This window comes from Pleurodeles waltl, chromosome 5 (assembly GCF_031143425.1).
Source record: "Pleurodeles waltl isolate 20211129_DDA chromosome 5, aPleWal1.hap1.20221129, whole genome shotgun sequence".
Lineage (NCBI taxonomy): Eukaryota > Metazoa > Chordata > Amphibia > Caudata > Salamandridae > Pleurodeles > Pleurodeles waltl.
The window spans coordinates 1,202,797,264-1,203,373,979 of record NC_090444.1 but is presented as its reverse complement, the minus strand read 5'-3'; the positions used below and the strand labels follow the sequence as shown (position 1 = coordinate 1,203,373,979).

At 44.6% G+C, this 576,716-nt stretch overlaps 2 protein-coding genes across 3 annotated transcripts; one reads left to right on the top strand and one right to left on the bottom strand.

Annotated features, from left to right (window-relative positions):
- Positions 1–183,616: 183,616 nt before the first annotated feature.
- ZBTB24 (zinc finger and BTB domain containing 24) lies at positions 183,617–254,447 on the bottom strand. Of its 2 annotated transcripts, none has more exons than XM_069235467.1 (7): positions 254,260–254,447; positions 251,950–252,931; positions 249,014–249,181; positions 246,257–246,340; positions 206,372–206,455; positions 190,689–190,770; positions 183,617–184,542 (listed from the first exon to the last, which is right to left on the bottom strand). In XM_069235467.1, the coding sequence occupies exons 2-7, from the start codon at positions 252,899–252,901 to the stop codon at positions 183,702–183,704; spliced, it is 2,211 nt and encodes a 736-aa protein (XP_069091568.1). In that variant the 5' UTR covers positions 252,902–252,931; positions 254,260–254,447; the 3' UTR covers positions 183,617–183,701. The 2 variants fall into 2 exon arrangements, with proteins under 2 accessions (XP_069091568.1, XP_069091569.1); XM_069235468.1 differs by lacking the exon at positions 254,260–254,447 and adding an exon at positions 253,939–254,135.
- Positions 254,448–254,585: 138 nt separating this feature from the next.
- PPIL6 (peptidylprolyl isomerase like 6) lies at positions 254,586–468,043 on the top strand. Its single transcript, XM_069235469.1, has 8 exons — positions 254,586–254,868; positions 294,630–294,725; positions 311,899–312,087; positions 325,447–325,509; positions 325,691–325,838; positions 344,053–344,109; positions 441,560–441,695; positions 467,890–468,043. The coding sequence occupies exons 1-8, from the start codon at positions 254,755–254,757 to the stop codon at positions 467,999–468,001; spliced, it is 915 nt and encodes a 304-aa protein (XP_069091570.1). The 5' UTR covers positions 254,586–254,754; the 3' UTR covers positions 468,002–468,043.
- The last annotated feature ends 108,673 nt before the right edge of the window (positions 468,044–576,716 follow it).

Here is a 576,716-nt window from a genome sequence, read left to right as displayed (position 1 = left end):
TGCATGGGGATGGTGCTTGTGTGAGTGCCTGTGAGATGAAATGTGGTGCTTGTGTTTGCCTGAGCCACTTTTGTGTGCTGATTTGGGTGAATGCTGGTCTGAGGGTGTGCTTGGAATAGGCTGGGGTTGAGGGGATTGGGACTGGGTAGAGGAAGTTGGAGGGGGGGGAGGCTGGAGACAAGGACAATGGCTGCCATCAGTGCAGAGGCCAGAGCCTGAAATGCTCTCTGTTGGGCCGCCACACCAGAGTGAATGCCCTCCAGGTATGCATTTGTTTTCTGCAAATGCCTCTCGACACCCTGGATGGCATTCAGAATGGTTGACTGCCCAACAGTGAGGGATCTCAGGAGGTCAATAGCCTCCTCACTGAGGGCAGCAGGGCTGACTGGGGCAGGGCCTGAGGAGGCTGGGGTGAAGGAAATGCCCACCCTCCTGGGTGAGCGGGCCCAGGAAACACACTGAGGGGCTGCTGGGAGGGCGGTGCTGGGGGGTGGCGGCTGTACCTGTTGTTGGGGTGGGCACAGAGGTGTCCGCCACCGCCAGGAAGCTTCCATCGGAGGAGGAGTCACTGTCTGTGGTGTCCCCTCCTGTCCCCGTCGTGATGCTCCCCTCGCCCTCCGTCCCACTGGTGCCCTCACTGTCGGTGGATTCGGCCTCATGGCCCATCGGGAGTGCAGCGTGCAGCTCCCTCCGTCATCGGTGCCTCTGCTCCTCTGCCAGATGATGCTAATGCACACAAGGACAGGGTGACAAAACAAAAACGAGGGGGCGAGACAGAGGATACACTTGATTAATGCCAGCAACACCACTACCGTTGGCGTACACAACACACAGGGAGTAGCCCTATGCACTAGGCTATGCACTACCAGTTACTAAGATAGTCACCAGCCCATGGGGTACAATGGCTAACTCCATTAGCTGCACACCTGAAACCCACAGGACCATGCCCAGTAGTAGATGCCCACTAACACTATTGGGGTTGGAGTGCTTCAGAGCCTGCCCAACAAGGGACCTACCCTGCCATGTTTGCCCTGGCCTAGGGGCACTCACAGCCCACATCCTCCACCCAGGTAAACCTTAACGCACGCACAGTCATGATTCTGAATCTGTACTCACCCCCTTGGGCTGCTGTGGTGCTTTCAAAGCCCCATTCATATCCGGATAGGCCACCGCCAGGATGCGAAACATCAGGGGGGTCAGGGTACGACGGGCACCCCTTCCTTGTTGGGAGGCCAGTCCCAGCTGGGCCTCCGCCATCTTCCTTGCCCAGCAGCGCAGGTCCTCCCACTGTTTGCAGCAGTGGGTGCTCCGTCTGTCAAAGACCCCCAAGGTCTGCACCTCCTTGGTGATGGCACGCCAAATACCCTTTTTCTGATGTGTGCTGACCTGCATGGAAAAGACAGCAGAAAAGGAAATTAGCTAACTGTCCAGACCGTCACACTCATGGCCTACCAGATCACTCCAATCCCCTGACGCACATACATTGACCACCATACATGCAGCACACTGGCCAGGACGCCTCAGCCCCCCCTACATGTGGCTTACACACATAGCAATCCATACATTCATGGCCCACACATCACACTCACAGTGTACTCACCTGTTTGTCTGGAGGACCATAGAGTAACGTGTGCTGGGGTAGGACACCATCCACCAGTTTCTCCAACTCCTCCGCAGTGAGGGCAGGGGCCCTTTCCCCAGACACATGAGCCATTGTCGCTTCCAGACACAGGTCACAGCAGCACTTGCAGTGTAGGTCCTCTCCTGTTGAAGGTCAGGTAGCAAGTGAGTGAATAGCTAGAAAATGGCGGTCACATCTGCGGCAGTGCGTACTGTCACCGCCAGAGTACATCGCCATTGGCTCCTGGAACCCATAGGGCCCAATGATAACCAATGTGAAGTTGCGCTGGCAGTCACCGACCGCCTACCGCAACGGCGCACAACACCAGCGGAATTATTTCCAATTGTCCCTCCACACAGGTCAGGCAGCCGCCATTTCAGGGGGGCACAGGCCATGGCACCTAACTGCGTCACAGCAGACACTGGCACAGCAACTGAATCTCGGATTCACATACAGGTTCTGTAAAGGAAAAGATGCGTCATTATTTCAATTGATGTGTGAATATGACCCTCTGCTCACCGTTTTCCTCCATAGGCTTCAATCGCTGAGGATGAATATGAAATGGCGACATCCTCCTGTGTACAGACCCCTGGTGGACCTTGCGACAATGGAGGACAGACACATTATACTAACATACAGACTTGATCGGGCCACAATCCAAGAACTGTGTGCCCAATTGGAGCCAGACCTGATGTCAGCTATCTGCCAGCCCACAGGTATCCCCCCTCTAGTGCAGGTCCTGTCAGTGCTCCATTTCCTGGCAAGTGGTTCCTTCCAAACAACAGTGGCCATGGGACCAGGGATGTCTCAGCCAATGTTCTCTAACGTGTTGACCAGAGTGTTGTCTGCCCTGCTGAAACAAATGCGCAGCTACATCGTATTCCCCTAGATGGAGGATTTGGCCTCAGTGAAAGCTGACTTTTATGCCCTGGAACATATCCCCAACATCATTGGTGCCATTGATAGTACACATGTGGCATTTGTCGTCGTCCCCAGAGAAATGAACAAGTGTTCAGGAATAGAAAAAGCTATCACTTTATTAATATGGAGATGGTGTGTTTTGTGGACCAGTACATCTCCCATGTGAATGCCAAATATCCTGGCTCTGTGCATGACACCTTCATCTGAGGAATAGCAGCATCCCTTATGTGATGGGCCAACTCCAGAGGCACCGGGTGTGGCTAACAGGTGACCCCAAGGTCCCCACCCTGTATAAGTTGGTGTCTGGGTATGGGGTTGTCCCTAAGGGTTAGTGTGTGTCTAACAGGTATCCCTCGATATTTGCAGGTGACTCTGGTTACCCCAACCTCTCATGGCTACTGACCCCAGTGAGGAATGCCAGGACAAGAGCAGAAGAACGTTACAATGAGGCACATGGGCGAACATGGAGGATAACTGAAAGAACCTTCGGCCTCCTGAAGGCCAGATTCCGGTGCCTCCGTCTGACAGGTGGATCCCTGTACTACTCACCCAAGAAGGTGTGCCAGATCATCGTTGCATGTTGCATGTTGCATGTTGCATGTTGCACAACCTGGCCTTGAGATGCCAGGTGCCTTTCCTGCCGGAGGATGAGCCTGGAGATGGTCTTGTGGCAGCGGTGGAGCCTGTGGGCAATGAGGAATAGGAGGCATAGGAAGAAGATGTGGACAACAGATGTAATATAATACAGTAGTACTTCCAGTGAGACACAGGTAAGACACTGTAACTTCTCTTTACATTTCAGTTTTCTGTTGGACATTGTACATGGCAGCCTGATTTCCCTATGTCTATGGCCACTTCCTGTAACCTTTGGCATCTCTATTTTCAGATCTCTGTGCCCCACTCTGGCTCCTGGTATGTTTCCTGCTGCCCACTAAAGGTCATACCAATGTATATATTATTGTACATATGACTTAAATGTTTTCAGACTGTTGTACTAATACATATTTCAATAATTTGACAGACTCAAGATTTGTATTTGTTCCAAGGGTGTTTATTTAAGTGCTCATACATAGAGGGGGATGTGCAATGGGCTGGGGTCATGGCGGAGGAATGTCCAGTTAGAGTCCAATCTCTTGGTATAACAGGTGCATTGTCCAATGGGGCATAGGAAGGAGAGTAATGGCAGCTCAAGGTGGACAGGGTGACAAAGTGGGACAGAAGGGTGACAATCAGGAGAGTACTATTTCCTGGTGGGGGTCTTGGCAATGTTCTCTGGCTTCTGCCTGGATCGCAGGGACCGTTTGTGGGGTGGTTCTTCTTCTGCCAGGGGTGGGGTGCCGTGGCCTGTTGGTCCTGTGGCAGGACCTCCTGTCCACTAGCACCGGCAGATGAGGAGGGCTCTTCTTCGGTGTGGCTAGTGTCAGAGGCCCGTTGTTGTGCCACTGCCTCCCTCATGGTGTTGCCCATGTCAGCCAGCACCCCTGCAATGGTGGCCAGGATGGTGTAGATGTTTTTGAGGTCCTCCCTGATCCCCAGGTACTGTCCCTCATAAAGCCGCTGGGTCTCCTGCAACTTGTACAGTATTTGGCCCAGGGTCGCCTGGGAATGGTGGCATGCTCCCAGGATGTTTGTGAGTGCCTCGTGGAGAGTGGGTTCCCTGGGCCTGTCCTCCCCCTGTCGCACAGCAGTCCTCCCAGCTTCCCTGTTGTTGTGTGCCTCTGTCCTCTGAACCGTGAGCCCACTGCCACTGACCCCAGGTTCCTGATCGTCCTGTGTTTGTGGGGTTGCCTGGGGTCCCTGTAGTGGTGGACACACTGCTGATTGACATGTTCAGGGCCCGCTGGGTGGGTGCTGTGCTGGTGTTTCCTGAGGGGGAGGCTCTGTGGTGGGTTGGGACTGTGGCAGGGTAACCGACTGTCCAGAGGTCCCTGATGGGCCAGGTTGGTCATCGTGACCCAGGCGTGTAGAGCTGCTGTCATCACTGTGGGCCACCTCTGGGGGGAGGGACTGTATGTTGCTGGCAAATCCTCTCCGGTGACGTTGAGTAGGGGTCCTGTGGGGATGAAAATGCAGTGTTATTGTATCTGTGTGTGCCATCTTGTGCATGGGTGTGTTTCCCTGTATGGTTGGGATTGCCCTGTCAGCTTTGTCTCGTGTGCGTGGTGATTTTGTGGGCTAGGTGATTCTCTCTAATGGGCATGCTGTGGTGATGGGTGTCCATGCAGGTCTGTGATGGTGGTTCATGGATTGGTGTTACATGCAGGGCTTGGTTTTGGAATGGGTGGGTTGTGATAGTGGGGTATATTTGAGGTGGTGGAGTGATGGGGGTGAGGGTAGGGGTAGGAGTTTGTGATGGCATGCAGGTAGAGTGGGGGATAAGGTTGTAAAGATTTGACTTACCAGAGTCCAGTCCTCCTGCTACTCCTCCAAGGCCCTCAGGATTCATTATTGCCAAGACTTGCTCCTCCCATGTTGTTAGTTGTGGGGGAGGAGGTGGGGTTCCACCGCCAGTCCTCTGTACAGCTACCTTGTGTCTTGAAACCATGGAACGCACCTTCTCCCGTAGCTCATTCCACCTCTTCCTAATGTCATCCCTTGTTCTGGGGTGCTGTCCCACGGCGTTGACCCTGTCCACGATTCTCTGCCATAGGTTCATCTTCCTTTCAATGGATGTCTGCTGCACCTGTGAACCGAATAGCTGTGGCTCTACCTGGATGATTTCCTCTACCATGACCCTTACCTTCTCCTGGGGTGTCTTTGGGGTGCCATGGATGTGGTGTGAGTGATATGTGTGAGGAGATGTGTGGGGTGATGTGTTGTGGTGTGTGCTGTGAGGTGCGTGGATGGTGTATGGGTGATGGTGTTCTGTGGCTCAAATTGAATGGGTGCTCCTGGCTTGTGTCTCTCTGTGTTGGCAATCTTTTTTTTTTGGTGAAAGGGATGTGGGTAATGTGTGTGTGTGTTTTATATTGGTGTGAGTATGTGGGTGTGGTGTGTGTATGTGTGTCAGGTGTGTGTTTTTTGAATTGTCCAATGTGGTGGTGTTTTGTAAGTGTGTGTGTGTGTATTTTGAGTGCGGCGGTGTGTATCGCCAATGGTTTACTGCAGTTGAAGGACCGCCACAGTGATTCGTGGGTCCTGATACTGTGGGCGTATTCCTGTTGGTGTAATGGTGTGGCGTTTGGTACCGCCAATTTATCACTGACCTTTGGTCTGGCGGACTTGTGTGGGTGTCTGTAGAGTGGCGGATTTCTCAGTGTGGGTCATAATACCCGTAGCAGAATACCGCTGCGGTCACGGTATGTTGGCGGCCGTCAGCACAGCGGTAGGCAGCATATACCACCAGGGTTGTAATGAGGGCCTTTGTGTCGTATTGGTACAACCGCATTCGTCTTCCTAATTCTGTGTTTGTACTCTTTTAATAAAGCCACATTGTTTATAAACACATCCTGATGTTTCTGCAGTATTGTTTCTACTTCCCTAATTTCAACAAATACCTGTTTCCCATGTCCTGATTTTAATGGTTCTTTGACAGTATATTGTGGAGTTCACCCCTAGATTGCAGTACCTATATCTCTCCTCTATAATGCCTATCTTTAAAGACTAAGCTTACTTGCTCAAACCTTCAGTTTTATGGTGTCTCCATTCTATCCTTTTAAGCATATTTTGCTCATTTTTCTCTCCCTAGTAACCTATGTAGGCCATCTTTCTGGCATAAGCCTTCTGTTATCATAATGTATAGTGGGTCTGAGTCTGCACTAAGTTCATCCTCCTTTTCATCTACAGCTAATACATGCTTTGGTCTTTTTAAGGGTTTACTCTGTACTTCCTCATTGAGTCACGTTTTTCTATAAACAATATTATCTTCGAGATTTTTGTTATGCACTCATATTCTTCATCCTCTTTTGAATGAGTCACAGTGTTATGCATTCTATCCATCTTTTTACCCATTTTGGCAACATGCCCCTTCTCTAAAATCTGTTAGATCTATTGTCCGAAGTTGGGCATTATCTGCTAAAAGCCAAATGCTAAGTGCTGCAAAATCCAGAAGAGTCTTTGTTTTTACTTTTCATTTTCTCTTCCTTTCTCTAGCAGGTTGTCCATACTTCTCTTCCTACTCACTTTTTCATCTATTTCAATTTTCTTCCCCACAACATTCAACACAAGTTATTTGTTGTTCTCTCATACACTGGATTTATCTTGTAATTTAGCATTGGTGATAGCTGTTGTAAAGTTGGATTTTGTTTAAAACAGTTTCTGTTGCATCTTCCTGGCCCTCCAGGGTACCACTAAATGGTCCTCTTATTAATGGTACCATTCCAGAATTAAATCTCAGACTGAGATTCATTCTTTTGAAGCTGCTAGAAGTGAGCTACACTAAATTGATTGCTATTATTATTTTAGATGTGGAAAAGGTTGGGATTTATCTGCCCTGCCGCCTCCCCTTCATCCATTGGTCTGTTGTTGTGACATTCTCATTTTGCTTCCATCCACTAAAGCATATAGCATGGTGCGATGGGTCAGCCTAGTTAATGTCATTATGAGTGATTTTTGCTCTTTTACACAGTGCACAGCCACACACAGGGAGTTCTCTTTAGTCACAGTGTTGCTTGATGTGATTGTAGGGCACAATTGAAGTGAGCACAGGGCACATTCCAGCTTTAACAGTTCCTGCCTCCTTCCAATGCTGTTGTGACTTCCTTTTGAAATGGACAGCTATTTCACAGCCTCCCATATTATATTCCTGGACTTGGATTCACCAATGGCTCTTTAATAAACTTTGCCCAGGAAAAATTTGTTTAATTTGCAGCGCACTTGTATCAGTTGTATTTAAGTATAGGTTGAATCTGATTTGGGTTTTAGTATCCAATATTTTATATTGTGAGCCCTCTTTCCTACCTTCTTTCTATCTTTTGTCATCCTTTCCTTTTTACTTTCTTTGTTTTTGTCTTTCTTTTAACCTTTCCTCTTTCGTTCCTTCTTTCTTTCCTTTTTGCCATCTTTTTTATTTGTTTCTTCTTTTTTTGCCTTTTTAGCTCATTCATTTTTTTTGTCTTTCTTTTATATTTTCTTTTTTTCTTTTTCTGTTTGCCTTCCTTCCCTCATTCATTTTTTCCTTCTCTCTTTCCTTTGCTTCTTTTTTCATTCCTTCTTTCTTTTTCTGCTTTCTTTCTCTTTTCCTTCTTTCATTCTTTTTTCTTTTGAGCCTACTTGAATTTCTTCTTTCCTTCTCTTCTTTTTTTCCTATTTTCTTTTTTTGCATTTTCTCCTTATTTCTTTCCTTCTTTCATTCCTTTCTTTTTGCTGTCATTTCTTAATTCTTTCTTTCCTTTATCTTTTCCACCTTTATTTCTTGCCTTCATTCTTTCCTTCACTTCTTTCTTTCCTTCTTTTTTGCCTTTTTTCTTTATTACTGTTTTACCATCTTTCTTAAAATCTTTCTTTCTTTCTTTCTTTCTTTCTTTCTTTCTTTCTTTCTTTCTTTCTTTCTTTCTTTCTTTCTTCCTTTCTTTCCTTCTTTCCTGCTTTATTCTGGTTTGCTTTCCTTCCATTTGTGCCTCCCTCACTTCCTTCCCTTTTGTCTGCCATCCTACCATTTTCCCCTTTCTTACTCTCTTCCCTTCTTTCTTGACTTCTTTCTCAAAGACAGCACTAGCAGCCAATGCCAGACCAATGTTAAGCCTGGGTTAGCCAAGACCATTTGATTTTCCTAAACGTATGTGTAACATAGCTACTTATAGAGAACTTCAGTCAGACTACATCCATTAGTCTCTAATTGTGTCATTTACACCGAGCCTAGCATGCACCAAGGAGCAATGTTAGCCAACTTCAGCCATTGACTGACTTCTCCATGAGATACGGCATGCTGCCTTTCACAAGAAGCAAATCCACACACAAGTTAGTTCCATTCAGTGTGGGTGTACCATGGAAATGTGTGCTTTTTTGAGACCAGAAAAACACTTTTGCCTTTAGCCATTATTTTGTTTAAATTTAATCAGGGCCCAGGAGATTCCTGAACAATAAACGTTTGCAAAAAAATAGGAATAGCCAAAATGTTTGATGTCAAAACCAGGCTTATTGGCTTTACCAACACTTATTTGTTTGCAGACTCGTCTCGTATTACACATCTTAGAACCAAGCCAGACCCCTGGCTCGGCTCTAGGTTGAACTGCCCAGCTTACCAGGGCCAGCCAGGCCTTTTATTCCACCAGGCTATTCTCCATTGGGCTGGAGCCCTTAGGGGTTTGTTTTGAAAGCCCTGTGCCGCACATGGCACCTCTGCCACATTCCTCAGATGCCCCAGGTTCATTTCAGCAAGCATGTAGGGGCTTCAAGTGAGAGAAAATGAGATGGAGGGTCGGTGAAGGAAGAGAGAAAATGACCAGAGAGGGAGAAGAGAGCTAGGAAAGGAAAGGGAATGAATGAATGGAAATAGAGAGAGGGTGCAAGAGAGATGGTGCAAGGTATTCTGATTTGCTGGAATTATCAGCTCTTGCTAAGTTTAGTGAGTATTTTGACCTTCGGAAAAATAATTATTATGAAGCCAACACTTTGAAACACCATTAAAAATCCTACTTAATTTAAATGAATATGCATCTCGAGCAAGACATATAGGGGTTCATTACAACCTCAGCGGTCTTTTAAGAAGACCGCCGAGGGACCGCCGTGCGGAAGACTGCCAGTAGTGGCGGTTTGGCGCTCGGCGTATTATGACCGTTGGGTGCCCTCAGTCGTTTTTTCCGACGGAGAGCCGCCAACAGCCATACTTGCGGGCGGCAGAGAAGTGGAGGTTGCTCCACCTCCACCGCCACGCCAACCGAACACCGCCGAACTAATCACATCCTGTGATTCGACGCGGCGGTGTTCTGTTGGCGGTGTGGTGTTGGCGGAGCAGCCCCCATGGCTCCTGTCCCCTCCCAGAGGATCGAAGGAACAGGTAAGTCGATCGTCCGTTAGGGGAGGGGGGTGGGGGGGTGTTGTGTGTTGTGTGGGTACATGGGGGTGTGCGTCTGTGTGTGTAGGGTGGGTGTGTGAGTGCGTGTATGCTTGCGGGGGTGTTGCGTGTTTCGGAAATGTGTGCGTGTCTGTCTGTATGTATGTCTGTATGGATGTGTACATGAATGTGTGAATGTGGGTGTACGTGTCTGTAAAAAAAAAAACTTTGTACTTGTATAGTGCACTACTCACCCGTTAGGGTCTCAAGGTGCTATACGCATACCGCTGTGGAACCCCTCCTGGCTTTTCCCTGTGAAGTGCCCACTCCTGGGCAACCTCCAAGGTGAAGCCAGGCATCCCAGCACTGTTGGGGCCGTTGTGGAGATTAAGCAAGCTACTGCCCAGAGTTACAGAGTGGGACCCATGAATTAGATTAGGCACCAATGCGAGAATTATCCGGTCTGAGGAAATTGAGCCCAAGACCTGCAGAGGTGGTAATTGAACCCTGGTCCCAGGCCAGATTTCTGCATCAGGGTCTGCAGCTCTAACCATTGAGCCACACTTCTCCAGTCTGTCTGAGTGTGTGTGTGAATGTTGGCATGTATGTCGGTGTGTGTGCGTGTATGTGTGTTGGTGGTGCCTGCGTGCGTGTCGGGTGTGTATGTGTAAGGTAATGTCGGGTGTCGGGGTGGGGAGGGGGGCCCTGCCACCTTTGGGGGGTGGCAGGGGTTGTGGGGGGTGTAGGGGAGGGAGACGGGTGGGGGTGGAGGGTGGGGGAGACCCCTATCAGTGCCAGGGAAGGAATTCCCTGGCACTGATAGTGCTTACCGCCATGGATTTCATGGCAGTTCCTACCGCTGGAAATCCACAGCAGTAAGCCGGGTCACAATACCGGCGGCGGTATTGTCACGGCCGCCGGGCTGGAGACCCAGGTCTCCAGCCCAGCGGTCGTCTCCGCCCTGGCAGGCGGAACGGGGAAGCGGCAGATGACCATGGCGGTAACCGCCATGGTCATAATACAAAAAAAAAGACCGCCAGCCTGTTGGCGGTCTTACCGCCGCTTTAACACCGTTCGCCAGGGTTGTCATGACATCCATAATATGTTATCAAGTCATTAAGAAATGCAAATTACACAGCTAAGTGAGGAATTACAAGAAATAAGTCAACTATAGGAAGTTAACAAAAATGAAATAGCATTGACCTGGAGTTATTTTAGCACTTTGTCTGGGCACATTCATTTTAGCTCTAGGCCTGAGGCCTGTGCCCTTTCATCTAGTTGCATTTCATTTTATTCTTATTATTATTTTACCAAAGCTTCACTTTCATTATTCTTACCAGTTGCCCTTCCATGCAGAATTTGTCTTTACTTCTTTTGCACCACAATTCATCTTGCACTCAACCCCAGGCCATACACAATAGTTACCAGGTATTGCTGGTCTAAAGAGTACAATGTTTACCCTATACATAGAAAATCTTGTATTGTCACGTCAGGGCAGTTACTAGAACAACAATATGTTTTATCATAAAACAACGTGCTTCCCACACCATTTCAGAGGGGACATTCCAGTCAGCCTGCCATCTTATGCTGCACCTTGTTGTCACAGTTTCTGCTGAAATTCTGTGTCTTCTCTCCATGCTCTTGGGATGGTTGCCAGCAATCCAATAGACCTCTTGTTTATCTACTGCACAAGTATGGGGTTTAGGTTTCCTTGCAGATACCAGACGGGCAGATTAGGACTAACACTGCTATTGCTCTCATGTAGATTTTTAGTGGTGCATGTCGGGATTTTAGATTCACTATTGTGACAGAATGCTGCAACTATTTATCTATTTCACCTTCTTCATCACTGCAGGAAAAGTGTTGTGTTTTATTTTTTTAATAATCGCAATTCATGCCTCTTTACATAAAATGCAATTGCTTCAATAAAATATATTTAACCAAACCGTCCATCTGCTTGTCTTGTGCATGTGTGACACTTGCGTAACTGAGAGAAAGGGGTAAGATCTGTTTCACATGCTTACCTGAGAAATGTTAGTGTCATGCATCAGACTACGACAAATCACCTTTACTCTTATGTTTTGGTGAGGTGATGCTGCAGCCTGAAGCCAGCAGTCTTGTCCCCATCCTGTAATATGGCATCACCAAAGTTGGTTAGGCACTAACTTTACAGATCTCCCAAGTATTTCTGTCTCATTAAGTGCTAAAGGCATCCTAATTACCTTACATATGAATGCGAAGCCCTGTGATATATTATTGAACTTAATAAAAACCATACCATAAATGTACTACTGATTTATTATCCTCTGGGTCCAAGAGCACCCTTTAGTGAGACCTTTATCCATTCTTGTAAAATAAAATCATATTTCCAGATTATGTTGTCCTTGGGGACTTTAACTTTCAGTTAGAAAATAGGTCAGATGCAGATACAGAATCACTCATGGATACTATGGGAAATCTAGCTCTTGCACAGCTGGTGGAAATATCAATGCATTAAGCCAGTCATCTGCTCGGTGGAATCTTTTCAGACAATCCTGCTTACATCCAGGAGAATCACTTCCACTAACCTGGTCAGACCATAGAGCAGTCATGTTTGAACTCAGAATTCAAGTTATCTCCTCAAAATCTGAGGTGGTCTCTTCTATTAAAACCCACCACTCCTGGCACAAATTAGATGCAAACATATTTGAAAATACCTTAATGAACTCTCTGCTCCTGGCCCGTCAAGATCCCAAGTCTGCCACAGTTAGCTACCATAAATGGATAAATACTGCCTTAGACCAGTTGGTGCCAGAAAAGCCTTATAAGATTCACAGAACCACCCCATCAAAACCTTGGTTCTCAGACAGTCTCGGTACGTTGAAACAAATATGCCGTAAACAAGAAGGCAAGTAGAGAACAAATTATGAGGACTCTGAAACAGATATTTACAAAATTACTATCAACAATTACAAGGCTCTCATATATAAAACTAAGGTTGAATAATAAACTCAGAAGATTAAAACCTCTAACAACTCTTCTAAAGAATTGTTCTCCACAGTAAAAGAATTAGCTAACCTTCCAAAGAAAAAGATCTCCTCTACCAGCCAAGATTTCTGCAATTCTCTTGCAGACTTTTTTCAAGCAAAATTCAAAGTGGTGTATGATACCTTTATGGTTAACAACCAGCAGTCGCAAGGCCCCTTCTCTACTCCCTGTGCCTCCAGTTTGGGGGACACACTTAGTATAAGATCTAGGCATCAGGATAATTCTTAGGTACTATCTTCTTTCTCTCATTTTACTGCAAACGCAGGTTCAGAAAGTACTCACCACCATCAAATCAGGTTCCCCGCTAGATCCTTGTCCAGCTAAAATTGTACATCAGGTCCCAGAAGTGATATCTCTAAATCTCAGTACAATCTATATTCAGGTAGTTAGTGGGAGCCTTTTTCCCATGGAATGGAAAAAAGTGTAAATATTAGCGCTATTAAAAAAATAAAATCTTGAGGTAGCAGATCCCAGTAATTACAGACCCAGCTTACGTCTGCCTTTCCCAGCAGAAATTGTAGGAAAACACATCAATCAAGAGCTCACTACATTTATGAAGGAGAACTGATCCGACTCAGTTCAGATTTAGAAGTGAGCATAGCATAGAACTGGCCTTATTGCAGCTACAGAAGAGATCAGAAGGGCAACGAACAAGGGAGGAAATGCCACACTCATTTTCTTAGTTCTCCTTGTGGTTTTTGTGATACTGTAAACCATAAAATACTGATAGAACGTTTTTTCTCCATCGGCATTAGAGGTAAAGCACTGACATTTTAAGATCTTTTTTACAGCAGCGACACAATTCATTGCTCTTGATTAATTTACATCATACCCTTTTTTCTTTACCATATGGAGTACAGTAGGGATCCTCCCTGATTCCTACACTTAATAATCTTTAAGTTACCCCACTGGCCTTCTTCATAAAATTGTGTTGCTTCTCAATAGTGTTGTATGCTGACAACACACAGATTCTTTTTTCTTTGACTGGCAGACCTGATGACACCATTGACAGTTTCCATGATTGTATGGTCCACATTAGCAATTGGATGACAACAACTGCATGAAGTTAAACTCTTGGAAGGCTGTAGTAATACTGATGGGTAAAGATACATCCCTTTGGTCCCCCAGTTGGTGGCCTCAGAGTCTTGGACCACTTCCTACCCCTGTGGTCAAAGCCAAGAATTTAGGAGTGCACTTTGATGATAAATTGCTTTTTCGGAAATCAGGTCAAAGCAATATCTTCAACCTCCTTCTTATTCTGAAGTTTTGAGAAAGGTATCTCTCTTTATTCCTCAGCACCTGAAAAAGACTCTAGTGCCAGCACTTGTACTGGCCAAAATCGATTACAGTAGTGCTCTTTTTTATCACAATTCAAAAACAAATTCTCCATAAACTTCAGATGGTTCAAAGAGCAGCAGCCCAGTTGGTTGCAAGAGTTCTCAAACATCTGTCAGCCCAACAAGCACTGATCCAACTTCATAGGCTCCTGGGGAAGAAGTGTATTGATTTTACAGCATTCTGTACGCATTCAGAGCATTGCATTGTACAGGGCCAGATTACATTGAACGTTGTTTTTCATGGTAGCTTTCCGAACTACTTTTGTCATCATCCTTTGCAAAAACTGTGTCATTCCCAGGTATCAGAGCCACAACTGGGCGGCCAATGTTTTTCTGTCTGTACGGCCCTGCTTTTGGAATTCTCTTCTGGGTTTAAAAATATGACAGAGCTTCTTCCTTTCAGGAAAGCTCTTAAAGCATGGCTTTTTAGCCCATCATAACATGCCCCAGGCCTCACTAACTTCACTGATAAGCAGCATCTAGGCACCTGCTGGCCAGTAGTGCACATTATAAATATTTTATTAATTTCATTATATGAAACATCTGTGGTATTATAGAATATCCTCCTCAGATAGATAGGTATACCTATTTGATGCTGTAGGTTGTTCAAGCTTGAACATTAAAAAAGGATTTCCCCAAACTGGTGTTTCTATATCTGAACTGACCATTTTTTAAATATGGCGGCCCCTCAATGGGTAGCAATTGTAGTAAACATGAAGCTTCCCCTTGCACCACATTTAAAGAATCAAGGCCTCATGGATGAGGAAGAAGTTACAGGTCAAGGCTCACGAAGCGTATAGAACTGAAATATTCTATTCTTGAATCACCTTTCCAGCAGCAGATGGGAACATACATACATTTGCCCACTACACTCCACAAAATGCACCCGCAGCATACAGACCATATGCATATGTAGAAATAGCACTATCTTATCAAGAACACCAAAATTGGCTTGATGGGGCCCTACCACATGTTGCACAAAATGTTAGACTAGGTCTTTTAAGTAATGACGGCCGTACATGGCCAGAATTAGCTACTTATACACCACAGCCTAATACAGGTACCATGGCAGTGGCAGAAGTACGCCACGTATACACTAACTTAGTAGTAGTAGTTAACCAGAATCTTCAAGAGCGTCTGGATGTGGCAGCAATTAATGACTTTTTAGAAGTAGAAACTGCGGGCAGGCGTGTCTCCCCTCCTGAAAGGATTTACAGTTTACAAAGTGAAAGTACAAATAGAGGGAGACATAGAGTGCACAATAATAGTAATATTTTGGGGAAGATTAACACTGAGTTACGATATCCTTTTGGCAGAAAAAGATTGACCACAAGAATTTGTCCACAATCTCTCACGAGGGGAAGATGTTATTTTGGCATCTTTCTTGGCTCTCGTTCCAGACATACTAAAAGAAGCTTACGCCGTAGATTGGGCATTGGCACAGGCTCCGGTGCTGTATCGCAACCAACGTATGATGGGATAAAGATTACCTCTACCATCTAATACCAATTAGATCAACACCACAGGTTAAATTACAATACCCCTTTAAACATGAGGCTAAAAAAACAGTGAGAGAAATACTCATACAACTTGAGAACCAGGGTGTAATACAACCCTATGTATCACAATTGAACAACCTTTTGTTCCCTGTAGCTAAGCCAGACCATTCCTTATAGAATAGTCTTAGATTACAAACACCTTAACAGTCACACACGTACATTTGCTATACAAAAATGCACACAGCACACGACCTATTAACAATCTAGTGCACAAAAAACACAAAACAACCTTTGATATTTCTGATTTTTTTCTGCCAAAATCTAGCACCTGAAAGTCGGGATGTAAGCAGCCTCATTGCGCTTGACTCTCAAAGAATGTTTTCCAACTCCAAAAGGGGTACAAGCACAATCTTGGCTTTTTCTCAGCATGAAATTGATCTCAGGGCGTTGTCCTATGTAGATGTTATCTACTTACAGATGACGACCTCAGAACACCTAAAACACGTGGACCACATTGTTGTGGGATTTGCTGAATTAGGCTATAAATTTAATTCCAAGAAAAGAATAATTGCTTTTCTCAGTGTCCTGTTTTTGGGATCGGAGTTATCAGATGAAGCAAAGAGCCTGGCATCCCACTTTCTGGAAAAGTGCACACAATTACAACCACCAAATATTATCAAAAAGCTGCCATCATTATAGGGCTTTTTCAATTTTAGCCAAACATACATTCCAGTTTATGCACAATGAATAAAAGTATTTTATGACTTAATACGTTCAGATTTTTCAGGCATACATTGGACACCTGAATATAAATACTGTACGTTCTCAGAGTATTTTTTCAGGACATGCTTGAATCAAAATACTCACACACATGTTCAAACAAATTTGGTCATCAGAGTAATTACTGGTTTACTTCTGTAACATTTAATGAAGGTGATACCGTTCCAATAGCATACAAATCACATATGTATTCCAATGCTGAACTTTGCTCCCACTGAAAAAACTCTGGCTGCTGTTCAGCTGGCAGTCACAAAAGAGAGACCTCTGGCCCAGGGGAAGCACTTTATTGTCATGACCACAATAACAGCTTTAAAGGCTTTTCCAATCGCACAAGCATTACACCCGAATTGGATCCAGTGGATAAGGCCTCTGATACCATTGACATTGATTATGTTTTCGATCGAAAACTTCAGTCCCAAGAATTCCTTCAATAGGAATATGAATACCCAATACCTACAAACATCTTGCCTCTTGATCATTGGGTCAGAATTGGGCTTCGTAATAGCCCAAATAAAATGGCAGTCGCGGGACTGCACCATCTTCCAAATTCCTGGGGGGGCATACCTCCCCAGGGTCAGTTCGTCCCCAAGCCCCATTCTGCACAGCAAGAACTTTCCCAGCAATTCTCTGAAATGTCCCTATAAATAGCAGCCACAGTCATCAAATTGCTTTAACTTCAGCTCACTTCGTGTCTGCAGGCCTTGCACTTGGCCACATAGATATTACCAAGTTTTAAACCATAAAACCATGCCACAATAAACACAGTAAATGGTGGGATTGACCCTTTTGTTGAATGACTACTTTTTCTCTGTGTTCCTCTGGGACTAAAACAAGGATAAAGGAAATGTTACGCTTTTGCTAACATAAACAAAACCATGGATTCCCCATTTGTGATACTTCCCACAAAACATATTCTTCCTGATGTAGACCAGGTGAATCTTGTAATGCAGTACAAAATGACATATAAGGGCCTGAATATCATGCATTTTCCTCTGATTTCAGCGCAAAAGAATGGGCTTGTCAATTGTTGCTGGGGTGCAAACTAGAGTCCCCAGCAGAATCTCATAGATTTCAATTTAACCTTGCCTTGCCATAGTCTCAGAGACACTGATAAACCGTTTCATGATTGTTAGAAACAGGGTCTTGGTTGGCAGTCAGGTTGCCCTCTGTCCAAGCAAGAACCCTCACTCTAGTCAGGGTAAAGGAGAAACACACCAGGTTATCCACCGTTCACCCCCCTTGGTAGCTTGGCACGAGCAGAAAGGCTTAACCCAGAGACAATGTGTAAAGAATTTCTACCAATACATAGAGTAATACAGTGAAAGACACAAAAAAATGGCTGAACATCAGGTTAGAAAAATAGTCCATATTTATCTGAATGAAACAAGACCAAAACGACAAAAATCCAACCTACACACAGGCAAAGTAATGAATTTTTAACCCCTTGGCTGCCAGGCCTTTTCCGCTCAGGTGGCAGGCCTTTTTTGGCTATTTGGAGCAGTTTGCGCTTAGGCCCTCCTTACGTTTTGTCCACATAAGCTACCCATGCCAAATTTGTGTCTTTTTTTTCAAACATCCTAGGGATTCTAGAGGTACCCAGACTTTGTGGTTCCCCTGGAGGAGACCAAGAAATTAGCCAAAATACTTCGAAAATGTTGTTTTTTTTAAAAAAAAAGGGCTGCAGAAGAAGTCTTGTGGTTTTTTTCCCCTGAAAATGGCATCAACAAAGCATTTGTGGTGCTAAAATCACCATCTTCCCAGCTTTTAGGAACAAGTGGACTTGAATCAGAAAACTGATTTTCCGACACAATTTTGGCATTTTACTGGGGCATACCCCATTTTTACTATATTGTGCTTTTAGCCTCCTTACAGTTAGTGACAGAAATGGGTGTGAAATCAATGCTGGATCCCCGAAACCAAAACATTTCTAAAAAGTAGACAACATTTTAAATTCAGCAAGGGGTCATTTGTGTAGATCTTACAAGGTTTTCCTACAGAAAATAACAGCTGAAATAAAAAAATATTGAAATTGAGGTAAAAAAACAGCCATTTTTCTCCACCTTTTACTCTGTAACTTTTTCCTGCGATGTCAGATTTTTGAAAGCAATATACTGTTACATCTGCAGGACGCTTCTGGTTGTGGGGATATACAGGGCTTGTAGGTTCATTGTTAGAAATGGGGTCTTTGGTTGACAGTCAGGTTACCCCCTGTTCAAGCAAGGACCCTCACTCTAGTCAGGGTAAAAGAGAATCACCCTCAGCTAACCCCTGCTTACCCCCTTGGTAGCTTGGCAGAGCAGTAGGCTTAACTTCAGAGCGCTAGGTGTAAAGTAATTGTACCAACACACACAGTAACTTAATGAAAACACTACAAAATGAAAACACCGGTTTAGAAAATAGGAAATATTTATCTAAACAAAACAAGACCAAAACTACAAAAATCCGACATACACAAGTCAAGTTATGAATTTTTAAAGATTAACCTAAAAAATAGCGCTTAGAAACAAAAATACTTCAATGAGTTGTTAACACGGCGTCGTGACGGAGTCGTTCCCAACAAGCCGACACCAGCGGCGCCGGACACGGAGTCGTGTAGACCCCCAAGTACAGTACCTTTGGTGAAGAGTGAAAACAAGCCGAGGCGCGAAGTCAGGAATCGCGGCGTCTGTGCGAAACATTGAATCCGTGCACTTCAAGCGGCGTCGGTCACGACGTGGTGCGGCGACTTCCACGGAGTCGTGGACTTCAGCGGGGCTACTGCGGCATCTGGCCTGCGAAGAGCGTCGCGTTCCAGCGAAGGTCACGGCGTCAGGTGCAGGCGGCGTTACCGGATTCAGCAGCGGCGTCGGTCCGAAGTCGTCCGAAGTCGATTTCCTTGGATTCCACCAGCTTTCCTTTCAAGGTCCCAGGGACTGGATAGGGCACCACTTGTCAGAGCAGGAGTCTCTCCAGAGACTCCAGGTGCTGGCAGAGAGAAGTCTTTGCTGTCCCTGAGACTTCAAACAACAGGAGGCAAGCTCTAGATCAAGCCCTTGGAGATTTCTCCACAAGATAGAAGGCACACAAAGTCCAGTCTTTGCCCTCTTACTCTGGCAGAAGCAGCACTGCAGGAAAGCTCCACAAAGCACAGTCACAGGCAGGGCAGCACTTCTTCCTCAGCTATCAGCTCTTCTCCAGGCAGAGGTTCCTCTTGGTTCCAGAAGTGTTTCTAAAGTCTGTAGATTTGGGTGCCCTTCTTCTACCCATTTTAGTCTTTGAAGTCACCTTTCTTCAAAGGGGACTCACACCTACTTGTGAAATCCTGCCTTGCCCAGGCAAGTCATCAGACACACAGCAGGGGGTTGGAGCCGGCATTGTCAGAGGCAGGCACAGTCCTTTCAGATGAGAGTGACCACTCCACCCCTCCCTCCTAGCAGAGATGGCTAATCAGGAAATGCAGGTTACACCCCAGCCCCCTTTGTGTCACTGTCTGGTGTGAGGTGAAAAACAACCCAACTGTCAAACTGACCCAGACAGGGAATCCACAAACACGGCAGAGTCACAGAATGGTTTAAGCAAGAAAATGCTCACTTTCTAAAAGTGGCATTTTCAAACGCACAATCTTAAAATCAACTTTACTAGAAGATATATTTTTAAATTGTGAGTTCAGGGACCCCAAACTCCACATGTCCATCTACTCTCTAGGGGAATCTACACTTTAATCATATTTAAAGGTAGCCCCCATGTTATCCTATGAGAGAGACAGGCCTTGCAACAGTGAAAAACGAAGTTGGCAGTATTTCACTGTCAGGACATATAAACACATTACTATATGTCCTACCTTATCCATACACTGCACCCTGCCTTGGGGCTACCTAGGGCCTACCTTAGGGGTGCCTTACATGTAAGAAAAGGGAAGGTTTAGGCCTGGCAAGTGGGTACACTTGCCAAGTCGAATTTACAGAGTAAAAATACACACACAGACACTGCAGTGGCAGGTGTGAGACATGATTACAGGGTTACTTGTGTGGGTGGCACAACCAGTGCTGCAGGCCTACTAGTAACATTTGATTTACAGGCCCTGGGCACCTCTAGTGCACTTTACTAGGGACTTAACAGTAAAACAAATATGCCAATCATGGAGAATCAATTACGTACACATTTTAAACAGGAGCACTTGCACTTTAGCACTGGTTAGCAGTAGTAAAGTGCTCAGAGTAACAAAAACAATAAAATCAGAGTCCAGCACCCATCAACAACCTGGGGAACAGAGGCAAAAAATTAAGGGAGACCACGCCAAGGATGAAAAGTCTAACATTCATCAAGAACCCTAGGTCCCTAAAGCCAATAAATGAGCTGCACCTTGCACTTGGTTTTCATTGTATACCGGGTATACAGCAATTCATTTGCTGAAATATAAAGAGTGAAAAATAGGTATCAAGGAAACCTTTGTATTTCCAAAATGGGCCAAGATAAGGTCTTGAGAAGCAGTGGTTATTTGCACATCTCTGAATTCCGGGGGGGGCATACTAGCATGTGAATTAAAGGGCATTTCTCAAATAGATGTCTTTTTTACACACTGTCTTACATGTGGAAGGAAAAAATGTAGAGCAAGACAAGAGGACAGTAACACTTGTTTTGCTATTCTGTTTCCCCAAGGCTCCCAATAAAAATGGCACCTCACTTGCATGGGTAGGCCTAATGCCCCTGACAGGAATCGCAACATGGACACATCACATTTTTACATTGAAAACTGACATGTTTTTTAGAAAGTGACTAGCTGTGGATCAACCTCAGCCGGCATCTAGGAAAATCTACCAAACCTGTGCATTTTTTAAAACTAGACACCTAGGGGAATCCAGAATGGGGTGCCTTGTGGGGCTCTCACCAGGTTCTGTTACCCAGAATCCTTTGCAAACCTCAAAATTTGGCCAAAAAAATACTTTTTCCTCACATTTTGGTGACAGAAAGTTCTGGATTCTGAGAGGAGCCACAAATTTCCTTCCACCCAGCATTCTCCCAAGTCTCCCGATAAAAATGATACCTCACTTGTGAGGCTAGGCCTAGTGCCCGCAAAAGGAAATGCTCCAAAACACTACCTGGACAAATCAAAATTATCAAATACAAAACTACCTGTTTTTGTGGGGGAATGAGGGCACCTGCGTTTTTGGTCCTGGGCTCAGCAGCCATATACGGAATCCTACCAAACCCAAACATTTCTGAAAACTAGACACCCAAAGGAGTACAGGGAGGTGTGACTTGTGTGGATCCCCCAGTATTTTTTTACCCAGAATTCTCAGCAAATCTCAAATTCAGCAAACAAAAACACATTTTCCCACATTTCTGTGTGGGATCACCGCACCGGGACTACCACCCAATGTTCCCCTCTGTCTCCCGATAAAAATGATACTTCACTTGTGTAGGTGGGCCAAGTGCCTGTGACATGGAAGAGCTAAAAACATGTCGAAATTGAGGGGGAACCAAAGCGGATCTAAAAGGGCAGTTTGAAAAAAAACCATTTAGGCTGACAAGTGGGGCAGAATTGTTTTCAGCATAGATGCAATAATGCTGAGTGGTAGGAATTTTGTGGATTCCTGCAGATTCCAGAAGGGTCCATCACAAAAATGTGGGAAAAGTGTGTGATTTCCAACAAAATTGAAGGTTTACAAGGCATTGTGGGTAAGAAAATGGTGCAGGGTGCATGTGAAGCACACCACCCTGGACTCACGCAGATGTTTAGTTTTCAGATGTTTCTAGGTCTTGTGGATTTTTCTACATGATAGCATCTCAAAATCCAAAAACTGCAGCTGTCACCATTCCAAGTGTGACGATTTTGAGAGTTTGCAAAGCTTTCATGGCCCAAATGTAAAACCAAAACCCCAAATAATCAAAAGTCCTCTTGCTTGCCATGGGATAACATGTTTTATTGTGCAGGGGAGAGCTGAAAGACTGTTACCCCTTTCAGTTGGGGTGGGGGCATAACCATGCCCATACTGGTTGGTAGGTAGCCACCAGCCCACTATTTTTGTTTTTATTCCCTGGCATCTCACCCACCCCAGGGAGTGGATTTGGGGTAATTGCCCCATCTTCCCACCGGTGGGCAGAAAAACTCTGTCCCCATTTATTTATTTATTTATATGGCCTTACCCCCACCCTCTTTTTTTTAAAAACAGTTCTTCCCTGTTGTCTGGTGGGGTTTCTGCCCCCCTGCGGGGCAGGTGAGCCTTACAAAAAAAGGCCAATCTGCCCCAATGGGGGGCAGAAATGGCCTAAAATAAATGTGCCCCCCAGGGAAGCGACCCTTGCCTAAGGGGTTGCTCCCCATGTGTGAAATTGGCGCAAAACAAAAATCCCTGGTGTCTAGTGGTTTCTGCCCCCCCTTGGGGGCATATTGTCCTAATAAAAAAAGTTGCGTCGATCTTTTCCCCGCACGGCGCTCTGTGCATGGATTTCACCCTCTTAGGCTGCCAGCTTCTCCTTTCAGGGTCCCAGGAACTGGATGGGCACCACAGGGCAGAGTAGGAGTCTCTCCAGAGACTCCAGGTGTTGGCAGAGAGAAGTGTTTGCTGTCCCTGAGACTTCAAACAACAGGAGGCATGTTCTAAATCAAGCCCTTGGAGGTTTCTTCTCAAGATGGAAGGCACACAAAGACCAGTCTTTTCCCTCTTACTCTGGCAGAAGCAGCAACTGCAGGATAGCTCCACAAAGCACAGTCACAGGCAGGGCAGCTCTTTTTCCTCAGGTCTTCTCCAGGCAGAGATTCCTCTTGGTTTCCAGAAGTGTTCTAAAATCTGTGGTTTTGGGTGTCATTCTTATACCCAGTTTCTCCTTTGAAGGAGGCCTACTTCAAAGCAAAGTCTTGCTTGTATGTGAAATCCTGCCTTGCCCAGGCCAGGCCCCAGACACTCACCAGAGGGTAGAAGACTGCATTGTGTGAGGACAGGCACAGCCCTTTCAGGTGTAAGTGACCACTCTTCCCCTCCCTCCTAGCACAGATGGCTCATCGGGATATGCAGGCTACACCCCAGCTGCCTTTGTGTCACTGTCTAGTGTGAGGTGCAACCAGCCCAACTGTCAAACTGACCCAGACAGGGAATCCACAAACAGGCAGAGTCACAGAAATGGTATAAGCAAGAAAATGCTCACTTTCTAAAAGTGTCATTTTCAAACACACAATCTTAAAATCAGGTTTTCTAAAACTTTATTAAAAGATGTATTTTTAAATTGTGAACTCAGAGACCCCAAACTCCACATGTCCATCCGCTCCCAAAGGGAATCTACACTTTAATCAGATTTAAAGGTAGCCTCATGTTAACCTATGAGAGGGACATGCCTTGCAACAGCGAAAAACGAATTTAGCAATATTTCACTGTCAGGACATATAAAACACATTACTATATGTCCTACCTTAACCATACACTGCACCCTGCCCTTGGGGCTACCTTGGTGCTGCAAGCCCACTAATAGCATTTTGTTTACAGGTCCCAGGCCCCTCTAGTGCACTTTACTCTGGACTTACTTGTAAATCAAATATACCAATCATGGAAAAGCCAACTACACATACAATTTTACATTGCACTTTAGCACTGGTCAGCAGTGATAAAGTGCCCAGAGTAACAAAAACTGCAAAAACAGAGTTGAGCATATAGCAACAATCTGGGAAGTAGAGGCAAAAGGTTAGGGGAGACCACGCCAAGGATGCCGGGTCTAACACTGATGTCCAACATATTTGTCCATTCCTACACTCTCACTGCTTATTCTTTTTCAATTGCTTCTCAGCACACTTCAACTGAACCCAAATCAGTAATCATAATTTGCTTTCGCTTGTACACACTTGTACGGTAAGGAAGGCAGGGATGTTCTAAATACAGTTTGAAGATCATACTCCCTAAGAAGTTCTCTTTCAGTATCTCTTGGTACTTATACCCCCTTGGGACAGTCTTTATATTTTCTTTTGTTTACACAGAGTCTACTGTCAATGTTGTCACTTTGCTGTCTGCATGGTCTCAGTGCCTCCTCAATTGCCACCTCTCTCAGGACCATATATACACAACCTTCTCCCAGTGCCTCATCTACAAGGTAGTCAGTAGTGCCTGGGCCCACTAATTCCCTATCCGCTTTATTAACTTTTCATCCAGTGTATTTCAAAGTATGCTTTCAAAGAATATTTCCCTGGTTATGCTAACAATAAATTACAAAGAGCACAGGTCCAGATAAACTCTTCCCTTTCATAAACCAGGTACGTACAGTTTACACACCAACTTGTACGAATGGAAATGTAATTACAGTGCAATTTGTGTACTAATGGGTTGCATTCCAATTGCAGGAGGTGTCAAAATCATCAGACTAATGCATAATAATTAGGCAGGTCACAAGTTGTGACTCCCTGTGATTTGCTACAAATGCAGTGATGGAGGCCCTCTGTCCTGCATTTTCTTTCCCATACAGTATATATGTATATATTATTTATTTTTTCATTTATTTTTTGTTTGTTTATCCTTTCTTTTTTTATTTTTTTAAAGCAGTACATGTACACTAAAGTGACAGGTGCTACTTATAAAAAATGTTTTCCATTTGGAACAGTGGTGGGAGCAGTCAGTGGTGCTTAGGACCAATGTCTGCTCCCCCTCTGAAGCCGCAATCAAAGTAAAAAATAGGTCAGCTTCTCCTTTGTGAATCTGTTATCACCCAAACCTGAGCGTTAGCAGCTGATCAATGATTTGTAACCAAAACTGTGGTCACAAATCATTGACATATACCTTCCTGAATCACATATAGAAGGGAATGCAGTCATTTCCTGGCCCATACAGCACTGCAATTCAGAAAGAGTCATACTAGAATATAAGAACTGACAACTTAACTAGAGGCGATTCAACTGTGAAATCCTGATGCAGGGTTCCTGCTTTACCTAGGTCCTACAAATCACCTCAGCACTTTTAAATGCTTGCCGCTGGCATCTGGTGTGGCCTTTATTTCACACTTTAGAGTCCTTGCTAGACAAATACTGCCATTCAGCCTTTTAAAGGGCGATTAAATGACTACCATTAAACTGGGTAATGGAGACATCTGTTACATTCTGCGAGTCCAAATGACAAAAATTATGGTGTAAGCCCTACATGAAAATAAAAATATTGTCATTGCATCTGACAGTAACGTTGCAGTTTCAAGTGTGGGGTCAATAGAGCTCTACTCATTATCATTTATTCTTGGTGCAGATTCATTACTATGACTAAGGTCCTTTACTCAATAAAGTATATGTGCCATGCAGATGCATGACATTGAAAACAAACGTAGCAATTGGTAATCACCAATGAATCTGAACATAGGTACACATTTTTCAGGTTGCCTTTGTGTCCCATTTTCATAAATTTTCCAGAGTTCAAAAAAGAAGGAAACAAAAGAATCTCGAAATCATTTATCTTGTGAGACTACAGCACTTCATGAAATAGGCCGTCATTACGATGCTGGATGTTTTAAGACAGCCAGGGTCGCGGTGGTGGTTGGACTGCCGCCAATGTGGCAGTTTTCCTCCGTAGGACAGACTGACGGTGCTGTGGGTCCTAATCCGCCAGGGCAGCTCTTCAAGTAGAGCTGCCCTGGGGCTTACAACTCCCCTCTCTGCCATCGGTTTCATGGGGGAGCACCGTCATGAAACGGCTTGTGGAGGCAGGGGTAGGGGGGCCCCAGGGGGTCTCCCGCACTGCCCATGCACTTGGCATGGGCAGTGCAGGGGAACCCACTGGCCAGCCCCGTCACAAAGTTCACTGTCTGCTGCGCAGACAGTGAACATTGAGACAGGTGCTGGTGCACCCTACTCACTACAGCATTGCCGCCAGCTCTATTATGAGACCCGCGGGAAGGCGGCCGCACTGGCGAAAACCTGCCCTTCAAGACTTCGGCGAACGGGCTTTTCCATCTACCAAAGTCATAATGACCCCCATAGTGCCTTACAACTGAGGTTGAAAATGTTGCTTTTTTATTGAACATTTTCATTCCGCATACTTTCATAGCAGAAACCACATGGGTGACCATTAAAGAAAAAATTAAGGTCTGGGAGATTATGTCCTACTTTAATTTACTGATAAGGTCCCAAACTCCTTCATGCTCGTGTGGTAGCTATCTGGCATGGAGTTGATCAAGTTCACGGTTCATTCAGACACCTCCACACATTATTTGTCCTGTTCCCCCATCACAGGACATTGCACTTCCCGGGTGGCAAAGGCTATGTAAACATCCTACACCATACCGTCTCATCTGCTACGTGCTCAGAATAGTCACCACCACTACAGCACCACCATGTCGCAGCAGGTGCTGACAGCACGCAAATAACAAGCATTGGCAAAGACAATGGGTTTCGGCTGCGTGAGATCTATTGGCTTTGTTAATGTTGTTTTTCTACATATTGCATAGCAGCACTGGCTGCTGTGCTACATAGCTTAAAGTTCTTAATATTGATGAAAACAATGTCAATGTACACCATGATATGTGTATGCATAACAACAAACTCATTTCAGTTGTTGATTCCACCTGCTGTGACCTCCTCATCAACCCTGAGTCAGAATTGCGTGGTCAGGCAAGCCCTGCAACCTTGACCTGAAGCAACTGGTTGACAGATCACAGGTGAGGTGACATGTAGCCTGTAGACAAACGCGCAAACAGGAAAAACCCTGATCAATCCCTCAGAAAGGCAGTGACACTATAATGGTTTTAGGAGATTAGCCCCCAATAAAACACATTGGGCTGGAGGGGTCCAAGTTCCGAAAACAACATAAAAGTTAAATGCCACATGAAGTTAGGAACACTCAGACAATCAGAATACAACATGCTCACACAACATGCAGTGATCACACGCTCCTCATGCCAGATGTCTGAACATTTCGACCATGCAGGGTTGACACCCACCTGCCCACTTTATCAGCTGGTAACATTTATGACTCTGTGACTAGGTGTAGCTTCACGAAGTGTATAAAATGGCGCTCAGAACACCTGGCCTTTGAGACAGTCATCAGAACCCAACTCTGTACTGGTACCCAGGCCACTGAGTTTAATTAAACCATGCATTTAATTAAACTAACTGTTCCTGTTTTGCCAAACACCTCTTGTCTTTCATTTCTTTATGATAAATCAATAGTCGAACAACAAGGTAAAAAAACAAAAGCACTAGGATGTGGCCAGTTTTGATTGCATCATAGAACTTTTTCTATTTTACTTTAAGTCCATGTTGGAGAGCAGCTGGCACCAATGTGCAACATTTTAGAAAAAACTGTCAAAGCCAATAGATCTAGCTTAGGTAAAACCTATTGGCTTTGCCAATGTTTGTTGAGAATGAAATCACAAGGTGTCATGCAGTTTCCTATTTGTTCTTTCCCTGTGGAGTAGTGGTTTGGTAAGAATGTGTGTCTTAACTTCTATATTGATAGAATAACGATCGCACGAAATAACTAAAATATATTTTGATGAAAACTATTTAAGAATATAGTGCTAACCACCAGTTGCAATTATTAAACAGGTAAGATAGCTTTGCAAGTTGAGCTCTTTTTGTTGAGTTACGGCTCTAAATAGGAAATAAAAAGTTGAAATTCTGGAATTTTACTAGGTTGAGTTGGTCATTTCACTACCTGTTATTTACAGCATTATCCACCCTTCCATGCTTGATAACGTGCTACATAAACCCTGATTTGTAATTGTATTTATATAGTGCTTACTTCACTGCACGAAGGCTGTGTCTGGAGAGGATCCAGGAAAGAAATTTGAAATGTGAATGTAGTGCAATTTACCCTTCCTTAACAACTAATAACTGCATTTTCAATTAACAGAAAGATCAAAACAAAGGGAGCTGGAAATATAGTTACCCCTTTACATGTCCCAAGAAACAGCTAATGCTCTGCTCAATGAGCTGTTTTTCACCAGGTCCCATTGCAGGGGCTTTGGGAAATACTGCAATTGTGCTGCAGTTCAGTAAGTTATATTTATGACAGAGAGTATGAATGGTCCAGCTAGTATGTAGCAATGAAAGTAGGTACAAGTTTTAAAGAACATCACTGGCCTCCACACATTTTAACCATCTCCACTTCTTTCATTTTTATAATCTATCTATCTATCTATCTATCTATCTATCTATCTATCTATCTATCTATCTATCTATCTATCTATCTATCTATCTATATTTACTGCTAAAAAAAGGTTACCGGACGTTATAGTTATGAATTAGCATTTAAAAAAACCTTTAAAAATCACTGAAAAAACAAAGGTTACTGGGACTTTATAGTTAGGAAATAGAATTTAAAAAAACTTAAAAGTCATTGCAAAAACCAAAGGTTACATGACATAATGGGTAGCTAGAGATTTTAACATCACAAAACCATAGAAATTCAGCAAATATAGCTACTTCACCGAACTATAACGTATGCCCCATAAAGCACTGCTTATTACCTCACATATTACATCACTCATGACATGGTCAGTGACATCACTGATGACATCTCAAATGATGCCATGCACAATTTTTTCATCAGTAATTTTACTGCAAATGTTACAGTGTTATTATGAAAGATATCAAGAGTGATGTACTGTCTGGGGTAATTAGCAGTGCACGGCGAGGGCACGAGTAATAGTTACTTTAGGGAATGAGTTATAGTTACTTTAAATAACCATAACAATAACAGCTAAGTTTCTATGGTTTTGGGCGTGTAAATTCTGAACCTAACTATAAAACCCCTGTAAACTTTGCTGTTTTAGTGAATTTCTAAGATTTCTCAAATTCCATTTTCTAACTATAATGACCCTGTAACCATTGCATTTTTTTCAGTGAATTTCTAGTTTTTTTGTAACTCTAAGTAAAATGCCCATCGGAATGCACATGGGAGGTGTTGGACACAGGGTATGGCCTGGCTTTGGGCTGCCCCATCCAAGCTTGCTACTCCTGCCCTCCCCTCCTCCTTGCCATCCATTGTCCAAGTTCATGCCCCTGCTCCATTATCACTGCCCTGTGTGGCTGTTGTTCAGGCCACTGCCGTTTCCGCCTGCCCTAAACAGTTAGGGGGTTATTACAACTTTGGAGGAGGTGTTAATCCGTCCCAAAAGTGACGGTAAAGTGACGGATATACCACCAGCCGTATTACGAGTCCATTATATCCTATGGAACTCGTAATACGGCTGGTGGTATATCCGTCACATTTGGGACGGATTAACACCTCCTCCAAAGTTGTAATAACCCCCTTAGTTTGCTGTCCCAACCACTTCCTCCATACCCTCTGTTATCTGAGTCCATGCACCAGTTCCCTCCCTCCTGCCCTCCATGGTCCGATGTGCTGCCACTGCTCTCCATTTAGCTCGATGTCCCTGCCCACTTCTCTTGCCCTCGGTTGCCCAATTAAATGCCCCATCATTGCCCTCCTGCTGAGCCTCTATGCTTAGCTTGATGCCCCTACCCTCCTTCCCCTGCCCTTCAATGTCTGTGTGCTTGCCCCGTCTCCCTCCTTTTTGGTCACCATGTTCCATGGACCTGCCACTGCCCCTCCAATCTACTCTGAGTGTTCTGTTTAGCTGCCACTGTAGGAGGCTTGCCTGGTTTGTAGTGAGAACCTATGGTACTTACACCTTATATCAGGTTCAGTTATCCCTTATTAATGAAATGGAGGCAGTGTCTAGAAGTCAGGCTCTCTGGGGGTAGCTGTAGCTAAGCAGCCACAGCTTATCTAGGAGACATGCAAAGCTCATGCAATCTACTGTAGTCACACATGAAAGAAAATACTCAGTGTAACACATATAAATGTACTTTGGTGTCACAAATGCCAAAAATACCATAGAGACTATACTCCCTTAAGAGGTAAGTAATACACAAATTATATACACTGGTATACAAAAAGACAGGTGTAAAACTGTTAGAAAACAGTGCAAATAGTGAAAATCAAAATCGTTAGAAATGGGCCTGGGTGAACACAAACCATATACTAAGAAAGTGGAATGTGAATGTCGGTTTCCCACCTAGGCAAGTGTAGTGTGTAGAGGGGCGCTGTGAGTATTAGAAAACACCAAAGTTAAGTAATATAACCCATCCCAGAGCCCAGGAAAGCAGGAGTAAATCACAGTAACTTTCCCAGAACACACCAGAACACGAGAAGGAAGATTATGCAAGAACCAGAAGAGACTGCAAGATACCAACAGTGGATTCCTGGACTGGAAGACCTGTGGAAGAAGGGGACCAAGTCCAAGAAGTACAGAAGAGTCCAGGGAGAACAGGAGGCCCTGCTAACCAGGATGAAGGTGCAAAAGAAGAACCACAGGTGAAGAACAACAGTGAGTACTGCACCCAAAAAGATGGATGCGGGTTCCTGGTTGGTGCAGATGACGTCCCACGCCGGATGGAGGATTGCAGACTGGTTTGCATCGCTGGATTCTGCCAACACGTCTTGCTACACACAAAGCTCACAGGTAGCAGAAAACGGCGCTGCCCGTGACCAGGAGGGACCTGGTGGACTCTACCCAGGAGGGGAAATCAAAGGGGGCTCTCAGCAACTCATAGAGCCCTCAAAAAACAAGGCAGCATGAACAGGAGTCCCATAGCACGGGGACATAGAAGGTGCAAGAGGAGGCCCACAGAGCACTACAACAAAGGATCCCACGCCACCGGAGAACCACTCAGGAATCTGTGCATCGCAGGATAGAGTGCTGGAGGCCGTGCTGCATGGTGCACGAAAAACTTCATGGAAGGATTCCAACAAGCCTTGGCAACAGCAAAACATGCAGTGCATGAGGGTATTGTCTTGTGTGGGGAGGCAAGCTCTTACCTCCACCAAAGTTGGACAGTAGGACGTCAGGACCATCTGGACCACTTCAGTCCACCACCCGTGATGCTGGATCCACACTGGTCATCAGGAGAGGGGACCACGCTGCCAGTCGTCGATGCAGAGAGGTGCCTCTGAAGCAGGGAAGTGACTCCTTCACTCAAGGGAGATTCCTTCGTTCTTCTGGTGCAGGCTGAAGAAAAACTGTCCTCTGAGGATGCCCGACCGGGAAACAGTTGCAGTTGCTGGCAGGAGCTGAAGATATAGGCCCTCATTATAACTTTGGCGGTAAGTACCGCCTACCACCGCGGCGACGGCCGCCCAAAGACCGTTGCTGCGGCTAACATCCGTCGGCCATTATATGACCACAGACAGATTCCCGCCACAAGAAGGGCAGGAATCTGGATGTGGCCATGCTGGCAGACGGTATTAAGGTGTCGCTGCTACCATCAGCAGTGCCTCGCCAGTAGACCGCCGCCAGACGTATTATGAAAAATAATACAGCCTAGCGTTGTTCTGCTGGTGGGCGATGCTTGTGGTAGTAGCGCCCCATCCCGGCCCGTCCCCTGCCGGAAGACCCCCTGGATCCAGGAAAGTCGGGTTTCTAAAATGGGAGCGGGATGGGGGGTGTTGTGTGTGTGTGGGGGTGTGTGAATGAATGAGTGATTGTGTGCGTGCATGCAAATGAGTATGTCTTGTTGCTTGCGTGTTTGTGTGCATGTGTGAGAATGCATAAATGAAAGGAAATGTGAGTACGTGTCTGCGTGTAGGTTTGGATGTGTGTACGGATGTGTGCGTGAATGAATGTATGCATGTGTGTATGAATGCGTGTATGCCTGTGTGAGTGAGTGTGTGAATGTGTGGTGTGTGCCTGCAAGTGTGCGTGTATGGGGGGAAGGATTGGAAGGGGGAGGAGCGTGGATAGAGGGGGGTGGGGTTTGTCTGGGGAGTATTAGGGGGTGGGTGGGTGGGCTTCCTACCATTGACAGGGAAGGGATTCCCTGTCACTGGTAGGGCCTACCACCATGGTTTTCGTGGCATTACGAATGCCATGAAAACCATGGCGGTAGGCAGGGTCATAATTCTGCCGGCCGGACAGTAGCAGCCGCCAGGTTGGAGACTGTCTCTCCAGCCCAGCGGCTGCTACCGCCATGGCGGTCAGTGTGGTACATTGGCAGGTTGGCTTCAGCCAAACCGCCAATGTCATAATGTGGCGGTATGTACCGCCAGCCTGTTGCCGGTACTACTGCCACATTTCCACCCACCGCCGGGGTCATAATGACCCCCATAATGTTGCAGAAATCATCTTTGCTTTTTTGTTGCAGATTGTAGAGTTCCTGGAGGGTCCACATGCAATTTCTTAGGTGAGAAGGAGAAGTAAAGGATGCAAAGGATTCCTGCTGGAGTCTTGCAATCTGAATTTGAAGAACCATCAAAGAGAGAGACCCTAAATAGCCCCGAAAGGGGGATTGGTCAGCTGAAAAGGTAAGCACCTATCAGGGGAGGGCTCTGATGTCATCTTCTGACACTGGCCACTCAGATGCTCCTGGAGTTCCCTGCCAACTCGGAATCCAAGATGGCAAACCCAGGGACCCTCTGGAAGAGCTCTGAGCACCACCCCTGGGGTGGTGGTGGACAGGGGAGTGGTCACTCCCCTTTCCTTTGTCCAATTTCGCACCAGAGCGGTGTAGAATGGATTATGCAAGGAAGGCACCAAATGTGCCCTTCAAAGCATTTACAGTGGCTTGGGGAGGCTACCCCTCCCAAGCCTGTAACACCTATTTCCAAATGGAGAGAGTAGTACGCCCCTCTCTCTCAAAGGAAATCCTTTGTTCTGCCTTTCTAGGCTTGAGCTGCTCAAGCAACAGGAGGGCATAAACCTGTCTGAGAGGTGGAAGCAGCTGGGGCTGCCTGGAAATCCTCAGAAGGCTGGAATGGCAATACTGGGGGTCCTCTAAGGAGCTCCCAGAGTGCATGGAATCATACAACCAATGCTTTCAAAAGCATTGGGGTATGATTCCAACATGTTTGATACCAATCATGCCTATGTTCGGTGTTATCATTATGTAGCTGGACATAGGTTGTGACATATGTCCAGTACACGCGGAAAATGGCATCCCTACACTCATGAAGTCTGGGAAAATGGTCCTAGAGGTCGTGGGGGCACCTCTGCTAGTGCAGGGGTGCCCTGCAGGGGTGCCCTCACACACAGGTACTCTGCACCCAGCCCTCAGGGCTGGAGAGCTTGCTCTAAGGGTGACCTATAAGTGACCTGGTGCAGTGTAAATGGCAGTGAAAGGGTGCATGCCACTTTTCACGCAGGCTGCAATGGCAGTCCTGCAGAAGCCTTTGCATGGGCTCCCTATAGGTGGCAAAAGATATGCTCCAGCCCATAATGATCCCTTGGAACACCAATGCCCCGGATACCTAATTACCATATACTAAGGATTTATAAGGGAGCGCCAGTATGCCAATTTTGAGTGAAATATTGAATTAAAAGTATGCAATAACCATACTTTAAGGGAGAGAGCATAACTACTGGGGTCCTGATTAGCAGGATCCCAGTAGACACTGTCAAACACACTGACAAAAAGGCCAAAAGTGGGGGTAACCAAGCTAGAAGAGGCTACTTTCCTACAGCCTGGCTGTAGGAAAGTAGCCTCTTCTAGCTTGGTTACCCCCACTTTTGCCTTTTCCCAACTGCATAGCATGGTCAGATGACTGCCACCGGTCCCTGCCACCTCCACTCTGCCTGCCGAGTTCCATGCCCCTATCTCCTCCCTCCTATTCTCCACAGCCCATTTTGCTGCCACTCCCGTCTGCCTTCCATGCTCTGTTGTACTGCAATTGCTCCTCCTGCCTACCCACATGGTCTGTTGTGAAGCCACCTCCCCTGCCTTCTCTTGCCTGTCTCTAAGCCCTTCCCATGCCTTTTGTCCTTCATGGTCGTTTGTCCATTCCCCTGCCCTCTCCCATTTGCCCACCATAGCCATTGTGCTGCCACTAACCCTAGGCTTGCCATGCATGGCTTTCTGAGCTGCCGCAGCCCCTCCCACCTGCCCTGTGTGGTCAGCTTGCTTATAGTCTCACAGTTGCACTCCATGGTGTGTTGTGCTTCCAGTGTCCATCCTGCCTGCTCTCCATGGTCAGCTTGCTGCTCCAGCCCTTCCTCCTTGCCCCCTGCTCTGTTGTTCATGTGCAGGTCACTGCCCCCTCCCTCCTGCCATGTCTGTTCAGTTGTTGTGCCCCTGCCTCCTTCCTTCTGCCCTTCATGGTCTGTTATGCTGCAACTGTCCCTCCTGTGTGCTTAGTATGGTCAGTTTGCTGCCCTTGCCTCTTTCCCCTCTGCTTTCTGTTGTCCATGTGCATAGCCATGTCCCCTCCCTATTGCTTACCATGGTCCACCGTGGTGCAGTGCTATCTCATTTGCCAAGTGTGATGTATTGTGCTGCTGCAACGCCTGACACTGGCCCTGTAAGATCAGTTTGGTTCCCCGGCCCATCTCCCTTCTGCCCTCTGTTATCAAAGTCCATTTCCCTACCCCATCCCTCCTGCCCTCAGTGATCCAATGTACCAGACATGTCAGCATATTGAACTTGGTAAGAGGGAGATTTAAAAAAAACCTGGGGAACTGATTTTCCCAATTGACTTACATTAAAAAAGAGGATATTAGGCAGGAGACAGATAAAATAAAGCAAGTTTGGGCTTAAAAACATTAGTAGTCTCCCACCTCAATCTGGTCTGTTAGCATGTATGGTTGTATTGCCATTGACTCTTCCTTCTGCCTTCAATGGTTTGTTATATTGCCACAGCCTCTCTTGCCTGTCCTGCATGGTTGGTTTGTTGCCCCTGCTCCCCTTTCCCCTGCCCTCCATGGAGAACACTCTGGGAGGCTGCAGTAAAACACAAGGGAATCAACTGACAGGCTGCTCATGATGGAAGTACAAGTTTTACTGAGAATTTCAGACTCCATTTTCATGTGGCTGAGAAAGATAATGTGAATTTACGAAAAATATGCCCTCATTTTAGCTTCTGGAGCACTTTCCTTACCCTCTATGGGAAAATCATGATAAAACGGTTTTCTCTCAAACATGATTCATGAAATCCCAGCAGAAGGCTTTTTCACAGGTTAAAATCACCTTAGCAAAAAATGGTTTATATTGTAACTAAAATCTGTTATCGCCCTTTACAGGTTTTCCTTTTTATGACTCTCAAAACCTGCCATTCACTGCAATTCATTTTAAGGTGGTGCTATCATGTATATTGGTCCCAAAATGGCTGCCATCACTTTCTGGTTGAAGTGCTGACAGTCAATCAGATCTCACCATGAGATATTATCTTAGGCATCACCCATATATACACATTTGAATTTCCTTTAACATCTTGAAAACTACTGAATGGAGTTACACCAAATAACAAAAACTGTGCTTTCTGGACCAAGCACTAGCTTCCTGCCAAATTTGGTGTAAATCCCCTTCAGTGGTTCGGGTTGCAGTCATGTCTAAAACCTCTATGGAAATTGACATGGGAAACACACTTTTTTTATTCCCCTTTTTCTCTGCCCTCGCTTGACGGATCACCCCGAAACTGACTATGTACAACAAGACCCAATAAGACACTTCTTTTGGAACATTTCATGAAGATTTGCCAAACGTCACCAATGATATAGCTAACACAAAAAAATACTTTTCCTATGGAAACTAGATCTTATCTTACTGGTGACTGCCAATAGGATATCAATATATGTGCTTGTGAGTGTGTCTGTGTGTGTATATATATATATATATCTATATATATCTATATAGATATATATATATATATATATATAAATAGTTGCAATGCTGTCAAAGAAAGCAGCACGATCTGCAACTGGTGCTAGTGTGGGGGTCTGACCATTAACCCAGTTTTCACTCCGATACAGAGGGACCCTGCACTCCAAAAACGTCTGTTTTTTTAACAGTCTGTATTACTCTAGACACACGTACTGACGTGTTTCGTCCAAACTGGTCTTTGTCACGGTTAGTGACTCACTCATCAGGTTCTGTTTAACTAGTACACACTCATGTTGCCCATAATGAGGCATTATAGGATAGGTAGTTCCACATAAAAAGTGATAAAATGAAAATGTAAAGTTAAAATAATATAGCAAACTTTCTTGTGTGTGCTACAGGTTCATGTGTTTATCTCATCTCAAAGTGATACATATGTTAATTTTAATCCACAGTTTGCTTTTGTAATATCCATCTGATATAATGCATGCTATGATATTGGCAAATGTGCTGTATACTGATGACGACATACTTTACCCCCATATCACAGTGCACTCACGCTAACATCTGTGACACTATAAATCAACAGTATGGGTAGACGATTGACATTTATAACCAATATCATAGCATGTCCCCTCACTGTAATTGCCTCTTGGAGATTAATTTCAGTTTATCGTATTGTATTAGATGGATATTACTTAAGCAAACTGCTAAATTAAACTGCAGCGCCTCGTCATTCCACTATGTCAGAACAACTCTAATTAAGCATCACTAATGCATTTTAGTGCGGTGATGCAGACACCGGATGTGTGGTGTTAGGCAGGACTGTATTTGAATAGCAGATTATTTGCACATATAAAGGGCATCTAATTTTTTTATGCTTTCTGCTTTCTGGATCGTGGAGGTACAATGCAAACACGGATGCAACCAATGCAGTCAAATACATTTGGAAATAGGGTTAGTACCGAAAATCCTGCCTTTTCTTGATTCAAATATGCAGTTGTTTTAGTAAATTGATGCCCTGGACCGGTGATGCATTGAGACCAATCTATGCAGCTGCCAAGTGTTGTCAACACAAAAAGTCACAAAGTAGCACCCAATGGCAAAGAATGTTCCCAAAAATGGTCTCGTTACAATGGGAGCATGCGCTCCCAAGTAGTAATCTCTCATTGTACATTAGACCCCGAAAAGTACTTCAACAGAGACGGCAGTGCCTCATGATGGACATCGTCACATTCAAGCTTTTGGAAGAAAGTTGGTTGTGGTATTTCAGCCGTGTCAACACTTCCAGCATAAGAGCTTAAAGAGATTAAAGTAACAACCAAGGGCAACTTCATCTTGATCCGATCAAGTATATCAAAGATTCGTTCCTCATCCATCATATAAGACTTTATCACTTTTTTTGGTACTCTTGTATAAAAAAGCGACGCCAGCAAGCAATAAATTTAGTATTTTCTTCTCGCGACGGAAGACGTATTTCTACATGCACTGGCTTTATGGTCTGAATTTCGAATTTTCTCATTGATAAAACATGCTGCCATGGTGTCACTTTGATCTTCACTCCTGTCATGTTGTTCATACCCTAGCAACATCTTCTTACCAAAAGCAGGCAAACAGCTCTTAACTTAAGTAGTGCTAGCGAGGGGGTTTTAATAAAAATTATTAATGAGTGTTCTTGTATTCTGAGTAATGGATTTGTGTAAGAAAATATAATAACGGAGAAAATAATGCATGCATTTGAAAATGTGATTATGATGAGTGCCCAACAATGTTCACGAAGTGTACTTATTAATAGTCTAATGCTGTGAAATGTGGAGCATATGTTTAACTAATGTAGTGATATGTCAAATAAAAAGTATTTTATGGGTTAGATTTATTACATGTAGGCCTTAACTTAGGGAAGGTCTTGGCCTAGTCGCCAGGCCTCATGTCAAGCTGTATTTCTTAGAGAGTTAAATTCTGATTTTCCATTGTATTGTGTGAATGTGCTCATAGCTGAGAAAGTTTTCTCTTGAGAACTGACTGCTAGAAGATGCTGTTCTTGCTAAATGTAACATTGTGTGCGTAATGTGTGTAAGACTAACTTTCTCAGGAAGAGAACAATGGAGACACTGACTGGAGTAGATGCTGCAACAATATTGTTACCTGAGGAGCCAGAGGATGAGAACATTGCAGGAAAAAAGAATCAGCGACATGTGAACGGAGTTGTGGTAGAATTCATAGATTTGGAGTTTCCGTTTTATTGGACAAAGTGTGACCATGCGATCCTTTGACCAATAGGGATTTGGGAAATAGTTTTAGGGAATTTAACTTAGCGGGACTGCACTGAGAGGAGACCAGAATTTGCCATTTGCCAGAAGCCCATTCTTGCCCACTTTCCGTCTTGACAAGAGACGTGCTTAATTTATTGCTTAAAGACTATGGTCCTCATTACAACCCTGGCGGTCAAAGACCGCCAGGGCTGTTTCGATGGAAGCACCACCAACAGGCTGGTGGTGCTTCCCATGGGATTACGACCGCAGCGGAAGCACCGCGGTCGCACCGCCGGGACCCGCGGTCGCACCGCCGGGACCCACGGTTTCCCGCCACATTGGTCCCGGCGGTTGTAATCCCCCAGGGCAGCGCTGGTTGCAGCGCTGCCCAGGGGATTACAAGTCCCCCTCCCACCAGCCTTTTCATGGCAGTATGAACTGCCAATAAAAGGCTGGCGGAAAGGGGAGTCGCTTGTGGCATGGGCAGTGCAGGGGCCCCCTGCCATGGCCCCATGGAGCTTTTCACTGTCTGCATAGCAGACAGTGAAAAGCGCAACGGGTGCAACTGCACCCGTCGCACCGCCGCAACGCCGGCGGCTCCATTTGGAGCCGGCTCCCGTGTTGCAGCGAGATCCCCGATGGGCCGGCGGGCGGAAACTAGGTCTCCACCCGCCAGCAGGGATCCCCAAATGGCCACCGTGGGAGTGCGCTCGTCCGCCAAAGTTGAAATGAGGGCCTTTGTGTTTTCTGAACTTTGATGCTGAATCCTGATGCCTTGGTGATCGACTGATGTACTGATGATGAAGACTATCTTGTCTTTCCAATCCAATTGAGGAGAGGTATTATTTGTACCCATGTGTCTGTTATGCATATTTGCTTTATCTTTCTAGGTACCAACCACACCGTTTTGCGAGAGCCATAGTTAGATGTTTTTCCAAATTTGTGTTACTAAATTGCTTTGCATGGAGCCCAACATGCTGATGCTAATCTGGTGTTAGCTAAGGATCCTCACTAATGGAAATCTGCTTATAAGGAATGATGCTTGATACATTTCTTTGTTGATTATAGATGTATGTGATATTGATTGTGCAATTGTTCTTGTTATTAATTTGCACTGTAACCTCAGAATGTGTAATAGTTTAAGCTTTGATTAGATTACGTTATTAAAAGGTGTGGTTATTTATGACTGAAAGGTCATGGTGTGTGACAATTACTGATTCTATTGATTATTAATGTCATTGACTATTGATGATTATACATATATAGTGTACGGATTATTGATTTTTGATCTGCATGTACTGGAGCTATGGTGGGATCATCTTAATTGCGAGTCTGAAAGTTAATCGACCTATTCACCTCCCCTTGTAAGTTTACTTATTAAGGTCAGGCACGCTAACGGTAGCATTGCCTTCTTCCTTACCTTAAATGGTTATAATACTGCTTTTATCTATAAATGTCTTGCATTTTTTAAGGTTGCAGTGTGCAGTGGGAAATGAGAAAAGGAATGATAAAGACAAACAAAAACACAAAAAGCACATATTTTCTAGGAAAAGCTCAAAACAGGACATCAGCTATCATGTGCCAAGTATGGGTAGGACTCTCAATGACTTTTCACGAGCCTTCATGTTCTTTTATATAGTACAGAGATTTTGTAAGCATGGAAAAGCTAAGGCAGGCAGAGAATTATAGGATGTTTGTCAATGATACAAGACACACCAGAATATGTAAATAACAATAAGGAAAATATTACACATATGGGAGATTTGTCCAAGTTACAGTAACCTATGTAGTCAAAAGGCAGAAAGAATTCGCCACCTCAAGTTTGAGGGTGGCTAGCCCTCGGAAGGTCCTGGAGATTGCTTCTGGAGGCTGCTGAATAAAATCTGAAACATATACACTAAACAAAAAGCACCCAAGGAAACTCAGACAGAGGGATTGAAGTGTCAGTGGCCGTCATGGAAATGTGAGAACAGAAAAACGTGCATTTACAGCACAAACATAAGGTCTAAGAGAGCTTGGGGCAACAACTCCTTCTCCAGTAAGGCTGCCCATCTTTGGAATGCCCTTCCCTTGGAGCTCCGTTATGAATCCTCGGAGCGACTCTTTAGGAAAAAGCTTAAAACTATTCTTTTTCCGTAAATAACTTTTGTTCCCTTACCTGCACGTGATCTTCGTTGCTTTTAGCGCTGGGATGCCCTTGGGTAACTATGCGCTCTATAAATTCTAAAAACTAAAAACTAAGGGCTTCACAAGAACTATTTATTTATTAGGAAAAACTCTAATGGTGGCCACGAGTGATTGGGGAACTAAACAGCTGGCCTCCCAAGCCTCAACACTGAAGTCTTTTTCAGTGACAGCTTGAAGATTTGTGGGTGCCCGATGTAGATATATATGTAGGGCCATCTAAGGCTGTGCCTAGTGCATGGGACCCTGAGAGGTCTTCCCCACGACATGGGCAGTATCGGTGCCTCCCCCAGTGGCAGCGCACCTTTGGGGGGCATTTCTTTTTGGATGTTGGCCCCCAATTACCTGTGGGACGGACACCTTGAGGGAGGCTGTCCCCGGACCAAGCAGAAAACTGCAGTAATCTTAGGAGAAGCATTGGAGCTCCTTCGTTGGAGGGGGTGGACTGTGCTACCCGCATAAACCCTCTGGATGATCAATGTGTTTCTTTCATTTAGGTGGGTGATAATGCTGACTAACCATGGGGAATGGGGAGCATTCATAAAGATAGTTTGAGAATTCATGACAATGTGTTTCCAATGACGTGTGCCAAGGGGGAGAGTTAAATATTTGTATACAGTATCAGTCAAATTTTAAATAGGCTCGCATGATTTGACATGGGGTTATATATGTACATCTGAGATATTAAATCAGATGTGGTACACCTGTGCTTTCAATAGTCAGGGAGGTGTTCGATATCTTTCAAACGTTTTCATTTAATTTTAATAGAGAGCAGATGTTCTCATGAGTGGGACTGTTAGCTCTCCACAGCATGGCTATCAGCATCTTTGATAATCAAATTGGTTTAACTTGTGGGAGAGTTTCATTACTATGTGCATTTTTCTTTGTGCCTGACATATGCCATTGGGGACTGTGTTTTATTATGGGGCCGTGATCTTTATGCCTATGTATTTATGCTGACATGACCATTTTTGGTGATCTTTCACTTTATGTGCATTCATGATGTGGTTTTGGCAGTTCTGATTATGTGTTTACTATAACGTGCATTTTTGGTAGCAATGATGACCTGACTACTGTCTGTTTTGCAGAATAACCAGTAACCTCTATGTTTTCCTGACTACTGCTTATTGCTTATTGTTACAGTGTACCAGTAACTGTGTGATGTTCTGACAACTGCTTGTGTAGCAGGGTATTTCTGACATGTTGTCTTTGATCTAATGATGTTTTGTGCAATACAGTTTAATTTTATATAACTTGGTGTTGTGTTTCCTTTATGGTCTATTTATTGTGTCACATGTGTTGTGTGTGTTGTGCAAACGCTTTACACATTGCCTCTGGGACTGCTCATGCAAGCTACCAAGGGGGTGAGCATGGGTTATCTTGGGTGTGTAACTCCCTCACTCTGACTAGAGTGGGTGGGTTCTGCCTGGCTTAGGTGCCTGCCCTAACCAACCAGGAACCCCATTTCTAACAGGGCGCTCTTAGATTGAAAAATAAAACTTTACATTTATTTCCCCTTCTAGCTTGTTTAAGTCATCATAATGCTAAACAATGTTGACTTACATGGCGAACTCCCGTTGGACAACCAAAAACCTTTTACCCGACAATCCAAAATCTCCCCATGTGGATTGGTTTTGTGCCCGCCTCTAAAAGCAGGTTGTGCTCAGCTTCAACTATTTGAATTGACAAAAAATAGAAAAGGCACTAACTGTTTGTAGTTCTTATAGAGTTATTCACTCCCCTCAATATAGTATCAAGAAAGTGTTCCTGATATGAAAAAATATCCTTTATTTGCAAAACATATTCCAGGACATACAACAAATTTCAGCCAACATGTTTCGCTCATATCAAAAAGAGCTTTTTCAAGGCTTAAAACAGCAATAAATGTACACAGCATTAAGTTTCTGAAAGAATATGAACTACATTACAATGTAACGTAATATAATTTTACCATCAAAACTTAGTTGAGATATCAAATGTACATGTGAAATGTGTCCCTATTCAGGAAACAGAAATGAGTGAATCACAGCTAGCAAAGAAATTCAATACTCAATTTCTAGTCGCGAAAGATACTTGCCATCATAATTGGAAAAATTCATTACACAGAAGAAAAAATGACAACCAATGTGTCATTACACACATGCAATCCAATCCACACAAGAATTGGAAAACGCAAATGCAGATCCAACATTACAACTTAAGAAATAATATCTAGGTCCATGTGTTACTTGAGAGGTCACATATGATGAATCATATAATGTAAAAATATTCTGTAATTTGATCCATTTATAGGGTAAGCCATTTAGAACTTTTACTGTAAACAGTCTTACAAAAAACAATTATACTGTATACACATACAAAAGCTCTTAATCTACTCATAGGTCTTGGTTCTCTAATAACATCTCAGAGTTATGATCATATCCAACAACAAAGCTTGAGTTTGACAATTAACAGTCCAATTAGTGTTTCAAGATAACTGTTCATCTGTAGAATGAATAATCAAGACCTGAACAAAAGCAAACATGACTTAAAATAATTAATTTGAATAATTATTTACATAATTTGATTCTATTAGGACAAGCTACTACCTCACAATCCAATATCTACCACCATATTTAGAACATATATGTCTCTCAGTGTTGTGGTCAAAATAATACAACCATAATAAAGTCTCAATAATGTCTTGCTCCTTCGATAAGACCTTAATTATTCAAGGCACAAATGTGTCATATCCGATTGTATTTGTCACAAATCAAAAACTGTCACAATCTTTGATAACCATAAACATAGTCGCATCAAAACCTAACAGTCCCATTCATGAGAAAATCTTCTCTCTCCTGAATGCAAACATTTTAAAGATATCGACCTCATTCACTAGTAAGAGCACAGGTGTACCGCATCTGATTGCATATCTCACATATCCATATATAACCACATGTTAAATTATGCAAGCCTGTTTAAAATTTGACTGTTACTCTATACAAATATTTTAACTTCCTCCTATCAGGCAGCCTCATTGTTAAACACCCACATTCAAGGGTGCATCTCAATATCTTTAATTAGCTATCAATGAGACCCCACTAACTCTTGTATCCTTTAAATTGGGTCTCAATTCCATGTCAACCACCGTCTTGGATAGGGCAAACTAAGCTTTATCATCTTTATATGACCACTGGACAATCTCACAGGTGAGAATTTCCTTCCTCAGTCTTAGATACACTGTTAGGCTGTTCTACCACAAGTTAAACCTCTTTGATTATCAAAGATGCTGATAGCCATGCTGGAGAGCTAAAAATGAGAGTAACTTACCCGCTAACTTTAGTGACATCCTCAAGATGTGCCCTGGTACAAAACGAGAATTCTATCACTCCTTTGTTTAAATCATATCACACCACCATGTCCAGCACATCACAGATGTATTGTCTAGTTCCACTTAGCAAACAACCCAGAAGCATGAGAAAGGTCTATATACTATTGTCGATCTCGTGGGATATATTATTTACTTCAATGTTATCAATATTAAATGTAAATGTGTATGTACCTTGTATTTCCGTTATGGTAACTTTAGAAGTGTGAGTGCTTCTATAGTGTTGGTTTAGTCTTTATATTCAAATGGTGAAAATTACATTTTAGTTTAACATCTCTAATAAATTTAAACAAATCAATGTGATTGCTAGTGCATGTTAGAGTAAGGACTTAACCTATCCCCTACTGGCATGTGTGTGCTGCAATTAATCATAATTCATAGTTTTCATTGTATGCTATTGATCACATTTGAACATGACCAAGAGGTGGACATTATGGGCCTAATTCTAACTTTGGAGGACGGTGTTAAACCGTCCCAAAAGTGGCGGATATACCACCTACCGTATTACGAGTTCCATAGGATATAATGGACTCGTAATACGGTAGGTGGTATATCCGCCACTTTTGGGACGGTTTAACACCGTCCTCCAAAGTTAGAATCAGGCCCTATGTCTCCGTCTCTGGTAGGCAGAAGCCAAATGAATATGCGCTTTAAGAGCAGTAAATCACAGAATGAATAGAGAAAAAGAAATGCATCATTTTTTTGCAAGATTAGGATGCCTGACTTAAAAAAAAAAAGTGTATTTAAAATTTGGTTTGGATGTACTTTAATAAAGTGATACAGAAATGGAACTTTGTGAAAGGGTGCCGATAGCTTGTGGGTGGTTCCTTTTGTAGGCCCTAGTGTATATTGTAAGTTTTATGAAACGTAGGTAATGATTTGGAGATTATGGTGACATACCTGCTGAAAACCCAAGAAAACTGTGCCTATTTTTGTCTTTCACTAAGGTTTTAAATTAGTAATAAACTCAGAGATTGTTTTTTTGTTCATTCTGAAAAAATTTGCATAAGATGTTTTATACTCTGACTCAATATGGTATTAGCCTTATTAGATTGAGGTCATACACCTCAAAATGATGATTGTAGTGTACTGGCATCGCTGCCTTTCTGTACTTTTGTGACTACTATGATTAGAACTAGTGATTCACCCATATCAGACCTCTGAACATTATGCTTGGTTCAGATGAATTACATCATTTTTTTTAATTAGATGTCAAATTAGCCAAGTTGGAGTAAGGTGACACATTTCAAGATATGAAAACAGTAGATTAGCCTGACAAACAGAGCATACCTCATGATAGTTTAGTATATAAGCATGAGGAGGGGTTTTCTCACCAGTGGGATTGCTCTTTTGTCACATAATAATGATTTGATATACTCTAGTTTTGACATATCCAAGATGGTGGTTGACTTGGAATTGAATCCCATGTAAATAGGTACAAAAGCTAGTGGGTTCCTGTTGTTGATAAGTTATAGCTATTGAGCTGCACCCTTGACTGTGGGTGTTTAACAGCAAGGCTGCCTGATAGGTGAACGTTGAAATATTGGTATACAATATGAGTGAAATTTTAAACAGACTTACCCGATTCAACATGTGGTGCTAGATGACTTACCCAATTATGTTACAGAATGTTTTTGACATTTTATGACTTATCCTTTGTTACCTAATAATTAACACATTAACCTAGATATTACTTTTTTATAAATATGTTTGATCTGCATTTGCTTTTTCTGTTTCTTGTTTAGATTGCATTTGTATATTGATACATTGGTTGTCATTTTTCCTCCCTTTGCAATAAATTATTCTGATTGTGATGACACGTACATTACAACTACATTGTATCTTAATCTACTAGAAATGTACTGTTAAATTTCATTGCTAGCTACAGTTCACTCATTTGTATTTCTTAAATTGGGACTTTTAGAAATTGGGCTTCTGGTTGGCAGATATATGCACCCTGTCGAAGCAGGAACCACAATCTGAGTCAGGGTAAGGCACAACAAAACTTAAATTAACTTGTGCTGAGCCCCTGGTAGGTAGGCACAGAGCAGTCAGCCTTAACTTGAAAAGTAATGTGTTAAGTATTTGTGCAGCACTTCAAACAGTAAAACAGTGAAACAGCACAAAAAAATATACCACACCTGGGTAAAAAATACAGCTTAATTTAATGAGCAAAATAAGGCGAAAATAACAAGAATCCAATAAGTAGTATTCAATATATGAATTATCAAAGAATAAACATAATTGTAGCGCTTAGAAGCATAAAGCATCACCCAGGCTATCTGGTTGTGCTAGACTGGGTCAAATCTGAAAAGTCAGGGTGACTGCGATGGAGCGTGGGTCAGATACAGGGACCAGCCTTGGCCCGTTGAAACAGTACCATGGTTCAAAGTTGCATCAATGTCACGAACAAGATGCAAGGAGCAAAGGAGGTGATGCTCTGGCACCAATTCCAAACATGTGGGTGATGCATCAGCTCCAAGCCGCACAAAGTTGAAGATGTGTCAAAATGGAGGCAATGTGTTACTCAGTCAGCAATGCGGTGTTCCCGATCCTTGTAGCAGCAGCGATGCTCCAGCATCGTTGCGATGCGGTGTCCTCTGTTCTTGCACCGCAGCACTGCGTTCTGTCAATAAAAATTCACCAGTTCCAAGAGGTGCAACGCGTTGATGTGTGAATTTTAGACCGGAGCAGCATTTTATAACAACTTCCAAGGGTCCAGGACTGGATTGGCACCACTTGGCAGGGCAAGATTCTCAAATGGAAGACGCCATGTGATGTAGGTGATGAGTTGGAAGTCTTTTGTGTTCATGAGACTTCAGAAGAACATGAAACAAGCCAGCAAGCCCTTCCAGTCATTTTGGCTATATGTTGGAGAGATTAATGTCCAGTCCTTCTCACTACCTGCAAGGAGGGCAACAGGTCATCACAACAGAGCAGGAGTCGAGCAGAGTCTATCAGACAGTCCTTTCAGCAGCACAGCAGTCCTTGTTCCTGGAAGACTATCCACAGGTCCTGAGTTGGTGGTGTCTGAGGTCAAGTACATATACCCAGTTGTCCCTTGGAAGTTGGGGAGACTTCAAAGAGAGGCTTTTGAAGTACACAGAGTCCCTGCCCTTCCTGCCCTGGCTCTCGACTCATTACAGGGGGTGTGCAGCCCTTTATGTGGAGACAGGACACCGCCTATTCAGGTATAAGAGTCAGCCACTCCTTCAAATCCTGCCCAGGATGGCCCATCAGGCTGTGAATGGCCCATCCGTCACACCTAAGCTCCCTTTGTGTATTGCTGTCTAGAGGGAATGCACAATCTCAGCTGTCACCCCACCTCCGACGTGTATTCAGAGACAGGCAGTAGGCACCAAATGGCTAAAGTAAGAAAATGCCAACTTTCTAAAAGTGGCATTTTCAGAATTACAATTTAAAATCCAACTTGACCATAAGTTGTGATTTTAAATTGTGATTCTAGAGACAATAAAGTTGGGGGTCCCATCTCTTCCCAATTGAAAATTACACTTATAAATTGTATAAACTGTAACAAGGCAATCCTATGGGAGAGACAGGCCTTACAGTAGTGAAAATCTTTTTTTAAAAATTTCAAGATACACTTTATTATGGTTTTACATGAGTAAAGAACAACAAAAGTACAATACAAGTAAGGCTATATGAGAAAACACAAATGTATTGTGGGAGTAACATAGCTATCAGTTCAAAACAATACCATAGGTAGGGATGAGTAGATTAGCATTTGTGATTTGGGGGTTGAGTATCTGTATATGGAGTGAAGAGTGAATGTTGGTTAAATATGATATCTGTATGGAGATGTCACTGAACTGACTGGTAGGAGACCATCTGAAATTAGGTTACCCCTGATGATCGTGTGAGCATAGGAGGAAGGCAAGAATGGAATATGTAGAAGATAGGACAGGTGGTAGGAGAGAGAAGGTAAGAGACATGGGGAAGGTAAGAGGAGGGGTGATTGAGTAATGGAGTAAGGGAAGGGGGCGGATATGGAAGGGAAGCGTCGGAGGTAGCAGAGACTATGGATGTGTATTGTAAATAAAGTTGTCTAATTTGGACCAGATTCTGTCTTTTTTTTTTTTGTCTTTAGGTATGTATTGCATCCATTCACACCATGTGTAAGGGATGAGTTAGGAAAAACCTTCCATTCAGAGAGAATGACTTTGAGACCAGTTAATACAAGGATTTTCCAAAGCCAGTGGTCTTCTTCATTTAGTTTGTGGTGCAAGTCAGGGGGGGTGGGGATAATGAGGGAATTAGAGGCCAGGCTAGGTGCCCATGTTAGTTTTAAATTCAAGATATAGTAGTACCGATTTCAACCGAAAGTGAAAAACTAATTTAAGAGTTTTTCACTACTAGAGCATGTAAAACTTAAAAATACATGTCCTACTTTTTAAACACCTGGGCTATCTAGGGCCTATCATTTGGGTGACTTATATGTATTAAAAACGAAGGTTTGGGCCTGCCAAGAGGGTCATCTTGCAAGGTTGACATGGGAGTTTGAAACTGCACACACAGGTTCTGCAATGGCAGGCCTGAGAGATGTTGAAGGGTTACTTAAGTGGGTGGCACAATCAGTGCTGCAGGCCCCCTAATAGCATTTAGTTTACAGGCCCTGGGCAGAGGTAGTGCAATTTATTAGGGACTTAGAAGTAAATTAAATATGCCAATTGTGGATAAATCAGTGTTACCATGTTTTAAACAATGACCACATGCACTTTAGCACTGGCTAGCAGTGGCAAGGTGCCCTGAGTCCTAAGCCAGCAAAACTGAGGTCAGCAAAACAGGAAGTGTGAAGGCAAAAAAGTTAGGGGAAAATCATGCCAGGGATGCCAGGTCTAACAGGGACACATTTGATATGTGCATTGGATACCTCAACAAAGTTGTGATTTTGATGTCATATTGTGGTAAGTTGTAAATTTGTTTATTTAATGTTTTTACAGCAATTTAATGTTGTATACACTTCATGTTGTTTTCAGCTTTAAAGAAGCTCTTCTTTGTAACAGCAATACATGTTGGCTGAAGTTTGATGTATGTCCTGGAATATGAATTGTAAATACAGAATATTTTTGCAAATGGAAGTTCATATTGGGAACACTTTCTTGATACTATACCAAGAAGATTGAATAGCACTATAAGAACTGTGTAACAATTAGTCAGTCCCTCCCCTTTTTTTGTCAAATGTCTAGTTATATGTTACACCTTCAGAAATGGAGGACTGAGAAAAGCTCAAGCTGTCTGGTGTCCACCAGCCAAATGGTACCAAAGGAAAGCTTGAACAAACATTGATCAGTTTGACTGTGGATGTATATTGTTTCACTTGCAACAACATTTTAAGCAGAGTTAATGGACTAAACAGATTGTTACTCCCATTGTAGTAAAACGTGTTAAGGGTTACTTGCTAGACGTTAAGATGATTAGTGCGAAATAATAAAATAAGACATATGCACATAGCACTTGAAATTGTAGCTTTAGTTGTCAGATACTTGTATTCAGAAATATATTCGCCTTCATTTCTTGAATTCTTGCTACAAACAGTGAAAATCAAAGTGCTGCTCTGAGGGTTTTCACCATTCAGTTGGTTAAAACCTGGCAAATTCATCCTAATGTATCTTTCCCTGTCTTGTCCATAATCCCTCTTCTCTTTATAAGTGTGCACTGCTCTAGCTAGACAGTTACCTGTGACATTGAGAAGAGAAATGGAATGGGGCAAGATACAGGAAAAGGACAGAGGCCTGAAAAGAACAGAACATTTGAAAAGTGTATTGTGAATGGAGCTCCTATAGTGTGCTCAAATTATAATTTTCAAGAATCTTTACTGGAAGAGTTGGTGCAGTCATGATAATTCTATGAGCAATTGTTTAAGAAATGTTTCAATGGTGTAATACATCTCCGGAGTGCAGTTGATGAGGGAGTAAGAGGAAGATTTCTCTTAGTTCAAGAAATGGGTTGGTACTAAAGATTTAGAAAATGACATTGTTGTTTCTGATTTGACAACGTAACCCTAACCAAGATCATACCATGCTGAATTTGCAGAATCTATTAACAGCTTGTGTGATTTATCTATAAAATCTTTTATTTTCTGTCTTTTGCTGGAGATTTGCTTTTATTTTATTCCTGGTAGGCGAATGAACATGCTCCTCTTTTGCTTTTAAACCTGCTATTGGGGTGCTGTCAGTACTCTATGAGCTGACACTTAAAATTTACTTAGGTTCTGCCTAACTAGGGATTATTACGTTTTGCAGTTGTCTGTACTTCTGTATTGGGCCCTCGTGGCATTTCATGTATTTTTCTTTATACACATTTTTATTATTCTGTAACAAATTCCTGTTTTGCCTTATTTTTTAATATCAAACTCAGTCCTTTATGCTTCCATTATTTTATTCTGTTTAACTCTGCTAAATTGTGTTTTCCTCATGAAGAATGTAGTCTCTAACAGCTAGATCAGTGAGAGACACTGGAGCTGTATCATTTTGGTAAAAGTCTGGGTGATTAAATATTGGAGTTCTGGTGAATATTGAGGCTTAGCTCCCACAAAGTTGGTAACAGAGGATGGTTAGCTTTATAGTACCACCTCTTTAAGCCGCCCCCCAAAAAAATATTTTTGGAAGAGCTTTGGTCTTAGGTGCCTAGAAAGGAGGAGAAAGGAGTGTTGGGGTTTTGTCTACTTCCCTGTTCTGGAATCTCCTTCAGGGTGACAAGTTGTATTGCTGCGCAGTCCTGAATGAATGCATGAGTTTGTGTTTTTTGTGATGATGGATTTCTGTTTTTGTGGTAAGCTGTTTTGTTATGTGATGATGGTTGTGGCTTCAATTGGTGAGTTTATTAGTATTTTGATGTTGTTTTATTTGTATTTGTGGACCCATATGATATTGCTTCGCTCATGGGGGAGAATTGTGTTGGTTAACAGATTTTTCTGAAAATCCAAGATCTCAAGATAGTATTATCTTGTCTGTATGGTGTTTTGTAGAGTAAGGTACCACTTACACATCTGTGGGGACTTTATTAACAGGTTTTCTTTTTTCAGGTTTGAGGGACTTATTTTGGTTACTGTGCTTTCCCTGAGTGCATCGGGTGTAGTAGATTAGCCTGGGGTAGAATTCTGCTGGCTAGAAGTTTGACTAGAGAAACTTAATAGTATTGTTTCCTTTGTTCATACGAAATCGAGTTTCTACTTTTGGAAGTGTTTCGACTATAAAATACTGATTTATTTTCCTTTCTAGGGTACACAGATAAGGGGTTTATTAATTTCTGAAAGTTTATTGTGGTTCTGTAGTTATATTCCTGTTCACATGGAAACCAGACTCTGATTGGCTGTTCAGCCAGGAAGCTGCACTGGGATTGGTCTGATGTCACCACTAGCTGTACTCTGATTAGTTATTTGTCAGTATAGCTGCACTGTGATAGGTTGACCTTTGACAGAACTTGCCCTCTTATTGGCTGTTGCTGGCAAAGTTCGTTTTGGTGTTATTTTGATTTTTCTGGTTCTTTTGAACCTAAACCTAAGAAAGAAGATAGGCCTACTGTAGAGTGGTTCAGATGCTGCCAAAATAAGGCATGCCAGTGTTTGAAAAGATGCAAGAGGTTTGGTGTCATCCATGTGTTTGGATTCCTGAATGAAATAAATATATAGCTGATGAGAAATTACAATTCCCTATAGAGAGCACCTTTCATTTTGAGAAATTAGACTTTCAGAAACAGACCATGTACAATATGCATCCAATGCCTAGAACTACACAGTGCGAAGGACTTAATAAATGGGATCATATGGCAACGGAGAAAGAGAGGGAGAAGAAGGATAATTCTATTAAGAAATCCTTCTGGAGTTGGTTAGAAGTCAGACTTAATGAGGAGGAGAAAGCATGGAGAATGAACAAAATGGAAACTGTTAAAACATTTCCCCCTGTAGTCACAGAACGAAAATAGATCTAAATGGATAAATCAAAAGAGAACAAGGCGAATGAGGAATCAGATGTGAAGGTGACAAATTCTTTAGTGAGTTACTGATTTTAAGGCCTCCCCTGCACACAGACAGATCAGCAGAACAGACCCAGACTACTGTAGGGATTAGTGAAATGACAGAAACTGCAGCAGTCCAAGTTCCTACTGGAGCAGTAAGAAGTATAGAGTCGGACGTTCCAACTAAAATAACAATGCCTGGTACAATTGGTAGAGAGCACAATGCAGAGATAGTGGAGATAGAGCAATCTCCAAAGAAGGTCTGCATTGGAATCTTTAAAATAGAATTTGGAGAGATGCTTTAGGATAATGTGGGTTTGAAAAAACTACTGACATATAATGCTGATGAGATGAGATACTTAATTAAAGAAGCAGCTAGGTGTGCTAGTAAAGCACATGACACATTAGAAGAATTGGCTGATGATTTTGATGATGACATAAGTACAAATAAGAATATTAAACCAAATTACAAATTGGATTTAACATATTATGAAATCAGGGAGATGGATCTTATTACATTGAGAGCTGATATTAAAGAGTTGATTGAGAAAACACAAGATTGGGGTGTGCAAAAGAAATAAAGAGACAGATGATCAATGTGAACAGGAATTAAGAAAAAGAAGAAGCACAGTGAGACAAAAGTAGGAAAAAGTTTAGAAATTGATTCAGAAGTTAGAATAAGTTCAATAGCTGGGTTTCCTTTAAGAGAAGTGCATGGAGGAAATTTGATGCATACCCTCTGGACCTGGCACATATGCATGATGAGGTTCATAAATTGACACACCGTTCTTCAATGCTGAGGACAGAGTTGAGTTAATTGATTGAAAGTGTTGCCCTGGAGATTTGTGGTTTTGTGGTATTGTGGCTGACTCAGCAACCACCTAGACAGAAACCTAACTCTGCATCATCAAGAGATGTGACAGAAAAACACTAGGCACTAATGGAGAATTTGAAGAAACAAATTCCAGAAAGGGATATGAGCCAGAGAAATATGTTGTTGGAGGTTTCATTTCTGCTTTTATGAATGGGCAGAGATTAGCAATCACATTCACCAAAGCGAACTGTGTTGGGCGACAAAGGGTATTGATGAGATTTAGAGATTGGCTAAACAGTAGTGATTATCTTGGAAAGAAACAGAAAAGACCTGGAAAAGAAATTGAGGATTGCTGTGAGAAAACAATTTGAAAAGGGGCAGTTGGTTTTGAATACGGATTTTGTGAGAAATGGAATGAACAGGATAAAACAAATAGCACAAGTATACAAGTCAAATGGCATGGTTGGAAATGTTGAAATTTTGAAAAGGACTATGGCCTGTTAATATTGTGGGCAAATCAGGTATTGAAAAAGAGACTGTAGACAGCATCCAAACGGAATTCAGGATAATGTTCAACAACATCAACAGTTGCAGAGAAATGCTGTAATGCCAATAATGCAGAGCATGGGAGAGAACATGCAGAGTCAGAATTTTTTTCAAATGGCAGTACCTTTAGTTCTGGTAATGGAGCAAAACATGAGAAATAAAATGCCATATAAAGCTGGTTACAAACAGAATGCCATGATGACCACTGATGAGATGGAAGCCACCAGTTCCCAAGGATGGTGTCTGGGGGAGGACGAGGATTGCTTACTTGGAGCAGTCGTGGAGGTAGATTAAAGTGGCCCACATATTGACAGAGAAGTCAATGGCCACCCTGTTAAATTTCTGATTGATACAGACTCTACCAGTTCTACAGTTCATTCTGTGGACGTTCCGAACCTACCCATCTCTGGAAGAAGACAGTTTATTCTATCTGATTGAAGCCCAGTGGACTTCAATGGAAGGGATCTTTTTTGCAAGATTAATTTTGTTATTTATTGCACACCAGATGATGTTGCAGTAAAAATACAAGATGAGGATTCACTTTCAAAACTCAGTGCAGATGACTCCATATTTGAGGTGCACCCAGTTTTGACAAAAGCTTCAGATTTCGCAAGAATCACACTGGCATATCTTGTTAAAATACGTTATATGAGAAGACGCATATGAGGGGGGCATAAGAGGCAGAGGAAATAGAGAGGAGTGTGCATTGTTATGGGTACTTAAAACACAATATTGGTCAAACAAACCAACATTTTTAAAGCCTTCAAAGCATAGACGAGAGGGAGTGTGTGTATTTTTGTCAGTGTGAGCATGTAAAACTCCTAGGTGAAATCCAATTGTTACCTCTACCCAAATATTTACTACAGAATCTGTTTTTAGAGGGTGTAACTCCCCTAACGCCCCCACCTCCCAGAAGCTACGACGCTGCCAAGAACAAGACAGTACAGATTAACTAAAGAAGCTGAAGAGGGAATAAAACCAGTGACTGAGAAAATGATTGAGCAATCCTTCAAGAGGTCCTTGGCAGTCCATGCAATATTAAGAAACCGAGTGATAAATTGAGATTTGTATAAGAACTCCAAGAGTTAAATAAAATTGTGATTCCTTGCGGTCCTGAATCCATGAGTAATACTGCTCCAAATTCCAGCAGAGGCAGAATAGTATACAGTCATCGACTTCTGCCAATCATTCTTTTCAAAACATTCCATGAGGACTCACCATTCCTCTTTGTAATTCAATTCTTGAATAACGTTTTTGTGTGGTGCAGAATTCAACAAGGGTATACACAGTCCTTCGATTTTCTCTCTGAATCCTATCGATTCAGTAAGCTTGAGATTCCCATGCCGTTCAGTCCTAATGCACTACACTGATAATCTTTTGTTGGAACCCAAAATGAAAAGGTATTGAAAACCTAATACCCTGATATTCTTTAAACATTTGATGGAAAATTGGCATAAAGTTACCCCAACAAAAATGCAATATTGTGAGAAGGAAGTTACCTATCTCAGAGACCATATTGAAAGGTGTGTGCAAAACATTTCAAAAGAACGCTTTTTAATTATTCTGAAATTGAATCCCCCAACCACGCAAAGGGAGGTGCAGATCTTTCTGGAAATTGTTCCTACTGTCACCAGTGGATTTCAAGTTTTTTCAAGATTGCAAAGCCGTTAGTAAGGCAGACATGTAATAATGTTCACCAGTCTGTACTATTTGATGATGAGTGCCTTAGATCATTTAAGCTACTAAAAGAGAGTGTGTGTCATGCCCATGCACTCAGGATGCCTGCCTACAATATGATTTTCTATTTGTTTTATCATGAAATAGATGGATGTGTACTTTCAATACTTGCCCACAAACATGGAGGGCTCCTGTGTCCAATAGCTTATCTTTCAGAAGTGCTGGATCCAGTTGGTATAGGTTGTCTTCCAGGATGTCTAAAAATCAGTTGCAGCAGTTTGTCTGCAATAGAGCAAAGTGAAGAAACTGTGATGGGCCATACTATAATTGTCTATGTTGCACACTGTGCGAAAAGGACTCTTTTGACATGGTTAGCCCCCACGTTTTGCCTGGTATGTGATTTATCCTAGAAGTTTAGTGCAAGGGCACCTGCTAACCAGGTTCCCTGTGTCAGAGCTCTTTCCCTAAACTGTTGTGATGCATAGGCACAATTGGAGACCCTTTTAGCTGCCCCCATAAGTCACTAGTAAATTGTACCTAGGTACAGGAGGTACTAAGGGTAGGCCCCTGAGGGCAGCATCACTGATTGTGCCACCCTCTAGGGCCATACATTCAGGTGCACCCAGCATTGCCTTTGCAGGCTGAGGGCCTCATTGTGACTTTGGCCGCCTTTTGAGAAGACCACAGTTGAAGCGAGCACCAAAAGACCGCCAGTGTTGGTGATCCAAAGACCACCGCATTACTTGTCACCTATGGATTTCCACCAATAAACAGGCAGAAATCCGACACTGTTGGCCTTACAGACGGCGGATGAGAGGCGGTTCCTCCGGTAGCAATGCCACGACGGAAGGACTACACCCGACATATTACGAGTAGTAATATGGCACAGTGGTCCTTGCATGGCGGTGCGGTATTGGCGGTGGAACCGCCAACATCCATCCCCTCCCGGATGACCACCTCAACGTGGGTTGCTGTGTTGCCCAGACAGGTAGGTGGACTAACCAGAAGGGTGTGTGTGTGTTTATGTGTTTGTTTATGTGTGTGTGCATGTGTTGGAATGGGTATGGGTGTGCGTGTGTGTGTGTGTGTGACCTTATGCATGTCTGGTGGTGGGGGTGTGAATGTATACAGAGGATGGGGGTGAGTGTGCAGGAATGCGGAGAGTGGTGGTGCGGGTGTGAGTGAGTGGGGTGCATGTCTGTTTGTGTGTGAGCAAGTAGGTGTGCATGTCTGCACGCGAGTGAGTGGGGGTGCATGTCTGTTTCTGTGCGAGCAAGTGGGTGTGCATGTCTGTGTGCGAGCGAATGAGGGGTGTGTCTGTGTGTAAGCAAGTGAGGGTGCGTGTCTGTGTGAGTGAGTGGGGGTGCATTCTGTTTGTGTGCGAGCAAGTGGGGTGTGTGTCTGTGTGTGAATGAGTGGGGGTGCGTGTCTGTCTGTGTGCAAGCGAGTGGGGTGCAAGTCTGATTGTATGCGAGCGAGTGGGAGAGTGTGTCTGTGTGCAAGTGAGTGGGGGTGTCTGTATGTATGCATGTGGTTGGGTGGTGGTGTCTATATGTTTGCATGCAGTTAGGTGGGGTATCTATGTATGTGTGCGGTTAGGTGTGGGTGTTTGGGTGTATGCGTGCGGTCGGGTGAGGATGTTGGTAAGGAAGTGTGTGGGCGAGTAGGGTGTGTGTCTGCAAGGGTGTGGGCGAGTGGCAGTGGGTATCTGCACGTGTGTGGGTGAGCAGGGGTGTGTGTCTGCAAGTGTGTGAGTGAGTGGGGGGTGCCTCCTAGTGTGTGGGTGAGTGGGGGGTTTCTCCAAGTGTGTGGGCGAATGGGGGTGTGTGTCTGCAAGTGTGAGGGGGAGCAGGGGGGTGACTCCAAGTGTTTGGGAGAGTGGGGGGTGTCTGCAAGTGTGCAGACATGGGGGATGCGTGTGCCAGGAATGGGGATTCATGTCACCGGTTGGTTACCACCAGGGTTCTCGCCGGCGGGGTGACCACCGTGAAAAGCCTGGTGGTTTGTTGCCTCGTAATATGGCCGGCGGTCTAAGGCATGCCACCGGCCCGGAGGAGCTCACCACTGGGCGCGCTGGTCCAACCGCACCGGTGGGACTGGCAGCATTGTGGCAGTTTGGCTTCGGCCAAACCACCGCAAAACTCATAATGCTGCGGTCTTTACCGCCGGGACTGTGGCAGTAACACCACCACCGTGAGTGTGGCAGTCTTAAGACCACTGCACTCGTAATGAGGGCCTGAGTGTTATGGCGCACTGCCTGTGTGCCCTGTCCACTATACACTGCATGCACTATGGTTAAGACACCCCTCTGGTAGGCTTTCCAGCCCTAGGGCAGGGTGCACTATACTGCAGGTGAAGGCATTGCTGCATGAGCAATATGCCCCCACTGTGTCCTTGCCAAGCCTGGGACATAGTGAGTAAACAGAGCAGCCATTTTAATACATGTGCTGGACACTGGTCAATTTGAGTTTCACAGCTATATGATGGCCACAACTCAGATTGATAAATCCAAACTGGTACCAGTATTGGATTTATTACCAAAATGTACCCAGAAGTCACCTTGGAGTTGCCCCCTGCAAAAGCTAACTACCCTGGTGTGGTTGCTGGCCTGTCACATCCAGCCTGCCACCTCCAGACACAAATCTGCACTCCTGGAGTGAGGGCCTCTGCTCTCTGGGATGTAGACTAAAGCCCTTCATAGGTAGAAGTGCTAACACCCCCTCCCTCAGGAATGTGCACTGCCCTGTTGGTGAGCTTCAAAGAGCTTACCGCATTTGAAACTCGACCTCCGGGCCTGCTGCTAGCAGCAGATGGCGGATCCCATTGTTAAGCCCCCCTTTTGGTGGGAGCAATGGTGGAAAACTCAAACAAAGAACAGGAGGAGTGGCCCTACCTAACATGCACCACCCCTAAGGTGTTGCTTGTGAGGGGGACTCTTCATTTCATTTTCCTCCATCTTGGATGGAAGGAAAATAGCCAATCAAGTGTTGGGAAGTGACCTCTGCCCACTGGCCACTACCAGGTTTCCTCTACAACACCCACTAAGTACAGTATTTAGTGGTCATCCCTAGACCAAGAAATCTGATTTGATGGACAGCGGAAGACCAGCAACAAGAAGATCCAAAGGCACGAGAACTGTGGACCTGCTGCACAATGAAAATGCGCCAAACCCTGCCTGCTGCACGGACCCAACAATCACTGCTGAGGAGCTGCTGGACAACTGGAAAATCTCGAAAGAACACCCGAAGACTTCTAGGCTTTGCAGATCACCAGAGAACTACCTCCAAAGTTGAGGTACCACTCTAGATCTGTATGGAACCAACAAGACAGTGAGGTCCACTTCACTAACTGGGCGTTAACTCTGGAACCAGACTCGGTAGCCAGACTAAACTCACACCAACAGCCATGAGGACAAACCCTGCAAGTGTGCTACGTTTGGTGCACTGCACCTTTGGTATTGGTCACCTAACTTCGGACACCAAGAAAACAGCTCTCCCATGAGTGTAAAAAGACCAGGAGGAAGCCCCAGTCAATGGATTTCAGAAACAACCTGGACCTCCCACCAGAGTGCCCCCATTGTCCTGCAAAGGACCCTTGAAACCGACCTACCTCCTGCTTCTGAGGGCATTCCTGCGCACAACTCCTGGATCACCGATTCACGCTGCACCGGCCCGCCCTGCGCCCTGCACCAAAGAACTTGGTAAACCGACTGTATGTTTTTATATGCATTTTTAAAAGTTATCCTCTATTGATTCCTATGGTGCGTAATTACGCACAAAAGGACTATTTTTATTAAACTTAAAAATTTCTTATCTCTTAAAGTACTTAACCAATTTTGATGATCTTGGTTTTAAAACGTACATAACAATATGCAGTATTTTTTATAAATTGGTTGAGTTATTCCTTTGATTGTGTGATTTAAAGAATTGATGCTGTGAGTACAACAAATGATTTGCACTTCTCCAAGATTGGCCTAACTGCTTGACCAAGCTACCACAATAAATTTAGCACTATAGGTGGTCTAATTTTTACCCCTGTAAACCAACATGTGGTTGTCTGGACCCCCTACACAGTGTGCCTACCTTTGCACACTACACAGAGAACCAGCCTCCTATACACAAACTGCTGTAATCCTTTTAGCAAGAATATAAATACAGTCAATTCTAAACAGAAGTCTCACTCGTTAGAAACAGGTAATACTTGGAGTAGAAAACATTTTCATTTGAATATGTAATATCCTGAACCCAGCAACACTGTTTCAAATTTCAGACAAATGTGAAGGCATCGAAAATAATGTTAATGATTGCATTGAGGTGACCAAATTTTGTACAAAACCAAGACCAGACAGTAAGGAAGCCCCATCAGAGGAATAAGATTTGACACAGTTTGTTGATGGTTCCTGACTGAGGGATCCATATGGAGGACTGAGAGCTGCTCATACAATATATTCTGTTTCAGAAACATTGGAGGCACCCTCCTTTTGAAATGTGGCTTCAGTACAAGTGGTGGAATCAATTGCTCTAACGAGAGCTCGTTGCTTGTCAAATAATTTGAATGTGACTATCTACATGGATAACAAGTATGTTTTGGTGTTGTGCAAGACTTTGGTCAACTCTGGTCACGACACTTCAGGTGGTCCAATAGAAGAAACATGTATATATTGGATTTGTTTGATGCAATTAAAAAAAACAAAAGAAGTTGCAGTTGTAAAGTGTCAAGCCCATAAGTCTGGCAAGGATTTGGTTACAGTAAGAAACAATTATACTGACCTACTGGAAAGGTATTGTGCCTTGCAGGAAGAGACAGTCATTCAGGAAAATGATAAGAAGAATTTTGCAAATGTTAATGTTACACAGAGTCTAAATGAAAACTGTTTCTTTATGGATTTATTGCAGAGTTCTTTGACTGAATGGAGAGATCTACAGGATGATGTACCCGGTGAAGAATAAATAAAATTGATTGAAATGGGTTACAAAAAGAATTATCAGGATCTGCATGTAAATAAAGATCAAAAAACTATTTTACCTAATTAGATGTTGTAGGCCATGTTTAAATATTTGCATAATCAAACTCATGCTGGGAGAGACAGCCTAATTAGGCTATTTAAAAGGTATTAAGAAAATACAGGATTTTGACATATTGCTGAAGATGTATATCATGGGTGTTTAGCTTGCCACATAAACACTCAAAGTAAAAATTGTTAAGAATCAATTTGGCAAATCGGAGGACCCATTTACAAGAATGCAAGCAGATGTTATTGAGATGCCATTTTGCAGTGGCCTTAAGTATATCTTGGTAGTGGTGTGTTTGTTGTCTAAATGGGTTGAGGTAGGAGAGCAGATAGCCTTACAGTAGGCAAATTGCTGTTGAGGGAGTTGATACCATCATATGGCTTTTGAGACACCATGGAACTCACTTAAAAAATGAAGTGCTGTAGATAAATAGTACAGCTTTTGTGATGAAGCAGATTCCACTGCAGTTATTGACCACAATCCTTTTGCATGGTGGAGAGAACAAGGGCCACCCTCAAGAACAAACTGGAAAAAGTCTGTGCCTCAACAGGTCTGAAATAGTCTGATGTGCTTCCCCTGGTGTTGATGAATATCGAAAGTAGTGCAAACAGGAAGACAGGTTTATCTCCCTCATGAAATGATCATGGGTAGAGTAATGGGACTTGTAAATTTATCTTCTCTTGCATTTGTTTCAATAACTGATTGTATTGTTCTGGATTTTTGCAAAGGCCTGTCTTATGTGGTAAAATCAATCTCTCGCCAAGTGGATACAGTCACAGAGGACTACCAAGATATTCGCTGCCATGGTCTGAATGCAGGGGACTAGATTTTTATCTCTAGACATGACCGCAAGAGGTGCTTAGATGTACATTCAAGTGGTCCTTACCAAGTTATAATGGCCACCAATAGTGCAGTTAAGTATGTCGGTGTGTCTCAGTGGATTGACACTGCTCACTTGAAGAGAGTTAGAGTAGTTGAAACTGTAGAAGAAGCAGAAGCTAATAATCAAGATGCACGGTCGCTGCTGAACAAATTAATAGTTTAAGTGGCAGTCCAGGCCAAGTTTGCAGGGTCTATCAAAAGTGGGGTGAAGAAATGTTTCTAACTGGTGAAGATCAAGTTAAAAGTCAAGTTGAAAATCCAAAACAAAATATGAAGCAGCAGTTTCAAATAAGTGAGAGCTCAGATGCAGTGCTTGAAACTCCATACGTCCAGTTACGAAGAGGTCACAGTGAAGGGCTGTTGTCATGTAAAAGAGCAAAGCATGGGAAACAGCAGGGTACAGCAAGAAACAGTGTGCTCTGATAAAAATGATAAGCTTGACAATTTCAAACTGAAAATCAGAGTTGGAAAGACCCCTTTTGGAAGAAGAAAATTTGCTGTATGAAGAACAAAAAGAGATAGAACAAAATGCAGGATCAAGTGAGAGCCAAAGTTTTGAGAGAAAATGAGAAATAAAGGCTGAAGAAATTCCCAGTAAGAGAATTTGCAAGCTGAAATAATGCGAGCCTGAGTCAGAGACAAGAAAGCAGTCAGCCTGGGAGATTGTCAGTCAGAAGGAGAGTCCATAATTGAAAGTATTGATTACCAGAGTAGGTGTATTTGACAATAATATCAGAGGATGACACAGATGAAGAGGATGACTTTCCACTGAACAGGTGTTATAGCTACTATGAGAATGACCATGATCTAGAGTTTGACACAGAGGAAAAACCACCATGAGCATGAAACAAAACCTTTGAAAAAACACTGAAATAATGTATTTTGACAATGATCAAGATAGTGGAATGCTTTCCAAAATGTAAAAGGGCTGAAAAGAGATAACACGCAGGGTCAATCTAATTAAAAGATTTGGTGGAACAATTTTTGGAGTTTTCATATAACAATAAATATGTGTAGTGCCTAACTGTGTCACTGAGGCTCTGCTAATCAGAACCTCAGTGCTTATGCTCGCTCTGCTTTTAAATGTGTCACTGTAGGCCAGTGACCCCATTTACCAATTGCAATTGGCACACTGGACCCTCCCCCCTTATAAGTCCCTAGTATATGGTACCTAGGTACCCAGGGCATTGGGGTTCAAGGAGATCCATATGGGCTGCAGCATTTCTTTTGCCACCCATAAGGAGCTCAGACCAACCTTTACACAGGACTGCCATGGCAGCCTGTGTGAAATAGTGCACACACTATTTCACAGACATTTTCACTGCACTTAAGTAATTTATAAGTCACCTATATGCCTAAGCCTTCACTTCCTGAGGGTTAGGTGCAAAGTTTCTAAGTGTGAAGGCACCCTTGCACTAGCAAAGGTGCCCCCACATAGTTCAGGGCCATTTCCATGGACTTTGTGAGTGCGGGGACACCATTACACATGTGCACTACATATAGGTCAATACCTATGTGTAGCTTCACAATGGTAACTCCGAATATAGCCATGTAACATGTCAAATCTGGTATTGGTAAGCCAATTCCATGCATCCTGGGGGCTCCACCATGGACCCCCAATACTGCCAAACCAGCTCTCTGAGGCTTGCACTGCAGCTACAGCTGCTGCCACCTCACAGACAGGGTTCTGCCCCCCTGGGATCTGGGCAGCCCAGTCCCAGGAAGGTCAACCAAAGTATTTCCTCTGAGAGCAGGGTGTTACACTCTCTCCCTTTGGATATAGGTGTTACAGGCTGGGGAGGGGTAGCCTCCCCAGCTTCTGGAAATGCTTTGAAGCGGACAGGTGGTGCCCTCCTTACATAACCCAGTCTACACCAGCTCAGGGACCCCTTTCCCCCTGCTCTGGCAGGAAACTGGGCAAAGGAAAGGGGAGTGACCACTCCCCTGTCCATCACCACCCCAGGGATGGAGCCCAGAGCCATTTTGTTTTGCAAGGTGTGGGGGCACTCTGGAGGGCTCTCAGGTGACATCAGAGACCGCTCCTGATAGGTCCATACCTGATAAGGGAGCCAATCCCCCTCTCAGGGCTATTTAGGGTGTCTCCTGTGGGTTCTTTTCAGATTCTGCTCGCATGTTTCCTTCAGGAATCCTCTGAAACAACTTCATACTCTTCTGACCTCGGATCAACCGCAGCCTGCTCCAAGAAACGCTGTAACTGCAACAAAGTGTCTACAAGAGACACTTTTCTTCAGCAACCTCAGCTCCAAGTCAGCAACTGCAACAGTTTCCATGGTGTGCATGCTCTGGAAACTCCCTGTCTTCATCCCTGCACCAGAAGGACCGAATAAATCTCCTGTAGAGTGCCGGAGTCACTCCCCTGCTCCAAGCAGGCACCTTCCAAGGCGACGACCGGTACCCTGGGACTCCTCCTACGGTGACAAGCATGCTCCTAAGGACACAGAGGGTGGACATCATTGACATAGACTGTCCTAAGGTCCTGCTGATGCAATTTGGAGGAGGTAAGACCTTGCCTTCCCCGAGAATGATGGTACCGCTGTGTATTGTGTCTTCTTCGCCTCATGGGGCCTCTGTGCACTCTTTGCAAACTTCCTTCATGCACAGCCTGGCCCAGGTCCACAGCACTCCACCCTGTGATGATAAACTCTCTGAGTTGTTCTCCGGCAGCATGGGACCTTCTTTTGTTGTGCTGCATCAACTGCGTTTTGCACCTCCTTTGAACCCAGATCCTGCAGCTTCTGGGGGCACTAGCTGGCATCCCGAGGGCTCTCTGAAGTGCTGAGAGACCCCTATTCCACCTCACATAGAGTTGAGGCCCCCAGGTCCCTCCTGAGTCCATCCAGTGCCATTTTGAGGAAAAACACACTTTTGTTGTAGCCAAGGCTTGTTGGTGCCTTCCAACACGACATCTCATCTGCAATGATCTTGATGTCGTGGGACATCTTTTGCATCATGCAGGAACCCACTGGCATCTTCCTAGGGTGCATTTCTGCAGTCTTCTACTAACCAGCACTCTTCTTTTGCACCCTCTTCTGGGTTGGCAGAGGCTCCTGTCCTTCATAGAACTTCTTTTGACTTCTGGTCTTGGTCCCCTTCCTTTGCAGGTCTCCAGGTCCAATATTCCAGCAGTTGTTCTTTGCAGACTTGGTTGGCTGCTGCAAAATCCCCAAAACGAGGTGTAGTGTGTCCTATGGAAACTTCCAGTACTTTACTCCTGCTTTTCTGGGCTCTGGGTTGGGGTAATTTACTTACCTTTACTGTATTCTTACTCTCCCAGCAATTCTGCACACACTACACTTGTCTAGGGGGGAATTTGTGATTCACATTCCACTTTTTTAGTGTATGGTTTGTGTTGCCCCTAGACCTGTTTTCTCCCATTGCATTTTATAGGATGTGCTTCTGTTTGCATTGTTCTATGACTATTTACTTGTCTAATTTTGGTGTCTAGTGTGTATATTGTGTATAATACTTATCTCCAGAAGGAGTATTGTCTCTAAGATATTTTTGGTGCTGTGTTACCCAAATAAATACCTTTATTTTTGGTAACACTGAGTATTGTCTTTACTTGTGCATAAGTAGTATGTAACTATAAGTGGTATTGCATGAGCTTTGCATGTCTCCTAGTTCAGCCTAAGCTGCTCTTTTATAGCTACCTCTATCAGCCTAAGCTGCTAGAACGCTACTACATTCACTAACAAGGGATAACTGGACCTGGTGTAAGGTGTAAGTACCCAAGGTACCCACTACAAACCAGGACAGCTTCCTACAGCAAATCAGAAGTAAAACTAATATGGATGCTGCTTATTTGTGTTTGAGAGCACTATTATTAAGGAATATAATGGGAGAGGTATGAAAGTGAGAGATATAAAAGTGGTATTAACTTTGGAAGACCATGAAACCTATTTAGAAGAGATCAGGGAAGAAGAAGAATTTAGGTGTTCGGGTTTACATCCAAGATTGAGGATGGAGCGAGAAAGGAAAGATGAAATGTGCATGTTAAGGCATAGGCCTATGGAAGGAGGTGAGGCAGAATTTGTGAGAGCATATGTGAAAAAGGCACTCATTATGACCCTGGAGGTAGTCTGACTGCCAGGGCCACGGTGGCAGTTTTACCGCCGACAAACTGGTGGTGAAGACTGCCACATTATGAGTGTGGCCACATTCCTGCCTGTACCACCAGGTCCAATGAAGACCATCAGCAGTATTAGGAGCCTGTTTTCCACCAGGGTTTCTGCGGTGGTAGCACCACCACGGAAATCTTGGCGGAAAGGCTACCAGTGACAGGAAATTTATTTCCCGTCACCGGCAGACGACTCCCCCCCTGCAAGCCCAATACCCCCACCCCCTCTATACCAGAACTCCCCACCCACCTTCTAGTGCAGCACCGCCCAACCCCCACCCCCTCCTAGTACAGCGCCCCACCCCCCTCCTAGTACAGCACCCCACCCCCTTCCTAGTACAGCACCCCCACTCCTGCATGTATGCTCACACACACCCCGCATACACTCATACACCAACACTGACATACATGCATTCACTCACAAGCATCCATACACACATACACTCACAAGCATCCATACACGCATACAATCACAAGCATCCGTACACGCATACACTCACAAGCATCCATACACATATACACTCACAAGCATTCATACACACATTCACCTCAACATTCATACATACACTCACCTCAACATTCATACACTCATTCACTTCAACATTCATACACGCATTCAACCATGCATGCACACATACATTCACACATGCATACACACACCCATACGAACATGCATACAAACACGCATACACACTGACATTCACACACGCAGACAACACCTACTCACACACGCAAACACAACACTCCCCACCCTCCCACCCCTCTCCCCTGCCGGACACCCGACTTACTTTTTTTATAAATCTATACCAGGCCACCCTGAAATCAAATTGAAGAGATCAATCAAAACTACGAATCTAGAAGCATTAGAAGCGGGCGTTATTTGTAAGAAAGAATTTGATTTTTTGACTCCAGTCCATACTAGAATCCCGATTATCTATGGTATACCTAAGATTCACAAGGACGCCAGTAATCCACCTATGCGTCCGATTGTATCCACCATAGGCTCGGCCATTGAGCCATTGTCAAAGTACGTTGATACCTTTCTGAAACCAATGGTAGCCCTTTTACCATCTTACATCAGAGACACAGGCCACTTCATTTCTAAGATCGAGGGCCTGCAATATAGACCTGATGGGGAATATCTGGTGACCATGGACCTTGAGTCTTTATATACGAATATACCCCAGCAAGAAGCCATTGATGTTGTAGCACTATATCTAAACAGACGGGGAGATGATCCAGCATTGAGTTTCATTCTGAAATGTTTGGAAACTGTACTATTTAATAACCACTTTGATTTTAATGGCAAAATGTATCACCAAATCAAAGGAGTCAGTATGGGTGCTGCCTGTGCACCTAGTGTGGCGAACCTATATGTGGGAGCATTCGAGGACAAGTTCATTTACAACGAAATGGCCCCTTTCTATGAGAATGTGCAGGCCTGGAGTAGATTTATTGATGATGTTTTCTTCATTTGGAAAGGCAGTGAAGACCAACTACTAGAATTTTACAGTTGGCTCAATCTGTGTGACAGCAACCTCAGATTTACGATTAAATATGACCATCATTTGGTTGAATTCCTGGATGTGTATATCAAACACTATCAAGGGCACTTGCTTATGACCCTATACACTAAACCCACGGCTAGGAATACGCTGCTTCACTTTGATAGTTTCCATCCCCGTAACCAGAAGCAGTCTATTCCTTTTTCACAATTCCTGAGACTCAGGAGAAATTGCACCAGCATGGCAGACTTTTTGAAACATGCCGCAGATCTTATGTGCAAATTTGAGCAGAGAGGTTATCCGATTAGAACCATCAAAGATTCCTTAAAAAGAGCCAAGTTTTACAACCGTGAGACCCTGTTTTCAAAACAACGATGCAAGACCAGTGACCGGCTAGCCTGTGTGATTCACCATTCTACCCTGAATAATCAAATCAGGGGTATTATTAACAAAGAATGGCACATTTTGAATTCCAATACTGAAGCGGATAAACTTGAAAAACCATTGTTCGCTTTCAGTAGGAACAAAAACCTACGGAACCATTTGGTGAAATCAGCTACCAATTTTGTATCTACTTTTGGCCAAAAGTCACTAACAGGATCTAATCCAGTTACGGGCAATTACAAATGTGGCCAATGCCACGCCTGTGACTCAGCCATTGTTGCCAAAGAGTTTACATTCAATGACAAGACTATCCCATTTATGGACATGACTAATTGTAGATCTAAAAATGTAATTTACTTGATTATTTGCCCCTGCAACCTGGGATATATAGGTGAGACCTCCAGGGAATTTAGAACTAGGCTATCGGAACATAAATCTGCGATTAGAACACAAAAGATCAACGCCCCCCTAGTTGCTCATTGGTTATCTTTAAACCACAAGGAGGTAGATATCAGGTGGATTATTCTTGAGAAAGTACTGACAAGAAACAATGTGGACCCTGAAAAACAAAGGAAAAAGAAAGAAGTGTTTTGGATTTTTTCTTTAAACACATATGAGAATGGCCTGAACGAAGATCTCCCTTGGAGCAATGCCATCTGAGTACTTATGTACAGGATTGCCTGAGGGGTCAATAATTTTCCAGGTGCCTACCACAGGGTTGCTTTGTGCTCTCCTGTGGTAGCCCTTTATCTTACTTTGAAGTGAATTCTTCACTTTATACGATAAAACCGTTTTCGGTTCCTTATAAAACCTTATGTTATCGATTTGTATTATATACACGATACGTATTGTATTTTACTAACCCATTTTGTGCCTACCCTTGGGACATTGAGTACCCTGTACTTTGACGTTCCAAGATGGCGCCCACTGTTTTGGGCGTGCTGGTAAGTGATATCTACTCTTTGGTTTGATTTAGAATTGGCCATTATTTTTTATTATTTTTTATTTTTGGTTATTTCCTTTTGCCACTACTATATGGCTATGACTCTACAGTTTGATTGTACCTCTTATTCTCTGTAGATTTTGGCATATTTCATGCTGGTTTGACGGTTCTAAGATGGCGCATGTTTGACCATTTCCTTAGATTACCCCTACGGGCCTGTTTCTATGTTCATCGCATCACCTGTGGTGATTTGGTTTAAATAGGAGGCAGCTGGGGAAGTACGGGTTATTGCTCCTCGAGAGATCATCGTGCTGGTCATATGTCCTGGATCCTGCTGATACTGGTAGGCTAGCTTTGCTGAACCTTTGTGGATTGAATTATTTTATACCGTCTGGATTGTGTCATTTCTATCTGGCTCATGACTCCCCCCTGTTCCCTTGCAGTTAGCAAGTTGTTCCCTACCAGTTTGGTATCCTTGTGGGTTTCCCCTGTGGATTACGTTTTTTAAACCATGTGAACTTGTAGGTAAGTCTGTAGTTAGCGATTGTACATATGAGCAGATTTTTTCTTTTCTATCCTGTGGACTTTCCTGCCCTGTGCAAGCTAATGATTTCATTATGTTTGCTTTTAGAGTGAGAAAGCATAGCTTCATTTAGCTATATCCATGTGTTAGTCCTTCATTTTGGACTACAAATTTGAAGTTGGAGAGTGTTTAATCCAGCCTGTAAGGGATATCTAAGTTCTTTTATATCTAAGGTATTTTATCTTATTTTAATATAAACAAACTAGTCTATTACTATTCTTGACTAGATTCTCTCGGTGGTAATCCAACACTTTTATGCTATAGGTGATTCTATTTCTGCACTTTATCTAGTATTTTGCTGGACACTAATGGTGCTTTCCTTGGATCTTTAGATTTATTTACCTTTATTAAGCATTGGTTTTATAGACTTTGATCTTGGGCACTTTATCGGTGTTTTTTCTTAATTAAGTCACTTGAGTTGGTCTGGTTGCAAATCTGACATGATTCGAGCCTTCCCCCTATGCAAAGAATTGTAATGAATAATTTTGATGTTTCTTTGATAGGCAGGTTACAAGATGTACATATGGCAATTATACTGAATCATAAAGTCCTGATGAAGGTGTATTTATATTTTTCTTCACTCACCGAAACGCGCGTCGGCTTGTAAATTGGCATGTCTTGAACATTGGCATGAAGTGTTTGAAATTGGCAAATTTGAAGCCCTGACCAGGATTGGCTACCATCAGGCCTGTAACACGAGAATTTGAATCAGGAAATTATAACCTAGAATTGGCTGTTATGTTGAATTTTATACAATCCAAACTACAACGCATAATTGTAGCATCAAAGCAGTAACTTTATTGTGCTGTTTAAATATCCTCTCATGTATGAGGCGGTTGTAATTTTGTATGTATACTATTTTGTGATTTTGTTGGTTCTGTGTTATTTGTTTATTTTTGCGTATTTACTGTTATGTTATTTATGTTTTCATATATGTATGTTTCATTTAGGGTAGGGGGTTGTATTATATATTTTTTTGGTTGATTCTATGTTGATTGTATTATGTGCGAACTGAATGTTTAATTAGCTATAATAAATATCTAAATTGAAATATATTGTATGTTGTATATTTGAATTTAAGATTTCCATTCCTATGTTTGCTATGTTAATGGAGAGTAAACTACGTTATACTCATAGTATTGCTTCCCTGTGTGTTACTCTCTGTATCTAGCTCAGGGACCCTGTTTAGATACGAGGATTTGCTTACTTACAGCTCTGCTGTCAGGGTTTGCTCGTTTGATTACTTTATTTATCTTGGGTCTTTCTGTGCACCAGACTTTCTTTCTTTTTTTCTTTTGGGATTATATTGTTTTTGGGCCAATTTTTTGTTTTATTTTATATTCTTTTCTCTCTTTTAATAAGTTCTTTAGAGTTAGTTTAATCTGTTTTCTTTGATGGAGAGTATTAAAACCTTTGGGTTCACCGAGGAGGATTTTTCAAGAATAGTGGGCACCAGTACCAATTCGAGTTCAGAGTCCTTATTTTCCAACAGCCTGAACAATGACTGGCTTAATTTACTCAATTTAAAAAAGAAAGCCCGCAGGACTGAAGCACACGCTGAATTTCTTTTAGAATATCTTAAGGCTGGTACTATCCCAAACGGCCTAAGAATAAGAAACATTCCAGGCCTCTTTGTTGAGATCAAACAATTCCTCGAAAAGTGGTCGCTTATTTCTAATAGATGCTCTCGTGATCACATGCTGTTGATTGTAGAAACAGCCAGAGTAGTAGCTTCTTCTCTGTTTTCTGAGATTCAGGAACTTGAAAGCAAGCTCAGGCAGTCAGTATCTGTGGAGGAAGCCAAAAGAAAGCTAGAGGAGATAAATACGGATTTGGAATCATTTAATATATATTTGATAAAGAGGAAATCAGACAAATTGAAAAAAGATATCAGGTATTTCACCCGGGAGAGGACATATCCTTATCTTGCTGACCAGTACTACAAACAATCCTCCATACCACAGGAAAGACAGGAGTGGGTTCCTAAGAAAGTGGTGACGTTTTCCGATACTTCTGAATCTGAAGGGGAGGGTAGTTCATATCAATTCGATGAATATGGCAATAGACTGAATCATTCGGAACAGTACCAACAGAATCCCCGTTTTTTAGGTCACCGCAGATTCAATCACAGATCAAGATTCAGACAAAATCAGGGAAATCGTCCCCCGAACTCAGAACAATCTCACCACACATTACAAACAAGACGCAATCAGTATTGGAGGGACTGAAGGAGATTCCGATCTTTAATCTGAGTCAAATTACCTTGGATGACCATTGCATCAGCTTGTTATCGAAAGGCTTGTCCTTTGTACCGAATTCAGACATAAATAAATTTGAATTGATGAGAAACCTTCAGGCATTCTTCAGACGAGTGAGACTAAAAAGGTTTTTTTCATTGTCTCCCCCTACTACCACTGTTAGCAGATCAGGACTCAAATTGCCATCTACGTTTACTCCCCCGTTAGAAGCTTTGGGTCCTGAAATAGCTATATTTGAGAGGACAGTGACTAGTAAAATTAAGAAAATGCTTCTACATGCCCCAAGATCCAGGTACAATCTTAGCAAAGATGAAAGCATGGCCCTAAAAAGTCTTAAAAATACCAGGACTATCACTGTTAAACCATGTGATAAAGGGGGTGGTATAGCTATTCTAGACACCAATTTGTATATGGACAATATGGAAAACATGTTGCAGTGTCCGGTTTTTTATAAATCTATACCAGGCCACCCTGAAATCAAATTGAAGAGATCAATCAAAACTACGAATCTAGAAGCATTAGAAGCGGGCGTTATTTGTAAGAAAGAATTTGATTTTTTGACTCCAGTCCATACTAGAATCCCGATTATCTATGGTCTACCTAAGATTCACAAGGACGCCAGTAATCCACCTATGCGTCCGATTGTATCCACCATAGGCTCGGCCATTGAGCCATTGTCAAAGTACGTTGATACCTTTCTGAAACCAATGGTAGCCCTTTGACCATCTTACATCAGAGACACAGGCCACTTCATTTCTAAGATCGAGGGCCTGCAATATAGACCTGATGGGGAATATCTGGTGACCATGGACCTTGAGTCTTTATATACGAATATACCCCAGCAAGAAGCCATTGATGTTGTAGCACTATATCTAAACAGACGGGGAGATGATCCAGCATTGAGTTTCATTCTGAAATGTTTGGAAACTGTACTATTTAATAACTACTTTGATTTTAATGGCAAAATGTATCACCAAATCAAAGGAGTCAGTATGGGTGCTGCCTGTGCACCTAGTGTGGCGAACCTATATGTGGGAGCATTCGAGGACAAGTTCATTTACAACGAAATGGCCCCTTTCTATGAGAATGTGCAGGCCTGGAGTAGATTTATTGATGATGTTTTCTTCATTTGGAAAGGCAGTGAAGACCAACTACTAGAATTTTACAGTTGGCTCAATCTGTGTGACAGCAACCTCAGATTTACGATTAAATACGACCATCATTTGGTTGAATTCCTGAATGTGTATATCAAACACTATCAAGGGCACTTGCTTATGACCCTATACACTAAACCCACGGCTAGGAATACGTTGCTTCACTTTGATAGTTTCCATCCCCGTAACCAGAAGCAGTCTATTCCTTTTTCACAATTCCTGAGACTCAGGAGAAATTGCACCAGCATGGCAGACTTTTTGAAACATGCCGCAGATCTTACGTGCAAATTTGAGCAGAGAGGTTATCCGATTAGAACCATCAAAGATTCCTTAAAAAGAGCCAAGTTTTACAACCGTGAGGCCCTGTTTTCAAAACAACGATGCAAGACCAGTGACCGGCTAGCCTGTGTGATTCACCATTCTACCATGAATAATCAAATCAGGGGTATTATTAACAAAGAATGGCACATTTTGAATTCCAATACTGAAGCGGATAAACTTGAAAAAACATTGTTCGCTTTCAGGAGGAACAAAAACCTACGGAACCATTTGGTGAAATCAGCTACCAATTTTGTATCTACTTTTGGCCAAAAGTCACTAACAGGATCTAATCCAGTTACGGGCAATTACAAATGTGGCCAATGCCACGCCTGTGACTCAGCCATTGTTGCCAAAGAGTTTACATTCAATGACAAGACTATCCCATTTATGGACATGACTAATTGTAGATCTAAAAATGTAATTTACTTGATTATTTGCCCCTGCAACCTGGGATATATAGGTGAGACCTCCAGGGAATTTAGAACTAGGCTCTCGGAACATAAATCTACGATTAGGACACAAAAGATCAACGCCCCCCTATTTGCTCATTGGTTATCTTTAAACCACAAGGAGGTAGATATCAGGTGGATTATTCTTGAGAAAGTACTGACAAGAAACGATGTGGACCCTGAAAAACAAAGGAAAAAGAAAGAAGTGTTTTGGATTTTTTCTTTAAACACATATGAGAATGGCCTGAACGAAGATCTCCCTTGGAGCAATGCCATCTGAGTACTTATGTACAGGATTGCCTGAGGGGTCAATAATTTTCCAGGTGCCTACCACAGGGTTGCTTTGTGCTCTCCTGTGGTAGCCCTTTATCTTACTTTGAAGTGAATTCTTCACTTTATACGATAAAACCGTTTTCGGTTCATTCTTATAAAACCTTATGTTATCGATTTGTATTATATACACGATACGTATTGTATTTTACTAACCCATTTTGTGCCTACCCTTGGGACATTGAGTACCCTGTACTTTGACATTCCAAGATGGCGCCCACTGTTTTGGGCGTGCTGGTAAGTGATATCTACTCTTTGGTTTGATTTAGAATTGGCCATTATTTTTTATTATTTTTTATTTTTGGTTATTTCCTTTTGCCACTACTATATGGCTATGACTCTACAGTTTGATTGTACCTCTTATTCTCTGTAGATTTTGACATATTTCATGCTGGTTTGACGGTTCTAAGATGGCGCATGTTTGACCATTTCCTTAGATGACCCCTACGGGCCTGTTTCTATGTTCATCGCATCACCTGTGGTGATTTGGTTTAAATAGGAGGCAGCTGGGGAAGTACGGGTTATTGCTCCTCGAGAGATCATCGTGCTGGTCATATGTCCTGGATCCTGCTGATACTGGTAGGCTAGCTTTGCTGAACCTTTGTGGATTGAATTATTTTATACCGTCTGGATTGTGTCATTTCTATCTGGCTCATGACTCCCCCCTGTTCCCTTGCAGTTAGCAAGTTGTTCCCTACCAGTTTGGTATCCTTGTGGGTTTCCCCTGTGGATTACGTTTTTTAAACCATGTGAACTTGTAGGTAAGTCTGTAGTTAGCGATTGTACATATGAGCAGATTTTTTCTTTTCTATCCTGTGGACTTTCCTGCCCTGTGCAAGCTAATGATTTCATTATGTTTGCTTTTAGAGTGAGAAAGCATAGCTTCATTTAGCTATATCCATGTGTTAGTCCTTCATTTTGGACTACAAATTTGAAGTTGGAGAGTGTTTAATCCAGCCTGTAAGGGATATCTAATTTCTTTCATATCTAAGGTATTTTATCTTATTTTAATATAAACAAACTAGTCTATTACTATTCTTGACTAGATTCTCTCGGTGGTAATCCAACACTTTTATGCTATAGGTGATTCTATTTCTGCACTTTATCTAGTATTTTGCTGGACACTAATGGTGCTTTCCTTGGATCTTTAGATTTATTTACCTTTATTAAGCATTGGTTTTATAGACTTTGATCTTGGGCACTTTATCGGTGTTTTTTCTTAATTAAGTCACTTGAGTTGGTCTGGTTGCAAATCTGACATGATTCGAGCCTTCCCCCTATGCAAAGAATTGTAATGAATAATTTTGATGTTTCTTTGATAGGCAGGTTACAAGATGTACATATGCCAATTATACTGAATCATAAAGTCCTGATGAAGGTGTATTTATATTTTTCTTCACTCACCGAAACGCGCGTCGGCTTGTAAATTGGCATGTCTTGAACATTGGCATGAAGTGTTTGAAATTGGCAAATTTGAAGCCCTGACCAGGATTGGCTACCATCAGGCCTGTAACACGAGAATTTGAATCAGGAAATTATAACCTAGAATTGGCTGTTATGTTGAATTTTATACAATCCAAACTACAACGCATAATTGTAGCATCAAAGCAGTAACTTTATTGTGCTGTTTAAATATCCTCTCATGTATGAGGCGGTTGTAATTTTGTATGTATACTATTTTGTGATTTTGTTGGTTCTGTGTTATTTGTTTATTTTTGCGTATTTACTGTTATGTTATTTATGTTTTCATATATGTATTTTTCATTTAGGGTAGGGGGTTGTATTATATATTTTTTTGGTTGATTCTATGTTGATTATATTATGTGCGAACTGAATGTTTAATTAGCTATAATAAATATCTAAATTGAAATATATTGTATGTTGTATATTTGAATTTAAGATTTCCATTCCTATGTTTGCTATGTTAATGGAGAGTAAACTACGTTATACTCATGGACACCCGACTTACCTCATCAGGGCACCGTCAGGCTGTATTACAGGTCGTAATACGGCTGGAGGAGTCATTTGGCGAGGCAGGGATGTTGGTGGAACCACCCATGTGACTCCGAACCCCAGCTCGACTACTGGAGGATTTCCATCCAAAATGTGGCGGGAATCCTTCAGTACTCATGATATGGTGGGTGGAAGACCACTAGTGATCTTCTGGCACCTGCGGCTTTGGCAGTCTTTGCAGAAGACTGCCAAAGTCATAATGAGGGCCAAAGTCTTTAACATTACTGGAGAATTTTTAACAGGAAAAATAACCTACGAGGAAATTGTTATGTTTGTGGAAAGACTGTTTATTTTAATTTTCCAAAGAATTGGGTACGTTTGAGCTAGTTAGCTTTTTTTCCTGGAATCTATCATTTGGAAGAATTGAATGAGGAAAACATTTTGAGAAGAACAAAGAAAATGTTTGGGCGAGTGGTTTTGGCTATATTGGGGGCTATTATTCCTCTTATGGGAATATCCATGAATGATGTAAAGATTACATATTTGTCTAGAGTTGTGGATAGACTTGCCGTGGATACAGCAGGGTCTTTTAAGCTGGTAAATATATAGATGTTGGTAATTAGAGCAAGGATATTGCAGAACTACCTCACCTTAGACATTATTTTGGTGAAAGAGGAAGTGGTCTATAAGGTAACTGGGCAAAGAAGTGATGTCCCTGATTACAGTAGAGTGACTAACTCATACATTACTCTCATAACTAACCTGATGAATGAAGTTAGGTCATTAGAAGAACCAGGTGTCTGGGCTACTGAAGGGCCCTGGATAAAAAAAGATATGGAGTAGTTTGGGGAGGAAGAGTAGGTGAGTGGCTAAGTAGATTTGTAATGGAGTTCTGCAAGCTGGTCAAACACCAACAATATTCATGTTCATTTATGCAATCTATTTGTTGTTTTTATTAATACTAATAAAGTGTACAATTAAATGACATGATAAAAAGAAAGGAGAGGAACAAGGTGATGCAAAACCTAGAAAAGGAGAAGATTAGATGTTAGACCTTTCAGCCTTACAGTGGTCTTCCCCCAAATGTTTGGCCTTTACCCTCCACTTTTTGCTGAAATTTGCTTTTTGGCTCTAGGACTCTGTGCACTTTTTCATTGCTATCCAGTGCTGCTAAAGTGATTGTGCTGTTTCCCTTGAACATGGTAAAATTGCCTTACACCTGATTGACATATATAATTTACTTAGAAGTCCCTTGTAGAGTTGAATACCATATACCCAGGTCCTATAAATTAAATTCCATTATTGGGCCTGCACAACTGATTGTGCCACCCACTTAAGCAGCCCTTGAAAGCATGTCTTAGGTCTGCCATTGCAGCCTGATTGCAGTTTTAAACTGCTGGTTCAATGTGGCAATTTAACCCTCTTGCCGCCAAGCCTTAAACCCCACTTTTATTGCATATATGTTGCCTTTAAAATAGGTCCTAAGTACCCCATTGTGCAGGGAGTATTGTAATTAAATGGTTGGAAATGTACTTTTACATTTTGCATGTCCTGTAGCAAAAAACTCCTAAATTAGGTTTTCACAACTGTGAGGTCTACCTCTTCCACGGGAGAACATTGGTTACCGTATTACATTTAATATGTGCTAACTTTTGATTGGGAAAATGTGAATATTTCATGTTTGGTTAGTGAGAATTATATTTAAAAAATCCTCTTTAATGGTAAAGTTGGATTTTTTGTTACAATTTTGAAAATGCCTCTTTTAGAAAGTTAACATTTTCCTGCCCTAACCATTTGGATCCTGCAGCCTGTTCCTCTGTCACATGACTGGGTGCAGTTGGCAGTTAGACTTTTTTTGCCCACTGTCCTGTCTGGAGCCTGCCTTGAACCCTCAGAGGCCTGTCCCGGTGCATGAACCCTCTTTCTGGTAACTCCAAGGGATAGTTGGCTGTCCTCCTGATCAGACCCTCCAATTATCTTGAATCCGCACCTGGAACCAGACTCAGTGAGTCCTAACTGCCAAGTGGTATCTCTCCAGTCCTAGACCCACGTTACTGGTGCCAAAGGTGCCCAGGTAGCCAAAAACTGAGGGAAGATCAGGATCACCTGCTCGTCTATTCACCATATGTGCATCACTCCGACTACCTTCTGCTTGGTAGCAGCGTATCTTGTTCAAAGGTCCTTTGTCAAACATGTATCAGGCATCATGGAACTCACATTGGATACAGCCTCCAGCCTCACCCCACAGGAGATTTTCCACTTCCAAAAAAGAAATTAAGGGCCTGATTATGACATTAGTGGTTGGACCAGTCAACTGCCAATGCTGCGGGAAGGATGCCATTGTCATAACAATGGTACCCCCCCTCCTCCCTATTACCCACCGGGCTGGCCAGTGGGAACACTGTAATAGAGCGTTCATGCCAGTCAGTCCAGCAGAAACAGTGCTATGGTATAGGATTCGGCTCCCATAAGGGAGCGGAGTCCTATACTGTAGCACAGAGGTGGCCGACCAGCAGCCTCAGAATGTGCACTGTCTGCTATGCAGACAGTACGCATTCCAATGGTGCTGGGCATGGGGGTCCCTACACTGCCCATGTTGCTATGAAAAGGCTAGTGGAAAGTGGGGTTGTAATCAGCCAGGTGACGCTGAATTCAGCGCCATCATGGCTGGTTACATGCTTGACCGCCTAATCCTGGTGGGACAGCAGTCTTTAGGCTGGTCTGTCCGCCAAAGTTGTAATTGGGCGGTCAGACCGCCTGGAGTGCAGCTATCCGACTGTCAATGCAAGTGTGGTGGTTCTCAGACTGCCACACTAGTAATGAGGCCCTAAGTCCAAATGAAGAAATACTCACTGCTACTTCATCCAGCAGCTCCCTGATGATGATGCCTCCTCCTCCTCAGAAACCACCTGCAGCCTTGCCCATTTGAACCTTACCATCTCAGAACACCTATTCCTGAAATTTCTTTGAAGTCCGAAGGTAAGCACCTAATGGGCCAAATCCACTACTTGTATCTGACTCGTGCTCCATCGCTGCCAGACATATTTTTTGTCTTTGACCCACTCTCAAACGACTAGATGTCTGCATCTCCCACTTTGATCTTTTAAGTGTTAGTTTTTACCTTAAACTGTAAAATTTAATATCTCTGTTTCTACTGATTGGAGTTTGTTGTTTTGTTGTCAAATTATACATTAGAATGTACTCTATTTGTCTAAATTGGTGTGGGATATTTTGTTGCTTTCACTTTGTTGCTCTTTGTGTGCTGCATAAATACTTTAACACCCCAAATAACTTACGCAAGTGGACTATTTTGGAACTGGATGAATATCGAGATCAGGCATTTGAACATATGAGATTACTGAAGGAGGATGTTCTGAGAACTTAAAAGCTGAAGTCTTAAAACACTAATTCGACCTTAATACAATTATCAATTAAGGTTTTAGGAATTTAAATAATCAGAGGGGTGAACTGCTCTAGTGTTTTCAAAGGTGTGCAAAATGTGTGAATATTGTGTGAAAAATGAATGATAGTGTTTTAAATCATGCACAATGTCGCAACCAATGAGCTGATGAAGTTGCACTTGGAACAAGTTACCTTGGTCACTTAGAATTGTAAATAATGCTACGGATACTTATGCCACATTTTCATGTGATATGACATTATTTTTTTAAAATGGAAGCTGTTTCTGGTGTTCCGCTAAACTTGCTCCTGCTCATCAACCTCCCAATCAGTGCCCCACTTCAAAGTCATCTCTCCCCATATATCCACAGAGCAACAAGTGAATGATGTAAATGTATGAGAGATATACACCGTTGCTTGAAACATGTCTTCTTCATAGAGCTTGAATTGTGCTTAAAGTTTCATTTTCAAGGATTTCCACTGGAAGAGATAGTGTAGTTATGCTACTTCTATGAACCATTGCTTAAGAAATGTTTCATTTGTGCAGTACATCTCTGGAGTGCAGTTGAAGAGGGTGCAAGCAGATTTCCCTCACCTTAAGAAATGGATTAGTACTAAAGACTTAGAAAAGAATGTTGTTATTTCTTATTTGCCAATGTGACCCCAACCATGATCACACCGTGCTGAACTTGTAGAACTCAAAACTCCTTTACACTTCCAATATTATTTTCTGTTTAACTCTGCTAAATTTAGTTTTCCTGATGAGGAGTGTAGTTTCTAACAACTACATCAGTGAGAAACACTGGAGCCAATTTTTTTTATACAAATAGGTGTGATCAAATATTGGGGTTCCGGTGATTATTGGAGTTCAGCTTCCACAATAGCACTTAAAAACCGGATAGCAAGAAATAGCCTTCACTTCAAACCTGGAAAACCTCAGGTCTTGAGCTAGGCATTGTGTCAGCTCTGGTGTCCATCTGAATGCTTCATATGTTTCGATACAAGTTGGAAACAGTAAAGAAAATCCACAAAGATTGTTTACGGCCTATCTAAGAATGATCACGATTTGACTTTGGAAAATAGCCAGACATGACCTTGTACTGGTACACAGATCATAAGTGTACGTTTTATCATTTGGAAGTCACTATATGGGTTGTTCCTTGAATATCTTGCAAAATGCTTTAACTTTGCTGGACCTCAAAGAGCCTTGAACTTTGCATCTGAACGAAAATTGATTTACCATTGATAGCAACATTCAAAGGTTGGTCTCAAGCACATCTTGGTGACTAGAATTATGATGTGGAACTAGTGTTCAGGTTTGAGCTGTTCCATTTCCCATTTTCATGGTTTCAGAGATGAACTGAAAGGGTACTGTCTAAAGCAAAATTATCAACTGGAAAACGGAAGTAAAGAACTATATACAGTATTTTTGCACTGTATGTGTAAACTGTTTTCTGTGATTCATTCACACATTAGGGCCTATTTACAAACAGTATTTTGGAGTGTGTTTAGTAGTACTACAATACTATTACTAATCTACTACAAAAAGCTATTCATATACCAGTGTGCAAAGTACTAAGCCTCCGTCTCTCCTATCTTTTATGAGTGGGGATCTCCACCCTGACTACATAAGTATATGTTTTGTAGAAAATGCTGGAGGGACATAGAGAGATGGCTTAAAAAATTAAACCACTTAATGCTAAAAGGGTAGGGTTAATTTAGAAGTAAGGCTGGGTGAAGGAAGGGTTAACGAGGTCTTAGGTAGGGACATGATCCCACCCACAAATGAATGAGCACATTGCTATTCAGAAACTGCCTTCTACAGTTACTAAAGTCAAAAAGGACCCAAAACAGTTGTAAATGTACTCAGGACTGGAATATGCCCAGAATCACACATGGCCAGCCACTGGTACTGCAACATCCTCCCAAAGACAATAACGGAGGTAAGAACTTAAAATAAAACCCCATAGAAACTAATGTTAAAATAAATTCAACTACTTAAATAGTTGAAATACATTTTATTTATTGCTAAAAACAAATCTACAAATAAAACACAATTATTCATGTTAAAATTATATTGACCATTTTTAAATATCAAAATGTAAACATCAATACTTATTAAAATAATTAAATGACTGTTAAATAATTTAAAACATTACTTTTAAAAAAATTAAATAAATAATAACAAACATTTGTTTTAGTTTAAGTGGATTTTTTTACATTTAAACTTCAGAAATAAAAAAAAAGAAAATTAATATATTCAAAACAACATTTTTTTTAAAAATTAGGTTATTAATGCTGTAAAACTTAATATATTCTTCTACATTTATTAGAAATACATACAATGAATTAACATTACTTTTTAGCTTACAAATATTTTATCTAATTTTTAGAGTGGTTACATTAAAGCCATATTTTACATGTTTACTCACTCCACCCTTTATTTCATGGGGTGAGGAAAGTAAGCTTACACTTTTAAGTAACTGTACTCTTGGAAACGGTGAAAGATCAAAAGTAGTAAACTTATTAAAGAATATAGGCATACACTTACATGTGTAGATTTGCTTGTGTGTAAATTTACCTTTGTGATTAGGCTCCTTAGACTCTAGTTTCCACATATAAATTGTCCAAAGAAATAAACTAAACTAAGTAAAATTACATGAGCAGAGGAGAACCCACCAGCATGAGCACTGATAAGCAATTTAGAGGATTAGTATCTGTGGCCTTATGCTAATACTGCTTCCCAGGACCCGGATGCAGAACCAGTAGGGACCTATCACCTGCCACAATCTTGAATTAGGAAACCTTTCAGTGAGATGACCTTAAAACCAGTATTGTGAAAATCAACTTGGAATGCATAGAGCACAGAGGTAGGGAAGGTGAGGCAATGTGATGCAAGCCAGCCTCCAAGCAACAATTGTGAGAAGGCCTCCTTATCCTTGTTGGGAGGTGGTTTAGTAGTAGGGGTAGGTAGATACCTACCAATAGTAATAAGACTACAATCACAATATAAGTTTCAGTCAAAGTCTCAATAAATGATTTCCTTGCTCACCCCTTTGTAGCTGTAGGCGAGCAGGCAGGCTCAACTTAGGATACAGGTACGTAAAGCATTCAAAAACACCAACACATTAAATAAGTAAGACACAACACACAATAAAAATCCAACACGAATTTATAAAAATAGGAAATATTGTTGTGAATACAATATCACCACAACAACAAAAATCCAATGTAGGGAACCTGAGGTATGATTTTGTTTAAATTAAAAGTATAAGTAGCGTTTAGAAGCAAATAGTGTTCAAACGGTTAAAAAAGGTTGCGTTGAACCGAGACAAAGCCAAGAGTTCAGGCCACCGACAATGTAACACTTTTGCACTCACTTCTAGAAAAGTTTCTTGGTGCAGGGCAGTGGTCCACAGCTCCAGTCAAGGGTTCGGAAGCTCTAGTTTGCCCCTGGAGGTCTGGGACTACAACTTCCACAAGGTACCTGGTCAATCCAAGTAAAATCCAGGTGAAGCTTGTCATCTGGAGTTGTCCTCATTACTGATGTTGCAGGTAGCCCTTCCAACATGTTTCTACCTGTTTCTGATAAGGGAGTCCACTCCTTATCCTTTAAGACAGCTAAAGTCCTTTTGTTGTGAAGCCTTGCACGTGCAGCCGGTGCAGTTCTTATGAGTGCAGTTGTAACTTGTGCAGTCCAAGGGTCCAGCAGGACAGTCCACCTTCTCCAGTTGTTTCTTTTGGGTCTTTGGAGGGTCCACAAACAACACTCCAAGGTTCCAGAATCTCTGACCTGCTCCTTGGGGTGATGGGACTACAATTCCCATAATGTACCTGGCCAAATCCTTCAAAGTCCATTGAACGGTGTCCACTTTGGCTCTTCTGGTAGGAGTTGATGCAGGTGACTCTTGGTAGCTCCTTTATACCTGTTTCTCATAGGGAGTCCACTTCTGAAAACTTTGAAAGCCAGGCAAAGTACTCTTTTGTGAAGCTTAAAGTGTGCAGCAGGTGCAGTCCCTCTTGGTGCAGACCAGGGCTTCAGTAGGGCAGTCCTTGTAGTTTCAAGACAGAGATCTGAGTTTTTGGGCAGTTCTCCCATATGTATCCATGCTTCTGGGGTGACAAGCGGGGGGGCACCCCTGAACATTGGGGTACAGGGTGCCACACTCAGGTATGACCACTTCCTCAACAGTGTGGCATATTTCTGTCCCAGAAAGCACTTGTTTGCCATAATCTAAAATGAAGAAAATCTCTCCTGGAGTTTAAAGTCTGGCTATCCCAATGCATAGGTGTGGGTAACTTTCCCTAATATTCTCCTTCCAACCCCTCTCTTAATCTAAATACTGTGGCTCCCATCTGCCTGCTTGTGCACAAAACGGGGAAGGTCTAGTTTCTGTCCCAATGATCTTTCCCTCTTTTAAAGACCAGTTTGGCCATCCAGCCCCCTTCCTGCCCTGGCATCTGCTGCTGCAGTTCTCCACCCACCAAAGGGTTCCTTTGTCTCAGCCCAAGCCACTTCACACCTCAACAAGGCAACAACAAGGCAACCTGCCCAGCAGGTCAAAGGCTGACCAATCAGGGAAGGCTACTACAGGGCTGATATTAGGTAACTTTAGGAAACAGTTCTAAAACTCCTTCCCTATAATAGTTATATAACCTTGGCAAGTTGTTGGAATTATTCTATTAATATGACTTCTTGAATGGAATTTTTAGCTCACTCGTATCAAAAGTAAGACTTTATTAAAGTTAAATAAAACCTTTCCATGTTAGCAGATGGAGCTAATGCACTACAACAGGGAAAACAAAATTGGCAATTTGTCCCACATCAGGGCATATGAAACATATTTTATAATGTCCCTGATTATAGTTATAAGGCAACCTACCCCTGGGGCACCTAGGGGGGCTCAGGGGTGACATTTGTAAAGATAAGGTAGTTTAAGACTTTGGAAGTGCCTTGAATTCCAAAGTTCAATTTGAATATACTTTGAATTAAAAAGCAGCCTGCAAAGTAGTCTGACTTTTAAAATGAAAGCAGGCCACACAGCAGGACAAACTTAAATGTATTAAATCTGCTGTGCCTCTAAACCCACATACCCTAACATATATTAGGGACTTGTAGGTAGTTTGAGAGTACCAATTGTAATTACACCTAATTACTATGTACTGTTAATGAGAGCACATGTCAGCGGTCTGGCTAGCAGAACCCAGGGCACAATCAGAGTTAGAAAAACATCATCTAGCAGTCAAATGGGGGCAAAAAGTAGGAAGACACTGCAAAAAAGTCCTGGTTTCTCACAACCCTTTAATGCCAGTCCTACACACAACCTGCTTAAATGACAACAGTCTAGTGAGTTCCAGAGGGATGGTAAACAATAGGACTCCAATTACCAGGTAAAACCTGATACTAACATAACTAAAATCAATGAATTATAGCGCACTATGCCATGCTGCTGTCTTTCAGGGATCATGGTGACCTAACATGACATTTTGTTGCTGCTGCACATAACCATATATACAATTACGTATGTGTGTGTAAGGTCAAGAGCCTTAGAGTACCATCTTTAACTCCCACTAGACATGTGCAGTCTGTAGTGCTTCATAGGTTTATCAATTGAATAGTATTGAGTTAGATAAAAACATTTGTTTCACAGTGCTACAAAAAACGGTACCATCTTTAACTCCCACTAGACATGTGCAGTCTGTAGAAGTGGCGGCTGACAGCTTTAAGAGGAAGGGAGGTGGACGGGAAGCACACACACACACTCATTCTTTCACACACACACGCACACACATCCATTAACAACACTCATAACATTCAAACATGCATGCACGCACCAAACATTCATTTTAAAAGATCACACACATGCTTGCATGCACATCCATTAATTACACTCATAACATTCAAACGTGCATGCACGCAGGCACCAAACATTAATTTTAAAAGATCCCACACACACACACACTTACTTTCCGCCTCGGAGGTCCCAGGAGGGTTGGGACTGCTGCCTTACCTCATTGGCTGACATTAGGTCAGCCATTGAGGGAAGGCAGCAGTCCCAGCCTCGTCACAGAGTGGGATGGGGTCAAGGATGACCTTTGTTCAGCCTGACAGACACTCTTCATGAGGGGCGCCCCCCTGCCCCAAAGGATGGGCCTTGTCTGGTCTGTGGTGCTTCATAGGTTTATCAATTGAATAGTATTGAGTTAGATAAAAACATTTGTTTCACAGCGCTACAAAAAACTGCAATAGCAAAGGCAATATACAAAGCATTTTATCACACAACAAAGCAAATTATCAGAATTAATTTTAGTGACAAAAAACATCGTTGATGATCAGTGGCCTGGGTTGTGGAAATCGCATTGAACCCAGTCTGTCACTGCTTTTTCATAATATTCTTTAAGCAGTGGTTACTGAAATGCTAGCCAGTGTACTCTACATTTTGCATGCAGTGATTGTCTTTGTGTAGCAAAAAACACATCAGACAGGACACTTAGGGAGGCAGCTTACTGCTGGCCAGAATAAACCCTATTTAGGAATAACCTGTGGCTGTTAATGGAAGAACAGTTTGCCCAACCCTGGCATTATCATTGGCTGCGCTGCAGGTACAGGGAATCCCAAATTGTTCGCCCTTATGGGGTTTTGTGGCTGAAAACTTTCATGATGTAATTGAAATAAATGGCTAGGCTTTGGATCTTTACTGACTAAAGGTTTTATTGATTTCTGTGTAGATAATGATCAAGAACTTCCAAGCTAAGTGCTTTTCTGAAATGGACTCTTTCGCACAGCTGTGGTGGGGAACACGGAGATATATAGTAAAAAATGAGGACAAAACAAAAAGCCCACGTCGGAGTCAGTTACCATTAGTTTCCAGCCTCTGATGTGCATTCCTTGTAGAGAAATAGACCATGCTAAATTGTCCATAAAAGATTGTACATAGCATTGGAAATTGTTGATATCACAAAAACGCATCTAGGGTACTAAAACTGGCACATAATAAAGCATCCATAATTTGAATGCACAAAATTGATATTGATGTGTCATAAGAAATAAGTTTTAGGTTGAAAACAAATCATCACTCACTGCAGTTCGTCATGAAAACATTATTTTCAATCCATCCTCTCAGCATGACCAATTTTGAATAGTTTATCCCTTAAAAATACCTAAAAATTACCTAAAACAGACATTATTTTTCATATAAAGATTGTAACTACATTTCGCATGTGTATTGATTGCATTCAAGCTCCCCGTTTCCAGAGACTTTATCGTCAAGCTGCTGTAACTGCAAGGAGACTCAGGGGGTCATTCCGACCCTGGCGGTCAAAGACCGCCAGGGCCGCGAATGATGGAAGCACCGCCAACAGGCTGGCGGTGTTCCCAGCCCATTCTGACCGCGGCGGTAAAGCCGCGGTCAGAAAACCGGGTCCGGCGGTTTCCCGCCGGATTTCCCACCGGATTTCCCCCGGCTGGGCGAATCCGCCAGGGCAGCGCTGCAAGCAGCGCTGCCCAGGGGATTCTGACCCTCTTCCCGACAGCCTGTTTCTGCCGGTTTACACCGCCAGGAAGAGGCTGGCGGGAACGGGTGTCGTGGGGCCCCCTAACAGGGCCCCAGCCTGCTTTTCACTGTCTGCTTAGCAGACAGTGAAAAGCGCGACGGGTGCAACTGCACCCGTCGCACACCTGCAACACCGCCGGCTCCATTCGGAGCCAGCTTCAGTGTTGCAGGCCCCCTTCCCACTGGGCCGGCGGGCGCTAACATTGTTAGCGCCCGCTGGCCCAGCGGGAAGGTCGGAATGGCCCCAGCGGTCTTCTGACCGCGGAGCGGCCAAATGGCGGTTCCCGCCAGGCGGGCGGCAACCGCCGCCCGCCGGGGTCAGATTGACCCCCTCAGTCTTAAGACCTGACGGTAAAGACCGCCGCATCATAAGTAGGCCGGTTTGGCCGTAGCCAAACCGCCACAACGCCACCAGGCCCACCAGTGCGGTTGCACCGATGCGGCCAGAGGTGAGCTCCACCGGGCTGGCGGCAGGCCTCAGACTGCCGGTCGTATTAGGAGGCAGCATACCGCCAAGCTTTTCGCTGTGGTTGCCCCTCCACAAAAAGCCTGGCTGTAACGCACCCGGCAACATAAATCCCAATTCCTGTCACCAGCACAACCCCCCAACATGTTTACATACATGCACGCACACCCTCACCCGTCCACACACTTCCAAATACCCCACCACCCAACCACACACATCCATACTAACATCCCCACCCCCCTCACACTGAAACACACGCACCCCCACTCACACATACGCACCCCCTCTGTATTCATGCACACTCCCCTCCATGCACGCATACATTCACACCCCCCTCATCCGCACATTTCCATACAAACACCCCCTCATACACACACTTTCATACAAACACCCCCACTCGACCACACACACACACACAGTCACTCGCATGCATACACACAGGCACCCCTATTGACTCGCATGCATACACACAGACACCCCCACTCACTCCCAGACTTGCATACATGCCCCCCCCACTCACATGCATCCCAATACACACACACCTACTCACTGGCACCCCGACGCACCCTCTCCCCTCTGCATATATGCAGACACACACACCCTCCACGCACACATACATACACACACGCACTCGCACATACCCATCCCGCTACACATACATGCACATACCACACACATGCACCCAACACCCCCCCTTTCGGACAGTCCACTTACCTGTTTCGGCAAGGTGGTTATCCAGGAGGGGATGGGTACTGGCGTCTGCCACTGCCAGCACTGCACCACCGTACAGGACACCGCAGCGCCGTATTACGCATCGTTAGATGATGGGCGGAGTCCTGTTGCCGTGGCAGTGCTGGCAGTGGAACCACCTCTCTTTCTATGTCGGCCAGGCTGACGGGGTTGGATTTCTGCCCGCAAATGGGTGGAAATCCAAAGCAACTCCAAATATGGCAGTCTTCAGACTACCAACACTGGCAGTCTGTTGGCGACAACGGCTTCGGCGGTCTTGCAAAAAGACCGCCGAAGTCGTAATGGGGGCCTCAGTGTTCACCATAAACATAGCACATTATGGAAAGTGCATTGAAGCTACATAGCTGTTCAAAGCGAATTCAACTGTGTTTGTGTATGTATAATTTGAATAGCGCCAGCCTATCCGAGAGACAGCGGGGAGCTGTAAGGTATATACTAAACAGAAGAGCGGTAGGGGCTGTCCTAAAGGACAGAGGGTCGTTCCAGATCCTGAGTGCTTGGATTACAGTTTGCTTGTGGGAGACAGTCTTTTAATGGCAGACTTATAAAATAAGGATCTTGTTTGATAACTATTTCACCTTGCTTAAGACGGTGTATACACTTGCTTCTAAACATGTGTAAGTATTGTCCAATGCCTCACAAATAAAGTGGGCAAAATATGTTACGTTAGTTCAGTACAATCAGGGCCACTGGAATTATGCGATTTTGCGGTGTTTCCTGCATAATTATGGATTTGCTACATAATCCATTAGCTGCTGCATAATTTGCAGATTTTACCAAAAAAATGTTTTGACCTCCAACAGATCGAAAATTAATAAAAACGCGGCGACTCTTGTTGGTGTGCAGTGGAAGGCACATTGCAAAAGCCAACTGGTCATCTTTCAATTGCTTTCAGCAGAATTTGAGTGTTACAATGTTACTAACGATGTGTATCCTTTGCACAGGGTTAAAATGCGTGAAAGGACAAAATAATGCAGAGATGCTGTCACAAAATGTGCCTTATTACGCCTCAATAGTTTGCTTTTCTTGTCACATAATTTATTCTACCCTGCCACATAATCTGGTCTTTCTCTGTCGCATAATTTCAGGGCCCCTGAGTATAATCATCACTCAGGACAACATGGCAACCATAGTGTGTAATGCCGTTGCACACTGCATGATCTTTCATGGCGAACATCTTGACCTTGTCAGGGCTAAGATTATAATGATTATGCTGCCTTGTGACTTGGCTTTGTAAGCATAGGTATTATGGTGGCACTCACGGAAGTCGAATGGGTCACCCAGACCATAGACCTTTCCTCAAGAGTTACTAAAATATCATTACCAGGACAAAGATGCATGGCTTTCTGCCTCGACTTGGATAGCAGAGCAGTCTGACAACCAGCAGTATTTGCCAGATGAGATCGTGGCCAGAAAATGTAAAAAAAATAGGGACCAACTTTTAAATCAGTTAATGTCCAGTCTTCCGTTTCCATACCCTGGCAAGGGGGTGAAGGAGATACGCAAAAATCCTAAAAAGGAATCATGCCAAATAATATAAAAATATAGTTAGCGCAAATCCTTTTTCTATTTAAATATTTACTTTCTAGTTTCAGAATTTAGGATTGACAACACCTACAATTTGGATCCAAATATTCCTTCTTTTGCCTGGACGAACCAGAATGTAATTTACTGTGCCTATAAAATTCCTGCATTTTAATTCTCAACCAATACACACTCCATTACTTATTCTTATGCAAAAAATTGTACTCGACAAAAAATAAACACAAAAAAGCAATCTTTACAAAAAGGATTTAAAAATAGCTCCTTTGTAACTCAATATATATGTCCTTGAAACAAACACGGTAATAGAAAACAGGATTGATAAGCACTTCAGTTCAGCGCTCAGGAAATAGCTGTTCTCCCTGAACACTACTTCACTTCATCATGATGGAAAACAACGTCACACAGAAGAGAAGAATAACCTTGGTAAGAAATAATGAATGTAGTTAGAGTGAAATGGTTTCTGCTTCCACTCAGCTGAGGAATTTAGAGGTGGAGAAGCCAAACAGAAGCAACTATTGCTGTCAGAACCCCTTTTGGAGGGCCATGGGCACGCAGCAGCTAGTGGGCCCAACTGCGGTAGTTGAGGCATTTTAATCCTGATGTCCCGGGGCTTGACCTACTGTGGATTCTGAGCTACTGGGCCAAGTACTGCTTCTGCATTTGACTCTCAGAAGTAGCTGTGGAGAATAGTCAAAGGCTCCCTCTGGGACAAAGTGTAGATAACGGTGAGTGAACATGACTCATAACTCAAAGTGCACACAGTACTATTATTAAATCAATGTCCGGTCAAATTTTTACTTTTATACGAAAAAGTTGTGTTTTATTTCTAACTGTACACATTCAAAAGAATAATAACATTCTAAAACAATAACACAATCCTCTTGAATTCGGGGCTCTGGTGTTTGTGAGGCAAAATTCCTGTCCCACCCTTTTCCTTGAAACATGGTTGGGGTTATTCCCCATTCTCTGGTTGCCACTTCCAGGGAATGCTTACTATTAGGCCATACTCAAAAGTTCCTCTTTACTCTTTAAGAATTAGTCAAACGTTTCTATGGTGCCACAGAACCTTCAGCAGCAAGTCTCCCAAGGCTCCACAGGCCCATTTCAAGTATGAAAGCTTTCAGTGATGCAGCAACTGCTCTCTCTGTGGGCACTCACAACTTCTGCTCCTGTTCGGAGAAGTCGGCTGCTCGCAGTACATGCAGGAGCACCCAGCAGGTGCAGGCTCAATCCCTCGAGCAGTGCTGCTACTTTTCCCACAGATCAGAGCTGCTCCCAATCTGGAAAGCTGAGGTAAGTCAAACTTCCACACACAGGGGGATTCAAATTTTCAGCTCCTGATAAGAGCCCAGTGAGGGTGCGACCTCTCCTGCGGTGTATGTCACAGTCCTCGGGGGATCCGTCAGCGGCAAGTCTGCATGGGCAGGCTTGACCCGCTGGCACAGGCAAAATGTTTGTTAGAAATTGTGTCTCTAGTTGGCAGAGGTTCGCACTCTGTCCATGTAGCGACCCCAATCATAGTCAGGGCAAGTAAGATACACACTAAGGCCCAGATTTACAAAAAAGTGGCTAAGCGCATCAACAAAATTTGAGGGGCCGCTCTGCACCACTTTTGAAATGCAGGATGTGCAGTGTTTACAAACATACATCGCAACCCTGTGCAGCTCTTAATTTAGCTTCCTGCGCCAAGGCAGGCATCCTTGCACCATAGTACAAGTGTTTGTATTGAGGGGATAGGTTGTTTATGTGCAGGAAGGTGCACCTTCCTGCACATAAACAATCTAAATGGTGATTCGGCACATCTATGTGTGCTGCAGAATGCAGCACACATAGAAGTACCAAATCGTCATTTTTTACGATTGTTTATGTGCAGGAAAGGAAACCTTCCTGAACATAAACAATCATTCATTGCTTTTGCTATTTCTATGTATGCTGCAGAATGCAGCACACATAGAAAAAGTGAAATCAAGGAGGAATAAAATAATTCCTCTGTGTTGCGCTATGCTAACGCCACCTCTGGGTGGCATTAGTTTTTGATGCTGCCACAGATTTACAGTTTCTCATAAATCTAGGGTAGCGTCAAAAGCAATGGGTGCTGCGTGGAACGCCCACAGCAACACCCATTGCACACTCTTTGTCGCAGAAAACTGCGTCTGAGGGGCCTATATTTACAAGAAGGTATTAAGCCACAAAAACTATCTTAACGCCTCCTTGTCAATATGGTGTAGTGAATAGCACCACCGGAGCGTCACTAAAAGTGACGCTCCGGTGGCGCTAGGGCTCTGAAAATCTGGTCCTTAAAGTTTACTTGTGCTCACCCTCTGGTAGCTTGACACAGAACAGTCAGCCTAAACTAAAGGGGCAATGTGTAAAGACCTACAGAGGAAACACTGATACCTACTGTAGAGGGGACCCTTTCTCTACTGACGCTCGCCCCACAGGCAGCTCTGGGCTGTCCAGCAACTCCAGATGCATATCCTCCTCACCATTCACAAAATCGCCCTCATTGGCTCACACAGCTAATTCCCTGGCTGCCAGCCAGGCCCTCAGCCTCTTTTGCAGCTCCTCCTTTTTAGTAAGGCTTTTAAAGACCACTTGAAATTTCTGAAGAAACATTTGAGCTGAGACACCATGTAGGTTTTCAATTTCTCCTGCTCAAACTCCACTCCTACAGTTGCAGCTGTTAGCTCTCCAGATGGAGACATTGGTATTACAAAAACTCAAAAAGTTTCCAAAAAGAAAAATAACGTATATTGTTATGTAATGATCCGAGATCTGGACGTAGTGTACACCAATTACTGCATGCAACGCATAAATACAGTCCTATCCCTACACTGGCACCAATGAAAGAAATTGGGTCTCTAGTTGGCAGAGGTTTACACTGCCAAGTAGGGACACCAGTCCTAATCAGGCAAGTAAGATACATGCTCAAATTTCACCTGTGGCTCACCCTCTGGTAGGTTGGCCCAGAGCAGTCAGGCCAAACTAAAGAGGCAATGTGTAATGTATTTGTGCACACACACAATAACATAGTGAAAACGCCACAAAAGGACTCCAGTTTAGAAAAACAGCCAATATTTATCTGAGTCAAACATAAATCCAACATACACCAGTCAAGTTATGAATTATGAAAGTTTCAATCAAAATGTAGTGTTTAGAAGTCAAAAGCTCTCACTCAGGGTGAAGTAAGTAGCCACGCTGAAATGCTTTGCTAGAAGTCGGTTTATTAAGCAGGTGCACGTCTTAAAAGGGTGGGCAAGGAGTGGCAACTGCCAGTTCACTCCCAACCCCAGCATTCCATTCCTCAATTGCTACATTCTATCTGGACATTCCTTATCCTACCACTAGTCGTCCCCTTTTTCAACAAAGAATAAACATTAATAAAACATTAAAATTACAGCTATCACCCCAAACATTTTTTTCTTTTTTTTTTATTATTTTACTTTACATAACCTTAATGAATATGAATAGATACAGTACTAGCTATATACACAGTATCAAGACTCACATTATACTTATTCTACATAATCACGCAGCCATGCTGGTTTATATCTCTTCCTTAAAGACTTTTTACAACCCGAGTCATTAATCTCGTTTTTTTTTATTGTACATTAAATCCCATTCATATTTTTATTTTCTTGAGTGACACCCAAATTGTGTTGTACAGCTAATCTTTCTTTGTTCCACCACTTACCATCGTCCAATTTAACCACACATTTGTTCACACACACCACCTTTTTCGGGGATGAAAATTTAGAATTTCCTTTGACTATAATTCCTGGTAATCTGACTCATACCCAATCACCTTCCTTATCATTTCAGTATTTCCCTTCCTTCCCTGATACATATTTCTTTTGAGCAGTTTTTCGTCTTTCCACCACTTTTTTTCTCTTCTCTTCAGACACAACCAAGTCATTCATCCAAGCACGAACCAGTTTGTTTACTGCCTCCCTTCCTCTGAGCAACGCAAATGGAGACACTCCCGTCACAACATTGGGAGTGGTGCGTAAAGCCCAAAGCAATTCTCCCACCTCTTTTTTCCAGTCCAACTTATTCACCAGTGATAACTGAATGTTATCTTTTATCACACGGTTATACCTCTCCTCCAGGCCATTGCTCCTGGGATGATATAGAGAGGTGTTAACATGTTCCACACCCCATTTACACATATTTTTTAATTCCCTAGAGGTGAATTGCACACCATTGTTGGTGACTATTTGACAAGGAATCCCTTCTCTCATGAATGTCACGTAGGAATACTATTACTGCATTGGTGTCAGCTGTTTTAAAAAACTTTACCTCAGGCCAATGAGAATAATAATCCACTAATACAATACCAAACTTAAAGCTATTGTTAAGCATATTCATTGTTCCAATAATGTCCAAACCTAATTTACGCCATGGTTTATCTGGTACAGGAACTGCTTCAACAGGACTGGGTATAGTTACTTGTGACTTATCATTTAATGCAAAAGACACACATTCTCTAACCCAATGCTCAATGTCCCTGTCCATGTCATGTGCCAACTTCATCACCTTACCACGCATGACTTGAGGTACGACCAGTAAATTTGCTCGTCTCAGAACATCCTCAACTAAACTCAACTCCCGAAAAATCTCCTTCTAGACCTTTACTTCATCATCCACCTTAGTTTTGGGCCATCCAACATTCAACCGTCCGCTCAACAGTTGTAGAACTTTATCCTTTAGCACCGCTTCTTTGCATTCCTCCTCCATCACATACTCCTTCTCATCTATCATTGTACAAGCCATGACAGAAAGATCATCATCCACTTCTTCCACATCCGATTCCATCGGTTGATGAGATAAACAATCGGCAAAAATGTTTTTAGCACCTGGAATATATTCTATAGGAAATTGAAATTCTTGCAACTTATAATGCCACTTAGCAATCCTAAGAGTTGCCTTAGAAGCTCCCTTGGTTGACAATAGATTCAATAAAGGTTTGTGATCCATCCGCAACACAAATTCAGTACCCCATAAATATTTTCTGAAATAATTCACACCCCACCAACATGCCAAAGCTTTCCATTCAATAACTGAATATGTTGACTTAGCCCATCTCAATGCACAAGATGCAAAAGCAACCTCTTCTTCTCTACCATTCCTGGATTGCATCAATACAGCTCCTAAGCCAAACTGACTGGCATCAGTCACCACAATACTCTGATCTTTCATATCAAATGGTTTCAGAGGAACAGCTTCTGCAACATCTTGTTTCATCATATTAAACTCATTTTCACAGTCCTTTGTCCAATCAAACTTGACACCACTTTTCAACAACAATCGCATCTCCTTAGTTCGTTCAGCAGATTTTGGAATGAAACGTTCATAGAATTCCAACAGGCCAAAAAAAGACTTCAACTGAGGAGAAGGAAACTCTTTTATAGCTTTAACTAGACTCTCTTTTGGTTCTACTCCCCTCTCTGAGAATTTGTGCCCTAAATTTTCCACACTTTTCACTCCAAAAGGACATTTACCTGCCTCTAATATCACTCCCTTTTCCTTCAAAACCATCAATACCTTAAGTAAGGTCTCATCATGTTCTTTACTATCAGATCCCCACACTAAAATATCATCCTGAAAACACCTTACTGTACCAATTCCTTTAAACAGCACTTCCATTATCCTTTGAAATACCGATGAGGCTGACGCCAAACCAAATGGCATGTGTTTGAACCTATAAGCCCCATTAGGAGTGATGAAGGATTTCAAATAACGCAAATCTTTGTGCAGCACCACTTGATGGTACGCTGAAGACAAGTTAAGAGTTGTAAAACTTTTGCTCCTTTTAAAGTGGATAGCATCTCCATGATATTAGGCAAGGGATGTCTATCCACCCAAATTCTCTCTTTGAGATCCCTTAAGTCTATGCACAACCTCAACTTTCCACTAGATTTCCTGGCCAGAACCACACAGAACTCTCTATGGGTTTGATGATATTTTCATCACACAACCTCTGTAACTCATTAACTAATTCTTCCCTAATTGCTATTGGAACATATCTAGGTTTGTGAACAACAGGTTCCACTCCTACTTTCAACTGAATACTATGAGAAAAACCCTTTGATTTTGCCTAGAGTGTTAGTAAATACCTCTGGAAATTTCTCACCCCAAGGACCGTGAACCACTGACACAGAACTAACTACGTCCTTACATAGTAAAACTTGTTTTGGACTGTTGGGATCTAAAATGATTTCCAACTTCCGTTAATCCAACCACCCCAATAAATTTCCTCCATTGAGTGCCACATACACTGTTGACATTGTTTGATTTCCTTTGAAATCCAAAGTTGCCTCAAACTCACCTATAACATCTATAGATTCGCCCCATAAGCTATCGGCTTCACTTTAGATTCCTTTAATTCCCCTTTTTGTGTTTTGCTCCATCCATCAGCACTGATTAATGTAAACAAAGACCCAGAGTCAGCCATCATGTCATACATAACCCCATTGATCGCATTAGAACACAAGGGTTTCTTGACAGGTTTTTCCGTCACCATAGCAACACTTCCTTTTCTCTTAATACAGACCATATCCTGTTTTTCTTGTACTACAAATACTATACCATCTTCATCTGAGTCACTTAAGCATTCACTAGTAACTTCCTCTACGGCATTCACTGATTTGTTATTGTTGATCTTTAGCCCAATTCCCTTTCATACTTTGATAAAATTACCCTTTTTCCTACATTTGTTGCAGAATTTGTCTAGAGCCGGACACCATTGAGAATTCCCTAAATGCCTTTTACTACTCCAGCGATAGCACTCCATAGATTTATGTTTTATTCTTAATAGAAGGTGTTGCTTTTATCAATCTATTTGCTGATGTTCTGCATCTGAACACTATATGCCTCCAATTTAATACTCATCTGCTCCATGAATTTAGTCATTGATTCAATGATGCTAGCAATTTCTATCACCTTCTCCAAAGTGAGATCGTCTATTGTCAAGAGTTTTTCCTACATTTTCTTATTGTTAGATTTTTCAACCACTTGACCACGTATTATCTCATCTTCGAATATCTTAAAATCACACATTGAAGCCAACTCCCTTAAATCACCCACAAAGCTTCCTATTGACTCATCCGGCATTTGTTATCTCTTATCAAACTTATGGCGATGCATTTTTTTTCTTAAAATGCGCATCCAAATCTTTCATAGCTGACTCATATTCATCTAATTCATCATCCTCGCCAGTAACCAAAATTTGAGGCAAGTGTTTTAATATCTTTCTCCCTTCCATGCCTAATGAATGCCTCAATAATGCACATTTCTTTTTTGTGTAAATACTTCTCTCTCAATAGCATCTAAATATTTCCCAAAACCTTCTTTCCATTGATCCCACTCAATGGGGGGTAAACCAGGAGAAGCTAAAACTGGAACAGGAGGCATGATTGACTGATGCATTATTCCAAATACAGAAATCAAACTCACAGAAAATAATATTATATTTTGTCTAATGGTCGGCGTAACAATAGAAGTAGAAGTTCACTGTTGAAGCAGAGACACATGCAAGAGAAGACGCCGGAATACAAAACCTCAGTTGAAAGAAAGAAATGCATCTGACTTTTGTTGAGATTGGTGTGCGAATCACCGTTGAAAACAAGTAGCGATTCGCAGACAACAGTGCTGAATATAAAGAACACATCATTATATTCTTTTGCACCACGTAAATAAAAAAGAATCCTAATGAGTTGCGACACTTGAGGCAGGCACGATGCTGAAGCGGTGAAGTAGTGATGAACTTAGTGTCACCGATTGCCAGGACAACCATGCATAAAATGCGTTTGTTAGTGCGCATTGCTGGAGCGGAACGTAGCACCAACACAACAGCATGATGAACTCAGCGTCATCCGTTGCCAGGACAACAGTGCGTAGAACGCCTTCGTCAGCGCACAAGAAAGTCGCTCACGTCACGCACAAGACCAGTCTAACCGAAAGGTGTCCCACGCTGGTTGTCGAACGATGATTGCGCTTTTTAAAAGTAAATTCAGCAGAAATGAAATAAGGTGAAAAACTTGCCAAAACAAACTTGCTCCTTTAGGATCCAGTGACCGGAAACATTCCAGTGCAACGCAATGCCGCTCCTAAATCAACACCTCAAGGCAGTGTTCTTTGGAACAGAGGCGCGCCAAGAAGAAAAGTGCTCCACCTGTGACAGCTTGAGGGTTCTCCACTCGTCGCCAAATTGAAGTAAGTAGCCACGCTGAAATGGTTTGCTAGAAGTCGGTTTATTAAGCAGGTACGCGTCTTAACAGGGTGGGCACAGAGCGGCAACTGCCAATTCACTCCCAACCCCAGCATTCCATTCCACAACCTTCTACATTCTTTCTAGACATTCCTTATCCTACCACTAATCTTTATACAACACAGGGCTATTTGATCGCGCTAGACCAGAGCAAATCCAAAAGTTCAGTCCAACCACGATGGAGTGAAGGCCAGGTACAGGAGTCACTCAGACCCGCTGACAGTACCTTGGTTGTGTCGATACGCGGTGATGATGCATTAATTCAAGGAGGGGATGCGTCGCACTTGCAGGCAATGCATCATTTCCTAATCGGTCAACGTCATTGATGCATCAATGTCCAGAAGTGATGAGTACTGGTTCTGATACATTGGTGCTGCATGGTGTAGGAGGCTGGCCTGGCTTATAGTGGGTACCTGATGGTACTTACACATTGTGCCAGGTCCAGTTATCCCTTATTAGTAGATTAGTAGTGTTCTAGCAGCTTAGGCTGGTAGAGGTAGCTATAGCAGAGCAGCTTAGGCTGAACTAGGAGACATGCAAAGGTCCTATTATACCACTTACATCACATAGCACTATATCATAAGAATCACAATACTCAGAGTTACTAAAAATAAAGGTACTTTATTTTAGTGACAATGTGCCAAAACTATCTCAGAGGATATACTCTCTTAGGAGGTAAGTAAAATACACAAAATATACACACAAACCAAAATCAGGTAAGTAAACAGTTAGAAATGTAGTGCAAACGCTGTAGAATACAATAGGATTCAATAGGCTTAGGGGCAACACAAACCATACACTAAGAAAGTGGAATGCAAACAACTTAGGGACCCCAGGCCTAGTGTAGTGTGTAGAGGGTCGCTGAGAGTGTAAGAAAACACTAAGGGTGTCCAAGATACCCCACCCCAAGACCCTGAAAAGTAGGAGTAAAGTTACCCTACTTCCCCAGAAACACACTAAAGTTGTGATAGGAGATTCTGCGAAGACCACAACTGACTGCAAAGCACTGAAGACGGATTCCTGGACCTGAGGACCTGCAAAGGAAGGGGACCAAGTCCAAGAGTCACAAAGGTATCCGGGGGTCAGGAGCCCACTAAACCCCAGATGAAGGTGCAAAATGGCTGCCTCCGGGTGGAAGAAGCTGAAGATTCTGCAACAACGGAAGATGCCTGGAACTTCTCCTTTGTACAGAAGATGTAGCACGGTGTGCCGGAGGACACAGAGTTGTTTCCATGCAGAAAGACCAAAACAAGCCTTGCTAGCCACAAGGGTCGCAGTTGAAGAAAATAGGTGCTGCCCGGGCCCAGGAAGGACCAGGAGGTCGCCACTTGGAGGAGGAGACAGAGTGGGCACTCAACAATACAGAGAGCCCATGCAGAGCAGACAGCATCCGCAGAAGAACTTGAACACGGGTTCAAGAAAACTGAGCACAGCAGGTGTCTCAACACTACAAAGGAGGGTCCCACGAAGCCGGTGGTCAACTCACCGAGTTGAGCAATGGAGGACGGAGTGCTGGGGATCTGGGCTGTGCTGTGCATGAAGGGTTCCTTGGAAAAGTGGACAGAAGCCCTATCAGCTGCAATTCACACAGTAAACAGGATTACTGTCTGGAGTGGGAAGGCAAGGACTTACCTCCACCAAATTTGGACAGATAAACCACTGGACTGTCGGGGTCACTTGGATCCAGCTCCTGTGTTCCAGGGATCACGCTTGTCACGATGAGAGGGGACCCAGAGGACCGGTGAAGCAGAAGTTTGGTGCCTGCGTTAGCAGGGGGAAGATTCCGTCGACCCACAGATTTCTTCATGGCTTTCAGTGCAGGGTGAAGGCAGACAGCCCCCAGAGCATGCACCACCAGGAATTAGTCGAGAAAGCCAGCAGTATTAGGCGCTACAATGTCACTGGTAGTCTTCTTGATACTTTGTTGCAGTTTTGCAGGCGTCCTGGAGCAGTCAACAGTCGATCCTTGGCAGAAGTGGAAGAGGGAGATGCAGAGGAAATCTGGTGAGCTCTTGCATTCGTATCTGAAGAGAAGCCCGCAGGAGAGACCCTATATAGCCCTCAGAGGAGGATTGGCCACCTAGTCAGGCAAGCACCTATCAGGAGGGGTCTCTGACGTCACCTGCTGGCACTGGCCACTCATAGACCTCCATTGTGCCCTCACACCTCTGGATTCAAGATGGCATAGGTCGAAGACAGACTGGAGGAGCTCTGGGCACCACCCCTGGGGTGGTGATGGACAGGGGAGTGGTCACTCCCCTTTCCTTTGTCCAGTTTTGCACCAGAGCAGGGGCTGGGGGATCCCTGAACCGGTGTAGACTGGCTTATGCAAGAAGGGCACCATCTGTGCCCTTCAAAGCATTTCCAGAGGCTGGGGGAGGCTACTCCTCCCCAGCCCTTAACACCTCTTTCCAAAGGGAGAGGGTGTAACACCCTCTCTCAGAGGAAATTCTTTGTTCTGCCTTCCTGGGACTGGCCTGCCCAGACCCCAGGAGGGCAGAAGCCTGTGTGTGGGTTGTCAGCAGCGGTAGCTGCAGTGAAAACCCCAGAGAGCTGCTTTGGCAATACCTGGGGTCCATGCTGGAGCCCCAGGGATGCATGGGATTGGCACCCCAATACCAGATTTGCCATGGGGGGACAATTCCATGATCTTAGAAATGTTACATGGCCATATTCGGAGGTACCATTGTGAAGCTACAATAGGTATTGACCTATATGTAGTGCACACGTATAATGGTGTCCCCGCACTCACAAAGTCCAGGGAAATTGCCCTGAACTTTGTGGGGGCACCTTGGCTAGTGCCAGGGTGCCCTCACACTTAGTAACTTTGCACCTAACCTTCACCAAGTGAGGGTTAGACAAATAGGTGACTTATAAGTTACTTAAGTGCAGTGTGAAATGGCTGTGAAATAACGTGGATGTTATTTCACTCAGGCTGCAGTGGCAGTCCTGTGTAAGAAGTGTCTGAGCTCCCTACGGATGGCAAAAGAAATGCTGCAGCCCATAGGGATCTCCTGGAACCCCATTACCCTGGGTACCTAGGTACCATATACTAGGGAATTATAAGGGTGTTCCAGTGTGCCAATTAGAATTGGTAACAATGGTCACTAGCATGCAGCGACAATTTTAAAAGCAGAGAGAGCATAAGCACTGAGGTTCAGTGACACAGTTAGGCACCACACAGGGAACACATTCAGGCCACAAACTATGAGCACTGGGGTCCTGGCTACCAGAATCCCCATGAAACAGGCAAAAACAAACTGACACACAAGTAAAAATGGGGGTAACATGCCAGGCAAGATGGTACTTTCCTACACATGGGCGTAGCCAGGGCTGCGTTATAAGTTGGGGTTGTTGCGTTGCGCAGTCAGCAAGTAGTGTTCACGGCTTCAGTGCAGGCAGCGGCAAAGCAGCGTTTCTGCAGCATGATGTTTCAGTTCCAAGTGACGCGCTTGTGTCATTGCATCAATTCTTGTGTTGCAGCACCACACTCACCTCCAAGGGCCCAGGACTGGAGCTAGCACCACTTGGCAGAGTAAGACTCACATCATAGGAGCCCAGGTTCTGGTAGCAAGATGCAGGTGAAAGCTTTGCTAGTCCTAAAACTTAGGAAACAGAAGGCAAGCTCAATGGGGACCATGGAGAAACTTTGAATTGCAGGATGTAAAGAGTCCTCTCACTCCCAGGCAAGAATCAGCAGTCAGCAGGCCAGCACAGCACAGCAATAGCAAGTTCCTCCTGACAGCACTGCAGTCCTTTTTCCTGATAGAATGTCCTCAGTCCAGAAGTAATCTGAGTATATGGTGGTAGAGACCCAGGACTTATACCCAAAAAGTCCTTTGATGTGGGAGTAACTTCAAAAAAGTTCTCTGAAGTGCATAAGGTTCCCTTTCAACCCAACTCTGGCTCCAGACCACCAGTAGGTGATAATCAGCCCATATTTGTGACTGACTGGAGAGAATGCACAAATGTAGCTGTCACCTACACCCAGACGTGTATTGAGAGACAGACTAAGGCACAGAATGGTTAAAGTAAGACATTTCCAACTTTCTAAAAGTGGTATTTTCAGAAATGCAATTTAAAAAACACCTTCTCCATAAGATGTTTTTTAAAATTGTGAGTCCAGAGACATGAACCTCCATATTTCTATCTTTTCCCAATTGGAAATTACACTCAAAATATGTTTTAAGACAACTCCAATGCTAGCCTATGGGAGAGATAGTCTTTGCAATAGTGAAAAATTAATTTAAGAGTTTTTCACTATCTGGACATCTTACACTTAAAAGTAAATGTCCAACTTTTCAAATACACTGTACCCTGCCCTTGGGGCTAACTAGGGCCTACCTAAGAGGTGACTTACATATAATAAAATGGAAGCTTAGTGCCTAGCAAGTGGGTACACTTGCCAGGTCGTAATGACAGTTTAAACTGCGCAGAAATGCTCTACAGTGGCAGGCATGGGGCATGTTTGAAAGGCTACAGTAGTGGTTGGCACAATCAGTGCTATAGGCCCACTAGCAGCATTTGATTTACATGCGCTGTGCACACAGAGTGCACTTCATGAAGGACTTTCTAGTAAATCAAATATGCTAATCATGAAGCCAATGTTACCATGTTTTAGACAAATAACTCATGCGCTTTAGCACTGGTCAGCCGTGAAAAAATGCACAGAGTCTTAAAGCCAGCAAAAATGAAGTTCAGTCCATAGTCAAAATAAGAGGTCAGAAAGCAAAAAGTCAGGGGAAACCATGCCAAAAGGTGCCAGGTCTAACACTCTTCTTTTTGGACAACAACCAAAGTTCTGGCAATGTTGGTACAGGTGGATCCTTTTGGCATACAGGGCTGCTGCAGTACTTCTAGCCCAGGATCAGACTCCTCTGGTGCGACCACCCACACCACAATGGCTCCTTCTGGCATACACGGGGTCGCCTATTAAGGTGGACAGAAATCTGAATGCTCTGACAACAATAAATTCAACTGTGGCCCTCTCAGGTATATGGGGTCCATTCAACAAGGCAGCAGGGCTCCCCACTGTGCCTCACTCACCTCAGTACTCTTCTCTCCCTCACAGGGCACACCGGTCTTGGCAAGCAGGCAGACGCTGGTGGTCCAAGGCAAGTGGTCCTAGTTTCACTGGGTGATATCCTCTTACACACACCTTTGGCCAGAGGCCTGTTCACAGGCAGATATCTTGCAGAGATTTCTCTTCTCACACAGCATGTCTGGCTGCTTGGCAGATGACAAATCTTTGGGGTCCTAACCGCCCCTCCTTATACTCCTTTTTCAGATATTAAATATAATTTAAGGTCTGAGCCTTTGAAGTTTTATGTTAGACTCTGCTTCTTTAGAGGCATGCACTTTTCTTTCTTTCCTTTCCTCTTGAAGGGCTGTCTGTCACAGCACAAAAGATTGAGGCTGATTGTCCCAAAACACAGGTTATAGGAGTAATTAGAGTTCACACCTGGATGTCAGCCACAATGATACATTCATCAAAGGGTTAATGCTGGGTTCCCATCCCTATTTTTTATAATCCTCTTATCAGCCCCATCTCCTACCTGACATATGCCCATTTCCATTCCTTGTGATCCATCAGTAAATCGAAGAGCAGCCATTTTAAGTGTAAAGGGGGAGTCTATTTCTATCTTCCTCCAGTGTGTGTATCATCCACCTCATGGTTTGTAAATGCATGCATGTATGAGTGTGAGTAGTCAACATTATTACTGCATCAAGGTGGTAAAATGTACCCTCTGTCTCAAGAAATTGAGATAGGAGTAGTCGCGATGAAAGCTCAATGACCCAGATGTGCAGAGAGTAGGGCTGAAAAATGTTGACCAGTGGATTGTGGGTTATAAAATACCCTTATTTTTCATTGTTTTTATTTTTGCAAATGGTACTCTCAATAAAGAATAGTGTAAAGAAACCAGCAGGCCATTTTAAGCATTGTGTACTGATTATCTTAAAACATAAGTGTTCCATTCACAAACTGGGTCAATCCTGCCCATTCACAGTGGGCATAGTGGGTGAGGATCTGATGATGAAGTGTGTCACTGGTGGTACCTGTGATTGAGGATCCTATAAAATAATATAAGAGATTTCTAGGACCTTCCAGTATCCACTCTTTTGGGGGTAGAGAAGGCAGCAGAAGTCAGTAGCACCTTCTAAGTGTGGTTGGATCCATATAGGGAAGCTGAAGGTAGGCTTAGGAAGTTCTTTCTCCCTCCTTTAGAGGGTATAGACCTGATTGGTACGTTTCCCTGGAGGGTGGAAGAATTTTAAAATTCACCTGTCAAACTGGATCAAGTCAGGAAACAATGGCACATTTTTCCATCTTCTTCTGAGGTAAAGTTTAACCGAGCCCACCAACGATACAGAGTTTCTGCCTCTGGGTCTCTTGCCCAAATAGTGGATTGACAATATTTGGCTAAACACGACTAAATATATATTATCAAACTTTGTGACTCCTTCTCCTAAAATACATTTAAAATAAAAGTTATTACTGCATATTCCCCCACAATATCACTAACCAGCGGCACAAGACAGGGATGTCCATTGTCCCCTCTCCTTTTCACCCTAACATTGGAACCACTTGTTCAACATATTATCAACAATCAAAACAATTTGAGTATCCGGGCTGGGTGGAGGACATGTAAATTAACATTATTCGCAGACGATGTACTTTGCTTCCTTAATGAGACCAAATCAAGAATAGTGGCCTTAAGGAAGAACTAGATCGCTTAGCTGAAATCTCCAAAATGTAAAATAAATAATTCTAAGTCACAATTAGAAGGAGTTGCAGATCCACTCGAGGGCAGTATGGCCCTCCTTCACTTCCACTATCTCGGGTGGTCTGCTGGCCCCATAAAAATACTTAGGTTTGTTACTTGCCTCCAGGGCCGAATTGGCCTTCCGGGCATCAGGCATTTCCCCAGAAGGCAGGAACAGTGGGGTGCTGCGCTTGTTACTGGGGGGCGGTTTTTTAGCAGGGCAGCAGTTTGAAAAGCACTGCAGAGTTCCTTGTATATCCAACAGTCTTCAGCCAACAGCAAAAGTGCCAAGATAACTCTGGTGATTAATATACCTGCTGGAGAGGGATAAGAGTTTTCTCTAATGGCAGTCCTACAGAACAAAGCCATGATGCACACTCATTTAAACTTAAATTAAAGATCTTTTACATTTTGTATGTTTCTGGTCACCAAAGAAACTAGGTTTCATAATGCAAACAATATTTACCTTGAACTACTTATTTTTTTTAAACACACAAATGTAGAACAATGTCTCTTAAATGAAACAATTAAGAGGCTAAAGTCCAACTTTTTTAAACAAACTTGTGGGGACTGAAACACCTGTAGCATTTAACAAACTATTATATTACTAATCCACGCCTAAAGATTTTTGTCTAGGCAACTGCTACTGGAGGCACATTAGAAAAAAGTAAAGGTCCTTCAGATCTGCTTCATAATTACAGCTTTCAAGCCAAAACTTTAAAAAATAAGCATTTGCAATGCAACGGGTCTCGCATTACGGCGAGTTAGAGCTATTAGCATTGTAAACTACTAACCTGACTTTTCTTGCCACATTAAATGAAAAGGAGAAAATGAGTGAGATCGCACTGTGTAAAACACATCACGATCGTGCTGCGAAATAAAGAGAAAAAGTAGTCCAGAAACCATATGGAAAACGTGGAGCCTCGTATGTTTCCAGTAGTTTACCGGTGCTCTCGAAGCTGCTGAGGTGCACATGAAAAAATAACAGATAGTAATACAGAAGCAATTCTGCATTCCACATTGTGCTGCTGCTTTGAAAACATGAATAACTCAAAGCATTTCAGATGAATTTTCCCACTTCCAATTATGTTCTGTGACGAGCTGGGAAAGACGAACCATCATTGATTGCTAATCTGTGAAGCAAAGGCTGCAGCCTGACACGCCCAAGGTGCAGTTAGTCAGTGAGGGGAGGACACAAATGCAGGATGAGTGGCACTATATGCTTGCTGGTAAGAAAAACATTTCTAGCATTCACGTCAAGAATTTTTCAATTCTATTAAGGACACGGAGGCGAGGATTATTCTTCTCTGTCTATGCTTTAATTTTTTAGCAGCCAATCAAAATAAAGTTCACAATCAACAACACAACCCATGCCCATGTACATATAACATGACAAACCATATAGCCCTAGCCCTATATAACTCCCATGAGACATGAATCCTCTTCTTTCTTTGCTTAAGTCCACCTAACAGATAAACAGTCTCAAGAAACCCTGTAGCAACAGGATAAACTGCAAACCAAACTGGAACTCCAACGGGAGTGCAGAAGATCCAAGCCAGGGTGAAGGACCCAGCAGGACTACGACGAGGGACAGAAATCCCAGAAGACAGTAGAAACAGAACATGCCAGAGACACACCTAGAAAGATTCGGGCTCACTTATCTTCATTTCTTAAAAAGAAAGAATAATCCTGTCAGCAAACGTTGTTCCAAAAAAAAAAAAATTCAAAACCTCAACCTGACTTCATCAGGGACGGCAAAGTAGGAACAGTCAATTCAACAATATCAAGAGAAAAAACATCACATATGAGACAATGCATAAATCAACTTTCAAAAGACATACAGTATGGTGGGATAATCCTCACCTCTGTGTCCTTAAGAATTGAAAAATTCTTGACACGAATACTAAATATTTTTTTATTCTATGTCAGAACCAGAGGCTTCGATTATGCTAGTTTAAAGCTGATCAATCACCACAGAAGCGATATCCAGAATAGTAAAAATACTTAAATGTGGATTTGGACGACCAATCAGCCGCCTTTAAAATGTCTTCAAGACAAGAACCCAAAGAAAAAGCATTAGACGCCATGGCGCACCTCGCAGAATGAGCCCCAAACTTAGAAGTATCAATATCTGCCTCACCCAGCAGCCAATGCATCCATCTGGCAAATGTGGCTCAAGTGATTGGGTGAAAAGGTTTCTGCAAAGAAATTAACTGGCCACCCATGTCAGTACGAAATTCAGTAGTACTCATCTCATACTCTTTTAAACTCATAGTTGGGAGTTATCTGGGAAACTAGGCTAAGGCAAATATGGCAAAGGACGCCCCATTAGGATCAGGAGAAAAAACTCTACCTGACAAATCCAAGGCCTTGACGTCAGAAACTTGCTTACAAGATATCAGACAGAAAAGCATTGTAAGCTTAGCAGAAAGCTGCTTCCTAGAAAGATATTTTATTTCAGTCCAGGAGTCCAAGAAACGTAAGACAAGATTTATATCCCACAGGGAAGACTAACACGAAAGAGGGGGATTGGAAAACCTAATCCCCCGTAACAGTTTGCACACAATAGGGAGTTTGCCCACAAGTTTGCCTTCAATAGGCAAATGACCTGCAGAAATGGCTGACCTGTAATTGTTCATAGACCTATAGGCCATTACCGAGGCAGCCAATGAAGACCAAAATTTTTGAATTAAAGATCAATCTGCTGAAGATGGATCATTGCCCTGTTCACTGCACCAATTACACCACCACTTCGAAGCGGAAGAGTACCGCTTGTGTGTGCTTGATGACCAGTCCTGGGCTATGAAGCCAATAGATTTGCACGAACGTCCTGGGGGAGACCATGAGTCCCTGAAATTCTCCATGCCACCAGGGAAAGGTTGTGTGAACCAGAGGATGAGGAATATCCAAGGGGTCCAGAAGAAGAATCCATCGGTGCGGGAGAAGGACAGGAGGGGAGGAACTTATTTCCAGAACCACAGGAAACTAAGCCTGAGCCCTCCAGATGGGAGTCACTAGGACCAGCTCTGCTCTCTGACGGCGAGATTGAGCCAGGACCCTGGGGATCGTCATGAACAGGATAAATGCATATCTCAGGAATGGAGACCAATCCTGTAGAAAAGCATTGGTCGCCAACACCTCTGGATCTGGATGCCAGCTGAAAAACTGTTTCAGCTGACGGCTGAGCCAAGAGGTTAAGAGATCCATCGAGAAGGGGCCTCAAAGGCGTTGGAGGGAATGGAAGACTTTCAGGGGAAGCCTCCAATCGCTGAAGTCTCAAAGGTGGCGTGACTGTCAATCCGCCACTGAGTTGTTCCGACCTGGGAGAGATTCTGCCACCACAGATATCCGATGATGGAGGCAAAAATGCCAGAAGTCCTTGGCAATCTCCGCAAATGAGGTGAGATTTCGTCCTGCCCAATCTGTTAACATACTGCACCGCTGAGATGTTGTCCATCCGAAGGAGGATGCAACAGTTCAACTTCTCTGGGGAAAGGCTGCGGATCACAAAAGAGTCCATCAAGAGTTCCAAGCAATTGATATGCAGGTCCATCTCCACTCTAGACCAGTGGTCCCCTGTGGATATCGGGCGGCATTGGGCTCACCCATCCCAGCGGCTGGCATCAAACTCGATTACGATCTCTGTAGACGAGCCAAAGATCACTCTGCCATTCCAGGCATCCATGTGTGCTAGCCACCAGTGGATTTTTGCCTTGGCCTCGGAGGATAAGGGAATGAGGGCAGAGTAAATGAGACCCTTCTGAAGGTGAGAGTTCTTTAACGCTGAAGGGCCCGATAATGAACGGGACCTGGGAAAACATCCTGAATCGAAGACGAAAGGAGGCCCACCATACTGGCTAATAATCTCAAAGATACCATCTGCTTGGACAACATCAATTTCAGTTCTCTCTTTATGTTTCATAGTTTGAGAGGGGGAAGAAGCTATGGGCTAGAACAGAATCCACCTGAAATGCCAGAAATTTAATTAGCTGGGAAGGAATCTGAATGGACTTCTGACTGTTGATCATGGAGCCCTAAAGTCCTAAAGAAGAGAAATTGCACACTCCAGGTAAGTCAGGATTAGAAAGGGTTCATTGGGCCATGATCATGATATCGTCCAGATAGATTATCAGACGAATGCCCCAATGCTGCTATCGAATGCACCACTTTTGTGAATCCCTAAGGGGCCGAAGATAGGCCGAAGGGAAGAACCTTGTACTCGTTGCAGCAGCTCTGCCACAGGAATTGCAGGAACCTCCAATGAGGAGGAAAAACAAGAATGGTCAGGTAAGCATCTTTTAAATCTATGCGGACCATCCAATCTTTTTCCCGTAAGATATCCCTTAACAAGTGGATGCCCTTTATCTTGAAATGGCGATAAGTAATCCAGCCATTGAAATCCTTTAGATTCAGAACCAAACGGGACCCACCTCCCTTCTTTTCCACAAGGAAGATGGGAATGAAGAAACTGCGAGGGTGAGGAGGAGCTTCCACTATGGCCCCTTTGTAAAGAAGATCTGAAACTTCAGAGAAGATGAACTCCTGATCTTGTAGGGAAAAATACATCTCTGGAGGAAAAACACTCTGCACTGGAGAATCTTAAACTTCCAACTTGAAACCCTGAATCGCTTCCAGGACCCAGGAGTCCTGAGTAATCTTTTGCCAATTGTGAAGCAACAATGGTGTCCTGCCCCCCAAAACCATATCTGAAATGGAAATTATCCTCACCTGTAGAACCGGCATCCTGATTGAAGGCTTGGGACCCTGTGGATTTCCCTTTTCAGGATTGGTTGCGACCCACTCGGGCCGAGAGGAGTAGAAGGTGGAGGAGGAATCCTGGTAACACCCTCTGGATTGATAATAGTAGCGTCTGGGACAGAGCTTAATTGGTAAATAAAAAAAAGCCAGTGCTCAAAGCCTTCCTCTTAAACATGTGGCTGCTGCAGTTAAATGTGCAAGCACTGAATACTGAGGCAGCGTAAACCTGAAGCCATCTCGGGCCTCTTTTATCCATTTACAGCCACTCCCTGCCCCTTGAGCTCACTCTTACAGGTTTCTGCTTTTCCCTGTGTGATGCTTTTTCATTTTTCTCTTCCTCTGTCTTTCCCATATGTGTCTTTTGCTCGCAGTAAATGCTTGAGGCAGAAAAATAAGTGCCAGCCCTCAACAATAAGTGCCGGTGCCCTGCACCGGAAACCATAAGACAAATTAAGCACTGCTCTGGGAGGACGTTGGTAGCAGCTGCAGCTGAAGGCTCGCCATCTAAAGCGTCTGGCCCTGGTAAAAATGGGGCAAAGAACCTTTTTAATGGAACCCTGTGCCTTATCCAGGTTCTCATTAGTGGCACCAAATTTCGACAATTCCTTGAGAAAAGGAGTTCAGAAGAGTAACCCTTGAGCCCAGGGTCCAGACTCTGAAGAAGCCAAGTCTGTTAATTTTGGGTCCATTTTAATCAGAATGTAACGACGCCTTTCGCTAGAAATGGCACAGTTGGTGTTCCCCAGAAAGCATAAAGTCCGTTGAGCCCATCCCACTAGGACTTCAGAGTACCAGATTCCTTGACCTGAAAGCACAACTCCAGAATTTTTGTGAGAGGGCCCGACACATCCAAGAGCTTGTCTTGACAACCACGCCAAGCACAGTCAATGCCCTTCTTAGGGTCTATAGAAAATTTCTTCAGATAAATCACCAGGGTGGGGTCTATCTCGGGGGTCTCGGTGACCTTGGAAGAGAAATCAGGTCTGGATCACATCGATTTCAGCCGGGGTCGAACATCTTTGTCACAACTATGACGTATGTGAGCTTGCACATATTCCGCCACTTCTGATAGAGGGGTCCAGGAGGACGACCTAGGATGTATAATATCCTACGCCTCAAAAGTGAGGAATTTTAGAGGTTGCAAGGCTGACTGAGAGTGGCATGATTTCATTTTCCACTTACAGGGGGGATCAGTTTCCTTCTCAGGGCTCTGGGAGGACCTGGCTTAGCAGTTTGGGCTGGACTGTTCCCATGAAGAACAGGGACAAGACTGATTTGCATATGGCTGGGTCCATATTGGGGTGGCATGGTGATCAGAAAAATGATGGATTGAACCCAGATCTTTGTGACTGGGGGTGAATATTTGTATTGTACAGCATTCCGTCCATCATCTGTTCTTTTTGTATTTGTTGCCCCAAGTGGGAAGGGTACGCCCAGACGTGGGTCCCGTGCTCACTGCGCCACTGGGTTCAAGCTAGCATAGCTGATGAAGGGTGATACCCTGAAACCGGTCCTAGGATGCATGTTTCTGGCCCAGGGAAGGCCTGGATTGGCAGTTCGGGCTGGACTATTCCCATTAGGAACAGGGTCAAGACTGATTTGCATATGGCTGGGTCCAAACTGGGGTGGTGTGGTGAGCAAAAAAACAATGGATTAAACCCAGATGTTTGTGACTGGGGTTGAATGTTTGCATTGTTCAGCATTCTGTTCAACAGCTGTACTGTATAAAAACAATAGAATATATCCTACCAGATTCCTCAGAGTAATTTCACTAATGTCTTTCTAACTCTATTACGAGGTAAGCTTTTTCATAAGGCTTGACATCACTAAGTACCATATAATAATATCCCTGATATCACAGTAACTCCTTCCCAGAGATACCCATACTGAGGACATTGATAACTGCAGAGTGGGAGCTGCTAGCAGAAATAACAGGGATCACAATTGGATTCTGAGGGTTCCCTTACAAATGAGGATTTATCAAGAGAATCAGTGATTCAGTTCCCAATGTTTTTCTCAAAAGTTCACCATTAGGCTACACCTACTTTCACCAGGCAGGGTCTGAATGAGCATCAGGAAGTAGTAAGTTTGTAGTTTTTAGTTTGTAGGTTCAGGGAAGGCTAGCGTTATGGGGTATTACGAAGGTTGTAGGGTTCAGGGAAATGTAGCATTAAGGGGTGATAGGGGATTTTTAAGGTTTGCATAGAGTATTGTTAAGGGATAGTAGGGAGATTTTAGGGTTCATGAAGGGCAGCATTCAGAGATAGCTTCTTATGGTGCAAGACAGGGTTGCATTACAGGGTAGAAATGTTTTTTTGGTGCCATGATTGATAACGTTAAGGGCCTGTAAGGGTCTTTAGGTTCAGGGAAGGGTAGTGTTAAGAGGTAGTAAGAGGTTTCTAGGGTTCCAATATGAATAATTCAAAATTAAGGTATATTAAACAGAAAGAATAATTAAATTTAATATATAAGATATAACATTTGAAGTAAATTCAATATATTGGCGGTCATTATGAACACGGCGGGAAACACCACCGACCGCCGTGGCGGCGGTGAACAGAATCCCACCGTTGGCGGTGAATGGAAACTCACCATATAATGAACGAATATTCCAACCCCGCCAAAAATCACCAGACCACCACTCCCCGCCATGATCCTGTTGGCGGGAATCCCAGACCTCCCCACCCCGCCACCGCCAAGCACACCCACATCCCGCCCTCCAAATAACGATGCACAAATCACCTTGGCGGACAGTGGAGGCCGGACGACCATTGGCGGCTGCGACCGCCACGGGCGGCAAGTGGACTCAGCAGCAAGAAGTGCACACATTGGTTAGGCGTATGACCCACACACCTGACACACATCCAGAACCCTATAAAACACCCCCAGACACACCCCAAAATCCTTTGCAACAAAACCAGGACAAGAAGACGGAGAGCACCAGAGGCAGACCTCGAACACCAGCATACAGGAGACGCACACCGACCCACAGCAGAGCACCCTCACCTCGTTCCCAGCCCTGACACCAATCACCACACTCACTAAGTCACCCCCCAAACATCCACGCTTCACTGAAAGGGAGTTAAGGACCATGGTGGACGAGATCTTGAAGATGGAGCCACAAATATTCGGGGCCGAGGTGCAGCACACACCCATCGCAAGGAAGATGGAGCTATGGCAGACCATTGTGAACAGGGTCAATGCAGTGGTACACCATCCACGCACCAGGGACGACATCTGGAAGAGATGGAATGACCTGCGGGGGAAGGTCAGGGGCATGGCACCACATCGCAGTGCAGAAGACGGGGAGGACCGCCACCAACACCACCAGAATACACAGACTGGGAGAAAAAGGTACTTGCCATCCTGCACCCTAAGGGACTCACTGGAGGAATGGACTCAGGTAAGTCATTAACATATACCCCATATACACCATACCTGTAATGCATGCACCACCCCACCCCACCCATACCCACCAGGACCAACACCCCACCGAGGCATCAGCCACTAAATCCACCCCCCCTGCATGACCACAAACCCACTAACAGGCCCACATCCCTCCCCCTGTGCAAAGTCACTACCCTTGCACGTACCCACAATGGAACGACATCCACCACCACAATGAAACCCACATTGGCGCTAAATGCAATGTCAACCTCACAAAGGCACCCTGGAAGGCCACTGAAAGTAACACCAGCACAAAATAGCCCAGTCCTGTTCACCTCAAACGATCATGCAGCTGTAACAGACATGTTTATGTCCCCCAACAGGCACCACCACCCATGCACCCCTAACAGACAGGACAAGGAGTGCCAGTGCCCCCCAGGGCGACAGAGGCACCTCAAAGGACACTGGTAAAGGATCCCCGGACACGGATGAGCAGGCAGGCCCCTCACACAGTCCTGGACTCTCACCATGCAGCAGCCCCACCAAGGAAACGACTGTCACCCCTACCACCCAGTCAAGACCAGCAGCCCAGGGCAGGCGTCACCACACCAGTGTATCCAGGCCACATACTGGTGGAACACAGGTACAGAGGCCACAGTCTCCCACTCCCAACATGCAGGAAGGTGAGGGCCCCAGTACAAGTGGTACTGCCAGACCTGTGCAGGGGACACATGCACAGGGGGCTAAGGCAAGTGCAAGGGTGGCAATGGGCCGGAGGAGGCCACAGGATGGATGCAGCAGCCCAGGACGTGATATCAGAGGTATTGGGGGCCTACCAGCATACCCATGACAGGTTGGCACAGATTGTGTCCACTTTGGAGCATAGTCAGAGGATGCAGCAGGAACACCACCAACAGGCCATGGAAAGAACACAACACCACAATGGCCACCATAGCAGGAGCACTGCTGCAGCTGGTCCAAAACCAGTCTGACACCCACACAGGACAAGAGGCCCCCACAACAGCACCGGATAACCAGCATCAGATTACACCATCAGCAGAAACTTCCCAGGAACTACCCTCACAGGAAACCCAAGGGCCTACCATGTCATCCCCTGAAGATCAACAGCAGGCGCCCAAACGTTCAATCAGGCCAAGATATGGCACTGGAAACCCAGCTAAGAACAAGGCCCCCTTCAAAATGTAACTCAGCAACAATATGCACTGCAACCATCCCACCCAATCACCAACCACACGTTGCTAAGAGGCAATATGAACTACTGTAAGACAAGATGGACCCATCAATACTACCAACAAGGCTGCCACCATGTTGGTCTTGAGGACACCCCCCTTATGACTTGCCATCACTTTAAATAGCACTATTCACTCACTTCAACCAATAAAACACATATCACACCTGTAACACTGTCCCCTTTCTGAAACTGTGAAAAAAGTGAAGTATGGATGCAACTGGCAGCAAACTACTTTATAGTCAAATCTGTGCATGAAGGGAGTCCTGTGTGCCTAAATGGTGGCAATGAGGAAAAGTACATAATTTCAATCTGCCCTATGCAGAAGTGGGCCATGTATCGCCTAGCATTACCAACACCCCCTATATGACTGAGCATACTGACAGAATTTGTCACAAACCCCAATGTCAGGCCCAAGTCCCACACATTTACTGGAAGTAGAGTTGTATCAGTTGGTTCCTGGAACTGACATCTTCCCCTTCCTCATCATCACCATCACTCTCCTCACCTCTCTGAGGTAGCTGATCAGGACCTACAGCACCCTCCACCTCCAAGAGGGGGAATAGAATGTCTCACTGCCACGTTGTGAAGCATGCAGCATGCCACCACTATTCTACACACCTTATCAGGCCCATAGGCCAGGGAACCCCCAGAGATATGTAGACAACGAAATCTAGCCTTCAGGAGACCTATAGTTCGCTCTATCACCCTCTTAGTACGTCCATGGACTCACTGTAATTTCTCTATGCATCCGTCCTGGCCAGAATCACCTAGAAAATGGTGCAATACAGAGTCGTCATTGTTATGCCCCTTAGTCAGACAGACTGGTTCTCTGCAATGTGTCAGTTAGTGATAGGCACACTTACCTATGATCCACCCTCTGTCCTCTTGGAGTTGTTCCATCTTCTGTAGCACACTACTGTTCCTCAACACAAAGGAATCATGGACTGAACCTGGGAACATGGCATTCACATGTGAGATGTAGTGGTCTGCAGTACATACCAATTGGATGTTCATGGAGTGAAAGTTCTTTCTATTTCTGTACACCTGTTCACTCACTCTTGGGAGTATGATCGGTATGTGGGTGCCATCGATGGCACCTATAACATGGGGTATGTTGATAAAGGCATAGAATTCTGACTTGATGGCAGGGAGGTCAGTACTTTGGGGAAACCTCACATAGGACTACAGATGTCGTACAAATGCATTCAGAAATCTTGTCAGTATCATGCTGTATATTGGCTGTGAAAATCCTGCACCCATGCCCACGGTCACTTGAAATGAGCCCGTGGCCAGGAAATGGAGTGCAGAGAGCACCTGAACTTCAGTTGGGATGGCATGCTGATTATGATTTCCCAGAGTTAGTGCAGGATCCAGTAAAGCACAAAGTTCCTGAATTGTTTCACATGTGAGTCTGTAAGTGATTATGATGTGATACTCCACCATGGTCCTCATATCCACAAGTGGTCTGTACACCGATGGTGCCCTTCCTCGCCACAAGGGTCGGTACCTACGAGGGGTTTAAAAAAGGTGTGATGAAGACACATACATAGGCACACTTGTCATCATTTATGCCTTGCATTGTTCATTGTAGTGTCTCTACATTAACTGCTACCTGACAGATATACATGTACATCACAAAAAGGAACAGAGTATTTCATGTGTGCTACAATACTGAATGGACAGAGGCCTAGGTGCTTCATGTGGCTAGTAGGGCCTGCATTGTGAGAAGAGGCAAAATGTCTGCCCACTGTAATTCTGCCCTTTCGTTGTGGAAGTGACCTCATACCGCTAGCAGGTGACGTCACAGCGTAAGGCGGTGTTTACCGCCGTTCGCACCCTCATTGGTTAACATGGATGCAAATGGAGAATCTTGGCGTATCATAATCGCCGCTGGCGGTGACGGTGCACACCGCCGCGGAACATACGTTTGCGTTCGTCATCGTTTATTCCCTTGACTCCGTGATGTCGTGCGGACATGTACTCCACTGTGTGTACTGCTGTGGCCTGCCTCTGGCTATGGATGTGCCTCGTGTTGCAGGGGAAAGGGCCCCGGCCTTTACCCAGGAGGAACAGGAGAAGCTAGTGGACGGGGTCCTGCCCCTGTATGTAAAACTGTACGAACGGCCAGAGGTACAGGTGAGTCTCGGTTTGGGGGGCACTGTGTGTGTGTAATGGATGGTGTTGATTGGACATATGTGTGCCCCTCTGTGCCTGCATGGGCCATGGTGCATGGCATGCTGCGTGCGTATGTCCTGTATGTCTGACAGTACTGTCCGTCCCATAGTGGACGATTAGCCAGCTGTTCCTACCGTGCAAGTGCCTGACCTCTGTGTTCCATTTCTGTGTCGCCCTTTTAGGTCAGCGCCCACCAGAATAGGGCACTTTGGCATTCCATCGCCAAGGAGGTGCGGACATTGGGGGTCTACAACCGGCAGAGCACCCACTGTAGAAAGAGTGGGGAGGACCTGCGGCGCTGGGCGCGTAAGATCAGTGAAGCCCAGCTGGGGAAGTCCTCCCAACATAGAAGGGGTGCCCGTCGGGCACTGACCCCCCATCATGTGACAGATCCTGGCGGTGGCGTACCCAGACCTGGATGGGCGCTTGAAGGCTGCACAGCAGTCACAAGGGGGTGAGTACTCATTTCACATACTTCAGCCTGGAAGGATGTCTGGGTGTGCATTAGGGTTCATGCTGCTTAGAGGCAGGGACTGTGACTGGTGTCCATCAACTTAATGGTCCCCAAAGGGTGTAGGGGTGTCTTTGTCAGGTCTCCCATATGTCGCATCCTTAGATATTCCAGGGGATGGGTGTAGAGCAGTACTCTGGTCAGGAGCATGGCCATGGGCATAGTGTACAGTGCTGCCTGTTGGGCGTGTCTTCTGGGTGGGTGTATTTCTGGCCATTATGTACCTCCATTCAGCTATTTACAAGTGTCCCTCCTGTTTTGTCTCCCCATCCCTGTTCCCTTGTGTTGGTTTGGTACAGCATCAACATCTGGTGAGGGATCTGAGGCACCAGCAAGTGGGGAGGCAGCGGCCCACGGATACTCGGAGGCAGAGACAACCGACGCGGGGAGAGGAGTTCCACGAGGGAGGCAATTACCACAGGAGGTAGTGACTCCAAGACCTCTTCCGATGGGGGCTCCCAGGCGGTGGCGGACCCTAGTTCACACACCACTACCGTGACATCTTCCGCCCCCCTTCATTCCTTCACCGCCCTCCCTTCTGCTACACACCGAGTTGCCCGTGCCCGCCCACCCAGAAAGGTGGGCATCTCCTTCGCCCCATGCACCTCCTCCCCTGCCCCAGTCAGCCCTGATGCTCTCACAGAGGAGGCTATTGACCTCCTGAGAACCATCTCTGTAGGGCAGACAACCATCGTCAATGCCATCCAGGGGCTAGCATCAGAGGTACAGCAGACAAATGCCTATCTGGATGGCATTCACGGTGCTGTGTCTGCCCTACAGAGATCTTTTCAGGCTCTGGCCTCCTCTCGGACGGCAGGCAGTTTCCCTGGCCATTGAGCCCCCCCCACAACCTCCTCTACCCCTTCTAGCACCCCACTCCCTTCACTCGTCCAAGGCACACATTCAGACATGCAGTCAAGCACATCAACACACAAGAATCACACTTCTAAACACAAGCACCACACCTCCCACCACAAGCATTCACACAGCCAACAGACACATGCACACGCACTAACATCCACTTCCCCCAGTGTGCCCACCTCTTCTGCCTCCCTGTCTGTCCCCTCTTCATCCACACCCTCATGCACTGCACCTTCAGTCACTGTTTCTGCTGCTCTTCCTTCACTCACCACAATAGCAGACATCCATACATGCACCCCATACACCACACCTGCACTCACCACCACTACTGTAGTTGACACATGCAGCACACTCACCAGACTTGCAGACTCCCACACAACATACATCCACACTAGCTGTCTTTCTTCTCCCACTGTGTCCACCCCCCTCCTCCCAAAACACACAAACGCACCAATACACCCACCCATCAGGCATCCACCACACCACAGCATACTGTCCAGTCACCTGCACCTACTACACGCACCCCTACACCACATACAACCACACCCTCTGCCTCCACTCCCACGCCCTCATCCACGACCACCCCAATTGCTCTGAAGAAACTTTTCCTCTCACGTGCTGACCTCTTCCAACCCACTGGTCCACCCCGTCATGTCCCCAAACGTGCTCACCTCCTTGCCCTTTCCACTCATTCCACATCACTGCCCACCCCTGTTCATCCTTTACATTCCTGTGCCCCTTCCCCAGATAAAAAAAAGGCCCGGACTGAGCCGAGTCCATCTAGCTCCACTGATCTAAACAGCCCCCACCCTCTTCAAAGGACAAACCGACCCGCCCTCCACCTTCCAAACGAAAGTCGAAGGCCCACCCCCGTCGCAAATCCCCACCCGCACCACCTCCTGCCCCCATTCCGTGAGGTGCCTGGATGCCCATATGTTGCCCCATTAGGTGGAGTACCATGCACTTGTAGGAGTCAGGTTGGGTCCGTTGTGGCCCATGGCAATTGGGCCATTGAATCTGTTTGGACTGTTTGGCTCTGTGAGCTTCACATTCAAGTTTATGTGATGCCTGTGTTTCGGCGGCATGCCGTTGAACCCTGGTCTTTTGTTTCATTGTTCATGGGTGTGGAGCATTTGTATGTACTATGGTCAAGTTGGATTAGCCCTGTGTCGGGTAAGTAACTCTTACTGTGGGGTGTATGACGTGTGCTGCTGTGAAGGGTTGGGGGGTGTAGCATGGTGGGTGGGTATGTGACTGTGCTCTTTCTTCCCTCATTCAGTAGGTTGCAGTACTTACTGTCATCGTCTTCTTCAGCGGTCTCGGTCGTGGAGGTATATGGCAAGGAGCATGGCTGGCATGATCTGCAGCTCTCTATCCATGTCTGCTTCGGCACATTGTGTGGGCCTCCGGTGAGTGTTTCCTTATATTTGGTTCATTTCTGGCTGGGTTTGCGTGGTTCTGTCCTGCCCCAGGACTGGCGGTGGACTGGTGGTTCATTATTCGATGGGCGGGTTAGGCCTTTCCGCTGGCCTGTGGGCATACTCTGCCGTCGTCGGCGGCACTCCTCTACTGGCGGTGGGTGGTTTGTGGGATGCCTGTGTTTCATTTGGTTCATTATTTGGCAGTGCGGCCCGCTCCTCTGTTGGCAGTTCTACCACCACCACCGGTGGCATGGAACAGACCGCCATGTTCATAATGAGGGCCATTATTTTAGGCCTGGCATCCATGGTGTGGTTTTGACTTCAGACCTCCTCTTTTTGCTGACTTTGCACTTTACCACTGATAACCAGTAATAAAGTACTTGTGCTCTTTCTCTAAAACATGGTAACATTGGTATATACCCAGCTGGCATATTTAGGTTACTTATAAGGCCCTAGTAAAGTGCACTATATGTGCCCAGGGTCTGTAAACTAAATGCTACTAGTGGGCCTGCAGCACTGATTGTGCCATCCATTCAAGTAGCCCTTTAAACATGTCTGAGGCCTGCCATTGCAGAGCCCATGTGTACAGCTTTTGAACTGCCATTTCCACTAGGCAAAAAACTCTTTTGCCAGGCTCAAACCTTCCTTTCTAATACATATAAGGTACCTCTCGGGTAGGTCCTGAACAGCCCAGAGGGAAGGGTGCAATGTTTACAAAAAGGACATGTACTTTTTAGTTTCACATGTCCTGGTGTTGAAAAACTCTTACATTTGTTTCTCATCACTGCAAGGCATATCTCTCCCGTATGTTAACATTGGGAGTGCCTTATTACAACTAAGAAGCACAATTTCCACATAGAAAGTGATAACCCCTTCAAGGTTGGTTTCTCTGGAATAACAATTTTAAATCCTAACATGTGGTGAAGTTGGATTTTACATTGTAATTTTGAAAATCCCACTTTTAGAAAGTTGGCATTTTCTAGCCTTAGCCATTTGGTGTCTGCAGCCTGTCTCTGGTCACTTGACTGCGTGTAGTTGACAGTTGGGCTGTGTGTATTCCTCCTGGACAGCCACACAAAATGGGAGCTTAGGTGTGAGTTGACAGCCTATCCTGGGCAGGATTGGAGGGAGTGGCTGGACATAAACTCACATACACCTGAATAGTCTGTGTCCTGTTCTCACACAAAGGGCTGCATACCTCATGTAGTTAGTAGGGTAGGGTCCAGGGTAGGAATATCAGGACATATGTGCACTTCAAAGGCATGTCTTTGAAGTCTCTCCTACATCACAGGCACCACTGGGTATAACAACTGGACCTGAGACACAACCACTTCAGTACGCTTATGGACCTGGGAATAATCTGCCAGGAAGAATGACTGCTGTGCTACTGAAGGACTGCCACTCTTGTGGACTGCACTCTGCTGGACTTCTGCTTTGCTGCCCTGACCTGACCTGCTGCCTGCTACTCTCTTGCATGGGAGTGAGAAGGACTGGACCTGCATCCCTCCAGCCCAGAACCAACAGTGACTCCAAGGGCCAGCTGGATGGACTATTAATCTGAAGTCTCAGGGACACAAAAACTTCCAACTACCCTGTTTCTGCAACTGGACTCTGCCATCTGTGAGTCTACCCTGCCAAGTGGTTCCACCCCAGTTCTGGACCCTTGGAAGTAGGCCTAAGGTGCTTACAAGCGAAACTGATGTATCTTTTCTGCTGAGTGGTGCATACCCCAGCAGAACTGGCACATCTTCTCAGCTGAGCGCCCATCCTCAAGCAGAACCAAAGCATTGCCGATGCTGCGGGGATGAGACCCAGCGCAGCAGACTCGCATTGCTGCCGCACCCCGCATCTTGGGTTCGACACATCACCTTCGGAAACGCCACTGTGCAATGCTTGCCCAGAGCAGGTCCTCACATCCCTCGTTGATGGCAGACTCAACAATGATGCCAAAGCTCTGCATCACAGCTTCACTGCTCATCAGAACCGACACATCGCCTCAGCTGCACAACACATTCCAGACACTGGCCTTTGTATCGCAAGCCCTATCTACAGGACCCTTAACACTATGCAACAGGACCTCGCACTGCTGCCTCATCGCATCTCAGAACCAACGCACTGCATTGTCTGCACGACGCATCTTGGACTTGAATCCATGAAACGTTCCACAACCAGGATTTAAGGTACTTTGCTCAGCGTGCCTAACTGGGTCACTGTAGCCGGCCCACATTCCATCATGGTCGGAGTGAACTTTTGGCTTTGTCCTGATCGGGTGCAACCAGATATCCCCGGTTGGTGATGTTTGCTTTTAGGCGCTGCACTATAGTTTATGCTTTAAAAATTCATAACTCAAGTTTTACTGATTGAATTTTTGTTGTTTTGGTTTTGTTTTATTAATTAAATGATATTCTATTTTTCTAACCTGGTGTGGGATCCTTTTTGTGTGGTGTTTTTTACTGTGTTACTGTTTGAAATGTTGCACAAATACTTTACACATTACGTTCAAGTTATGCCTGACTGCTCTGAGCCGAGCTACCGGAGGGTGAGCACAGGTTAACTTGGGGTTTGCTTGTGCCTTACCTTGGCAAACATTGTGATTGCTGCTTGACCAGGGTTTACACCCCAGTCAACCAACATCCCAATTTCTCATATTGGTGATCAGCGATGAGAGCAAGATTTGCCTTAGTGCAGTGCCATGCAGTGATTTGATGTACACTACCATCCCATTTCTAAGATCAATTCAAATTTTAAATTAATCCTGATTGGCCTTTTTGCTTTTTCCAAATTAATTCTTCCTCTACCTGACTGTTTGTGTCTGTGACCTCACCTGCAAAGATTGAATTTGAACTTGTCAACCTGGTTAGCTACACTGTGTCTCAGCTCAAGGAGTTTTGCCAGGACAAGGGGCAGTTCCCCAAAAGGAGCCCCAAGAAGGTGGAGATCCAAAAAGCTTTGAGAGCATGGGAAGAGGCCCATCAAATGCCAATCACAACAAATGACCAGGAGGATGAGGAGGGTGAGGAAGGACCTCAGCAGGACCCACAGAAGGGTCTTAGACACGACCTATTGAGGAGGGGGGTAATATGCTCCTAGGATTTGAGATCACTTCACTTCAAGGGAGTGGTGTGTCCTCCTAAACCTGTCCTCAGAGGAGCTGGCGGTGTGGAAGGCAGAGAGGCAGCACACGTTAGAGATGGCTCAATAATGGAGGAAAAGAGGCTGGTAATGGAGGAAGAATAGGAGAAGGCTAGGGCTGAGAGACTTCAAGGAAAATAAGTTTGCCATAGAGGAGAGGAAACTGGTGATGGCTCATGAACTGAGTCTTAAGAGCTGGACCTCAAGGCCAGGTAGGCAGAGTCCAGCAATGAGGGTGGCAGCATTTTCTCTGGGCCCTGTGGAGACAAGAGGGTCAATATTCCTAAAGGTCTGGTTCCTGACTGTGTTGTGGGAGACAACATGGACAAGTGGTTTGAAGCTTATGATATTGCCTTACAGATGCACAAGATCTGTAAGGAGGAGGGGGGAAATTGGGGTGCTAGTCTGTAGAGGCATATCCCTAGCGAGAGGAGGGACACCCTACTGGCCCTAGAGAAGGAGGGCTGAAGGAAGTGTCTCCGTTATGAAGGAAGCCTTTGTCAGGAAGTATGGTCTGATCCCGGAAACGCACAGACAGAAGTTCAGGGATAATCAGAAGCTAGCCCACAGACCTGGGTGGATTGTGCGGATTCCTTTTGCAAGGCACTGGTTGGGTGAAGGCCAGTAAAGTAAAAGATTATTAGGGGCTGTACAGTTTGATTTCAAAAGAGCACATGTTCAGTCTTTGTTTTGCAGCTCTGCACTAACACTTGATTGACAGTAAGATCTCTGACCCCAGGGAGCTTGTAAAGGACGCAGACCAGTAGGTCAGCATTAGGCTCCATAAGAACCTATCTGGTGGGGGGGAATCACCACAAGGGTTGACAGGGTTCCCATCAGAAGAAAGTGGGGACATACAAACAAGGAGTTCTCAAAAGGGCCCCTAACTAGTTCTGAGTCAGGACTTCCATCCTCCAACTAAGAAGAGATGGTTCCCTGACAGTAAGTCTTCAGGGAAGGCAACCTCCAAGTGTTTTCGAGTGTCAACAGGAAGGGCGTTTCGTGTAGGATACCAAGTGTCTCATACAGGCACAGCTCCCCACCGGTGGGGAGTCACTGGGACGAGCTAGTTAAGCACTTGGGGAGGAGATTGTCCTAGGTAGTGTGGGGGACAGAGTGGAGGTTACCCTATTGTCTCTGAGTGACAGATGGTGCAGAGAACTCAGAATGCCTAGTAACTCTAGGAACTAAAGGCAATAGGTCACCATCAATGGGCAGAGAGTAAAGACTCTGAGAGACACTGGACCCAGCATGACAACCACCAGATGTCATCTGGTGACCACACAGCAGGTACCCTAATGTATTCTACCAATATGTTGCAGCTAACAACGAGAGTCACTATCAAGTGTCTCTGGTTCCCTTTGAGTGGGAGGGGGACTCTCAGGTTCCTGTAGCTGTGAATCCCTCCATGCCTGTGGATTGTCTGTTTGGCAATGACCCGGAGCACACCATCTGGAAGGAGATGGAACCCAGGTCCCACTTGAAGTTGCCTGAGTGGGTGTGCCTGGCCTCATGTTCCATGGCAGTCCAAGAGGGTAATCAGGAGGACCTGGAACCTGGAAGACTGACCCAGGTGGCTGTCAAAAAGACAAAGGGAAAGGGGTGCGCAAAACCTGCTCCTGAAACTACCACAGTCTGGGAAAAGGCTGACCCTGAGGGGGACACTCTGGAGCATACAAGGAGGAATGTTGCCAAACTGGGGAACCTACCGGAGCTGTACAACTGGCAGAAGGAAAGGTGTCCTATCAGGGAGGAGTTCTGCAAGGTGCAGAGGGAATGTCCTACTCTTGTGGGCCTATGACAGCATGCCAAGGCCCAAGAAGCTGGTGGCACCTCTGGTGATCACCTGATTTACTGGGAGGTTGGTCTCCTGTATAGTGAGACTAAGGTTCCTGATCTGGGCACAACCCATTTTTGTGGTCCCCCAGTGCTACATCGCATTCCTACTGGGACTGCCTCATTATGTGCATCTGGCAGGTAATTTGGGGCAGAGCAAGACCTTTGACAGGCTTATAACCCCCTTTTACTGGCCTCAAATGGGGAAGGCCTCAGATGCGTTCCGCAGGTCCTGCCCTACCTGCCAGGTCAGTGGCAAGTCAAGGGGGCAACGCAAGACTCTCCTGAAACCTTTTTTCTCATTGGCACCCCCTTTGAAAGGGTGGGCATCAACATCAGTGGGCTTCTGGACCCCAAGATATCCATGAGCAACAAGTTCATCCTGTTCTTGGTGGACCATGCAACTTAGTACCCACATGCTATCCCTCTGAGGACAGTGACTGCCCCTGCAGTGGCCAAGGCACTAATGAGGATCTTTACCCATGTCGGGTTCCCAAGGAGGTGGTTTCCCACCAGGGTACCAACTCCATGCCAGGTATGAACACCATGTGGATGGAGTAAGGGGTTGTAGGAGGCTGGCCTGGCTTACAGTGGGTACCTGATGGTACATTCACCTTGTACCAGGTCCATTTATCCCTTATTAGTAGATTAGTAGTGTTCTAGCAGTTTAGGCTGATAGAGGTAGCTATAGCAGAGCAGCTTAAGCTGAACTAGGAGACATGCAATTTTCCTTCTATACCACTTATATCATATAGCACTATATCATAAGAATCACAGTACTCAGAGTTACTAAAAATAAAGGTACTTTATTTTAGTGACAATGTGCCAAAATATCTCAGAGGATATACTCCCTTGGGAGGTAATTAAAATACACAAAATATACACACAAACCAAAATCAGGTAAGTAAACAGTTAGAAAAGTAGTGAAAACACTGTAGAATACAATAGGATGCAATAGATCTAGGGGCAACACAAACTATATACTAAGAAAGTGGAATGCGAACCACTTAGGGACCCCTGGCCTAGTGTAGTATGTGGAGGGTCGCTAGGAGTGTAAGAAAACACTAAGGGTGTCCAAGATACCCCACCCCAAGACCCTGAAAAGTAGGAGTAAAGTTACCCTACTTCCCCAGAAACAGACTAAAGTTGTAATAGGAGATTCTGCAAAGACCACAACTGAATGCCAAGCACTGAAGACGGATTCCTGGACCTGAGGACCTGCAAAGGAAGGGGACCAAGTCCAAGAGTCACAAAGTTATCCGGGGGGCAGGAGCCCACTAAACCCCGGATGAAAGTGCAAAATGGCTACCTCCAGGTGGAAGAAGCTAAATATTCTGCAACAATGGAAGATGACAGGAGCTTCTCGTTTGCACAGAAGATGTCCCACAGCATGCTGGCAGGCAGCACCCACAGAAGTACTTGAACACAGGTTCAAGAAAACTGAGCAAAGCGGTCATCTCAACACTACAAAAGAGGGTCCCACGAAGCCGGTGGCCAACTCAGCGAGTTGAGCAATGCAGGACGGAGTGGTGGGGACCTGGGCTGTGCTGTACACAAAGGATTCCTTGCAAAAGTGCACAGAAGCCCTAGCAGCTGCAGTTCACGCAGTACACAGGATTACTGTCTGGCGTGGGGAGGCAAGGACTTACCTCCACCAAATTTAGACAGATGGACCACTGGACTGTTAGGGTCACTTCGATCCAGCTACTGTGTTCCAGGGACCATGCTCGTCACGATGAGAGGGGACCCAGAGGACCGGTGAAGCAGAAGTTTGGAGCCTGCATCAGCAGGGGGAAGATTCAATTGACCCACAGGAGATTTCTTCTTGGCTTCCAGTGCAGGGTGAAACAGTCGAGAAAGCCGGCAGGATTACGCGCTACAAAGTCGTAGGTAGTCTTCTTGCTGCTTTGCTGCAGTTTTGCAGGCGTCCTGGAGCAGTCAGCGGTTGATCCTTGGCAGAAGCCAAACAGGGAGATGCAGAGGATCTCTGGTGACCTCTTGCATTCATTATCTGAAGAGAAGACCACAGGAGAGACTCTAAATAGCCCTCAGAGGAGGATTGGCCACCTAGTCAGGTAAGCACTTATCAGGATGGGTCTCTGACGTCACCTGCTGGCACTGGCCACTCAGAGGCCTCCATTGTGCCCTCACACCTCTGTATTCAAGATGGCAGAGGTCTCGGACACACTGGAGGAGCTCTGGGCACCACCCCTGGGGTGGTGATGGACAGGGGAGTGGTCACTTACCTTTCCTTTGTCCAGTTTCGCACCAGAGCAGGGGCTGGGGGATCCCTGAACCAGTGTAGATTGGCTTATGCAAGGAGGGCACCATCTGCGCCCTTCAAAGCATTTCCAGAGGCTGGGTGAGGCTACTCCTCCCCAGCCCTTAACGCCTAGTTCCAAAGGGAGAGGGTGTAACACCCTCTCTCAGAGGAAATCCTTTGCTCTGCCTTCCTGGGACTGGGCTGGCCAGACCCCAGGAGGGCAAAAGCCTGTCTGTGGGTTGGCAGCAGCGGTAGCTGCAGTGAAAACCCCAGAGAGCTGCTTTGGCAGTACCCGGGGTCCATGCTGGAGCCCCGGGGATGCATGGGATTGGCACCCCAATACCAGATTTGCCATTGGGGGACAATTCCATGATCTTAGACATGTTACATGGCCATATTCGGAGTTACCATTGTGAAGCTACATATAGGTATTGACCTATATGTAGTGCACGCGTGTAATGGTGTCCCCGCACTCACAAAGTCGGGGGAAATTGCCCTGAACTATGTGGGGGCACCTTGGCTAGTGCCAGGGTGCCCTCACACTTAGTAATTTTGCACCTAACCTTCACCAAGTGAGGGTTAGACAAATAGGTGACTTATAAGTCACTTAAGTGCAGTGTAAAATGGCTGCGAAATAACGTGGACGTTAAAGAAATGCTGCAGCCCATAGGAATCTCCTGGAACACCAATACCCTGGGTACCTAGGTAACATATACTAGGGAATTATAAGGGTGTTCCAGTGTGCCAAATTAGAATTGGTAAAAATGGTCACTAGCCTGCAGTGACCATTTTAAAGGCAGAGAGAGCATAAGCACTGAGGTTTTGGTTAGCAGAGCCTTAGTGACACAGTTACGCACTACACAGGGATACACATACAGGCCACAAACTATGAGCACTGGGGTCCTGGCTAGCATGGTCCCAGTGCGACGTATAAAACACACTGACAAATAGGGTTTTCACTATGAGCACTGGGGTCCTGGCTAGTAGGATCCCAGTGAGACAGTAAAAACACCCTGGCATATACTCACAAACAGACCAAAAGGGGGGGTAACAATGCTAGAAAGAGGCTACCTTCCTACAGGGGTAACTTACAAATTCGCCACTCCTTACTACCCTCAAACTAACAGGTTTGTTGAATGTTTAAATTTGACCCTCAAAGGCAAGATAATGGGGCAGTCAATGCCCATGTGACAGAAGTGAGACGTCATCCAGCCATGCCTTTTATTTGCCTACAGGAAGGTACCACAGAAGGCAGTTGGCTTCAGCCCCATTAAACCTCTGTACATGCACTCTGTAGGAGCATCTCTCAGTCTGGTGAAGGAGGGCTGGGAGCAAGTTTCCAGGAAGGCCCCCAGGATGTTGTAAGCTACACCCCTGACTCCGTAGGCAGAAAAGGCCCTTCTGGAAGCTAGCAGAAGAAAATCTAGAAGCCAGACAGGAGGATATGAAATGACGATATGACCAGAATGCCTCCCTGATCAAAAAGTGTGGGTGATGGAGCCTGTGGAGCCCAAGGCCCTGCAAGACTGGTGGTATGGTCCTTATTCACAAGAATGATGTCATCTAACTGGTGGATCTCAAGACTTCAAGGAACCCCTTGAGGATCCTATATGTCAATCGCCTTAAGCCTCACTTTGAAATGTCTGAGTTGACAATTCTCCTACTCACAGGTGATGGTGTGGAAAATAAGAGTGACCCTCTCCCCGACCTCCTTTCTGCCAAGGAGCAGAATGGGTCAGTGGAGGGTGTCAGTCTCTCCACTACACTGAACCTAGATCAACAGAGAGACAGCCACCAGTTTTTGTGGCAGTTCCTTTCTTTATTCTCCCTTACCCCAGGACTCACTATGTGGTGTACCAAAGATATTGGAATTTTGTCAAGGGGTATGGCAACATGTTGCATCCTTGATAGAGCTGACTTCCAAGAAGCAGGTACATCAGGTGATCTGGACAGAGGCATGACAGAAAGCTTTTGACACCCTGAAGGAGGCTATGTGTACAGCACATGTGCTCAAGGCCCCTGGCTTCTCCGATGAATTAATTGTGCAGACAGACACCTTAGTACACGGCATAGGGGCTGTGCTCGCATAGTTAAATGAAGTGGACCTGGATCAACCTGTAGCCTTCATCAGTAGGAGGTTACAGAGGTGAGTGCAATAGAAAGGGAAGCCTTTGCTGTGATCTGGAGACTGCAGAAAGTGAGACTATACCTGTTTGATCCTCACCTCTGTGTTCAGATAGACTACAGACCCCTTAGATGGTTAATGCAGCTGAGGGTGAGCATGCCAATCTGTTGAAGTGGTCCATCTCCCTACAGGGATTTTTAAGGTTCAGGATAGGGTAGTCTTAAGGGGTAGGAAGGAATTTTTAGTGTTCGTGAAGGGTAGCATCAAGGGCTAAAAAGGGGTTCTTATGGTGCAAGGAAGGGTTGGATTGAGGTGGTAGTAATGTTTTTTATGGTTCCATGATGATTAATGTTAAGGGCCTGTAAGAGTCTTTAGAGTTCAGACGAGAAGCGCTAAGAGGTAGTAAGGGGTTTTTAGGATTCAGGTAAGAGTATTTCAAAATTACAGTATATTAAGTTAATAGAATAATGTTAAATATATAAGATCTAACATTTGAAGTAAAATAAATATATTATATTAGACCTGGCATCCTTGATGTAGCTGTCCCTAACGTTTTTGCTTTCAGACCTCCGGTTTTTGTTGACTTTGTTTTAGATGACCTTAGGATGCTGCACACTTTACCCGGTCCCTAGTAACATGCAGTACATGTGCCAGAGCCTATATATTAAATGCTACTAGTGGGCCTGCAGCACTGATTATACCACCCACTTTAGCAGACCTTCAAACATGTCTCAGGCCTGCCATTGAAGAGCATGTGTGTACATCTTTTCAACTGCCATTTCGACCTCATGAAGTCAACCTTCTCCCAGGTCACAACCTTCCTTTTTAACACATATTGTACCCCTAAGGCAGGCACTAGACAGCCCAGAGGGCAGGTTGCAATTTTAGATTAGTTTCACATGTCTTGGTGGAGAAACACTCTTAAATTGGTTTCTCACCACTGCAAGGCCTATCTCTCCCACAGGTTAAGATTAGGATTGCCTTATTACACTTTATAAGCATAATTTCCAAATGGGAAGAGATAACCCCTTTAGGTTTAGTATGTCTATAATCATAGTTTAAAATCCTAACTTGTGGTTAGATTTTAAATTGCAATTCTGAAAATCCCACTTTTAGAAAGTTGGCATTTTCTTGTCTTAGCCATTTGGTGCCTGGAGCCTGCTTCTGGTCACATTGCTGGGTGTAGTTGCCAGTTGGTCTTTGTGTTTTCCTTCTAGACAGCCACACACAATGGGACCTTCGATGTGACGTGGTGGGCCATCCTGGGAAGGATGAGAGGGAGGAGCCCTGCCAACCTCCCCAAATGGAGCCACACCCTGCTGTGAGTCTGTGAGTGGGTGTGTTAGTGGCTCTATGGGTGTGTGAATATGTGTCTGTCTGGCTATGTGGGTCGATGAGCAGGTGTGTTATTGGTTTTGTAGGTCTGTGAGTGGGTGTAGGAGTGTGTGAGTGGGTGTGTGAGTGGTTTTGTGGTTGTGTGACTGGGTGTGTGAGTATGCGACTGGGGTGAGGGTGGGGTACAAGGCTGTGCGAGTATGTCCATGGGTGTGTGAGTGGTAGTGTGGGGGGGCTTGAGAGAGTGTGTAAGTGGGTCTGTAAGTGTGTGTATTTTTTTCTATTGGGTTGGATATGTCACAGATTCACACAGGTCCCATGCTGAGCACAGCAATCGATACGCGGATCCACACTCATGGAAAAAAATAGTTTGGGGGTAATTTCTTGCCCATCGTGGGTCCCTCAGTGACCTCTATATAACACACCCTTGGGATGAGGGTTCCTCCACCCTGACCCCTTCACTCACCGCAGACTTTCATTTTGAGTTCCTGGGACCGTATTCCGAATGGCGGCCACAACTTTATTGTCAAGTTGTTACCAGACAGTCACTGCATTGCTGTTGGTGTGTGGATCTGTGATTGTTCGCGTCACTAGATATCTATTATTTTTTTCTTTAATAACTCCAATACTACTGAATGGATGTACATCTAATTACAAAACGTACTCTTTCTGGACCAAATTTGGTATAATTCTGTTCAGCGGTTCGGGCTGTAGTCGTGTTCAAAATCTCTATGGGAAATTGTATGAGGAAAACGCTTTGTGTGACCCCATTCGCCCAACTGGACAGATCACCCCAACACTTTCCACACAGCAGCTGAGGTGAGTGGCAAATTAGTTCAGAAAACTCTGTAAAGATTCGTCAAACAGCAACAAAGTTATTAGCAAAACAAAAAATGCCTTTTCTATGGAAACAAGGTCCTAACTATAACTACCTACTAGTGACAGCCAGTAAGAAATAAATATATATATATATATATATATATATATATATATATATATATATTCTACTGGCTATACATGTCCTACTGGCAGGACATAGATATATATATTTATTACTGGTGGTCGCCAGTAGGTAGTTATAGTTAGGACCATGTTTCCATAGAAAAAGGATTTTTTGACTTGCCTATATCTTTGTCACCGTTTGACGAATCTTCAGGAAATTTTCCAAAAAAAAGTGTTGCAGTGATTCTTGTTGCACACAAAAAGTTTTGGGGGGATTCATCAAAAGAACCGAGAAAAAGGAGCCTAAAAAACATTGCGTTTCCCATGTTATTTCCCATAGGATTCTTTAGACACATCTATGGCCCGAGCCCCCGGACAGAATTACACCAAATTTGCAAAAAGCTAGCTGTCAGCACGCAGATTACACTTTCGTTTATTTGGAGTAAATCTGTTCAAAAGTTTTTGAGAAATTTAGGGAAATTCAAATGTGTATATCTCTGGCCGCAAAGTATTCGCAAACAAAGACAAGCTTGTGCAGGGAAATGCACAGCTCTGAATTGGCTGCCAGCATTTCAAACCAGGAAGTGCTGGTAGTCATCTTGGGACTCGGCTGAGCCAATCTCTTTCAGATTTGTGGGAACCCACTGGGCTCTAGACTGAGGCCTAAGTCTGGCAGTGTTGTCCTTCAAATACTGCTCCTCATACAGATTAGTCTGCTCAACAATCTCTTCCAAAAATACATTGTCCATACACAACTGAAAGAAATTGACAGGCAAAAGGTTTTCTGTACTGACTCTACACCCTGGGAGACCAGTAAATGAAGGTAACTGTGGCTGCTCCATGTTTGGGGCAATCCAGGTGTCAGATCTTCCAATGGGAAACCCTTCAGCCCCAGGCTACTGCACTCTTGGCACATCAATGTCCTCCTCTAAAATAGGCCCTTCATCCGCACTGAGAGAGGCTTCCTCATCAGAAGAATCCTCTCGGACAGAAAACTCACTGCCAGAATCTCTCACTTCCTCCTCTGCCTCAGATGCAGAGTCAGTCTCATAATCATGGTCAGAAGATGACTCAAAAAGCATGCCAACAGCCTGCTGAGCGGTCACTCTGCGGTTAGCCATGATCCTTTCTAAGACGTGTAACTTTACAAATGCGCCAACAACCAGCACTGTCTATAATAAGTTATAAACAAAGTGTGGCTTTATCAAAAGAGTTATATACTCAAAAACTATACTAGCCACTTGCCTGAAAAAGCTAGACTCACCAGCAACTACTCTGCACAGACACAGCAATCACCGACGATATCCCACAAAAAAAATAAAAAAGCAAATTAGACATAAGACAACACAAATATTGTGCACAGATCTAAGGACAATTTCACACACAATCCTGCATTGAGTGCACCACCTACAAACATGTCATTCATGCATGTCAACAATACTCCTTTGGAGTAAATTGCTTTTACTTACCTAAAACATGCCACTACACAAACCGCAGGTCAACTACTGCCAAAACAGCAAGGATCCACAGGAAAGGAAGTAAAAGCTTTGAACTAGAACAAAAAGGAGAAATAAACTGTTATAATCACAAATATAAATACTTTGCCAGTTAACAAACACCCCGCCACCAAGCATTTCCAAATTTTCCCTGGTGCCTAAGTGGATTCTGCCCCCCTTTGGGGCAGATGGGCCTACAAAAAATAGGCCGAACTGTCCCCCAAGAGGGGCAGAAATGGCCATCAGTCATGTGCCCCCTTTGAGGGGGCGACCCTTGCCAAAGGGGACGCCCCTTACACAAAACATACACATACATACACAAGATCCCTGGTGCTATGTGGATTCTGCCCCCTTAGGTGGCAGATAGCCCTAAAAAAATAGGCCGATCTGCAACCAAGGGGGGCAGAAATGGCCAACACAATTGTCCCCCTTTGGGGGGCGACCCTTGCCCAAGGGGTGCCCCCAACACACAAAACACACACACACTCCCTGGCACAATCCCTGGGGCCTAGTGGGTTTTGACCCCCCGGGGGCAAGATCGGCCAAAAACATGGCCGCTCTAGTCCCGGGGGCCGAAACTTATAAAAACATATTGCCCCCAAGGCAGTGACCCTTGCCTAAGGGGTTGCTGCCCTAAAACATTATAAAACATATATATCCCTGGTGTCTAGTGGTTTTCGACCCCCCTCCCCCCCAGGGGCAGATTGGCTGAAAAAACGGCCGATCGGGCAAAACATGGATATGCATATGCCCCCAGGGGAGCAACCCTTGCCCAAGGGGTCGCTCCCCAAAATAAGCCCAAAACAATCCCTGGTGTCTAGTGGGTAGATTCCTGCTTCACGATCGCGGGCCACTCAAAACAGGCACAGGGGAAAAGGAAAAACTCTTTCCTTTCCCCCATGTCTGATTTTCCCCCTCCAAACCCCCACCCAGGAGAAGGACTTACCTGTTCGACGTCGTCTCTCCTAACGCGCTGGAAGCAAATGGCTTCCAGCGCATCCCCGGCAGCATTTGATTACATTGGAGTGCTGTGAGCAAGCTGACATCATCAGATTGCCGCAGCGGGGGTCAGGAGGTGGAAGGGGAAGCGATTCCCCTTCCATGCCCGATGAGGGGTTATGGGTGGGAGGCCCACAGGGGAGTGCTAGCGCTCTCCCCCGGGCCAGGTGCAGGACAAGCTTGTCTCGTCCCCGGCACACGGGAACCGTGTGCAAGGACGAGACCAGCTCACCCCAGGCACCCGAGGGATTAAGCTACGCCTTGGGGATGAGAGAGGAATTAAGGATTCAGCGCAAAACTGGCGTGTCAGAAAATAGCAGCAGAAAAGAAGCTTGGGGTGATGTACATTAAAGCGAGGCGATTAGGTTAAAACTATTGTTGTTTTGTGGTTTCATCATGTTATTTACAAAGACTGTTTACCTTCGAGTTGACTCAGTCATCTGTGTCCTTTGCTTTCATCCCGAGCAATCGCATGTGTTCAAAAGCACCAGTGCTGTCTCATATCTTTGCCGCATAGCAAGTGTTCAGTATCACACATTAGCAACCACTTCACACATACGTACATACTCAATTTAGGGTCATGCTACTTGACCTGGATAGCGGCCATCTTGGATTAGGTATTACTCTAAAAATAGCAAAATGAACAACATGCTTTATGCTGTTTTCTTTTCCCTGCTTTGCAGCCTATTACTGGATTTTGAAACAGTGACCGGCACCCCATTTAAAAACAATTTAACCTGTTTCATGCCTGTTTCTACATTACATTACGATGACAGGCACACAGTTTTTAAAGAAAAAGTAACTTAACCAGTTTCCTGCCTGTTTCCACATTGTATTACGCGAAAAGCACACCCTTACAGCTTTCAACCTAGCAAGGAACAATAATACCCCCAACTATACTAATGTAGAAACAGAACTTTGTGTTGTGCCTCTGTAGTTAATAATAACGTTTAAATCCCAATAGGCGGATTTCAGGTATTTTTTTCGAATACCAGTGTTGGCTAACCTGTACTTAGGCTAACTAAATAGTACATTACAAGATTGTGTATTGATAGTTTAATTATAAATAATTACATTGAAATTTAATTTAAGAAAATATGGAAATAAATTCTAACAATTCAAGCTCAAGTTCTGGCAGTTCACTAGATGTTGGAATAACTTTAAATAAACCTAGGGAATTTCTTGTGAATCCTGGAGAACACAGTGTAACATGGCAGGAATGGAAAGAGTATTTTGTGAATTATATTGCTACTTTGGAGGACAATAGTGGTGTACTATCTCCCAAAAGGAAAAATAGGATTTCATTACATTTTCTGGGTCCAGAAGGTCTTAGAGTGTACAACCATATACAAAAACCTGAAAGAGGTGGTGATTCTGATGTGTTTAAAAATGCCATTTTAGATCATGATTACTCACCGATGCTATGTGTTGCTGTATCAAGATGCACATTTTTATTTAACATGAATAAGAAGACAATGAAATTGTTGAAAACTATGGGCCTAATAGGAGTCTGGCGGATGGGAAAGCCCGTCCGCCAAACTCCCGACAGGGTGGCCGCTGCCTGTGTGGCAACCACTGCGCCGGAGTTATTAAGAGTTTCCCGCTAGGTCAGCAGGCAGAAACTTCAGTTTCCGCCCACCGGCCTAGTGGGAAACAGGCTACAGCATTGTCTCCAGTTCGTAAACAAGCCAGCGGCGATGCTTTAGCCAGCAGCCTTGCACCCTTGCAATGTTCTTTGTCTGCAAAGCATTGCGAGGGTGCTGGGCAGGGTGGCCCCTGCACTGCCTATGCCAAGTGCATGGGTAGTGCAGGGGGCTTCCGTAGCCTCCTGCACCTTTTCTCTGCCAGCCTTTTCATGGTGGTATTACCACCATGAAAAGGCTGGCAGAGAACAAGGTCGTAATCTGCAGGGCAGTGCTGCATGCAGCACTGCCCCGGCGGATTACAACCTCCCCCACCGCCAAGGCCAGTGGGATCATGGATCCGTGCAGTGCTGGAGGTCTGACTGCCAGGGATTTAATGTGGCGGTCAGAATGCCGCAACATCGGCTGTCCTGACCGCCATTGCAAGTTTGGCGGTCTGAAGACTGACACACTCAAATGAGGCGATATGTCTCTGTTCTGAAGAATTTAACAATAAAGTGCAGATTTGGAAACCTACATGATAAATTGATAAGAGATCAGATAGTAATGTGTGCGAGGAACAAAGATATTCAAGAAAGATTGCGGATCGAAGGAGGATCTAGCCTCAAGGAGATAACAGCATTAATTGAAAAGGCTGAACTTTCAGAGAGATGTTCTAAAGCTATGACTCTATCCTCTTTTATACCAGTTAACAAAGTTACTGGAAAAAAAGAGGAAATTTGAGTTCTGCAAAAAATACTTATTTGCATCCTAAATACAAGAAAGTACCAAACAAAGAGAGAAATAACCAAGGCTATACATCTGGATGTATATGTTATTGCTTTGACAGTACCACACATATGGCCACATTTGATAAATGCCCAGCAAAAACAGCAAAATGTCTAGAATGTAACATTATGGGAGATGTTGCACGAGCATGCAGAAAAAAGGATAAAAGGAAGACTCGAGTAGCTTGCCTTACAGAAAGTGGTTCAGATTCTTCAGAAAGAGAATCTAATGATATTTGGGTAAAATTGGTTTTAATATTAGTAGTAAGCAAATAAATACTGTGTTAAATGTGAAGGGTGAGATTTGCAAAAAACCTAAGTGTATAATTATGTTTGGAGGGATTCCTTTACAGGTAGCAGCTGATCTTCATTCACTATTATTGCTCACTCTGTATGGGAGGAAAATTTTGCAGGAATCATAGGCCCACATTTAGAACTTACTGATGTAAATCCAGAAAGTTTCACAGGAGAAAAAATTGCCATGTTTGGATTTGGACTGCTCGTATTTTATTTCAAAGGCAGACAAGCCTCATGTAAATTATATGTAGTAGTTGATGGTCCATCTGTATTAGGGTGAAAAGATCAAAGAGCGTTAAATATGTTGGACCCTAATAGTCTAGAACAGATGTTGGTTGCTTGTGAAGCAGAAGAAACAGAAAAATGGGTTATCAGGGAGTTTCCTGAAGTGTCCAATGGAACTATTGGAAAACTCAAAGGATTTACACATAAAATCAAAGTAAAATGAACTGCTGTCCCAAAAATTCACAAAGTATGTAAACTTCCTTTCAGAGTCAGAGATGAGGTAAACACTGAACGGAAAAACTGCAAGATGCTAACATCATAGAGCCAGTGGAAGCATCTGAATGGATTTTGTCAGTGGTAGTTGCTAGACGAGTCAATGGAAAAATTCGACCATGTGTTGATCTTAGATATCTTAATGACAATATCCTGGTAGATCAATGCCCACTACCCAGTGTTGATGAAATGCTTTCTTTAACAAAAAATGCTAAATGGTTCTCCAACATAGACCTCTTGGGCTCATATCACAAAATATCTCTGAATCCCCCTAATAGAAGGTTGACAGCCATCCGCACGTTTTTTTTTGGTTGTTTTCAATTCCATTGCATGCCATTTGGATTAGCCTCAGCGGCTGCTGTTTTCCCAAGGTTGATGACGGAATTATTTGGTGATATGCGGGGGTCATGTTCTTTCAGGATGATATACTAGTAATTAGTAGCCAAAAAAATAATCATAATGACCGATTGAGAGAAGTAATTAATATTTTGTCAAAAAGGGAAATAGCTGAAATTTCAAATTGCAAATCTGCAGAAAGAATGGTTACATACTTGGGTCATCAAGTCAGTTCTACAGGTATTTAACCTAAGGAGAGTTTAGTAAAAGCCATAATTAATACACCCTCTCCTAACTCCAAGGATGATCTAAGATCATTCTTAGATTTGGCTGAATTTTATGCAAACTTCATTTTTTCAGAAAAAACACATGCAATGACAACTTTACTAAAAAACAAATCTCATTTTGTGTGGAGTGTTGAGTGTCAACAATCACTGGAGAAAATGAAACAGGATATTTGCAAGGCACCAAATTTACAAGGGTTTGATCCTGAAGCTAAAACATTAGTGACTATGGACGCCAGCAGCAAAGGTTTAGGAGTTGTTTTAACCCACATTGGTGTGAATAAGGAAATGGTAATAGCCTTTGCATCATGTTCACTCACGTCCACAGAGGAGAAATACTCAGTCATTGAACGTGAAACCATAGCCTGTGTATGGGCTTTAGAGCATTTTAGAAAGTTTATGTGGGGCTGTTAGAAATGGGGTTTTTGTTTGACAGACAGGTTACCCCCTGTTCAAGCAAGGACCCTCACTCTAGTCAGGGTGAAAGAGAATCACCCTCTGCTAACCCCTGCTTACCCCCTGTGTAGCTTGGCAGAGCAGTAGGCTTAACTTCAGAGTGCTAGGTGTAAAGTATTTGTATCAACACACACAGTAACTCAATGAAAACGCTACAAAATGGCACAACACAAGTTCAGAAAAATAGGAAATATTTATCTAAACAAAACAAGACCAAAACGGCAATAGTCCGACATACACAAGTCAAGTTATGAATTTTTAAAGATTAAACTTAAAAATAGTGCTTAGAAACACAAAATGCTTCGATGAGGTGTTAACACAGCGTTGTGATGGAGTCGTTCCCAACAGGCCGACACCAGTGGCGCCGGACACGGAGTCGCGTAGACCCCCAAGTACAGAACCTTTGGTGAAGAGTGAAAAAAAGTCGATGCGCGAAGTCGGGGATCGCGGCGTCGGTGGGAAATGTTGAATCCGCGCACTTCGAGCGGCGACGGTCACGATGTGGTGCGGCGACTTCCACGGAGTCGCGGACTTCAGCGGGGCTGCAGTGGCATCGGGCCTGTGAAGGTCGTCGCGTTCCAGCGATGATCACGGAGTCGGGTGCAGGCAGCATCACCAGATTCAGCAGCGGCGTCGGTTCAAAGTAAAGTCTCATTTGAATGTGAAATTCTGCCTTGCCCAGGCCAGCCCCAGACACTCACCAGGGGGTCGGAGACTGCATTGTGTGAGGACAGGCACAGCCCTTTCAGGTGTAAGTGACCACTCCTCCACTCCCTCCTAGCACAGATGGCTAGGAGGGAAATGCAGACTACACCCCAGCTTCTTTTGTGCCACTGTCTAGTGTGAGGTGCAACGGCCCAACTGTCAAACTGACCCAGACAGGGAATCCACAAACAGGCAGAGTAACAGAAATGGCATAAGCAAGAAAATGCTCACTTTCTAAAAGTGGCATTTTCAAACACACAATCTTAAAATCAACTTTACTAAAATATGTATTTTTAAATTGTGAGCTCAGAGACCCCAAACTCCACATGTCCATCCGCTCCCAAAGGGAATCTGCACATTAATTAGATTTAAAGGTTGCCCCCATGTTAACCTATGAGAGGGACAAGCTTTGCAACAGTAAAAAACGAATTTAGCAATATTTCACTGTCAGGACATATAAAACACATTACTATTAATGGCACATTAAGGGGTGCCTTACATTTAAGAAAAGGGAAGGTTTAGGCCTGGCAAGTGGGTACACTTTCCAATTCGAATTTACAGTTAGAAATGCACACACAGACACTGCAATGGCAAGTCTGAGACATGATTACAGAGCTACTTATGTGGGTGGCACAACCAGTGCTGCAGGCCCACTAGTAGCATTTGATTTACAGACCCTGGCACCTCTAGTGAACTTTACTAGGGACTTACTAGTAAATGAAATATGCCAATCATGGATAAACCAATCACATACAATTTACACAGAGAGCATATGCACGTTAGCACTGGTTAGCAGTGGTAAAGTGCTCAGAGTTCAAAAGCCAACAGCAACAAGTCAGAAAAAATAGTAGGCAGGATGCAAAAAGATTGGGGATGACCCTGCATAAGCAAAAAAGTCCAACAGGGGCAAAAAAATCACATTAGGATGCGACCACAAACCTTTGACAAAATTATTAACAAAGAAGGACTAGTTAAAGCTTCAGCAAGAATTACCAAATTATCTATAAAATTGCAGGATTATTTATATCATATTCCATATGTACATGGTGCGAAGATTTATACAGCAGATTGTTTTGTAGAATGGCGTTACCAATAACAGAAATTGACAGGGATTTGTGGAATTTGTTTTCTTTAGCCAATATTGCACAAACTGATAATTCTCTGAGCAGTTTTGATAAAAAAGAATGGTCTGAGGCTGAGACTAAAGATGACATTTTACAAGAAATAAAAGAGAAAATAGTGAATAGATGGGTTGATTTGGATAAGAAATTGCTTAAAGATGAACAGAGAGGTTTTTAGGAAGTCAAAGATGAATTGAGTGTAAATGATTAATTGTTCCAACGTGGAGAGAAAGGTAAATCCTCGTAAAGGGTTACGCGAAGAAATCACAAATCTGTGTCATGAAGGTCATTCTGGTATCACACGTACTAAATGCAGACTGAAAGAATGGTACTGGAGGACTAAAGTTGACATGGATATTGACATGTTTGTTAGATTATGTGTGAAATGTGAAATGGCCAAAAAAACACAAAAGACTTTCAATTCACCATTAGGCACTTTAGGATGCCCAAGACTACCTAGGGAAGAGGTAGCATTGGATATAATGGGACCAATCAATTGTCAAGAAGGTACAAGTAAAAATATATTGGTGTTGGTGGATACATTTTCGAGATGGTTTGAAGTTAGTGTAGCAGACAATGTCAATACTAAAGCAGTAATTTCATTTTTAGATGAAATATTTTTGAAGGAATGTTTTCCAGCATTTATACTTTTTGATAATGGTGTACAGTTTAAACCTTCTGGAATGAGAGAATATTTAAAAGTGTCTGGGACTGAACAAAGATTCACTGCTTTATATCGCCCTAGTGGAAATGGTATTGTGGAAAAGGAAAACAGACGCATTAAAGGAATCCTGCAACTTTCTAACAAAGGACATATTTCTTGGAAGAAAGAAATAAAGAAAATGGTACGGAAATACAGAACAACAAACCATGGTGCTGTAAGAAAGAGCCCATTTTCACTAATGAGGGGTAGGATACCAAACTCCAAGGAGAATCCAGGATGGATGAATAAAAGTGATATGGTAGAATGTGATGCCCAGGAAGTAAAAAAGTGAATACGAAATTCTCAAAGAAGAAACAAATTGTATTATGTTTGTAAACATGGTACTAAAGAAGCAAAGTTATGTGCAGGTCAATGGGTACAAGTAAAAAATGCAACGTGAAAGCAAATTCAGTGAACCTAAAAAAGTGTGAGTGTGGCATTTAAGTCAATTAGCACTAGGTAAAAGTGATCAAGGTAATGGTGAGGCGAATAAACCAAGCACTTCTAACTTTTGGTGGTTAAATTATAATGGTCCTCCATCAATAAATGAAACTAATCCTATGAGTTATCCTGATGAAAATACTGCTTATGAGGGAATGTCAAACCCATATAATGATTATGGTCTTGATAAGGAACTAATGCCCACTAACATTGGGCAGGATAAAACTGGCAGTAGAAAAGGAAAATGTAATGATACGGAAAAAAAAACGTCAAAAGGAAGAGTTGTTAGAAAACCAAAGAAATTGGAAATGTTTATTGGTAAGTGAAATTTAAAAAAGCTGTTTGCTTTTATTGTGTAGTATTTTTAAAATATACATACATATACAAAAATAGAAGGGAGAGATGTGTAGTGGTGAGTAAGTAAACCAATGGATGGAATGTGGAAATGTGTGTGAATTATATATTCCACATTCCAAGATGTAAATATGATGGGATGGAACGTTTGGGAACCTTTTGGAGAGAAGCTGCTTTGCGGTGAGGTTTAATGTTGGAAAAAAGCAGACAAACATACCATTTTGTGTGTGTGGTTATTTGCAGAAGAAAACACTACAGCCCCCTACCTTCTTTAAAAATGTAAAAGGCCCCAGGGAGGTGGTGGTCCCTGAGGCATAGGGGGGTTCCATGCGCCCCCCCAAAATAATGTTGTATTTGCTCCAGGGAAGTGGTGGTCCCTGGGTCCGTGCGCCCCCCCCCAATAATAATTTTTAAGTGTGTAGGCCTGGGGAGGTTGTGGTCCCCGGAGCCTGGGAGGATCCGCAGGGCCCCCCTGCATGATGTTAAGTTTAGCCCTTGGGCGGTGGTGGTACCTGGGCCTTTAGTAAGCCCTTGGAAGGGGGCCCCATGCTCCCCCTCCATTTTTTTATAACCCACAATGCCCCCGGGACCTGGCCCACCCAGGTACTAATATAACAACCAGGGCGGGAGACTGCCCTTATTTTTTTATTTTTTGTAATTTCAGCAAAATCCATGGATCCACAGCAGATTTTACCAAAAATGTTAAATATATATACTTTTTTGCTGTAGTAGGGTTCCAGGGGAACTCCAGAAACAAGGCTAGGGTGTTAGGGTAGTCGTACCCTGCCTCCTTTTCTTTTTTTGCAATTTCTTTGGGGCTCAGCTGAAGCTGAGTCCCACAATGGCTGCCAACACTTTGAAGTTGAAGTATTGGTAACAAATCCAAAAACAGCATGAGATCTCCAGGATACGCGGAGTCTCCTCGTCCCTAGATATCTATATTTTTAACTTTTAATAACTCTGAAACTACGGAACAGATTTACATCAAATAACGAGTAGCACAGTTTGCGCTCCAAGATCTAGCTTCTTGTCAAATTTGGTGTAATTCCGTCCAGCGGTTCAGGCTGTAGGCATGTCTAAAGACCCTACGGGAAAATGCATGGAGAAAACACATTTCAGGACACACCCTTTTTCTCTGTCCCTGCTTGTGGTATTGCTCTGAAACTTTCAAGACAGCAGCTGAACCAACTGTCATATTAGCTATGAAACTTTTGTGAATATTCGTTAGGCGGCGTCAAAGTTATTGCCAAAACAAAAAAAAAATTTCCTACGGAAACTAGGTCCTAACTACAACTACCTACTGGCGACCTCAGCATGTTATATATATATATATATATATATATATATATATATATATATATATATATATATATATATATATATATATATATATATATGTGTATATATGTGTGTGTGTATATATATATATATATATATATATATATAGAAAGAGAGAGAGCAAGAGATAGATAGATAGATAGATAGATAGATAGATAGATAGATAGATAGATAGATAGATAGATAGATAGATAGATAGATAGATAGATCTCTAATGATTGCATATTTACCTGCAAATTATAGGAAACCTAGATGTAAAAAGTAAATGTAATGTGATGTAGAGGTTGGTGAATTAACAACTGACAGGACAGTAGGCACAAATGTAGATCTTTTTGGCCCAGAAATCTTTAAACTAGGACTAAAAAAAACATTCTCTTAAGGATCGCCATGTTAAGGTTCATTTGAAGCTCTAGATGGAATGGGAAGGTGGTGGTGGCTGGGACTGCAACACAGTAGCACATTTCTCCTGACTGCTCCCCCACCTGCTCTGCTGCTGGCAGAGAAAAACAAACACAGTAATTATCTAGGAGACATATAGCATCAGAGTGGTATGTGCATGAGCTAAAGGGCAAGCAAGCTCTTTGAAAAACAGTAGCTTGACTTGATAAAGAATTCTAGCTTATGCAGCTCTATAAACAAATTATCACAGCTGCCTGGAGGGTAAGCACACTTTCTGTGGAAGTACACAGCTTTGGCAAAATCAAAAGCTGTATGTGGCATATAATGTGTCTTTCCAGCTTTTATGTCATCACTGGAACATTAAGCATTAAAAGGATCTTAAAATACTGAAGGGAGGAGCTGTCAGGTTATGGTGGCTAGGGTGCCTTAATGAATTGTACCTGAAGCAAGTACTTATCCAGCTCTTCCTTGATGCTTTCTTGTGAAGACACCACAATTTAGAGACGAGTGTGACAGGATAAGTTGGACTCAGGTGTGAGTCACTGGGCACAGGCACCTCAACGCAAATAATTCCTTTTGTGTGTGTCTATGTGATTTTGGCACTTATTGTGGGTGAGGAGTTTTGGCTGAATATGAGGAGGAGTTTCATCAACAAGGAGTGAACATCTGGGCCTAATCATAGCCAACACGAGTTAAATGCAAAATGTTTTTGTTATAAATATAAATGTTAGCAGAGTGTGCCTGGCACACGGACATTGCATGTATTCAGCGCGTGCTGGCTGCCAGGCCTGCTGAGCACCCAGTGCCCAAGCTGATTGTTTTTTATAGAGTAACTCACAAGGTCTGCTCAGTGTGCGGGGGAGAGCTGAAAGACTGTTACCCCCTTCAGCTGGGGTGGGGGCATAACCAGGCCCATACTGGTTGGTAGCCACCACCCCTCTATTTTTTTAATTCCATGCTGTCTAGTAGACTTTCTGCCCCCTGGGGTGTGGACCGAGGGTAATTGCCCCATCTGCCCACTGGTAGGCAGAACAACTTTGGCCCCATTTATTTGGGGTGGGGGTATGGCCATACTCCCACCCTCTTATTTTGAAGAAAAAAAATCCCTGGTCTCTGGTGGGATTTCTGCCCCCCTTGGGGGCAGATGGGCCTTCCAAAAATAGGGTGATATGCCCCCAAGGGGGGGCAGAAATGGCCTAAATCCAATTTGCCCCTCAGGGAAGCGACCCTTGCCTAGGGGTTTGCTCCCCATACATAAAAACATAAAGTAATTAAAAATGTATATAAATATATCCCTGGTGTCTAGAGGTTTATGCTCCCTACACATCAAAGAAAAAAAAATGATCTCTGGTGTCTAGGGGTTTTCTGCCCTCCCTGGGGGCAGAAATGGCCTAAAAAGTATTTGCCCCCCTGGGGAGCGGCCCTTACCCAAGGGGCCGCTCCCCTTATACGTAGGTATAAGATTAAAAACAAATCTCTGGTGTCTAGTGGCAGAAATGGCCTAGAAACAATTTGGCCCCCCAGGGAGCGACCCTTGCTGAAGGGGTCGCTCCCTAAACATAAAAGAAAAAAAGAAAAAACAATAAAAAAGATCCCTGGTGTCTAGGGGTTTTCTGCCCCCCTGGGGGGCATAATCATCATATAATCATTACGTCCATGGCCCTCAAGGGGTTAAAGCGGGACCAATTTCTTTAGAAACAGGAGCAAGCGCTGACGACACAAGGAATATTCGGGCACAAGAAGGATGTTTCCAGACGGGACTACACACACACTGTTGTTGTTTAAAGCTTCAACCATCTTGTGTATCTGTTCAGCTGTTGAGTTATAGTGTGTCATTGCTATATATCAGCATAATTCCAGACCGGAATATTTGTTTTTTCCTGTGGCGTGACTATTCACTTTGTTTAATGTGCATTAATGTATAATTGCCTGTAGTGAAGTACAAGCTGGAGCACAGTGTACCAGCCAACTAGTGTATCTAGCCTGGTTCATGAGCCCATATTTTGCATATTATTTTCTTAAACTATTTTGTTATTTTGGAATTACCAAGTGATTGGAGCAGTATGCAGAACATTACAGTACTTCTATTCTTTTTGACATCTATTGGGGAACCCATTCTTCAATGGAGTGTGGAAGAACGTTTTTAGCAATTATGCATGAGTCGGTGGCACAAACTTAAGTTGATAGAGAACAAATACGCTGTTGTTACATTATCTAGGTGCAGAGACTCAAGAGGTTTTGGAGAACCTACCAGAGATGTCCAGAGAAGACCCGAGAATTCTTAATGAGTATGAATTAAGAGATTCAGAGATCAATTTGTTTTACATAGTAATAGTGATAAAATTAATGAAGAGTTATGGATGAAATATGAGCCACCACTTGAGAAAGAGCTATTGGTGGTGAGGCATTGAACATATGTTGAGATGTGTGGAAGAATTGCACCCAGTGAAAAATGTGAAGCCTGCAGTGGTTACTGAGAATACAAGTAAGGTATGTGTTGTGAAGTTGGAGAATGATTTTAAGGGCTAAGTTGAACTGGAACTTAAAGAAACATGTTTTAGAAGTGGATATGTGGATTGTAGGGCCATGGAGCTAATGACAAGGTGTGCTCGGAGTTGTCACAAAAATGCAATAAGTGTGGCAACAAGAGTCATTTCAATAGGTGTTACAGAAACAAAGGGAAGAAGTTTTTGTAGACAAAAACTTCTGTATTTTGTGCATGAATCAATCTTCAAATGAAAAATGTACCTACAGCTTGCCCTTCAGAGGCTCAGCTGATTAATGATACAAATGTATGTATGAAATTTGACTTTTGTTCCCATCTCACAACATTTTCGAAGAACACATTTGATGAGTGTTTTCCAGAAGGAAATAAATTTAATGAAGATGGACATCCAGCCTGGTGAGTATGGTGGCTCTTCAATTAAGATGCTGGGTTACTCTGAGGGATGTAAGAGACACGTTTAGAATGGGGAAAGTGTATGTGTCTTGTGTTGGGAAGAACTACTAGGATAGGTTCCACAGGGCCAATTGGGAGTCAGTATGCATCCCAACAATGATTCACAGTTACTGGCGAATGAGATAGTCACTGACAGCAATACTTTTGTGAATGAGTTTACAGGTCTTTTTCAAAACAATAAATCTATAAACATAGAGGCACATGCTAGAGTAAATTGGTACATATCTTTCATTGGTAGTTTATAGTCCATATAGAAATATCTTGATCATGTGAAGATAAACATCAAAGTCCAAAGCAAGTTGACATGAAGAAAATGTGGTCTTATGATAGATAGATAAAAAACATTGCAGTTCTTCCGTGTGATTTAACCAGTCTGTAGTTTATTTGTTTCCAGCACAGATCTTGTCCGTCTGTGTGTATAGATGTTAAGCATACCACAGCCAACACATGTTTAGTCTGAGGGAATACCCCAATGACTTCCTCAGGGCTGATACAATATCAGTTTTATAGCCAACTATTAAGTTCGGAGGTTAAAGTGAACGAGCTCCAACATACTGCTCTGCATTGTATTCACTTATAAGTGTCTCAGGATCTCATAACATTTGTTATCCCCATGGGAGTGTATAAAATTCAGGAAGGTGTCCTTTGGCTTAATTTGTGCAGCTGTGGTATTTCAAAAAGCAATGATGTTGATATCAAAGGGCATTCCTAGAGTTAAGTGCTAAGAGGATCATGTTCTAATATATAGTGCAACTGCGAGGGTACATGATAAAAGGGTTGGCAGAAGCTCAGAGGATTACAAGAATCAGGCTTAACGTGGAAGGCAGAGAAGTGTATGTTTACAGCAAATTAAGTGAGGTATGTGGGCTACAAAATTTCAGGAAATTAGATACCTCCAAACAAAGAGTTAGTAGAGACAATTAAATCATTGATAGCTTGTGTCGACAAAGAGGAACTGTCACCTTTTCTAGGTATGATTGAGTATTACAGTGAATTTGTTAAGGATTTCACCAGCAAAACATACACTATGTAAAAAAATGTGGGTAAGGAGGAAGAGTCTTCAAGGGAAACTGAATGTGAAAAAGAGTTTGCTGATGTTAAGAAAGAACTTAATCATATACCATGTTTGCAAGACTTCATCCCTGAAAGAGTCACCAAAGTGGTCTGTGATGCCAGTGCAAAGGCTTTAGGGGAACTCCTGATACAATGTTGTGATGGAACAGAAAAGTGTATTTCTGTATGTCTAGAGCATTGAGAGATTCAGAGTGCAATTATTGAGGCATTGAAAGTAGCTAACTAACTGTGTATTGGGCAATCAGTAGATTCAGACACTGTGTATGGGAGATGGTGTTCACTGTACAAACAGATCACAAATTGTTGGTTGAAGTTTTTTTGTGTTTTTTTTAAGTGTTTGATGCAATTTCTGTTAGAATACATAGGTGGGCAATTAGTTTACAAGAGTATACATTTGATGTACAATATGTTCCAGGAGATTAAAATTACAGCAGATTGTTTGTCAAGGCTGGTAGACACTTGCAATACTGGTGATGGCGGTTGTTAAACATGACAGCCTTAGGGTAATCATACCCCAACTTCTGCCTCCTCCATTTTTCACACCCTTTTTATGTTGGTTTTAGGGCTCTGCGCACTTTACCACTGCTGACCAGTGCTAAAGTGCATGTGCTCTGCCCCTAAACATGGTAACATTGGTTTCGACCCAATTAGTATATTTAATTTACTTTTAAGAGCCTAATAAAGTGCACTAGAGGTGCCCCGGGCCGGTAAATTAAATGCTACTAGTGGGCCTCCAGCACTGGTTGCGCCACCCAAATAGGTATCCCCTTAACCACGTCTCAGGACTGCCATTGTGTGCAGTTTCACTGTCACTTCAACTTGGCACTAACAACTACTTGCCAAGCCTTAAACTCCCCTTTTTCTACATATAAGTCACTCCTAAGGTAGGCCCTAGGTAACCCATAAGGCAGGGTGCCATGTCAGCAAAAGGCAGGACATGTTCTACATGTAGTTTTCCACTACTGTGAGGCCTGCTCCTCTCTTAGGCCGGCATTAGAACTGCCTTTATATACTTTTACGTGGTTGATTCTTATCTGAAAGGACTAGCCCTGTCATGTTTAGTATGGCCAGAATGGTAATAGAAAATCCTGCTTACTTGTGAAGTTGGATTTAATATTACTATTTTAGAAATGCCACTTTTATAAAGTGGGCATTTTTCTGCACTTACTGCCATCTGTGCCTTACAGCTTGTCTCCAATCAACGTCTTGTCTGTGCTGGTTGACAGCTCCCCTTGTGCATTCCACCCAGACAGCCATAAACACAGGACACTCAGTCACATCTGCATTCATCTACATCCTGAATGGGTCTCCCTGGGCAGGAAGGGTGGAGGGGCTCTCTCTTACACTTCAAAGGCCAGTGGCCTGCCCTCATACAAAGGACTGATAACCCCCTACAGGGATCCTGGCAGACAGGACTGGGCTGAAAGGGGCACTTGTGAACTTCAAAACCACTCTTTGTAGTCTCCCCCACTTCAAATGTACTTTTGGGTGTATATATACTGGATCTCTGACCCCACCAAATCAGACACTTCTGGATCTACACCTGGACTCTGTCAAAGGGGCTGCCCAAAGGACTCATCTGGATTGATTTGCTGAGAAGGACTGCTACCCTGCTATTTACCCTCCTGCATGCTGGTCTCTGACGCTGCTGGAAGGACTCTGCATTCCCCACAAGGGCTCTCCAAGTGCTTGGGTTGAGCTTGCCTCCTGTTCTGAGTCTCAGGGCCACAAAGACTTCACCCCAGAGAAGAAATTCTCCATGCGCCGGAAAATCAGAGCAAAGCCTGCCTCGTGGTGGAAAAATAGCTGCATCGCCTACCAAATTGACGCAATGCCTGCTCCTTCCACCAGTGCGTCAAGGATTTTCAATGCATCGCCCCTGGGCATCAAATATCCCTGCATCGCAGTGAGGAGCCAAGGCTGCATTCCTGGAAATCGACGCATCACCTTGCAGCATGGAAAGAAACTAAGCATTGTCTGTGCCGCACCACAAAATCCGACACAGCACCTAATTTTTCAATGCATCTCCTCCTCTGCAGCCCAGTGCATTGTTGTTTTTGATGCATTCCAGGTACTGTGTGTTACAAGGATATAACCACTGATTCTTAAGGATTCAGGCTCTTTTAAACCTTTAAAAAGTGATAGCTTGACTTGTGCTTATTGGATTTTTGTTGTTTTTATCTTATGTTATTCAGATAAATATTATCTATTTTCTTAAACTGGTGTGGAGTACTTTGTGGTGTTTTCACTGTGTTAAGGTATGAGTTATTGCACAAATACTTTACATATTGCCTTCTAAGTTAAGCCTGCCTGTTCTGTGCTAAGCTACCAGACAGTGAGTACAGGATAATTCGGATTGTGTTGTGACTTACACAAACTAGGATTGTGGTCCCTTCTTGGACAAGGGTGTATACCTATGCCCACTAGAGGCCCAATTTCTAATATCGGTGAAGTGCTGGATGATGAAGTGAACCTGAGTGTGTGTGAGATCACACAAGGGGAAATACAAGAAGGCAAACAGAGGAAGGGAATAGAGAAGGATGAGGTCTTGAAATAAGTTATCGAGTAATGTTTTGCAGGAGTTTCACATGATAAAGAATTTAAGAAATGTAGTACATCCTGGTTTTTATTGAGACATAAGCTAGCAGCTGTTGATGGACTTTTGTTAAGAGGAACGAGGTTCGTACTGCCACATGGTATTTGCACTAAACGTTTGCGTCTGGCTCAACAATGCCACATAGGGATTGTTCAAACTAAAGAGAGGCTGTGTATATCTTCTAACAGATATTGGGGTGCAGTTTAGTTCTAAGGAGATGGAAGCATATCTGTGTGGATTTGGTGTTGTGCATAAGAAGTCAGCATTGTATCATTTACAATCTAATGGTGCAATTTAGAAATTAAATAAGAAGCTAAAAGAGGATATACAGTTGGCTAGAGTAAATGGAATGGATTGGAAAGCTGAGTTGTCCCGAAGGATTGTGGGCTATTGCATTTCCCCTCATTTAAAAACGGAGAAATCTCATTTTGAATTGTTCAAGGAAAGAATTCCTTGCGCTAAAGTTTGCCAGGTCGATTGGTATGGAAGAAAAGGATGTGTAAACAACTCACCTGGTGAATGGAGAGAGAAAGACTTGTTGTGCAAAGAAAAAGTAAGGAAGATTATTACAAATTGAAAAGATTGAGAATGTAGTGGTCAAGCTAGGTGATTGGGTAAGAATAAATGCATCCAATGGGTGTGCTGATTGGTCATATTTTACCAGGAATTTTTTAAAATGCCGTGAAGACAAAGGATGGCAGGATCTGGAATAACAGTAGAGTTGCAGTTATGGGACATCAATCTAAGGTGTTTGATAACAAGGAGTTAGTGTTGAGAAGGATATGGGTAAAAGGGTAGCAGTGGGGAAGATCAGATCTACTTGTCATGCATACGAGGGGAGAAAAAGCCAGCAACTTAAAAAGAAATCCATGTATTTGAAAGACTTTGTAATACACTAAGCAAGTCATTACGCCAGGGCCATGGTGGCGATCAGACCGCCACCAATGCGGCGGTCTGGCAGCCACATTATGACCGTAGCGTTTGCGCCATGATCGGACTGCCAGCACCCCCACTTTTCGGCCGCCTGACGGCCTGGTTACAATCCACCAGGGCAGTGCAGGGATTACGAGTCTCTTCTTCGCTGGAAATTACTTATGGTAGCCCCGCCATGTAAAGGCTGGAAAAGACGAGTGCAGGGGGTCCCTGCACTACCCAAGCACCGCAACATTGCCACCGGCTCAATTATGACCCGGCATCAATGTTGTGGGCTGTTTCCTGCTGGGCCAGCCCCAGGGGGAAACTCATAATGGGACCCGAGGAAGGGGACCGAACAGGCGGTAACCTGACTATGGGGGTTTGGCAGAAGGCCTTTTCCATCTGCCAAACACTTAATGACCCCCTAAATGTTTACTTAATAATATGTCATCTGTTCTTTGGCTTGTTCGCTAATGATGGATTGTTTTTATGTTTTTTGTTGAAGTATTTGTTATGTAGTAGCAGTTGTTTATTGTAACTAACCGATATGGGTCTACTCTTTCTCGCGTGCTTATATGACGGGCTCTGTGTTTCAGGTAGACTTGTATGGGAGGGGGGAACGTGGCATATAATGTGGCTCCCCTGCTACTATGTCATGACTGGACTGTTAAGCTTAGAATGCTAAAAGGAGTAGCTGTAGTACTACTGAAAGCTCTTTTTTAAATCACATCAGGAATTTTGACAGGTGTGTTCTCAAGCCAGACTCTCATTAGCGAATCATGACCCTTTGCCCTTGTCATAAGTAGGTCAAGGGACTCGCGATGGTCTATATGTGTGAATAAAAGCATGTGCTCGAATAGTTTGTCAAAATTATGAACCAAGGTAAAAGACTCCGTTGGACCTCCCCATTTATTGATCTAGGCATTGCATTTTTCAAGTCAAAATATGTCGATCCTAAAAATATGTTTGATGCAAAATGGTATTGTTAATATCCATACCATGGACCGATTTTACACCGTTCATTTGGTATTTTGTGGTGAAAATATAATAAGCATTACATGCTGGCTCAAGTGAATCCATAGGCATTCCATTTTGTAATATGAGACTTGTAGCTTCTTAGTGCCTATTTAAAAAGTATTTGCATATTAAGTGTATCAAATTTGAGAACTTGTCGGACTATGGTTCCAAATTGCACAGTTATAATTCTGCACTGCATTTAATCTTCGATGTGTACGATATCAAAAGAATAATTCTAAACAGATCATGATATCCTAGGAAAATTAGGTAACACTTCTGATAAAAAACAGGAGCGTGTATTTTAAACAGTTCCTTTTTAAGGTCCAATATGCCTTTGAAATCACACAAAAAAACAGATATAAATGACCTTCAGAAGCAGTAAGTTAGTACTTGGTGCCATCTGCTGGACAAAATAGTTAATTTAGTTCACAAACAAAAGAGCAACTTAAAGCGGCTAACAACAACCAGCGCCTTGAGACCCTCACGGGTGAATAGCCGCGCTCTAGAGATCCCTGATAGATTGATTGATTGACCAGCTAATGAATACCTGTTCCTATAAAATCTTTTGCGCCGATCTTTACATACATATGCAATCCACATAAGGGGTTAGCTAAACTAAAGGCGAAGCGAACATTTACATTGCTGCTCTGACCCAGGGCCGGCTTTAGGACTGGTGGCACCCTGTGCGACGGTTTCTTGTGGCGCCCCCCACCCCATGACCTCCTTCCTCATCGGTTTCACTCACTACCACCAGCAAATGTGCCCCTCATCTCTCCATCGCTCACCTTTTACATACATTCATGTGTTTTAAAGCACTTGTAAAGACTGGCTTTACTAATCCACTCAGCTAGCAACATAAAATATAGGGGCATATTTAAAAAGCCCCTAGAGCCATTCTAACGCTACATTAACATCATTTTGTTTACGCTAATGTGGCGTTATAAGGCCAAAAGCGTCATGCCATATTTAAAAAGTGGGGCAATGCATGCATTGCGCCACTTTGTATCCCTTTGCGCTACATTATGCCTGCACCAGGCATAATGTATGCTAAGGTGGCAGCCCCCGTTAGGGGGCCAAAAAAATGGCGCAAAGAAATTTGACAGATTTCTTTGTGTCATTTTTTGTGTCACTTTTAACGCCCGCTCAGAGCAGGCATTAAAATGAGACGTCTGTTGATTACAATGGGCCTCTGGGTGCTTTACATGATTAGCATCAACATTTTTACCGCTAATCCTGCAAAGCGCTGGACTAGCATAAAAAATCCTTACACTAGTCCCCTAACTTCCGCCATGTTGCGCCTATTTTAAATACAGCACACACATGGTGGTGTTAGGGGAACGCTAAGGGGCGCAAGAAAAGTGGTGCAGCCCTGTGTGCAGCGCCACTTTTCTAAAATATGCCCCATAGGGGCATATTTAAGAGCCCCTAGTGCCATTCTAACACAACATTAGTGTAGTTTTTTTTTAAGCTAATGTGGCTTTAGGATGCCAAAAACGCTGCACCATATTTTCAAAGTGGTGCAATGCATGCGTTTCGCCACTTTGTATCCCTTTGCACCACATTATGCCTGCGCCAGGCATAATGTATGCAAAGGGAGCATCCCCCCGTTAGGGGGGGCCAAAAAAATGGCGCAAAGAAATCAGACAGATTTCTTTGCATTATTTTTTTCTGACACTTTTAACACCTGCTCAGAGCAGACAGTAAAAGGAAGCTTCCATTGGTTAGAATGGGCCTCTGGGTGGTTTGCAGGTTAGCTTTAAAATTTTTGTGCTAATCTTGCAAAGCGCCGGACTAGCATATAAAACTCTGAAGCTAGTCCTCTAACTACCGCCATCGAGCGACTTATTTTAAATATGACGCTCACATGATGGTGTTGGGGGGGGGCGCTAAGGGGTGCAAGGAAAGTGGCGGAACACTGTGTGCAGCACCACTTTTTTAAAATATGCCCCATAGAGCAGTGCTTAATTTGTAAATAAAAAGGTGCCGGTGCCCAAAGCCCTTCTCTTAAACATGCGGCTGCTGCAATTAAATGTGTGAACAAGTAATACAGAGGCAGCATAATCCTGAAGCCATCTCGGGCCTCTTCAATCCATTTACAGGCACTCTTTGCCCCTTCAGCTCTCTCTTGTGGATTTCTGCTTTTCCCCCCATTGTGATGCTTTTTCGCATTTCTCTTCCTCGGTCTTTCCTATATGTGTCGTTTTCTCACAGTAAATGCTTGAGGCAGAAAAATAAGCGCAGGCCCTCAAAAATAAGTGTTGGTGCTCCGCTCCGGAAACAACAAGCACAAATTAAGCACTGCCATAGGGGCTTATTTAAGAGCCCGTAGTGTCAGTCTAACGCCACATTATTGTCATTTTTTTACACTAATGTGGCATTAGAATGCCAAAAACTTTGTGCCATATTTACAAAGAGGCGCAATGCATGCATTGCGCCACTTTGTAACCCTTTCCACTATATTATGCCTGCGCCAGGCATAATGTATGCAAAGGGGGCATCCCTCTGTTAGGGGGGCCAAAAAAATGACGCAAAGAAATCTGTCAGATTTCTTTGCGTCATTTTTTTCCAGCACTTTCAACGCCTTCTCAGAGCAGGCATTAAAAGGAGGCTTCCATTGGTTACAAAGGGCCTCTGGGTGCTTTGCAAGATTAGCATGAAAATTGTTGACGCTAATCCTGCAAAGCGCCGGACTAGTGTAAAAAATTCTGACGCTAGTCCCCTAACTACTGCCATGGTGCACTGTATTTTCAATATGACGCACACATGGTGACGTTAGGGGGCGGTAAGGGGTGCAAGAAAAGTGGTGCAGCATTGTATGCAACGCCACTTTTCTTAAATATGCCCCATAGTTCTGTTTTTTGCAGCACGCATATTAACCATCTATGCTACTTTATGTTGAGTCAAAGCTGCCACTAGGCAAAACTTCCATCTCTCTCTTTAGTAGGAACATTAATCACAAGAGGTATCTTGACATTTTAATGCTTTCTTTAACGCTAACCACACAACAAACTTTTCAGCAGGTGCTTTTAAATCACAAGTTTTGTAAGTAATTGCTAAAGACAGCGCCCCCCTGAGGCCAGTGCCCGGTGTGTCACACCGCTCGCACCACCCAAAAGCCAGACCTGCTCTGACCCTCTTCCTTGCCTTAGTCACTGGGAACAACCAGAGCCGGACTGAGGACCAAGCAGCCCTGGCAACTATTTCTGACGTGTGGAGGGAGGGAGGTTGGAGGGGGGGATGGGTTACCTTTGCATGCACAGTGAGGTCTTAAAACTGCGTGCAAGGGTACCACGCACAGTCTTAAGACCTCATAGGGAGATGGGTGTGCAGGCAGGAGCTTACTGCTGTTTTGGGGGCCGAGTTTGCAGCACTGCTGCAAAACGGGCCCCCAGTCACAAAACCGCCTCCCCCCCACTGCTCCAAAACCGACCTCCACCCTTCCAGCCCACAGTAAAAACACCTGATGCCCACTAAGGCCAGTCTGGCCCTGGAAACAACCATCTTGAAACAAGCATCACCAAGGCCAGACCTGCTCTGGCTTTTCTGTAGACAAACAACATACACACAAGAAACATGGGGACATATTTTTTTTAAGTTGCGCTGCACACAGTGAGCAGCTCTGAGCAGGCGTTAAAACTGCCGGAAACAAATGACGCAAAACAATCTGTCAGATTTCTTGCAACATTTTCTTTGCCCCCTCGCCCACGGGGGAATGCCACCTTTGCATACATTATGCCTGGCGCAGGCATAATGTAGCGCAAAGGGATACAAAGTGGCGCAATGCATGCATTGCACCACTTTGTGAATATGGTACAGCGTTCTTGGCCCTCGAGCTCCACATTAGCATAAAAAAAATGATGCTAATGTGGCGTTAGAATGGCGCTAGGGGCTCTTAAATATGCCCCTATATTTTATGTGGCTAGCTGAGTGGATTAGTAAAGTCAGCCTCTACAAGTGCTTTAAAACACATGAATATATGTGAAAGTAGAGCGATGGAGAGATGAGGGGCACATTTGCCAGGTTGTAGTGAGTGAGACCGAGGAGAACATGGGATGGGGGCGCCACGATAACTTGTTGCACAGGGCGCCACCAGTCCTAAAGCCGGCCCTGTTTCCTGGCACTTAGACAGTGAAGTAAGAAACAGGATTTACTCAGTGGAGAAACTCAGAGGCAAACAGGACTAAAAGCAGAATTTATTAAAGTATATAAAGCAAGGTTCTAAAAGATATCCAAACAGTCAGGAGGTCATCAATTTGATGTAATTGTAAAGGCAGAGAGTTCCACAACTGTGCAGTCTCCATTGAGAAAGAACAGCCATCATGGTCAGCAGCTATTCACGTGGGGAGCAATAAGTATGCCAGCACTAGAAGGGCATAATGGACGGGATAGTCTGTAACAACAAAATCTTGATTATAAAATGAGGACTGGACCGATTTAAAGCTCTAGGTACTATACACAAAGCCTTAAACATAATCCTCTTAGAGACGAGAAGCCAACACAGTGTACTCACCGCTTCAGAAGAAGAGCGAAGACGAGACAGAGCTTGGCAGCAGCGGTCTGAATCCAAATCATCTGTTTGATGAGATAGTCAGGAGCCTCTACCAATACAATAATCCAGACAAACATGCTACTTACCTTCAGTAAAGCCTTATCTGGTAGAGATTCTATCTTGCTGCAGATTCCTTACCTTAGAATAAACCACAGGCATCAGACTAGATTTGGACATTTTCAAGCAGTATTACTGTACGCTAGTAGGTGTTGCCGTTCAGCTCCACTTCGGTGTTACTGTCCGCGCTGGAAGCGACGTGTTCGATGCCTATATCTACACCATCCCAGCGCACTGATGTCAGTTTTGTTACAGGCCTTTCTGCATCAGAAGCATAGAGACATGAAGAACGCTGACACACTGGTGTATATTGCTCAGGCCCTGAGAAAGGTGACCCTATGAAATCAGTTTGCAAAAGGGAGGAAGGGAGGGTCAGTAAGGAATCTGCCACTAGAAAGAGGATCTATCAGATAAGGTGTTACCAAAGGTAAGTAATTTGTTAATTTGATAGAGACTTCTAACCGCATATTCTTTACCTTAGAATAGATACCCAAGCAATACCTCCCTGGAGGTGGGTGTGCAAAATAGATTACACCAACAAGTCCAGCTGGACCAAATGGGCAAATTACCCGTCATGATGGACCTGGCCATCTAGATAGTAATGTTTGGTGAACATGGGCAAGGACTCCTGACAGATTTCCAGAACAGGGGCTTCCCAAGCTAACGCAGTGTCCGCAGCCTTAGCTCTGGTAGAATGAGCATGCAGGCCCTCAAGGGGATGTTTGTTTGTCAATGTATAGCAGATATTTAGGCAGAGAACTTTTCTGCCCTCCAGGACTTGTATGTGTGCCTGTGGTTAGGGGGCCGTGAAAAGGGGCTAAGGGGAATTTCTCCTTACGGACTAGGTGGTCTCACACACTATATAGTGTCATGCTTCATCATATGACCACCTACCCCCATCCAGGTAGGATAGTACCACCTGGACGGACTCAACCTTGTCATTAAAAGAACTTCTTACCTTTTAACTTTTCTGAACTGCCTTCCCCATCCTGGCACGACATACCCTACAAAGAGTTGATCATCTACCTGGAACTCTTTTGTATGATCTAGGAAGAGTGGTAATGCTCTTTTTAGGTCAGGATGGTGAAGTCTCTTCTCTTCTTTAAAATGGTGAGGTGAAGCAAAGAAAGTAGGAGAGGTGATGTTTTGACCTACATGAAAAGGTGTCACAACCTTCGGGAGAAAGAAAACACAGGTCCTTAGAACCTGCTTGTCTGGGTAAAAGTTAGTCTACAGAGGTTGCACAAAGAGTGCCTGTAGTTCACTAAACCTCCTGGCTGATGTCATGGCCACTAGAAAAGCTGTCTTGATGGTAAGCAGGCAAAGTGGGCAGTTGTGCAGTGGCTTGAAAGGCCAGGACTAGATTGAGATACCATTGGGCATGATGAATGGCCTGAGAGGAAACGTGTTGGAGACCTTTGAAGAATCTAGTCACAACAAGTGACTTGAACAAAGAATGTTGGTCCAACCACTGCAAGAATGCTGAAATGGTGGCCAAATAACATTTAAGCTCCCAGAGCAAAGCCCTGCTGGGCCAGAGAAAGACCAAACAACACAACCTGTGATAAGTGTTCAGTAAGATGATCAGTATTCTTGGATGCACATCATGCCACAAACTTTTCCCAACAACAGGCATATACTGTCTTAGTAGAGAGAGAATTGGCTGCCAGAAAAATATTACAGACTTCAAGAGGAAGGTTGAAAGCTGTCAAGTGTCTCCACTCGATCTCCAAACATGAAAGAGAAGCATGCACAGGTTTGGGTGTAGGACCCTGTCCTGCTTCTACGACAGATGATCCTCCCAAAGAGGCAGCCTGAATGGAGGACTGATGGTCATACTTAAGAGCTCTGGATACCAGACTCTCCTTGCCCAAGAATGACTTGGGCCCAGTCCTTCCTGATCTTCTTGAGAACTGTGGGCAGGAGTTTTATTGGGGGCAAGGTGTACAGGAGACTGAAACTCCACTAGAGACGAAAAAGAGTCACTAAAAGCTCCCTTGGAAACTCCAATGTGCAAAACTGCTGACATCAGGTATTTTCACCGATGGTAAACAGATCTTCCCAAGGCTCTCCCCATTCTTGAAAGAGGCGTTCCACCACCTCAGGTTGGAGACATCATTTATGATCCACTAGGCATCGTCGGCTGAGTTTGTCTGCCCTGGCATGTAGAGAGTCCAACAGGTGTTGAACCACAAGGGAAATGCCTTGGCATTCCAGACAGTCCAGAGGAACAGGACTTGTTGTTGCAGTACCAGAGTGCAGTGGTTATATCCGTGAACACCTGTACCAGTCTTCCCTTGATGGAAAGAAGAAAGGCTCTCATTGCCCAGAACTCCAACAGGTTGACGTGAAGCCCGCAATCCACTAGAGTCCAGAGTCTCTGATCGCCACTTCTCCCAGATGGCCGCCCCCACCTTAGAGTGATGCATATGTCACTAGAGTCAGCTCTGGTTGGGGAGGGACAGGGGTCTGCCCCTGACCCAAATGCGGTTCATCAGCTACCATCAGCAGGTCTTTTGCAGTTCCCTCCAAGATCTGGACCAGGTCAGAGAAATTGCAGTGCCGACTGAAAATTCAGGTCCCACTGCAGAGCCCTCATATGCAAATGGGCATGGGTCACTAGAAGGATGCAGGAGGCCATGAGGCCCAAAAGCTTCAGAATCAGTCTCTCCAAAACACAGAATAGAGGCTGAAACATCAATACGACATCCTGAATATCCTGGTCTCGCCATTTGGGAGGACAGGCTCTAAACTGCACTGTGTCCAGAACAGTCCCAATGAAAGGGAGCATCTGAGAGGGAGTTAGGTGTGTTTTTGTCATGCTGATGTTAAACCCCAGTAAATGTAGGAGTTTCGCCATAGTCTGGACGTGGGAGATGACTGGCTGGTGCGAGCCTGCCATCAACAGCCAATCGTCGAGATAGGGGAAAACCGGAACCCCTGACCTCAAGGGGTGATGGTTAGGCCAAAGGGGAGCACCGCGAACTGAAAGTGCTCTTGGCCCACTGTAACCTGCAGGTGAAACCTGTGGGCAGGAAGGACAGGGATGTGGAGGCATGCATCCTGCAAGTCCAGTGCTACAATCCAGTCTCTAGGGTTCAGGACAGACAGGACCTGGACTAAGGTGATCATCTTTAACTTTTCCTTTTTCAGGGGGAAGTTGAGAAGGGACATGTTTAGGATAGGATAGAGGCCTCTGTTCTTTTTGGGCACCTGAAAGTAGGGGGAAGAGCAACCATGAATTACTTCTGATGCTGGCATCCTCACTCTGGCCCCTGACACTTCCTAGCAGAGCAATGACAGATGGTCCTCAGTCAGCCGGTTGTAAGTGGGTGGCATGGGTGGTGGAGTCTATAGAAAGGGGATGTATAGCCCCTCAAGACTATACCCACTTCTCTGATGTTACAGACTGCCAGTGGAGAGGTGATGGCTCATGCTGGTATAAGGGCAAACTAAAGGGGTTTGGAGACTGCAGCTGCCAGGGGTGGGTGGACTGAACCCTACCTCTGGCTGGTGGTGCCACATGGTCGGTGGGAACCAAAGACATCATCACAAAAAGGCTGGGAAGTCTGTTGGCCTTGGTGGCTGGGAGGGGAGGGACGCAGTCAGTAGCCCCTACAGTAGCCACAGAAGGGGCGATAGGCATGCTGGGGTTGTCAAGTGGCCATGGATAGACCCAAGGACCTGGCTGTAGCTCTGCTGTCCTTAGAGTGCTCCAGCACTGAGTCCCCCTTCTCACCAAAGAGGTGAAAGCCATCAAATCCCCCGATAAGTCAATCGTTCTCAGCATGGCACCTCAGTGCCACAAATGATTAAATTTCCCTGTCCAGTGAGTCGGTCGCGTCAAATCCACATATGATGGTGAACCTTGCTGCATCTCGACTGCCAGCTGTAACTTCGGAGACTATGGCTCAGGCCTCCTCCGAGACCATAGGCAGCACTTGCGCAACCAAATCCCATATGGTGTGGGTGTATTTGCCCAAAATGCATACAGTGTTTACCGACTGCAGTGCTAGGTTGGCAGAAGAGAAAATCAATTTGCCGGAGGTATCCAGCCTTTTGGATTCCCAATCAGGTGGAGTGGTGTGGAATGCACCAGGATTGATCCTTGAAGTGTAGGGTTGGACTACCAAAATCTCTGTAGAGGAGTGCTGGGTGAAGAAATGGGGGTCTCCAGGAGCTGGGCAATGGTGGCAGGCAACTGCCTTGTGCACAGGAGGCCCTGAGCAGGACTTGGACCACGCCCCAAGGTGGACATCTGTAAGGGCTTCATTGAATGGGAGTTTAAGTTCTGAAGGAGTGACTCCCGGCTGAAGCACCCCTGTCAAGACATTCATCTTGACTGCTACTGTAGGCAGCTGAAGGTCCATGAACACGGCCATACTCTGCACCACCATTACAAATGAGACACCCTCGTCCGTAGCCATAGTAGAGGGAAGAGACCAGGCCAGTGTCTAGTGAGGTTTCCAAAGCACTGGCATCAGTCAGCCATTCATACCAGTAGTCCTCTGTGTCGCTTCAGTTCATCACTTGATCCAAGGGGCCCTACTAGCACCAAGGGCTGGCCCACCAATGGAAACCAGTAGGGAGTCTCTCTTGCCCCCGTGTAGCCCAAAGATGCTCCAGAGTGCCAGGCCACCCAAATATGAGGTGCACCGTCTCATAAAACTCCTGAGTTGGGTGTGGATTGCTCCAGGAAACTCTGGGAGGGACGGAGCGGACCCTGGCACAGACACTACAGTGGAGCGAGGTCTAGCATGCCAACATTCTCACGTCAGGTCCAGTGACTTGGACCAACATGGGAAAGTCGAAGACAGCTTCAACTTTTTAGATTTCTTTAGCTTGTGGGACCGATGACTTGGTTCTTGACAATGATCATCTGGGGTGGCTCTCCCAGAGCTCCTGGTACTTTCCAAGTGACCAGAACCATGAGCGACGGTTGATGTCGGTGGTGAGCAGCTTCAGGAACCGTTCTCTCAGCGCCTCTGGATTCATGGCACAGCAGTCCTTGCTGGTCTTGGAGTCATGGTTGTGCTCCAAGCACCATAGGCAAATCCAGCCTAATGCCTGGGGATAATCCTAATGATAGAAATCTATCATATGGCTCAAAATAAGTGACTGGACCACCTACAGTTGATGTTGAGAGGACAGAAACTGTATGATTTTGTGTAGTGTCCTTAACAGAGAAAGACACATAGAAGAACGTTTGTTCACTTCAGTAGAAAGGTACAAATCTACATTTATATAAATCCCCAAGTTACATACCACTGGGGAGGCAACCAGAGCAGAATTGATAGACAGAAGCCAAACATTGGCCAGTAGAGTAAGAGGGGGACAGCCAATGGAGCAGTAAAGAATTTCCATTTTCCCCCATTGAATTTATGTGAATTCATTCCTAAGCAGCAGGAAATGTCCCTAAAACAGTTTTGAAAGGAGTCGAGCAGCAATGGACTAGATTAGTCTACTGATAAAATAATCTGTGTGTCAGTGCAGTAGTTCATGAAATTAGTTCCAAGGCTACAAATTAATTTTGACAGAGGTCTCAGATGTTAAACAAAGTAGGACTAAGAGAAGAGCCCAGAGGAACTCCCTGCCGTACTTCTCTGAACCTTAATACAAAAAGAGGGAGATGTGTTGCTTTTGTTCTGTCAGCCAAATAGGATGAAAACCACTTGAGGGCCACACTTCAAATATTAAATAATCAAAATCGATATTATGATTTAATATATCATAGGCAACGGACAAGTCTAGTAACAGAAAGGCTACAATATGGTTCTTGTCCGCTGCCATTCTAAGATCATCTAACGCGGCTACCAATACCGATTCCATGCCATGAGCTGGGCAAAAGTCAGATTAAAAAGATCATGATTTTCAAGAAAATTGGAAAGACGCTTGTTGGCATGTTTTTACAGAATTTTCACTGCATAAGGGAGAAAGGAAATAGGTTTAAAATTACTAGAAACTGAGGGGTCAGCTGAAGGTTTTTTTAAGAGAGAAACCATCATACCTTTTTCCAGCCAAACGGCAGTGTACCAATAGATAGTGAATGGTTATAAACAAATTAGGGGGGAGGGCACAAGGTGATTTGATGCTAGTTTCCAAAACCTGAGGGACACAGGATCCTAGAGTGAGCCTGAGGAACAAGAATTAGTGAGGCTACAAAACGTGTTGGCATGGAAAGCCAAGACTTGTAATCGTGTGGGATGAACTGTCCATCTCAACTCCCTGTTGAATGAGGTCAGATTATAAAACTGAATTGACAAGATTGACTGGGACGGTGAACTTCAAAACGAAATTAGCAACTATTTCCTCAAAATAAAGTGAGAGGGAGTCACAACTGTTGGAATGTAGAACTGAATTAAAAGTGCAACATGGTTTTGCTAGAGAACGGGCTTCAAAGGAAAGTTTTTTTGGGCGAGTATAATACTCTGTTCATATGCGTTTAATTCAGACTTAATTTCTAGGGGACTATCTGCAACCAGTGCTTTTCAATAGCTTTCCACTTAAGCTAAGGTAGTTTGAGGTTATCATTGTACCATGATGCAGAACGCTTTTTTTCAGGGACTAATATTCTTGGATGGAATAATAGAGTCCATAGCCTGCTTAATCCAGTTTTGAACTGCAGCATCATCCACAGAACATTCAGATGCTAAAACAGCTGCTGACACAGGCAGTAATGAGCCCTCAGTGGAGGCTGAAATATCATTGTCAACCTCAACTAGATACTTATTTGGCCAAAAAGAGGTGGTAGAGAGGGCACTCAACAAAGATCCAGGCAACAGTTCCACCCAAGGACACGCCACAATGAAGGTTTTGGTTGAAGGGGGCATGGACTGTAAATAATCAGAAATTTGAAAACTGAAAAGGATGAGAAAAGTATCAGTTCATATCTGTGGGAGTATTTTGTTGGCAGTAGAATATATGTAGAAATGTCATCCTGGGAATAATCAAATTGACCCCCATTATACAATAACAAAGAGAAAGATGACTGCAGAGTGGCGAGGTCCAAACAGTGCACCACAACACTCAAATATTCTGACTGTGAAAACCTTATAAACGACTGGGAGGAAGAGCAGTCCAGAAAAGAGGAATAGGCAGCCAAACTGTCAGCATGGCTGGCACAATGCACCACCAGTGTGCCAAGTGGCGCAGACAGGCTTGCCTTTGGCCGCACTGCTGGTCTCCAAGAAGGGCTACAAGAAGCTACAAGAGGCTTTTTCCTAGAAATACCCATTTGAGCAGTGGCAATCAGACCTGGACTGGAATTTGCTGTTGGCTTCTGACCTGACACCCCAAGAGTCTCTAAGTGTGCTTCCTTGAGTTCCTGGGGATCTTACAAGTGTGTTCCTGTGGCTGTTTGGGCACCAAAAGAAAGTTTAGAAACTTTGAAAAAAAAATCCTTCAAAGCTTCAGGAGGACCAGAGGGAAAAAGTATCTGATCGGTAGTTCCACACCATTGGATTTTAGCTTTGTCTTGGTCTAGGTTCCTAGCACCTCAAAGAAAACAACTATGTACCTTTCTTTCTGCAATAAGACTTACAAACATTTCAGTGAGAAACTTCCAAACTTCAGAGCTCCAGAAGGACCAACCTGCTTCTAGTGAACGGCCTTCAGTTACTCAGCAGTGGCTACAATTTTAGCGGCAGCCCACTCAGGGAGTATTTTTGTACTCGAAAAGTGACAAAGTCCCTTTCTGCGTTAGGACTTAAAAGAATATTTCAGTGTTGTGCTTCAGTGACAAATCCTGTTCTACATTGGAACTTGGAAACTTTTTCAAACTTTTTGACGTCTAGTCTTTCACTAGGAACTGTTGTATACAACAGGTCTCCATTGTGGTCATCCTTAAATAGTGCCTAAGTACCAATCTACTGCTCCTACAGACTATCATTGATGCTTTGAGCTTTTTGAGTTATTTTCACTCATTTCTTTAAAAATTACTGTCCATAGGTTACCCAAATTGGATTTTTGACATTTGCCCTTATTTTACTCAAAATATTTTCCCTTTGTTTTAAAATTGATTGTGGATTTTTTACACATTTTCAGTGTTTTTCTACTGCACTGCTTACCTACTTTACACATTGCCCTTGATTTAAGCCTGACTGCTTTGTGCCAGATTACAAAGGATTTGGCACAGGCTTATTTAATGTATTTTGTGTAACATATAGCAGGTAGTGTTCTTGGGCCAGATTTAGCAAAGGTTTTTCCCCATTCTGTGTCTATGGGAAAAAGTGTTCGTACATATGGCCCCTTATCTTTTGAAGTAAGCACTTGTCCACCCTAAATTATAATCAACTTTCCTACATTCAGAAATATTAATGAAATTGAACGCTAGTGAAACAGTTATAAACACGCAGGGGGAATGGCTCAGTGCCTTTTGAGGGGGGGGGGTCACGGGCATGACCCACAAAACAAGTGTAAATCAATATTAATTAGATTAATTCAGATCGATATACTACCTACAGCACTCTACAATATGCCAATGAGGTCTGCATGCAAAGGTGGCTTGGGAGAGTAAAGCATGGACATGCATTTTCTGGCAACACAAATGCAGTGCTCAATTTTGGCGACACCAGGACAGCTTCTATTTACGTCAGGTGCATGAAGTGTTTCATTTGGGCTGATGGTTGTAGGTGGGGACCATGGCACTCATTTCTGGGGACCAGCACTTATTTTTCCACAACAGACTGATTCAGAGCATGAGAGAGAAAACCACAAAAGGAGAAAAGACAGAAAAAGAGAAAGACGGAAAACAGTGACAAAGGGAGAAATCAGGAATGACAAAGAATCTGCAGGTCTGCGATGAACATACAGGGAGAGTCTAGTAGTAGATGAAAGAGGCATAAAGTGGATCAAGCCTTTGCTGTTGCTTTCAAAGGTCGAGGTGCAGATTACCAAAAGCTGCAAAGGGCTTGAAAGCAAATGTGGCCCCAGCACTTATTCTTTTACAAATTAGGCACTGGGTGCATGGCCAGAGCTGTCTGTCTGGTTTTATGTTTGGCTTGAAGATGGGCAGCATAGTGAAAAGGGGCAGTATGGGTCTCAGTTGGGCTGAGGGATGATTCTTGGGGGACTCCACAGATAAGTTTTCCATGTGTTGAATTCTAAGGTGACATGATGTCTTTCTGTGTACTTGCAGTGAGGAAGGAGCAGATTCAGTTAAGGGTTGGTCACTGGATGCGAGTCTTGTGACGTTTTCTGATAAGGGTGGAGTGGGAGAAAGTGGCGAAGGCAGCTGAGAGGTCGAGTAGGATGAGGGCCGCTGTTTCATCTCTGTTGATGTCACCCTTGTGTCGTCGATGGCTGCGATAAGGAATAGCTCGGTGCTGTGGTTGGGTCTGAAACCTGACTGGGTCGTGCCCATGTTCTAGTGTAGGTCGAGGTGGTCTACAAGTCTCTTGTCAATTGGTTTTTCCATGGCCTTGGCAGGGTTTGGTAGTAGAGAGATCGGGCAGTAGTTTCAAAGGTCGGTGGGATGTGCCAAATGTTTTTTTGGGTATGCATAGACCATTGCATTTTTTCCTGCTTTCAGGAAGGTGGTGGTGGTGATAGAGGTGTTGGACCAGTGTTCGCAGTGCTGGGCATGTCAAGGCATGGACAGGTGCAGCTAGGCTTGGTTTTGGCATGCCAGCAGCACGTTTGCTATGTATCTATGCTGCAGCTGCCATTAGTTAGGTCCTGGGGGGGTTGGAGGAGCACAGGGGACATTGGCGGAGCTTAGCTGGAGCATGGAATGAGTGGGAAGTGCACACAAAGGAGCGGGTAAGAAGCAGAGGAGGTGGGAAGTGACGTAGGAGGGTGGAGGATCACAGGAAGGGCACAAAAAGATGGTACAAATAAAACAGTACGAAATAAAAGGTAACAAGTGTCAAAACAGGAAAAAGACATAAAGAGATGGAACAAGAAGCGACCAGAGGCAGTAAGAGGCACTAAAAGTGTGACTGTGGCAGGAAGGATGGCACTAAAGGCGCAAGAGAAGAGGCAGAGAGATAAATGGATAGACAACAGGAATATGAGAGTGAGAGAGCAAGAGGTTGAGCGAGAGTGAGGCAGGTGCCTTGAGATGCAAGAACTGGGTCCCAGATGAGCCTTGAAAAAGAGGCACAAAGAGATGGTACAAATTAAACAGTACAGCACAAAAGTTAACAAGCAGCAAAACAAGAAAGAGGCATGAAGACCCAAACTAGTGCTAGCGCAGGTGTCTTTAATAAAATTTAATAATGAGTGTTTATGTATTTTGAATAACAAGTTTATGTAGAAAATAAAATAACGTAGAAAAATAATGCATGCGTTTGAAAATGTGACCTCGAAGAATGGCCACCAATGTTCACGAAATACACTAATTAATGATTAAGAATTATGAACTAATAAATATGTTTTAGCGAGTGTCTTCGCCTTTTTTGCCAGGCCTCATGCAGAAGCTTTATTCCTTATTGTTTAATAAAAATGCTGACCAAGTGAATTAAACTGTGAAATGTCTATTGTATTGTTAAATGTGCTTAACGTAAGTTTTTCGTGAGAATCGACTGCTAGGAGATGATGTTTTTGCTAATGTAACATTTTATGTGTAATGTGTGTGAGACTGACTTTCCCAGGACAAGAACAATGAAGACACTGACTAGAGTGGAAGCTGCAACAATATTTTTACCTGACAAGCCGGATGATGAGAACATCGTAAGATGGACCAATCGACTGTATGAGAACATAGAAATATTAGAATTCATAGATTTGGTATAGTAATGTTATTGGACAAAGAGTGGACATACGATTAATTAACCAATAGGGAAGCAGAGGATAGTTTAGGTGACTTTAATATAACAACGCTCATTCTGAGGAAGACAGCCATCTCAACATTCAGAGAGAAGACAGCCATTGCCCTTATTTTTCCTGACCGCATGGTTTTTATCTTCTTGTGCATCTTTACTAGAGACGTGCTTATCTTGAATGCGAAATGACTGCCCATACTTTCCTGACTGAGACCAGATTACCTTGCTGATCGACTGATGTCCTGAGGACGAAAACTGGTTCTGCTTTGCTGACCCATATCGAGGATAGGAATAATGCGAGAAAACTGTGATTATTAAGTATTTTTGCTTTTTCTTTCTAGGTACCAACTGCGCTGTTTTGTCTATGACTCTGTTGTAGTTAAATGTTTTCCAAATTTGTGTTACCAAATTGTTTTGCATGAAGCCCAACATGCTGATGCTAATCTGAGATTAGTTGAGGATTCTGATTTATGATGAAAGAGACTAATGGCTGATGGATTTCTCTGGTTAATTACATGTATTACATCTCGTTAACGCAGCTGACTCTGCTATTGATTTGCACTGTAACTTTAGAATGTGTTGTAGTTCAAGCTTTGATTAGATTGAGTTTCTTCCACCACTTTGGACAACTAGTGTTGTTTTTATATGTGTTTCGTTTGATTTTGAGATTAATATACATGACTTAAGCATTGTTAATATAGGGAAATAAACTTACTAAACTTTTATTAAAGGTGTGGTTATTCATGGCTGAAAGATCATGGTAACTATCGACTCCATTGATTATTGATGTTATTGATTAGTAATGATTGTTAATTATTTTGTATTGATTATGTACTGGAGCTATGGTAAGAACTTCTTACGAGTTGCGAGTCAAAAGGTTCATCGACCTATTCGCGTCCCCTTGTAGGTATACTTATTAAGGTCTGACGCGCTAACAGTTATGGTAGCAGACTGATGGTTAGTCTCCTTAAGAGCTTGCCATAGATGCCCGGTAAAGAGTGATGATAGCAGTTTGATGAGCTGGTCCCTTTGAGAGTCATTATTAATGAGATTTTGATTTTGTTTTTTCAATGATTATAATTGGAGAGAAAATGATGTTCCCTTAAGCCTAGAAAGGACTTTCCCAGATCCTGGGTCCTGCTAAGGGTTGTTTAAGGATGTTCCTGGTGTTCTAGTGATAGAGTGTGTGAAAAAGGTCGTGCTTGCACAGCTTATGCAAATTGCAGGGGAATTGTGAGGTTTGTGAGGGGTTTAGGTAGTTTGCATACTCCAAATGAGGTTGTAGTAGGAGTGTGAGTAGGGAAGTCGTCAAACTTCATATGTGTGTGGCGCTTTGTGTTAAAAAATTGTCCACTTGGTTGTTGATGTGCGGACCCTGCGTGGTCTAAGACTCCAGAGTATATTGAAAAGTGTATGAGACACTTGGTTATATGTTGTCATTTGTCTGGTTTATTATGTTGATCGAGCGTGGTCAGCAAGTCAGTGAGTGAGTTAAAGGGGGCGAGAGGAAATTTTGACTGAGATTTTGCGAGTCCTATGTTCACCAGGATAGACCCATTGATCAGTTGAGAGTAAAATCTGTGGGTCGAATTTTGCTTGCGAATCTGGGAGACCGAGAAAGAGGAATAGCTGTAAGTGCTGAAAGAGCCATCAGTGATAATCCGTAAGGTTTCTGAAGCGACTGTCTTACCTTTCCTGTAGTAAACCAGCAGATTTGTTTTGGTTTTTGATTAGTGCTCGCAATATTTTGCATTAGTTTTGTGTGGATTGGAGTTTAGGAAGGCGAGCCGCAAGACTTTGTCAGCTGCTGTAAGTGTGAGTGTGACGTCATTGGAGCCGTGCTGGGATAGGTCGGTTGGTGAGAAGGGTCGCGCACGGATTGGCAGCTGTCCGTGAGAGGCAATTGGTTGAGAACGTGGGGGACGTGGGGGAAAGGAATCTTGGGATTAAAAGTCACTTCCTGATTTAATTTTGAATGGACAAAAAGTAGAAAAGATGAAATTTTTCAAAGCATTGAGACGTGCCCTAAGGGGAGATACGTATGTTACAGCGAGTGTAGGCAAGCCTACACCACCAGAGAATACACCGGCTTACATTGTAATGGGAGAGAGAGGTGTGGCGGCATGTCTTTGGTTAAAGCAATGGTGCAAATTGACAAAGATGGGAGCTTAGCGTTTACTACAAATGGGACGTTAAATTTGAGAATTTTGGCTCATTTATGGATGGCGCTATATGAATCTAAGCCCCTTCTTAGACCAGCACAGTTTGAGGCATTAGCGGTTTGGAAGTTGGTAGCCAGACAGCAACGGCAATTGAAATTCAAGAGAAGGATGAGAAAGGCAGAAAAGAGTTTAGCAGAGGCTATATGGGATTGGGATCAGAAGGTGTGGAGAACAGAGACTTTGCAAGGGATTAACTTGTTTCCGGCAATTACGCAGTAATATGAGAAGGAAGGAAAGAAAGTGATTGGGAAGACGAATAGAAGTCCACCCGAAAGTAAGGGTGCTAGAAAATGACAAGTTCCTTACGCAGTTATTGAGAGATCGACCACCACCATATACAGTACATGAGAGTAGTCTGAGTACTAGTGCTGATCCGACAGCCCCAACACAGGCTAATGGGACAGTGAGTCCAGTGCAGGTCAAAGTAGTTCTAATGTAGCTACTACTCCTGTGGTGCAGACTCAGATGCAGCCGCCACAGGTACAAAAAATATATCCTGATGTCCTCATTCTAGAAACAACTTAGAACTTAGTGGTGCCCACGGAGCAGGTGATTCCGAGACCAATACTGGTTCAGACTGAGCCGACTCCCATTTTGTTGCTCCAAGTGCAGCTGCAGGTAATGCAGAGATTTATGCCAGGGACACAGTCAGACATGACTCTGATGATGAATCAGAATATGGGAGGTATTCACCCACAGAGTTTAGGTGCCAGAGCAGCCCCGGATGCTACATCGCTACCAATTACTTTTGGTCCAGCGGTACCAATATTTGCACAAAATAAACCAACTGTAAGTAAATAGGGAGCAATGACCCAGAGTTTAATGAGGGGAGGACCTAATGAAGTTTTCATGTGGTATCTCCTGTGGGACAGGCTTGACGGATCAAGATCATTGTTAAATTTTAGTCCACTTGTTGCACCTCCAGATGCTGTGACAGGACCAAATGCTAGCCAGAGTTTGAAAATATTGACACCGCAGACTCCGAATGTAGTTGCACAGCAGGTGCCACCGGCCCAAGCAAGTAACATTTCATTATAGGAACTGACAGCTCAGCAATTGACTGAACAGTTAGACAAGCTGAATACCCCACAGAATGCCCCTAAAGGAGAGGAGTATTTGAATTGTGCCAGGCTAAGCATGGAAGCGGGTGAACTAATTGAGGGAACGATGGGGGTGTATAGGTTAGAATCCTACACAGAACCAGAGTTGAGATATTTGTACCCAAAGATTACCAGAGAAGTGAGTAGGGTGCATCAGAGATTAGCAGACTTGGCAGAAAAGTGCGGCATAGAAATTGAGAAGACGAAACGTTTGAAAAGGAGCTACAAGGCAAAAGATTTTGAACATATATGAGGTCGGCCGAAATGAAGGCACACCTTAAAGAGTTACTGTAGAGTGCTCAGACCTGGGGAGCATTAGACAAATGGGAAGGCAGATGGGTAAAGAAAAGAGACAAGAGGAAAAGGGATTCTTTGGAGCTGAGTGAGAATGTACAGCAGGACAAAGATCCAGTAAAGGTTTTACCAATGAGGGAGATTCCAGGGGAAAATTTTGTTCATGTCCCTTGGAGCAGAAGTGACATTCTATCATTTACAAGTGATTATCCAAAATTGAGAGAAAAGCCAGTAGAGTGGTACCAGCAGACAGACAGGTTCATGAAACTTGTGAAGTGTTTGTGGGAAGACGAACACATTACTAGAGATAGTGAAGAGAGATAAGAATACAGGTGCACCATCTCCCGAAATAATGAATTATTACTATAAGTTGATTGAGTTCCTGAAATCAAAGAATTTCACCCAAGAACATTGATTGGCAGCGAATTGACAAGACAGCTCAGGAAGCGAGGGAGTCAATACATGCGCACTATGAGAGTTTGTTGCAGGCATTCACGCATTACAGTGGTACAGAAACAATTGAGGCAAAAGACATGCTACATTTTGTGTTCAGATTAGTGGAAGGATTGCAACCTGAAATTAGCCAAATCATTAGGAATCATTTGATTTGCTGGCAATCAAACCCAATGGATGAGGTGTTGCAGTATGCAAAATAATGTAGTGACGAGATTGAGTTGAAACAGAAAAAGTTAAAAGAGAAAGCGATGGTAATGCAGGTTAAAGAAGCTCAAACAGGATTGCCATGAAATTTTTCACAGCAGATGCCACAGCAGCAGTGTTTCATCATGTTTCAGCTACAGATGAGAGGTAGAGGTCGTGGAAGTAAAATGAATCGTGGTCCGGATTTGAATACCTTGGTGGTTCAGAATGATGTGCAAGGAATGAAAAAGCTATTGTTGTGTCACATTTGCGGAGCCGTGGGACATTGGAAACGGGAGTGTTCGATGATGGTGCAAGAAGGTGTTGTTCAGCAGAGCAATCACATCAGTTCATTTCAGAATGTGTGAGGACCGAGACTGAGGGGTCCTAATCCAAATTTTCAGAATAATCTGAATCAAGTGCAAAATTTTAAGCTCATGAAGCAGGTACAGATGCCCCATGCACAAGTGCCACGGTTGCAGCTAATGCGGCAGCAGGTTCCCATGGTACCTAGACAGCAAATGCAAATATCTCAAGCCCCCATGGAGCAGCAACAGATGATGTTTTCTCAACAAGTCACAGGACAGAGGCAAAATAGAAGTAGTAACACAGTGCATCAATTCCCATTACACAGTGAGGATGGAATAAATGGTGAATGGATGAGTGATAGTTCATATGAGGAGCCATGTGTGCTTGCGATTTCTTTAGAAGTAGTTCAGAGAGGACCCTATGTGAGAGGAAAGGTTATGGTTCACAGAGTTTCATTCTTGGTTGACACAGGAGCTACACGCTCTACAGTGAGAAGTGCAGAGGTTTCGAATTTGCCCCTTTCAGGTAGAACAGTACAGGTTGTGGGGGTAGCAAACCAGTATTTGACAAACACGATTACAAACCCAGTTCAAGTCGAGATTGGCAATTTCCAGGGATTGCATACATTTGTAGTCTGCGTTTCAAGTCCAGCATCCCTATTGGTAGGAGACCTGCGGTGTAAGACAAAATGTTTGATTACTTGCTCAAATGACGGAATTGAGATTCAGACGAATAGTGATGATGAAGAAGACCAAGCCGCAGAAATAGAGTGTGAAACTACCAATGAGGAGTACCCTTTGACTAAGTTATTCCCAATGTTCATAGTGAAAGAGCTCCATCCTGATTTGCAGGGAACGGTACAAGAGAAGGTGTGGTATTTGACAGGAAAAGAAGTAGGTCTGATTAAGGTAGTGGAGCCAGTCAAAGTTACCATAAAACTGAATACAGTTTTTCCCCAACTTCCTCAATATCACATGCCACAAAAAGTCTTGATGAAAGTGGCTCAGATAATTGCAGACGTTGTGAAGCAAGGAGTTTTGAAAGAAGTGTTGAGCAGTCCATGTAACTCACCGATAATGGGTTTGAAGAAGCCCTTTGGGAAGGTTCGGATTGTTCAGGATTTGAGAAAAATAAAATGAGTTTGTGGTCAAATGTTGCCCCGCAGTGCCAAATCCAGCTGGGATAATGTTCCAAATTCCATGTGATGCAGAGTGGTTCACGGTCATTGATTTGTCACAAGCGTTCTTTTCTGTGCCTCTACATGAGGATAGCCAATTTCTTTTTTGTTTCAAATTCCTGGATTGAGTCTATTGCTGGTGCAGAATTCCTCAAGGGTATTCAGAGTCACCTTCCATATGACTTACTGACTGCGTCCAAAACAAGGGACGAGTGCAAGTATGATACGATTGCCCTGTTGAACCATTTGGGAAAGAACGGCCATAAAGTGTCTCCACTGAAACTGCGGTACTGTCAGAAAGTAGTGAAATATTTGGATCATCAGATTGAAAAAGGGTCAAGAAAGATATCCAGAGAAAGGATTACAACGATATTGCAGATAAGTCCCCCAACGACACAGAGATGTCAGGATGTCCTTGGGGATGGTGGGCTATTGTCGCCAATCGATCCCAAATTTTTCTGTCATTTCAAGACCATTTGCAGAAGCTGACTCATAAAGAAGTCACTGATCCCATAGTGTTAGACCAGGATGAGATGAAAGCATTCACAGAGTTGAGAGAGAGTTTGTGCAGAGCTCCAGTGTTGGGTATACCTGACTACACGAAGCCTTTCACATTGTTTTGTCATGAGCGTGATGCATGTTCATTGTCTGTCTTTACACAGGTCCATGGTGGCGCACATCGCCCCATAGCATATTTTTCAGCTCCTTTGGACCCAGCTGCAGCAGCAGTACCAGGTTGTTTGCGTGCAGTTGCCACAGTTGGTCAATGTCTTTCACAGTTTGAAGGTGTGGTGATGGGATATCCTCTGACTGTAATTGTCCCTCACTCAGTTGAGATTTTACTGACAAGGATGAAAATCCAATACTTGACTGGTGCTCGGTTGACTAGATATGAAACAAGCATTTTGGGGTCGCCAAATGTAACATTAAAAAGGTGTACAGTGCTGAACCCGGCAACCTTACTACCAAGTGAAAATGCTGAAATTGAAAAAGAGGAAGATGTTGACCATGATTGTCTCGAAGTAACTGATTTGTGCACAAAACCGAGACTTGACATTAGAGATACACGATTAGAAGAAAATGACCAAATTATAATTGTTGATGGTTCTTGTCTGAGAGACAATACAGGGACACTGAGAGCAGAATATGCTGTGTGCACAATTACAGGTACCTTGGAAGCTTCTTGGCTTCGAGGAGTGTATTCTGCCCAGGTAGCAGAACTGGTAGCCCTTACTAGAGCGTCCCATGTTTCTGCTTAACTGAGAGTTACTATCTATATGGATAGCCAGAACGGATTTGGAATAGTTTATCATTTTGGTCAATTGTGGTCACAGAGAGGTTTCCTGACATCTTCTGGTTCACCAGTGAGAAATGGTCAGAGAATCAAAGAACTGTTATATGCAATTCAAATGCCTGAAAAGATTGCCGTGGTGGAATGTAGTGCACATCTGAAGTCGCAGGACAATGTGTCATTGGGAAATGGATATGTGGATCAAGTCGTAAGGTTTTGCGCATTGAGCTGTGTATCGTTCAAAGACAAGTGGGAACTGTTACCTGAAGAAGATGAAACTTGTACAAGCTATGCATTGAAAATAATTGACACTTTGGATGAATTAAAGTCGTTGCAGAATAATGTTGACAGGGAGAAACGTTCATGGAGCAAATTGAAATGTGTTCAAAGACAAGATGAAATCTGGGTTTCTGAGGAGGGTCAATTGGTTTTGCCAAATAGCCTGTTGTCTCAAATGGCCAGGTACTACTATGGTCAAGCACATATTAGGAGGGATGTAATGGTTTGTCAGTTCAAACATGATTGGTTTAACCCAAAGTTTAGACAAGTTGCTGAAGCAGTTTTCCATCGTTGTGTCATTTGCCAACAGCTAAATACACGGAAAGGGACAGTGGTCAATTTGAGCCACATTGGAAGAGCGGGAGGTCCATTCAGCAGAATTCAAACGGATTTTATTGAGATGACTGCGTGTGGAGGTTTGAGATATGTGTTGGTGATTGTATGCATCTTTAGTCACTGGATTGATGCACACCCTACATGAAGAAATGATAGTCTCACAGTAGTGAAACTAATGCTTAGGGAACTGATACCACATTTCGGGATTCCAATCTCTTTAGAATCAGATAAGGGAAGTCACTTCAATAACAAAGTAATTAAATCACTGTGTGCAGCATTGAACATTGAGCAGAAGTTGCATTGTAGTTACCGCCCTGAAGCATCAGGACTAGTGGAACAGATGAATGGTACCTTGAAGTCAGGAGTTGCAAAGATGTTTGCAGCTATGAATTTGAAATGGCCAGATGCGTTGCCTTTAGTGTTGATGTCAATGAGGAACACACCTGACAGGAAGACAGGATTGTCACCCCATGAGATACTCATGGGCAGAGCAATGAGGTTACCAGCGGTGTCAGCAAATGCACTTGTCAACATTACAGATGGTATGGTGTTGGATTAGTGCAGGGGTCTGGCTGATGTAGTCCACTCTTTTTCTCAGCAGGTGGAGGCCACCACACTGCCACTGATCCATGACCCAGGACACAACCTGAGAGCTAGGGACTGGGTTGTTATTCAAAAGCACATGAGAAAGACGTGTTTGGAGCCTTGTTGGAAGGGACCATATCAAGTGGTCTTAACAACCACTACAGCTGTGAAGTGTGCTGGAATACCGAACTGGATTCACGCAATCCACATGGAGAAAGTGGCATGTCCACTGGATCATGAAGAAGCATTGTTGAGAGTACCAACGACAGTGAGACAAGTCTCAGGGCTGGAAGGAGAGCAGAGAGGAACTGAGACCAGATCTGGGCTAGTTGAGGACGGTTCAGTCACTCCTGTGCGAGACGAGGGAGGAGACCTCCAGGAGGGTGACAGAGAGCCTATCTCAACTGAAGCATTAGGAGAACCGATCTCAACAGAAGCAACAGGAGAGCCTAGTCAGAGGAGGGCTTTCCCGGAAGCAGACGATCTTGAGAGACAAATGGAGCAATTGCCAGACCCAGAAGGGGAAGGAGTTGAGGTGGATCAAAGTCAAGGTGATCTGACTCCAGCTGAACCGATTTCCGGGTCCGTCAAGAGAAAACACCACAGAACAAGGAAAAGGTTCAAGTTCAATCTTGAAGAGAATACTGACAAAGGGTCCACTGAAAGGAGATAAGTAGCCGGAATCGCAATTGGAAAAAGGGAAAGGGGTGGTTGTCGAACAAACAAGAGAGATAGCTATCACAAGGAAAGAAGATCTAAGTGACCGAGAGCTGAATGGTGATCGAAAATTTAAAAGAAAGAGAATAGCAAGTCGAAGATACGCAAGTCCTGAATGAGCGTATGCAACTACTAACGAATGGCAGCAGGAAGTTTTGTCTTTTTGTTTTGATAGAGAAGTTCCGGGTCAGTATTTTGGCACGTGAGAAGAGCTAATGAACTGAACTGTTGAAACAATCTGAGAGAACATTTTGAGAAAGAGACTGTTGAAAGTAACAGGAAGAGACATTGATAACCTGATTTGACTTTTGAAACCTGATTTTAACAAAGCTGCTAACAGATTTTGAAAAGGGATCCTGGAAGTGAAACTGAACTGCTGAAAGAAGAGTTGTCTATTTTATATTTTTGCTGCAAGTTTTTCAAAATTTCTTATGTTCTCTGATTCTTTACAGATCATGGCTGCCTTAAATCAACAAGGTAGAAATGCTAGGCGCTGTAAATATATGAGCATTGGTTTGACAATTATGTGTGGGATATTGTTGGTGATGTTGATTGTGGGTATGTCTGTTCTAGATACGAGAGGAGCCAACCATACTTCTGCTTTTGAGATGACTACTGCACTAATGGCATTAGATAAGTTTAAGTTAGATGAAAAATATTTGCATGATTATACTAATGGGCAGGTAGAGCTTTATTCTAGTGTTTTCTATTGCTTGTTGGGTGTGTATGTTGAGACAATGGATGCGAAGAATTGTTTTGTGTGTACGCAGAGTTCTTCATCAGTCGAGGAAGGAGTGACATATCATAGCTTACCTCTAACCTATGGGATAAGTTGTAGTCTGTTACTAACAAGGTTTTATAACCAGGAGTACATTCAATACTTCTATTCAAATCATGATCTTGTGTTTTCGTTTGTTCCTATAATTAGGTATTTGAGTAAAGTAGCTAAGGATAATGACATAGTATGTTAGAGGGTTCTTTGAACCTACATTGATGTTTGCACAGCATATGCACACAGCAACAATCTGACACACTTGCTTACACCTTTAGAGAAGAGCTTTTTAGATCACACAGATGACAGGAGAAAGGAGTTAAAAGAGAAATTAGAAAAAGGCTTAGAGAAAAGGACATACAAGAATGGTTAAGCTCATAGTGCAATTAAAATGCAAGGGAAATTAGCTTTAGATGCACAACACGTAGGGGAGCTTTGAATATATACATATAGGCCTAAATCGCACACTGACACTTTATTTGTGGGTACGAGAGAATGTAGTCATGTGTTTTTGTTTCAGAGTAAATGGATCTTTATCTTGAATGGACAGGACCCTGTAATTCCAGGGATTTACTATATTTGTGGACTTAATGCTTATTGCAGTCTTCCAAGAGGATGGTATGGGAGGTGGTACTGGGGGATAGTTTTCCCAAAAATTTAGCAAATGGAGGATTTGAAAAAGTTTCTTAAGTGACTGAATTACATCATAAGAGACAGAGGAAGGAGTCCTCTTCTGCAATAGTGGGAGATATATTTGAAGCAGTGATTCCTTTAGTGAAGGTCATTCTGAATTCAATTAAGATCCAAAAGTTGTCTACTATTATGGATAACATGCTGACAAATTTTTCAGGGGCCTTACTCCTGATAGATACTGAATTAGCTGCTGATAGAGCTATGACTCTTCAAAATCGTCTTGCTTTAGACATTCTTTTAGCAAAAAATGGCGGGGTCTGTAGAATGATGAATTCTAGGCATTGTTGTTCGTATCTACCAGATAACAGTAAAGAGATGAGACTTACTTACTAATCTAACTAATGCAGGTGCTGATCTGAAAGAATTAAAAGAACCAGGTGTGTGGGAAAAGGTTGGCAAAGGGTTTCCTTCAGTGGGAATTCCTCTCAGCAACGTTTGGAATGGGGTACTGTTGAAAATATTACTGGGAATGTTAATTGTTGTGGTTTGCTTATTGGGGATATGGGGATTATGCAAATTATGTAAAAAGATTAAATTGAAAAAGTCAAAGAATAATCAGAGGAGGGAAAAAAAGAAAAAGGGAAAACTTTTACAGGGAGAATTCAAGGGGAAGACAAAAGTATGAAGAAATCGAATTGTAAAGGCTTTAGCTGAGGTGAAAGTTGTGGGAAATAGTGTGATGACACATTTAGGGGGTGATTCTGACCCCAGCGGTCACGGACCGCCGGGGCCAGGGTCGGCGGGAGCACCGCCAACAGGCTGGCGGTGCTCCGCAGGACATTCTGACCGCGGCGGTATGGCCGCGGTCAGAACAGGAAAACCGGCGGTCTCCCGCCGGTTTTCCGCTGTCCTGCAGAATCCTCCATGGCGGCGCAGCTTGCTGCGCCGCCATGGGGATTCTGACACCCCATACCGCCATCCTGTTCCTGGCGGTTCGCCCACCAGGAACAGGATGGCGGTATGGGGTGTCGTGGGGCCCCTGGGGGCCCCTGCAGTGCCCATGCCAATGACATGGGCACTGCAGGGGCCCCCGTAAGAGGGCCCCACAAAGAATTTCAGTGTCTGCTGAGCAGACACTGAAATTCGCGACGGGTGCAACTGCACCCGTCACACATCCTCCACTCCGCCGGCTCCATTCGGAGCCGGCATCCTCATGGAGGGGTGTTTCCCACTGGGCTGGCGGGCGGCCTTTTGGCGGTCGCCCGCCAGCCCAGTGGGAAACCCAGAATCACCTTCTGACCGCGGAGCGGTGTTCTGGAGGGGGAACTCTGGCGGGCGGCCTCCGCCGCCCGTCAGAGTTAGAATGACCCCCTTAGTCATCAGAGGAGAGATTGCTACCGCAGGTGTCTTTAATAAAATATATTAATGAGTGCTTATTTATTTTGAATAATGAGTGTATGTATAAAATAAAATAACGTAGAAAAATAATACATGCGTTTGAAAATGTGACCTCAAAGAATGGCCACCAATATTCACGAAATATACGAATTAATGATTAATAATTATGAAATATTAAATATGTGTTAGATTAATGCAGTAATATACTATATTAAGGGTTATGAAGTATGCTTTAGCTTATAAATTGTAGGCCTTAACTTAGCAAGTGTCTTGGCCTATTTTACCACGCATCATGCAGAAGCTATATTTCTTTGTGTTTAATAAAAATGCTGACCAAGTGAGTTAAATTGTGAAATGTCTATTGTATTGTTAAATGTGCTTAACGGAAATTCGTGAGAAATGACTGCTAGGAGATGATGTTCTTGCTAATGTAACATTTTATGTGTAATGTGTGTGAGACTGACTTTGCCAGGAAAAGAAAAATGAAGATACCGACTAGAGTGGAAGCTGCAACAATATTGTTACCTGACATGCCAGATGATGAGAACATCATTTAACGGACCAATCAACCTTATGACAACATAGAAATATTAGAATTCATAGATTTGGTATAGTAATGTTATTGGATAAAGTGTGGACATATGATTAATTGACCAATAGGGAATTAGGGGATAGTTTAGGTGACTTTAATATATCAATCCACTTTCTGAGGAAGACAGTCATTCCGACATTCAGAGAGAAGACAGCCATTGCCCTTATTTTTCCTGACCGCATGGTTTTTATCTTCTTGTGCGTCTTTACTAGAGACGTGCTTATCTTTAACGCTAACTGACTTTGCCCATACTTTCCTGAGACCTGATTACCTTGCTGATCGACTGATGTCCTGAGGACTAATACCGATTCTGCTTTGCTGACCCATATCGAGGATAGGTCTAATGCGATAAAACTGTGATTATTATGCATTTTTGCTTTTTCTTTCTAGGTACCAACAGTGCTGTTTTGTCTAGGACTCTATTGTAGTTAGATGTTTTCCAAATTTGTGTTACCAAATTGTTTTGCATGAAGCCCAACATGCTGATGCTAATCTGATATTAGTTGAGGAGTCTGACTTATGACGAAAACTAATGACTGATGGACTTCTCAGCTTAATTACATGTATTAAATCTCATTAACGCAGCTAACTCTGCTATTGATTTGCACTGTAACTTTAGAATGTGCTGTAGTTCAAGCTTTGATTAGATTGCGTTTCTTCCACCGCTTTGGACAACCAGTGTTGTTTTTATATGTGTTTCATTTGATTTTGAGATTAATCTACATGACTTTAGCATTGTTAATATAGGGAAATAAACTTACTAAACTTTTATTAAAGGTGTGGTTATTCATGGCTGAAAGGTCATGGTGCGTGGCAATTACTGACTCCATTGATTATTGATCTTATTGATTACTGATTGTTGAATATTTTGTATTGATTACTGATCATGTACTGGAGCTATGGTAAGAACTTCTTAATTGTGAATCAAAAGGTTCATCGACCTATTCGTGCCCCCATCTAAGTATACTTATTAAGGTCTGACATGCTAACACTCGACAACATTGCTCAAACTGGGCCCAAACCAGACAATATGGCCAAAACAGAAAAGAGGCACAAAGAGATGCCACAAAAGCATAAAAGGCAAAACAAGAAAGAGGGAAAGAGAGATGGTACAAGAAGAGACTGCAGGCAGTAAGAGCCACTAAAGGTGCAAAAGTGACAGGAAGGATGGCACTAACGGTGCAAGACAAGAGGCAGAAAACAAGATTAATGAGAGAGAGAGGGAGAGAGGGTAAGAGAGAGCAGGGGGTGAGAGAGAGAGAGAGGGTGAGCTAGAGCGAGTGTCTTGAGGTGCAGGAACTGGATTCAAGAAAGGCCTTGATCGGTTGGAGGACTGGTTACAGGTAAGTCTAGGGGGCTGGACCTAGACCACTGATTAACGGCTGGCCTGCACTGCGGCCACCATTAAGTAGGTCCTAGGAAGGAGGAGGAGCACAGGAGTGGCGAAAGGCGCTTAATGAGAGCACAGGAAGGAGATGGAAGTGCTTGCAAATGGGAATGTAAGGAGCGGGGGAAGAGAGAGAGGACTCAGGACTTGGGAAGGGCACAGGAAGGGCACAAGGAGAAAAAAGGGCACAAAGAGATGGTACAATTAAACAGTACAGCAGTACAAAAGGTAACAAGTAGCAAAACAGAAAAGAGGGAGAAAGGTAACAGTGGCAAAACGAGATAGAGGCACAAAGAGACAGCACAAAACAAGGCAATATAGCGCAAAAAATGCAAAACAGGATGGAGGCACAGAACGATGGCGCAAGAGACTACAGATATTAAGATGATATAAAGGTGCAAAGGAAACTGGAATGAAGGCATTAGAGGTGCGCGAGAAGAGGCAGAGCAAGATAAACAAAGAGAGAGCAGGAGTGCAGAGGTTGAGCAAGGTGGGTGCCTTGAGGTGGTACAGGAGATAGGTCCGAGAAGGGCCTTGACCGGTCGCTGGACTGGTTACAGGTATGTTCAGGAGGCTGGGCCTAGACACCTGCTTAAGAAAGCCAGAACTGGTCATGTTGCTAATGCTAGTTCGTGTAGCTGTATGCCAGTTCCAGATTGAAGGAGTGCGTTAATGAAAGAGTCCAGGCAAAACTGTCATCTTTTCTGGTTGGCTCTGAACCCCTGTTACAGTCATTGGTATGTTATGGTCTGCGGTTTTGTAGAGCACACTATCTCCAAGGAGGATATCCTGGTACTGACCAGGTGGGAATCTAGGCACACATAGGGCTTAGTGGGGCTACTCGTAATTCTTCAGCTGCTTGTTGAATGTAATAAGTGAAGAGGAGGCGCTTATGGGTAGCGGCAGGTAATTCCACACTTTAGCCGCAATGTAGGGCATTACGTGTGGAGATGCTGAAGCGAGCTCCTAGCATACTGACAATATCCTATTGCAGCTAGAAGACTTTACTAAGGGTCTGACGTTTTCGTTGGGAGTTCAGGATTGGTCTAGTGAGGTATCAGGATTGGACAAAGTTGGGGGTATTTCCAGTGGGTACATCCATGCTTCGCACACAAATTAGGCTGGCACTTGAAATAAGCAACAACCTGGACATACCTATTTACAAGACAACATAAACCCAATCTCATACAAAACTATTAAGCTAATTTAGGGCAACCTATCAAGAATGTAGATCAGTGCTCAAATTATCAATTGTGATATCTGGACGATTATGCTACCCCAGCTGTTTTACTGTTTTACAATGCTCTTTTTGAGCCTTAGAGGGATTTTTTTTAACAACCGGAAATCTTGTTAATGAGTTTAATTAAGGCAGATACACTACTTAGAGTAGTCTGTAATACGCTAAAGAGGTCTGCATGCAAAAGGGGCTTGGTACAGTAAGACTTGGAAATGCATTTTCTGGCAGCACAACTGCAGTGTCCAGAATATCGTGTAGATGGGCTGTAAGGTACAGTCACATCCCATTATACTTGAGGTCTTTTCTGACACCTCCAATATACAAATTCCCATTGGGATTGCAATTATGGACTGTTCAACCAAAGCTTGGAGAAAAGCTCTCAAAATGATTAAATCTAATCAACCATTTCATGCTAACACCAACCTGAGGGAAACACCACTTGCCACACACATTTCTGCATCTGGCAACTGCTGGTATCACAAAATCAGGGGATGTGTATGTAGATTCCAGACACACAAACGGGTAGAAGTAGCAAAAATAGCGGCCACCAACCAGATGAACACACTCAAGTACGCACAATTAAAATGAAAGGCTATCACCCGTTGGCTTAATTAGATTATTAGCACGAGGAGAGCAGAACATCCAGTACTGATATTTATGAAGCAATCAGTGCTACTAGATCACAGTCCCCCACACCTTCCCAAGCTTTTTAGACCAAGGACTTACCTCTTGACATTTCTAATGAGCAGTGGAGGTCAGCATTTATGTGGTAAGGGAGGTGTCCATCAGTATTATATCTAGAGTTACATTACATAACATTCTAGCTCTTAGTTATCTGCATCCATGGCAAGACGTACTTCAAAATGGTAGGATTTTTGTAAACAGGATGCAAAAAAAATTGTACACTTGATGTGGAATTGCCATGGGACACGGTGTTCCTTGAGCAGGGTGCGAAGTGAAATAAAAACATTACTATGCCGTTGATGGCATTAAACTCACTTCCGCCTCCACAGAAAAGTTTGCTTTTTGCTGGTAAATGTCAACACCCCCACGTCCACTGCACACACGTAGGGTTAGGGATTTGGGATATTGCAATGAAAAATAAAATCGGGAGATGTTTCAGGGGACTGACATACCACAAAACAAAAGCCATATGGCGAAATGTTTCAGGGGACTGACACAACCCAAAACAAAAATCAAAGAATGCCGGCGAGAGCTCTGGAGATACCAGAGAGAAAGGATCAGTGAGACTTTAAAAAACAGAAACTCTCTCTGTATCCCTCAAAAGGCCTTACAGCAGAGGTCTTCAAACTGGGGGGCGGGCCCCCCTGGGGGGGCCTCAAGTGATCCCAGGGGGGGCCCCAGACTCTGGCCAAAAATAAATATTATACAGATAACAGGCCTTTGTTTTAAGCAGAAGCATGTTATTGCAGTTTTAAAAAGGTAACAGTACTTAACTGCGCTGTTTAAATAGGTTTACACATATTTAAACATTGTCATTTTTATAAAATAGTTGTGAGAAATTCTGAGGGGGGGCCCAATGATTTTTATTTTACAACTGGGGGGGCGCGACATTGAAAAGTTTGGAGACCTCTGCCTTACAGGCAGAAGCGGTGATACTATTTCACATACAGATGTAAATCTAGTAGGCTTAAGGAGAACATTGTGATTAGCCGGGTATACCAGGGCTACTGCCAAAATGCTCGGAGAGTTTTCACCACTGATCACTTGATGGGCTTATTCTGAGTAAAGGAGCAAAGGTATGGTGCATTGAACTATTAGTTCTGTCTGCATTGCGACTGCGAGCTTTTAATGCTTACGGTCTGTTTCTTTATTACATCTATCATATTAAATGCAATAACATTTATTAATACATTTGAACAGTTCAAACTGTAACACACAACTTTGCTTGATCCCAAAAGGCAGAGGCCCAACACCACTCAAAAGAGACCTGTTGCCTAGATAACTCGAGGCAGCAAAAATGTTGCATAGGTTTACTGGGCAGCGGTATGTAAACTGGACAATCCCCGGGTCAGTAGACACTGGGCATGCAGGCTGGATCGGGAGTCAGACTCGGTATGTGGCCTACTAGCTAACTGGGTGCAAAGTGTTTGGCGCCTTGTATGAATAATGGCACGCATGAAACTAATTATTGACACTGCTCTGGGCCTTTCACATGGGTTATGGACTCTCACTACTAGAATTTTCCACTCATGCTTGGATTTCGCTGTTTCACATCGCTGAACAATGAGAGGGAGTGCTTGTATTCCCAGATGTTCTCCACTAAGTATCACCAGTTGACATTGTGGTTACCCTGGAGGGCATGCGCCCCTGTTCTGAAGTTGCTGAAAAGGGCTGTACCTTCTCCTTGACATTGAGAGACAATCACAGCCTGTCCGCTTTTCATAACCATTACAGTCGACTGTTATGACACATCATCCAATTGAGGCATATCCTGACTCAAGCTTGTCTTGAACCAGGGCCAAAATTAATTGGAGTAGCCTGCCAGGAGCCAATCTTTGCAGGCTGCAGGGATCCACCTCAACCTGGTGTACCAGAAGCCACTGAAGCTCTTCTTACCGTCCCCAGTGAGCAAGGACTGGAGAAGCACACAGTAATATAACATGCAGAAGCACCCCGCTGGCTATGGGATTAGGGTGCTCAAATTCCCACTCCAAGCCAATCCTTGGTATAAATAAATACAGGCATCTTACCTTGGACTGATGTGTCTGTGGTGCGGGCTTGAATGTGGCTTGTTGAGTGGGTCCCTGCCTGCCCACGTGGCCATGGGGCATGTGCAAGTGGTGCAGTACAGGGCCCAGTTGGAAACCAGAGCCAGCAGACGCTTACCATCCCTCTGTGATTGTGATACCCAATGTATGCCAGTAGTAGTTACGGAGGCATATGTGCAGCCCTGCTCGCCAGACATGGAAAAAGGCTGTTGTGGGGGCCCAACACCACACTGTCAGAGTCCAGCTGCTCAGTCAAACAGGAGAGAGGTGGCAGGAGCCACACTGCGGACAGCAAAGCCAAACCAGACCAGAGAAAGGAGCAAGAACCCTAACAACTGCCTAAGCGGCTGTAACATTGCTAGCTGGGAAGAAGAGGGACACCAACAGCAATATAGCATCAATATGTGACCATTGCAGCCCCTGTCAACAAGGTAAGCCCCTCCTAATCGTAAAACACAAACCATTGCATTAAGCTCAGCATTTGTTTCAATTTCAGGAAACAAAATATCACTAGGTGATGATTCCATATGGTCTTTTTCGGGTCCCTTTTGAGCAAAAGCTATCAAGTTCTGCCTAAAAAGCATGAATGGTGAGGTGATACATTAGTGTCGGTGCCCCTCTTTCTCCCAGCCGCTGCCTGCAGGACAGTACGATGGGAGTGACATGAAGACTGCGCAGATAGTCGCAGAAAGAAGTGAATTTCTGTGTTGCCACAGGTGAACATGTGGCTTCCCGACGCTCATTGGTCAGGCACAAAGGTAAATGAAACTTATAGACTTAAAAGGAAGGGTTCAAGAGTTTCCATCTGGAAGTCAGAATTACAAATGCATTTTACTATATTTACTAAGAATGTTAAGCCAAATGTCTCCACCGAATACACAATCTCAAAGGGTCATTACTGTTTCACACTCGCATTTTTTGCACAAGAAATACAATTGTAATCTGACTTTCTGCCATCAAACAGCTCACTTTAAAAATGGTGATATGTAAAAAAAAAAAAAAAAAACACGAATGTAAAGTGTATTCTCTTATACAAAACACGCTATCAAAAATGTACCATTTATTGCATCACTTTGATGGGGAAAAAGATTATGGCATGTAGAGGAAGCTAGCTTGGGTTTATGAAGGACCCTGAGCCAGTTTGGATCTGAAATGTCTGGTTGTGGATGTGGGGAGTATGTCCATGCTGAGAAGATGTGTTCAAAGACAAGGAGTGGTTTGATGTCTTAGACATGTTTGCATTTGGATGTCGCTCTATGCTCAGTGTAGGTGCCGCAGTATCTTGGTTCATACAAGGACGGCAGCTAGATTCCCGGGGCAAGTGGCCATGTTGGACCCCATCTGTTGACATCTCGTATTCAGTCGCTTGTCCCTGCAGGTGTGTGGTGGTCTCCTCTGACAAAGTGATGACTGGTACATGTTCATGCTGGGCTGATGCACTGGAGCTGCCCATCAAACCAATGGCCCGGATGTGTTCTGCCTGTTCTTGTGTAGGGATAAGAGGTAAGCCATGCAGCAGTGGCTGAGGGAGTAGTCCCAGATTAGCGGCCTGCTCTGCTGTCATGGTCTGCTGTCCTTCAGACGTGATAACGCTGATCCCATGGCCATGACCGGGAATGAAGTTTATGCTATGAATGCCCTCTCCGACCACAAGCTGTATCTCCTGTTCACCAGAGCTAGACAGGTGGTACTGCTGCTTCTGCAGGATATTTCTGACATCCTCTACAGTGCTGCCACTTTGCATGCTTGCTGCCACCTGCATCGAGAAATGTTTTTCTTTACTGTGATTTTTCAAGTGAGTCTTTAGGTTGTCCAGGCGGGAAAACTGCACGTTGCAGTCAGGGCAGGAGAAGGGTTTCTTGCCAGTGTGTAAGATGCAGTGTCGCCTCTTGGCACTGGAATCAGAGAAGGTCTTTCCACACGTGCTGCAAGAATACGGCTTCTCTCCTCTGGAGGGAAAAAAGAAAAAAAAGATTTCATGGTTAAACAGTCATCACATTTATGAAGTCCACTTTTTACATTTTTGTGACTATTTAACCAGGTACATTCATGATTCCAAAATATACAGGGACAGATTTACAAGAAACTGGCGCATCCGCACTGATGCACCAGTTTTCTTGCATCACCCCTGTCCAACCTAACAATACCATGGGTATGCCATATTTATAATACAACGCACCATGGCGATACCGTCCAATACCATCAAAATGTTTGACACTACTGTGGCGCTTTGCTGCACTAGTGTCAAACATTTTGACACATGTGGAGCAAAGTGCAAGGAGGCCCATAGCTTAATATGGGTGCGTCATTTTAACGCCTGCTCTGTGCAGGTGTTAAAAATGACGCCAAAAATGGTGCAGTGAAATCTTGTAGATTTCACTATGCCATTTTTTGCAAGCCTCCTAACGCCGGAATGTCACCCTCATCACATACATTATGCCTGGTGCAGGCATAATGTGGCGCAAGGGTGTGCAAAGTGACACAATGCATCAATTGCGCCACTTTGTAAATCAGGTGCGGCAAAAATGCCTTCCTGAAACCACATTAGCGTAAAAAAAAAAAGAAGCTAATGTGGTGCAAGGAGGCGCTAGAGGCTTATAAATCTGCCCCATAGAGTCTAGACTGTCCTAATGGATGTATTCTCACTCTCCTTGAGACCTTAATTCACAGAACAATCAAACATTTTATGCTTTTTTATTCTTTAGTTGCAACAGTGTTTTTTTAAAAATAATGGCTTATCACTGCCAGTGACTAAAACAACTTCATTGATCTGGTTATTGAGAAGCTGGAGTCTGTATTGTTGAGTGAGAAAGGCCCTGGTCGGTTTTCACTGTTGATATCATGTTGCACCACTATTTGAGAAGTCACAGGGCTGTGAAGGCACTTCTTGCTCATACATCCCTATAACCGTAATTCACAATGAAATTAAATGAGCTCTCTATGTGAATCAGAGACACTATCAGCAGCTGTTGTCCTTAAAAGTGACACAAAAGGATGATGTAAGGAGTGCTGAAACTGTTCAAACACTCACCCCCAGTCACAGAACTGGGTTTAATCCATTGTTCTTTTTTTCACCATGCCACCCCAGCTTGGACCCAGTCATATGCAAATCAACCTCTTGACCCTGTTCCCAATGGGAACAGTCCAGGCTGAACTGCCAAGCCAGGTCCTACCTGGATCAGAAACAAGCATCCTGGGACCGGTTTCAGGGTATCACCCTTCTTCAGCCAGGCTTCACCAGTGGCACAGGGAGCACAGGACCCACGTCTGGGCATACCCTTCCCACTTAGGGCAATTTTAGCAAAACAAAAGGCTGATAGACGGAGTGCTGAAACTTTCCAAACATTCCCTCCCTGTCACAGATCTGGGTTTAATCCATCGTCTTGTGCTCACCATGCCATACCAGTATGGACCAAGCCATATGCAAATCAGTCTTCAGCCTGTACCCCATGGGAACAATCCAGCCCGAACTGCCAAGCCAGGTCCTCCCTGGACCGGAAACAAGCATCCTGGGACCTGTTTCAGGTTAGCACTCCGTCCATCATCCTTTTGCGTTGCTAAAGTCGCTTTAAGGGGGAAGGCTGTGCCCAGACGTGGGTCCCGTGCTCATTGTGCCACCGGATTCAAGCTAGCCTGGCTTATGTAAGGTAATACTCTCAAACCGGTCACAGAATGCTTGTTTTTCGGCCCAGGGAGGACCTGGCCTGGCAGTTCGGTCTGGACTGTTCCAATGGAGAACAGGGTCAAGAATGATTTACATATGGCTGGGTCCATACTGGGGTGGCATGGTGAGCAAAAGAATGATGGATTAAACCCAGATCTGTGACTGGGAGATGAGAGTTTGAAACGTTTCAGCCCTCTGTCCATCATCCTTTAGTGTTGCTAGTCACCCTAAATGGGAAGGGTATGCCCAGACACTTGTCCCTTGCTCACTGTACCACTGGATTCAAGCTAGCCGTGTGATACCTTGAAACCAGTCCCCGGATGCTTGTTTCTGGTAGAGGGAGGACCTGGCCTGGCAGTTCGGGCTGGACTGTTCCCATGGAGAACAGGGTCAAGACTGATTTACATATGGGTTGATCCAAACTGGGGTGGCATGTGATCAAAAGAACAATGGATTAAACCCACATATGTGACTGAGGGTGAATGTTGGAAAAATTTTACCACTCCGTCCATCATCCGTTTGTGTCCTTAAAGGGATACAGAACTGGGCAAATCAGTCACTCAGCTACAGAAGTTTAGAGCAACAATTCCTTTTAAGAAACCATTGTTTTCCAAGCACGCCTGAAGGACCAACTCTGAAAGCATCAATTGTGGAGATATATGCAAGTCCAGAAAAAGAGTATGTATTTATTTTCATGTTACTAAATTAAACCCGTGTTTATAGATGGGAGGGGGGTGTGGATCTTGTGTCAAAAAGACCAAACACGAACAGAGGTATAGGTAAAGCCTGCACCAGATTGAGCATCAATATAAATGGTATAACTAGTGCCAGAGTAGAACAAAAAATAGCTTGTTTTAGCTCTTCACTCTACACTTCTGTAGTTTCTGCTTTGTCAGGGCTCAAGCCCATTATCTTCAGACCACTGCACATGTCTTAAGTGAGAGTTAACTCCCTGAGCAATCTGATTGGCATGACCTCTACAGGTTCTAGTTTCTTTGAACAGAAATATTAATACCAAGAATGAGTTGAGAGTCATACTGCGAATGAGCTGAATTGTGGCGCAAATGAGTTGAGAGTCGCATTAACACACGCTAAGCGTTCAAAAATGAAAGGAGATGGCAGCAGAAGGAGCAATGATGTCAGCCACTGGGGGCACATTACATTAAATTTTACAGTGCAGAGGTTTAATGTTTTACTTGTAGAACAATAGTACAAAGCACCACATCTGACAGCAGGAGGATTATTTTGTTTTTCTTCAACGCAACTGCTATGCCTTCCCAATTATGTCTCTTCCCTCTCGCGTCTGTACTTCACTCATGTCCATTCCCCATCATGTTCTTCATAGCTATTCTTCCTCTTGTCCCATCTCTCAGCAATCTGTTCACTGCTGGGACTCCCTCCCCCATATTATGTACGTTGAAGAAGTCTAAATGAGGTCGTTAGGGCTGCCCTTCTGTCCTACTCTCATTGATTCCTCTTGTTTCCTCTAACCAAGCAACAGATAGAAGAGAGGGACGAGTTAACAAACTACAATTCAGATTTATTAGCAGAAGTAGCGTTTTCACTGTATCTGTGCTCTGTAGCCACAGCAAAACAGACTACTGTTTGGTACACATACATTCAAGTAGTTTGCTTACTGTGGATATAAAAGTTAATGGGGTGTGGGGAGTAATAGTTACAATAAAGCCCTAATGTCGTATAGAAAGTAATGCCAAACAAAGGAAACATTATTACCATGTGTAATGACACAGATTCATAAATTAGCTCGGTATAGCCTTTATATTCCTCATCACTAGTTTATTGCTCGTTACAAAATTGACATTCATTAACCTTCATAATACTCCGTTCATACTCTGTCCAAGTCCTGTCTTCTCATTACGTAATTGCAGCTTCATTAACCTTCAAAATTCTTAGCCCATCATCTTTTCAAATCCTATTTCCAAAAGGCAAATTGCTTCTAATATAGTATGATATATCCAGTCCTTAGACAACAGGCCGGCAGCAGCACACAAGTGTTTTGTAGTTACCTCACCGCTTCTTCAGGGCTACAATAAACCTAACCACATCTATTGGGAAAAAAAATCCCTAAAGAACACTGTACAAATGTACCAGCGCTCAAGGATCACAAATCATTCAAGATAGGTACAATGCTAATCACAAGGCAAAACAATACAGCTTCCTCACGAAACAAAGCGGCAGATTTAAGAAAAGTGTCACTGTACTCAGTGCAGCGCCATATTTCTTGCTCCCCTTAGCGCCTCCATTCCGCCACCATGTGTGCACCGTATTTAAAATACGGTGCACCATGGAGCAGTGTAGGGGGCAATAGCGTCAATATTTTTGACGCTATTGATGTACTGTTCAGGGTTAGCGCATAGGGGCCCTTTGTAACCAATGGTGCACCCCTTTTTAACGCCTGCTCTGAGTAGCCGCAAACAATTACACAGTGGAATCTCTTAGATTCCACTGCACCATTTTTGTGTTACCCCTAATGGGTGAACACCCCCTTTGCCTATATTATGCATGGCGCATACATAATGTGGTGCAAAGGGTTACAAAGTGGCACAATGTATGCATTGCGCCATTTTTGTGGTCTCCCTAATGGGAGAGGACCCCCTTTGCCTAAATTATGCATGGCGCATACTTAATGTGGCACAAAGGGTTACAAAGTATATTTGTAAATATAGCGTGGTGAATTTTTAAGCCTAATCCCACACAAGTATCAAAAAAATGATGCTAATGTGGCGCTAGAGCTTCATAAATCTGGGCCTAAATGTGTTCTAGCGCTCATAGTGCAACCATAGTACCGTTAGGAAATCAAGTATTTGTTCCATGTGAAGCCCTCAGCACATATTGACGATCAGATCAAAGACACCACTTGCCAAATCGATAGCAGTTTCCAATTTCCCAACAGATAACAAAAATGTAATACAACAAGCAAAGCTACCAAAGACATCTGGTCCAGGCGAGAGTTAGAGCCAGTAAATTAAACATAAAACTGCATAATGCCCTAGGGGGGCATACTCTATCCAACAGGGCATGCAAATAGAGGGAACGTATCTATATTGCACTGGGGGGACCTGCATTCTTACACAGAGTTTCAGAAAAGAGAAAACAGCCACACTGCCATTCCCTTTACTAAAGGGCTTAGAAGACATAAACAAGCACTGACTCTCCTCTAGTCCTGCAACTCCGCCTGTCCAATTGATCTAAGTTGGAACTTGCAAAATATTTTGGTGAACTCCATATTATTTGCAAATGTAGACGATTTGGTGCGCTGCCAAATACGTTTTGTAAATCATACTCAAATACACAATGCAACCACATTGTGGCCGAGAGACTTCGAAGGCACAATTCTGTTACTTCACACGGATAATGTATTCCTTGAAAACGCTTAAAAGCCTGTTTATGCATGTTCAGTAAGTTGCTAGCTGCGGTGTGAAACAGAGTGAATGAACCACTTACTAAATGAACTGTACAAAATTCTTGCAGGTTTGGCTACACTAAGGTGCCTCGGTCATTTGTTACGTGCAACTGCCTTTTGTTAACATCCCAGGCTACACACAGAGATCATAGTGCAGATTTCTTCTATAAAGGCCAGTAATCTTCAAGCGGTGTGAACGAATCACTACTGTATGCATCTTCTTAGTCAGGCCCCAAGATACAAAACCCAAAACTTAGCACACACTAGCTTTAGGAAATATAAGCACGTTTTATCTGCCCAGTAGTAAAATACACCAAGTAGTAAGAGCATTAGATTGGGTGATGACGATGACATTGGAAGTCCAAATGGGGATAGTGGTGCAAATGAGAGAACATAACAGAATGAGACCACTGATGAAGGTATTCTCCTTTCAATCCATTGCTCATTCAGAGTTTAGACTATCCAGTCTAGCCCTCTCAGTGCAGTGCCACAGACAGGAAGTAGGTTCTGCAAGGCTTACCACACATGGTGCCCAGCAGTTCTCTGCTGTCAGGTATCTCATCAGCTGCAGCCCAGAGACAAGATTATTTGCCCGTCAACAGTACAATGAAGAAACGTTCTGTGACAGTGTGGCGTGAAAATGTGATATACATCAAATCTGAAGTGGCGGAAGTGAGATGACCCAAAGCAACCAATGACAGAAGGGGGCTGACCCAAAGTCAGGCTCTTCGTATTTGTTTGTTTTAATAACGTGAGCTCTAGCAAATAGTAAAAGCAGTCTGTACCCAGACCTAAAAAAGAACCATGTTGTTCTGAAAATTCTGATGATCTGAAGTGTGTTAGATTTTCAGCGACCTATAGGGGCATGCAAAGTGTGCACTATCAAAGGTGAGGTGTACTGGGTAAGTGACTTGAAGCTTTCGAAATGACAAGCACGCCAAGTTCCAGAGGCAGATGAATGCCAAGAATTAAAAATAAAAAACAGATCACATTATATTGTGCCATACCTGTGTATTCTAATATGAGTCTGAAGAGAACTTTTTGCTGTAAAAGATTTTCCGCATACTTCACATGTAAATGGCTTCTCTCCTAACACAAAAGAAAAAAGATTACAGTTTTTGAGGCACAATACATGCAGTGTTATTATCAAAATACGCCCTGGAAAAGACCGCCATACTATTAACGTCATCTTGTTTATCATTCATATTAAAGAAGTACACTTTTATAAACCTTATTTTGAAACTAAGAAAAATGCAAGAAAATACATGGCTAAATTGCAGATGCAGGCAATCTTGCGCCAGAGGTCTTTGTTACTAGCAACCTGACTTTGTGGTTTCTTTTCAATGTGTATTTTCTTGGACCAAATTTGGTCCGAGAAACTATGCAGACATTGCATGGAGAGGTAATTTTCTTCAGTACCTGGGAGGAGGACAGGTAAATGTGGCTGTGAGGATCTCGTGCAGTGATCAAGTTTTTCAGTTCTACCATTGATGTCTGTTTTATCAGCATGCCTACATTTGAGTCACCTTTAATGCACGTTTTACGTTCTCCAGTTTTGCCTCGATTCCTAGCGAGTTACACCTTCCAGTGTCTTTTCTGTCTTAAACAATCTTTCAATTAGTGCTTAATGGTTGCCGTTGGTAGGCACCAGCAGTCATTTTTGTGGTCCTGGGACTTATTTTTCATCAAAAGACTTTGACCCAGAGAAAGCGACAGAAAGACAGATAGGGGAGAAAGAAGAGAAAGATACGAAAACATGGACAAAGGGTACACGGCAGAACCTGCAAAGGTGAGATATAGAGAGTGGTGAAAGAAAGGAGCACGAGGTGAAATCAAATCGAAGTCTAAGTAACCTAAGTATTCTGCAAGTACTGCATCAGGCAGTGCTAGCGGTGGGCTTCCAAGAAGAAAAACTGCTCACACACATAGCTATATAGCTCAAGTAACTACATCTTGTGTCCTAAGTTACTATAACTCACAATCTCGCCAAGCACTTTTATCATTAATGATGCCATTGCAAGTGTTATTGTGATATTATCAATAATGTCATAGAACACGTCATAACTGATGTACTATGTGGGGTAATTAGCAGCCCATGGCGAGGGCGCAAGTTATTGTTACTTAAGGACATGAGTTACAGTTACTTTAGATAAGGTTTTGTTCATTTATAATTATATGTTTTAACAGAAAAGTTGCCATAATTATAATGTGCCTTTAACCTTTGCTTTTTTTCCAGTGAATTTCTAAGTTGTTTTTTTTAAATTCAAAGTAAGATTTTATTGCTATGCCTAACTATAATGTCACTTTAACCTTTGGCTTTTTCAGTGAAATTCTAGTTTTTTTTAAATGAATGTGCATGATATAATACGTAACTCCAACCCAACCTTGCCCATGGCCTTCGACTGTGCGAAGTGTGGGGTTGACAACACAACCTGGCCTGCAGCTGGGCCCTACATCCAACCCCCTGTGGACAGCTAACCTGCCGCACACAACCTTTGACCAAGTCCCCCCGTAGGCAGGGAACCCAAGGACGTGCAAAGTCTTTAACACCAAAACCTACAAATTGGGCCTATTGGCTTTATTAAGTTGTGAGTATATCAATATATAAAAAGCATATCTATCATCTTTATTAAAAAATCAGCAATATTTATAATGAAATCCATATTTCAGTAATTCACACAATGCAATGTTTATTATTAGTGATTACTATACAAATGTTTAATAAAGTTTCAATTAAAAAGGAAATCAACATGTGTGATATACTTTCTTTTAACAATGTTTTTATGATTGCTTTTGGTGGGCTGAAATATGTAAAAAAAAAAAAAAAAAAAAACACTCAGACATGCTTTTTTTCTTTTCTTTTTTAAAATAAACCCAACATGTCTCTAGGTCTTTCTTTAAACATTTTTAAGCTCACAGCATACAATTATTAAAACAACCACAAGAGGCTTTTGCACTCCAGCTGAAGATCGTACAGCACCAGCTCAGACTGGTTGAAAAACATATGTTAGGTTCTCCTGGGGTCATGGATTTAATGGCCCGGAAGATATATATATATTTTTTTTAAGTTGTTTGCGGGCTGCTGCACTTCCTGCAGCACCCCATAACATTATAAAAATGCTTGGTCAATCAATCAATCAGTAATTTCTCTAAAGCGCAACTAATCACTCGTAGGGTCTCAAGGCGCTGTTTGCGGGTGTGATGCTCAATCGAAGAGCCAGGTTTTAAGGTCCTTCCTGAACTGCTTCAGTGATGCAGTCTGTGAGTTTGAGAGGTAGCGTGTTACATGTCCAGGCTGCGAGACAGGAGAAGGATCTTCCTCCTGCTATGCTTTTTCGGATCTTGGGAACGGTTGCGAGAGTGAGCTGGGAACAGCCGGGTTTGTCTTGGGTACGTAAAAGGCGAGGCAATGGTTGAGGTATGCCAGTCCTATGTTGTGCAGTGCCTTGCAGGTGTGGATCAAGAGTTTGTATGTAATGCGCTTGTTGACTGGGAGCCAGTGAAGTTCTCTGAGGCGAGAGGATATGTGGTTGTGTCAGGGAATTTCCAGGATGAGTCTGGCTGCTGCATTCTTTGTAGTCTAGATTGCAGTTTCTTGGTGATGTCAGCATAGCGTGCATTGCCGTAGTCCAGTTTGCTAGTGACAAGTGCATGGGTGACTGTCATCCTCGTGTCGGAGGGGATCCACTTGAAGATCTTTCGAAGGAGTCGGAGGGTGTGGAACATGACGACGCTGACTTGGCGGGTCATGGATAGAGAGGAGTCCAGGATGATGCCCAGATTGTGTATGTGGTTTCTGGATCGGGGGCGTTTCCCAGTGCGGTAGGCCACCAGGAGTCGTTCCAGGCAGAAGGGGTGGGTCCGATTACAAATATCACAGTCTTCTCCGAGTTGAGTTTGAGGCAGCTGGCTTCCATCCAGGCGGCGACTGCTCATATTCCATTGTGGAAATGTCTCTTGGCCTTCACAGGGTCGTCGGACAGGGAGAGGATCAGTTAAGTATTGTCAGCATAGGAGACAATGGTTAGCCCGTGTTGTTTGATGACCTTGGCTAGCGGGCCATGTAGATGTTTAAAAGTGTCAGGCTGAGTGATGATCCTTGGGGCACTCCACAGTATGTATCCTTGGATTCTGATGTGAACCGCGGCAGTCTGACACTCTGTGTTCTTCCGGTGAGGAAGGACCTAATCCATTCCAGTGCTTCATCGCAGATCCCGGCGTCGAGTTTGGTGCAGAGAATGAAGTGACAGACAGTGTTGAATGCAGCGGAGAGGTCGAGGAGGACGAGAGCGGCTATGCCTCTGCGGACTAGTATGGCGCGTCTCGTCAGTGCCTGCTAGAACTGCAGTGTCGGTGCTGTGGTTGCTCCTGAATGCGGACTGGGGTGGGTCTAGGATTTGGTGTTTTGAGGAATTCGTTGAGTTGCTGGTTGACGGCCTTTCCTGCTACTTTGGCCGGGAAAGGGAGCAGAGAGATATGTCTGTAGATTTTCAGCTCCTTTGGGTCGGTGGTGGGTTTCTTGAGTGGCAGGTTGATCTTGGCGTGCTTCCTGAAGAGAAGGTGGCGGTCTCGAAGGAACAGTTGAAAGTTTGTCAGAGCTCACCTGCTATTGTGGAGCTGGCCAGGGTGAAGATGTGATGAGGGCACGGATCCGAGGGTGCTCCCGGGTGGATGGAGCTCATGAGTCTTTGGGTGCCCTCTTTGGTGATGGGGGTCCAGGAGTTCAGTATCTGGTGTGGTGCTGGGTCCGTGGTGGTATTTGTGGGCGGTGCGGGTGGGTTTTTAGTTCCTGAAGCATTTGTAAATGTCCTGGATATTTTGGGGGAAGAAGGTGGCGAGGTTGCCACAGGGGTCTTGGGAGGGAGGGATGGGAGGATGAGATGTCTGCCCCAGGGTTCGTGAACTCTGACGATTGCAAACAGCTCTTTGGTGTTGTGAGCACTGGTGCTGAGTCGTTCTTGAATGGCAGCTTTTTTGGGGACTCTGATGTTCAGGTAGTGCATGGTGACTGTGTTCTTGTAGGCTATGTGATTTCAGTTGATTTGCTGTTCCTTCAATTCTGTTCCAGTCGTCTGCAGGAGCGTTTGGACTCTTGTAGGTCTGTCATGAACTATTCAGGTGTTCTGCTATGTCGGTTTTCCTGAGGGGGCTACGCTGTTGGCGCATTCTGATAACCAGCGGTGTAGATTACATGCTGTTTCATTAGTGTTCACTGAGTCCGGTGGTGGGGGAGCGGTTGAGAGCTTGGTGAGATGCGCTTCTGTAACTTTGCCCCAGAGTCTGCTGGGGCAGGGGGTATAGTGGCGTGCATTATTCTTGTAAAGTGGACAGACTTGGGGTCAGTCCAATAGTGTTCAGAGGTGTGAGAGATGGTGATGCTGTTCCCTACAGAGAAGACGGGGTCAAGGATGTGTCCGGCTCTGTGGGTGGGGATGTTGACAAGTTGTTTGAGGCCGAGTGTTGCGAGGTTGTCCAAGAGGTTTGTGGTGTTGGGGTTATCGTGGATATCAAGGTGGACGTTGAGGTCGCCACGTAGGATGTAGTCAGAGAAGGCGAGCGCTTTGGGGGGCGGCGAGGTCGGCGATGGATTCGCAGAATTGAGGTCGGGATCCAGGCGGCCTATACGAGTGTGCCACGGAGGGAGGAGTTGGGGTTGGTCTGAATCTGGAAGTGTAGGCGTTTGTGGGTTGGCTGAGACTGTGACTCATTGGTGGGTGTCAGGTGGAAGGTGTATTTGTAGACTATGGCAATGCCTCCTCCAGACCGGTTGGCTCTGTCCTTGTGGATGATTTTATAGCTGTCTGGGATAGCCGTGGCAATGTCCAGGGCTGAGATGGCGCTGATCGACGTCTCCGTGAGGAAGGTGACATCCAGGAGGGTCGAGGCGAGGAGGTCCCAGATTCGTACTGCGTGCTTGATGAGGGAGCGTGTGTTGAGGAGTAAGCACTTGAGGTGGTTGCCAGTGTTTGGTTCGCGATCGTGTGGTGTTCGGTGGAGGGTATGAGAGCATGCACGGCATGAAAAAGGTCCATGAGTGTTCCTTAGGTTGGCTAGATGGCAGGCTTAGGATCTTCCCAGGTTGAGGGCACATAGTGTGTTGGAGTTGAACAGGCAGATGGAGCGAGGACCAGGGTCCATGGCGCCAGGCGTGGTCCAGGCGCTGACAGGCTTGCCTTTGGCGCACCAGCGGCACAGCAACACAGCGGCCACCATTAAGAAGGGGAGGGAGACGGAGGCCTGGTCAGCTGGGAAGGCAGGAAAGCGCTTCGCAGGGAGGGATGGGGTGGGGCCGCAAGGGCAGCAGCGGCACGGGAAAATGCAAAAGAGACAAGAAGGAAAGAAAAGCAAAATGAAATAAAAAAGACAGGAAAATAAGCAGAAGTAAAAAGCAGAGGTAAAATGAGAAGCAAAGAGAGACAGCAAGATACTTACATGCAGATGGTCACTAGGCCACCAGAGATGAGGTGCAGGAGGGAACCTGCAGGTGGAGGTGGGCCTCGAACTGAGAGTCTGACAGGCTCTCAGTTTGCTCGCAGCAGAGACAGCAACAAACAGATGGAGCTGTATAAAGGAGGGCGAATAGACGCTGACCAGGAGGTCAGAGGATTCTCCCTCTCAGTGTGCAGCGGCCGCCATTAAGAAGGGGAAGGAGGGCGGAAAGGTGCTTTGCCGGGAGGGAGGGGGCGTGGCCGCAGAGGCTGCGGCAGGGCTAGAAAACGCAGGGAGAGTGAAAGGAGAGAGAAAGAGACAAGAAGGAAAAAAGAAAAGCAAATTGAAATGAAAAAGAAAAATAAGCAGAAGTAAAAAGCAAACGTAAACGCAGGAGTAAAGCGAGATAGCAAGATACTTACACGCAGGTGGCCACTAGGGCACCAGGGATGAGGTGCAAGCAGGAGCCTGCGGGTGGAGGAGGACCTCGAATTGAGAGTCAGACAGGTTCTCAGTTCGCTCACAGCGGAGGCAGCAGCAAACAGGTGGAGCTGCACAGAGGAGGATGAACCCCTGTTTTGCGCATAGGAGCGCCAGGGGCCCCATATTTGGGTCCTCTTGGCACTAAAAAGTGCCCGTTCATCACGCTACAGGTATTAAAAAAAAAAATACACATACTGTCTCTAAATGTCTTCATATGGATTGATGTGTTAACCTGTATTCTTGATGTATTACATAGATGTCCTGCGGTTCCTTATATGGACATGATAGGATGCTATGTTTCTTTGACTTGCCAAAGGTTATTATAATGCTCTTAGTATAGGCATTTATTATATTTCCATGACAATTGCATTTCTTTAATGTCATTCGTGACTACTGCTTATGTTGCAGAATTCTGAGTACTTGTGTGTTCTAATGTGACTACTGCTTATTCTTGCAGAGTATTAGTAAACCGTGTAACATTCTGACAACTGCTAAGGTAGCAGGATATAACTAACATGTAATGTTTGGTCTCCTTATGTTTTGTGCAATACAGTTTATTTTTACATATCTCAGTGTTGTGTTTCCTTTGTGGTGTACATATTGCGTCACATGTGTTGTGTGTGTTGCACAAATGCTTCACACATTACCTCCGGGTTAGGTCTGACTGCTCAGGCCAAGCTACCAAGGGGGTGAGCAGGGGTTATCTTGGACGTGTAACTCCATTGCCCTGACTAGAGTGGGTGGGTTCTGCCTGGCTTAGGTGCATACCCTAGCCAACCAGAAACCCCATTTCTAACACTGGTTGTCAGCAGTGAGGATAGGACTTGCACTTGCACAATACCATTGTGACTCACTGTTGCGCCACAAATTGCACTAAGACCACTACATGTTCTAATTCTCTTTTTTTTTAATTATTTATTCTCTTGTTCTCTCGAACCAGCCATTTTTATTTATTACTCCTGTGTCATATACTTGCACTTTGGACTCTGGTTGTTTATGTCTGTGTTGTGCTCTCATCAAAATGGAGTCTACCTTTGACATGGATGAGTTGTGGTATTACACTCTAGAAGAGTTAAAGGTATTCTGCAGGGAGGTATACCGGTTATGTGTGAAGAATCCAATATGATGGTCCTCAAGAGAGCCATTTTTTAATTTTGAGGTGGCACACTGGATAGCAACAGTAAAGGAGGCCCAAGGGGTGGCAGTTCTGAGGGAGACCCTAAAGAGATCCATGAGAGTAGTGAGGACTCAGAGTGGGAGGGTCCCCAGTCCACACCCCAGGGGGACAGTGACCCCAGAGAGTTAGATACTGAGGGAGAAGATGACTGGCCAGGGACGCCAGTAGAGAGAGAGGACCCTCATGGATAGGGAGTCCCTTACTGGGTCCTTGACTAGCAGCAGCACCACCTCCCATTCCCTGTCGCCTGAGGAGCTCAGAAAAGGGGGAAGAGAGGGACCCGAGGTTTCAGCTAGCCAGGCTGGCTGTAGAAGAGAGACGAGCTGAGGCAGAAAAGACCTTAGTTCAGGAGAGGCTAGCAGAGGCTGAAAGGGCCTTTGCCAGGGAAAGGCTCGCTCTAGAGCGCAGTCTGACAAATTTGGACTCACCAGCACTGCAGGTGGAGTCCAGTGGTGGCAGCATTGATTGTAGTGTTAGGCACAATCCTTACCTCCCCACAGACTTGGTGCCTGGGTTCAAGAAGGGGGATGACATACGCCAGTGGCTGAGGGAGTATGAGGAAGCTCTATTTGCGCCCAGGATCCCTGAGAGGGATTGGGGAACTGTCCTAGAGAGCTAAATTCCTGAGGTGGGAAGGGATACCCTACTGGCGCCAGAAGGGAGTGACAGGCAGGAGTATCCCCTCATCAGAAAGGCCCTGATAGAAAGGTATATTCTCAACACTGAAGACTACAGGTTGAGGTTCGGAGGCAGCAGAAAGTGGTCTCACCAGTCTTGAGAGGATTTAATCGGGAATTGTTGCCAAAGTACTAGAAGGATGGGTGGAGGGTAGCACAGCAACCACTTATGAAGGGCTGTTTAATCTCAGGGTAAACCAGGCCAAGTTCTGGGCGGGGAGGGTGCAGGGTCTAGATGGGCCTGTACCATAATGCTAGTTTTGGACGGCACCCATGTGGGGCCCCAGGGCAGGAACTTAACCAACCCCGACAAGGTTCTGAACGGAGAGGGTGCAGGTCCTAGATGGTTCTGTACCCCGCCGCAGGTTCTGGATGGTACCCAGAGGGGGCCCCAGGGCAGGAAACTAGTCGCAACCAAAGATCGATCCACTGAAAGGGATCCCCTAGTGTCAAAAGGAATGGGAGGGACAACTGTAACCAGTGTCCCGGAAGCTCTGCTGACCAGCAGCACCACCCCGCAAACGGGGGGGTGCGGACGCTTCCTTTGAAGAGTTTGAGGGAGAGGGAGGACTCTCCCCTAACTCATGACCATCCCAAGGGTACAGACTCTAGTTTGGAGAACCAGGTCATGGGCAACCCCCTTGACCTGGAGGTAGGGACAGCTGTCCCCAGTCTCTCTACCGATACTTCTAGGGATATCACTCCTGGTGGGAGGGTGCACAACTCTAGAAGAAGGGGCAGGAGGAGGAAAGGCGCTTTCCTGACCCCAGCTCAGCCAGAGGGGAAGGACCCTGGGTTGGGAAACCACTTACAGAGGGTCTCCTCTGAATTGGTGGGTGAGCTGACCAGGACGATTGACACAAGTGCCCTGGCCGTTCTGGATTCTGGGGGTACCACTCCTACGCGGAGGGTGCAGAACCCTAATAGGGGCAGATGGAGGAAGGACTCTCCCCTGACCCCTATACAGGCTATGGAACCAGCCCCTAAGCTAGAAGACCAGTGGCAGGGAGTAACCCCTGAACTGGTGGGAAGGAGAGTGGAGAGAGGATGCTATGCACCTGGGGCTCCTGGCCCCCACTCAGAGAGGTTTCAGAGACCAGAGGTCCCAGGATGGCCTGGGACCTAGCTCTGGCCACAGACAACTAGAAGGCCTCCATGGGTTAGCTTAGATTGTCTGGGGAGCATGGACAGATGGATCCAACTGGGTTCAGATTGGTGTGAAACTGGATCATGCCCCTGCAGTTGCAGGCCAGGGTCCTGGTTCTATCGCCTCAAGCAGGGAAGTCCATCAAGGTATTGATTGGTCCCCCTGGCTTTAGGCTGGTAGGGGGCCATGTTGGACCTGGCCCTTTTACAGGGTAATTCCCCAAACTTTTTGCCTTTTTCTCCTTATTTTTCTGATCCTTTTTGGTTGACGTTATGACTCTGGGTACTTTAACACTGCTAATCAGTGCTAAAGTGCATGTGCTCTCCATTGTAAACTTGGCATGATTGGCTTATTCCTAATTGGCAAATTTAATCTACCTATAAGTCCCCTGTAAAGAGGCATCTCTATACCCAGGGCCTGCAAATGTAATGCTACCAGTGGGCCTGCAGCTCTGCTTGCACCACCCACTGGAGTAGCCTTTCAAACCTGTCTCAGGCCTCCTAGCGCAGGGCCCGTGTGCGCAGTTTACTGGCTAGGCCCAGAACTCCCCGTTTACTACATGTAAGTCACCCCTAAGGTAGGCCCTAGCTAGCCCTATGGGCAGGGTGTCATGTATGTAGATGGCAGGACATGTGCTTGACTCCAATCCACGGCTGGGCAGAGTGACAGTTTGGGCTTTGTGCATACTTTTCAGACAGCCTGTACACAGGGAGGGTGGAGGTATGACAGAGGTGCATCTGCATACAGAATAGTCTTTCTGCGCTGAGAGAGGGAGAGGCGGGGCGCACCTGCATTTGTAAAGGCTGTGCCCTGGCCACACACAATAGGGTCGTTTACCCCCAACTGATGTTTGGAACCTGTGCTGTAGGAGAGAGGGGACACTCCCAGCACCAGTTGGAACCTCCTCTCACGTCTCTTTGTGAAACACACTGTAAACTGAGTATAAGTACAGGGTATTTTTCCCCATAATTTAGACATTCTTGGGAATCCAGAGACACTTCTGGAACTGGACACAGAACGCTGCTGAACGGACTCACTAGGACCCACCTTGGACTGCTGCCGCTGTGCTGACCTGTGACCTGCTTGGTCACTAGGAGGAACTGCCACCATCTGCATCCCTTGTGCTGGCCAGTTGCTGGGGCCTGCTAGCCCTGTGATTCACCCCTTCTGTCTCCAGGGGCAGGGTGCCATGGCCCCTGACCCCTGCAACACACCAGGACGAGGAGTGCTGCTTGGCTACTTGTATAGCGCTGGGTGAGCGCTTTTTCTGTGCCCCTGCACTTCATAGCGCCTGATCATCGTGGAGAATTCACCGCTGAGACCCTGGGTCTTAATTACGCCTCGTGCTTTGGAAAGCTCGTTGTGCTGGAAGGAATCACTGCCACAACCCGGGACCCGTTAACGTTGTCCCTGCGCTGGAATAGCACGTTGCTGACTGCTCGTGCCAAGCTACCAAGGGGATGAGCGGGGGTATCTTGGATGTGTAACTCCCTTGCCCTGACTAGAGTGGATGGTTTCTGCCTGGCTTAGGTGCATGCCCTAGCCATCCAGAAACCCCATTTCTAACAGCACCCTTGTCTCAATAGTTATTGTCTGTATTTTAGATCCCAGGGGCTGCTTGCCTAAGAAGTAATCTAGACAGGCATAGACCTTGTGGGCAAGGGAGTTGTAGGTATAGTAGGTATAATCTCTAGTGTGCGGATGTTCTAACCACCATAGATCTCCAAAACCTGCATCTCAGCCATACCGCTACCCCCTCCGACAGAGCCCCAGGTTGTCCATACCTGTCCCAATCTATCCCAATTATTGCACATGTCCTGGTCAGGTTGAGGTCTCCTCTATTAGTACAGCCTGATATGGGGTGTCCAATGTGTCCAGCTCTGCTCTCAGTAGAAACTGCTCCAGGTTCTCGAGGCATACAAAGATGCAATGGTAGAGGACAGCCCTGTTGTTTGGACACGGAGTGCTAGTAGCCTCCCCAAAATCTCCTCCACCCTACTCCGACTCATTCCATGGAAGGAGCATGTAAAAAATATAGTTACCCTTCCTGTCCTAGTGTGGTCAGAGGAAAAGTGTTGATGCGGATAGTGAGGGAACATGAGTAGGTTTCAGTCTCAAGACAGCAGATGGAAGAGGCAAATGTCTACTTTGCTATGTCCTCAGAAGGACAGCACCGCTTCCACTTAACCGGGTTATTAGGACCCCGGACTTTGAGACGGATAACCTTTAGCTCAGGAGGGGAGGACATGTGTTTATTTGCGTTTCAGTGCTTGTCCATCCGATAGGAGACCAGCGCAGCAGTCAGGGACTGGGGAGGCTGTTGGTCCAGGAATATAGAGGAACCAAGACCAGGGAGATCAACGTGCAGCAGTGTGAGTACAATCCCAATGGAACACTGCAACAGGACATGAACTAGTAAACAAACAAATTGTCCAATGTGTACCAGTGATAACCAAGGCTGCCCTATAGCTATCTTCAGGACGGAAGGCAGGCTCATCCTTGTCTATCTGTGCCTCTTGCCTGCTCCGACTCCTCCGCCGCCCCCACTGCAAGTCGAGGGAGTGGACCTCTCAGAATGTGTGGGCTCTCCCAAGATGCACCAAGCACCACATCAGTCAGCTGGCCCCATGCCTCTTGGGGTCCCCTGAAAGGGTATCCAGGACCACCTGCCTCTCTAAGGCGATAGTCTCAGGGTCTGGGCGAAAACTAGAGGGAGATTTCCCAGCCCATTGCCATTAAGGCTGGCGGTGCACAGCAGGCGCGGAGGTCCAGGTGGGGTGTGCATTCCGATTCTTCCGAGAGGTTCAGTAGGCGCTGCGATTCTGCCACCATTTTCACTCAATGTAGGGTCTCACCCTAGCAGAAGATTAAGCAGAATGGGTGTCTCCCGCCATTTGAAATGCCTTTGTTACGAAGAATTTCTGTGATGTGGGGGGAAGTTTCTGTGCTTCTACAGGGTCAGGGCGGAGAGCCTTGGCAGAGCGCAAGCTTATCGCCTCGGTATTGGACAAGCTGGGTGTCTCTCTCTTTGCGAAATATCTGTACCTTGAGCAGTAAATCATGGACACAAGCAAGAATGTCCGGGGAGTGGGTCCCGCCTGGACCAGCGTGGTTCTCTCTTTGTATCCTGTCCAGTTGCACATGTGCCTTCCCCGGTGAGCCTAAGATATGCCAAAAGAGGGCCATCACAAAGTCCGCATTATGTGCTCCCGCCACACCTGGGTAAACTCCCCCTGATTCGAATATTGTTCCGGCGGGAGCAGTTCTCCAGGTCCTCTATCTGGGCCTGGAGGGTTAACGGCTGTACCTGTAGACTGAGCACCTCTTGGAATGGGTGCTCTAGCTCCTCACCTCTAACCATTTCTTTGTTCTTGAGCACTGACACCTGCTTGCCCACCTCTCTCAGGTCACGCTGCACTGCCTTGAGGGCCTGAGTGAGCTTGTGTTGGACAGATTGAACCCTCGCGCATGGAAGCAAAGAGCGTTCCCATAAGTGATCTTGTTAGCGGGTCCTCGCCCTCCCCGCCTTCCACTGGGGACACAGCATGTAGGGGCTGCTAGCCATAATCAGCGGCGCTTGCTGGGTGTGTGAGCATGTCTTTCAGGGTAAGATCCTTCCTCCCCCGTGTTAAGGACATTTTAGGCAGTACAGAGGTATAGGCCCAGGTCAGATTGCCCCAGCCTCGCTTCTGCCCCTCAGTCTAGTGCTCTGCAGGTGTCAGCCAGAGGTTTGACCACCCAGCTCCCTGGACTCTCCACATGTCCTGGGATTGTGAGGGACCTAGGATATGACTCCCCTTGTCTTCTCAAGATTGGCTCAAGCAGGGTCCTCTCCACCTCATCTGTCATCAAAACTCACCCAGAGGTTGCAAGTACTCACCGATCCAGCTTGCCTCTCCAGTCTGGAGCACCCGCCCAAGCAGAGTCAGTATCCTCGAGTCCTGCAGCGCTTCTCTCGAGTTCTCCGATCTGGGTCCCACTTCTCCCCTTTCTTGGGGCAGTATCCGCTGGGGTGCCACGTCACAAGCGTCCCACTCTGGGTCCAACTCACCAGCTCCTTCAGGCAATGCCCACCTGGTTTGCAACACACACCCCACCCCGAGGTCCCGACTCCCCTTGTGTGGCTCCATCAAGGAAGCTCCTCTCCATTTAGCCACCCCCATGTATGACTTTGCCACGGGGATGGTGTCAGCCACTAAAGCATCTGTCATTGCCCATCACCTCTTCTTGAACAACTGGTGACTGACGTATGCCCCTGCCCTTTTGAAAGGTTCATGCTCCGCAACACTCCCAGGGTGACACATTGTGACTCAGTCGTTTGCACCATACCGTGCCAACTAGCCCCACAGGACCCCCACTCTGGCTTCAGCACCACTGGGGGCCCACACCCAGCTTAAAAAGACTAAGGGGCCGATTTAGAGACTGGCGGATGGGGATACTCCATCACAAATGTGACAGATACCCTGTCCACTGTATTGAGATTGCATTACATCCTATGGAAATCGTAATACAGCAGACGGATATCTGTCACGTTTGTGACAGAGTAACCTGTCCACCAAACACTAAATCAGGCCCTAAATCGATGTACAGTCTGAAGAGCCTGGCAACATGTCTTACTCTGCCGCCATCTTGGCTCCACAAACTACACAATTTTACAGGACACTCCTCTGTAGAAACAGTGAATAATAAATTAGTGGCGCCTGCCGCTAATTATTTATTTATTTTTTAATTTACTATGGGTGTGCTGGTGCCCAACCGGAAAATCCAGATCCTTTTTTTTTTTTGGTGCGAACTGCGGGAAGGAGCGCTGAGGCCCCGCAGGCTCCCCTGCCAGCACTCATCACGGGTGCCGGCGAAAGCGTGTTTTTTTAATTTATTTTTAATAATATTGGGGAGAGAGTCCATCCCCAGGGCCGTTTTCTCTAAGTAGTGGAGGGGATGTTAACCCCATCCCCGAGGCCAAAACATATATTTGAAGGGAAGGGGGCACATTGCCCCACTCCCAGAACCACTGCCTACTCCAGGGACCCCATCCCCCAAGGTATCTTTTACTTTGAGGGGTGGGGGCATGCAGTTTCCCTCCCTGAGCCACTAGCGGCCCTGGGGACCCCATTCCCTGGGGCCTTACACGGGTGTCCCAGTGCCAACCCTGGCACCAACAACACACACCGCTGGGGGCCCTGCCACCCCACTGGCCTTGCTCCTGCCCGAGTAACTGGCAGAGTTTCCCTGCCTGCAAGAGCGCAGGCAGGGAAACACATGCCTGCTCTCACATGGCGGAGAATTTTTAAAGTTTCCACCAGGTGGCGGCAGACATGTCTTCCCTGCCTGTGATCCGGTGGGTTGGGGGGCTCCCCAGGGCACACTCATTAAGCCGGCCCCAGGGGTTGGTGTCCACAGGGCCATAACAGGTATCCCTACCCTTCCCCCTTATATCTATGACTAAGCATTTTTCAAGGACTCAGGCCTGAGTCCCACATCCTAAGATGGCTGGCGCCACATCGCTGAGATGTGGTAGCAGCCAATCATATTTCATTTTGAGATGTCGGCTCTGCGGATCCTTTGCGGCATGAAATATAGAACGTTTGTGAGGCTTAATTACTCAAAAACAACTGAATTAATTTACAACAAATAACAAAAGGCACACTTTCTGGACCATTACCTAGCTTTCTGCCAAATTTATAATAAAGTTGTTCAGCCATTTGAGTTGTAGCAGTGTTGTAATCTCCTATGGAGAAAGGAATGGGAAAAGACATTTTTGGACCCCCATTTTTCTTAGCCCCCGCTTGACCGATCACGCTGAAACTTTACACTTGGAGCAGAGATGGAAGGACATTTTTTTGCAAATTTTCATGAAAATTTGTCAAACAGCTCCAAAGTTAACAACTTGTAACACTCTGAGCCCAACACTAGATGGCAGGAACAGTGCACAGCATGTGTATCTGCAGCTACACATGCCACCGAACATATATATATATATATATATATATATATATATATATATATATATATATATATATATATATTATATATATAAAAATATAATAAAACAATGTTAATCATACAGTTATCTAGCTACCCTTGGTTATGAGGAGAGAGAAGTCTTGAGCACTCAGATGTGCCTAGGATTTTGCATAGTTTTGAAGGCCTTTGGGGCTTGCAAATGCCATCTTTATGCTAGGGGAGACTACTACCTCAAGGTCTTGACCACAGTGATCACGTTTCAAAGCCGGATTGGGCAGGGTGTGGTACGTTCATGACAGGATCAAATATCCTTGAGTCAAGCATGATTTTCCCACAAAGAAATCAAATATTTGTTCAACTAAGTGCAACTGTATTTCAGAATCTAGCCTGTTGATTAGTATTTGGTTTATTCATCTAGATATACTGGACAGTGACCAGTATGGTTACATTAAATTAAATTGAATATGCATCTCATGAACACTGATTCTCTACAGCAGGTTGCATTATCATTTTCACTGTATTCATATTGTAGACAATATTTCAAATGGTTTTACAGTCAAACAGCTGTTTGTACAACATTCAGCGTTAACCTCTGAACCAAGACATTCTAAAAAGGCAAAAGATAAATATAGGCCATAATAAAAAAAACAACCAACATTTATGAATGTGTGTCAATATCCCTTTAATCGTATGCTTTTTTCATTATACGTTCGCATTTCTGAGTCTAGCAATCCCTTGCTTTCTAATGAATATATATATTCATTTCACTAATAAACATTGTAATTACTTTTTTTGTGCATAGGAAAATTTTACCTGTATGAGATCTTAAATGTTTTCTAAGTTGCGCTCTGTCCATAAATTTACGGTGGCAATGTGTACATTCCGGAAGTGAATGGCCTATTTATAATTGAGAAAAATAAAGTTGTCATAATACTCCCACATACATCTTGCATGCGTGAACATTCGGTTTTGCAGAAAAACATCAACATAGGTAGGTTTATACAATGTTGCTTTTATTGTGCTTCACTTGAAGCAGTGAATAGTTCTTTATGTGCTATTATCCCTAATAGTATGAGCAGCAACAGTTGCCATTTTGGCAAATCAAATTCAAACCACAATTTTAAATACCAGACGCGTCTAAGGCACTCAGTGTATTACAGATATAGTCCCACTAGCAGAACATGGCTAAGCAATATTACTCGGGTGGACATTTCCAGGTAGTTATTGACTGGGGATGGTGTTAGAGGATTGGAAGTAATGTCCACCTACATAAGAGGGTCCCCACTCCTCCCGGGATACATCTTTGTATAATTCACCTTATCTTTGTCAGTTAATTTGTGTTTTTACACTGCTATTTAAGGGGGCAATTACACAAAGGATAACTCCTGTATTATTTTTGGCTCCTAGCTGCACCATTTTTTTTTTTTTTTAATAGCAATTGGACTATTGAAATGCTTTTGACTTCGTTTTTGGGTGACATAGCAAAGAAACATGTTAAACAAGCACAGCCACACACAAAATATTTGATATGCTATGATAAACGTACAAATACATACTATACCATGGACACGTGCTACCCCCAGGGATTATTGCACATCTATGGTCCCATGCAATTATATGCCAAAATGGCCAGAGTCCATAAGGAATGTCAATAGTCCCTGATACTTATGATAATCAATGTCCCATGCATTATTTAATAGCTGTGTCCTGAAGCACTAATGTTTTTTCAGCCAGCAGTACTTTGCCTTGATACTGTAGTCATAAGATCACTTTTAAAAACACCTACTTACACTTTTATTATTTCAATATTTAACACTTGTTTATGCATCATACTTTATTTCTCGTGTTTTCATTTACAGGCCATCTGACAATGCTCATGCATATTTCCAGATATATTCAGTCACCTCCTTATATGATGCTTTTCGCCTTTTCCATGTATAACTAAGTAAGTGTATTTAATACCACAATTATAAGCAGCAGCGGTCAGGATCAGTGTGCAAGCATTAGAAACACTGGTGGTCATTATGAACATGGCGGTAATGACCGCCACGCCAGCAGTGGCGGTCATTACCGCCAACGGCATGTCGGTCCAGACCGCCATATTCTGAACACAGTACTACCACCCACCGGGCCGACGGTAGGCACATTCGACCCGGCAGTGGAGGCCAGACCGGTGGTGGGATTATGATCCCATTTCCACCAGGGATTTCCTGGCGGGATACCCCACCTGGTAATCCCTGGCGGAAAGCATACAGGTGACAGGAATTCACATTCCTGTCACCTGTATGTGACACGCCAGCCCCCCCTTGCTACTACCACCACCCACCCCCCCAAGCCCCTAGAACCGCTCCTGCCCCCCAAACCGCAAAAAACGAGCCCCCAAACCTCCCACCCCAAATCTCCATGTATGCCTCCCAGGTCCCCGCTCACCATCCCCCAGCAACCCCACTAAATACAGGTCCCCCCAAACACCCACATCCTCATGCACCCATACACCTACATGCACACACACATTCATACACGCAGACACACATTTCCCCTTCACAAACATGCACACCCCCATGCACTCACACGCTCAAACACACACCCCTCCCACCCTTCCCTCTCAGGCAGCACTTACCTGTTCTGTTGCTCTGCTCCGGGAGGGAACGGGTTTCTTCGATGCTGCTCTGCCGGCATCGCTGCGCCTCCATACACCGCCACGCCTATAACTGCATCATTGTAAGCGTGGCGGTGTATGGACTGACGTGGCGATGAGAGTGGAGCAGCATCCACCACCGACCGCCAGCATGGCTGGCCTCACCGCCATCAATGGCAGTGAGGCTCCATGCGTCGGAATATGGTGGCATGCCTGCCGCCGCCACTGGCGGTCTTCTGTCGACCGTCAGCCTGGTCGGCGGCAGTGCATCCCAACGTGTTCATAATGAGGGCCATTGACACATCAGTCATCCAAAACTGACTTTTGTGCAGGGCTTGGGATGTGCAGTGTTACAGGTAATCAAAAATAATGCAATTAACTCACATAGCTTGATTTCTTTAGTGAAAAAACCTTATGTCAGTCCCGGTCTGTGGCACTCACTCATAACCAACTCACTTTATACTAAGATTAAGATTGTCCAGGGTGTGGTGGAAGAGCAGTTAGAAAAAAAGGTTTTTAATGTCGGACAGAGATGTGCGAGATTTGCAACTGAAATGAATCCTGTGGTGAGCACAACACTCCAGTCTTCCGAGCCTCAACGAATAATCCCAGTCTGACATTAAAAAGCCATAACTATACTTTATGCATAGTCAGAACAGCTGTTTTCAAATTAAAGCATTCTTGTTTATGTAGAAAGATATTTCTAGGTAAATATAATTCTAGGGAAAGACTAAGCCACAAACACAACAAATGAGGGCCTGTCACTTCTTGGAATTAATGTTTAGGCAATTTTAACAAACATTGGCAGAACCAGTCAGTCTTGCCTGCCAATGTCGAGTGTGTGATGTGATCAGCTTTGCCAATGATCAATCGCTATTTTAAAAGAAAAAAATGAAAGCATTGTTTACTACAGTTTTAAGATGACTGCTATGTTGTGTGATGCAACATATATTTCATCATCTCGTACACTGTCACAACTTTACAAAGCAATATGCTTAGTGTCACGCAACATGGAGGCCATTTTGAAAGTATTTATTATTATTATTATTATTAACAAGCATTTGTAAAGTGCACCATTCACTTAACAGGTATAATGGTGATAGTAAACCTCCTGAAACGCAGAAAACCTTCCTTATTCTGCGACAGACAGTACACCAGCTCAAAAGCATCTACTTAGAGAAGAGCCATGTTTTTAGGTTCTTCCTGACACTATAAAGATTTCCATTGGCTCTAAGGGAGTTGCACAGTTTATGTCATAACTTGAGCTGCCTTGACCTGAAAGGATCTACTGCCAGACCTTGCTTTTCTAAAACTTGGCACAAAGACTAGGATAGCTGACAAAGACCGTAGGAGCCTCTGAGGTCTATAATGACTAAATTGTCTTCCTAGTAGTGTCGTCCATGTTCCGTTGATGGCGTTGTAAACCACACACATTGCTTTAAAAACAATTCTTTCTCCGACTGGTAGCCAAAGAAGCTCTGTCAAGGTGCACGCAGAATAATGGAATCTCGATTTATTCATAAAATAGTTTGCAGCCATCACTTGGACCCTATCTAACCTTTGATGTAGATAATCTGGGACTCCAAGTAAAAGTGCATTGCAATAATCGATTCTGATTAGAACTTACAATGCACTACCAGTTTTCATGCTGACTAGGGTAATAGTGGAAAACTTTTTCTTAGGTTTCTCATCAGTCCTTAGCAAGTAGCAGCCCTTTTATGGCTATGGGTTTCCATGGATAGTTTCTCATTCATAAATAACTACAGAGTTCGAACTATCTGAACTGTTTTAAGATTATCAGAACTGGTCCTGGACCAAACGTTACTCAGGAGAGAATACAGCACTTTAGAAGGAGAGCAACACAAAAACTCTGTTTCACTTACAATGAATTTTAATGTGTTCCTCCTGAACCAGTTTGCCATCTCTTTTAGGCAGGTATGTAGTCTTTGAACCTGGACTGAGCTAATAATATCTAGGGACAAGATTAGCTGGATGTCGTCTGCATAATTTACAAACAAAATCCCATATGATTTCATCAGGGTCAGCAATGGGCGTAGATACACATTGAAAAGAATTAGCCTTAAGGCAGATCCTTGGGGTACCCCATGTAGAGTTTGCTTAAATTCGGAACAGAAGATAAATTGCTTGATATCTCCCCGACAGGTATGACTTAATCCAATTCAGAAAGATGCCTTCCACCCCTATCCCTCTCAGTCTGCTAAGTAATGTTTGGTGGAATCAGTATCAAATGCAGCTGACAGATCTAGTAATACCAGTACGGCAACCTCACCTCTGCCAACCATCATCCTCAGCTCATCCATTGCTAGAATTAACAATGTTTCCGTGCCATGAGTTGGTCTGGAGCCCGTTTGTTCATATTCTAGCAAATTATGATTTTCTGGATAGCTGGCTAGTTTTTTACTGACATATTTCTTCACGATCTTTACCACGTAAGTGAGCTGAGAGGCTGTGCGGTAGTTACTGTGTTCATTTACATCCGCCAGTGACTTCTTTATTAAAGGGGTAACTAAAGCTTTTTCCAGGCAGACTGTACCCTACCAGTAGACAGGGATTGATTACATATCTTTAACAGACCTGGCTATAGTTCAACCGCTCTTTCTTTCCCTAGCATTGGTGGAATTGGGTCTGGCAGGGAACCTGATGAGATTGGCATGGGCAGTGTTCTAAACTCTTCTTCTTTTAAGATTTCAATATTTTCTAGTTTACTGCTAGTCTGCTCCAGAGGCGCAATTCTGCTGGAAAGTGAAGTATTACTGGTAGGCTTATCATCCCCCTTTGGGTAATTTACAAACGGAGGATCGTTATCGTCTTTTACATCATTTATGATTAATTCAATTATATTATTTAAAAAAAGATCACACAGGTTATTGCAGTTCTTTTTTTTTTGTCCTCATCAAAGCCCATACTTCCAGACGAGGGTCATCAACCTGTGCCCCCTCACAAAGGGAGTGGCACATATATGCTCACCTCTCCCGGTCTTATCCGCACCTATACGCCTATAAATCGACGTATGATGTTATCCAGGCCAACCAGATACATAAAGTTGACCAGCTGAGAGGAGGGCAAATAATCATTGGACCAGAGAAAGGAAAGAATTACACTGCTGAACGTTTTTCCAAATTTCCCAGCATTCGTCCCTTTTATCGGGGGAGCCAAGGGCATCCAAACGACAATAATAATTAACCGATGTCAACCATCCAGATACAGAAGGAGGAGAAAGGGAGATCCATCGAAAACATATTTGTCTCCTAGCTAATAGAATCAACAAAAACATCAAATCCCTCTGAGGTTTAGGCAGTTTAAACACTCCAGGATCTACCCCAAAGATCACTAGTGTAGGGGGTCATCTCTATGTCAGGGTTTATCATGTACTTAAGAATAGCTCCTATGCTAGACCAAAAGCCTCCGAGTCTGCTACAGTTCCAAAACATATGAATATCATTCGCATTAGACTCCCCGCAACGTGGGCAACTTTTAACTGACTTCCCCAGACCTGATAGCCTCTGAGGAGACCAATAAGCCCTATGTAAGGTAAACAAATTATTTTACTTTAGCGGGCTGGCCTAACAACAGACCAAAGCATAGAACAAGATGTTTCCCATATTTTGACCAAATCCAAGGAGGAAAGGACCTCGCCCCATCTCCTCTCCACTAAAAGAAGATCTGAGTCAGAGGCTTCCCTTAATGCCTGATACCAAACCGTGATTTCTTTATGAACCGAGACCTGAATTAATTTCTTTTCCCAGGCATTCTCCATAACCCCCTGATCCTGAAGAGTTGTAACCCAACTGGCTAACTGCAAATATTTAAACTTCGAGGACCTATGTTCAATTAATTCCTCAAACCTCTCCCAGACCACCATTTTTGAATCCTCCAAAATCTGCCCCCAACAAACCACCCCTCTTAACGAAAGTGCTAACTTATCCAGCAAGCATTCTGGGGTGCCGGGAGAATCCCACACGGTGGCCAAGGAACTATAGTACTTAATTCCTAGTGCTTGTCTAACCCGCCACCATACCCTGGCAGCGTCCTTGAGGATCTTCAGCCGAATATTTTTGAAATATTTAGGGTGACCAAACTTATATAGAAAATACCTGCCAGCCTCTAACAGTTCCTGAGTCATTCCAAATCAAAAAAACGTACATTCTGATCTATCACGTAGCAAAATCCGCACATTCTTCAGATGGAAAGCTAAATAATATTTATAGAAGTCTGGGGCTGCAATTCCACCTTTTCCCTTTGTCCTACATAGTTTCTGCCAGGCAATCCTGACCCCCTTGGATGCCAACACAAATGAACTTAAATCTCCCTGCATATTTTTAAACCAGCTTTTCATACATTCCAAAGGAATTGCATTAAACAAAAAGGTAAACTTTGGAAGGATAATCATTTTAAGAATATCTACCCTCCCGAGGAAAGAGAATGGGAGGCCCGCCCATATTCTAAGCAATCTACGAGTCTCTGTGTACGCCATATAAAAATTTGTGTTAGCTGTTTCATGGAGGGTGGCAGCAACTTGTATCCCTAAGTATCTAATTTGTTGTTTAACCAAGGGACTGTTGTAAGCAGTATTCCAACACATAATTTCTGTTTTATCCGAGTTCACCAAATAACCTGACACTTTGCCAAAGTCATTTAAACATTGTACAATTCTAGGGAAAACACGCGTCAGATCGCCAGTATAGACCATTAAGTCATCTGGATATAAAGCGACCTTTTTTGCCCAACCTTGACACTGGAATGGGGGGATCTGACTGTCAGTCCTAATTTTCGCAGCTAACGGCTCAATTTGCAAGTCAAAAAGAAGAGGGGACAGTGGACAGCCCTGACGCGTTCCTCTTCCAATTTTGAATTTCAATGACACTCTGTCATTAACCAAAATACTAGCAACCGGGGCTCTGTAGATAGCCTGGACCGCACTAATGAATCTTGAGCCCAAGTTGTACTTTTTCATAACATTCAATAGAAAATACCAGTTTACCCTATCAAATGCTTTGGCAGCATCGAAGGTAAGAATCGCCAAAGGGACCCTGCTTGAACCAGCCAAATCTACTGCACCTAACAAGTCATGAGTCAACTCATGCAATTGTCGCCCCTGATAAAGCCTTTTTGATCTTCATGAATCAACCTCCTGATTAACTCTTGAAGTCTCTTAGACAAAACATAGGTATACAGTTTATAGTCTGAGTTCAACAAGGAAATTGGTCTGTATGAACTACACAATGCCGGATCTTTCCCGGGCTTTAAGAGAAGACTTATCACTGCATCATTCCATGAATGGGCATATCTACTTCCTGTAGAAGAAGATTGAACAACTCTACCAAAATGGGGACTACCTCATCACAAAGCACACAATATAGCTCATTAGGGAGCCCATCTGGACCCGAGGCCTTCCCTTTTTTCAAGACTTGAATTGCTGTCCTGACCTCCCCAGTATCTACCCTCCTTGTCAGCTGTAGCTGTTCAACATCCGTTAACTGAGGGAGATGAAACCCCTCTAGATAACCCCTAACCAATGCTTCCGAGCAGTGCAGGTCTTCAGTGTAGAGGTCCTGAAAGAAAGCAACAAAAACCTCTTCTGTTCCGGCAGCATCTGTGCATAGTGTTCAGGTTATCTCTGATTTAATAGACATGATATAGCTTTTAGAGTGATCTTTTTTAGTTTTCCAAGCTAGAAGTTTACCGCAACCTTCCCCATATTCATAATGGGCATACCGACTGCTGTCCCAACTCCTTCTACTTTTCCCCTCCAGAAACAAAGATAAGTCTGTTTTAGCAGAATCTATTCTGGCATCCAATGTGACTAACTGGTTTCCCTCGCCTGTTTGATTAAGGCTTGCTTCCAGTAAGGATGCCACCCGAGATCCAAGTTGCTCTGAGTCTTTTCTTCTCTGTACTTGAAAGTGGCTAGACCCACCAGCCTCTCCCTAATAAATGCTTTACATGCATCCCACAAAATCTGCAAAGTAGTAGAACCATAATTAAATTCAAAAAATTCTTTTGTGTCTTTCCTGAAGCCCTCAACAACCATCTGGTCCAAAAAAAGGGTTTGATTAACTGTCCATCTATAAGGTAAAGGTTGAATTTTAAGACAAATATGCATTCTTACCGCTGCATGATCCGACAAATGAGCCAGGGCATGACCAACAAACCTCACCAAATCCCTCAAGTTGTTCTGAACAGGGAAAAAATCTATCCTAGATCAGTGGCCGTAGGTTTTATTATTGAACGTAAACCTGGGGCCCTCCCTTCCTTTCTGATGCCAAATGTCAACCAAACTCAAATCCAGCATCGCTTGTTTTATCCACATACGAGTTTTAGGAAGGTTGACCGTCAACCTAGAAGTTGACTTATCCAACTGGGGGTCTAATAAAATAATAAAATCCCCGCCCATAATAATCGGATACTTTACTTCCAACAAATGATTATACAATTCTTGGAAGGGAGCAGGATCATCCACATTAGGCCCATAATATCCTACTACCGTAAACCACACACCATTCAGTGCTGCCTCAATAATCAGCCACCTACCCTTGGAGTCTCTTATAACATTTGCCACTTTTGCATTTAAAGATTTCTTTATAACAATCGCCACACCTTTCACCCTACAAAGTTGATTTGTGCTTACACTAAAGCCCACCCAATTCAAGCGTTTAATACATTCCTTCCGCTCGCTTTGCGTTAGGTGAGTCTCTTGTAAAATAATAACTTCAGCATCTGTCCCTTTCAGATACTCAAAAATATTCCTCCTCCTCCCTTTAAACCTTAGACCATTAACATTCCAGAGACAAACTTCAAACAAACACCCTTCTTATTAGCCATTATCCAAAAGAGAAAAAATAAAAAAGGACCGGGATATGAATGAACCCAAACCCACAGCTGCTCCCTCCACAGTATTCTTGAGGACCTTCACATATTTGGTATTTACCCAGCCTACCCCTGCCCCCCGAATAGTGAAACAAAAACCACCAACCAAACATAAACAAACCCTCCATATAACCCCCCCACAGGAACCCTCCCTACACTTTTAACGGGATGAATATTACAACCCATATGAGCTCAGTATGGTTCCGGTCGACTTATATCCAAGAAAATCACACAGTTATGGTGGCCTTTTCATCTTCTCAATCAGAGACTGAACCTCGGAAGGATCCCTAATATTGTACATTGTATTATTCCACATAATTTTTAGGAATGCCGGAAATCTCATCTGCATCGTGGCGCCGAAGGATCTGAGTTCTTGCATAAACTTTCCCAGCTCCGACTGCCTGTCTACAGTCACTTTGGAAACATCTGACCGTATCCGAAAGGACCACTCTCCCATAGAAAAACTGCCTGCCTTAAGAGACTCAGACAGAATCTTCTCCTTAATGGAGTATGTACCAAAATAATAAGAATCTTCCTAGGGACCTTTCTATCAGGCTTCCTTCTGAAAGGGTCTCAATGAACTCTCTGTATATCCTCCTCCAAGTTTATATGCGCCGTCGATGGAAAAAACCTCCTAAGCAGACTTATCACGTAGCCCCTGATATCCTCGCCCTCCACACCTTCAGGGACATTCAACAATCTAATATTGTTCCTCCGCAGTTTATTCTCCAACGATTCCAGCTTTTCTTGAAACGCCTTTTCCTTACGTACAAATTGCGCAATACCCTGGGAGTTAGCAGACACCTGCGTTTCCTGCTCCGTGACCACAGTCTCAATCCTGCTGATTCTCTCTGTTAACATGTTCATTTTGGTTTCTAGAGCTACACAGGACTCCCTAATTTTTTCTTGATTATGCTCAGAGACCTCGAACTTTCCCCTGATCTCATTTGTTAATGATACCAGGAGATTCTGAACCACAGAGTCCTGTGATTGTAAGGCTGACTCTGTCTCTGGTACTATAGCTGACCGGCGGGTAGGCACATCTGCTGATTTAAATGGAACGGCCACTTTGTCACTGCCTTCTCTGTTTCTTCCAGCCTCTGGCGGGGAGGCGAGGGTAAGGGTCTGGGAGGGCAACATGTCTGAACCTCCCGAAAGATTCCTCAAAAAAGGTGCTAAGGGGGAGGTTGTCCTGCCACCCTCTAATAATTGAGCTTGCACAAGGGTAGCCTTACTTAAAATAGGGTTAAAGCCTTTGTTATTTTGTCTTTTCCGCAGTTTAATCTCCGGCTGTCCTTTTACCAAATTGTTCCCTTTTTTATTATTCGCCGTCAGTTTCCCATGGCCTCTCCTACTGCCAAGGCCACCCCCCTTGACTCCCCCCGATGGGGGGTCCAGAGGACGACCCTAAAGGAGCCTCCTCGCCCTCCCCCCTATTGTGCTGCTGCTGAAGTGATGCTGGTGGAGGGCTTCTAAAAGTTGCTCGAGCCCTCAGCTTGACCGGCGTCATGCACACACACCTCTTACCGTGAAAAGATGAAGCAGCAGAGTAAAGTCATCAAAAAAGAAATGCCCTCATCCTTTCTGCATCCAATGCCAAAATGCCAAAAAGGATTCCAATAAGCAGTCCACAAAAGCTGCAAAATAAACTGGCAGCCTCCCCTGCAGCTCTCGGTGAACACACCACATCCGCGTTTCAGAACCGCGCTCCGCGATCCTAAACTCCATCTGCTCCCCGTTTCTGTCTCCCTTCGCTACTGGCTGCGAGGAGACAAGGGGAAAGAAGAAATGACCAAGACCCAGGACTCTGCACACGGTGAAAGCTACTGCCACCCTCGCACGGCGACCGAGACCAGGTAAAATTTGTTTTATATAAGGTGGGTTGACCAGATCTTTCACTATGCCAAATATTCTATTCAATCTGTTTGCAGCTTCAGTGATGGTCCTAGTATAATAGCTTTCTCTGACTTTTCTTTTAATAGTTATTTAGTGCAGTTTTTAAAGGCACCTTATTTTTTTTTTTAATATGTCCTACACTATTGCCGTTCAAGCTTCCTACAGTTGATTCTACTTTCCTTCAAGGTTACCGTAAACCAAGGTGCTGAAGGTCTAAATTTCAAAGCTATTATTTTATCTGTGTATTTCTGATTGATTTCTGTAGATGTTCAGAGTTTTCGCTCACTGTAACTTTCTCATAACAACAGGTTGGAGTGTCAAATATCTTTCCCTGTTTCATCCTCCTTAAGTTAGCCCATGCTTTTCCTTGTAATGTTGCTGTTAGACCTGGCATCCTTGGCGTGGTCTCCCCTGTCTTTTTTGCCTCTGCTTCCCATGTTTCGACTGTGTGCTGGACTCTGTTTTTGCTGTTTTTAGTACTCTCTGCACTTTACCATTGCTGACCAGTGCTAAAGTGCAAGTGCTCCTGTGTAAAGTGTATGTGTAATTGGCTTTTCCCTGATTGGCATATTTGATTTACTAGTAAGTCCCTAGTAAAGTGCAATAGAGATGCCCAGGGCCCGTAAATAAAAAGCTACTAGTGGGCATGCAGCATTGGTTGTGCCACCCACATTTGTAGCCCAGTAAACATGGCTCAGACCTGTCATTGCAGTGTCTGTGTGTGCAGTTTTAAACTGCCAATTCGACTTGGCAGTTGTACCCACTTGCCAGGCCTAAACCTTCCCTTTTTATACATGGAAGGTACCCCTAAGGTAGGCCCTGGGTAGTGCCATGGGCAGGGTGGAGTGTATGTTAAAGGTGGGACATACACGGATGTGCTTTGCATGTCCTAACAGTGAAACACTGCCAAATGTGGTTTTCACTGCTGCAAGGCCTCTCTCTCCCACAGGTCAACATTGGGACTGCCTTTAAATATTCTTAAAGTGCAGATTCCCTTTGAGAGCAGACAGAAATACGGAGTTTGGTGTCTCTGAACTCAAAATTAAAAATACATCTTTAGTAAAGTTGTTTTTTAGATTGTTAGTTTGAAACTGCCACTTTTAGAAAGTAGGCATTTTCTTGCTTTACCCATTCTGTGACCCTGCCTGTTTGTGGACTGCCTGTCTGGGTCAGCCTGACAATTGGGCTGTTTGTGAATCTCCTCTAGACAGTCACAGAAAGGGAGCTAGGGTGAAGCCTGTATATCCGGATGAGCCATCTAAGCTAGAATTAGAGGGAGGAGTGGTCACCTATACCTGAGTGGGCTGTGCCTGCCCTCACACAATGCAGTCTCCATCCCCTGGTGTGTGTCTGGGGCCTGGCCTGGGCAAGGCAGGATCTTGTGAACAACAGAGACATCCCTTTGAAGTTTGCCTACTTCAAAGGCAGAAAGGGGTATAAGTAGTGGACCCAAAACCCAGACTTTAGATCACTTCGGGAACCAAGAGGAACCTATGGCAAGGAGAAGAGCTGAAGAGCTGAGAAGTGCTGCCCCTGCCTGTGACTGTGCTTTGTTGGGCTATCCTGCAGTTGCTCCTTCTGCCTGTGAAAGGGGACAAAGACTGGACTTTGTTGTGCATCCCTGCGTGAAGAAGAATCTCCAAGGGCTTGAACTGAGCTTGCCTCCTGTTTCGAAGTCTCAGGGCCATCAAAGACTTCCTCTGCCAGCACCTGGACTCTCTGCTGAGACTCCTGCCCTGCCAAGTGGTGTCCTATCCAGTCCCTGAGCCCTTGAAAGGTGAACGTGGCAAGAAAAGAGCTGAAATCCAGGCACAGAACGCTGTGCTGGTAAATTTTCGACGCACCATCTGCAATGTTTCTGATAAACAACATGCAACCCACTTCGTGGCTGAAACTGACGTTCCATCTGCATCACGGCTGGGAGATTGACGTAGCGCAGCTGGAGAAACGACACAACACCCACTTGTGGCTGCTGATAACGATGCAAACCCCATGCAGCGCGGTTTTCTAACACCGTACGACCGTATTTCTGAGGCATCGTCCCTGGGCGTCAAAAGTCATCGTGAACCTGCGCGGATCCGAGGTGCCCTGTCTGGAAATTGATGCATTGCTCTCTTGCGAGAGATAAAAACGACGCATTGTGACTTGCCGCACAGCCTCACGTGCGAGTAAGGAATTGACGCATCGCTGACTTTTCCGACGCGCTTGTCTGTGTGGCTTTATTTTTAACACAAACCAGGTACTTTGTGTAACAACAACGTTTCCATTGTTTTCTATGGAGTATGACTCTTATTCTTTTGAAAATTCATATCTTGACTTGTGTATGTTTGATTTTTTTTGTTTTGGTCTTGTTTGATTTAGATAAAATATAACCTATTTTTCTAAACTAGTGTGGTGTTCATTTTGTAGTGTTTTCACAGTATTACTGCATGTTGGTACAAATAATTTACACATTGCCTTTGAGATAAGCCTGACTGCTTGTGCCAAGCTACCAAGGGGGTGAGCAGGGGTTATCTTGAGGGTATAACTTCATTGCCCTGACTAGAGTGAGGGTCCCTGCTTGGACAGAGTGCAAACTGACTGCCAACCAGAGACCCCATTTCTAACAGTTGCTTTTTCTTCTTTCAGCATTTTGACCCCACCTAATTTGAAGGTCACTAGTGAGTGATCAAACAAACTATTTTCATTGTATTCTATACTTTTGACATGGCTGGGCCAGTGCTGAGGGAGCTTAAAAGCTTTTAACTTCGTTAACACTGGAACAGTCAATAGCTGCTGCTGCCAGGGATCACCAAGGCTGCTATATAGCACATGGTGTGCCACAGAGGTGTATTAGAAGGGAGGATGGGAGGGATTCAACACCATCAAAGCCACCATCAAAGCCCAGCAAGCTGTCATTGAGGACTGGGATTGAAAGTCGCAGGGGAGAGACAATGGAACCAGGGGAATTAAAATAAAGAGTGCAAGCATACTTTGAAACCACACTGGAGGGCTAAACAAGTAGTGACATAAAATAAACAAGCATTGGCAAAGCCAATAGGTCTCTCCTTGCAAGGGCTATTGGCTTTGCCAATGTGTCTTCTGTTCAGCATGGTTAAAAGTTAGTGTTGTAGAGGATAGTGGTGTGGAGTGTCGTAGAGTAGAATGGCGAAGAGTGGAGTTGAGAGTTGTAGAGTAGGGTGGCACAGAGTGTCGTGTATTGGAGTGGTATAGTGTGGAGTCACGTAGAGTGGCATACACTGAAGTGGACTGGGGTAGTGTGCACTGGCGTAGTGTTGCAGAGTATAGTGGCATAGAGTGCAGTAGCTCTGAATTCAGAAGAGTACAATGCAGTGTTGTAGAATGCAGTGACGTAGATTAGAGTGGCGCATAGTAGAGTGCAGTGGTGTAGAGTGCCGCAGAGTAGAGTGGCGCAAAGTAGACTGTTGCAGAGTAGAGTGGAGTGGCATAGCGTTGAGTGATGCTGCAGGCAGTGGTGCACAGTAGAGTCAAGTGGCATAGAGGGCAGTTGTGTAGAGTGCAGAGTAGAGTGAGTGGCATAGACTGCAGTAGTGCAGAGTGGTGCAGAGTAGAGTAGCGTAGAATGGTGCAGAGTATAGTATAGTGCTGTAGAGTGCGGTGGCATACACTGCAGTGGTGTAGAGTGGAGCAGCCTAATGTGGAGTAGTGCAGAGTAGAGTGGCCTACATTTCAGTGGCGGAGAGATCAGTGTTGCAGAGCAGAGTGTCAGAGTGCAGTGGTGTAGAGTAGAGTGGCATAGAGTACAGTGATGCAGAGTAGAGTGCAGTGGCATAGAGTGCAATGACAGAGTACAGTTGTGTAGAGTACATTAGCATAGAGTGCAGTAGTTAAGAGTAGAGTGGCGTAGAGTGCAGTGGCATTGTGTGGACTGGCACAGAGTAGAGTGCGTACAGTGCAGTTGCATAGAGTAGATTGTTTCAGAGTAGAGTGAAGTGGCGAAGAGTGGAGTGGTGAGGGGTAGAGTGCAGCTGCGTATAGTAAAGTGCTGTAGAGTGCAGAGGCATGGAGTGCAGTGGTGCAGAGTAGATTAGAGTGGTGTACAGTGGATTGGCATAGAGGACAACGGCATAGAGTTGAGTGTTACAAAGTAAAGTGCATTGGTGTACAGTGTGTTGGCACAGAATGCAGTGACTTAGAGTGCAGATTTACACCAAATTACACAAAGCACTCTTTCTGGAGCAAGATCTAGCTTTCTGTCAAATATGATGTAATTTCGTTAAGCAGTTCGGTTGCAGTCGTGTATAAAACCCCTATAGGAAACTGCATGGTTAAAATGCATTTTGGGGCTCTCCCCCACCCCCCACACTTTCTCTGCCCACTTTGGACGGATCACTCGGAAACTGTACGGACAGCAGCTGAGCTAACTGGCACACTAGTCTAGACAACTTCGTGAAGATTAGTTAAAAGATGCCAAAGTTATTAGCAAAACAAAAACGCTTTTCCTACGGAAACTAGGTCCTAACTATAACCACCTACTGACGACCTCCAGTAGGAGATATATATATTACCTAGTGGCAGTCGCCACTAGGTAGTTATATTTAGGACCTAGTATCTATATAAAAAGCTTTTTATATAGTTTTAAGCGAGTACATCATGGGAGCATCGCCCATTGGAATTGATCCAGAATTTGATTACATGACATGAATGAGATGCAGTATTTAGGTATATTGCATAAGTCAAATATTTATATATGAACAGGCGCTACGGGGGACACATGCAAATATTATGAACAAACTCATAAATTTAACATACAGCAAGTTTGGTGATTATGTCGAAAAACATGAAAATGTTCTTTAATACATGAGGGAAGAAATTTTGATGGGCACATATTATTTGGATATTACATTTTGATGACTATTAGAATTACGACCATTGACAACAAGCATTTGAGTTGGTCTATATAATATTTGGACATTGCGTGTGAATAAAATTGATGATCGTGGGCTTGTTATATTGGGGGAAGCCATAATGAAGTGGAATGTTGGCTGACTACACAGTGTATTTATTGTTTATTCCATTACATGGGTCTCAGATTATGTCCAGCGTGAACAATTAAGTAATTCAATGATAATTTTATATATAGGTGTTGTCAACCAGCCATGAGTTTGTAATAATGAATTTATACAAATTAATTCACTTATTTTCTTGCCAATCCTTGCAATATGATAATTTCCCTTATGTTTTGATTGAACTATAACGCAATAAACTCCTCTTCCAAGATGGCGACACATTTTCACTGTGGATTTTTTTACATGGGCATTGTCTTTTTTTATGTTGTGGAACTTGGGGATAAGGGTGATTGATGACAGGTTTCCTGTATGTGAGCACTGCGGTCTTATTGCCGAAATGCGTAATTGGAAATAAACTATGGTGGACACTGGCCACTGAGTGAGCATATTGTTCTGAATGGAGTTCAAGACATTGTGGATTGCACTTACTTTCATAGCTCTCATGGTATACCTATTGAAAGATCAATGTGTACAAAAGAAGCTTGGATGATGTCATCAGTGCTGTCATCAGCGATGTCATCAGTGTTGTCATTCGAGAGGTCAACAGTAATGTCATAGAACATGTCATGAGTGAGGTCATAAGCAGTGCATGGCAGGGGCGCAAGTTATAGTTAGCACTGCTGACACTTAACGATTAGTTCAAACCGTTAATGTTGTCACTGGCATACTCACCTAACTATAACATAACTTTAACCTTCGTTTTTTTTCAGTGAATTTCCATGTTTTTTTAAACACAAAGTAATATTTAATTATGATACGTAAATCCAACCCCCTGTGAGTATCGGGGACACCGATTTCAACCACGGGAATCCCATCCTCTGGGCCTGGTTTGTTTTAGGGGGAGGGGGTCAAGCGCCCCCCCTTGGGTGGATTTCGGCCCTAGTTAAACCATTCCCCTGGGCGCGGGGCTCATGTGGTCCCCTCCCTGGGTCAATTTCAGCCCCGGGGACCCCATTCCCTGATGTACCTTTTCAGGGAGGGCATGAGGCCCCCTCTCCAAGCCACTTTCAGCCCCAGAGACCCATGCTGGGGCCTGGCTTTATAAAGAAGCACAGCCCCCATCCCAAGCTGATTTCGGTCCCAGGGTCTCCTTCCCCCCAGGCCCGGTGTGCTTGTTTGGGGAGGGGGGCATGCAGCCCCTTTCCCCTCCCGCCCCTCCGGGCAGCTTTCGGTCCCAAAGACCTGATCCGCTGGGACCAGTCCAGTGAAAGGTGGGTGCCCTGGGTCACTGGGAGCTGCGGGGGGAGCCCTGTGATGCCAGGCGGCTTCCTGTATCCAGGGGGAGCTGGCACTGCTCCCACCCACAGGGAGTAGCTCCTAAGGCTGCTTCCAGTAGGCAGGAGCAATATTTAGATCTGGTTCCCTGCTCGAAACTCATCTAAAGTCCGTGTCCATCGGAGGGAGCATTTGTTCGCTCCCACTTGACCTGAGATTTGATTTGAAAATGCTGGAAAGTTGAAACCGCTTATCCTGGGGGTGGGTTTCCCCCGAGACATGGCTGCTGAGCCAGCCCCGGGGATGGGGTCTCCGGGGCAACTAATGGCTCAGGGTGGTGGGCCCCATAGCACCCTGCCCTCAAGTAATTGGCCCCGGGGGTGGGCTTCCCGGGGGCCTTTGGAAGCAGAGGAAGAGGAACTGCGCCATGGCCCTCCCATTTTCACAGATTTCACCCTAGGGTGGACCCTCTGGGGCCCCTGGAAGGTAAGCGAGGGGGGAGGCAAGCAGCTCCACCTCCCCTTTTTTAAATCAGCCCCGGGAGTAGGCTCCCCGGGGCTTAAGATAATTAAATGTGGCTGTGAGAAATGGGGTCTCTAGTTGGCAGTCGGTTTGCACCCTGTCCAAGTAGGGACCCTCACTCTAGTCAAGATAAGGGAAATACCTGCTCAGATAACCCCTGCTCACCCCCTTGGTAGCTTGGCACGAGCAGTCAGGCTTATCTCAGATGCAGTGTGTAAAGCATTAGCACATAACACACAGTAATAAGTGAAAACACTACAAAAGAACACCACACCAGTTTTAGAAAAATAGCCAATATTTATCTATATAAAAGAAGACCAAATACGATAAAAATCCAACATACAGTAATAAAAATATGAATTCTGCAAGATTTACTCAAAAATGCAGTTCCTTGAAGTCGATAGCTCCACCTGGGGCTATCACGACGTCGTGATCAGCAAAACCAACAGTTCAGGCCGGACGCGGCGTTGTGGGCCAACTAGCGTGTCGGGAAGACCCACAAACAGTAACTTGGATTTGCAGGGCGTCGTGATTTCGCGGTGAGCTCCGGAAAGCGGCGTCGCTGACGTCGCGGTGTCGGTTTCGGAATTGTCGGGCCTTGGAGGTCACATTCGTTGCGGATCGAACTCCAGGCTGATGAAGTCAGGTGCGCCGCCGTGGATGGCGGCGGGGCTGCGGTGCGAATCGGGACAATGCGACGTGCGGTGCCCACAGGTCACGTGCAGGCAGCGACTCAGTGACGCCGTCCAGCGGCGTAGGTGAGACCAGGGCTGCGGTGTGAAGCGGGGCGGTGCGACATGCGGTGTTCACAGGTTACGGTGCAGGCAGCGTCGTCGTCGTTGCTGAAGCGCTGTCGTTGGTAGGCCCAAGCCAGCGGTGCGGGACGGGACGGTGCTTCGTGACCCTCACGAGCGGTGTCCACAGGCCACTGCGCAGACAGGATGCCTGGTGACGACACAGGAGTCGATGGTGCTGGCGTCGGTAGACCGGGGCTGCGGTGCGGGACGGTGCTTTGTGTACCCCACAAGCGGTGTCCACAGGCCACGGTGCAGGCAGCGTCACTGGTGTCAGCAGGAGCAGCGGCGTCGGGGATGCCCAGGCTGCGGTGTGAGCAGGCGATGCCGGAGTGCGGGCCCACAGGTCACGGTGCGAGCAGCGGCTCAGTGAAGTCATCCAATGAAGGCGTCGGGGAGACCAGGGTCCTGGTGCGAAGCAGGGCAATGCGACTCAGTGTGGCGTCAGCAGGTCACGGTGCAGGCTAGCGGCGCCATTGGTGGCATCGCAGTGGTTTCTCCTCTTGAACAGCACAAAACACACAGTTTCCAGTGCTGCAGGTCGAGGAAACTGAAGTCTTTGGTGTCCCTGAGACTTCCAACAGGAGGCAAGCTCTACTCCAAGCCCTTGGAGAATTTTCTCAAGCAGGACACACAGCAAAGTTCACCCTTTGCTCTCTTTTCATGCAGAAGCAGCAACTGCAGGCCAGTCCAGCAAACCAACACCGCAAAGGGACAGTACTCCAACTTCAGTTCTTTAGCTCTTCTCCTGGGCAGAGGTTCCTCTTGGTTCCAGAAAGATTCTAAATGTCTGGGGTTTTGGGTCTTCTTCTTATACCCAGTTGTGCCTTTGAAGTTGGCAAACATCAAAGCAAAGTCTCAAGTGTTTGCAAGATCCTTCCTTGTCCAGGCCAGGCCCCAGACACTCACCAGAGGGTCGGAGACAGCACTGTGTGAGGGCAGGCACAGTCCTTTCAGGTGTGAGTGACCACTCCTCCCATCCCCTCCAGCACAGATGGATAATCAAGATATGCAGGCTACATCCCTGCCCCCTTTGTGTCACTGTCTAGAGGAGAGGTGTGAACAGCCGAACTGCCGAACTGACCCAGACGGGAAATCCACACACAGGCAGAGTCACAGAATGGATTAAGCAAGAAAATGCCTACTTTCTAAAAGTGGCATTTTCAAACTAACAATCGAAAAACCAACTTCACTAAAAGATGTATTTTTAAATTGTGAGCTCAGAGACCCTAAACTCCACATTTTTATCTGCTCTCAAAGGGAATCTGTGTTTTAAGGATATTTAAAGGCAGCTCCCATGTTAACCTACGAGGGGGATAGGCCTTGCACAGTGAAAACCAAATTTGGCAATATTTCACTGTTAGGACATATAAAACACACTATTATATGTCCTACCTTAAACATACACAGCACCCTGCCCCTGGGGCTACCAAGGGCCTACCTTGCCTGACATGTAGTAGAAGGGAAGGTTTAGGCCTGGCAAGTGGGTACACTTGCCAAGTCGAATTGGCAGTTTAAAACTGCAAACACAGACACTGCAGTGGCAGGTCTGAGCAATGTTTACAGGGCTACTAATGTGGGTGTCACAACCAGTGCTGCAGGCCCACTAGTAGCATTTGATTTACAGGCCCTGGGCACCTCTAGTGCACCTTACTAGGGACTTACCAGTAAATCAAATATGCCAATCATGGATAAACCAATCAACAGTACACTTTACACATAGAGCATATGCACTTTAGCACTGGTTAGCAGTGGTAAAGTGCCCAGAGTCCTAAAGCCAACAAAAACAAGTCAGACAAAATAGGAGGAAGGAGGCAAAAAGACTGGGGATGACCCAGCAAAAAGGGCCATTTCCAAGAGTGGCCCAGTGAGTTTTTTTTTTCCTTTGATCGCCCAAGAGTCTTGCGGGATGGTGGCATTTTTTGCCAATTTCTTTTGACCCCATGAGGGGTCCCTCTGGGTTCTCCCAATGGGACCTAGGGGGTCCGTATATCCCCACCCTGCCCCCTTATACTATTTATTTTTCTTAAATTCAGGACAGGGAACTAAGTCCCAGAATCCTGTAATGGCTGACAGTAAAAAACAAATTCATGTTGCTGGCATACAATCAGAGTGCTCACTCTCGTAGGAGTCTGACTCTACCAGGAGCCAGATGGCCCCAAGGACATAAAGCTCACAGGCTCAATCATAACTCTCCATTTTAAAACTGACGCTTCGGCAAGAGTCTCTCAAGACTATTGCGGGCTCAACCATCCAAATATCTACTTTTCTTCACCCTTAATTTCTCAAAAACTTCTCAACAGATCTACATCAAATCACTAAAAGCACAATCTGTGGACTAAGATCAAGGTTCCTGCCGAATCTGGTGTAATTCACAACAGCCCGTCTTAAAAAAGTCTATGGAAAATGCATGGGGATTTTGCGTTTTAGGACCCCTTTTTACTCAGCTCCCGCTTGACAGATCACCTCAAAACTTTCCATGCACAAACTAGTCAAAAGGCAGAACCTTATTAGAAGGTTTCATGGAGATTCATCAAACAATGCCAAAGATATATCCTACTGGTGTTCCCAAGTCGGTAGTTATAGTTGGGATCGAGTTTCCATAGGAAAAGTTTTTGGAATTGACTATATCTTTGGCACCATTTGACGAATCTTCACGAAAGTTTCCAAATATGTGTCCTAAAGGGTTGTGTTGTGCATGGAAAGTTTAGGGACCATCCGTCAAGCAGAGGCTGAGAAAAAGTGGGGTCAAAAAAGTGTGCTTCCCATGTTAATTCCTATAGGGTCTTCAGACACTACTACAACCAGAAATGCTGAAGGGAATCACACCAAAATTGGCAGGAAGCTAGATTGTGGTGCACAGATTGTGCTTTTTGTGATTTGGTGTAAATCTGTTCGATAGTTTTAGAGATACTAAAGGTTAAAAAAAAAATAGATCTCTAGGGATGCAGATCCTCTACTTATCCAACGGTTCCTGTGCTGATATCTGAGTGGCTGTCAACATTTCAACCAGGAACTGTTGGCAGCCATTCTGGGATTCTGCTTCAGCCGAGTCCCAAAAAAAACCCAAAAAATAACCAAAAGGGCTAGGGTAGGAATACCATATCCCCTAGCCTTGGCTGCCAGGGCTAAAAAGTATTTATTTTAAATTCTTGGTAATAACCGTAGCTGAATCTGCTGATTCTTCAGAGATTTATTGTATTTAAATGCCATCTCCTGCACTCTTAATTCATTTTCCTCAAAGGTTGTCCAGGTCCCGGGGGCATTTCTTCTTTAATAATAAAGGAGGGGGGTGCACTGAGCCCCCTCCTAGGGTTTTTAGAAGACCCTGGGACCACGATCTCCCCATCGCAAATCTGAATAATTAGGGGGGGCGTGCAGACTGTCCCAGGCCCGGAGACCACAACCTCCATGGGGGAACAAATCAACAATTGTCAGGGGGCTCCGCGCCCCCCCTCAGGGCCCCTGAGACAACCCCCTCCCTGGGGCTCAATTTAAAAAAATAAACAGGGGCGCGTGGACCTCCCCTGGGCCCACCAACTCCCCAGAGCTACATAATTACTATTGGTGGGGGGGCCTGTGCGGACACCCTGGCCCAACCCAGGGTTGGGTGAATATAGGGGGTTGGCCGCATGTCAGGGTCTGGGACCAACCCCCAAAGTGCACGGCCAAAAGCTGTGCGTGGCGGGGTTGAGTGGTTATAGGGGTTGGCTGCAGGATCTGGCGGGGCTGCAAGTTATAGTTACCTTAGGGCACAAGTTATAGTTACTTGAGTAACTAATTATAACTGCTGAATTTCTATGGTTTGCTCAAGTAAATTCAGAGCCTAACTATAACGTCCCTTTAAAATTTGTTTTTTTTTAAGTGAATATACATACATATATTGAGAGAGAGAGAGAAAGAGAGAGTATATAGATAAATAGTTGCAAACCACAGCTCACACGCCTGCCATACACCTGACTTGCACACCACAAGCAATGCTGATGAACTTAATCTTGATATAATAGATGATTTCAAAAATGATCTCAGTAGTGACATATTACCTTTTTGTTAACATTAAGAAAACACTGCTCTGCAATAATATGATCCCTTTGTGTATGTATTGTAATGTAAAAATATGGTGTTAAATTAAATTTGCATAGGTACAAGTACAACAGTAGAGAAATGTAAATCTATCTGGACTACAGTCTGAGAACAGTTAGAGTGTGCAATAACACGTTTAGATTGAAGAATGTGACTTCTGATGTTTCTGAACTTTATTTCCATAAGTGAGTTTTGAAGAAAGAAACAAATGTCAAATGTTCATTCAGTCAAAAAGTTGAAAGATGTATGGAGAAAAGAAAAGCGAGAAAATAAAGCCTTTTCTTTGATGAATTTCCAGAGTCTAGACCTACCTAGCAGCAGAACATGGACTACTCATTCAGATGTGAAGCACAATAGCTGCTTTATGTGCACCTGGACAAACCCTCTTTTCTTACTGGGTTCCATTTACAGTTACATACAAGACTGCTTTTATTTGAATGTAGTCATGAAGGCAACTAGAAGTAGGCCAGCGAGACAAAGATTTCTCTCATAGGATCTTTAGGTAGCTACTTTAGTTCCATCAAAAACCTGACATGAGGTTACAAGAGCATTACGTATAGGAAAGGCCACTGGATTTATGCGTCAGGAGGGGCCAAATTATGTGGCAGTGTTGAGTAAATTATGAGGCAAGAAATGGCAAAATATATGGCATAATGAGGCACATTTTGTAATAGTACTACTTTATTATTTTGTCATTTTAAACTTAGCAACACTCTCTGGGCATTGGTTGCCCCTCATTAGTACCAGTTTAATACCCAAATATAGCAATAAGCAACAGAAAGGTGACGAGCCCAGATTTGCAAAGAGCCTTCCACCACGCAGCAACATGTTATCGCATTTTTAGTAACTTTCCAGCCGTTTGAGCTAGAAACTATTTTTTTTTAGTAAAACTGTGCAGATTATGGATTATGTGACAAATGCGGCAAATCTATAAGTATGCGAAAATCGCCATGGTCACACAAACACATAATTCCAGTGGCTCTACATATAGGACATCGAGTGAGGAAGGGATCTGAGCACAAAACTCCTACTAGATGTCCTTTCAAGAATCAAAGACACAAACAAAGGACAACTGCTGGCATGAACTTTGACAGCTCAAGAAAGTGTCCACTACAGTGCAAGGAGAGCAACCCAGTCCATCCCAATAAGGAATATCCACTGTTGGACCAACAGCAGCAACCCGCATGTCCCTTCCATTTTGTCTAAATTTAACAACCATTTCCAGGGCTTCTCTCACCGGTCTTCCTGCAGCCAAATGTGACATCAGGAATATCACCTGTTCAGACCTAGAAAGCCCATGCGGCTGGATTCCCCATTACATAATCCAGCTAATTAACACAAAGACACTAAGAATACGTTTATGAGCTAAACAGGGCTTGCTGCATGTGGTAATTCGGTGGAGAACAGCCTAGGAAAAAGGCAAAAGTAGGGCAGCAGAATTACAGGGAGTTATGGTGTGTGCAGAGCAGGCTAAATCCATAGCTTAGCAGTTTTTCAAGTAATGTGCCCCCAAGACTGATGTACAACCTGGACCAGACGTTGAGGACATGCCCGACCTTTCCAAGGGAACAGGAATTCTCAGGGCAGCTATAGGCAAGTTATAAGATGCACTGGATGCCATGGACCAAAGAATGGTGACAAATGAAGACTCACCTGCAGGATTATAAATTGATGACAACCCTTACAGAGAAAGACTCATTTTCATGGAACTTCCAGTAAAATCACTCCAGATGGACGCTAAGACAACCGCAAGCTTTCAGTTGTGTGTGCCATCAACCATCAATCACATGAAGCCCAAGTGAAATGCTTAAAGAATTTGAAGAGGCATAATACAGGTCTTGGGTTGGTCCCCTCAAAGATGATTAGTCAAATCTGACAGAGACTACTGAAACATGTTTAAAAACAATGTGCAATTAGAACTGAACACTGGCTCATAGGGCTTTTCAAATTCAAATTTGAACGAGGAGTGTTAAAAATAATGGCATTGGAGGTAGCATCATAATAGTGACACTGAACTGTGAGAACATGAGAATCAATCCAGAGGCAAGTGGCTGTGAAGAAAGAGATTAATCACAAGGGCCACCATATCTTCATGTTCACACACCTGAATCCTAATACAACAGCTTGGCGGCAAAGCATGCTGAATTTTAGAAGGGAAACTTTGAGAAGGGAGCCCATGCCTTGATTTAATTTCCTGCTAAGCTCTGAATAATGAGAAATAAGATCTTTGTGTTTTCCTAAGTAGAGGTGGCGGATAACTACAGAACCTTCTTCATAGAGAGAAGCAAGGGATCTGAATGTCAGAGAGACGACAGAGATGATTACCCCCACTGAGTGGAGGTTAGACCCTGGGATTAGCAGTATAGTTAGACTGTTTTTAAGAATGCATCATGAGACCTAACTTTAACTGCAGCCCGTTGGGCTGGTTACTACTCTAGATGGAGTTTGTCAATGGGGCAGTAGGCCTTATTCACTACTTAGGTCGTGCCCTCAATGGGTACTGTTCTATGGTGCATTGGTGAACATTTAAATAACATTGAAAAACTTTCCATGAAATTATATGGTGAAAGCGACTTATTTTGATCTTGCTGTTAAGCATTGTTTTTCCATGTCACAATGAACAATATGTTTAAAAACAGTTATGCTTTCATACGGCTAAGTCCAAAATTGCTGCTAAGGTCCCTAGAGGCTCACATGTATAATTTGCACTATTATATTGGAATGTGCACTGGGATACTTTCCGTGCCCTTATGTCATGGTACTGATAACTATACCCTCCATGTTTTCAGCTGCAAAATGCACCCATGGTGCAATCTAATTCTTTAAGATCTGGCATCCAACTTTGTTGCCTTACAAGTCTCTGGGTTTCTGATTTCTTACTTGCACTCCTCTCTGTTTTTGTTTGATGGCATGATATATCAGGCACTACCCTATGCCACTGTAAATGTTGTTTCTTCTCAATTTAAAGCATTTGCAAGTAGGTAATGCCTATGATGTAAAGTAATTATTTATAGCAGATTTCACATCCTAAATTGTAGGATTATTAATACCTACATTGCATTTCTTAACTCCTGTAGTTATGTTAATACTATTGTATTGGGCCTGCTCATCCCGAAGAGATATCCTGGCAGGCCGATCAGGTCAGAGGAGATAATATTAAAGGAGGACAAATAAAAAAAGGTGAAGGAATTATATAATTAAAAAGGCAACATTTTGAGAAGCTTCCTTAACAGCTTTAAAACTCAAAGTTAGACGCATATTCAAAGGAAAGGCACATTACAGTCAAAACCAGCGAGGGAAGTACAGCCACAATCGCCCATCCTTGTCCGAAGCATGCGTCGCATGAAGATAATAATCTTCTTGGCTGATCTGACAGCCCTATGTGGCCTATAAAAGAATACTCTACGGAGCAAGTAATATGGTCCTGCTGCATTGACGTCTGGATGGACATAGCAGAGCAGTTTAAAAAGGCCACATTTGCGAACTGGAAACCAGTATAAGGAAATTAGAGTAGGGGAAGGAGATCTGCTAGGTCAATTGAAGATCATGCAGGCAGCCGTGTACTGGATGGGATGCAGGCATGAAAACAAATAGTCTGTCATGCCTACATACAGAACATTCCTGTAATCCTGTGCAGCTGACTTTTTTCAGCTGTACTTTACTAAATCTATCATCAATTTGCTTCTACACATATTACCCCTCCTCCTCCTACGCGCCTTGTTGTCGCCAAAATCTCAGGTATATATGGTCAAACGCATTACCACCCACCACCAATCCACACCATCTATGCCCAATCACAGCCCATGTTTACACACTATTAAGTGTCCTCAATTCATTCATGAATCAAACACTGAGACTGAATGCCAAACAAACCAGCATTCTCACAAAAAGACACTTACAAAGGCTTTCATTTATGAATGCTGACCGCTTGATTGGGCTGCAAAAACATATTTCATCACTGATTATGTTGACTCTCACTACTCTCAGTTATACTTGAATGCCATTGCTGGCCTACACGCTGACCTTACCCCCTTCTCACACACCTCTTAGCAACTGCAAAGGAGAGGGGGAGTGGTATTCTCCTCAAGTTACTCACCAACAGACTCCCCAATCCTCTTTTGAATACCACTGCACATCGGTGATTGCCCCGACCATAAACCCTAATGACCATCTACTGCTGCCCTGACATGACTGGTCACTTAATTCATGAATCGGCAATTATCCTTGACTATCTCATACTCTCCATTTCAACCATCATTCTTGGTGAGTTCAATGAAATAAGTACTCAGCAATAAACTGCAACATACATACTTTAACAACTTCTCTCTGATCAGTCACTAATCAATACAGACAGAACAATGTCTTAAACATCTTATGTGTAATCAACACGCTATCCCATCCCAAAACCGATATCAATGCATCCTTGTCTGATCAAGATTTAATACACAGCTAGTCAACATTCTTTCAGTACTACTTCCACAACACTCACATTTCCTCCCAGCATTCATGTATTAAGCATGCACTGTCCTTACTCCACTTCATCAAAAGAAATAATTTGAACATTTTAATAACAGTTTCAAACAGCCCTTTAAACACTTTGGCGGTCATTACAACCCTGGCGGACGGTGTTAAAGGTGCGGTAATACCGCAAACAGGCCGGTGGACCAAAAAAGGAAATCATGACCCTGGCGGAAACCGCCAATAAAGACAGCCACTTTAACACCCCGCCCGCCACGGCGGTACAGACAAGCAGCGCGGCGGTCACCGCCAACAGACAGGTGGAAGACAATGTACCACCCATAGTATCACAACCCGCCAATCCGCCACCTTTTCCGGGGCGGATTCACCGTGGATAAAAATACGGCGGAAACAGTCCCTGCAATGGGAAAACGCTCACCTGAACACATCCCACGAGGAAGGAGGACTCCATGGATCCGGAATTACAAATCCTACCGGCCCTTGTATTCCTACTCATCTACGAAGAGCAACGCCGGCGCCGGCGAAGACAACGGTGAGTACTGCACCTACGACATAGGGGAGGGGGGAGGCAAAAGTCAGGGGGACACACACGAAACACCCCCACCCTCACCCACTAGAACACACACACCAATGCATTCACAAACATCACAGTAACCCCCCACAACCCCCCCGGAAGAATGCAAACACAAAACAAAATCTGTTCAAACATTGTAATGTTTCAATATACATTTCTCAAATATATACAGAAATATGATAAAATCATTCAAAAGTATATACATTACGAGAAGTAGTGCAGATATGCACATATCAATGTCCGTGCACCACTAGTCCAAAAATGCATGGGCGAGGCCCACACAAGATACCTGTCCATAAACGGAGAGAACACTGCCGGGGCATCAGAGAGAAATACAACAGGCACCTCAGGGGGAAGGGAAGGGGGGGCACCTCAGCCGGATGAGTGCAAAGCCAGATCCACGACGGGGCTCCATGCCCATTGATGTATCCTGGGGAGTGCAAAGCCACAGTCTCACAAGTCTCTACAGTGGCTGGTTTGCCCACTGTTCAATCCTGGGGAGTGCAAAGCCACAGTCTCACAAGTCTCTACAGTGGGTGGTTTGCCCACTGTACCATCCTGGGGAGTGCAAAGCCACAGTCTCACAAGCCTCTACAGTGGGTGGTTTGCCCACTGTACCATCCTGGGGAGTGCAAAGCCACAGTCTCTCAAGTAGATAACAGCCGCCACTGGTTCTGGAGGGGGACTGGTGCCCAGACTGGATTAGTCTCCCCGTGACAGTTCCTGTCCTGTCACTGTCCCAGCTGCACATGGGATAACGATGCTTCATGTGGCGGTCTTTTCCTTCTTCAGCGGTGCATGCCCTGTTCAGCGGTGCTTTGCCATGACGGTCTCTGGACTGTTCAGCGGTGCTTTGCCATGGCGGTTCAGGACTGTTCAGCTGTGCTTTGCCATGGCGGTTCAGGACTGTTCAGCGGTGCTTTGCCATGGCGGTCTCTGGACTGTTCAGCGGTGCTTTGCCATGGCGGTCTCTGGACTGTTCAGCGGTGCTTTGCCATGGCGGTTCAGGACTGTTCAGCGGTGCTTTGCCATGGCGGTCTCTGGACTGTTCAGCGGTGCTTTGCCATGGCGGTTCAGGACTGTTCAGCTGTGCTTTGCCATGGCGGTCTCTGGACTGTTCAGCGGTGCTTTGCCATGGCGGTTCAGGACTGTTCAGCGGTGCTTTGCCATGGCGGTCTCTGGACTGTTCAGCGGTGCTTTGCCATGGCGGTCACTGGACTGTTCAGCGGTGCTTTGCCATGGCGGTTCAGGACTGTTCAGCGGTGCTTTGCCATGGCGGTCTCTGGACTGTTCAGCGGTGCTTTGCCATGGCGGTCTCTGGACTGTTCAGCGGTGCTTTGCCATGGCGGTTCAGGACTGTTCAGCGGTGCTTTGCCATGGCGGTCTCTGGACTGTTCAGCAGTGCTTTGCCATGGCGGTCTCTGGTCTGTTCAGTGGTGCTTTGCCATGGCGGTTCAGGACTGTTCAGAGGTGCTTAGCCATGGCGGGCTCTGGACTGGGCATTGGTGTGTGGCATGACGTTCTCTGGACTGGACATTGGTGTGTGGCATGACGTTCTCTGGACTGGACATTGGTGTGTGGCATGACGGTCCCTCATTGCCCAGCAGGGCTGTGGCTGCTGGGGCCCTCCTGGGCACTGACTCAGGCGGTGGCGGTGGTCTCCTGACCAGTGACGATACTTGGGCCCTCCTGGCCACAGACTCTGGCGGTGGTCTCCTGACCAGTGACGATACTTGGGCCCTCCTGGGCACTGACTCTGGCGGTGGCGGTGGTCTCCGGACCAGTGACGACCGTGCTGGCGGTGGCGTCCCGGCCGCCGGGAAGGATGCTGCCCTTCTCCGCCGTGATGCTCACACCAGGCTGTGCAGACTTCTTCTGGCCCTTCCCCACCTTTGGAGGAGTCACAGCTGACTCTGCTATCCCCCTGGGACCCCTGTGAGTTGTTTTGCCTCCAGGAGTCTTCACACGGTCCCGTTGGCCACTTTCCAATTTCAGAGCCTTTACAGGGGGTGGACTGGCAGTGCCTTGGCTCCGTGTCACACTGCCTGCCCTGGTGGCCGGTGCACTCCACACACCTTAAACAAGCACCACTGGTACAGGAGGCTTTTTGGCTGAGGCGCTACGACGGGACTGATGAAGTGGAGGGGGGGCAAAAAGGTCAACTTTACAGAGGGACAGTTTCGGACGAACACTGGGATGGGTAGCTGGAGGGGGTCTGGGAGTGGAGGAAGAGGAGGTGGTTGTAGGAGGTGTCACTTTAGGCATTTTGGGTGCAGGTGCAGGTACTGGAGGCTGTCGTGAGGTGGGTGGCTGTTGGGTGGGTGTGTGCCTGCATTTGTGTACTTTGGGAGGGGGCGTCACAGACACACTGGGAGAGGACACAGGGGACGTGTAAATGGGAGTGGAGGTGGTGAGTGCAGGTGAGCGGGGTGTGGTGCTGGGTGTTCTGGTGCGAGTCCTGGTGCCTGTAGATTTAGTGCATGCAGGTGAGAGAGTAGACGAGACTGGGAGGGAGGAGGGAGACGACGAGGAGGGGGACACAGTGGAGGCAGTGGATGTTGCTGTGTCTGCATGTGGGTGATGCTTGTGTGTGTACCTGTGGGTTGTGTGGTGCCTATGTTTCCCTGAGCTACTTTTGTGTGTTGAGGTGTGTGCATGCTGGTCTGATGGTGTGCTTGGGGTAGACTGGGGTACAGGAGATTGGGTCTGGGTGGAGGAGGTTGGAGGGGGAGGCTAGACACAGGGACAATGGCTGCCATCAGTACTGAAGCCAGAGATTGCAGGGTTCGCTGAAGGACAGCCTGACCAGAATGAATGCCCTCCAGGAATGCATTACTGTGTTGCAACTCCCTTTCTACACCCTGGATGGCATTCACAATGGTAGACTGCCCAACAGTGAGGGACCTGAGGAGGTCAATGGCCTCCTCACTGAGGGCAGCAGGGGTGACTGGGGCAGGGCCTGAGGTGCCTGGGGCGAAGGTGATGCCCACCCTCCTGGGTGAGCGGGCACGGGGCGAACGCTGAGGGGCTGCTCGGAGGGCGGTGCTGGTAGGGGAGGTGGCGGCTGTACCTGTAGAAGTGGGGCGCACAGATGGTACCGCCACCACAAGGGAGCCCCCATCAGCGGACAAATCCGTGTCGCAGGTTGGTGATCCGGTGGCCGACGTGAAGCTCCCCTCGCCCTCCGTCCCACTGGTGCATTCTGAGTCCGTGGTGTGGCCCTCCATGGCCATGTGGGATGCAGCTCCCTCGTGCTCCGGTGCCACTGTACCTCCGCCTGATGATGCTGATGCACAAAAGAACAGGGAGACCACAAAGGGGGGGGTGGAAACAGAAGTAAGACAGGTTGAGTGCATGGCATACCGCTACCGTTGGCGGACAATACAGACACAGCAGCCCCCTGCACTACGCCGTGCTCCTGGCCTCTACAGATGCAATTTCTGGGATCTGGCCTGCATGGCTATGGTGGACTTCTGCACACATGGATGCCACAGGGGCATGTATACCTGTATTTGGCACTCTACTGCGGTGAGGTAGAGTGCCACATGGCCTGCATTACGGAGGGGCCTAGCATACGTATTTCTGCCTGGCCTAGGTACACCCACAGGCCTCCTCCCCCACCCAGACCCCTCCACTGCGCGCAAAGTCCGCAGAATGAGAGTGTACTCACCCCCTTGTGTCTGCTGTGATGCCCTAAAGCGCCCATCCAAGTCCGGGTAGGCCACCGCCAGGATCCGGGACATCAGGGGGGGTCATGGTGCGACGGGCACCCCTCCCACGTTGGGAGGCCATCCCCAGCTGAGCCTCGGCCGTCTTCTTGCTCCAGCGGCGAATGTCCTCCCATCTTTTACGGCAGTGGGTGCCCCGTCTCTGGTGGACCCCCAGGGTCCGGACGTCCTTGGCGATGGCACGCCAAATGTCCTTCTTCTGGTGGGCGCTGACCTACATGACATGCACAAGGGAAGAAGAGAAGTCATTACCAACTGCACCGTCGATGTGAGTGTCCCCCCTCCCTACCCTAGCCATGTGGCACATTCATTCACATGCATTAATGTTCCCTGAACTCTGCCCCCTTCCCTCTTACAACCAGTCCTCTCCATCCAGGCCTAGCCCATACAACGTGCTACCTGTGTACAAACCTGTTGGTCTGGAGGACCGTAGAGTAGCATGTACTGGGGGAGTAGCGTCTACTAGTTTCTCCAACTCCTGAGCAGTGAAGGCAGGGGCCCTTTCCCCAGACGCAGCAGCCATCGTCGCTTCCAGACCGAGGTCACAGCAGCACGTGCAGTGTAGGTCCTCTCCTGTCGAAGATCAGGTATCTAGTGATTGAACAGATAGAAAATGGCGGTGACGTCCGCGGCGGTGCGTATCATCACCGGCGGCACACTTGTTCATTGGCTCCTGGGACCCATAGGGTCCAATGTTAACCAATGCAGCATTGCGCCGCGGTCTACGACCGCCTACCGCGACGGTGTGCAACGGCAACGCAGTTTCCCCACAATCCCATTGTCCCAGTTTAGAGGTCAGGTAGCCGCCATTTCAGGGGCCCACATGGCTTCATTTACTTCTGCGTCACACATAGCTAGGCCTACACTCAACACACATACAGGAAGGGTTTTGTGGTTGGTGTTGTGTTCTGTGTAACTGTGGGTACATACCTGGTAAATAGTTGACTCTGTGGTCGCAGTTGTCCTTCCTAGGCACCGTCATTTGGGACAATTGAGAAGATGGCGGAATCCTCCGGTGTACCGACCGCTGGTGGACCTGTTGACAATGGAGGAGCGACATTTAATCGTCACCTACAGGTTTGACCGTGCCACTATCCAGGAACTATGTACCCAGTTGGAGCCAGGCCTGATTTCACCAATCCGCCATCCCACTGGAAACCCCCTGACGTGCAGGTGCTGTCAGTGCTCCATTTCCTTGCAAGTGGCTCTTTTCAGACAACAGTGGCCATGGCATCAGGGATGTCCCAGCCTATGTTTTCCAACGTGTTGTCCAGAGTGTTGTCTGCCCTGCTGAAACACGTAAGGAGATACATCATTTTCCCTGAGGTGGAAGATTTGGCTACAGTGAAAGGTGACTTCTATGCCCTTTGACATATCCCCAACATCATAGGTGCTATTGATGGGACCCATGTAGCTCTGGTCCCCCCCCACAGGAGTGAACAGGTGTACAGGAACCGGAAGAGTTATCATTCCATGAATGTACAGATGGTATGTTTGGCAGACCAGTACATCTCCCAGGTAAATGCTATGTTCCCTGGCTCAGTGCATGACGCCTACATCCTGCGGAATAGCAGCATCCCTGATATGATGGGTCAACTCCAGAGGCACCGTGTGTGGCTATTAGGGGACTCTGGTTACCCCAACCTGTCCTGGCTATTGACCCCAGTGAGGAATCCCAGGACCAGGGCAGAGGAACGCTACAATGAGGCCCATGGGCGGACTAGGAGGGTGATCGAACGCACCTTCGGCCTCCTGAAGGCCAGATTCAGGTGCCTCCATATGACAGGTGGTTCCCTATTCTACTCACCGAAGAAGGTGTGCCAGATCATCATCGCCTGCTTGATGCTTCACAATCTTGCTTTGCGACGCCAGGTGCCTTTTCTGCAGGAAGATGGTCCAGATGACGGTGTTGTGGCAGCTGTGGAGCCTGTGGACAGTGATGAGGAGGAAGCTGAGGAAGAAGACAACAACAACAGGGAGTCAGTCATACAGCAATATTTCCAGTGACACACAGGTGAGAACATTTCATTTTTACCATTACATTCACTGTCACACGTCTTCCTCTATCCTGTGTGTAATTTCATAGGATTATTTGGTAACTGAGTTGTTCCTTTACATTACGGTTTCACAGGTGTGCTTACCAACGTGTGTCATCTGCATGCATCCTTCAAGGACTGTGATGTGTGACATAGGTATTTTGCCTTTACAACTAGAAACGCATTTTGACACTGTCATTGATAATACAATTTACCAAATCATAGACTGACTCAACATTGTTTTGTGGTTCAAGGGTGTTTATTGAAGTGCTCAAAATTGGAGGGGGGTTGTAAAATGGTGATGGGTGATGGTGGAGGAATGTCCATGGCAGAGTCCAGTCTATTAGTCTCACAGGTGCACTGGCCATATGGGCAAAGGAAGTGGAGCTGGGGCAGTTTAAGTATGGACAGGGTAACAAAGTGGGACAGTGGGAGGACAATCAGGGTGGTCTCATTTCCTGGCGGGGGTCTTGCCATCTTGCTCTGTCCTGTTCCTGGATCTCAGGGACCGCTTACGTGGTGGTTGTCCGTCTGCAGGGGGTGGGGTGCTGGTGTGGTGGTCTTGTGGCGGGGCATCCTGTTCACTAGCGCCGGCGGAGGTGGTGGGCAGTTCATCGTCCATGCTAGTGTCAGGGGCCCCTTGGAGTGCCACGGTGTCCCTCAAGGTCTGCTGTATGTCCTTCAGCACCCCTACGATGGTGCCCAAGGTGGAGCTGATGGTCTTGAGTTCCTCCCTGAAGCCCAAATACTGTTCCTCCTGCAGGCGCTGGGTCTCCTGAAACTTGACCAGGACCGTCGCCATTGTCTCCTGGGAGTGGTGGTATGCTCCCATGATGGAGGAGAGGGCCTTGTGGAGAGTGAGTTCCCTTGGCCTGTCCGCCCCCTGTCGCACAGCAGCCCTCCCAGTTCCCCTGTGTTCCTGTGCCTCGGTCCCCTGGACCGTGTGCCCACTACCACTGCCCCCAGGTCCCTGTTGTGGTTGGGGTGGTGGGTTATCCTGGGTTCCCTGTAGTGGTGGACACACAGCTGATTGACCTGTCCTGGGTACGAAGGTTTGGGCCCGCTGGGTGGGTGCTGTGCTGGTGTTACCAGAGGGTGGAAGGTCGGTGTTGGGCTGTGCCTGTGCGAGGGGAACCGACTGTCCCGAGGCCCACGATGGTCCGGGCTGGTCATCAGGATCCAGTAGAGCAGAGCTGCTATTGTCACTGTGGGCCTCTTCTGTGGGTGGAGTGGAGTTGTCTGGACCCTCCGGGGTGGTGACGGTCCTTCGTGATCCTGCAGGGGCATAAGAGCATGATTATTGCATGTGTGTGTGTGTCATGGTGTGCAATGGGTGGGTGAGCGTGTACCCCAGTGCAAGCATTTCTGTGTGGGGGCTTGTGTGATGATGGTTAGGGGTTGTTATGGGTATGTGCAGTGAGCATGCTTTAGTGATGGGTGTCCATGCTTAGTTGTGTCATGCAGGGCTTGGTGTTGGGATGTGTGGTTTGTGTTCTTAGTACATTAGTGAGGAGTTTGGGTGATAGGGGAGGGTGTGAGGGTGGGGGTGTGTGATAGCATGCAGGTAGGGTGGGGGATATGATAGTTACGAATTGACTTACCAGTGTCCATTCCTCCACCGACTCCTCCGAGGCCCTCTGGATGCATGATGGTCAAGACTTGCTCCTCCCATGTTGTTAGTTGTGGGGGAGGAGGTGGGGATCCGCCGCCAGTCCGCTGAACCGCGATGTTGTGCCTGGAGACCGCTGAACGCACCTTCCCCCGTAGGTCGTTCCACCTCTTCCTGATGTCCTCCCGATTTCTTGGATGCTGTCCCACAGCGTTGACCCTGTCCACGATTCTTCGCCATAGCTCCATCTTCCTGGCTATGGATGTGTGCTGCACCTGTGAGCCAAATAGCTGTGGCTCTACCCGTAGGATTTCCTCCACCATGACCCTGAGCTCCTCCTCGGAAAAGCGGGGGTGTCTTTGGCGTGACATGGGGTGGTGTGTGTGATGTGTGGGGCGGTGTGAGTGTTGATGTGTGTGGTGATGTGTAGTGGTGTGTGGTGTTTTGTGCATGGATGTTGTGTGGGTGATGGTGTTGTGTGCCTCTGTGTGGTGGGATTGTCTATTCTGTGCTGTCTCTCTGGCCTTCGTGAATAAATTGTGGTCGTAGGGGTTTGTGGGTGATGTGGGTTTGTGTTTTATATAGTGTTGGGTGTGTGGGAGTGGTGTTTGTATGTGTATCAGGTGTGTGTATTTGGAATTGTCCAATGTGGCGGTGTTTTGGAGATGTGTGTGTATTTTGAGCGCGGCGGTGTGTACCGCCAATGGAATACCACGGTTGAAAGACCGCCGCGTGGATTTGTGGGTCGTAATAGCATGGGCGTGTTTCTGTAGGCGTGGAGGTGGAGGTGGAGGTTTTGTTTTCGCCAGTTTATCACTGACCTTTGGTGTGGCGGACTTGTGTGGGTGTCTGAATTTCGGCGGGTTCCAAGATGTGGGTCATAATAGCTGTTGCGGAATTCCGCGGCGGTGTATTGGCGGTCTTCTGCACGGCGGTAAGCGTCTTTTACCGCCAATGTTGTAATGACCCCCTTTATCCCTTAGGCGCCTTTACTAACGCCACCTCATGTCCACATCCTTGGAATTCACTTTGGAAAAGCAACAAAAATGAGATGTATTATGCCTAAGTGTGCAGCAAAAACACCTCCTCAAAACTTGATGTATAGTAAGCGTTGACAACATTATTGCACAGATCTTCATCCTTCAAAGCCTTATCACTTCACCTCATTTTATCTCAGCCTGAACAACTTGCATGCATTGCTAAAAACTTATACTCTCCTCCATGCTCACTTATCAATGAGCCATGCTTATTAGCTAATCATTTTGCCATGTACTCCTCTAAAGTTATTACAATAAGAGACACCATGATTACACTACTTACTGCAACACTACCACCCGCTTACACCCCACCACAACCAACCATATTGCATATACCCTTACATTTTATTAATCACTGACTGGACCCATTGCAATTATCAAAGCCACCAAGCTATCCTGTGCAGCATCACACCCTCTGGGGTCCCTGAGCATCAAACCTTTTGCCATCACATCCAGTGGTCTTCTTTGGTCGACCTCTTTTTAACAATGTTCTTCCATCTGGCATTTACACAACTTGTAGTGGTTCTACCTCTAATTATCGCCAAATGTTTCAACTCCTCTTTTCTGCAAAATACTGCAATTATTGTTTTTTAATCTCCTCATACTCTGCCTACCATCAAACACCCTATTCAGCTTCTTTCAATCAGGTTTCCTATCCCTTCGCTACTAAGAAACATCGCTGCCCCACATCTGCATATGGATTACCAATGCCCATGACAATAACCTTACTTTCAACATTATACTTTTAAACATATCCACCTCCTTTGACACATCCTACTCTCCTTTCTTCTCTACACTCACTAAGCCTCACAGGTCTAGCACATAAATGGCTCAAATCACACCCTTCCACCATTCTTTCTCAGTCTCCTGGGACTCAAAGATATCAACACCCACCCTACATCCAGTAGGTATCCCGCAAGGATTTGAACGTGGACCCCCCTTTCCACACTCTACAGCATCTCCTTCAGTTATATTATTTGATTTGGGCTATCAAATCACCTTAATGCCATCGATATCTATGTTTTTTTCCCCTTCCTACATTTGGTCCTCATCCTTAGTGACGCAATACTGCCACCATTATGAACTGCACTAAAAGACAAGCCCTCTACTTTCCCTCCCCATCAAGATCCATCTTTCTTACTGAAACTATGCGTTTTCCCCATATCTCTCAGAAATGTGGCCTTTTGGACGGAAACGTTAGGGTCGAAATGTGGTCTTTTGGACAGAAACCTTAGGGTATGTTGTGCACGTTATTGAAAATCGAATTCTTTATTCCAACACAGCTACAACAGCATACTTTCAGTTACTCAACATGAGCAAAATAGGCCCACACATACAAATCAATAGGACCAAACACTCAACAACTTAATAGCACTCAGTAAACTGGACTACTGTCACAGCTTTCTAGCAGGCCTCCCCCATTACCCAGTCGCTAGTAAAACATTGAACAATCTAGTTCAGATACAGACACGCATTATCAGTGATTTTTCATTTGTTATCATATTTATGCTTGTCACTCTTTCTTATTCTGCTAATTCTTTGTATCTAGCGGGATGTTCTCAGTTTCTCACAGTGTATAGCATGCAGTTGCTCTGATGGTGGATTATTTACCTTTGTCTGTTGTTATGCTATATGGAAATAAAAAATTACAACACAAAAAAAAAAACAATGAACAATCTACCCAGGCATACCACTAGCTCATTTTACAATCCCCTTGATGGCTGACACTCTACGAAGAGAAAGGCCTTTTACAAGCTACGGACACGTATATTCAAAGAATTAAATGGTTTGGCCCCTGTGTGTCTGACACATTAACGTGATACACAGCCACCCAGAGTTATCGATCCACCTCACCTCATCATAGGTGTCAGGACAGTGAGGGATTAATGGGTCTTTTTTGACACAATCGAGACAGTTTACCAGTGGTGTCCTGAAACCACTGTTTAACCCAAATTGTATGATCAAGTACCCCCAAATTATTGATTACCTCAATGTAAGGTTACTATCAATGATGGTATCATTAAAACAAATAGACATACGGCGAGAAAAAAGTACCCCGTTAGTGGCAGAAAGGCATGGGCGAAATAGAGGCATATGAATGGGAAGAAGCGTTACAACTCCTCAAACAAGTAGCGATCAAAGCCAGAAATAAATTAATACAGTTAAAAATATTGCATAGAGTTTATTACACCAGAACACATTTAAATGTTAGAAGAAAGATCCATGACTCATCTTGTTTACGGCAACGTGGGCAGGAGGGAACACTATACCACACTCTATGGGAGTGCCTAAAGTTGACTAAATTCTGGGAGAAAGTGAACCAGCGCTTAGACGAGACTACTGGTATACCATTGGAGAAATTTGTGCGAGAGCACTAGTGGGAATATGGCCAGAAACGGATGCCAATTCTATCAATGAACATTGTTAAATCTAGGACTCCTATGGGCGAAAAGAGAAATAGCACGCACATGGCGAATAGCAGGAGTCCCTAGAATGGCAGACTGGGAAGGAGAAATAGAGCTAAGTTGTACTCAAGAGAAGGAGATATATAAAGGCAGAGGATGTCCCAAAAAAATTAATAAAGTATGGAAAAGATGGACCAGTACTTCTGCTGTTTGAGCATGGCAACTCTGGGGAGAGATGGGGTGAGGGAGGGTAAAATATCTTTAGTATGTTTTGCATGTTTTAATAAAATCAATAAAATACTTTTTTTTTTTTAAGTACCCTGTTGTAGCATTTCACTCTCTCTAGGTAATGCAGGAAAGCAGTCAAAGGCTTATTCGAGGAGTTGATGCAGCCATAGACACTTAGGCCCCATTTAAGAAGTAGAGGGCACATTCTGATCCCTCTGCAACCAAGAGATTGTGCAGGGATCACAATTACTAGTAATGCAAAAATTACCCCCAAGGGTGCAGTAACTCTCTCACATCACCTCATATTCAGAGCCTTATAATGCAGTTAGCAATGATACCAGTGAAAAGGGACATCACTCCTGTTACTGCGTTACTACTGACAGAAAATAACTTTATAAACCACATAAAAGGAAGACAGGCAACGTAAACCAGAAGTCTCTAGCAGGTTCCTAGCCACAGTTAGGACCCCAAACATAAATAGACCATTTAAGTAATACAGGAACAGTCAGTACTGGTGTCTAGGGCTAATGTCAATAGGTATTCACAACTTTATAGTGCAAGTATTCAAAGCTATCATTGCAAAAGTATCACGTAAACAACAGTATCACCAAAGCTCGTGTCTGCAAAGGATACAATACAAAGTGCAATAGTTGTCAATGCTATATTTCAAATGGGACTTATTAGTTTGGAGTTTCAATTGCAGAGATTTAGTTTCAGTTACTGCAGAGGAGTGTTTTGATGTACCTACCACAAACCCTTCCAGACCCTCTGAAGTGCTCACTTCCCAATCTCTACACAGAAAAAAAGAGGTGCTGTTTGTTGCCCATGAACTCAAGACATCTAACTGCAGGCTGTGCATGGATTATATATGTGTACCTGGGTGACTTGAGTGGTGACACTCCCATGGTGCTGGTATAGTGACTCATGTCAGCATGCTGGCACACTGAGTCGGCTGTCATCTAGGGAGAGGCACTAGGTTGGGAAGGGCATTCAGCCCCATCTTTTTCATAGATGATGCAGGGACATTTTTCGACACAAAAAATTGTGAGGTTCTGAAATAACAGGTTGTATACTGCACAAAACAGACACCAGTCTTCTCTAGCATGAAAATGCAGGCAAACCTACCTAAATGTTTAAAGTTTCCAGGACTTCATTTATCAGGGAGAGGCAAAGATAAGTTGGCCCAGTTACCTCATACCTGCAGTCATTTTATAGCTTTTACAACAGACCAGTTTAATCAGAAACTGTTAGCCCTGGCTAAATTGCAGAAGCATTTTAAAAGGATTACATGATCATTTGTTCTAGAGAAATGTGATTAATTCTGTGCAATATAAGCACTGCTGTTTCTAAAAAGAATTAGTAATTTGAGGTATAAAGGATTCTAAGATGGAATGCTCTTATCAGCTTGTAATTTATACCATGATCACCTTTTTGGAAAGACATCCTCTGGTCAAGTAATAAATGTTGCAGAGAACACAACATCTGTTGAAGTATGATCAGTTTCAAGTTACACCCTCATCCTTCCATAGGCAATACCTGTGTGTACTCGATAGTGACTTTTTAGCTGCCTCTTCTGGCTGAAATACTTCCCACACTGGTCACAAGTAAAGGCTTTCTGTCCTGCCAAAATAAAACAAAGCTTGATTTGAAAACAAAATTCACAATATGTAGTCCAACACAATTTAAACAAATAAATTGTTAGTTCAATGGACAAACAGTAACTAGGAAAATGTGTGGCACAAGTTCTGCACTGGCTGTTTAGCATTGCCTACCAAAAATGAGAGTGATTCAAGGATAGCTCTGTTGGGCATCCCCACTCCCCTTTTTAGGGTCGTGCTTGCGCATGCGTCTCGCATACAAGACACTGTTGTGTTCAGTAAAGCACCTGGAGCCTGCTTGACGCTCAGCATTTGTTGGTTTGCGTGGCACTCTTCTTTACAGCCTTGTAATTCGTCAAGGCACGCCTGGCATCATTTGTGTTTTTCTGTGTGGAGCAGGGATCAAGCTCTAATTGATTCTAGTTAATTAGTGCCCATCCGCTGCTCCTGGCGTGATTGAGGTCTTATTTTGTTCTAACCTCCTGTGCCCCGCTATCAGAAGGCTTGTGACTGGAAAAAAAGCGTGCCCAGCAGGACAAACAAAATTGCAAAGTTTTTTTTTTTAAAGCTAACTTTATTTTATTTTGTTAAATCATCTTTTCTCATTTTCCACTCGTTTCTTTTTTTGCTCGTGGGCGCTGTTGTCCAAAGATGACAATTAACTTGTTTTTTTTTCTATGCACTATCTGGTTAGGTTTCTCCAGCACCCAGAGTGTTGGACATAGCCATCTCTCTGTAGAGAAAGAGAAAACAGACGAGTATATCACACTGTTCCCTATGGGCTATATGCATTTGTAAGAGAAGCTTTTGAAGGAGAACAAAACTTTCAAATAACTCAGAAGATTTTTGATGTACTTATCCTGTTCTCATACCCGTCCCAATACAGTACAGACACACAACAGGTTTTATTAATGGGAATTTAGTATATCTTAACTTATTGTACAACAAGGATCAGGATTGTTATGAATATAATACAAACACTAGTAAAGGCAAACAAAACTTAATAGAATACTATAAAAATAGCAAACATTATGGTTAGTTAGCAAAATCCTATCGAAGATTCATATCCAGATCTGCTGAGCTACATAAAGCTTTACCTCATTCCTTAGTAAAGCACATGCGACTAGACGCTGGCTGATCAGCCAAAAAGTATTCCTGAGGCAGTGACGGCATGTTGACATGGGTATCTCCGTCCTTATGGTAGAGATAACGTTATGTAGTTTAATGCTTAGTTGCTGCGGTTGCTTAACAGCCATGGCTTGCTGATCCCACTTCTGTGTGAGGCGTTCATGATAACCGATTAGTAGGTGAGAACACCCATTAACTTGTTGCTGGGCATAGTTGATTAGGGCCCTGTTGCTAAGCATGGTAGCATGACCACCATCTTTAGAGAGTTTACACTATCTTTAGAGAGTTTACACAAGACCACAGCATAAACCCATTAGTGAATTGCATAGCGGTGATGCAATCATTTGTGTATGCTTTTCCGTGTAAGAACGTGCAGTTATATTTTACCACATTGTTATGACAATATGCACACACAGCATACATTGTTAGGACCTGTGGGCTTATGCCTGAAAGACCTTTAGAGAGTCACTATACCCTAAGTAGTAATGCACTATACTGCACCTTAAACATCATCAGATATGCTGTGATGGAATGAATGACATAATACATAAAGTCCCTCCCCCAAGGATTACAATGCACACCACAACTGACCTGGTAATGCTTATGTCCAAGAATGGCAATGCTGTGGGGGATTACCAGGTTACAAAAACAGTTGTACTTTTTGCTTCTGAAGTACTTCGGCTTCAGAAAAGTGTATAGAAATGTGGTAAGGGTACTTTCTGGACCTAAAAAAGCATCCAAAAGGTGTTGGCTACAGAGAAAATAAATAGAAATTCTATATTTTTCTTGACGTTTACCATACCAATATCTTCCCATGACGGGATCTTTCTCTGCACTTCAATGACCTATAGAGGCCTCCTATACATATTGATAAATTATTCAGACCGTGATTCTGTTTGGCCGCCTACAATGCTCTGAGAAGAGTGTGAAACAGCAATAGTGCTGTGTTTGCGCTGCCGGGATTTCGGAACAGTATATTTTGAGGAGCTTGTTCCTGCCCTCAGCACTACAAAGTAGCTTTGAAAATGAAAACAATGTGATACTGGATTTATTGTCATGCCGATGTGCCGATGCGCCTTAGAGCAGGTGGAGCTAAAGATTTTGCAGCTCAAGAGTCTTACCAGTCTTCCACAAACTATATATATATATGTATATATATATATGTATATATATATATATACTGGAAGATGCAGGATCACAAGAAAACAACAGCCAGCCAGGGCAAAAATCTGGATCCCAAAGGATACAAAGAGCCACAAGAAAATGTAATATCCAAGAAAGTTTGAGTCACTTCTTTCTTATATATATATATATATATATATATATATATACACACATACATACACACACATATATACATGTATATAGTTATATATTTAAATATATATATATTTTTTTTTTACATGGAACCCTTCAAGGTGCATCCTCATCACTCGATGTGTCCAAGTTAAATGCCCACCGATTTTCTGAAAACGAGGCTGAGGCTATATGGCAGGTAGAGATAGTCTATTTGTTATCAAGAGAGTAAAGCACAGTGATGTAATACTATTCACTTGGGAATGTTTACCTGCATGAAGGCTCATGTGTTCCAAAAGCGAGTGTTTTGTCGTCAAAGCTTTACTGCACACAGTACAGGTGTAGGGACGCTGCCCGGTGTGCATCCTCTCGTGAACCTGAAGGGAGTGTTTCTGCGAAAAGGCTTTACCGCACTCGATGCATTTAAAAGGGCGCTCTCCTGAAAAAGTAGGGGAAACATTTGGGTAAAACCATACAAATAGAACTTCAAAGATATTTAAATTAAACCATGCATTTGGTTGTTTCCTTCCTGACAAGAGTAATATTTGTACTAATTATGCCCATGTAGAAGGAATTTACCTTCGAGAAATTAAAACCCATCGCGATAGGTCTGTGTGGTAACAGCAGACTCATTATAAAGAAGGCAAGAACTGCTTTCAGATACAATCAACTGACTTCCATGGTCATGTTAAATTCTCGTATCAGCTCATTTATTCAGATCTCCATGCCACGTTTTAGCCAAAAGGGCCGGTAGCATCCAGACCAAAGAATGCAGGCAACAATCCAATGTTTTATGATGCACCAATTTCAATCAGTAGAGTTTAAATATCCAGTTTGTACTTTACGAAACGGAAACAAGTTCATACTTACTTTAAGCATTTATTTGCATTCTGTTCTGCTAAATTCTAAGACTTTCTTACAAGCCAGTTCTTTGCTCTCAGGGGTCGCATTCCCCACTCCTTCAGAGCTTTGTTTCCTCATATAAACCAGTTGATTGCACCATTTATTCTACTTGAAATGTAGGGTTGTGGCATAAAAGAACCGTTCATTTTTATTTAAAAAATATAGACCTTGACTAAAATCTCCTGGTCAAATATACTTAGATCCCTCTCTTAATTTCCATCTATATTTCTCCTCTTGCTTTTCTCAGTACTTCTGTGAGTCTTTCCTGTCAATTGTATGCTGGTAATTTCTATATTTCATTATCTTTCCCCTTCTGTTTTTCTTTTACTCGTATTCCTGTATTTCAGCTGCTCGAAACTGCATGACTCAAGTAAGCTCGGAGTTATTTAATCTTTTGTCATCTTGTGGTTTCTCTTCACATGCACTCATACATTCACAAGTACAGTGCAAACGAAAATTTAAAATATTTCAAGTTGCCTTCCAAAATCGCTTTGTGATTTAAAATCTAGTACGGATATGGCAACGTAGAAGACAAAGTCTGAGCTGTTAGACAGATATTAAATATATTGTTCAGTGTTTAACTGTGTCTGTACATGTTTGTTGTTCTCTCTGAAAAAAATATTATATTTAAGAAGTTAGCAAGCACATGCTTGTCCTCAAAATAAGTCTACCTTGCTTGCTATCTTCTAGCCCCCCTTCTTTTCAGAACCTAGGTATTATCTTTGTCTCTTCCCTTAGTTTCTCAACCCACATTAGTTATATTGCCCACATTTGCGGATTTCAGTTATTCAGATTACTCAATAATTATAAAATGTGGCCCTATGTTTCATTTTCTAGTGCAACATTCTTATTCTATCGTCTTGATCATTGTGCCTCTCAATTGTGCCTTCAGGCTAATCAATAGCCTAGAGTTAACCACTTGTATTTCTGTTCTCTTGCCTCGCATTGAAGGCTGCATTTTTCTGTCAGTCTTTATTTTTACCTCCTTTGTACTTCGTAGAAATGTACTTGCGGTCCGGTTCCCTCCCCTTAATCTTTGCGTGTATCTAATCATGTGTGCTTCCAGAACATTCTTTCCACTCTCCATCCCCTACACTAAATAGCGCTGCTATTCCTTCGTGCGCCGGGCCCATAGACTGTGATTTTTTCTCTCTTTCTCTATGGGCTGCCTACACCTTCTCTTCTTTTCCTTGAGTCATGTTAGTACATAATTCTGTACTTAATCATTTTGTAGGTAATTTATGAAAGCTCTTTGGCAAAAGACTTATGCAAATAAAATAGACAATACAACACATCATACTAAAACAGTTTACAATTTGAGAAAAAGTGTTTCGGGCAGAGTGCAACTGTTCTTGAGGATCTATTACTGTTGGTACAAGCCTATGACAAACGGAGGCCAGTAAGTCTGCAAGAAGTTTTAGGTCCCACCTCCAGAGAACTTTTGTAGTTGACACTTGTCGCAAGCCCTTTTGTGGAACATACTAAACAGTGCGCTTTGTGCCAGCATCTTTTTTCTTTTAGCATGTTTTTTGCATCTTTTAGCAACTAATTCCATTAGAATGCATGTGATTGCGATCTCTCCCTGGTTTCCTCCCTGAAATGCCCAACCCCTCACATGCTCCATATGTCTCCCTCCTACTACCCCACCCATAACTCGTCCATTATTTCCCCTAACCTGGCTTTTTTTCAGTATCTTGGACTATTAAATAAGAAAATAAATTACATGATGGCAGCATCAGGTTATATGTGTCCTCATACATCACGCTCGCCTACCACAGCATCATGATGCATATATGTGCATGCACATGTACAAGTCAGTCTGCTTTTTTTCATTTCGTTTTTTTTTTTAGTCAATGCTGCAAGGCTTTGGCGAAAAACACTGGCAAAGCCATAAGGTCAAAAGACCTTTTGGCTTTACCAAAGCTTGTTTTAACAATGAGATAGATTTGCTGGTATTCCATTAAATATGGTAGGACCTACTAACAGCCAAAATAAAAGACAGAAATAAACACCATCACTCAAGGGTAGACATCGACTGTCAAGCCTGGCCCATAGTTATCAACTAATCATGGGTCATGAAGGAGACTTTTAGACAGCCATCAACAATAAGCATGCTAGAATGTGTAGCTTCACTGTTGCCCACTATAGGCATTGATTTGTAAATGAATAGTGCAAATGAAGAAAAAAAATCAGGAGTGGCTGAAAGTCACACTTTTAGCATGATGAAAGTTGACATCTAAGTCATACTAAAAAAAATAGCTTAGCATGTTGTCATTACTTTACATGTCTTGCACACTGTCTCACCTGTGTGGGTCCTCTGGTGAATAGCCAAGAAGTGACTATATTTGAACACTTTGCCACAATCCTTGCACTGGGTCGCAGGTTCTTTGACCTTTTTCTTTCCTGTTGCTACTCGACGATCATCATCATCATCACACAAAAGTTTATAATCTCTAAGCTTTATGGACCTCTGTATCCTTCGCTTACTGCAGCGGCTATGACCGGTTGATTTCCAGTGGGATTCTGGACTGGAATTCTCATCTGCCACTGGTCCATAAGAAGACACAGTTAGTTTAGTGAGCTCAGTTGCCTCAACTTTTGGTCCTTCTCGCATATTTTTGTTGAAGTCCCTATTTTCTTTTGAGAACCCTTCTTCTAAGTTCAGATTCTCATGAACCACACCATCTTCTACAACGTGGGTATCACTGGCAGTTATCATTCCTAATTTTCCCTGATGAGACTGCATAAGTTTCCTCGGTCTTCCACGCTTCCGCTTAGGTAGGTCGCCAAATCCCTTGTCTCCAGCATTAGTTGAGACTGCATCCAACATACTGGTCGAGGTTTTTACGGGGCAGCAGCTGTTCTGGTTGTCTGTGAAGGCCTTCACCAAGTCATTCACCTTCAATAATTGTGCGGTTGCGACAATTTGCTCAGCTGTCTTTTCACTTGCATGGAGAATTCCGGTGTAGATGAAAGCTAGCAGTGCACCAAACGTGTCAGCCACCATACCTTCCATAACATAAATTGACTGTCCTACCTCACCCTCACTTGCAAACATCATAGAGAAGTATTCACTAGTGGCAGCGAGTACTGCCTTGTGTGCTCTGAATTGCACATTTTCCACAATTAATGTGATGTCACAAAGAAAGTCTTTTTTCCTTTGCTCCTCAAAACCAGCCAACACTGTATCTTTGTGACTACGAGAGCAAATAAAAATAAGGTTTTCGGTTACGACATCTGGAACAGTTGATGTCATTTTTTTTTTTAGGAATTCCGTTCTTTAAGCCTACAAGATCCAAGAAAACAGTTGACACATTATTTCACACTTTTACGAAATACCAGTGTTAAACAACACAAGAATTGTTTTACTTCATCATGTATTACATTTGTAAATACTGTATCTCTGGAGCTTAGAATGTGTGTACTTAGTTTATCATTTGTCGTGAATGGACAAAAACCTGGGGTCATTTAAGTCAGGGTAAAAGTGTTTCGCTTATTTCGGCTATAATGGCCTGCCCCTGTTACTCACTGGCTCTTAACTGTTGTGTGCTTGCGAGGTGATCTGCTATGTGCTTAACTCTGGGGCAGAATGGTGTTTTGCTAAAGACATCAATTTCGAAGATGGCCAACAGCAGTGGTTTAAGTGAGGCTCACCTAAGAGCTGAGAAGAGAACAAATAACCCTATACATTAGGTGACCTATTTCCTGCTGATCGGTAAGAGACCTGGACTCTTCTTTGCAGCATATGTAACTATTAGTAAGTGGAACGTCTTGCCTAATCTGAGAAAATGGTTTAATACACTCACAAGCACAGAGCAGTAGAAAACTGAAAATCTTCCAAGATGCCCTCCAAAATCACTTTGTTATTTAAAATGTTAGTAAGGGTCATACAACATAGAAGACAAAGGCGGAATTGTTAGGCAGATATGAAATATATTGTTCAATGTTTACTTCTGCCTGTCCGTTAGCTGTTATCACTGAAAAAAATCTTTTTAAGAATTTAGTAAACGCATGCTTGTCCTCAAAATGTATTCGCCCATGCTTTAAGTTACATGGGGGAAACAATTATATAGATCCTGTGTTTTTGTTGCAATACCTACCTTACATCTACAACCCAAACCTATTTGCAGAATGAAATGCCAGAGCTGGGGAAAAAAGTTGCGCTCCCATTTGACAATTATGCTCGACATGACGTCAAGGTAAATCGATTAAACCAGCACCTTGCTCGTGTAAACACAAATAATTATTGATCCCATATAAAATCAAATCTGGAACAGTGTAAAGTGCACCCACCTTCTGTCACTCCCAGCTGGCAGAAGTTAAAGTCATCTATCCCTCCCTTTGACTACTCCCTAGTGTGAGACCTAGGAAGCCGCAACAGAAAAAAACCTTAAGTGCCAAAAACAGAAAATGCACAAGAGCCATAAGGCAGAAGGCGCTTAGAATCATGTGGAGTAAAAACACATAACACGACTAAAGTAGTGGAAACTAAAGAGAGACAACCGATGAACGAGTCCGAGAATATAGAAAAGAGACTGCCATCCCTTATCGGTGGTAACAAGAAAAGATACTGTCGAAAGTGGCAGCCATCTTGGTAATTATAATTTAAAGTACCTGCACTTTTCTGCATGGGCGCGCTATTTTTAACAGGAGATTATTTGCATTTTTCACCGGGAATCAGGCACTCTCATGGTGAGTGCCTGCACTTCTATAGTTCCATTTCAACCACTGAGTACAGCATACTTAATCTGTAATATATTTCAGAGAGCACAACTAAAAGACAACGCTACTGTTTCGCTTCGAGTCTCTTTCTACTTCCTGATGTAAAATATTTCCAATTGACGTTTCCTGGTCTTTGGTTCGCTCGAAAACTCCACCCTTTCATTTTGATAGGTCAATTCGCTCACAGATTTAGAGGACTGCCACCGGCTAGAGAATTATTGGTCGTCATTGGAATTTGCTAATCACGTAATCTGATTGGAGTATTTTGGTGACGTGTTCTCGGAGCAGGAGCCACGGCGTCGGGGGTTGCTATGGTGAAGCCACGAGTTTGTTGACGCGCGTCCCTGGCAGGCACGCAGCAGACAAGTATTAGGAATCTAGTGCACAATGTATTGCGCGCGAGTATGCCCTCCTGTGCCCTCTTTCACCGAGCCATTGAACGTGCACGTGGTGGGTCTCCAACGGGAGCCTGAATTTCAGTCCGCCGTGTGCGCTGCGCAGGTAAGAGCAGGGAACGCTCAAGATGCGACTGAAGTTCCACGCCGTGAAGTTCTGTGCCTCTCCTTTGCCTTTCATCACCAATGGAGCCTGACCAAACGTCTCCCGTCTGACCAAAAATGCATTAGTGTATCAACTACTCCTCAGTAAGGCATTCCAGACTGCCTCACGTAGATGTGAAAAGAAAACGTGCTGCTCCCCTTCAACAAATGCGCGAGATAATATGTGATGGCATTTCAGCATGCCCTGCAAAATGCTGGAGGGCTGTAACACCGCTCGGACACATACAAATAATGCCGCGTTCTTGGTTAAGATAAAGGCACGGCGCTAATCTTGGAACAAACATGTTTTTTTTCCTATGTAAATTTAATGTCCTTCATTCCCAACAGTTGTACACCGGCACTCCTGAAGTTGTTAACATTCTAACTAACCCGATTCATACGAGAGGCTCAATTTTTGTATGGAAAAATGGTTTTATTTTAGGTGTCTCCCGCCTAAAACTGCCTCTGTTTCACGTATTCAGTCAATGGAGAAAATAAATCTCCTCAATGTTTTTCACTGTCCCCTTATTCCTTGTTTCCAAATGTTGGCATGATTGAAAATACCTTTCCTCGTACATTTCTGCTAGTGAGTCCTACTGCATTTATTTGGTGAAGAGTTTTAAACATATACCTCAATTATGCATAAATCCGAGTACTATCATTGTTCTTCATAAGTACTTTAACAGTAATGTGCATAGTAAAAAAGAGAGGCCATCCTCAACGCTGTTGACACCCTAAAGATCATGAATACCACTCACTCCGGAGCCCCCTCGGACCTATGCCCCCATCACATCTTCAACCAAACCGGTTCCACCATCACCCTGTACTATGCCACACCATTGACTGCTTTATCTAGTCAGGCACCTTCCCGGAAGACGGGAAACATGCAGAAATCAACCCCCCCTGCAGAAAAAACCCTCCGCCGACCTGACGGACCTCAAAAACTACAGACCCATCTTACTCCTCCCCTTCCCAGTCGAGGTCATCAAGAAGGCCATCAAAGCCCAACTCACAGAATTCATCAAGACCAACCACACCTTGGGCCCCTCCTAATCAGGCTTCAGAAGCAACTACAGCACTGCAACCACATTCCTTGCAACAATGGATGACATCTGCACTCTCCTCGAACAAGGCAAAACCTCAGTCCTCATCCTCCTGAACCTCTCCGCCACCTTCAGTACCGTCTCCCACCACACCCTCTCCACCAGATTCCACGACACCAGCATCCGCGTCAAAGCCTTTGAGTGGATCCGCTCCTTCCTTAGTGGTTGAATCCAGAAAGTCAGGCTCCCACTGTTCTCATCAAAACCGACAGAGATCAGCTGCGGAGTTCCTCAGGGCTCCTCTCTGAGCCCCACTCTCTTCAACATCTACATGTCCCCGTTTGCGAACATTGTCAGAAACCACAGACTTAACATTGTCTTCTATGCTGACAACACCCAGATGATCCTGTCCCTCAAAGACCAACCTACACCGCCAAAAGCAACTTCCACAAGGGAAAGAAGGCAGTCGCTGCCTGGATAAAGGACAGCTGCCGGAAACTCATCTCTGACAAAAATGAGGTACTCAGCCTAGACTCCACCCCCTCTGCCTGGGACGACTCCTGGTGGCCCCCAGTGCTCGCAACCACACACACACACACCCACTGACCAGGCACGCAACCTGAACATCATCCTCAACTCCCCGCTCTCAATGAACCGCCAAATCAATGTTGTCTCATCCTTTTGTTTCCTCACTCTCCCACTGGTCAGAAAGTTTTTCAAATGGATCCCCATCGAGTCCAGGAGAACAGTCACCCAGGCACTTGTCAGCAGAAAGTTGGACTACGGCAATGCACTCTGTGCTGGCATCACCCAAAAGCTCCAAAAGAAACTGCAGAGAATCCAGAACGTCTCGGCCAGGCTCATCCTGGACATCCCTCGCCGCAGCCACATCACTGCTCACCTGAGAGACCTTCACTGGTTCCGGATCAACTAAAAAATCACCTTCAAGCTCCTTAAGCATGCCTACCAGGCCCTCCACAACATCAGACCATCATACCTCAGCCACCGCCTGACCTTCTACATGCCCACCAGACACCTCCACTCCGCCCAACTGGCCCTCGCCACAACCCCCAAGATCTGCAAGAACTCAGCTGGAGAAAGATCCTTCTCTTACCTCGCTGCTCAAACCTGGAACGTTCTTCCGCTACACCTCAGGCAACCAACCTCACTACCTCAATTCAAGAAGAACCTCAAGACCTGGCTCTTCGACTGAACTGCTACTACCCCCCTTGGTGCCTCAAGACCTTTACGGGTGATTAGCCGTATTTTACAAGAACCTGATTGATTAATTAATCAATAACCCATTCCAATCACTGTAGAATTCTGGCATGTTAATTTATATAATCTTGATAGATCTAGTGGTAACACTGAAAGTCCGGTGCTCTTGAGTTCTCTGTTGTGTGTTGAGATTTTCAAATAGGCCAGTGCCACACGCCTCCTGCCTGCCCCCGATATCATGTTACTCAACAGTGAATCCAGCTTTCAAAAGAGTTTCCTGGGGTTAGGAGTGGGAGATTATTAACATAATAAAGAAGGCTCTAAAACATTTTCATCTTGAATGTGGCTATGTGGGTCTTTTACTATAAATGCAAGATTTACTTGTGTTGACCTTTGGGCCGGTGTCCTCCTAAATACGTGCATAGTGTCTGCCATTAAAGTCAAATTCTTTTTAACATCCCACAAGTAGAAAAGTATATCATCTGCTTAAAGGGACACACCCTGAACACAGTCAGCCAGCTGTATTCACCAGTCGTTTCTGGGGTACGCAGTATTGCCAGAGGTTTGATTGCCAGGATGAACAATAATGGGAATAAGGGACAGCCCTTTCTTGTACCCCCAGCCATTGCATAACTTTCGGATATGTGGCTGCCTGTTTTAGCATTAGTTGTGGGTTTGGCGTAAAAGTGGCTGATGCAGTGCAGTATTGGAAATACCAAACCAACCCCTCTGAGCATGGTGAGCATGTAATTCCACTTTAGGGTATCATCCTATACTCCCTGTTTAGGATTGACAATAGCTGGCATAAGGCCAGGATTTCGGGCTTGGGTTTGGGTTTTATTACTGAGGTAACTATTGCCATGTTTGTTGTAGTCAGGAGGGGTGCTCAAGTGGCAATGGAGACATAGGAATTCCCCCAGGAATACTTTCATAATCTCAGCACCAGGACTGGCTTCTGATTAGTACAGTGTCTTGTAATATTGTTTGAAATCAACATTAATCTCCTGTTGGGTAAGGGCTAGGCTGCTGGAGTGGTCTTTGATAGAGAGGAGTCTTTGATAGAGTGGATGGGGCATGTGAGCACTGAGATTGGATTACCTATGCTAGTAATTTACCAGCTTTTTCACCCTCTGAGTGTTTTTTTTGGCTGTATATGCAGCCAAGCCAATGCAACATAAATGTAAATCAGCTTGTTTGTCAATGGCCTTTTTAAGATGGCCTGCTATACATGATTGTCTCTCTTTCCAGCCACTGCAGAACAGACTTTTGCAAGGTCACCTGCAATTGCCTTTCGGGCTCCTGTTGTCATTCCAGTACTTAACTTCTCTCACAACTTCTTTGAATGCTTCCCGTTAAAGCATAGGCGAAGAAACAGTGCCTGTGTAATTAGTGATTGCTTTTCTAACCGATTCCATGAAAGCGTTGTCTTCTATTACATGCCAAAAGTGAAGAAAATATGTAGCAATGATCATACATAGTACTATATATAAATAGTGAACAGAAGGAAAATATATTGAATGAAAAAACTGAGCATGAAATTGACCTATCTGTGTTTCCTACCTGGCCTAGCTCTATTTGGTAGGAGCTAGAAAATAGTGTAGTGTTCATACTCATTGTTTATTTGCCTCTGTTCATGTTATACTTTGGATTTTACAATGTTTGTTGTCTAATGCTAAAATTATTTTATGGACCTGGGATTGCATTGGTTGAGGTGGGGTTCTGGAACCGAGAGATATTCAGTTACTGTCGATTCCAGGAGCTGACCAGTGCTGGTGCAGTCGTGGGTCCTGCTTTCGCAATAAACATATTTTCAAAGCAACTCCTTGACTGGAAAGAACATCTTTTTTCAATTCACCGCCAGGACTCAAGCTTTCCGCTACATTTATTAGTACCAGGAGTAGGGTAGTGGTAAGCGGCCATTCATTTGCAGAGGACCCACCGATAAGCTTTGATAAAGTTCTTCCCAGATTGCTACTGTGGTGTTTTGCTGGTATTTTGGGAGATATTATTCACAAAGGTAACGATTTCAAGTTGCAGCGCTAATTAGTCTTACCTGATTGTTTGTTTCCATTTGACTTATGGCCTGTGTTCCATTTCTGCCACGTGATTCCACTTGTGTGCTGGAGGCCATCTTCATGAGATGTGTTCTTCTGTGACGCTGCCGTGTAGGTTGTTGCACTGTCTCCACTGTCTGTCTTTGCACGCTCTCGTCATCGCCTTGCATCAGGTCACACTGCATGGTGGCCATCTTGGATCGGTTTAAGGATTCTTCTATGCTCACTACCTGAGCAACTTCTGAAGAAAAAAACTGACAACACAGAGGCAGCACCTCGGGACGTGCTGTAGCATTTGTATAAGCATAAGGGTGCAAGGTAATTTATCTATCCTTCATTATCTTCCTGTTAAGGAGTACTTGTTTACATCTGTTCATTTGTTTACCATGGCCACTAGTCAAGGAGTAGTTGAACCACCAGCATTTTTACACAGACCTGAAAAACCGAAGATTAATGGGTCTGAATTGCTGCGTATATTTGAAAATTACCACACAGCTATTGATGCCAATGGATATTCTCCTGACAGGAAGATGGCGCTATGTTAAATCATCTTGGTTTTGCCGGTCAGCATGTTTTTGGCAATTTGCCTCTCATTCTCGTACCTCTGAGTGGTAATACGCCTTGGAACAGATACATTGAGGAAAAGGAGAGAACGAGAAAACAATATTCAGATGACTCCAGTGTGTTATTAGAAAGGTTTAACTTTGCCATGTGTAAGCAAATGTGTGACGAAACTGTGGAAGAGTATGTTGCTAATTTGCAGGTGCTAGCATCCAAGTGTGAATTTGGGAGTAATGTCGATATACATATACGTGACCAATTAGTTTTCTATTGTTTTTCAAAAAAGATCGAAAAACGTGTTTTGACTTGTCATAATCCCTCCCTTGAAGAGGCTATTGACATAGAGAAAAGTATAGAGAGATCTATAATTACTTTCAAGGCTTTAGCAAATCATGGAGGACAAACCTCCTTAAACTGTGTGCTTGAGGAAGGAGTGCTATATGCAGTGGATAGTAAACAGGTGAAACAAAATAAAGGAACACAGACAAGAAGGGAGGAATAGGAGAATGTGTTACCATTATGGTTCCAAAAGTCACATTGGCAATGATTCTTCTTGTCCTGCAATTGGCAAAAGGTGCAATCGGTATCGCAAAATTGGACACTTCCAAGGGGTATGTAGAGGTGTGTTGAGTAACAAGGGCAGTGATAACAAAGTGAGAATAAGTTATGTGCACACCGAGGATACCACTGATTTGTACGAGGAAATTTTGAAATGTACCAATGGGTTCTCAAATGTCTTATTAACAGTTGAACTTCGAAATGCGAATTTAAGTAAGCCTGAAAAACATATTAAAGGGGCTATATGTGAAGTCATTATTGATGGCAAAACTATTACTGTGTTAGCAGATTCTGCTGCACAAATCACCTCATTAGCTGATCACACATTTTACAAATTATGGCCTGATTTGTTGGTGTTGAATTCTCCTGATGTCAACCCTAAAGCATTTGATGACCATGACATTGATCTATTAGGTTTCTTTTGGTCCACTTTGCAATGTTTAGGTAGATCGATGACTACTAAGATCTATGTAGCTGTCAGAAGTAGGGACATTCTAGGGTGAAGGGATCTGGCCAGACTTGGAATTATCTTGTGGCCTGGTCATGACATTCCTGTTTTGTTGGGAGATTTACCTTCTGAAAGATTGCATGAGCTTGTATCATGTGTAGGAATGACTAGCAATATTACAGATCAGATGGTCACTTTGTTTCCTGAAGTTTTTAAAGACCAAGTGGATACAGTATGAGGGTTTGAGCATAGCATTAAGGTTAAAGAAAGGTGCAACCCTGGTGGTGCACAGGTGGGACCAGTACAATTAAATGTGAGGAAGATTTAAAACATTTGTTACAGAGGTTGGAATCTGAAGGAATAATTGCTACAACAGATTCCTCAGACTAGGTCTCTCCAGTTGGTCTCACAAAAAAATACCTGGTGAATTAAGGTTATGTGTAGACTTGAGGTCGCGGAATCAAAACATACTAGTGGATTGCCATCCCCTTCCTCATATATAAGAGATGATTGCAAGTATTGGATGTTCAAGGGTTTTCTCAACCATTGATCTTCATTCTGCATATCACCAGATTCCTTTGAGTGAGGATTCTCAGAGTTTAACCACATTTGCCACTCCATTTGGGGCTTTCAAGTATTTGCGTTTGCCGTTTGGACTTGAATCCGCAGCAAGCGTCTTCCAAAAGAGGATGGATGATTTGTTTTGTGATTTGCCTCAAGTTCAGGCACTTCAGGATGACATCTTAATTTTCACTGACGTGCCTTGCCACCTACTGATAAAGATGTTTTACGCTCATTTTTGGGACTATGCAAGTACTATGCCAGGTTTGTGCCTGGTTATGTTATGACAGTACAGCCTTTGTGATCTCTTCTCAAGAAAGGTAACAAATTTGAGTGGAACAATGAAATCAATAGTGTTAAGGAACTGCTGTCAGCTCCAGCCTTACAAGCATTTCATCCATCAGGAAAACCATTAATTATGGTTGATGCCAGTCAAAAAGGTCTGGGGACAGTGTTTGGGCAGTGGGTCAATTGCCACGAGAACACTGCAGCATTTGCTTCTAGAACTCTTAGTGATGCTGAGACCAACTATAGCACCATTGAGAGAGAAGCTTTGGCGCATGTGTGGGCGGTACAAAAATGCAAAACTTACATATGGGGCACCACTTGTGATTTGTATACAGATCACAAACCTCTCGTCTTTTTGTTGAATGTTAATGGGTTAGGCAAGCCATCTGCACATTTGGTTTGTTTGCTGTCTAAATTACAGGAGTATGAATTAGTAGTTAAATATATTCAACGGGCAAGAACATTTGGGCTGATTGCCTATCCTGTATACCACTACCTTATGTTACATTGTTGGTTGTTGATTCTGAACAAAAATGTGTTGTAGCTTTGGTGGATGTGCTAGCTGCTCCCAATGGTCATATTACAGAGGATGAATGGGTAACAGCCACGGCCGGAGATGAAGTGTTATCCAAGGTGTAGACATTTTAAAGAACAAGATGGCCATCTGGGAAAAATTTAACTGGGGAACTCAGATGCTTTAGAATTGCTCACGAAGGTCATATGGGAATTTCAGCAACTTGTAAGAAATTAAGGTTGGCACATTGGTGGCCTGGTGTTGACAAACCGGTTTAAAAATGTATAGATAAATGCCTTGAGTGTATTGTCTCTGACAAACGTTGGGAAACCGTTACTAAGCCTTAATGTCCGGTTCCTTTTCCTGAGAAACCTTGGGAGAAGGTAGCCTTTGATTTCTCTGGACCATTCAGTCTTTTGCCAAGAGACAAAAAATATCTAATTGTTGCTGTAGACTATTTCTCAAAATTGATTTATTACTCTTTTGTACAATGCGTACAAATACTGACACAGTAATTTTCTTTCTTGACAGAATATTTAGGATAGAAGGGACAGTTAGTATAATTGTCACTGAAAACGGCATGCATTTTGTGTCAACACAAATGGTTGATTTCATGAATTAACATAACATTAAACATCTACAAATGACTTTGTACAGTCCCTCTTCTAATGGTTTAGTTGAGACAGCTAATCGTGTTCTGAAAGATGGAATTCAGACTGCCTTGGCAACGAACTCTGATGTATCGCAATTTTTACAAAACACAATTTGGACGTATTTGACAACTCCTCATTCTACAACTTGAGTTAGTCCTTTTAAGCTGCTTAGAGGGAGAGATCCAAGAACAAAACTTACACCAGAGTGGATGTTGGGTGTTTTAAAAGAAAGGTGCAGTTCAAAAGACGATGATGATACTTTTTCTATTAAATCTAGAGTACTAGGGACACAACCTAAACATAAAAAATATTATGATTGCAGGAGAAATGCTAAAGAAGTTGCTATCAATGTAAATGGCCAGGTGTTGATTAAAAAAACATTTAGAGTATGTAAGGGTGAGTCCACGTACTCTTTGCCTGTGAAGATTGTCAAGGCCACTAAGGCTTCTGTTCTGTTGGAAGGAAAAGGATGGTGCAATAGAGGCAGTGTTATTCCATGCTATTGACTGATGTTGGAGATACTATTGTTAGAAAATTAGGGCAAAGTAATGCAACTTGTAAAAACAGTGTTTCTTATACTAGTTTTATGGAAACAGGACAGCAAATAACGTAACCGGTGGAGACAGTGCTTCCTGTTCTTTTGAAAGTGGACTAGAACCCGTGTCCACTCGTAGTTCACGGGTCATTAATTTGCCTCTTAGACTTCGTGAATACATTTTGAATGAAGTTGTTTGTTGTATTGTTTGTTTGAAGGGAAGGAGGTGATGTAGTGTTCATACTCATTGTTTATTTGCTTCTGTTCATGTTGTACTTTGGATGTTACAATGCTTGTTGTGTAATGCTAAACTTCTCTTATGGAACTGGGATTGCATTGGTTGTAGTGGGGATATTCAGTTACTGTTGGTTCCAGGAGCTGACTGGCGCTGGTGCAGTCGTGGGTCCTGCTTTGGCAATAAACGTATTTGCTAAGCAACTCATTCGCCGTCAAGACTCCCGCTTCCCGCCACAAGAGGTTTTTTTATTTATATATAATATATATGGTTGGGGTCGTGGGTGATGGATCAGAGGTTTCAGAGGCCTGGCAGAAAGAAAGTAAGTAATCGCAACAAATGGAATGATCACACTGATGAATGAATGAAGGGGTGAGTGACTGAGTGCATGGAAGGACGAGTGAATGAAAGGACGAGTGAATGAAAGTATGGACAAGTGAGTACATAGATGAATGTATTTGTAATGGATGTGTGGGTGAGGCAATACATGGATAGCTGGGTGAATAGTTCAGCGAGTGCTTATGTTGATGAAAGAGTGACAGATGGGTAATTGCTTGGATAGGTTAATTGGTAAGATGATGAGTGGATGTATCAATGACTGGGGGCAATGGTGATAGACATTACTGCAATCCAGTTGGTGTAAGGAGCCGGCTTTCTCCGCCAATCTCTTCAACTCCATGCACTCACTCATCCATTAATCCAGCTACACAGCCACTCAAACTTTCATCCATTTATCCCTTGATCCATCCATTGCCACTTTCTCATTTTCATTCACCCACACACCGAAGGTTGCCAGTCAGTGAAGAAGTACTGTCATAAAGAAGTCAGAACGATTGGTTTTGCCGATGCTTGTTTTAATGGTTACTCCTTTTATATTGTGTTAAATGTCACCATTTTGCGGTCTCTAAATGCTGGAACTAATATGCCACGCGTCATTATTACATAATGAAATGGTGCTCATTGTGTTGACCTCAGAAACATGCAAAGCAGAGTTGGCCGTGACTTAAAGTTCACAAATATATTTACAGCAAGACCTTAATTCACTTAGACTTAGTGATCAGGGGTTTACGGTTAAGTACACTGCATACAGGGGGTACTGTTGAGCAAACCACAAGAATGAGGAATTAATTCTGTAAAATCAGTTAAAACTTTATATTGTAAGAAATGGGTTCAGGTACAGCAAGCAACATCTGTCTAGTAGGATTTACACAAATATAGAAATAACAGAAGCACAGATCTCGGCCTCTCTTATTTTTAATCTTCATACGACTGCCCTAGTTTACACCCTGGGGATGTGAGAGCCTTCCACTCCATAAATGTTAAGGCATTGTTTATAAGTGTTACAATGTGGGCATCCTAGACTGTACCCCTGTATTCTGCAGAGATCCTTTTCTCCCTTGGCTAACTACAATGTTAGAAACAAACTTGTGGTTAAACATGGTTGTCAACTGTTGTGATCTTAGGCAGACTGCAAAAAAATTGGAACTTGAAGCTTAGATAAAAATAAACTACACAATGTGGTACTCTAACTTTACCTAGGTTTCTGTCTCATTGATTTAGGCTCTCTGTGGTACCATCTCGCCAAGCTTAAACAGCAACGTTCTTCTTTATTCTTGCACTTAACATGTTTTATTTAAAAGTGCAAAGTCTGTTAGCAGTTAACGTCATGAAAGTCATAAAATCAACATTTTTTGCCCACATTCAAAAATGGTCTTGAGACCTTTCACGGCAATTTTAGCACTTGGCTTGACTGAGCACTCTGCGAGCTATTTAGAAACTGTTTAGAAGCATACTTACCCTCCCTACCTCTGCTTCTGGAGCTCATTTCCGGCTAGAATTTGCACTCTGTAGTAAGCTGTGGAGCAATAGTGTAACTCGCAGCACTTTGTCCCCGTAGGAGGAGCACAGCATCCAAATTGTTGAAGCTTTTAATATGGTTTCCTTTCTGTTGAGCAGATGGCTGCATCGCCTCTTCTTGATAATAATACTTGATGAAGACAGTACAAGATCTTAAGGTTGCAATATTTGAATAACCCAATGCCGTCATTTTGTTTCCAAACTTTCTTGTCCAAACAAGCCACTATAACCTCCAGACTACTCAAATACACATAGTTTTCAAATAACAAAATCCTCAACTTCCACTCTAGCTTCCCACAGTGCTGCTTGACCGAGAACTACTTTGGAGAGTCTGTCAAGTAATATCTGATACACCAATGGATGATGCTTCAAGATGAATTTAATATAATATCAAAACATTGTAGCTCCGCGTAACATGACGTCCATTCTCCACTCCTCACAACTGCCGTTCACCGAGATCTCTAACAATTCACAGAACCTAGTGAACGTGCAGTAGAATGAAGAGCTACACTATAAGGTTTACAATTCCACAATTACCTCATAGTGTTAACTATACAAATACTTAAATTACGATTATGTAATTAAAACATAACACATCTTCCCCCTTTTAATACTAAATGACATTCTATAACTATATACAATTTGTTTATACCTTGTTTCCACATACAAACTCTTCTAACCATTTAGGTTTTACACTCCTCCTTTTGCTGCGCACATCGTTCTGTTCTATAACTTGCATGTCCTCTACATTAGTATGTTTCTTTACACTTCCATCCACCATTTTATTCTCTGTCTGATATCCAACAACCTCTGCAGCTCCCTCTTGATTAGTTTTCTGTGATTCTTCCCCAACTCTTCAACAATATCATATTCTCCTCCCAAGATATCTTTATTCATGACACATTCATTCTTCTCTTGCACTTCAACCGCATCCTCATCAAAGACATCTTCACTTGACTCTTTTTGATCAGAAAAATGAAAGGTTATTAAACCCATTAGTGTTCTTGAGAACAGCAATTCTCTTAAGATTCCAGACCTTCCCATCACTCAACAGAACAGAATTTCGCAGCACCTTAGTGGTATAGAGAATTGGCTTTCTCTTTTTTTTTTTTTTTTTTTTTTACCTTCCATGTTTTTTCACCTTAACCCACATTCACACACCTTTACCTTATCTGATCCTCTTTTCAAGTCAAATGCTTCTTTATATCTTTGATGCCTATTAATAATTATTTTCCTGATTTCTCTGAATGGTGGATTACATTCAGAAGACTGTATCAACCATTCGGGATTACATTTAGTTCTGGGATTTCTACCCCTCATTACTTCAAAAGGAGTCATTTCTAAAGCTTCATGAATACTAGTATGATACATCCACACAGTCTTAAATAATTGGTTCTCCCAATCCTCCCATTTCATGCAAGCTATTCGTATAGCGCTCTTCAAAACTTTTTTAACCCCTTCGCTGCCAGGCCTTTTCCCCCTCCTGTGCCAGGCCTTTCTTTGCCTATTTGGAATAGTTCTCGCTTAGGCCCTCATAACTTTTTGTCCACAAAAGCTACCCACGCCAAATTTGCGTAACTTTTTTTCCAACATCCTAGGGATTCTAGAGGTACCCAGACTTTGTGGGTTCCCCTGAAGGAGGCCAAGAAATTAGCCAAAATACAGTGAAAAGTTTGTTTAAAAAAAAGAAAATGGGAATAAGGGGCTGCAGAAGAAGGCTTGTGTTTTTTATCCCTGAAAATGGCATCAACAAATGGTTTGCGGTGCTGAAATCACCAGCTTCCCAGCTTTCAGGAACAGGCAGACTTGAATCTGAAAACCCAATTTTTCAACACAATGTTGGCATTTTACTGGGACATACCCCATTTTTACGATTTTCTATGCTTTCAGCCTCCTTCCAGTCAGTGACAGAAATGGGCGTGAAACCAATGCTGGATCCCAGAAACCTAAACATTTCTAACAAGTAGACACAATTCTGAATTCAGCAAGGGGTAATGTGTGTAGATCCTACAAGGGTTTCCTACAGAAAATAACAACTGAAAAAAAAGTATTGAAATTGAGGTGAAAAAAACAGCACCTTTTCTCTACGTTTTACTCTGTAACTGTTTCCTGCAATGTCAGATTTTTTTAAAGCAATATAACGTTACGTCTGCTGGACTCTTCTGGTTGCGGAGATATATAGGGATTGTAGGTTCATCAAGAACCCTAGGTACCCAGCGCCAATAAATGAGCTGCACCCTGCAGTGGGTTTTCATTCTATACCGGGTATACAACAATTCATTTGCTGAAATATAAAGAGTGAAAAATAGCTATCAAGAAAACCTTTGTATTTCCAAAATGGGCACAAGATTAGGTGTTGAGGAGCAGTGGTTATTTGCACATCTCTGAATTCTGGGGTACCCATACTAGCATGTGAATTACAGGGCATTTCTCAAAAAAACGTCTTTTTTATACACTCTCTTCTATTTGGAAGGAAAAAATGTAGAGAAAGACAAGGGGCAATGACACTTGTTTTGCTATTCTATGTTCCCCCAAGTCTCCCGATAAAAATTATACCTCACTTGTGCCCGCGACAGGAAATGCCCCAAAACACAACGTGGACACATCCCATTTTTTGACAGAAAACAGAGGTGTTTTTTACAAAGTGCCTACCTGTAGATTTTGGCCTCTAGCTCAGCCGGCACCTAGGTAACCTACCAAACCTGTGCATTTTTTAAAACTAGAGACCTAGGGGAATCCAAGATGGGGTGACTTGTGGGGCTCTGACCAGGTTCTGTTACCCAGAATCCTTTGCAAACCTCAGAATTTGGCAAAAAAAACACGTTTTCCTCACATTTCGGTGACAAAGTTCTGGAATCTGAGAGGAGCCACAAATTTCCTTCCACCCAGCGTTCCCCCAAGTCTCCCGATAAAAATGATACCTCACTTGTGTGGGTAGGCCTAGCGCCCGCAACAGGAAATGCCCCAAAACACAACGTGGATACATCACATTTTTTCATAGAAAACAGTGCCTACCTGTGGATTTTGGCCTCTAGCTCAGCCGGCACCTGGGGAAACCTAGCAAACCAGCGCATTTTTGAAAACTAGAAACCCAGGGGAATCCAAGTTGGGGTGACTTGTGGGGCTCTGACCAGGTTCTGTTACCCAGAATCCTTTGCAAACCTCAAAATCTGGCTAAAAAAACACGTTTTCTTCACATTTCGGTGACAGAAAGTTCTGGAATCTGAGAGGAGCCACAAATTTCCTTCCACCCAGCATTCCCCCAAGTCTCCCGATAAAAATGATACCTCACTTGTGTGGGTAGGCCTAGCGCCCACAAAAGGAAATGGCCCAAAACACAACGTGGACCCATCACATTTTTTCACAGAAAACAGAGGTGTTTTTTACAAAGTGCCTACCTGTGGATTTTGGCCTCTAGCTCAGCCGGCCCCAGGGGGGGGCAGAAATGGCCTAAAATAAATATGCACCCCCAACCCCCAGGGGAGCGACCCTTGCCTACGGGGTCGCTCCCCCTGTGTGACATTGGCGCAAAAAAAAAGATCCCCGGTGCCTAGTTGTTTCTGCCTTGGGGGCAGATTGACCTAAAATCGGCTGAGTTTCCCCCAAGGGGGGGGGCAGAAATGGTCTACAATTTGCCCCGCAGGGGAGCGACCCTTGCCTAATGGGTCGCACCCCATCTATAGAAAAACCAAACAAACAAAAATAAAACACAAAAAAAAATTAGCCCTGGTGCCTCGAGGTTTCTGTCCCCCTGGGGGCAGATCGGCCTAATAACAATAGGCAGAAATGGCCTAAAATACATTTGCCCCCAACACCCCCAACCCCCCCCCCCCCCCCACCCCCCGGGAGCGACCCCTTGCGTGACATTGGTGCAAAAAAAAAAAAATCCCGGTGCCTAGTGGTTTTTGCCTTCTTGGGGGCAGATTGACCTAAAATCGGCCAATCTGCCCCCACGGGGGGGGGGGGGCAGAAATGGTCTAAATACAATTTACCCCCCAGGAGAGCGACCCTTGCCTAATGGGTCGCTCCCCATCTCTAAAAAAAAAAAAAAAAAAAAAAAAACACAAAATAAAAATTAGCCTAATAATAGGCCGATCTGCCCTCAGGGGGGGCAGAAAAGGCCTTAAAAAAATGTGCTCCCCCCCCCCCCCAGGAGCGACCCTTGCCCAAGGGGTCGCTCCCTTATGCCAATTTGACTTTCAAAAGAAATCCCCGGTGTCTAGTGGGCGTTTCAAAAGCCGGATTGCTTTACAATCCGGCTTTTGAAATGCTGAGAGAGACTTCAAAGGGAAAGAAATTCATTTCCTTCCCTTTGAAGCCTCTCCGGCCTCCTCCACGTGATCGGAAGAGAAATGCGCGCTGGAAGCTGAGGTCTCTGTAACAATCAGCGCGCGATGCACACTGACGTCATGGGGGGGTGGAAGGGGAAGGGATTCCCCTTCCATCCACGACTGGGGGGTGTGGGTGGGGGGCTCATGGAGGGAGCGCTAGAGCTCCCCCCGGTTCCCGGGTGCAGGACGAGGTGATCTCGTCCAAGGCACCCGGGAACTGGTGCCTTGGATGAGATCACCTCGTCCAAGGCACAGAGGGGGTTAAACCTTTCAATCATGCCATTTACCTTAGGATTATATAAGGACGTAGTTCTGTACTTCACTCCAATTCTCCCAAAATAATTTGTAGCCAATTTAGATAAAAATTGCACTCCATTGTCACTAATAATTTGTACCGGCAAACCTTCATCAATGATTGTCTTATCAATAAATTTCAACACTTCTCCGGAACCTATTTTATCTACAACCTTGATAACAGGTCACCTCGAGAACACATCAATCATGGCAATAACATATCTTGGAGGAGTACCTATTGATCCCATAATATCTCAGGAACCACAGGCTCACATATCATAGGCTTCAGAGTTCTCAAAGTTTTGTCCGAATTGGCACAAATAATACAATTCCTGACCATTATTTCCGTACACATATCAATGTCAGGCCACCAATACCACTTCTTCACTCTTTGTTTAGTCGTCACAATCCCACAGTGATCCTCATGACATAGATTCATTATATAGGGTCTAAGAGTGACGGGGGAACAGCTCTATCACCTCTGAAAATTGTACCTTTTGATAATTGAAAATTCATCTTTTAGCTCCTAAAAATGTTTTAGGTTTAAAGGAATTATATATTTCCTTGGCCATCCACACTCTACCCACTTAATGAGTTGTTGCAACACATTGTCCCTAGTATACTCCTGATTCCACATTTCTTTTTTTGATACTGATAATAACATCATCATGAATCAATGCAACTCGTCATGAATCAATGCAACTCGCAATTCATCCCAGTCACTTTCCCCACAGTCCTGAATGTCTGATGGCATACAAGAGAAAAAATCAGCCAAAACATGACTTTTACCTGGAACATACACTATCTTATAAATGAAGTCCTGCAAGCGCATAGACATTCTTGCGATTCTGGTTGAAGCTTTATACATAGCCTCTGGTTAACACTCAAACAAGTGGTTTGTGATCACTGCGGACAATACACATATTTCCCCACACATATGACCTAAAATGTTCCAGTGCCCAAACACACTCCAGTGTTTCTTTTTCAATTATTGAGAATTTCTCCTCAGAATGTGTCAAAGCACGGGAAGCAAATGCAATTAGGATCTGCCTTCCTTTCTCATCAGTTTGTGACAGAACACCTCCTAACCCCTTATTACTGGCATCAACCGTGACTACATTCATCATATCAGGATCAAAACAACCTAAAATTAATGCATGTATTATTGCATTCTTTAAATCCTCAAACTCTTTTTTTTTTTTTGTTGCAAAAATCTGACTACACAAATTTCTCTTTGTTTTTCAATAGTTGCCTGATGTTATATGCTCTACTTGAAAACCCTTGAAAAAATGAACTTACTTCACCCTTATTGTTAGGATGTGGAGCATTTTGAATTGCCTCTACTAACTTGGGTTCAGTTGCTACATCACAACTCAGAACGTGTCCCAAATAAGTTACAGATCTTACCCCAAATTCACACTTTGAGTGCTTAATGGTTAACCCATTTTCTTCTAAGATAGCTAGAACTTCGTCTAACACTCTGTCATGTTCTAACTTATCCTTTCCAAACAATAGGATACCATCTTGAAAGCACCTCGCCTATGAGTGATTGCCAAATAACTTGTGCAGTAACCTCTGAAAAATGGCAGTTGCAGATGTCAGACCAAAAGTCATTCTTTTATACTGAAAACAGACACAGTGAGTGATAAATGCTGTGTTTTGTTTACTCTCGTCATTTAATTTAATGTGGTGATATGCCGCTGATAAGTCTATAGTTTAAAACCACTCCACATCTGTAGGAAGTTGGCTCTGTATATACTATTTCAAAGTAAGAAATAGTGTGCACAGAGTCCAAGGGTTCCCCTTAGAGGTAAGATAGTGGCAAAAGTAGTTAATTCTAATGCTCTATTTTGTGGTAGTGTAGTCGAGCAGTAGGCTTATCAGAGGGCAGTGTTAAGCATTTGTTGTACACACACAGGCAATAAATGAGGAACACACACTCAAAGACTTACTCCAGGCCAACAGGTTTTTATATTGAAAAATATATTTTCTTAGTTTATTTTAAGAACCACAGGTTCAAGATTTACATCAAACACTTTAAATGTAAGGTACTTCACTTAGATACTTTAGGAACTTTAAATGAAAACAATATCATGTACAGTCTTTGTAAAAATGGCAATAAACTATTTTCAAAGGGGACACAGTGCAAAAATCAACAGTTCCTGGGGGAGGTAAGTAAAGGTTAGATTAGGAGGTAAGTGAAACACTTACAAGTCTCAGTACTGGGGCATAGACAGCCCACCGTTGGGGGTTTAAGGCACCCCCAAAGTTACCACACCAGCAGCTCAGGGCCGGTCAGGTGCAGAGGTCAAAGAGGTGCCCAAAACACATAGGCACCTATGGAGAACAGGGGTGCTCCGGTTCCAGTCTGCCAGCAGGTAAGTACCTGCGTCCTTGGGGGGCAGACCAGGGGAGTTTTGTAGAGCACTGGGGGGGGACACAAGTAGGCACACAAAACACACCCTCAGCGGCACAGGGGCGGCCGGGTGCAGTGTGCAAAGCAGGCATTCGGTTTCAGATGGGAAACAATGGAGGGACCCAGGGGTCACTCTAGCGGTGCAGGCAGGCACAGGGGGGGCTTCTCGGGACAGCCACCACCTGGGCTAGGCAGAGGGTCACCTGGGGGTCACTCCTGCTTTGAAGTTCGGTTCCTTCAGGTCCTGGGGGCTGCGGGTGCAGTGTTGGTTCCAGGCATCGGGTGCCTTGTTACAGGCAGTCGCGGTCAGGGGGAGCCTCTGGATTCTCTCTGCAGGCGTTGCTGTGGGGGCTTAGGGGGTCGTCTCTGGTTACTCACGGGCTCGCAGTTGCCGGGGAGTCCTCCCTGAGGTGTTGGTTTTCTGCAGGTCGAGCTGGGGGCGTCGGGTGCAGAGTGTAGAGTCTCACCCTTCCGGCGGGAAATGTGAAGCCCTTGGAAGTTGCTTCTTTGTTGCAAAGAAGTAATTGGTTTTAAACCGGGCCGCTGTTCACGGGAGTTTCTTGGTCCTGTCGTCCAGGGCAGTCCTCTGAGGCTTCAGAGGTCGCTGGTCCCTGTCGGATCCGTTGCTGGAGCAGGTTTTCGAAGTTGGAGACAGGCCGGTTGGGCTGGTGCCACAGCAGTTGTCGTCTTCCTCCTTCTCTGCAGGCTTGTAGGTCAGCAGTCCTTCTTCTTTCTTCAGGTTGCAGGAATCTAATTTCCTGGGATCTGGGGTGCCCCTAAATACAGAATTTAGAGGTGTGTTTAGGTCTGGGAGGACAGTAGCCAATGGCTACTGTCCTTGAGGGTGGCTACACCCTCTTTGTGCCTCCTCCCCGTGGGGAGGGGGGCACATCCCTAATCCTATTGGGGGAATCCTCCAAACTCAAGATGAAGGATTTCTAAAGGCAGGAGTCACCTCAGCTTAGGAGCTGTCCTGAATGGTGGGTGACTCCTCCTTGTTTTTCTCATTATCTCCTCCAGCCTTGCCGCCAAAAGTGGGGGCAGTGGCCGGAGGGGCGGGCTTCTTCACTAGCTGGGATTCCCATAGGGCGTTGTAACAAAAAGGATAAGCCTTTGAGGCTCACCGCCAGGTGTTACAATTCCTGCAGGGGGAGGTGAGAAGCACCTCCACCCAGTACAGGCTTTGTTTCTGGCCACAGTGTGACAAAGGCACTCTCCCCATGTGGCCAGCAACATGTCTGGTGTGTGGCAGGCTGGCAGAAACTGGTCAGCCTACACTAGATGTCGGGTAGGTATCCAGGGGGCATCTCTAAGATGCCCTCTGTGTGTATGTTACAATAAATTGCACACTGGCATCAGTGTGCATTTATTGTGCTGAGAAGTTTGATACCAAACTTCCCAGTTTTCAGTGTAGCCGTTATGGAACTGTGGAGTTCGTGTTTGACAAACTCCCAGACCATATACTCTTATGGCTACCCTGCACTTACAATGTCTAAGGTTTTGCTTAGACACTGTAGGGGCATAGTGCTCATGCACATATGCCCTCACCTGTGGTATAGTGCACCCTGCCTTAGGGCTGTAAGGCCTGCTAGAGGTGTGACTTACCTATGCCACAGGCCGTGTGAGGTTGGCATGGCACTCTGAGGGGAGTGCCATGTCGACTTAGTCATTTTCTCCCCACCAGCACACACAAGCTGTGAAGCAGTGTGCATGTGCTGAGTGAGGGGTCCCCAGGGTGGCATAAGACATGCTGCAGCCCTTAGAGACCTTCCCTGGCATCAGGGCCCTTGGTACCAGTTACAAAGGACTTACCTGAGTGCCAGGGTTGTGCCAGTTGTGGAGACAAAGGTACCATTTAGGGAAACACTGGTGCTGGGGCCTGGTTAGCAGGGTCCCAGCACACTTTCAAATCATTTAGCATCAGCAAAGGCAAAAAGTTAGGGGGTAACCATGCCAAGGAGGCATTTCCTTACAGCATCCTTCACCAATGTTAAAATTTCTTATATTCTAGATAAAGGAAACTTACCTATAACTATGTTGTTTAAATGGCATAAATCAATACACAACCAAATCTTTCCATTAGATCTTCTTGCCACAACAACCAGAGAAATCCATTCAAATGATTCAATAGCTTCTATTATATCTGTTTTGATTATTTTCTCCAGTTCCCTTTCCACATCTTTTCTAAGAATGATGGGAATATATCTCGTTCTATGCATTTTAGGACATGCATTATCTTTCAGAACAATACGATGCTCAAAACCCATTAACATACCAATATTTTCACAAAAAAAAATTGGCAATTTTTTAAACATCTCGTTTCCAACACCCTCTCCATCTTCAACAATCATTACTGGCTCAGATCTGTTGGGGTCTAAAATCATATGTAAATCACCTTGATCTCTCCACCCCAAAATAGATGGTCCTTTCTTAGCTACATACAATTTTCCTAAGGACTCTATCCTTTAAACTTGAATATTGGGTTCCTATATCCCAACAAATCTATTCTTTCTCCAGAAAATCCTTCTGGGCTTGTATCCAGCTCGGATAAGTTCTTTCCTAACCTTTTTTGGAATTTAGATTTCCACAGGTCTTCATATACAATTTTAAACGGTCATCCTGAATCTACATACATTTGTACTTCCACACCACCAATGGTCCTTACACATATAGGTTTTCTCTTATTTGCTTCTAAATTCTCATTAATCTTTAGTATAAATGACCTTTCCAAACTATTCACACTATAGCTATTACTCAAATCACAATCCATAACTTTTATGCCACTGAATTCTTCCTCACTAGAACGTTCGCTTTTCTCATCAATGCATTTCACCTTAAAAGTTTTCTTTTTGCTGCACGCTCTAGCAAAATGCTCAACTATCCCACATGCTGAACAGCTTTGATTGATCGCTGGGAAATTTTTACTAGATGCTAGATAAGAACTGCTATCACAACGATAACATTTGAATCCTTCTTTCTTAACGAAATACTGAGTTTTAGCGTTCCCTGTTTTATTTCTAATGACACTCTTGTTTTTTTATCTTATTCACAACTTCATCACCTAGCTCTCTGGTTTCTTTTTTTTAAAGCCTTAGCACTGCAACTTGATATTTCAGCCTTCCTTACTATAGCTAATTTATCTTTCAACTCTGCATACTTATTAACCCATAGTCTTTCCTGAATGGGAGAATCATGAGTATGCACGACTACCTGATCACGAATAAGTTGTTCTATTAAGTGATCAAACTTGCAATCTTCTGCTAATTTTCTCAGTGCCTCTACATATTCATCAGTTGTTTCTCCAGGCTCTTGTTGTCTCTGAAAAATGTATACCTTACAATTCTCATGCATACCTTAGGTGCAAAATGATTATGGAAATCTCTTAAAGCATCTTCAAAAACATTGGAGTCCCCACCCCCAATCAATGTTGTCATTCTTTCATACGTCTTCAATCCTTCAGGACCAACAGAATGTAAGAAAATCTTTTTCCTTTCTAGTTTCATATTTCCATCTTCATCAGTAGTCTCCAGGAAGTTTAAGAAATAGGCCTTCCATTCCATCCTCTTCATACATTGATTTCCACCAGCAGGCAAAAATGCTTGTGGAGGTTGGAGTGCAAAATTCTGTGTAGACATGTTGGCAAGTGTCCAATCTTCACCCTAAGGACTAGGGGCCAGATGTAGGAAGACGGCAAATTGCGACTTGCAATTTGCGAGTCCGAGCGACTCGCAAATTGCAACTCGCAATTTGCTATGCAGAACGGTGTCTCAGACACCGTCTGCGAGTCGCTATGGGGTCGCAAAGACCCACCTCATTAATGTTAATGAGGTGGGTCGCAATTTGCGCCCCCATAGCGACTATGGGCACTCACGGGGATGGAGGCCTGCTGGGAACAGCAGACCTCCATGTCCGTGACTGCTTTTAAATAAAGGAAAACTAGCTGCACTTAGAAAAAAAAAACGAAACCTTTAGTTTCTGATTTTTTCAGGGCAGGTAGTGGTCCCTTGGACCACTGCCTGCTCTGAAAAAATATTTTTGGGTCCACTCACAAAGGGGAAGGGGTCCCATGGGGACCTTTCCAGTTTGCGAGTGGGTTACCATCCACTTCAAGTGGATGGTAACTGCGACTTAGTGGAATTGCATACCACTGCGAGTCGCAAATAGGAAGGGAACACCCTTCCTATTTGCGAGTCGGAAATGCATTTTGCGAGTCGGTTCTGACTCGCAAAATGCATTTCTGCATAGCAAACACACGTTTGCGACTCGCAAACAGCGATTTTCGCCGTTTGCGACTCGCAAACTGTTTGCTACATCTGGCCCTAGTTTGCTTATAAAATTCCAATATAAATTAACGAGGAATGTTTACTTATTGAAAATCCCACACAAGTTACTCTAAGTAAATGAATGAAAATAGTTAAAATCTTGCCTGACGATCTCTGAATCCAAAATAGCAGACAAAATATGAAAACTGCTAAAGGGTTCTTTAAACTAGATTGCTGATTTTTAATCCGGACAAAACACAATTCCAAAATGCTCGTACATACGATAATGACGTGGAGGAGCAAGATGTAGATGTGCGTCTCCTCAATGTTGTGATCTGAAATCCGGACAATTGCACTTCGAAAATGGCCCCACGTATGAATGACGTGGAGCGGCTTGACGTAGACAAATGTCTTACATGATCACTGCAATGCTGCTATCCGTTCAGAATCCCCCGAAGAAGCTGTTCCAAAATACAGCCACGCGAGCTTCCCAGGTTAACACTTTAAGATTACAAAAAGCTAAATTTTAACTTCAATAAATAAATAAATACTCATCAAGAACAGTTAAGCAACCTGAATAGTAGCCGGATCTCCATACGGAACCATGAAAACAAAAAGTTTCCTTAACCACTTCGCTGCCAGGCCTTTTCCCCCTCCTGTGCCGAGCCTTTTTTTGGCTATTTGGGGCAGTTCGCGCTTAGGCCCTCATAACTTTTTGTTCACATAAACTACCCACGCCAAATTTGCATCCTTTTTTTCCAACATCCTAGGGATTCTAGAGGTACCCAGACTTTGTGGGTTCCCCAGAAGGAGGCCAAGAAATTAGCCAAAATACAGTGAAAATTTCGTTTTTTTCAAAACAATGGGAAAAAGGGGCTGCAGAAGAAGGCTTGTGTTTTTTTTCCCCTGAAAATGGCATCAACAAAGGGTTTGCGGTGCTAAAATCACCAGCTTCCCAGCTTTCAGGAACAGGCAGGCTTGAATCAGAAAACCCAATTTTTCAACACAATTTTGCCATTTTACTGGGACATACCCCATTTTTACGATTTTTTGTGCTTTCAACCTCCTTCCAGTCAGTGACAGAAATGGGCATGAAACCAATGCTGTATCCCAGAAACCGAAACATTTCTGCAAAGTAGACAAAATTCTGAATTCAGCAAGGGGTAATTTGTGTAGATCCTACAAGGGTTTCCTACAGAAAATAACAACCGAAAATAAATAAATATTGAAATTGAGGTGAAAAAATCTGCAATTTTTCTCTACGTTTTACTCTGTAACTTTTTCCTGCAATGTCAGATTTTTTAAAGCAATATACCGTTACGTCTGCTGGACTCTTCTGGTTGCGGGGATATATTGGGCTTGTAGGTTCATCAAGAACTCTAGGTACCCAGAGCCAATAAATGACCTGCACCCTGCCTTGGGTTTTCATTCTATACCGGGTATACAGCAATTCATTTGCTGAAATATAAAGAGTAAAAAATAGGTATCAAGAAAACCTTTGTATTTCCAAAATGGGGACAAGATAAGGTGTTGAGGAGCAGTGGTTATTTGCACATCTCTGAATTCCGGGGTGCCCATACTAGCATGTGAACTACAGGGCATTTCTCAAATAGACGTCTTTTTTACACACTCTCTTATATTTGGAAGGAAAAAATGTAGCGAAAGACAAGGTGCAATAACACTTGTTTTGCTATACTATGTTCCCCCAAATCTCCCGATAAAAATGATACCTCACTTGTGTGGGTAGGCCTAGCGCCCGCGACAGGAAATGCCCCAAAACACAACGTGGACACATCCCATTTTTTTTACAGAAAACAGAGGTGTTTTTTGCAAAGTGCCTACCTGTAGATTTTGGCCCCTAGCTCAGCCGGCACCTAGGGAAACCTACCAAACCAGCAAATTTTTGAAAACTAGAGACCTAGGGCAATCCAAGATAGGGTAACTTGTGGGGCTCTGACCAGGTTCTGTTACCCAGAATCCTTTGCAAACCTCAAAATTTGGCTAAAAAAATACACATTTTCCTCACATTTCGGTGACAGAAAGTTCTGGCATCAGAGAGGAGCCACAAATTTCCTTCCACCCAGCGTTCCCCCAAGTCTCCCAATAAAAATGGTACCTCACTTGTGTGGGTAGGCCTAGCGCCCACGAAAGGAAATGGCCCAAAACACAACGTGGACACATCCCATTTCTTTACAGAAAACAGAGGTGTTTTTTGCAAAGTGCCTACCTGTAGATTTTGGCCCCTAGCTCAGCCGGCACCTAGGGAAACCTACCAAACCAGCACATTTTTGAAAACTAGAGACCTAGGGCAATCCAAGATAGGGTAACTTGTGGGGCTCTGACCAGGTTCTGTTACCCAGAATCCTTTGCAAACCTCAAAATTTGGCAAAAAAAATACACATTTTCCTCACATTTCGGTGACAGAAAGTTCTGGCATCAGAGAGGAGCCACAAATTTCCTTCCACCCAGCGTTCCCCCAAGTCTCCCAATAAAAATGGTACCTCACTTGTGTGGGTAGGCCTAGCGCCCACGAAAGGAAATGGCCCAAAACACAACGTGGACACATCCCATTTCTTTACAGAAAACAGAGGTGTTTTTTGCAAAGTGCCTACCTGTAGATTTTGGCCCCTAGCTCAGCCGGCACCTAGGGAAACCTACCAAACCAGCACATTTTTGAAAACTAGAGACCTAGGGCAATCCAAGATAGGGTAACTTGTGGGGCTCTGACCAGGTTCTGTTACCCAGAATCCTTTGCAAACCTCAAAATTTGGCTAAAAAAATACACATTTTCCTCACATTTCGGTGACAGAAAGTTCTGGCATCAGAGAGGAGCCACAAATTTCCTTCCACCCAGCGTTCCCCCAAGTCTCCCAATAAAAATGGTACCTCACTTGTGTGGGTAGGCCTAGCGCCCACGAAATGAAATGGCCCAAAACACAACGTGGACACATCCCATTTCTTTACAGAAAACAGAGGTGTTTTTTGCAAAGTGCCTACCTGTAGATTTTGGCCCCTAGCTCAGCCGGCACCTAGGGGAACCTACCAAACCAGCACATTTTTGAAAACTAGAGACCTAGGGGAATCCAAGATGGGGTGACTTGTGGGGCTCTGACCATGTTCTGTTACCCAGAATCCTTTGCAAATCTCAAAATTTGGCTAAAAAAACACATTTTCCTCACATTTCGGTGACTGAAAGTTCTGGAATCTGAGAGGAGCCACAAATTTCCTTCCACCCAGCGTTCCCCCAAGTCTCCCGATAAAAATGGTACCTCACTTGTGTGGGTAGGTCTAGCGCCCACAAAAGGAAATGGCCCAAAACACAACGTGGACACATTCCATTTTTTTACTGAAAACAGAGGTGTTTTTTGCAAAGTGCCTACCTGTGGATTTTGGCCTCTAGCTCAGCCGGCCCCAGGGGGGGGCAGAAATTGCCAAAAATAAATTTGCCCCCCCCCATCTCCCCGGGGAGCGACCCTTGCCTACAAGGTCGCTCCCCTTGCGTGACGGCGCAAAAAAAAAAGATCCCTGGTGCCTAGTGGTTTCTGCCTCCCTTGGGGGCAGATTGACCTAAAATCGGCGGGGCAGAAATGATCTAAATACAATTTTCCCCTCCAGGGAACGACCCTTGCCTAAGGGGTCGCTCCCCATCTCTAAAAAAATCAAACAAACAAAACTAAAAAAATAATTATTATTTGCCCTGGCGCCTAGAGGTTTCTGCCCCCCCTGGGGGCAGATCGGCCTAATACCAATAGGCGATCTACCCCCAGGGGGGACAGAAATGGCCTAAAATAAATTACCCCCCCCTCCCCCGGGGAGCGACCCTTGCCTACAAGGTCGCTCCCCTTGCGTGACGGAGTAAAAAAAAAAGATCCCTGGTGCCTAGTGGTTTCTGTCCCCCTTTGGGGCAGATTGACCTAAAATCGGCCGATCTGCCCCCAAAGCAGGCAGAAATGGCCTAAATACAATTTGACCCTCCAGGGGAGCGATCCCTTGCCTAAGGGGTCGCTCCCCATCTGTAAAACAACAACAACAACAACAAAAAATCCCCGGTGCCTAGTGGTTTCTGACCCCTTGGGGGCAGATCGGCCTAATTAAAATAGGCTGATCTGCCCCCCTGGGGGGCAGAAATGGCCTAAAATAAATTTGCCCCCCAGGGGAACGACCCTTGCCTAAGGGAGGGGTCTCTCCCTTTACGTGAAATTCCCGAACCAAAAAAAACCTCCCTGGTGTCTAGTGGTTTCTGCCCCTCTTGGGGGTCAGAAATGGCCTAAATATAATTTGCCTCCTATGGGAGCGACCCTTGCCTAAGGGGTCGCTCCCCACACCTAAAACAAAATACAAAACAAAAAAACAAAATTATCCCTGGTGCCTAGAGGTTTCTGCCCCCAGGGGGGGCAAAAAAGGCCTTAAAAAAAAATGCCCACCCCGGGAGCGACCCTTGTCCAAGGGGTCGCTCCCTTATATCAGTTTCATTAAAAAAAAAAATATCCCTGGTGTCTAGTGGGCGTTTTGACAGCCAGATTGCTTTCAATCCGGCTGCCAAAACGCAGAGAGAGACTTCAAAGGGAAGGAAATACATTTCCTTCCCTTTGAAGCATCCCTCGGCCTCCCCCATGTGATCGGAAGAGAAATGCAAAGCATTTCTCTTCCGATCGCGCTGGAAGCTGAGCTTCCAGCGCGATGGGGGAGGCTCTGTGACAAACAGCGCGCGCTGATGTCACGGGGTGGGGGGGGGTGGAAGGGGAAGGGCTTCCCCTTCCATCCCTGCCTTTTGGGGGACGGGGGGAAGCACACAGAAGGAGCGAGAGCGCTCTCTCTGGGCTGTGTGCCGAGGACGTAATGGTTACGTCCTCGGCACAGCAGCACTGTCCCGCAGGACGTAACCATTACGTCCGCGGCACAGAACCGGATAATTTGGCATAGGTTCGAACACCGTAGCTTCCTGCAACACAACGTCCACTCTCCACTCCTCGCAACTGCTGTTCACCGAGTTCCCTAACATTTCACAGAACCTAGTGAACGTGCAGTAGAACGAAGAGCTACACTAAAAAATATACAATTCCACAAATACCTCATAGTATCAACTATATATAGTGTTAAATATACAAATACTTAAATTACAATTATGCATTTAAAACATAACAGAGTCCCTTTGATGAGCCATAAGACAAAAAATGATTTGGTTCAGATTTCTTTTTCTTCTGCGGGGGAAGTTCAGAAAACACTGGGACAACTTCCCATTAGAGTTGCCAGGTGACCGAATTTCTCGGCACCAGTAGTATTTTGATGTCCTGGCCGGTACAAATATAAGTAAAATCACATAAAGCTGATATTTTTAGCCTTCATCTATACCTACTTCAAACAACAAATGTAAATAGAAAGCGCTTTTAAATGTGTTCTAGAGCTGCATGAGTGATCTATAACTAATAATTAAAGTAAACAAAGACAGAAAAGTCAAGTTACAAATGAATACATACAATTTTGTTTACAGCCCTATTTAGTATCCCGTCAAGCAGACTCTTAGAACAACAACAAATAGCCAGTATTTTTCTCTTGGAAATGTGGCAATCCTACTTTCTATATAAGCTAGGGCACTGCCATCGGGCAGTTCTTTTCATTTGTGAGACTGCGATTTATGAAAGAAGAGTATGGCTTAGATCAACGTTCCTAGTGTTAGTTGGTGACCTCTGTGTCAAATAGAGATGTTTACTGTTAGTGCCCTCAGGCTTAATCCAACTTTAGACCCGAAACCGGGCTCCTAGTACAAAGCTGCAGTACCTTTCCAGTGTGGAGCTAAACGGAGCAATCCCAGGCTTACTAAGGAAAGTGATGTGAGGTTAGAGTCTCAGAACGCAATAAGACAAATCAATAAGTCAATAACTCAATACTTGTTGATTGAAAAAGAAAGAAATACTAAAAATGCACATGGACAATATAATATTATACATCATATTTCAGAAGCAGCAAACTACACTGGGTAGTACTTACACTCCTTAATCATTAGGAGGGAAACAACCTATGATATGCCAGAAATGTGTAAGCTCTTTCACAAATATCTGGAAAGGTACGTTGCTAGTCACTGCAGGTTCCATAGCTGGACAGTTGTCTAGTGCATTTGCACCTTCCAATGCTTTTTGTCGGACACAGCTCAATCTCACTGACACTTGGTAAATGTTGTGTGTGAGCACACAGCAGCTGTGTTCAGTGAAGTGTCAGAAAAGTATATTAGCATTACCCATTAAAACATAGTTCAGGCAAAGCAGAGGTCACCACCAGGTTGGCTTTGTGTGCTCTTCAAGCCCTGAGCCTCTGATTATCCGAACCCTGTTCCCAGAGTAATCCTGTACCTACAGAGAAATTAGGCCCTGACTCACCGATTTCCCATATCTAAGGTTTTACTTCTCCCAAATCCCTTTCTAGTAAGGGGCTTCCTTTCCCTTGAAAAAAGAATCCACCATTCCTCTCTCATGTGGTGTGGCCTACTTTGTTCATGAGTTAGCAGTTCACGCCATCTTTTTCTCTCTCATTCTCCAAATGCTCGCAATTTGCACAGCAGCATTTAAGTGATAGTGCCTCAATCATATCTACTATGCATTCCATAATGAGAATTGTGGGTTTTTTTTTTAATCTGGGAGGGGCTATCGGGAATGACAGTTCTTTACAGAGCAGGTGCTGTAGTGAGGAGAGGCAGAAAGGAACTGTATGTGATGCAGAGGAACTTGTCTGTTCCAGTGGTACTGTCCTCTGTTCACCTCCCAGTGACGCTGTTCCCTCCTGGATACATGCAGCTATCTATCTGTTTATATACTATGGCATAGAGCAGAGCATTCACCTTTCCTCTAATTTCCTGAGAATCCTGACCCTTTAAGTCCAAGCCTGGGGCTTTCCTGACCGGCTTACCACAGGATGAATAGTCAGAAGCTGGTTAGGAGTGTCACCTGCCCCCATGGGTGCTGGGTAACTTTGGGATCTCCTGTTGGATGAATCTCCTCTGAACAGAGCGTCATACCAACCTGCTGTTCTTTTGCCAGACTAGGTCGGAGAGGGGTATCCTCACAGATGGAGCTTCCTGCTGTCAGAGAAATACGAGGGCTTGGTCCCAGCAGCACTTTCTACTTGCCAGCACTGACCTGGCTGTCTTTCCTGGCATGAGGTGTCAAGGAAGCTGGGACTTTTTGTTCTTGGTTCAGTGACTGCACGTCCATGCCAGAAGGGACAGCCTCCTTTATATTGTTTTATTATTCTGAAAGTATTTTCCCTGGTGCCTCATCGGCCTCTCAGCCCCCTGTTAGATTCAGGTTAAGGGTAAAAACCCTTGTAGGGCAGGGATGTAGCTGATGCCTGCCTGGGTGTGGGAGCGTTGACCCGTGCAGGACAGAGTGTCCATTTTGAGAAAACAAAGCACCTGTGGCCTAATGACTGTTTCAGGTCTTATCAATTGTGGAGAAAAGGGTAGACACCTCTACCCCCCAGAGTTTGTCATCTCACTGAGTAGTGCATGCAGGGATTTGCATATGGAGATGTCGGCTCATCCCATGCCAGGTAGAGCCGCCGCCCCTCACTCCATTTAGGGTTATTTTTAAACAAAAAAATAAAACATCCCTGGTGCCCATAGGAGGCTGAAAAAAAGGAGAAGAAAACACGTTTGTACATCACAAGTGCCAAAATCTGAATGTTATACCCCATTTTAAAGGGCACCTATTTTTAACATGCAATCACATCTTTTAAATTCCAATCCCAGGTACGTTTATCTGCCTTCGCCCTGTTGTACTGATACTGAAGCCGATTTACTACATATGTTATGGGCATACCCTCGCTTGTCTGAGTATTGGAAAGGTGTAAAGACTATTCTGACAGACATTATAGAATTGGCCCACTGGGATACTCCGGCTCAATGCCTCCTTGGGATACGCTCTCGACCGCGCTGTCCCAAATCTCACTGCGTATTACAGACCTAGCATTATTACTAGTAAAGCATCTTATTAAAAGTTAGTGGAAAGCTCTGGCAGTGCCAAGATTGGACAGATGGGATGAGGAGGTACTAAAGTGGGGACTGGCAGAGAGGGACGTTTTTCGACGTGAAGAATACAGAGGCCTCCGTAAGAAGCCTATTTTGTTGGAATGGGTTGCACTACTGGAAAGGTTCAAAACATATTAGATAGACTCTGTTTAATAAGTCTATAACTCAAAACACATAGTTTACAGTCTACTAGAAACCTAGTGGGCTCTTCTGATCACAACTATGCCATTCCTCTATGAGTTATGCATCTGACTGAAAAGGTTGTAACGATTGCCTCTCATCACTGTATATAGCCTATGCTCCTGCCCCTCTTTTATTCGAAGATAGTATACACTGTTCCATAGATGGGTGACATGACTAAGGGGGTCATTACGAGAATTACGGTAACTTGACCGCCACGCCGGCGGTGGTCTTTTGACCGCTGCCAGGGTGGCGGTGCAGACCGCCATAAAAGAAGTGTGCTGGTTCGGCCTGTGCCAAACCACCATTTATCCGTTCCTACCTCCAGGGCGGTTGGACCCGCTGGGCCGGAGAGGAGCATCTCTGACCTGGCTGGCCACCCAATACCGCCGCAGGTATTTCAAGGCCCCCTTTCTGCAAGAGATTCTGTGGCAGTAGCACCGCCACAAAATCCCTGGTGGAAAGGCTACCAGCAACAGGAATTTGCATTCCTGTTTCCGTTAGATACTTCCCCCCCCACTCCCAGTAGTGACTCCCCCCGATCCCTATACTTCCCCCTAACCCTCCCCCTCCAAGTAGTGATCCCCCCACCCCAATCCCCATACTTAATCCCACCCCCTGCATACACACCCGCACCCACAGACACGCCCACCCTGACACACACTCACTCACACTCACAACACCCTTCCACTCACGTGCGCACGCACGCATCACCATCACCACATTTACACACAGACACGCACGCACAAGCAATCCCCTCCCACCCCCCATTCATGACACACATACACACACACCCATCCACACACTCCACCCCTCTCCCCTTGCGGAGGACACTTAGCTCATCCGATGAGGTGCTCCTCCCTGAGGGGCGGGACCTGGCTCTCCTCGCTGGCAGCGCCCCACCATCAGGACACCGCCAGACCGTATTACAGGTCGTAACACGGCTGGCGAAATCCTTTTGTTGGGATGGGGCCAGCGGTGGAACCGCAGACCACCAGCACGACTACTGCAGGATTTCCGTCCAAATTGTGGCGGAAAACCTTCGGTACTCGGGATACGGCGGTCAGAAGACCACTAGCACTGGCGGTCCCCTGGCGCCCGCGACTTCGGTGTTCTAAGGAAAAGACTGCCAAAGTCGGAATGAGCCCCTAAGTGTGCAGAGGGAGAGTGGGAATGGGTTAACGGTCTTTGTTATTTTCTTACAACAGTTTGTAAACTGTGATAATCATAATAATGGTTGATGTCATATAAAGATATATATATATATATATATATATATCCATGACATATCATTTATTGAACTATATATAGTAAATATGTAATGAAAACTGATGATGGTACGCTACATTTGAATAGAACACAAAGTTTTGGGGGGGGGGGCCCTATCTGCCCTCCTCAGAGGTGTTGAATGTGCAGCTTGTGCCTGCAGTGATGAGTGGGGCCATGGCCCAACAAGAAAAGGAGTCCGTGGTGGTCCAGAAGTGTTCCTGCGCAGGGTTCACACTCCTGGCTAGATAAGAAAGACCAGCAAGCTCATTTTAATGCACTTCTGCGAAACAACCCTTAGGTCCTACCTTCCACTCCTTGGTTCCAGTGATTTGGTATGAAAACGCTCAAACTTTGGGGCACCACTTCTAACAGGCAATAATGATCACATTTTTAAATTCTGATCCCCTTGAACCCGATCTGCCCTGCCAAGGGGTGGTTAGATGTGTGACTTGTGTCTGCAGCCGCAAGTGGGACCATGGCTCACCAAGAAAAGAAGTCCGTGGTGGTTCAGAGGTGCACAAGGTTCACCTTTCTGGCTAGATAAGAAAGCCAAGCAAGCTTGTATATAAATGTGTTCCTGAAAAACAACCCTTAATCCTGCTTTTCCCTCCCTGGTATCCGTGATTGGGATTGAAGACACTCAAGCTTTTATCTGCCTCCACTACTTGGGCCATAAAGAATCAACAAGTTTTGTTTGATATTGTAATGTCTCACGATGTGGCCTGTTCTCTGTAATTCCCCCAACAATGTTGCCCCAAAGCTTACAGTTCACTTCAAGGTGGGACTATCCTTACCGTAGCCTACTTAGTTGTATAGGACACAAATTCAAAACAAACGATTAATCCAAATTGCATAGATGGCAGAGCAAATTGTCACTGTGTTCCTGTAGATTAGGTTTCCTACTGCAGAGGTGGACAGTGACAGTTGGTTGGCCTCATGAGTAATTTCTACAATTTGCATTAATTTGCGACCATCCTGAAAATGTACAAGTGAGTAATTTAGGCACTGACACATTGATATATGCATGCTCCATAGTTAAGCTGGGACTACTAGCTATGTTCTAAGTGCCTCACTGATATTTTTTAAATGTACAATTGTCGGATACCTATTCATAAAACAATGTTGCAACATTGTAGACAGAAGCAGGTAATTTGCAACTGTAAGTTGTTGCAAAGAGAATTCAACTTTACGATACATGCAGCAGCTCACAAGAATATTTTGCACGGGGAACCAGAGAACTAAGAAGTTGTTAGAACCTATGGCTTGTGATCTGTATATTTCATAAGGTTAAATACTTTTTAAAACGTTTCCTAGCCTCCTCTTCGCGTTTGTGTTTTTACCCCTGATATAATGCTATACCTTCTTTTATAATCTCCCATAAAGCATCAAAGCCACCCACCCTAAGCTAGTTAGCCTGTTTTTTCTTTAATATTCATTCTAAATCTCCACTCGTGGTTTTAGTCTGCATTTTAACTTCAATTAAGAGCTTAACATTGTTTTATTTCTTAATTAGCATTCCTTATTTTCTTTATCAACTTTGACCATCATACTTGATTTTAGCTATTTTTTTTATTGCACAGCTCTATCACCTCTGGGTTAAGGAGCATACTTACTAAAATCGTAAATAAAATAAATTAACATTGTGACAATCTTTATTCCAAGTAGCTGTATCTTGACAGCATGTACCTGTTTATGCATTACACTTGAGCTCAAGACTTAAGCTTTTTTCTCAAGTTGCTTGGGTTTCGGAGTTTTGATGAAACCAAGCGTTGCATCCTTCACACCCAATGAGAAATAGTTGTCATAAATGAAATGCACACCATACGGTCTTCCAGAGGTTTCCTGAGAGCTATCACATTTTGTGATGTACTTGCAAATTGTGTCGCTATAATGCACTACTGAATATTATTTTCTGTAAAAGATTCTAACATGGTGTTTCCCGCTCACTGCTACAAAGCCCTTGTAGAAAACATATGGTGTAAGGATGTTTCTAAAAGAAGCGAAGAACTATTTGTTGATTTATATGAGAATTTTTCCTTTGATCGGATTTGCAGGATTTCAGTTTCGGGATGTATTCTGATATGAGTCATCATGCCTTGTTTGAACTATATTTTTTGATGTCTATAATAAAGATGAAGTCCAAAAGCTTGAAATTTGGTTCTTTATTTGAAGTACCTTATCAACAACACAGCAAAGCAGCTTCTCACCAACAGCTCTTCTCCACCCTCAGAATTCTCTACCCTTACACTCTAATCTGACATCATGTGTGACATCAGAACTCCTGCATAGAATTACCCTCACTGCTCAACCTACCACACACCTTCCCTTTTAACAAATAAAACAAACAAAACTCAAACAAAAACAAAAAGAAATATAAATAGAGAGAAGAAAAGTATAAACAATAAGAACTAAGAGTAAAGGCTAGGATGCAAACTTCAACGTTTCTTTTTCTTTGAAAGAACAACATGATTGAGATTCCATACTCTCCCATCATTTACTTTTACAGCATTCCTAAAAAGCTCCCTTACTTCAAAAGGACCTAAAAACTTGCTTCCACTTTTACACAGTGGAGGTTGTTTCACCAAAATTTCATCTCCCACTTTCACATCAATCACACTTGTGTTTTTCCTGTCAACAAAATATTCTTTTCTTTTCTGAACACATTTCCTTTCTTGTTCCTCTTTCTCCCTCTTGTCACACCAAATTACAACATCATTCTTACCCCAACACACCCACCCTGGTGCTAATAACGTATTGGCTTTCCTTCCTCTGAACAATTCAAAAGGAACTTTACCTGTAGTAGTATGGGGGGTAACCCTATACGCCTGTAAAAATATTTTAAGACCGTCCTTCCAATTCCTATTTGCTGCTACCTCTAACTGTATACACTCTTTCACACTTTTGTTAAACCTTTCAACTGTCCCATTTCCTTGAGGATGATATAAGGAACACCTCTTGTGTTTAATTCCCCTCTCCTTAAGATAATTTTCAGTTTCACGTGACACAAATTGAGGACCATTATCAGTCACAATGGCGTTCGGAAATCCTTCACGACTAAAGATCTCACTTAAGAAGTCTAATATTTTCTGAGTCTCTAAACTACCGCTGACACACAATTCAGCCCATCTGGAGAATTGATCTATCACAACCAGAATATAATTACATCCACCTTTCATATGTATGGGCCCAACAATATCAACTGCTATAACATCCCAGGGTTTCTGCGAAACTTCCCGAATCCCCATAGGTTGTACTCTGTCTTTATATATCTTATCGCTGTTGCAACAATCAATACACTGTCTGATTTTCCTCTCAATCATTATGTCCATTCCTGGCCACCAATAATTGAGGCAAATTCTCGCTTTTGTTTTACTCATTCCCTGATGCCCTTCATGTCCCAACTCCATTATTTCTTCCCTCAAACTTGCTGGAACCACTAATCTTGACCCACGCAAAAGAACACTATCTTCCACTGAAAGTTCCTCTTTTACTTTCCAAAAACTTTCCAATTCCCTCACGCTCTTAGCATTCTTGTTCCAACCCTCACTAAGACTACAACACTCACTCTGTAAAATAGAATCTTCTCCAACTGCCTTAACCCATTCATCACGTCCAGCTATACCATCAGTTACACTACATACACTTACCACATCATCCATGACCTTACCCTCACAACCTTCTGTTTCTGTACTGAGTCTTGACAAACAATCTGCTATCCTGTTAGTTGAACCCGGAACATAATGCACATCAAAAGCAAATTCTTGCAAACCAACTACCCACCTACTAATTCTGCTGGAAATAGTATCAAGACCCTTTTTCGAAAACACTTCTACGAGAGGTTTATGATCAGTGAAAATTCGAAATGACCTGCCCCACAGAATTTTTTAAAGTTTGTTGATCACCCAATGAACACTCAAAGCTTCCTTTTCTATAGTAGAGTAGTTGATCTCTGCTCCTCGTAATGTTCTAGAACAATAAACGATGGGTTCATGCACTCCCTCCTTTGTTTCTTGTAACAGGACCGCACCAAGACCTTTCATGCTAGCATCAGTCATTACAACACTGTCTTTTCTTGGATCAAAGAATTTCAAACACTCAACATTTGATAACTCTCTCTTAAGATTTTCAAATTCTTCTTTACAAGCGTCACTCCACACATATTCACACCCTTTCATAAGCAAGTTACGCATGTGTACAGTTTTAGATGCCAAATTTGGTAGAAATTTGGCATGAAATTCTATCATCCCAAGAAAGGACAAAAGTTCTTCTTTCTTTTCTGGATCTCTCAGCTTCAGTATGTTTTCCACCAGATCTTTCTTCGGATGCACACCACACAATGATATTTTGTGGCCCAAATGGTGGATCTCTGTTCTGCCAAAAGAGCATTTGTTAAGTTTCAAAGTTAGACCATGTTCTCTCAAGATAGTAAGAACTCTCCGGACTCTCACTTCATGTTCATCCTCTGTTTGACCATGTATCAATATGTCATCCTGGAAAAACTTAACTCCTGGTTCTGACCCAAACAATTTGTGCATGACACGTTGAAATACCTCTGCTGCAGATACAAGACCAAAAGGCATCTTTTTAAATCTGTAGGTACCAAAAGGAGTGATAAAAGTTGTAGAGTCTCTCGAGCCTTCATGCAATTCAACCTGATGGTACGCTGATGTCAAATCCAACTTGCTGAAAAACTTCGATCCATGCAACAACGTGACCATATCCGTTATATTTGGTAACGGAAACTGGTCACTGACCACACATTTATTCAAATTCCTCAGATCCACTCATAATCGGATTTCTCCTGACTGTTTACGAGCTACTACGATCTGAGAAACCCATTCAGATGCTTCCACAGGCTCAATAATATATTCATTGCACAACCTCTTTATTTCTTGCTCGACATCATTCTTCATTGAGATAGGAATTTGTCTCACTTTGGCCACAATTGGTATTGATCCTTTTTTTACTTTAATCCGATGAACGTAATGTTTTAAGCAACCCAGTTTATCACTGAACACTTCACTATATTCCTTTATAAATTCTGGAAGGTTGTAATCATTAGAAGTAACAGTGCAGATGCTCTGAAGACTCTTAACTAGTTCATCTTTCAACATGACAGGTGTAGACGAATTTGGATCCAAAATAACATTTAAGTCTCTTTGATGTGGCCAACTCAAAACACTATCTCCTTTTACAGGAACATAGATCTTTCCAAATATGGTGTTAGTTTTAAATGTTATTTCTGACTCAAAATACCCTCTTAAGTCAATACTCATTCCACCATAGGCACCTGGCACAACGTCAGGTTCTTTTAGTTGTATTATACGGCTAAATTGTTTATCAAAAATGTCACTTGATAACAGGGTTAACCAGGCTCCTGAGTCAAATAATACTTCACTAGATAAGCCTAGAATAGAAATGACATCCTTCGGAAACTTTTTCTTTTGAGAGGGAGCAGAGACTGACAGGATGCAATCCTCCACCATTTTGATTGACGTCTGGCTTTTAGAAGACCTACAACACTTGGCAAAGTGTCCTTTCCTGTTACATATCCTACAAGTCATATTGATGGCTTGACATTTTTTGTAAGATGCATAATGACCTATATTCCCACACCGGTAACATCTCATGTCCTTGTATTTAGACCATTGTTCTTGTTGAGTTTTGTCTTCATGTTTCTCACAATCCCCTTCTTTTTTGGGAGTCTCTTTTTTCATGGAAATTTTATTCACTGTTAAGTTTTCTCCTTTTTCTAATTCTTCTACACAAGCCAAAGTGTGTTCCACTCTTTTGGCCAATGCAACAACTTCATGGAGAGGTGAATCATCCTTGCTCCATAGTTCTTCTCTCACCTTATGACTTGAGCATCTTAACATGAACTGATGCCTGATACGCTCCTCTATGGTCACTCCAAACTTGCACATGGAAGCTAGTTTTCTCAACGCTGTTATATATTCTTCAATCGTTTCTCCTGGTTTTTGCTCCCTCATACCGAAATGGTATCTTTCTAAAATTGTACTGACTTTTGGAAGAAAATGCAAATCTAATTTCTTTAAACATAACTCAAATTCATTTAAATCAGTATCTTCATCACCAGTATCAGGAAGAGTTTAAAAAATGTCTTGACCCTCACATCCCAAACAGTGCATAAGGAGGGCTGTTTTTCTTTCGTTCGATAAATTTGTTCCACATACTATTGAATAATGAAGAAATGCTTTCTTCCATTTAGACCACTTGATAAGTGGTTCTCCTGGCACTGTTAGAAAAAAAGGTGGTGGTGAGATATTCTGCATTATAAATCTCTTTATTTATTTATTTTTATTTTGTATACACTTGTAGTCTTTATGTAAAATCAAACCTTTTGGTTCACTTTCCAAAGTAGAGTTGCTCTTGTTTTAATAATAGATCCAATACTCTTTTCTCCTGTCACAAGAGCCCGAAGAATAAGGTCTGAATTCTTTTTTTTCTTTTAATATACTTGTATGTAGTTTACAGTTATCCTCAAGTTTAATTTAAAATACTCAAATTGAACAGACAAGGTTTGTTTCAAACTTCGCTAACGCGTTGTTATTTTAATCATATGCAGTGTTACCCGCTTCAGACAGCACGAGCGTTGTTATTTTAATGATTTACGGCATTACACAAAAAGCTTCCTTAGTGCGAGTGAGTTTAAATGTCAAGAAATTGGCAATGGATTCAGCAGCGCGTACCACTTCAAAGCGCGAGGAAAATGAAAAGAACACGCTTCAGACAGCACGCGCGTAAAGCGTTGAGGTAATTAATCAATTTACACAAAATTGACAAGTCGTTTTACAAAGAAAGCTTCACTTATCCTTGAGCGTGTGTTTATTTACACATCAGAGAGTTGCAGTAAATCCAATAGCGCGTCAGGGCGCGAGATAGAATTAAACAATACACTGTAGAATGCACGCTTCAGCAGCGTTGAATTTTAAAAGAACACAGAGCAATTTGATATTGAAGGGAAAACGGGTATAATACGAATTACTTCTTTATCGCTTGTTTGTTTACACTTCAGGAAGAAGTGGTAATAAGTTCAACAGTGTCTCTAAGCACAAGTTGGATTTGAATAACACATTGTAAACTGCACGCGCTAGCAACGTTGAAACTTGAGAGTACACTTAGCAGTTTAACATAGAAGACAAGTTATAAACAATAGATACAAAAGTCAAATTCTTACACGGTGCCTCAGGAGTACGAACAAATGGTTGTCAGATAGGATTCACCAGAGTTAATTTCCAGTTTTAAATCCATTATATGAAAAAAACGAGGAAGCCATGCGAAGTAGGTGTTTCAAATATAAAACTTCTTACATCCTGGTGTTAAGGTACTTCAATCCAGATCACCTTCGTCGCCAAATGTAATAAAGTTGAAGTCCAAAAGCTTGAAAGTTGGTTCTTTATTTGAAGTACCTTATGCACAACACAGCAAAGCAGCTTCTCACCAACTGCTCTTCTCCACCCTCAGAATTCTCTACCCTTACACTCTAATCTGACATCATGTGTGACATCAGAACTCCTGCATAGAATTACCCTCACTGCTCAACCTACCACAATGTCCTCATTAATGTTTTTCGTGGTTAGCGTGTCCTTTGTTATGTATGCATCTGTTGTATTTGTTTGAATTTTCTCACTAATGAATTGTTAGTGAGACATATGGGAATTGCTTACCATTGCTTATGACAGAGTTGCGGATTCCGGGGAGGAGAGTAGGCCAAAGCCCTCTTTATGACTGGCCTGGTAATTGGTGTGATATGTGTCACTCCTGATAGAATCCGCATCTGCGTATTTGGAATTTATTGGATGCTATTAATACCAACCATTTGCAAGTTTTTGGATAATAACTTGGATTTTGGTGCTCACTGCACCCAAATGTGCATATTGTGATAAATGCCAGTAATTTTCCCCCAAGAGTTATCGGCAGGTTTGACTTGCTGATATGTATCACAAAACTCATAACTGTGAAATGTGCAGTAAACAGCAGATACACCACACATAGCAATTAACTGGGCCACTCACAATGAGGGCCCTAGCGTATTCTGTCATACACCCTAACAAGTTTGGTACCAGGAAACTCAGAAAGATTGAAATTTGTGGTCGCCTATGGGTAGAAAAATACTCTAAGATCTAATATATCTTTGGCAAAAATGGGGAATGTACATTTTCACACTATGTGCGTGCATGTCTGAGTGTATGTGGGAATATTTATAATACATTTACTTATACATCTGAATTGCATATTTGACAACAGTAGATTTAGTAGTTTATTATCGTATCATAGAATCTTATCATTGTAAAGGGCCACTTAGTACACAAAGAACAAATGTATTGTGAAAATATTTATTAAAAAATGAATACCAATTTCGTTTTTGCCATTAACACATTATATTTTTCACCTTAATCTTCTAGACGCTGAAGCTGTCTTTTCCCTCCAAATTTTTAGATCCTACTGTGACTCCATACCTGGAATTTGCTTGGAATGAGTATTTAGAAGAGAAGAAAAAGGTACATGCCCTCAAGTGCTTTGTGCCATTACTTTAAGTATTTATGTGAAAACAATCTCCTAAATTCGAGATGTCTGTTTAAATAGGTGCATTCTCTCTATGGCATGGTTTTACTTTGTACTGGCATTCACTACTAACATTCATTTGTTCTCAATCCTTGCCAAAAGTAGTGGTGGCTGCTGGTTGCAAGTATCCTATAGCAATATTAGAAAGGGGTTTTGTACTTTGCCTTTCTTTGACTAAAATAATTGTTTTTAGCATGCTATAATAAGAAAACATAAGAAAGTGGGTTATTAGTTGGGGTGGGTGTGAGTCCACCACAAGGGATAAGATCAAAAACCTTTAGGGGAAAACAGAATTTAAATAATGTAAACCTGAGCTCAACCCCCGTTAGCTATGTCACATCGTAGACAGGCTTACTTAGTATAATGTGTAAAGTATTTGAAAGTGACAAAGCAGTTAAAAAGTCAAACTACAAAACAAAAATCCTACAACCAATTTCTAAAAAATGAATGAGCAAAATGACACCGAAACGACAAGAAATCAAATAAGGGTACCGGATATCTGTTTTTTTGTGTGTTTTTTTTTTAGATATTTAAAGCAAAAAGCATCAAGGAAGAGTAAAGTACCAATCAGTGGTCCCTGTTCTTGTTTGACCAGGATGTAGGGGCGATTTCAGGCCAACCGGTGGTGGGGTGCAAGTCGCATGTACTCCGCCACGTAAGCGTAACATTTTTTAATTTTTTTATTTTAAACAAAAGAAAATCATCATCACGTGAGAAGGCAGCCCTGAGGCAAACAGTAAAATGCACTGACAGGCCAATGCCAATACCTTTATAAATAACCGCCAGGTTAGCGGTCATTTATAAATTAGATGGGCGGCCTCGCCATCATGGGGATGGAGTGATTCCCTCCGTCCCAATGGCGGACCCACGACTGCCGCTAGATAGAGTCTCTACCAGATAATGCATTACAGAAGGTAAGTAACTTGTTCTTTACCCCCGTAGGACTCTATTGATTCCTATGAAAATTGCACTGTGTCAACCTTTGAACTAGAAAAGTGTTGCTTACTTGTAAAATGCTTTACCTGTGAAAACCAAACAAAGTACATTTGATACATATGCTTGATACCTATTGACAACTGTACTTTACTGCAACAAAGTCTTTCTTGTTCTAGAAATAAAGTAACAGAATATATTTTTGCTATATAAAACAATATGGAGTTAGTCATTAAGTGTGTCCCTCATTTCTTGACTGTATGTGTACAACACATGCTTTGCACTACCCTCTGATAAGCCTAACTGCCCAACCAAAGAAAAATAGAGCATTAGTATTTCCTACTTTAGCCTCTGTTTAGCCTCTGGGGAAGTCCTGGACTCTGTGCACACTATTCCTCATTTTGCTATAGTATATACAGAGCCAGCTCCCTACATTGGTGGATCAGCGGTGGGGTCTACCACTTTGCATTTGCTGGACTACTCAGCCAATATCTGATCACAAGACTAAGTTCCAAAATTGCCTTTAGATTCAATTGATTTTTGAATTGTCAATTTTTCTAAAATTTTAAAAGTCCTGCTAGGGCTTTGGTTAACTCCTCTAGGATTTCTTTTTTAAATGGAAAACTTACCATAGTTAGGGGTAAGTAACTATAAGTAGTTTTTGTTCCTAAAAGAAATCCCCAATCTTAGTAACAAAATGAGCCGCTCAGAGGACATGGTGATGGAACTCAACCTCACCCCTTATCTCCATCTTGCGTGAGAAAGCTTAGGAATCTCTGCAGCTTCTGAAAATCAAAAATCTTCAACCCTACCAAGATTCAGCTCCAGGAGTTCTTGGCAGAGTATGCCAATGAACACCCCACTGAGGAGGAAGACCTCCCCTCAGATGGGGGAGAAGTTAGGGATCTTACCTAACTAGGGAAGACAGGGCACCAATGCCCCTGACTTTAAGGATAGTACTCACTGGATCTGGGTCTCCCACAGGGGAGTCCAGTCCTGAGAACACTGGGTGCAGCCGGAGTTAAGAGGACCTTCTTTTAACATGAATGGCCAAAAGATTAACCTTGGAGAGACAGCTCCTGGTTGTAGAAAGGGAGAGATCAGAAATGGGACTAGCAGCCAATAATGGTGGCAGCAACATAAGGCCTAGGGATGAAGAGCAATTTTATGACCCTAAAATACCCAAAGGTATCCACAATCCACAAGTATGAGGAAGATGATGACATCACTAAGTGGTTCACAGCCTTTGAGAGGGCTCGTGAAGCCAGAGGATTGGAAAAGTCTCAATGGGGAGCTCTCCTTTGGGAACTGTTTACTGGTAGGTGTAGGGATAGGCTCCTCACACTCACTGGAGCAGGTGCCGAATCCTATGACCAAATGAAGGCTACCCTGATTGAGGGATTTGGATTTACCACTGAGGAGTATAGAATTAGGTTCAGGGGGCTCACAAAACCTCAAGCCAGGCTTGGGTTGATTTTGTAGTCTATGCAGTGAAAACACTGGATGGTTAGGTAACTGGAAATTAAGTGCATGACTATGATGGGCTTTATAACTTGTTTATGAAAGAACACCTTTTAAGTAACTGCTTCAATGACAAGTTGCATCAATATCTGGTAGACCTAGGTCCAATGTCGCTGCAAGAACTGGCAAAGAAGGCAGACCATTGGGTCAGACTAGGGTGACCAAGACTTCCACTGGGGGTGACCAAAAGAAAGGGGTTACAAAACCTCCCCAGGAGAAAGTGGGTGACAGTCCTAGAAATAAAGAAAAATAATCCTCTGTAGGCCCCTCAAAAAAAAGTGGGTACCAGAGTAAAAACTGGGATGCCACTAAGGCATGGTGCCATAACTGTAGACAGACAGGGCATCAAACCAAGGACATTTCTTGTGCCAAAAACAAACCCACTAGCCAATCACCAGGGATAGTCAGTATAGCCATTGGGGATGACTCCTTAGATGAGAAGGTCCTCATAGCCTTTAACTGGAAAGTGGGCCCCACAGGTGAGTTGGAGATTCCAGAGAGGAGTAAACACTTCCACCATCTACTGGTGAATGGAATCTCAGCCACTGCCCTGAGATACCCGTGCCAGTCATACAATTGTGCATGACAGGCTGGTGCTTTCAAACCAGTACTTACAGGTGAGACTGCCAGGGTAAGGATTAGCCCAGGAGAGGTCACTAAAAAGCCTGTAGCTTTAGTGCCTCTAGAAGTGGGTGGGTCGCTTAGCTGGAGAAGGGTGGTAGTCAGTACAGACCTCACCCTTGATTGTCTCCTTGGGAATGATCACCTAGAGGTTGGTCAGAGCCCAAAGGAGGAGTTGGTCCAGTGCCAGTCATCTTCCAAGGATTGTGCAGGTAGGCCCCAGGAGAAAAAGAAAAAGAAGAAGCAGAAGTGCAGGAAAGGTGGGCAGCCTTTAGCCAAGGAGATTCTTCTGCAGTAGGGAAGGACTCCAAAGTTGGCACTGGTGAAGTCCAGCCTGACCCACAAGAAGTCCTGACCAGTCAGGCAACTGTTAGGCCTGCATTTGTGGCTCCTCAGCTAAGAGAAGAGAGAGCGGAAGGAGGGTGTTTACTACAAGATGTAGCAGTCCCCCACTCTGACTCGGTAGACAGGGACCCTGAACCCAAAAGAAGCCTGTATCTTAGCCCCTTCACCTGTTGGTGAAGATCTAAAGGTGTGGTTCTGGGCACTGACAGCTGTCAAAGGCCTCTGCTTGGGGTTAGCCTTTATGGCTGCACTGTCTTTGGCATGGTGGTCTTACCCCATGCCAAATAGCAAGATAGGTCATGGCGGGGTTAGTCCAGCTATGGGTAACCTCTTTGGGTAAGCTGGGGGTGTCCACAGCTAAGTTGGACTTAACAGAGGTGGATACCTTAGGGCCCAAGATTAAAAGAATGGGTGAAGACCTTAAAACCACATACAAGAGCAATTCAGATTGGGTCGTATCACTGGTGAGGTAGGTCAATTCCCCATGGGGAGTGACCTTGACAGGAGTATGTTGGGCAGGGTAGGCCCTGCAACACACTAACCTGTTTCCCTACTCTTCCTCGCCTGACAGACTAGGAAGACTCTCCAAGGCTTGGCTGAGTCTCCTGGCCTGTGGGCTGAGGGAGGGGCTTGTGTAGGAAACTGGACCCTTGTTTGCAGTATCCCCCCACTTTTTGCCTGATATCTGATGCTAACTTGATTGAGTGTGTGCTGGGATCCTGCTAACCAGGCCCCAGCACCAGCGTTCTTTCCCTAAACTGTACAATTGTTTCCCCAATTGGCACACCTCTGGCACACAGTAAGTCCCTTGTAAAAGGTACCAGTGGTACCAGGGGCCCTGTGGCCAGAGAGGGTCCCTAAGGGTTATAGCATATATTGTGCCACCCTCAGGGACCCCTCACCCAACACATGCACACTGCCTTTGCAGGTGTGTGTGTGTTGGTTGGGAGAGAAAGTCAAAGTCGACATGGCATCCCTCTCAGGGTGCAATGCCCACAAACCACTGCCTGTGGCATAGGTAAGCCACCCCTCTAGCAGGCCTTACCTCCCTAAGGCAGGGTGCACTATACCACAGGTGAGGGCATAGCTACATGAGCAATATGCCCCTACAGTGTCAAAGTCTATTCTTAGACATTGTAAGTGCAGTGTTGCCATACTAAGTACATGGGCTGGGAGTTTGTCATTAGGAACTCCACAGCTCCATGATGGCTTCACTGAAGGTTGGGAAGTTTGGCATCAACCTTCTCAGCACAATAAACCCATACGGATGCCAGTGTTGGATTTATTGTAAAATGCACACCAAGGGCATCTTAGAGATGTCCCCCTTTATTTTACCCAACCCTTTAGTGTAGGACTGACCATTCTGTGCCAGCCTGCCACTAACAGACAAGTTTCTGACCCCATGGGGGATAGCCTTTGTGCTTTCTGGTGTCAAAAACATAGCCTGCCCCGGGTGGAAGTGCTTCACACCTCCCCCTGCAGGAACTGTAACACTTGGCAGTGAGCCTCAGAGGCTCAGGCCTCCTGTTACATTGCCCCAGGGTACTCCAGCTAGTGGAGATGCCTGCCCCCCGGACCAAGCCCCACATTTGGCGAAAGGTCCGGTGGGAAAATGATGTAAAACAGGGAGGAGTGACCACTGCAGCTAGAATCACCCCTAAAGTGTCCAGAGCTGAAGAGATCCCCTCCTTGCAGAAACCTCCATCTTGTTTGGGAGGATAGGGACCAATGGGGTTAGTAATGTGATCCCCTCCCCAAAGGGAGTGGGCACAGGAAGGGGGTAGCCACCCTCAGGGACATTAGCCGTTGGCTACTGCCCTCTGACCCCTGTAACGCCCCTTAATCTAGTATTTAGGGGCTCCCCTGAACCTTACTCACCAGATTCTTGGTGACCTCAAAAAGAAAAAGAAAGAAGGACTTCTAAGCCGACCCCAGCAGAGAGGACTCCAGGTGACAACTGACTTGTCCTCAGCCCCACCGGCCTGTCTACAGCTTCAAAAACATTCTGCAGGATCAGTGACCTTTCCAAACCACCTGCCTGCCCAGCAGAGGACCAAGAACTAATGAGTGCGGCAGCCCTGTCCAGAACAAATCTCCAAAAGGACTCCAGAACCATCTCGGATCCGCAAGCCCTGACCACTCTGCACCTGACGCCCACAGCCCAAGTACAGGTGGCCCACTGGTCCTGAGAAGGTCCCCAGACGATTCCAACCTCGAGTCCACCCTAGGTTGACTCCTCCTGGCCAACACAACGATGCCTGCACCCTGAATCCAGAGGACCCCCTAACCTCGACCGGATCAGATGAAGATTCCTAAGGAAACCCCTGCACCCGCAGCCCCCTGCCCTTGGGGAATCTGACCAACGGTCCAGCAACGTCCAGCGGGCACCTCCCCTGCCTGTCCTGCCTTTGGTTTCCTGGAACCGACCCCCTTGACCCAGCTTGCACCATCTTTTGTGACCCGAGGTCCCCTCATTGAAAAGCATTGGGCACCCAGCTCTGTGTTTGCACCCTGCTCTCGGCCGCCCCTGTGGCGTTGACGGTGTATGTTTGGTGTGAACCTGTGGCCAACCCCGGTGCTGACATAAACCCTCTGAGGCCTGTGTACTGAAACCATGGGTACTTACCAGCAATCTGCTTTCTACTGATTACCCCCAGCCCTCATAGGATTCCATTGCAAACCCAATGCCAACTTTGACCTCTGCACCCACCAGACCCCGTGTTGCTGGTGGTGCACTTTTGGGGTCAGCCTTGACTTTGACCTGTGGATATCCTAACCCCCGAAACTGGAATCGTGAGTTGTGTGCTTACCTGTTAATTATGCTAACACTTTACCCTCCCTAGGACTCTATTGATTCCTATGAACAACTGCATTGTCAACTTTTGAAATAGAAAAGTGTTACTTAAATATAAACTGCTTTACCTACAAAAACCAAAGTACATTTGATACATATGCTTGATACCTATTGACAACTGTTCGTAGCTGCAACAAAGACTTTCTGGTTCTAGAAAAAAAGTAACAAAATATATTTTTGCTGTATAAAACAATCGGCCAGGAGTTAGTCAATGAGTTTGTGCCTCATTGTTTTGCTGTGTGTGTACAGCAAATGCTTTGTACTACCCTCTGATAAGTCTAACTGATCAACCACACTACTACAAAAGAGAGCATTAGCATTATCTACTTTAGCCTCTGTTTAGTCTCTGCAGACCCCCTGGACTCTGTGCACATAATACCTCATTTTGGTATAGAATATACAGAGCCAGCTTTCTATAAGATCCACCCATCCTATCCCAGTAGCATAATCACATTATGTCAACATCAGGGCAGTGCGCGCTCTACAGGCAACTAAAATGCAAAAACCCAGTCTTTTTGCAACAGCATAATTCATGCATTGTGTTTATATGCAGTTTGTTAACCTTTTGCATTGCAGAGTTTTACCTTGAAACCACTATTAATGATGTTTGCAAATAATGTTCATTTGCAAGGTATTGCTGCAGGCTTACAGAGTGTATCAGGGTGTGGTTCCCTTTCTAGGACCTTCTAGAATCTTTCCCTGCAGCATGACTGGGTGTGGTTGGTGGGCTGGGCCAGACCCTATATAAGGGAGCCAGGCCAGCTCCACGTGCACACTATTCAGAGGTCCCGGTGCAGAGCAGCAGCAACTTCCTGAGCTCCTGTTCCGGAGACCTACCTTGACCTTCCAGGCCTTTGCCCTTCATTGTTTTGGTGATCCTTGATCAGGGCGGTAAGACGGAGGTCGGGCTGGGCCCCCAATCCCTTTTTCGAAGGCATTCGAGTTTTTGGGCCTAGTTTTCATGTTTAAAGATTTTTCCTTGTGCATGTGAATGTGCTCGTGGTTTCTGGCATTTACATGTTGATATTCGAATCGGCAAAATGCGCGATTCACTCCTGGCATTTGAATTTTGAGATTCGGGTCGGCAACAGTGTGCGCGACCATTTCTAGACATTTGCATATTGACATTCAAATCGGCAAGACGCGCGATTCATTCCTTGCATTTAAACCTTGATAATCATTGTGCGCGACCATTTCTTGGCATTTACATGGTGGCATTCGAATCGGCAAGACGCGCAATTCATTCCTTGCATTTAAACCTTGATCATCATTGTGCGCGACCATTTCTTGACATTTACATGGTGGCATTTGAATTGGCAAGACGCGCAATTTATTCCTTGCATTTAAACCTTGATAATCATTGTGCGCGACCATTTCTTGGCATTTACATGGTGGCATTCGAATCGGCAAGACGCGCGATTCATTCCTTGCATTTAGACCTTGGTAATCATTGTGCACGACCATTTCTTGGCATTTGCATGGTGGTATTCTTGTTGTAATCAGTAAGATGTGAGATTCATTCCCGCATTTAAATCTTGAGGTTCAGATCGCTTACAGAGTGCGCAATCATTTCATGGCATTTGCATATACCTGTTGGAATCGGCAGTGTGCGCGATTCATTCCCACATTTAAACCTTGGTGTTCAGATCGCTTACGGAGTGTGCGATCCTTTCATGGCATTTTGCATATTCTTGTTGGAATTGGCCAGACGCGTAATTCATTCCCGCATTTAAATCTTGAGGTTCAGATCACTTACAGAGTGCGCGAGCATTTCATGGCATTTGCATATACTTGTTAGAATCTGCAGTGTGCGCGATTCATTTCTCGCATTTAAACCTAGGTGTTCAGATCGCCTACAGTGTGCACGATTATTTCATGGCAATTAAAACTTTGATGTGTAGTGTTTCCTGAAGTGCACACAACTATCCAGGCCTTTTGAATGTTCTGCAAAGGTGTTAAAATTCAAGATGTTACATTATATGTGCATATTAAGTCCTTAGTACAATTCCTATTGTTTTCCAGGGAATGTTCAGATTACTTTTTGTCCCTATGTAAAAAGACAATGTTTGTTCTGAAAACATAATTCTAGAAGGTTCTTATATTCCTAGACCGTATGTAACAATTCATGAAAAGTTCACATGAAACATTGTATAAACCATTCTTGATTCCTTTCCAGGTACCTAGATTTCTTGAGGCCTAGTTAGAGTCTAGTGCTAGGCCATTCATGTTCCTTCAGTCTAAGTGTTACTTCATGTTCCGAGTATCATTGAACTCTAGATTCAACAGAGTGTTATTTCATGTTCCGAGTATCATTGAACCCTAGATTTCAACAGAGAGTTTTTATGAACCTCAATGTGATTATATCTTGATATTGTATTGCTTAACCTTTGCTTCCTACAGGTCTCCTTCCCAGCTGTTCCTTTCCTAATCCCCTTTTCCCCACTTGGACTCTCTTAGGCTCTGTGATACTTCTATCAGAGTTTTGGAGCTGTCTTGTGGTGGACATGTTGGGAACATGCGCAGACCCTGAGGATCTGGTCTCCCTGACACATTACACCACTAAACGTTTGAAGCAATGGACTCAATGTATAGGTCGTAAATGTATGGCACACGTTAAATCCGCATCAGTGTGATTACTCTCATTACTATGCTCCACATGCACTTCACATGAGGGTTGATGTGGTGTACAGTATCTGACCACTGCCCTTTGCTGGTGACTTTTCACTGAGGAAGACTGCCCTCAGCCATACCTACCTGGCGCCTACAACCTCAGGCCTTAGCAGCTTTGGCCTTCCAGACAACCATAGGGGAACACATAGATATTTCACAGACAATTAAGGCACTGATCGGATAGAATGATTTAATGGGAAGCATTCAAAGTGGTAATGCGGGGTGTGTGTATGACCACGCAACATGGCATAATGCGAGTTCTTCAGATGGAGATGTTAAACCTAGAGGGTAGGCTGAGGTCAGCGGAACAGGACTGGGCATCCGACCGACCATGTATCAGTTATTGGAGTGTATTAGAACAGATTACAGGGACTTGTCCAGGCGCTTGGCCACCTTTGATTTAAAAAAAAAAAAATACACCAAATGGCAACACAAATTGAGAGATAAGGCCAGTAGTTTAATGGAATGGTTGCTGAATTCATAACACCCATGCATTCCTATTGGAGCTATCCGATCACGTGCAGGTCCCATAGCAAACTCCTAGTTGAATAATAATAAAGAATTTGATAGTTATTATAGGGAGTTATACTAGGCTCCGATGAGGGTGACCCCAGAAGCGAGCCTCTCTTATCTGCGACCTCTGGAGACACTGCCTCTCACCCCATTAATGGGACAACAACTATAGGCCCCTCTGAATCTTGAGGAGATCTCTTTAGCCATTAAACACATAGCCAGAGGCAAGATGCCTGGTACCAATGGCCTCCCTTTTGAGTCCAATGCTGAGTACCGTGCCACTTTAACCCACAAACTGTTGGCCTTTTATGAGCAGGCCAGGGATCATGGTACCCTACCCGAAAGCATGCGAGTAGCCCTGATTATGGTACTTTCGAAACCTGGGAGAGACGCACTTCAGGTATTGTCCACTTTCTCTTAACCTTGATCCACCTGTACAAGATGTGTTTATTCCAGGCAGGAAAACGTTCCTAAATATCAGTAATTTATTTGGTGTCATGGACTGCGCATGCAGAACGGACACCCAATATTGGGTGGCCTACTTAGACATAGAGAAGTCATTTGTTACCTGTAACTATCTACAGGGTGTCTTGAGGAGAATGGGATTTGGCCTGGGACTTTTCAGATGGATTCAAGTCCTTTATGACTCCCCCATGGTCAGGGTACGCACAGGTGACATTATCTCAGACAGTTTCCACATTGAACGTGGAATTCAACAGGGTTGCTCCCTGTCTCCCTTGTTGTTTGCCCTGTCTATCGAGCCATTGGCTTGTCTATTACTGGAGCGTGCGCTTGCTTAGGGATACAGGGTCACAGACCACTCACAGATAGTCTCTTTGTATGCCAACAATACACTGATCTGTTTGAAAGCATTCCCGTTGGTTTTACTGGCAGCCATGTTTGCTTTGGATGACTTTGGCCTGGTGTCTGGGCTCTGAATTAATTGGTAGTAATCGTGCCTTTTCCCACTACAGGGAGTGCAGAATTATTAGGCAAATTAGTATTTTGACCACATCATCCTCTTTATGCATGTTGTCTTACTCCAAGCTGTATAGGCTCGAAAGCCTACTACCAATTAAGCATATTAGGTGATGTGCATCTCTGTAATGAGAAGGGGTGTGGTCTAATGACATCAACACCCTATATCAGGTGTGCATAATTATTAGGCAACTTCCTTTCCTTTGGCAAAATGGGTCAAAAGAAGGACTTGACAGGCTCAGAAAAGTCAAAAATAGTGAGATATCTTGCAGAGGGATGCAGCACTCTTAAAATTGCAAAGCTTCTGAAGCGTGATCATCGAACAATCAAGCGTTTCATTCAAAATAGTGAACAGGGTCGCAAGAAGCGTGTGGAAAAACCAAGGCGCAAAATAACTGCCCATGAACTGAGAAAAGTCAAGCGTGCAGCTGCCACGATGCCACTTGCCACCAGTTTGGCCATATTTCAGAGCTGCAACATCACTAGAGTGCCCAAAAGCACAAGGTGTGCAATACTCAGAGACATGGCCAAGGTAAGAAAGGCTGAAAGACGACCACCACTGAACAAGACACACAAGCTGAAACGTCAAGACTGGGCCAAGAAATATCTCAAGACTGATTTTTCTAAGATTTTATGGACTGATGAAATGAGAGTGAGTCTTGATGGGCCAGATGGATGGGCCCGTGGCTGGATTGGTAAAGGGCAGAGAGCTCCAGTCCGACTCAGACGCCAGCAAGTTGGAGGTGGAGTACTGGTTTGGGCTGGTATCATCAAAGATGAGCTTGTGGGGCCTTTTCGGGTTGAGGATGGAGTCAAGCTCAACTCCCAGTCCTACTGCCAGTTCCTGGAAGACACCTTCTTCAAGCAGTGGTACAGGAAGAAGTCTGCATCCTTCAAGAAAAACATGATTTTCATGCAGGACAATGCTCCATCACACGCGTCCAAGTACTCCACAGCGTGGCTGGCCAGAAAGGGTATAAAAGAAGGAAATCTAATGACATGGCCTCCTTGTTCACCTGATCTGAACCCCATTGAGAACCTGTGGTCCATCATCAAATGTGAGATTTACAAGGAGGGAAAACAGTACACCTCTCTGAACAGTGTCTGGGAGGCTGTGGTTGCTGCTGCACGCAATGTTGATGGTGAACAGATCAAAACACTGACAGAATCCATGGATTTCAGGCTTTTGAGTGTCCTTGCAAAGAAAGGTGGCTATATTGGTCACTGATTTGTTTTTGTTTTGTTTTTGAATGTCAGAAATGTATATTTGTGAATGTTGAGATGTTATATTGGTTTCACTGGTAATAATAAATAATTGAAATGGGTATATATTTTTTTTTGTTAAGTTGCCTAATAATTATGCACAGTGATAGTCACCTGCACACACAGATATCCCCCTAACATAGCTAAAACTAAAAACAAACTAAAAACTACTTCCAAAAATATTCAGCTTTGATATTAATGAGTTTTTTGGGTTCATTGAGAACATGGTTGTTGTTCAATAATACAATTAATCCTCAAAAATACAACTTGCCTAATAATTCTGCACTCCCTGTATGGCAGATACCTGAACAACTGCGCACTTCGGGTGTAAACTCGCCCCTATGTGGGCGTATTATACCTTCAAGTACCTAGGAGGCCATGTTTACAACAAGACCTAATAGATGGAAACCTCAGTAAGGCACTCGCTGTGATCAGGCAATCACTACTCCTCTGGACGCAACTACCACTGTTGCCTATGGGTAGAGTGTCCATAGCAAAAATGTTAATACTTCCCCTACTCCTTTCTTTCTTTTCAGCACTCCTGGAAATACTGAAGAAACCATTTTTTCTGGATCTACAACGCCGGCTCGCCTCTCTGATTTAGGGTGATAATAGACACAGGGTTAGGATCGGGACGATGACACCAGCACTAGCAATGGGAGGCTTAAGTGCCCCTGATTATGAGCTTCATTACGCTGCAGCCCAACTTCAGTGGCTACATGGCAAATCGTGTCCCGTGAGGGATACACTGGATCTCGGTGATGGCTCTTTGTAAGGGTGATTCCTGGCATGTCCCTCCCATCCCGCAATACTGAGTGTTCTAGTGAAGGTGGCAGTATGGTGCTGGAGGAAATATATACATCGCAGATGAGGGGAGTTGATAACTAGATGTCAGTGGGGTATACGCCATGGGGAGACTTGTGTGTAGAAGTTAGGCTCTGCATGTTTGAGGACCTGATGGAAGAGGGCGACTTTTCTGTTAAACACGGCCCTCTGTGAAGTGGCTGATAAGATGTGAGATCTCAAGAGAGATCTGTCCCGAGTGACTGGACCACTAGAACTGATGCAGATCACAACAAGCTAGAGACGAGCAATATCTGTTATTTATAGAACTTTGACTTGGAATCCCCTTGATCCCTGCTTCAAGCATCTGAAGGAGTGATGAGAAGACAAACTGTCAATAGAACTAATGGATGCTGTTCGGAAGAGCGATTAATATTTGGAAGAGCTGTCTGGGGTTCCATCAAATCGATCATGCAGAACTCTCAGTTCCACTTTACACAATTTAACTTTTTGCACCACATGTGCCTCTCCCCAGACAGAATGCAAAATGTACCCAGGCATACAAACACAATGTCCCAGATGCCAACAAAATTAAATGGACTGTATTCATATAGTGTGGATGTGCCCAGTGATCCTGGATTATTGGCAATCAGTGACCTCTTGCATTTCTACTATCACAACGTCCATACTACCCCATGACCCCACTCGTTGCATCCTTAACGCAGGTATAGTAATGAAAAAACAGGACAACTGATGAGCTTTCAGGGTCTGATGCTGGTGAAGCGCCATATTGCCATGTCCTGGAAAGCACCAACAGCCCCCTTAATTGCAGCATGGCAGACAGATGTGGTTTGTTGGGTATCAGCAGAGCTTTCAATACAAGCTGATACACGTGCTAGAGATGGGAGGTGTACCATCATGGAGCAATGGGATGACTATCTGACTAAATTGAAGGACCTGTTGGCCGTGGATGAGTGACACATGGATGTCTGGGAGGGGAGGCCCCGGGAAGGGACTAACCCCCTGATGAATGTCACTTTATATATGTCCATGCTGGGTGGGGAGGAAGGACGATTAGCATACTGCCTGCTTACACTTATTCTTTATTTCACTCCTTTAGACAGGGAAGGAATCACTTCTGGTACCCCTTTTTCTTGCACTTGGAATCTTGTGCGTGCCTCCCGCCTCTCAATTGTTCCATACTTAATTTGATTTTGTCATCCGATTGTTGAAGATGTATCTTGATGTGCACAGACCTTTGTTAAAATTAAAATCAATAAAAGTATTTAAAAAAGGAGTCAGGAGGAGAGGCCACCCAGGGCGCCCTGAAAGCTCAGACATCTGGATATACTACTCCCAAAGGGAGGGTACGGAAGCCCAGAGGGGAGGGGTAAGGAAAGGAAGGACTCACCACTGACTCTGTTCAGCCTCAGGATACAGATCATGGGCTGAGTGACCAGTCGAAGGGAGATTAAAGAAAGGGTGCCTAACACCTTGAGCTACTGTTCTTATGGATAGAGTTTTCTTTGGGTTGGGGACAGAAACCTGATGCAAAGGTGGAATGGGCCATATCACGTTATTGGCCATTGTGGTACTGGGATGCATCTGTGAGCAGGGTAAGGTGAGGTGCTGCAAAGATAGGGTCCACAAGTGGGGAGAATGGTTCCCCATGGTTCAGTTCAGTGGCTCAGGAGAGTGCAGACGGATGGGTCCAACTGAATTCAAAGACAAATAACTGACAAGTGCCCCTGCAGTACTGTCGTGAATGACTCTCGCCTATCAGCGAGACTGCTGGATTAGGGGCGACAACCCTTTTGTTTGTAGGTGACTGAGTCACTCCTACGCCAGTTAGAAGCTGTTGCCCCAAAGCTCCCTGGCTCTCTAGCAGTACCTCACCAAAACCCTAAGTAGTAGAGGTGATTTCTGGCAGCCTAGTGCATGGACTCTGAAGACCTCTCAGGGAAGTTGTGGTGTAACAATCCTTACCCCTTTTCTCTTGTCAGGAAAAAGCCTCTTACACACACACACAGTCAATGAAGATGATGCTGAATAGTTTTAATGTATTTCTTGAAAAGACTGCAATATACAATAAAATGTATGTGCTGTAATGATTATGACAATGAAAAATAACAGAAGCAGAATGGTGAGGATAAAAAGGGTAAATATGAAACCCCCCAACAGACTACAATGACATGAAATATGTAATTCCTAGTAATAAGGCCTAAACCCTACCCTAAAGCGAGAGTTGGGCATGATAAGCATAATCTGTCAATACAGTGTCCATGGGAGATGCCCCAAACCCTGTTACCTTGGGATGAGATCAAACCCTTAGTCTCCAGATCAGAAATCGTAGAGATGCAAGGCTGAGATTTGCTGGAAAGTGGCGTGGAGTCTAGATTATGTATCCTGGTGGTACCCCCTCTAATGACCTTGGTCTTGCAAAGTGTTTTTATAAGACACATGTTGTTTGTGCCGGAATCCTGATGTAAGTATGTACCTAAACATCAGATTGTGTGTGCAAACTTGTGTCTGCAATTACATAACAAATACTGACATGTCACCTTCTGTTCTTGTCAACGTAAAACAAAAGGAGCATGGTGACATCATCCGCGTACATCACTCATAATGACGCTTTCTCAGAATGACACTGATTAGGAAAATGAAACATTTCTCTAAAACGCATGCATCTGCAACCAGTGCTAAAAGGAAATACATAATTAAATAGAATAAAACAGAGCTTTATTAATAGGTCATCGAGAACTAGGTAAAATGAGGCAAACAGGTCCCAAGTCACACCCCTAAGGTAGGCCATTGGTTGCCCATAGGGCAGGGAACTGTGTAATTAAAAGGCAGGACATGTACTACTTAGTTTTACATGTCCTAGTAGTGGACAAACTCCCAAATTTGTTTTTTAACTACTATGAAGCCTACCCGCCCCCACCACGGGATAACATTGGTGATTCCCTATTACATTTAATACACTGTAATTCCTAAACCAAATGAGCTAGCTATCTCATGTTTGGTACCTATGAACTTGTAATGATAAACCCTCTTTAATGTAAAGTCAAATCTATTGTTACAAGTTTGAAAATGGCACTTTTAGAAAGTAAGCATTTTCCTGCCCTTAGCCTTCTGTACCCACAGCCTACCTTAGGTCACATGACTGGGTGTAACTGACAGTTGGGACTTTGTGACTTCACCTCAGACAGTCACAAAATAGTGGGATTAACAAAGCCTGAATGGGCCTTTAAGTGACTTGATTAGGGGGAATGGGAGGGGGGAAGAGCTAAGAACAGCCACACTTGCACATGTATAGGCTGGGCTCTGCCACTATCCATAATAAGCTTGATGACCCTGTATTGTCATCACAGCCAGCTAGGAGCCAGGGCAGAGGAAGCAGGAAGCTACTGGAACTTCAAAGAACCCTTCTGGAAACTTCTCCCAACTTCTAAGAGCAGGGCACTAAGATATAAAATGAAGGCTCTCAGATCCACTCTTCAGTTCACTACTGGCCCTGCAGCTGTGACCTGCTGTGCACTCTGTCAGACTGCTGCTGTACCTGGAAGGATTGCTTTGCTGCCTGGAGCCTGCCTTAAACCTTCAGAGGCCAGCCCTGCTGTGAAACCCTGTATCTTCACCTGCATCCAGGACTTGAGAAATTAATCTGAGGGCTAGCTTAGCTGGTCTCCTGTTCAGAGCCACAGGGACATAACAGGCTCCCATTATCTTGAACCCTTACCTGGACCTAGCCTGAGTGAGTTGTGAACCCCCAAGTGCCCTCCAACCACTCCTGGACACTTGCTTGCGGTGTGAAAGGTTGCCATTCTTTGTAAAACTGAGGACTTGCTATTTTGAACCTTAAACTTTAAGAATTCATAACTCCGGTTCTCCTATTTGTATTTGGATGGTTTTGGTGTCAAATTATTTATTAAAAGTTTCTCTATGTTTTGGGTTGTCATTTTATTGTGTTGTGTTTTCACTGTATTGCTGTTTGTGTACTGCATAAATACTTCACACATTGCCTCTAAGTGTATCCTGACTGCTTTTTGTGTCAAGTTACCCAGGGTTAAGCACAGGTTAAATTAGTGACATTTTGTGGTTAACCCTGCAAGCATTGTGGCTGTTGCATGACCAAGGCTCACACTCTAGTCAACCAACAACCCAATTTCTCACAATAGCCAAGTGAACTGTGCATGACTTCACAGGGTTGGAGTCTGGGGTGGACAGTTAATAAAGTGAGAACGCAACAATTACCCAATAGAGAAACATGACAGCTGTCCAGTCCAGTGCTTGCCTTTATTAAGAAGATAACTTCTTTATTATCCATACTATGCAAACAGGATCTAAACATTGGTTTTATTGAGGCTCTGTAGGTAAAAGACATGACATGCATGATAAATGGTGTTTCCAATCTTAAATTGTGATTTTAATGGTTTAATGATTGCTTTTATTGTAATGGTTTAATGACTGAGTTTTATGTTTAAGTCATTTTAATTGCTTTTCGGTGGAGTGCAAAAGGATCAAGTGGAAAGTGTTTAAAGTGAAAAAAATAAAATATTAAGCACTTTTGTGTGATTATATTTTGGTGTAGTAGTGTTCTAAAATATGTTTGTTGTGCTTCATTCCAGGAGCTCAAAGGGGAAACATGGGGATTTTCATCCAAAGTGATGTGTTTTATTAATGGCCGCCTGTTAGGGGATGATAAAGATTTGGTGAAATGGGCAAATGAACACTGGGGTTACCAGGACTTCAGACCCCTGTCACTCTACATTGCTCTCGCAGAGGATTTCTGTTCTAGGCTGATGAAAGACACCAAGGCAAGTATGACAGATATAATTTATAACTAAAGTCGATAACGTTTCCTTTATGGTAAACCAATTACTTTTATACCATAGGCTCTCCCGTGTTTACAACTAGTGGGTATTCTTGTAGGTCAGTGTCAGGTAGAGCCTGCTTCTCAAAGTTGATAATGCAGTGCGTGCATGTTCCTCTTATACCCTAACGGTCATGAGGCCATATTGTTTAGATTTTGTTTATTTCAAAGTAAAAACGTGCGCCACAACGAAAATGTTGGCCTTTAACAAAAGTACCCACTATGCAATGTTTTGCTCCGTTTTGTTTTTAACTTTATTACTTACACTGTAAACGTCATCTTTGGATACCTTTCATAACACCTTCGTTTGGGAGTACAGTTTTTTCTGCTAATGATATTGCTTCATGAAAGAAGCCCTGACCGCATGCTTCCATATTGTTGTTGCCCAAGTTGTTGCTTCTTAATGGGATTTTCTTTCTTCGATAGCAGAGAGCAACACAGGCAGAGTTGCCCATATAGTCCTTATTAGTAAAAAGTCAGACCTATTGGTTTTGCCAATACTTCTTTTTATTTTATGTGTAGGTATCTGATAGCAATATTACAAAAGTCTGCTTTTAGACCAGGCAAAATAGTCCCAGCACCAATATATTGCAGTGTTCAGGTGCTTACCATTATTTCTGCAGATATTTTTCAAGCAGGGTGCTTTAAATTAATAATAGGCCTCCCTTTTGCACCATAACGTGCCAAAGAAGCAGGCCTTTCGTCCCTCAAATAACAGTAGATCACGACTGGGTTCATGTCAGGAGCAATGTATTTTTCCAGAAAAGGTTCCCACGTCAAAGCCTGCAATGAATGAAGTACTCTGCAATTAAGTACTTTAAGGGAAGTGGCCAATGCCTCAGCTATTTTGGAGTAGGCCATTGAAATTGAAGAACTTAAAGGAGCCTTATAATCTACCTGGGAGGCACTTGTGCAGCTTTAACCATCACTGCCACCTCTGCTTACAGCAAAAGGCAAAACACCCCCAGTTTTCCAGAAATTGTCGCAGCGAAAACATTATCCTCAGTTACTCCAATAATGGAATGCACTACATTGTTACATCTTTTCATCATTTTAATTCCACATACAGATTCTCTCTCTGATGCACCCTGCTTGCCAGAAACTCATACCAAGCCTTGTTACAATTTTACTGGGCGACAAAGCCAGTAACTTCTCAATCAGCTCATGAATCCTTGTCATCTGAAAATGTCTTGACCTGTAAAGCGCAGCTCATCATGCAACACCTAAATTAAACCATTAAACGCAGCCAAGAAAGACTTCCATACTTTCAGAACTGCTTGCAGTCCTGCGTAATATCTTACTCTGTGATGGGGCAGTACAGCTTCAGAAAACCCTGAAATATTGCAAAATTGCCTACCTTCCGAAAGGGAAATGGCCTGGATGAACCTGAACTTCCTCAGCTCCATTATAAATCCAGGATTTTTAAAACACGGTAAATCACCCCTGAGGCTCTCAAGGTGCTGAATTGTAGGCACAGGGAGAATAAGTGATAAGTGAAGGAAATTGTCTGCAACTGTAGTGTGTTGAATTATTTCAAGACCACAAACCATATAGTATTGTGTGACAATAATTGTATGATGTCATGTGCAATGTCATCAGTGATGTAATCAATGATGCCATTTAACATGTCATGAGTGATGCTATATGTAAGGTCATAAGCAGTGCATGGCGGGGGACACAATATTAGCTTAATAAACTATAAGTGGTGAATTTGAATATTTTGTTTTTTAAAACAACAGTTGTTATAGTATTACAAGGCCTTCCTTTAACCTTTTGATTTGTCAGTGAATTTCTAGGGTCTTTTAATATAAGCTAAAATCTTAGTACCTTATCTAACTAAAATGTCACTTTAACCTTTGTTAGTATTTTTTTATTTAAAGTAACATATTATTACCCGACCTAACTATAACATCACTTTACCCTTTGTTTTCTTGGTGAATATCTAGGTTTTTCTTAAACATAAAGTAAGATCTTACCTACCTATAACGTCACTTTAATCATTGGTTTTTTTCTGTGAATGTCTGGGTTATTTTGATTGTGTTTACCACACTCCCCCATTGAGCTTTACTTTTGACCATGCACAGTAGCGGGTTAGACCAGGTCCTGGCCTCAGGCCAGGCCCTGCACCGACCCCTCCACAGTCACTCAACCCCCTACCACATTTACAAAAAAAAACTTTTCAAGTATGGAAATTCTCCTGTGGTATCCTAGCACTCCAGGACAGTGCAGGCTTCATTTTTGACTCTTGCCTAGTCTGGCGGTACCCCCCAGCACTCTCACAGGACCTCAAGGGAGTGTAGCGCTGGGTCCCGCAGGACCAGAGAGGAGGTCATGTAGGGTGCCACTGGTGTACCTTGGGACTCGCAGCATGAAAATGTTTTTTTTTTTTTAATTTAGTTCCAGGGGTCCCAAGGGTCAAGGGTTCAGGGTATCCTAACTGTGCCCCTTTGTACCTTACGTTTTTCTAAAACTCAGGACATTGGGACTGAAGCTCCAGGTCCTTAAAATGGCAGCCCAAACATTTATGTTGATGTTGCTCCCAGCCAATCATTCTGCAGTACCAAAGGGGCTGACTGTAAAAAAAGCCCTCTTGGCCAATGAGAATGCTCTGTTTTTCAAATTTGTTATACCAGAGGAATATTGTGGTACACCCTTGGGACCAATCTCCCAAATATCACTATATTTTGAAGCTTAATTTCTCTAAACGGCTGAACAGATTTACACAAAAAAACAAACACATTTTCTGAGTAAAGATCTAGCTTTCGGCCAACTTTGGTGCAATTCTTTTCTGCCATGTTTTCTGTATCGTCTCTTAAAATTCCTATGGAATTTTGCTAAACTTGTTTTGGACCCCCCCCCTATTTTTCTCAGTCCCACTTGACAAATCACCCTGAAACGTTCCAGGAAGGAGCTGAGGTAGAAGAACTTTATTCTGGAAAGTTTTGCGAAGATTCATCAAACTGCACCAAAGTTATTGGCAAAATAAAAAATTGCTCTTCCGATGGAAACTCCGACCTAAATATAATTACACATATTACAAAAGTTTGTTTTATATACTTATTTCTTATAAGATGCCCCCTTGCCCCTTTTATTTTATTTTTTTATTAAATGTCCATTTACCATTTCAAAATATTAATATGTTTTTAAATTAGTTACAAAATATTCTCTATTGAAAGTTAACACATTTTATTTTTGAAAATGCGTTGCCAAATTATGATTACAGATTGTTAGCTAAATATATTTTTTTCGTGCAAGAGAATGCAATGATTAATATGGTCGAAGAAGGCGTAGCCACGGGCGTCAAGATGGTGGTCGCACTCTAGGACCCCTCCGTCATCCACCCGAACGTTCTGCCTTCCTGGGTCCTGTTCCCCCATTTCATGGACCGCCGAGTGTGCCCTGGTGACTGCAGCCCCTGATGAGCCGGGAGCTGTGACGGCTCGGGGCCCAGAGACGTTGTCAAAAGACCAGGCGCGCGGCACCTGGGGCTGGCCGCCCGGTGCCTGAGGCCGAGAAGTGGGCTCCCGGCCGGAGCGTCCCTGCGGAGGTGAGCGGGGACCGCCGGCGCTGGAGTTGTGCGCCATGCCGGTGCAGCCGGGGGCTTGGGCAGCCGCGTGCCTGGAGGCAAGGTCCGGGCCGGTAGGACGTCTGGGCCGGCCCGGCCCTACGCACGCTCGAGTCTCTCGGGGGCTGGCCCTCCCCCGAGACCTGGCTGCTCCCCCCTTGGACGCGGGGTTGGAGTGGAGGCGGCGACGAGGCCTCGGACTCCCCGGGGCCGGAGATTGACTCCCGTGGGAGTCGGAGAGAAGAAGCAAGGGCCGTGGAGTCGGCCCCCCCTCTCCCCACCAGGAACTTGAATAAGGTGGGCCCGGAGGCCGAAATCAAGCCTGAGCACAAACGAACGGATTCGGCTGAAAGGCCTTGGGTTGTCTGGCCGGCCCGCTGTTGTGGTGGGCGGCGGCCGAACGAGACCAAGCGGAGACAATACCATAGGGCTGGAGGGGCCACCAGAGTCCCTGAGTCCCCGCCGCGCGTCCTGGGTGAGTGGAGGCAGCTTGGCCTCAACTAAGGGGAAAGAAAAGAAAAGGGGGAATCATACCTGAAAGCGGGGGTGACCGACACAACCGAGTCTGCGGAAGCACACCAGGACACCAAAACGCCGTGGATGAACAGCGGCCAGCAACCGCTGAGCCAAACAACACTGGATGCACCCGGTAAGAGGCCGTCAGTCCCAGATATCCAGCTAAAAGACTTTCTTCCGGCATGCTGACCCGAAGGGAAAGGCACCCCCCCTCTGCTGGTCGGGCAGGGAAGCTCGTTGTGACCGGGGGGTGGACACCTCTCTGCTCCCGGTCTCGTGATTCCGCTGGGGAACCTAATACCCCACCCCGTGACTACTGACCCACAAGCCGGCATCCTTGGCTGACCACACGTTGAGGTCTAATGGACTTGTGGCTGCCTTTGTTGAGATGAGTGGGAGGCTCGCGACGTGACCGACCCCAATCCGCACGAACAGACAACGCCTCCGTTACCCTCGCCTGCTCCAAAGGAAAAGATGGGGAAAGATAGAGCCTCAAGACAGATGCAGCCCTCCCAACAGAGGAGGATTGACCAGTTTACCACACCGGCGGCTCCCCGGAACGCTGGCGACACGTCGTCCAATGAACCCGCCCCGGACGGGGTCAGTGCTATCCTTCAGGAAATCCAAACATCACAGCGGGCAGTGGAAACCAAGATTGTAGAGGTGAGGGAGGACATGGGCCTCATGAGACAAGATCTTAGGAATGCAGTGGGCCGAATCACGGAAGTGGAGAGCCGTGTTTCCCAGACAGAAAACGAATTGACCGACCTCAGAACCAAGGCGGCCCAACTACAAACTCGAACTGGGGAACTTCACCGCCGAGCCGAAGATGCCTGAAAATCGCTCCCGGCGCAACAACATACACTTCGTTGGCTTCCCGGAAGACGCAGAGGATAGCAAGGTTCCAGAGTTTCTGGAAAATTGGATTAAGTCTTGGATGCCAGAACACACTCGATTGAACGTGCGCACAGGGCTCTGGCCCCGCGGCCCCCACCGGGTGGGCCTCGGAGACCCATGATCGCACGCTTTCTCAACTTCAAAGACCGAGACGCCATCCTTAGAGAAGCCAGGCGTACCCCCGACCTCCTTTGGGATAACCAAATAATTTAGATTTTTCCAGACTACACCCGGGAGGTCCAGGCCAGGCGTTGTTCGTACAAACAGGTAAAGCAAAAGCTAAGAGCGATGCAGCTCTCCTACATGCTCCTCTTTCCCTCACGCCTAAAGGTCCTCCTGGCCGGCAAAACACACTTTTTTGAATCACCTGAGGAGGCATGGGAATGGCTCGCAGAGGAAAGTACTGAGACCCGGAGGGATCACGCCGACTCCTCCTCCGGGGGGACCAAGGGGGGGGGACTCAGCCCCCGGTTGGACGCGCGGAGAGGTCGGAAACGCACGAGGTCCAGGCGTGGGAGGCAAAGGAACATTGGTGCACCGGCGGAGGAAGACACTCAGCCCAATCTGAACCCCCTGGCGATCGAGGGGGATGGGGTCTCTTCGGTGATCCGGGCAGCGAAAGGGGATGCAGGAGAAGAACGCTTGAGCCAGTCCCCTGCACTTGGTTAATGTGGCTTTAAATATAGTGGGTCCCGGCACACAAGGGGAATGACCATAATGGTTACCGATTCGAACGGGTGAAACGGGACCGTATTCACGTTAACATGTTATAACATGTTCCAACTCCCTCTTATGGTAGAAGTTCATTAGTTGATTGCAAATGATCCGCTATAAAGGAGGGGTCCAACACTCCATTTAGTGACAGTCCATATGACTGTGACACCCCGGTTGGGTTTTCGGGCGACAGATGCTTCCAGGGTAGAAGTATGGGGTGGGGGGAGGTTGAAGGGCACAAAGTTTCCATTACGGTTTAGTAAAGTTGTTTTGGTAAGTTTCCTTAGTTGCACCTACACCTGTCATAACGATCCTCTTTACCGAAAGCACTCGCCCCCAGGTCCCCACATGGGCTCACGAAACTTTACCACACGCTTACTATGCACACAGTTCCCTCTTTGACACAGATTCTCTCATGGAATGTGAACGGTCTTTTGGACAAAATAAAGAGATCCGCAGTGTTCAGCACCCTACGCAGATATGCCCCTTCAGTGGTCCTTCTACAGGAGACCCACTTACTTGGCACTAAATGCCCCATGCTAGCACGGGGAGGCTTCGACAAGGTTTTCCATGCAGCATTCGCAAGAGGCTCTAGGGGAGTAGCTATTCTACTACACCGTTCACTACTCATAGTGGTCACCACCACGCAATCAGACCCATAAGGTAGGTTTGTAACGGTGACCGGCACGCTGCATGGATCACAGTTTAATCTTGTGTGTGCCTATGCACCCCCCTGCAGGCTTTGATACCTTTTTACTCGCTCTCCGCCGGGTACTGACAGATCTCCCCCAGGGAATTACAATAATTGGAGGGGACTTCAGTTCTGTCCTGGACCCAAAACTTGATGTGTCCGGGCCTATATCCGTCACTCGCTCTGGGAGGGCGTCAAGCTTGAACGGGTGGGCTGCAGGTCTGGGCCTCTGTGAGGTGTGGAGGACCTGGCACCCTACATCGAAACAGTACACACACACCTCGGCTGCCCACCATTCACAGGCCAGGATTGATCTTGCGTTTATTCCCGCACTGGATATCACTAGGGTCACAGGTGCAGAGATATTACCCCGAGGTGTCTCAGACCACTCCCCAATACGAATCCGATTGGATGACGTTGACCCGACCAGGCACCCAACGTGGCGCATGAACGCATGGTACCTACAGGACAAGGACTATACCCTCGAGATAAGGGAAGATCTTACCCAGTATTTTGAGTAGAACCTATGGGCGGGGTGTAAGGCCACACTTGGAGGCTACGCGAAACACCTTGTGCGCGCCCAGGAACGAGCATGCAATGCCCAGGTGGTAGATCTCGAAGCCAAGGCACTAAACCTTAAGCGACGGGAGACCTCCTCCGCCTCAGCGTCAGTCCCAAGACGCCATACCATGTTTAGAGAAGAAATAAAACAATTGGTATTAGATTCGGCAAAACATGACTGGCGAGCATCAGCAGCTCGTGTGTACGGCTGGGGAGATAAAAACGGCAAACTCCTGACGCCCACTGGTTAGCCTCACGCCCACTAGCTGACAGAGTCATCCCTGAGGTTGTGGATGAAACGGGCTCACTTGCGAAGACCCCTACCGAAATCGCTCAGAGTTTTCCCTCCTAATACGCACAACTATACACGGAACGGCCTCGGCCTCAGGCCGAGACGGAGTCCCCCCTCTTGGACGACATTGTCCTTCCTAAGGTATCACAGGTGACGAGGGAGAACCTAGATGAACCCTTAACGCTGGCCGAAATTACAGCAGCCATATCCAACCGGTCCTCGGTCAAAACGACGGTTTCCCATCTAAACTTTACAACAGATGCGGAGACATTCTAGGTCCCCACCTTCTTAACATGTACGACAAAGCTGAGAAGACCGGCCGTTTCCCTGCCGGAATCGACCAAGCCACAATAGTAGTAATCCCGAAGACCCAACCACCGTCACGTAACCGCTCGGCGTATAGACCCATCTCACTCCTGAATACCGAGATTAAGGTACTGTCAACTGTGCTCGCGACCAGGCTGAAGGAAGCTCTCCCCTCACTGGTACACCCAGACCAGTGTGGATTCATGCCGTCACGAAGTACCAGACACTGCATTAGACGGTTGAACGTCGCACTGGCGCACCGCAACATTCTGACTCGGTCCCCTTTGGCTCTTCTCCTGCTCAACTTTGTAAAAGCCTTTGACACTGTGGACTGGTCCTACCTGGAGCAAGTCCTAAGACATAATGGAATCGGACCCAAATACCGCGGCCTTGTTAAGCTACTCTATTCCAACCCAACCGCGTGTATTCAAGTGAACGGGGTAGCCTCCAAATCTTTTCCCATTCGTCGTGGTACCCGCCAGGGATGCCCACTATCCCCGTTGCTGTTTGCCCTTGCGATTGAACCACTGGCGAAGCTGTTGAGGGAGGACCCCCTGCTAGAGGGCTGATCGTGGCCTACGGGCCCAGAGGATCGAGTAGCATTGTACGCGGACGATGTCCTCATCTACTTTTCTAACCCTGCCACAAGTGGCCCACGAATCTTACAACTTCTAGATCTTTTCTCTCAAGCCTCTGGTCTGACTTTAAACCCAAGCAAATCCCTACTGGTCCCGTTACACCCGTCCAGAGACTGTGTCGACTGGCAACAGGACATCCCGATCCGTCGCAATAGTTTTAAATACCTAGGTGTTCATATAGCTACGTTACCCGAACTAGCATGGGAGCTTAACATTACCCCACTCATTAGGAGCACTAAGAAAGATCTCACACGCTGGCGGAACCTACCCCTCAATCTATTGGGCAGAATAGCACTATACAAAATGATGATACTCCCCAGATTCCTATACCAACTACAGAACTTCCCATTCCCGGTCCCCCGGAAGTGGTTCAAAGAAGTGGAGGCAGTAGCGCGCCAATTTTTGTGGCACGGCTCCTGCCCCAAATTATCCTTCGTTACATGCCAAAGAGATGTCCACGACGGGGGGCTGGGGATGTCTAATATCTACTTTTATTATTTGGCTATGCACTTACTAGTGGTTAACGACTGGCTGGCAGGAGGATGGACAGACCCAGCGTTCAGACTAGAACTCCAAGCAGTGGGCTACAACAGACTTTTTAGTGCACTATATGGGGGCCCGATTCCGCAGACCATCCCAGAAGTGACTAGAATAATCCTCTTGGGGTGGTAAGTGGCCCAGAGGACATTGAGTTGGTGGAACCGCCTCACTCAGCAGACCCCCCTTTGGCAGGGGAAGTGGTTGGGGGAAGTCACAGCATTGGAAGGCTTCAGGAAATGGGATATCATCGGGATATCTACCCTCGGGGACATCTGGGGTGGGTCACATATGCAAACCTTTGAGGAGCTCCAGGGAATTTACTCACTGAATAGTACCCAATTCCATAAGTACCTACAACTCAGACATGCTCTGCTAACACACATACGACCAGGGGACAACATTCCCGAACACAGCCCTCTAGAAGCAAAGGTCCTGATGGGAAACCTGGGTAAAGGGGGTATCTCCCAGATATATCGCTCCATCCTCACTAACACATCCCCCTCCCTCGAGGGGCTCCGTCAGAAATGGGAAGGGTGGGTTGGCCCCTTAGATGATACAGACTGGAGGGAAGTATTAATGGTCCCCCACTCAACGGCCATAACCTCTTGATTCCAACTGCTGCAAACCCTTTATCTGCACGCAGCATACCTTACCCCTAAAAGGCTCTTCCAGGCAGGCCTCCGACCCACAGCAAATTGTCCTCGATGCTCACACCCAGAAGCTGACTTCTTTCACATGGTCTGGTCCTGCCCAACTATAGTGCTATACTGGAGAACGATTGTAGAGGAGATCTCAGAGGTCTTACAAACAGTAGTGGAGATGTACCCTGTATCGATCTTGCTGGGGGCCAACGGGGAGATAGGGATGAATAGAGCAGACCGGTCCTTTTTTGGAGTGGTGTGCCTAGTAACAAAAAGAGACATCATGACAGAGTGGAAATCTGAGAGAGCACCGTCCCTCACCAAATGGAGGCGAGGTGTAGACTGGTGTGCACAGTGTGAAAAACTAGTGTACGAAGCAAGAGGTTGTCTTAACAAGTACAATACAGTGTGGGGGAAATGGGAGAATGCATTGGCTGGCTAGGCTGTCTGCGATAGTTGAACCACCAAAAAATACCTCATCCCTGAACAGGAACCTGTGGAAGGGGGTAAGATTGTTCAGAGATACAACAGTATGTGCTAAAGGAACCGTGCCTTAGCTATCTCATCAACCAAACAATTTCTCTCAATCACTCCAGTATGGAGGACTATTGACTCCGATCTCTCTGAATGTGTACACACAGTGTTTATCAAACCCACGGGGGCCGACAGGGCGATGGATGTATTCAGGATGTACTCAGGCTAGTGGTGCCATGTTATTTCCATGTGTATTTACATTTATGTTTTTCCTTTTGTTCTTCCAAAAATCAATACAAATTCTTTATAAAAAAATATATATGTATATGGTCTAAGATGCTTTTGGAAAACAATATTATGTTAAAAGGTGTTTTGAATAGTAATTTTTGTAAAAGATATTTTGGAAATCAATGTTATCACATAGTACCCCATCCTGATGTTTTCCACCAGGCTTACTATATTCACTCAACGATACTGCACTCAAAAAGATTGCTATGATCGGAACATTGTGCACAACTCAAACCCCAAAGCGGAATCAGTTTTTCAACATAAACTTCTCTCTCTCTGTCACATCTGCATCCCATATTCACTGTCTTTGGCCCTAAAAGTCACCAATCTCTTTCCTTTGAATCTACTTAGTTTTTGGATTTATGCTGTTCCGTGACCAAACCTGTATCACCCCAATCCATTACATTCTACCCCTGAAATAACATGCCTTCTAAACTCTTACCCTTATGCATTGCCCCCTCTTTAATTGTACCTGCTCCTTCTAACCCCAAGATCACATGTGTCCTTTAAAAATGAGCTCCATTTGCAGTCTTTGCAATTAACTGTTTTCCGCAGCAATAGGTGTCACTGGCTTCCATTGAAAACCTCCCCCCTCCACTAGAGGATAACCACCTTTGTACTTAATAAATGGACACTGTCTTCCAAATCCTTTTCTCTATCTTCTGTCACCCCACCACCTCTGCACTCCTTGGTTGGTTGCTTGCCTCTGATGGTGCTGCCACAGAGTTGGTCCACCTCCTTGAACACTCCTGTTATGTGGGCCACACCTGCTCCCACCTTCTTCCAGCCAGGCTCGGCTGCTGCTTCATATGACAGTTCTCTCCATGTAAGCCCCTCAAACCCCCAAAAGTGGAACCTCATCCAAGAATGCTGACCCTGATTGCAGCTGCAAACGAGAGGCCCCTAATAGGTTCTGAAACACTCTGGAGCACTAAATCAGAAGGTAAGACACCAGAATCTACAACCAAGGTGATACAGTGCCATTTGTCTCATCCTTACAATCCCCTCTTCCAGTGACCTCCCCCACCAACCACACGTTCACCCCCATGGAATAGAGAAAGCAATGTGGGCATGAACAGCACCTGTCTAACCCTCCACAGCTGTGTAAATAAGAGCCAAAGAGGCCAGATTACTTCTGACCTAGTGTCTCATTATGAGTTTGGCGGACCCACTGTGGGACCATCAAACTCCCTTGGGAGGATGCCACCACCATGGCAGTGGCGTCCCCATAGACCACCCACCCCCGTGGGCATGGGCAGTGCAGGGGCCCCCGTGGCCCCCAGAACACTGTTACCGCCAGCCTTTCCAGAGTGGGGTGACTGCCATGAAAAGGCTGGCGGTAAGGTGAGTTGTAATCAGCCAGGAAGCGATGAGTTCAGTGCCGCCCTGAGTACAACTCAGACCACCGTCACCCCATTGGCAGGAACGGCGATCTCCTGAAGGGTTGTAATGTGGTGGTCGGACTGCCACAATTAGGGCCGCCTCATAATGAGGCCCCTAATCTTTTAGTACTGTTTAAGACTTGGCTCCAAAGCACTGTTGACCTCTCTGAACCCCAGGCCCTGGTAGCTCATGACCCACACCTTAAAAACTTGGCTAAATATGTTGAAAAGTCTCATCTTCCTCAGGTAATCATTTTAAGAACGTTACTGAGTCACAGTACTGTACCTGAGTGTCATCTTCAGTCTTCTGCTGGAACAGCAGATGAACATGTTCTCTGTAGGGTGATTTGAACTTACTAATACTGCTTGCTATTGGCTGAAGAGTGTTGTTGCATGGTAACAAGGAAGCAGGTTAGGTTTTAAAGAGCAAAATGTTTGCAACACAATGTAGAAAGTTAACACTTAAGTTCTATATTAAACTCATGTTTCATTGGAATTCAGTGTGATTGGTGGGCAGTTTATTACACATCACTGGAGTGGCAAGGCCACAAGTTTATAGTTACCTTGGGGTGCGAGTTATAGTTAATTAAAATAATTATAACTGCTGAATTTCTATGGTTTTGTATGGTTAAATACACACAAAAAAATATATATATCTATATATATATATATATATATATATATATATAATACACTTAACTGTGAAATACTTACAATTTAATTGTAAAGGCATGCGCGATAAAGGCATATTCGGGGTAAACATTTGCGTGGTAAAGACACATGTGTTGTAATGGATATATGGTAATGGTAGTGAATGGTTCTGGCCGCATTGTTTATGCTGTTTCCCATCAGTAATAGTGGGAATTTGGCCATTAGACAGTGGATGTGAAGCCTTGATGGAGGTCAACAAGATTCGTGCATACATGAATTTGAAGGTAATGCCATCACTCTCCCGATGATGAATACTGTCTGGGGTGTGTGTCAGTGAATACACTGTTTTGGGTAGTGGTCAGCCCCTTTGTTTTGGAAAAGGCTATGGGGTGTTGTTCACCAGCTTCAAATGGAGGCAGTGCTCTTCATTGAGTCGCTGTAAACTGTATTCGTTTGTCCATGGTCTTCTCTGAACTTTCCCTGTGTCTGGCAACGGTGTTGCATTTTCACAGCATTCGCAGTCACAAGTGTAGTGTGAGTTCTGTTGCTTGCTGTACTTAGGGCCTGATTTAGAGGCTGGCGGAGGGAATATACCGTCACAAACGCCACAGGTATACAGTCTGCTGTATAACGATCCCCATAGTATATAATGGGAGCGTAATATGGTGGGTGGGATATCCGTCACATTTATGACGGAGGAACCCCACCCGCCAGGGTCTAAATCAGGCTCTTTATTGCCAACTTAGTTCTATTATAATAATATTTACTACAGCAATGCTTGCATTTGTTAATGTATTTCTGACACGTGGAATTTTACTACCCAGATGTCTGTAGTCGTTAAGCATAAATGCAACAAATCCCAATGGCTGTATTTGTAGCAGTTGTTAACATTATTTATTTTGGATTTCCTACAATACTTTATATGAGGACACCAGGTGTTAAATAGAAACATGCAAGTCCGCTGCTGTACAATAGCGTCACCAACTCTCTGTTTCAGATAAGGCTTGGGTTTTGACTTCCTTTACATATCGTTTATTCATTGTTTTCAGGTGGCTACATCCCCATTCACCATGTCAGAGAACTTGTATTGAACAAGTGATATTTTTGAATTTACCTTCGCTTACCTTTTGCTTTCTTGATCTTATAGAATACCTTTGTGTTCATGGACATAGCTATTGACGACGAGCCAAGTGGACGATTATTATTTGAGGTATTTTGCAATTAAAAATTACATTGCTACATTATCATTAATGGGAAGAACTTCAGTGCCTTGTCTGGGGTAATAAGCGCTATATCAATGCAATTTCAAAACAGTTTTAATTGTAGTCTTCCTCTTCTCATAGTAATTATATCTATAATAAAATAACTATACATGTTTTTATTTCGTATAGCTTTTTTCTAACATATGCCCAAAAACCTGTGAGAATTTTCGAGAGTTGTGTCAGTTACCTGAAACCATATCGACAGACTGCCGGGAACTGAATTACAAAGGAACAACTTTTCACCGAATTGTAAAGAATGGCTGGATACAAGCAGGAGGTATGTTTACAATAAATGTGTACAAACTGAGTTTAGAAGAATAATAATGGAAAAATGGACGCTTTCATGTGAGGTGAATCCTACTGACAAAAAGGGCCTTCTGTGAAGAACATGGGTGTTATAGTTACATGTTATTACCCTCCTCACGTTTGGTAGCATAACTTACCACCCAGGCAGCACATAAAACAAGATCTCTTCGTGGCTCCAGAAATTAAGAAAGGAGCACTCTTAGACCCTACTCCAGTTGTAAGAGTATCCCAATTTAATGAAATATGTGCCCCTCTTGGATAGTTGTGTAATGCAGAGTGTGTAATGGGGCATCTCTTCGGATGTGCATAGAATTGAGATTAGGGGGCTTTTAGTGAAAGCTAACACAATTTTATACCTTCTTGTGATCCTTGCGTATAAGGTGCGTGAGCCCTATATCAAAATGGTGAGTTATATATTACATCCCTTCTGTTTAGACTAATATAAAAAAAATCTGCACAAAAATTGAAGAGCTTTGCCCCGTGCCTGGCTATTTGGCTACTCACAGAATGCCGAACCTCCCTTAAACCTTTGATCTAGAGCTGGAGATGTACTTCCTGAACCAAAGCAGTTGTATCAAAACATAGGCTAACGTTTGGGTGCTGATGGACTCTAGAAAGGGAGAATGGGTTTAGCTTCCTTTCCCAGTGTACCTTTTGGCTGCACCCTTTGCGCAGTGCTTCACATTAAGGAATACCATGTGTTTCCCACATTATTTTGGCATGAGTTGTGCACTGGCCTGCCTATCCTACTTAGTAACCCATGCCCTAGGTACCTACGTACTTTTTACTAGGGGCTTATAGTAGCAGCTAAAGGTGTCTCCAATGTTTCCAATGCATCACAACAGTTTAGGAAACGAGTTCTGACCCAGGGAACATGGTTAGCAGGGGCTCTGGGCACTAACAATTTCTAGGCACCATCATACACCAGGCAAAAAGTGGGAGCTAACCATGTCAAAAAGAGGCCTTTTCCCACATACTGCACTATTTACTTTAGTTGAAAACTAAGGGTCGGATTTAGATGTTGGCAATATTGGCAGAGGGGTTACTCCATCACATCAGAGATGCACATCCCATCCGCCAAAATGTTAATTCCATTATATCCTATGGGATTTAGATTTCTGCAGATGGGATATCCATTACCGTTGTGACGGAGTAACCCCTCCACTAATATTTAAACCAGGTCCTCTGTTGCATTTGCTTTTTCCCCTTATTTCCCTACTACTGAACCTTCACGTAAATTACACTGACATACGTATCTCTCACGAGAAAGTAGTATCCCAAACATTGGTTACAGACTATCTGACCTCTGCTGGGCACCTGAACAAATTTGAAAAGGTATTGATTTTTTAAAAATATGTATGTATTTGTATATTTATGTATGCATGTGATAATCACAAATCTTTGTACTCATAAACAAAGCAGTTGCACTCAATTGCAATTTTAGAATGGGTATTGCAGAGAGGGAGTGCTTATAGAGTGGGGGAGTTACAACGGTTGGGGAAACAGTGTTGGGTGAGTCTTGGAGGTAGGGCCAGAGCAGTGAGGAGAGTTGCAGAGCTGTGAGTTAAACTCTTCAGGAGTGACAAGGTGTTGCTTCAAGATTTTGGATTTTAGCTCCAGAAGTGAAGAATGTATAAACATTGGTAAATTAGATTTAAAATAATGTTCCAACCCCTAAGAGTACAGCTGGAAAATCCTATCTCCCTACCCAAGGTGAAGACTGCGTGCCATAAATACTCCATGCTTCACAAAGAGAATTCTTTCTACCGGAAGCAGGTTTCAAAATCATAACTCATGTTCTTGTCCTTTCTCACCTCAACTGAGTCAATAAACACTCTTCTGTCCACCATCCTTGAGATTCACCAGGCTCCAGTGAAGACCACTGTTAGAAACGTGGTCCCTATTTGGCAGAGGTATGCACCCTGTCCAAGTAGGGGCCACAATCCTAGTCAGGGTAAGTCATATATACACCCTAAATTAACCTGTGCTCACCCTCTGGTAGCTTGGACCAGAGGAGTCAGGCTTAATTTACGAGGAAATGTGTAAAGTATTTGTGCAAATAGACAATGTTTATCTGAGTAGAACAAGACCAAAACAACAATAATCCAATAAGTAGAAGTCGAAATATGAATTTTAAAAGATTAAGGGCCTGACTTAGATCTTGGTGGTGTTACCGCCAAGCTACATTGGCAGCAGGCTTGAGAAGACCATTAAATCGGTGGTGTTCCGCCCTCCATATTTAGATGTTTTACAGCTGAACTGAAGACCACCATAACGTAGTTCTCTTCCTAGCCGTCAGCTAGGCGTGTTCTGCCGCTCGTATTTAGATGTTACAGTTGGACAGGCGGTGTCCTACCAGCAGTTTGCTGACTGAGGGAGGACTTCACTAGACCCAGTGGACATCGGACAATGGCAGTGGCTATGGAATAGAGGTAAGTCACACACACACATGCGCACACGCACACACACAATCTACCCTTCACATACTCGTCCCCCTGCATCACACACGACACAACACAGCAACTCACTCATCTATACAAACACACAGACACACACATGCACAACTACACACATCACGGCAGTGGCCGCCACACAACAACAGTCACCTGAACTGTGCATGCAGCAGCACAACATACACAACACCATCCACACTATATGCAAGAGTCACACATATTGACACAACCATATCATCCACTACACCTCCCACCACTTAACCCAGCCAATCACATCGCACACACAACTTGAAGCACAACATGACATTTACAGGTCCCCTTGCAATGTGCACTCATCGGCGTAATTGACATGTGTGAATGTATCGTCATTCTGGTGCCAGCTTTCATTTGGCATTGAATACTGCCACCATAATGACAGGTGTGTTGTGTTGTGTACCAGTGTCTCTCCGTCCGTGTCTGACCCACCCCTGTTCCTGATGTATGCATGTCACAGTAATTAAAAATTGTGACATGTATATGCCTGCAGTGGCCTACAGCCCATGAGCAGAGACCTCCCTACCAACTTATACAGTCAATGGGGGTTGCCTACATTCGTGTCCAGTGACAGGGTATGGGGTCGTGTTTTCTCCGTGGTGCTGTGGCAACAATGAAGGAGGGTCCCATCCAGTTGTGTCTAGCCAGAAATGGATGTTGAATCAGTAGAAAAAGTGAGTTCCCCCCCCCCCCCCCACTTACTACCCACCAAGTCAGAAGTGGAGGTCAGACCCCCCCCCCCCAAGTTTTGCTTAGCGATAAGGCACATCCAAATCTGCTCGGTGGTATGTGTGGCTGGAGTCCCGCTGTCAGACATTCTTTCCTAAGGCACCGTGCCAGCAGATGGGATTCCTCAGCGGAGTAAGCGGGACTCGGACGGGTTATCGTCTATAGGACCGCCAACATCTAAATCATGTGGGTGGACCATCATGGCCGCGGATGAGTTTTCGGTCGGAAAACCGACAGCATGACCATTACTGCCAACATCTAAATAAGGCCCTAAATCCAAAAACAATGCTTCAAAGTCAATAGAGCTAAAAGGTTACTTGAGGGTACAGTAGTCCGGGGCAAATCCAAAGTTAGACCCAGTTATTATACCCAAGTGTGCCTTTGAAGTGGGTATCACTTCAAAGAAAGGTCTTTGACGTGCACAGAGATCCTTTCTTCCTAGCCCTGGCTCTAGACAACCAGTACGGTGTAATCAGCCCTTTGTATAGGGACAGGCACTTACCTATTCAAGTGTGTCAGCCCCCCTCAACCCTTCCTGCCCAGTGCTCAGATAAACCTAACCTTACTGTGTTTGTGGCTGTTTAGGGGAAATGTACAAAGTGTAGCTGTCATCTGCCCCCAGATGTGTTTTGGAGACAGGCTGCAAGGCACACAGAGCGGTAATAGCTGATAAATGCCCACTTTCTAAAAGTGATATTTCTAAAATAGTAATGTTAAATCCGACTTTACCATTAAAGAGGATTATTCATTACCATTCCCATGATATGAAACATTATTGAGCCACCCCTTTTTGATCAGGAATTGCAGCTTAAAAGTATATTTAGGAATTCCCAATGATGGCCTGTGAGAGGAGTAGGCCTCATAGTAGTTAAAAAAATTACTTTAGGAATTTTTCACTACAATGACATGTCCTGCCTTTTCTGGCACTTCCTGTCGCAGAGCCTGAAGCACTTCCTGTAGGTGAAAGAGGTGGTCCATCCAAGTACTACTGAAGACAGCTATGCCATTCTTATAGGCAGCTGAGAAGGCCTCCATACCAGCAATGACCTTGTTCACCAACCTTTGGAAGGTGGCAGGAGCATTTTTGAGTCCAAAAGGCATTACACATGATTGGTAACATCCCTCTGGAGTGGAGAACGCTGACCTCTCTTTGGCACTGTCTGTTAGGACAATCTACCAGTACCCTGATGCAAGATCAAAGTTACTTAAGTACTGGGCAGCCCCAAACCGGTCAGTCAGCTCATCAGCCCAGGGGATGGGATGAGCATCTGTTTTGGTCACAGAATGGAGCCATCTGTAATGGTGAGGTCATCAGTTCAGGTGAGGTACTTGGGGGGGAGGGAGGCAGCTTTTGGTACCAGAATCACAGGACTGGTCCAGGGGCTACTGGAGGGTTCTATCACCCCCAACTCCAGCATTTTAGAGACTTTACTCTTAATGCTGGCCCTCACCATATCTGACAACCTGTAAGACTTATTTTCGACAGGGAGGTTGTCCCCTGTGTCCACATCACCGGTATACAGGTGGGTAATCCCAGGAATAAGGGGGAAAAGTGAGGCAAACTCTCCCAACACTTGCCGACAGTCACACTGTTGCTCAGGAGTTAGTGTGGGGGAAAGGATTATTCCTTTCACAGGCCCATCTTTCTCCTTGAAGTCCAGGAGGTCAGAGAGAGGGTCACTCTCCACCTCCTCCTCCCCATCTGTCACCAACAGCATGGTGAGCTCAGACCTTTCAAAGTGGAGTTTGAGGTGATTGATGTGGAGCACCCAGTGGGGTTGTCTGGGGGTCTTGAGGTCCACCAGGTAGGTGTCCTTACCCTTCCTTTCAATCGCCTCATAGTGTCAGGTACAACGGTCTTAGAAGGCCCCAGTTTCCATAACCCACACTTTCTGCCCAGGCTGGAATTCCACAACTTAGCCATTTGGCTCCTGAAGGCCAGCATCTTTCTGGGAGCTTGCTCCCAGCCTTCCTTGACAAAACTCAGAAGGCCTCTAACAGAGTACCCATATAGAAGCTCGAAGGGGCTCAAACCCACTCCTGTTTGTGGTACCTCCCTGTAGGCAAACAGGCATGGTAAGAGGATATACCGCTTTTTCCTCAAGGCCTCATCAGATCATGCCTTTAAGGGTCTTGTTGAACCTTTCAACAAACCCATTGGTTTGTGGGTGATAAGGAGTGGAGAACCTGTATGTTACCCCACACTCCTTCCACATTAACTGCATGTAAGCAGACGTAAGGTTTGTGCCCGGTCAGACACAACTTCTTTGGGGAAACCCACTCAGGTAAAAATCCACATCTGGCCCTTTGTCTCTGCAGGTGCAGTTGTGGTCCTCGGAGTGATGGCCTCTGGGTACCTAGTGGCATGATCCACTGAGACCAGGATAAACGTGTGACCTGAGGTAGTCTGGGGATCCATGGTCCCCACGATGTTGATGCCCACCCGCTCAAAGGGAGCAAGGGGGCTTTCAGCCTCTTCCCGGTCTTCCCACTGGTCCTGCAAGTAACACACGCCCTACAGAATGCATCCGAGGAAGTGCTGATGTTGGGCTCATAAAAGTTGGGGCAAGTCTTGCAAAGGCCTTGTCTTGGCCCAAGCGTCCTGCAGGGGAATCTTGTGATCCAGCTCCAGTAGAAAGGTCCTGTAGCACTGGGAGACCACCAGGGCCCTTTTTGTCCCATGCATAGGAGCATTGGGCTCACTGTAAAGGAGGTTGTCATCCCAATAAATGTGATAGCTCTCTTACACATCACCTGCTGCTTGGGCTTATGTCTGGTGCCTCATGTCCTCAAGGGTTGGACAACCCCTTTGTGCCTTACAGAACTCCTTCTTAGTGGGACCTCTTTCTACATGCCATCCAGCAAGTGTAGGCAGGTCACCAAGAGAAGCAGTGACCTCCTCAGTGGACTCTGGAGCAGCCACCACAGGTGCCCCATCCAGCTCACTGGGGGTACACTCAGGGGCTGGCTTTCCACGCCCTCTGCCTTTCCCCTTTTTAGCAGTCGGCTGGGCCATTATTTCAGGCTCCAGCCATTTCTGACTCCCCTCCCGGGCAGCCATGGACATTGTGGTAGCACAGATCCAATCATGTAACCCCTACATCTCCACATGAGCATTGAGTGCCACTTCCTTCCAGATAGTGGACTCCATGTCATAAAGCAGCAAACAGTCCACTGACATGGCAGGGCTCACAGCAACCTTCAGAGGTCCTGAACCCTCCCCGTTCACCAAATGGAACAAGGGGCACAAGATATTGACCCTTTCTGTTGTCAACCACCACAACCTGGTGAAATGCATGGGGAATCACCTGCTCTGGGGACACCAGTTGACTCCTTACCATAGTCGTAGTCGGACTGGCACCTGTGACTCTCAGAGCCTCAACACCTTAGTTATTGGTGGAGCCCCATTGCCTATGCTTTGTAGTATTTGAGGGCACATGGATCTTGGGAAACATACAGCTGTCACCCAGGGCCACTAGGGCAACTCCACTGAGCTGCTCTCCACCCCCCACCCCTCCTTAACTGGCCACACTGCTCCCCAATTGAACACTAACCACCCTGGGGTTTTTCCTCCAGTGAGAGGTGGCACTCTTTTTAGACACCTGGGATCCCCTTTGTTGTGCCCATACTTGTAGCACTCATAACACTTGGGAGTTTTGGGCTGCTGATTTTTGTCAGGGTGGTTTTTCCTTTGGTGGCCCGATTGGGATGTGAACCAGACCCTTTCCCTTGTGAGCTGTTTTGGGGGCCTTTAGAGAACTGTCTTTTTTTTTATCTCCCCGCTCCTTCTGGTGGGAAGCCTGACCACCCTTTTGGTAGTTCCACCTCCCAGATGGCTTTTTGGACACTCTGGTGCTAACCCAGATGTCCGTCTCCTCAGCAAGCTTCCTGAGATCAGAAAGCTTACTGTCCACCAGGGTTTGGCACAGCTCTGTAAAACAAGGATCAAGCATGTTCCCCTTCAAAATCAAGTTGTACAGCCCTTCATAATCTTTTGCTTTGCTGCCCTTCACCCAGCCCCTCAGTGCCTTGCTAGCATATTCCAAGCACTCCACCCCACTCTGTGGTGCAATCATGTGACTGGGCCTGAACCTCTGTTGGTATTTCTCAGTTGTCAGCCCAAACTTGGTGACTAGTATGGCCTTCATATCAGTGTAATGTATGCCCCTCCCCCACCTCTAATGTGAGAAGTGTATCCCTTTCCACTGTGGGCATGTACCTCCACAAATTACCACTTCAGAGCTCCTCTGGTACCTTGGGCAAACTCAGAGCCACTTCATAGGCTGCAAACCATTTATCTTTGTCAGCCCCCACCATATAGCTGAGGACCACATCCTTGGGTATCCGGACTCTTGACTCACCAGTGGACACTGCAGGTATGCCGCCACCATTTCCATTGCTGGATCCTACTTCCAGAGCTCCGCCACCATTCCGATTGCTGGATCCTACTTCCAGAGCTCCTATGTCCAGCTCTTTAAAACTGAGCTCATGGGCCAATTCTTTCTCCTCAAGAGCAAATTTCCTTTCTTCAAGAGCCTGCTCCACTTTAGCAGTCTCCAATCTGAGCCTTCTTTCCTCCCTCCTGTGTGCCAGCTGCTCTGGGGGCAGGTTCCTGGTGGATGCACTACTCCCTGGTCTGGGAACCACTCCTGCTCCTGGCAAGCTGTTGGCCCTTTTCACAGGCATTTCCAGAGCCACCTCAGGCTCTGGATTCAGGTCATCCTCATCATCCTCCTCAGAAATTGACCTGTTCCTCCTCTGGGTTGTCATCTCCTGCAGCCTGGGTCTCCGCCCAGGCCTCAAATCTTTCTGCAGCTCCACCTTCCTAGTGAAACCTTTTGTAGAAACTTGGAAGTCCTTGAAAAAACTTTGGAGCTATTTTGCAGTATAGGCCTAGAGCCTAGCCAGCTCAAAATCAGGTCCTGCAGGTGTGGCTTCTCCAGTGAGCGCCATGATTTAGCAAACAAATCAAAAAGCCAATCAGAGATGTTTGGAAAAAGGCTTGAATTGGTCTCAGGTAGAGTTGTAGTAAACACTGACTTACTATATGGTATTGCACAAACACAAGTCCTATCCACACCGCTGATCACCAGTGTTAGTCAGGGTAAGTCAGATGTACACCCTAAATTAACCTGTGCTCACCCTCTGGTAGCTTGGCACAGAGCAATCCAGCTTAATTTAAGAGGCAATGTATAAAGTATTTGTGCAACACACACACAAACAGTAACACAATGAAAACAACACAAAAAGCCTTCACACAGGTTTAGAAAAATAGAGAATGTTTATCTTAGTAAAATAAGACAAAAACAAAAAAAATCCAATACGTAGAAGTCTCGATATTAATGTTCAAAGATTAAGTCCAAAAACAGTGCTTAGAAGTCAATAGTGCTGAAAGGTTACTTGAGGTCACGCTACACTGAGGCTAATTTAAAGTTCAGGCCGACCGCGATGGAGTGCAACTCGTATACAGTTCCAGGTACGTCCCGCTGAAGTTTTACTTTCTTAGTATTGTGCAAAGAGTTTTTCGTGGGTGGGAAGAGTCGCCAGGTGTTGCAAACAGACGGGCTGAAGCCTGGCAGCCGTGAGCGCAGATGCTGCTGGGCGAAGAGACTAATTTGTGCCTGTTCACAATGATCCTTTGTGCAAGTGACCCATTTCTGGTGCGTACTGGGCTGTTGGCGAAGAACCCAAAAGCTTGGTTAAAAGAGCAGAAAGGCCACTTCCAAGGGCCCAAGCTAGAGAGATGCCTCTTGGGGGGTCAGGAATTGATAGAAGACGGATCCAGGAGCTGTAGCAGGTGAGTTGGAAGAAATCTTTTGTCTCCCTGAGACTTCAGAAAACAGGAGGCAAGCCTGGGTTCAAGTGACATGGCTCCAGTACTTGTCCTCAGCCGGGCAGGGTTCAGCAGACAGCAGCGGCAGCTCAGCAATGCAGTAAAGCAGTTCCTCAGAATAGTCAGTCAAGCAGAGTTGTATTCCTTGTAGCATAGCAGTCCTTACTCCAGCAGAGTTCTTCCCAGGTCCAGTAATGTACAGATTTGGTGGAGTCAGAGACACAATTCTTATACCAAAATATGCCTTTGAAATGGGGGTGACTTCAAAGAAGGGTCTTTGAAATGCACAAAGATCCTTTCTTTCTAGCCCTGGCTCCACACAACCAGTAGGGGGTAATCAGTCCTTTGTGTGAGGACTGGCACTTTCCTATTCAGGTGCAAGTGTCAGATTCCCCCCCACCCTTCCTTGCCAGGAAGGCGCATCAGAATACAGATGAATGCAGATGAGTGCTCCGACACACCGAACCTTCCTGTGTTTGTGGCTGTCTAGGGGAATGCACAAAGTGTAGCTGTCACCTGCCCCAGATGTGTATGGGAGACATGCTGCAAGGCACACAGAGCAGTAAGAGCAGAGAAATTATCACTTTCTAAAAGTGGCATTTCTAAAATAGTAATGTTAAATCCCACTTTACCATTAAAGAGGATTTGTCATTACCATTCCAGTGATATGAACCATGACATAGCTACTCCTGTCTGATCAGGAATTACAGCTTAAAAGTATACTAAGGAATTCCCAAAGTAGACTGCGAGAGGAGTAGGCCTCTCAGTGGTAAAAAACAACTTTGGGAATGTTTCACTACCAGGACATGTAAAATGTAAAAGTACATGCCCTGCCTTGTACCTTCATAGCATCCTGCCCTAAGAGCTACCTAGAGCCTACCTTAGGGGTGATGTATATGTAATAAAAAGGGAGTTTAAGGCTGGGTAAGAGCTTTTAAATGCCAAGTCGAAGTGGCAGTAAAACTGCACATAGGCACTGCAATGACAGGCCTGAGACATGTTTAAAAGGCTACTTAGGTGGGTGGCGCAATCAGTGCCGCACGTCCACTAGTAGCATTTAATTTACAAGCCCTGGGTATATAGTATACCACTTTACAAGGGACTTACAAGTAAATTAAATACGCCAATTGTAGATACACCTATGTTACTATGTTTAGGGAAAAGCACATGCACTTTAGCACTGGTCAGCAGTGGTAAAGTGCCCACAGTCCTAAGGCCAACAAAAAGATACAGCAAAAATGAGAGGCAAATGGGCAAGGAGATTGGGGGAAGACCACCCTAAGGCTGTTTGGTATAACAACTATCCTCTGTGTAGGCCTCATCAGAACAATGCACCAGTGCAAGATGATGATATGACCCCTCATGACTGCTTGCTACATATTAAAACCAGCTACACCATACTCTACAATACAATACAATAATATATAGGGTAGATTATGAATATCTAGTACCACCATCACCACTAGACTTAAAGTAAGTAAATGTAACAAGAAAAATAATTCATTAACTGGCTTTCAAATGCTATGAACTAGAATCTGGAACCACATCTCATACCAGTTCATATGTGCAGTGCTCAATCCCTTATCTACTTTATGAAGAGGCTGAAAACACACACATTCAAGCAATGGCAAACCAGGGTAAGCACCACAATTCCAGATAACTGCTAAAAGCTCTCACTTCCATCGCTCTCACACTCACAGCTTTTGCACACCTAGTCCTCTCCAATCCACAGCATGGTCACTCCCCTTGCTGCTCAGCTGTGTCTACTAGCCTCATTTCAGGACCCTTCCCCTCTCCACTGAAACCCCCACTTTCTTTAGTGCATCTCTGCTTTGTATCTAGAGTCAGTCAATGTACGTCTCATGGATCCATGTCAACAGAACGTTGCTAGGTAAAGTATTTGAGGTGCCCAGGTTTGATAAGCTGATCAGTGACCCATGTTTGGGACATTGAGAATGGCCCAGCTTTCTCATTACAAAAATGAATGGGAAAAAGCTGGAAAACACTAACAGGCTATTCTTTTAACTACAAATTTGACTTTCAGCATTTTTCATCCAAATTAAAATATATTGGACCTTCTAAAAAACAAATAGATGAGACAAAAGCTACCAAAGTGGAAATATTCAGGCAGCTGCACATCTTATGTACTCGGTCAGGACAGCACAGAAGCAGATATGAGTGAATGTCCTGTATCCTGACAGATTGCTAGTAATGGGTTCGCTCAGCGACCAGATCATCAAACAAAACTGTGGGAACAACAAAGAGTTTGGTTAATTCAAGTTATATAGTTTTAACATGAGTTCTAGAACTGGGTAATCATGAATTTAAGGAGTGAGAATGATAGGTTGTGCCAATGAAACCCATACTAGAAACAGAATGGGAAAAGGCATGTACACCAGTAAAACAGTATCCAGCAGTGGTAGTTTTAGATTAATGCAATGTAATAACATGCATAGAATAGATTTAACTTTACAGAGACTGTATAAAATCTACACATAAAAATAGCGATCTGCCCTGGATGCAGAAAACCAGACACATATTTTTGGCATATGACAAGGAAATGTGATCATATTCAGACAAGCTTGTCAGAAATAGTGACAAAACTAAAGGAAATCACAGAGGGTCAGGTGGACCTTCCTCCAAAATTGTGCCCTCTTAATTCCAAAGAAATTTAAGGGGAAAATGAGACATAAAGTAATGTTTGGAACACTTTTAGCAAAAATAAGGATGGGAGAATGGGCTTCGGCAGTGGAGACACAAATTAAACACTGTAGATTCAACAACCTTCTTATCACCTGTATCCCTCTCATGTCCACTCTTTCCATCTAAAGTCCTGACCCTCTTATGCCCCTTTTACTCTTGAATGCAATACGAACATTTGCCTGATTTGTAGTTGGTAGGTTAAACTGTGACACTGTAGACTGGTGGCACAGGTGAAGGTAAATTAATAAATTGCAGATATATTCTCCTTTTAGTATGGGACTCGACGTAACAATCCTCTGTAACCACTGCTATTCACTTTGGAGCTGAATTGTAGACAGTATGCATCACAGGAGAGTTCTTAACAGCTCTTCTGTATGAGGAAAGTGGGTGAAAGACATTGTGCTCTTGCATGCATCCATCTTACTATGTTTGAGGGGTCCACGTTGGTAGACACTCGGGTTGGCAAAGGGCATCTTTGACCAGTGGGTGACAACGCATAGAGATCCATTCGACTGTGAAAAGTCTTCAGTCTCCTGTATTCACACATACCACTGCCTCTTCTGCCTCGAGCTCAAAACAGACCAGGCCCAATTTTTCAAATAGTCTCAGACTAGCCCAAGAGTGTATGCTAATCAGCGTTCTTGAACATGAGCATTTGCCTTCTGATCTGGCAGCCACCCTGGGAGGGCCTCCTGTCTCAGCAACAGGGCATGGTCCTGCAGCCGAGTCTCTACACTTTATACTTCATGTATGGAGATTGAGCAGCAACAGTTAAATGGGTACAAACTGGGGCAACTGTAGTCAATGTTATCTTTGCAGCTCAACACCATTCGATAAGGCCCATTTAGGCTGGATGCTGGAAGAAGTTCATTGCCTGGTGTGCTGCTTGTAATACCGACCCTCTGCAGGCCAAACTTTGGGATGTGGTGTTGTAAGTTTTGTCTATGGCCCAGCAAGATTTTGCAGTGGGCACAGTTGAAGGTTGTCTGTTGGCCCTTTCAGGCTTTCTGTGTTTACCTGATAAACTGTATCTATTTAGATCACCGGTTCTGAGGTGTCAAAAGTCTGACTCACATGTTTTTCTCTAATACGTTTATCGTACAACAGTGGAACTTGAACTTAGTGTTAACTTTTCTTATGTGCACACTTTTTTGGCCAGTGCACAGCCACTCACAATCACTACTGATGCTCCAAACTGTGGTCCTGATTGCTACCACCTCCGCATGCAGTGTCAGTAAACTACAGGTGCTATCGGTGAAACTGCCCTACACCACCTTTTTTTCTGGACAAGTTAGTGCTGAGGATCCAGGAGTGGCTCAGTCAGCTTCACCCTAAAACAGTATTGAGATTTTACATTAATTACACAAGGGACCATCATGCTAGGCGCTAGCTCATTGTAGGATATTCCAGGACCAAAGAAGGGGAAAAGAGGTGCAGAAAATGAACTTCTTAGGATGGATACTCCCCTACATTAAAATCCCCTATGCAGTGGAAAAATATAAATCAGGCCAAGGCCCCTGTGGTGGCATTGGCAAGGTGGTGCCGGTTCGGGACATCTTCCAGGCTGCGATGTTAAATTGGTGCATAGGTTCCCAAAACTGTCTGCTATGACAGCCTCGTCCAATAGGAATGCCATTTTGCATGGCTTGGATCTGAAGGACATTCTGGTCTACGACCACTCCCTAGACTACTTACCTTTGGGGTGGGGGGTAACTGCTGTTGTAGCTGTTCTTAAGATGAGGAATCTGCGGTCAGAAAACCCAGGGAATGACCCTAGGGAATTAAAATATTCTCCTAGAGAATTAAAACACTGCTGCTGGTGAATTAAAACATTGCAGTCTGCTGTCACTTCTCAAGATTTTAAATGGCTTGCACTAAATATGAACGCAGAAAAAACGTAGTTGAGAAAAAGCCCTTGATATTAAGAATGAGAAGGAGCAATAGTCTCTTATATATGCTCAAATTAAGGAGGCGACCTTATGATGCATGGGCTGATTGTCAGACCTGGAAATCCTTGGGAGCAGTACCCCCAGTGGCCCACCTTCAGGCAGCTCTGACTCTGATAATATATCAACAGAGGATCAGAGTGGTTAGGTGTGGAGAAGGTTATTAGGGAAGGTACGGCTAGGAAGGAGATCTTTAAGACAAGAAGAGCAAACAACCAAACTATAATGATAGCAAGCTCCAGGTACACAGTGCAGGTAATAACAACGCAAAGAAAAGTGTGTGGTTTAAAATCAATTGTGCAACCAAATTCACCTTCTATTAATAATCATAGAATAGGTGTATAACTCCGCATCCGATTACTGATGCCACAGCTCTTTAGCGGAAAAAGACACAGGGCATGTGGCAGAGAACACACTCGTATCACGTTTGTTATACTGCCTACAATGACTTGTGAAGGAGTCCAAGAACTCTTTAGCTTAGCCCCAGACGCTTGGAATATTGCAAGAAAGTTCAGCCCACACACGCTACCCAAATTACTGAACAATTATTAATTAACAGATGCAACAAACAAATGCCTTCAGTACTGAGATTCCAAAGAGATGTTCACGCGAAGTACAGATTTCCGAATTAGCAACCTGTATCAAATCATCAATTAATTAATAATGTAGTTGGACTAGAAACATGAATATGAACACAGTTCCAAGTAATGCACTGAACTGCTGCTAATCAGGAGTCCATGCAACACAAACAGCCCCAAAGCGCGCTTCTCTCCAAACCATAACTCCTTATTAGAAGAATGCGAAGAGTGAAATGCTGCCTTTCCTCGGCCGCACACAAAGCTTCCAGCAGAATATCAAACACAGACCCCAAAATGGTCAGAATAGTAGACGCTCGCCAGCTCATCTTCAACTCCTTTGTACCAGTGAGTTTGCCTATGTCATTTCGTGTTTCCTTGAACGTCGAGTAAAGACGACGGCCATCTTACAGTGGAGCATGCTCTCTGCTCTCAGTCCCAGGTATGGCCAGTTATACCTAGCATCTCCACCATTTACGACTCTCTGCCAAATGTGTTTTTTCCACATCTTCTTGTCACTTTCTGCATGTTTGGAAGGACGGAAAGGTCACAACAACCACAGACCTTGACACAGATTATAAATCTTTCATGTTTCATAAGATTGACCCTAACATAAATTGATGTGTTTAACATGTTAGCAATCTTGCTTATTGTCCGCTTGACCCCAACTCTGATAAACTATTGAATCAAACATTTAAGATCCCGAAACATTCTGGGAAGTTCCTGAATACTTTTACTCTTTGTTTTGAGCAATGGATGCACTCCGATTTCTGATGACGAGTTGCAATGACTTATCGTTGGTATGATCGGAGAAATGGTCTGAGGATAAATGTACTGGCATTTTCTTTCAAAGGGTAATATGTAGCTTCCAGTATCATATCTTGCTGTCCCAGGTGTGTGTTCATAACTGATTGGTGGGACTGGAGACTCACTTTCGTCTCTGTCATTCGAGTTTTGTTAATCTGTACTGCAGTGCTGTGCTCTTGACTTTGCCTACGTTTTTAGTGAACGCATGCATCGTGCTTTTATTACTTCATGTACTATAACCATATTTCAACTGGAAAAAAGAACATTCTTTGAGGAAATCAGCTGGTGGTATAATTGTCTCAGATGGCTGGGTATTAATATGAGGCCTAATGCAATGTTTTTAAATCCTCGACAACATCCTGATCAGATATGGTGCAGTTGAAAAGGAATGAAGGAAATTTTGTAGATCATGCAAAGAATGCCATTCTTTGCAATTTTCTTGCTTTCTGTAAATCTTGCAATACACACCGTTCATGATAGGCCTAAACATATTGAAAAGGGATGGGATCGCACTACTTCCAAAGTTATGTACGCCAGTTTGCACATTGGGGCATTGGACTCACTAACCAGAGAAGGTGTCATTGAACTTCGCAATTGAACTTTATAAAAGCGTGGCTGCATTATCCCCAAGATGAATTCTTGATCTGCTTTGAAAGGGAAGAAATGGATTGAAAAACATTTTCTATTCACTATATGAAGAGCACATTAAAATCTGCTGATTCCCACCAGACAGGCATTGACAGTGGTGTAGATAAATGCAACAAAATCTATAGGGTGGAACGATATCGAGCAGGAAAACTCTGCTTTAAGTGGGTAGCATAGTGATAGAGGTGACATGATTATAAGTTTTTATGGAATGTGACCTGTAGTGAAATTAACCTGATCAAAACAACACCATAACAAAAACCTAGGGACATGTTTGAGCTACATACCGGATAACTCTACAAATATTTTCAATTAAGGCATATCTTAAAGCAAAATATAGAAAAGAAAGACAAAACCTCAGAATGTATCCTGCTAGAAATCTCCCTATATCAAAACAAGTGGAAAGTGATTGGGTTTCAAGATTTTATGGCCCCTTGATGGTGGACACATCTAACAATCACAGACAAGTAGGACAAAGCGGAAAAGGAAACTGGACCATGGACATTCCAATGGAGAGATGCAGTGGTGTGTCTGTGAGTATAGACAAACAGTACTAGACTGAAGCTAATTCAGCTGAACTGTTTACTCAGTCTGTAACACATCAGAGTTAAGCATAATTCCCAGTGTGCATGAGGTGTGTGGATGGGAAGGGTGATTAGCTACACTAATTTTGGAGTTGTCCAGGGACACAGGGCCTGATTACAACTTTGGAGGAGGTGTTAATCCGTCCCAAAAGTGACGGTAAAGTGACGGATATACCACCAGCCGTATTACTAGTCCATTAATAATAAATAATAAATATTAATAAATTGGGATCTGAAATGGCAGATAATGGCAGATAATGTAAATTATTCTAATGCTCGGGCACGGCTCGAATGAGTATTCAGAAAAAGTACGTTATGTTTACTTGTCTTTCTTAATCAGGGAAAGTTATTCACTTAAAAAACAACAAAAATAATGTATTAAAAAATATGGGGTTGGATTCTGTTCAATGATAGAGGTGATAGAGGAGTAACCATGCACCCCACCCCCACCCCATGCATCACTCTCCTCCCTTCACCTCTACTTGCTTTTGTGGCACATCACTAATGACAGCAGCAGAATGCAGCAGCTCACAGCCCATATCAAACACCTTGAAGGTTGCTTTGATGTGCCAGGGGCCAGGAAGAAGCTAGTGGAACTCTTCAAGATCCCATGCCTACTTTTCGTGAGTCACATAAGCATATATAGAAGAGTGGCCTGGGGAATATAAGTTACAGTTATGGCCTCTGACATCTTTAAATTATATCTCTGTTATGCTTTTATTGCTATGTCACAGAATGATTGCCCATCTGCTCCCTGCAGATGTTCCTTTTGACAAGAAGTTACAATTTGGGGTACATCCTTATTAGAAACGGAGAGTTTCAGGGTAAGCACAAACAGCCATGCATCGCTATAGAGATTGGGGGTGGTCCTTCCTTAGGCATCTCTCTTCATACAGCCATCAGACGAATGGCACAGTCCCTTGCTACCAAATGGTGAGTGCCTGTTGGTGACTAGAATAAATGATTCCCCAGCCGAGGCAACCCAAACTCTTTGTCCTCAACTCTTGATTTTTACAGTCCATATATCTTACTGAATTCATGGGCATAGGCCCTGGGCCAATAACAAGAAATACATTTCAAACAAATTTCAGACTTTAGTAGTACTGCCCCGTTGGGGACAAATCAGTAGTGATTCAGGTAAGTAATGCCTACCGTACATCCATGCATTTATCGTAGAGGTTAATCTGAGATGTATGAAAAAAATGTTTAGCCCAGTTGTGCAAATACATAGACTTATTCACGCCACAATAAAACCAGGTTCAATGGCCCAACCCGTCTGCACAGCAGGGGGGTGACCTCCTAGGCGGAGTTGGGCCTTGGGGAAGTTGGCGAAAGGCTGGCCCAATGGGCAACTCCCTCTGTGCACCATAAAAGGCCGTGCATAGCAGGTATTAACCGTCTGTGGTGGGCTATCCACCTGAGGCAGGTTGAGGTTGCAACCTGTGGCAAACCCCGCTATGCGTGGCCAAAGACACAGGGCCTGGCTCCATAAAACAACCAATGAAATTCAGTGAAAAAAACAAAGTTAAGAGCTGAGCTGTATTCTGATTCAAAAGCGAATCATGACTGAAATTTGTCATTTGTGGTTACAAAGCCATACAACCAAAGGGATAACTCGCACCACCCTCCATGCTCAAAGAAAAGAGCTATCAAGAGAGCAACATGGCTCTTGGTGTGAGTTATGGCATGTGTGATGTACATTGGTAACCATGGTGATTTTCAGGGGTTTTGTGCGTTTGAGCCAAAAGCACAACCCAGACTTTAAGACATTTGTAATGGAAAATAACGAATTGAAAACTGTTTTAATGACCTGTTAGGTTGCTTTGGTCAAAATATGTAGTATAAATTCTAACTGCTAATTTATATTTATTGTACAGGTATACCAACTGGTGTAGGAGAAGAAAATGAGTCAATTTTTGGAGGCCTTTTTGAAGGTAACATTTAAACACTAGTTTGTAGAAATGCTAAATGCGCTATGTAGTGATCCTTGCCCAGTGTTCTGATGTGTAAAAATAATCCTTTCCAATTTGATATTCACACTATGTGGCCAAAGTCAACAAAGCTATAATTTTCCACACTTGATTGGTGTAGAGATTTTGAAAAATTGCCATTCCCATTGTGAGGCCATTTTCTCCCAATACGAATGGGTTCCTACAGCGTAAACTGTTTACAACTTCGGCTTTATTGACCCATTGACTTTTCCTGCTTGGCAGATATCTTTAAAGCAGCAGTTTGTATTCTTCATAATTTTCAGAAGCTGGCTCTCATAGGGTGGGCTTGCAGTGTTTGGGCAGGCTCTGCCCGATATACATTTCTGTATCTACAGTTCTTTTTCAGATGGATCACTGAATAATGGTTGGATTAGTGATGAGACCTCTTTGGAGCTTTTGCAGTAAGCAAAAGGTGAGTAGGTACCTTTGGCCAGTTAAGTGAAACTGGTGACATGGTAGACATGTTTTTATTGTAGTTATTCCAGCAAGAAGTAGTGATGAATAACAATCCCTTCAGTTATTTTCAAAACTGGGGGGGCAGAGTTAAGATGGCGGCCGATGCGGATGCTTGAATCGGAGCTCCGCGAAGGCCCTGGGGACTTAATCCTGCCGTCGCATCGGACGCAAACCAGGATGTACTGTACTTTGCGTGCAACCCTGGGAGAGGCATCTGAGCCACTGAGAGGGAAGACCGCACCCAGCGTGACAAAAGCAACGTGGACACTGAAACCCTGAGGCCTAGAGGACACAGAGTGCTGGGCCTTCCTGACGGCACCCTGGGCCGGCGAACCGCGGACTCTATCCTGCCGTCGCATCGGACCCAAACCAGGACGCATTGTACTTTGCGCGCAACCCCGGGAGAGGCGTCTAAGCCTCTGAGAGAGATGTCCGCACCCGGCGCGACAGAGGCAACGCGGACACAGAGGCCTAGAGGATGCAGAGTGCTGGACCTTCCTGGCGGCAACCTGGGCAGGTGAAGGGGACGGCCGCACGTGGGCGGCCGTATTGGATAGCGACCGTTGGGCTGCTGCTGGACCTGCAATGGAAGGTGTGCGCTCCCCACAGGAATTTGGAATCGCCAGCACTACTGGTGCACCAGCGCAGAGCCGAACAGCAGCGGAGAAGCCGTGATTGTGAAGCGAATCACCACCAGCTGCTTTTTCTTTTGATTTATGGTACCGCGAGCTGGAGGGGTGCCGCCTGCCGGGACGGCTATGTGGCAGCTGCAAAGTGTGGCAGTGGGGAACTCTGAGACACATTGTGGTCACAGCAACATCCGGTGAGTTGGACGAGGGTCCCGCATGCAGATAGTCATAGGGCCCGCAACACCAATAACCGGAGGGAACCACAGCTAGTGGCCATTTCTCAGCGATTGTCCCCCAGCTGGTGCTGAGAAGAGAGATCCTTTGACTGACCTCCTACCTACTTGGAAATTTGAGTTGCACCTCCATAAGTACTACCCCTAATACAGAGGGGGCTCAGCACATTGGGCCTCAACCTGTGAAGGATACGGGAGATGCGCCGGCGGTCTGAGGTCATGACAAGACAGTAGTGCTATGCCTATTACAAAACCTCCTACAGCCTTATCTGTGCTCCTGGCCACCGTCTAGAGCAACTATCTGGGAATACTGTGGGGTGTATTGAACTCCGGTGAGAGAGAACGCTCCTCCTGGTGGCGGACAGCCCTCGCCCCCACTGCGCTGAAATGATGAGGAATGTTAGAGGCTCCAAAAACGTTGGGCGCGACCCAGACTAACCCCTGAGAGACCGAGGTGCGCTGGAGACTTTTACCCACTTAGACACAACGCTCAAATAACATTCGGCTCAAATTGATAGAGTCCTCCAGGCCATCCTGGACACGAAAACGTCACTGGAAGCTAGGATTGAGGTACTAGCATTGGAGGTTAATCTGCTTATGGTTGATCATGGTAACTTGGCAGAACGAGTGGAAGGAGCGGAGTCCTCACTTGCCACCCTACGGTACAGGAACTCCAGACCCAGATGACGCAGGTGAAGCTGGAGATGACTGCTCTACACAGGCGGGAGGAGGACGCAGAGGGGTGGTCCCTCCGCACCAACATACGATTGGTGGGATTCCCTGAGCAAACTGAAGGCCCCAGTGTGGAACTTTTTGTAGAACAATGGCTGATTGACACCGTTCTGGGGGGAGCCCCTTGAAGTTCTTCTCGGTTGAAAGAGGCCACAGAGTGTCCGGTAGGCCCCCTCACCCGGGTGCACCTCCACGACTTATAGTGGCCCATCTCCTGAATTTCAGAGACCGTGATTTAATCTTGCAACTCACCCGCTCCAGTGGTCCGTGGTGCCACGACAATGCAGAGATCTCAGCTTATCTGGATTTCACCTCTGAGGTGCAGAAACAGCGTAACTCCTTCGTTAAAGTGAAACAAGGCTTGAGAGAACTGAATTACAAATACGCACTGTTATTCCCTGCAAAACTTTGGGTGATTGATGGCAAAGTGACACAAGTGTTAAACTCTCCGGAGGACGCGTGGACCTGGTTGCACGGCAAAGGACTAATGCACCCCTCACAGGAGTCTTGAGAGGATGCCACCTGGCTAGCCCCACCAGGCAAAGAGCGCAAATGTAAATCTAGCAGGGTGGGGCAATAAAAGAAGCATTGCAGCTGTCCAGTAACCCCTTTTTTGCACCGGCGGACACTCCTCCGGTTCCCCCTGACACAGATATAGGAACCCCATTGCTCTCCCGGAACTCACTTGAAGGGGAGGGCCCGACCTTAATCCTGTGCATGGCAGATGACCTCTGATAATAACGGCACTCTATTCTTGTCCTCATGAGTCAACTAATCTAATGCGGGAAGGTGGTTCCCACTGACAAATGCCTTACATCCCTCAGGTTTGCTGCTTCATCGGGTCCTGGACTTGACCATGTTCTGACCCCCCTGGGACCTACAACGCAGACATGTGCTTCATATACAGCTTCCTTCACTTCTCCAGCCCCCCCTGAAGAGAGGGAACGAAAGGCCTAGTGCCTTGACCGAAGGGCCGCATGTATATTACAGCTTTTAACACACTGTTTGAATGTTTGGGGACTTTTGGCATGATACTTGTTGTGGATCGGGCCCGGGTTCAGGGAGTTGTTGCTCTTGTTTTTATTGTTTTTAAGTGCCTGGTGGGCGGGGAAGGTGCGGATTGGGTGGAGTACCCGGGGGAACTGGGAGGGAGCAGATGTGGAGTTGAACATTGTCTGTAGATTTAATGGCTCTAGAATATGCTGTGTTAACTTGGAATATTCGGGGTATGGGTAATCCTATTAAGCGATATAGGGTGTATTCCTACCTTAGGCAGCAATGGATACATTTTGCCTGTCTACAAGAGAGACATTTGACACAAGTGGAATTACTTAAGCTTAACCGTCGGTGGAGGGGCCAAATTTATGGTAGTGGATATTCAGCATACGCCAGAGGCACGTTAATTTGGCTAGTGCCGGATGTGCCTTTTGTTAAAACTATGGCGCATATACAGGGAGTGCAGAATTATTAGGCAAGTTGTATTTTTGAGGATTAATTTTATTATTGAACAACAACCATGTTCTCAATGAACCCAAAAAACTAATTAATATCAAAGCTGAATATTTTTGGAAGTAGTTTTCAGTTTGTTTTTAGTTTTAGCTATGTTAGGGGGATATCTGTGTGTGCAGGTGACTATTACTGTGCATAATTATTAGGCAACTTAACAAAAAAAAATATATACCCATTTCAATTATTTATTATTACCAGTGAAACCAATATAACATCTCAACATTCACAAATATACATTTCTGACATTCAAAAACAAAACAAAAACAAATCAGTGACCAATATAGCCACCTTTCTTTGCAAGGACACTCAAAAGCCTGCCATCCATGGATTCTGTCAGTGTTTTGATCTGTTCACCATCAACATTGCGTGCAGCAGCAACCACAGCCTCCCAGACACTGTTCAGAGAGGTGTACTGTTTTCCCTCCTTGTAAATCTCACATTTGATGATGGACCACAGGTTCTCAATGGGGTTCAGATCAGGTGAACAAGGAGGCCATGTCATTAGATTTCCTTCTTTTATACCCTTTCTTGCCAGCCACGCTGTGGAGTACTTGGACGCGTGTGATGGAGCATTGTCCTGCATGAAAATAATGTTTTTCTTGAAGGATGCAGACTTCTTCCTGTACCACTGCTTGAAGAAGGTGTCTTCCAGGAACTGGCAGTAGGACTGGGAGTTGAGCTTGACTCCATCCTCAACCCAAAAAGGCCCCACAAGCTCATCTTTGATGATACCAGCCCAAACCAGTACTCCACCTCCACCTTGCTGGCGTCTGAGTCGGACTGGAGCTCTCTGCCCTTTACCAATCCAGCCACGGGCCCATCCATCTGGCCCATCAAGACTCACTCTCATTTCATCAGTCCATAAAACCTTAGAAAAATCAGTCTTGAGATATTTCTTGGCCTAGTCTTGACGTTTCAGCTTGTGTGTCTTGTTCAGTGGTGGTCGTCTTTCAGCCTTTCTTACCTTGGCCATGTCTCTGAGGATTGCACACCTTGTGCTTTTGGGCACTCCAGTGATGTTGCAGCTCTGAAATATGGCCAAACTGGTGGCAAGTGGCATCGTGGCAGCTGCACGCTTGACTTTTCTCAGTTCATGGGCAGTTATTTTGCGCCATGGTTTTTCCACACGCTTCTTGCGACCCTGTTGACTATTTTGAATGAAACGCTTGATTGTTCGATGATCACGCTTCAGAAGCTTTGCAATTTTAAGAGTGCTGCATCCCTCTGCAAGATATCTCACTATTTTTGACTTTTCTGAGCCTGTCAAGTCCTTCTTTTGACCCATTTTGCCAAAGGAAAGGAAGTTGCCTAATAATTATGCACACCTGATATAGGGTGTTGATGTCATTAGACCACACCCCTTCTCATTACAGAGATGCACATCACCTAATATGCTTAATTGGTAGTAGGCTTTCGAGCCTATACAGCTTGGAGTAAGACAACATGCATAAAGAGGATGATGTGGTCAAAATACTCATTTGCCTAATAATTCTGCACTCCCTGTAGATCAGGAAGGGAGATACGTTCTATTAGAGGACCAATTAAATGGTGGCTCCATTATGCTAGCATTGATATATGGCCCCAACACTGCACAAGGGACATTTCTAAACAAGCTGACCTGACTTTATTGCACAACCTGGGGGCTCCTAGTATCTGGGGGGGGGGGGGGGTGGAGACTTTAATTGTGTACAAAACACTGCACTAGATCGCTCGGCCCCTCCTCTACCGAACACCCCTGGCTTACAAGCTACTAAAAGTTTCCAGCAATGGTCTTATTCCATGCGCTTACATGATATCTGGTGATTACACCATCCCGAGACTAGGGAATGCTCTTATTACGCACAGGGATACCAAATACAGACGAGACTTGATTACATTTTCTGTGACTCACTTCTCTGGCCCTCTGTCTGTGACTCTGAATACCTGGGCAGAACTTTATCTGACCATAACCCCCGTAGGGTTACTCTTAAATGGGGTAATTCCAAGCCACCAATTCCATTGTGGAGGCTGCGGGCGGAGGCACTGCAGGATGTGACGTATAAAACCACGATGGGCACCACTATCACAGAGTACTTTCAGCAAAACTCCGGATCTGTAGGTGACCCAGAGTAAAATGGGATGCGATGAAAGTGGTCTTGCGCCGCCAATGTATGGCCACCTCCTGGGGGGTGAAATCTACCCTCAAGTATAGTATACTGAATCTTGAACATGATATTCTTCAGCTGGAAAAGGAGGCTATATGTGGCCCCTTGGCGCGCCCGAGTTTGCTAGCCCAACGCTGCCGATACTGGGAAGTAGGCTTGGTAGAGTAGATTATAAGGCGTATTTGACCCGACAGCATACGGATGGTGACAAACCGGGACGCACATTGTCCTGATTGCTGCGGTCAGAAGTGCCCCGGACGGTTGTGGGAGCAATTCGGAATGACAAGGGGAAAGTGGTAAATACCCAAAAGGCAATCAGTGACATCTTTACACACTATTATGAAACATTGTATGCAGCACCACCTGTCCCCGCTACCCTTCACAACCACGCAATCCTGCAAGGTCTTCCCTTGCCCACCCTGACGCAGCAGCAGACAGGACTTAGAACAACCAATACTGCTGGACGAAGTGCGACTAGCGATTCAACAAATGGCTAGAGGGAAGACCCCTGGTTTAGATGGGTTCCCAGCCTAATTTTATGCTTCCTATAGGGACACTCTTGCGCCTCAGTTGCTGGATATGTACAGGGCGTCCTACCAAAGAGGGGAACTCTTGACTTCACTGTGCGAGGCACTTATTGTGGTACTACCCAAGACCGGTAAAGTCCCGCTAGACGTGAGCTCATTTCGACCCTTGTCTGTGCTTAACATTGATTATAAGATACTAAGTAAGACCCTAGCGAACAGATTGCTCCCGGTGATTTCTACCCAGATACACCCTGATCAGAATGGTTTTGTACCATGTAGGACCACATACTACAATACTAGACGGCTGTGCCACATCCTAGATGCGGTTTCCAGTGGCACGGGCCAACTGGTAGCTGTGTCCCTGGATTTCGAAAAGGCATTCAATACGCTTGGATGGTCCTACTTACTATGGGTGCTGGAACGATTTGGGCTGGGACCCCACTTCATAAGGTGGATACAGTTACTCTATACCGCCCCTCGGAAGGGAGTCCGCACTGGCAACCAGGCATCTTGCTCTTTTCCCATCCAAAGGGGGACGCGCCAGGGCTGTTCGCTTTCCCTGGTGCTTTTTGCACTCGCGATGGAGCCGCTAGCGGCGCGATTGCAAATGAAAGAATTAGAGTGGGGACTCAGGGTGGATGGACGGTGGCATGCTGCATCTTTGTGTGCTGACGACATCTTAATTTATCTGCAAGAGGCAGATGGTGCCCTCCCAGGGTTGTTCGCCCTGTTGGATCAATTTAGCGAGGTGGCAGGCCTTAAGGTAAACTAGGGCAAGTCGTGTGTATTCTCCATACGTGGGGCTGGCGGCATGCCAGACCAGCCGGCAGGTGCTGGGCGACTTGCATGGGCCAGGGGGACCTTTTGTTATTTAGGGATCAATGTATACCATTCAGCGATGGATATGGTGGAGGGTAACTACGGTAGGGCCCTAGCCTCCACCCGACAATCTTTGTCCTTCTGGACGCGCCTGCCCCTCTCCCCTGTGGGCAGAGCGGCCATTGCCAAAATGTTGATTCTCCCTAGATTGCTTTACCTGTTTATGGCATTACCAGTTCCGCCTGGAACGGCCTTCTTTAAGGCTATACGCAGTTTGCTGATAGCACTTATATGGGGATCCGGACACAAGAGGGTGTCTCTGGATGCACTCCAATCCCCTTTGCTTGAGGGTGGCATGGCGGTACCAGATATAGAACGATACTATGCAGCAGCCCAACTGCAATGGATGATGTTCTAGTTGACAGGATAGATGGTGATATGGTGAGGAATGCTGTGTGGGGCGTGCTCAGATGGCTCCTTGTGCCGGACAGGAGTGGTGTAGACTCAGGGCTACTGTTGCGTGCAGCAAAGTCAGCCTGGACTTGATATATTCACCCACGAAGGCGATCGCTCCCTTACTCATCTAGACTCCCGATATGGGATATACCTCGAATTCGAGACCTTACTCAGATGTATGACTTTAATACATGGAGGGAGGGTGGACTTCTATATATAGGAGACCTCTATGAGGAATTGCAACTGCGTTCCTTTTCGAACGTACGCGAGAAGTTTGGTCGGGATGCAGGGCAGTTTCTTGCCCACACGGCACTGTAAGCAGTAATAAGGAGAGTCTGGCAGTTGGGCCGCCTGGACCCCGCAACACACCATGGACTACATTATATGCTAACACGAGGATTATGGAGGAGGGCGTTCTCTAACTTATACGTACTGTTGAGGGGGACGCAGGGCGTGCCACATCCCTGTAGCAAGGGTGGTGGGACGACTGTTTGGGCATTGACTTAACCGAACAGCAGTGAAGAATGGGGCTAGAACGTGTGAGATATGTGTCACGAAATGCCAGATTGAAATACTCGCACTTCAACTATGTCCATCAAACACACCTGAGACCACATCGCCTTCACAGTATATTTCCAGGAGCTTCCCCATTGTGTCTGAGATGTGGCCATGAAGATGCCACTTTCCCACATATGACATGGGAGTGCCTGGTGTTGCCCAGCACATGTACCCACATTATACAACATATATCAGACACTATAGATATACGCCTTCCACTGGACCCACTCCTCTGTCTACTGGAGATAGCCAAGAGCAACAAACAGACTAAACACTTTTTTAAATTTGTAGACCTTGCTCTCGTATTATTCAGATGACTTATCGCTATGTCCTGGAAGGCATCCCGACCCCCTGATGTAAAAGACTGGCTGCATGCGGTATCCATTGGGCTACAGCAGAAGCCAGCGCATTAGACCAAGATCGACGTGTGCGGGGTGGAGGTGGGGCTGTGACATTATGGAACACCTACCTGATAAAACTGGCGGATAAATTGTCCCCACAGGTGACGGACAGCACCAGCCCATTAGGATCACCCTAGCCCGTTATGAGCACTCCCACTTTGCAAGCAATCAATACATGACAGACCTACATGCTTGTTAGAGTCTCTGAACTCTTCTTGTCCCTACCCCTCCCCGCGCAGAGACACTACACTCCCCTAATCGCCTCCTCACCAGACCTTTGAGATCTTTGAAGGGACGGGTTGGCTCGACACCCCATAGGCTCTCTGGCGGGACACTTTGAACATTGCTCTGGGAGTACTGGCCCTGGACTGCTTGCTCCTCCCCACCTTTCTCCCCCCCCCCCCTCAGCTCTGACTATGACCCTGATGACTACCCTTGGGGGTTTGAATCCCGACCGAGGGACTCACCGAGGATACCCTCTGCCTTGAACCACCCACACCGGGCACACTATATAGTTATATAGTTTTTTTTTTGTTTCATGCCAAGTTATGTTCCCTTTCACCGTATTCCCTCTACAAAGGCCTTACAGCAAGGGACGCTGTCTGACTACATTGTGCTCTATGGTTGATAACGGATTGTGATATATAGCGGAGGCCGCTCAGTAAAGCGATCACTATATTTCTGTTATAGCACTGTTATGACACCCTACTGAGTATACATGAGACGGCGCTGTTTGTGATGTCAAATTACCTGCTGATATGTTGTTATCGCTCCCATCACAGTGAAGAGCCTGTTATTTGTTTTATTATGACTGGCATCATTACCATTGGCTATTGTCCCTGTGCCTTTGAAAACTATTAGAAAATATATTTAAAAAAAAAAGTTTTTTTCAGAACTCATTTCTTTGTTTAATAACAGTTCTGTTAGATTTTCATATGACTCTGAATAGTATTCCTCATCACATTTTTCAAACTTGGTTTGTAAGGAGGACACCTTATAATCTTGATCTTTGTTGAGCTTTCAGGCTCTACTTGGACCACAAAGAAACTGTCAGATCATCTAACAGATCGTCACCCATAACCCCTCAAAAGAACATTCAGAGATTATGTTGTTCACGGGGTTCTTGTTAGTTTTTGGGAAGGGTATACATTTCTTCCTTACATGTTAACGTTTGGCTGTTTCCCCCGTCTTTCAGGGTCAAAATGGATTTTGTTCCATTTGCTGAACCGTATTTATGCTTGCTATTGAACTCTGTGCACCTTACACATTCTAACCAGTGTAAGTTCCTTGTTCTACTTTCAACATGGTAAAATTGGTATCCAACAGGTTGGTTTATTTGATTTGCCATAATTCCCAAGTATATGATGTCAAGTTTACCCACTGCCTCTAATTTAAATGCTTCCACTGGACTGCAGCTGTCATTGCGCCTTCCACTGCAGTGGCACTGTACAGCATGTCTCCGGGCCTACCATTTTAACCTGGCTGTGCTGTTTTTAGCTGCAGATTCAACCTGTCAAAATAACTCCTCAGTCCTCCTTTTAAATATTAATAAGTATCCCGTAAGTAGGGCTTACAGCTGAAAACTGGATGTGGATACACTGTTTACCCTGCCTTCCTTGCATCTTGGTGTCATTGTGTCCGGTCCCTTGCTGCAGACTTGCTCCGCACTGTTGGATTCTGGTATTGTCTTGGTTGTTTTGGACCCTACTTTTGCCTTCAGCCACAACCTAAATTAATCATCTTGCACATACCCTCTTTTCAGATTGCTGCACACTAGATTGTAGATTCATTCTTCCTTCCTCTCACCCTGCTTCTTGGCTGTGCTGGGGCTGCATCTTCACAACCAGCCCTTGACCACGGCTGCGCTTCATGTAATAGATTCCAGGTAAATGGCATCCTTTTCGAGCGGTAAAATTGCTGCGACTACTACGAATGTCCTGCATGGCTCTTATTACGGGTGCCTTTATTTTAGACCCCATGTCTCTTGGTGCCGCGATCGTGCCTGGCAATTTGGCTTCCCTTTATTGGGCATTGTTCTGGTGCTCAATACTGGTGGTCTTCCCGACAGTGAGCAGACAATTGTTTGGTGATAGCATGTTATTGACTCAATCCTTTCTTGTTGCTGAGTCTTCTTAGAGACTTGTTTTGGGCCCCACCTGATTGAAAGGCCCTAGGCACTAAACTCATGCACTCCCCTCACCCCTTTTAGGGTATGAGCATTTTTTGGATTGTTGTGTTTGTAAACAAATGCGTAATTTAGCTCACAACTTTCTTCTCTTCTTTGTTCCTTTTCTCCTTCATTTTTCTTTCAGTTATTCCTTTCTTACCATTGAGTAATATTCTCAGGCATCATTCTGTATGATCCTGAATTTTTTTATAGCTTTGAAATGCCATTGACTCTTGCACACTGACCCTGTATCAATCAGTCAGTCATGATTTGTAAAGCGTAGCTAATCATCCGACATGGTATCCAGGCACTTGCAGGTCCTGGAAAACTCAGTGAAAACAAGGAAAAAGCAAAGAGAAGTCACACAAAAACAGAAGGAAAAAGCAAGGAGAAAGCAATGAGAATGAGGGAATAGCAAGGAGAAGGCACACAAAAACAGGGGGGAGCAGGGAGAAAGCAGCGAAAACTAGGGAAAAGGAAGTAGACGGCGCACAAAAACAGAGGAAAAAGCAAAGAGAAAGCAGTGAAAACGAGGGAAAAGTAAGGAGAGGGCACACAAAGAACAGATGAAAAACCAAGGAAAAAGCAGTGAAAAGGAGGGAAAAGGAAGGAGAAGGCAGTCAGAATAACGGGGTGGGAAAGAAGCAAGGGGAAGACAGAAGCAAGAGCAATGCCGCAGCACTAGGAGAGCCTCCATTAAGTAGGTCCTGGAAAGGAGGGAGGTGCCGGAAGGTGGTGAGCAGGGATAGGCAGGTGGTGGGAAATAACTGACTGGTGCGGCAGTGAGGAAAAAAGCAAGGAGTAAGCAGTGAAAACCAGGAAAAAGAAAGGAGAAAGCACACAAAAAGTGGAAAAAAGCAAGGCTAAAGCAGTGAAACAGGGAAAAGCAAGAAGACACACAACAAACATGAAAAAGCAAGGTGAAAGTAGTGAGAACTAGGGAAAAGCAAGGAGAAGGCACTGAAAAAATGGGGAAAAAAAAGAAGACTGGAGTAAAACCAATGCAGCAGCACGGGGATAGCTGGGCTTGTGACCTGCTCAACGGGGTTGTTTGCACCTCCATTAAGTAGGTCTTGGAAGGAGGGAGGGGCACTAGGAGGTGGTTGGGGGGGGCTAGACAGGAGGCGAGAAATAATGGGTAACAGGCAGGAGCGGCAGTGAGTGAAAAAGAAAGTAGAAAGCAGTGAAAACGGGGGGAAAGCAAGGAGAAGGCACACAAAAACAGGGGAAAAGCAAGGAGAATGCATTGAAAATGAGGTAAAGCAAGGAGAAGGCACACAAAAAATTGGGCCAAAAGCCCAGAGAAAGCAGTGAAAAGGAGGGAAAAGCAAGGAAAGAGCACTCAAAAAAACAGGAGTAAAAGCTTGGAGAAGCCGGGAACAAGAGCAATGCAGCAGCACGAGGAGAGCTGGGCATGGGACGTGCTGAAAGGGGGTCACACTGGGAGGTGTTGGGCAGGAGTAAGCGGGAGGCAGGAAATAACTGGCAGCAGGCAGGAATGGCAGTGAGGGAAAAAGTAAGGCGAAAGCAGCGAAAACAAGGAGCAAAACAAGGAGAAGGCACGAAAAACACGGGAAAACTGAAAACAAGGGAAAAGTAAGCAAAAGGCACACAAACAACAGAAAAAGCAAGAGAGAGCCGCCAGCAACCATACTGGCGGTCGGCGGGGAAGTGGAAGTTGCTCCACCGCCCCGTCATCAGAACACCGAATCACGTTCCGTGATTCGGCGTGGCGGTGTTCTGGTGACGGGGTGCTGTCGGCGGAGCAGCCCCCATGGATCCCGTCCCCTCCCGGAGGATCAACGGACAAGGTAAAGGGCGAGGGTGGTGGGAGGGTGTTGTGTGCATGCATGAGGGTGTGAGCATGTAGAGGGGGTGTGTGAGTGCGTGTATGCATGCTGGGGGTGTTCTCTTCTACTGTCCCACCTTCTTAATGAAGAGTCACAACAGGATAGTCTTTGTAGTGCTGCACTTAGCCCTTCAGAGCTGCATGTTAAATAGCAAGAATATTGCAACAAGAAGGAAGACTATGATCAGGAATTCTATGCATCACAAGAACACTTTAAGCAACCTCAACAGTACCATGAAGACATGGTATTCATCCCATCTATATTAGTTGCAGACCTACAATTAAAAAATTCCCTCCACCTTCAGATGCTGCTCAACGTAGTCCCACTGAAGACGTTTCAATGCCGTTTCAACCTTCCACTCTGGCACTTACACAACACTTGCCTTCGCCCTACAGTTGCCACATTCTCAACAGGTGCCGCAAGTAGACAACTCAACATCATCTGAGGGGGTGAGAAAAGAGCGTGAGCTCCAATACTATCATGATGAATGGGATGATTATGTATTACCAACACCCGCACTTCCATCACCAATACTAGCTGGCTCCCCTCCAGCAGATATAGGAGGTTTCCACAATATCTTGGAAAGAGCAGCCCTTCTGTTCGATGTTCCGGTCCCCACAACTTTAAAGGACTGTTTCCTTTACGATTATAAAGTGCCTTAAGGTAACTATAACTTGCGCCCCCGCCATAAGCAGTTTTTCGTCAAATATTTTTCTACATATATTACATTGATATTATCAATGATGCTACCCAAGATGTCATGAGTGCCGTAATTTTAGGGTCATTAGCAGTGCATGATGGGGTCACAAGTTATAGTTACCTTAGGGCACAAGTTAAAGTTACTTGAGGTAACTCTAACTATAACTGGTGAATTTCTGTGGTTTCGTACATTTAAAATGTGAGCCTAACTAGAACGTCCTTGTAACATTTGTTTTTGAAGTGAATTTCTAAGTTTTTTTTAAAATTCTGTTTCCTAACTATACCGTCTCTAAAACCTTAGCTTTTTTCAGTGAATTTGTATGTTTTTTTTTTTTACTTACAGTAAATTTAATTATTATACGTTATTCCAAGCACCTCCGCACACACCCTTCGGCTGTGCGCATCTGTGGTTGAAACCCCTTATAAGCACCCAACCTTGGCCCACAGCCACCCAATCATATGCTGTGCACTGCCTTTTGGCCATGTGCTGCAGAATTTGTCGGTGGCCTCTGGGTATGAGAATAGGTGTGAGAGGGTGTATCTGGGGGTGAGAGTGGCTGTCAGATTGTCTGGGTACATCAATGTTTTAGTGGGTGTGTCAGTGTGTGCACAGGTGTGTGAGTGGGTGCATGAGGGTGTCAGTGGGTCTGTGAATGGGTGTGTGACTGAGTGGGTCTGTGAGTGGCTACGTGAGGGTCTGATGGGCTGTGATTAGGTGCACAAGGGTCTGAGTGGGTCTGTGAGTGAGTGTCTGAGTGGGTGTGTGAGTCAGAGAAAGATTGAAAGAGAGTGAGAGAGATAGTTTTTAGGCTTTGATATATGCCACACTTAAAATGAGATAAATCTGGACAAATTGAAAAGAAAAATGTATTTGTAATTTAAAAAGAGTAAGATTACCTTTCAGAATGAGCCTTAAAGATATGTAGTAAAAATAAAAATAAATAAAGAGGGAAACAAGGCCGGCTGGACTTGAACCCTCAACGATCATTGTGAAGGCCTCTGACCTTCACACCGAGCTATTGATTTCTTTTTTTTTGCCATTTCTTTTTAGGCCTTTATTGGGATATCTGGGACTGCTGGGGAAGCCTCAAGGCTCCTCTAAGGTCCCTGACTCTGTTTATTTAATAATATGCCCTTATGGACTTTCTGGGACCGCAGAGGGAGCCTCAAGACCTCAACCACAATCCTTGGAATTTTTTTTACTTTTTATTTTTTATTATCTGCCCTTACGGGCTATTTGGGACCGCGGGGGGAACCTCAGGCATCCCGTGCGGTCCCACCTTATCTATAGATTTTTTTGGGGGAAAGCCCTTTACAACCTACCTGGGACCGTGCGGGAGCCTCAAGGTCTCCCCCATAGTCCCATTGCTTCAGCAACCAAAGGACTGCTTTAAGCAGCAGCTCCATAGTTTTGGAAGCGAACCTTTCATCTCTGTCTCCTGCACGCATACCTGGCTGCCAGGGACAGAGATGAAAGCTTCAGCTTTTGACAGCAGGACCTGTTTGACAGGTCCGGCTGTTAAAAACCGAAGTGTTTGATGTGGCTTGGCTGCAGCTGCAAAGGGGCACCCTGGGACATAGCTGGAGCCAGCCCTGGGGGGAGGCGGTCCTCAGGGCTATTAGTGGCTCCTTGAGGGGGGGCCGCATGCCCCCTCTCCAACAGTCGTAGTCCCAGGGAGGTGGTGATCCGTGGGACTAAAAGGGGGTCCAAAACTGGCCCCCTGTAATCATTTTTCTTATAGCCCCATGGAGGTGGTGATCCCCAGGGCTACGGGTGGGGGCCGAAGCAGTGCCCATACCCAATTCCCTGGGAGGTGGTGGTCCCCAGGGCTGCGGGGGGCCTGAGCGCCCCCTGCACCCAGTTTCTCAAATACCCTTTGGGGTGGTGGTCCCCAGGGCGCAGGGGGCTGCATGGCCCCCATGCTCATATTTCGGTATAGCCCAGGGGAGGTAGTGGTCCCCGGGGCTGTATCAGAGCATTTTCGCCCTGGAGGTGGTGGTCCTCGGGGCACAGGGAGCAGCACCCCCCTACCCCATTATTTTATAATTCGCCCCTGGGAGGTGGTGGTCCCCGGGCTGTGGGGGTACCAGGAGGCCCCCCATTAAAAAGAAAAAAAGTGCCCCCGTGACCTGGCCCACCCGGGGCCTTAGTTAAAAACAAGCGCTGAAGCCTGCGTTTGAAAAAAAAAAGAAATTACTTTTACAGCGGATTTGCGACCCCATTGCGGATTTGCTGTATTATTTTTTTTTTTTAATGCTTTTTAGCTCTGGGGTGGGGGCTAAGGGGTCTGGGTGTTCATAACCTGGCCCCTTTTGTGTTTTTTTTTTTTTTTTTTAGCCGAGTCCCAAGTTGGCTGTCAACACTTCAACAGCTTCATTGTTGAAGTGTTATCAGCCATTCATATCTCAGCACGAGATTGGGAGGGGTCGCAAATCCTGGATTTTCATTAATTTCTCTAAATGTACTTATTGGTTTTTACACCAAATCAAAAAGTGTTGCTTTCTGGACCAGGACCTACATTTCTGCCAAATTTGGTGTAATTCTGTCTAGTAGTTTCGGTGCTATCGCTGTTCAAAATCGCTATGGAAAAATGAATGGGGAAAAAGTGTTTTGGGACCCCCCATTTTCTTGAAACCCCTCCCCCCCAACCCCCCTCACCTCCCAGACGGATCACCACAAAACGTTCCAGAAAGCAGCTGACATGACAGGCAATTTCTTTTGGAAAGTTTTGTGAAGATTCGTTAAGGGGCGCCAAAGATATAGGCAAGTTTAAAAAAAAAATAAAAAAAATACAGCTAGGTCCTAATTATAACTTCTTAGTGGTGACTGCCACTAGGTAATATATATATATATATAAAGGAAGCTATGAATATATGCAAGTATAAATATATGTAGTATTTTGCTTTATAACAAATGTGTGTGAACAAATTTGCGCACTATTGCTATCTACTCTGATTCAAGCATTTGAATCGATGAAAGTTCCAATACAGGAGTAAGGAAACAAGGGGCAGATGTAGGTACAAAAAATTTAGCGACTCGCAATTTGCGAGCATGTGCGACTCGCAATTTGCGTGTCGCTAACTGGAATGCAGGTAGAATGTGCGCGGACAAATTGCGACTCGCACCCGGAGTGGCACCGTAGATAGCGAGTCCGCTGTTTGCGAGACCGCTTTTTGCGACCGCGCAAAAAATGGACTCGCAATTTGCGTGTGGGTGTCGCAAATTGCGACTGTGCTGAAAACTGAAAGCAGGTGCTGCAGAACACTCCAGAAACCACTCCAGAACACTCAGGAAAACACTTCCTGGCACATGATGATGACATCACAGCCAGGAAGTTTACAAATACACCTGGGAGGAGGGAGGACCACACCCTTTTTAACTGCAGCACAGCTAACAGAGCACCAGCAACCATGGCTGACACTCCCAGGAAGAGAAAGCTCAAGTTTGCAGAGAAGGAGCTGGAGGTGCTCACAGATGAGTGCTGTCAGCCCCATGATGAGCTTTTTGGGAAGGCAGCCCTCAATGTGCTAGACTCTGCCAAAAAACAAATTTGGCAGGAAATCCAGGAGAAGGTAAATTCCCTGGGGGTCAGCCACAGGAGTGTGGATGAACTAAAGAAGAGGTGGTACGACCTCCGCTCCCGGACCAAGGAGAGGGTGGCAGAAAGGCTCCGGGAGATGAGAGGCACAGGAGGGGGACCATCTTCCATACCACCACCCACACCCCTGGAGGAAAGGGTGGAGGAGACCCTGGAGCCGGAGTCTGTAACTGGATTTGGAGAACTGGACACCTCTGATCCCGGACCATCAACCGGTGAGTACCATGTGAGATGCCTGTACCCCCATTAATGCCATACCCCCACCCACCATGTACACAGGGGCATGCACAACCAAGATAGCTCCATTTCAGAGTAGCAAACACCAGCATGATGCATTATGGGCAATGTAGTCAAGTAGGCAGTTACTAGGCATATGTTTATTAGGAAGTGTTCAACAGATAGTAGACACTGACAGTGTTTTCCCCATGTCCCACAGGTCTCCCACAAGACACCCCCACCAGCCAAAGCAGCCAGGTGCCAATGGTTAGCCAGCCCCAAGAGGAGACAACAGGAGCAGCCAGCACTCCCACCTGCACCACCAACACCATCCCCTCTCTGGCAACACCCGCTGCAACAGTGGTCTTGGAGCCTGCACCAGTTACAAGCCGGAGTGCCACATCACACATTACAGGGCCTCCACTGCTGCGCAGGCGACGCAGGATGAGGAGAGCAGGGCAGCAGTCAGGGCTTCCATCCACAACACCGACAGAGGCACAACTGCTACGGGGTCAGCGCCTGCAAAATCAACAGTTAGGGCGGATTAGTGGGGTTCTGCAGCGCTTCGAGAGGAACCATGCCAACAGCATGCAGCAGGTTCATGCACAACTGGAGGTCATTGGGAACAACACAGGTGACCTAGTCCTCTCAATGCGTGAACTGGTGGCTGGACTGCTTACACAGAGTGAGGGTGCGCGGCGCAGGGACCGCCAGCTGCTCCAAAGGCTGGACAGCATGGCCTCCTCTATTTGCAGACTGGCAGTGAACACAACTGGGCTGTCGAGGAGAACAGTCAGCCTCCAGGTTGACATGGGCCACTTTGCGGGTGATGTGGCATGAAGCCTGGGCCGGATCACCCATGTAATAGACCTCATGGAGGCACGGCAGGTGTCCAGGGGTACAGGTGACACCCCACAAGACAGTGAGGAGGGCTCCACTGTCAGCAGTGTCTCTGCTGGTGACACCAGGGTGCTACGGAGTGGGAGTACAAGGCAGAGCACTGCTGAGCAATCTGGTACCAGCCAGGCTGTCCGAGCCCGCCGTAGGCTGTGAACTAACCACTGTCCCTGATGTTGGGGCACATGATGGCAATGTGGCCCATGCCAGGTGGACTTTTTGAAGTCCCTGAATAGTTTTTCCTTGTATATAGTTTGGTTTTTGCACATATTAAATAATTTGTTTGTTCCACTTAACACATGGAGTGTTTGTTCTATTGGGGAGTATGGTAGGAGTTGGCACGTACCTTCCAAAGTATTGGGTTGCAATGTGTTCTCGTCTCAGTCTGCCTTGATTTGCGATGCTCCTATCCCCATGATGGCGATGTGGTTGCTCTTGCTCTTCATCCTCAGAATCTGGGTCTGCAGGGGTGAGAGGTAGCCCACGTCAGGTGGCAATGTTGTGCAGGATAGCGCATGCGACAACTATTTTGAATGCCGTTATGGGGGTATACTGGAGGGCACCTCCACTTCGGTGGAGGCATCTGAACCGTGCTTTCAGCAATCCAAAGGTTCTTTCAATCAAGTTCCTGGTCCTCTTATGTGCACTGTTGTATCGCCTCTCACATTCATTGCTGGGTGTTAAGTACGGAGTCATTATCCATGGCCGTAGTGCATATGCACTGTCACCTGTTGGGCACAAAAAGGACACTGTTAGCAAGTCCTGGTTGGTGTGCACATTGATCTGTGTGCATGTCTACAAGGGGTATGCAGCTCTACCTAGGAGGTATCCGTCTCCAAACTCCCCACGTTCCAGGCGTTGGTGTATCCCACTGTGCCTAAAAATGTAGGAGTCATGAGTACTGCCTGGAAATTTAGCAACTATGTCAGTGATGACATAATGGGCGTCACATACCACCTAAACATTGAGTGAGTGGGTACACTTTCTATTGCGGAACAGATATTCCAGCTTTGCAGGAGGGCATATTTGAATATGTGTCCCATCTACACACCCTATGACATGGGGAAAGTTGGCAGTCCGGTAAAACTCCAACTTGGTGCTGTTAATTTCTGCCTCATTCCTGGGTAGGTATATGTATCGGGACATGTGTGTGAGTAAGGCATCTAGGAATGCCCTGAGGAACCTTGATAGTGCACTTTGGGATACCCCACCTGCCACAGCAATGACCCCCTGATAGCTACCCGAGGCCAAGAGGTGCAGTGAGCATAGCACTTGCACATGCGTAGGGATGGCGCAGCCGCGCACAGTCTGGCGTTCTAGCTGTGGTTTGAGTAAATCTAATAAATCTAGTATAGCTGCGCTGCTAAGTCTATATTTATCGTATATTTCCTCCTCAGTTTGCTGGAAGAGTGTCTGCCTTGTTCTGTAAATTTTCTTCTGTCTCTGGCTCCTCCTCCTCCTCTGCTGGGCTGCGTGGGCTCTCCTCCTCACTGCTATGAGGTATATCTCCGCCATCTTGAGTAACCCAGATGCCTTCTGGGTCTCCTTTTATACTTTGGTAATGGTTACCACCTGCTCTGAGTTAGTGGTAAATTGGACATGCAAACTGGGCTTTTTGCGACTAGTCGCAATTTGCGAGTTGCTATTGCATATGGTTTGCGACTCGCAAATTGCGACTTCCTATTTGCGAGTCGCAAAATGGGGTCGCAAATTTTGCGAGTCGGTAACGGCTCGCATCGCTTTTTGCGAGTCGGAAATGGGATTTTTGCATCCTATTTCCGATTTTGCAGAGTCGCAAATAGCGATTCGGGCCATTTGCGACTCGCAAAAGTTTGCTACATCTGGCCCTAAGTTACTTACCTGTAACTGTAGTTCTCCAGTATTGAAATCTTTCATAGATTCACATGCGAACCACCCTCCTCCCCTGAGAAGCTCACCTTTATCTCTCTCTCAGTGCAGTTCTTCTCTAAGCACTAGTGCGTCAAAATCTGAGGGACTGGGGGCTTCTCTCAGGAGGGTTCTACAGGATGATGTCTCGTGATTGTTTGACTGTTAAGTTTAGTCCTTTTTACATAATGACTATGATATGGTACTAGATTACAAGGCCTAGGGCCTCTATGTTTATGTCTATGTTGACACTACTTTTTTAATGTACCACGGACTCCCATCTCACCGACTGGGAATGATTCAAGCATGTGAATATATGAAAGATAGAACTACAGTTACAGATACGTAACTTATTTACCCTTCTCCCCCAGCTGCCAGTGTAGTAACAACCTTGATGTGTTGACCCTGGATTTCCCATTTTAATACACAAATTAAATATAATTCAAAAGATTGACTGTTTTAAGGACAACCAGCCCATTATTGTGGAGAACTTCAAAGATAGGCATGATGTACTGGGCACATTCAGAATAAAATTTCTTGAAGATCAAGGAAGGCTTGGAGTTATTACACAGTGGAGATTTCCAGTATTTTAACCAATACATGGAGATTAGTGATGGGCCGAAAGATAGTATAGAAATGAAAACATTTGCCTTCTTCAAAAGAGTTGTGTAACTGGATGTTTGTCAGGTATTCAGGCACACAGGCCTCCCTAATGCAAAGATTGACAAGGTGGCAAATGATGGAAGCAAATAAAGCTCTATGTTGTTTCAGTAGCCACATTGGCCCTCATTATGAACATGGCGGCAATCACCGCTCCGCCGGCGGTGGCAGTAACTGCCGCCAACAGGCTGGTGGTCCGGACAGCCAAATAATGAAGCACATGAGAAACAAGTAGCGGTCCATCCACACACCACCGTCATTGGAGTGCCGCCGACGACGGAAGAGGCCCCCCACAGGCCGACGGAAAGGCCCCACTCGCCCAACAAATAATGAAGCACAAGACCGCCGTCAGTTCCGTGACGGGAAAGGAACCAAATAAAAGTAAACACTCACTGTAGGCACACACAACACGCCGAAGCAGACATGGAGAAAGAGTTGCAAATAATGCCAGTCTTGCTCCTTGCAATATACCTCCACAACCGTGACCGCTGACGAAGACGACAACGGTAAGTACAATCTAGTACACATGGGAACCAAGGGCACAGTTACACACCCACCCACCCCACCCACCCTGCAACCACTCCAAACCCCTCCCACCATCTCAAGCTATACACACCAGAATAAGAGGTATTTATGCGACACAAGGCAACAAAGACCTGCACCAAAGTACCCACATGTGCACACCACAACCCCACGATGAAACAATGAACCACGTCTCCATATTGTGCCAACAGCACCACTGGGCACACAAACTTTAATAGAACAATAAAATAGTAATGTCTAAATAAGGCCATTGGCCAGTCCATTATAAATACCCTGAAGGGCCCAAATGAGGGGACTTGACTCACACGTGTGCACAGGGTACTCCACTGTAAAGGGACATCAATGGGGCAGACAAGCACCTCAGGGAACAGGGCGGGGGTGGGGACTTACACCTGGAAGGGCGGGGCTTGGGCTTACGTTTGGGAGGTGGAGGAGGTTTGGGCTTGCCCTTGGAAGGTGGGGCAGTGGACTTTGACCGGGGGGTGGCAGAGGGACCTGGAGCAACACAGGGCTTCTTCCTTTCTGGCGAAGGGGCACATGAATGGGAAGGGCAGACTTGGACGAGGAAGGAGTGGACAGGGCAAAGAGATGGGCACGTTTAGGGATGAGACGGGGTGAGCCAGTGGGTTTGAACAGGTCAATACGGGAGTGGAAAAGTTTCTTAGGGTCAGTTGGGGTGGATATGGAGGAAGGTGTGGGAGTGGAGGTAGAGTGAGTGCTTGTACCAGGTGTAGGTGTGCTGGACATGGATGCAAGTGCCTGTACAGTATGCTGATGTGTGGTGGATGTGTGTTGAGTGGGTGTCTGGGAATGTTTGAGTGTCTTGGGAGGAGGGGGGGTGGACACAGTGGGACAGGACAGGCTGACAATGTAAATGGATGTTGTCTGGGTGTCTGCAGGTCTGGTGAGTGTGCTGCATGTGTCAGTCAATGTAGTTGTGGTAAGTGCAGGTGTGGTGAATGGGGTGGATGACTGGATGTCAGATTTTGTGGTGACTGTAAGAATGGGGCCAGCAGCAGTGACTGAGGGTGCAGTGCTTGTGGATGTGCATGGTGAGGTGACAGACAGGGAGGCAGGAGAGGTGGACACACTGGGGGAAGTGGATGTTGTTGTGTGTGCCTTTGTATGTTGGGTGTGTTTATGCCTGTGGTGGGAAGTGTGGTGCTTGTGTTTCTCTGTGTACTTCTCGTGTGTTGAGGTGTGTGCATGGCTGTCTGAACGTGTGCTTGGGATGGGTGAATGGAATGGAGTGGGGTGCTGGAAGGGGTAGAGGTGCTCGGAGGGGGGACGGAAAGACCAGGGTCAAAGAGTAGGCCAGAGCCTGAAAAGATCTCTGTAGGCCAGACAAGGCACCATAAACGCTTCCAGGTATGCATTGCTGCACCTGGGATGCTAGCCCCTGGATGGCATTCACAATGGTTGTCTGCCCTACAAGAGATGGTCCTCAGGAGGTCAGTAGCCTCCTCCGTGAGGGCAGCACGGCTGACATGAGGGCAGCAGGGCAGGGGATGAGGTGCCTGGGGTGAAGGAGACGCCCACCTGCCTGGGTGAGCGGGCACGAGCTACTGGGTGGGGAGCAACTGGGAGGGCGAAGGTGGCATGGGAGGTGGCGGAAGATGACAAAGAATGGGTGGGCCCACTAGGGTCCGCCACCACCAGGGAGCTGCCATCAGAGAAGGTATCAGAGTCACTACCGTCAGTAGTAGTTGCCTCCCCCATGGTCCTCCCCTTGCCCTCCAACCCACTGGTCCAATTGGGCTCCGCATACTCTGCCTCCTTGGAACTGTGGGCTGCTGCTTCCCCACTATCCAGTGTCACTGCTCCCTCTCCAGATGATGCTGATGTACACAAGAGCACAGGTGTGGGGAGACACAACATGAGAGAAATCTGTAAATACCTGTATGAATGTACATACTTGGTGCACGTACAACCACATCCAGCTTACACACCTACACGCAGCCCCTTCAACAATAGTCATGACTATGCCCCTGACTAGTGGCCACTACCCCAGAATACAACTCATTTCCCACATGAAACACAGACCTGATGAACCGTGTGGACTACGCACATGGGGAACCATGGCCAGACAATGCACCCACTAGTCCATGGGCCCACAAAGAATCCTACGGTACAGGAAGATCCACCCGTGGGCCTATTTTGACCACCGACACCATTTTCATGCCTATGGGAGGGCAGGACTGCAGGAATACACCTGTCAGAGTGACTGTCACTAGACAGCATACATACCACAGCACCCAAACACATCCATCAAAGTAGCATTAAACAGTGTTAATACTCACCTCCTTGTGGCTGCTGTGCTGCATTCAAGCACCCATCCAAATCCGGATATGCCACTGCCAGAATGCAGCCATTAAGGGGGTCAGAGTCCGACGGGCACCGCTTCCTCATTGGGAGGTCTTACCCAGCTGGGCCTCGCAGGTCTTCCTGGCCCAGCGCCGCAGGTCCTCCCACTGCTTCCTGCAGTGGGTGCTCTGCCAGTTGTAGGCTCCCAGGGTCCGCACCTCCTCAGCGATGGCTTGCCAGAGTCCCCTCTTCTGATTGGCGCTGACCTGTATGGGACACACAGAGAAGAACAACAAACATCAGGATATACCCTTCTGATACAGCTGACATGTCATCCCCTATGGGACGCAGACTTCACAGGATCATTTTACCAACTCACTAACAGTACATGCCACACTATTTACACCTGGGCAGTTACAAATGGAACACACAAGCATACAGGCATCCTCCACCATCACACACATCCATGCAAGACAACCGCCAACTCACCTGCTCCTCTGGTTGCCCATGTAACTTGGCATACAGGGGTAGGACCCTGTCCACCAGCTTCTTGAGCTCCTCCTTGTTGAAGGCCTGGGCCCGTTCCCCTGTGACTCGTGCCATTGTAGTAACCAGAGTCAGGACACAGCAGCACACTCAGTGGAGTACTTGCATGCACAGGAATCAGGAGTCAAGTGAAATTGGGGTGACAACATGGCGTGCACAGCAGTGAACAATGCCTTCCGCGATGACAACTACCTCCAGCGGAAGGATGTCACTTCCACTCCTTCATATCTGGATGGCAGGAGGCTGCCATTTTGCTAGCACCACGCACACATTTCCTGGTCAGGGGCCTCATTCATGGCCTACAAATCCCAGCCCTTAGTCACCTGCCCACATGAGTGTCTGACCCTCACATTCATCCACCTCATGTAATGTATACACACTGGCATGCCATTAGATCAGAGGTATCTCTGCATACATGTGCCTAACGTTGCACCTCATACATCGCTTGTGTGTGTAACCTACGTATTGCACACCTGTTATTCATTCACAATATGTTTTGCATGTGTAGGTGTGTCCCTTATATGTGTTCTTTCCTCTCCATAGGTACAGACCCTTGTAGCGAGGGAGGGCCCCATCTGTGTACAGACCTCTTGTTGATTTAGATACCATGGAGAAACGTAACATCATTGTCACCTACAGACTCAATTGGTCAACAATCCACGACCTATGTGCTTTACTGGATCCTGTACTGAGACCAGCTAATCAGAATCAGCATGCCATCCCTACTGAAGTGCAAGTGCTATCTGTACTCCATTTTTTGGCTTCGGGCTCATTTCAGGAGACAGTGGGCATGGGTGCAGGGTTCTCACAGCCAATGTTTATCCTCATCCTGTCAAAATTCCTGGATGCATTTTTACAACACATGCAGACATATGTCCAGTTTCCCCAAAGGGCTGAACTCCCTGCCATCAAGTCTGAATTCTATGCCTTTGCTAACATACCCGATGTGATAGGTGCCATTGATGGAACCCACATAGCTCTCATCCCCCCCAAGAGTGAATGCACAGGTGTACAGGAACAGAAAGAGCTTCCACTCAATGAACATACAATTGGTGTGTACTGCTGACCATTACATATCTCATGTCAATGCCACGTTTCCAGGATCAGTTCATGATTCCTTTATCCTGAGGAACAGCACTGTGCCACACATGATGGAATAACTACAAGGTGATAGAGGTTGGCTCATAGGTGAGTGTTTGACACTGGATCAGTACATAGCTGACAACCAGCCTGTATGCAAGTAATGGCAGATTGTTAAAGTGCTTCTTCACCCACTTTTGTAGGTGATTCTGGCTACACCAACTTGCAATGGCTCCTGACACCTGTGAGGGATCCCAGGACAGATGCAGAGAGGAATTCTAATGAGGCCCATGGATGTACTAGGAGGGTGATTGAGCGCACTAAAGGTCTCCTGAAGGCTAGATTGTGTTGCCTCCATCTCTCTGGTGGATCCCTGTGCTATGGCCCTGAGAAGGTTTGTGGAATAGTGGTGGCCTGCTGCATGCTGCACAACTTGGCTGTGATGAGAGCTATCCCCCTTCTAGTGGAGGAGGGTGCTGTACATCCAGACCTGCAACCTCTGAGAGGGGATGAGAGTGATGGTGAGGATGAAGGTGGGGAAGATGTCCACTCCAGGTACCAGCTGATCAGCCTATACTTTCAGTGACTATGAAGTACTGTTCACTGATGCTGTTGTCTGCACTAAATAATGTATGTCTGACTCATTTTCTTGGGGATGTGGTGTCTGTAGCCATTGACACTATTACCTGAAGACTGAGGTGGCATGTGCCATGGAAACAAGCATGGTGTACATTTTGACTTACTCCAGACACTGTTGTGCATGGAGTACCATTCCTGCAATAAAGGTATGATTCTGATGGATACAACTACCTGTGGATTCCTCACCTAATGAATACTCCCATGGCGCCAGCATTCGACGGAAATCTTCTTCCTAGCTTCTGCACGTCGACGAGGACGTCACATTAGCCCACGCAACGCCGTCTGACATCATACAGGCAATAAGAGGTCCTCGCCGACGTGCCGACGTCAGTTCCCTTTTTTCCGTGCATTCGAAACGGTTATCTTCGAGGGAGCTACTGTTACTTTCGTAGTTACAGTATATTTCTGCTGCGTGAATTTTCTCTGCGGTTATTATGTCTCAGAGAAAGTCGGGTTTCAAGCCCTGTCGGGAGTGTGGGGGCAAGATGTCTGTTACTGACCCTCACTCTGATTGTTTATGGTGCTTAAGCTACGACCACGACGTCGCAACTTGTGATTCATGTCAACACATGAATCCGAAAGCCCTAAAAGAACGAGAGGCTAAACTCTTCATGGCGAAGTCTAAAAGGAAGGAGAAGAAGCATCATAAGAAGTCCTCCTCGCTAAGGTCTCATCGGCGTCATCGAGACTCCTGGCGCCGTAGGGATTCACTGCATCATTCCAGCAAGGAGTCTCGTTCGAGGTCGCCTTCGGCTCGGCGTCGAAAGACTTGGGAGGTCAGTCCTACGGTCACACCACATCCGTCGACGCCGGTGCCTTCTCCAGCTTCGCCGACTTCGCCTGGACAGGCTTCAGTGATTGCGGTGACTCAGCCTCAGGTGTTTTCTCCGGCGTCGCAGACGTCGAGGCTGGCGTCGGGGTCGCCTTCGATCCAGGCACCCCTGTATCCGGCTTTTCCGGCCCCTGGAGCCGATAATACCGCATTTTTGAATGCAATGTATACCATCTTTCAGCAGATGGCTCCAGGCGGTGCTCCAGCTGGTCCTTCGGGGCCCTTGGCTTATACCTTGGGTGCTCCGGCGCCGTTACGGCCGGCACCCTTTATGCCCTTTCTCCCTTTAGGGAATGTGGGCTCGGCGCCGGTGTCGACTCCGGTGTCCGCTCCGGTGGTTCCAGAGGTTTCGGCCCTGGAGGTTTCCATCCCGTCGACTTCGGGATTTCGGCCAGTGACTCCGGCAGGGCCATCGGAGACTCCAAGACGTGACTCTCTTCGTCCGGTTCCTTCCTCGGCGCCAAAGCTGCCTGTGGCGCCGGACATGGCGTCGGATGGATCCGGAGATCTGCGCCGATCCTCTACTTCGGCGGATGCCATGTCGACGCCGCGTATCGAAGAAAGGCTGCATTCGAGAAGGCATGCTCTCCGTCTTTTGGAAGAGCAGGAATACCAATGAGTCTTGGAGGAAGGAGAGATTGAGGACTCTGGCGAGGGTCTTCATGGTCTGGATACAGCCAGTGGGCTGGATACTTCCCCTGAGTGGGACCTATCATCTCCATGGGAGTATACGGAGGAGGCAACTACCTTTCACGCTGTGGTAAGAAAGGCAGCTAACTTTCTGGAACTGCCTTTGCCGATGGCGGAGGCGAAACAGAATTTGTTGACTGAGGTTCTGCATCCAGGCCTCTACTGCAGCAGAGCCTCTTTTGCCATTCAATGAGGCTTTGCTTGATCCGGTGTTGGAGGTGTGGAAGAAGCCAGTATCTTCCTCGGCTGTTCATAGGGCTGTGGCCAGGAGGTATCGGGCTGCGCCATCTGACCCTGGCTTTCTGTCCAGACACCCTACGCCGGAGAGCTTGGTGGTGCAGGCCTCCTGTTCTTCTAGATCAGCACCTGGATCTTTCCCGACGGTGCCGGGGGACAGGGACTCCAAAAAGTTGGATGCACAATCCAAGAAGATATTCTCGTCCTGCAGTATGGCGTTGAAGTCCACCAACGCGACTTGTATCTTGGGGAGATACATCCATGCTCTTATGGACGACATATCATCTTCGTATACGGGGCTTCCCCAAGGACATTTGAACATTGTTTCGGATGCCCAGGCTGCCGCAACCCAGATTATCCAATCTGGTTTGGATACGACCGACTCGGTGGCTAGGGCGATGGGCACGGCTGTGGTGGCGAGGAGGCAGGCTTGGCTCCGCAACTCAGGGTTCTCTGCGGACGTGCAGTCGACCCTGTTGGACCTCCTGTTTGATGGGGACAAACTGTTTGGAGCCAAAGCGGATTCGGCCTTGGAAAGGTTTAAAGAAAGCAGAGCTACAGCCAAGTCACTGGGACTGCAAGCCCCTTCTTCTGCCTCCTCTAGGTTTTTTAGGAGGTTTCGTGGTTTTGGACGGGGTTCTTCCTCCTCTTCCTTTCGGGGGAGATACCATCAACCTGCCTCTTCTCTCACCTTTAGATCGATTAGAGGGAGAGGTAGGATCCGCACCAGGGGAGCCTCTCAGCAGCACTCTGCCTCTTCCACGTCCTCTGGAGGGGTGCAGCAGGGAAAACAGCCTTAGGCTTTCACCAGTCCCCACTCACTCCTCTCCTTTAGGGGGAAGGTTACAGCACTTTCTTCACAAGTGGCAGACTATTACATCGGACACTTGGGTTATCAGCGTTGTGGGGAAAGGCTACACCCTTCCCTTTCGGGAGTTTCCGCCCCCCATCCCCACCCATCGTATTGTTCAAAAGAACACCTCCTGTTGCTAGAACAGGAAGTTCAGGTCCTCCTATTAAAGGGTGCGGTGGAGTTGGTCCCAGAGCAGGAAAGGGGTGGAGGTTGTTACTCGAGGTACTTCCTGATTCCCAAGAAGGATGGTCGGTTGAGGCCAATCCTGGACCTGAGGATCTTGAATTGGTTCCTCAAGCAGGAAAAGTTCAAGATGCTGACCCTAGCTCAGGTGCTTTTGGCGTTGAACAATGGAGATTGGATGGTGTCTGTCGACTTGCAGGATGCTTATTTTCATATCCCGATACTCAAGTCGCACAGGAGGTATCTCCGGTTTGTGGTGGGGTCGCAGCACTATCAGTTTGCGGTCCTCCCGTTCGGTTTTACTTCGGCACCCCGAGTCTTCACGAAGGTGATGTCAGTGGTTGCGGCAGAGCTCAGAAGGAAGGGGATAGCAGTATTCCCTTACTTGGACGACTGATTGATCAAAGCCAAGTCCCCGGAGCTTGTGTTGCATCATCTGCAGTCAACAACCCAGTTGTTGTTCGACCTGGGCTTTTCGGTGAACGTGCCCAAATCTCACCTAGAGCCCTCTCAACGCCTCCTGTTCATAGGGGCAGTACTGGATACAACATTGGATCGAGCCTTTCCTCCGCCTCAGCGGATTCAAGATATTCAGGAGTTGGTTCCAATGTTTCGAAGTGGAGCGGTCATTCCAGTCCTCAAGGTCCTTCGTCTGCTCGGTCTGTTTGGCTCCTGCATACTGTTGGTCACGCATGCTCGCTGCCACATGAGGGCTCTTCAGTGGTGCCTCCGAAGGCAGTGGTCTCAACACAAAGGAGATCTCGAAGGTTCGGTCAAAATCTCCAGAGATGCTGCTGCTGACTTGAAGTGGTGGATTGTGGGCAACAATCTTTCACAAGGGAAGCCGTTCGCGCAGTCACCACCTGTGACCACGGTCATAACGGATGCTTCCACTCTAGGGTGGGGAGCTCATCTGGGGGATCTGGAGATCAAAGGGCTTTGGTCTCCAGAGGAACAGATTTTTCATATCAATCTGTTGGAGTTGCTGGCTGTATGTCTGGCTCTCAAGGCCTTCCTCCCATCCCTTTGCGGTCAGTCTGTTCAGGTCCTAACGGACAATACTACCGCAATGTGGTATATAAACAAACAGGGTGGAGTAGGGTCGTACCTTCTCTGCAGAGAAGCTCTTCAACTATGGTCCTGGGCAAAGGACCATCAGATTTGCTTGGTGGCGAATCATCTGGCCGGAGTCTTGAATGTACGTGCGGACGGTCTCAGTCGCCATTTCTCGGCCGACCACGAGTGGCGTCTCCATCCAGATCAAGTTCATTTGATTTTCCAGATGTGGGGGTTTCCTCGAATAGATCTGTTTGCCACTCGGGAGAACGCGCATTGTCTGTTATACTGCAGTCTCCAGTATCCGGTGCAGGGGGCTTTGGGGGACGCGTTTCAGAGACGCTGGTGCGACCAGTTGCTTTACGCGTTTCCCCCCATACCCTTGATTCCTCGAGTATTGTGGAAGATTCGCCAAGACCGGGCTCTAGTAATCTTAATAGCTCCGGATTGGCCAAGGAGGGTGTGGTATTCCGATCTTCTCCAACTCTCAATGTGCCCTCCGCTCCGTCTCCCTCTCAGGGCAGACCTCCTCTCGCAGTCGCAGGGGCAGGTTTTACACCCCAACCTCCAGAGCCTGCACCTTCATGCCTGGAGATTGAACGGGGCAACCTGAGTTCCTTCTCTCTCGCACCTGATGTAGTGGATGTTATCTTAGCGGCCAGGCGACACTCCACTAAAACTATCTACGCTAATAGGTGGTCTAAATTTGTAGTATGGTGTGGAGAGAGACAGATTGATCCCTTACGTGCTCATTTGTCAGATGTTTTATCTTTTGCTTTGTCTCTAGCGCAGAAAGGTTGTGCAGTGGCTACTATTAAAGGTTACTTGTCTGCCTTGTCAGCCTTCATTTGTCTGCCAGACCAACCATCGCTCTTTAAATCTCCTATTGTTCTTAGATTCTTGAAGGGTCTTTTAAATAAATATCCTCCAAAACCATTCGTTATGCCTCAATGGGATTTGTCCTTGGTCCTGACTTTCCTTATGGGGTCCCCTTTTGAACCTATGCATTCTTGCCCCTTAAGGTACTTAGTTATTAAAACAGTTTTCCTGGTAGCCATAACATCTGCAAGGAGAGTGAGTGAGTTGCAGGCTTTATCAGTAAAACCCCCTTATACAACTTTTTATGCGGATAAGGTGGTGTTGAGGACCAAGGCTGCTTTCCTTCCGAAGGTTGTTTCACCCTTCCATTTGGCCCAGACAATAACTTTGTCCACGTTCTATCCTCCGCCTCATCCTTCAAAGGAAGAAGAAAGACTTCATCGCTTGGACCCAAAGAGGGCGTTAAGCTTCTACATTGACAGAATGAAGGATCTCAGGCTGGAGGATCAGCTGTTTATCGGATACGTGGGCAAGAGGAGAGGAAAGGCAGTCCACAAGAGAACACTCTCCAGGTGGGTTGTTCTTTGCATTAAAATGTGTTACTCTTTAGCAAAGAAGGATCTTCCTGATGGTATTAGAGCTCATTCCACCAGAGCTAAGTCGTCCACTTCGGCTTTGGCTAGGGGTGTTCCTGTGGTCGACATCTGCAAGGCCGCAACTTGGTCGTCCCTTCACACTTTTGTGAAGCACTACTGCTTGGACTCTGAGGTCAGAAGGGACGGCCATTTTGCACGGTCCGTGCTGCAGGATTTCTTGGTTTGACCATACAGGCACCCACCTCCGAGTGCGGTACTGCTTTGGGACTCTATTCATTAGGTGAGGAATCCACAGGTAGTTGTATCCATCAGAAGAACGAGTTACTTACCTTCGGTAACGACTTTTCTGGTGGATACATTAGCTACCTGTGGATTCCTCACGGTCCCACCCGCCTCCCCGTTGCCTTTTTGGTCTCATCAAGTAATCCTTGAGTGTGCTCCTCTTGGTCTTTAGGACTGCAATAGATTTTGTATATATGGATACTTGTATATGTATATATATATATAAATGTTTTGTTTAAAAAAAAAAAGAAACAAAAGTTATATTAAATCTATAACCATTTTATTGAAATGTTGTGTACTTTACAATGTTATGAGATGTTGCCTTGATCTTTCATTGCATAGGGTTATTGTTCTCATGCACGTAATAAATGTTGGTACTGACGTCGGCACGTCGGCGAGGACCTCTTATTTCCTGTATGACGTCAGACAGCGTCGCGTGGGCTAATGTGAAGTCCTCGTCGACGTGCAGAAGCTAAGAAGAAGATTTCCATCGAATGCTGGCGCCATGGGAGTATTCATTAGGTGAGGAATCCACAGGTAGCTAATGTATCCACCAGAAAAGTCGTTACCTAAAGTAAGTAACTCGTTCTTATGGAATTGACTGGCTAATGCATTCACACTAACAAGTGACTATTCATCATGACAGGACATACGAATTGGTATAGATGTGTTTTATTATGTGTCACAATTTCATAGGTGCGCTGTACAGTGATAGGGAGTGGGCTCATGGTGCATATCTTTACCAGGTACATGGGCTCAGCAATTGGTGGCAGTGACTATTGGTCCATATGTCCCTTGCAAGTTGGTATTGGCGGGTCCAGATGATAGCACAGTGGCACACAAGGGAGACCGTTCAGGCCAGAGTCACTTTTTTGCAAGGGGCCTTGGTCTTGGCAGGTGTTCCAGTGCCATATCTGGGTCCGAGGGCACATTTGAGTGACTGGTGCTGGGCTGCAGGGCTAGGGGTGCTGGTCTGTTTGTGCTCTGCCAGTGCCACCAGTCCAGTTGCTGCTGCAGATGTGGATGGCAGGTCTGTGTCCTGGCTAGTGGTAGGGGCTTCCAGGTGTGTGGGGGTCACAGGCTGGCTAGGGTAGTGTTGCTGCAGCACCCCTGCAGTGGTGGCCATCGTGGCATTGAGCTGCTTCCATTGCTCCATGGCCTCTTGGTGTTGTGCTATCTGCAGCCTTTGATTCTGCTCCAGGGTGGCCAGGATCTGGCCCATCCTGTCTTGGGTATGGTGGTATGCTCCCAGGGCCTCAGAGATCACCTCCTGGGCTGCAGCATCCATCCTTTGGCCTCCCCCTGGGCCACTGATGCCCTCCCACTGGGCCTAGCCCACTTTGCTTGTGTCCCCTGTACAGATCTGGCAGTCCCACTTGCACTGGGGCCATCATCATCTTGCCTGTTGTTTGGTGGAGACTCTGGCCTCTGTACATGTGGTCCGCCAGTCTGTGGCCTGGAGACAGTGGTGTGGGGTCGTTTGGCCAGAGCTGATGTTGGTGGCTGGGTGGTGGGGGTGTCAGTGGTATCCTGGGTGGGGCTGCTGGAGAGTGACAGTCCAGGACTGTGTGACGGGCCAAGGTATTCCTCACTGTCCACTCTAGTTGACTTACCCGAGTCCTGTCCTCCAGTGAGGCCCTCTGGGTGCAGGATAGCCAGTACCTTCTCCCAGTCGGTGTAGTCGGAGGGTGTAGGTGGGGTCCTTCACCAGTCTTCTGTACCAAAATGTAGTGCCTGGATGCCATAGACCTCACCTTCCCACGCAGGTCGTTCCATCTCTTGCGGCTGTTGTCCCTTGTGTGTGGATGGTTTCCCACTGCGTTGACCTTGTTTACAATCGTCTGCCATGACTTAATCTTCCTGGCGATGGGTGTGTGCTGCACTAGTGCCCCGAATAGTTGTGGCTCGACCTTGAGTATTTCGTCCACTATGGTCCTTGGCTCCCTATCTGTTAAGCGTGGGTGCTTAGGGGGGTGCCACGGTGTGTTATGGGTTTGGTGTTCTGGGTGTATTGGTGAGTGTGCTTTTGGGTATATGTGTGTGTGACTTTTGTTATGCTGTGTGCAGTGTGTACTTGTGTTCTCAATATCTATTGTGCAATTGGCGTTGCAAAGGATTGTTGGGGTATGTATGTGAGTGTTTTATAGTGTTGTGGATGTATGTGGGTTTCAAACTTGCCAGTGTGTGCATTTCTTGCTGTTGGGTCCCATTGCTTGCCGTCGCGGCCGTACCGCCAATGGTCATTCGACATCCACTATCCGCCACGTTGATTTGTGCATCATTATTTGGTGGGCGGAGGATTTGTCTGCTTGGCGGTGGAGGGGTGGGGTGTACAGCCTTTCCGCCATCATGGGCCCTGGCGGTGGCTGGAGGTTGCAGGATTTTATGAGGTTTCTGTTTTTGGCATCCTTATATGTTGGTGTGCTGTTCACCACCACTGGCGGTCTTCTGTTCACCGTCACCACAGCAGTCGGCGGTATTTCCCGCCATGTTCATAATGACCACCATAGTCTCTTCCAATTCTGACCAAATGCATCTGTTCCAGTTGTCTCAGTAATCAGACAGGAGCTACTTGAGTAGCAATTTATCACACCATTCTGCAACCCTGGAAGGTGTTCTCCTAGAACTGTAATGCAACTGTCTAGACAAAAGCCAACATTCTTTTGTCAGTGCTGCAAGTCTCTTCACCCATGGAGCTCCCTAATTTCCCTGCTACACTTGTCATAAAAATTACCCTGCTAGCAATTCAAAATAAATGATATGCATTTATTTCTCCATCTTGACCCGCTTCATCCCATGGTCACCTCTCTGCGGAAGGGTGCAGTTTCATAGGAAAGGATGGTGTTCCATGGCTCATAAACAATATCCTTATAGTAATATTTTTCAGGGGATGTTGTGATATCAAGAGCTCAAGCATATATGTTCCTTAAATATCGAACTACCAATGCTTCTTGTTCTATCTTTGGCATCTCTTAGACCAACATCATCATTGTTCGCTGCCCTCTTCAAACCAAAGTGTGAAGAACAACTTATTTGAACCTTTGAACTTTCTTAAGACTCCCACAAGAGACAAATGGTTGTCTTTTAAAATCATTCACTTGTTTCCCTGTCTAGACCCTTGCTCTCTGGGCCTTTATCTTACACAACATGTGTCCCCGCCTCAGAGTAAGTTCTGGATCCTTCCATACATGTGTATTTTGATGTCACCTAATCTAACTCAAAATATTTTCATTTCTATTTTGCATTACTTACACATCCCAGGGACTATGAACATTGCATATACCTACTTTTCTCTGTACCGTTCATGTTTGTGCACCTGGTCTTTGAGAAATATTCTTTCTACTGTACTTCTGACTGATTCCCACTCTCTCTGCCACAGTCATTTCCATTGCCTTGCTTCCTGGTTAATCAGTGTTGTTCTTCAAACAATCTAAATTCTTTAGATTTCTTTTTTAATTTAGAAATGTTTTTTTAAATTTTCCTGTCACATAAACTTTCATGGCCTACTAACTGCCTGAAAAACTGTGATGTTCATCTGGCACAATATTTTCCTGCAATAGGATTTTTTTCAATGGGGCAGGAGGCCTCTCAGAGGCATGCCTTATTTTATATATGCATTTTATAACTGGTGCTCAGTTTCCTCACAAATTGCTTTTGCTGCTACGAGGAAATATGTGCTCCTGCATTTCAGAGGGCCTTAGCAGTGAAAACACTGCACAATTGTACTATTATGCCCCAATCATATTTTTAAAATAATTTCAGAGAAAATAAAAATACCAATTCAATTTATATTAGAGCTGTGTATTTAATACCGTATGTTCTTTTAACCTCCTACACTTATGGAACAAAATACTTAAGGATGCACATGTACTTGGAGCTACAGCTTTGTGTATTTGATTCAACAATTGTTTTTGCTTTTCTTTTTTAACATTTTATTTATGTTCATGAACAAACTGAGTATTTCCCAACATTCACATATTAGTTAAAGTTGCATATTACAAATCGATACTTGTGTCAACTTACAAATAGCATTAGTCCTATCATTCGGTAACAGCATCTCTCAATAATAGTATACGGTGTCTTGGAAGGCATCGCAATATTGTCAGAATTTCGAGTTGAAATAAGTTAAATCATATTCAGTAAACATGTGCTACAATATATATTCATAATTTTAGCCGGATTTTTAGAGGACAGATATGTATGAGAAGTATGGTCAGCTAAGTATGTGCATAATGGGGCACAGGTATCCTTGGGTCTATTGTGAACTGGCAGAAGTGCATGAATGTTGTCAGACGTCATGTTAAAATATAAAAGATCGTTGATCAGATCTGTGATTTTTTTGGGACAGGGCCCTTTCCCCATCCCATGGCGATTCATTGTTTAGCTAAAAGTAGTAGTGCAAGTGCAGCATATTTATGTGTAGAAGCTGATATGTTTTTGATGAAGTCAAGGAGGGCAGTCAGGAGATCTGGGACAGTATTGGTTACTCAAATCGGTAAAAATGTTGCTCTACTAATTTTTATTACAGAGCAATTCCATGCTATGTGTAAAACGTAGTGGGCATGTGATTCCTGATAGCATGAGTAATGGAAGGTATCACCCAGCCCATATTTATAGAGCCTCAGTGGGGTGTGATAAAATCTATGTAGATAGTGAAAGTGTATATATCTATGCTTCACAGTGCTCAAAATCTGTTTAGTAGTATAAGCAGTGCTCATCCTTAATTTCTACGCCTATTTCCATCTGCCATTCCTGGTGGGGTGTAATGAGTGTCAATGGAGCAGTATGCCACAATGCTGCTTAAAGGTGTGCTATTATATGCCGAGGATTGATGCTGCTTATCTGATAGAGACTTATAGCTGCAGATTCCTTACCTTTGAATTCTGTGGCATCAGCTTCGAATCCGGAATTTTTTGCTGAGCAATATCCTGCAGTTGCCGTCAGGTGGTGTCGTTTAGATCCGCGTGTGCCATTCGGCTCCGCGTGGCGTTGCTAGTGCCGTTTGAGCCATCTGTGATGTCACTGTCTATAAATGCACCACTCTGGCGCGCATAGATCAGTTCTTTTCCTTTTGCGCTAGTTAAGCGCAGGTCCAAAATTGAGCTACCCTCTGCCTTCTTTGGCAGGCCTTTTTCAACTTTTTTATCTGATTTTTTTCGAAGTCTGTACGAGATGCCATAGTGGAAGACGGGTAAAAGCTGTGTGGTGCATATCATCTTGCCATGTCGGTGACGGACCCCCACCAGGTATGTCTCTGGATCCTTGACAGAGACCAAGACTTGAAGTTGTATTCCGACTGCCGGGCCATGGCCCGAAAGCTTTCAGAGAGCGGTCTCTGAAGCTCATGGCGGCCCGACAGTCGACATTGGTTGGAGCGACTCCTAGGAGGTCACGGTCCTGCTCGAGGAGGAGGTCGCGGGACCGCTCCAGGAGCCCCAAGTCCTCTTCTTCATACTCAAGGAAGAGGCACAAACAGAAGAAGAAGTCCAAGAGGAATTCAACTCTGCCATGCTCGTTGGCCGACGAAGCGTCTCAGGAACATTGACGTACCATGCACCGTTCCACGGAACCGATGCCAGGGCAACTTTTTTTCTCATCTCTCCCCCCCGCCCCCCTCCCCCACCAACCTCCACCGTCTGGGAGCCAGAGCAACCCCGCTCAATTTAAAAAATTTACAAAGCCATGCGTCTCATATTTGAGCGCGCTGCCCGTGCTGGTGCGCCTTTGGGCCCTGTACGGTTGGCAGGGGCCCAGTCGGATTACACTTTACTGGCTTCGGCACCCCCCACTGCCGGCGCCCCTCGGTGGTGCAAGCCCCATCCTCATTCCAGATGACCTGGAGCCGAAACGACATTGTACGATACCGATTCTGATGGTGCCGACAGGGCCAAGGTCAGTGGCTGAGACTGCATATGCCTGTATTGATAAATATTTTTGATCTGATTGTGTGTATATTCTAGATATGTATAGTTCTTCAGGAAATATGTATCGCTACTATGTCATAATAATAAAATACACACATACTCTTTAAACCTGTTTAACATATGTATATTTACTCACGATTAAATATGTATATGAATGTATATATATTTATATAGATATATATGTGTGTATGCATGTGTGCATGAATGCGTGCGTGTATATATATATATATATGTTTATGTTATTCTATGGCTATCATGCTCATAGGTCATTGTATAGCTCCTAGATAAGTTGTTATATTCAATACTTATGAATCCCCCTCGTTTTTATATCACACTGATCAAATGTTTTATTATCATAAGCATTTCACTATTCAAAAATTGAGGAAAGAAATAAATGTTAGAAAAGTGCACTTATTAATTAACTTCAAATATTACAAATCTTGAAAGTCTGTGTTTATGCAATACTACTTTTCTTCTCATATTATTATACCCATTATTATATTCTTTGAACATATATTCCCTTACTATGTATTACTATGTATTTACATATCTATTTATTTATTACTCAAGTCCTACTGTAGTAGAGAAAAATTAAATACAAATAAAATCTATACATAAAATTCAAATTCTAAGTAAAGTAAAAATAATATTGAATAAATAAATTTAAAAAACATTAAAAAATGATTGAAGAAAACAAAAAAAAAAAAAAAAAAATATATATATATATATATATATATATATATATATATATATATATATATATATATATATATAAAAATAATATACATTTCACTCTCTTGTGAGCTTTACTTTGTCTACCTATCACCATATGTCATGTCTCTGTCAATCTGTCCCCCATCCCCACTCTGACTCATCCCAAATACATTCCACTACTTTCATCTCCAAAATAATCCTGCCTAAGCTCTTCCCTCTTCTTCCACATCTAGATCACCTAAACCTCAGTTCACAACCATGATCTCCCAAACAACCCTACTAACATCTCCCTCATTTATCTCACCTTTGACTCATCCAAATAACGTCTTGCTACTGTGATCTCCATAACCCTTTCCACAGACTCTTCCCTCCTCCATCTCTCCTTTACTCACCCCAAGCCCCATCCTATTACTATAAACTCCCAATTAACACTTCTGGATTCTTCCCTCCTCTATCCCTTCATTACTCTAGTCAATCAAACTAACAAACTCACCTATCCTCTGCTCAAATTAACTCATAATAATACTAAAACTGTACTCATATTTCCCTATATGAGTCTACTACTATTTCTTCTTGGTTTCCGGAGTAGCGTGCTACTCGCCAAAAAGCGCCTTGATGCCTCATCAGGGGTAGTAAGCGCTATATAAATACTATTACAATTACAATTTCGAACAGCCAGGCAAGGGGTGAGGAATGGGAGGGGTCTGAGGATGCTTTAGAACATGGATTGGAGCAGGACTGGTATGGGGATCTAGGGGAAGCCAGTGGACTTTATACTTCTCCAGATACTGGCATGTTTACACCTCCTTTTGTGGCTGTGGAGGAGGGAGCTTCATATGCCATGGTGGTGCGCAGAGTCTAGATAGAGTCTCTACTCGATAATGCGTTACTGAAGGTAAGTAACATGTTCATTACAAAGGTTAGTAATTGAGAAGGTTCAGGTTCCGGGGTATACTTTGGGACCAATATGCAAAGTCGAAGTAAAGAAACATTTAGAGCGTTATTAAAATTGCAATGCAGGTTGAGGGGGGTGAAACCCTACTAAAGCAGAAACCACAATTCCTGTCAGGAGGAAGTAACAAGCAACTCAAAATTAACTTGGTCTTATGCCTCTGGTAGCTTGGCACAAAGGCAGTCAGGCTTAACTTAGAGACAATGTGTAAAGTATTTATGCAGCATTTCAAACAGTAATAAAGTGAAAGCACCACACAAGACAATTTTCATACCAATTTAAGAAAATTATAGAAAAATGTAATAAATTATTTGACACCAAATGACAAAAATCTGGAGATATGCACTTTCAAAGATTTAAGATAAGTATAGCGAATAAAAGCGAAATGCACTGCTCATCGTTATCTAGTTGTGTGAGATCAGATGAAAATCGTAAGTTCAGGCTGACCGTGATGGAAAGCAGGCCTGCTACAGGAACCAGGTGGGTCCCTCTAAAACAGTTACCTTCTAAAGTCCAGCGTAAAAAGTGCTGTTTGCAGCGGAAGGGGCCACAAGGAGCAGACATAGCGTTGAGGATGGTCATCGCTGTAGTGCAAAGAGCAAGCCCATCATCACAGATGGAGGTCCCTGCAGTGCAAAGGTTCTGTCAGGCATTGCCTATGGTCTTTGCTGGAGGTTCGCATTGGTGGTCACTGCAGAATTTCTGTGATGTAGCTCAAAGTGCAGATCTCATGTTGCTGGGCATCACTAGAGGTTGCGTGGCGTGAAGAGTCAGGTTTACCAGAGCTTCACATTGATGGCTGGCAAGATCTTAGTGCAAACAGGCCCATTTGCGGTCACAAAGAGCCAGAACTTCAGGATTTCTCCTTTTCTTGGGGACGGGAGCTCAAATGATGCCACATCAAGGGTCCAGGACTTGAGGGGTACATTTTGAGAATCAAAAAAACACTCCACACTAGAGGCCAGTAGGGCTCAAGCAAGTCCAGGTAACTGGTCAACTGTACAGATGCAGGGAGGCCTCTGGAGCTTGTTATGTTCCTGTAGCTCAAAATAGGAGGTCAAGTGAGCTGACCCTTGGAGTCACTTCAGCTTGGGATGAAGGGTAAGGTCCAGTCTTCGTTCTCAGCAAGCAGGCCAGTAGAGTTGCTGTCGTTCAAACAGCAGTCCTTCTTTTTCTGTAGTATCCACAGGTCCTGAGGTGTACTGAAGAGTTTGGTCTGAAGGTCACATATTTATACTTGGTACCAGCTTTGAAGTAAGAGAAGGTTTTGGAGGCTTCCACCCCGCCCATTCCCTGAAGTATTTGGAATTTACTGCCTCCCTGCCCTGGCCCCAGGTTGTCTGTGGGCACAAAAGGCCAGTGTCAAACCCTTTTTGAGTGTGCTAAGGCAGAGTCTTTGTGATGTGCAAGTGTGGGAGGTGACAGATGCCCCCCCCCCCCCCCATCAAGTCAGAGGTGGCTTATCCCAACAACAACACCTATTCCTCCTTTGGCTCATTCCCAGAGAGCAATACACAAAGACCAACTGCCAGCTACATCTAGTCAAGTGACACAGGAAACAAGCTGCAGGCACCAAATAGTTGGGACAAGCAAAGGCCTAACGTTCTAAAAGTTGCATTTTCAGAATTGTGACTTAAGGTCTGAATATACTATTAAAGAGGGTATTCAATAAAAATTCTTTAGACGTCAAACTCAAGATTCCTATTTGCTTCCAATTGAAAGTTATCACTTATTAAATGTAATAAGGTAACTAAATGTTATCCTACGGGAGAGGTAGGCCTTGCAATAGTGAATAAGGAATCGAAGAGTTTTTCACTACAGACCATGTTAACGTTAAAAGGAATGCACTGCACCCTGTCCTCATGGCTGTTTAGGGCCCTAAAGTTGACCTGTATGTATTAAAAAGGAAGGTTTGGGCCTGGCAAAAGGTTTATTTTTCCAGGTCAAAAATGCCAGTTTAAAACTGCACTAACAGGCTGCAAAGGCAGTCCTGAGACCTATTTAAAAGGTTACTTAAGTGGGTGGAACAATCAGTGCTGCAGGCCCACTGGTAGCATTTAAGTTACAGTCCTTGGGTACACGTAGTGACAACTTACTAGGGACTTACAAGTAATTTAAATGTGACAATTGGGTATCAGCTAGTTGTACCATGTTTAAAGGAGAGGGAACAAGCTCTTTAACACTGGATACCAGTGGTAAAGTGCGCAGAGCCTCAAAAGTCACCAAAAATGGTTTCAGAATACAGGACGAAGAAGGCAAAAAGTTTGGGGATGACCCTGCAGAAAGGGCCTTAGTCCAACAATTAGGATTCTGAGAAAAGTCCACACACTGCTTGTAGATCTTAAAAGTAGTATCTAGAAATAGGTCTCCTATTTTGGTTATTTGGAACTTTTCCATTGATGTTTAGATAGGCTTGTCTAAACAGTCTGGGAGCCAGGCACAACACTGTCTTAGCATCTGAGGCACATAGAACATTTTTGTCACTTCATTTCTGTGACCATTGCGAAATGTGGATGGTGTTTCCTATTAGATCAATATATTTAAAATTTGTATGTGGAGGTGTAAAGAGCTTTACAGCTAATAGTCTGTCTTCTCCCTTTCCAATAATATGTGTGAGAGTCCATAGGGAGTATTTATCCATTTTTGGGGAAATCGACCCTGAGTAACATAGTATCTCACAAAGTCTGGAGCCACTAGTCTGCCACAAGTCAGTCAGCCGCCACACCCTGCACATATGGGAGTGCTTGGGTAGTCCAGTTGATTTTGGGCTGCTTTCTCTCCCATACCAATTTGATCTGAATTTGTTGTAGCTTTTAAAAGTGCAGGTAAGCGCTATAGGAATTCTTACAAAAAATATTGATGTTTCAGTGGTATCACTATTTTCATAATGGCGATTCTTCCCGTTAGCTGGAAACTTGACAATCTGTTATTGTCATTACAAATTCTGGCCAGTGCCATTCCGTAGTTAGTAGTAATGACAGTCAGTGGATCTCTATGTACTTTGATGCCCAAGTAGCAAACTGGTTCTGATGTCCATTAGAAGGAAAAGTCTAGAGTGCAGGGTTGGGTGATGTAAGTCAATGGGAATACCACTCATTTATAGGAATCCATAATTGGTGATTTCTTGTGGTGCTGGAAAACTCTAAGATGAAGAAACAAATCATCTGCACATATAGATATAAATAATCGGTATCCCAGAAACCTCAGATCTCGGTGAGCATGCCATTCTTTTATTGTGTATGCTAAGGGCTTCACCAGCAATACATATTGTAGTGTGGAGAGTGGGTAACCCTGTCAGGTGCCTTTACTAATGTCTGTTGTCTCAGTAATCCGGTCTTAAACGCGGACCCGGGCAGTGGAGCTAGTGTATAACAGTTTGATTAGAACTGTTTTTCCAACTCCCAATTTTGTTAAGACTGCAAACATAAATTACCACTCCACTGAATTAAAAGCCTTTTCAGCATCTAGGAAAGCAGCCACCACCTAAACATTCAGGTCAAGTAGCTCAGCTGCGCCTAAAAAGATTCTGAGGTTGACAGTGGTTTTGTGCCTTGTGATCAAACCCAACTGCTCATGTAGGGCTAAATGTGGCATAAGTGCACTAAAACGGTTGACCAACAAGTTCACAAATACTTCTGTGTCAGTGTTTAGCAGTGAAAGTGGACAAGAAGAAGAGCCTAAGTTGGCTGGTTTGCCCAGCCTTAGAAGCATAATAATTAAAGCCTTGTGCATGGTGGGAGAGAGGCATCCTTTGTCCACTACCCAGGGGTGTGGAATTTATTAAAATATCTACTTGTCCAGGAGACTGGTTGCTTCTCAAATCTACTTGTCCTGTAAAAAGATCTACTTGTCCCCTGGGTGCCATGTAGTGTGGCGACAAATTATGGCAGCAATCTCATTATGTAAGAGCTCTGATAATAGCCTCTCTGATTATGCCAGGGCTACTACCATAGTAGGGCTTAAATTCTTGCAGTTTCAATCCCTACTGTAGCAATTTCCTTATTTTGCCACCTTTCTGCAGATCTGCATACTGGGGCTGGAGGAAGCAGTAAGCAATAGTTCCAGGGCTGGAATGCCTTTGAGTCTGCAAACCTACTAACCTGCATGTTTTAAAGATTTTCACCAGCTTCTCTCTAATATTTTCCCATAATAAGAAAGGTTGGACATTTACTCCTGACAATGGCAGAATTAGAACTTCTTCCAGGGTTGGGAAGAAAGTGGCTGGAGGGAAAATGAACTTGCAAATGCTCAATAGATTTTCACATGAGCAAATCTACACATTGTATTTACCCATGCTAAAATACAGTTCACAAATATTTTATAGGGGTACAACATATACCATGGGTGCACTTTTGTGACTTTCTTTAAGAATTTGGGGCCACATGTAGGTAGGTTCAGATTTGCGACCCGCAAATTGCGAGTCAGAGCGACTCGCAATTTGCGAGTCGCAAATCCGAATGTAGGATGGTGTCCCTGACACCATCTGTGATTTGCAAGGGCTTCGCAAATGCCCACCTCATGAATAATCATGAGTTGGGTCGCAATTTGCGACCCCCTTGCGAATGGCGGCCCTCACAGGGATGGTGGCCCTCAAAGGGATGGTGGCCTGCTGGAGACAGCAGACCACCATGTCTGTGACTGCTTTTCAATAAAGCATTTTTTTTTTTTTTTGTAATGCAGCCCGTTTTCCTTAAAGGAAAACGAGCTGCATTACAAAAACGAAAAATGAAACGTTTTCTTTTCATTTATTCAGAGCAGGCAGTGGTCCGCAGGACCACTGCCTGCTCGGAAATTTTTTTTACAGTGACATTCACAATGGGGAAGGGGTCCCATGGGGACCCCTTCCCTTTTGCTAAAGTGTTAGCACCCATTTGAAATGGGTGCAAACTGCGATTGGTTTGCGCCCGCGGTCACAAAACAATCCTACATTGCACTGCGAGTCGCAATTAGGAAGGGAACACCCCTTCCTAATTGCGAGTCGCAAACTCGTTTTGCGATTCGGTAACCAGGTTACTGAATTGCAAAACTGGGTTTGTGCATCGCAATGTGCTTTTTGCACGTCGCAAACAGCGAAAGTCGCTGTTTGCGACATGCAAAAAGCTACCTACATGTGGGTCTTGGTCCCTAATTAGGTCTGGTGTTAACAAAGACATTTAGTTTTTATTAAACTTCTATTTCTCTCTCTTTCGGCTGGCTTTACTGTGAGTGATCGCATTCTGCTCTTCCACAAGGAGCATATTGGCACACAAAGTAGTTTTGTTCAGTGTCAGGAACTACAGTGGCAATCAGTGATGTAACGAAACTGGAGGGTGCCCCTTTGCAAAGAACATGGAGGAGCCCCCTCTCCAGACTCACTCAGGGCAGGTGCTGTGCTGAAGGGGCCCTCTGGAGGGCGGCTGTGGGGCCTTTGTTATGCCACTGGTGGCAACGTGTGCTTTTAGAGTTCAAAAACTTTTTTTTTTTTTTGCCAGTTTTTGTTACAATGTTGAGGGCCTGGTAGCTCCCACAACAATAAAGTGTTACAAAAGCCATGTCAAAATAAGACATGCATTGATGAAACTAAAAGACTTATAAAAATATGTAAGATCAGTTGGCTTTGTCAGTGTTTGTTTATTTTCATGCTTCCCATAATCGTGTTGAAAATGGTTATACTGATTTTCCATTAGAAATATTTTTGGGAAATACTAGCATGCATCAACACATTTTACTAAATGACACTTCATTTGCATCTAATCAGAGAGCATTCTGGGAGCATTATACTTAGCCTCATAGCCTGAACTTTTCAAACATGTGTATACACGTTTTTTTTTTTTTTTGTACTGGAACCAACGTCAGTAGTGAAGTGTGACCTTAAAACATTTATTTACAGCACTCACCCTAATAATGAAGGCTTTCAAATAATGAACCATAAATACAAGTTCGAACAGCATTATCTTTTGGAAACACATTACCTCAACTGCAGAGAGCTCCACTCTCTGTAAACAGGCAGCTAAAGGGTTTGTGCTGCAGAGGGTTGGGCCTACTTGTCCCAAGGACAAAGTAAACATAAAAACTTGTTGCCCTGGACCCCAAACAAGATGTCCCGGGCGTCGGGCTATAGGAATTCCACATCCCTGACTACCATTTCAAAGATGGTCATAATGTGTGGAGTCAGTTCCTTAATGAATTCTTTGTAAAAGTCCACTGTGAGTCCATCTAACCCAGATGCTTTACCCTTGTCATTTGTTTAATTACTGTCTTTATCTCTTCAGGGGTCAATAGAACCAGCTGGTGTTCTCTATGGTTAATTTCAAGCCATGCTATGGCTCAGTCATCAAAATAGATAGCTACCTTTGCAATCTTGGTGTAATTTTGCAAGGTCTATAGGTTACTGTGTGTTGAGCATGTGGCTCTGAGTTGTAGAGCGGTTTATTCTCAGGGTCAAAGTATACATGTTATGAATTTCTTAGACCGTTTAGGACATATTATTCTAGTGAGGGTTTTTCATGGCTAGTCCCCATATCATCTGCAACAGCATATTTGCCCATATATTTGACCACAGGATCAGCAAAATCATTAAATTCTTAGAGCAAGTAACATTTGATGGTTTCTATCCTGTTCACAAGTATGCTCTAATGCAGTTATCTCTCTTGCTCGTGTATTGAGACTGTGACCTATATAGCATAGGACTCCTGAGTGTTTTGCTTGTAGCGTGATGCAAAATATATAGTTTAAATGCTTTCGAGACCTCTTAAAATGTTCTACAGAGTTGAGGCTGAATAAAAAAATCTCTCTTAATGGCTGTTCCAATTTCAGCTCTAAATAACTGTATTTGAAAAGGATTCAGATGGAAACCTCCAAGAAAGGTTTGGGGCCAGCAGTTTGGAATGTGTCTTTCTGGTAGTTTTGGTGAATGTTCTGACAGTGTTCATGGTAAGCATTTGCAGGATCGCACCCAAATGGTCACATCTCTAAACCACAGGATGTAGTCAATATCCGAATGCATATTATGCACTGATGAGTAATAAGTAAATTCCTGGGTTTAGGGGTTTCTGTGCCTCCAAATGTTAAGCTGCTCTTGTTAAGTTATTTTATTCAGTGTATGGGCACCTGCCAGTTCTGGAGAGGACAGGTGATTTGTCAAATGTTGGATTCAGTAGACAGTTAAAGTCACCACCCCATATTACAGTATTACATTGAAAGTTTGCAATGACGTGTTGCAAGTCTCGTTAGAACTGCAAATTATCATAGGTCTGGCCGTATGTGGATCTTAGCAATATTCGTTTTCTCTCTGTGTGACATAGGGACACTATATATCTGCCATCTGGGGACATAGCGGGGTTTAGTATTTTTGTATCATAACCGAAATAGGACATATGCCTTGCAGCTGTCGGATTATACTTATTATTGTGCTCTGGGCTGAGTGCTTCTTGTAGAAAAGCTATGTTGATACAGTGTAGTTTGATAAACTGAGATTTCTTATAGAGAATGGTAGCTGTAGATTCCTCACCTTTTGAATATTCCCAGGGATTAGGCTGGCTCTGATCTCTGCAAAGACTACATAAGTTCAACTCTTGTGCATTGATATCAGTTCCTTTATTTCTGCACCATCAGACGTGGATCCGTAGCTCCCTCTTGTCGCTCCGTACATTATTGCACGATTGTCTGGACGGTCAGGGTCCTCCGGTAAGGCTTTTTGTACACTCGGTCCTGTAGGACTTTCTGGTTTGATTCCAGTCACAGACCCTCCCCCCAATAGGTACTGCTTTGGTATTTATTCAAAATGGGAGGTCTCTGCAGCTAGAAGTCTCTTTCAGAAGAACAAGTTACTTACCTTCTGTAACGCTCTTTCTGGTAAAGACTCTGTTGAGCCACAGATTGTTCACGACACTCCCACCGTACCAAGGGGTACTTGCACCTTGCACCAGGCCCAGTTATCCCTTATTAGTGTATAGGGTGTCTAGCAGCATAGGCTGATAGATAATGGTAGCTTAGCAGAGCAGCTTAGGCTGAACTAGGAGACGAGTGAAGCTCCTACAGTACCACAAGTGTCACTTGCACAATATCATAAGAAAACACAATACACAGTTATACTAAAAATAAAGGTACTTTATTTTTATGACAATATGCCAAAGTATCTCAGAGTGTACCCTCTGTGAGAGGATAGGAAATATACACAAGATATATGTACACAATACCAAAAATATGCAGTATAGTCTTAGAAAACAGTGCAAACAATGTATAGTTACAATAGGATGCAATGGGGACACATAGGGATAGGGGCAACACAAACCATATACTCCAAAAGTGGAATGCGAACCACGAATGGACCCCAAACCTATGTGACCTTGTAGAGGGTCGCTGGGACTATTAGAAAATAGTGAGGGTTAGAAAAATAGCCCACCCCAAGACCCTGAAAAGTGAGTGCAAAGTGCACTAAAGTTCCCCAAAGGACAAAGAAGTCGTGATAGGGGAATACTGCAGGAAAGACACAAACCAGCAATGCAACAACAATGGATTTCCAGTCGAGGGTACCTGTGGAACAAGGGGACCAAGTCCAAAAGTCACAAGCAAGTCGGAGATGGGCAGATGCCCAGGAAATGCCAGCTGTGGGTGCAAAGAAGCTTCTACTGGACAGAAGAAGCTAAGGTTTCTGCAGGAACGACAAGGGCTAGAGACTTCCCCTTTGGAGGACGGATCCCTCACGCCTTGGAGAGTCGTGCAGAAGTGTTCTCCCCCCGAAAGACCGCCAACAAGCCTTGCTAGCTGCAAATCGTGCGGTAAGCGTTTTTGGATGCTGCTGTGGCCCAGGAAGGACCAGGATGTCGCAAATTGCGTCAGGAGAGAGAGGGGACGTCGAGCAAGACAAGGAGCCCTCTCAGCAGAAGGTAGCACCCGGAGAAGTGCCAGAAACAGGCACTACGAGGATGCGTGAAACGGTGCTCACCCGAAGTTACACAAAGGAGTCCCACGTCGCCGGAGACCAACTTAGAAAGCCGTGCAATGCAGGTTAGAGTGCCGTGGACCCAGGCTTGGCTGTGCACAAAGGATTTCCGCCGGAAGTGCACAGGGGCCGGAGCAGCTGCAAAAGTCGCGGTTCCCAGCAATGCAGTCTGGCGTGGGGAGGCAAGGACTTACCTCCACCAAACTTGGACTGAAGAGTCACTGGACTGTGGGGGTCACTTGGACACAGTTGCTGGATTCGAGGGACCTCGCTCGTCGTGCTGAGAGGAGACCCAAGGGACCCGTAATGCAGCTTTTAGGTGCCTGCAGTTGCAGGGGGAAGATTCCGTCGACCCACGGGAGATTTCTTCGGAGCTTCCAGTGCAGAGAGGAGGCAGACTACCCCCACAGCATGCACCCCCAGGAAAACAGTCGAGAAGGCGGCAGGATCAGCGTTACAGAGTTGCAGTAGTCGTCTTAGCTACTTTGTTGCAGTTTTGCAGGCTTCCAGCGCGGTCAGCAGTCGATTCCTTGGCAGAAGGTGAAGATAGAGATGCAGAGGAACTCTGATGAGCTCTTGCATTCGTTATCTAAAGTTTCCCCAGAGACAGAGACCCTAAATAGCCAGAAAAGAGGGTTTGGCTACCTAGGAGAGAGGATAGGCTAGCAACACCTGAAGGAGCCTATCAGAAGGAGTCTCTGACGTCACCTGGTGGCACTGGCCACTCAGAGCAGTCCAGTGTGCCAGCAGCACCTCTGTTTCCAAGATGGCAGAGGTCTGGAGCACACTGGAGGAGCTCTGGACACCTCCCAGGGGAGGTGCAGGTCAGGGGAGTGGTCACTCCCCTTTCCTTTGTCCAGTTTCGCGCCAGAGCAGGGCTAAGGGGTCCCTGAACCGGTGTAGACTGGCTTATGCAGAAATGGGCACCAAATGTGCCCATGAAAGCATTTCCAGAGGCTGGGGGAGGCTACTCCTCCCCTGCCTTCACACCATTTTCCAAAGGGAGAGGGTGTAACACCCTCTCTCAGAGGAAGTCCTTTGTTCTGCCATCCTGGGACAAGCCTGGCTTGACCCCAGGAGGGCAGAAACCTGTCTGAGGGGTTGGCAGCAGCAGCAGCTGCAGTGAAACCCCAGGAAAGGCAGTTTGGCAGTACCAGGGTCTGTGCTACAGACCACTGGGATCATGGGATTGTGCCAACTATGCCAGGATGGCATAGAGGGGGCAATTCCATGATCATAGACATGTTACATGGCCATATTCGGAGTTACCATTGTGAAGCTACATATAGGTAGTGACCTATATGTAGTGCACACGTGTAATGGTGTCCCCGCACTCACAAAGTCCGGGGAATTGGCCCTGAACAATGTGGGGGCACCTTGGCTAGTGCCAGGGTGCCCTCACACTAAGTAACTTTGCACCTAACCTTTACCAGGTAAAGGTTAGACATATAGGTGACTTATAAGTTACTTAAGTGCAGTGTAAAATGGCTGTGAAATAACGTGGACGTTATTTCACTCAGGCTGCAGTGGCAGGCCTGTGTAAGAATTGTCAGAGCTCCCTATGGGTGGCAAAAGAAATGCTGCAGCCCATAGGGATCTCCTGGAACCCCAATACCCTGGGTACCTCAGTACCATATACTAGGGAATTATAAGGGTGTTCCAGTAAGCCAATGTGAATTGGTAAAATTGGTCACTAGCCTGTTAGTGACAATTTGGAAGAAATGAGAGAGCATAACCACTGAGGTTCTGGTTAGCAGAGCCTCAGAGAGACAGTTAGGCACCACACAGGGAACACATACATATAGGCCACAAACTTATGAGCACTGGGGTCCTGACTAGCAGGGTCCCAGTGACACATAACAAACATACTGAAAACATAGGGTTTTCACTATGAGCACTGGGCCCTGGCTGGCAGGATCCCAGTGAGACAGTGAAAACACCCTGACATACACTCACCAACAGGCCTAAAGTGGGGGTAACAAGGCTAGAAAGAGGCTACTTTCTCACAGTAGACAGTTAAAGTCACCACCCCATATTACAGTATTACATTGAAAGTTTGTAATGACATGTTGCAAGTCTCGTTAGAACTGCAAATTATCATAGGTCTGGCCGTATGTGGATCTTAGCAATATTCGTTTTCTCTCTGTGTGACATAGGGACACTATATATCTGCCATCTGGGGACATAGCGGGGGTTTAGTATTTTTGTATCATAACCGAAATAGGACATATGCCTTGCAGCTGTCGGATTATACTTACTATTGTGCTCTGGGCTGAGTGCTTCTTGTAGAAAAGCTATGTTGATACAGTGTAGTTTGATATAAACTGAGATTTCTTATAGAGAATGGTAGCTGTAGATTCCTCACCTTTTAAATATTCCCAGGGATTAGGCTGGCTCTGATCTCTGCAAAGACTACATAAGTTCAACTCTTGTGCATTGATATCAGTTCCTTTATTTCTGCACCATCTGACGTGGATCCGTAGCTCCCTCTTGTCGCTCCGTACATTATTGCACGATTGTCTGGACGGTCAGGGTCCTCGGGTAAGGCTTTTTGTACACTCGGTCCTGTAGGACTTTCTGGTTTGATTCCAGTCACAGACCCTCCCCCCAATAGGTACTGCTTTGGTATTTATTCAAAATGGGAGGTCTCTGCAGCTAGAAGTCTCTTTCAGAAGAACAAGTTACTTACCTTCTGTAACGCTCTTTCTGGTAAAGACTCTGTCGAGCCACAGATTGTTCACGACACTCCCACCCTCTCCATTCAGTGAGTGGGCTCTGTCCTTTAATAAGATCCCAAGTCTAAGAATCTGCACACTGGTTACACCAATTTACTTTTGGAGCACTACGTCTTTGGGCATGGACAGTCTTGAAAGAAACTGATGTCATCAGCAGGAGTGGCGCCTATATAGGCTCCACACGTCATTTCGGAGCAGAACAGTGTTGGTGCAGAGCTGCACAGGACCACCTACCTGTGCACAAACGTACTGCTGAAACGTTTCCTGATTCAGTCCGATGCTTGGTGAATGTTCAAAAGGTGAGTCACTATGCAATGCACAAAACCTGGTTACCGAATCGCAAAACGGGTTGCATTAAAAAAAAAAAAAAAAAACTGCTTTATTTAAAAGCAGTCACAGACATGGTGGTCTGCTGTGTCCAGAAGGCCACCATCCCTGTGAGTGCTGCGAGTCTCGAGGGGGTCGAAAATTGCGACCCACCTCATGAATATTCATGAAGTGGGCATTTGCAACCCCCTTGCGAGTCGCAAACAGTGTCAGGGACACTGTTGTGCATAGGGTTTTGCGACTCGCAAATTGCGAGTCGGTCTGACTCTCAATTTGCGAGTCGCAAAACGCAACTTACTTACATCTGGCCCCTAGTTATTACTTGCGTTCCTGTGTTCGTTCAGACCTCTACTATGCCAGGTCAGTACCTTGATTGTGGACATGATGTTCCCATAAGTAATATCGATTACCGAATACTGTGGGTGTTACACCAGAGTACATGGTGGAAGTGTTGTTAACCATGGTTTTACTGTTGTGGTGTTCAGTGGAGTCTCTGAAAAACTTTACCCTCTTGACATATACCTAACCCACATTCTAAAACACAACACACAATGAAACTAAACCTTCCCCTATCCCTCTTCGTGAGCTCAAACGTCCCATTTACAGGCCTTTTCTGGTGGAACATTTTGCTTTTCAATATTTACATGATTTGTTTCAAAAGAAACCTGTATCTTCTTTTGACAAATGAAGAGAAATGTAACATTGACAAAATTGATTGTATTTTGGGATCTATGTAGTGTGAGTGTAGCACTAAAGTAACAGTACAGTATAATGAGTTGGGGTGTTTGGACAAAATATTGAATACAAAAATTGTGATACACAAATATACCACAGGTAAAAATATAGTTTTAAGTTTTTTTATTATTGTTGTAAATATTATTTGATTTAGAAAATATTGTATTTAATATCATTTGTGAGTGATATTTTGTATGTAATTATTGTGGTGTGTTTGATTCAATATGTTCATTTTTTTAATTTGTGTTTTAGTAAGATAATTCCTTAATTATGAAATTGTTGAAATGTGTGTTTGAGTTGTATTAATGTATACAAATGATGGAATTATACTTTTTTAGCAGCATGATATGGGGTTTTTAGGGGATAAGGGTGAGGAGATTGTTAAAAAGTGGATATTTTATTGTACTTTAATGTTAATTATTTTAATGACATGCAAATTAATATTGTAAAATGTTTACATTTATTTTGTTACAATAATACTTTTTATAAATTATAATTTATAATCAATTAAAATATATATTAATTATATCTCATTAAAATATTTTTATTTTAAATATTAAAATGAATATTAGCATCAAAATTAAGAAATGTATATGAATTACTTTTAATATAGTAGAATACGTTTAAAATGTATCAAATACAAATTTTAAATGTGATAATTTTTGTAAAAAAAAAAAATCCAATCAAAATATTTAATTTTTTACGTTGAAAATTATGTAATTGTAAAACATGTATTTCCTAATTTTTTTGATTAAAAAATTAGTTTTACATTTAAAAAAAAGTATGACTGTTAATTTTGGATTATGATATTTTTTAGTTTACAGTTCAAAGTTTATGAATGGTAAATGTTTTAAAAAATATATTAATTCTTAATAGTGCTAAAAATCATTTATTTATCAGTGCTTAAAAGTGAATATACAGGCTTATAGTTTTGATTAGTGGATTTTTTTTTGTTAAGTTTTAGTACTGTCGTACTCGTAGTGGTGGTTCGACCGCAGCAACCTTGGTGGTCCAACCGCCAGGTTACAATCCTGGTGATCAGACTGCCAATAGACCTCTGCCAGGATCTTGGATCCCGACGGGTTGGCGGCGGTGCAAGGTTAGGTTAAGCACAGCGGTGCCAATGTCGGCACCGCCCTGATGATCACAACTTGCCTTTCCACTAGCCTTTTCATGGTGGGATCACCACCATGAAAAGGCAGGCAGAAAGGCAGGAACGGGGGGACAGGTGCCCCTTCACTGCCCATGACCATGCCGTAGGCAGTGCAGGCCCCCACTGTAAGCACACTTGGAATGCACACTGTCTCAACACTTTGCCCAAATTGGTTTAGATCAGAGTGGGAATAGTAAACGTCACTCCTCCGTTAGTGTCCAAACACTTTCATTAAAATGTTTTAAGTTGGATTGTGATTATTTAATTTGATAATTTTAGAGTGAAATTCTTTGTTTAAATTGTACTTATATGTAGTAGAAATAGTTTTTATCTAATTAATATTGGTGTTTAAAAATGTAATAAAAAAATAGTTGTATGTTTGTAGTTATTATTATTAATAATTACATATTTTTTTATAGAATAACGAATTGTAACACTTTTAATGCTTTCAAAGCTTATTTAATGTATATTTTTAAACATATATTTCAATTTAAAAATATTATATATAAATAAAATATTTTAAATGTATTTTTATTATGATAACATTTTTTAAACATTTCTTAGATTATTTTATATACATATTTTTTAACATTTTAATGCCTTTTCAGTATATATTACGTAATTGTATATGTTTTATACTATTATTTCATTTATAGTTTACAGTTTTTTCACATTTGTTTACAAACATTTTGACATGTTTTACACAGTTAATCATTTTAAACATTTTTTAAATACATTTATGCAACATTTTTTTATTATTTCCCATTCAGTTTCATGGGGAGATAATCTTTTTTTAATTTCATTTAGCACCACTTTTTCTTATCGCTGCCTTCTGTATTGTAGTCTATTTGTGTAATTTGTAGTCTATTTCCCAGGATCCAGGTCATGGTAAGGTGCTGCTGTTCGTTGGAACAGGTAAATCCTTTTTCAAGGTTTTTTTAAGGGTTTTGAGGGTTGCAGGGGTGTAGGGAGGAGACCTAGAGGTTAGGTACAGTGTTGTTTGTGGGGTATTTGTATATTTAGTTGTATTAATAGTAGTGTTTTGAATTCTGCAGGAAACTGAAGATGTAGCTTTTCCCTTAGCCCTGACCCTGGTGCGGCCCATACAGCTCTTGCTTTAGTGGCAGGATGCCCTCCCAGGTCAGTTGTGTGCTATACAATTGCACTTAATATAACAGAACACAGCATAACATATATGTAAGAAATTGGGCTATTAGTTGAGAGGAGAGGCAGCTCTACTCAAATAATAATCACATATTCATTGTGAGGGTGAAACACAGGAGACACTTAATTAACCTGCGCTTAAACGTCTGGTCCTGCGTTGGTATGCGCCGCCCTGCGTCGGATCTGGTGAAGCTGTCAATAAGGAGCTGCAATGTGGTGTGATGCAAGGTGCTGTTCTGGGCTGCGCAGCTCATTGTTGGATCCAATAAAAAAATGCTGACCAGGAACTGTGAGGTGCTCCAATGTGAGGTCCTGCATTAGGCTGTGTTGCGTTGCATGGGTTCCAGTGAAACATTCAGTTTTACTGGGAGGAGTACAATCTGACTCCAGCCAAAATTTGGGGACCTGGAGGACAGCACTTGGTTGGTTAGGACTCTCCCCGACAGAGGCTAACAGAGTAGACGAGGTCAGGTCCAGTTGGGTGTAGTCAGCTGGGAAGCAGAAGAGGCTTCCAGAAGCTTGTTGTGTCCCTGTAGCTCAGGCAGGTCAGCCATCTGACCCTTGGAGTCACTTTGGGCAGCCTAAGATCAAGGCAAGCATGATCAGTCTTCCTTCTTCGAACAGCAAGTCAGTACAGCCAGCAGCAGGGCAGTCCTTCTTGCAGACGGACAGTCCTTCTTCTGAATCTTCCACAGGTCCAAGAGTGTTCTCTAGAGTGTTTTTGAATGTCCTGTTTTTATACATGGTGCCACCCTTTGTGTGGGGGAATTCCCTGACATACCACCAAAACTGGTTCCCGTCAGTTCTTCCCCTACCCCTGGTTCTGGCTCCAAACTGTCTAGGGTAATAAAGGCAAGGGCAGGCCTGGTGTCAGGTTCCTTTGTGTATGCTGTGGGTAAGGTCCTATGAAATGTAATCAGGGCAGGGGACAGTTATTCCCCAACCATTCTAACAGGCAAACCCTGTCCCAGCTCCACCCAGATCACATTATTCACTGTCTAGGTCCAATACACATTCTTGACTGGAGCGCCAAGGTAGCTATAAACTCCTAGAAAGGCATCAGAAATATTGGGCAGGAAAATACCAACTTTCTAGAAGTGCCATTTTCAAAATTATAATCCAAAATCTGACTTTACCATTAAAGAGAATTTTAAATTACAATTCATTTAAGTGTGCAAATCATTTCTCTATCTGCTGTCAATCTGAAGTTAGCACTTATTAATTGACATGAGGTAACCCAGTGTTAGTTTTTGGGACAGATATTGCTTAAAACAGTGAAAAATGCCTTTATGAGGTTTTCACTTTCAGGACATGTACAACGTCAGCCCACAAAGTACCATACATCATGCCCCATGATCCTCTAGGTCCTACTTTAGGGCTGACTTGTCAGTATTAACAAGAATGGTATCGGCCTGACAGAAGGTTTATTTGGCAAGGTAAAAACTGCACTACAGGCTCCAGGGGTAGGCCTGAAGTATGTTTTCATGGATACTTTAGTGGGTGACAAAATCACTGCTGCTGCCCACTAGTACCATTTAATTTTCAGGCCCTCAGTAGATGAACCATATCGAGAGTCTTACAAGTAACTTAAATGTGCCAGTTGGGTGTAGGCCAATTTTAGCCAGTTTAAAGGATGGGGTTGGTGTCTAAAGAATTGTAATTTAAAACATTCTTCAATGGTAAAGTCAGATTTTAAGTCACAGTTCTGAAAGTGCCACTTTTAGAAAGTTGGCATTTTCTTGTACTATCCATTTGGTGCCTGCAGCATGTATCTTGCATCACATGACTAGGTGTAGCTGGCAGTTGGCTTTTGTGTATTGTTGCCAATCAGTGAAACCAAGGAGAGAATAGGTGATGGCAGGATGGGCCATCTCTGACTTGATAGGGGGGAAGAGCTGTCCCCTACCACACTTGCACATCACAAAGCCTCTGCCTCAGCACACTCAGAAAGGGTTTGACATTAGTATTTTTGCACCCAGACAAGCTGGGCCAGGGCAGTAAGGCAGGAAACGCCAAGCCTCTGGTGTGGAAGCCTTTAGAAACTCCTACTTCAAAGCTGGCACCAGGTATAAATACTGGACCCTCAGACCCAACTCTTCAGTACACTTCTGGGCCTATGAAAGGCTCAGTAGGACTGCTGTGCTACTCTGCAAGAAGGACTAATTGGAGCCTCAGGGACAGAAAAGGCTCCAACCACCTTGAACCTAGCACCTGGTCTCTGCTTGCTGTGAGTGTTGCCCCCAAGTGGTGCCACCCTAGCCCTGGACCCTTGGAAGCGGGTTTGAAGGTGCTCCACCAGCCCAGCTGTAGTTCTAGCAGAACCAAGGCAGCACAGCGCATCGCCCTGCAGCTCCTCAGAACTGCCACTGCTTGACATATCGCGATGCAAAACCTCACATCGCAGCTCCTCTGAACCGAAGCTGTGCAGCACGTTTTGACGCAGCCCTTGGGAGCCAGAGTTTTGTCGTTTTGGTACCAAATCATTTATTATATTTTACTCTGTTTTTTCTAAATTGGTGTGGTATTTTTCTTTTGTTGTGTTTTCACTTTATTACTGTTTGAAGTGCTGCATAAATACTTTACACACTGCCTCTGAATTAAGCCTGACTGCTTTATTCCAAGATACCACAGGGTTAAGTGCAGGTTAATTCGGGGTTTGCTTGTGTTTCACCCTGACAAGATTTGTGGCTGCTGCTTGAGTAGGGTTTCACCCCCTTGACCAGTAACCCAATTTCCTACAAGTTGTGATTAGGTAGTAAAAATAGAAATGCCATGTTTCAACATAGTGCTGATATGGCAAAGGACAGTTCATCTTGGGTGTTCTAGCAGGGGTTTGGTATTGCACTTAGCCTCATACGCCTCAGCTGGTGCAGATACCTATTAGGGGGTTTTCACATAAAAAATGACCTGTTTTGCACTTGCAGCTTTAGATTTAAATATGTTTTACTTAGTGTTGAAAGAGAACAACACTGGAACATCTCACCTACATCCTCCGGCCGGTGAGGAACGATAACAGGTGAGGGAGAGATGACAGAAAGAGGTAATGGGGGTAGAAAAAGGAGCACCTCAGGAAAGAAATGGGAAGACATTTAACCTATCTGGTTGTGATAGCAGCTTTTAGTGAGTGAGTCAATGATGTTGACTAAGTAGTGGTTTAGATGTGCACGCATCATCTATTTTAAAAGTGCTCAGTCATTGTTGTTTTGTTCTGCAGATGTGAGATGAAGTATGTGTAGGTATGCAGGACTGGTTAATTCCGTGAATTCCTGTGAGAGGAACCATAGACAGGGTCCCCAAGTCTTATTGACTTGGGGCATTTTGTGCTCTACACTGCCATCAACTTTTCAATGCCAAGGAGTTCCCAAAGTTTACAAAGCCAGTCTAATTGAGTGGGTATTTTGGCAGTGCACCAGCGTACAAAAAAATACTTGTTTGGCAGTGGATAGGGCTAGAGTGATGGCTTGCTCCCGTGTAGACTTGAGGGGATAGGTCAGGGCATTTGTTAGACCTAGCAGAAAATAGCTTGGGAATCTGGGAAGATCGGGGTCATACATTTGATCAGTGGTTGCTAGGACCTCAACCCTATATTGAGCATAGGGCACTGCCAAAGAAGATGGGTCAGAGTCCCCACCCGCCCACAGCCCCTCCCTCAATGTGCTTCCCCATACTGTTTCCACTACGCCGTTCGTGCTGGGGTGTAATAGGAATAATGGGCTAACCTAAGGAGTGTTTCTTTGCCTGAGACGCTGCAAGCTGAGGTGTTGGCTCGTTTCTGGATGCCCGGCCATTTTTTAGGGGTTAAAGAACACTCACGTTTCTTTTCCCAGTGCAGCTGTGCCATTGACTTCATGGAGGCCTGTGGTGCATTGAGAAAGGTGTCGATGTCAGAGAGTGATGGTTAGTCTGAGTGTTGGGTAATGAGCCAATTCTCAAATGGTAAAAGGGGACGGGTAGCATAAGGACGAATGGAATATATGTGACCCAGTGGCGGCAACATACTGCCAATGTGCTGTTGAGGGTATGCCATAAGTGTGCTGGATTTGGGGGAAGTCCATCAGCCCTGTGCGTCAAAGAGATCTATTCTTTTACAGTTAGCTAGCTGCCACTGTATGTATGTGGTGTCCTGGCAGGCTGGGAGAAAATCGGGGTTCCCAATGATCGGGGTTTGAAGGGAGATGCGTGTAGATAACTTATTTGGCAACTGCACCCTATCCCAAGTACCCGTAGTGCCCCTAAGGACAGGGGAAATGTACACTCAGAGAGGTCTGTGAGGTTTGGGCAGCCAAAGCACCATTCGGATGCCAATTCTAGAGATCCCCTGATCGAAGAAACACCAATGCTTCGCTGAGTAAGGCCTGGCCCATTCCACCAAGTACCTCGGTTGTGCAGTTTGATAGTAATATGTGAGGTGGGGGATCCCAAGGCCACCCTCCACTGAGGACAAATATGCCTGCTTTTTCAGCTATACAGGCTTTCTTGCCTGTCCAAATGTAATCATTTATAAGGCGCTGCAATTTGCTCAATACCTGTGGTGGGGGTTGCAAAGGTAGTGTTTGCATAATGTACAATATTTTAGAAAATAATCTCATTTTGACTGCTGAAAAGTTCCACAGCCAAGAGAGAGTGTAACTTTTCCAGGATTGTAAATCCAACTGCATTTTTGTGAGGAGGGTGGCATAGTTGCTCTAGGAGACCCTGATATACCATTCCCTTCGCAGCCCATGTGAAGGGGAAGAGGCGCATGAGTGTAAGTTGACCAGCCTTCAGGACTGTGAGGTTGAGTATTTGATATCTCTGGAGGTAAACTGTGAACCCTGAGGCTTTCCCAGAGGTCTCCAGTTCACTAATAAGTGGAGGCAGGTTTTTGAGTGGGTGTGTTAGTGGGTGTGTTAGAGCCACCATGAGATTGTCTGCATAAAGAGCAAGTTTGTAGTCCCTCACCCCCTCCCATAGTGATTCCTGGTTATTGTGGGGTTTCTGCTAATGCGCTCTGCAAAGGGCTTCATACAAAGGGCAAAAAGGAGCGGCCTTGCCAAGTGGCCCGCGCAATGTCGAATGGCTAGAAAGTCAAGCTATTAACCTGAACAGCCGCTCGGGGGCCCGTATAGTTACACCGAATCCAGAGTCTGAACTGTTGACCAAAACCCATCTTTTGGAGTACTAAATGCGGGCAGGTTCAGTGTACCTGGTCAAACGCGTTCTCTCAATCAACCGACAACAGAAGTACAGGTATAGTGACAAAGACAATTGGTGTTATCGCTGAAACCCCTCTTGAGTATAAGCCCTGCTTGGTATGGGTCCACCAGGCTCTGCATATAGGGGGCAAATCTAGCTGCTAATATGGTAGTAAAAATGTTGGTGTCAACGTTCAATAACGAAAATGGCTGATATGAGGAGCAATGGATTGGGTCCTTACCAGGTTTGGGCAGGCCATAATAGTAGCCATTTTCATGGTATTCCTAAGTGAGCCAGTGGTGCTAAATGAGTTATACAGACGGGTAAAGATGGGGGCGAACAAAACCGTGAAAAGATTGTAAAAATCCTATGTATAACCATCTTGTCCCGGTGCTTTACCTGTTGGTAAGTGGGAAATCGCCGCCATCACCTCATCTGTCTGGATGTCGCGATCCAGGTGCAACGCATCTTGTGGTGCTAGGTGATTTTATAGGGCCTGCACTAGGTAAGAGGCAGCATCCTCCTCGTCCAGCATCTCAGCCGAATAAACAGTGGCATAGAAGTGCTCGAAAGCCTGAGCGTTGTGTTTATTCTGGGATAGCCCAGTGCCCTGTGGCCCCTTCATTTCAGTCACTTGTTGTTTATTGTGGTGGTCTCATAAGTGATGTGCCAAAAGGCTCCCCAATTTGTTGCCCTCTGCATAGTATTTCTGCTTGGCACGTAGAAGGGCATACTCTGTCCTGTCCACATCTAGGGTTGTAAGCTGTTTGTGTGCTGTGGTGAGCTGACGACGCACTTTGTGGGAGCCCAACTGTTTGTGTGTCTCTTCCAACTCCTTTAACTGCCCTTCTAAGCTAGTTCATTTATCTCTTCTATTCCGATTAAGGTGGGAGGCTATGGCTATAAGCCAGCTCCGAACCACTGACTTTAGGGTATCTCTTAGTAGTTCTTTGGGTGCATCTTGTGTATCATTGGTCTCCAAAAAGTCACTAATCACGTCTTTTATCTCTGTGACAGTTGCCTCATATGATAGGAGTTTGTGGTTGAGGGACCAGGTGCCATGTTGTGGGGTGAGGCCTTGTAGGTTTACAGTGATGCTGATTGGGGAGTGGTCAGAAAGGGCAGCTACCCCGATATCGACTGCTGTGGTGGATGCCAAGAGGCGTGGGGTCGTAAAGAAGAAGTCAGTCCTTGCATATGTCTGATAAGCTGCTGAAATAAAGGTGCAATCCCTCTCTTTAGGATGGCGCTTGAGCCACACATCTGTGAGCCCATAGTCATCTAATTGTTGGTGACCCTGAGGTGTTTTAAGTGCACTCGTTTGCTCCATCCTCTGCACTAAACTGTCTAGGCTGGAGACGTGGGTCCAAGTTGTAGTCCCCTCCAATCAGGATGTCAGTATCAGTAGTGGCCATCACCTGTCCCAGTGCGTCACAGATGAAGGCCCCTTGGTGCTCATTCGGGGCATATAAATAGGCAAGGGTAAACATGTATGTCTTCATGGTGATGCGAAGAGACAGACGTCTATCAGGAATTTCAGCTTGTGCCTGAACAACCCTACCAGAGAAGTATGAGGCCAATAAAATTGCCACCCCTGCTCTCTTCCTCGGGCCGGATGAAAAGTACTGGCGATCGAACCAGCGGGATCCCAAGCGCCTCCAATCCACTCTAAGAAGGTGAGGTTCTTGAAGTAGACAAATGTTGCACTTAGAGTCCCTTAACATATACAAGAGCACCAAGAGTTTCAATGGTGCATTGAGGCCCCTAACATTATAACTAATTAGTCTAACCATCCATCGTACCTAAAGGGGGCATGCATGTGTGAGGCCCATATGTAGTAAATCTGCTGTAAGTCTGAGGAGGCAAAATGCAGGGAGAAAATGTCTGAAGGTGCATCTATGTTCATAGTGGTGGATAGGTATGGGAAAGGGTGGAAAGGATAGTATAAAAATTACTATGAACAACATAGCTGTAATGGTCCTTTCCTCAGCTTGTGATGAGTGGTGTAGATGGGGTCCACGTCGCAGCTGCCAGGTTCAACCTTGCATCAGTCTGCACGGTTTGGGAGTTCCGCCGCTGGGAGCAGTACGACCCTGTGTAGTTGAGTGGGGTTATGAGCATGTTGCCCACTGCAACAGGGGAGTGTCCAAACTTATGTTTTCTGTGGGGGGAGCTTATGACAGTGGCCCCACAGAGATATCATCCTTCATTCGTTTTCGAGTTCCAAGGTGGTCTCCTGGCGCTGAAGTTGGTGGAGGAGGGTCGCTCTCTCCTTGCAGCTCTATAGCTCTGTAGGTGTGCCAGATCCTTTAGTCTTTTGTCGCATAGAGCATCTTGAGCCTGATGAGTGAGAGGGGTTCCGGAGTGGGGGACAGGAGACATCGGCATCTTGTGGTGTGTCAATCCCCAACAGTGTTTTAGCTTCCTCCAAGGTGCGTATGCTCTGCGTCTCATTGTGCCAGACAAATGTGAGGCGAATGGGCCAGGCAAATGTGAGGTGAAATTGGTGCCCCCTTGGTAGCAGATCCCCACTTCTGCAAAAGTTCAGGAATAGGCCTCAGCAGACAATGTCATTGCAAGGTGATAGGGCATGGCAAAGCCAAACTTTGTTGCCTCTAAAGTTGATGTCATTGTGATCTCTTACTGCCGCCATTATTTCCTCCTTCTGTTTGTAATAGTGCAGGCAAGTCAGGATGTCTTGGGACATGCCTGGGGATTTAGCAGGTCGGCCTGCCCTGTGTGTGCAGTCCAGTATAACATCTTGTTGAGTGAGATTTGATGCCATGTTTTAAAAGAGTCAGTGGACAGTCTTCCAAATTCCCTGCTGCTGCCTGGAGAGTGACTCATTTGCCTTTTATGTTGGCCCATTGAGATCTATTTTCAAGATCCTCCAACTGGAAGCACAGTTCAGGATTTCAATCTTGTAGCTCTAGCAGTTCACGACGATGTGCATCAAGTTCTTCTTCACAGGAGTCGCCAGTCTGTACAAGTGCGATGACACTCTGGCCAAGCTCACCCATCTCTTGTTTAAAGTCCTTTATATCCATTGTTATCTCCTGCTTAAGGGCCGCAATATCAGCTCACAAAGTGCCAAAAAGTGTCTCTAAGAAAGCTCGGGTGACTTGTGCATCCTCAGCCTTACGGTCAGAGGCAGTGTGGGCCATCAGGGAAGATGTCGATGGAGATGCTTCCTTGTGGTGTTCCGCCCTTTTGCTCAAGGGCTTAGTAAGTAGGTCCGTGATGAAGTTGTCCTTATTAGTACGACGGGCAGCCATGGTTGCCCCAGATAGCTGCAGGAGGGCCAAACAAGCAACTGAGTGAGAGAGGGCCCCGGCTCACTGGTGTGCAAGGATCTTTTCAGTGAATGTTGGAGCATGCAACCCACTTCGTACACCAGGGCCCCCTACGAGGTCTACCACAGGCAAGAGGGTGGATCTAGCTCCCAAGATGTTCAGAGAGGGCGTCAAAGATTAGTAAGGCCAAGTGGCATGGGAAAGGGCGTTGCTTTGTTGGGCCTGAATATGCAGGCTTCCTGATCGACAGATTTCACTCCCCTGAAGGAGCTGGTCTCTTTACCCTCAAGTGAGAATAGGCACAACAGTCAGCAAGGGCCCAACACCACAGGTGCTTGATGAAGGGGAGCTTCTGATGCCAAGTGATGCTGTAGTATACTCCGGAGGGGGGGAAGGGAGGTGAGGCGAGTGCAGTAGGCAGATGAGCTCAGGGCCAACTGCCCACAAGGAGAGTGCAGGCTGTGGATTGCTGTACCTCAGTGGTGGGGGGAATAAGGATATCACCTGCTCATCTTCAGTTTCAAAGCCGAGCCCCAACCACTCCAGGTAATGTCGGGGCGAGGCAGGAGCACAGTTCCACTGCTGCAGGTTGGCTCGGGCTCAGCTCTGCTCCAGTGAGTCACGTAGCGGAAAGTACAGAGGTGCAACAGGCCTACTCCATCTACTCCGCTTGCGCCAGAAATCAGCCTCTGATCAGGAATGGAACCCCACGTGAGTCTGAGTGTTAGGGCGCGCTAGTCCCGCTGAAGGCTGCACCACTGCACTGCTAGATTACCCACCCTGTCTGTTCCCTATGAGTATGCGGCAAGGCTTGTAGCGATTCAGTTCGAGTCTCCCTGTCAGACAAGCTTTGGATGCGCTCTCTGGTCCTGCTTGTGGGTGTCAGGTCCACGGCGCTAGCTCAGGCGTGCTACCCGTTAGGTATGAGCGTGAAGCGCGATCTGCTGCAGTCTAGGTCACGCCCACAGCCGATCACGCCTGGGTAGCTGCCATCTTGGAAACATGTAGGTCGGGTCCCAGGGCAGTTATGCATACAAACTGTTGCAGAGGCGGTGCAAGCCTGTCTGCACGTCCATCCTCTCCATCCCTAGACTCCCAAGTGAGCTTGTGGAGGCTAGAGGAAGCTCAGGCACCCCTTTTTAGCTGTGTAGTATGAGATGGGCAGTGACGCTCCATAGGCTTGCTACTGCTCAGGTGCCATCTTGGACACCTTCCTCCTACCCCCCCACTTGAAGTTTTGTAATAATAAGAGCTTATAACGTAATGACATCTATGTAAATGTGTATATGTGTGTGTGTGTATGTATGTATGTGTGTGTATATATATATATATATATATATATATATATATATATATGTATATATATATATGTATATATATATGTTTAATGATGTTTTATGCTCTCTGGACATAGTATAGGCAGTTCGAGTTCACCAGAATTATTCTGCCTTTCTACTCAACAGACGTTATTTACCAGAATGCACTTGTACTTTCATTAAATGATTACTGAAAAACGTTTTATTTAAATGGATAGTCACACTGCTGCTCCTGATACTGCCCTAGCCTGAAACTGCTTGTCACCTGACTTTACCCCCCTGCATCAATGGTAATGGTGTAACTCCCATCCAGCTTCTCACCCTGATGAAGAGCAACGGGCTCAAAAGCTCTGATGGTTTTACATGCAAATTATGGATTTTTGTTTAAAAAAAATACAGAATGGTGAAATAGAATAATGTAATTGTAAACTGCTGCCTGAAATGCTGCTTTTTCTGTCTGCGTAAACATGTTTGTCCTTCTATTGAATATTGAACTCATCTTGAAGATTGTTACGTGACATTAAACAATGGGCTTGTATCCCAGTAGGAAAGTAAAGTCAATAAACTATGTACATAAAACGTACATTTTTAATTACAGAAATTAAGTTGTACCTAAATTGATGCATTCCCCCAGTGGGTGTAGCTTGAAGTGTGTTGTCATTCAACAAGGCTGATGTGAGTATATTTTTCTAAGGGTGTGTTCATGTGGTTTTAAATACACTGCACCCTGCCCTGTGTGCTATAAAGGGCCCACCTAGGAGTGACTTATATCTGAAAATAGGAAGGTTTAGGCCTGACAAAAGTTTTATTTTGTCAGGTCGAAACGGCAGTTTAAGAATTGCACCCAGAAGCTGCAATGACAAGCCTGAAAAATATTTAAAAGGCTGCTTTAGTGCGTGGCAGAAATAGTGCTGCATGCCCACTAGTAGCATTTATTCTACAGGCCCTGAGTACATGTTATACTGCTTTACTTTGGACTTTCAAGGAAATTAAATATTCCAACTGGGTGTAAGGTAATTCTGCCTTTTTATTTGATGGAGAGAGCACAAGCACTTTTTGGCACTTGTTATCGGGGGTAAAGTGCACAGAGTCATTAAAGCCAACAGAAATGGGTTCGGAAAACAGAAGGGTGAAGGCTGAATGTTTAGGGATGACCCTGCAGAAAGTGCGAAGTCCAACACGACCTCCTTCCAGCCAAATACTAGAGTAGATTAATCAATACCTTGATGGGCTTCCATGCCTAGGCAATGGAATGTAAATAGAAGCCCTCTTATGCAGCGCCACTTCTCAGTTCTATGCCTCTCTGAACTCAATTGATTCTCTCTCTCTACACTCTCATGACCCACTGGACTAATCCATGTGAAACCCTTCTTCTCATATGTAGACCACATCTATGCAGCTCCTAACTTTAACTGGCTCACTGATGCATTCCGATGGGCGGACAGTACCACGATGGCCCACAAATTGATGTGGCCCATTCCGCCCCTTGGATCAGAATTCTCTCCCCAACCCATGGTAAATACTGCCCATAAAGACAGCAACCAATTGAGGTGACTGACGACTATCAGTGTCAAGAGCCAGGCCCCGGGCCATCCAGGGTTCTCTGACCTCTGAGGTTTCTCAGAGTGGCAGTCAACTGCCTTGGGTGTTAAGCACGCTTCTTCCACTGTCCTTCCCACCAGTCGAGGGGTGGTAGCATGAGACTGGTTGTACAGCCCAGAGTCTGTAGTCTGAGGCTGAACAATGAATAGGACCTTCTATCTTGGCTCCGGTACCCTCCACTCGGGAGTGGTACCCCCACTGCTCCCAAGTCTCCTTACATAGGGAGCAACTATTTCCCCAAATTGCAGTCTGTGGGATTCTGGGGACTAACTATGACCCTCCTCTTGGTGGCCTCCCAACCCTTCTCCAGGGATACCAGTGTCATGAAGCAGAAGAAGTCCAGCCCCATGGCCAGAGTTACCCTACACACCTGGCTGGTGTACTGATCTGGGGAGACCAGGCTTTTCACCACCATGGTCTGGCTAGTTCAGTGTCCCTCAAAGCAGTGACAGGGTTCTCATTCACTTCAGCCTGGTAAAAGTGACAACTTCCAGTCTCAGGTATCACCAGTTCACCTTCTGAGTCTACCTCCCTGCTAAGGGAGATCATAACCTGGTCTATGACCTTCCCCTGGGGAGTACTTACCCCTAAGGCATGTGGAGGTCCCACCAGTGGATGCTTTCTTAGGATATACAGAGGCCCCCAGCTTGTGTCTAAGCTGGGAACACTAAAGAGTGCAGGGTTGGAAATGGGGCACCCTGGTCCACTGCCCACCAGAATCTCCTCCATGTTTCTCAGAAGGGGCATGGAAACGCTTTCCCCCTAACTTATTCTGAGAACTGTTGGTGTCTCCTTGGAACCCCTCACTTTATTGTGGCAACCTGATCCACCATTCTTGGGGTCTCTATCAGGTCCCTTCTTATATACCCTGGTGCTGAGTCAGTGGTCTGCCTCTTTAGCAAGCTCCCTGGGGTCAGTGAGCTTATTATCAATCAGGTGTTGGTCAGCTCTGCAAAACAAAGACTGATCATGTGTTCTCTAGCCATCAAACTCTACAGCCGTTGGCACTCTTTCACTTCATTGCCCTTTACCCAACTATTCAGTGCCTTGTAAAAGGTATCCACCCGGACTGATGGAGCAGCTCATGGCTGTCCCTAAATGTCTGCCTGTACTTTGCTGGGGTGAGGCCATACTTCCTGATAAGGGCATCCTTCATGGGGGTGTTAGGGGTGAGGATACCTCATTGTGTCCCTCTCTCTTCTCTAGGGCCAGCAGGGCATCCTTCCTTCACTATGTATGAGCACCCAGAGACTGGCCTCCTCTTAGGTTTTAAACCACTTATTGATGTCAACTCCTGGAACAAATTTAGGCACCAGATCCTTTGGAATGTGGACCCTCTTCTTTCCAGAGGGACTCCCAATATGCTGCTGCCATTAATGCTGGACTCCACTTGTTTAGCTTTGACATCCAGCTTCTGAAACTTAGCTCATGGGTCATTCTTCTTTCGTCCTTGGACAATTCCTCCCTTGTCAAGGCTGTGTCAGCTTCAGCCTTCCTCTCCTCCGCTTCCAATTGGAACTTGGCCATTTGCAACTTAAACTCTCTTTCAGCCTGCCTATCTGCCAGCACCTCTGGGGACAAGCTACCAGAGGACACACTGCTTTCCGCTGTGGGGGGATTTCCAATTCTGGAGGCAAGACTTCCTCATCCCCTGTGTGTTGCATTTCAGGGCCTGAACTCAGGCCCACTCCTTGCCCTTCCATATCAACCTCCTCATCCTGGTCATCCTCTGCTGCTGCCAGTGACTGATGAACTTCCTTCAAGGCCCTCAGAGCCTTCAGTAGCTCCATCTTTCTGGTGTTTGTTTTGTCTAGCAGACCCTCTTCTTGTAGAACTCTTTGAACTCAACCACAGTGTACTTATCCAGGTTGGCAAGTTCAAACCCCATCATTGCAGGTGTAGTCACAGGTGCAGTCAGGTAGAATGAGGGTGAATTTGGAAAAATCAAAAAGGGCCAGTCAAAGAGAATTGAAACAAACTCAAAGTGGTAACAAATGATCTGTGTTTTTTAGTGTAACACCAAATTAATTTATGACTGCACAAACACAAGTCCTAATCTTGCAGCGTGACATCAGTTTAGAAAATTGGGTTACTGGTTGAGGGGGTCGAAACCCCATTCACGCAGCAGCCACATTTCTTGTCAGTGTAAAACATGAGCAAATCCCAAATAAACCTGTGCTTAAACCTCTCCTAGCTTGGCACAAAGCAGTCAGGCTTAAATTAGAGGCTGCATAAATGCAGCACTTCAAGCAGTAATAAGAAAACATAACGCAAGAAAAATCCCACACCAATTTAGAAAAAATAGACTAAACTGTAATACATTATTTGGGATCAAAACAACAAAAATCCAATCAGTAGAACTGAAGTTACGCAATTTTAAAGGTTTTAATGAAAGCACTGCTTAGAAGTGTGGCTCAATGGTTAGAGCGGCAGACCCTGAAGCAGAGATCTGGCTCAAGACCAGGGTTCAAGTCCCGCTTCGGCAGGTCTTGGGCTCAATTCCCCTTGACCAGATAATTCTCGCCTCGGTGCCTAATCTAATTCATGGGTCCCACTCTGCAACTCTGGGCAATAGCTTGCTTAATCTCCACAATGGCCCCAACAGCGCTTGGATGCCTGGCTTCACCCTGGGGGTGCTCAGGAGTGGGCGCCTCACAGGGAAAAGCCAGGAGGGGTTCCATAGCGGTATGAGTACAGCGCCTTGAGACCCTAACGGGTGAGTAGTGCGCTATACAAGTGCTAATTTACATAGAAACGCAAAGCCCCAATTGTGTCTATCTGGTTGCAATGGACTGGGACAAAGTCACAAGTTCACACTGACCACGATGGAGCATGGACTTGGTTCAGGGACCAAGTTAGGCACGCTGACCATGGTGCCTCAAGTCTGGGTTGCAGAGCTTTGCAAGAGTTCAGGTAGGGGATGTGTCGCGCAGGGGAGGATCTGATGGGCTGTGGGGTTGAGATGCGAGGTCCTACGTCGAGACTCATTGTGCAGCTGCAGTTTTGAGGTTCTGCGATGCGAGGTCTTGTGCCAAGATGTGTCATGCAGCGACTGTTTCAAGGGGCTGTGATACGAGCTCCTGCATTTAGATGCGTTGGCCCACGGCGGTTCTGAGGAGCTGTGGGACAATGTGTCGTGCTGCCCAGCTTCCAAGGGTCCAGGACTGGGAGTGGAACTACCTGGGGGCAAGGCTGACATTCTTGGAACACCTGAACTTCCATCTCCACAACGATGACTAAAAAAAACACCATCAGAGGCAACCTTGCATACCGTCCCTCCAGGACCACGGCCTGGCATCAGTGACACCGTCACAGAATTCATCACCCTGCTCGCCTTTGAATCCAAATGCTTCATCTTCCTGGGAGACCTTAATTTTCACCTGGACGACCTCACAGACCCCCCAACTCCACCAGCCTCCTGGAATGTATAGATAGCATCTGCCTGACACAGTTGGTCTCAGACCCTATGCACACAGCTGGACATACTCTATATCCCATCTTTACATCCAGCAACAGAATCAGACACAGCCATACCACGGAATTTACCTGGTCCAATAATTCCATCGTACACTTCACAATCACCAGATTCCCCCCCACACCACCCACAACAGCCTCGACACCCCTCTTTGCAGCTGGTCCAAGGTCACCCAAAACCAATAGACAGATGCCCTCAGCACAGCGTCTCCACCAACCACAACCAAGCTGTAGAGAACTTCAACGCCTGGATTACCAGCGCCACCGACCGAGTCGCCCCCACCAAACCAGCCAGAACGAACTGACCCACCAAACGAGTCCGCTGGTACACCTGGTACAAGAACCAGCACAGCGAAACACACATTAAACAATTGGAAAGAAAATAGCACCCCAGCAGAAACAACAGCAATCAAACCACCTTCAAGTCTGCCCTCAACATCTATCAAAGTTGTGAAGAAGAAGGCCCTGACACACAGCATAGAGGCCAGCACCAACCAGACCAAGGAACTTTTCACCATTGTCAGAGTTCATCTGTCCTTCAGCCACAGAGAACACAATCTCGTCCTCACAACAACTCTGTGATGCTCTTCCAGACCACTTCCTTAACAAGATAGCTACCATTTACGGAAATGTTGTGTCCCAAGCCACAGAACTCCTCAGCATCCCAAACTCCAAAAGAACAGTCGCTGACCACCTGCTCACCACATGGGAACAGCTCAACACTGTGAACACCAAAACCCTAATAAACTCTGCCCACTCAGGAGAATCCACTGACCCCTAGCCTCATCAACTCTTGACCCTCAGAAGCGACAAGATCAGCCACCAGCTCACCACCATCCTCAGCACAGCCACTTTCCCAGACTCTTGGAAACACACAGAGATCCGACCCTTCGCACAGAAACCTTCCGCAGACCTCAACAACCTACAGAACTATTGCCCCATCTCACTGCTTCCGTTTCCTGCCAAAGTCCTAGAGCAGTATATCAACCCCCAACTCACTGAACACTTGGAAAGATACAAACTGCTAGACCCCTCCCAATCAGGATTCAGAACCAGCCACCGCACAGAAAAGCCCTGGTCGTCGCAACAGACAGCATCTGCACCCTCCTCGACAGGGGAGAATCTGCCATCCTGATCCTTCTTGACCTGTCTACTGCCTTCAGCATCGTCTCCAACCACACGCTCATCAACCAACTGCATCAGTGCAGAATCAAAGACGACATCCTTAGATGTATGCCATCCATCCTCACAGGGCGCATACAGAAGGTCCTTCTCCCTCCATTTACCTCTCAGCCAAAGCACACCATCTGCAGTGTCCCACAAAGTTGATCCGTCAGTCCCACCCTCATCAACATCTACGTGACGCCTCTAGCAGACATCGTCAGAACCCACATCATCATCTCCTACACTGATACCCAGCTCATCCTCTCACTCTCAGCAGACTGTAGCACCACACAAACCAGCTTTCACCACAGCATGAGGAACGTCGCAGCCTGGATGAAGTGCAGCTGCCTGAAGCTCAACACGGACAAAACCGAAGTCCATCTGGAATGACTCCTGGTGGCCACTGGAACTCGGACCCACCTCCATCCCCAACAGATCACACCTGCAACCTCTTTATCATCCTAGACAGCGAACTATCAATGAAAAAACAGGTCAACCTTGTCTCCTCAGCCTGCTTTCACACACCCCACATGCTCCACAGAATTTTCAAATGGCTTCCCTCTGACACCAAAAAAAACAGGATGTGGGCACTCCTCACCAGCCGTTTGGACTATGGCAACACACTCTATGCAGGTACCACCAGCGAAGTCATGAAAAGACTTTAGATGATCCAAAACAACGTAGCCAGATTGATCCTCAACCTGCCCAAAAGAATCCACATCTCCCTCCACCTGATAAAACTCCACTGGTTCCCCATCCAGAAGGGATGCCATTTCAAGCTTCTGACCTGCGCATACAGAGCCCTCCACAACCGGGGACCAGCCTACATGAACCACTGATTAAAATTCCACTAGCCACCCAGAAACCTCTGCTCCACCCACCTCACTCTCACACGGACACCTCATATCCGACGTTGCCAAATGGAGGACAATCCTCCTCCCATCTCGCTGTCAAACCCTGTAACGCCCTTCCACTCCACCAGGGTACATCACCGTCACTGGCGGACTTCAGAAAAGGACTCAAGACTGGTTGTTCGACTGAGACCCTCAGCCCAGCACCTGGATACCCTCACTGGTGATAAGTCACTCTTTAGGAGAATTGATTGATTGGTTGATTAGGCAGAGTCCAGGTGCTGCGTTCAAGGTGGCTGGAGCCTTGTCCTTCCTTGGGGCTTTGATCAGGGAGCCATCCAACTAGCTCTTGAGTCACTCTGGTGTTCCTCGGTTCAAGATGCAGGTCCAGTTCTTACTTGGGTAGCAGGGCAGCAGAGTAGCAGCCCTTCTTGCAGAGCAGCATAGCAGTCCTTCTGAGTCTTCCACAAGTGCACTGAAGAGTAGTGTCTGATGATCCAGTATTTATACCTGGTTTTATCTTTGAAGTAGACGTTTCTAGAGGCTTCCACTGCAGAGGTGCTGGGAATTTCCTGCCCCCCCAGTCCCAGCTTCTCTGGGAGTACAAAAGATTAGTGTAAAACACTTTGTGAGTGTGCTGTGGTAGAGGCTTTGTGATGTGAAAGTGTGGTAGGTAGCAGCTTCCCCCCCACCAAGTCTGAGATGACACATCCTGCCAACGCCTATTCCATCTTTTGTTTCACTGTCTGGGAGCAATACACAAAGACCAACTGCCAGCTACACCTAGACTTATGACCCAGGTTACAGGCTGCCAGCAACAAATGGTTAGTGGCATTTTCCAAATTGTGACTTAAAATCCGACTTTGCCATTAAAGAGATTTTAAATTACAATTCTTTAGACACCAAACTGCTGTGCAACATGCCTGAAAAAAATTGACAAAACCAATACATCTCATGTGGGCGAAACCTATTAGAATTGCCAGTACTTGTTTGTTTTGCCCGGTTACATGTCCTTGCTGGTAAGTAAGGAAGTGCTTATTGCAAACACCTTGTACCATCATATTGTGGAAGCAGATTTGTAGAACAGTTGTGTGCAGGCCTGGATAATCTGCACCCACTTGCTATAGCAAGGTAGATTTTATCAGGATGAGCTATTTTTAAGGCCACCTGCCCCTTATGAGCTGATAAACAACAGGTGTTCTGAAAAGTGAATGAGCAAAAACGATACCTTTAAATGTTGTTTTTATGTTGTCACATTTGCTCTGTGTTCAGAGGTAGAGGTCAAATGTCAGCTTATGTCTTAGAATTTGCAATCAGAGAAAGAACAAAAAACACAAAATCCAGGGTAAAATATGCAGCAAATTTAGAGGATTTTGTAAAGTGAACTGTCTGACAATCCTGCTGTACAAAATGTGAAATGAAAGGCTGTGAATGTCAGTTTTTTTTTCCAATGACACAACATTTAAATAGCTTATAAATGAACTGTCCAATCCAAAATATACTTCAGTAGTTATGAAAGCATGTTTTTGTAATTCTGTATATAGAAAAAACGTTTTAATAGGATGAAAACAAATCAGAACACTACTTGGTAATGTGTGAATGATAGAATGTTTTTGCTGAAACCCAATTTTCACTGATTATTGTTTACACGCTATATAATTTTATCAGTAAACTGCATGTTAATGGGAACGTTTGTGGCTATTTCAATGGAAAATATGCTATTTGTAAATAGCAGTGCATTACCACTTCTTGCTTTAGTAATAAATCTATTAAAAGTTACTTTATAAACATGAACTGAGAAACATTCCAGCCCCCCCTTGATGAAAGTTCTATTAGTGAACTAAGAGGCAAGTCAGGGGTTATGTTTACCCAGTGCTTAATTTGTGTTTGTTGTTTCCGGTGCTGAGCATCGGCACTTATTTTTGAGGGCTGGGGCTTATTCTTCTGCCTCAAGCAATTGCTGCGAGCAAAAGATACATATGGGAAAGACGGGTAAGGGAAAAACGAAAAAGCATCACAAAGAGAGAAAGTAGAAAACTGCAAGAGTGAGCTGAAGGGGCAGGGAGTGGCTTTATATGGATTGAAAAGGCCCAAGATGGCTTCAGGATTACGATGCCTGAGTATTCTGTGTTCACACATTTAATTGCAGCAGTTGCACCTTTTTATTTACAAATTAAGCACTGTGTTTACCCCATATGTGGGCTAGATTCTTATACATGGAGCAAAAGTTTAGTCCACTAAATCAAACAAAATGGTTTTTTTGTGAAGAAGAAATGAGGAAATTGCATATTTGAAGGTGCTCTCATATGTGATAATGAAGACAAATGCGGCTCTGTAAAATAATTTTTTTACTAGGATCACACAATGTGAGACCAGATCACGGGTCAACTACATTACAGTTAGATCGAGTAGATTATTAAAGTCACTAGAATTTTTTTTAATGATTTTTGTATTTGTTGTGTTACAGTTTTCTGTAATGGTGAAGTGTTGTGTTGCTTTTGCCCTTTGTATGCATTCTAACATTATGAAGTTGTTTTGTAGTGTAGTTGCTGTGTTGTGTGTTATTTTGTTGTGCTATATTATGCTTTAGTTGTGCTGTTATTTTGTTTTACGTTATTGTAGCGTGTTCTGTTGTTTACTTTAGTCCATGTTATGTCCCATTTTCAAAGGGCACCACATGTAACAGCAACAGTGATCTCATCTTTTAAATTCAGATCTCTGATATCGAATTGTAAAAAGCGCAAAAATCATCACATCTACAGCCAGGCCACTCGTAGTTTGGGCCTAAAGTGGTAAATACTGCTGCTCCAGATCTTGGGCTGTTTACCTGTGTCAGTGACCTGTCGTATATTTGCACTTGCGATGCTTGCATTATGTTACCCCAAGTCTTCTACTGCGGCCAAAGAAAAGAAACCCTTAAACCTAAACATCCCAAAAGTTCTGGATGTTTAATATCATTGTTTTCCATTGTGATTTTCCTTTGCAGAGAGATTTTCAAAGAAGGCAATGCCACCGACTATAAATCAGATGTAAAGAAAGAGTGCTTTCTATGCAATCCTTTGCAGCTGGTGGGCAATTTTATGTTCATGGAAAGGATTACATTCTGATTCAGTGCCTTTAGAGACGCTGACTTTGCCTTTATATTTAGGAAAAACAATTATGATCAGTCTGGTGTTTTCTTGCCAGGACACGGGAAGGGGTAGGTCAGGCGACAAATACCTTTCTTTCTGAAGGAAGTGAGAGATACTGCAGAGAGATGCAAGTATTCCATGCGTCTTGACACTTGGCAGAACACAGTTACTGCAGCAGTTATTTTTATAGACGTAGGCATTTCTGCATAACATTATGTCGAGTTCACAAATAACGTAACCGGCTACTGCTACAGATCAGAACTGCAAACTCTTCTGATGTAGATAGGCATTCCTGACCTCCTGAAAACGAGTACGGGACGCCAAACAAGAAAAAAACAAGTGTGTGTCCCTTGTGAGGTGGTTACCTCAGTGTTATCCGACGGCAACTGTTTGAATACTTTTTATTTCGTTTTGCTCTCGATGAGGATATAACTGCCCCGTAGTGATTATTTGTACTTGTTTGCAACTTAACAACACAAGCAATATTAAAAAGTTTATAAATAAAGACAAGAATCAACCTTGACACAGGTGCTCGACGCCAGATAAAACTATCTGTTAAAACAGCCATTTTGGGATTACTGGGAGACTTGGTAGGGCCACAGAATCCCCGTAAACGTATTGGGCTGGGATGTCAGTTAAGGAAGAGACATCGCATGTCCCTTGCTGAGTAGCAACACACCGCCATTGACAAGAGTGGCTCAGAGAGATGGTCAGCTGCACATACATGGAAAAAAAGTGTATACTTGGTGATGGGATGACACCAAAGGCAAGAAGATCTGGTGGGAAAACGTTTGCTAGAAGAAGGCCAACTGTTGAAGATGTCTGTCATTGTTGTATTGCTACATCCAGGGGTGTGGAATTTATTAAAATATCTACTTGTCCAGGGGACAGGTTGCTTCTCAAATCTACTTGTCCTGTAAAAAGATCTACTTGTCCCTTTGGTGCCATGTAGTGTGGCGACAAATTATGGCAGCAATTAATAGCCTCTCTGATTATGCCAGGGCTACTACCATAGTAGGGCTTGAATACTTGGAGTTTCAATCCCTACTGTAGCAATTTCCTTATTTTGCCACCTTTGTGCAGATCTGCATACTGGGGCTGGAGGAAGCAGTAAGCAATAGTTCCAGGGCTGGAATGCCTTTGAGTCTGCAAACCTACTAACCTGCATGTTTTAAAGATTTTTACCAGCTTCTCTCTAATATTTTCCCATAATAAGAAAGGTTGGACATTTACTCCTGACAATGGCAGAATCAGAACTTCTTCCAGGGTTGGGAAGAAAGTGGCTGGAGGGAAAATGAACTTGCAAATGCTCAATAGATTTTCACATGAGCAAATCTACACATCGTATTTACCCACGCTAAAATACAGTTCACAAATATTTTATAGGGGTACGACATATACCATGGGTGCACTTTTGTGACTTTCTTTAAGAATTTGGGGCCACAAGTAGGTAGGTTCAGATTTGTGACCTGCAAATTGCGAGTCGCAAATCCGAATGTAGGATGGTGTCCTTGACACCATCTGTGATTCGCAAGGGCTTCGCAAATGCCCACATCATGAATAATCATGAGGTGGGTCGCAATTTGCGACCCCCTCACGAATGGTGGCCTGCTGGAGACAGCAGACCACCATGTCTGTGACTGCTTTTCAATAAAGCAGTTTTTTTTGTAATGCAGCCCGTTTTCCTTAAAGGAAAACGAGATGCATAACAAAAACGAAAATTGAAACGTTTTCGTTTCATTTTTTCAGAGCAGGCAGTGGTCCACAGGACCACTGCTTGCTCTGAAAAAATGTTTACAGTGACATTCACAATGGGAAAGGGGTCCCATGGGGATCCCTTCCCTTTTGCGAAAGTGTTAGCACCCATTTGAAATGGGTGCAAACTGCGATTGGTTTGCGCCCGCGTTCGCGGTCACAAAACAATCCTACATTGCACTGCGAGTTGCAATTAGGAAGGGAACACCCCTTACTAATTGCGAGTCGCAAACCCGTTTTGTGATTCGGTAACCAGGTTACTGAATCGCAAAACTGGGTTTGTGCATCGCGATGTGCTTTTTGCACGTCGCAAACGGCGAAAGTCGCTGTTTGCGACATGCAAAAAGCTACCTACATGTGGGTCTTGGTCCCTAATTAGGTCTGGTGTTAACAAAGACATTTTGTTTTTATTAAACTTCTATTTCTCTCTCTTTCGGCTGGCTTTACTGTGAGTGATCGCATTCTGCTCTTCCACAAGGAGCATATTGCCACACAAAGTAGTTTTGTTCAGTGTCAGGAACTACAGTGGCAATCAGTGACGTAACGAAACTGGAGGGTGCCCCTTTGCAAAGAACATGGAGGAGCCCCCTCTCCAGACTCACTCAGGGCAGGTGCTGTGCTGACGGGGCCCCCTGGAGGGCGGCTGTGGGGCCTTTGTAATGCCGCTGGTGGCAACGTGTGCTTTAAGAGTTCAAAAACTTTTTGGGGGGTTTTGCCAATGTTTGTTACAATGTTGTGGGCCTGGTAGCTCCCACAACAATAAAGTGTTACAAAAGCCATGTCAAAACAAGACACGCATTGATGAAACTAAAAGACTTATATAAATATGTCAGATCAGTTGGCTTTGTCAGTGTTTGTTTATTTTCATGCTTCCCATAATCGTGTTGAAAATGGTTACACTGATTTTCCATTAGAAATATTTTTGGGAAATACTAGCATGCATCAACACATTTTACTAAATGACACTTCATTTGCATATAATCAGAGAGCATTCTGGGAGCATTATACTTAGCCTCTTAGCCTAAACTTTTCAAACATGTGTGTACATGTTTTTTTGTTTTGTACTGGAACAACGTCAGTAGTGAAGTGTGACCTTAAAACATTTATTTACAGCACGCACCCTAATAATGAAGGCTTTCAAATAATGAACCATAAATACAAGTTCGAACAGCATTATCTTGTGGAAACACATTACCTCAACTGCAGAGAGTTCAACTCTCTGTAAACAGGCAGCCAAAGGGTTTGTGCTGCTGGGGGTTGGGCCTACTTGTCCCAAGGACAAAGTAAACATAAAAACTTGTTGCCCTTGACCCCAAACAAGATGTCCCGGGCGTCGGGCGATAGGAATTCCACATCCCTGTACATCACATACCTATTGTATTTTTACCAATGGGAGGAGCTTCCTGTTTGCCCGGATTGTAAAATTGAGAGCTGCAGCTTTTTCATGTTATTGTTATAAATAAATCCAACTACAAATGTGTTTATATAAAAAAAAAAATGCAAACTCACCATTGCGTGAGCTTTTCTTTACATTTGCGCATTAAAACAGATATAAGTATAATGAAATGTATTTGCTCCCTATTTCCAATTACATTACTCTGTATAGTTTACTATGATTAATATTGACCCAATACATTGGGAACACCGATACAGAATATTCATGAATCTCCTGTGAACTGTTGACGTGTTTTCGTTTGAAAAGATGTCATTTATGTTTTCCCTGATTTTATTTACTCCCACTGTGTCACGACTAAATAAATTAAGAAAATGCAATAATATACCTAACCCGTTTTCCATGATCTATTTTTGTGGTAACTTTGCAAGTAAGAGTCTGTAGTAACACTTCATTGGCCTAATTTCCTATGCGTATGAGGAGAATCTGTATTTCAGTAAACACTGATGAGCCATCAAGTTCGGCCTTTCTATAGTACACGTTTACACATATTAGCACACGCTCAGGCAGAGCAACACACCTAGCGATATTCTTGCGCTCAAAGACAAACTTGCACACAGAAACCCTGCGCACGTAGCAACATAGATACTGGCTTGCATCCGCATATGCCAACAGGCAGACGAACACATACAGACAAAAGCACACATGCACCCACACACAGACAACGTACAGACACACACACAGACATAAATAACACACACCCAGACATGTAGGCGGATGGATGGACTAATGGGTGCGTATGTGGGTGGATCAATGGATACATAGATGGAGGCATGGGGTGCGGATATGGATGCATTAAGGGGGTGCTGTATGAGAAAAGCGCTTGTTAAGTCCTCACAGATATGACACATTTTTATTTTGTTACTTTAATAGGGTTTTTTTTTGTATTAGCAATGTTGACAGTTCACATTGGAATACACATTACGCTGTTCAAGTGAAATCTTTTACTAAATCATGCGTACAAATGTGAACTTAAAAATCCACTCAGAACAGGTTTCTGGTGTTTATTCTGCAGTGACAGCTGCTGCAAGTAATACCATACTGCAAATATTTTAAAAGTAACTGGAGAATGACAACAGCCAGTGTGACTAAAATACATGACTAACTTACTATCAAAACATGCATTCGAAAAAGAAAAGAATTTGCTGCTCTTCTTTCATTCACCCATACGCTGAAATGCGAAGACACATTTACATCAAGGCTAGGCCCTCCTTAGACTTCCCACTCCAGTGGAGAGAGGACTTGGTGCACTACTTTGGTATGAGGATACACTGAGATATTGAGCTAATACTGAGTAACAACTACAGCCCATCAAGATTACACGATAAAATGGAGGGAGCAATTTCACTACCATTATCAGTGGCTGAAAGGGTGGTACTGATCAAGATGATACTCTTATCCAAATTATTAGGGACATGACGTAGAGTTACGAGGAAGAGTTGCTCTCTCACAAACCTGGTGGATGTCCAGTACGCTGTATTATAAGAGCATTGTAGCCTTTGGCACTTATAATATGGGAACAGGATTGCTGTCACTTTTTGAAGGGGGATTCTGTCCTCCAAACTCTAAACAAGGTCCTATATTTCTTTAATAGTACTTTGATACCTCTGAGCAGGTCCTTATTTAAAAAAATCTCCATGCATTGTTGTGAATAAGCAACTACACTTAGGCTTGGGATACACTGACACTACCATAGGACAGGATAGGAATTTGTGTTCCTGATGCAAAGTTGTATTTCTGGGTGGCCCGGGATTAATATTTGTATCACCTGTACCACGGTGACCCTTCTCCACCACTTAGTCATGTTACACTGGATCCTTGGTGGTACCTCTTGTGCATTAAGCAGAGTTCTTTCTGAATCTATGCTAGGCCTCTATCAAAGATGAACAACGCAGCATGCACAACATGGGCTTGGCACATTTTGGCTGTTGGGATTAGGGTGTTCTGCTCTCCGAATTTGCTGCTAATAGGCAAATTACGCAATGAATAGTAATCAGGCAGGTTGTTATGTGGTCTCCTGCAATAGTTATTTTGAGTAATGGCCCATTTGTAAATGGGTTGGTTTGCATAATACTATTCCATTCCATTCACATGAATTCAGTGAGCAATTTGCGGCCGCTTTTTTGCAAAATGTAATAATAGTATGAGTCCTATGGTCTGAAAACATCACTGAAATTTGCTATGACTTTGGCTTCAGGATACTCCAGGTATTTACTTAAAAAGATTTGGAATACATATTGGAACTAGCACAAAAATACAGTTACGAAGGACCAGATGTACAAAGCTGTTTTTCAGTCACAACTACTCTGATTTGGAGTTTGCAACTAAAAAACTGCTTTTAGCAATGTACTAATCTCATTTTAGGAATGGTTAACTTTTTATCGACTCCTAAATTGGGTTAGAAATGGATAAGAAATCGCTGTTTAGAAGGAACGTGTTGTAGGCATCGCTTCCAAATAGTGATTCATATCCATATGTATCAATGGCTTAGGAACAAAATTGCGGTTGTAAACCATTGAAAAGTTACCGACCTCCGAACTGGAGTGGTAACCCATTCATAAAAGGCTGCCATACTTTGACTAGGACAGGACCAGCACTTAGAAGGGATGCTAGTGGGAAGTTATTGACTCTTCACATAAACACTCCCATGCTTAAATGGGACAGGATCAACATGTCTTAGAACATCTGTTTTAGGTTCAGTGAGACACTAGTTGCCCTTCTTAGTGGGCTGTGGTATTTCAACAAGGACTTTTATCACCACTTTTTAACAAGGCTGTTATAATTTCACTGGGACGAGTAGACTCCTCAGTTAACCAGGCTCTTGAAATATCTCTACATACCTACTTCCAGCTTCTTATAGGAGGTAAATCCACCAGATCAGTTAAGGTAATTTGTGTACCCAGCTCAAAGCCAGCTTCTGGGTCATATTCAGTGTTGCCTCAGCTTCCCTTATCTTCTGCTTCATCAAGCTCTATTTGTATCTGTAGAGCGTGGTCAGGTAGGTTGGCATCATCCATATCCTTATCTTCTGCCATTGCTTCCTTCATGTTTAAGGCACAGGCACCATTTTATTAGTGTGGTTTTTGTTTTCTATCCGCTCATGATACCGTGCATACGTACATTGAAATATATATCTATATCTGTATACATCAAGCCACTGCCTGATCTCCAGATGCTTCATAGTCTAACTTTAGATCTCTTTCTGTATTTTCAAGATGTTCTTGTCCAGAGCTGCTTTTTATTTTATTTTTTTAACAAGGGCGCCACAAGCTTACCCTTTTGATCTATCTCATTAAGTGCCCTGGTGTGTTGTACATTTTTGTTCATAAAGCACTTCTTTTTCGCTTACTAAGGAAAGGTTACAAATCATGACAGCAGTGTGGTGCAGTTGTGTTTAGAAGCATGTCGAGTATTTCTACCTAAGTGCTCAGAACTAATAGCATCTTTAATCACTGTCTAAAGTACGCATTTTGTCTTTTGTGGGGGTTGAGGGGGAACTGTACCACAATGGGCTTTTGGCCCAGCAGAGCTGAGTGCCTTTAGGAATTAAAGTGAATTCTTTGAACCCGATATTTCTTCCAGTTAGTGTTTTATTTTCAGATAGTGGACCTTGGAAACACTGGACAGGGATTCCCTCTTTGTATTTCTGGGTTGTGTTGACTGGAAAAAACAGCACTAACTCAGCAACGTATGAGGTTAAATGAATTCACTTTAAGCTCCTCAAGCGCATAAAACAGGCACTCAGCTCTACTATTCACCAGAAAAGCCCATCATGATATGGCCCCTCAGTGCTTTAGGTGGGATGAAAAAGTGGAAGGGCGGTCTCTGAAAGGGGCGCAGCTAGGAAGTGTAACTAGGAATCGTTTCCAGGAGGCATGGTCTATGAAATTAAGGGTGTGACTTAAAATGAGTAACTTAAAATCCTCAGCTTTGTATAGCCTGCTACTTAACCAGTATGTTGGTGTGTCTCTAAGTTTCTGCTATTGAATCCAGAAATATTGCACAGTAACAGACATGCACCTAAAACAAGCCAGACCAATTGGCTTTGCCAGTAGGTCTGGCTTATTTGCAGTATAAAATAAATGAGAATCAAGAATTATTTTCCTGTGAATAATTAGAATTTAAAAGGTTTCAATTCGGAAAATATAAGACTGTGAATTTAACATTACCAAGGTCTGAAGAAGGGGTTGTGGTTTTCGGTGTGTCTCAAACCTTTCTTTTATTCTGTTCACACCCCTTTATTTTGCAGTCTCTAGATTATATGTACTTATGCCCTTTTTTTGTCCCCACATTTTGAAAATCCTCCACCAAAACACACACACACACACACACACACACACACTATGACTCACTCACCCTTAAGCACTGTATCTTCTTTAATTTCTGCATGTGAATATTTTGAAACATGCTACTTCCTTCAAACACCTTCACATAGGATCACAAGAGGCACAAGTATATTCTGGACATTTCATAGCCCACTGACAGGCACTGTGAGAAACTAACACTTCCTCAATGCAAGAGTGCTCAAAGGTGACCCATTAACCTACCTACATCATAAACTTATAAAGACACCCAAAGGCACCTAAAATCTAATAAAATGAAGTAAAAAAAAAAAAAACATACCTTTTTGGCACGGTCTCGCGCCGCGCTCCTCTTTCCTGCTGGCTGCAGGCACAAGCTCCCACCCTGCCTTGCAACCAATCCTGACACTGCTCAAAGCAGCATCAGGATTGGCTGGGAGTGCCCTGGCTGGGCAGTGTGGATGGCTGGGGAGAGCCTACAGCGCATGTGTGTTTGGCTGGCCTGAGACATCTGGCCAAACACACATGCGCTCTGAGGGGGGAGTGCTCAGAGCATGTCACCCCCATGGCCCTGCCCTTTTACAAGGAAACGATAACAAACTCTTTGTTATCGTTTCATTGTAGAGGTTTTGCAGCTGCCGCAGCTGGGGGGGAGCTCCCTGGCTAGTGATTTTTTCCTCCAGTAAATGGCTTTCTCTATGGCTCCGTAGGTGGTATTTCTACTATAATTATAGTGGGGAAGGGAGGTCTTTAGGTCTTCTCTGGGATCCCTCTTTATTCACTTGCAACTTTCTGCCTATTTATCCCAAAGCCGAAGACAGAGATGCTTTTAAAAAAACAGGTTACTATTGTCTCGCCCTTTTGTTTGTTTCCGGAGTAGCTATACGGGCATCCATCATGAACCAACATCAGGAACGTGTTTTCATTTGATTTCTGTTCCCGTTATCTCTGTCTTTGTCTAAGCTACTTACAAAGCTCTCCCCACTTTCCGCAAATTTTTCTTCAAACTAACCTTCATGTTTTCCCATAGAAGCCCCAGAAAGCTCTGCCCTGTCTGTCTCTTGCAGCGTCAGCCCACGCTTTGGGTCTATGTGGTTTTAACTCCATATTACAATGTGCCACACCAAAGCAACTCATCTCTCAGCAGACTAAATACTGCTTGGCAGGGCTTTAAGAGGGATAAAAAGTGATCTGCGTGGCTTTACCACATACACCAAATCTGTGGTTCCTATAGTGTGCCATCTCCACTGGTATTTTGGTGTTTCTCTGAGCTTTCTGTTAATTGCATCCAGATATACTAACCCAGCAACTGGCGTAACCAAAACCAGTCAGGTTTATGGGCTTTGTCAATGGTTGTCTTTGTGCGCTCATTTGTGTTTTGCTTTGCTTTTGTCGCCATAAGTGTGCTGGGTACGCCCAGACGTGGGTCCCGGGCTCACTATGCCACTGGATTCAAGCTAGCCTGGCTCATGAAGGGTGAAACCCTGAAACCGGTCCCAGGATGCTTGTTTCCGGTCCAGGGAGGGCCTTGCCTGGCAGTTCAGGCTGGACTGTTCCCATGAGGAACAGGGTCGAGACTGATTTGCATATGGCTGGGTCTAAACTGGGATGGCATGGTGAGCAAAAGAACGATGGATTAAACCCAGATCTGTGACTGGGGGTGAATGTTTGATTGGTTCTGCATTCCATCCATTATTTGTGTTTTGCTTTGCTTTTGCCGCCATAAGTGCGCCTGGTATGCCCAGACGTGGGTCCCGGGCTCACTATGCCACTGGATTCAAGCTAGCCTGGCTCATGAAGGGTGAAACCCTGAAACCGGTCCCAGGATGCTTGTTTCTGGTCCAGGGAGGGCCTGGCCTGGCAGTTCGGGCTGGACGGTTCCAATGAGGAACAGGGTCAAGACTGATTTGCATATGGCTGGGTCTAAACTGGGATGGCATGGTGAGCAAAAGAACGATGGATTAAACCCAGATCTGTGAATGTTTGATTGGTTCTGCATTCCATCCATCATTTGTGTTTTGCTTCGCTCTGGAGAAGAACAAATTACTGTATGACCATGCATTTGGAACACCTTTTTGCATTCAGTTTCAACTTCAACTCTAGGTCTCTTACTCTTGGCCATAAGCTTCTGGAGGCGACTCATTTCAAAGCATGCACTATTAAAGATTACCATGTTGAAGAAACAAAAAAAATACAAAAACATAACATCCTGGCAACAGCTAACATTCTAATGGAGTGCACAATTCAGTAAAACGCGTGAAATATAAACAGGAACTAAACAACTAACATGGATTACCTGAACATTTATTACGCAATTTTTCAGAAATAATCAATGTTTTCCACGTAAAAGCTAAGGAAATGAATATAGGACCAAATAACGTCCCGTTTGAATGTCTGTTCTAAAACACTGCCGAGTCTGATACCTGTGCCCTATGCTTCGACTATTTGTGTGATTTTACGTACAAGTTTGCGCTAGAAAGACTGATGCTTCAGCAGAATCTTGAGTGCCCTAACAGCATCTTGAGAGGGGCAGGGCATTCGCAACTGAACCTGCCCTACAATAAGTTGTGAACCTCACAATCTTATACCAACAGTCAAGGACCAATCAGGAGAAAAGCTTTTAGATCCTGAGGGTTAAAAAGAAGAGAGAGACTGGGGCTGGCTGTCATCCACCCTCTTGAGTGATCCCCAGAATTACTCCTAAGGTGAGCAGCCAGTTAATTCAGAAAGGTCCTGAGAAAATGCAAAAGATAAAAAATAAGCAAGCCTAACACAACCCGGGATTCTACCCCATTTGGAGTGGGTGACTCTCTTTTGGGAGAGATAGACTGACTGAATTCCCACACTCCCTGAACAGTCATCTCCTGTTTCATTTCTCCTTCCCCTCAATGCACCTTTAAGGGCTTCCGGGTAGATCCTTATCTGCACAAGACGATCTCTGTTGATACTGCTCTGGGACCTGTAAATCGTGTTCATGCCTCTCCCAATGCACAGGATGTTATCCATTAACTTAACATTATGGGAACAGCTCTTGATTGTTGTTAGACTTGGCATCCTTGGCATGGTCTCCCCTAACTTTTGCCCCTACTTCCCATGTTATTTCTGTGTGCTGGACTCTGTTTTTGCTGTTTTGTTTCCTCTGGACACTTTACCATTGCTGACCAGTGCTAAAGTGCAAGTGTTCCCTGTATAAATTATATGTGTACATTGGCTTATCCATGATTGGCATATTTGATTAACTAGTAAGTCCCTAGTAAAGTGCACGAGAAGTGCCCAGGGCCTGTAAATCAAATGATACTAGTGGGCCTGCAGCACTTGTTGTGCCACCCATAGTAGTGGCCCTGTGACCATGTCTCAGACCTGCCACTGCAGTGTCTGTGTGTGTGTAGTTTAAACTGCCTGCCAATTCGACTTGACAAGTGTACCCAGACATATTAAAGACACCTGTGAAGGAAAAGACTCTAAACCTTGGTTAGCAGGGGTGGATATGGTTCAGCATTACAACCAGACAATTCTACTCCAACCTCCGTCTAAGCTAATCATTTTAAAACTCCTTACACTGATGATTCCTAGCTAGAGCCTTTAGAATTTCCGCTTCCAGTTGATCCTATGGGACACCAAGATCTGTTTAACCTGGGAAAAATGTATACATCTGTTGATGTGATAGCTTGTGGAAAAGCACACAGCCTGAATGGTATTCTGGGTGACTCATTCCAATATGAAAAAGAAAACTGGGCAAAATGCATATCAGCATTTGCTAATGCGATAGCCAGATGTGCGACAATCCCTGATTCATGGAAAAGCGCAGAGGTTGTGCCAATTTTTTTTAAAAAGGGGGAGAGGAACTCCCCTACTAATTACACAGCATTTGGTCTCATTGATGCCTTCCAGAAAGTATTCTGTTGTGCAGTCCCTGGTAAAGAACAGGACTGAATAGACGAAAAAGGATTCCTATCACCTTATCAGGCAGGCATTTAAAAAAAAAAAAAAAAATCTCTTTATGAATTTTACACATACAACATGTAACATTGATTGTCGACTTTCGATGTGAGTTATGATATTGGGCCACAGATTATATAACAATTCACAGCAGGGAGGGTGAAGGGAGAGGGGCACTTACAATATGTGTTCGGACATGTTCAGTTGCGGTATAACATTTAGTATATATCATTTTTAAACTAGGGTAATATCTTAAGAGTTAAGAAAGAATAGACATCCAGGTTCATGCTCTAAGCATTGCTTAAAAACAGTGAATTGCAACGTCCAAGGGTCCGTGACCTACACACCACAAATTTAAATTTTTAACTTATCCTACTTCCGTGTCTCCTGTTGGTGTGAGGGTAGCTGCATGTGGTGTGCAGAAGGCTACTTATTGGTGTATGCAATGCGAGTCATTCTTGAGAGGGAAGATTTACTGCTCCTTCGGGACAGCTGCACTGAGAGTTGTAAACTACGGATATACCCACTTGTGTGTTTTAGCTATTTACTATTAACTTTGACATTGTTATTCAGTGTTGTCCTGCCTAACGATTGCTGTATTTTCACTAACGGATCAGGGTGGATATGTGTCGTCTTTGGCCTCTATTTGTGACATATTGTTGTCCCAGAACCCTAGTCCTTTGATCCCCAAGCCTTTGTCTTGTAAGGATTGAAGAATATGCACTTCCGCCCACTTTAATAGGTCATTTTGCCACCTACTTATGGTTGGTACCCCGGGTACTTTCCATTGCATTGCTATGAGATGTTTAAGTAGGACAAATGCTAGGTCTGCGCACCTCTGTTTCTGCTGATCTTGCTTTGATCTTGGACGTATTCCCAATAAACAAGACTCCGGTGTGGTATGGCATGTGTGATCAACCAGTTCGCTCATCAGGGAAGTTATTTCGTGCAAGGTTCTCTGTATGGGTAGACACACCCACACCATGTGAAAGAAGTTGACATCAGGTTCCCCGCAGCGTGGACATTCAAAATTAGTGTGAGGGAACATACATTAGAGGCGATGCGGAGGCTAGTACGTTTGGAGTAGATAATTAAATTAAGTGAAGTGAAATCTAGAGCCCCGCGGCACCTCCTTTGTCATTTGAATTGCTGTGGACCATACAGTTTGTGTTAAAGGTGCTTGGAGGACCCTATCCCAATTTGCTCGAGATCCCTCCTGCATTGAGTCAATACTCCCCATCAGGGAGCCATATAACCGGGACACAGTGTGTTTGGGATCTGTGTTGGACAGTATAGTGTGAAGTATAGCCGAAGTCGGGGTTCAATATTTCTGCCCTGCCAAGTTTTCTGTATGAGCTGTTTCAGCGCACTATAGGTCAAGAATCGCCCCGGGCCCATTGCATAAGTTTTGTTTAGCTCTGAATATGTCAGAAGGTGACCTTCTCTGAATAAGTCACCTAGGGTTCGTATCCACAGCGCCATCCACAGCTCCAGTGTATGTTGTGCGTGTAGTTTCCTAACACCTGGTGTATCGAGCAGTGGGATCTTGGGTGAGTAGGCGAGGGTAAGAACTTTCTTGCAGACATAGCCATTCCAACAAGTGTGTGCCACCGCCATAAGCCTATTTCCATGTGTAGGAGGAGTTGTATGGTCTAATAACCATGCAAGGGTACTAGTTCTGCCCAGTGTGGATTGTACCGTCTGATTTAGAGCTCAAAGGATTCATGAACCACTGGAGAGGCCACTGCAATTTTGCTGCTGCATAATGTAGTTAATAGTTGGGCATGCCGCGGCCTCCTTTCATTAGGGGTTGATATGTCACTGTAAGTGCCAGTCGGCGGCGGCTATTGCCCCATATTAAATTAAGCATCAACCCATTCAGAGTGCAAAAAAAGGAGTGAGGCATGGTCAATGGTAGTGCATTAAAGAAGTATAACAATCTTAGAAGTATTATAATTTTAGCAATGGCCACTCGTCCCAAAGGCGACAGTGGCAGCGACCCCTAAAAAGGCAGTGATCCTTTAATCGCGCACCCGGCCTAGGTTGCCCTCAAGTAAGTCACCTTTTGTGTGCTAGATTTGAATGCCAAGATATTTAAAAGTAGAAGGGCTCTAGTGAAGCCCGCAGAGCGAGAGATCAGGTCACAAGTGTTCCGGGGTTGGAGTGAGGGGGAATAGGCAGGATTTAGACCAATTGACATGCAGTCCAGACAGATTTCTAAAGTACTCTAATAAATTTAGGAGTTCCGGTAGGGCCGATGTGCTGTTGCGTAAATATATCAACGCATTGTCAGTGTAAAGAGAGACTACATGTTGTTTGTCACCCTCATGTATCCCCCACAATAATGTATGTGATCAGAATTGAGCTGCTAGTGATTCTATAGCTAGCGCAAATATTAGGGATGATAGGGGGTATCCCTGTCTAGTGCCGTGTCCTATGGGGAAACTTAGGGAGAGAATTTGACCTGTTTTAACGCAGGCCATGGGGTTAGAGTATAATATGCTGATCCATTTGAGAAATTCTTGCCCAAAGCCCATCCTACGTAGCACTTCTTTTAGGAAGGGCCATCCTAGAGTATTGAAGGCTTTTTCGATATCCAATGACACTGCAAGTCTATCATGGTTGCCCTCAACTAGTATCTTGCAATCTAGGTTTAGCAGTGAAAGAGGTCGGTAAGATATCACTTCTAGGGCATCTCGGCCTGGCTTAGGTAGAAATACAATCAAGGCCTCACGTTGTGAGTCTGTAATTCGTCCCTGTTGCTGTGCTTCATATAGCACCTCTAGGTATGGTGTTAGCAGCTGTTTTGCAAACATTGCGTAAAATTCTACCGGTAGTCCATCTATACCCGGAGTCTTGTTGAGAGCCAGCTGTTGTAAGGCTGTGTTGATCTCGTCAGTTGTTATAGGTGTGTCTAGTTCTGATCAGGCAGGCTTAAGAGGTAAAACTAGCACTATGAATCAGGTCTTTTGTTTTATGCTCTTGCACTGGAAAACTGGTTTAATCATCCAGAGCATCCTTTTTGCGTTTCTTGATTTTAAATCTGCTTTTGACCTGGTCCCCCGGCACAAACTGTAGCATGTATTATATGACATGGGAATGCCATTGCAGGGATGTGGAATTCCTATAGCCCGACGCCCGGGACATCTTGTTTGGGGTCCAGGGCAACAAGTTTTTATGTTTACTTTGTCCTTGGGACAAGTAGGCCCAACCCTCTGCAGCACAAACCCTTTAGCTGCCTGTTTACAGAGAGTGGAGCTCTCTGCAGTTGAGGTAATGTGTTTCCAAAAGATAATGCTGTTCGAACTTGTGTTTATGGTTCATTATTTGAAAGCCTTCATTATTAGGGTGAGTGCTGTAAATAAATGTTTTAAGGTCACACTTCACTACTGACGTTGGTTCCAGTACAAAAAAAAAAACAAACGTGTATACACATGTTTGAAAAGTTCAGGCTATGAGGCTAAGTATGATGCTCCCAGAATGCTCTCTGATTAGATGCAAATGAAGTGTCATTTAGTAAAATGTGTTGATGCATGCTAGTATTTCCCAAAAATATTTCTAATGGAAAATCAGTATAACCATTTTCAACACGATTATGGGAAGCATGAAAATAAACAAACACTGACAAAGCCAACTGATCTTACATATTTTTATAAGTCTTTTAGTTTCATCAATGCATGTCTTATTTTGACATGGCTTTTGTAACACTTTATTGTTGTGGGAGCTACCAGGCCCTCAACATTGTAACAAACACTGGCAAAAAAAAAAAAAAGTTTTTGAACTCTAAAAGCACACGTTGCCCCCAGTGGCATAACAAAGGCCCCACAGCCGCCCTCCAGGGGGCCCCTTCAGCACAGCACCTGCCCTGAGTGAGTCTGGAGAGGGGGCTCCTCCATGTTCTTTGCAAAGGGGCACCCTCCAGTTTCGTTACATCACTGATTGCCACTGTAGTTCCTGACACTGAACAAAACTACTTTGTGTGCCAATATGCTCCTTGTGGAAGAGCAGAATGCGATCACTCACAGTAAAGCCAGCCGAAAGAGAGAGAAATAGAAGTTTAATAAAAACTAAATGTCTTTGTTAACACCAGACCTAATTAGGGACCAAGACCCACATGTAGGTAGCTTTTTGCATGTCGCAAACAGCGACTTTCGCTGTTTGCGACGTGCAAAAAGCACATTGCGATGCACAAACCCAGTTTTGCAATTCAGTAACCTGGTTACCGAATCGCAAAACGAGTTTGCGACTCGCAATTAGGAAGGGGTGTTCCCTTCCTAATTGCGACTCGCAGTGCAATGTAGGATTGTTTTGTGACCGCGGGCGCAAACCAATCGCAGTTTGCACCCATTTCAAATGGGTGCTAACACTTTAGCAAAAGGGAAGGGGTCCCCATGGGACCCCTTCCCCATTGTGAATGTCACTGTAAACATTTTTTCAGAGCAGGCAGTGGTCCTGGGGACCACTGCCTGCTCTGAATAAATGAAAAGAAAACGTTTCATTTTTCATTTTTGTAATGCAGCTCGTTTTCCTTTAAGGAAAACGGGCTGCATTACAAAAAAAAAAAAAAATGCTTTATTGAAAAGCAGTCACAGACATGGTGGTCTGCTGTCTCCAGCAGGCCACCATCCCTTTGAGGGCCACCATCCCTGTGAGGGCCGCCATTCGCAAGGGGGTCGCAAATTGCGACCCAACTCATGATTATTCATGAGGTGGGCATTTGCGAAGCCCTTGCAAATCACAGATGGTGTCAGGGACACCATCCTACATTCGGATTTGCGACTCGCAAATTGCGAGTCGCTCTGACTCGCAATTTGCGGGTCGCAAATCTGAACCTACCTACATGTGGCCCCAAATTCTTAAAGAAAGTCACAAAAGTGCACCCATGGTATATGTTGTACCCCTATAAAATATTTGTGAACTGTATTTTAGCATGGGTAAATACAATGTGTAGATTTGCTCATGTGAAAATCTATTGAGCATTTGCAAGTTCATTTTCGCTCCAGCCACTTTCTTCCCAACCCTGGAAGAAGTTCTAATTCTGCCATTGTCAGGAGTAAATGTCCAACCTTTCTTATTATGGGAAAATATTAGAGAGAAGCTGGTGAAAATCTTTAAAACATGCAGGTTAGTAGGTTTGCAGACTCAAAGGCATTCCAGCCCTGGAACTATTGCTTACTGCTTCCTCCAGCCCCAGTATGCAGATCTGCAGAAAGGTGGCAAAATAAGGAAATTGCTACAGTAGGGATTGAAACTGCAAGTATTTAAGCCCTACTATGGTAGTAGCCCTGGCATAATCAGAGAGGCTATTATCAGAGCTCTTACATAATGAGATTGCTGCCATAATTTGTCGCCACACTACATGGCACCCTTGGGACAAGTAGATCTTTTTACAGGACAAGTAGATTTGAGAAGCAACCAGTCTCCTGGACAAGTAGATATTTTAATAAATTCCACACCCCTGCATTGGATATTCTCTCCATAATTAATCGCCTGCATAAAGATAACTTTGCTAACGTTCAGTGCAGTGAACAGGGGCAGTAGCCTTATCCAATTACAATAAATGAAGGTGTCCACCAGGGTTGTGTACTTGCCCATACACTCTTTACATTTTATTTGAATGAAGTAGTGCACTTCCTTTCCATCCATCTGCCTGATGCTCCATCTGTTGGAAAGTCAAAAATGTCAATGCTTCTCTCCGCGGGTGACACTGTTGGTGGCTAAACACCTGGAGATCTCCACTTACTACTAAATTGTTTTGAAGAGTTCTGTGCGATCCATGAGTTGGAGGTAAATGCCACCAAAGCTAAGTACATGTCGATAAATCTGCATAAGTCCTATAAGGTGAAGGTTTTTTTTAGGTGGAGAGGCTTTTGAGAGAGTGGGCACCTTTGAGTATCTAGGAATCAAATTGGCAGTAAATATGGCATGGCAGCCTCACATAGATAAAATGGACATAAAGCACATGAAATTTGTTGGTGCTCTGTTAAAAGAGCATAGTGCTTCTCCTAGGAATCCAGTGACTGCTGCACTTAAGATCTATGATTCAAAGGCTGTGGGGAGGGCCCTATAGGGGGCTAAACTTTGTGGTTTCTCCAAGGTTTGCAGAGATGTTTAGGACTGAACATATGTTTTTAAGAAATCTGGGGCCAGATGTAGGTAGGAAAAAATTAGCGACTCGCAAAATGCGACTCTTTGCGACTCGCAATTTCCGACTCGCTAACTGCAATGCAGTAAGAAAACACGAGGACAATTTGCGACTCCCAAATGGAGTCGCACCGCAGATAGCGAGTCCGCTGCTTGCTAGGTCGCTTTTTGCGACCGCGCAAAAAACGAACACGCAATTTGCGAGTGGGTGTCGCTAATTGCGACTGTGCTGAAAATTTAATGCAGGTGCTGCAGAACACTCTGGAAAACACTTCCTGGCACATGATGATGACATCACAGCCAGGAAGTTTACAAATACACCTGGGAGGAGGGAGGACCACACCCATTTCAACTGCAGCACTGCAAAGACACAGAGCTCCAGCAACCATGGCAGAGACCCCAAGAAAGAGGAAACTGAAGTTTGCTGAAAAAGTGTTGGAGGTGTTGACTGAGGAGTGTTGTCAGCACCATGACCAGTTATTTGGCAGGGCAGCCCTCACCGTGCCAGAGACAGAAAAAAGGAGACTGTGGATGGAGATCCAGGAGAAAGTCAACTCCCTGGGAGTCAGCCACCGGAGTATTGAGGAACTCAAAAAAAGGTGGTATGACCTGCGCTCCCGGACTAAGGAGAGGGTGGCAGAGCGGCTCCGGGAGATGAGAGGCACAGGAGGGGGACCATCAACAGTACCACCACCCACACCCCTGGAGGAAAGGGTAGAGGAGACCCTCGAGCCTGAGGTTGTATGTGGGGATGGGAGATCTGGACACATTTGAGCCAGGACCATCAATTGGTGAGTACCATGTGACATGCATGTACCCTCATTAATGCCATACCCCCACCCACCTTGTACACAGGAGCATGCACAACCAAAATAGTTCAATTTCAGAGTAGCAAACACCAGAATGGTGCATTATGGGCAATGTAGTCAAGTAGGCAGTTCATAGGCAACAGTTTATTAGGAAATAGATAACAGATAGTAGATACATCTACTTCAATTGTTTCAGCTCAGGACGAACTATCAGGCTGACTCAACTGTGCAAGTCCTTAGAATCCGTGTTTTGTGAATACACCAACTATGAAGTCATAATATGTGACAATTTGGCCTCCGCAATCTAGGGATGGCATTGACCGACTCCACTCTGATGGGTCATGGTACAAACCCACCACGCTCCTTTCTCACAAATTACTGTCTCAATTCCATCCAGCACGTAGTAGAAGATAAACCTTGGTCCCAACATTTCAAGGGAATAAGTACCCTTGACTTGGGGTTTGTCATTAACAATGTTTTAAACGCCTTAGAGATCATTTGAAATGCTCAATTGCAACAAGAGTAACCACCTTCCTCTGTACTTCCATAAAAGCTAGTACCAGCAAGCAAAAAGTCAGATGGCAGTAGGTGGCTCACTTAGAGACGAGTGCCGGCAGTTGATCAGCATATTGAAAGTAGACCCATTTTGCATGTAGAAACTAACATCCTGGGAACTAACAAGAGGCTTACATCTTAAGAATCAAACTGGCAAATATCTGTTGGATAACTGGGACAAAATGAATGATGAAATCCACCGGGCACTTGCTAACGATCCATGACTCCATCAGAAGTCTACAAAGCCCACATCCAAAAAAAAGGTCTAATAATTTCAAACCGTAAAATCACGTAAAGTAAACAGAACTTAGGAAAACTTCAAAAAGTGTATCGAAAATTTAGCAAATCAGAAATAAAGATAAGTATGAACTTTAAACAGACAGCATAAACGTCTAGTTTGGGCTGCTAAATGACTGCAAGTGGAAAAAGAGCAGCTACGTGTATATACTCTACTGAACAAACGGAATCAAGTGGACCCATGGAGGAACATCAGAGATGAAGTATGCCCAGAATCTGCCAAAATCAGTGTCATTGATGAATACCAGTGGACACTACATGTAAAAAATCTATATGAAGCAATCAAGGAACAGGTCTGCTTGGCACCTCTGTGGAAACCTCGAGCCTGGAGGTGCCATTAACCACTGAGGGCATATGTAAAAATTTAAGGAAAATCAGACCCTCCATTGCCCCCTGTCTGAATAGCATCCAGCACAAGTTTTGAAAGATGTCAATGGCCTTTGGTCAGCAATGTTACTGCCATTGTATCAATCATGCATATCCACTCAGGTTATCCCGGAGAGTTGGAGGGGCTTGATTTTGCACTCTATATTTAAGAAGGACGACAGACAGAATCCAGCAAATTATCATCTCATTGCCCTCCTGGACATAGAAGCAAAGGCGGATGCCTCCGTCCTCCTAAAAAAACTGGAACATTGGTTTGAGGCAAGTGGAATAATCCAGCTTTATGAAGCCAGGTTCAAGGCAAACTCGTCAACTCTGGATAACATAGTGGCACTCTTCTACCTTATCCATCAACCCACCAGTCAGAGACAACACCCCACCTTTAAATTGTGTAAGTGATGTATCTGCTTTCAACTTTGTTGATCGCAGCATGTTGTGGAACAAACTCAGAGGGTAGGGCATTCCAAAAACTCTTTTGGAAGCAATTATATTATTATATACCTTCATATGGGTTAGGGTCAAGCTATCACAGATCCTGGTAACAGGAAATGGCTTAAACCACAGGTGCATGCTTGCACCCTTATTAATTAATCTCTACACTGCCGATATGGGTTCTATTCTGAGACAGTCCAGTTTCGTCCCGCCAAAAATTGGAGTCCATTAAATCACTTTTCTACAATACGCAGATTATATTGGATCACTCCAGAACAGGGATTCAGACAGCACTAAATGTCCTCCACAAGTGTAATTTGTCCAACAACATGGTGGCAAATGGCTCTAAGACTAAAGTAGTACTCTTTTGCAGGTCTCACAAGAAAACAAGCCACACTTGTAGTCTGGGACCGTTACAGATCAAAAGTGCCGAATCATATGATTATCTGGGAGTTTGGCTGTCGTCAAAGGGGAGAGCTAAAGACATCTAAGGCACCTAGAGCAAAGGCAGAATCTGTGATCTTCAGAATATGCAAATTGAATAACTCTCTTGAAAGCCCTTCCACCAAACCAATAAGACGTGTAATAGGCAAAACACTCCTCCAGACGATTAAATATGGCCATGAAGCCTATCTGGGCCAATTTGTCAAAGCCATGAAAAAGTGTCAGTTCAAAACCCAAAAAACGGTTTTCACATTAAATGTATATATATGCGGGTGCCTGATCAGGTTGAAATTTGGGTTAGAAGGACAATGGAATTTGGGTTAGAGGGACAATCTTGCTGGCAGTGTTCCTAAAGTACTATTATATTATCATGAAATTCACTGAAAACCGTCCTTCAGGATGTCTTCTAATCCAGAAAGAAGCCTTGGTCAAGATATCTCCAAAGAGCAATCGCCTCCCTCCGAAGTGACCAAACGGAGTTTAAAAGTTTCAAGCTTTCGCATGTAGTACTAAAAACAGTTTAAAAAAAGCAAGCGAGGAAAATAAGTGACCAGGGAAAAACTCAAGGACTCAGCCATACCTCATCTGCCGGCTCCGGAAAATCTGCCGTAAATTATAACGGTTGCCAGACTGATGGGTTCACAGATAAAATAACTAAACCCTAAATGGACCTCTCTTTCTAAAATTGTTAAGCTGCAGTCTTTGCGCCTGTAAGTACAGTCCTTTAACCACCTACTTTACTGCTGCCCGCCACTTTTGCAAGTTCGACATACTCTGTCAAAACCTCTGTTTCATGCGCATGGAATTCGTACCTGTTATGAGGCAAAGAACTTGGTGTTCTCTGTCACCGAGCCAAATGAGCTGACCAAGTTTGGTAAACATGTCAGACTCATACACACAGGTCTGAAAGAGACGAACAAGGCTTGACAGGCTGTTAGCGGAGAGTGGATAATCTTGGAATTGATTCAGCTATCCTGCCTTTGGTGGGGATTGAGACTGTAAGTACAGTGGGCACACTGTTGCCTTTGAGGAGACGGGACAGCATGCAGACTCTCCCAAGGAACAGAGACGATTTAAAGTTGGCTGAATGGCGATGGCACCCTCCGTTAGGCCATCAAGCATGGGAAGGGCCGTAATGTTGAATTACTATACTACATTAACCTTTTGCATCCGGAGTGACACTAGCTCTGCTAGGGGCTTTATTCACACTATATTGTCGGCACTTGCACTTTATTAGCCACAAACACCTCACCCTATTGTGGACTGCACTTTATAATATTGCAATGTTGAAATACGTCGCTATATTTTAGCTGATTACATAATTGATTTTTATTATTGGATCAGGCACTACCATTGGTCTCGCTGTACTTAATGTATCGCCTTTTCGTGATCAAAACCGTGTGAAATATTTTAACTAATCATACAATAAAGATAAATGATAATGATGATAAAAAGATTGGTGGATCACTAGATTCAACCATATATCTGTTTTTTAAACATATTTACTTCTGGAATTCTGCTATGCTATGATTTGGTCTTCAGTCTCCACAGCCACCAAGCACACTTGTTTAAACTGCAGCAACACTGCTCGTGCTGGGTTTTGCAGACAATCCCTTTTAACTTTCTTTCTCACTTTCATTATTGAACAAACTACCAACATGTCAGGGACCTTTACAAAGGCAAATATAAACTAGATAACCTTTAAAGTGTCCTCCATCTGAGTTCCAAGTTCTGTTCCTTGTGGCTCATACATTTAGCCATGCCTTCCTCTGCTGTATTAGAGGAAAGTAAGTGAGCATGAGTTCAGCATTATAGAAATGTGGCTCATCATGAGCTTTGGTGCTACAGAAGACTGGTTTTCCTGTCCTTCAACTTGTCTTTTAAGTAGGCTGGAAATGCCTGTTGTCATGAAAAGTGAGAGTGGGGTAGTGTTATAACAGATTTACAACCATAGCGTAACAGGGTGAGAGCAGTTGTATAATGGTGGTCACACTCTTCATTTTCATTCGATTGCTACTTGACATTACGAAAAAATGCAAAAAGGGGCAACCCTTCCAAACACAGTGTAAAAGTAAGATTTCTAATGCTGGGAAGATGGTCTGTAACAGTTTGTACAGCTGATGCACCATTATTTCTTGGCAGGTTCGTGTACATTTTAATATGGGAATCCGCATTGTAAAGGGGAATGATCCTTCACATTTTAAAACATAGAAATCTTGATGAACTCTGATTAAACTGCGGTGCCTTTAATTTTTGGATGTAGCAAAAAAAATGTCCAGATGTGCCAGGTCCTTCATTAAACGGTAGTAACTTTTGGGGAGATTGAGACCATTTATAAATAGGATATATTATCTAACTTTAAACTGAAAACAGACAGGTGCAGATGTGCGACTATTTCCTGTGGTTAAGGACACCACAGTCTGGCAGTTAACCGAAAGAAAATGGTTTATTGTTTTTGTATGTTTTTCAATTTTTCTTCAGGGTGTGTTAATACATAACAAATGTTCTCAGAGATCCGTGAGTAGCTGTTCTGGCATTAAACTGGGAAGTTGGAGCTGAGCAGGCGGATGCCTAGTTCAAGAGATGGCTTATGCTAGACAATTTGAATGTTTACAGAAATCCACATGGCCTTGATTAGGTTTCTGCAAACCTTTATTCACCTTTAGCTCTATCATGGCTGCCCATTCCTGTTTACAGATGAGCTTTAGCTCCATATTATCTGTACATGACTTAAAAACAGATGCCCAAGTTTCTATTATGGAAGAAGTACTCATTTGTTTGATGGAATTTGCATTTGATCCACCTGATAAACATTGATGGGCCATCATCCGTTCAACCCCCGAGAGATAACATGGAGGTATCAATTCTGTTTTAAACCCCTTGAGAAAACATGAGTTGATCATTCCCTTTTCAACCCACTTGAGAAAACATTGAGTGTTCATCACCAATTCAACCTAACGTCCTTATGTAAATGGTTTGTAGTCCATATGAAACTAGACACAAGTCTGTAAGTGTGTTTGGCTCACACTATACTATAATAATTACAATCCTTTGATTAACAGAATTTCCTCTAGATGAAATCTTCCTCTTACAAGGTTTAGTCAATATCAACAGCGTGAATTAATGTTTTGGGTGATTTTTTTTCCAGATGAAAACTTTGCAGTTCCGCACAACAAGAGGGGCATTCTGGGAATGGCCAACAAGGGTCCGCACACAAATGGCTCACACTTCTATATCACACTGAAGGCCACCCCCTATATGGACAGAAAATATGTTGCATTTGGGTATGTATACGTTATATGTTTCTTAAACTAAGATTTATGCAGATTTTACAGAAGTTGGTGTTTTTGTAAAGCACAATGTTTCTGGAGAGTTGCTCATTTTAAAGCTGTGTTTTATGGTGGGATACAAAACAGAGAGCATATGTGTCCGTTATTTGAGGTTTTTTACCCTTCTCCCTTACACAGAGATGGGACATCCAAAACACTTCCTACCTCTCAGAGTGTAGCTAAACAAAGCAATAATGAAGGCATGGAACTATTTGTTAAACAGTCTCTTTTTTACCAATTAATACACTTTATGAACTATACCTCTGGGCTGAATGTGATTTCAGTTCCAAGAAGTCGATAGCAGATATGTGGGTTTGGATGTATGAAATAACACAGAAAAAGAGTGAACATTGTTTTTATTTGTTAACCCTTTGCTGCCCGTTTGTTTGCATACCTATGTGCCGGAGTTTTTTTCCCAAACATCTGCATTAGGTAGTTCAAGCACATGCACCTCTTTGATCTCTTTCTCCACCCATGCACGCGGTATCTATAGATTTTTGGGCACATTCAGGGCAATGTATTGGTGCAAAAAAACATATTAAGTTATCATTGCAGACTAAATGTAAGACGTTGCGATGTTTTCATTTTTTAACACGTCCTATATTTTCTTGCAATGCCAAATTGACAAACCTAAATGCTGAAACACTAACTAATGAAATAGTTCCCTGAATGTCTAGATTTTCGGCTACACCAATTATATGTGGGTTCGCCTGGGAACGCAGCCTGCACAGTCAATTATGTAATAATACGTAGATCGCAAAATTGTGGCAGAATCACTGTTTATGAAGCACTGTTCATTTGATGACAAATACCAAACTCAGGACTTTATTGAAATGAAAAAAAACACAATATGTTTTCTAATTTTGTAAGAACTAAAGAATTTATTGGTACGAGCCACACCACCCTGGCCCTGACTGGCTGTCCAGTAGAACACTGAGCATGACGTTTGTCACAGTTTTAGCAATTTTATTTCCAAAGTATGTTAATTCCCTTGAGTCTTCTTTACGCCGGAACATATACTGCGAAGGCTCGACCCCCAACTCTGTTCCCCTGACTTTTATGCATTTGGTTTACCAGGCATGTAATGGTTTTCTAGGGATTGAGACTGCCTGCAAGCAATAAACTGAGTGTTGTGCAGTTTAGCAATTTTGAAAACCGCTGCCAGCGAAATTGCTGTTTCAGGTACATCTCTTTTGCTCAGATATCACTAATGCACCAAAGATCACACTGAACAAGACGTTTGTCAGATGTGTAGATATTTTTTCTGAAAACATGGTAATTCCTCCAACTTGCGGGAACATATCCCTGCAAAGTCCTCATCCCCAGATTTATTCTTCTGAATCTCCTGAGCAAAGGGAATCCAGAAATGTTATTGTTTTCTCTGGGTCCTTGGAGCCCATAGGCTATAAACTGATGCAGTGAATTTTGGGAAATTCGGAAAGCATATAAAATTTAAATGGCAGTTTAGGTACCTTGTATTTAGTCACAGATATGACCTATGGACTGTATAAATGCATCACATAACATATTCATTTAATATTTACCCATCACATAGCTTGTTGCTGGGTGCCTAGCTACCCTCACCCTAATTGACTTCCTGGGATAATGCACTGTACTAAATACTTATCAGATTGTGTAAATTTTTCCTCCAAAAATGGCAGCTTCTCTCAGTCTTCTGTACACAGGAACATATCCCTCTCAAGGCATGACCCACCTCTTTTTCCCGTGGGTCGTCTGAGGATGTTGTTATCAAACATGGAGGGCGGGGGATGGGGTTGAGGAGGAATCCACACACTTGACTCAAGGGAATGTTTCTGATGGGGAGGTTTAATGGGGGAAGTCTGAGGCATTTCAGTGCAGAGCTTGATGGTCCCCAGGTAACCCTATCAACCTGAGACTTTTCTGAGAACTCGAAACGCAGGGGAATCCACAGTGAAGGTGTTTGCATGAATATTAATGCATTTATTATTCAGAATACCCTGCAAATAGTAAAAGATGGGTAAAAAACACAATTCTTCAATTTTCTCTGACAGAAAACTCCAGAACGTCAGGCAAATAGCACAAGTCCTGTCATCTAATGTTCTTACACATCTCCTGATAAGAACAGCATCCCACATGTGAGGGTGGGCCAATTGTATTGGATAACATGAGGTCTACTTTCAATCATGTGAAGACCATATTGTCACTATATTGAATTCACATGGTCACGTATTTGACCTCTACCTGTCAGTTACAATAGGCCCAACCACACATGAGAAGTACTGTTTTGTTGGTAGTGGAAATACTGTGTTGTGGTGTCTCCACAAATTCTGTCACGGAAATGTGAGGAAATTCATTTTTTAACCAATGTTTGACCTGTACAGGACATTCTGGGTAAGAAAAAGTGGCCATACCCATACAAGCCACACCACCCAGGACTCTTCCTGGTGTGTAGTGTTCAGAAATGTTGGAGTTGGTAGGTTTCCTTAGGGGCCAGGCAACTCCAGGCTGTGTGGAGATTGTTTTTTAGCCTCAGACAAAATGCAAACAGTATGCATCTTCTTGTTGTGGTGCAGACACCCACACATAACGAACATACACACATATGTCTGCTCTCCTTCTTTATCCCAGAGGCTGTTTGGATTTTTTTTTTTGGTTCTGAAAAAAATCCAAACAGTGACTGTATAAGAAATTGGGTTACTGGTTGATGGGGGTGAAACCGTACTCAAGCAGCAAGCACAATTCCCCTCAGGGTGAAGTCACAAGCAAACCCTAAATTAACCCATGCTTAACCCTCTGGGAGCTTAGTTACAAAGCAATCAGGCTTAACTTAGAGACAACGTGTAAAGAATTTATGCAGCACACAAAAAGTAATAACATGAGACCAAAACAAAAACAAACAAAAAACATTAGTAGTACTTTAGATATGCAATGTTATAGATTTTGTTTGTGGAAAAAAGTATTAAGAAGTAAAGAGTGCCAACCGAGGTTATCAGGTCACTGTAGACAGAGTCCAAGTCACAAGTTCATGCTGACCGCAGTGGAACATAGGCCGGACACAGGACTGAGTTCAGTCCACTGAGAAAGTACCTTATGAGCCTGGGAGTCGAGGTGCAAAGTCCTTGCGTCAAGATGTACAAGCCGGTGCCGAGGAGCACGATGCGAGGTTCAGCATCGAGATGCATCACACAGTGGCGGAGTCAATGACCGTTGACGTGGTTCTGCAATGCGAAATCCTGTGTCGAGGAAGCAGGTGGGACTTGTGGAGACTTGCGCTGCGATGCATCAGTGCAGAGGAGACAAGATGCGTCGCACTGGGCCTGCGTCGCGCTGCATCATCATCGAAGAAATCACCACTGCTTGCAAGCACTTGCAATGAAATGCTTTGAGGACAAGCTGTCAAAAGCGCGTTATGTCCCTGCGGCTTGAAAAAGGGCCAGCCAACTGGCCATTGGAGATTTCCTGGAATTCTGGCATCCACACAGGCATGCTGGATTCAGCAGGGCAGTTCACAGCAGCAGAGGAATCCTGGTGCAGCAACAGCAAGCCTTGGCCAGCAAAGCAGTCCTTGGTCAGCAAGACAGGTGGGCAGTCCTTCCTGGCAGAGTCCAAAGGTCCAGAAGTAATCTGAAGAGTTGAGTCTGAGGGCCCACTATTTATCCTTGGTGCTAGATTTGAAGTAGGAGATGTTTCTAGTGCGTTCCATCCCAAGTGTTCGGAATTCCCTGCCTTGGCCCAAGCTTGTCTGAGAGCATAAAGGACTAGTGCCAAATCCTTTGTGAGTTTGGTGAGGCAGAGTCTTTATGATGTGTAAGTGTGGTAGGTGACAGGTCCGCTCCCCTAGCAAGTCAGAGATGGCCCTTCCTGCCAACACGTATTCTCCCTTTGCCTAACTGTCTGGGAGCAATAGACAAAGACCAACGGCTGGCTACAGCTAGTCATGCGACCCAGGATACAGGCTGCAGGCAGCATATGGTTGGAACAGGAAAAAACATATGTCTAAAAGTGCCATTTTCAGAATTGTGACTTAAAATCCAACTTTGCTATTTAGGAGGGTGTTAAATAACAATTCTTTAGACACCAAACTCCAAATTCCTACCTGCTCCCAATTGAAAGTTATCATTTATTAAACATAACAAAGTAACCCAAGGTTATCCTTGTGGGAGAGGCAGGCCTTGTAGTAGTGAAACACGAATTTGAGAGGTTTTCACTAACATGACATGCAAAAGTAAAAAGTACATTTACATCTTTTTAAATACACTGCACTCTACTCTGTGGGCTGTTTATGGCCTACCTGAGGGTGGCTTTTTTTGTATTAAAGGGAAGGTTTTGGCCTGCCAAAAGATTTATTTTGATAGTTTGAAACAGCAGTTTAAAACAGCACCCTCAGACTGCAATGACAGGCCTGAGAAATTTTAAAGGGCTGCTGAAGTGGGTGGCGCGATCAGTGCTTCAGGCATGTGAGGCCCAAAAGTAAAACTGGCATCAAGATAGATGCCTACATTTCGAACTTTAGGAAAAAGACAAGGGTAGGGGCCCTGGACAGGGGGCCCTAAGCATAAATTAGGACACATAGAGCTGGCACCATCAACAGTGCGGTTGTAGATCGATTGGATTTCAGAAAGTTCTGTGAAATCCATCAATGGACAAGATGTATAGAATAGGCAAGAGAAAGGTTAGAAAGAAGGTTCTGTGCAAGCCCAAAGATCAATTTGGTGTCATCCACATATATGAACGCCTTTGCCACAGCTGATGTTAAAATTTGAGCCAAGGGGCGCATGTCGATGGTAAACAAAATGGGAGATAGAATCAAATCCTTCAGGGACATCCTAATTGAAAGCTGTGGGCTCTGAATTGTATGGGGGAAGAGAGAGCTACAGTATGAAACTGATATGTTGAGTAAGAAGTCAGCTGCTTCAGAACAGTGCAAGAAATGCTTCCCTTTAATTGTAGCTAAATGCTTCCATACCATAAATGCACCCTGGAATAGTCGCTCTTAATTAAAATGTGGCAGCTTTCATCAGCAATTGGATGGTAGGGCTGGAAAGGGCTAACAAGGGTGGAACCACTCCCAAATGTTGGTTAAGTGCATCATTGGTCCAATGGTAGTACTGTTGTAAGATAGCTATCACAATCAGCAGTGGATCCGATTAGGGCAAAAGTCTTAAACAGTTTGTCATCAAGAGCAAGGCTGCTGCTTTGAGGACCTGAGCCAAATCAGACAGCAAATATATTCTGTAGCCAGGTAACCTGACATAAAGTGGATGTTCAGTGTGTCTTGGTGTATGTTTTAGCTCTGGGCAACAGATAGGTTTAGCTATTTTTGAATGCCCTGGGTTTGAGTCAGCCCCTTGCTCATGAGTGGATGACGTTTTCTCTTGTACTTCCTTTTTATTAAACTTTGCCTCTCCTCCTTATTCCTTTGTTTGTCCCACCTAGGAGTATTTTGGTTGCATAGTGTTTTGACTAGATGATGGATCCTTCAACTGCTGATGTTAGACCAAGCTTTTTTTCTCTCTCTCTTTCTCGCTTTCTCTTTCTCTCCCTCTCCCCTTATTCTCAATCCCACTTCTCATGTTTTTGCTGTCCATCGCACTACTGGGGCGCAGCCATTGTAAAAAAAAAAATTGGCCATTCTAAGATGGCCCTCATAACTGCGCACATATGCACATCAGGTATTTCTGAATAGGCTTTTTCTGTGTTCATGTGATAAGGTTTATAGAGGAGGTGGTTCACGTACAAAGAGCGTGGTATTCTATGCAAATATATGTCTGAAGATATAAGCTTAATATTTCATATCTTATCCCGAGAGAAGTTTCATCATTTGGAGGTAAAGAAACGCTGTTCCCCGAGAATTGCTTTATACACTGTTCAGTAATAAATTTACAAAACTGCAAAAAAGTCCTCGTGTTCACATACGTATTTAGGCATACAACCATAGTAACCCAATTCCACCTTTTTATGCACTCGGGGTAGCCCTGCTTTCTGGAACATTACGTAGAAGTAGAAAGGTTTTAATTTATTTTTCTCAATTTCCTTGTTTTTTTTTTTAGTTTTATTTAGGACTCAGGTTAGACCTGTTTCTGGAACAGGATCTAGAAGTGGCAGGATTTCAATTTGTTTTTCTTAATTTTCTTTTTTTTTTTTTTTCTTTCAAGACAGCTATACTTCTTACTGATTTACTAGGGGCAGTGGCAATGCATAGATTTGGTAGTAGGAAGCACAGTGCAGCTTCTAAAGTTAAAGACAGTGGCACCCAGAGGAGGACTTCGGTATTCAACACACACAAGGGCTCATTTACAAGCCCCTTGCACCACCGTTACATAATTTTTTACGCTACTGCGGCTCAAAACAGTCCTCCACCCCGTGTCATATTTGCAAACTTGCACAATGTCACCATTGTGCCAGTTTGTAAACCCTTCGCCACATTATGTATAATGTATGCAGAAAAGGGGTTCCCCGGCAAGGAGGCCCAAAAAAATGGCACAGTGAAATCTACAAGATTTGACTGCACCATTCTAGCGACATTTTGTAACGCCTGCCCATGGCAGGTGTTAAACTCATCCTAGGCTCTTTTCAATGGGCCTCCCCGAGCTTTGTTGGACTGGCGTCAACATTTTTGACGCAAGTCCAACAAAGCGCCACAATTGCATCAAAAATATTGACGCAGTTGTGTTAACGAGCGCCATGGTGTGCTGTATTATAAATGCAGCCCTACCATGGTGTTGTCAGGGGGGCGAAGGGCTACGCAAGGAAACTGGTGCATCGGAGCTGATGCGCCAATTCCTTGTAAATGAGGCCCACAGTTTGCATAATCTGCTCCCACCCATCTTTGGAAGTTCTTGCAGCTGAAAAATAGTGTCGTGCATATATGTGGAAGTATAGTAAGATCATAGTTTAGTTTTAGAAATAGAAAGCTTAACGTAGCCATTAGGGTGTCGAGAAAGGCAAAGGGTGGCACCTGAGAAGTATCTGCGCAGTTTGGCTGTTTTTCGATCCACTTAGTTTGGTGAGGTATGATTCAAATTAAAGCAGTCACCGGTCCAATGAGATTGGAGTCGGCTGCTCTGAATACTGCGGAAAAACGTGCCAACAGTATTATTTTGAAGTCCCTATTTTCCAGTTTAATACCGCAGGAACTTCGCTCAAGGGCTTTCGAGCGTGAAGCATGAGAAGCAGACGTTGTGTTTTTTGTTAGGTACGGGGATGTTAGGTGATTTCCTCAAAATTACTTGATATGAAGCCTAGGCCTGGATTCGAATTTGGGCCTCTAGATCTCAGCTGGGCAGCTCTAGCAACTAGGCCAGATTTCCTCTTCTTTGATATGTAAAGCAGAGGGAATCGTTGGAAACATTAGAGAGGCTGGTCTCCTGTCATTTCTGGGCTGACATTGGACTGTAACAAGTATTTCACATTCTCTTTGCCTAAATACTGTGCCAATTTATTCCATATAAAAACAGATACTTGAAGTTTTAAACTAATTCAAAATGAAATTCATTTTATTTTAGCAATTCTAATAAAATGTATCAACACCTTGACTTTTGGATTTGTGGACGTTGCTGGAACAGTTTGTTAGGATGCTTAAAGAATTTGCTGATAAAATGTTCATTTTATTTCATTTTTAATGAGTTATAGGAAGTACATTTGGGGATTGCTCAACAATGCATTGGCTCGTGTAAAAATTATTTAATCAACATTGGTGACACCCGAGCACAGTCAAAGAAACGAAAACATAATTGCACTACATGTTCAAATCTGTTTGTTCGTGGGTGGCAGAACAATCGAATACTGGTGTAAAGGATTTCTTCATAACCATGGGTTTACGAATTTTGTCTCTGTCTTTGTGGCTACAGTTTACATAGGGTGATCAGATTGCTTAAATACCCGTAAATATTGATTATTTGTTCCATGACTAAGTTTTTCTTGAAGTTGCTGTAGGAGGCAGGACTGGCTTGTAGTGAGTACCTAGGGGTACTTACACCTTGCACCAGGCCCAGGTATCCCTTATTAGTGTAGAGGGGTGTCTAGCAGCTTAGGCTGATAGAAAAAGGTAGCTTAGCAGAGCAGCTTAGGCTGAACTAGGAGACGAGTGAAGCTCCTACAGTACCACTAGTGTCATATGCACAATATCATAAGAAAACACAATACACAGATATATTAAAAATAAAGGTACTTTATTTTTATGACAATATGCTAAAAGTATCTCAGTGAGTACCCTCAGTATGAGGATAGCAAATATACTCAAGATATATGTACACAATACCAAAATATGCAGTAATAGCAATAGAAAACAGTGCAAGCAATGTATAGTCACAATAGAATGCAATGGGGGCACATAGGGCTAGGGGCAACACAAACCATATACTCTAGAAGTGGAATGCGAACCACGAATGGACCCCAAACCTATGTGACCTTGTAGAGGGTCGCTGGGACTGTAAGAAAACAGTGAGGGTTAGAAAAATAGCCCACCCCAAGACCCTGAAAAGTGGGTCCAAAGTGCACCTAAGTTCCCCAAAGAGCACAGAAGTCGTGATAGGGGAATTCTGCAAGGAAGACCAACACCAGCAATGCAACAACGATGGATTTCCTGACGAGAGTACCTGTGGAACAAGGGGACCAAGTCCAAGAGCCACGATCAAGTCGGGAGTGGGCAGATGCCCAGGAAATGCCAGCTGTGGGTGCAAAGAAGCTGCCACCGGATGGTAGAAGCTGTGGATTCTGCAAGAACGAGAAGGGCTAGAAACTTCCCCTTTGGAGGATGGATGTCCCGAGTCGTGAAGAGTCGTGCAGAGGTGTTTCCGTGCAGAAAGACCGCAAACAAGCCTTGCTAGCTGCAAGGGTCGCGGTTAGGGTTTTTGGATGCTGCTGTGGCCCAGGAGGGACCAGGATGTCGCCAATTGCGTGAGGAGACAGAGGGGGCGTCCAGCAAGACAAAGAGCCCACTCAGAAGCAAGCAGCACCCGCAGACGTACCGGAACAGGCACTACGAAGTTGAGTGAACCGGAGCTCACTGAAGTCACAAAGGAGGGTCCCACGACACTAGAGGACAACTCAGGAGGTAGTGCACTGCAGGCTAGAGTGCCGGGGACCCAGGCTTGGCTGTGCACAAAGGAAATCCTGGAAGAGTGCACAGGAGCCGGAGTAGCTGCAAAACACGCGGTTCCCAACAATGCAGTCTAGCGTGGGGAGGCAAGGACTTACCTCCACCAAACTTGGACTGAAGAGTCACTGGACTGTGGGAGTCACTTGGACAGAGTTGCTGAGTTCAATGGACCTCGCTCGTCGTGCTGAGAGGAGACCCAGAGGACCAGTGATGCAGTTCTTTGGTGCCTGCGGTTGCAGGGGGAAGATTCCGTCGACCCACAGGAGATTTCTTCGGAGCTTCTAGTGCAGAGAGGAGGCAGACTACCCCCACAGCATGCACCACCAGGAAAACAGTCGAGAAGGCGGCCGGATCAGCGTTACAAGGTCGCAGTACTCGTCTTTGCTACTTTGTTGCAGTTTTGCAGGCTTCCAGAGCAGTCAGCGGTCGATTCCTTGGCAGAAGGTGAAGAGAGAGATGCAGAGGAACTCTAATGAGCTCTTGCATTCGTTATCTAAAGAATTCCCCAAAGCAGAGACCCTAAATAGCCAGAAAAGGAGGTTTGGCTACTTAGGAGAGAGGATAGGCTAGCAACACCTGGAGGAGCCTATCAGAAGGAGTCTCTGACGTCACCTGCTGGCACTGGCCACTCAGAGCAGTCCAGTGTGCCAGCAGCACCTCTGTTTCCAAGATGGCAGAGGTCTGGAGCACACTGGAGGAGCTCTGGACACCTCCCAGGGGAGGTGCAGGTCAGGGGAGTGGTCACTCCCCTTTTCTTTGTCCAGTTTCACGCCAGAGAAGGGCTGGGGGATCCCTGAACCGGTGCAGACTGGCTTATGCAGAGATGGGCACCATCTGTGCCCATCAAACCATTTCCAGAGGCTGGGGGAGGCTACTCCTCCCCAGTCCTGACACCTTTTTCCAAAGGGAGAGGGTGTAACACCCTCTCTCTGAGGAAGTCCTTTGTTCTGCCTTCCTGGGCCAAGCCTGGCTGGACCCCAGGAGGGCAGAAACCTGTCTGAGGGGTTGGCAGCAGCAGCAGCTGCAGTGAAACCCCGGGAAAGGTAGTTTGGCAGTACCCAGGTCTGAGCTAGAGACTCGGGGATCATGGAATTGTCTCCCCAATGCCAGAACGGCATTGGGGTGACAATTCCATGATCTTAGACATGTTACATGGCCATGTTCGGAGTTACCATTGTGACGCTATACATATGTCGTGACATATGTATAGTGCAGGCGTGTAATGGTGTCCCGCACTCATAAAGTCCGGGGAATTTGCCCTGAACAATGTGGGAGCACCTTGGCTAGTGCCAGGGTGCCCACACACTAAGTAACTTAGCACCCAACCTTTACCAGGTAAAGGTTAGACATATAGGTGACTTATAAGTTACTTAAGTGCAGTGGTAAATGGCTGTGAAATAACGTGTACGTTATTTCACTCAGGCTGCAGTAGCAGGCCTGTGTAAGAATTGTCAGAGCTCCCTATGGTTGGCACAAGAAATGCTGCAGCCCATAGGGATCTCCTGGAACCCCAATACCATGGGTACCTCAGTACCATATACTAGGGAATTATAAGGGTGTTCCAGTATGCCAATGTAAATTGGTGAAATTGGTCACTAGCCTGTTAGTGACAATTTGGAAAGAAATGAGAGAGCATAACCACTGAAGTTCTGGATAGCAGAGCCTCAGTGAGACAGTTAGTCATAACACATATAACACATACAGGGCACACTTATGAGCACTGGGGCCCTGGCTGGCAGGGTCCCAGTGACGCATACAACTAAAACAACATATATACAGTAAAATATGGGGGTAACATGCCAGGCAAGATGGTACTTTCCTACACAACCCCCCCCCCCCCCCCAACGAAGGACAATAAGACTAGCCATGAACTGATGAGTCTTCATTGTCTAAGTGGAAATATCTGGAGAGTCCATCTGCATTGGAGTGGGTACTCCCAGGTGTATGTTGCACTGTATAGTCCATTCCCTGTAGGGATATGGACCACCTCAACAATTTAGGATTTTCACCTTTCATTTGTTTTAGCCAAAGTAGAGGTTTGTGGTCTGTCTGAACAATGAAGTGAGTGCCAAACAGGTATGGCCTCAACTTCTTCAGTGCCCAGACCACAGCAAAGGCCTCCCTCTCTATGGCAGACCAACGCTTTTTTCTAGGGGTCAACCTCCTGCTGATAAAAGCAACAGGTTGATCCTGGCCCTCAGAATTAAGTTGTGATAAGACTGCCCCTACCCCTAATTCAGATGCATCAGTTTGGACAATGAATTCTTTGGAGTAACAGGGGCTTTTCAGGACAGGTGCAGAGCACATGGCCTGCTTCAGCTCCTCAAAAGCTTTCTGACAGTAAGCTGTCCATAATACCTTTTTAGGCATTTTCTTAGATGTGAGGTCATTAAGAGGGGCTGCAATGGAGCCATAGTTCTTTATGAACCTTCTGTAGTACCCAGTGAGGCCTAAAAAGGCTCTCACCTGAGTCTGAGTTGTAGGGGGAGCCCAATCTATAATAGTTTGGATTTTCCCCTGAAGTGGTGCAATCTGTTCTCCACCTACCAGGTGTCCCAGATAAACCACTTTCCCCTGCCCTATCTGGCACTTTGAAGCCTTGATAGTGAGGCCTGCCTTCTGCAGGGCCTCCAAAACTTTCCATAGGTGGACCAGGTGATCATCCCAGCTGGAGCTAAAGACAGCTATATCATCTAGATATGCTGCACTAAAAGCTTCCAGCCCTTGCAGGACTGTGTTCACCAACCTTTGAAAAGTGGCAGGTGCATTTTTCAATCCAAAAGGCATTACTGTGAATTGGTAGTGCCCTCCAATGGTTGAAAATGCAGTTTTTGCTTTAGCATCCTCTGATAACTTGATCTGCCAGTACCCTGCAGTCAAATCAAAGGTGCTTAGATACTTGGCAGATGCCAGTATATCTATTAGCCCATCTGCCCTGGGTATAGAGTGAGCATCAGTTTTAGTTACCTGGTTGAGACCTCTGTAGTCAACACAAAATCTCATTTCCCTTTTACCATCTTTGGAATGAGGTTTTGGTACAAGTACCACAGGAGAAGCCCATGGACTTTCAGAGTGCTCAACCACTCCCAGTTCAAGCATTTTCTGCACCTCTTGTTTTATGCAGTCTCGGACATGGTCAGGCTGCCTATAGATCTTACTTTTGACAGGCAAGCTGTCTCCAGTATCTATAGTGTGCTTACACCAAGAAGTAGTGCCTGGCACAGTAGAAAAGAGTTCAGAAAACTGACCCAGGAGATTTATGCAGTGGTCTTTCTGCTCAGCAGTAAGACATTCTGCCAAAACTAAACCTTCCACTAGAGCATCTTGTTCTGTGGAAGAGAAGAGATCAGGGAGAGGGTCACTCTCTTCTTCCTGTCCTTCATCTGTTGCCATGAGCAGGGTGAGATCAGCCCTGTCATAGTAGGGTTTCAGGTGATTGACATGGAGCACCCTAATGGGACTCCTGGCAGTGCCTAAGTCAACCAAGTAGGTGACTTCTCCCTTCTTTTCAACAATTATGTGGGGTCCATTCCATTTGTCTTGGAGTGTTCTTGGGGCCACAGGCTCCAAGACCCACACTTTCTGCCCTGGTTGGTACTGAATCAGAACAGCCTTCTGGTCATGCCATTGCTTTTGGAGCTCTTGGCTGGCCTGAAGGTTTTTACTGGCCTTTTTCATGTACTCAGCCATTCTAGATCTTAGGCCAAGTACATAGTCCACTATGTCTTGCTTAGGAGCTTTTAAAGGTTGTTCCCAACCCTCCTTCACAAGTGTTAGAGGACCTCTCACAGGGTGTCCAAATAGGAGTTCAAAGGGGCTGAAGCCCACTCCTTTTTGGGGTACCTCCCTGTAAGCAAAAAGGAGGCAAGGTAATAGGACATCCCATCTCCTGCGGAGTTTTTCAGGGAGTCCCATTATCATTCCTTTGAGAGTTTTGTTAAATCTCTCCACCAGTCCATTTGTTTGTGGATGATAGGGTGTGGTGAACTTGTATGTAACACCACATTCCTTCCACATGGCCTTTAAGTAAGCAGACATGAAATTGCTTCCCCTGTCTGATACCACCTCTTTTGGGAAGCCCACCCTGGAAAAGATTCCCAGGAGGGCCTTTGCCACTGCAGGAGCTGTAGTGGTCCTTAGAGGAATTGCTTCAGGATATCTGGTGGCATGGTCCACTACCACCAAGATAAACCTATTGCCTGAAGCAGTAGGAGGGTCAAGGGGGCCAACTATGTCAACCCCTACCCTTTCAAAGGGAACCCCAACCACAGGTAGTGGAATAAGGGGTGCCTTTGGAGTGCCACCTGTCTTGCCACTGGCTTGACAGGTTTCACAGGACTTACAAAATTCCTTTCTGTCCTCTGACATTCTAGGCCAATGAAACAAGGGGACAAGCCTGTCCCAAGTTTTCATTTGCCCCAAATGTCCAGCTAGGGGAATGTCGTGGTCTAGAGTTAGGAGGAACTTTCTGTATTGCTGAGGAATCACCAATCTTCTGGCAGCTCCAGGTTTTGGATCCCTTGCCTCAGTATACAAGAGGTTGTCCTCCCAGTAAACTCTGTGAGAGTCACTGACATCCCCATTTGCTTGTTTGACAGCTTGCTGTCTTAGACCCTCTAGTGTGGGACAGGTATGCTGTGCCACACTCAGCTCCTCCCTGGCAGGCCCCCCTTCACCCAAAAGCTCAGCAGTGTCTGCTTCCAGCTCCTCTGGTGTAGGTTCTGCACAGGGTGGAAATTCTTCTTCCTCAGAAGTTGAATCCACTGTAGAGCAAGGGATAGTAGGTAGTGTTTTACCTTTACTAACCCTAGCTTTAGGGAGCACTTGGTCCATTCTTCCAGGATCCAAGTCACCCTGTCCTTTTTGCTTTTTGGCCTGAGCCCTGGTTAAAGCACAAATATGCCCTGTAATGCCCAGCATTGCTGCATGAGCCTCCAACTCCAGTTCTGCCCAAGCTGATGTCTCTAAATTGTTCCCTAGTAGACAGTCTACAGGTAAATCTGAGGCAACCACAACTTTCTTTGGGCCAGTAACCCCCCCCCCCCCCCCCCCCCCCCCAGTTGAGATTCACAACAGCCATGGGGTGGCTAAGAGTGTTGTTATGAGCATCAGTCACTTGGTACTGGTGACCAAGTAGGCGTTGTGCAGGGTGGACCAGTTTCTCTATTACCATGGTAACACTGGCACCTGTGTCCCTGTAGGCCTGAACCTCAACACCATTTATTAGGGGAAGTTGCTTGTACTTATCCATATTAAGGGGACAAGCAACCAAGGTGGCCAAATCAATGGCCCCCTCAGAGACTAACACAGCCTCTGTGGTCTCCCTAACAAGACCAACCCCAACTAAATTACCAAAAGTGAGCCCAGCTACTCCCTTGGAATGGCTATTAGTAGGTTTGCTCCCACCACCACTGCTATTACTAGGGGCACTAGGTGTAGCAGCAGGGGTTGTAGTGGTAGGAGGCTTGGTGCTTTTCTTTGGGAAAGTGGGGTCAGTTGTCCAATGGCCTTTTATTTTACATAAATAGCACCATGGTTTCTTTTCTTTGTTTTGATTTGAAGAGCATTTGCCCCCCCCCCCCCACACCAGAGTGTTTTTGTGGGCCTGATGAAGACTCATTTTTAGATTTGTCCCCACCCTTGTCAGAAGACTTACCATCCTTCTTCTTATTGCCATCCTTGTCACCCCCTGTATGAACTTTTCTGTTCACCCTTGTTCTGACCCATTTGTCTGCCTTCTTTCCCAATTCTTGGGGAGAGGTCAGATCAGAGTCTACCAGGTACTGGTGTAACAAATCAGACACACAATTATTAAGAATATGCTCTCTCAGGATTAAGTTATACAGGCTTTCATAGTCAGAAACTTTACTGCCATGTAACCACCCCTCCAAGGCCTTCATTGATTGGTCAACAAAGTCTACCCAGTCTTGTGAAGACTCCTTTTTGGTTTCTCTGAACTTGACCCTGTACTGTTCAATGGTTAAGCCATAACCATCAAGGAGTGCATTCTTAAGAACTGTAAAATTATTGGCATCACTTTCTTTAACAGTAAGGAGCCTATCCCTACCCTTTCCACTGAAAGATAGCCATAGGATAGCAGCCCACTGCCTTTGAGGGACCTCCTGTACAACACAGGCCCTCTCAAGTGCAGCAAACCACTTGTTAATGTCATCCCCCTCCTTGTAAGGGGGAACTATCTTGTGCAGATTCCTAGAATCATGCTCATTTACAGGATGACTATTTGGAATACTGCAGCTGCCACCATGGGGTCCAAACCCCAACCTCTGTCTTTCTTTTTCTAAGTCAAATGCTTCCCTGTCTAGATCCAGCTGTTGCTTTTTAAGCTTCAGCCTGGACTCTTCCACTCTCAATCTATTGAGTTCCCTTTCTAACATTCTGTCTTCAGGGAGGGTGGGTTGGGCATGCCTTGACACAGAAGAATGGTGTGAATGAACAGAGGGAGACCTGTCCCTAACAGATGGCACTCTAACAGCCTGGCCTACAGAAGTCACACTCCTACTGTGATGGGAAGTAACACTCTTACTGTGATGAGAAGTCACATTAGTACCAGCTATGGTAGGTGGCCTGCTAGGGGCAGGTTGGGAAGGTTCCCTTCTAACTATTTTACTAGGGGTGCCCCAGAATCAGAGTGGGAGCCATCAGCTAATCTCTCACCAGAAGTGCCAACTAAGGCCTTATCTTGTTCAACGAGCATGTCAACTAATAGTTCTCTAGAGGGATTCTTCCCTACCCCTAAACCTCTATCAATGCAGAGACTCCTTGCTGCTTTCCAGCTAAGGTGGTCATAAGCAGTCTTGGACAGATCCAGAGTTTGACCTGTACCAGACATAATAGAAAAGGTTTAAGGGACAGAAAAAGAAAGAAAAAGTTTTTAGAACTTTTTAAAGGACTGAAAAAAAAACTTTTAAAGCTTTTTAAGAACTTTTTGAAAGTTTTAGAGGTACTTTTCAGCACTTAGCAAAAAGAGTAAGAGGAGAAAAGCAAAACTTTTTGGTTAGGTGTACATACACTGAACTTGTTTTGTATATTTTTCTCTTATGAAAAGTACAATATGATAAAGTGGTAAGTAGTTGCAAGTACTTATCCCACAGCTGCACAACCAATATAGGAGGCTGGACTGGCTTGTAGTGATGACCTAGGGGAACTTACACCTTGCACCAGGCCCAGGTATCCCTTATTTAGTGTAGAGGGGTGTCTAGCAGCTTAGGCTGATAGAAAAGGTAGCTTAGCAGAGCAGCTTAGGCTGAACTAGGAGACGAGTGAAGCTCCTACAGTACCACTAGTGTCATATGCACAATATCATAAGAAAACACAATACACAGATATACTAAAAATAAAGGTACTTTATTTTTATGACAATAAGCTAAAACTATCTCAGTGAGTACCCTCAGTATGAGGATGGCAAATATACACAAGATATATGTACACAATACCAAAATATGCAGTAATAGCAATAGAAAACAGTGCAAGCAATGTATAGTCACAATAGAATGCAATGGGGGCACATAGGGATAGGGGCAACACAAACCATATACTCTAGAAGTGGAATGCGAACCACGAATGGACCCCAAACCTATGTGACCTTGTAGAGGGTCGCTGGGACTGTAAGAAAACAGTGAGGGTTAGAAAAGTAGCCCACCCCAAGACCCTGAAAAGTGGGTGCAAAGTGCACCTAAGTTCCCCAAAGAGCACAGAAGTCATTATAGGGGAATTCTGCAAGGAAGACCAACACCAGCAATGCAACAACGATGGATTTCCTGACGAGAGCACCTGTGGAACAAGGGGACCAAGTCCAAGAGTCACGATCAAGTCGGGAGTGGGCAGATGCCCAGGAAATGCCAGCTGTGGGTGCAAAGAAGCTGCCACCGGATGGTAGAAGCTGTGGATTCTGCAAGAACGACAAGGGCTAGAAACTTCCCCTTTGGAGGATGGATGTCCCACGTCGTGAAGAGTCGTGCAGAGATGTTTCCATGCAGAAAGACCGCAAACAAGCCTTGCTAGCTGCAAGGGTCGCGGTTAGGGTTTTTGGATGCTGCTGTGGCCCAGGAGGGACCCGGATGTCGCCAATTGCGTGAGGAGACAGAGGGGGCGTCCAGCAAGACAAAGAGCCCACTCAGAAGCAAGCAGCACCCGCAGAAGTGCCGGAACAGGCACTACGAAGTGGAGTGAACCGGAGCTCACCCGAAGTCACAAAGGAGGGTCCCACGACGCCGGAGGACAACTCAGGAGGTAGTGCACTGCAGGCTAGAGTGCCGGGGACCCAGGCTTGGCTGTGCACAAAGGAAATCCTGGAAGAGTGCACAGGAGCCGGAGTAGCTGCAAAACACGCGGTTCCCAACAATGCAGTCTAGCGTGGGGAGGCAAGGACTTACCTCCACCAAACTTGGAATGAAGAGTCACTGGACTGTGGGAGTCACTTGGACAGAGTTGCTGAGTTCAAGGGACCTCGCTCGTCGTGCTGAGAGGAGACCCAGAGGACCAGTGATGCAGTTCTTTGGTGCCTGCGGTTGCAGGGGGAAGATTCCGTCGACCCACGGGAGATTTCTTCGGAGCTTCTAGTGCAGAGAGGAGGCAGACTACCCCCACAGCATGCACCACCAGGAAAACAGTCGAGAAGGCGGCCGGATCAGCATAACAAGGTCGCAGTAGTCGTCTTTGCTACTTTGTTGCAGTTTTGCAGGCTTCCAGAGCAGTCAGCGGTCGATTCCTTGGCAGAAGGTGAAGAGAGAGATGCAGAGGAACTCTGATGAGCTCGTGCATTCGTTATCTAAAGAATTCCCCAAAGCAGAGACCCTAAATAGCCAGAAAAGGAGGTTTGGCTACTTAGGAGAGAGGATAGGCTAGCAACACCTGGAGGAGCCTATCAGAAGGAGTCTCTGACGTCACCTGCTGGCACTGGCCACTCAGAGCAGTCCAGTGCGCCAGCAGCACCTCTGTTTCCAAGATGGCAGAGGTCTGGAGCACACTGGAGGAGCTCTGGACACCTCCCAGGGGAGGTGCAGGTCAGGGGAGTGGTCACTCCCCTTTCCTTTGTCCAGTTTCGCGCCAGAGCAGGGCTGGGGGATCCCTGAACCGGTGCAGACTGGCTTATGCAGAGATGGGCACCATCTGTGCCCATCAAAGCATTTCCAGAGGCTGGGGGAGGCTACTCCTCCCCAGCCCTGACACCTTTTTCCAAAGGGAGAGGGTGTAACACCCTCTCTCTGAGGAAGTCCTTTGTTGTGCCTTCCTGGGCCAAGCCTGGCTGGACCCCAGGAGGGCAGAAACCTGTCTGAGGGGTTGGCAGCAGCAGCAGCTGCAGTGAAACCCCGGGAAAGGTAGTTTGACAGTACCCGGGTCTGAGCTAGAGACTCGGGGAATCATGGAATTGTCTCAAAAAACTCATTAATATCAAAGCTGAATATTTTTGGAAGTAGTTTTTAGTTTGTTTTTAGTTTTAGCTATGTTAGGGGGATATCTGTGTGTGCAGGTGACTATTACTGTGCATAATTATTAGGCAACTTAACAACAAAAAATATATATGCCCATTTCAATTATTTATTATTTCCAGTGAAACCAATATAACATCTCAACATTCACAAATATACATTTCTGACATTCAAAAACAAAACAAAAACAAATCAGTGACCAATATAGCCACCTTTCTTTGCAAGGACACTCAAAAGCCTGCCATCCATGGATTCTGTCAGTGTTTTGATCTGTTCACCATCAACATTGCGTGCAGCAGCAACCACAGCCTCCCAGACACTGTTCAGAGAGGTGTACTGTTTTCCCTCCTTGTAAATCTCACATTTGATGATGGACCACAGGTTCTCAATGGGGTTCAGATCAGGTGAACAAGGAGGCCATGTCATTAGATTTCCTTCTTTTATACCCTTTCTTGCCAGCCACGCTGTGGAGTACTTGGACGCGTGTGATGGAGCATTGTCCTGCATGAAAATCATGTTTTTCTTGAAGGATGCAGACTTCTTCCTGTACCACTGCTTGAAGAAGGTGTCTTCCAGGAACTGGCAGTAGGACTGGGAGTTGAGCTTGACTCCATCCTCAACCCGAAAAGGCCCCACAAGCTCATCTTTGATGATACCAGCTCAAACCAGTACTCCACCTCCACCTTGCTGGCGTGTGAGTCGGACTGGAGCTCTCTGCCCTTTACCAATCCAGCCACGGGCCCATCCATCTGGCCCATCAAGACTCACTCTCATTTCATCAGTCCATAAAACCTTAGAAAAATCAGTCTTGAGATATTTATTGGCCCAGTCTTGACATTTCAGCTTGTGTGTCTTGTTCAGTGGTGGTCATCTTTCAGCCTTTCTTACCTTGGCCATGTCTCTGAGTATTGCACACCTTGTGCTTTTGGGCACTCCAGTGATGTTGCAGCTCTGAAATATGGCCAAACTGGTGGCAAGTGGCATCGTGGCAGCTGCACGCTTGACTTTTCTCAGTTCATGGGCAGTTATTTTGCGCCTTGGTTTTTCCACACGCTTCTTGCGACCCTGTTGACTATTTTGAATGAAACGCTTGATTGTTCGATGATCACGCTTCAGAAGCTTTGCAATTTTAAGAGTGCTGCATCCCTCTGCAAGATATCTCACTATTTTTTACTTTTCGGAGCCTGTCAAGTCCTTCTTTTGACCCATTTTGCCAAAGGAAAGGAAGTTGCCTAATAATTATGCACACCTGATATAGGGTGTTGATGTCATTAGACCACACCCCTTCTCATTACAGAGATGCACATCACCTAATATGCTTAATTGGTAGTAGGCTTTCGAGCCTATACAGCTTGGAGTAAGACAACATGCATAAAGAGGATGATGTGGTCAAAATACTCATTTGCCTAATAATTCTGCACTCCCGGTATACTAGGGAATTATAAGGGTGTTCCAGTATGCCAATGTAAATTGGTGAAATTGGTCACTAGCCTGTTAGTGACAATTTGGAAAGAAATGAGAGAGCATAACCACTGAAGTTCTGGATAGCGGAGCCTCAGTGAGACAGTTAGTCATAACACAGGTAACACATACAGGGCACACTTATGAGCACTGGGGCCCTGGCTGGCAGGGTCCCAGTGACACATACAACTAAAACAACATATATACAGTGAAATATGGGGGTAACATGCCAGGCAAGATGGTACTTTCCTACAGTTGCTGAAACTGCCCAGCTACCCCTAAATCCAGTGACTATATCTCCGGTGATTTCCACTTATGAACAAGTGTAATACTAGCTGCAATAAAGAGGCAAGGTAATGCACTACTATATGGACATTTAAGTGTATAAAGATCGTTAACATAAGCAGCACCATCTAGCAACACAAGAAGAAAACTGAATGGTAGCATAATTCGGGTGAAGTTAGTGTTTCCTTTCAAAAGGAGTGGTCTTTCCTGCATAACAACATACGTGGTTGATATCAACTATATGGATACATCTGTTCGAACGGAGGAAATATAGCACTACGCCAGTGCGAGGTCCGGACCACCTGTTTGAAAGAGAATCCATTAATTTTTATGGATGTTGTGGACCTGGAAGCCTTGACAGTCAGAAATCTCTTTATTCATATTCTGCTCCTATTTCACTATATTGATGCGTTTTGGAGTTGTATTCCAGTGTTACTACGGACTCTTGTGTGTACTGGATTAATGCTTTAGATTTCAAGGAGAATATACAAGAAGAGTAGCAGTCTATGCAAGTATTTATGAGGGTACCATTTACATATTCCCAATATGGGGTATTTTTAAGTTTGATTCCCATACTGTCCCAGAATGTTGACACCAATTGTATTTATATCACTTGATTAAAGAGATCTGTATGTATGAAAAAGCCCCTTTGATGTTTACTGCATTGACTAGAGACTCCTTGGAGGTTAGTTGTTTAGCTCTGCTGATTTAACAATGGCCTGTGAAATCCAGTGCCTCAGTTGTCATCGGTATTATGTTTTTTCCTGAACTCAGAGTTATGTCTATAAGTGAATGCGGATCAGGAAATTATATCATGTGATATTTCCCTGTGACCTTCCACCACCTTACTCTGCTCTCCATACCTTAATGTCTGGTATGTGTGAATTGTTAATATTTACCTATACACTTCCTAGGGAGCCAGACTCATGTTTTTGAGGGTGACTCCTTTTTGTTCCAGGGACACCCATATTTTTGTATCACCTGTTGACTTATCAATGCCTAATTTCCCATACAGGGGAGTGCCAACCCTTTCTAAGGTCACATTGCCTAGTCACACCTAATTCAGTTACTCTTTAGCTCCCTTTTGTAACAGCTTTAAAACACATAACAAGCGACTAAGAAGTCAACATTTTCTTACATTTAACCCATTCTAGTCATGATATCTCCAGCAGCTCTTTATGTAGGTTTGTCATGACCATGAGAATATATGGTATAGACAACTTATAAAAAATAGTCTCCCAAGTATATCACATTTTGAAAATGTTACCATTCAAGTCTATAAAACTCAAGCACCGGTTTAGCCATGGGTATTGATTCAGTAAAATTAAGACCTTAAGATTTTCATAGTTAATTTTTCGACATGAGGCACAATGTAAAATATCAGTTTGTAATAATTTCAGAGGAGTTTCTACATTTTCCACTCATTGTGCCACCCACTAAAGGACCCATTAAAACAGGTCTCAGACCTGCGACTGCACCTGTAGTGCAGTTTTAAATTGCCATTTCGACCAGGCACAATGAAACTTTTGCCAGGCCTAGAGCTTCCTTTTTAATACACAAAAGTCACCTCTAAGGTAGGCCCTAAAGGCTCACAGGGCAGGGTGCCCTGTAATTCAGAAGTATGACATGTGGGTTTAAGTTGTACATGTCCTGGTAGTGAAAAAAACTTCTACATTCATTTTTCACTACTACATTTCGAACCTTTGAATTTGCCTTAGTGCAAAAAGAAAACAGTACAGAAACCAGACAGGATTTTGCTTTCTATTTCAGTCAGGAGAATTCTATCCATTCCAAACGCATCAATCAGTATTTAGATTATTCTTGAAAAAACAACTGTATAAAGGTGAATAAAATGTAAAATCTGTTGTCTACATGCTTTTGTCTTGATCCATTTCTAAACCCCTTGACACTGATAACCTGTCTGAGAGATTTTGGAGTTTTACATCCGATTTCACGCTGATGGACTTGTCTGTTTGGCTTAAGAAAGATATATCACCCACTAGTGCCCAGGAAAAGTTGATCATACATGAGCCTACTAAGTAGGCTCTGTCCTGGCTCCCTACATTGCTAACTGTGGGTACCCTGCCATTTCATGATGTAGCTAGAAACTCCTCAAACGCGTTTTTGATTCATGCAGCCATTAGCGTTGCAGACCTAAAACTGCTTCTCTAACGGTGGATGATTCAGTACTGCATGGCTCTTGCCTTGCCTTTTTTGGGGATTTCTTATCCTTTCCCTTATCGTGTGTTCTCTTTGGCTCAGGGAAACCATGCCCCAATTCTTGGAGTGCAAGCCATTAGCGAATGACCACATGTTTTTAACAGCATTTGATCTGCATTCCTTCGTAATCTCATACGTTGAGCTGAACCACCTGCGATAAGCCTGCATCCTGTGTGCGAGCCCATGTACGAGGTACCCGAAGAGCTGCATAAAGTGCATGCAGACCAAGAACCCCCCACACAGCAGTACACAATTGATTTTATTTTTAAGAAGATGAACCAAACAGCAGAAAGGGTGGGGTGAGAAAGCGGCTGAGAGACCCGTCAATCACATCCAAGATCCCCCACCCTGCATGGAGGTCCCCCCGAATATTCAACCCCAATGCCTCCTCTTTGTGTCTTGCAGTGTGTGATTAGCTGTGGGTGTGCCCTGTTGCCCTCGGCTGTGCATTGCCACCAGGCGTGCTTTATTTGCACGCGGTGTATTTTCTTTAATATTTTGTGCCAGATTTCAAACCACCATATGTACACATGTAAATGTTGCATTTATAATTTTGCGTGCGTAAAACTGCAGTAAACACACTGAATTTGCAATTATAAGTGCAGAATTATGTGGGCCCACATCCGGCTTTTATATGTAAAATGTCACTGGATCATTGTCAATCCTGTCAAATTGTATATTTATAAGCATTTAAAGGCCAGTGCTTCTGCATGCATAGAGGTATGATTCGAAATGTAATTTTGCTAATCCGGCCTAGGTGGGCAGCGTTGTCGCCCTCTGTATGGCAAAATAAGGTGCCTTTATCGAGTTTTCCATTCGGGCGTACAGGCAGACTGAACACGGCAACAGACCGTCAAATCACGTTTTCAGTAACGCCCGAAATCGAAGCAGTGTCTACCACAGGCACTCAATAAGTATACGTATTGGTACGTCAGAGAAGATCTTGTTCTCTCTAACAACCATGGTATCAAGAAGAACAAAAAAAGAAATGGGGTAAAACATACGGCTACGCATTACCACATCCCGCAGTAAAGGAGGAGTCTTTTCTCGCTCCTCCACTTGCATCTCTTTGGTAATTAGGTCACCAAGACCGTAAATGGTGTGTAAATGGCAAGAAAGAAGGACGATGCTTGACCTCATAAAGCTTTGCATGTACCTCTAGAGCTTATGAAGATTTGGAGTTCCGGTGGCTGTTTATTTACATACTGATTGTTGCTCTTTGATGTGTTAGCAAATGGCTTTTGCATAATGCTAGCCTTTGTGTATTACCAAAAAACACCGAGGTGTTTAGATGGTCAGGAGGACGGTATCTTTTCTCCTGCACATGTCAGTGAGTGTTTTCATTTTTTGTTTTAGTTTATTTTGTTTATTATTGTCCTAAGAAACATATCTCCTATACCTGTCAATCAGAGGCCATGTAATCAATGTGTCACAGTTCACCGTGTTGCTCACCAATTAACACACAATCTTTACAGCTTTGATTCCCGGCAGCAATTTACAAGCAATGGTAGCTTTTCTTGTGGTGGCCGAATGAGCTGAAAAAGCTGAGAATGTTTACAATACAGAAATATGTGTCGTACCTGTCAGCCAATCCTGATGTGATCATAAATTCAGCCAAAATATATTTTATGTTAATGTCATTTATATAGTGCTGACATTATCTTTTTTCTGTTGTTATTTATTATGCACAACTTACACCAGATATGATTATTTTCTAGGCACAGTTAGTGAAGAAATTATGTGGTTTGGGCAGAAAGGGGTATGCAATAGGTTAGAGGGAAATAGACGTCGGTAAGGAAAACAGACAACACAATGTATAAATATATGATCAATGCATTACAGAACACACCATTATCATAGGGACAGGCATAGCAAAACCTGACCAATTTACAGTCGTCGCACATTAAGTTTGTGGATTGAGGATAGCCACTTGAAGATGTATCTGGAACACTGGTATATAATGTTATTGTTGAGTGGGAGTGCTATTGGATAATTCATGAATTCCAGATTATGCTGATGTGTGTTAAGGACTTTTTACGTGTTGTTTAGGAGGACGAGGGGTGTCTCTTCAGTCAGATGGGTGTTTGCAAGCTAGCTAGTCGAGAAACGACTGATGTGCATATTAGATGACAAATTAGGCTTTGCAAATGTGAACAGTTATACAAGAAGCCAGTTAGGCACTGTAGGCAAAACCAAGCAGCTTCACACTTTAAAATTGATGTCAACTGGTTAGAAGAGATTAATATCCAGGAATTACAAAATGTGAGACCAAACTTCGGGAGAAGTAGAAGTTGAAGTGGTGCATACAAGTAGATGAGTAAGCTCCAGACCCAAATCAGCTTACACAAGCTTCTCTCACATCGCACCTGGCCATCTAGACATACCTCCAGCTCCAACTGGCTGCCTCTGGCCATCAGTTAGGGAAGTAGCAGTGATCACCCTACCCAATACTTTCTGATCCTCGACCTCTTCATACACCTTGTGTTGATGGTACCTGCAATGTAATACTAACACTGAGGACTAACCAGAGCCCCAGTGCTACCTAGGTCTCTGCAGCACTGTCCTGCCCCAAATGGAACCGAGTGCTCAAGTAAAACCTATTCATCCTCTGCTGTGCTATCATGGATGGGAGATACCACCAAGTGCATGATGTTTGTCATCAAAACAGATGAGGGCATAACCCAATCATCCACCTCTTCAACGCTAAAGCTACCCAACCCATACTGATTACATGTCTCTCCACATTCCCTCCCGATTTAGACCTCCTACCCTCTCTGTGATGCCATCACATTTTCATATTGGTCCATCCAGTCCTCCTGTTTCCTGTTTCGAGGCCCAAGATATTGGTCCCTTTCATGCGCACTTCCTCTTGAGTAGTGGTGCATTGCAAAAAACCTCCAGCATGAACCGTCAGCCCTCTGCCTGGCATATGCCAGCTCCCCAGGAAGGCTCTCCCACAATTTTCACCCCACTGGTAGCTGTGCACCCTCAAGACCTAAATATCCCCAGTATTTCATCCAATATTCATACTCAGCCCCGCCGTAAGATATCCCGTATCCCTTATCCCTGCAGCCCCTCCGTTTGGCTGCTACCTATCTCATTTCCAGTCCTGGAGGAAGGCCTAAGTTGGATGGGAAACCCGACCAAGCACCCAAAGTTTGTTGAGAAAACAGCAGGGGAGATAACCAATCGATCTCCCAGGAAGCCCACCAGATTGAACCCCCACTCCCTGACCAAGGAATTGGCTCCAATCTCAGCCGAGCACACAAACGCCTCATGATCTCCAAGAAACAAGGCACAGTGTGTGGCTTGATATCTACAACCATCTTTTGCCATTGAGGCCCCACTACCTGTACTCAGCTTCCTCAATGTAAAGATGATTATCCAAATTTCAGAGTACTCAGATGTTTCCTGTTTTGTTTGATTGCAGCCTTATATCAATGTAATATGGGCCACACCGGGTTCTTTTGACTAGTAATCAATGTTTTTTTCAGATGGCAGAGTGGCAGACCGGGTATAACTCTCGTGTGAAAAATACTCTTTGCTTTCCAAGTCTATTGTCCTAATAATATAATGTCCTCCTCTGCGTACAGCATTAAGAAAGCACATGAGCAATATTTTTATTTAAAAAATATATTTTGCTTTACTTTAGGCAACTGATAGAAGGCACTGAAGTTCTTCGGAAACTAGAAGCTCTACCTACAATCAACGAAAGACCAATAAAACAATGTGTAGTGACGGAATGTAGGATTTATAATCCATAGTGCAATATAATGTGTTCGTTCCAATATAATATTTCCACCTTTTCACTACTCTTCTAAAATCATTGTATACTCTAGATTTCAGCTAATCATTTTGTAATACTCTGAGTATCTATGTATGGTCAAAAAGTATATATCACCCCTGAGACTTTTAATGAGAATTATAAATCGTCATCTTTATTAGGACGACGAGAGGAAATTGTACCAGAAAGAATCATAATTGTTGATACATCATTCTAATTTTAAGAAAAATATTAAAATAACCAAGTATAATGCACACACCATAAACTGAATTGTCTATTCGCGCATTACATTGAATATATGAGAGTTGCTGAGGACCTGGGTATTAAAAAATGAATTTGTGCAAAATGGAGCAATGCAGTGAGTCATACTCCAGCATCATACATTTCTACAGCTAGATCAGTGCTCATTTTATCCTTCAAGAGTGGCAAGTCACTAGTTTGAGTCTGCAACATTGGAGTCAAACGATTGTAATATTTTTTAAACCCTAGAAACTGGTTTGAAGAAAGGAATTTAATAAGAGGCGCTAGGGGTATAAGCCCAGCATTATTCAAATATAAGACCCAGTTTTGAAGGTGTGGGAGATTCACATAAAACACAGTCGCCAGGGTGTTGGGAACCTGTTTCCATTTAGCTTGTAATTATATTTGCCGAATGGTTACCCTTAGTGCTTTTCAAACTTTCTAGGGGCTTGTTCCACTAGTTGAAGTGCAAAATGTCACTGTATGACTTATTCTTTAATGGTTGTCATAAGAACACTGGTCACTATGTGGAATGCCGTCTGCCAGCCTCTCCAGCTGCAATTTGCCCATACTATATTTGTTTTACCTGGAGATAGTGCATATCATAATGGTCTTATTTTATTTATTTTACGTATTTCTTTATTGGTTTTAAACAGATAATGACTGTATACAGAGCAGAGTATGGTGCGTCCTGCTGGAAGCATAATCACAAACCACACAAATATCAATCCTACATTCTAGCATGAAACAGCAGAGGATGGGAAACAGCCTTTACAGTGCGGCTCTTGCCACTCAATACCATTACTATGCATCCTTAAAAAAAGCATAAGTCTTTACAAAGCATGTCTTTACCATGCAAAATTTTACGATTTTACGCCACCCATATACCTTTAATTCCACAGGTAAGTATAAAGTGTGTGTATATATATATATATATATATATATATATATATATATATATATATATATATTCTTCACTGGGCAAAAAAAAAGGTTACAGCAGGGACATTATAGTTAGGAAACAGAATTTAAAAAAACATGGAAATTCACTTAAAGAAACCAAAGATTACAGGCACGTCATAGTTAGGTACATTTCAAACAAACAAAACCATACAAATTTAGCTGTTATAGTTAGTTATTTCAAGTAAATATAACTCATGCCCTATCGTAACTATAACTTGCTCCCCTGCCATGCAAAGTTTTCTCATCAATAATGTATTATCAATGATGTTATAAAAGATGTCATGAGTGCTGTAATATCTGGGGTAATTAGTAATGCATGGCAAGGGCGCAAGTTATAGATACCCTAGGGCATAAGTTATATGTACTTGAAATAACACTCTCTCTCTCTCTATATATATATATATATATATATGTATTTATGTATGTATATATATATATATACACACATATATTTATATATATCTTCTACTGGTCTGTAGATAGTTATCGTTAGAACCTAGTTTCCATAAACAAAGCATTTTTTTGTTTTGCTAAAATGTTTGGGGCTGTTTAACAAATCTTCACGAAATTTCCAAAACTAGTACGCTACTCCCTTCATCTGCTGTTTTGAAAGTTTCAGGGCGATTTGTCAAGCGGGAGCCCAGAAAAAAGGGGGGGGGGAGGATCCCAAAACATCTTTACCCCATGCAATTTCCCATAGGGATTTTGAACTCGACTACAGCCCGAACCGGTGAATGGAATTACACCAAATTTGGCAGAAAGCTAGATCTTTGTCCAGAAAGATATTTTGTTGTGATTTGGTGTAAACCCCTTCTGAAGTTCTGGAGATAATAAACGAAAAATGAATATAGATATCTAGGGATGCAGATCTTCAGTGGATCCAACAGATCTCAATGTGGGCTATCCTAGGACTCAGACTCAGCCGAGTCCTAAGAAAAAAGTCCAAAAAGAAATGAGAAGAGGGCTGGATAGGAATACCCTGACCTCCTTAGGCCTGGTGGTGGGGTCCCACAGGGGCCAAAAAAATTTTTTTATTTAGATTTTGCCACTAAATCGCAGTGGATCCGCAGTAAAAACTTTAAAAAAAGGCCCAGTTCTCCCTGTGCTGCTGCATTGCTCTTGCATCTGTCTTCTCCTTGGCTTTTTCCCCTGTACTTTGAGTGCCTTCTGCTTTGCTTTTCCTTTGTTTTCACAGCTTTCTCCTTGCTTTTCTCCCCATTTTGTGTGCCTTCTCCTTGCTTTCCCTTAGTTTTCCCAGCTTTCTCCTTGCTTTTTCTCCTGTTTTTCTGTATGCCTTCTCCATGCTTTTCCCTCATTTTCACTGCTTTCTCCTTGCTTTTTCCCATTTTTTGAGTGCCTTCTCCTTGCCTTTCTCTCGTGGTGTGGGGTTGGATGCACGTGGTGGATGGCGCAGGCCAGGCCGTGCAGCCAACCACCCGCCGTGCACAGCCATATGCCATGCGTGGCATGAAGTTGGTTGCACAAAGCGGTTGTCCACAGAACCGGCCCACAGGCAAAGGCAGTGAGCGACATGAGGTTAGATGCATGTGGGGGTTTGGCCGCAGGGCCTGGCGCATTGGCTATGGGAATGGAGTACAAAAGTGGGCAACAGAATATTTAGGCAATGGAGTATTAAAGATGACAATAGACAATACAAGTTGGCTAGACCCGAAGGCGGACCATGATACTTGGACCATTTTGAAAGATCAGACAGCTTTTTGTTGAAATGCTGTCCTCATGAACTAATAATTATTGTATGGTGAAATATCTTTACAATAAGTCTTGTGTGGAGGACTTGTGAGATATAGTGACTTTGGTGGCTAATAGATACAAAATTACCATACATGAAGTGAAACATTTTGTCAAAGTATTACCTCTTTTTGTGATGTATTTGTTCATACTGATCAGTTTATTCTATATAATGCATTATATGTTTGTTTGATTGTTGTTAGTATCAGTCTCGGTTGTGTCTATGTTATCTGTTTGTTTGTGGTATGTTTATCTGTCATGTTATATGTATGATTAGATGGTGAGATTTTAGATTTTTAGAATGGTAATTTTTTGATGTGTAATTTGTTACTTTGTAATAAATAAAGAAAAGGTTTTTGTTCTTCGGTATATCAGAAAGGAGAGTATTTCTCATTGCTGTTTTTATGCTAACCCCCCTCAACCTCACCCACCCTCCCCCGCTGCGGTGAAAACAAACATAGGGACCTTCTTGTTAGGATCAGAATTTACATGCACAAAACTGTAGAAATTAGCAGGTATAGTGATCTCATGAAACTATATTTTGTACTGTAAGGTAACGATGACTCGAGCCCTCGCCAGGCACTGCTAATTACCCCACATATTACATCAGCAATTGCATCTTCTATGACATCATTGATAATTTAATTGAAACATTTGCAGTAAAATTATTGATCTGAGAACTGTGCATGATTGGGGCACAAGTGATAGTTACCTTAGTGCACAAGTTATAGTTCCTTGAGATTACTATAACTATTTAACTGCTGAATTTCTAAGGGTTTGTTCATGTAAATTCTGATCCTAACTTTAATGTCTGTGTAACCTTTGTTTCTTTTAATAATATATATCTTATATATTTCTCCAAATGGCCCCCTCTAGGCGTGTTCCATAAGGTTGATGCTCGTGTCAGGGAAGGGCCAAACCCTGTATGCAATTCTCCACAACTTGACAACAGTCAAACACGGCACTCACAGGACTCCTCAAGTTTCTTCTTTATTCAATGATCGATTTGCCCAACACCAATGCGTTTCAACCAACAAGGTCTTGATCACGCATATACATGAGACCTTGCCGATGAGCGACAACCAGAGACCGCAGCAACTGTAAGTATCTCTTCCAGCACTCAGTGATCATGCCCAATTCTGAGAGGACAATCTGCCAGGAGTTTTAGGGTGACCCATATGATGTCCAACAGATCCAGGCCTCATAAACAACACATTGCTTCTATCCATCCCGCAGTAGTAGCCCCTCCCAGCCAACACATCAACTACTGAAACTCTGTAGTTAGGTAGTAACCCCTATAAGTGGGAGCATCAATGCCACACCTACTTAGTGGCCCTATCATTTTCCTGATGGTCAGCCTGTGTCTCCCACCATTAATGCTCTGAGGAACATTTGCAGACCTTTAAGAAAACCTTTGGGAGGCATTTTAGCAAAAGCTTCTTGGCCCACGGGGGATAAGTGCAGTTCCGTCCAGAAAGGCAGTGGTAGCCTTGTTGACATCAATACCTTCTAGAGATTTCCAGTGAATAACTGAATAACCTTTCATTATCATGGTAAACCTGCACCCTCAGGTATCTAAACGATTTGGGTTCCCTTTTAAATATCGTGTCAACCTGGAAACACTGCACAGCAGAAAACTCCTGTCAGTGTGGGAAAATGAAAGACTCCCTTAATTCCTGCATCACCCTTCTGTGTACTCAGCGGGTCCCTGAGGAGCCATGTGGCATCATCAGCTTACAGAGCTACAATATGATCCATCCTTGGAAGACATACCCCACTTCCCAGCTCTCAATGGGAGTCACACTGCCAACAACTTGATCACCATTGCAAATAATACCACGGACAAGGGGCAGTCATGTCTAGTACCTCGTGCGATACAATGTTGCTGAGAGACAACTCAACCAGTCCACACTCTCATCAAGAGCGATTTATATAGCAGGCGTATCCAGCATAAAGCTCTGTTGCAGAAACCAGCTTGAGTAAGAACCTCAAATAGGTATGGCCAAAGTACAGTACTTAATGCCTTCTCTATATTGAGAGAAACCACGTTGAGTCTCCTCCTGAGGCAGCAAACCCATCACATAAACAAAGCAGTGAAGATTGAGTTGTGTGTTGCACACAGGACTAATCCAGTCTGATTACTATGCACGTGGTGACTATACACAAAAATACGAGTTTCTAGTATGTTGTCCAAAATCTTGTTCTTAACATTCAAAAGAGTCAGGGGTCTGTAGGATTTCACGTCCAGGGGGTGTCTACCAGGTTTTAACACTACCACTGCTAGTAGCAAATATTACCTAGTTGCCTCAATTCATGTACTTCAGTATACATTTTTACACATTTGTGGATCAGTTTTACTTGTTATGCCACAAAGAGCTTGGATGGGGACCTTCCAAACTGGGTGTCTTTCCCTTAGCCAATCGAGATAATGCTTCTTTGATTTCCCTGGGTAAATCTCAGCCCGTATTGACTTCTCTTGTTCATGAGTAACGGAATAGTACCCAGATATTTCAGCATCTCATTTACATTCAATGGTTGAACAGTATACAGCCCCCGATAATACTGTGTCAACACTTGTGAGAAATTGGGTTGTTGGTTAAGAGGGGGTGTGAGCCCCTTGCCAGCAACTGCCATAATCTTTGTCAGGCTAAACCACGAAAATCACTAAATTAGCCTGTGCTTAACCAGCTGGTAGGTTGGCACAAAAGTATTCTGGATTACCTTATAGGTCATGTCTATAAAGTATTTATGCAGGATGCAAAATGTAATATAGTCAAAACATAAGCCACATCCCACACTAATTTAAAAAATAGAGTAAAATTGAATAAAGTGTTTGACGACAAAATGACAAAAATCCAATCAGTAGAACCAGAGTTATGAGTTTTTGAAGGTTTTAGTGCAATCTAGTGTCTAAAAGACCAAAGCGCTAATTGGGGACATCTAGTCGCACTACACTGGGGCAAAGTCAAAAGCTATGAGTGACTGCAATGGAGCGCGGTCCGGATACAAGAAGTGCCTTGGGCCCCGTCTCGGCTTACCTCCGGCTTAGAAGACATTTCTGAGAAGGTAAAGTTCAGTGGGGCAAGGCAGCAAGCGGTGTCCATGGAGGAGGCGCCATCGGGGACCCACTGGTCGAAGTCGCAGTGAGGCTTTCTTCATTTGAACTTAGGGCCTGATTCCAAGTTTAGGTATTATTTAAAGCAACTGATAAATAACGATACCTCGAAGTATGATATTTATCGGGTGTGATAAATAACACCTATTACTAGTTTATGGAGCTTAATGTGGATTTCTGGCGTTTAACACACCAAAATCTGTATGATACGGCAAAAAATGTATGCTTCTCCCTTGTTAAATTTAATCAGGTTTGACTTGCCGAAATTATTTAACGATCCACGAGGTGTTTAACACATCAATAATCGGATATGTTAAATAAGTTTTAACTTGTAATTCCAAACCATTTATAAACAGGGGTGTGAGCTTGGGTCGGACTACACCGATCACATCATAATCAGGCCCGTAGACTGTTTTTTGGAAGTCAAAGGTCACCAGCAGGATGAAGTTGGAGGCTATATCAGACAAGAGCTCCAGGTGGCAGGATGCCCTTCCATAAAAAAAGCAGCTAGAAAGGATTTGCTGCTGCAGAGAAGGATGCAGCAGGAGCTACAGCAAAGTCAGGCCGACCAGTTAGCAGATAGGTCCTTGTCTTCTCCCAGTTCTCAGAGCACTTTTTTTTTACAGAAAGTTTTCTAAGTTTATATTTTGGCTGGTTGTGTAGCTTTAGCACCACTTCCAAGGATTCAGGACCCAGAGGCGGGCAACTACTTGAAGAGTCAGGACTCACATTAGTATGGTTCAAAGTGCGTTTTAAAAGCTGTTGGAGCTTTCTCTGTCCCTTTAGCTCTGAACAGAAGGCAGCAAACTAGGCATATGAGTCCCTCTGATGGTCTTGGGTCCGAGCAGGAAAGCAGGTCTCAAGCTGCGGGGCAGTCCTCTTAGGGTACACGGCAGGCTTTAGGCAGCAGAGCATTCCTCTTGGAGGAGCGGGGCAGTCCTCTGAAGTTCAAAACAGACCTCCAGCAACAGGACAGTCTCTGAGAGCCCTCCGCAGGTACTGAAGTGAAGAGAGTGGATCTGTGGTTACTATTTTTATACCCTGTGCCACCTTTGAAGTGGAAGAAACTTCTAGAGTTTTCTCCCCACAAATGGTCCTGGAATTTCCTGCCTTCCTGCCCAGGCACCATTGGGTCTGGGGTCACAAAAGGCTAGTGTGAAGTTCTTTATGTGTGCTGGTGCAGCTCCTTTGAAATGTAAGTAGGGCTGTGCACAGCTCCGCCCCTCCCATCTTGTCAGGATAGCCCATCCTGCCAAAACATAGCCCCCCTTTGTGTTACTGTCTGGGAGGAATACACAAAGGCCAACTACATTGGAAGCAAGTAGGAATGTAAAACCCTCTATAATGGTAATGTCAGATTTTAAGACACAATTCTGAAAATGCCACTTATAGAAAGTTAGCATTTTGTTGTCGTAACTATTTGGTGCCTCTAGCCTGTCTACTGGGTTACCTGACTAGGTGTAGTTAGCAGTTATTCTTTGTGTATTGCTCCCAAACAGTGAGAAAAAAGGGGAACAAGTGTTTGCAAGATGGAGAACCTCTGACTTGATGAGGGAGAGGAGCTGTCACCCACCACACTTTCACATCACAAAGGCTCTGCCTGAGCACACTCACAAAGGGTTTGATACTAGACGTTTATGCCCCCAGGCAATGTGGGCCCAGGGCAGGTAGGTAGGAAATTACAAACACCTCTGTAGATGGAAACCTCTAGAACCTTCTACCTCAAAGTGGGCACCCGGAAATAAATAGTGGATCCTCAGACCCAGCTCTTCAGCACACCTCAGGGTCTGTAGAAGACTCAGAAGGACGGATGTGCTGCTCTGCAAGAAGGAAAGCTACTCTGCTGATATGCTGCCTGAGTGAGAAGGACTGGACCTGCATCTTGAAACCAGGACCACCTCAGTGACTCCAAGGATTAGTTAGCTGGCTTCCTGATCAGAGCCCCAGGGACAGAAAAGGCTCCCACCACCTTGAATCCAGCAACTGGATTCTGTCTGCTGTGAGCCTTGCCCTCCAAGTGGCTCCCTCCCATCCTGGACCCTTTGAAGTGGGCCTGAAGGTGGTTTGCCAGCTCTGCTGTAAAATCTTGGACAGAACTATTGTGGCGCAGCTCCACATCGGAATTGCTTCTGTGCAACGCATTTCTGACACAGGACAACACATTGCAGCCCGAGCTTGTCTGAGCCACAGCTGTGCGATGCATCCTTGACGCAGTACTTTGCATCGCAAGCCGACAGCATCCTCGCCAACAATGCAGGACCTTGTCTTGTTAGTGTCATCAACTGCTTCATCGGAACCACCGCTGCAACGCACCGGAACTCGGGATTTAATGTACTTTGTTCAGTGGGCCTAAATTTGTCCCTTTACCTGGCTAGCGCTCCATGACAGTCAGCCTGAACTTGTGATTTTGTCCCATTCCGGCGCGACAAGATAACCAAAGTTGACACTTTGTGCTTTTAAGTACTATTTTTATTGAAATCTTTAAAATTCCATGTGTCCTTTTCTACTAATTAAATGTTTGTTGCTTTGGTCTCCAATATTTTAGTACATTTTACTCTATTTTCTAATTTGGTGTGGGATTTTTCTTGTGCTGTGATTTCACTTTATTACTGTGTTTGCAGTGTTGCATAAATACTTTACACATCGCCTCTAAGTTAAGCCTCACTGCTTTTGTGCAAGCTACCAAAGGGTTAAGGACAGGTTTATTTGGGATTTGCTTGTGTTTAACCCTTACAAGAATTGTGGTTGCTGCTTGAGAAGGGTTAGACCTTCCTGAACCAGTAACTCAATTTCCTCCAAGAGAGTTTTCAATTAAAACTCCTTAGACACCACACATGACTTTTCCACCCGTTTCTAAACAAACATTTTCACTTATTAAATGTAACAAGGTATCCCAATGTTATTCTTTGGGAGAGTTAGGTCCTGCACATTGAAAAACAAATTTGTGAGTTTTTGACTAATAGAACAAGTAAAACCTATAAGAATATGTCAATTTTTTTAAAAATACAATTCACCCTGCCCTATTTTCTGTTTAGGGCGTACCCTATAAGTGATTTATATGTATTAAATAGAGAGCTCTAGACTAGAAAAAGGTTTATTTTACCTAGTCAAATTAACAGTTTACAACTGTACACAGACCTGAGAATGTTTTAAGGAGCTACTTAAGGGGGTGCACAGTAAGTGCTGCAGGCCCACTAGTAGCATTTAATTTATAGTCCCTGGCTGTATGGTATATCACTTTACTAGGGCCCTATTAATAAATAATCCCTATCAGGTATAAGATAGTTATACCATGTTTTCGAGAGTGACCACAAGCACTTTACCCCTGGGTAGCAGTGGTTAAGTGCACAGGGTCCTAAGTCCAACAAAAACAAACTCAAGAGGGGAGTGGCCAAGTTAGGTGGCTAAGACGCTTCTCCCCCTATATCCATCTCTGTTGCTGGGGTGCTGTTGGAGCTATTGCCTAGCCCCAGTGGTCCCTTGGTATGACCAGACTGCTCCCGGAGCGGCTCCCGCAGAGACAAGATGGCAGTGGTGGGCAGCGCTGGAAACTGAGGGCAGCCCCAGGGTACGGGGGGCTGGAGCAGTGGACTGTGGATTGGTGGTGAGTTGTGCCTCCTCCCTCTGATCTTGGGGGAGCCCAACTGTGCCTTGGTTCTTCTGTGCAGGACGCCCACTTTGCCCAGACATTAGAGCCCAGGTTTGGACTCAAGTAATTTATGGCCCACCTGTATCCACCCGCCGACGGGTGCACTCACAACCCTGGGGACCATAGCGACCAAAGAGGCCTACCGGAGATGCACGGCCTGCCTGCAAAACCGACCTAGACACAAGGGCCTAGCTACGCACGCCTGTTTGCCAACCCTGCCACCAGGCCCCATACTGAGTGGCGGCTCTCCCTGACCTAGCCTCTGCCTGTGGGGAGGGTGCACGAGGAGATCTCAGGCCTGGTTGCTGCTGAAGTGAGATTGATGAGCCCTTGAAGGTGATACCGGCCTACACTACCACAAAGTGAGGCAACACTTTAAAGGGACGGACTCCCTCCTGCATCACGCTTTCATGGAACGCATAGTGCCTGAACCTGGGGCAGACAAGAGGAGTGCACTTCTGTAGGATACACCGACATTGCAGCTGATCTCCCCACATGCAGTCATTATTCCGTTCAGAGGCTGGTGCAGGGCTTTAATTCCTCACTTCTCTACCTGAGGATGCTCGCAGAGGTCTGGGGCGCTCTGCTACATCTTTGGGCGACGGGCACCGGCCGCTGCAACCATGTCCACAGCCCGGAGCAAGAAAGACTGCCACTCCCTCTGAGATATGCTGACATGGCCTTCCAGGGGACCAGCAGGAGACAAGGTGTCCAAAAGCGATGTGGAGCAGTCATCAGAAAAGGAGGACTTGGACAGCCCAGTGACACGCACCTTCCTGGAGGCTTTATTTGCCTCCTTTTGCAACGCCTTACAGATGGTCATGAAAGACCTCTCCTCTGACTTGCAGGAGGTACGCCGTGACTTGGATGATGTCAGTGAGAGGGTCTCTGCGCTAGAAGATAAAGACAGTGGCTGCAGCGAGGAGATAGAATGGCTCCAACAAGAAATCATTTGGCTTCAGGACCAGCAGCTAGACCTCCAGGCACAATCAGAAGACCTTGAGAAGCACTCTAGGAGGAAACATATTCGCATTTGGGGGGTTCAGACCAACACTGAAGGAACTGACTTAGAGGAATATACTACGGCCCACTTTCTGCACATCCTAGGGGATACTCCCGAAAAGGAGATAAAACTCAACATACTTCATCATGTGGGCTTGCCACGACCAGCAAAGAGCCCCCGCAGACATATTGGTGTGTGTGCACGACTTCCAACTTCTTGAAATCTATTGCCTTCAGTTCAGATGCCATACTCCCCTGTTCTTCCAAGACCTTGCGGCCATAGCGCTTCACAGACGTCATGACTTCCGCTCCATCACCATCCACCTACAGAACATTGGAATATCATTGTGACGGGTTCTTTATCCCGAGTGGAAGAGATATTGGAAGAAGGCGACAGACTCGGCTTTTATGGGGTTAGTGAGTTTATTTCTGTTCGTTTGCGCGAGACAACTATATTACTTTTCCAAAGTTTTCTTGTGGTCAGACTCCAAAGAAATTAATATAAATCCCTTTATTCTTTTTCAGGGTTCGGTGGTGCTCCGGGAATAGCCTGGTCCGGTTTGGAGAGAGGTCTCGTTCTCCCGACTCTCAGTGGCACCGGGTTTCCCAAAACAAAGAATGAGAAAGGAACAGGTAAGTGGGGGGAAAAAGTAATTAAACACAGTTAATTAAGGTTAGTAGGGCGTGGAGGGGGGGGGGGGTTGTGAGAGTGGAGGTAGGTGGGGGCTACTTTTCCTTCGTGGTTTATTCTTTGTGAACTCTTCGTGCACCCCTTTTATTCTATCCCACTGCCTCCTGTTTGCGGCACTTCGTGCTATTATAGTCAGTTAGTCTCGGTCTTATTTACATCGTCTCCCCTTCTCGGCAGGATCTCAGCCCTTTCCCCTTAACGCCCCGTAATCCAGCTAGCCACCCGGAACCCCAGTCCCACTGTCGGTACGCGCGTACCTTAGTTGGCCACGCCCCTCCAGGGACGCGGCCGGCTTCCAGGTGATCTCCCGACTTCTCTCGAGCAGGGGCGGGAGGCTCCCTGAGCTTTCCGCTCCTCAGCAATGCCTCTTCCTTCGCGGCGGGGTTTCCCTTCCCGGGCGGCGGCTCGCGGCGTTCCTCCTCTCGGCTCCTCGTCGATCCAGCGTCTCTCTCTCTCCTTCTCGCGTCGTCGTCTCTTGGTCCGTTTTCTCTGTCGGGTATTTCTTCCTGACAGATGGCGTTGGACGTCATCACGTCCGGAGTTTCTCGGGTGCCCCCGGGGTATCCCTCGGCGGTTGTCCTATCTGCATATGAACCGGCGTCAGGAGGCGCCCGGTTACACATCCCCTCACATGAATGGGGCTGGTCGAGCCCCACAAGACCCGGAAACCGGGATAAATAGTCAGACTGACCCATAAGGTCACCAGGGAGATGGCAAACCTGGAAGGAGAAAGGTTGGAGCTCTATAAACCATCTCAATATACGATTCTTGGTATTCTTATATCTTGAGAGCCAGGTAAGGGGTGCATGGTCTGTATACAACAGGAAGGGCCTGCCCAAAAGGTAATATTGGAGACTTTCGATTGCCCACTTGATGGCAAGACACTCCCGCTCTATAATGGGATACTTCTGTTCTCTGGGAAACAGCTTACGACTGATGAAGACGATGGGATGGCTTATTTTGTTTTCATCTTTTTGAAAAAGGACGGCTCCCACTCCGACGTCGGAGGCATCAGTCTGGAGATGAAAGGGTTTTTCAAACTCAGGGCATTTTAAAATCGGTTGAGTAGTGAGACACCTTTGTAAGGTATGGTAACTATGAAGTTGAGTCGGGTTTAGTTTCGTGATATTGTTGGGCTGCCCTTTTCTTAAAAGGTCGGTTAGAGGGGCAGCCAAACTGGAATAGTGTGGGATGAACCTTCGATAGTAACCCACTAGGCCTAAAAAGGAACGAACCTTCTTTTTCGTGGTGGGAGCATTGGTGTGCAGGATGGCTTCGATTTTATTCATTTGGGGTCGAAGTATGCCTTTCCCAATGTGATATCCCAGGTAGGAGATATCATTAAAGGCCAGTCGGCTCTTGGCGGGGTTGGCTGTCAGTCCAGCCTTCCGTAAAGCCGAAAAGATTTCGTCTAGGTGTACCAAATGGTCTTCCCAGGTCTCACTGAAAATAACGATGTCATCCAGATAGGCCGCCGCGTATCTGTTATGAGGTCGTAATATAGTGTCAATGAGACGTTGGAAGGTGGCGGGTGCCCCGTGTAACCCGAAAGGGAGAACATTAAAGTGATACAATCCTGAGGGAGTAGAGAAAGCCGTTTTTTCTTTGTCTTCGGGGGCCAGCGGGATCTGCCAGTATCCTTTGGTCAAGTCGAGGGTAGACATATATTTAGCTTTTCCCAACTTTTCTAGGAGTTCGTCTATCCTCGGAAGGGGATACGTATCAAATTGCGATATGGAATTGACTTGTCTAAAGTCAATACAAAAGCGTATAGACCCATCAGGTTTGGGCACCAATACTACTGGTGAGCACCAGGGACTTTGGGAAGGTTCTATGATGTCTAGGTCTAACATTTTCTCGATTTCGTTTTCTACCAGGGCTTTCCTAGCTTCAGGGATACGATAAGGCCTTAATCGTACTATCTTCCCAGGTGGTGTGATGATTTGATGATGTACCAGTCGTGTTCTACCGGGCATCGAGGAGAACACCCGGATATGGTTATCGAAGAGTTTGTTTAACCGTCTATTTTGATGAATTGAGATATCTGCATTTATGGTAGGAACTTCCCTCCCGCCAGGGGGATCAGTGGGACACCACCCTATCTCTAATTCCTTAACGGTGTTAACTAGACAGCCCTGTCTCTGGTCGCTCAGAGGTTCTTCCCATCGCTTTAATAAATTAACATGGAAGATCTGCGACCTATTGGGATTATCGTTGAGCTGAACTTTATAGGTTACGGGGGTTACAATTCCTGTTACGGGGTATGGCCCCTGCCATTTTGCTAACAGTTTGTTGTCTGAACTGGGAAGAAGCACTAACACCTTATCTCCTATGGAAAAAGATCTTAATTGGGTATTCCGATCATAATTCCTCTTCTGTTTGTCTTGGGCCCTCGCCATGTGTTCCCTTACGTTTTCCCATACTGTGTGTAGGTGGGTTTTTAACTCACGGGCATATTTCAGAATGGTCTTTTCTCCTTCTTCCTCTTCCCATATTTCAGCGGCCATATCTAGTAGGGTCCGGGGTTGTCGCCCAAACAACAACTCAAACGGACTATGGCCGGTAGAGGCTTGTTCATGGGTCTAGAAGTCCCTGTCGCCTGTTCCAATATCCCACTTCTGACACCACTTCTTTATCCCGAGTGGAAGAGATATTGGAAGAAGGTGACAGACTCGGCTTTTATGGGGTTAGTGAGTTTATTTCTGTTCGTTTGCGCGAGACAACTATATTACTTTTCCAAAGTTTTCTTGTGGTCAGACTCCAAAGAAATTAATATAAATCCCTTTATTCTTTTTCAGGGTTCGGTGGTGCTCCGGGAATAGCCTGGTCCGGTTTGGAGAGAGGTCTCGTTCTCCCGACTCTCAGTGGCACCGGGTTTCCCAAAACAAAGAATGAGAAAGGAACAGGTAAGTGGGGGGGGAAAAGTAATTAAACACAGTTAATTAAGGTTAGTAGGGCGTGGAGGGGGGGGGGGTTGTGAGAGTGGAGGTAGGTGGGGGCTACTTTTCCTTCGTGGTTTATTCTTTGTGAACTCTTCGTGCTCCCCTTTTATTCTATCCCACTGCCTCCTGTTTGCGGCACTTCGTGCTATTATAGTCAGTTAGTCTCGGTCTTATTTACACCGTCTCCCCTTCTCGGCAGGATCTCAGCCCTTTCCCCTTAACGCCCCGTAATCCAGCTAGCCACCCGGAACCCCAGTCCCACTGTCGGTACGCGCGTACCTTAGTTGGCCACGCCCCTCCAGGGACGCGGCCGGCTTCCAGGTGATCTCCCGACTTCTCTCGAGCAGGGGCGGGAGGCTCCCTGAGCTTTCCGCTCCTCAGCAATGCCTCTTCCTTCGCGGCGGGGTTTCCCTTCCCGGGCGGCGGCTCGCGGCGTTCCTCCTCTCGGCTCCTCGTCGATCCAGCGTCTCTCTCTCTCCTTCTCGCGTCGTCGTCTCTTGGTCCGTTTTCTCTGTCGGGTATTTCTTCCTGACAGATGGCGTTGGACGTCATCACGTCCGGAGTTTCTCGGGTGCCCCCGGGGTATCCCTCGGCGGTTGTCCTATCTGCATATGAACCGGCGTCAGGAGGCGCCCGGTTACAATCATATTTCTGGGGTCATCCCTTCTGGATTATCTTCCAGCTCGAAGGGAAACTTCACCAGATCCGACCTTTTCGGGAGGCCTGCCGGGTGCTGGGTATCGAGGACCCCTCCACAGATGGTCACCCAGCCAGCCCTAGAAGCCAAACAGAGTCAGCTGAAGAAAAGTCACCCTAGCCACACCCCAGGTGTAGTGCGCCCGGATCCAGAGACTATGGCCCTTGAGACACGGGCTGTTCTGGAATCACTGTCTTGAGACACTGACAAGATGTACTCTTCCTGAGGGTTGGATCCCTTAGCCTCAACCTAATCCCTTAGTTGGAGGAGGGCCCACGCAGGTAGGGGTGGACCAAGAGGTCCTCCGTCTTGATTTGGACTTGTCACCAAGCCCCGGGTGAGGTGGTTTTCCCTCCCAGTATTCCTCCTTGGTTGGGACTAGCCCGCCTGGTCCATGTATTACTTGCTGTGTCCATATTTGATGGACTGTTATGTGTTCTTGATGATGAGGTTTTTCTTTTGTCTGTTGAGGGGGGGGGGATTCTTTGGTTACCCTGGTGCTTTAAGCTGACATGGTCTTCTCTTGGCCACCTCTCTAACTCTGGAATGCATGGATGTGGTGCACGGAGACTCTATGGTGTTCTCCCAGCCCCTTTCGGGGGTCTAAATTAGGCACTTGTTCACTCCTAGTATTAATGGAACTTAAACTCCTCACCCTTAATGTTCAGGCTTCCACAACCCCACGAAGAGGATGGCCGGTCTCTCCTTTCTTGACCATTCATGATGCGATGTCTGCCTCCTCCAGGAGACACATTTACTCTCCAACGATGTCCATGGGATGCACTCCTGCTAGTTCCCATGTCAGTTTTGGTCCTCTGGCCCCACAAAAAAGGGTGGGTTGCCTTCCTCTTTTCCCCGGGCTTCAAAGGAGATATGATCTCAACTGGTGCCCATGTAAAGGGGCGTCTCTTGGCTCCTAGGCTTAAGACAGGTTCCTTCCACTTTATAATAGTGAACATCTATGCCCCCAACACACATCAAGAGTCCTTCATCATGCACTCACTGACACCAGTGCTCCTGACTCCGGATGATGCCATCCTGGTGGGGGGAGACACAAATCTGGTGATGAATTCTGAGACAGACTGATTCGGACAGTGCTCGGACCAAACAGGGGCCTTCTTGGCAAATGGCTAACAGAGTATGGCCTGCAATATTTTTAGCAGCACTTACACCCCACCTCTAGGGACTACATGTACTACTCTGCTGCTCATAAGACCTATGTTCGTATTGACTATTTCTATACCACATCGACCATGCTCAAACTTATATCTGATGCAGTCATCGCCCCACGCTCCCTCTCCGACCATGCCCCTCTAACCCTTATGTTGCACCTGCCCTCCCCTGGGCCTACATGGTCCTACTGGAGGTTACAGGACTCCCTTCTCTGATCACCCACAACAGTTGGAGACTCCCCTGGCATCAGTCTGGGAAGGTTTGAAGTTGGTGATACAAGGGGAATTGATAGCCATGTCGGTGGCCAAGAGTAAACATTGCAGGCGAAAGCAGCACAGTCTGTAGAATACTGTCTCAGAACTGGAAGCAATCCATACATGCACTGGTGTGCACAGAGTTTGGCGGGAGCTCAAGAAGGCCAGGTGCCTCCTCAGTTGCCAGGAATTGGAGAGGGTGGAATATGCAATACTGTGCCTTAAGCATAAGTTCTACCTAGGGAGCAATAGGTGTGGACGCCTGCTGGTGCATCGCTTGCTTAGCAAAAACCACGCAGGATCTTTGCAGTCGATCCGCACCCTGACATGAGAGCATAGCCCCGGCTTTCCAGGCCTTTTACTGTACACTTCATGCGGCTGATGGTGATCATACCGCCAATTCCTCGAGCAACATCCACTCATAAACCCTTACTGCTCTTCCTGAAACAGAAGCTGCATCATTGGATCTGCCTATTTGAATAGAAGAGGTGATCTCAGCAATAGCTGCCTTAAAACACTGAAGTCACCTGGGCCAGATGGCTTTACCTCACAATTTCACAAAATCTTTTGCCATGATTTGGCTCCAGTGCTTACCCGTCGGACCAGCTCCTTATCGGAGACATGCTGACTTACAGATTCTGTGCTGGATGCCGCAGTTTTGGTCATACCGAAGCCGGGGAAGGACCCAACCTTGTGCAGGTCATATAAACCTATCTCCCTCCTCAACACAGACACGAAATTGTTCACCAGCATATTGGCGCACCGCCGTAGCCCTCTAATGCTGGGCCTGATTGACCCAGGCCAGGCTGGCTTTTTACCCTCCTGCCAATGCAGCGACAATACCAGACATCTCCTGCATCTTATTGACAAGGCACACCTGTCATGCACAGAAGCTCTCCTCTTGTCCATTGACGCAGAGAGGGCATTCGATCATGTTCACTGGCCTTACTTCTTTAAAACGTTGCATCTTTTTAGGATTGGAGACCAATTCTGTAAATGGATTCAAAGCATTTACAGCACCCCTAGAGCCTCGGTTAGAGTTAACGGGGCTTTGTTTCCCTCCTTCCCCGTACAACGGGGTACACGTCAAGGTTCTCCCCTACCCCCTCTCCTTATTGCTTTGTATATGGAGCCCTTTGCTTTGCGTCTACAGCAGAATCCTGAAATAACCTGCATCCCTTTCAGTGGAGACCAGCATCTCGTCAGCCTTTACGCAGAAGGGGTCATCCTCTCCATCACAAACCTCCTGACTTCCCTTCCTGCACTAGTAGGCGAGTGCCAAGACTTTGGTTATGTGTTGGGATTTAAAGTCAATCTGCAGAAGTCCTAGATTTTGAACCTCTCAGTTGATCCTGTTCATGAACGAACCTTATGCTTGCTGTTCTCATCTGAGTGGACAAAAGATAACATACCCTACCTGGGTATCTCTCTAGCCTGGACTCTTCCTGGAACAGTGACAGCTAACTACACGAGTCTGGTCTCGCAAGTCCGCAAGTACTTGTCCTCATGGTCCGACTATTCTACCCTGCATTCTTTTCTTGTTTTGGGCCTTGCCACTGATTTAGTCATTTGGAACGGCAAAACACCTCGCCTCCATCATCACTTACCGTCCCGTCCGAAGGAAGCGGGCGGCTTGGCTGTACCACAGCTGTTCCGCTACTATGAGGCAGGCCAGCTGCGATACATCATTGAATTGGACTGTCTGATGTCGGAGAAGAATTGGCCCTTTATGCACCAATCCAGCGCCGGCTCCCACATTTGGAAGGAAGTGTGACTCCCTTGCAAACACAGGGCATGGGGTTTATATTTGTCACCTGTTATACGTGCGACGTTCACGATGTGGGACATTGTAGGTATTAGAGCAGGCCTCACTACCTTCTCTCCCCCGTGGACCCCCCGTACTGGCTGTGTACTTATTGGTATAGACTTTACTAATAAACAGATGTGTTCCACAAAAATAAATTCAGCAGAATATGATAGGAGAAGGCAAAAACATTTGGGGGACGACCACCCAAAGGATGACAGGTCTAACACCACTGAATGTATTTCCGCTTTAGAACACAAAATCTCCCCAGTGGGGGAGTGTATCATACTTTTCAACAGCCTACTGTATAATCAAGTTTATCCAAGCATGTAACCCTCTTTCTATATTGTGTTTTTAATTGTGTCAGTTCCTCCACACAATCTCCAGCCATAGCCACACGACATTCTAGCTCGAGAAGTCCCTGCTCTGACTCAGATTTCTCTATTTAATACCTTCCTAACTCCACAGGTAGTTCAATGCACAATCCACTAATCACCATCTTAAAGGCATCCTATTCAGGTGTGTTGTAGAAGAGCCCTCATTATCTGTAAAGTATGCATTCTTTTGTTCTGCAATTGAAAAAAAAGTTGAAAAAGTGTCCTCTTGCGGGTGTGGCTGTAAGCACCACAATGGCCCTTGGTGTGTCTTCTCCCCATTTTAGTAACAGTCTGGCTGGGCTGTGATCTGCTACAGAGTGGGCCAGATAATCCACCTCCTACACCTATCTCCAAATAAAAATAATCCCCGACAACATGCCCAACTGTGTGTGTAGTCCATGCAAACCAGAGTAATACAAATACTCCCTAGCTTCTGGGTGTAGTGCTCTCCAGGCATCTACTCATTGCCACTGCCTATTCCAAGAGGTGAACCTCTGCATTAAGAGTGCAGTCTGTGCTCCTTGAAGGTGGGGAGGTGGGAGGTAATCTGCCCAAGCTGGTGTCCAGCATTATTTTACAGTCCCCACACTTTATACCTCAACACTCCCAATATTTCACTAAATACTGAGCCAATGTGTCCAAGAATTTATTTGCCCCACACTAGGGGCATAGACACTCACTAATAATACTGTGGTTCCTTCTAAATTACCATAAGGCAATGTGTAGCATCCAATCACTACTACTACTGAGAATCACCTACAGAATATGGTTATACTTTTCAGGACACTGTCTTTCTTACCCATTCACCCCGCATACAATATAGCTCCCATGACATTGTTTGAACTCAATAAAAACATAGAAAGGAACAAGAGGAACAAAAGAGAAACATTCATAACTTAACGTCCATGCTGCACTAATACCACATACTGGAGCTTAGATGAGGAGGGCTGACCAAATCCATTTATCGCACACATGACACCGGCATAGCCATGACCCATAGAACTAAACATAGAGACTAAACATATCATCCCCCATAGTGAGCCGGTGACTCGTTCATATGGTGGTATCTGCCATAATGTGAGTCACTTGGGGCCCCACTCCAAGTACCTTCAGAGGATCATCCCAGTCTGAATCCGTCTCGAGTCTCTGCGCATCAGGGCCAGAGGCCAGGCATGTTTCCTGTGATTGTCCATATTGTCCCCGATCCACCACTACTCTGGCCTTTTCCTCCCACACTTGTCAGCGGGTTGGTTGGTCACTAAGTTTTCTTTTGTTATCTGGACCTTTCCCTTTCGTGGCCCACTTTCTGCATTTTTCCTGTCTACTGCAGGAGCCCCATTACCTTCCAACCATCTCCAGACATCAAAGGGATTCTCAAAAACGGTTGCAATTTTGTCTATTATCACGCAGAGGCTTGTCAGGAACAGCAATACATATTTAATATGCATCTGTTGTAGTTAAGCCTTGACCTCCAAAAAGGAGCTTCCGAGTTTTTGTGTCCTTGAAGTGTATCCTGGGAACATATGTATTTGATTTCTCTCTACTGTGCAAGGGCATTGCTGTTGGGCCACCTATAAAATCCCATCTCAGTCACACTCTGTCCCCAGATCTAGAGCCCTGAACTTCCCACAGGGAATTTTACCTAAAATCTGCCATTGGTTACGTGGCGGAAAAGTGACTGTTGACATATCCACTGCTAAAACATCTGACTGGACGGAGAGTGCCTTATCTCTGGGATACATTGGGGAATACAGCTTCATAATTCACGATTTGTTGTATGGAAAGAATTGATTGGAGACATCAACCCCTTCTTCTGGCTGGAGCAACAATTTGTATTGTAAATTCCTTGATGATAGTCTTGACTGATTGCAAATGGACTCATAGACTCATTCTGGGAGGCACAGGGATATGCGCCTGCCGACTTTTACATTGCTCAGGGACAGAACAGCGTACCTGACTGAGGGGGTCCCAGAAGGTGCAGGAAAGGCACCTCTCCCTCAGCCGCCACCTCTTCAGCTGGGTTTTCTACCAGATAAACAACAGTGGCAGAAGAAGCAGCCATGGTCTAGGTGACCTTCTCAGCTGGCAGCATGCTTACATCTAAAACACTGCTATAGACTGCTGTGCCTAAGATTGAAATATGAATTCAAGAAAGATTCTTTATGCATTTTGAAAATGGATAGGATACAAGACCTTGCAAAACCAGAGTTTTTAACTGTCTGTATTACATAAAGTCCTTTAGCTAACTTTCAGTGGAGCTTGCAATAAAAAAATCACTGTCTTTCTAACCATTACCCACTGTTGCCATGGGCAGGGTCAGTCTCAGCAGAGAAAGGTGAAAATTGTGATGTAAAATGCACCCTATACGCTTTGTAACCCATACAGGAAGCTAATGGCAGGAAAAACAAATAGGGCTCATTTATCCCTGGAACATTGGGCTCATGAGCTGGAGTTGATATTCCTTTAGGTTGGATAAGATTAGTGGATTGGTTGTGGTTTCTGTAGGAAGCTGGCCTTACTTATAGTGGGTACCTGATGGTACTTACACCTTGTGCCAGGTCCACTTATCCCTTATTAGTAAATTAGTAGTGTTCTAGCAGCTTAGGCTGATAGAGGTAGCTATAGCAGAGCAATGTAGGCTGAACTAGGAGACATGCAAAGCTCCTACCATACCACTTATATCATATAGCACTATATCAGAAGAATCACAATACTCAGAGTTACTAAAAATAAAGGTACTTTATTTTAGTGACAATGTGCAAAATATCTCAGAGGATATACTCCCTTAGGAGGTAAGTAAATAAAACATTCACACAAACCAAAAGTAAACCGTTAGAAAAGTAGTGCAAACACTGTAGAATACAATAGGGTGCAATAGGCCTAGGGGCAACACAAACCATATACAAAGAAAGTGGAATGCGAACCACTTAGGGACCCCAGGCCTAGAGTAGTGTGTAGAGGGTCGCTGGGAGTGTAAGAAAACACTAAGGGTGTCCAAGATACCCCACCCCAAGACCATGAAAAGTAGGAGTAAAGTGACCCTACTTCCCCAGAAACACTCTAAAGTCGTGATAGGAGATTCTTCAAAGACCACAACAGACTGCAAAGCACTGAAGATGGATTCCTGGACCTAGGGCCTGTAAAGGAAGGGGATCAAGTCCAAGAGTCACAAAAGTGTCCAGGGGGAGCAGGAGCCCACTAAAACCCGGCTGAAGGTGCAAAATGGCTGCCTCCTGGTGGAAGGAGCTGAAGATTCTGCAACAACGGAAGATGCAAGGAAATTCTCCTTTGCACAGAAGATGTCCGATGGAATGCTGGAGGATGCAGAGTTGTTTCTATGCAGAAAGACTGCAAACAAGCCTTGCTAGCTGCAAAGGTAGCGTTTGAAGATAATTGGTGTTGCCCAGGCCCCGTAAGGACCAGGAGGTCGCCACTTGGAAGAAGAGACAGAGGGGGCGCTCAGCAACACAGAGAGCCCACGCAGAAGCAGGCAGCCCCCGCAGAAGTACTTGAACACGGGTTCAAGAAAACTGAGCACGGCGGTCGTCTCAACACTACAAAGTCGTGGTCAACTCAACCAGTGAGCAATGGAGGACAGAGTGCTGGGGACCTGGGCTGTGCTGTGCTCGAAGGATTCCTTGCAAAAGTGCACAGAAGCCCTAGCAGCTGCAGTTCATGCAGTACACAGGAGTACTGTCTGGCATGGGGAGGCAAGAACTTACCTCCACCAAATTTGGACAGATGGCCCACTGGACTGTCGGGGTCACTTGGATCCAGCTCATGTGTTCCAGGGAGCACACTTGTCACGATGAGAGGGGACCCAGAAGACCGGTGAAGCAGAAGTTTGGTGCCTTTGTTAGCAGGGGGAAGATCCCGTCGACCCACAAGAGATTTCTTCCTGGCTTCCAGTGCAGGGTGAAGGCAGACAGCCCCCAGAGCATGCACCACCAAGAAACAGTTTAGAAAGCCAGCAGGATTAGGCGCTACAATGTCGCTGGTAGTCTTCTTGCTACTTTGTTGCAGTTTTGCAGGCGTCCTGGAGCAGTCAGCGGTCGATCCTTGGCAGAAGTCGAAGAGAGAGATGCAGAGGAACTCTGGTGAGCTCCTGCATTCGTTATCTGAAGAGAAGCCCACAAGAGACCCTAAATAGCCCTCAGAGGAAGATTTACCACCTAGTCAGGTAAGCACCTATCAGGAGGGGTCTCTGACATCACCTGCTGGCACTGGCCCACTCAGAGGCCTCCATTGGGCCCTCAAACCTCTGCATTCAAGATGGCAGAGGTCTGGGACACAATGGAGGAGCTCTGGGCACCACCCCTGGGTTGGTGATGGACAGGGGAGTGGTCACTCCCCTCTCCTTTGTCCAGTTTCATGCCAGAGCAGGGGCTGGGGGATCCCTGAACCAGTGTAGACTGGTTTATGCAAGGAGGGCACCATCTGTACCCTTCAAAGCATTCCCAGAAGCCAGAAGAGGCTACTCCTTTCAGGCCCTTACCACCTATTTCCAAAGGAAGAGGGTGTAACACCCTCTCTCAGAAGAAATCCTTTGTTCTGCCTTCCTGGGACTGGGCTGCCCAGACCCCAGGAGGGCTGAAGCTTGTCTGTGGGTTGGGAGCAGCAGTAGCTGCAGTGAAAACCCCAGAGAGTTGGTTTGGCAGTACCCGGGGTCCATGCTGGAGCCCCGGGATGCATGGGATTGGCACCCCAATACCAGATTTGGCATGGGGGGACAATTCCATGATCTTGGACATGTTACATGGCCATATTCGGAGTTACCATTGTGAAGCTACATATAGGAATGACCTATATGTAGTCAACGCGTGTAATGGTGTCCCCGCACTCACAAAGTCTGGGGAAATTGCCCTGAACTATGTGGGGGTACCTTGGCTAGTGCCAGGGTGCCCTCACACTTAGTAATTTTGCACCTAACCTTCACTAAGTGAGGGTTAGACATATAGGTGACTTATAAGTTACTTAAGTGCAGTGTAACATGGTTGTGAAATAACGTGGACGTTATTTCACTCCCGCTGCAGTGGCAGTCCTGTGTAAGAATTGTCTGAGCTCCCTATGGGTGGCAAAAGAAATGCTGCAGCTCATAGGGATCGCCTCGAACCCCAATACCCTGGGTACCTAGGTACCTGTTTTGCTTTCACTAGTGACCGAGCTGAAAACAATAACTGGAATGCACTTCTTAGTTTAAAGAAGACATTTATTATTACTTCACCACGAGGTTCCGGAGAGAAGAGATTAGTAGGTTGGAGGCACACGATTAAAAATAATCACAGCAATGAAAGGAAAATATATCAAAGTGATTCTCAATTGCAATGTACACAGCAAATATATGTGATTATATTATAGCATAACTGTCAAAGCAAAGAATAAAAGTCAAAATTCATCACCGTAGGCGGACGCACCAAAATGCTTCATCTTTCTCATGCCAGCAAGAAGAATGACTCCTGTTCAACTGGAGAAAGAGATTTTCCACCCCCACGGGACAATGTCAGGCAGCTGGTGCCCGTTCCTGACTGAAGTCTCAGAATTCCACGTTACTGAACAGAGTCATATGTTTTATATCTTTTGAATAGAGAACTTTCTAGAAAGCCCTCCCCTTAGAGGAGAATTATAAAAAAGTGCTGCTACTGTAGATCAGAGTTGGGAAAAAACAAGCGTCGGAGGGTGGCCATGTCTCCAAGGCCCGTTCCTTTTCCCAAGGCTGAGTAGAGGGGAAAAAAAACACAAATATGCGCTCCCTTATCATGCTAGGGTTCGGTGAGAACGAAAAACTTGGTCTACCATGTGAAAAAACACAGCTCATCTGCAATGTCTAATGCCACGATAAAGCCAATAGGCAGCTAACCTAAATACAAAATGTAATGCCTAATGCCACGTTAAAGCCAATAGGCAGCTAAACTGAATACAACATGTAATGTGCTACTGGTGAACATTGAACAACTAATATGCGCAGAGGTGAAACAATTATTTTCACTACAGTACCATATACTAGGGAATTATAAGGGTGTTCCAGTGTGCCAATTGGAGTTGGTAAAAATGGTCACTAGCCTGCAGTGACAATTTTAAAGGCAGAAAGAGCATAAGCACTGAGGTTCTGATTAGCAGAGCCTCAGTGACACAGTTAGGCACCATACAAGGAACACACATTCAGGCCACAACTATGAGCACTGGGGTCCTGGCTAGCAGGATCCCAGTGAGACAGGCAAAATCAAAATGACACACAAGTAAAAATGGGGGTAACATGCCAGGCAAGATGGTACTTTCCTACAGTTTCAAGACCATAAAAAGAGCAAACAAGGATTTCCCTGGCATGGGCCAAAATAAGCACTGGCACAAGGGGAGTGGGGTAGGTTATTAAGAAAACAAATTATACAGGGGACATGGGGCAAGCAGAAGTTACTGGGGCCACAGCGGTGGTGGATGAGGCACTTTACTACTGTTGACCTAAGGCCTGCCCTAATATGGCACTGCAGACTGGACACCAACTATGCCCTTTCAGCACCTGACCCTCAGGGTAGTGGGGTAAGCAGTTTAAGGCTTCTCATAGAGATAGTGTGGAGGATGCAAAGGCAGAGCTGAACAGTGACCAAATAGCATGCAATAATGTTTGTCCAATTCAGGGCTTATCTTTTATTAAAGGAGTACTATAACAAAATAAATACCATACAAAGCAGTATGCAGAAGAGCACAGGGTTCTCTAGCAGGTACTACGGGGTAAAAAAGCAAAAACTGATCAGACTTAGATTAATTTTACAGGTGCAAGCTCACTTTAATGTATGTAAGAAGATGTCTGTGTTGGTGGCCTGTGGGCCAGTTCTTCAATGCTCCAATCATTGCCACCCCCACCCTAGCATTTCATAAAGCTACAGCAGTGGTGAGCACTGGTTCAAAGGTGGAGGGGGGTACCTCAGTGTAGTGATAGCAAGGCTCCCAGCAGGAGGTCTTCACTCCAGAGTGCATGTGTAATGACCTCACCTTCTTTCAATATTGTTCGGATCACTCTGCTCTGTACAGACCACAACTAGAGAGTAACAGTGACTGCAGTGGAGAAAAAGATCCAACGCCCCCACAAACAAGAGAAGAGCCCACCCTCCCAGTCTTTGATTCTTCGGTCTTTGGTGACCCCCTGCTCACAGCCGATGTTTGGCGCAGTTCTCTGAAGGGCATGAATGTGATCATGCTCTCTCCTTTACCTTGGTTGCCACAGTGCACCAGTTATGGTTTAAGCAGCTATTCGGAGTCCGGGAAGCCAACTAAAGCACCTGGACCAGATCCTCCATTGCTCTAAATCACTCCTCTTGGGTACAGAGCACCAGTGGTAATTTAACAGTGATCGGGGAAGCAGGCACACCTACTCCAGATTTTGGGTCAGCTTTTGCATTGCTCCCACAGTAGTCCACACTTCTGTGCCTTCTGTAACATTCAAGCACAACTGCTTGGCTCTTCTGGGCAGTCTCCTCCTGGGGTCACTTCATCTTCCCTCTATCAGCAAGCTTGCACCGTACTGTTACAGCCAGACAGCATCTTCAGCAGCTTCGTGCAGAATTTGCAAGTGATGTCCCCTCACCTCTAGGAGACTAGCAATTAGCATCACCAGCTGTGGATATCTGGAATTTCTCTGATACTCCAGGGGCCCTTGTCCCTTAGGACTCATACACGACCTTTTACTGGTAAAACACACTGAAAGAGGGCACACCTCTTCATCCTCCTGCATGGCCACCTGGTACCCAAGTGGGAAATTTGCAGTTCCATTAGCATAGCCATGTTGCATGCAGGAAATGTTGATTCGACGGAACCGGTCCAAAGTAGTTTCCTGTTTTTTGTAGCTCTCCTCTGTAGAGCATATGATTTCCACAGCAGTTAGTGACAAGCAGTGTCTCAAACTGGATCACCCAAAATATACACACAATGATGAGTGAAGATCTTGCACCTATAGCCATCAGCCTTCTGGGAGAGGCAGAGTGTCAGCCCTGCCCGGATGGTTCCCTCTCCACAACCAAGGTGGTGGCTGTCTCAGCCTTCCCACACTCTTCCTCAGTCCAAATGGTGGTGCTCGGGAAGAGACCATCCACAGGACTTTGCTAAAAACATCACTGCTTCTTTACCAGTAGTAATGCAAAAAGGATCCCACTGCCCTCGCAGTCACACACTTGCATTCAACATGGAGTCGCCGAACCTGTATGTCACCATATATACTCTCTGTGCACATATCACTCACTCGGGCATGTCAGGGCTGGGTCCAGGCACATCCTGGTAGTAAAAATTACTAGAGTGAGGCCTTAAGGCTTCTCACTACTCAAGGACGGGAAAAAGGACTGTCCTGTGCTACAGATTAGATACACAATACACTGACACCACTGTTCCATGATTATGTCCTGATACCTAGGCAACACCGTTTTGTCCTATGGAACAACAAATAATTCACTCATTTTCAAATATGTATACATAAATGGTAATGTGCACACTAATAAATGAATATAAGGAGGATTCAAAAAGCTGGAAACGGGTAAACCAAATGATACTGTGCCCCTCCAGACCACAAAACCATGCTCTGGGCCTTCACACCTTTAACAAAGCCTTCCACTCTGACATGTGCTCTACCGTCGTGTTCTCTAGAAATTAGGGAAAACTACAATTAGGTTTTTCAGCAGATGGAACATTTCCGTCCCAATACTAGTGATGTATTTTTACTAATTCACTAGTGGGAGAATCTAAACTACTGCACAGCACAATGGGGGTTCTCTCACAGTTTGTAAAAAAGAAAAAGTAGGTTCACACCAACGTTTATGTCAAGCGTCCTCTAATCAGTTTCTTGAAGTTGGCTCCAAAAGTCTTGTAGCTTTATATTTGTATATTTGGGATCCTTATACTGAATCAAATTCTCACCACTTCATAACTTTATGGGCTCTCTTACAGATCAGCAAGGACAAGAGCAGATCTTCAGATACCTAAGATGGCAGAGGCCTGAAATACAAGTGAGATGAAGCCAGACACCAATACATAAAAAGTGGTTAAATAAAATAATTACAATTAAAAAAAAAATCACATTCTTGCTTTTAAATATTTTTATAACACTCTCTGAAAGGTACATTAGGAATTTAAAAACCAATGCGCTGGACTGGGGCTTCCCAAACTCTATAAAGGCTGTTTCATCAGATCTATAGCACAGCTCGCTCTGCACAGCTGTGCCAGACGCCCCGGGCGATGTGGAGATCCGTACGTAATGAGAGACAGAAAACGGAAGCTGAGGTCCTTAGTTTGAGAGGTATTTGGAGAACTCGGAGCCTTATCACAGGCCTAAGTTTCATCTGATGTCTTCTCTCCATCTACACCCGACAGTAAAGATCTGACGGCAGCAGTGATTGCTGGGGGCAACTCAGGAGCGCCAAGTTGCTGATCTTGACATGCTGCTGCCGAACGGAGAGGTTCGTGACTTGAGCAAGGGAGGTGTTTGCTGAGTCCTGTGGTTTAACACGGCAAAGAGGGAAACCTCCGTGGCCAAGTGCTGTGGTGGCACCGAGGAGAGCTTCGAGGTGTAGGAGAGATTTTAAAATTTAACAAATTGTGTTTAATCAACATGAATGAGTACCACACAATGTAAATGTACTGTACGTGACATAACAAAGCTTGCAAAGTTAACATAATATCCGTTTGCATGTTTTGTATTGTGGTCATTTAAAATGTGATTTCTTGTTTCTCTCTCAATGGAGCTCGAATTAAAAAACGTGTCCTTCAATGTTTTGTAAAATGTTCTAAATTCTTGTAGTTTGACGATTCGGTCCTCATGTAACATAAAATGTATTCTTTTTCTTGTACGTGGTGTACTTGGAAGAAGGAGCAGACCTTGACTGTATCTTTATAAGGTCACTTCCTTTGGCTAATAGAGGTTGTATATGTACTTTCAAAAGTACCATTGCTTGCTGTTTACTAGTTTTTAGGGTAAAGGTTATAATTTATTACGCATGCAGGGCGATTGTCTTTATTTCCATGTGATTTGTTTTCTGTTTTATCATTCGATGTTTTGATTGCTTCTATTGTCAATGCTAATTCATCTTTCTTTTCATTTAAGTATTTTCAGTTGAATTGGCTAACCCTGTCTTGTTGCCTTCTGTAACGATTTCTAAATATTAAGTAAACCTTCATGGTTTGTTCTTAAATCTTTTCCCATGTGGCTTTTCCAGTGTGAATTCTTCCGGCTGGATTTTCGTATGTGAGTTCTCTAGGATTTCTTGCAATTTAATGCCTAGGGCCCTTGTCCCTTAGGACTCATACACGACCTTTTACTGGTAAAACACACTGAAAGAGGGCACACCCATAAGAATCAGCAGTCAGAAAAGGAGGCACACTTGGACGGTTGTTACAGTCAGCTTCATTATGTGGACAGGCCTTTGTACAGAGTTGTAAGAAGGTAGAGGCGACTGGAGAGTAGTATCAGTAATTCCTCCATTTTGACTTTTGGCAGTTACGCTTATTAGTCACAATGATCCCTAAAGCAAACAAGCATGGATTTTCCAATTCAAGATCTGCAAATCCCAGGGAATCTCAGTGATCAACCAGGAATTGCTTTGAGTACCCTGACAGCAAGTCAATGTGATAGTGCTTTTAAAGGGTTTACAGGAAACCATGTGATGCACTGACAGTAAACAGGCTTTTTTAGGAATTGTGCTGGAGAATATCAAGAGCAACATCAGTAAAAAGGAGAAGTATGTAGGGAACCTGGGTAATTGAGTATTACCTATACAAAAGATGATGAAAAGCAACAAGGACAGGGCTCAGAGAAGGATGCAGTTTGCAGACTGCGCTATTTCTTCAATCACACACATGGAACCCAAAATAAAATACCTGGACAATGCAGCAAACTCCTCAAATATCAAAAGACTGAGTGTGTCTGTTTTTGCAAGAACTAAAGTCTGAGGTGTGGCATTTCTTCCAGATTTTGGTTATAGAGAAGACCTCTATAGCAGTGTTTCTTAACCAGTGTCTGGTGACCCCTGTGGGTCTGCAAAGCCACTGTAGGTGCAGCAAGTGCTGTATATCCCTGTACACATGTTTCTGAGCTTAGCCCGTCATCAGGAGGGAGCAGCATGGACTAGGGGCTTGCTTGGAATGCCGCTGAATGTCTTCTCAGGTTTAAGTACAGCTCACAGCGCAGGTGCCTCCCAAGGCTCGCCAGCTGTGGCTCAAGGGAGCCGTCAAAGCCCAGAAACATGTGTACAGGGTTATACAGCACTTGCTGCACCTATGGTGGTGAATGACTTTATTACTCTTAGAATGGACCACAAATTCAACTGCATTTTCCATGATGCATTGGGGTCATACTTTGTTGCTGGAGTGTAGGCAGTGTGCTCCCTTTCTATAAAACTGTCTTATTGATGGCTCCCTTGAGCCTCGGCTGATGAGCCTTGGGAGGCACCTGTGTTCCATGACTGGTACTTAAACCTGAGAACACATGTGGTGGCATTTCAAGCAAGCCCCTATACCATGCTCCTCCCTGCCGATGACGGGCTAAACCCAGAAATACGTGTACAGGGGTATACAGCACTTACTCCACCTACGGAAGTGAAATACTTTAATACTTTTTGAATGGACTACGAATTCGACTGCATGTACCGTGATGCATTGGGGTCATACTTTGTTGCTGGAGTGTAGGCAGTGTGCTCCCTTTTTTTTAAACTGTCTTATTGACGGCTCCCTTGAGCCACAGCTGACGAGCCTTGGGAAGCACTTGTGCGCCATGAGCGGTACTTAAACCTGAGAAGGCATTTGGCGGCCTTCCAAGCAAGCCCCTAGTCCATGCTTCTCCTTGCTGATGACAGGCTAAACCCAGAAACATGTGTATAGGGATATGCAGCACTTTCTGCATCTACAGAGGTGAAAGACTCTTTTACTTTTTGACAGGTCTAAGAATCGACTGCATTTACCATGATGCACTGGGGTCTTACTTTGTTGCTGAAGTGTAGGCAGTGTGCTCCCATTGTTTGAAACTGTCTTATTGACGGTTCCCTTGAGCCATGGCTGACAAGCCTCGGGAGGCACCTGTGCACCATGAGTGGTACTTAAACCAGAGAAGACATGGTGGCGGCATTTCAAGCAAGCCCCTATACCATGCTACTCTCTGCTGATGACCCAGAAATACGTGTACAGGGATATACGGCAGTTGCTGCACCTACGAGGTGAAAGACTTATTACTCTTTGACTGGACTACGAATTCGACTGCACTGGGGTCATACTTTGTTGCTGGAGTGTAGGCAGTGTGCTCCATTTCTTTGAAACTGTCTTTTGACGGCTCCCTTGAACCACAGCTGACGAGCCTTGGGAGGCATCTGTGCGCCATGAGCGGTACTTAAACCCGAGAAGACATTTGGCGGCATTCCAAGCAAGCCCCTAGTCCACGCTGCTCAGTGCTGATGACAGGCTAAACCCAGAAACACGTGTACAGGGATATACAGCACTTTCTGCATCTACGGAGATGAAAGACTCTTTTTACTTTTTGAACAGTCTACGAATCAACTGCATTTACCATGATGCACTGGGGTCATACTTTGTTGCTGGAGTGTGGGCAGTGTGCTCCCTGTCTTTCAAACTGTCTTATTGAGGGCTCCCTTGAGCCACAGCTGACGAGCCTTGGGAGGCACCTGATCGCCATGAGTGGTACTTAAACCCGAGAACACATGTGGCAGCATTTCAAGCAAGCCCCTATACCATGCTGCTCCCTCCTGATGACTGGCTAAACCCAGAAACGTGTACAGGGATATGCAGCACTTGCTACACCTACGGAGCTGAAAGACTTTATCACTCTTTGACTGGACTACGAATTCCACTGCATTTACCATGATGCATTGGGGTCATACTTTGTTGCTGGAGTGTAGGCAGTGTGCTTCCTTTCTTTGAAACTGTCTTATTGATGGCTCCCTTGACCACGGCTGACGAGCCTTGGGAGGTACCTGTGCACCATGAGTGGTACTTAAACCCAAGAAGACATGTGGTGGCATTTCAAGCAAGCCCCTACACCATGCTGCTCCCTGCTGATTGCGGGCTAAACCCAGAAACGTGTATAGGGATATACAGCACTTGCTGCACCTACGGAGGTGAAAGACTTTATTACTCTTTGAATGAACTAAGAATTCGACTGCCTTTACCATGATGTATTGGGGTCATACTTTTTTGCTGGAGTGTAGGCAGTGTGCTCCCTTTCTTTGAAACTGTCTTATTGACGGCTTCCTTGAGCCACGGCTGACGAGCCTTGGGGGGCACTGGTGCACCATGAGTTGTAATAAACCCCAAAAGACATATGGCGGCATTTCAAGCAAGCTCCTATAACATGCTTCTCCCTGCTGATGACGGGCTAAAGCCAGAAACACTTGTACAGGGATATACAGCAGTTGCTGCACCTACGGAGATGAAAGACTTTATTACTCTTTGGAAGGACTATGAATTCCTGCATTTACCATGATCCATTGGGGTCATACTCTGTTGCTGGAGTGTAGGCAGTGTGCTCCATTTCTTTGAAACTATCTTATTGAGGGCTCCCTTGAGCCACGGCTGACGAGCCTTGGGAGGCACCTGTGCGCCATGAGTGGTACTTAAACCTGAGAAGACATGTGCTGGTATTTCAAGCAAGCCCCTATACCACGCTGCTCCCTGCTGATGGCAGGCTAAACCCAGAAACACGTGTACAGGGATATACAGCACTTGCTGCACCTACGGAAGTGAAAGACTTTATTACTTCTTGAATGGACTACAAGTTTGACTGCATTTACCATGATGCCTTGGGTTCATACTTTGTTGCCCGAGTGTAGGCAGTGTGCTCCCTTTCTTTGAAACTGTCTTATTGACAGCTACCTTGAGCTACGGCTGACGAGACTTCGGAGGCACCTGTGTGCCTTGAGTGGTACTTAAACCTGAGAAGACATGTGGCGTCATTTCAAGCAAGCCCCTATACCATGCTGCTCCCTGCTGATAACGGGGTACACCCAGAAACACGTGTACAGGGATATACAGCACTTGCTGATCCTACGGAGGTGAAAGACTTTATTACTCTTTGAATGGACTTCAAATTCGACTGCCTTTACCATGATGTATTGGGGTCATACTTTGTTGCTGGAGTGTGGGCAGTGTGCTCCCTTTCTTTGAAACTGTCTTATTGATGGCTCCCTTGAGCCACTGCTGACAAGCCTTGGGAGGTACCTTTGCGCCATGAGTGGTACTTAAACCCGAGAAGACATGTGGCAGCATGTCAAGAAAGCCCCTATACCATGCTGCTCCCTGCTGATGATGAGCTAAACCCAGAAACATGTGTACAGGGATGTACAGCAGTTCCTGCACCTATGGAGGTGAAAGACTTAATTACTCTTTGAATGGACTATGAATTCTACTGAATTTACCATGATGCATTGGGATCATACTTTGTTGCTGGAGTGTAGGCAGTGTGCTCCATTTCTTTGAAACTATCTCATTGACGGCTCCCTTGAGCCACGGCTGACGAGCCTTGGGAGGCACCTGTGCGCCATGAGTGGTACTTAAACCTGAGAAGACATGTGGTGGTATTTCAAGCAAGCCCCTATACCACGCTGCTCCCTGCTGATGGCAGGCTACACCCAGAAACACGTGTACAGGGATATACAGCACTTGCTGCACCTACGGAAGTGAAAGACTTTATTACTTCTTGAATGGACTACAAGTTTGACTGCATTTACCATGATGCATTGGAGTCATACTTTGTTGCTGGAGTGTAGGCAGTGTGCTCCCTTTCTTTGAAACTGTCTTATTGACTGCTCCCTTGAGCCACAGCTGACGGGCCTTAGGAGGCACCTGTGTGCCATCAGCGGTACTTAAACCCAAGAAGACATTTGGCGGCACTCCAAGCAAGCCCCTAGTCCACGCTGCTCCGTGCTGATGACAGGCTAAACCCAGAAACACGTGTACAGGGATATGCAGCACTTTCTGCATCTACAGAGGTGAAAGACTCTTTTTACTTTTTGAACGGTCTACGAATCGACTGCTTTACCATGATGCATTGGGGTCATACTTTGTTGCTGGAGTGTAGGCAGTGTGCTCCCTGTCTTTGAAACTGTCTTATTGACTGCTCCCTTGAGCCACGGCTGACAAGCCTTGGGAAGCACCTGATCGCCATGAGTGGTACTTAAATCCGAGAAGACATGTGACGGCATTTCAAGCAAGCCCGTATACCATGCTGCTCCCTGCTGATGACTGGCTAAACCCAGAAACACGTGTACAGGGAAATACATTCACTTGCAGCACCTACGGAGGTGAAAGACTTTATTACTCTTTGACTGGACTACAAATTCCACTGCATTTACCATGATGCATTGGGCTCATACTTTTTTGCTGGAGTGTAGGCAGTGTGCTCCCTTTCTTTGAAACTGTCTTATTGATGGCTCCCTTGAGCCACGGCTGACGAGCCTTGGGCGGTACTTCACTTGGAATAATGAAACTCTGATCATACGCGCCTTAGAAGACACTAAAGACCTGTTGGACGCTGAAAACCCACTGGATGCCAATTCCCCTTGTCCCTCACCATGGACTTCCTCCCACCCATCAACGGCCCAAGGTGCTCCACAAGACAGAAAGCGAAAGGCCCAGTCAGACCTACAGTGATGGAGAGCTGCAGGGAGCAGGCAGCCCTCCTGCGTCGACTTAAGAACCAAGAGGCCCCTTCAGAGCCTGACAACGACTAACAAATGACACTCCTTCTGCACCCCGGTCATATGCCTTCCCCAAGGAGGTCACAAGAATGGACAATCACCTATAACTGGGGCACGACCAACAGACCCCAAAGGAGTTGAACAGTTTTTAGTGGCAGAGGTCGCTAATCTCTCCAACTGATGCAGAGTTCCATCTGACAGCCGCGATATTGACCCCACCTACTTTACCAATGCGCTCCCAGGATTGGACTGTGACAGTTATGTTAATTATTGTTGTTCCTACTCCTGCTTTAACCACCCTCTCCCTCTCCTTTACCTATCTACAAATGCACACATAGATACGCCTCCTGATCACAGCAACGGGCATCCCTCCTATTCCGTTCTCTGATAGAGACACTTCATACGGGTCTCACATATGCCTATACCTCTCCAACACCACAGATGGGGAAAGTACTTAGTTACAATGTTAGAGGTCTCAGTGCACCGTCAAAATGCCTGGCACTCTTGTCTATGCTGAAAGACACAAAATGCTTAAAGATATATGGAGCATCTGCCATCCCACAGAGAAGGATTATACGTTCTTCTGAGCCGCTCATCAGACATACACGATGATTGATTACTTCGTTACAACTTTGGGTCTCTTGACATCCACCACAGCAGCTGATATTGAAGTAGGGACACTCGCCAACCACTCTTCAGTTAGCCTCAATATGTGCTTGCCTGGCTTCACCTCACACCAGCGCACCTAGTACCTCAATCACAAACTACTAGCACACACGCCCACTGTCAATGAGGTAAAGAATACAACTAAAGACTTTCTGGAGACCAATGACACTCCTGATGTGTTGGAGGCTCTCATCTGGGACACTTTAAAGACTGTGATTCGAAACCGGCTTATAGCAACAGCAGCCCGCCTTAATCTGGATAGACAAGAGAAACAAATTGGTTAGGAGGGACAGGTGAAGGAAATGGAAGAGGCATACAAACAGACGGGCTCTCACAAAGTGCTTCGCCAGCTCAGCACTGCATGCAAGCAGCTTAAAGCACTAGAAATGGACAGAGCAGAATACGATCTCCTCTGTACCAAGCAGAGATACTATACAGGGGACAACAAAGCAGGGCACCTATTGGCCCATTGTTTACCGGCTCAAACTGTTAAACAGTGGGTATCTGGACTTGAAGGACCATGGGGCGTTGGTCAATTTCAAGATGAACATAGCGCTTAGGCCTTCAAACACTTTTATGCCACACTTTACTCAGCTGATCTGTTAGAGGAGGAAGATGCTTCCTCTTATCTGGCGCAAGCCCCCTTCAGTCAGATTACACCTCAGGCAGCCTCACACCTGGATTGTGATATCCAGATGGATGAGGTGCTAGCAGCGATCTCTCGACTACAAACAGGCAAGGCACCGGGACAGAATAGCTATTCATTAGATTTTTCAAGCTTTTTGCATCCTCGCTAGCCCCCATCCTTACCCACCTATACAATTCATTCAGCACCACCAGCTCACTTACTGACACTAGGAAAATGGCTACCATCACAGTTCTACCCAAGCCTGGTAAAGATCCTAAACAGTGCTCTTCATACCAGCCAATATCATTAATAAACATTGATACAAACATTCTTACCTCCGTACTGGCAGCGCAACTTGGCCCCTACATGCAGAATCTGGTGGACCCAGTCCAAACTGTTTTTTTTTAACCGAGCGGGGGTGCTTCGATAACACCAAATGCCTTTGTCATCTAATAGACAAAACCCAACATGCCTGAATGTCTGCACTTCTATTATCAGTTGATGCCCAGATGGCATTCAACTGGGTACATTGCCCTACCTACAACTGGTACTCCACAAGGTGGGCCTTGGTCAGCTGTTCAGAAACTGCATCTCGTACAGGTACAGAGGCCCCTGTGTGGATGTTCGTGTCAATGGCGTAACCCCCTCACCGTTATAGGTTGCATGGGGTACCTGGCATGGCTGCCCATTATCACTGGTTCTTTTTGCACTGTATATGGAGCCCTTCGCAGAGCGCATCCGTAAGAATCCTGCTATAATTGGTATTGCGATGGGGGGAGGGACCACAAACTCATGCTCTATGTCAATGACATCATGGTGGCCTTGACAAACCCCCTTCATCTCTACCTCCCCTTGTGGGTGAGTTAGAAGCCTTCGGGAAAGCCTTGGGGTTCAAAGCTAACTTACAGAAATCATACATTATTAACCTCACCGGCTCACACTCATGCACCTCTTCCCCTACACATGGGCTAAGCAGGGTGTGACATATTTAGGCCTTCATATGAACTCTACTCCGATGTGAACTGCCGAGAATAATTATAACATCCTCCTCACGAACACTCAATCAACCTTATACACCTGTAAATGCTACACCCTCTCATGGCTGGGGCGTCTCACAGCAGAGAAAATGACACTGTTGCCTACAATCCTATACATCATGCAAACCCTACCCCTACAGCCCCCACCACAGTCATTAAGTGTGTTACATCGCCTTATGGAGGAATACATTTGGGCAGGCTCAAATAGCCAAAAAGTCAGCCTATCTACTCCTGGCAGAGAGCAGTCTGGGAATTCCTCATCTCACATATTATCAAACAGCACAGTTATGCTACTTGGTGGAATTGGCCAGGCCCTACTCAGAGAAGCATTGGTGTTTCATTAATCAAGCAGTTGCAGGCATCAACATTTGCATAGTGCCTTGGCTGCAAAAGCCTCACAGACACCCTGGAATATATATTTTACCGGTTCTTAGAGTCCTTTTGGGTTCTTAAGACAGGTTGCAATCACCAAAGCAGCTATCCACACCATTTCCCCCCAAACCACAATACTTGGAAATTCTTATTTTCCTCCAGCCTGCCAAGGAAACGCATGTACACAATGGCAGCATGCCAATTGTAAACTAAATACATACAATTGCCATGGTGAGAACCTTTACAGTCAGGTAAACTAAATATATACAATAAATTGTAAACTAATAGGTGACCTCTTTGACCATGCAGGACTTATGACATTTCCTCAGCTTCAACAGGAATATGACCTACCCTCCTCAGTACACTGGCAGTATGTTGCAATCCAACACTGGGTCACACAGCCTAGCATTTGCCCACATGCTAGTCGCCCCTTACTGCCCTTTGAACAATGGCTCATCACTAGACAAACAGGTAAAAGCATACCCTTTGATATCTATGCCTTTTTAAGCACGATGCAGACCCCCAGCAAATCGAAGGCACAGCTGTGCTGGGAACAAGAATGCAAACGCTCTTTTACCTCTATGGAATGGGTAGACATCCAAAAGAGCGCTAACACCTTGGCCCGCACTGTTTGCCGTAGTGTGGCCGGCAAACAGACACCTCTTAAGTTGGCGCATTACTGGTATTACACCCCGGCACAAACATCTCAGTGGAAGTAGGATGGAGATGTCTATTGCTGGAGGGGATGTGGACAAGTGGGAACTCTAACCCATCTTCTTTGGCGGTGTCCCAAACTCCACCAATGTTGGGCGGATATTCTAACTGCCACTGACCAAATGTAAGGTCAATATCATACATACATAGTAGGGATAAATATCTACTTTTTACTTCCAAAGTGACACATGAATTGTTCACCTGAACGCACCGTATTCCATCACACTGTATTTATTAGAAACTTTTTACTTTTCTTTCCATTGCCCGTTCTCCCATTATTCATATAAAATTTATATGTACACCTGATCCCTCATCTCTGTTCACCATCAACAAATCACATATCAAAACCAAACAAAACACACTAACAACACAATACTAAAAAGGTTTCAGTGTATTATGCTTCCCAAAAGTTCAAAGCAAGCCACTATATGTGATTCCAAAAAAGCAGTCATCTCCTTTGAGGTAGTCGAATAAGATGTTCACAACAGTTGGCAATTACACTATTGAGACCCATTTATATGGACTCATCAAGTCTATACTATGTATGTATGATATTGATAGGTTGCTATCCAGTCTAGATATAGTAGGGTTACAAGGAATGTCCCCTTTATTGTTTTTACACTGATACAAGGAATGTCCCCTTTATTGTTTTTACACTGACCAAATGTACAACACGGAAATCCCCAGATCTTTTAGCTATATACTGCTAGGTCCCCCAAATGGCTTCACCTATACCTTCAAATCTATAAAGGGGCGAGCCATCACCTTAGCCCTGTGTGCTGCCAAACAGGTCCTTCTGTCACGATGGGGCTCTGCCAAAATACCCACCCAACTGGATTGCCTCCACAGACTTTGGGACCTACAAGGCATAGAAAAGCTGACAGCCATACTCAAACAAAGGCTACCCCAATTTAATAAGACCTGGGGTCCCTGTGTACAGTTCCTCTCCCAGGAATTCAGGAAACTAACCTGCCCTGCCTACTTGCGCATACTCCACCTCACACTGGCAGATCATAATAATGACTGCTCCCCCTGGGGGAGAAGACCCTCTCATGTTTCACATCTGATTTCACAGACATTCCTCACATATCTATTGGAGACAACCAGCCTGAATCAATAGGTTGACAATCCCCCCCATCCCCTTTCCTGGGGTCCTCCCCCCATCTTTCCCACATTTTGACTGTTCCTCACCGGCCGATGGATGTAGGTGAGTTGTTTTGGTTTACTCTATTTCATCTTTAAAACCAATAAAACCGATTTAAACCTAAAAGTAAACATAATTTAATATTAAAGTAAAAGGAGCCTGCTATCTAAAGAGAAGTCATCAAGGCCCAGCTGTGAAATGAAAACAATCCAGAATATGTTTTAAGTGTTGCTGTGTATCTTTTTAGTGAGGCAGAGATGAAGGGCATAGGTTCCGGTGGAGTTCAGGGGTCTCCAACTCCTTCTCAATCTTGAATGTAGTCAAGGCTCTGTCACATTGTCATGGTGAGAACCTTTACAGCCAGGACAAATCTCTGAGGGGAAGAAGGACAGCTTTGGCATCATATTGCAGTTATCTGCTTCTGTTTTTGCTTTCCCTCAAACTGGTTTTCTAATGTGCCTTTTGCAATGACATAGGGGCTGTGAGGTTGCCTGGAGTTAGATTTTGCGCTTCTAGAGTGTGGGGTTTGGAAGAGTTTAAATCAGGCAACCTAGTACTTTGAGCATACGAGCTTCTACACTATTTTTTCTCTACAGACTGGTCCTCTTATGACAAAGCGAATAACTCAACACATTGCTAGAGAAAAAAGAGACAGCTAGAAATGAATGAAGTGCTATTTTGTTTGCCTCAAGGAGCTTCCTCTGCTGTTCTTTCTGTTTGCTCTCCTGCTTGGCATTAAAGCTACAACATCCAGCACTCAGGCATTTAAGAGATGGTAGTAGTTGTGTTCATATGCTTCTACAGAGCACATTTTTTGTGTCTGTTCTGTCTTGTGATGTTTATTGTGCATGTACAATTACAACAGAGTCTGTCTTTTTCTCTACTTAGATTTAGACAGTTGCTAAGGGTTCTTCGAACAAGGTACCCTGTAGGCCCTGATTTGAGCAGTCTGCATCCTGTTTCTCTGGCAAGTCGAATGGACCACAGGAAGAAACAGCCAACATTGGCTTCAAGCGCCTATAGCTGCAGAGTGCCACCAGGCACTGCATCGCAGTGGGCTAGAATGCACCATTTCAGTTGCCTGGCAACCATCCATAGGGTTTGTTAGACATTAGCCTGTGCTCAATGTCTAGTAGCTTGGCACAGAGCAGGAAGGCCTAACTTAGTAGACAATTTGTAAAGTATATATGCAACACTTAAACCAGACAACAGTGACAAACCCAAAGAAACATAATCCTCACTAGGTTTGAAAAATAGAGCTTCATTTAATGAACACAACTAGACCAAAATAACAAATATCAATAGAAGTCAAGATATGAATTTTTAAAGATTATCTGCAAATATAGTGCTTAGAAACTCAAAGCACCAATCTGGGCTATCTGGTTGCGCTAGATCGAGGTAAATCCCAAAGTTCAGGCCGACTGCGATGGAGCGTGGACTGGCTACAGGGACCAACCTTGTCCCGCTGAAAAAGTACCTTGTGTGAAGGGTTGTATCGACATTGAGGATTTATTGTGAGGAGCAGAGGGAACAATGCAAGGTTGATGCATCGGTTCCGATCCGCGCAGTCATGGATGCATCGTCAAGCCAAGTAGTCATCGATGCGATGAGGAAAGCAGGGCAGACACAGCAGAGCAGGAGTCCAGCAAAGTCCAGCAGTGTTCCAGCAGAGTTGCAATCCTTTCAGCAGCACAGCAGTCCTTCTTCCTGGCAGAATGTCCTCAGGTCCGAAGGTGTACTGATTTGATATGGTCAGAAGTCCAGTTCTTATACCCAGTGGTGCCTTTAAAGTGGGGGAGGCTTCAGAAAGAGGCCTGTGAAGTGTACATAGTCCCTGTCCTTTCTGCTGTGGCTCCAGATATAATACAGGGGGATATGAAGTCCTTTAGGAGGGCTCAGGACCTAGCCCATTCAAGTGTAAGTGTCATCTCCTCCCTCCCATCCTGCCCAGGATGGGCCACCAACATGCAGATGGCCACTCAGTCACACCTAAGCTCCCTTTGTGTGTGGCTGTTTTGAGGGAATGGACAAGAGCCCAGCTGTCACCCACCCAGACATGTATTGAAACAGGCAGAAGGCACTAAATGAGTTAAAGTAAAAATATGCCAAACTTTCTATAAGTGGCATTTTAAAAATTACAATTTAAAATCCGACTTTACCATAAGTTGTGATTTTAAATTATGATTTCAGAGACACCAAGCTTTGGGGGTCCCATCTCTTCTCAATTGAAAATGACACTCAAAAAATGTAATAAGGCAATCCTAGTGTTAACATATGGGAAAGCTTCACTTTTCAGTATGAAAAACAAATTTAAGTCTTTTTCACTACCTGGACATGTGCATGTCAATTTACATACACTGCACCAGCCATTGGGGCTATACAGGGCATACCGTAGGGGTGATTTATTTGTATTAAATGGAAGGTTTGGGCCTGGCAGGAGTGTTAACTTGCCAGGTCGACATGGCAGTTTAAAACTGTACACACAGGCTCTGCAATTGCAGGCCTGAGTCATGTTTAAAGGGCTACTTAAGCGGATGGCACAATCAGTGCTGCAGGCACACTAGTAGCATTAAATTTAGAGGCCCTGGGCACAAGTAGTGATCTTTACCAGGGACTTATAAGTAATTTAAATATTCCAACTGTCAATAAGCTAATTGTAACATGTTTTAGAAAAAGAGCACGTGCACTTTAGCACTGGTAAGCAGTGGTAAAGTGGCCAGAGTCATAAAGCCAGCAAAAACAATGTCATCAAACAGGAGGTCAGAAGGAAAAAAGTCAGGGGAATTCAACACCAAGGATGTCAGGTCTAACACGGTTTAACTTCATGAGTAAGCGGATCGTGGCTTGTCTAGACGACTCTTGAAAAGAAAAAGCAGGGGCTCAATGAGTGTGGTGTTTGCTGACTCACATGTTCAATTCTTATTCAAAGGTTTGTAAAATAAGTAAAAGCTGAGATAACTACAGATGACATCGGTTTTATGCCTGAAAGTGAATAATATTTCAAATTTAACTTGGATGAGCAATCAGTGGCTTCCTATTACTATCCACACAGACCGATTATTTTTCCTTATCTTACGTCCACTGCTACAAACTAAAGGCAATATTAGCAGTAAAATATGTACTGACTGGTGTTTGGCCATGTATGATGATGCTTATGAGTGTTTTATCATGGTTAGTAATGTAAATTGGTTTGGTAAGCAATGCATAAACCTTAATTCTAATATCATTCAGGTGCATCATCCAAGTATTCTATTGTGTTCTGTGTTCCTATTCTCAAACGATGGTTGCCGGTTTCGGGAGTTGGAGAAGGATTGCAGAAGGGAGTGGATGCGGTTTAAGAGGCTCCATTATACAGCTTATTCGCTTAATTAAAATTGACCATGAAACCTACATATGGAGTAATCACAGTGAATATTATGGTGTATGACTCACTATAATAAGCTATCAGCAGAACGCACTTACCCCTCACTTTGTTTGTTTTTACTTAATTTTTGTCTTTTACATACATTTTCTCCAAACTTTACTCTAATAGTAATTTGGTATTAATGCATGTGTTTCTTACACATTTATGTGCTCATAAACAACTCTCACCGCTTTTCCACTCAACTCTTGTCTCTGTATCCTGTAAGGGTGTTTTATGCAAGGATGCAAACAATCACGACGTTTGTTTTAAGACCCTAATGAGCCAGGTCTAGGATTGCAAACTTGGCATACGTTGTTTGATAACTATATGTTGGTTCCAGGTGAGAAGACACATGATTCCAAAAGAAAAAAAAAACTCTTTTGTTAATTCAGCTGGGCACGAATCATCCAAAGTGCACACATCCTTCAGGAACAGAAGCAGGGGAATATGAATTTTTAGAAGGAGTTGATCATTTCAAGTTACATTTCACAAATGAACCTTACATTTTGACAGAGAAACATAATTTATATGCTCATCATGGACATCTGCAAAAAAAGCCAAATTAAACATATGTTGCAACTTTGAGAATTTTGGCAAACAGTATGTTTTTTAACAATTGTTGATCAATATAAAAACCTGATTATTGTGTTTTAAGTAAATAAATTTGAGAACAGTTGGTACGATACAGGAAGCCATCACTTGTAGGAAGCCACATGTATCACCAACAGTGTGGAAAGGGAGATAATAAATTAATTACAAGTTACTGTAGAAGTGTGTAATAGTTAAAGGGAAGTCTAATTTAGAGGTTTAAAAGAGAAAACAAGTAGAGTAAAAAACTGGGGGCAAATTTAGATCTCTTAAAGGTGATTCTAAACAACATTTCAAGTAGCAAAAACTGTCCTACTATTGGTAAAGAATGTTTCAATTCCAAAAATGGAGGCCATTTCACAAATGTCCCCAACAGGAGTAATAGAAATGTTAACATGGTTCCATAAGTTAAGAAATAAGTTGAGAATTAACCATCTAGTTATGGGGTAAATCTAGCCTTGACTGCCAAAGAATCACATCTGAAGCATTTATTCAGATTATCAGATATGTCAACAGAATAAATTATTGCAAGACAAGGCAGACACATATCAAACCATTGCAGAACATGCTGCAATCTAAGTAGCTCAAAACAAATATCATCAACATAGAGGAAGGATAAATCAGAAAAAGGTTTATTTAGTCATTGCTAATGCTGGTTTGGAATGGTGCCCATATTCGTCTTGGGATAGTAGCGTTTGGACCAGCAATGATCTGTCAGACTCTAGTGATGAGGAGAGTAAAAAAGTAGTAGGACTCAGAAGAGCAAAATGTAGTGCGTGAACAGCCAATATTTATATGACATTTGCAGCACACACCACAAGGTCCAGCGGGAGTTGCACTACATGCTCGAGAAGATTACACTCAGCAAGAAGTAAATGACATTATGGATCACTTTAAATAAAGAACAGGGGAGTCCCTACTTGCTTGGATCATAAGGATGTTTGAAACCAGCGCTTCTGGTGTTATGTTAGATATTGGGGACGCTTGCAAGTTCTGTACTTTAAGTTCTGACTCAGTAATACAGGAACAGTTCAGGGGTTTTCAAGGACAACACCAGACAACTTTGTTACAATTAATTGTTGATGGATTTAATCTGAAGTACCCCACTGATTCAGAGTGGCCTCCCAATGAGAAACCCTGGTATGCCTTACGAGATGCATTCCAAAATATGAAGGAGGCAATGAAATCTGCCATTTTCCCGGGCAATGCACACCAATTGTTAGATGGACCGCTTACTGTGCCAATAAGAAACAAAATAATTTGCTTTGCTCCACCTGCCTATAAGCAAGTAATTATGAAATCAATCAGACAGGGCAGGCTTTGAAAGATGTACTAGAGGGAATCAGAGAGTTAGGTGGATTAGGAATTTGGGATAAACCTGAGAGATCTTCAAGGTCTGAGGGTCGCACAGAAGAAAACAGAGTGCCCAGAAACAAATATGTTTATGGTGCTACTAAAAGATGGTGACAAGAAAGAACAGATTTATGGGATAGATACCAAAACCCTGTGGAAAATGTACCGTAAAAGAGGTTTGGATCGAAAGGAAGGCAGCAGAAAGGTTAAAGAGCAAGATAACAAGCACGAAACACAGAACCAGTCACAGTTATCAGGGGAAGGAAAAGAAAGGGAGAGAAATGTTTCCTCATGAGAGAGAGAGAGAGAAAAAAACAGACAGTGACTGGTTAACATCTGAGAACAGAGACAAGGGCGAGCCTGCTCGCAAATATGAAAGCATATATCCAGACCTCACGTGGGCTAAAGTTGACAGGTTTAAATCAAACTAGAAAACTGGCCAAGCTCCACTACAGAGTTGGGCTCGTCAAGATAACTGACCTCATGTTGATTTAGAAATACATTGGAAACACAAAAATGTGCAAAAAGTTCAAGCCTTACTTGACACCGGAGCGGAGGCCTCTTTGATTTATGGAAACCATAGGAAGTCTAACTGACCACATTAGACCATCACCGGGCTGAGGGGAAGGCAGACCCCGCTGTACAAACCACAGTACAAATGAAAATAGGAAGAACAGGGAAAAGAGAATATACTGTCTGATTGTGCCTCTTTTGGAATACATTTTGGGAATTTATATTTTGAAAAAAATGACTTTGTATCTGGATGATGGCTGTTTGGAACAAAAAGATAAATTTCAGTGGCAGCCATGAAAGTGGGTCATTTAAAAATTCCCCCAGTGAAGGTGCCCCTGGCAACTAAAGTAATTCCATTTGAAACAGAACCGCATTCCTGGAGGGCACTATGAAATAAGTGAAACCATGAAAGACATGATTAGGGCTGGTGTAATAGCTCCAACTACTACTGAATGGAACGGGTGGTACAGAATCACAGTTGCTTACTGCGAGCTGAATAAACATACACCCCCTTTGACAGCCTCGGTCCCAGGCACCATCAATTTGATTGAAAGAATACAAAAACATACAGGGATCTGGTATGCCACCATCGACATTGCCAACACGTTATTCTCTATACCCTTGGCGACGGAATGTTAAGAGCAATTTTCATTCTCCCACTGTGGAAGATAATTTAAAATGTTATCTTTGCCTCAAGGGTACATACATAGTCCCACTATCTGTAACCGGCTGGTGGCAGAGCACCTGGATGAAGTATCTGTCATTCCAGGTGTGCAATTGACCCATGACATTGATGATGTGATGATTCAGGGAGAGACAGAAGAACAGGTGTAGATTCAGTTTGAGAGAGTGGTGGAACTCTTGCAGAGTAAGGTGTGGATGATTAGCACAGATAAGACACAAGGACCATCTCAAAATGTGAAGTTTCTAAGCATTCAGTGGAATCAGAGACACAGAGAGGTATTACTTCAAGCAAAGCATAAGATTCTCGAGTTTGCCACACCCTGCAATAAGCAAGACACAGAGATTTAACGGATTGTTTGGTTTGTGGAGACAGCACATGCCTCATTTGAGTCAGATCTTGGCCCCTCTGTACAAAGTGACAAGGAAGAAACGTGAGTTTGAATGGGGTGAAGAGCAGCAGTGTGCTTTGGATTTGGCAAAGGAAGCAATTCAACATGCTTTAGACTTGTGGCCAGTGCATGAGGGAGAGATTGAGTTACACGTAACTGTTCAGGGACAATATGTAAATTGGAGTATGTGGCAAAAATAAGGAAGGACGAGGGTGCCCCTGGGGTTCTGGACAAGAAAACTACCTGACTCTGGGGAGCGCTATACTCCTTTTGAAAAACAGCTTTTGTCCTGTTATTGGGCTCTAGTGGATACTGAGCAAATAACACTAGGTCATAATGTAATTCTGAGACCTGAAATACCAATCATGCAGTGGGTGATGAGTTCACCTAAATCTCACTGTATATGACATGCACAAGAGGCTAGTATCATACGCTGGAAATGGTATATACAAGACAAGGCTCGAGTAGGACCGGCAGGCACTGCAGCCATACATAAACAGGTGTCACAAACCACTTTACAGGATGAGGAGAGGGTGCAGGAGGTACCACAGGTAAAAGAGTCACCAGTGAGATGGGGTACCCGATTTGAATCCTTGTCCCCTGAGGATAGGAAGCATGTATGTTTTACTGATGGTTCATCCAAATATGTGGGTACCAGAAGACAATGGAAAGCAGTGTCATACAATCCAGCTACCAAAAGGTTGTTGACCACTACAGGAGAAGGAAAAGGTAGTCAATATGCAGAGTTGTATGCTGTGTATCAGGCCCTAAAGCAAGAGCTGCCTGGGACTTGTCATGTTTACTCTGATTCTTGGTCCACTGACAATGGATTAGCCACTTGGCTTCCTCATGGCATGCACATAACTGGTTTATGCACTCAAAGGAGGTGTGGGGCAAAGAGGTGTGGCAGGAACTTTGGGAAATGTTAGAAAAGAGTAAAGTCACAGTTTACCAAATGGATGCTTATTGTCCCACTGACTCATTAGAACGCTGGTTCAATTCCCCTGCAGACGATAAAGCCAAAATTTCAGAGGCAGAAGTGGCAAAACAGGATTCTGACTTGGCGGGGATGGCTAACTGGGTGCACTAATAAAGTGGACACCTGGGAGAAAAAGCCACTTACAGGTGGGCAGAGATTAGAGGGATGCACATTCCCCTAGGTTTGATAAAATCTGTAATTTTGCAATGTCCTATTTTTCAGCAAACACAACAGAGATCTGTCCCGCAAACAGTCAAAGGTCAATTGGGGAGAGGAAAGTTACCAGGACAGATATGGCAAATTGATTACATTGTACCACTACCGATTAGTCACAGGTGTCAAGACGCCTGCACCGTAGCGGACACTTACTCTGGGTACCTGATTGCTGTCCCTTGCAAACGTGCTACTCAGCACAATACTATCAGAACTTTGGACTTGTTAATGTTATACTATGGAGTACTACTCCAGGTCCAGAGTGGCAATGGGTCACACTTCAAAGGCAAATTGGTGCAGGACTACTGTTCTCAGCACAATATTGAGTAGATATATCATATTCCTTATTAGCCACAGGCCTCAGGACTGACTGAGAGAATGAATGGCTTACTGAAAGCTCAATTGCGAAAATTATCTCATGGGACTTTTAAAAACTGGAGAGAGCATTTAAATTAAGCCCTCCAGATTCTGAATAACAGACTATTAACAAATGCTGAAACACCCCTGATGCGAATGTTAACTCCAGCTTTGCAAATACAATCACATGTGGCCACCAATACCATCACGTACTGGGAAATAAAACTTGGAGCCTTAGCTCCTTACAGAGCCACACCCGAATCTGCAGGTCTTGACTTACATGCTTTACAAGATTGCAGACTGAAACCACGAGACATAGCACTGTGTGAAACAGGTGTTAGAGTGCCGATTCCCCCGGAGCATTTCAGATTGACTGCTCCCAGATCTGGCTTGGCCCTCAAAGATATTCAGATTTTAGGGGGAGTGATTGATGCAGATTACCAAGGAGAAATCAGAGCTATTCTGTTAAATAGTGGAGAAGCTGATTTATTCATACAAATCGGAGACAGAATTGCCCAACTTGTCATAATTTCAGGGTATGGATGATTAGTGAGGAAGGGGATTGCCCCAGCCCTCCTTAATGTACGTGGGGAAGGAGATTTTGGTTCAACTGACAAAAACCCTGGTGCTAAAGTGTGGGTGGAATCCCCAAATGGTCCTCCAGAACCTGCAGAAATTATAGCAAAGGGCCACGATGAAGTCCTGATAATCATGAAACCAGGAAAGGGGAACATATTCCAGCTGATAAATGTTATTTGCGAGAATGATCATACTTGTTTCTTTTACAGGTCATACTACAGCTTGTCTTTGCCGTGAGTGTGCTGTGTGGTCTCCTTTTGGGCGTGTGCGTGTGGGGGCTGAAAAGACCTAATACCCCCAACCTCAACTTGATTGATTGACCACGTCGCACAACACCTTTATTACATCTGAATGATAACATTTGGATTCATTTGGCGCAGACTGTGCTTAACAGATCAGAGTTCTGCATGGGCGCCATGAAAGGTACTGTGGAAGTTTTGTCAACGTGTTTGATCGCCATACCAACACCAACAAGCATCTTGTTAGAAATTTTCAATGCCACTAACCAGGACAAAGATGTGCAAGAACATGACGTGAAAACCCACTTCAGTCCCTATGAGTATTGCAGGGACTGTCAGGAAACAACCATTGAGAAGTGGGACAATCTCATTCAGATAATTACACACAACATTACTACCGGTGACGTGTATTACTACATGTCCTGCAGTTCTTGTGACGTGTGAAAAAGCATTCAGTTGCGTTTAGAAAAGATAACATCAACCTCTCAAAACATACCATGGGAACACAGAGTTTTGTGTTTTTACTGAACGGACAGACATTGTAAAAACATGACGAATCCCATGGCTTGTCATCATTTAGTGACTGCTGCCAGTCACATTAAACATGTCAAGTTGCCAGTTGGCTGGCTAATCTTGTGTGGAAACCTTACTTTTACCTACATTCCAGCTAACATAACAGGTGAGCCGTGTACGTTCACACTCCTGGGACTTATGATGTTTCCATCTAACTCTATACATACTCGTTATCCTAGAGACACTATGCAAGTAGATGAAAATTGCGACTCAAATATTCAATTGTTATCCCAATCAAAGTATCTAAGCTTAAGTCTTTCTATTGTAGGCGTGCCTGGTTCAGCTGTATACAATACTAGGGTGATAAACAAACTAGCTTGTCTAATAGTTAAAAATATTAACCATACTTCTATTGCTTTATCAGAATTTTGTATTAGATGTGAGTGGTACTAGAAAAGGTGCATTACAAAACAGGGCTGCTATAGACTATCTTTTGCTAAAACATAAACATGGTTGTCATGAATTCAAAGACATGTGTTGTTTAACCTTTCTGTCCACTCTAAATCTATCCAGGCCCACATTGATACACTACATACATTAGTGAAAGGGGTAAAACTGGATATGGATCAGGGATGGTGGGACAGGTTGTTTCAGTGGTTACCTGATATTGAACAATTACGCAAAGTTTTGGGTGGAATGTTTATGGTATTAGCTCTTATATTATCATTATGTTGCTGTGTACAATGTATTCCTAATCTGCTTGCAATGTTTAGACCGAAATAAGTTAATTTTAAACCTATAGGCTACACAAGTCATTGGTCAAAGGGTGGAATGTAGTGATATTTGTGTTTTGACCACTGACTTTGTGTCACACCACTTTGCACTTAGCTTAGCTGTCCACTGTCACAATAGTGGTCACCAGTTACAGACTCCATTTTGTATTCTGCTTAGCCTTAGCTTTACTGCCACCTTAAAGATGCAAGTAATTTTCTGTACAAAACATGTTATGCAACGTGTTTTCTATTCTACATGTTCTTTTCTCACCGGAGGGCTAGGACATAACGTGGAGGAGTAAGTTAGCAAGATAAGGATGTACTAGACTGATGTTTATGATACAGCAGGGAACGGTTTAGTTTTGGGAAAGACACCTTGGGATTTTGGCCAAGTTCCGACGTGTTTCTTTCAAAGCTTACCTAAAATAGCCAACATTTTTTAATACTTCTTGCGCAGCAGAAGGGGTTTTTCCAGAAAGCTCTTACCTCATTTGTTTAAAATACATAAGAGACCCAGGACGACGGGGGAGATTCAGAGACCTCGACTTGCTGGCAGGATAAAGATGAAGCACCAGACAGGCCCCCTACGGTGATGCATTTTTATAAATTATTTGCTTTGCATTGTGTATGAATATATATTGATATATATATATATATATATATATATATATTCATACACAATGCATTGTGTATGAATATATATTGATATATATATATATATATATATATATATATATATATATATTTTCATACACAATGCAAAGCAAATAATTTATCACATATATATATATCAATATAAGTGTTTGTATCCTTGCATGTATATATTTGCTGTTTATAGATTGAAGAGTCTTTGTACATGGTCTTACTTCATTGTTGCATAGTTTAAAGGTATGCTTTTGGCTATACAGGCCTTCCTTCATGAGCGTTGCAAAAAAGATATAATAAATGTCTTCTTCAGATTAAGAGGTGCATTCCACAGAATCTTTTCGACTTCTCTCAGTGTGTGTATTTTGTCTCAGTCAGCAGTAAAGCAAAACACCCCGTACTTAAACTCATTCTTCTTTTTGCCTAAACATTTTCTTGTAAAGCTACGTACCTTTTCTGTTCTACTACTCTTCTTTTTCCTTCTTGAGCATCTAAAATATGCTACTGCTATCACCTTAATTTTGCTTGTATCTTGGGCAATCAAAGCACAAGTTTCCTTTTTAGCCATGGCACTTGTGAAAGGACGAGACTCGGTCACCCTGCCAAAACTGTTACACATGGCATTTTACTAAAGTAACCCTACAACTGGTTAAACAGAGCCAACTTGAAATGGCACCCTCTAAGCATTAAGGTATTAGAAACAATCTATCTAAAATAGCCACCCTCTAGAAAGCATGTCCTAGGATGCACCACCCTCATCAACTGAAACTAACTTTAAGGCAGAGTCTACTTATCTTTGAGGATCTCCACTAGTAATGTGCACTACACCCCTTGCAATTCCCACCCCTTGACTGCACTGAAGGAAAAACAGACCCCTTTTTGTCAGCTCAATGGTAAAAATGCTGCCAGTGCTCCTGAAAGACAGTGGGCTGCTAACAGGAAGCTTGTGGGATGAGAACTGTCCTCACTACCCCAGCTCTAGACTACTATAGCTATTATAGCTAAAGGGACTTGCGGGCAGCTTAATCACTTTGCGTGTACCATCCTAACGGCAGGGCTAAGACCAATATGCTTTTCCCTATGTGCAATTTCACGATCCACTAGATTCCGCAAATAGAAACCTATTTGAGCGAGGAGCACAGCAAAGGAAAAAAATCCTCACAGTCAACCACTTAAATAAACTGTCAATCTTAACCTGCCTTTGGGAATAACAATGTGTAAAAATATTAAACCAGTGGTACAAAGGAAAATAAAAATATTCTTCTTTACTAGGGAAGTGCATAGTCTAGATTCTGATTCCTTCAATCAACAACATTGACAAACCTGTAAAAACATAATTCTCCCATTACGAAATGGAAACAATGAACCAGCGACATACAAAATGACTTATTTTTTTGGAAGCACTAAAACTATCTACTTGGTATTTCTGTTCTGTAGCTGTAATAAGTGGTTGCTGTTAGGAAGCAGCATTAAAGAAATATGCACAAAATAAAAATAAAAACCCAGGCCTATCCTTAATATTTTGGAAGAAGCGGGCAGGCTTCTCTCTGAAAAAATACAAATGGGGTATGAACACAAATACTATAAGCAACACTAAAACAATTTTTTTTAAATAAATCACTTCAACGGCAAAAGTGACACAGAATGAAATGTAACTGATGTATGGATGTACAGATGAGGAGGTATTAAAAACCAAATGTGTATATTGCATTTAAAGCAAGGTCTAATATAAGACTTACAGTACAACAGTAACTATTCTTTGTTCTGGCTTATTCTTTCTGTTGTATTAGTCTCATGCAGGCAAGATTGATAATTCTCTGTTGTTACAGGTAACTGTTGTTCACTTGTAGAGCTCTCATATACTCTTGAGTAATGATGAGCTACAGAAAACTTCCAAAAAGATAAATAAATAAGGACTTAGTGCTGCTTTTAAAATATGGTCCCCAGATGCTGCTGTGCATTCATTTTTTATCAGTGAAGCAAAGCAATGCCTCTTAGAGAGAGGTTTTAAGACAGTTCAGTTTTTGGGAATAATGAAGCCCATTTAAAACTCTGATCCCTCACTTGCAGCAGATATACAAGTATTCAAAGTAACTAGTGAAGATGAATGACCAAACTTTCAGAATATTATTCCAAAAGTTCTGAATCCTCAGTTCAGGTACTCCAAACGTCCTTCAAATCTTCAGGGACTCTTCCTGGGGTACAAGGCTATGGACTGCAGTTTGAGACAGGCTTCTCAATCATCTTCAAGTAAACAGCCAGAAAGCCTCATTCAAGTTATACCTGCTGGCTTTCTCCAAGACAGTGCAGCAGACTATGGAGGTGATTTAGAGTTCTGCGGATCCAGGACATCTGCAAAAAATCAGTGGATACCCTATCTACCATAATTAGAATGTATGGGGCCATAGAGTGGACAGGACATTCACTGCCTTTTGACAGACTGCCTTGCATCAGCCAGACTCGAACTAAGGTTGTGACCTTTCTTCCCAATCTTAGAAAGGGTTAGGGCACAGAAGTAGGCACTCCTGAATAGTCCTGAACGCCATTTCATTTTGTGGGTTTAGTGAAAGACTAACTCTCCTAGCCCTGTAAATAGCATACTATTGCTGACCCACTATGGCTTGGTGAAGTTCTCTAAAACTATCAGAGGGTAATAACCTCACAGTCATCATTTGTTCTTTTCAGAACCTCCTCACGTCATGTCAGAAACTATCCCATAAAGCACTATTTTTATAGCTTATTTAGGATGACTGTAAAAGGGTCAGATAGGTGCCATATCTCTCCTCATCCTGACCACCTATCTATGCCTCACCCATTTGGACTGAGGTGCCATGCCTCTCTTTTCCGAAGCCCTGCAGAGGTACTCCCTTCTCTTGTGTTTGCGATGGCAGAAGTCCTATGGAGGCATTATAGTTCCCTAAAGTTATAGAAAAGTTATTTTTTCTATTCCTTTTTTTTTTAATATTACTATCTGCATTTGTATCACTTTAGATGTACAGAGCTGAACTGAAACCCTTGGACTGTTAATAATAATAATAGCCACAGGTTGCAAGTTATACTTAATCAAAAAGAGAAAAATAAACTGATTCCTGTAAACAAAACGAAAGAACATGTGATTCACCTCTTTAGTGACATGTAGATTGAGTGGGTTGAAATTGCAGTTTCACCTCTTTGTATTCCTCTGTGTGACAAAAGACCAGATTGTAACAATTCTGGACTCTGTTGAGGCTGAAATTAGAACTGTCTTAGTGGATGTGTTGCATGGCCAATGATGTGACCTCTGCCTTTATCAGTCTGACCGAGAACTAAAGAGCCAAAGGCTATGCCCATAGATGCCTGTGCTTTTCCCACAGAGATGTATTAGCACACTCTAGGAGAACTAGGCTAAAGGCTGGCAACAGGCAAACCTGTAACTACTTCCGGGTCACGAGTACAAGAGAGGGGCCAAAAGAACCAGTGTGGTGGAAATGGGGTAAAATGGAGGACATGGACAAGTTGGTCATAAATAGGTTACGTAGAAAGAGAGAGACAAGAACGGCGGTCAGGAGTAGAGGAAAGTGGAGGGACAAGTGGAGACTCAGGATGGAGGAGACCAAAGATGCAGGAGAGCCGAGGAAGGTGCCGGTAGATGGAGCTCCCAGCCGGGACCATAGTGGAATAGGAAGGCTGAAAGGAAGATGCTGGAGCAGTATCGGGCAACATTTTGAAGACAATGAGATGAGAGTTTGACCACGGGGAAGAGTAGTATGATGGTGAAGGGAGACTAGAATCTTATTAAGAAATTAAGAGACTGATTTCTACATGTTTGTTTTGTCAAGGTAGCATAAGGAACCTCCTGGGGGGCAGTCTGGAGGAGAGAAGCCAGGGGAAACAGAAGCCAAACCAGGGAAGAGTGTGATCAACCAGAGGAGTGAGACTAAATGGTTTTTATATTAAGAAAAAAAAACTTTGTTTCCTAAAGATTTGTCTATTCATGAAATGAGAAAACTTCCTTTCTGGCCTGCGAATAGTTACTGGTTGTGACACATATCTATTTTGAAATATGTCTAATAAAGATTTGTGTAAACATGTCTCTTGAATAGTTTAGAGGGTCTTTATCATCCAGATCAGACCATCATAAGTCAGATACATTCATGCTGACTTTAGACATTTTGGCTGCAAAGTTAACATTTGTGCTACACAAAAGCATATTGTACTCTGAACCCATTCACGTTAGACAAAAGGCTATTGTAATTCTCAAGTCACTGCAGCTTTTTTAACAAACTGAAAAATGTTCCCAAATGTACCACCAGTTCTACAGGTATAGGGCCTGATTCTAAGCTTGGCGGGTGGCGGGAGCCGCCCGCCAAGCGGGAACCGCCAGAAGACCGTACCGCGGTCAAAAGACCGCAGCGGTCATTCTGGGTTTCCCACTGGGCTGGCGGGCAACCGCCAAAAGTCCGCCCGCCAGCCCAGTGGGAAACACCCTTCCCACGAGGAAGCCGGCTCCGAATGCAAAGCAGACACTGAAATTCTTTGTGGGGCCCCCAGGGGCCCCACGACACCCCATACCGCCATCCTGTTCCTGGCGGGTGACCCGCCAGGAACAGGATGGCGGTATGGGGTGTCAGAATCCCCATGGCGGATTCCCATGGGCAGCGGAAAGTCGGCGGTACACCGCCGGCTTTCCGCTTCTGGCCGCGGCTGTACCGCCACGCTCAGAATGCCCGGCGGAGCACCGCCAGCCTGTTGGCGGTGCTACCGCCGACCCCGGCCCTGGCGGTATTTACCGCCAGGGTCAGAATGACCCCCATAGTCTTACATTTCTAGAGTTTTTACCAGGCTTATCCATGAAGGTGACAAGTTGTGTGTGGAATGCAGAGTTCATACTGGCTTTAGAAAAAGCAGGTTACTACACAGAGCTCTCAACTCTTTCAAGGTTTCCATAATCTGGAATACAGATATTTGACCATGCAAGGAAGGTGGTATTGCTCCTCACCCTGAAGGATTTGTTTGTTTTTTGAATATGTGCAGTTTATTTTGTCATGACCTTTCCCCACAAATTGGCCATCATCACAGCCATATTTGAAGCCTCAAAAAATGTTTAATGGGTTTTAGGCAGTTCTTACACCAGCAACATGCCAGGAGCACACTTTAGTGTGTCATTCACCTCCATCATTATTCTCAATGAAATCATCCAGGACTTCTACAACATAACAATAAAATGCCCCCCAACCCCATGACTTGAAAATGTCTGGAAAACTCAAGTGCATGTGTTCAAAGTTGTAGCAAGGTATTTAATGGAACCCCCACCCACACACACACACACATGCACAAAAGCTTAAGGGGTGTGAGTTTTGCTCAGACAGAAAAATGTCTAGCATGAATGAGACCTAAAGCAATTTCTAGCCTTTCACATACAAGGTGAAAGAGGGTTCTAGGACCACAGAAAAGGAAAGACACCTGTAAGGTTGTCAATCAAAGCAACAAACTCATACAAGGTGTCTGTGGCATTTACCTTTATTACATTTTCAGTAAAGCATCTGCTATAGAAGAATTATGTAAGATGTTTCTTATTTTCAAAAGTAAATGATTACAAACAGCATTGCAGACATCACAAAGCAGCCATCACTCACCCTCAGTTTATGACATTGAGCCTAAGAAGATTGAGTCCAAATACATAGGTGTACTGAGGCTTGGAGTGGCCAGGAAGTGACTGATGCACTTCACAGATCTAAATGTACCTCAACTTGAAATTCCTATTGGAAAGATTGGAGTTTGTTCTGCTCATCTCACTTCCGTTATCAACTTATAGTTCCATTCTGGATCTTCGATTTACTCAGAGACATCACTGACTTAGGCTTGACCCCCCCTTCTTATCTTTTAGCCCAGTTGGCTGCTACCTACGTTATTAGGGAATCTTCGGAACCCACAAATTTGAGTATTATCAAAGTAGACTCAACCCTAGACAGTGTAATTACTGAGGATGATGGAATCACAGGGTATTGGACATAACGATTTGTGGCACAGAAATTCTAGTCGAAACTTGACCTCAATAATTGTAATGGCTGGTACTAAATTTGCCACACTGCCAGGTGATATCTTGCTCAAGACCACTAACGTTAAGTTCTTTTAAAATTTATCAAATGTCTTGGCAAACTGATGGGCAGACAAAAAAAGACTGAATATTGATGACATTTTCATACTTAATCAAGTAATCAAAAGCCAGCTGCAGCATGATATAATTGAACCAGTAAGTTTCCCCACCTGTTTTTGTGCTCAAGAAACCACCAGGTTTCTTGGGCACAACCCAATTGCATGCTACAGAGGGAACATTGTCTGGCTTCAAAAATTTAGAATATGGTCCATCAATTAAACTGAGTGCACAGACCCTAAATTACACTTAAACAAAAGATATGATCAGTTTTCAGTCAAAATGAAAGGGTTATTGTGATACATGACTACATTTGCCAGCCACATGGGTCTATTTCGGTACATGCAATTCAGCTTTAGTGTAACATTTACTGCCAGCAGCCAACTTATTTCAAGAGGAAAAACACAAGTAAATACAAGTAGTCCCACTTACCCAAATTACAGTGATGATATCCTAGTGTTTGTCCAGTTTCATCAGGAACGCAATAAGGAAATCCTAAAAGTTTAAGTACCCTGGCTGACGCAAATCTCACACTCACCAAAGGCAAGTGTGTCTGTTGCAGCCAATGCTGACCTATTTAGCACACCTATTCACTCAAGAAAGCAACAAGTCTAATACTTACGTCAACACCAGCACCTGTACCTATGAATATGGCACCTCTTCGCTCATGTCTCAGCATGGCTAAACCACTGTGGATGGTACATCCAAACCATGAGAACAAGCTGAGAAAACTGGCCAGGAAAGAACATGATTTTTACTGGTTCCAGTACTGTCTATCCACTATCATGAACAGAATAAGCCAACAATATGGCATATTTTGAACGGTCAATTCAAACTGAGGTCATCATGGATGCTAGCCCAGTCTGGCTGGATACCATCTGCGCTGAGCATGAGCTGGGCCATGAATAATCAGATGCAATCATTTCCTGTAGAGATACTGAAGTTCTACACTGTTAAGTAGAGAAAGTGAGCCTGGTGGTGATTTGGGATTATAAAAAGTGCTATGTGTTTGCATATTGGAAAGTAGTTTTCCCTATTGTGAATGTCCACCAAGCTCTCATTAAGATATATGGGACCAGTAAGTTGAGACTTGTGCAAGGACAGAACAGTGGTGTCTGCTTTAAAACCATACGTCCTGCAGAGTCCACAAGTGGAGGAAGACAAAAATCAGACCAGTGCTTAATTTGTAAAAGAAAGAGTGCTGGTGCCTGAAGCTTTGTTGAAAAGCCAGTAGACAGTGTAATTAAATGTTGGTACGCTGAATGCCAAAGAGGGTCATTTTTAATACATTACCAGACACTCACTGTCCCCTTTTCTCCCTCTTGCAGGTTCATGCTTTCTGTTTGTGACAGTTTTGCCACCTTCTTCTTCCTCTATCCTTCCACTCTGTCTGTTCTTCCTTTTGCACCCAGTAAATATCTGATACAGAAAAATAAGTGCCGGCCCCAAAAATAAGTGCCCACAACTGACAACCACCAGCTCAAATTAAGCATTGAATTAGACTGACTTCTTTTCCTGAAACCCACGTCACATACACATCATTAAAGCCCTATGTAGACAAAGCAGGAATAATTTAATTTAAAATAATTTAAGTGGATTCATACTGAAGCGGTAGTTCAAGATGACATTCTTCAGGTTTCATGTGAAAAACCAAACTTCTTTGCAGCAGCTTATGGAAGGATAGCACTGGCGAGATCTCAAGCGGCTTAAGACAACCCATCAAACATGCGATTTCATAGAGTTAAGAGCTTTCACTTTGTGCAAGGTGCACTGGTATGACACCACAGATGCTTGCTTCTGCTGGGCATTTGACTGTTCGTTTCCAAGAAAGTATGAAGAAAATTGGTTCATTTAGTCCATGACGGTAACAGAGGCTCAATGAAAAATGGTTATGATTATAGAGACAGTTTGATTTTCTGTACCAACCTGTTGAAAAGAGGTTTGGCTGTTGTCAGATATGTCACAGCATGAGTAAGGGCAGTGTCCCTGAGCTGCTCCAACAGTCCCTTTGCCAGATGGTATTTTGGAAGAGACATCAATCAATTATGCGTCCAGTTCTTTCTGGTCAATATCTAATTGTAGTAAAGGACACATAATTCAGCTTCTCTGAGTTTGTGCTTATGCAAGAATAGCCAGTGAGGTTGTCATTTTTGCACTAAACAGTTTTCTCCACATAAAAAATGCCTGTGTCTTCAAGTCAGACAGTGGGCTTCCATTCAGTGGGAGAGCCTTTAAAGACTTTGGGCCATATTTATACTCTGTTTGCGCTGGATTTGCGTCGTTTTTTTTTTACGCAAATTCGACGCAAAACTAACTCCATATTTATACTCTGGCGTTAGACGCGTCTAGCGCCAAAGTTCATGGAGTTTGCGTAATTTTTTAGCGTGGACACCTACTTTGCGTTAATGATATGCAAGGTAGGCGTTCCCTTCTAAAAAATGACTCCGAGGCCTGTGCGCCGTATTTACACTCCCGGGCAAAAATGACGCCCGGGAGTGGGCGGGTCAAAAAAAATGACGTCCAGCCGCTTTAGCGTCATTTTTTAACACCTGGCCAGGGCAGGCGTTAAGGGACCTGTGGGCTCGGAAGGAGCCCAGAGGTGCCCTCCCATGCCCCCAGGGACACCCCCTGCCACCCTTGCCCACCCCAGGAGGAAGCCCAAGGATGGAGGGACCCATCCCAGGGAACTTAAGGTAAGTTCAGGTAAGCATTTTGTTTTGTTTTTTGTGGCATAGGGGGGCCTGATTTGTGCCCCCCTACATGCCACTATGCCCAAAGACCATGCCCAGGGGACATAAGTCCTCTGGGCATGGCCATTGGGCAAGGGGGCATGACTCCTGTCTTTGCTAAGACAGGAGTCATTTCAATGGGGGTTGGGAGTAAAAAAAAACGGCGCAAATCGGGTTGAGGCGGAAATTTTGCCTCAGCCTGACTTGCCCCATTTTTTGACGCCCAAGCTCCATATTCCCCTACGCCGGCGCTGCCTGGTGTAAGTCATTTTTTTTTACGCACACCAGGCAGCTCCGCCGGCTAACGCCGGCTAACGTCATTGAATATATACGGCACCCGCATGGCGCTTCAGAATGGCGCTAGCCGGCGTTAAATTTTTTGATGCACAACTGCGTTGGCGCAGTTGTGCGTCGAAAAGTATAAATATGGCCCTTTGCTTACTATTTGGGTTTTCACCACTGCAAGAATATATACCCGTGGCAACAAGTGAACAGCACTGTGGAGCTTTTTTTGGCCTCTTTGAAGAAACTCATGCCAACCTCTAAGTTGACTAAATACATTAGGCCCGATTCACAAACTGCATTTTGCAGTACCTAAAGTATTTCTGCGGTGCTACTAGTTACTTACAACAAAATGCAATTCACAAACCTGTGAGTGTAAATCTCCTATCTTTTCTATGGGGATATCCTCACACATGTAAGTTTATTACTTGCTAGTAAATGTGAGGGGGAGACATGGGGAGTGGCTGGAAAAAGAGGTATACTTACTACTAAATGGGAGGAGCTTAGGAGGGAATAAAGTGGAGTGGAATGGACTTTGAAAGGGTGTAGGGAGTGGCATGCTCTCACCCTAAAAAGAGTAGGCCCTTTGCTATTCCCAAACTGCACTTCTAAAGTTACTATAGCCAAAAACACCCAAACGGTCGTAAATGTACTCCAGCTCACAGCTGGAGTACAACCAGCACCACACATGGACAAATACTGGTACTGCAACACCCCCATAGTAAGAAAATAAAGGTGATAGGGGCTGAAAGTAAAACCCCATAATGTTCAACTAAAAATATCAACAACAAAAAATGTAATGTTAAAAATTAACAAAAAATAACATTATTTTATTTTAAAATATTTTAATAACAGTTTTAATTAAAAATAATGCTATACATCACATTTATTAACTTGTAATATGTAATTAAAAATTTATTTTTTTACTTTGGAATTTGTTGTAATTTAACTTCATAAAAATAATTTTGATTTAATACATTTAGGATAACATTTTTAATTAAACGTGTTAAAAGAGCTGTAGCTTTCTTTTTGTCCTGCATGTAACAATATATACAATTAATTTGCAGTATATTTAATTTAAATATGCTGTTATCATTTTTTATCAAGTTTAATAAACATTTTGTAATTTTCTTCATACTTATATATTACCATAGCAAGATCTCTGCCACCCAAAAAAGCTACAGTATGATTAACCTAATTTTGAATGAAATGTTTAAGTTGGTGAGTCAATTTACAGAGTCAATTGAGGGCTCTTTATTGTTTCATATTCATAGGAAGATACCGCATAGTACGTGTTCTCAACCACTGTGGGTTCTCTGTATAGAATGTAGCTAATGAGTCTTTTATCTCTTATGCATACTCTCCACAGGCTGGGTCTCATTGGACCGTCATATCAGTGGTTTTGTTGCAACATGGACACACACCACTGTACATTTCCTTAATCTTCGAAACTTATCTTTTCCTGTATCACAAGGGACTATGTTACAACCTTTGGTAGGTTTCAATTTGCCCTACGCTTCCCCTTACTTATGCTCCTCATTTTTGTAATAAGAATCCACTATTACAGTTTGTCTCTTTTTGGATTTCTCTCGTAGACATAATACTACAAGCGAGGCATAACAGAAGTACTCTCTATACTCTTTTTACTCAAACTGAGCGCTTGAGGTAAACAATTGCTCACACGGGCTGCGTCTTTCCCACCGTGTACTTATGCTTGATGGCACATTGGAACACGATCGTTCTTTATTCTCATGCCAAGTTATCACTTCTGTTTGCACCTAATTCTCACGTGGTGGCTCTTGACACTTTTACTCACTATCACTATGACCTTGGTCCCACCTTTTTCATATATTCACCATTTCCATGCAGGGTGTTATGTCTTCTGGTGTAACGCGCTAACAATGGGAATATCTCTACTTTGGTCTAATCCGTGCATGTTAGAAGGAATGTGCACCATTTGCAAAATTTATTTGCCTTTATTTTAACTTGAAGCGGCTGTTTCACTGTTAAATGTTCCTACCGGATGGTAGTGATACTATTTGTAAGAATGCCCATTTGTCTTTGTTCTCAGCCTTGAAAAAGTCAGTGAGGACGAAACACGTGTTGGCTGTTTCTGAACTCTTACATGCCTTCACATGGATATGTAATACTCTTGAACATTATTTCGTCTTCTCCAACACAAGGAATTAAAATATTTATGCAACTTTATGCATCTTGGACCTATTAATTGTGGAGTGCCCTGGTTGCTCATCTGTTTGTTTACTTTGTATTATACAGCACACAGCATAGGTGGACCAGCCTGCTTCTCCGCCTTTTGCTCTGTGCAATTTTGAAACGCTAGGTGGTTGGATTTCCTGACCAGGTTGGCACCCTGAACAAGACTTGATACATGATTAACTACTCTGGAGCGTCCTGTTTCAGATGTGCAACGATTAGCATCAACCACCTTCCTATAAGTAACGTTGACTAATTGAGAGTAAAAAGTAAGTATGTTTTCCAAAAACCTACAATCCATGGTATTCTCCTTTCCAAAATTTACTGGGACCCTCTATTAACATTAAATTGGTAAACAAATAGAAAACAGATTAAAATATCAAGGATTTTTGCAGGTCACTCATAACTCAGGCCTCTGTGAGCTACCTAGAACACACAGAACTGAGACCAATCAAATGTACAATCATTCTAATGAATCTACATTCAGACAAAAAAAAAGTGTAGATTCATTCAAGAAAACGAATGCACGTTTTGGGCATATTCAACTGCGATCTGACCTCTTTTCATTCTGGAAATAGTCAAAGGTAATACTCAGCAAATGGCTGGAGTAACCCTTCCATTAGACCTGGCATCATTGCTGTGGTTTCTGCCCTGAGACCTCCTGTTTTTGCTGATTTCGGTTTTTGCTAGACTCCGGATTCTGCACACTTTACTACTGCTAAAGTGCTTGCGATCTTTCCCTAAAACATGGTAAAAGTGGCATACATCCAATAGACATATGTAATTTACTTAAAGGTCCCTAGTAAGGTAAATGTAAATTAAATGCTACCTGTGGGCCTGCAACACTGATTGTGGCACCCACTCAAGTAACCCTTTAAACATGTCTTAGGCCTAACATTGCAGGTCCCGTATGTAGGTTTTGAACTGCCATTTCATAAAAAAGGCCTCTTTTTAGACATGGTTAGCCCCCCCTTTTTGCCTGGCTCTCACTTCATAGTTCCGACTAACCACAGGCCTCTCAGAGGGCCTCAACAAATGAAGGGTGAAAAGCCCAAAATGCTTAAGTGGACCATTTGTCTACAGGGAATAGACTTTCAAGTGGAACACAGACCTGGGACTGCCCATGCTAATGCAGATGACCTCTCCAGGTTCTTCCACTTAGATGATGAAGACTCACTAGGGAAAGGGTAGTCTCATCCTCTTTCGTTTGGGGAAGGGGTTAAGTGTGAGAAAAGGCCTCTTTTTGACATGGCTAGCCCCCACTTTTTGCCTGGTGTATGATATAGCCTAGAATTTGTTAGTGCCCAGGGCCCCTTCTAACCAGGTTCCACAGGTCAAAGCTCTTTCCTTAAAACTGTGGTTTTGATGCATAGGCACAATTGGAGACACCTTTAGGTGCCCCCATAAGTCCTTAGTAAATTGTACTTAGGTACCCAGGTCAGGAGGTACTAATGGTAGGCCCCTGAGGGCAGGAGCACTGACTGTGCCACCCTCTAGGGCCCTGCATTCAGGTGCACCCATGCTGCCATCGCAGGCTGAGTATCCTGGTGCATTCCTAAAAAAGTAAAGTTGACAGGGCACACTGTGTGTGGGCCATTTCCACTACATATTGCATGTAAAATAGATAAGTCACCCCTCTGGCAGGCCTTCCAGCCCTAAGGCAGGGTGCATTATACTGTATGTGAGCATGAGCAATATGCCTGCACTGTGTCCTTGCCAAACCTGGGACATAGTGAGTGAACAGAGCAGCCATTTTAATACATATGCTGGACACTGTTCAATACGAGCTTCATAGCTACATGATGGCCACTCTGAACCGTGGGTTGTTTGGTATCAAACAACTCAGAATGATAAATCCATACCGTTACCAGTATTAGATTTATTACTAAATGTACCTGGGGTCACCTTAGAGGTGCCCCCTGCAAAAGCTAACTACCCTGACATGGTTGCTGACTGGCTCTATCCAGCCTGCACTGCAAGACAACCAATCAACAATGCTGTGGTGAGAGATCCTTCTCTTTGGGTTGCAGAACAAAGCCTTTCCTGGGTGGAGGTGCTAACACAACCTCCCTCAGGAATGTACACTGCCCTGGCAGTGGAATTTAAAGGGCTACCGCCTTTGAAACTCGACCCCCAGGCCTGCAGCTAGCAGCTGATGGTCACCCCCACTGCAAACCCCCACTTTTGGAGGGAGCAATAGCAGGAAAACACACAAAGGACAAGAGGAGTGGCCATATCTTGCATGTGCCAACCCTAAAGTGTTGTATGCAAGGTGGACTCTCCATTTCATATTCCTCCATCTTGGATGGAAGAAAAATAGCCAATCAAGTCTAGCGAAGTGACCCCTGCCCACAGGAAGTGGTCACTTAGTGGGTGTAGCTACTCTAAGGTAAATGATCCATTGGTCACTACCAGGTTCCCCCTAAAATGTCCACTAAATACAGTATTTTAGTGGGCATCCCTAGACCAAGAAATCAGATTTGATGGACAGAAGCAGACCAGCACGAGAACCTTGGACCTGCTGCACCAAAGAAAAGGTGCCAAACCCTACCTGCTGCACACAGGACCCGACAATCGCTGCTGAGGAGCTGCTGGACAACTGGACAACTATACAGAAACCCCAGAGGACCTCCAGGCTTCAGAAATCACCAGAGAACTCCCTTAAGAGTGGAGGTACCACTCTAAACACACAAGAAACTAACAAGCCAGAGAGGGTAATTTCAATGACCAGCCACTAACTCCAGAACTGGATGCCGCGGCTAGACCAAACTGCACTCCGACAACTGCAAGGAAAAATCCTGCTGGTGTGCCACGTTTGGTGGCACTGCACCCTCTAGCGACCAAACCATGCCAATACCCTGGGTATTGGTCAGCCCACATCACACACCAAGAAAAACAGCCTGCCTGGGGCTGCCAAAGGATCAGGAGGAAGCCCCAGTCGAGGGACTTCAGAAGCAACCCAGACCTCCCGCCAAAGTGCCCCCGTTGTCTTGCAAGTGACCCTTGAACCAACTTACCTCTTGCTCCTGAGGGCATCCTTGCACACAGCTCCTGGCTCACCGATTCGCTCTGCACCCGGACTCCACGTGCCCTGCACCAAAGAGCTGACTGTGCCCTAAGGGTCACCCACCCCTTACAAACTCAACACTCCCACTCCAAGGGGACCCCCAGTATTCACCTTTAAACTTGCCTGTGCAGTGCTTTTCCAAGTGGTCCCTCGCAGTGGCCCTGCACCAGCTCCAGAGACCTTCTCCTGCTGCTCCAGCCGGATCCGAGAGCTGCCAGAACTTGTCCAGCTGGCACAGTGTGCCCACCGACGATCTCGACCAACCTGCAAATGAAGGACTTGGTAAACCCACTGTGATTTTATATATATTTTTAAACGTTATCCTCCATTGATTCCTATAGTGCGTAATTACGGACAAAAAGACTGTTTTAAAGAAACTTCAAAAATTCATATCTCGAAAAGTACTTAACCAATTTTGATGATCTTAGTCTTAAAAAGTATATGACAATCTGAATTATTTTTTATAAATTGGTCTTGAGTTATTCCTTTGAGTGTGTGAGATGCAAGATTGATGCTGTGTGTACAATAAATGCTTTACACTTCTTCAAGATTGGCCTAACTGCTCGACCAAGCTATCTTAAACATTAGAGCATTAGGTGATCTTGTTTTTACCCCTGTAAACCAACGTGTGGTTGCCTGGACCCCCTGCACAGTGTGCCTAGCTTTGCACATACATAGAGGGCCAGCCTCCTACACATTTCCACCTGGAAAAATAAACCTTTTGCCAGGCCCAAATCTTCCTTTTCTTATTAATACATATATGTCACCCCTAGGTTAGGCCCTGAACAGCCCAGAGGGTAGGGTGCAATGTATCTAAAAAGTAGGACATGTACGTTTTAGTTTCATATGCCCTGGTGGTAAAAAACTCTTAAATTTGTTGTTCACCACAGCAAAGCCTATCCCTCCCGTAGGTTAACATTGGGATTGCCGTATTAATCTTTATAAGCGTACTTTCCAAATGGGAAGAGTTAACCCCTTCAAGTCTCTGGAATCACAATTTAAAATCCTAACTTATGGTGAAGTCAGATTTTAAATTGCAATTCTGAAAATGACACTTTTAGAAAGTTATCATTTTCTTGCCTTAGCCATTTAGGCCCTCATTATGAACTTGGCTGTAATCACCACCGGTCGCCGTGGCAATGGTGAACAGAAGACCGCCAGTGGTTGTAGACGGCACACCGCTGAATAATGATGCCAAAAAGTCAAACCTCCAAAAATCCTGCGATCTCCACCCACCGCCAGGGCCCATAACGGCGGAAAGGCAGTACACCCCACCCCGCCACCACTATGCAGACAAATCCTCCGCCCACCAAATAATGAAGCACAAATCAGGGTGGCTGATAGTGAATGCCGAATGACCATTGGTGGTACGGACCACCACTGCCAGCAATGGGACCCACCAACAACAAAAGCACACATTGGCAACTTTGAAACCCACACACCTGACACACATCCACAACACTATAAAACACTCACACACATATCACACAATCCTTTGCATTGCCAATAGCACGACTGAGATTGACAACACAACACGCATACACTGAACACAACATCACACAAGTCTCACACACAAATACACCACCAAAACACATGCAAACCCCAAACACCTTTACAAGCCACACACACAACCACACGAAAGCACCCTCACCAATACACCCACAACACACACCATGGCACCCCCTAAACACCCCTGCATCACAGATAGGGAACCAAGGACCATGGTGGACGAAATACTTAGGATCGAGCCACAACTATTTGGGGCAGAGTTGCAGCAGACACTCATGGCCAGGAAGATAGAGCTATGGCAGACAATAGTCAACAAGGTCAATGCAGTGGGAAACCATCCATGCACAAGGGATGACATCCGGAAGAGATGGAACGACCTGCGCAGGAAGGTTTGGTCAATGGCATCCAGGAACAACATCGCCGTACAGAAGACTGGTGGCGGTTCCCCACCTACACCCTCCAAATGCACCGACTGGGAGGAGAAGGTCCTGGCTATCCTGCACCCGGAGGGACTCACTGGATTCACAGGAGGACTGGACTGGGTAAGTCATCTACAATACATTAACAGTCACCCCACCTATAATGCATCTATCACCCCAACCCTCTCACTACCACCAGGACCCCATCCCCTACCCAGTCCACAACACCCACATCCTATGCCCCTGCATGCCACTATCCCACAAACAGACCTCCATCCAGCCCCCTGTGCACAATCACCTACCCCTGCATGGATTCCCAATGGCACTACAGCACCCACAACGCACCTCCACCCCCCACACAAAATGCAAAGAAATGTACACGAAGGGACCTTGCATGCCACGACAGGGGAATATAATCATTGAATAGGGCAGAGCAGTGCAGCAATTGCCGAAAAAGTACCTGACACCCACATGTCCATTCTCCCCCCCCACAGGCACCACCACCCATGCCACCCGGACGGAAACTCCAAGGAGTGCCAGCACCCCACCTGAAGACAGAGGCCCCACTCAGGAGAGTGCAGAGCGATGTCTGGAAACAGAGGAGCTCCCTGGACCATCACACAGTCCTGTACTGTCACCCTCTAGCAGCCCCACCCAGGATACCAATGACAGCCCTATCACCCAGCCACCATCATCAGCTCTGGCCAAACGACCCCACACCAGTGTCTCCCGTCCACGGACTGGCAGCCCAGATGTACAGAGGCCAGAGTCTCCACCAACCAACAGGCAGGATGATGAAAGTCCAACTGCAGGTGGGACTGCCAGACCTGTGCAGGGGACACAGGCACAGGGGGCTAGGGCCAGTGGGAGGGCATCAGTGGCCCAGGGGGGTGGCCAAAGGATGGATGCAGCAACCCAGGAGGTGATATCTGAGGTCGTGGGAGCATACCACCATTCCCAGGACAGGATGGGCCAGATCCTGGCCACCTTGGAGCAGAATCAGAGGCTGCAGGTAGAATACCACCAGGAGGCCATGGAGCAATGGAAACAGCTCATTGCCACCATGGCCTCCATTGCAGGGGTACTGCAGCACCACTATCACAGCCAGCCTGAGTCCTCCACCCACCTGCAGGCCTTGACCACTAGCCAGGACACTGCCCTGCCCTCTACATATGCAGCAGCTACTGGACTGGTGGCACTGGCAGAGAACACGCAGGAAACCAGTACCCCTAGCCCGCAGCCCAGCTCCAGCTAGGCAAATGTGCCCTCAGACCCAGACATGCCACTGAAACACCAGCCAAGACCAAGCCCATCACTAGTAAGTGACTCTGCCCTGAACTGTCTCACTTGTGTGCCACTGTGCTCCCATGTTGACATGCCACTGCCATCACTCCATCTTCCAATGGCCACAAGGACCAAAACCCAGTGCTACCAACAGCTGAGCATATGTACCTGAGTATGTATGTGCACCATGTGCCCTCTCCCTTTCACTGTCCCACGAATTATGTATATTTTGCCGTTCAATAAATGCACCTATGACTCAAATCATATGTATCTTGTCAATATGAGATATGAATTGTGATTGTGTATGCATTAGCCAGTCAATTTCATAATCATACCTTTATTGCAGGAGGGGATCCAACGGACTGTAGTGTCTGAAGTATGTCACACTGTACATAATGTTGGGTTTCCTGGCACATGCCACCTCAGTCATCAGTTAACATTGTCACTGATTATAGACATCACACTACCAATTACATGAGTCAGACTGAAACTATGCAGTAAATACATCAGCATCATTGAACAGTACCTTGGAGTCACTGGAAGTATAGGCGGATAAGCTGGGTCCTGGAGTTGAGATCTCCCCCCTCTTCTTCCTCACCATCACTCTCATCCCCTCTCTGAGGTTGCTGGGCTGGTTGGACAGCACCCTCCTCTTCCAGAAGGGGGATAGCTTTCCTCACAGCCAAGTTGTGCAGCATGTAGCAGGCCACCAGTATCTTACATACCTTGTCAGGGACATAGCACAGGGATCCCCCAGGGAGATGGAAGCAACAAAATGTAGCCTTCAGGAAACCTATAGTGTGCTCGATCTCCCTCCTAGTACGTCCATGGGCCTCATTATAATTCCTCTCTGCATCTGTCCTGGGATTCCTCACAGGTGCCAGGAGCCATCGTGAGTTGGGGTTGCCAGAATCACCTGCAAAAGTGGGCGAAACAGGACCTTAATAAACTGACTTTACATGCATATAGCCTGGCTGTCAGCTATGTACAGATCCAGTGTCATACATGCTCACCTATGAGCTATCCTCTGTCTCCTTGTAGTCGTTCCATCATGTGTGGTACACTGCTGTTTCTCAGGACAAAGGAATCATGGACTGAGTCTGGGAACCTGGCATTGACATGTGATATGTACTGGTCAGCAGTACACACCAATTGTATATTCATGGAGTGATAATTCTTCTGATTCCTGTACACCTGTTCATTCACTCCTGTGGGTATGAGAGCTACGTGGGTTCCATCAATGGCACCTATCACATGGGGGATATTAGCAAAGGCATAAAATCCAGATTTGATGGCGGGGAGTTCAGCCCTTTGGGGAAACTGGACATATGTTTGCAAAGGTTGGATGAATGCATCCAGGAATTTTGACAGGATGAGGCTGAACATTGGCTGTGAGACCCCTGCACCCAGCCACCTGTCACCTGAAATTAGGCAGTGGCCACAAAATGGAGTACAGATAGCACTTACACAGTTGTAGGGATGGCATGCTGATTTCGATTTGCTGGTTTCAGTACAGGATCCATTAATGCACAGAGGTCATGGATAGTAGCTCTATTGAGTCTGTAGGTGACAATGATGTGATGTTCGTCCATAGTTTCCAGATCAACCAGGGGTCTGTAAACAGATGGGGCCCTCCCTCGCCACATTGGTCTGTACCTATGGGGGAGGAAAGAACACAATCTGAGTGTCAACTTACACTTGCATCCCATGATGTCATGATGCACTGTATCTTTGTAAGTGCAACACGTAGGTAACACACACAAACGCAAAGTATGAAGTACACCGCCAGGCAAATGTGTGCTGAGTTAACTCTGTCATAATGGCATCCCAGGGGTGGACACACTTCCAAAGATGGGTACATGTGAGGATCCTAGACTCATGTCAGCAAGCGACTATGGGCGGAGATTTTGAGGCCCTGGATGAGGCCCCTCGCCAGGCTATGGTGACGTGGTGGTAGCAAAATGGCAGCCTACTGCCATCCAGGTATGATAGAGTGGAAGTGATTTCATTCCGCTGTCATTAGTCGTCATGGCGGAAGGCGGTGTTCACCGCTGTGCACCCCATTATTGGATTACATGGTTGTCAATGGGGAACCTGGGCCAATCATGATCGCCGCCGGCAGTGACGGAGCACACCGCCACAGTAGCTACGCCATTTCGTCAGACACTTGACTCCTGATTCCCGTACAGGGTAGTACTCCACTGCATGTGCTGCTGTGTCCTGCCATGGTCTCTGAGATAGCGTGGGTTACAGGGGAACGGGCCCAGGCCTTCACCGTGGAGGAGCTGGAGAAGCAGGTGGATGGGGTCCTACCCCTGTATGCCAAGTTGTATGGGCGACCAGAGGAGCAGGTGAGTTGGCATCTGTCATCCTTAGATGTGTGTGATTGTGGCGGATGCCTGTATACATGTGGGTTCGATGTGTAACTGCCCAGCCATAGACTGTCTGGCATGTACTGTATATGAGTTGATAACATGCCTTTCAACAATGGCCGTTCCATAGGGAACATGTCATCTGTATTCGGTGCACACATCCTGATGTCTGTTTTTTTTGCTCTGTGTGTGCCATGCAGGTCAGCGCCCATCAAAAGAAAGGCCTGTGGCAAGCCATCGTCAAAGAGGTGCGGACCCTGGGGGTCTACAACTAGCAAGCACCCACCGCAGGAAGCTGTGGGAGGACCTGAGGCCCTGGGCCAGGAAGACCAGAGAGGCCCAGCTGGCGAAGGCCTCCCAACGAGGAAGGGGTGCCCGTCAGACCCTGACCCCCCTAATGGCCCGCAATTTGGTGGTGGCCTATCCAGATTTGGATGGGCGATTGAGGGCAGCTTAGCAGCCACAAGGGGGTGACTACCAACACTTTTGTTATACTGCTTAGATGGATGGATGTTGGTGCTGTGGTATGTATGCATTCCAGTGCCAGGCACTTGGACAGGTGTGTTCCTGCCCCCTCAAAGTCCCTGGGATGGTTTGAGGGCTAGTTTGGGCAGTCTCTATAGGCCCATGGGGGGGGGGTCCTTTTTCTTTCATCTGGTATGCTTTGCAGCCTCATGGACTTGTAAGTGCATTGGCTGGGCATGGTCTCTCATGGGTGTACTTCACACATTGTATCAGGTCCGTGTTTCATGTGGGTTATGTGGTGTATTCTGGGGTAATGGCCACTAGTCAGGGGCACAATCATATATGTACATATATATTCAGGTTTAGACAAAGATCTCCCTTGTTTTGTCTCTCCACCCCTGTGCCCTTGTGTCCTTTGTGTACATCAGCATCATCTGGTGAGGGAGCAGTGGCACCATGAGCTGGAATGCAGCAGCCCACGGTTTCAAGGAGGCAGAGTTGACGGACGCCAAGGAGACCAGTGGGTTGGAGGGTGACGGGAGTACCACAGGGGAGGCAGCTACCACTGGAGGTAGTGACTCTGATACCTCCTCCGATGGGAGCTCCCTGGTGGTGGTGGACCCTCCTGGGCACGCCCATTCTATGCCATCTCCTGCCACCCCAATGCCATCATCGCCCTCCCAGTTGCTCCCCACCCAGTTGTCCGTGCCAGCTCATCCTGGAAGGTGGGCTTCTCCTTCGCCCCAGGCACCTCTTACCCTGCCCCAGTCAGCCCTGCAGCCCTCACAGAGGAGGCTATTGACCTCCTGAGGACCATCTCTGTAGGGCAGACAACCATCGTGAATGCCTTTCAGGGGCTAGTATCCCAGATGCAGCAATGCAATGCATATCTGGAAGGCATTCACAGTGCCATGTTTGGCCGACAGAGATCTTTTCACTCTCTGGCCTCCTCTTTGATGCCAGCCAGTGTCCCTGGTCTTTCCATCCCCCCTCCCACCACCTCTACCCCTTCCAGCACCCCACTCCCTTCACCCATCCTAAGCACACGTACAGAAAGCCATGCACACAGATCAACACACAACAGGACTGGGTGTAGTTGGCAGTCGGCCTTTGTTTATTCCTCCTAGACAGACACAATGGGAGCTTAGGTGTGAATTGATGGGCCATCCTAGGGAGGGTAGGATGGAGGAGCTGGACACAGACTCGCTTACACCTGAACAGGCTGTGCCCTGTCCCCACGCAAAGGGCTGCATAACTCTTGCAGTTAGTCTGGAGACAGGGCAGGACACTGCTATCTGTGAGTTTACCCTGCCATCAGAATAGATGTATCACCTCGACTGCGCAGCGCATCCCCGGCACCAGCCTTCACATTGCAAACACCTACAACGGGATCCTTGACATTGACGCAACAGGTACTTTGTTAATTGGACTTAATTTGGTCCATGTTGCTAGCCCCCACTCCATCGCAGTCCCCCTGAACTTTTGACTTTGTCCCGGGCCTGCATGACCAGATATCCCCAGTTGGCACTTTTTGCTTTTAGGAGCTATGCTACAGTTTATTCTTTAAAAAATCATAACTCAAGTTCTGATTGGATCTTTTTCCTTTTTGGTCTTGTTTTATTTATTAAATTAGGTTCTATTTTTCTAACCTGGTGTTGGATCTGTTTTGTGTGTTGTTTTCACTGTGCTACTGTTTGGAGTGTTGCACAAATACTTTACACATTGCCTTCAAGTTAAGCCTGACTAAGCTGTGCCAAGCTACCAGGGGCTGAGCACAGGTTAATTTGAGGTTCACTCATGCCTTACCCTGACAAGCATTGTGGCTGCTGCTTGTCTAGTGCTGACACCCCAACCAACCAACAACCCAATTTCTCCTCCATACTCTTCCAGGATTTGAAGAGAAATGGATCACCCATAAATTTGTTGGGGCGGTGAGGACATGCCTTTTCGATGGGGACAAATATTTTCACTGCAGAGGAAAATAAAGTAAAAGAACACATTTGTTCAGGGGTCTCCATTATCCCTATGTGGACCTCTCTCCGCTATGTAGAACTCAATACAGCAGGAACAGGCCTCCATCCTAACAGTCAGATGACATTCCCAGATGTATACCTGGAAACCTGTGCTTGGTGCAGCTTTCCAATTGTGCTTCTATGGCAATTTGTGAATTCCAGAAAGTAGTAAAATTGCATCCTCATAATGATGTAAATATATGGGTGTGGTGCAGATTTACTACAGTTCTGTGTATTGGGTCAAAGGTTTTAAACTGGCATTAAAGTTTCAATGAGTGTAGACTACAACACATTAAAAATTATATCTCACACACAGAGGTGTCTGTCAGTTGGAGTACTTTTGAAAAGAACATATAATAGTGGTACACAAAATCCTTTACATATTTTAAATGATCATCAATTATCTGTCACTCTGCATTATTCAGGAATAGTTAAAGTATTTGTGCATTTTTGAAGCACATTAATCAAGGTGCTTCACTACTTCTGTGACTATTAATGGGTTGTATGTATTTGACTACATCTTGCTTTGAAACTTTAGTTTTTTCTTAAGAAATATAATTTGAGTTTTTTATGTAGTGCTCCAGAAGATTTAGGTGTTTTATAGCACTGCAAACACTTGTTTCTGGTAATAAACCCTGGGATACTGCTGTGGGTTCCTTTTAGTGCCTAGATGAGGCAACCATATTTTTTAGCCTTTAGGCCCACAGCTCGTGCCTTTAAGATATGCTCACTTTTTATTAGCTTTTATTCATTTTATTAAATTTTAGCACAGCTCACTTTTAGCTTGTTGTTTTATATTTTATCAGCTGATTTTCTTAGAACACATATTTGTTTGTGTTTCACATTTATATGTCCCTTGCACACATTTCATTTTGTGCCCTGCTCAAGGCTGTATACCATAGTTCCCCAGGTATTGCCAATCTAAGAGTTAAGGAGTCAACCTTCTAACCACAGACATACCATCACATCAGGCCTGTTCTCAGAACACAACATGTTTTTTTATATAAACCCACAGGCCAAAGAAGGGTAGAGTGGACATTCCAGTCAGTCATCTTTTTCTGTGTGCCACTTTGTCGACAGCTTCGCTGATCTTAGCCTTGTCTTTCCAGCCAACCAGGATAACTGCCAGCAGAACAACAGGCAGGCGCTTTCTTTTGGTTCAGGATGGGGTCAGGCTCCTTCCATAAGACTCGGTTGGGCAGAAGGGCTAACATTGCTATGCTCTGATGTTAGATGCTAGGGCATAGGATGGACTTCTTAGACTCTTGATTATGTCAGGATGTTGGGACTGTTTATCTGTTTTACTCTAATGGTCACAACCATCACTATTCTGTTTCATCCTCCTAATAATCGCAGCTCACGCTTTTTATCATAGAATGCAGTTTCTTCAATAAATGCATTGAAACTTATCCTGCATTTCTTGTCTGCCTTCGCTCGTGTGAGACTTTGTGCAATTGAGAAAGAGGGGTATGATCTCTTCCGACACGACTTCCATGAGGAGTCGGAGTGTCATGTTTTTTAGGCTGCCACAAATCACCTTTACTTTCTAGGTTTAGGTGAGGTGCTGGTAGCTAGCCAACGAGGTCTGGCCGACAGCTGCCACCCTACACACAGCAGTCTTACCCCTATGCTACAACAATACCATTTTTATTTACCTCAGAAAGATGAAATACTGAGATTTCTTGCTGGGTTTCTAACCAATGTAGTAGTGTTTTTTAAATACACTACTGTACAAATGTGCAAAAGTGAGTAAAAATATTTTTTTACGTTTTACAGTCTCAATGATCTATAGAGTTATAACAGAAGAAATAATTATGTATTTGAAACAAATTTACTGAGTCCTTGAGAAGTGCAATAAGCACTATAAAATAGTTGTGCCACATTTTAATGTAAGATGTCAAATATGACTGAAATTTTAGGTCTTCTGTTTGTTCTATTCAACATGATCGAGAACATTGAGTGAATGACATCAAAGGTTCCAAATGGATTAGGAACTGTGTAGTGTGAGTGAAGCTTCCAACATGTAGCCAAAGTATCCCATTCAAGGGCTTCTGCTGGAAGTTCTGCTGAAGATGTGGTGGTGCTAAGTTCTATGGGCCATTGTTTGAGAAATGTTTCATTTTGTGCTGCTCATCTTTGTAGAACAGTTGCTGTGAGATTAGGTGGAAGATTTCTCTTACCTTTAGAAATGGGTTAGTGCTAAATAATTACAAAGTTTTTAATTAATATCTTGCTATTTGTGATTTGCCAAATGCAGCCTTAACCATGTTCATGCCATGCTGAATTTGCAGAATCTATTAAAAGAAATGTGGTGTGTGTATAAACGTTCTTAGTCCTTAGTACTGATGGGCTAATTCTGCTTCTCTGAGAGCTTATGCCGCTTGTTTTGAATACTGTTGATGCTTCTTATAAGCTCGGGTTTTGGGGTTTATCTAATTTTTTATAACGTTTATGATTCTGTATATCTGTATTTGAGGCTTAATGGCATTCTTATGTGTTACCCCTGTGCTGCATTTACCAAACTTTCTATCATAAAACTATTTTGCTCTATTTTTGATCTTGAACTCAGTTATTGGATGTTCTCTTACTTATTTTGTCTTACTGTGCTAAATGTATGATTTTTAAAGAGGAGTGGGGTCTCTAACCACTAGATCTATTAGAGAAACTAGATGCATTGGGTAAAAATTGATCTGATAAAAATACTGGGGTCGGGGCGTTTATTGGAGATTGGCTCCCACAAAGGTGGTAGCAGAGGGTGGTTAGTGTAAGAACACCTCTTCTTTAGGGGGTTCCTTGTTTAGATCTATAGTGATGGGCATAATTTTTGCCAGATCGAAGAAGAAATACGTGTTGGAAAAATGCCAGTTGTTGGTGCCCGATCCTCCCTCAGGATGACAAGCTATGTCTGGCGTGAGAGCTGTACAGATTATACAAGGTTCTAAATGAACTGAAAGTATAAGTATGAATAGGGAGAAATTGAGTTTGTGAACAAGTGCTGAAATGAAGGAAGGATTTTTGTTTCTGTGTTGTGCTGTTTGGAGATGTGAAGATGATCGTGGGTTGAATTGGTAAATTAATTACTATTGAGATGAAGTAATATTCATATTTGTGAGACTATTTGAGGGCGTTTATTAGTTAAATAGAATTGAGTTGGTTAACAGATTTCTTTCAAATCTAAGATGTCGAGATAGTGATTATTTTGTCTGTATTATGGTGTGTAGAGCGAGGTGCCGCCTACACATTGATAGGGATTCTTAACTAATGAAGTTTTCCTTTCCAGAATTGAGAGTCTAACTTGAGTTGTTGCACCTTTCTTGAGTGCATGTGGTGGGACACAATAATTTGGAGGTAGATTTCTGCTGGGCAGAAATTGCTTCGCAAGCGTTTTACTAGACTCATGTGGTTCTGAATTTAGAATTTATGGGGATATTTCAATTGAGTTTTCTTAACTAAGAAACTGACTTTTATTTTCCTTTTTAAGGTCAACAGAAAAAAGTTACTGAATGAACTAACTTAGTAGTTCTGTATTTGTTTTGCATTCACAAAGGAATTGCATTGCGATTTGTTGCTCAGTCAGGGAGCCATGCTGGGATTGGTGTGACAACATTGCATTTTGATTGGTGGTTTGATGGCATTGTTGTGCTGTAATGAGTTGACCTTTGACAGAGCAGCACTGCTATTGGTGATCGTTTGTAAGTTCTTTTGGTTTACTGAGTTTTGATTTAACCTGTTTATTTGGCTTGTTTAGTGTAAAACATGGGTGGAGTATTTACAAAACCTAAACCTAAGAATGAGGAAACACTGAGGCAAAGACAGAAGATGCTGAGTGGAAGCACTTCAGCATGTCAGATGATGGAAGAGTATGGGTATTACACGTGTGTCTGGATTCCTGAATGGAATAAATATACAAAGCATAACATGGTTTTAAAGTTCCCAATGGAGGGTACTTTTAATATTAATAAATTGGATTTCTTGAGAAAAACGATAAACCAATGTACAATATGAAACCATTGCGAGAGTCCTACACAGTTTAAGGAGCTTAATAAATGGGATCGCATGGCATCAGAGAAAGAGGGGGACAAGGAAGATAGAACAATAAAAACGTAATTCATGGGTTGGTTGGAAAGCAAACTAGACCTGCAAGAGAAATTGTTGAGGGGAGATATGATGGAGTATGTTAAGACCTTCCTAGCTATAGTCTCAGAAGCAGAACAAGCGAAAACTAAAAAAGGAGAGAATGTGGAATCATATGATGATGGCAAATTTATAAATGAACTGTTGATTTTGAGACCTCATCCATATACAGATAGACAGGTAGAATCAGCCCAGACTACTGTCTTCGTTGGCAGGGAAGGAGAGCGAGATACATTGAAAGAGCAGGCTCCTGTGTGAGCTACACTGAGTGCCCTATCAGAGGTATCAGTGACAATGCTGAGTGCAAGTGGGAAGGGCACAATAGGATCAAACACAGATTAAGAGCAGTGGTGATAAAGCTACAGCCTAAATAAATTTGCGTTTAAATTTTGAATGTAGAATTTGAAGAAATATTGCAGGGAAATGTAGATATGAACAGATTATTGACTTATGATGTTGATGAAATTAGGTATTTGATTAAGAAAGTCGATGTGTCAATGAAGCCCATGATAAATTAAAAGAACTGGTTGATGAATCTGAGGACGACAATAAAAAAATGAAAAATGTAAAACAAAATCATAAAATGGATTTGACATGTGATGTATTTACAGATAGCTGTCTCATTACTTTGAGCACTCACATTAAAAATGTTATTGATAAAACTCAAGGTTGGGGAGATTTGAAGAAATATTGAGATAAATGGAGTAAAGGTACAGTGAATAAAAAATAAATTCAGTAAATGATTCAGAAGTAGGAACAAGTCTTGTTGATGAGTTTCCTTTCAGAGAGGTACTTGGAGGGAATTTGGTGCCTTGGACAAGGGCAGATGTGTATGCTTTTACGCATAATTTTCCAAAATTAGGAAAAGATTCAGCAAAGTGGTATGATGAAATACATAAGCTCACACCTGTTTAAAATGTTGTGGACTAATTTAAATATGTTACTTGAGATTGTTGTGCCTGGAGATTTGTGTCTGGAGTGTAAGGTGGCTGCTGGATGGTCAATGAAGGAACCAGCTAGGCTTGGTCCTAATATTGCACCATCTGCGGATATAGTTGAGAAATACAAGGCAGCGATTGAGCATTTAAAAAAAAAAAATTCCAGAGAGAGGAAGAGAGATAAATTGGTACACAAATAATGAAGACAACACAAGAACAAAAATAATCTGATATATCTTATTATGAGAGGTTAATGCAGGTGTTTAAGAAGCATAGCAGATTCGAAAACCCAGAGAAAGATGCTGTTGGGGGGATTGGGTCAGCGTTCATGAATGGACTGAGATCAGAAATAAGTAATGATGCTCTGCAGTTAGTTGTGTTGATTGACAAATGATACTGAGTACATTTTGAAATTGGCAAATAGTAGTAGTGATTATCTTGAGAAAAGGCAAAAGACGTTGAAGGATTAACTGATGATTGCTCTAAGGAAACAGTTAAAAAAAAAGGCTTGCTTTATCAAATGGGTTGAAATGTGAACTGTGTACGAAATGCTATGAATGAATCAAATGATGCAAGGAAATAAGATGAATAGAATGAATGAAAATGTCCAAATGTTGAAAATGAATACAGCTTGTCGTATGTGTGGGAGGATCAGGCAATGGAAGAGGGAATGAAGACAGATTCCAGAAAAGGTTCAGGAAAGTTCAGAAATGGGTCAAACGGTGCAGAAAAACACCATGATGTTGAATATGCAATGACAGAATATACAGAGTCAGAAAACATTCTGAATGCCTATGCCAACTGCCTAGTAATGCAACATAACTAGGCCTGGGCGGAACCTGCAAAGTTTTGCTCCATGGAATTGCGAGGAGTTACAAAATAACTCTGCGAACGGGTAGAAACACACTTGGCCAGCTCTTTACGCTGTTTTTTTTCACCCTAGTAGTACATTTCATGCTAAAAATCTGCACCAACTGCACCACGTGGTGCGCAAAGGTGTAGCCATTTTGTTTTACCTACTTTCTGCTGTTCTGTGGATGCTGCTGGGCCTTTCTGAATCTTTCTCAATTGTCCCCCATTTGCTCTTTATCCCACTCATACACCTCTAATTTACTTATTTTTATCAGCATGTGTCTTTCTGTGTGTGTATTTTACATTTTTGTCTTTTATTTTACTTTTTTGTGTCGCTTTGTACTTTTTTGTTTTCTTTTTCCTTGTGTGACTGTCCTCCTCTTCCTGTTCCAGTTCCTTCTTACTACTTCTTCTTTCACCCAGCCCCATGGCAAAAGCAGGCAGCATCAGCGGCACTAGTGCCATGCGCCAACACTGTGGGCGTAGGTGCCAGTTTCAGGGGTGCAGATCTGTCCCATTTTTACTGAGGCGGAGGTGGCTACACTATTTTTTTGGGTCCAGCACCACCGCCCCGCCATGCTAGAAGCAGGCCGCAGGCCTGGGAAAGGGTTTGTCCTCTGGGACTGCCGGCTGCTGGGGGGAGAGTGCACTGGTGTTTGCTGCGTGCCACACAGCACATGATGCACCACTGGGCAGGCCATTATTGATAGAGAACAGGACCGCTCAACCTGCAGAGTGTCAAAGTTATGGGGGCCAGTGAGTAATAATTATTTTTTGTTTTCTAAAAATAATTTTTTTTTCAAACAACATGCTTTTCACACTCTGAGATAAGTTAAGTTTACGTTACAAATAATATCTGATCCAGCTACAGCTAGCCAGGTGCTTCGCGGTACCTACTCACCACTGGCTTGGGCTGATTATTTAAGAAGTGATGCAGACTCCTCTGCCTTGTCACTAAGATAGTAATATATCATGGTGTTAGTGTTCCCTGTGCCTTTCTTTATGTAGCTCATACAGTTGCAATCTCTCAGTGATGTGTAGTATTCATTGGATAGGGAGACTGATTTGGCCCATCAAAGGGGGTGGGAAAGCAAACATCACTTGTTGCACTGTATTAGAAGTTTCAAATATAGTTAAGGTAATTAGGAATCGGGCAATAGGCTATCTGATTTGGACTGTCAAAATAGTTTTAGCGATTAACTGTACCACAATTTTTTTTATCTTCTTTATATCTTACATCAGCACTGAAGGGCAGCAGGGCAGTGGAGCAGAGCAAGGGGGCTGCCACCAGCAGCACTGCAACAGGTGGAACCAACGCCAGGGCAGGTGGTTCTGCTGGCCCCAGTAATTCTTGTTGTTATTATTTTCCTAAATTTTACCTCTCCCCAATAGTAAAATAATTTTGCCTTGTGCATTTTTTATACTATCTCATTTGTTTCAACTCCTCTATCTAATGTTTGTTAAATTATTGCTATCTCTGCATTATTCATTTTCTATATTTCCTGTTTCTGTAGCTGACCTCGTCCTGTGTACAACTTTCTTAGCTTTCTCCCCTGATTTTGTTGTATAACCGTTTTGGTTTTAGCTCCATGCACGTTATTTTAGCACAGTGGGCCTGCCGCTATGCACTTTAGCCTAGATATATTTTATTTAGCTTTGTTTATTATTTTAACAATAGGTACTTTTGTGGTCTTGTTTTATTTTTTTCTATCTAGCTCTTCTTTGCTTAGGCCACCACTACAATCTTAAACAAGACATTCTTGTTCACTCTGTGCTTCTTTCAAGGCTGCAGTAATAAGATAGGTTGCCAGTAAAACGTGGTAATGCTTTGTCTCTGGCATTCATAGAAATATACACATCCTTACATAGGGACATTTTCTCAGAACATTAGCAGTTTTATTATAAAAAACACTTCCTTGTCCCATACACGTTAGAGGGAGATTCCAGCCAGATGATCACGACTGTATGCGGATTGCTGAACGCTTTGCTATAGCAGCTTATGCAGACTTCAGGCCTGCTCAGGTATGGGGGATGATATCTTCCCAGGGGAACCTGAAGGGCAGAATTAGAGCTTAACATGCTGTGCTCTATTGCAGCCCAGATAGGAGTTAGTCTAGTGACTTTAGTGACAACATGGTAGCATTATTTTCATGCTTTACTCTCCTTATCACAATGTTAATCCTTTCATGCCTTATCATCCTAGTTATTGCAGTCATTGCTTTGCTATCTAAGATGCAGTTGCTTCATTAAAACTTTATTGAAACATATACTGCCTCGGTTTGTCATTGTATATGTGAGACCACTGTAATTGAGACAAACGGATGAGATCTAAGTGACCACGGCTCCCCTGAGGAATCAATTGTGTCATGCACTCGGCTTCCCCATCCTCCCTGCTCTTTGGTAGAAATGAAGCGCTGCTAGTTGGCCAGAGCAAAACCCGGATTGGGACGACAGGTGTCATCTGTAGTGGGTTAAGACTCAGTCTTCCACACCACAGGCGATTCTGCCGTTCAAATCCAGTAGTCTCATTAGAATAATGAGAGCCTACGCAACAATAAGTCTGGTGGTACTTTAAGACTAGGAGAACAGATGTTTGGTGCTTTGAAGACTGCAGCCTCAATAAGCTATTATTCACCACACGTTTGTTGAGAATGCTTTCTTCTTCATGCTCAAACAGTCAAAATGAGAGAGTGGTCATGGGCCTCCCTGATGTGTTATCATTCATTTATACAGTATTGCAGAAGTTTCCATGATAGTGCAGCATGGCAAGAAAGTAATGGGCTCCCACTGCATTTGCCAACCAAGACCATATGGCCTTCATTGACCATTCCACCCTTTCATTGCACTTCAATGGCTCATCATAGCTCTGTCCCTCTTCTACAAGAAAAATGTTTTAGGTTGGCTTGTCTACATGGCTTTTCTAACATCCAAACCAACAATCCTCCCAAAGTAATCGTTTTGGTAGATACTGCTAACCGAACTGTAGTGAAGTATTGTTGTTGTACTTTGTTCAAAATAATAATAATTACTTAGGAGGCGAATCTAGTATCTAAAATGGGTAATTGTTTTTCTAGCTGTACAGACCACCAGTGCAGGAGTTGGCGGCACCGCCAGTGTGACGGAGGAGGCCCAGGAAGTTGTAGGGGGAGGAGTGCCAGCGGTGGCAGGGATGAGTGGTGGTACGTTACATTGCTTGCTTACTGGCAAACTGAGTATATTGTATTTGTTAAGCAAGGGAGACATCGCACCCATCATCACCTCCCTGCCCATGGCATTTCGCCACTCGTGACCTAACAACAGCATGCTTCAATTCGGCACTGCAGTACTAGCTGTGCAATGTGCATCTGCTTCAATTAATGTGCCATTACAAAGTTTTCAATGCATTAAAAACTGAAAACAAGGTGTGTTTCCCAGTGCCCACTCAGTGACCTCCTACTAGTACTTCACTCCATTATTCTTTCCTAAGTTCTTTTCCAGCCTACCAAAAACATCCATTCTTGGTGTGTGCCACATTTTTCTGGCCAAGTGGTTTAAGTATATATATATTTCATGGCTTCCATGATGGACTTGCACCTGTTCAAATGTTTCCCTTTCATCATTCGTCAACTACATTGACTGACTAAGCAAAAGCCTAGCACATGGTGATCAGTGACACCCCACTATTCTATAACAAAACCTCTACCTAGCCTAATCTCTCTAACTTACTTGCAGTAGATCAACTTTCCTTACTGCCAAGTGAAGCTATTTGTTGACAATAATTTGTATTGGAGGGCGAGACCAGGGAGTAAAGAGGGACTAACTGACAGAATTAGAGTTTTGTGGATGGGATACTCTGTGACAAACGTGCTACATAGAATATGTATACAGTTCCCTTCCCTGTACTGCAGTGCATCATTTTATTGGGTCCAGCACTTTCTTTCTTGATACAGCTACTCCTACTCCATCACGGCAGGAGATAGCTGTCTGTCTGCGGCACCACCAGATGGGCTGAATATCGACGGCTGATGGCTTTGGAGGAGGAGGCGGAGGCACGTGCCACTACTCCCAGTCCCTCTGGCCAGCCTGGCCAGCATGGCCCACCTTCTTACCAGCCACACCATTGCCAGTGCCGCCGGCAGCCAGGATCTACCATTGATGCCACCCAACGGCACACACTCCCTTTTATTATATATAGACTGCCTCCTCCGGGCGCTGGTGCTGCTTCGCCAACAGGTGGCACACCTTTATGCCCACCTAGATGCCTTCTAAATCCCTTTTTTTTAAATTTACGTTCTTTGGTGGGAGGGGCTTCCATTGTGGGTGGAGATAGTGGGAATTAGGAAGGGCAATTGGGGCAAGGACTTTGGACTTACTTTGGACATTGGGGTGATTAATTTATGTATTTGGGGAGAGAGATGGACCTGTTGTGGGTGGAGAGTGTGGGTTTTATATGAATAAAAGTTGTGTGTTTTTTATATGACGGCAACCTTTCTGCTGTCTTTGCAGTGCTTTAAGTGCAGCCTGTTTTTAATTGACAAAAAGCTGCCCTCTAAACAGTCCCATACTGTACATCAACTTTTCCGCCTAGACTTTCCCTAGCTGATTCTGAAGTCACTTGACATATAATTATTTGCTAAGTTACTTACTTTACTTATACCCAAACAATACTCCTCTACCAGAGTGGGAGCAACACAGATTAGGTCTGTCTTATTGCATGAGGATGTTAACCTTTGACACTTTTGCAGCACCCAGCCGTTTATCAAAATGTATACCAGTAAGTTATACCCTTATTCTGTTACACTCTGTATATATATTGACCACTTGGGGGTATGCCTATGTCTACTGCTACAACATACATAAAACAATGTAATCTTCAGTGAAAGTTACTAACTAAACAGGTTCACTTCACTTCTTAGTTCTCTTACCTGAGTAGATGAAGCAATAATTGCTTCCTCTCTCAACCTTCCAAAACCTTATTGCAAGGTTTTCCAAGGTGCCTTCTTAATAGTAGGGTAGTAGTAGCAGGCTAGCATGCTAACAAGGAAGACATCACAAGCGAGGTCCCACTCCCACCTACAGGAAATCCAACTGTAGGATTATTCAGAAGGGGTATCCATCATAGGCAATTAGATTGAAAGAAAACACAGAGTTAGTGGGTTATTTATATCGTAACATATCAAAGACTGAGACCAGACTATCGCCATGACACAAAGACCTGATATTATTACAAAAACTAGCAGTTGTAACTTCTGAGCAATGGGGAGCTAGTTTTTAATTAATTTATTAAAAGAGAACTAAACATAGGAAATCCTTGAGTCAGGAAGAGTGGACTCAGGAGAAGGTTACGTGTTTAAGCAACACAAGGCCTGAATGATGATGTTGACAAATGATTTTATATATGTATCCCTTTTATTTGTGGGTGGGTAAGTGGGGCTGGTGTGGGCTATTGCTGAGGTAAGAGAAGATCCTGCAATGAGTTGCTGTCACTTTCACCACATCCGCCCCACCAAGTGAGTGATCCATTTATGGTGTAAATTCATAAGTCATATCTCAATATTTCGCACAGCCTGGAGGAAGAGGATTAGGGGTTTGACAAATGGATGAGAACTGGTAGTTGGGGAAAGACGTGACCAAGACAAACACTACACAACAACAGTATTCTTCAGGTCGATGAGCAGCACATTGTCATCAAATGTGTTGTGGAAGGAAATGAAGGAATGACAGTTCAATTAAATGCATTGCAAACAGTGCTTCTGCCCCAGAGACCCAAGTTAAAATATATCTAAATGTTCTGTCATCTAGGTTTAAAAAAATACAAATTACGGAGGAGTGAACCCCCACAGTTCTAAAAATTATGATTGTTAAGAAAATGGAAAATTGTGTGATGCATCTGCATTCTTCTCTGAATGTCTGTCCTGGGTGCTTAATTGAACCGACCCAGTAAGGTAAGCAGGAGTGTTATGGGGCTTACGCATTTCAGCAGGAGAAAAGAAGGCCTTTGGATTTTAAAACTGTAATGATATTGTAGGGTCAAGGAAAAGGACAGAAGGTAAGCTTTGTGAGGAGTGGACCTAGAGACACAGCAAGAGCATAGGCTGCTGCAATTATTCATAATGACTTGTGTGAATAACTAAGAAGTGAGAGCAATTTTACAGCCAAACCCAGACAAGTAGCTGCATGTACCTGGCTGATGATCAATCTCACAGTTGTCATAAGATTTAGCCGAGTGCGTCAATCATGTGATGATGTGACTGCACATGTCTATCTCCAGTTACATCTCCCCTCTCCCGCGACCACAACAACATAATAGAGAAGTGTGACATTTGAGCAAGCACACTACTCAGCATTTCCAATGTCAACACTCCTCTCTCCAGTCCACAGGGCTGAGTAGACCTTTTAGAGTCAACATCATATTGGTTTCTCTTTGAAGTAGATAACTTCCTTCTTCTGGCTGTTGAGGTAGTACCACCCCAAGTCCTGACTCTGAGTAACAAATCAGTCCAACTCCCATCCCAGATGAGAGTGAGAGAGATAGACCTGTAGTGCACTGCTGTTGATGAAAAAGAAGAGCAAAATAATTTGAGCATTTTGTGTGGATTTGTATTTGTGAACTAAACTGAGTGGTCTAGTCTCTGAAGAACCAGAAAAAGAGTATAGCAAAGAGTGGACCATTGCAAATCATCGAAATTAAGTTTACACATTAATTGAACACCCTCACTGTCTGCCACAACATGTATCATCATCTCTCAGACTCACTCATTAATATATCACTCTTTGGTGCAATAGTTACTTCTCCAAATCCAAGCATGGTTGTGCAGGATTGTCGTATCTCCTCTTTCCCAATGGTAGTCTTTTAAATTAATGACCTTTATTGGGGCAGCTCTGTTAGAAATGAAAAAAGAAGGATAGGCATGGGACAGAGACAGGCATTGTTTCCAATATCCTTGAAGGGAATGGGGAGGCTGGTCCAACTTCAATCCAGCCATATATGTAAATAAATGGTGGGGCTGCATAAACAGACACACATTATATAATGTTCTTCTAGCTATAGCCAAGCAATTTGCTGATCATCTGAACATTCTGTGGTGGCCTAGTCAGTCAAAGAAGTAGAGTTTGTCCTCAAACTCAGGGGGTTAGCCCAGAAGTTGGTCAGCTAATGCGCTTGAGTCTGACCAAACACCCTGTTGTTTCAGTAACAGTGGTATAAAGTATTTGTTCATTTTAATCATAGTCAATCTCTGCACATTTTCAGGAGAGACTGGTCCTTCTGACTGTGACAACTGGGCCAGTTGCACTGAACGCACGCTCAGCAGACACTTTGGCTACTGGAAAAGACAGATAATTTATTGCCAGCCTGCTGAGTTCTGGCCATTGACGTATCTTACCATACCAATAGACCACTGGGTCTTGGTTCATTTAGACCTCTTTGGGCTCTCCAGACAGTCTTGGACCGTCATCTGACTGCCACTTACTCTACCTATGTTGCTTTTGCCTCTGCACTCGACTTAAGCCCTGCAACTTGAAACTAATCCAGAGCAGAGGTTGGGTCTGATTCTTCTGTTGCTGGTGTTGACGTTGGCTGCTGTGAGACAACAGCACTGCCCTCTCTGGTTGAAGGCTGCACGCTAGAGCTTCTGCCCAGGGCTACAACTTCCAGCCGTTCTTCCAGGTCTCTCTCTTGCTCAACAGTCCAAGTCTTGTATAGTGAAACATTCACTTCTGAAAAAGGACTGAAAGTGACCAGTATTTCTTTTTACCATGCATCAAGTATTGTGGCACAGATGTGGACTTTGGAATACACAATCTCTCTTTGCAGCCTTAGGTTAACAGCCAAGCGAAGGATTAAGTTCTCAACCAACTCATGTGCTTCTCTGTTGCTGTTCACACTGGTGAACCTTTGCAATACCTTTTCAAACTGGTTCTGTGCAGACAAAACAACAGGATAGCTTAGCTCATCATACTGTCCTCCTTCCTGACTTCCCGTCTTTAAACCTCAAAATGAAGTAGCATTTCTGCCAGCCATTTGACTCGATCTCCTTGGTCATGCTTTTCCCAATTGCAGTCCCTCCTCTTTCAAGTATATACTCGGTGATCAGCCTGTATTGCTCAAATAGACTTTGCAACATGTAGTAGATAGAGTTGCAATGCGTCGGCTCCTCCTGTATTAGGGCTTTAACTGGTACTCTATTAGCATGCTGAACGATCCTCTACTGCTTCAGGGTTTTAGAAAACGGCTGAAATGAGTGCAGATTCTTCTCCAGGTGGCTAGTATGTTGCTGACTATGGGTCTGATTCAGAGTTGGTGGATGAGGTTACTCTGTCAAAACCTGACGGCTATCCCATCTGCTATATTACGATTCCATTATATCCTAGGGACATCGTAATATGGCGAATGGGATATCCGTCATGTGTGGGACAGAGTAACCCTATCCATCAAACTCTAAATCAGGCACTATGCCTTCTTTTTTTAGAAAGTCTTGCACAATCAGGATGATGCAGTGCACCAAACACAGGACCCTGAAATATCCACTATCTGCAATGGCCTTGACTATATTACTACCATTGTCCGTGGCAGCAAATCCAAGTCTGAGACCTTTGGGTTGCAGCCATTCAAATACCTTGCTGTTAAAGTCTTCCAAGATGTTTGCAGCTGTATGGGATTTCTCCATGGCAAACATCGCTACTGTTGCATGCCGCCAAACGCCCTTAAAAGTGTCTTCAGCTGAGAGCAGCAGATAGCTGTTGCCTAACCCCCACAAAAGAGATACTGTGTACTGTGATACATATGTAATCAATTACTTCACAACTGGTCCACATGTATGTCATTAGCTGAATAGTGTGAACAGCACTCTGATACAAAACATGTCAAACTAATTGCAGAACTTCATGATGAAGCGCTGGAACAGCCACACTGGCAAAATTAGGATGGATGGGAACTTCCATTTCGGGCAGATGGCTGCCACAAATTCTAAAAATCTGATTCTTTCAACAAAAGAAAAATGCAGGAGGTCCAGCGCTAACATTTTAGCCAGTTCCCTTTGTACAAATGTGCTGTTGGGTGGTTGAGTTCGTAGGGCCACTCTTGCCTAAACATGACCATAATAGTATCTTTGATTTTTTTCTTTTATGGTGCCACTGACACAGGCGACTTCCGGAGAGAACCAAGAGGTGGTACACTCAATGTGTGTCTTTGGGTAGTCACTTTATGCAGTGGTGTCTCCATCTGAGTCTTGTGCCATTTTGAGGTTGCAGATGTAGCAGACGCTGCTGGTGCACTGCTGGGGACATGGCTGCTTTCTGTAAAGCTGTTATGGACCATGATGGAAGCCGATTCCCCTCTCTCGTCACAACCACCACCTGTATCAACTTTTTAAGGTGCTCCTCCCACTGGAATGCATGATGTTTTTTTCATATTAGTCATTTAGGCTTCAATACCAGAGTGTGAACCAGGCTTACCTCGACAAGCACTTGTGTGCCAAATCGAGCAAAAGGCAATATTATCCTCTTGCTTGCTAAACATAGAGAAGTCCCAATCTGGATAGAAGAGCTTTTTATTGTGCCACTGGTGGTACTGTCAATGCCAGAAGAGCGAGGTAGGTGGGTGTGTCGACAGTTGCCTCTCTGCACTGTGTATTTCAACTGAGGTAGTGGTGGATGCAGGTTTCAGCAGGGAGCTTACAAATATGGAATCTGGCAGTGGAACCAGTGCCACAGCCCTCTAAACAGGTTGAATAGGAGGGGTAATGTCAGTGTCCTCTGAAACACCTTGAATAACAACAACTGGCTCGTCCTCCTCCTTCCTTCCATAATTGTAAGGATTTCAGGGACTTTCCTTTCTCTCGTGGTGGCTCTCGGACTCAGCTGGGGTCCAATCTATGTCCAGATCATTTGAATCCTTGGAGCAGATGGTGGAGTACCCTTTCTTTTTCTAGCTGGAGCTCGGAAAGCCAATGGTTCAGGAAGAGGTACATCTTGATCAGCAGTAAGCTCAACCTCCTGTTCTGCTACTACTTCAGGAAGAACTATTGCTGGCTGCAGCTTCTGTTGTCCACTCTGCTCAGTTTCCAGCGACGATTTGGGTACCAGTTTGCTACTGAGACAAATCCAATTCAGACTCACTGCTTGTCGTCATGATTGCAGTGCCTGCCTCCCTGAGAGACATGGCCTTGGGCTCAGGTTGGGGTGGTGCTGTTGATGCGGGAGTGCTGTTCTCAGCTTGCTGCCTGGAGGACAGTACAGCAGCCCCACCCCTTCACTGGCCACTTTCTTGACAGGAACACCTATCTTTGGGGCCAGTTGGCACTTAGCTGCATAAGTGGAAGCAGGCAGAGGAGGACTAAGGTGGTGTGGTGTCACTTTGTGCAGGCCTTCTGTTTGGCACTATTGTGGGTGATGTCTCTTGTGCGCCTAAAAGCAAAGAAACAAGAAAAACATTTGATGAAACAAGGCATTTTTGCAGTTTGAATTATTCATAGTCCAGACAACATAATTTAGTGAGGTTATCCTAGATTATTAACAACAATAGTTGATTCCAGTCCACACCATAGCATAATATTTCAATCAGCATAACAACATATACATGGAACTGGTTGCTTTATGTGCATCTAAGTGGGGGAGACACCTATGGCAGCTACGGGGTGTGGGGAAATGGAATAATCCTTAAAAATAATGCTGGTGTGCACCTATAGCAGGAAGTGGGTGCAGGGGAAAATGGAATAATCCTCAAAAAAAGTTAATCATGGTGTGGCGCCTATGGCAAGCAGGGTGTGCATGGGAAAATGGAATAATCTTTAAAAAATTAATGCTGGTCTGTGCTTATGGCAGGAAGGGGGCGCAAGGGAAAATGACATAATCCTTAAAAAAATTAATGCTGGACTGATATGCACCTATGGCAGGCAGGGAGTGCAGAGGAAATTGACATAATCATAACCAAATGAATGCTGATGTGAGTCTATGCCCTAGAAGAAGAAGACATATGGCAGGCATAGGGTGAGGGAACATGTAAAAAAAAAACAATAATAATTGCTGTTGAATTACTAAGGACTAGGAGCAATTCATTGGGTGGCAAGAAGGTGCAGGGAAACATGAAAAAATGCATATGATATTAAAAACACTGCTCATACATATACTACAATGATCCTCAATCACTCTAAACTGATACCAGGGAAAAAAGTAAACAAATGAACAAAAAATGATATAGACCTCTTCTGTCACTGTCCCTAGAAAATGGTTTTGAAAACTGGAAAAAAAGGGATTAATACATGAGGTGGCTGGCTGAAAATGGCCAATGGCCACATGGTCAAACAACAACAGCAAGAAAAGAGGCATGGAGAACAAAGAACACATGCAGCCCTATGGCAAAAGCACACTGGCTGGCTACACAAAATGGCTTCTGGCTACATGGACAAACAACAGCAACAAGCAAGGAGGCATGGACAAGAAGGAGCATATGGAGGCCTATAGCAAAAGCAATCTGATTGGCTGAACAAAGTGGCCCATGGGCACATGGTCAAACAACAACTGCAAGCATGAAGCCATGGAGAACAAATAACACATGCAGGTCTACTGCAAAAGCACACTGACTGGCTATACAAAATGTCTGTCTGCCACATGGACAAACAACAACAATAGGCAAGGAGGCATGGACAACAAATAACACATGCAGGCCTATGGACACTGACTAAACAAATTGGCTGCAGGCCACATGGCATGGAGAACAAAGACAAAATGGAGGCCTATGGCAAACAAACATAAACACTCACACACACTAGTCAGACAACGGAGGCATGGCAAACAATGAACAAAACACTACCATTAATTCAGCAGTGCCAAAACCGAAACTTAAGCTATGAAATGTTTTACAACAACAATCGTTACAAGACATGATATTGTTACCCCACCAAAATATACTTTTTGCAAAAAAAAGTGCTATACAATTTTTTTTTTCATTTACTCCAGTGGCAGCCCTGGCCTACATAATAGATGTTTTAAAACAACATATGCCACAGAAACAGTTGTTTCATATACCCAGTGACTAATACTGGCTAGACGACCCAGGGCAGACTAGGCCACATGGTAAAAAAAATTAACAGCGCAAATTTAACAAACATGGAGAAAATGTACTTAAATGTGAAACCTTTGCTTTTTCTCTTATAAAAGATAAAATGAAACACAAAAAAATACTAGGCCCCTACTGCAACTCCAGGCCACCCACCACAATCAAATTTAAAAATTGAATTTAAGTTCAAATAAAATACAGGTGCATGCCATCTATCAAATAACGCCCTTCCGCAAAAGTGTTTGAACGTACTTGTTAGGATGTCACAAACACTATACATACAGTAGGAATTGCAGACAAAGGGAGTGATCCTTTCACCTTGAAATCCAAATGAAAAGTGACCAGGAGATGGACAAAGCACTGAGTGGAGCCTTCTGCACAGGGAATTTGAGTCTCTGCAGCATTTCCTTCCTGTTGAAAAAAAAGTAACATTAAAAAAAATGCTTTTCGGAGTAAAAAACGTGAACTGTACATTTGAGTAGAATATCAACACGAAGAGGGATTTTAAAGTTGATTTAGCTGCTTCTCGAGTAGAATATGTACTTAAGAAGCAGCCGTGCGACCACTCATGATCACTGGCATCACAAAATGGTACAGTGGCGGCTAGAAATCATGCTAGCGGGTGGCAAATTTTGTTCGTGCTCACGACAGTGCGTTTACTGAGCCTCACGTGTGCGAGCAGGAATATAATTCTGCCACGCACCAGATAGAAGAATTTGACAGGAACTTACAAGTGCATCATGGATGTACCAGATTCCACCAACTACGTAAGCGGAATTATATTTCCGAACGGGCCTAAATAAAACATGAAAAATAAAATGCCATCTAATGGAGGCTATTATTAGAATGCTATGAATTTTACTGAATAATGCGGAGAATAGTTCACAATAGCGGTGTCTGAGGGGGCAGGAAGACTGCTTGCTTGGAGCAGTTCTGGAGGTAGACCAAAGTGACCCATATATTGACAAATAAGTCAATGACCATCAGATTCATTTTTGATTGATACAGGGACTACTCATTCTCCAGTACATTCTGTGGAAGTTCCAAACGTATCCCTCGCGGGAAGAGAAGTCCAAGTTGAAGAGATGAGTAAAAAGCAAATTGTTAATAGGGTTTCAGAAAATGTCCCTGTTAAAATAGGACAGATGGAAAATAAACATCAGTTTATTGTGTGTGATTCACATCCAGTGAACTTGCCTGGAATGGATCTTATTTGCAAGATGAACTGTGTTATTTATTGCACACCCCGCTGTGTTGCAGTATAAACGCAGGACGAGGATTCAGTTTTCAAAATGAGCTCGGAGGATGCCAGAGTAGCAATGTACAAAGTTTTGACAGAAGAGGACTTACCTTCAGATTTAAAGTAATCTTTAAGAGAATGGTCTGTGCTTTTACTTTGAAAAAGATCGATTTGATTAAAAGAGCAGAAACAGTGAAGATTAAAGTAAAACCAGATGCAATTTTCCATTGAACTGGACAATACAAACTAACTAAAGAAGCTGAAAGGGAATGAAACCGGTAATTGAGAAAATGATTGTGCGTGGAATCCTTCGGTAAGTGCTTGGTACTCCTTGCAATTCTCTGGTAATGGGAATTAAAAAGCTGAGTGGCAAATGAAGAAACATGCAAGACCTCCGGAAAATAAATAAACTTGTGGTTCTTTGTTGTTCAGTGGTACCCAATCCAGCAGAAACATTATTTTAGATTTGAGCAGAGGCAGAATGGTACACAGTTACTGACATGTGCCAGGTGTTCTTGTCAAAAACATTGCATGAAGATTCTCAGTTTTCTTTTGCCTTCCAATTTTTGAATAACATTCTTGGATGATGTAGGATCCCACTAGAGCATACAGAGAGTCCATCAATTTTCTTACAAAAATTCAGAAAGGATTTGGAGAGTTTGACTTCCCATGTCACTCACCTTTGGTACAGTATATAGATGATCTTTTGAGAGCGTCTACGACTAATAAGGATTGTAAGCTAGATACCAGTGCACAGCTTAATCATTTGGCTAAAAATTGACATAAAGTCCCCCCGACTGTGAAAAAGAAGATCTTTATCTTGGACACCATATTGAAAAAGGTGTGCGAAAAGTTTCAAATGAACGCATACCTGCAATTCTGAAATTGAGTCCCCTGACCACCCAGAAGGAGGTTTGGACGTTTCTTGGAATTGGGTATTGTCAACAATGCTCTAAACTTTCCTTGATTGCCAAGTCTTTAGTGAGGCTATACTCTAACGATGTACAAGATCTGGTACAACATGATAATGAGTGACTCTAAGAAATTGAAAGAGAGCTTGTGTCAGGTACCTATACTCAGGATGCATGATTACACTATGTTGTTCTACTTCTTCTGCAATGAGAAAATGGATGTGCACTTTCAATTCTTACACAGAAACATAAAGGACTTGTGAGTCCAATGGCATATTTTTCAGGAGTATTGGATCCAGTGGCTGTAAGTATTCCTGTGTGTCTAAAACTGGTTGCAGCAGTCTGTCTGGCCTTTTAGCAGAGTGAAGGAATTGTGATGGGCCATACTTTAATTGTCTATGTCACACATTCAATTGAAATTCTTTTGACAAACGCAAAAACACCACACATAGCAAACAGCAGGCTAACACGATATGAGCAAATGATTCTCAGAGCAGAGAATATTTCCATTCGAAGATGTAATGTTTTGAATCCAGCACTACTGCTTCTGACTTCAGACAAATGTGAGGATAGGTATAATAGTGAACTAGACAATGAAAGGGAGTATGACTGAATTACACTCAAAACCAAGATCAGTCTTTAAAGAAATTCTATTGGGCTCTTCAGTTTTGGCATTGTTTGTTGATGGTTCTTGTTTAAGAGATCAATATGGAGGATTAAAAGATACGTATTCAATTTTTTCTATTACAGAGACATTAGAAGCATCCTCCTTACCAAATGTAACCTCAGCAGAAGTAGCAAAAATTACTTTCATGTAAATTCAGTGCAAAAATATGTAGTACCAGACCCATTGTTGCAGCCCATGTGTAAATATGTGCATGATCAAACCCATGCAGGAAGAGATAGTTTGTTAGATTGTTCAAACCATATTGGGGAAATACATGATTTTGACATATTGCTGTTTAGTTTGTCACCTGAACAATCAAGGTAAAAATACTCTTACCATTATGAATCACATTGGCAAATCAGAATGTCCATTTACAAGATTGTAGGCAGATTGTATTGACATGCCACACTGAAATGAGTTAAAGTATATCTTGATAGCAATCAGCTTGTTCTTAAAATGGATCAACATGTTTCCCATTAGGACAGCAGATAGTCTTACAGTTGCCAAATTGTTGTTGAGGGAACTAATACCTTGTTTTGGACACCTGTCTTCTATTAAGAATAATTGTGGCACGCACTTTAAGAATGAAGTGCTATAGATCATTTGTAAACAGTTTAAAATCAAAGATTCCATTGTAGTTACCGACCTCAATCCTCAAGTGTGGTGGGGTGTACAAATAGCACACTCAAGAATAAACTGGAAATGGTTTGTGCTTCAACAGGATTGAAAGGGCCAGAGTCACTTCCTCTTGTTTTAATGAATGAAAAATACTCCAAACAGAAAGAGAGGATTGTTTCCCCCAAAAGTGCTTATGAGCAGAACAATGAGACTTGCACATGTACCCTGAGCTGCACTGGTTTATATACCTGATGACATTTCACTGGATTAATGTAAGAATCTTGCTAATGTGGTGAAATCTGTCTCCTATCAGATAAATGCAGCTACAGATGACTATAAAGATACACCCTGCCATGGTTTGAATGTCGGGGATTGGGAGTGCATTTGCAATTATGTCTAAAGAGGCTGTCTGGATGAGCGCTGGCATGGTCCATAACAAGTAATCCTGACCACCACAGGGCAGTCAAGTGTGCCAGAGCAACTCAGTGGATCAATGCTATTTATACATGGAGAGTTAGAGAAGCTGATACAGAGGATGAGGCTGATGACCAAGCCGTGCAGTCTAATGAGCAAGATCAAAGTCAAACTCAGGTTCATATAGTGTATCCAGAGGGGGCTAAAGTTTTTTCTGTAAATAGTGAAGAACAGACACTCAAGCAGAAGGGCAAATAGGACAGTTTCAGGTGAACAAAGGTTTTGATGAAGAACCGGAAATTCCAAAAATCCTGTTACAAAGTGGTCCAAGCGAAGGGCTGTTACAATATAAAAGTATTAAGCATGAGTGGCAGCAAGAAAAGGGAGTGTTTAACCGCAATGATGACAAATTACAATTGAAAATCAGCGTTGAAAAGACCCCTGCAGGGAGAAGAAAATTTGCATGGGGAGAAAAGTCAGTGAGAAAGAATCTGAGTCAAGTACTAGATCATGTTTGAAATGAGGTCTAGTGAAAGCCAGAGACTACAAGACGTTTTAAAGAGTTGCTGCAAGGAAATGCCTCTTTTTGCATGTTCACCTCCACATTTCTGGACTGATGCTGCTGGTTTTTCATCTCTGGGAGTGCCAGTGTTCTAACCCTATACAAACTGGATGTTGAACTGGATAAACCCATTTGGCAAGGACTGACCAACTTATAAGCCCCTAGTATATGGTACCCAGGGCATGTAAGACAGAGTGTCCGCTCAGGGCTGCAAAATGGCTCCCAGCCTGCCACAGCTGACTGGAAGGACTGGTTTTCACTGCCATTTTGCCTTTGCCATTTAAACCAATAGCAAAGCAATCCTATCTGTTAACATTATATATGTCTCCCCTAAGGAAGGCCTGTGGAGCCCTATGGCAGGGAGCTGTATTTTGTTAAGTAAGAGATATGCTATTCGCTATGTCTTAACAATACCACTTCCAAATCCTTGTTTTTGCTGTGGATAAAGCTAGTAGCCCATTGGCTAACACAGAGTTCCCGGGTGGCATCCCAACCCGACTAACTTCTGAAAGGGACTACCAAACTGGGTCAAATAAGGTATCAAATTAATTGTGGCATTAAATGTGACTTGATGGTCAAGTCGAAATTAATGTCACTTTTAAGGTTAAGCAACTTTTAGAAAGTCGCCACTCTCTGCCTCTGCTAGTCCAGTGGCCTTAGAAAGGCAACAATACACACACAAACTTCTGCCCACCTGAGGAGACATGTAAACAACTCCCAGGCTTAGAAACAAAGGTAGTTGCTGCAGAGCAAAGTGTCACCTCTTCTGCCAGGATGGCCACTGAGGGGTGTTATCCCAAAAGATGAACTTTAAAGGGGAAGCCACCTTTGATGGACCGCCAGCCACAACACCCCTCAGCTGGATGCCTTTTGTTCTTGTAGACAGAATGGAGACTGGGCTAGAGAGGGGAAACTTGGCCCCAAACTGGTTTTATCGTGGGCCTGTAGCACTCTGGTAGCCACACCTTATGGTGGGCTGCCAAACACCTGACAACCAGAAAGGGTAGTGCTACCTTGAAAGGGGCAAGAATGTGGCATTCTGGGATAGCCAGATGACACACATCACAAGAACGTTGTCATTAGTAGGAGGGGACCCAGTAGCCCATTGGCTAGTGACCACGTGGTCCCCTCAGGGCATTTTCCTGGGGTACATATGGCACCCTGACCTTTAGATCATGCTGAAATTGGACAGAGGTCCAAAAACGACTGCCCAGCTGCCCCTGGACCCAGACAAAGAGAGGCTACACGCTCAGAAGGACTGCACCTGCTGCACTTTGGGCTAGCAAAGTGTAGACTGTGCCTACAGCTCCTGGCTCTGGGATAAGCTGATTCCCGAAATCCAACAACAGTAGTGACTCGAAGAAAAAGTCTTCTGATCTTCTGGAACCAGCTCCAAGGACACAAGAGCTGAAAGTGCCCAAACCGACAAGTTGACAGCCTTCGCAGATGTTTTGCTGCTACCAGTCACCAGGCACCCAACCGGGCAAATCTGAGATAGCTAAAACCTGCACCAGTGTCTGCCAGACCTGAGAGTGCTATCAGAGTCTGAATTTGTCATACCTAAGGGGTACTAGCCCCCACCTAAGGATTCTGCCCCAACCGCAGTGCAGCCTTACCGGTAGCCCAGCATCGGTTGGCCTGCTACTGCAATGTAGATGACTTTGAATGACCCCAACCTCTGTGGCCAAGTTCTTTTCAATTCACCGTGGACCAAGGAGCACCGACAAAGGCACCCCCGTCTACCGCACCAAACCAGAGCATTCTTTGAGCATCTTTTTTACCTGCATCCTTCAGCATCAGGCCCACCTGATTGCTGTGTATGACAGTCGTCCGGTAAAGTTTGGATCTTGCTTTAAAATTGATCTGGTATCCTTTCTGGTCCCCTAGACCTCTGCCCTGCTGGATTTGGTCCCCCACCTCAGCCCAGTGTTTCTGAACTAAATGTTTCAAACTTGTCAAAACTTTCCAAACTTTTTTGTTGGGCAAAGCTTGTTTGCGTTGATATAAAAGTTATTTATTGCTTCTAAATGTTGTATCTCTGGAACCCTCCTGTGGATTTTGATGCTCAGGGTCTCTAAAAATTCATAAAAATATAATCTATTTTTACAAATTAGTGTCTCATTTATTTTGCAGTCTGTGACTTTCCTATTTCACTGTTTGGTGCTGTTAAATGCTTTACACATTGTTCCTTTGCTAAGCCTTACTGCACACAGCCACAGCTACCCGGGGTTGAGCTCAAAGTTAAGTAAACATACCTGACTGGACCCAAGGAGGTATTTGAGAGTGTACTCCATGATAAGGCCTCCCAGCCATATCATATAGCACACCGAATTCCTCACAGTTACCCAGAAAGAGAACTTGCAAAAGAAAACATTGTGAATCAAAAAATAATCCAAATAGACATGTGAACTTGGAAACTGGTGACGGGTAACTCACCAGTAGCCACAAAACCACTAATAAGATGAGTTCCAAATCAGAAATATGCTTCATCGGAGTGGCAACAGTGTCAGATACTAATGAAGACTATTTTCAGATGAATAAGGGACATTGGCCTTCATTACAACCTTGGCGGGCGGCAAAGGCCGGCCGCCAAGGTTTGACAGCCGCGTGGCCGCCAATGCGGCCGCACTCCTGCCGGTCCCATTTTGACATCACCGCTGGGCCGGCGGGAGGAAACAGAGTTTCTGCCCGCCGGCCCAGCGGGATGTCGGCCGTAACATGGAAGCCAGCTCCTAATGGAGCCGGCGGTGTTGCGGCCGTGCGACGTGTGCAGCTTCACCCGTCGCGCTTTTCGCTGTCTGCTGTGCAGACAGTGAAATGCAGTGTGGGGCTGTGCCTGGGGGCCCCTGCACTTCCCATGCCAAGTGCATGGTGTAGGAAGTTGGCTCTGTATGCACTATTTCAAAGTCAGGAATAGTATGCACAGAGTCCAAGGGTTCCCCTTAGAGGTAAGATAGTGGCAAAAAGAGATAATACTAATGCTCTATTTTGTAGTAGTGTGGTCGAGCAGTAGGCTTATCAAAGGAGTAGTGTTAAGCATTTGTTGTACATACACACAGGCAATAAATGAGGAACACACACTCAGAGACAAATCCAGCCAATAGGTTTTGTTATAGAAAAATATATTTTCTTAGTTTATTTTAAGAACCACAGGTTCAAATTCTACATGTAATATCTCATTTGAAAGGTATTGCAGGTAAGTACTTTAGGAACTTTGAATCATTTCATTAGCATGTATACTTTTCACATAAAACACAATAAGCTGTTTTAAAAGTGGACACTGCAATTTTCACAGTTCCTGGGGGAGGTAAAGTAATGTTAGTTTTAACAGGTAAGTAAGTCACTTACAGGTTTCAGTTTTTGGTCCAAGGTAGCCCACCGTTGGGGGTTCAGAGCAACCCCAAAGTTACCACACCAGCAGCTCAGGGCCGGTCAGGTGCAGAGGTCAAAGAGGTGCCCAAAACACATAGGCTTCAATGGAGAGAAGGGGGTGCCCCGGTTCCAGTCTGCCAGCAGGTAAGTACCCGCGTCTTCGGAGGGCAGACCAGGGGGGTTTTGTAGGGCACCGGGGGGGGACACAAGTCAGCACAGAAAGTACACCCTCAGCAGTGCGGGGGCGGCCGGGTGCAGTGTGCAAACACGCGTCGGGATTTCAATGGTTTTCTATGAGAGACCAAGGGGTCTCTTCAGCGATGCAGGCAGGCAAGGGGGGGGCTCCTCGGGGTAGCCCCCACCTGGGCAAGGGAGAGGGCCTCCTGGGGGTCACTCCTGCACAGAAGTTCCGTTCCTTCAGGTGCTGGGGGCTGCGGGTGCAGGGTCTTTTCCAGCCGTCGGGACTTTAGGTTCAGGCAGTCGCGGTCAGGGGGAGCCTCGGGATTCCCTCTGCAGGCGTCGCTGTGGGGGCTCAGGGGGGACAACTTTGGTTACTCACAGTCGTAGAGTCGCCGGAGGGTCCTCCCTGAAGCGTTGTTTCTCCACCAGTCGAGTCGGGGTCACCGGGTGCAGTGTTGCAAGTCTCACGCTTCTTGCGGGGAGTTGCAGGGGTCTTTAAATCTGCTCCTTGAAACAAAGTTGCAGTTCTTGTGGAGCAGTGCCGCTGTCCTCGGGAGTTTCTTGTCTTTCTTGAAGCAGGGCAGTCCTCAGAGGATTCAGAGGTCGCTGGTCCCTTGGAAAGCGTCGCTGGAGCAGGTTTCTTTTGGAAGGCAGGAGACAGGCCGGTAGGACTGGGGCCAAAGCAGTTGGTGTCTTCTGTTCTTCCTCTGCAGGGGTTTTTCAGCTCAGCAGTCTTCTTCTTCAGGTAAGTTGCAGGAATCTAAATTCTTAGGTTCAGGGGAGCCCTTAAATACTAAATTTAGGGGCGTGTTTAGGTCTGGGGGGTTAGTAGCCAATGGCTACTAGCCCTGAGGGTGGGTACACCCTTTTTGAGCCTCCTCCCAAGTGGAGGGGGGCACATCCCTAATCCTATTGGGGGAATCCTCCATCTGCAAGATGGAGGATTTCTAAAAGTCAGAGTCACCTCAGCTCAGGACACCTTAGGGGCTGTCCTGACTGGCCAGTGACTCCTCCTTGTTTTTCTCATTATCTCTCCTGGACTTGCCGCCAAAAGTGGGGGCTGTGTCCAGGGGGCGGGCATCTCCACTAGCTGGAGTGCCCTGGGGCATTGTAACACGAAGCTTGAGCCTTTGAAGCTCACTGCTAGGTGTTACAGTTCCTGCAGGGGGGAGGTGTGAAGCACCTCCACCCAGAGCAGGCTTTGTTTCTGTCCTCAGAGAGCACAAAGGCTCTCACCGCATGAGGTCAGACACTCGTCTCTCAGCAGCAGGCTGGCACAGACCAGTCAGTCCTGCACTGAACAATTGGGTAAAATACAGGGGGTATCTCTAAGATGCCCTCTGTGTGCATTTTTTAATAAATCCAACACTGGCATCAGTGTGGGTTTATTATTCTGAGAAGTTTGATACTAAACTTCCCAGTATTCAGTGTAGCCATTATGGAGCTGTGGAGTTCGTTTTTGACAGACTCCCAGCCCATATACTCTTATGGCTACCCTGCACTTACAATGTCTAAGGTTTTGCTTAGACACTGTAGGGGCATAGTGCTCATGCACATATGCCCTCACCTGTGGTATAGTGCACCCTGCCTTAGGGCTGTAAGGCCTACTAGAGGGGTGACTTACCTATGCCACAGGCAGTGGGAGGTTGGCATGGCACCCTGAGGGGAGTGCCATGTCGACTTAGTCATTTTCTCCCCACCAGCACACACAAGCTGGCAAGCAGTGTGTTTGTGCTGAGTGAGGGGTCCCTAGGGTGGCATAAGACATGCTGCAGCCCTTAGAGACCTTCCCTGGCATCAGGGCCCTTGGTACCAGGGGTACCAGTTACAAGGGACTTACCTAGGTGCCAGGGTTGTGCCAATTGTGGAAACAATGGTACATTTTAGGTGAAAGAACACAGGTGATGGGGCCTGGTTAGCAGGGTCCCAGCACACTTCTCAGTCAAGTCAGCATCAGTATCAGGCAAAAAGTGGGGGGTAACTGCAACAGGGAGCCATTTCTTTACACATGGGCAGTGCAGGGGCCCCCAGGAGCCCCGTGACTCTCCTTCCCGCCAGCCTTTCCATGTCGGTCTCTCCCACCATGGACAGGCTGGCGGGAAGGGGACTTGTGATCCCCTGGGCAAAACCGCCGGGAAAACCATGGCGGGAAACCGCCGGTCCCAGCGGTGCAACCGCGGCGCTACCGCCACGGTCGTAATTCGCCAGATTGTACCACCAACGTGTTGGCGGTACAATTGCCGAAACAGCCCTGGCGGTCTTTGACCTCCAAGGTTGTAATGAGGCCCATTATGTTTTAGAAAAGGGATCAGATTTAGAGACTGACTACTCTGGCAGAAAAAGGGACTTTCTTTTTGAAATATTGAATTTTGATGATTATTAACACATTAAACAAATGACAAGATAATTATTGAGAATTTGTGACTAAAGGACTGAAATAACTGAAGAGAAACCTGTAGAGACTGAAAATACAAAGATATTATTAGTATTAGTTGGCTTGTCCGTATGCTTACTGATTTCTGTGGGAAATGTTTCAAGGCAAATGACTAATGAAGCAGTGTGGGGCTGTGCCTGGGGGCCCCTGCACTTCCCATGCCAAGTGCATGGGCAGTGCAGGGGCCCCCAGGGGCCCCGTGACTCTCCTTCCCGCCAGCCTTTCCATGTCGGTCTCTCCCACCATGGACAGGCTGGCGGGAAGGGGACTTGTGATCCCCTGGGCAAAACCGCCGGGAAAACCATGGCGGGAAACCGCCGGTCCCAGCGGTGCGACCGCGGCGCTACCGCCACGGTCGTAATTCGCCAGATTGTACCGCCAACGTGTTGGCGGTACAATTGCCGAAACAGCCCTGGCGGTCTTTGACCGCCAAGGTTGTAATGAGGCCCATTATGTTTTAGAAAAGGGATCAGATTTAGAGACTGACTACTCTGGCAGAAAAAGGGACTTTCTTTTTTAAATATTGAATTTTGATGATTATTAACACATTAAACAAATGACAAGATAATTATTGAGAATTTGTGACTAAAGGACTGAAATAACTGAAGAGAAACCTGTAAAGACTGAAAATACAAAGATATTATTAGTATTAGTTGGCTTGTCCATATGCTTACTGATTTCTGTGGGAAATGTTTCAAGGCAAATGACTAATGAAGTTGAAAGCAGGTCTAGTCATAAAGAGTTTAAACAAATAATACCTTTACCTGAAAAGTATCAATGTCAATGGTTTTGGAGAAAATGTGTGTACTAAAATGATGAAGTACATTGAGATCATGAAAGTCACTAGTTGTTTTTCAACCATGTATTTTTGTTCCTTTATTGGCTAGTGAAAGAGATACCTATGTACAAGTGGAGCTTTCCTATTCTCTTTCATATAATGAGTTTGTAGATTCTGTTAATCATGAAGAGTCTTTCCCCCATATCTAATTATAATGTGACTTTTGAGAATGTATTCATTAGTGAAAGTAATAGGGAAATAAAATATGGTAAGTATTTGAAAGAGATTGCACAAACCAAACCTAGTAATAACATGGAGGAATTGTATTTGTGTGTATTGAGTAATGAGGAGCGTGGTTTTATTTATGAATATAATAATGAAAGGGGTATAAAAGTGGTAAGGAATTCAAAAGAACAAAAGATTGCATTGCATTGCATAGAGGAAGAATAATTTAGGTTTTCAGGATTACATCCAAGGTTGAGACTGGAACAAGACAGAAAAGGTGAGTTGTGTTTAGTAAAGTGTAGTTCTAAAGAAGGAGAGAGAGATGAATTTGTTGGTGAGAGTATATGTGACAAAACTTATGAGATTAGTGGAGATCTTTTGATTGGAGAAGAACCTGTTTTGAGGCTTACTTCAATCTACCAAACAGTTGGGTTGGCTCGTGTTATTTGGCTTTAGTTTCCCCTAGTATTTATCATGTAGAAGAGTTAGGGGAGGAATATGACTGAAGAAGAGTAAAAAGAGATTTTAGTCAAATAGTTATGGATGTTTTAGAGGTTATTATTCCTCCTATGGGAATAGGGATGAATGATATGAAGATTATAATATTATCTAGAGTTCTAGATAGACTTGCTGTAGATACTGTAGGGTCCTTTGAATTTAAAGTAGACATGTTACCAATGAGAAGCAATGATGATGCAAAACCGACTTGTCTTAGATATACTTTGGGAAAAAGAGGCAGTGTATTTAATGTAATTAAGGTAAAAAGTCATGTCCATACATCCCCCATTATAATGAAAAGATTGACTTTTACATTACCAAAATAATAAATTTGACTCATGCGATTAGGTCATTAGAAGAACCAGGTTTTAGGAAACCTGTAGTTACTGGATAAAAAAAGACAGATAGTCATTTTGGGAAGATAAGTGAGTGGTTAAGTAGTTTGGGTGTGGAGTTTTACAATCTATATTAACAAAAATAATAATAATGATTTGTGCCATTTTCTTATTTTTTTGCATTAAATTTAATAGGTGTGGGTAAAAGATATGCAAGAAACAGTAAAAGTAAAAGTCATGAAGATGATTTTTCGAGGAAAAGAGTAACAAATTTTGAATTAGACGACTACAGAGCTAGAGTATTCTAACAGATGAAAAAGATGGAAAAAAAACATTTCATTAACTAAGAAGATGAATGTTATGACTGGTTAATAAAGTTTGATTTGGGTTTTTGCTATTATTTAATAATAATCAGAGAGGGAATTTGTAGTAGTGTTGTTTCTAAAATGTATACCTGTGCAAATGTGCAATGTTGAGTGCAAAAATGTTTTAAATCTTGGAGTTTTAAAGATCCACAGAGTCATAGTGGGTGAAAAAGATATGTTGAATTTGAAACAAATTTGCTGTGTAGTTTAGAAGTGTAATTAACACTATGAAATTGTTGTAGCACATTTTAGTGTAAGTTGCCATTTGCTTTACTATTGGTGTTATGTTTGTTCTATTTAACTTGATCCTGCATATTCCCCCGCCCAATCACAATCCCACTGCAGGACATCTCTCCTCTTCATTCCACGGAACATTGATTAAATTATGTCAAAGGTTCAAAATTGACTACTGTATTAGGAAATGTGTATTGTGAATGAAGCTTTTATAGTGCACCCAAAGTATCATGTTCAAGTACTTCCACTGGATGTTCTGCAGAAGACGTGTTGGTGCTAGCTACTATGAGCTATTGTTTGAAAAAGGTTTCATTTTGTGGGTTACTGGTTAGTGCTAATAATTACGTAGTTTTTAATTATTACGTTGCTGTTTCTGATTTTCCAAATGTGACTTTAACCATGATCATGCCATGTGGAATTTGCAGAATCTATTAGTAGACGTGATTTGTGTGTAAAAGTTCTTAAGCCTTAGTATTGGTGGGCTCATTCTGCTTCTCTGGGGGCTCATGCCGTTTGTTTTAAGATCACTCGCTCATCCTGCTGCTCCTGGGCTTACTCTTCAGTCTTTGTCCATTTGCCTAGGGTTTTCCTTATTGAGATTACAGTTGGTACTCCTCATGAGCTCAAGTTTTGGGGTTTGCCTAGATTTTGATTAGGTTTATGATTCTGTATATCAGTATTTGAGCCTTAATGGCATTTTTGTGTGTAACCTCTGTACCACATTTACCAAACTTTCTGTAATTAAACTATTTTTGCTCTATTTTAGGCCTAGACCTCAGTTTTGAGAGTTTCTCTTATTTATTTTGTTTTACTCTGCTAAATGTATGATTTTTCATGAGGAGTGTAGTCTTCAGCTGCTAGATCTATTGGAGAAACTGGAGCTGGAACTGGATTAATTCGGTAAAAATCGGGGTGATCAAAATATTGGGGTTTGGGTGATTTTTGGGGTTCGGCTCCTATACGAGTGACCTGGAGTTTACACATATATCACTGCAGAATTCCCTGTACTCACATTCATATCAATGCCATTTAAAATAAGTAGAAAGATCTACTGGATTTTCTAAATTTAACCTATGCAACATCCTTTTGTTCACTTTTAGTTTATTTTTTTCTAAAATACCACCAGTTAAAAATGGACTACTAGTCAGAAAACAATAAAGCCTTTACTAAGTATAGGCTCTTACTCTATGATCGTTTTTATTTATTTCTCTTGGTAAAGGTGAAAACATCCTTGTCTCAGCTGACTGTTATACAACCAAAGAGATTGTGCAAAGACCTGAGTCTACAGGCCATGAAGAAATAGAAAATAGAGAATTTTCCAATTGTAGAAGGCCTCTGGTGAGCCAAAGAGCACCTTTGGGGGTGCCTAGCCCATCTGGCCCTCCCTCTAGAACATGGCCCGTTTCAAAGTTGCACCACCTACCCAGAAAGCAAAGTAAGAACACGGACTGGGTCAGCTAGTCACAGAAACTTAAGAGCTCTTTGTATATGCCCTTTAGACACACTTAGCTGTAGCGCTGTGTCTAAACCACTGCCTGCACAAAGGGGGCTAATTTCTCAAATATACCTCACTACATGGGAAAAACTGCTTTGTTCTACTCAAGTTAATTCTATTAAGGACCGGAGGCTTTGGATTATGCTTTCTCTCTCTTTACTGTATAACTCATAGCAGCCAAAGAAAACATTTAAAACAGAAAAACTAAGTTTCCCAAGATTCCCAGTAGTCCATCACATTGTCCAATCATATATAACTCTCGTAGATAAACGTTACCATCCACGAAGTCCTTCCTCTTTCTTTGCTGCTCACAGCACAAGAGAAGTGTCATTATTCAACTGTTAATATTTATGTATTGCTATTGTTTATTTGCACAGCTCTTGTGGAGCGGGACGTGAACCCGGCAAGCAGTTATGTCTAACTTTGCTTCCGATCGAGCGTGGTCTATTTTCCTAGTGATCGCGTGCGATCGGTAAGCCAACAATTCCCTGCCCTCTGGGCTTGTCGGAACACACTGCATGCTCCAGGGGCGGCTGGAAGACAGAGGACCGCGTCTTTCCGAGATGTTCCCATTCTGGCGTGTCACGGAGAGCAGTGCTACTGGAAAACCCATTTCTTCTGTCCCTGAACGACAGGGCGTAAAAACATTGTAGGCCTTTGCCCTAGGGGTTGCAGGTGCTCCCTCCACTATTTACATTGTTCAGAGCTATGAATATATATTATTAAAATTGTTTTATCATGGGTGCCACCACCCCCCCCCCCATTGAGCTCCTCCACTCCTCTTATTATTAATGTGGCGTACTACGCCAAAGAAGAGGATTTTTATCAGGAACATCCTGATGTCAATGAAGAATATGGCATGGAGGAAATACTTATTGAGGCCTCAGTGAACCAGGCCCTAATAAAGGCTTGAAAGGCTTTTACTCACCTTTTATTCCAATATGGCCAATGTGAATTACTGGGAAGACTCCCTATGGTAAATATGCCCAGTGATGATCTGGCACCTGATGTGGGATTTGCCCAAAGAGCCTCCGTGGGTCCATCAGCATCGGCCAACATTCTTGCGCATATGGCGGCAGCAGTGGTTAAGGACCACGAATATGATCCTTTTTCCTTCCTTAGAGACTACTGGGTCTCTACCTAGAATGTCCTTAAACACTTTGGACGCTGCAGAATCAGATTCTTCCCATTCCTCCAAATCTGAACGCACAGATGATCCCTAAACCCGCGGGTAAACACAAAGGCATATCCTGCAACTTAGAGAAAGAGAACCAAACCCAAAAAATGTTATCTTTTGACTCAGAGGCCATCATTCATCTGCGCTCACTGAGTGGGTTCCCTGCAGGATAGAATTCGTAAACGTTTTGATCGTGACGTGCGTAGCACCCTATGCTCAGAATGTCCTCGTCCGTCCCTTCTAGAGAAAGTTGCAGATACCCCTGAATTGGATCCGAATCTTGCAACCTTTATCAAAAAGTTTACAAAACATCCCAAGAAAGGTTTGGATATATCCTGGAAAGGGTGCCAGGACAAGTTGTTGGACATTTCTGCCCCCATTACCAAAATCCTCGAACTTGCTGTGCAGGCTAAAGAATCAAACTCTCCACTGGACCCAGACACCATTTTGCAATGGTCTCAGAGGGCTATATGCCTTCTTGGCAATGCGAACTGCGCTATTTCCACTGAGAGGCGACGGTCCTTCCTTATGATGATCGACCCGAATTTAGCTGAACTAGCCCCCAATGAGCCGGGCCCTTTAACAAATGGGATGCTGTGTTGTTAATGATTTAGGAAATTACGTAGCCACCTCTTCAGCTTTGGACAATGCACACTCATCCATGAAGAAAATGTTTAGCAGGGACCTTTCTGCAAGGGCCAGGCAGTTCAGAGGCTGAGCACCCGGCTGTGGTTTCCACCAGGCCCCAGGAGGATATGGGCAACGAGGAAGAGGTTCTTCCTTTTACCCCTCCAGAGCACGCAGAGGTTACGGCCGTGGATCCCGAGGCAGTAACCGTGGTCGGTTCCTCCGCTTCAGGCAACACCACAACAGGTGAGAGTTATTCCATTTTCAGACGTAATCCTGGGGGGCAGAATAAGAAGTTGTGCAAAATGTTGGGAGAGTCTTTCTTCAGATCCATGGGTTTGGCAAACTGTTCTGGGGTTCAAACTAGAGTTCTATGCAACCCCCCCCCACCAACTCAAAGTACCTTAGGTTCTACCTTTTTCCCAAGAAGAGAGTTAATTCATAGACGTAGAGATTGCTTCACAAACATGCCATAGTCCAGGCGACTCAACATCCTTGTGGCTTTATCAGCCCCATTTTTCTAGTGCAAAAGAAAGGTGGAGGTTTTCGCCTCGTTCTCAGTCTAAGAGAGTTCAATTCTTGGATAGTCCATCGTCATTTCAAGATGGAAGGTATCCATCTTCTAAGAGACTTATTGCAGGAGAGTGATTATATGGTGAGACTAGATCTCAAAGACTCTTACCTTACCATTCCAGTTTTCCGACCACACTGAAGGTTTCTCCAATTCTTCTGGAGAGACCAATGTTACGTGTTTACCGTCCTTCCTTTTGGTCTTTCGTCTGCCCTGTGGTGTTTTACCAAGCTGTTACACCCAGTGGTTCAATCCCTTAGAGAAAGAAGTGTTTGTCTATTTATCTAGACGACATCCTGATCATGGCCCAATCCAAGGAAGCTCTCATGCAGCATCTGTCATGGACGATCTGTCTTCTACAAGACTTGGGTTTTCTCATCAATCTAAAAAAAAGTTGATCCTGACTCCTTCTCAGAACATAGAATTCTTAGGATTTCAAGTAGACTCAGTAAAAGCTCAACTTCTGTTACCTCTTTCGATGCAAACTTCTATCAAGAAAGAGTTGAGGAGAGCCCTTGCCTCTCCAAATATATCCTTGAGGACTTTGGCTCACCTTGTCGGTCTGCTAGCCTCCTCCATTCAAGCAATGTCCCCGGGTCCTCTCCATTTTCAGGCCCTACAACGCCTGAAGATCATACATCTTTGCGGGGGTGACCTACTCAGAACAGATCCAACTTTCCGAAGAGGCCAAAGCAGAGATCTCTTGGTGGTTGGATCACATGGAAGCCTGGAATGGCAGAGCAATATTTGCAGCCACTCCGGAGTTGGTAATAGAGTCTAATGCCATCCTTTGGGGCTGGGGAGCCCGTTGCAGCTCAGTGACTACCGGAGGGAGATGGACCCCTCGAGAGAAAGCTCTTCATATCAATTGCCTGGAACTTTTGGCGGGATCCTTTGCGATTCGATCTCTATCCCCCCGCAAAGCGAGTTGTTGCATTCTGCTCCGCATGGACAATGTTTTAGCGGTACGATACATAAACCATCTAGGGGGGACCAGATCTCAAGTGCTGGTGTCAATAGCCAAAGAGTTTTGGGAGTACTGTCTCCTGCACCTGATATCAGTTTTGGCAGAGTATATGTCCAACCTGATTGTGGACTGGAATTCTTGTTTCCTGAGGGATGGCAGCGACTGGAAACTGGATCATCAGAAGTTCTCCAGACTCAATCAGAAGTGGGGTCTGTGTTCAGTCGATCTTTTTGCATCGCGTCTGAATGCGCAACTCCCTCATTTCTTCAGTTGGAGTCAGGACCCTCTGGCTATGGGGTCGAGTGCTTTCCTGCAAACGCTGGAGATGGGGCTACTATATGCCTTTCCCTCGTTCTCCATGATTCCGAGAGTACTCTCTCAGGTGAAGAGGCAATCGGCAGAATTAGACCTGGTGACTCTGCTTTGGAAAGCTCAACCATGGTTCCCAGTGGCCAT

What these genes read in the sequence shown, in the direction of transcription:
- PPIL6 (XM_069235469.1), top strand. Translation starts at nt 254,755, where the DNA reads ATGTATTGCGCGCGAGTATGCCCTCCTGTGCCCTCTTTCACCGAGCCA. An exon ending in CCGCCGTGTGCGCTGCGCAG is followed by an intron (nt 254,869 to 294,629) that starts GTAAGAGCAGGG and finishes TTAATCTTCTAG; the next exon opens with ACGCTGAAGCTGTCTTTTCC. An exon ending in GTGGACGATTATTATTTGAG is followed by an intron (nt 325,510 to 325,690) that starts GTATTTTGCAAT and finishes TATTTCGTATAG; the next exon opens with CTTTTTTCTAACATATGCCC.
- ZBTB24 (XM_069235467.1), bottom strand. Translation starts at nt 252,901, where the DNA reads ATGACATCAACTGTTCCAGATGTCGTAACCGAAAACCTTATTTTTATT. An exon ending in TCACCAGAGGACCCACACAG is followed by an intron (nt 249,182 to 251,949) that starts GTGAGACAGTGT and finishes CTACTTTTTCAG; the next exon opens with GAGAGCGCCCTTTTAAATGC. An exon ending in TCACTATCGAGTACACACAG is followed by an intron (nt 206,456 to 246,256) that starts GTATTGCCTATG and finishes AATTATAAATAG; the next exon opens with GCCATTCACTTCCGGAATGT.